At 42.7% G+C, this 576,716-nt stretch overlaps 3 protein-coding genes and 1 pseudogene across 5 annotated transcripts; 1 reads left to right on the top strand and 3 right to left on the bottom strand.

Moving 5' to 3' along the window:
* Nucleotides 1-32,173: 32,173 nt before the first annotated feature.
* LOC117055936 (protein ENL-like) lies at nt 32,174-32,995 on the top strand. Its single transcript, XM_033165897.1, has one exon. The coding sequence runs from the start codon at nt 32,276-32,278 to the stop codon at nt 32,993-32,995; it is 720 nt and encodes a 239-aa protein (XP_033021788.1). The 5' UTR covers nt 32,174-32,275.
* A 120,117-nt stretch (nt 32,996-153,112) lies between these two features.
* On the bottom strand, nt 153,113-168,919 carry INHBA (inhibin subunit beta A). Its single transcript, XM_033165879.1, has 2 exons — nt 168,101-168,919; nt 153,113-154,520 (listed from the first exon to the last, which is right to left on the bottom strand). The coding sequence occupies exons 1-2, from the start codon at nt 168,486-168,488 to the stop codon at nt 153,643-153,645; spliced, it is 1,266 nt and encodes a 421-aa protein (XP_033021770.1). The 5' UTR covers nt 168,489-168,919; the 3' UTR covers nt 153,113-153,642.
* Nucleotides 168,920-308,965: 140,046 nt separating this feature from the next.
* GLI3 (GLI family zinc finger 3) lies at nt 308,966-562,284 on the bottom strand. Of its 3 annotated transcripts, none has more exons than XM_033165580.1 (15): nt 562,228-562,284; nt 534,462-534,624; nt 465,701-465,943; nt 415,208-415,313; nt 390,805-391,010; nt 383,150-383,296; nt 373,216-373,417; nt 358,813-359,029; nt 357,887-358,000; nt 356,075-356,215; nt 321,931-322,080; nt 320,456-320,620; nt 318,170-318,460; nt 313,306-313,633; nt 308,966-311,260 (listed from the first exon to the last, which is right to left on the bottom strand). In XM_033165580.1, exons 2-15 carry the CDS (start codon nt 534,583-534,585, stop codon nt 308,997-308,999), a joined length of 4,698 nt encoding a protein of 1,565 aa, XP_033021471.1. In that variant the 5' UTR covers nt 534,586-534,624; nt 562,228-562,284; the 3' UTR covers nt 308,966-308,996. The 3 variants fall into 3 exon arrangements, with proteins under 3 accessions (XP_033021471.1, XP_033021470.1, XP_033021472.1); XM_033165579.1 differs by having other exon boundaries at nt 357,887-358,003; nt 562,228-562,283; XM_033165581.1 differs by lacking the exons at nt 534,462-534,624; nt 562,228-562,284 and adding an exon at nt 471,062-471,172 and having other exon boundaries at nt 357,887-358,003.
* LOC117056215 lies at nt 407,196-407,261 on the bottom strand (annotated as a pseudogene).
* Nucleotides 562,285-576,716: the final 14,432 nt, after the last annotated feature.

Raw genomic sequence — 576,716 nt, 5'->3', positions numbered from 1 at the left:
AACACAGATGAAGCTTCAGTTGGATCTGGGTACTTGTTGAGTCAACAGCTTTTATAGCTGCTCTCCAAGGTCCTGTCTTTGAATTCCTGACTCAGTCACTTGACAGGGCACTGCTGGCCTTTCCCAGTGAACCCTGAGTTCTTACAGAAGAGGACACTGTTCACATAGTAAAATTGCTAAGGAGCTATTTAGCTGTGGGTCAAACTACACTACATTACTGTATTTGCGCATTTATTAATTTTAGGAATTAACCTCCCTTCAAAGAGAATCCTAGGGTGGTTTACACCACCTCAACAATACAATATGAAACATCTTCTAAAGTCGTACCCAAAATTGTAAAAGAGCAATGTAAGAACTTTACAGCAATAAAGCAGTGAGGGGCAGGGCAGAAAGAGATATTGCCAGTGCCACAACGAGATCAGTTCAGGTGCCAGGCAGACTTCCTTGCAGTTGGGGTGCCATTATTGAAGCCCTTTCACTGGCCACCAAGACCCACTACATCACAGATGGTAGAGGAACCCAGAGAAAGATCTCTGATGAAGGTTTTAGTCCACAGACAGGTACAGGTGGAGACAAGTGAGATGTCTTCAAATCCATGTTGTTCTTCCATTAGCAGAAATGGAGCCAATTGTATTTCTGAAATGTGCCATTGAGTTCTTCATCCTGGAGAGAGGAAACAAGAGAGAGTGGATCGGTTCCACTTTCCCTTTAAATGGCACCTTGCCCCATACCATGTGTGGTCATTTTTCCAGTTTAACCAATGCTGAAGCTGAGGGTTAATCCCCCCTCCCCAAAAGGTCACCACCCTGTTGAAAACTGGCTGATTCAGAGTGGTTGCTAGGTCTCTGTAGAACACCCAAAAGATCCTGACAGAAAAGGTGACAGAGAGACACTGAGTCAGGCCCGTCTGTGCCCAACTATTCTTGTTTTGTTTCTACAGTGTTTCTCTTCTTTTCCACTTGAAATGAGAGAAAATGACTTTCTCTGTTAGCTGCCAGCAGCCATTTGTTTTACATTCTGTTATTCACTCTATAACTAGTTCAAGCTATTGACTCTTCTTGTGACGCTGCTGTTCTTTCCTGACTTTTACTCAGGTTATTAGAGGTTAAGAGACTTTGAAAAATGGGAGGGTGGGTTTGAAAGGATTTGCTTTAAAGTACTGACTTTTAATATTAGCCACAAGCATATGGTTAAAAAGCAAAATTATTGTTGGGTGGCAAGCATCAGTAGCAAATTAAGCGGAAAAAGGAGTTGGTTCCAGAACCTATTGATGGCATTGATTTCCTTGGGCTTTGATTCAGACCCACAGAAGAGAAGAATTGAGTTATTTTGTTTGGGGTGTTTTTTTGTTGTTTTTGTTTTTAGAGAACAAGAAGTTCTGATTTTGGGGGAAGGAAAAATTACACAAGGCATACCTTCACTACTGACCTGTTACTGAGATAATGTATCTGAAGTGCTTAGAACACCTGAAATGGAATTATTAATTATTATTAATAATGCTGCTGCTACTGCTCAGTCAGTAGAGCACGAGACTTTAAATGTCAGGGTCATGGGTTTGAACCCCACGCTGCGAAAAAATATTCCTGTATTGCAGCGAGTTGGACGAGATGACCCTCATGTTTCCTTCCAACTCTAAAATTCTATGATTCTATGACTGCCACTGGCCAATAGAGGATGGTTTCCATTATTCCACTGATGAACTGGTAACTTGAGTGCGCCATCTCTGAGCTGCACACCTAGCATTTTCCAACCCAGGCATGTCATAACAAATCAAGCTCTAATCCACACAAGCCTAGCTCAAATGAACAATGACACTAGGTGGATGAATTTGTAGTGGATGGAGATAAGCAGCACATCTTAACTCTGTTTTGCCCTGCATTCTGACTCACAAGGTTCTGGCAGAATCTTTAGATGGCACAGAGCTTGAAACCTTCCTCAGAATTCAGCAGCTCTCTCCAGATCTTTTACACATTGGTAAGGCAGTGAGAACATTAATAACAATAACAATAACAATAACATTTCTGTCATTATTATATAATGTATCTATACCCCACCTTTTTCCCTGACAGAGACTTGCAGATAAAATAGGAATGGCTAAAAACCTGGGGTGGGAAAACAATAATTAAACATTTATAGAATTAACACGGTATCATTTGTTAAATATTATATATATATATATATATGATCTATTAGAAACATACAGATAATTACAATAAAAACAGGATGGCACCAGCCCTTTTGTTAAAAGTAGTCAGTTCCCCAAAGCCTGTTGGAATAAGGTCTTCATCTGCCAGCAGAGGGACAACGAGGCAGCCATTCTAACTACTCTAGGGAGGAAGTTCCAACGTCCGGGAGCACCAAGAAGGCTCATGGGGATGAAATTATGCAAATTAAATCCATTAACAATGAAACTGGCGGACATGTTCAGTGCGTCATATGAATGTAAGTTCCCAAGTTCTAGGCAGGACAGAATGCTGGGGGGGTGGGGTGGGAAGAAGGAGACACAAGTTCTTAGAGCTGGGTAAACCATGAATGGAGCAAGCCTTCAGGTGTTATAGTGGCAGCAGTCAGGGTTGGCTGTTGCCCAGACAAAGCTTAGCTCTGACCTGGAAGCTTTTATATGGGAAACCGAGTGGTTGTCTGGGTTGATGGAATCACTCTGGAATCGAGAATATCACAGCCACGTGTCAACCTCGTAGCTCACCACAAGGGAAATTAAAGACAGATCTGAAGGTTCCCAGTTCCAGTCTTGGGACAAATTGCTTCAATCTACATGTATCTTTTTAAAAGTGTGGTCCATGTCAGCTTTGGGGTCCATAGCAGGAGTTGGGGGTTGAGGGTTGGAAAGAGAAAAAACAGTTGCCCATTCTCACCAATCTAGTCTCTGTGCGTTATCAAAATTGCCAGTAGTGACTAATATAGAAATTTTGCTCTCTCTTGTCTACTGTCCATTAACAATCAATGAGAGTAAACACTGTCTAACTCAATTATTTGTGACCTGGGTCTGAATTAATTCAATTCTACAGTGGCAGAGAACCAACTGTTAGAAACCAATGAACCATTTATCTCCACCGAGAAAATAACTCTTGTGCAGTTATTAGTTAAGGATGGACAGGGGCCTGGTTCCTGTTCCTTTGGCAAACAGTGTTTCATGGAGTTGGTGTGGCTTTATGAGATTCCTGGTGCTGGCACATTAGGAGAACTTTTGCTCACAGACGAGAGCTATACAAGAATTCACAATGGTTTAAACAGATCAGATTTAAAATCTGGTATGCTGACAACCTATCCATTCTCAAGGAAATCGGCCCTGAGTGCTCACTAGAAGGACAGATCCTGAAGTTGAGGCTCCAGTACTTTGGCCACCTCATGAGAAGAGAAGACTCCCTGGAAAAGACCCTGATGTTGGGAAAGATTGAGGGCACAAGGAGAAGGGGACGACAGAGGATGAGATGGTTGGACAGTATTCTCGAAGCTACTAACATGAGTTTGGCCAAACTGCGGGAGGCAGTGAAGGATAGGCGTGCCTGGCGTGCTCTGGTCCATGGGGTCACGAAGAGTCGGACACGACTGAACGACTGAACAACAACAACAACAACATGCTGACAACAACAAAACAAACCCCGCTGTTGAACATCTTGGGGCAAAGGGCATTTCCAGAATTTGATACAGTGGTACCCCGCTAGACGAATGCCTCGCTAGACGAAAAACTCGCTAGACGAAAGCATTCGTCTAGCGGGAGGCTGCCCCGCAAGACGAAAAAGTCTATGGGGCTGCCTCGCAAGACGAAAAAATTTCGTCTTTTTTTTCCGTTTTGCGGAGCGCGGCTCCCATTGCCGCTCCGCAAGACGAAAACCCCGCTAGACGAAAATTTTCGCGGGACGAATTATTTTCGTCTAGCGGGGCACCACTGTAAAGTATATGTAATACTCCATTTGGAAAGAATATCCACAGAAGTAAAGGAGAATACTTCACTGCCAAGTGTGAATGGAGTGACTTACTAACAATAATATGACCGCAACTGATTGCTGCATCACATCTTCTTTGAAACAGATAGTGACATGGGGAAAGTGAACAGGACAACTACTGATATATATAGAGACAATCGATCACAATAAAGACTGGTCAACAGCTAAAGAAATTACTCAGTTCAAGTGGTTTTGTTCCATTCAGCTTTGATGGAAAAATACTCATGTTTTATGTAGTGATCTGCACATGCTCAGGACCTTGGTTTTTTCGTTCAAATTGGGGCAATGCATATTGTAGCCAAGAAGATATTTTGGTGTGTAATATATGAAATGTAGCATGCTGGGATTAGATGGTGTCCAGTTTTTAAAAAGCCAACAACTATGTTTCTCCCCTATCAAAACAGGTGGTTTTTCCATGCAAAAATGATAGGCATCTTTTTGTTGTGACATTTGAGCATGGACACATTTGAGTTTAGAACCTCCATTTTAGGTGTCCGAAACTGTGATTTCTGAATTTGAAATGAGATTTCTTTGATTTGTGACATACATCTTTGGAACCATCTCAAAAGCAATCCTGTGTATCTTTAAAGGTAAAGGTACCCCTGACTGTTAAGTCCAGTCACAGACGACTCTGGCATTGTGGCGCTCATCTCGCTCTATAGGCCGAGGGAGCCGGTGTTTGTCTGCAGACAGCTTCCGGGTCATGTGGCCAGCATGACTAAGCCACTTCTGGTGAAACCAGAGCAGCGCACGGAAATGCCATTTACCTTCCTGCCGGAGCAGTACCTATTTATCTATTTGCACTTTGACGTGCTTTCAAACTGCTAGGTGGGCAGGAGCTGGGACTGGACAACGGGAGCTCACCCCGTGGCGGGGATTCGAACTGCCAACCTTCCGATCGGCAAGCCCTAGGCTCTGTGGTTTAGACCACAGTGCCACCCGCGTATCTTTACTTGGAAGTAAATTCCACTGTGTTCACAGAGGCTTAATCTTTCAAGCAAGTACGTTTACAGCATCTTTAAAATGACCGTTTTATAGCACAGCAATATAAAAATTTAAAATGAGAAACTGCTGGAGGCCCTCAAGTATTTCCTAGGTGGTTGTCACTCTTGGATATCAGAATTCCTATGATGCTGCTTATGTTGAATGCTGTCTTCTAGTCAAGGGTATGTGACACTGTTAAAAGAAAAATCAAATGCTAGCAGTGGCTCCTGATGAAATATTTCTTTGATTTGTGACATTCATACCACAACAGCTTCTAGAAGCACACATACAAAAAAGATGTGAAATTTAAGAACAGGTAAGTCAATTCTGTTGAGTTGGACAAGGAGTGAATTAGTGATTTTGTGGTTTGACCTTCATATGGTACTTCAATCATGGCAAATTTTGTTCTCCCTCTGTCCAAGAGAAACCACGACTTCCCACGCAACATGTCATTACCATCACAATAGGACCTGCTTGGTAAGAGCATTTGGAATAGATCTTTAACTTTAAAGCACTGTTTGAAACCAAGGCTTCCTTCCTGTTGCAACTTAACTTTAAAACAGATCTGTTTGCCTTTGGCACATAGTCTCACCTTTTCATTCTCTGCATTTTCATTTCTGTTTACTTTGCTTTAAAACTGAGAATCACTGCTGTGCTGTTGTTTTCGTTGCAATAATTAGAAATTATAACAAAAAGTGAAGTATTTTCCAAATTGGCATAAATTATTTTAAACTTTCATGTTTAGGGTTAGGGTTAGCTAAGGCTGAGAGACTTGGCAATGTACTCCACAAGCACTGTTCCCTTGGAATTTGCAAAACAGAAACCTCAAAGTTTGCAGCACAATCCTAACCATGTCCACTCAACGAGGCTGACTCCCAGGTAAGTGGAAGTAACTAGGTAATTAGTAAATACCCTTACAAATTAGAATAATTCTATGTAAGTATACATAGACTGATTGTGCTGCAAGCAATTTTCCTAAATTTTATTTGATGACATATCTAATATTGTTCCAATAACTTTAAACAGGTCATTGTAGACCCAGCTCAGAACTGGTCTCCTTTCATTAAAGGGTCTTGCCTGACTATGGGAGGCATTTCTATACTTCCCCCCACCCCCACAAAACCCAACCCAAGTGTTCCCAATAGCTGCTAGGAGCCACAAACTGTCAGCTGGAAAAGAACATGGAAAAATGGGGGGAAATGGGGGTAAAATAGTTAACTGATTGGGTCCTGCCCAGCCCTATATTTTTTAGGGAGGAGGAGATGGTGAATTGGCTAGACCCTAGAACAGGAACAGTATTTTTAGGAGTGAATAAAGTCTAATTAATGCATGAAGAGGTTAATACCACAGTGTAAATTGTCCTGCCAGGCTTAGCCTAGGTCATAGGGAGAAACAAGGTAATCTAACCTTTGTTCCCTCCCCAGTCTGTATGTGAACTCTGAGAGAAGCTCTGACCAGCTGCCTCCAGCCACGTGGCTCTAAGACAGTGTTTTTCAACCTTTTTTGGGCAAAGGCACACTTGTTTCATGAAAAAAATCACGGGGCACACCACCATTAGAAAATGTTTAAAAAATTAACTCTGTGCCTATATTGACTATATATAAAGTAATTTTTCAATTTTTCCCATGGCACACCAGGCAACATCTCGCGGCACAACAGTGGTTGAAAAACACTGCTCTAAGAATCCTCTCTTGAGTTTGTATACCAATAGTTTAGGAATAGTTTGTTATCTAGGTTTTGCTACCTGCACAACTTTTTTCTGAATGCTGTATGGAAAAGCATATGAATCTGACCTTTAGAGAGTTACAGGTAGGTAGCCCTGTTGGTCTGCCACAGTCAAAACAAAATAAAAAATAAAAAAAATTCCTTCCAGTAGCACCTTAGAGACCAACTAAGTTGGTTCTTAGTATGAGCTTTCGTGTGCATGCACACTTCTTCAGAGTTAGTAAGGAAACCATTTTTAACTTTCCAAATGTGTGGTCTTTTTCTATGCTAGGACAAGAGGGAAACTTGGAAGGGCATATTTTAAAGGTCTATATTTCCTCACTTTGTTGCATGTTTTGTAATTTTAAATCTCTGCTGGTGTTCTCTCTCCAAAGAGTACTTGCCCCAAACTTGGATCTTGGTATTGAGAAATTCTCCTTTTATACCTATTTTGCTTTCTTGAATCAACAGATAGTCTAGCATGTTGTTTTGGGTCCTGCTTGTCTTCCTCAAATTAAGGCTCTCCCTGATAAACAGGGGCAGTTGGGGTGTATACAACACATGCAACATGCAACCAGAAGTTATAATGATGGCTCTGTTCCACCTCCACAGCTGGAGAGAGCAATGCTGCCAAATACCAGCTGCTGGAAAACACAGGAGGAAAGCATGTGCTCATGTTCTGCTCCCTGGTTTCCCACAGGGATCGGCTTGGCCACTGTGAGAACAGGATGCTGGACTAGATGGGCCATTGGTCTGATCCAGCAGACTAGTCTTATGTTCTTATAATCAAAGGATGGACCATCACTGAAGGCGGACCAGAGACCATCATTAGCTTAGCTTTTCTTTTATATCTAGCTAAACCAGTGTTTTTCAACCTTTTTTGGGCAAAGGCACACTTGTTTCATGAAAAAAATCACGAGGCACACCACCATTAGAAAATGTTAAAAAATTTAACTATGTGCCTATATCGACTATATATAAAGTAATTTTTCAATTTTTCCCACGGCACACCAGGCAACATCTCGCGGCACACTAGTGTGCCGCGGAACAGTGGTTGAAAAACACTGAGCTAAACAAGCCATATTTTCTGGCATTTCTGCTGGTAACTTTGATGAATGATACAGAGCTGTGAGCCTGTCAGTACCTGCAGAACAGATATAAGGCAGGACTTCTACTGAATTAGTTACTTTCCCTTGACTGTTGGGAATATATAGGTCAGTTGTGGCAACCTGGCATAATGACCAGTTTACGGATAATGTTGACTACTCCTGTTTTATAACTGAGTTTTACAATGTTGGATGTTTTGTGCTCAAATAATGTGTGTGTGAGCTAAAAACAAATTACTGTTGCTATTCAAGAGCTTCCTTTATCTTGCACATCTGATACAGACAGACATAAGAAAATAGATGATAGTGCAAATATGTTTTAAATTATAGAAACATTTGTGTTGGCTTTGAGTTCGAATGATTCCTGTATAAATGATGAAAGGTTAGGGCATAGCCTGGAGCTGAACTCTGTTAAGAGATGGAAAACCTAATATAGTTCATACAGTACAGTCAGATGGATTCATTCACAGTAATGTTTTACAAAAGCCTTCAGTATTGCAGGACCTGATCCTACATCTATTAGGGAGCTCAAGGACTTACTATCATGAACAGACATCAAAAGATCTGCCTAGCTCTTTGTCAACTCACAGAAACACATTTTGTCTGTATGTGCCTGTACTAGATATTAGGACAGTTAGCCAAATGAAGATTTTTTCAGCTAGTAATCGGGTTAAAGCAATTAACTGGCTATGAATTAAGTTTGCATCAATTAGCCCAAAACCATGAACAGAATTTTAAAGTTTCCTCTTTTTGTGTGTGTTACAAATAATCTTACAAAATGGAATATTAGGCATGTTTTTTGTGAGTTGCACACAAATTGACCATTTTGGTGTTTTTTTTTCTAAATTGCTATGATTCAGCAGGCATTCTGCAACCAAAATTTCCTACCTGGAAAGAATCAAGCATGCCCTTCAAGAGACCCGTAATTTGTGCTTGTTATAGGTCCTGTTAATCAAGGACAAGTTTTAGCTTGAGCTGATGAATTGTACCAATTGATCAACCACACCATATCTCTAACTCTAAAGCTGTTGGTATACATGTGTACCTTGTTAAAGCAAGAGTTTAGGCAGCTCACACTAAGGAGAACTATGACTTCTTCAGGCCAGGAATGAACTCCTATTTTTAAATGTATTATTATTTACAAATGCTTACGAAAGCACAAGTTAAATTTTAGTTTATATGTCAAATTTCCTATAGATATCTTCCAAGAAGAGTGAGAATTTGGAGAGCAGCATTCTGCTTGCTTTATTGAAAGACAGTGCTGAGTTTGGTTCCATTATTCATACATGACGTTTCCCATCACTGGACTAAACTAGGTGGCCCCTGCTTCTCCATAACTCTGTGTAGGTGATAGGGATTCAAAAAGGGAACCCCTGTGTTGCAACTCGAACGAGAATCAAAAAACAGAGCAACACGAGACCAAACAGTGTAATATGAACTCTAAAGAGCTTTAGTGATGCCAATGATCAATATAAACATTCAAAGGGAATTACATCCTGATAATATGACAAAATATAATGTGTGCAAATAGTCTCTATATATGGCACAATAAATGTAGTATTCCAGCAAAGCCGGTGAAGAAACTAGTGAATATGATCTTCCAACAGACAGCGTTTCCAGATAAAGTTCACTGTTTCGATGTTACTTCTTCAGCAGACGTATGATAAATTTAAGGCCCATCTTGTGGCATAGAAAGCATGCTAAGGGACAGTGCTCATAATAATATGTAGACACTGCCAATCACTAAAGCTCTTTAGTGTTCATATTACATTGTTTGGTCTCGTGTTGCTCTAGGTGATAGGGATGCCAGAGGAATTCATTCTTTGTGAATTGCAATACAAACCCAATCATTTTATTTGCATGTGTTATTTCCAAAGCTAACGCCATACTCAAGGTGGCTTACAACACACACACACACACACACACACACACACACACACAATAACTACAAACATGACAACAATAGTCATAAACAATAATGGCTGCTCATCGCCTTCCTTGGGGGGGGCAACATTTGCAGTCCCTCCTGTTCCAGCCTTGTTCCCCATGGGACTTCCAACAGCAGCCATAGGATAGCCCCCTCAGTAGATCATTGCATTGGAGAGGCCATAATGCAATGATCTACTGAGGGGGCTATCCTTGGCATGACCTTGATGCGGTTCCAGCCCTCCAACAGGAGGCTAGAATGGATAGACACCCAACATCTGAGCCCAAGTTCCACCAAAGTTGTGGCCATTCTTCATTCCAGATCGTTGTCCGCCTGTGTTTGTGTACTCTCACATAGAATAAGAGCAGAGAGGAGAGTCACTGCAACAGGGACTGAAAGCAAAACATCAAAAAGCACTGAACAAAATACCCCAGCCCATTTTGTGAGATGCCAAGATGTATTTTATGCAGACTTTAAATAATAATAAAAAAGCAGTTTAATACAGAAATTGGAGAGAACTGACTTAAGAATGAACACATGTGAAACTGACAGGGATAAGAAATAGACTTTTCTATTCTTAGCACACAGTGTTCTAAAATAACTTTGGCTCATGGGACTGTCTTAGCAGTAAACACTGGGGTTGTCCCATGCAAAAATCCACCTACTTCTGAATGCTCAACATATTCCTGCCAGCAACAACCAGCTCCCTACGCTTTATTAAATAATGTCGTAATTCAATGGTTAAGCAATAAACCTCCATTGTCTTGTGACATTTGTGAAATGGTACGTACGTCTGTAATCAAATATTCAGAGAAGCAAATCAACTACTAGGATTTCCAGTCCAATAGTGTGAATAAAATGAACTACAGTAAAATCTTTTCTCAATTGTATTTTTTAAATAAATAAAAAAACATGTTTTGAAACCCCGCTTATTCCTACTCCTAGCAATACTAGATAGTAGGAACATGTGCAGTTTGAGCAGCCTGCTGCAAGGGGATTCAGGGAGATAAATTATTGTTATGCTGGGTTTTGAAGACAGTCCTTGCAACATGTAAAAATAATGCTCACCATAGAGCCAAAATCAAGCCCGTTGTATCCATGCCATTTCCTTGTTCTAAGTAAGGAAACTCCCTTGACTCCAGCACTTCAGAGTAAGGGAAATCACAGCATAGGATAAAATGGCCAGCTGGAGTTATAAGGAAATTTACCATGTTTAGTCAAATTTCAGCTCTCATCCCCATTCTTTAAACCACTGCAAACCCTCTGCATCTGACTTAGAGAACAAAAAGAATAGTGTTTATAGAGCCTGACATGTAAACATCATAATCTGAAACAGCAAAATTGGGTTGGGGATCAACCAAAGTGGCTGTAGCCACTGGAGAGCCTCTCTTCCAACAGCATTCCTCCCACAGTGGGGGAGACAGACCTCCTACTTTATGACTAATATGTGGGGAAAGGAGATGATCAGACATCTATGGGAGGAACAGACAGCTGGAAATGCACTGACTTTGCATTACGGATAGCTGCTAAAGGAAGAACTGGGTTTAGCTGATGCTTTGTGCGTTTCTTGCTTTGCGTTCCTATCTTAAAAGCACCAAGATGTAGGTGGTCGCACTCTTGTCAGCAACTATGGGCTTCATATAATAGTTATCAAGCTCTGCTTAAAAATGATACCCATTACCTCCTTTTCTCCTACAGGCCAAATAGCAACCAGCAGGGGTGGCTCCTCCTGCTTTGCCACCTGAGGTTAATCGGCAAGGTATCTCCCCCCCCCCAACCGAAGCCTTGCTTACCAGGATTGTGTGGCTGTGGCGCCAGCTTCCTGCGAGATCTTGTGAGATCGCTGTGAGATGTTGCCAGATGCTATTGCCACGTGGCCCCAGCGGTGACTGGGACAGGTGGAGCAGCTGCTCCATGGAATTTTGCTGCCTACGTCAGCTGCTTTAGCCTAACTCACTGGTGGGGCAGCATGGCAACCAGGGCCTAATATAATAGGGATAGCCAAATGATGGCCTAGGGCACCTAATATGGTCCTCAGGGATTTGATTTTTAAATTTATTTTGCTGTGTGTGTGTGTGTGTGTGTGTGTGTGTCTAACACTCACCCAGGCCTGGAGTGAAGGACAGAAGGTGTCTCTCCCATTCCACATACAGTGGTACCTCAGGTTACAGACACTTCAGGCTACATGCGCTTCAGGTTACAGACTCCGCCAACCCAGAAATAACGCTTCAGGTTAAGAACTTTGCTTCAGGATAAGAACAGAAATCGTGCTCTGGCGGCGCAGCGGGAGGTCCCATTAGCTAAAGTGGTGCTTCAGGTTAAGAACCGTTTCAGGTTAAGAACGGACCTCTGGAACGAATTAAGTACTTAACCAGAGGTACCACTGTACTGCATAGAATCTGACCAGACCGGCAGGTGAATCTTAATTCAACACTGTACCTGAAAGCAGCAGCCGAACCTAGAGGGCACAAGGCAGTCACTGAGGCTAACAATGAACAAGCCTTGCTGACAAGAGATGTTGACAAGAGGCTGGAAGAAGGGTGGTGAGCTTGAAAGGAATGGTTGGGAGGGCTGTGACTGCCTTCACACATCTGCTGCGTAGGCTTCACTCTGTCTAACGGTAGGGCTGGCCCTGCAGCTTCTGATCTTACCATTCCTCCTTTTTGTAGCTTAGGCAAGGCAAGCCAATGGTGGCCAGCCGTTAAGGGAAAGGCTGCTTCTGAAAAGGATTTCCTACTGTATTCAAAGCAATTTACTCCCATGAAACTGTACAGAGTTTCATTCTGAATCACTTACTGCCATGTTTCCTTACCTTACTTTTACAATGCAATAGTAAGCAGTCCTAGGATCAATTCAGCCGCACAGTGGTGGTCTCTGCTCTGAAAGCTCACAAAATGCCCAGGAACAAATCTACAAATGTGCCAGTGTCTAATGGATTTATAGGGACCCAGGTGGCGCTGTGGGTTAAACCACAGAGTCTAGGGCTTGCTGATCAGAAGGTCGGCGGTTCGAATCCCTGCCACGGGGTGAGCTCCCGTTGCTCGGTCCCAGCTCCTGCCCACCTAGCAGTTCGAAAGCACATCTAAGTGCAAGTAGATAAATAGGGACCGCTCCAGCGGGAAGGTAAACGGCGTTTCTGTGCGCTGCTCTGGTTCGCCAGAAGCGGCTTTGTCATGCTGGCCACATGACCTGGAAGCTGTCTGTGGACAAACGCCGGCTCCCTTGGCCTATAGAGCGAGATGAGCGCCGCAACCCCAGAGTCGGACACGACTGGACCTGATGGTCAGGGGTCCCTTTGTTGTTGTTCAGTCGTTCAGTCGTGTCCGACTCTTCGTGACCCCATGGACCAGAGCACGCCAGGCACGCCTATCATTCACTGCCTCCCGCAGTTTGGCCAAACTCATGTTAGTAGCTTCGAGAATACTGTCCAACCATCTCATCCTTTGTCGTCCCCTTCTCCTTGTGCCCTCCATCTTTCCCAACAGGGGTCCCTTTACCTTTACCTAATGGATTTATGCATGAGACTTGCAGTGACTTAAGTACAGAGGAAGCAATCTAGGAAACTTTACACCCAGTTCCTACCTGTCCGCAAGCCAAATTTGGTCATTTCCGTCCTTAGCTATGCCACCCATCAGGTGAGGGCAGGCAAAGCCTCAGCTGCAGAGGAACAATTGAGTGTTAGAAGGCACTCCTAATTGTCCTATGCAAACAGGGCACCTTTTCAATTTGGCGCCAAATGCAAGCCTGCTAGGACCCTTCCCACAAGCCCACTGGGAATTGATCTCTGCCACAAACCCTGCTTCCTTTTCAAACATAGCCCAAATCCAAATCACCTGCAAAGGAAGAAATTAATTAGGAGAGCACTCCCAATTCCTCTCTTTGAAGTTAAGTCAGCTGACATCAAGTGACTGACATGGTGGTGGCATCCCAAGTTGTGTGTGTGTGTGTGGGGGGGGTTCCCCACCATGCTTAAAATATCCTGGGACTTTTTTAAAACTCAAAAATATTAACATGCGATTACAGTGTACGATTGCAAGCTGAAACCTAATTGCTTTCCTATCCAAGTTTTGAAAGTTTTTTGTCTCTTGAATAAAGTGAGCCTCTTGACTTATTATGCATCCATAGCTATCAAGGTTCCTCTCAAGGAAAATACACCCCTGTCTTGAGGTTCCTCTCAAGGAAAATACCAGAGACATCGCTAGTGTCAAGGGCACTTCCCCGCCAAAGGAATGCACACAACAGATCATTAACTACTGTCAAAAATAACAGTCACTTCTACAGCTCTGGATACCTACTGTCCAGAACCCTTGGCAGCAAGTCTGTGTGCCAAGTCCAAGTTCTAAGTCTGAGGGTCACTCCACACAAGCAAAGTCCAAAGGTCAGGAAATGTGGTTCAGGGTCAAGCAAAGTAGCCACGCCTGAAGTCCAGCAGTCCAAATACAGCTCAGAGTCAACCTCAAAGCACAGTCCTGTGGTGGTCCAGGAACATCCAAGTCATGGTCCCTCAACATGGGCAGCCGAGTAGACGCAGCCCCTCAGCTCTGCTGACCTTTTATACTTTCCATGCAGATTGCAGCATCTGGGCTTGATGAGGCATGTGACCCTCATCTGTTCCAAGCCTACGCCAGCTGAGGAATCACAAAGCTCCTTCCAGAGCTAGCGAGCCCCACCTGGCCAGCTAGGGAGCTGGGCTGTGGGCCCTTGCCAGCTCCGTCTCCTGGAGTGCCCTGCCCACTGCTCCCTATGCCTCAGAGTCCACCATGTTCATGGAGACAGAGGTACCTCTGGCTCTGGGGATGGGTTCCCATGCACTGACCCCCATTCCCTCATCATCTTCCACCACCTTGTGAATACTTCCTATACCAACCTCTCCTTCCCCATACCAAGCCTGCCTCAGCTCTCGCCGGGATCCTCTTCTTCCTCTTCCTCCTCCCCGTTGTCCTGCCAGTTCATGACACCTACACACCTAGCATCCAGGCAGCTATTCCTAGGTCTGCACTGTATGAAACAGTTGCAACAACCGGAGGCCACTCTCCCTCCAACAATTTATGTACCTTCCCCTGACGGGCTGTGCACATGTAGCTGGAGAGTGCGCCTGCGTGGCAACTTCCTCTGCCCATCCCTTTTCAATCCCTTTCTGGTTCTGGGACTGGTGTAGGAGAGGGTAGGGAAGCACCTGGACTTTCACTTGCCTGACCTACCTCTTCCTTCTCTTCTTCCCTCCAGCTCTGAAGCTTCCTTTTGCCTCCGACTCTTGCCTCCTGGCTGGTACAGTTCCCCCTCTCCCAAATCAGACTCCAGCTTCACTCCCCCCCCCCGTGCACACTCACATTGTGCCCCACAACATAGTTGCCTTTCTTTCTGGCCCAGATATTGCCTGCTGCGTCTGGACTGTCGCACATGCAGCCCCTTTCACACAATTCTGACCAAATCATGGCCAAGTCCTGGTATAAAGCATCTGAAGGCAGCCCTGTTTGGGGAAGTTTGTAATGTGTGATGTTTTGTGTGTGTGTATGTGTGTGTGTGTGTGTGTGTGTGTGTATATATATATATATATATATATATATATATATATATATATATATATATATATATAAAATGTTCCCATTGCGTGCGCGGCCGACACCACCTTGCTCTGTAACCACTGGACCAAATCACATCAAATTTAGGACAAAGCGTAACATGACCATGGGGGAAGGATCTAGCATAATAAAATTTTTAAAAAACCACATCTATCATGCCTAAAATATAGAATAAAGGGGAAAAAGGTGTGCCTATTATACCTCACCAGCAAAAGGAATGAAGACTCCAACAGCTTCCAATAGAAAGGCAGATGGCCCGTTGACATCATCAGACCTGGCCAGAGCAACAATGCCTGTGCCCTCGCGTAAAATGGCCGCCGCAGCTTCGCATGCTCCGAGAAAGAAAAAAAAAAAACCACAGAGCAGGAGGCATGCCTGAGAGGTCGCACTGAGTAAGACCAGCTCTGAGGGGATTGTTTCGCTGGGGTGCGTGATTTTGGGACTGGGTAAGTTTGGGACTAGGGTGGGGGAGAATGCTCTTTAAGGTCGCCATTGCCCTCACATAAAATGGCCGCCGCAGCTTCGCATGCCTGGTGTTTTTACATGAGTAGAATGTGTTTTTTTATGTAATGGGAATTGGTGTGTTTTTACATGAGTAGAATGAGTTCTTTTATGTAAAATGCATCTCTAGGTTATTTGTGGGGCATAGGAATTAGCTCACCCCCCCAAAAAAAAATATAGTCCGGCCCACCACATGGTCTGAAGGACAGTGGACCGGCCCAAGGCTGAAAAAGGTTGCTGACCCCTGCTCTAAAGGGACAGGGAAGAATGAAAACAGGAGCTTCCAGAATACTCTTGGGGTCAGGATAATTTTAAAAAGCAAGCAAGCAAACAAACAAACAAAAAACACAGCAACGCGTGGCCGGGCCAGCTAGTTTTTTATATTTTGTTGGAAGCCTCCCAGAGTGGCTGGGGAAATCCAGCCAGATGGGCAGAGTATAAACAAACAGCAGCAGCAGCAAAAACAACAAATAATAATATAAAGCAAGGAACCTGTCATAGTCCTCTATGGTAGCCCAGGTCAGGTCAATGCCTTTCTGTAGGCCTAGGTTGTTCTCACCCAATTGCATGACAATGGTGTCAGGAGGGCCAACGATTATGATGATGATCATACTAGTTGTTAATGGCGGTGAAGAATTCTTGCCATTTCATGCCCTTCTGCTATAACCAATCTGGACATCTACCAGAAGTCAGTATTGCCGCCTCTTCTGATGGGCAGGCCCCAAGGAGTTGCGATGGTAGCTGCACCTATTCTAAAGGAGCTGCCTGCAGGCCATATGCCTCAATTGCCTTGTTCAGCACCTTGGTAAACTGATTTCTGGGAAGGCGTGAGCAATCTTCATGAATGAGCAAAGGAAAACTGAGGGCTGGGCTCGCCTCAATTTCTTCCCCAGGGGGCAGACCCAAGTGAGGCACTCTGGGGAATCCCCAGCCCCAGGCCTGCCTGCCATAGGCTAATTTGCAAGCAGGGCTGCAGTCCTCTCTAGCTGGCTGCTGGATCGCTGACCAGACCCATGGCCAGGCCGCAACGCCGCCAGACCGTTTAAGGAAAGTGGACCTGGAGAGGAAAGAATTCACCTGAGAGAGGCAAAAAAAAATACTTCAAGAGGTATGTGGAAGTGGGAAGGGGAAAATATGAAAGAAAAAACTTTCTCCATTTAGGTCGATTTTGATCCAGTCTCTAAAAGGGGATGCCGAGTCACATTATCTCAAGAATAAATGTCTTTGCTTTTTTGGAAAACTGAGCTGTGGGGCTCCTTGCCACACTGTGGCAAAGTAAAGGTAAAGGTAAAGGGACCCCTGACCATCAGGTCCAGTCGTGTCCGACTCTGGGGTTGCGGCGCTCATCTCGCTCTATAGGCCGAGGGAGCCGGCGTTTGTCCGCAGACAGCTTCCGGGTCATGTGGCCAGCATGACAAAGCCACTTCTTGCGAACCAGAGCAGCGCACGGAAACGCCGTTTACCTTCCCGCTGGAGCGGTCCCTATTTATCTACTTGCACTTTGACGTGCTTTCGAACTGCTAGGTGGGCAGGAGCTGGGACCGAGCAACGGGAGCTCACCCCGTGGCAGGGATTCGAACCGCCGACCTTCTGATCAGCAAGCCCTAGGCTCTGTGGTTTAACCCACAGCGCCACCTGGGTCCCGCCCGTGGCAAAGTAGCAGTGTCCAAAAATGGATTATTCACGCAGAAAGTAATGCCAGTATTTGCCAGCTGATTATGCATCTCCTGCTGTTTTGTGACTGGTGGGCCTCAGTTGTTTTGGCTGTCTCAAGTGGCCCCTAGGAGTAAAAAGTTTGAGAAACTCTGGATTTGTGTGCTCCGCCCTTTGAATTGTGTGGTGCCATTAGGATGGTAACTCCTTTACAGGACAGAAGAATTTATGTGAAGTCTTAAGCCAGGGGTAGGCAACCTAAGGCCCGTGGGCTGGATGCGGCCCAATCACCTTCTCAATCCGGCCCGTGGTAGGTCCGGGAATCAGCGTGCTTTTACATGAGTAGAATGTGTCCTTTTATTTAAAATGCATCTCTGGGTTATTTTTGGGGCATAGGAATTGCTTCATATGTTTTTTCAAAATATAGTCCGGCCCCCCACAAGGTCTGAGGGACAGTGGACCGGCCCACGGCTGAAAAAGGTTGCTCACCCCTGTCTTAAGCTGACCTACATGTGACTCAACCATCAGATCCGTTGACCCGAAGAAGTATCACATAGGTGGGCATTAGGTGCAGATGTGAGCCAGGCACAGAGATGTATAAGGGATATGAAAATGGAGAAGTTTGCTGTTTAAAGGTTTCTTGGACTAGGGAAGACCAATTCTGGCTTCTGGTCTTAAGTGTTCAGTTGAGATACATGGAAACTGCAACTGCACTGCCGTTTTGAGGCCCTTTTATGCAGTCACCAAGTACAGACATGAGGCTTTTAGGGAGGGAAGATTTCCAATAAACATCACAAACAGCCGGCAGGCTAGAGTCCTGAAAGTGTGGAACGTTTTCAGTGTTTGTATTTAATGTATTCAAATGGGTTTGAACTTTTAGCTGTCTAAGTTGTGCTATTTTCACTTAGAAAACGTTGAGAGTCCTACAGTGCTGTAATGAGTGATTGTTTTCTATGACTAGATACCGTAATTAATTATTCTTTTGAAAACTGAAAACTGAAAACATTTACCCCTACATTATTATCCACTTTCTGAGTCTGACCCAATGAAATCCCCATTTTTTTTCCAGCAATTAACTTTTGAATGATCATCAGAGAGCTAACTTAATTGGACCTAAAACTGTTACAGATGCACGCATTGAGACATGGTTGAAAATGTTCCTAAGAATATGCTAGTCCAGAAAGAAAATCGCACATGAATGATGGCAGACAAGGGCCCTTATTGCTATCATGGTCTATGTATGCAGAGATAAATTGGCATACAATATATGTGGGTCACTGCCAAACTCAATGGGCTTTGAATTATAATGCGCAGCCTATGTGTGTTGCTCAGACTTCCAATAAGACCAGACACTACTACTTCCGAAAGGCACTTAACTTTATTTTAATATGAAACAATTGAGACCTAGAGCTTCCTGCAACAGTCAGCCAACTTACCAATATGACGAATAACAATCAGAGGTTCTTCTTCCCATGCTCCCTCTGAAAGACAGGCGGCACTGCCTACACATTTTAACTCTTCACATGGCCACATGGTGAAAGAGAAGGTTGTGCAGCCCTCCTTCGGCACCCCAACCCTCTCTTCATGGCCTAGTTTGCAAATGTAGGAGAGGGAGGTAGTTCAATGCAGCTGCTGGATTTTGGCTTTGAATTCTCTGCATAAACAGGGGCATAGCTAGCTGCTACGGCACATGGCGGTGGCGCGGCGAGCTGCCCACGGAGTCCACCTGGCGGACGCAAGCCCCACACTGCCATTTTGGGCAGCGCGGGGCCCTGAGCCACCGCGTCACTCCCAGGAGAGACACATGGCTTGGGCGCGCTGCAGGCCAGGCCCCATGGTAAGTGCCGCCCCCTGTGGTGTGCCATTTTGTCACCCCCTCAGGGATAACACCCAGGGTGGACAGCACCCCCCCTTCCTACGCCCCTGCGCATAAATACATCCCTGCAGAGGTGCCAGAACTGAGTTCCAGTGAGTTCCAGCTGAAAAAAGCCCTGCTTCCGAGTATACATGGATGCGATTACGATGTGAGATTATTATTATTTTTCAAACCTGTTCAAATTCTGATCACTGGGTTTCTCTTATCATGAAAAGGTTCTTATCATTAAAAGGCTTTTAAGTTTACTGTATGCTGGGTCCAGAAAGCTGTACCAAACAATGTTTTGGGCTGCATTCAGCTATTCTGCTTTGCATTGAGTTGGTCTGCCTTTGGAGACTGATGGAATCTGATGGATTCTTGAATGCTACAGGGGAATTTCTGGCCGACATGAGTGGTGCCCCTGTCGAAATTCTTGTCTCACTGTGGAATGGTGAGATGTGTAGAGCCACTGACATTATCCCTCGCAAGTGCCTTTGCAGTCACTATGGAGCATGGAGATCACCTTGGTATCCCAGTAGCCTGCTTGCAATGAAACAGGAGGGATGGTGGCTAGAGCACAGAGGTGGCATAGAACTCGGTCTGCACCTGACTGAACATGGTTGAGGCTGCACCATTGTTCCTGGCGCTTGGTGTTGTTAACAAAGAAAGGCAACTTCTCTGCCACCATTGCATCCACAAGTAGCTGTCCAGCAGAGCTTTTCCAAGTGAGCTTTTGTCATCTGGCCAAGAGAGTACTGCTCTGACACCCTCGGAGGGCTGCTGCAACAACTTTGCAAGGCGCTTTAGAGACAAAATCACTCAGACACACTTGGATGCCACACTTAGAGGAAGTCCCATGGAGTTGTCAAGAGCACTGTCTGCTCCATCTGCACTGGATCAATTTAGATTACTGCAGCTTGAGATGCAGATGTAGTGCAAGACCAGTGCTTGGAGGCGGTGATGGGCTGGATGTGAACTGATAAACTGAAACTGAATCCTGAAAAGACAGAGGTATTATGTGCCCCAAGTTCTCACGTCCAGGAGGTGGAGTGGCAGCCTTCCCTGGGTGGGGTTGCTCTCCCCTGGAAGGAGCATCTTAGCAGTTTAGGGGTACTCTGGTTTTCACTGGAGGTTCACGTGGCCTCTGTGGCTGGAAGTGCTTTCTTCAGTTCTGGCTGGTTCACCAGCTATGACCCCTGTTGGATCTCTATGACTTGGCCAGTGTATTCCATACTCTAGTAGCTTCCAGACTGGATTATTGCAGTCTGCTCTACATGGGACTGCCCTTGAAAACAACTCGGAAAAGTCAATTGGTCCAAAATGCAGCAGCCAGCTTACTGGTAAGGGTTCCATTTAAATTTCCTATAACTCCTGTGTTAAAAAGAGCCGTGCTGGGTGCCTGTTTGTTTCTGGCACGAATTCAAAGTGTTCAGAGCCCTAAATGACTCAGGTGGCTCTCTTGGTAGTTCCTCTACCCTCAGAGGCTTGGGGTGGGGGTGGGGGTGACATCCCAGGAGAAAGCATTCTCTGTAGCAGCCCCTAAGTTGCGGCCCTTCCTCCGCGCAGAGGTGTGTCTTGCACCATCATTATACAGTTTCCAATGAATGTTGAAGATGCACCGCTTTGCCCCGGCTTTTGACACTTGGGGACCCTCCTTATTTCTGTAATTTTAAGTTGTTTTAAACTGTTTTTAATAGTGTGCTGTAATGTTGTGTTGGTTGATGGTTGGTTGATGAGATGGTTGGACAGTGTTCTAGAAGCGACTAGCATGAGTTTGGCCAAACTGCGGGAGACAGTGAAAGATAGGCGTGCCTGGCATGCTCTGGTCCATGGGGTCACGAAGAGTCGGACACGACTGAATGACTGAACAACAACAAACAATGATGTGTTTTAATGTTGTAACCCACCCTGGGACCTTAGGGTGCATGCTGGGTGATAAATTAGATAAAAATAACAACAGCAGTAATATCGGGCACGATGCCTGAGGTTCACATAGGCTTCCTATTTATGATTATGGGAAGAAGGAATACTATGAAGGGGGCTTTCCCTTTATATACTTGAAACATTTGTCTTGTTAAGCAACAGTCTTATTGATGCATCAAGCTCTGATCTGTTGCGCAGTAGGAAGGGGTGTGAAGAGTGCCCCAGGATTAATTTTTCGGTGTGTTCATTGATACAAATAATATGACTTTTTTTTTCATTTGTACAAATAACAATCTTTGCCTTCTGAATTCCAAAAATGTCTGAAGTTGTTTTAGGATAATAAGCAAGTTTAATCTTACTTAATAAAAGGTTTTCATGGGGCATTTTAGAGAATCTACATGTAAGTGGTTTGACTAAACCGATTTTTCTTCCTTTGACATTTGTTCAAGGGTATGCAGAGCCTACGCCTACAAACTAGCAGATGAAAATAAAAGTCAAAACAGCCATAGCCATGGACTTAATTAACTGGTTAACTGTAAAAAAAAAAATTCTTATTAAAAGGAAACAAAATTGTATTCTTTGAAAGTTCTTTGTCCTGATTTGAAATAGGGCAGTGGATGAGTGTGTTGAATTCATCATAGGTTTACGGGCCTTGGGCAGGGATCGGCTTTCATTTGTCTCCGACAATTTGGACCCATTTGAATTATTGTGCTCTATATAACAACAAAAGCGGTTTGGCATAATGTCTTCCTTTAATTTTGGTTGGTGTTCCTCTTGAAAGCAACGAGGAGTTGGAAACTGTTAGCAAAACAGATGCAACAAAAGCAAACTTTAAAGCAAATAAAAATATTGAGCATCATAACAAATTGGCTGTAAAGTTCAGAAAGAACAGTGCAATTATCAAGTAACCACTTCTGTTGCTTTCAGACTTCTGGAAATATTTCAATTCCATTCCGTGGGAGAAGGGACAATTAAGCGCAGTAAAAACAGACCTTGAAGAGCAGATATTATATCTGCCTCAGTCAGAGGTTTAGTCTGATCTGAAGGTTGTTCCAGATGACTACTTGGAGGCAGGCATGCATCAGCTTTACAAAGTATTCCTCTACTCTTGTGACTTCATTAAGATAGCCTAGCTTCCTTTAGGAGAAGAATAAGAACTCTTCATTATTCAAATAATTATAATTGCCTCCTTCGTTTCATGTAGCTTCACAATAATTAAGAGATCTTTGGGAAGGGTGGTGGGGCAGGCAGAAAGCGTATGTTTTCTGGACATCGTTTTCTATTAACATTTCTGTTACCTGCCAGTTTTGGGCCAAAAATACTTGTTTAAAATGCTATCAATTTATCCAACATCTTGCCATCTTTATTACTCACTGTTAGCACACTGAAGCGATGAGAGGAAATTTAGTGTTTCCCATTCAGGCTTGGAATTCCTTCTCTGAAAGGGATGCCTTAACAGTATCTTTCATTCTTTGTACTTGGTTACAAGTTGGTTGCTGCCCCCCCCCCCCGTCTCACTTGTGTTTTTTTAATTGGATTTCTTTGAAGGCTGCAGCTTTTTTATTGGGTTGGTACCAAGTTCCAAAAGAAACGATCAAAACCGTACCAGTTTCCAGGAAAACAATAGAACCTTAACCTGTACCACTAAATTTCATGATTTGGAAATTGTTTGGGTACTCTAATGTCTCAGTCATTTATTGTAGTAGCAGAGGAGCAGGAATCACTGTTCTTTCCCCCCTTTCCTATTGAAATCCCATATGGGTTGTATATACTTCAGTATAATCTGAGATATTAAATAGCCTGATTGATTTTAAAATTTTGCTTCAGTATAGAGAAATCACATTTAATCCCCCCGAGTTTAGCACATGACATTTACTCTTTTTATTCTGTTCATTTTATACTGCCACAAAATGTAAAGCAGTTATTTAAAACATTTCTCCCGCAATTGGAAGCCACTTACAACATATTTAAAATTAACAAGTAAACCATTAAAAAAACATTTCGAATTGGTTGTGATTTTAGTTTCCTTTTAACAGCAGCCTTGCAACAACTCAATTCGTCTTTACTCAATCTATAAAACCAGCAGATGACAAAGAAAGTCATCAAAAAAGGTGTCAGCCCAATTTTTATTCACCAAACGCCTCTTTAACCAAATGGGCTTTGCATAGCTTCCAAAATTTCAGTAAGGAGGTAGAGTGTCATACCTCCTCCAGAAACTCGTTTCAGAGCCTTGGAGCAATGTCAATAAAGACTCTGCTCCTTCCTGCCACATAGAAACCCAGCCAGATGGGTGGGGTATAAATAATAAATTATTATTATCATCTTCATCAGGTGGAGAGGGGTGGATCCACTGCCAGTCAGAGCAAACAGTACCCAGCTAGATCAGTTAATGGTTTTGACTCTAGTAAAAGGTGCTTTTATTGTATTAATCATAAATACAAATAGTAAACACGTACTCTGAATGCCAATCCCTTTGTACCCTACATACACATAAGAGGGATGTATCAGAAAGTTTTGGGATTCCCAAGCTTAGCAAAATTAAAAAATTAAAAATATCATAGGGGGGGACCTTAAAGGGGGATGAGCTCTTAAAACACCCAGTGAAGACTGACCATACTCATTGGCCATGAAATGCTGTCTTTCATTTAAGGAAGGGAACAAGGAGAAGGAAATGTAATGGAGTATCCTGGGAAAGGGTTCTGCTGAACCTTGAAATGCTGTCTTTCATTTAAGGAAGGGAACAAGGAGAAGGAAATGTAACGGAGTATCCTGGGAAAGGGTTCTGCTGAACCTTGAGCAGAAGGCCTTCACACCATAACATTTTTGGTAGGTGGTCCATCTTGTCATTCCTTCTATTTCCAATGTTCAGGGAGTCCTTGCTTCTGTAGTCAAAGTGGCATAACCTTAGCACAAGGAGGAGATATCAGCAGGTTTGGGGAGCTCATAGATTAGCAGAAGTACAAAAGAAGCTTTGTGTTGGGGGGGGACTCTAAGGGAGAGATAAACCCCCAAACAGCCTAATGACCACTGAGTTTGCTCAGTGTCTATGGAATGTAACACTTTTGGGAAAATACAGAAGAATTCAGTGGATGGAAACGTGAATGGGAGCACCTCACATTGCAACCTTTCGTTGCGTGATTCACATGAAAATCCTCTAAAGCATGTAGGCCCAGGTCTTTGTAGCTTTTCCCATTAATAAATCTTTGGCTGTAATTTTGTGATTTGGGTGTGTTTATGTGCAGAACTCCCGAATCAAGGAAATGATGATCTGGGCCTCCCTATGTACAATTAATGGACAATGAATACAAACCTTTTGGCTGGCGATGCTTAGTTTTTTCTTTTGAAGAAAAAGAAAGGAAGCTTTAATGTTTCCGGTACAAGGAAGAAAACTGTGTTTGAAAGATAAAGGACTTCCTCATTGGTTGCTGCAATGAAGATTACAGAGCAAACAACCTTTGGAATTGCACTACTTTTGAGACGATTGCTAGTTGGAAAGCATTCTCTTAGAATTCTCAGCCGGGCAGTGTTTCTGATCTGTTTTTCCATTTTTGCACCATAGATAAATCTTTGGATTTTGTCACTAGCATTGCAAATGCTGCTGGATGTGAATTTCTCATTTGCACCCCCCGCCTTCCAGTTGATCTTTACTGCGTCTGCTTCTGGGGCATCAGTGACACTTTAGTCTCCTTGGGGAAAGGCTAAGGAAGAGATGACATCAGAACTGGCTCAGGGTGTGAGAAGCCGAGTGACAATAATTTACTCCAAGCTGGAGAAGATTGGTTTTCAGAATGAAATAAGCACGTTAGATGTATGTGTGGGGGCAACATGATGAAAGTGTAATTATTTGTTTGCAAATGCAAAAGTAATCCACATCGATGAAAATAATTAGAACTTCTCAAGACATTTTACTGGTAGAAGGGCAACGCTTTCACCCAGTACCGAGTTAGCATATGGGAATCATTGTAGTGACGAAAGCCAAGAGCTCAGTGTGTTTCAAAATGTGCTAGACATTAACATGGACATTAAAGATGCAATATTATAATGTCAAAGGTTGGGCACCTAATTTAGGAATATCTCTTGAAGGGGCTCAAATCCATTGCTCAATCTGTTGCTGTTTCAAAACACAGCATTTTGAATAAATACTGACCTAGGAGCTAAGTAGCATTGCAATTTCTCTTATTTTTAAGGAGTAGATGAAGTGAGCTGAAAGAAACAGATACAAAAGTTGAGGGTAGAGTACAAGCAATCAATTCATCTGTTTATTTAAGCTGTAACCCTGCCATATTCCAAAGACTCAAAATTCTCCACATGGATTTAAGTTCTAGACTCTAAAGTTGTCTCTGTAAACTTGCTTCATTTTTTCCTCAGGGTTGCTGAGTGAGGAGGCAAAAAACAACAACATTTTACTGTGTGGATAGTGCCATGATATAGTTTAGTCATTAGGTGACAATGGTCTTACTTGTCTCTTTTTGCTGGTGCCATTCTGTTATTGTTTAAGACAGGTAATACTGTACAGATATTGTCTAGTTTCCTAACTGGTGGGGCCTTCCATGACAAACCCTACCTTCCCCACTTCAAATGCACAATGAAACTCAAAAGAAATCCCCCTGGTAATTCTTTCACAAACATCACTTCCTGCTTCTAGAAGCCGTTTCTGCCTTCAAATTTCTCTTCCCACCAAAGTGTTATGATCTCTTTTTAATGCATTGGAAGGGCGGGAGAAAAAGTTGTTCATGTGGCCTATATTTTTCAAAACATGTTAGGTTGGAATGATGTGGCAATGTGAACCGTCTCCTGTTTGCTCTGAGGCCCATGGATTTTCTCAGCAGCCCAGTTTTTCATAAGTTACCTTCTTAATCCTTCCTTATTTTTTTGGTTAAAAAAAACTATTTTTTTTCTTAGTAGTTTGCTGTACTTCCCTATAGTATTTTAGTATGAATACTTGATGTGCCCAATGAAAATCAAGTACAGCTGTTTCCTAAATCTGATCATCCTTTCATTTTTAATATTTTCCAGTAATTAGCTTGTCTACAAGAAATACCATACTCCCCTACAGCACTCTTGAGTATAGTGAGAGAATGATTGCCTGCTCGTGATCTATGAATTTTTACATCTTACTAACATCCTAAGTAATTATTCTGGAAGCTCCGTTCACCTTTTCCAAGATCATCAATATTACCCGTGTTTGAAAGGAAGCCTTAAGTGAACATCCTGACTAAAGGTTCTCCAGCCTCTCTTGCTGCCTGCCTTCTGAATTCAGAAAGCGATCTGCTTAGGACCCTCGAGTCCTGTCAGCTCTAATTTGAGACGTTGTAATTTCTTGATCACCTGTTCTGTGGTGATCATAATTTCTTTCTGTCAGGTCCTTCCTCCCTGGAGAGATCTATGTCTGTTTCTGTCATCTAATATGGAATCCCCTTTTTCCTTTTCTTTTGGAAACACTGAGGGAAAGCATTAAAGTAATATATTTAGCAATATCTCTTTCCCTTGTTTAAGAAATTGTCCCATGTCTATTGACTCCAAAGACAGTAATTATGCAGAGGTGTTTTATTTTATAATCAGCTTGTAATATAATTCTTAGCATTTATATAGCCTATTTAGAGTGTTTGCATATTCATTAAATTGTGAAAATGTTTATAACAACTCTTGATATTATCATCCCCCTATTGCAATGTGCGTGTGTGTGTGTGTGTGTGTGTGTGTAGCTGAGACATTGTGACTTGCCTAAAATGAATTGACGAGTTTATAGCAGAGGCAAGATTCAAACCAGGGATGTCTTCCAGGCCAAGCGCCCATCTCCTCCAACATACTGGCCAGTTAGAAGACCCATAACCAAATGCAAAGACTGAAAGTAACGGTCCTCTCCAATTTGTCCCTGGAGCCTGTTTCTAGAATATGGAGCCCAGCATGGCGAAAGATGAGATTAGAATTTATAGCCCTAGTGGCTGCCTAGAGGTCAATGTACCACATTTGAGGTCAATAAGTGTCTCAAAAGATGCGAATCTCTTAAGGGTTACCATTCTTCATCAGTTAACTAATTTTACGGAGTAATTTCTTACATACATTCTGGGTTTAACCACATATTATATGCTTAATGATACAAATGATTTCTGTTCATTTTCTGATTTCTCTCTAAGAGCAACTGGCAGTTCAGATGAAATGAGTCGTACGTGCTGAATAACACTCTGCTTCTTTTTTCCAGTTGCAAAGAATATACCCTTTCAGCTGGAAAGAAGAAAGTCCACCCCAGCTACAATAGGCTTGATTTAGAAAGTTCTGAGCTACATTTCATGGAAAAAACTTAAAGAGTAAATACATTTTTTTTATGATGGCCCTGGTGATTTCAGTGTGGTTTGGCTCCAGTCTTAGAATTTGAATGGAAGAAAATGAGCCAAACTATCTAGAAATCAATTTAAATGCTTGATTTGCCATTCCCTCTTGGCAGACTGTAAGGGGTTTTTCCCTTTCTCTGTGCCATGGAAACCCAAATCCCATGTGGGAGTCTCTTTAAAACTAGACCACTCTCTAAACCCAGGATTGCTCTCCTCCTCCAGGCTCTACAAAGCTGGCTCTCAGCAGCATCCGCTATTTTCCTCAAGGTGAGCCAGAAGCTGATGTTACATGTCTATGTAGTTTTCATATGCCTGGCCACTGTTTCTGCTTCTGTTTGCACAGACCACAATTTTCTGGCATCCTAGTCTTGAATGCCTTCACCTGGAAGGAAGTTCAGCTAATTTTATTGGAACTCACCTCTAAGTAGAGATGGGGAAATCTCCCTTTGGAAAGCTCACAACTGGACCCAACAAAGTGGAGTTGTTTCACTCAGAAAACAGTTTGGTTACTCCCAAGTTCAGTTTGAACCCTGTTCTGTCACATGCACAATGCCCTCAATGTGTGTGGGTCAGGGGCCAATTTATCTCCTAGTTTCCCTGCCATTGAGCCTCCAGTCCAGGGTTGGGGAACCTTTTCTGATCTGCAGGGCAGATCCTTATCTTCCCACCCCAAGTTTGACAGGTGGGTGGGGCTGCCCAGCTGTCCATCATCTGATGTTGGCCTGATGTCAGATGGTGCTGAGCCTTATAATTCACCTTATAATTACAAGTGTTTATCTGATGACGCTAGATGAGTAAGAAACAACGGAAAAACATGTTTCACTCTTCTCTTCACACCTCTGTATCCTTGACCGATTCCCACAAACTGGTAAGAAGCTGTTTTATTGCTGAAAATCGTTCTGGGTCCTCTTTGGGGGAAAGTACCTGAAAAGACTCTCATTTAGAGCCACTTCGACATTGAATCAAAACCAGCTGTTGCCTAATTTTAACAAAATTATTTAAAGGTGGTTGGGGAATACATTTAACACCACTTTGTTCCTCCCTGGCCCATGCCCCAAAAGATGTTGGAGATCTACTGTGCAGTTCAACTGGATGGAAAGGGTAGTGTTTTCCAGCATATGTGCAACATAGTTTATTTTATAATCTTCTTGTGTTTTCGAAAATGTAGCTCCACAGATTTCCTTGGTGGAAACTATTTTTAAGCGCCATATTGCTGGGGTCTAAAGTGGGTTTCAATAAGATCAATGTTTTTGAAGAAAGTAGGGCTGCCATACGTCTGGATTTTCCCGGACATTACCAGGGGGGATTTCCAAAAGGTGGCCCTTTGTCCTGGATCTTAGGCAAGTCAATTGATTTTATTGTATTTTTTGTGTATTATTAGTGAGGGAAGGAGTGTGATCCATATATAGAACTTCCAGTTCCAAATAGAACAGAGCAAATATATTCATATAGTGTTTCAGTCCTATGCATGACTTCTCTGAAGTAAGTCCTATAGAGTCCATTGGGACTTATTCCCATGTGTGTATAGGATTGCAGCTTTAAACTACTCTAACTTGCTACCATTTGCTCATAAATGTGACAAGTATTTGAAAACAGTCAGAGAGCTAGGATTGGCTGTGGCTACCAGGATTGATGTCATATAATACGTGGAATGGCCCGAAGATAAGGACTTGATCACAAGTTTGGACCAGGGAATTTGGAAATGTGCAGTTTTCTTGCTCTGCTGAAGGCCTCTTTGCAACCTTGGGAGACATTTTTGCTTGCATAATCTCCACTTTGTCCCACTTTCCATCTGCAGAACACAAAAAAGATTGTCCCTTTGTACATCTATAAAGATAGGAAACTGCCTCAGACCAAGTCCGCCTGTGAAGACCACTAGCTCAGTATTGTCTTCAGCCACACTTCCACTTCTCCTGCCATTTCCACTCAGGAAAACCCACTCTTGACCGTTGAATCAGAGCAAACATCAGTTGGGTTTTCCATGGATTAACGTTTGCTACGATTGCTCACGAACCTTTGACTTTTGCATTGAAGGGATGTGCTATACTACTGAGCAACAGCCTCTTATTAAATATTGGATTTAAACAGTTACTATATTTAAGGGTTTGGTGACTTCCGTTTCAGTGTATCTGAAGAAGTGTGCATACACACGAAAGCTCATACCAGGAACAAACTTAGTTGGTCTCTAAGGTGCTACTGGAAGGAATTTCTTATTTTATTTTTTATTGGATAAACAGATTAGCCCTGCCACTTGCGTTAACCGATGATGAGTCAATACAAGGCAATCCAGGCAATTCACCCCTGTTTTGTGGAATTAAAATGCGCTTTCCTGCCCTTTTCTGCTTTCAGGGTGCTTTCAGTTCAATTCTGTGGTTTTGATTTTTACCTTAATCTTTGCATTTGGAAAGGCTCAAATATTTATCTTGCCTTCTGAAGGATCATCATAGTAAAGGCAGCATATTGAAGCTGGTAGAATTTTGAGCTTGAAGCAATGTACTCTTGAGGGCAATCCCCTCCCCTCGACTCCCCATGCACTTTGGAGCAGAGGTTTGGGATCCCCACAACTCAGGATGCCACCAAACAACCCTGAAGGGTCACAATGTATTTTCTCAGCCCCCTGTTACTTAATAATAATAATAATAAATTATAGTGAAGCAAGGGTGCACTCAGATAATTTTGACTGAGAATGGCTTAACAAAGCGTGTAAAAACTTACTGAAGTAACATGGTGTTCTTTCTATTTTCAACAAAGAGGTGAACATTTGTAGAATCATCGAGTTGGAGGGATCCACAAGGGTCATCTAGCCCAACCCCCTGCAATGCAGTCATCTCAACACACAGTCCCCCATCCAATTTGAAACATACCAGACCCTGTTTAGCTTTGCAAATGTGGTAGCAGCTTTATTGCTGCAAAACAAGGAGGCCTCCCCTCATGGTCCTCAGGACAAAATACCGGTACATCAAGCTTAGGCCAATTATCCACACAATGGCCTAGCAAGGTCAACTGAGAGATAGTGATTGGCCGAAGGGTACAGTGATTTCCATGGCTGAGCAGAGATTTTTAACCCAGTTCTCCTTGGTCAAAGGCCAACTCTCCTATTCTCCACACTGCACTGGCTCTCCTGTAATGCCAAAAAGAACTATTATTACTATCTTGATAACACAACAGTTACCACCAGATTCAACAGTGACTAGCTGAAAATATAAACAAGACCCCCCCCCATTCTTCCCCATATATATATATTTGTTCATGGAGTGCTTGTCTTATTTGTGTATTCCTGAGGACACCATGTCGCCAACCTACACCAGCGTTCACTGCATATCACGGTGCCTGGAATGTTATCAAGTGCTCTAGTTATAGATCACGAATAAAAATGTTCCAGATTGATTCATGTGCGTTTTCAAAATTTGGACCTGTGTTGTGTCACTTGCAATGATTAAAAAAAAGAAAGCCAACTGTATCTGGTTTCTGTGGGTTGCCAGGCTCTGAGTAACGCCACGTTGTGTATTCTGTATTTTGAGTTCCAAAATCTTCATTTTTGCCTTTGTTGTTCGAAGTCGTGAAGTTGTGCATGCACAATAACCTTCAGTGTGTTGTCCTAGGTATTTTTTAAAAGTCTCAGCTAAAATAAAATAAAATGATTTTGGGGAGGGGGGGATATGGAATCCATCTGTCTATTCCAGCACCAGCAACCAGAGAATTTTCTGGCTCTTGCTGCCCTCCACAATGAAGGGGCAGTTGGCAGAAGGCATAGGGGCAACCCAGGATATTCTGCTGCCTGAGATGGAGGTGCAAATTAACCCCCCCCCAATGGCACTCCACTATCACCTGTCAAAGCCAGCCAAGTTATTTTTGACACCTGAGGCAGACAGTTCCACATCCTTCACTGGATCTAAAAATACAATTATAATAAATTAAATAAGTATTAACTTTCTGCATTTTTGTGACATGCAAGATCAACTGCCTGAAGCAGCCGCCTCTCTCTACCTCATGGCAGGGCTGGGCCTACAGGCAATCATTCCTTACGTCTTCTTTTTTTGATATGTGGCATAAGGTTTCCCCCAGTATCTTGTCCATGCAATGGGCTCACGGAAAAGAGCTGTCCTGTGAGCTCTTGCAAGGGGGAAGGGAGAGCCTATATAAGGCCACTTCTCCTGGAGCTCAGGACCATTTTGCCTTGAGAGCTTCCTGCCCTCCCATCTACAGGTTAGAGCCTTCACCGAGCATTTTTGAATCGCTGGTTGATGGGGCCGGAAATGATTTTTTCCCTCAACTGCATTGGTATAGTGGTACCTCTGGTTGCGAACAGGATCCATTCCGGAGCCCTGTTTGCAACGTGAAAGGTCCACAACCTGAAGCGCCAAAACTGCACATGCACGCGGTGTGATCCAGCTCTTCTGCGCATGCACCAACGCCCGGAAGTAACCCGTTCCGGTACTTGCAGGTTTGGCGCGTTCGTAACCCATGCTGAATGTAACCCACAGCGAATGCAACCTTGGGTTTTTTTGTGTGTGTGTGCCTTTCCCTCAGTGAAATTATGGCGTTCCTTTGTTTGGCGAAAGAATATTGTTTGAATGAGGGCGGAAATGGCATTGGGCAGGATCAGCATAGAATAGTGGAGGGCATAAGGGACCTGAGGAGGCGGAGCAGCAGCAGCAGCAGCCCTGAGGGGAAGCCAGGCTAGGCCCCAAAGCCCAGGAGGATGGAAAGAGAAAGAGGCGGGCGGGCAGGCCGGGCCCACCCATGGACAATCAGTGCACGGTCCAGGTGAAGTTGGAGCTGGGGCACCGCGCCCAGCTACGGAAGAAGCCCACCACCGAGGGGTTCACCCATGACTGGATGGTGTTTGTGCGTGGCCCAGAACAGTTCGAGACCCAGCACTTTGTGGAGAGGGTGGTCTTCCGGTTGCATCAGAGCTTCCCTAAACCGAAACGTGTTTGCAAAGAACCTCCTTATAAGGTGGAGGAGTCTGGCTATGCTGGCTTCATTGTGCCCATTGAAGTCCACTTCAAAAATAAGGAGGAACCGAAGAAAGTTTGCTTCACCTACGATCTTTTCTTGAACCTGGAGGGGAATCCGCCTGTCAACCACTTGCGCTGTGAGAAGCTGACCTTCAACAGCCCCACCAAGGAATTCCACCGAAAACTAATCTGGGGTGGTGGTAATGCCAGAAGGTGCCAAAAAGTGTCCAGGCCCAGTCCTGACTACCCCATGTTGCCCACAATACCGCTCTCTGCCTTCTCTGATCCGAAAAAGACCAAACCGCCCCATGGGTCAAAGGAGGCCAACAAAGAAAGAAGGGACCTGAGGGGAGGAATGACCACAGCACCCCCCCCCCCAAGCTCAGTTTGGGGTATCTGGCTGGTTGGAATCTGCACCATGGCAATGTTCAGCACTGGCCAACTCCCATGGAATGGGTTTGGGGCAATTCCATCTACATGGGGTTGTGGAATGATGAACTAATCCTGGCTCCTATGCCAGGCCAACACTTACTCTGCTGTCAATAAATATTTGGCCTGATTTTATCCTATCATTACAATCTGGTTATCTTCTGCTCTCGTGGCTCATATAATGTCCCTGCCTGGGCAACAACTGCTTCCTCGTTGTGTGACTGGGGAACTATGGCATAAAACTGAACTAGTTTTGTCTTCTTGGTTCGGTTCCTCATACTGAGGAACACCCTTTACCCAGCAGAATTATGACACATTTTAAGGAGACTGCTTCTGTGTATACATTAATAAGCTGGCTGGAACAGATTCTTCCAGTTCAACATTAGCCCTTACCACGTTCTCTACTGTAACATTTATATGCAATAAGCCTTAAAATGAGTATTCTTTATTCAAGTACAGGTGATGCTTACAAGCTATACAGTAGCATATGCAAAGCTAAGCAAAAATATAGCTATTTTATTAAATTGCCAAAGCTAAACCCATCATTAATCCTGTATACTACAAAGCTATGGAAGATGCAGACTAGTGCAAAATGCAGATCTGCTGTTTATACTGTACCTATTATTAGATCATAGTTTAGCATGCAAATGGTTGCTAATAAGTATATTTGCCCTATAATTACACAAATAATGTATCAGTCTGGCAAAAAAGGTATGATAATATTTAACAAACCTATATAACTACATTGAGCATATTGAACTTCAAAATTCTAATAAGCTCTGTTCAATACAACAGGATTTACTTCTGAGTAAATGCAAAATATTGAGCTAAGTGTTTAATCTGTGCATATAAGCTTTTTGTAACACTTTGTTTTCCATATGTAAGAATGTATTTGATTCTTTTTTTTAAAAAAAGAAATGTTGTCTTATAAAATGTAAGCTATTTTCCTAGGCATATCTTGTGAGAAGAAAGAAGCCTTTAAATCAGTGGGCCTTACTTCTGAATGACATTCAGACTGCCAATCTTACTTGTTTGTGGATTTTGTGGACCATTATTGAAACTATTTATCAATCTAAAGGAGATCGACTCTAATTTTTCCTTAGGGGCGAAGGGTTACCAGTCAATGAAAAGGTCACCTGGAATGTGAACACCTATTACTGAGAGCTAAACCTGGCCAGAGCAAGCCAGTATCTTTGAGTAGGTTCTCTCACCCCACCCCACCCATTCTCTCCTTGCTGTGTTCACATTTACTTTGTGCATTCATACATTTGTCACATATCCCAATTGGAGCGAGCTTTCAATCCCCATCTGTTAAATAGGAATAACAGAAACCTGTGAATGAGTAATGTAGACACGGTAAAGCATTTTATGAGCTAAACCGTAGTGATGGGGCAAACTCCCCTCAGCTTGCTTCAGAATTAAGTTGGCAATTATGAGCAGCACCAGAGAATGCAGAAGCATTTTAAACAATTGTTCTAAATTGGCTTGTAGTGTTTGCTGCACCTTATCATATTAATCGATCATTTTTTTTGCCCAAGTCAAGGACTTCAATGGCAACTCAGACAGAGTTATGCAAATGCCCATAAAGAATGATTTGAGAATGGATTGAGCTAGGTAGGGGAAAGCCATAACTTTAAGTGCTATAAGTACCTAGTTGTAATGCAACTTTATGCACATGCAAAATGACTTCCATTGGCGACATGTAATTTTTTAAGTAAGTGAGGAAAATCTGGGTTTGACTCTTCGCTTAGCCCAAGTGAGTAGAATTAAGAGGTCAATATTTCCTGGGGATTTCAAACCAGCTCCAATATAACAATGAGGACAGACAGCTTTATTCAGAATGTGCAGAGGGTATCCCTGAAAACTCTGAATCCTGTTGGTTTTTTCCAATATCATGCAAATTTTAGAGTCATCAAATTGCTTTCTTTTCACTTGGCTAGACCCCATGTTGCCTTTTGCAGTGGGTATCTTACTTTGATATCTCCTCCCCTATGCCAGATTCTCGCTCTTTGGGCTCAAAATAACAGGTATGTACAGTCGTACCTCATGTTACGAATGCTGTGTGTTGCGTTCGACACAGGTTACAAACGTGCTGAACCGGAACAGGTTACTTCCAGGTTTGGCGGTTCACGCATGCACAGAAGTGCAAAATGACATCACACACATGCACAGAAGTGCCGAATTGCGTTGCGCACATGCGCAGATGTGGCGCTTCAGGATGCGGACCTTTCAGGTTATGAACGGGACTCTGGAACGGATCCTGTTCGTAACCAGATGTACCACTGCATTCCTTCGTAGACAGAGTAGCTGAAAGCCCAATGAGAATGTATTGGAAACATTGGGCTAGATTTACACTAACTTAGACTTAGGAGCAAACCACGTGTGACATTAGCCATATTATTTTAATATGAGGATAAACCTGGTCACTTTTATTTTAGAGAAAAAAGTAGTCACAGAGCCCCAATCCAAAGCCAGTCTCAGTCGGGGCCTCGCTCTAGTTTTGTGCTGAAAATAGCTTTCCACTCGTGGCATTTTTTCTCCTGAAAGTGCTGTCTACTGTAAAGAACACATTTGGCATAAACAGCAGCCAGGAAGAGGTCCCAATTTGAATTGGGAAAACCAATGTAGGATTCTAATCTGAATTACAAGCACATTCCAGACCAGAGCCACAGGACTGGTTTCCAAAATAAAAGTACCCAAGCTAAGTATGCTTGTTTCAACATGTGACTGCTGTGACATCTAGTTTGGTCTTAGGTCCTATTGAAAGCAAACTACACGTGACAATAAGTACAGTTAATCTGGCTTGGCTGTAACCCTTAATACTGGACTAAACTGACTTCGACCTGATTGAGCTAGGCAGTTTTATATACTTTATATAGATATGCCGCACTGCAAAAATGCCTGGAACCAATCAAACTATGCCAAATTTTTTCATATCACCTTCTTCCAATTAAAAACATTTTTTCCAGCATTACTTTTTATTGTTCCCTTTGTAGCTCAGGGTAATAAGACCAGAGCGACTTAAGACAGAGACACTGAGAAACCACAACGCCATCTTCCCTGTTAACCAAAACGCTTTCTCATCTACCAAGTGGCAGAGCAGACAAAAGAGCTTTGATCACTTTCAGTCTCTCTTAACAAGAAGGACTTGTTTTAATTATAGAATACCTCAGCTATTACTACACATTTGCCTGGCACAGTTGGCATATGACATCATTACACAAAAGCCTGGGTGTCCCCCCCCCCCTTAGAGCATTCCAGCCGTAGGTTGTTGTTCTACTTAGAACTAAAGAAGCAGACTTATTTGCAGCCAAAGGAAGGTGGTGTCTTTAAATTAGAGCCAATAAAAATAAGATAGTAATCCGGAACCATTCCAAAGGAATGACCACAAAGGCAACAGCCACCTAATGAAGACATTTTCCCATTCACTGCTCCATGCATTGGTTTCCGGCAAACGCTTAACAATGCTGCAGAATTCTCCACTGCCCCAGAGACGTAAGAATACGGTTGAATTTCCCGTAATCCCAAGGCCAACATTAATTTTTACAAACTCGTATTGTTCTCTAAAAAGAAAGGAAAAAAAACATTGCTTTGGGAATGTTTTTCTTTCTGATCCACTGTGACATGCTGTATGGCAAATACCCTGCGGATTAAAAACCAGATGAGGTCAGTGCCACATGAAAGGAAGCCTGCTAGAATCTCATAATCATGTATTTAAGTGTCATAGAGCTGCAACATGATACTCTGTAAAACTGTGGAGGACTGTATTCCTAATTAACCTGGGTGATTTCTGTCAGCTTCTTTCGTTTCATAAAATAAAGAGTCTTATATAGGCATATCATATGAAATATTACCTTGGAGTAATGCAAGAGGCATTATTATTAATTGCATTACAAGTATATAGGACTTGCTCCTTTCCCCATCATAATTATTCTCCTATCTAACGAAGTCTTTTTGACACTATTAGCAGTGCAAGGCCAAAGGAAGTGTCACATCCATCATATTGCCCACATCATTCAAGTGCTAGCTCATAGAGGGTTTTTTGATCATATTGTTATAAAAGCTTCTCTGGTGTTCTTCTGCATTACCTCTATCACAACTGCCATGATGTGACAGGAGCAAAAGCAAGGAAGAAATTAAATGCTAAACTAAAACCTTAATAAATAAATCCTTTTGCACAATTGGTAAAGGTAAAGGACCCCTGGATGGTTAAGTCCAGTCAAAGGTGACAGCTCATCTTGCTTTCAGGCTGAGGGAGCCGGCATTTGTCCACAGACAGCTTTCTGGGTCATGTGGCCAGCATGACTAAACCGCTTCTGGTGCAATGGAACACTGTGATGGAAGCAAGAGTGCACGGAAACACCGTTTACCTTCCCGCCGGAGCAGTACCTATTTATCTACTTGCGCTGGTGTGCTTTCGAACTGCTAGGCGGGCAGGAGCAGGGACTGAGCAACAGGAGCTCACCCCATTGCGGGGATTCAAACCGCTGACCTTCCAATTGGCAAGCCCTAGGCTCAGTGGTTTAGACCACAGCGCCATCCGCATCCCCTTTGAACAATATATATAGGTGTAGGATAACTAGCCTCATATAACCAACATGTTTAAGTCTAATTAATTAATGAAGGGATTAAGACCACAGAGTAAGCTGTCCTGCCAAGCTTTAGCTGTGTCCACTTCCACTCACCTTGGGAGGAACTAGGTAATCAAGCTTTAGATGTTCCCGGTCTACCTGAGAAACCCAGCGTGTGAAGAGGTTTGAGCTTGTTACTTCAGCTCAGCAGCATGACTCTCACAAGCCTCTGTTGTGTTCATATACCAATAATTTATAAACTGTATGGAAAAGCACATGAATCTGACCTTTGGAGAGTTTGTAAGGAAACAAATTTTAACTTATTTAATAATAATAATAATAATAATAATAATAATAATAATAATAATAATAATAATAAATTTTGCCCAGAGCAACCCAAAAGAATTTACAAACTTTCTATATTAAAACCCAATCTAAATCCATATTGAAATGGATCCATGAAGATAGCAGGCTCCCCACTTCAGACAGTGACAGAGTTAGTGCACTCATCCCACCTGTTTCTTTAACACACACCTGTAGAGAGCCCTTGCCCTTTAATCACTATGTAGAAATAGCATTTTCACACAAAATATTTTAAAATTAGCTAATTATTTTGTTGGTGCATTGCCACGGCATCAAAAGCCGGTTTGCATGTCAAAATTGGGTCGGAAAAAGCAAATGGACCTTCATGCGGTAGAAAGCGTGGCACTGAAGATGCCAGTGACTTTTATGAGCTGCTTGTGTGAGAAAGGCGGGGCAGGGAAGATAAGGAAACAGCACACAGTGCTTGCATCTTAAAAGGCACAGATACCTTGGCTGGTATGGCCATGGGCACAAATGATTCCCCATCCTGATCAGGTAAGTTCCTTGCTGCCCCTCTGAGCTGCATTCATAGAGTCTTGCCAAATAAACTGCATTTCTGCCAATCAGCTGGTTGGAGGGACTGGGCTGAGTCCTCCTCACTCTCCTTCGCTTGACAGATGATGGGCATGATTATGTGGCCGCAGGCTGCCACAGGAACTGCGCTGGCTGCTGTGTGCATGCGAAGTTAGACAGACTGGAGTCACAAACGACAACAGGCGAGGCTTACTAAAAGAATACCTAGTGATGCCTTTAGGTATATAAAACACAGTCCAGCAAAAGTTAGTTATGGTGACCAACTTTGGTTCTGTTGCTTTCAATGAGTCTAAATTAGGACCACCTATTTCTGAGTTGTGTGCCCATGTTGGCAGGGAAGCTGTGCAGCGATTATTAAACTTAGTCATACTGCAGACTGCTATACCATTTGTTTTTGCAGTTATGTTCTTACTTCATGGCCGCCCAATGGAGGAATGTTTAAAATAAAACCAAAACTCAACTGATGTACATGTTTTCTGTTCCTGCATCTGAAAACCATTGGGTCGATATGCTTGCCTGTGGGAGAACCCATGCAATCAGGAGCTTCTCTGGCATTCACACTGCTGAAGAGGCAAGTTGCTTTTCAATTTATTTATTTTTAAAAAGAGATTGCCTCTTCAGAAGCTGTGATCTCACCGACCATTTCAAAGAGCACTAGCAGTCACTCGTGTTCCCTGGGCCATAGATTAAGAACCACTGCTGCGGTCCAAGTTCATAATTTCACAAAGATTTCCCCCCAGTTGTCAATTATAATTTGCAGGATATAAATTTGTCAGTTGTCAATTACAATTTATAGGATATAAATGTTGTCTGATATGCAACATTACATGCTTGGCCTTTCCAGTTGTACCCAGGGCATTAGGGCCGGAATTAGGAATTCATAACTTATTAACTTGGGTAAGATTGGCAGCAATATGATATCATTTTAAATTTGAGACTTTTAGCCCTCTATTTTCACAAGGCTGGAGGGAAGCTTGTTTCTCTAAGCTATGGATTTGGATGCCTCCAAGGCAATCATTCTGTTTCAGAGAAATATTCCTCTGCTTGGCGCATCTGCAGGGCAAAGCGAAACTACAGAGCTCTCCAGACATCTTTATCATGCTCATTTTTCCTCAGAGATTAAGGTGGAATTTATTCAAGCACCAGACATTTTCCCAGTATATTTAGTACAGCTAGCTGAAACAGATAGAAGAAAGAGCCTTAGTTTTCTTATATAATTAGTACTGAGCAGTCATCTGGGTTGTGTTGGGATCTAGTTTCCGCAGGAAGTTTCTTCTAGACAATTGATCATATGCCACTCGTTCTAAAAAGTAAAGTAGCTGTTAGTGGAGAACAGTTTCTGATGAAGATGGTTCTGATTCAAGTGGGCTGCAATTTTCTTTTGAAAGGAAGTGGAGGAATCACTCCTGCTCCATCCCAGAATAGGCCCTGCATAGTGACCAGTGACCAGGTTCTTTTCCATTTTCTTCACTGGAGCCCAGCCGCTTTCTGCTCTCACCTTTCCACCTCACCCCCAACCACAGCATTTTGTTCTCTCTGCCAGTACTCTTGAGAAGACCCAGGGGCCAGCAGTTAGAGGCATTCCTTTCTCCAAACCAGTGGTTTGGCAGAGGATCCAGCACCTTCCAGAAGTCTCTGTGGTCACACAACATAGTGGGCTGCCTCACTGAGTCTTGTGGTCTTGGAAGTACTGGTTAAAGTGCTGTTGACTTAGGACTGGTAGCCACATGGCCATTTGGTTCAAAATCCTCTTCAGTGGCCAAAGGAGAGAATCTAAACTTGCCACTATCATACCCCCCCTTGCAATGTCCACTTGAATGGACAAGACTTGATCTTTATCCTGCTGCACCATATTCAGAGAAAGACTACACTTTTATTTGGCCTACTGGCTTCTGAAAGGTGATGGATTTCATTCTAAATCCATGACCCAAGGTTCCTATAACGCAATTCTTACGTGAGACTGTTCTTCATGCCATCAGTGTCAGAGTGCAGAAATGTGAATCCTAATGTGTTAACAAAGATAATCGTGACTTCCTTCAGGACAAGGTGGTCTTCAAAGCTGATCTGCCATTTATCTGTACGGTCAACTTCACTTACAGGTCTCAAGAGATACACCAATCTTCTTTCTGTATGAAAACTGTCTAGAGAAAGAGGAACACAGACTCAGGTGGAATCTACACACATACAAAAAACGCTGTGAAAATGCTATTTTTTAAAAAAACGTTTTGAAAAATACATTGCATAGCTCACTGTCGTCATCTGGTGTCACATTTGTATATTGTACTTTACAACACATTTAAAACGTTTTATTTGCAGCTGTATAGCTGAGTCCTCAGTCTAAGTGGAGGCTATCTCAGAAACACATTCCCAAAATCTGCAGTCAGCATGGGCAATGGTCAGGGATAATGGGAATCGCAGACCAACAAGATCTGGGGACCTAAAATTGTGATTGTTATTAGTTTTGTGATTATTGTTTATCATTGATTCACATGAAAATCGCATTTCCAATATTTATTTATTTATTTAATAAAATTTATATACTTCTGTAGAAGAAAACATCTGAGCGGTTAATATATATGGTGTTTTACGGGATAGCATAAGAATTAGTGTGTGATAGTGGTTAGAGTGTTGGACTAGGATTTGGGAGACCAGAGTTAAAATCCCCACTCTGCTATGAAGCTCACTGGATGATCACGGACCGGTCACCATCTTTCAACCTAACCTGCTTCATAGAGTTGCTGTGAGGGTAACATGGGGTGAACCAGGTGTGTCACCTTGAGCTCCTTGGATGATAGGTGAGAAATAAATGTCATTACTTAATTAAAAATAAAATATTAAGTAAAACAGCAAACTTCCTGCTGTTTCCTGAGGAGCTTTCTATCTAAATTTTGAAAGCAGGAGAGGTAATAATGGGAGAGAAATGAAGGCCAGAAGTCCAAGGTATGTGAATGATCAAGAACTATTAGCCAGTTAGCTAAGAACTGCAGACCCCTGTTTTTCAAAAGCCAAGTCGTGGACCCCCTAATTTTGAAAATGTTGATATCTCTATGGTAGCTCTATGTAGGGTGCCATGGACCCCCTGGGTGTATGTGGACCCCCTGGGGTCCGCAGACCACCAGTGGGGAACCACTGGTCTAGAAGATAGGCCTAATGAGGGAGTAATGAGTTGTTTGTGAAGCAACTGGACCTTAATGAGAGCCAGTGTGGTGTAGTGGTTAAGAGTGGTAGACTCGTTATCTGGGGAACCGGGTTCGCGTCTCCGCTCCTCCACATGCAGCTGCTGGGTGACCTTGGGCTAGTCACACTTCTCTGAAGTCTCTCAGCCCCACTCACCCCACAGAGTGTTTGTTGTGGGGGAGGAAGGGAAAGGAGAATGTTAGCCGCTTTGAGACTCCTTCGGGTAGTGAAAAGCGGGATATCAAATCCAAACTCTTCAGTTTGTGTGTGTTTGAGTGGCATTTCCTTCAAACTCTTGATGACAGCTGCTTATCATGTTTTCTTCAATTTTGGCAGCATCTGCCATATTTTACAAGTTAATAATTGTCCAAAAGCAACTGAAGTACATTCTGTGTGTTTGGTAAACTTTATTGTTTTGCCTTTTACATAACATGCTGAAAACATTAATGGCCAGATTGTGAAATCCTTAGTCATGCTTGTTTGTCACTAACTTACTTCACGAGCAGCCTCTCCTTTCCTTCACCAGCAGTTCATGCAGAGTTCTCTGCTTTTCACTGTGGTGGGATCGTGTTCTGGCCCTAACCAATCAGACTTCCTCCTGCTTCAACCTATCTCTTCTTTGCTCAGTTAGGTGGTGTTGCAATTCCAGATATGAAACAGAAGATTGCAATTAACTGGAGGCTTAGATTGGAACTCGGTCTTCAGACTGAGTTTATTGCAAAGGCTCCAGTTCAATTTAATGTTACATCAGCTTGGTAAATATGTCCAGACGAATTATGAGTGAATGCTAAGTAAAGATGGGCAAATGTTGCCAATTCTAGTCTGGAAATATTCTTGTGAGCCCCACATAAGAGTGGCTATTGCATGCCAGTTATGGTTATCATACTGTTGTCTCACCACCCTATAGCAGTAAGGCCTAGTGTGGAGACTTGTACTCTTTCTAAAAACCCATCTCCCCACTGGACTCCTCCCCTACTGTAGGTCTGATTATCTCTGAGAAGTTGTCCAGACCAACCTAATCCTATAATTTCCCTTTAGATAAGTTTTGTTTTTTTGTAAGCTACGCAGAGGAATTTATGTTATGGGACAGCATGCAAGTGTTGGGGAAGGAAGGAAAGAAGGAAGGAAGGATGGATGGATGGATAGTGGCTAGATAATAATTGCTTATGTTCCTGGTAAACTGTATCGGACATCACTGGTATATGAAGGGCTGACCACATTACTTAAGTGTCATATTCAGTGATTAAAAGCAGCAAAGTTGATATGTGACTTGGAAAACGCTACTATAGTTTGAGGAATTAGAATGCAAACACTGCCATAGTTTAGTTTACTAAAAGCTGCCATCTATTCTTAGCTTTTATCCTGAGTTGCTGACCAAATGCTTTGTTTGAAGACATGAGCACCTTGTATAAAAGGCCATCTGGGAAGCCACAAATTCTATCCTCTCTATTTATATATGGGGCTAATTACAATGGAATTCAAAGACCTGGTTTATAGCCAAGCAAAAGATATATGCTGTAAATAATATATAATATAATATAATATAATATAATATAATATAATATAATATAATATAATATAATATAATATAATATAATATAATATAATATAATATAATATATAATATAATATAATATAATATAATATAATATAATATAATATAATATAATATAATATAATATAATATAATATAATATAATATAATATGAATCCTTTTCAGAGTATGTCTCATTTGGCTCTTTCTTGCAGAGCTAGTCAACTACAGGCATCCCCCCACCTAGGCAGGGGTTACGTTCTGGACCCCTATGGGCATTAGTGGAATTGTGTAAAGTGGGGAGCACCTTTTAAAAAGCCTCTAAATGCCCCCCTCTCCACACAAGTCTCTCTTCAGCTAGAGTTGAAGTGGGGAGCGCCTTTTAAAAAGCCTCTAAATGCCCCCCTCTCCACACAAGTCTCTCTTCAGCTAGAGTTGAAGCTCTAGGGCTGGCTGGAAGATGAGCAGGAAAGTGGCTGCTGCTGCTGCGCTACCCTGTGTGTCGGATGTTAGGTGGGTAGGCTGAGCAGCCTCCACAAAGCCCCACTGTGCCTCAGGTCATTTCGGCACTTCCTCCACCCTCACTGGTGTCCTCTTCAGGTTCCAGAGAGGGTCTCTCCAGCTCTCTCATACCGTTTTCAGGTATGGTTCTATTTATTTCACGGCATCGCGCACATGCGCAGTCACACATGAGTAGACTTTGGTATGTATTTCCTGAACACCTCAAAAATGGGCAGGCAAAATTAAAAGAAGCAGAAATGCCATGGGAGGAAAGTGAGATTGTGTGTGGTCAGAATTTTCAGCTTGGCTTTGTTATGTGTTTAGATCACCATCCGGACAGCAGTTTTTTGCCCTCTCTATGATAGGTCCTATGTTGCCACTGTCAAGGGTGTGAGAGAGATGAAGGTGAAACTAGAGTCTGCATTTCATATCAAATAGCTGCATCTGTACAGTATTTGTATACAGAAAAGCAGATGTGGTTTTCCAATGCAATCATACAATTGTTTCCCTCTGGTGGAATACAATTCCTTATATTTTGAAGATATTTTGGAACTTTCTACCTGAATGCCAAGTGGAGAAGAGTGTACCTCTGGATGCCTCCAGTTTACTTTCCTCACAACTACTGCTAGCGCCATTAAAAGCAGAACTTCTGAGTCAGAAGGTGTGTAGCGTCTAATGAGCTCTGACTCCTCTCACTGTATTTATCCACCCTACCCCTTAAGGCTGGTTCTTCATCATTTTCTGTATTAAGCACTGAAATCAACATGTGTTGGCGTTTCATACACTCTTCCTTGGAAGCCAGCATTGAGCCTGATCCTGAGAGTGTTTCACATATTTCAACTTATTTTGTGAGAATGTGGGGAGTTTGAAATACATGTTGACCAAGACCCATGCTTACTGTTCTTGTTTTTCTTCTTTCCTATGCTCAAAATATCACCTCACTTCCTTTTTGTCAACCCACATTACCTTCTTCTCCTTTAAAACATTTCCCAGTACTCTTTTTTCCCCAAGATCACCTTTTCTAATTTCAACACATAAAAAGCCACACTAGCAGCCCATGTTTTAATTGTGCTGGGAACAGTGATAAGAGATGCAGCCCTTCTTCTAGGTGCACAACCCATCCAAGAAGGTGGTGTACGGAGGGACTCTGAAGGAACAATTGAGTTTCTAGGTCTTTTGATCAGTTTGAGATAGGGACACATGACCTTTGCTCCTGGAGTTTTATCTTTGAGTTCTCTGCCACTGAGCCACGTCTTCTCTTGTCTGCATTTCAACAATGTGTTATGAACTGGTAGGACACCGAGGAAGAAAAAAGAGGATCCCTGCGAGGGATTAGCCATAACTGGCACACACTGGAACAAGCTGAAGGTGGGAAAGGGGAGGTTTGGGACATCAGAGGACGTCGAGGGGGCAGCCAACAGTTCACGAGAGCCAGGGGAAGTGGACACATCACCAGAACCAGAGGTGCCCCCCTTCTCTGTGAATATGACAGGCTCTGAGGTTTACAACTGAAGAGACTGAGGCAGGCAAGATAACGCAACCCAACGTACGAGTTGATCAGGTGAAGAACATGGGACTTGTTAGGTTGATCAGGTGAAGAACATGAGACTTGTTAGGTTGATCAGGTGAAGAACATGGGACTTGTTAGGTCTGGGAGGAGGTTTGTGGTCACTCATCTGCATTAAGCTTGAGACACGTGACAATCACAGGCTTTGTTAAGGGGAGAGACACAGCTGGTGCAAGCTCAGATGTGTCAAATAAGATTGGGAGAAATAAAAAGAGAAGCAAGGCAGAGACTCTGTGTCTGTTCAGCTTTCACCATTGATGAACCATGGCTTGACTGTTTTGGGAGCTCCAATGGACTGCGATTTTGGAACTGCCCCTAGGATTCCAATCCTGGATCTTCTTCAGAGATAGGAACCTGGCCTTAAAGTTTGACTTTGGACTTTTCTCGTTGCATTGGGCCCAAACCTGTATTCGATCATTGGACTCTCTGACTTAACCTCAGAGTGCTCTGGGGTTCAGGACACAATGCTAATTTCAAGTTAACGTTAAAAGATCTGGGGCAGTTTGCATACCGCCCAACTTTTTCTGACCCCAAACAGGGATGTGTCCCAGGTGAGTCATGTGAGCCACGCCTTTCAGGGTGAAAGCACTTTTTCAAGGCAAGAGCAAGGCACGTTGCCCCAAAATGTGCAATTTTGGGCACTATGTGAGATTACAGCCCCCCAAAAGTGCAGCACCCAAAATGGCTGCTGAGATCTTGCAAAGAGGATGTCGCATTTTTTTTCTGGGACACTTAGAAGGCATGTAGTTTGAAGTAGCACTCCTGTACTACAGTATAAACAGGCCTTTTTTTCAGCCGGAGCTCACCAGAACTCAGTTCCGGCACTTTTCAGGTGGGCGCCGTTGCCATTATAAGAGAACAAGGGAGGCATTCATGGTGAGTTCCAGCACCTCTTTCTCTGGAAAAATATAATCATACCTAAAAAGCCAGCTCCCAACACACACACACACACACACACACACACACACACACACAAACTATTGCAGGGGTAGCCAAGGATGTGCCATCCAGATGTTCTTCGACTTCAGTTCCCATAATTCCTGACCATTGGCCATGCTGACCTGCTTGATGGGAGTTGTAGTTGTATAACATCTAGAGGCCAGATTGGCTATGGCTGACCTAGTGTGGCCAAGGCACATAAACTATGTGATCATACATGGAACTTTTTAGGAACAATCTTCATTCTCCATTGCAGTTAATCAGCAACCAGGGGCACTATGTGCAGCCAATCGCTGGCGAAGTGGGGCTTGCTGTCAGCATTGTTCCCAATATACCAAGAGGCATGATTCCTTTATAAAGAATCGGAAGCCCTCTGGTTTTGTGAGTGTCAGATAGGGATGGTAAGCAATGCAGATGTGGTAAAAAGCCGGGCAAACTGAGTAACACTTTCCTCCTTGTTGCTTTCTTTCTTTCTTTTTTTGGAAGAGGTCTTGTGAGCTAGATTGGGTGCTGAGTGGAAAGGCCATCTGTTGAAGGGGTTTATACCAGGATTACACAGAAAATCCTGTTTTTGTGCCAAAAGTGACAGACTTGCCATTATTATTATTATTATTATTATTATTATTATTATTATTATTATTATTATTTCCTCGTGAAGATGCAGCTTAGCTATGGTCAAATACAGATGCACATGTCGCCAAACAGGGATCTGACTTAGTCAGGAAGCAAAGTATTATGAGAAGAACGGCACCTGAGTGTAGCCAGCACCTGCGTGTTCGCCCACGGACTACCCATGCTTCAAACTTGCTGCTTTTGCCAACTTTGTTTCTCTTCTTCCTTTCCTCCACTCAAAAGTCAGCAACCTAGCTGCTCGCGGTAACATTACCAGAACTTGATAAATACTATTACATCTGGGCTGACAGGAGCTAGAAATGGCATTTGGGGGTCAAAGGGTGCTTGTTAAACAAATAGTTATGCCCTCCTCATGCAGCTTATTTAGCTTTCCTGTTGCTAGACAAGTACTAAATTGTTCAGATTCAGAAAACCCTATTCATAAAAGCTATTGAGCTGGGCAGGAAACAGATCTAGCAACAAATCATGGGTAAAACTCTTGAATCCAATGTCAAACAATCTCCCTCCCTCCCTCTCTCTCCCTCTCCATATGATGAGGCCAAATCAAAATGCTTTCTTGTGTATTCCAATTGGCTGGTGCTGGTGCTCACAATTTTTTTCCCTAGTGCAATGGCGAAAGGTTGGGAATCGGCCCTTTCCCAGGTCAGGCTATTTGTCCATCTACCTGCTGACTGGCAGTCATCCTTCAGGGTCTCAGGCAGGAGTCATTCCCACCAACTGCTACCTCACCCTTTTAACTGAAGATGCCAAAAACTGGCTGTTCTCAATCTTTGCCAGCAACAGGCACAACTCACATCAAGTCCAGGTACCTCCTGCAAACAAGACATATGGCTTACCTTTGAGCTTGAGCTAATGATCCTTCCCCCATAAAACAAAGGCTGACCTAGCAGAATATTAAATCCTGCACTGTATGCTGTAGGATACAATGCTGGCATATGCTGCTCTGGGCAAGAAATCAATTAAATAACCCAAAGGATCTTTTCAGCCCTAAGTGCCCGCTCATAGTCTGCTACATTTCTGCATAGTTCACTGCCCTGGGTTTGCCTCTTTCCAGTCAGGAAATAAGATGTGAGGAGGCCACAAAGAGTTAACCCTGTCCCCTGCTCCTGACAGGTGTGCAGCCATGCTCCACCACAACCCATGCCTTCAGAGCACATCAGAAGAGGATTTTGCACATACCCGCACATAGATACACCCACACACAGAGCCCCTTCAGACATGGTCTGAATCCACAGAGGAGGATGTAGCTGCCAGGAGCATTGGCTAGCCTGCATGACTGCAACGAGGAGAGTGTAATTCTTCACTTATACTGAAACTAGTAAGGGAGATGTCCTCTGTTGTTCTACAAATGTTCTACAAATATTCCGTTTTCGCATGTAGAACCTGATTGCCACAGTGAGTGTGACTAATCTCTTAGACATCCCTAAACTAGCTCTTTGGGTCTTGGTTTACAATACAACCCCCCCTCCCGGCAAACCCCCATGTTATAAATGCAAAGTCTTCTTATTACTCCATGTCGCCACATCAGATGGTTTGTAATGCACCCTTTGTTGTGATAGCTTACAGCTTTTGGATTACTGGATCGGAAAGCAGAAGGAGAAATCATGTAACCATACGGTTTATGGAAGCACCATAAGGGTTAAGAAACTAAAGACAGTCAAACCTGGAAAATAAAAAGCACAAAGAAATGTTGTTGCAGTCTGATGAAGATTACCAGACCACAGTGGAAAAGCCCCAAAGCACCATTCAAACCTCAGGGAAAAAATGTACTTAAAAGTTGCCATGGGAACCACATATTAAATGATCCAATAAAAAAGACAACTATCTACACCTCAACCAACAACACAAACAAACAATAAAAACAGAACTTTAAATCAGCTAAATTCCAAAATTAACCAGGAAGTGGGGAAACTAAAAAAACCAACACCCCCCAAAAAACATTCTTGTTGTTTTTGAAAAGAAAACCTTCGAGAAATAACTAGCAAAAACATAAGACTCTAAATAAGACATTAACTGAAAACAATATCACAAACCATACACAATAAATACATCTCAGAAATTGTGTCATATAAAACAATGGCTTTTTAATAAGCCAGGAGGCTTCCTCATTACAGAATGCAGAATGGAAACATTTTTTAAAGGTCTGCACAATATGCAGCCTCAGATTGTGGACTGTGTTAGGTTTGGCGGGTCCTTTGGCTTGAAATACTGGGCTTACCAAAATGATGCTGCCATTCTGCAATGACAAATCTTATATGTGTTTTGGAAAGGCATCTTGTGCATGGATAAGGAGCAAAGGAACAAGACATGCAAAGTGTCTGATTTAAATGGACCACAACTTATTAACAGAAGGATTTGCATAAATAGTACCGGTTAGCAACATGGCTCCACAAATTGCTGATATGTGAACTTTATGGGCTGTGAAGCGGCCAAATCAGATAGTCCTGACCTGTCTCAGGAGCCCAGAGTTGCGGTTAATTTCCTCCTTGGGTTTTCATAGCCCCAGATCCACAATATGCGGGTGGAGGCCTTTTAGTGTCACTGACTTTGGATCAAGCAGCTCCAAAAAGAGGAGCCTGGCATGTTTTAGAACTGTAGAAGATCAGGATTCTGAAATGTCCACATTCTAAAAGGCAGGATTCTCATGTCCTGCTAGCAGACTTAGGCATCTGTTTGGCCACTGTGAAAACAGGATGCTGGAGCAGAAGGGCCGGATCCTGCAGGGCTCTTATGCCCTATTTTCAACATAAACATAACTATTTTTGTCCCTCTCTCATAAAACTCATGGTTACCCAATGACTGGCAGTAAATTCAGGACAGCGTTTCTTCACTTGACACATAAATCACTTTTAGAATGTGCTATTACAAAATGTGATTATGATGAACAATAGTGTTGATGGTTTTAAAAGGGGATTCAACAAATTCAAAAAGAGGACATTCAATGGATTTTAGCCATGACAGTTAACTGGGACATCTATATCCAGAGACAGTATAACTTGAATTTCCAGCTGCTAGAAGATGAAACATTGGAGTTCTCTTGCCCCCCCCTCCCCCCCCGCAGACTAGGCTTTCCAGAAGTTTCTGCCCAGCAACTGCAAGAAAAAGGATGCTAAAGTAGCTAGACCCTCAGTAAAGGTCCAGTAGAACTCTCTTTACATTCTTCTCTGTCCTTCCTTTATACTTTAGCAGCTGTAAGTCAAATATTATCCAATGACACAGTATTATATTTCAATATTTGATTTAACAAATATTTTCTAACAAAAATTGATTTAACAGCAACTATTAACATAGACTGCAATCTTAAAGCACCAGTTATATGATGGGAGGATATCTCACATTTCTTAGTGAAAACAAGTCCATGGAAGTCTGGAACATCCTTATTTATTTGTATACAGTTGTGGGATTCTGAAATGCTTCTAATAAAAATTCCATTGCCAAGAAAGGCAGCTGCTGCTGGTGAAATGAGAAAAGAGGAGCGAGAAGCTGTTGAAAAAGTTACCTTTTTCATTGCACATCATTGCAAAAGCTATAGATCGGGCTGACCTTTTACCAGAATGAAGTGCTGACAGAAATGATGCCGAGATTTTAGAACAGATACACATCTGCACTGTTTCAGTGGTGTAATTTCACCCCACAGTTCCCAAGTACCCTTCCCCTGCCTGTGGAACAAGTTGCCACCAGTCTAAGGACACAGATCTTTTGGTTCAAAAGTGATAGGCAGTTATATAGAGGAAAGTTTCCCGGATGAAAGATGGTCATGGAGACTAAGCAACTTTGGGGTGCATACTTCTGCTGCTCTTCTTAATGCGTCCTGATGCCTCTGCTGCAGCCATCCAGGCATCTGTTTACTTGCATAAACTGTAGCACCTCTAAGCCTAACATCTGCCATGGGGCTCTATTCCTGGCATGAATCAGCATAAAGGTAAAGTTAAAAGACCCCTGACAGTTAAGTCCAGTCGCGAACGACTCTGGGGTTGCAGTGCTCATCTTGCTTTACTGGCCGAGGGAGCTGATGTTTGTCCGCAGACAGTTTTTCCAGCTCATGTGGCCAGCATGACTAAGCCGCTTCTGGCAAAACCAGAGCAGCGCACGGAAACGCCGTTTAGCTTCCTGCCAGACCAGTACCTATTTATCTACTTGCACTTTGACGTGCTTTCAAACTGCTAGGTTGGCAGGAGCTGAGACTGAGCAACAAGAGCTCACCCCATCGCGGGGATTCGAACTGCCACCTTCTGATTGGCAAGCCCTAGGCTCAGTGGTCTAAAACACCAGCCACATCCCTCCATTATGATCCAAGTTGCATTATCTTGCTAGGAAGTTGTATTGGTTCATGGCCCATAAGAACCATGTGGCTTTTGCAGCAAATCTCTGCATGATGCTGTGTCCACAAGACATCGTGGAGAGGACCTTGGGCTGGGAACCAAATCTGGAGACAGGCAATTTCTTCAGTGGAATTAGAGAGCTGGTGGCCATTTGGTAGAGCACAGGGAGGTAAAGGTAAAGGGACCCCTGACCATTAGGTCCAGTCGTGGACGACTCTGGGGTTGCTGCGCTCATCTCGCTTTATTGGCCATGGGAGCTGGTGTACAGCTCCCGGGTCATGTGGCCAGCATGACTAAGCCACTTCTGGCGAACCAGAGCAGTGCACAGAAACGCCGTTTACCTTCCCGCCGGAGCGGTACCTATTTATCTACTTGCGTTTTGACGTGCTTTCAAAATGCTAGGTTGGCAGGAACAGGGCCCGAGCAATGGGAGCTCACCCCGTCGTGGGGATTCGAACTGCCAACCTTCTGATCGGCAAGCCCTAGGCTCTGTGGTTTAACCCAAAGCGCCACCCGCGTCCCTTAGAGCACAGGGAGAGCAGATATCAAATCCATTAAAAACAAAAGGAATTTATTTCTGAGGCTGAAGCAGCACTGTCCCAGCCGGGTGCCAAAAGGTCAGATATATTGAGCACAATCATTCCATGGATCTGAAATACGACATTTGGCCATTATAGCACAGATAGTATGTAGCACTGATGCTCAATGTGCATTCTCCCAGGTATCTATTTGCAGTGGCGGTAAACAAACTCTGAAGGAGTTTGCACGGTATGCTCTCTAGTCACTGCTTGTTATGCTGTCCAGATCTTATTTCCTCCCTGTTTAGCCTCATGTTAGGATATCACATTGTGTGCTATCAGTTGCCCTGTATTTTGTCTGCTTCTGCATCACGTTAGTGTTTCTATTTTGGTACATTCTTATAGCATCCCAAAGTTCAGATCAAGAGTTTCTTTATAGAGCTGTTGTGTCATAAACCAGCTTCCTATTTATGTGAGATCATGCAGGCCTCCTCATCACCTAAGCTTACTCACATAATATCACCATGAGAGCCTCGGTAACTGTTTACATAGAAAACTCGTCCAAAGAAACAAAACTATTTCTTAATGGTTGCATTTTAAAGCTGTGTGCCTTCTGTTTTATCTCTGTAGTTTCTCCAAGGGACACATTCCTGCATGGCTACTTTTGATCTCACTGTGCTCAGTATAAGGCTCAATCTTCAAAGTGGGCTCTTCTGCACAAAGAAATAAACAGTAAATCATAGGAAGCATGGGCGATTTGGTTTTCTTCACCTTACATGTGCCGATGGTGGGTTGCAATGGGAATAGAAGCAAACGGAAATAAAACTTGGGTGATACCCCTTGCATGGGAAAATAGCTGGTGAAATAGGTCTGAACCCAACTTTTGCTCCATCCATAGACCTCACAAATAGGATGAGGAACAGCTGGTGGCAGGGAATAACTCTTTTATTTATTTTGATATATATATACCGGTAATTTTTATTAAATATTCTAATTTGCATTTCAAAATATCAATTTAAACAACCCTAAATCAATGACTTCCCTTCTTCTTCTTCTGTGGTTCATTTTGCATACTACACATCTCTGCATATTTTACATGAACTAAACCATTCAGTAATCCATTGTTACATCCATCAAAACCTATTTACACTGTTGTATTTATCTTAATGCTGCCAGCATTTTTAAATAAACACAATTTTCACTCATATATTCAGTAAACATTTCCCAGTCTTCTTTAAACATGCATTCTTTTTTGTTCTCTTATTCTGTATGTTAAATCTGTAAGCTGTGCATATTCCATCAGTTTAAGTTGCCATTCTTCTTTGGTTGGGACCTTGCTCGTTTTCCATTTTGGGGCTAACAAAACACGGGCCATTATAGTAGCATACATAAATAGTCTTTTTTGACACCTGGGAATTTCCCTCTGACAAAAAGGACTTCGGGTTTTTTGTTTTTTGTTTGTTTTTTGTTTTGTTTTTTGGAAAGGTACTTTTAAACATTTTTTTTCAATTCATTATATATCATTTCCCAATATTCTTTTACCCTTTTACAAGTCCACCACAGGGAAGAACGCTTTTAGAAATGCACAGTGAAAGTCTTTAGACAAACACAGTGGTTCTCTATCCAATAAGAAGTCAACTTTAATTCAATTCATTTTCAGTGCTGAATTATATTACTACTAATCCCAATCCTCTTTAGGTTGCATTTCAGACTTTTCTGATACAACAGAATGACTTCATAAGAACAGCATCAAAGAAGGTACCACACAGACCTTTTGTGGCAGGGAGTTCCACAACTGAGATACCACAATATAGAAAGGCCCCTTCATATGCTCCGTACAGCTATATTTCAGGCAGGATCCAATATAGGACGTCCCAAACTGAAAGTCACATTTTTTTAAACACCCCCCCCCAAAAAGTACAGATTGTGCTGATATAAAATTAACTCTGAGGCCCAAACTTAGAATTTATTTATTTATTTATTTATTTATTTATTTATTTATTTATCAAATAGTAATATATTAATATATTTCTATATTGCCTTCATGAAAATGGCTCCAGGGTGGTTTACATCAGAATGAGACAATTCAGAATACATATAAGCAAATAAATAAAAATTAAGATAAATACATTTAAAAACATACTTAATGGTGTCGGAACTCAGAATTGATTTCATCATAAGGCCTGACAAAAATGTGAGCCTAAAATGGTGGTAAGGAGCACCTCAGTTGGGTGGTCATTTCACAGATGCAGAGTCACCACCCAAAAGGCTTTTCCTCACATTATACCCCTCATTCAACTTAGGGATGACCAGGAGATTTTTTTTTTTTTATGTGTTGGAAGCCATGCAGAGTGGCTGGTGCAACCGAGCCAGATGGGTGGGGTATAAAGAATAAAACTTATTATTATTAATTGGGCACTCAGATTGCTGGAAGAAATTTCAACAACCTCAGATATGCTGATGACCAACCTTGATGGCAGAAAGCGAGGAGGATTTAAAGAACCTTTTAATGAGGGTGAAAGAGGAGAGTGCAAAATATGGTCTGAAGCTCAACATAAAAAAAAACTAAGATCATGGCCACTGGTCCCATCACCTCCTGGCAAATAGAAGGGGAAGAAATGGAGGCAGTGAGAGACCTTACTTTCTTGGGTTCCATGATCACTGCAGCTGGTGACAGCAGTCACGAAATTAAAAGACGCCTGCTTCTTGGGAGAAAAGCAACGACAAACCTAGAAAGCATCTTAAAAAGCAGAGACATCACCTTGCCGACAAAGGTCCGTATAGTTTAAGCTATGGTTTTCCCAGTAGTAATGTATGGAAGTGAGAGCTGGACCATAAAGAAGACTGATCGCCGAAGAATTGATGCTTTTGAATTATGGTGCTGGAGGAGACTCTTGAGAGTCCCATGGACGGCAAGAAGATCAAGCCTATCCATTCTGAAGGAAATCAGCCCTGAGTGCTCACTGGAAGGACAGATCCTGAAGCTGAGGCTCCAATACTTTGGCCACCTGGACTCCCTGGAAAAGACCCTGATGTTGGGAAAGATGAAGGGCACAAGGAGAAAGGGATGACAGAGGACGAGATGGTTGGACAGTGTTCTCGAAGCTACCAACATGAGTCTGACCAAACTGTGGGAGGCAGTGGAAGACAGGAGTGCCTGGCATGCTCTGGTCCATGGGGTCACGAAGAGTCGGACACGACTAAACGACAACGAACCACTGAGGTTGCCTGGGCCTCAAGTGACAGTGATGGTTTCTGGAGCAGCCCCAAACAACAAACCTGCTCGATCAAGGGAACTGCAAACCCAGACAGAGAAGCCTATCCAGAGTAGCCCATCCACCTTCGCCTCATCTGGATTCATTTTCAATTCATTGGTCCACAACCAACCCATTCCTACCTCCCGGGACCCATATAGGACCTTCTCTGCCTCCCCTGATACCATTGGAACCAAAATATGCACACCTTGACAATGAAGAACATGTTTCTATTTGCTTTTTGGCTTGAGTAAAATGTTCAACGTTCTTCACTTTTAATTTCCTTGTTTTTTATGAGTTTGGGTTTTGTAAATAGTGGTGCAATAGTCAAACCTGTTCTTGTCTCTTGGCAACCACAACTCATTGTTGTAAAAAAGCAACAGCATTTTATTTCACTCCAGTGTAAACTCATTAACTGGCTTCTGTGACAGCATCAGAAGAAAAGTGTATATATTTATAAGTCTAATTTCCCCCCAACACTATTAATAGTTATCATTTCTATGACAGCTTTGACATGCACTTCTGTTTCTTCATTATTAAGACAACTTTGGGAAGCAATATTCCTTCCACTTTAAATGCTGGAAACTAAGAATGGAATCCTATGCACCTGAGAGCAAGCCACAGAGAACTCCATAGGACTTACTCCTGGGTAGACTTCTGATGTTTCCAAGAAGCATTCGACCTTGATTTTCTACAGTGGCTCCTGCTGAACTATCAATTAAACAACTAGCCCAATGGTACTTATCCCCAAATTAGTTACATTCTGTGTTGTTTGTATCAGAAGATAGGTAGGAAGATGCTGGCTGCAAACCAGTGCTTTATTTTTGTAAAACACTTCAAGGTTTCTTCCCTCACAGCCACAGCTGCCATCACTCAGGAAAAGCTCATCCTCCTCGCCAAGCCTGGCAGTGATGGAACTGGCAGGGGAAATAGAGACATTTTGGGATCAAATGAGAAGCTGGGGTGTCTTTTGTAATTCTAGGACTGTCCCTGGAAAATCGGCACAATTGGAGGGTATGAGACATTATATGATTATTTCTCAATTTGCACCTGCACATTTTATGCAGACATGTGCCCTCTTTTGCCCTCTGCTTTGACAATGCAATGTGTCCACCCATGGAAGGATCAGTAACTTTTTCACACCTTGTCCTCTCCTAGGAGGTACAGCAGGTTGGGCCCAGGGGAAGAGGTGGGGAAATGGGCAGTGATACAAGTGGCAAGGGGGGAGGAGATGGGCACACTCGGGGGTGTGTGTGTGCTTGTGTGTCCACTAAGAGCATCTTGCCAAGCACCCCCCCCCCCCAGATGTGATAACTGCACTGTGTACATTGGTGAGTGTTTCAGGCCTAGCAAAGTCCAGGCTCTTTTCCCCGCAGGAAGTTCCTACTGGATAACTAGAGAGTGTTTTTCTTTTTCCTTTTAAACTGTGAGTCTTAATTTGTGGGGGGCAGCCCTCTCAAATATTTTAGGGGGGGGGCAAAGATCCCTCAGCCCAAGGAGTTGGCTCGTATGGCAGAAAGTGCGACTAGAGACTTTGAATAAGCACATTAAACACACACAAAAAATATAATTTAAAAGGAGGCATCAGTGCTCTGGAAAAACAGGACAAACATAAAACTACAAAGCTGTGTAATGCTGCAGAACTGTTTTTGTTATTTGACTATGTGTATGCTCAAGTGTGTTTGTGGTACCTCCGCTCTAAAAATATATGTATTTATCTCTCTGTCATTCTTAGGTTCTCTGTGTGTGTCTGTCTGAAAATACATATAATCTGAAGCACACTAACATCAGAGAATGGTATTCACATTTAGCCTTTTCTTAGACACTTCCTGTACATTTTGCAAGGTTCCCGAAGGCTACAATACATCATAATCTCTTCTGGAACCTTTGTGCTGCGGAAGCTAAAAGAGACACAACAGCAATGTAATGATAAATGGTTATGTAACATTGTGGAGTTTTATCAGTGGCACTGGTTCTGTGGCTAAAATTCAGAGCGCATTAAGGTAAATAAAAAATTATTTTATCTCTGGCATTTTCTGATACATCGCCTGTGTGATTGTTTATGATTCTCCAACCCTGCTGTGTCTAACATGTTTTGATGCAGGACCTGATGATGAACGTCACTGCGAAAGAAAATTCATGTCAAGGAAGGAACTGAACAATGAGTTGCCACAATTGTCAGAGGGCACTGTGAGAAGCAGACCTTCGGGGGGGGGGGGGTGTACAGAGTGCCTTCTTGACAGCACCCACCTCAATCCTGCTTATTTAGTCTAGTAGAATGCAAGAGCACATGCACAGACTAACTGGCGTCCCATTGCATTCCTCCAGGGTAAATAGTTTATCAGGACTGAAGCTGATTAAGTGTAAATGAGAGGAGTGTCAGGAATCCAGGTAAAACAGTGGTGTGTGCTGCCTTTTTTGCATCCAAAGTCTGCAGGTCACATGTCAGTCTTCACACTCTCTCTTGGAGAATACTTAATGGACTTGCTTGTTTGGGAACACAGAGGGTGTTTTTTTTTTTAATAGACCCCTTCGAGCGACTGTATCACAGCGCAGAGAGTTTCCGTGTGTGTTCATTACAAGATAATTGCAGAAGCTGAAAGCTCAAGAGACAGTCGAGAACATTTAACCTGTGAAAACCAAATTATGAAACAGGGTGTATCCCCCCATGCATGTTTACACAGATGCCAATGTGCAGCCAACCTATGAGACTTGCACCATTCCATAGGTCACATGCCAATGGCAGCTCAGGCCACATCCACTCCATGCGTTTAAGCACCCATACCACTTCAACCGTCGTGGAGAATCCTAGGAATTTGATAGGAGTGCTGGAATTTGTGGGTCTGTGAGATCACACTACATTTCCCAGGATTCTTTGGGGAAAAGCAGTGGTATAAGGCTGCTTTCAATGTATGGTATAAATGTGACCTCAGTCACAGAATCTTCATTGCCTACAGGAATGACTGCTAAGTTGGTGTCCACATGGCATGGAGGAGCCCTGTCAGTACTGGTTCATTCCATGACACGCTGGTCTAGGTTTTCATGTCACAGTTATGGATGGGGGAGAAATTAGATTCTGTTCACACCTAAAGGCAAATCTACCTAATTTGCACTTTCCAAAGCAATGCATGAAGCACAGCCAGCCTTTGAAATCCACGCTTCTCTGAATTTTGCAATGCACTTTTCCAGCCAAATAATGTGTACAAAAATGTATATACTAGAGTATATATCCAGCCAAGGAGGAGCTGCCCACTAGGGAGACAGAAGAACCTGCACCCATTAGTCTCCCACAGGTAAGGATGCTTGCAGGGACTGAGCTAGTCACTTCTGCCTCATTGCAGATACTCAGTAAAGTTGTGACTCTTTAACCCATTCCTGGTGCTGCATCCTTCTTTCTGGATGGGGGTGCAAAAAGAAAAGGACAGAACCCCATCGTGCATCTTGTCAATTTTGAAGTGACATGAAAATGTGCAAGGCATTTCATTTGGGTTTGCATTTGCCTGTCCCATCTGTTAATAGCCTGTAGACATGAAAAAGTTGTTTTGTGTGGTGGGCTGCTAGACTTAAAATACTATTGTGTCTGGAAGTCAATAGAAGTCTTAACCACTGTGTTGCTTATAAAAGATATTAATTCAAGCTGTCCTGCTAAGATGGAGCATTGTCCAAAATGAAACAAAAATAGACCCAAGGCCTACTTCATCATCCTGGAATCTGTCTTAAATGGCAACATGCCGCATCTGTTTATTCCTATTTGTGATATGCAGTGATGACAGGTCCAACACGCACAGGGAGTGGCTTATCCAGGAGGCTCAGAGTTAGCAGAATTTTTATGTGGTCTAATGCTTGAGTAGCCTTGAATGGGGCAGCCTACACTGACATACCAGTAGGTATGGAAGATCAGCAACTGGGTCTCAGGATATACAAACTCTCAAGAGCAACTTCATCAAAACAACATTGAGAACAATTTCCTTTGAAATTTAGCCAGTTCCCATTTCTCCTCTTCACTGCTTGTTCAGTTCTTTGTCTTAATTCAAAAGTATATTTACATACACTTCCCTCCCAGCAGTTCTGCATCACAGGTTTTGTCTGCCTAAACTTTTCGTTCCCCATTTACACAACATGACTGTAAAGTGGGTTTTGTCATCAAAAGGTCTGGATGCTACTGCATGAGGTGGCCCCCCGAAGCTTTCAAATGTCATGCTAATACAGGATACCTGCAGGTGTGTTGATGAAATCATTAGCATTCCCTAGATAAATGAAATTCAGTCAAAGCCTCCCTGCACTTCTACACCAATATTGCAATCAAACTTTGAATTCTGCAGTTAACAAAACTCAACTACATCATGGTTATTGGATGTTATGGCTGCACACCTATATATCAAAAACAGCTGTCTTAGTCACAGAAGATGAAGGCACCAACCCTAAGAGGAAAGTGGTTGATACTTGCCACTGTGCCTGAAAGTGGCTGTCCTAATGACTTGTGCATTCCTGTCCTCACTCTGAAGGAAATTTGTGAAGGAAGAATTGTGTATCCCCCCCCCCCCCTTGCAGGGAGATGGGAACATTTTTTTTTAAAAAAATATTTTTTTATTAAAGAACATTTTGAAAGAAGACGCAATGGTTCTCACTAAAGGGATGAACTACAAAGTTACCCCTTTGGATATTACTGCAAAGGTGTAGACAGCAAATTCGTAACTCAATAACGCATCTACATTATCCACTTCACCGAAACACGGGAAGCCGCTTGCAATGTCTCGTCCCTGTTAACATACTGTGCACTTCATCTATTTACTATTGGACACTTTTATGTCCTGCTTTTTGTCACAAATTGACCTAGAACAATACATTTAAAAAAACCTTCCTTTCCAAAAGGGATACTGTGCTACCCAAAGTAACTTGGTATGTACAAAACTCCACGGACAAATTTTGCTCATCTCTGTAGAAGCTCTCTTGGGTCTTCATTTGAAAGCCCTCTGGTGTTTCACCTCAGGAGGAACCCGAGAATTGCCTTCAGTTTTTGCTTTAGGGAATATGGGATAAAGAGAGTTTTGTCTGGTAGGACATATAAAACGACCACATGTAAATTGATCAAAAAAGCTGAATTGAAAGCAATGGAGTAAAACAAAACAAAAAAGCCCACGCCACAGAATTCATTCTGCGAATCAAAACTCGAGGTTTCCCCAAGTGTAGGGGTTTTAGATGTCATTCTTCCATTGCAACCCATGACAAAATTAGGGCTAGATCTGGCTTTTCCTTAAATGCAGGGCAGTTGGACTCTAATTTTAATTCAGGGACATTATTATTTTAGGCTGTAAATGGTTTATCCTATTGTAATACTGTCTAATGCTAAGTTAAGATGCTGGAGGAAAAAATAATCCTGCATGTTACTAAATAAACATAGGGAGGGTAAGCAGGGAGAGAATTCATAGTTTGCACTTCAAAGGAATGTTCACAGTTAACCTTGGTTACACTATATTAGCATTACATGTTAGCTATGGCTTACAGTAACCCAGAACAAGTGTCTTCCTGCTGACGTGAGTCAAAGAATGACACTGTGCATGAACTCTGAAGGGAGTGTGAAACCCACTTGGACACAAAACAAAGGAATGCCACAGGCTATACAGTAGTCAGTTGTCTTTGGAGGCATCTTAGCAGGGATTAAGTCAGAGACCGTGTGGGGAATGCAAAATATCACAAGCAACAGCTTTCGGGAGTGCTTCTTTGTCTAGACAGGGTCATGCCATTATCGAGTGGGGGGGGGAGAGTTTTAAATGGATGTGGTGTATTTTAAACATCCCCCCCCTTAACCTTTAAGATCACTGTTGTGCCTTGTTGACATTCTGGCATGGGGGAGTTTGTAAATCATGCCGGCACCTGGAAAGAGCTTGCCTCACCAACAACTGATACCTCCAGCTGCCGTGCAGAAGGAAATAAAGAAAGGCAAAGAGGTGGCCAATCGTAGGGCCAGTTACAAGGGGAGCTGGTGGTTTCAAGGACCTTGCTGTGGCAATGAAGAAGGGGGCCACTGTTGTGGAGAGGCAGCTGTTTTCTCCATCTCAGGATGCGAAATGTGCATTGTTTGGACAAGTGGGTCCTAGGAGACAGTCGCAGTGGCTATGGTAGCAGCCACACTACCTTTCTCTCCACCCAAAATTCACTGCGGGAAGCACGGTCCCATTTGCTCCACCCATCCACCCGCCCATTGAGAGTGAAGCCAGCACAAGGCAGGAGGCATTGACATGACGCAGAACTGGCTCACAGTAATGCTGGCACAATGACAAATCTGATTGACCATATGACCTATGGAGGGCACCAGGTTGGCAGAGACTGGCCTAGATTCCATAGTGCTTTACGCCTCTTTTATGTGAGTTTGTGGCTGGGTGTTTATGCTTAGAGGGAACTACAGTCAACCCTGGCACTCCAATGAGAAAACCTGTATCGGAGACATTTTTAAAACATTATCTTCTTCACACATTAATATTTCTGGGCAAACTTCAAAATCTTGGGTGAATACCTACCCCCCCCCCCCATTACAGAATGCGTAAATCAATCCCATGATTGCCAGGAAATACAATAATTCTACCACTTTGCACTGTAACCCAGGTCTATATAGGAATATTGTTTCCATGCAATATATTTCATTCTAATGGTCAACTAGTTAACAGGGCCATGTTGTAAGATGTCATGGTTGTATTTCTGAAAATACATATTTATATGAGAGGGCAGAATATTCCAAATTAAGTTAACCACTTAAAGCAGATGTCGGCAACCTCACGTCTGCTCTTTATGCGGTACACTCATACAAGAGTTTGCAATACGTTTGCACCAAGATGAGTCTGGTCCTGCTGCAGCCATGGGCCGGGGCAATTTCTGATGTGGGTATGCACCCTTCCTCATTTCCATCAAAATATGCATGCATACAGTTTAGCAAGGATCATGGAGCTTATTTAAAAGGCCACCTATATCCTTAAAAACCTACCTTGTCCTCAGTTTGGCTTCAGAGGACCTGCTACCTGACTCATCCATAGGAACAATGCAGTTGGCAGTACCAGGGACAGGGCCTTTTCACTGGTGGCCCCATGTCTTTGGGGCGACCTCCTTTGAGAAATTTCTTTGGCTCTCTCACTTCAAAGCTTTTAGCAGACCCCAAAGACCTTTCCCTTTGGCCAAGCCTTTGATCTGTTGCTGTTTTGATCTATTTTAATTTTGTTACTGTAGTTTATTATGTAGTTGTGTTGCTTTAAAAGTTTATTTGTATGCCACATTTGGAGAGCTCACCTTGAAAGGCTGCTTATATGAAAATGCAGATAAATAAATAACAACACAGGTGGATCTGAGCATCCAGATGTGTACCACCTGCATTAGCGATGTGAGTGGAACATTTGTTGCACATGTGGCTCTCTTTTGCTGAACTGAGAGAAATGTATTCCGTGTTTTGCCACACAACCAAAAACAAGCAGGAGGCTGGAAGATCAAGAAGACTCGTTTCTAAATAGGAATATTAAGCTCACCTAAAGGGAACATGTATGAGCTCCCAAGGGGAATTGAGTGTCCATTTTTGTTTTGGACCATGATGGGAACTAATTATAGGGGCTGCTGTTGCTAAATATCGCCAGATGATTGTGAAACTCATACCCCAGTTCCAAGACAGTTTTTTTCTTGGAACTGAAAAAAAAGGGAGGATGGTCTCCCTAGGGTGGAATAACTTCCGTTAGGGTTTTCATAACATCTGCATTTATCATCTTCGGTTCACTCTCACCATATGTGGGAAGACTCATAGTAAACAGAAGTGACAACCAGAGGGAGGGCAAATAAGACATTTTGAAACCTGGCGTAAGCATTCTTGGCTTCTTGAGCTTGCTGATGACATAACGGCTGTCACCACACTCCGTTTTGGGTAGGGGGAGTTAGGAGAGCCCTGGAAGGAAGACAGATCGTTCAGTGACTGGACTGGAAGAGTCATTTGTTTAACCGCCCTTCTGAGCAATGTTGGGATTCATGTAGGCCCCCCATAGAGCACAAGTTGTATGTCCTCCCAATAAAATGTGACAAAGCACAGGCTTCTCTGAACGCATTAGCAACCACATTCAAAACAATAGGGCTGTAGTCTTTCAGTTACTGTTCAAGACCTTTGTGTCACTTCCTGGTTGTTAACTTATTCACAGAGAAATGATACTTGTTGAAGTTTTCACCACCTGCATAGTCGTCTTTGACAACGGAAGCTTCCAGACACTGTGTCACTTCCTCATTTTTAAACTCATACACTCTACTGCCATATGCTCAAGGGGTTTTCCAGTCCATATTGCTGCCTTGAGGCAGGAGACACCACACTTATGAATTACCACCACTTAGGGGTGGGGGAGAACTTGATTCAGTTCTTCTTCTTCTTCTTCTTCTTCTTCTTCTTCTTCTTCTTCTTCTTCTTCTTCTTCTTCTTCTAATTTTATACTCCACCCAACTGGTAGGGTTTCCCAACAGAATTAAAAGCACAATAAAACATCACACATTAAAAACCTCCCTAAACAGGGCTGCCTTCAGATGTCCTCTAAAAGTCAGATAATAAAAAAATAAAAACATAAAAAAATAAAGTTTCAACCACCTTCAAAAAATAAAAAAGTCAGATAGTTGTTTATTTCCTTGACATCTGAAGGGAGGGTGTTCCACAGTGCAGGCACCACTACCAAGAAAGCCCCCTGCCTGGTTCCCTGTAACTTCATTTCTTGCAGTGAGGGAACAGTGAGGGAACCGCCAGAAGGCCCTTGGAGCTGGACCTCAGGGTCAAGGCCATAGCTGTCAACTTTTCCCTTTTCTTGCGAGGAATCCTATTTGGAATAAGGGAATTTACCTTTTAAAAAGGGAAAGGTTGACAGCTATGGTCAGGGCAGAACGATGGGGGTGGAGACGCTCCTTCAGGTATACAGGGCCAAGGCCATTTAGGGCTTTAAAGGTCAGCACCAACACACTGAATTGTGCTCGGAAACGTGAACCTACCAGTTTCCCCTTTAACAAAATCAATATGGAAACCAAAACGAAGCACTTCAAATTTATCCCTCACCCGAATACTGAAAATAGCATACAAAAATGAAAGCTACTTCACAAAAATGTGTACATTAGACAAAAGTGCACATAAAGATGTGTATAGTTAGAGAAATTCACAGAAAAATGCTGATGAATTTTCATAATAACTTCTTTAGAAAAATTGCAGGCTGGTGTACAAATGTGGAGAATTGAACTTCAGGTTGGAAAAATGGGAAATTGAAACCGACATGTTTGTCTGCTCCTACCACCGGTATTTCAGCCACAGCAAAATTGGGCAAGAAGTCATAAGGATTCTGAGAGAAGTAAGCAATTTTTGAGGTGTTCCACAGACCATCAGTTTTCACTGGATTCCTGAAGCAACATATGAAGCAAATTTAGAGATTCTACCTTAGGTGAAGCCTTTAAGTAATTTTTCAGAAAGTCAAAAAGCAAATTCCCCAGCAAATTTTGCACAGCCCCAGCAAAAGTATGCTCATAATCAATTTATTTTGAAGACAATCTAGGACGGAGCCTCCACAAACACCCCCCCCCAATTACCCTTTTAATAAAATATTTGAACTTTCCCCCTATCCCTTCTCCTTCCAAGTGGAGAGCATGCATGTCCTTTTTGCTGGAATGCACAGTTTCCCTAGTACTTAAAACACACAGAGACATACAAAAGAAACTCAATGGCTCCCTTATGGTGAAAGTACCTGTTCTCGATCTATGCAGTTGGAGGTGAGGATGAGAAAGGGAGAACAGGATATGCTGCTACTGCCATTACATGAACACGGCATCTCCAGTCCAGCTAAGAGCTGAGTGACAAGCTGATATTTCCTTTCTGGGAAATTCAGCATCTGATGAATTTCTGCCTATGAAGCTACATTCACAGGTGCAGAAGCCAGGAAAAACCCCATGACAACTTTAGTTATAATTACAATAAAACTGTTCTTTGCTTTCAAAGACAAAGTAAAATTATGTTCGCTGACTAATAATAAAATCCCATATCAGAATTGGAAAGGGAATAGCCTGTAAATTCTGTGCCATGGGTTAGAATACCTCATACCCTAGGGCTAAGCTAGCTCCTTTGCTACTGGGAGGGCTATTGCTGGTTTGAATTATCATTGCAAGAGAGTAGTTTGTCAAGGAAGCAGGAAAGGGTATTTCTAGAAGTGCTTTTTAATGCTTCTCTGTATAGAATAAAATACACTACTGTTTAAACAGAAATCTTGTCGGAGAGACGAAACAGACCTGCCACGAGTGATCATAATTCACGAGCCTGGATTTATAAAAAATCTGAGTCCAGGATTGTAAACAGCGTAAGATCTAATTTCAGCTCCTGTTTTCAGATTTTAGCCCTGCAGCAACTTTCTGGGCCTGTATACAACTTCACCCAAGGAGTGGCACAGGAAGGGAGCAGACTACAGCAAATCGCCAGCCGATCTATTTACTCCTAAAAGATTTAAAAAAAAGCTGCATGGTGTGCGAAGGGGGGGGGGGATTTCTATAATACATTTAAACCAAACCTTTTCAAGGTTTATTCTCTCAATGAACTTTGGCTCTGAAATGCCATACAAGCCTATTACCAAGTCAAAGGTAAGTTCCACAGACTTCAGTGGTCTGCTGTGATGGTTTGGTGTGATTGTGCCTTTCAGGCTTTTACTACTGCATGGAGGTAACAAACCACAGTCCCTGGCTTAGTGTTGCATCTGTACCAGGAACTGTGGTTTGTTTCACTACCAACAAACCACATTCTGTAGCCATGGTTTGTTCTTAGCTTACTCACCTCACTGTGGTTTGCTGGAGTGAAACAAATAACAGTCCCTGATTCCCTGATAACACTATGCCAGGGATCATGGCTTGTTTCCTCTGTGAACTGGTGGAGAGCAGGAAAACAGCCCAGAAAGGCATATCAGGGCAAAGCACTATCCGTGACTTTTTGTGTCATGTTAACTAGGTTAAACCACAGAGCCTAGGGCTTGCTGATCAGAAGATCGGTGGTTCGAATCTCCGCGATGGGGTGAGCTCCCGTTGCTCGGTCCCTGCTCCTGCCCACCTAGCAGTTCAAAAGCACGTTAAAATGCAAGTAGATCAATAGGTAGCACTCCAGCGGGAAGGTGAATGGCATTTCCATGTGCTGCTCTGGTTCACCAGAAGCAGCTTTGTCATGCTGGCCACATGACCCAGAAGCTGTATGCCGGCTCCCTCGGCCAGTAAAGTGAGATGAGCGCCGCAACCCCAGAGTCGGACACGACTGGACCTAATGGTCAGGGGTCCCTTTACCTTTGTTAACTAGGTCAATGATAAACTGAAACATATACTTAAGTCATTTGAACAAATTGCTTTCCTAAAGTGTGGAGCTTCAAACATTATGTAAAAATGGAAACTTTGAAATAGTGGGACTGAATCTGGCCAAAGTTAAGCATTTTAAGACCAACCAATTTCAACTGAGAAGGAGATTTCAATGGAAAGGTTAAGCACATAAATGAAACACTACACAGTTTCAAAACAACATCCAGCTATAGAGCTCATACAGAAAAGTGCATGGTGTGCACTAGAAATCCACTGAAGGGTTTGGTAGCAGAACATCTGCCTTTGCATGAAGACGGTTCCAGGTTCAACCCCTGACATTTCCAGGTCAGGCTGGAAATGTTCCCCATCTGAAACCCTGGAGAGCTGCTTCCAGTCATTACAGACAAGGCTGAGCTAGCTGAATCAATGGGTCTGATTCAGTATAAGGCAGTTTCCTATGTTCCTACATTCTCATTGAGATATGGGAACATGACAGTTCCAGAGAGTCCACAGTAAGAATGCATCCAATTCAAACAATGCCGTTCTTGTAGTTGGTTGGATTCAAGAGGGATTATGTGTAGGTGTGTGTCAACTGGCTCTTATTAATATGTAGTGTTACTTGCATTTACCCATCGGATTTCACTGACACAAAGCCAAGATGTAGTGGTTCAGAGCGGTAGACTTGTAATCTGGTGAACCAGGTTTGCATCTCCGCTCCTCCACATGCAGCTGCTGGGTGACCTTGGGCTAGTCACACTTCTCCGAAGTCTCTCAGCCCCACTCACCTCACAGAGTGTTTGTTGTGGGGGAGGAAGGGAAAGAAGAATGTTAGCCACTTTGAGACTCCTTCGGGTAGTGATAAAGCGGGATATCAAATCCAAACTCCTCTTCTTCTTTTTCCTCTTAATTGCAATATTCTGGCAGCTTCATTAGCTTCATACTGGGCAGTGCTGTTCACATCTTTACTTGCGACCCTGACTGAAACTGCTATCCTATTTCCATTTACCTATAGCCATTTACTGAGCTCTTCTTTGTAGAATTGTTTAGTATTGTGCTGTGCTGTAAAAAAAAAAGTTAGCATATCCCCAAAATGATGACCTCTCACTAAATTGATTTATGTGTCAGCTGCAGCACAGAAATTGTTTGATTTCCCTGAATCTGTAACTCAAATCTTCATATTTTTCTTGCAATCAGATTGGCAAATGTGTGCTTTTCATGACCTGACCCAACTGAGGAGAATTATGTTTGGAAATGATAAGGTGACAGATTATTTATACATGTGGGACATTGGCTGGTGAGCAGCTGTGTACCAGTAATAGTATTTAATCTCTGTAAGATTCATAAATGGCAAAGTAACAAATTTGGAGATAACAGAGCTGTGTTAGTCCACAGTCAAAAGCAGAAGAAATTTCATCAAAAGCCCAGACAGTGTGAATGTGATTACTGTAACCATATTGTCTTCTATAGTATCTCATGACTGCATATTGCGTGTGGCAATCTTTTACTTGCCTGAATGTGATTTAATTTATTCTGGACATTGTAATTGTACTTAACAATGTGAAGAAATTATATCTGGTAGATCTAAGCAGCCTGTTTCATTTTATGATTTGTGTAATAAAGATGCATGTAACATATTTTTCACTTTTGATATGCTGTCCTGGTAATTTCTCTGTAATGAGGCAGGTAGAATATCACTGTCATGAAATACAGGGCCCGCAGGCAACATCTAACTTCATGTGAAATGCGAGACATTACTGCTAGCTGACAGCCGTGTTTGTCTGCAGGCCTTACCTCTATATAGGCGGGCAACAGGATTTCAAAAGAGTTCAAAAGGAGATGTACTTAAATGCTCCCCATCAAACTTGAGAGTTGAGGAAACTCAGGAAGCTGCTTCCTGCTCGGCCTGAACATTAGCTGCTGTCACTCACTATTGTCACACTGACTGACACCAACTCTGCAGGGTTCTTGCAGACAGAGGACATTCCCAGCCCTACCTGGGAATGCTGGGATTGAGCAAAACAGGTGCGCTGCAGTTTCTTTAGTTGTCCTAGTCAAGTGTCCGTGATCATTGTGCGTTAGACAGTATGCTCTGAAAGATGGCTTTGTATGTTTATTTATTAAAAAAAATTCTATACCACCCAGGCTTATAAAATATCCAGGTGGTATACAGCAATATATAGCAATACAATTAAACATAAGATGCATAAAAACCATACAAATAGAAAAAATGTTGGCTCGTTGGTCTTGTAAAGCAGTAATACAGAATAATGATGATCTGCTGTAATGGAAGATTATTGCCCCCCCCCCCCATATTGTCAATGTGGATGGCTGAAATTGTGCCCAAATTACATTTATTGCATGCAGCTCCTAGGGATCATGAAGGTCATAGCTCCACATATCATGTACAGAGTGCCAGACCATTGGTCAGCCCTGCTGGTTCTGAAAGAACTGATCACATGTTTAAGGGGTGGACTGAATCTATGTCCCCTTCTTCAGAAGGTGTACACAAGCAATTTATTGTAAGTAATTGTGCACCCATTACCTGAAATTCAAGGACCAGGGCCTAGACATTTATCTACATATTAGTTTCAAAGGTTTTATTCTCATCATGCCCAGATCTCACTGTCTTATCCTTAATGCCACCTGAAATGTAATATTTCAGATCAATTTAGAAAGGTGTTTTGTTTTCCCATTCAGTGTTTCCAGCTGTTTTTGAACTACAGTTCCCATCATCTCTGACCACTGGTCCTGCTAACTAGGGATGGTTGGAGTTGTAGTCTAACAACAGCTGGAGAGCCAAGTTTGAGAAATGAGATTGTGCCACATGTTCTAGGAAAATCTTCAGAGCACATTAAATGTTTCTCAAAAGAATTTCCCCTCATTTTTGCATCAGTTTGCTGCTGTTTATAGCTCCAAATAGTTGCAGTCCCTTTTTTTAAAAAATAGCTCTTCTTTCCAGTAACAGGTTTGTCACAAAGCCAGTGATATTTGGTTATTCAAGCCAAACTAATTCAGAGTGAGGGCAATTACCTTACTCTAAATTAGCTTAATTTGCCTTCAGTGAATACATGATGGCATTACAGTTACTCAGATGACAATGTGCCAGAACACAGCCATGTGCCATGAGACAATGCCTGGTGACTTCTGCCCAGCATAATTCTTGGTCTCCTATCTCTGCCCCATCTGACTCTGGAAAGGCTTGTGGTTTTCTCACCCTAGTTTCAAAGCGGCATCACTCAGGCTTGGTCTATGCCAGGCATGTCCAAAGTCCGTTTTGGGGCCTAATCCGGCCCGCTGGTCGATTTAATCTGGCCCCCGTGGCAATATAAGTCCTGGGATAAAATCCTAAAAAGAACTCAGTAACTTGAATAAAAAAAACAAAAAACGCTCAACAACTTTGGCCCTCACACATGTCCACTTCATGGACTGTTCCTGAAGGAAGAACTGTGAGGGGAGAGACTCCATTAGACAAGGCCTCCTTACCCTGGCCCTGTGACTCTTCATAAGGGAGCTGTTCCTTAAGGGAGAATTGTGAGGGGAGAGACTCCATCAGGCAAGGCCTCCTTCCATCTGCCTTGCTCCACCCTCTAGTCTTTGCTTCTCAATTTGTATTGTATTATTTTATGTACTCTGGCTTGCCGTTGTTTTATTGATTAGTTTAGAAATGGTTTATTGTAAATGTTGAGTGGATTTCTGTTTAACTTTTATATGTTGATATTATTTTATATTACTCTAATAACTGTTGAATGTTACTTTTTGATGTAGGTTGCTTATTTTAAAGTTTTGTTTTATTATCACATTTTTGTATTGCATTAGATCGTTAGAAGATGTACATTTTTTGTTTCTTCTGCTTGTAAACCGCCTTGAGTATCGTAAGATACAAATAAAAATATTATTATTATTATTATTATTATTATTATTATTAATCAAATCTGGCCCTCTTTGAAAAAAGTTTGGGTACCCCAGTCTAAGCCCTAGCTGAGGGTGTGGTGTGCATCTGCTGTGACATGGCAGTGCAGGGTGAGACAAAGTTCAGTGGAGAACCAAGATAGAACTGCATGTGTCCAAAGGTATATAAAACTGAGAGGCAGCAGCAGATGAAGGGTGAGAGCAAGTACCAGGGTGAGGGAACAATTTGGTAGTAGACCAGAGCAGTGGTCAGAAGCACAGACATTTCAGAGGTGGACATGGACTGACTGGAGCCAAACTCAACCCTTACAGCCATGCTGCTGCAGGTATGAGGCTAGCCTTGCCTTCCCTCCATGAAGAGTAACTTGTGGAAGGACCTGGGCTCTTCCTTGGACCCTTAAGCTTGTTTGGCCCTCTTCTTGATGGGTTCTATGGGTTTTCTGGCATCTCAGGCTACTAGGGCAGTTTTTCAGAGGGTTCCTGGTTCAGGTAAGCTGAACTGCTGTCTCTGCAGTATTTGTCAAGCAGTGCTGCTTCCCACCCGAAACTGAACAATAATTCACCCGCTGTGCTCTGAACAAACTTATTGTGTGCGATGGGGAATACATTAAACCGGTGCTTCTCAACATTTTTCTTTGGGCCACACTTTCAATATTAAAATTTTGCTTGCGCCACACCGAATTTTTTATGGATAAGAAATACTTTGGGAAACAAAAATAAACGTCTAGCAGTGCTTGGTTTATAATACAGTGGTACCTCGGGTTACAAACGCTTCGGGTTACAAACTCCGCTAACCCAGAAGCAGTACCTCGGGTTTCAAACTTTGCCCCAGGATGAGAATGGAAATCGTGCGGCGGCAGCGCGGCGGCAGCAGGAGGCCCCATTAGTGAAAGCGCACCTCAGGTTAAGAATGGTTTCGGGTTAAGAACGGACCTCCGCAACGAATTAAGTTCATATCCTGAGGTACCACTGTATAGAACAAAACTACTTTATAATATGATCAGAGGACATCCTGAGAGTATAAAACAATTCAGCTACATAAGAACAGGAATCACCCCCAAAATATAATTATAAATGAGCCTTTTACATATGTACCTTTTTCTGGGGGTACACAAGGGTACGCAGTACCAGCACCATTTTTCTAGAACGAAAACCCCTGGTTAAAAGTGTGGCACTTACTGTAACCACTGCATGGTGAGTGAGTACCGACACCTTTTTTTCTAGACAAAAAGCATGTACAAACTCAGAGAGGTGAGAGCTTGCTTTTGCCAGGTAATCTCATTCATATTAGGTCTAATCTGAGACAAACAAGGTCTTATCTCCTCATCAGGACGAGGAAGCCTTTCTCTTTTCCGATCTCTCATATTTGTCAGAGTTGAAAATCCCTCTTCACAACAATATTATGTGGAGAACTGTAGAAGAACTGCAATTCTGAATCACAAGCAGGATTGTCCTCAGTATCACTTGATGCTCTTGCACTCATTTTGAAAAGATATCTGTGCATATTCTGAGAATAAAAATTATTTTGATACTATACTACACTGAAACATTTAAATGTTTCTTTGATTGCCCTTGAATCTTCCCGCCACCCTTGCCATCCTCTCTTGCCACACCAGGGTGGCGTCCCACACTCTTTGAGAACACAGTGCCCATCCCCAGAAGGGGCTGCCTGCCACTTCTCTGATGGAGAGGGTTGTGGCTTTGCAGAATAAGGACTTACAAACTTCTCTAACATGTTAGAAAACAACTTCTCCAATTACATGGAATATTGGAGGCTCTCCCCCCCACCCCTTGGATTAAGTAATGGTTATATCATGTATCCAAACCTCTACATGTCGGAACAGGTAGGCCGCAAGTTACTTTTTCCAAATGTTACATACCTCTTCTCTATAATAGCATCAACAGCAAGTGATTTTCTCCCACAGGAATAATTGAATGATAGGCATTTAAGTGAGAAAGGGCAAATAAAGTAATCTTCACAATTTACCTGCTGACACAGCCTTCCTCCCTGAAGTGTTTTTTGAAGCCATATAAATGAGGATCCTGTGTAATAATGGTGGATAATTGTTGTAACCTTGGTTTCCTTACAAGGAAATGCTGTTAGGACAAATTAGCAATACATCACAGAGGCATTCCACATGCGCTGCGTCAGGAAGATTTGGGGCATCACGTGGAAGGACAAAGTTACAAAGATCTGCTCTCTCAAGCCCATATTCCCATCGTGTTTCCACTCCTGCCTCAATGATGTCTACGCTGCCTTGGCCATGTCCACAGAATGGAAGATGGCAGGATCCCCAAGGACATGCCCTATGGGGGAGCGTGCTTCAGGCACCAGGGGTGCCAACTTGAATGAAACATTTTGGGAACCAGACTCCGCTGAGAGGAGCGCAGGGAGAAGAAATGCCCTGGTGCATCTGTAGCAGCACAACTGGATATCTACATCTGCCCCAGCTGCAACAAAACAGGTCCCTCCCATATTGGCCTCTACAGCCACAGAAGGCACTGTGATTCCCTGACCGCTTGACTTCATCCCCGAAAGCACATTCTTCTATTGTCTCCTGAGACAGATGGATGCCAACCACCGGTTACCTTTTCAAAGATCCCATTTGGTGCCTCAGTTTTTGTGTCCCCACCTGATTTTTGCTGCTTCTTCCTTCCTGGATTAGACACATGAATAGAAAAGCATTCCTGGGACTATGACAGAAGTGAAAAGTGGCAAATATTTGCAGTATGGGGAGGACAAGCATTTCCCACTGGAATTCTAAAGGGCAGATGGGTTTTCTGTGAAAATAAATTAATTTAGACTAGGAAAAAGATTTCAGGATGGGGTCCTTCTCAGAGGGAGAGAGGGAGGGAGGCACAGTGTTGCCATTGTTTTGAGCTAAGGAAAAGTAGCGTGGATATGCTATACTACTGCAGTAGTTTTACCAGTTTCGATGTCCTGCTGCCTCGTGAGTTCAGGTGTTTGTCCCCCTCGTGCAACTCGTTGAGAAACAATTTGCAACGACTGCCCTAAATGATTCACAGTTATGTACAAACCTATCTCTGGATAGCCACGTGCACTAAGCCACACGTTTTCAGCATGGCGCTACAGCAGGAACGCTTCGTATTGCGTCATCTCAACTGTCGGAATACGCTGCGTGGATCCATTAAAAGATCCGCGGTTGTTTCATTTGCTTTAATGGGTTTTTGAGAACTACTTTTAGTATCTTTACGCGTGAAAGCAAAAGTGAAAGTAAGAATGAATAGTTGGTTTACCAATAAGATTAATCCGCCTTTTCTTTGTAGTTCCGGCAATATTTGAAGTTATCAATGAACGTTAAATCTGCTTCCCGCCTTTTTGGAGGGCAGCAACAGTGGTTTTATTGGTTGAAGTGTCAATCGTGATGTCACATCTGTTCCCTAATAAAAGGCTGAGGCTCCCCGCTTAGGCACGTTTTATTCTTTTGGGAACTTTTACTTTCAGTTCAGGGTTAGTTTAAGGGATTTTGGGAGCGGGCTGGTTGGGTTGGATGGGTTTTGCTTTTAGTTAGGTTTAGTTCGCGGAAGATATTCGGTTTAGCTTTAGTTAGACTTTTAGGTTTAGCCTAGGACTAGAATTGCGGAAGATATTCGGTTTAGATTTAGATTAATTTAGTATCGCGGAAGAATTGGCGCGCAGGGACTTAGAGCTCAGGGAAACTTAGCTTAGGGCCAGAAGACGAGCCTATGCGGGTTTTGCCAAAGCCAAAAAAGAAAGATCCAGTGTCTGTCGTCATTTGGGGAAAAGGGGGAAAAGGTTTTAAGAATTTTAATTTCAACGCAATGTCCTTGGTTTGGTTTACATGGTTCAGATTCAGGGCGTCCTTTGGTTTTCGAGGCATCCATTAGTTTTCGAGGCATTATTTTAGTTAGAAGGCATTCAAGAACTCATACACCTTCGGAGTCATTTTCCGTCTTACTCAGCTTCCTTCAGATTGTGAGACTTGGCCGGCGCCCGTGCTCATAAGCACGTGGAACGCTGGCCGCTTTTCCCCGCTACTGGTACCTCGTGCATGGGCAGCTTAAGTTTGTGCACGAGGAGCTCCAGCACCCGAACCCCGACACTCAACAACTTTCTATGGTACAGAAATGCACTGTGACTTAAATGCTATCCTTTAGGCCAATCTCACAGACAGGGGCTAATACTGCTGCTGTAGAAGACTGCTCCTTATCGAGCCTTTGGCAAACAGATATGTATATGTTTATTAGTACAGGCTAGTTTCTGCTGTTTTCAGCCATTGGGTACAATCCAACGAGCAGGTGTCCCATGAATTTCACATTCTACTCATGGGAGAACTGCTAGCCAGGGTAGGCGGGGTGGGCATCACAGAACTCCCATGTTCCAAACTGTGTGTGAAAGGATACAGAACATGGTAGGGAGAATGTGGAAGATGACTGAATTGTGCCCTTTGATTTTGCATCAGATGAACAGAGACATGATGCAACTATACAGATAACTAATCTAGGATGGAATTCTGTACCAAAATAGTCACTGTTCCGTATTTAGAAAACAACCTGGTGCGAAGTGTCACTTGTGGTTTGCCAATGTTGCACCATTTTTATAGGAAATTCTAAGCAGCAAAAAATACAAGAGAAAATTATCGATATGCAAAATCTTTATAACAAGAGAATTAAACACAAAGCAGCAGACTAGCCAGAGCAAATTAAAGTTTACCCCCAAAGGAAGTAAACTCTAACTTCAGAGTGTAAAGGGACTGCAGTGTGTAAACATACAATGAGCATCATTATTCAGAGAAAGTTACAGTAATGATTTATGAATATATGTCCTGTTTTTAAAATTTAAATCAGGCTGTGTGGGAGCTTCTGGGGCCCAAGGGCCCTGGGGAGAATGTATCCCTGATGCCTGCTCTGGGCCCCCTTTAAAAAATGGGTTACCCTTTGAGAGGACTACCATGGTTTTTTTCTTTTTCTTTTTCAAAGATCATCTGCCTCCTCCCCCCAGAAACACATACTAGCAATGATGTTAGCCATCACACAAGTACTCTGGAATTACTTAATTTATGGGGCATGGAGGCAAATCCAAGATGGCGGCCTTAAGCTGCTCAGTGCCAAAGTTTTCTTTTTTTAAGTTTAAAGAATAATTTGCTGTGGGCCACACTAACCCTATTTAAAATGTTTCCTTTCTCTTGGGAAGCTTAGTGTATTTATTCTGTGCACAATGTGGCACCTCAAGAATATACATCTGGCCCAGCAAAGAGAGCCATAACAGTGCAGGGGAAACCGGCTAGATGGCCACAGATTATTTGCTACATCATAACCACCAACATTTTCTTTATATACTGCTCAATGCCAAAATGGGCTTCTAAGTGGTTTAAAGGTATAAAAACCAATTACACAAGCATTAAAATATGAACACCCATAATTAAAAGCACAATAAAGCAATCTTATTAAAACAACATAGCAATTAAAGCAGGAGACTCTGGTCGAGAGATCAAGGGAAAGTCTGTGTAAACAGGTGTGTCTCCAAAAGCTGGCAGAATGTCAAGAGAGATGGGGCCTCTCGCATTTCAGCAGGGTGTGCATTCATTATCACCTGTGCCACCCGTGAAAACATCCACCTCTGCGTCACCACAGAACGATAATCATCAGGCCATGTTACTGGCCTTAATGGTCTTACCGGGCAATGGAAAGGAAGTCAGTTTTTCAGCTAACTTGGGGCTTTATGGACCTTAAAACTGGATGAATGGCAAACAGGCAGTCAGTGAAGATACATGCCTGGCACCACTCAACACCTAGACATGGTATTATTTACCAGTTGAGGCCTCCAGATTAGCCATAATCCACACAGGGTGCATTGTAGACCCAGCGGCATTGAGCCCGCAACTGGCTCATGGGAAGGAAGATACAATAATCACAGGACAACTTGGGATTTAAACAGGCCACAACTTTATTGATTGGTTGATTGTTTGGCAGGGTTGATCCTGGTATGAAGGTTGCCCTATGACATACATCAAATTGAGGCAACCCGTCCAAGATATTTTGGGTGTGGGGGATGTGCTATGGCCCACTGGCCCCTTTCTGGACATCCAGACAGACGCACCTCCCCCTGGACCCCTTTAATGGTGTGTCCTGATTGGGGCACCCAGCACCTCCTTCCTCCTTGACTAAGAATCTAACCCAATGCCTTATCTGGCAAACAAGTTGTGGCAGAAACACCAGACCAGACTATTGTATCAGGAGGCAAATTACTGCCTGGCCTCGAATATGGCAGCTGAATGTTTGCATGACCTGCATGCTCACCGTCAGGCATAGGGTGGGAAATCCAATGACGAGTGAGCAGCTGAGTCTGGGCGCAACCTCCTTTTATGCTTAGGAAGCACACCAGGGGGAAGACAGGGGGACAAAGTCTTCCCCTTGGTCTGCCACCCAAGCCATGCCCAACAATTGGCCAAAAACCACAGGTGATCCTCAGAAGCCCACACAGCCAGGGGAGAAGGAGGTGACAGCCTCCCCATGCCATGCAGGAACCAGAAGACTGTCCCTGGTTCGGCCACAGTTGTGATAGTCCGCAATGACTGCTCCTTTGTCAGGCAGATGGTCAGTGATCCTTATGATAATAGAGCACATTACATGATCCAAAGGTATTTCACACTATACTCTCAGAGCACGTCTTCCTTACCCTATTGGGGTAATATTAGGGGCTAAGAATATTGTCCTTTGTTATGATGATGTTGTAATGTTTACTGAAATCTAGAATCATCATCCTCATCTGTTAGAAATGTATGTTTTTGGAAAGAAATTGCTTTAAACATGGTGTCATGACATCCCACTTAACCTAAAAGTGCCATATATAAATAAGCAACTATTTAAATATTGAGTAGAACTAAGCAATGATCAGAACCTTTCAATTACAGTTGCTTTTGCTTGGGTTAAATGATACTGGGACCCTGTTTCTCCAAGACAGTATTGTTAGCTGCTTTCTGCTCAAAACCACAATCTTCCCCTTCTTCAGTGCAATCTGATGCAACAATACCTGGATGTAAACCCCATTGAGATTGATGGGGTTACACCCACATTGCTGTGGACAAGATTGCCACCTATAAGACTTATTTCAGTTCTGTATATGTTTGCCAGATACAGTTGTGTCTCACAATGAACTTAGCAATTTTTGTTATTTAGGGGATGAGGAGAACATTACAAATGGAGAGTTGGGGACAAATATAATACAGTAATAGACATTAAATGCTGGAGTTCCAAATATGCAATTCATAGCTATTCAGATACTTTCAATGGGGTGTGAATGTCATCCAGAGTCTATACCTAGGTACTTAAAAGCTGTTTTGCTTTGAAAAGAAAATTAAGCATGCAGACAATCATATCGAATAAGAAAACATATTGGATAAAGGAAATGAAAATGGTCTAAATGTATTTCATTTGCACACATAGAGCAATTACACACCTAGAGAGATGGACAGAATCTGCTGCTTCCTTGACCACTTGAGTCCAGGGCATCTGTCAACTTGGAACATGCACAGCTACATTTATTTTCACAAATGGCAGGTTATAAATGTCAAGAAGGGAACATGTAATTGAGATTTCTAAGGCCCAAGTTTTTTGTGGTGCTAAAAAATGCAGCACAAAAAATGGAATGGAAAAGGATTTCAGTGCTAGCTCGCAGATCCAGTCGCAGAAGAGTAAATTGAATGGAGGTCTGCCACTGAGATTCCCAAATGCTATGAGACACAACAGTGAATTGCAAAATTTGGCATTGACTCATTCAAAAGGGTGCAAGCTGGGGCAAAACAGCAGGAAGGAACTATAATTGCAGGGGGGCAGGACTTGTGGGTAGAGATGTCACAAATAATTGCAAAAGTGAGCAAGCAAAAGTGAGCACTCCTGTCCAATTACAAGGATGTGCAAGCCAAGGAGGCTCTGTTCATGGCTTCCATCAGCAGAAATGGATGCAAATGGTGTCACTTTTGAACAGAGATGCTTTGATGTGCCGCCCCAGAGCATTCCTCAGTGGGAAAACCATGACTCCCCTTCTCCTGCCCCAGGAAAAGTTTGGTGGAGCCTCGGGGAGCAGGAGAACAGGGTGGAGGAGGCATTAGGCAAATGTTTTACATGTGCTTGGAGCATAGTGCAAAGCATTTATCCTTTACCCGTGATCGTTTGAAGCATGTACAAAGGAAGAGAAGGGTAAACAAAGGAATGGTTGTGCATCCCTGCTTAAGGGTAGTTGCCAAATAGAGTTGCTGTCTCTCCCTTTTTCTGGCAAAGCTCCTGTGTCTTTAACAGACAGATGTTTAACAGCTGAACCATTTAACAACATGGAGATTTGGTGACTGGCAAAGATTAGTCTGATGTATTTTGCCTGTTGTTGAGGAGTTAAAGACACAAGGGCTCGGCCAGATGAAAATGTTGCATTCCCCCCTCCCCATTTTCTTACATTTATATCCCACTAGTTTTCCATTAAGGAACCCAAGGTAAGACGCATGTGTCTCCCATCCAGATTTTGACCAGGCGCAGGTCATGGCCTCTTGTGCCTTCGGAAGGTGTTCACAATCCCCCTGTGCTCCCTGGGATGTTCACAATCCTAATCCTGTATGATGTGGCAGAATATATCCTACTGGTATGAGAAGAAAACCATAGCATGCTGCTATGAGATTAAACAGTTTGCTGGGGATCCCACTGAAATTGATTAATGTGGCTTTTCTAGCAGATTCCTAGCTCTGTCTCTGTCCTGAACCCTAACAAAACAAAAACATATGGCCAATTTCTATGCAACTCTGCAGTGCACCACATCATGGCAAACCTCTTTGCAGATTTTGTCAGGGGACAAAAGTGCAAAGCCTGCCAGGTGTCCTGCCATTACAAAAAAGAATAATTGGAGAGACCAAAAGCAGTGAGTGGGGAATGGAAGCCTCCCCTCCCCCACTTTAAAAAGTGTGCAACCTCTCCTTCAAGATGGCTCTGAATGTCTAGACTGACTTCACCTGGTAAGAAATGGCCTTGATGAGGGGGAAGCTCAAGTATCCAGTGCCCAATAAGGGGCTGCCTTTCCTTGAGGCACTGTATGTGGGACTCATCCAGTCAGAGAGTCTAAGTTAGTGCCTGTATGGTGCACTGACTCTAGTCAAGGACCAGGCTATGTGTGATACCAGATTTTTGTCTACCCTGTGGAAGTGGAAGACTCTTGTGGCTTTCAGAACTATACCTATGATAGTTGGGAGACATGGCAAGTGCTCAAATGGATCCTGAAGCATGGGAGCATTGCCAGCATAGAGTCCTAGGGGGCATACAAAGAAGAGGAGAAGAGTTTGGATTTGCTAGCCCACTTTATCACTACCCGAAGGAGTCTCAAAGCGGCTCACATTCTCCTTTCCCTTCCTCCCCGACAACAAACACTCTGTGAGGTGAGTGGGGCTGAGAGACTTCAAAGAAGTGTGACTAGCCCAAGGTCACCCAGCAGCTGCATGTGGAGGAGCGGAGACGCAAACCCGGTTCCCCAGATTATGAGTAAGGCCACATTTGGTTCCCCACTCCTGCATTACATGTAGAGGAGCGGAGACGCGAACATGGTTCACCAGATTATGAGTCTACCGCTCTTAATCACTACACCACAAAGGCCCCAATGGAAACCTGTTAGCAACTAGGTTCAGGTTATGTCAATGCCATGTCGGAAAACACTGCAGCTCTGAAGACTGCTATCTACAAGTGTGGCCTTGTGTCCATTAGTACTGGCATCTCCCACAGAACCTTCTTCTGTTCCATTAGCATCTTCTATAAGCCCAGGTGACACAACAAGAGGAGCAGGCTGACGCATGCAATTCTAGCTGTAGGTTATAGTGTTTTCCAAGAAGAACTTCGCTGGCTTGCCAAGAACTCTGAGGAAATGACAACCACATCATTCATGTTCATGAAAGAGAACGTGTGTCAAGAAGCTACGGATGCATGACTGGACCACACTATGGCAAACACCTTCTGGCAATCTCTAAGACTGCCATTTTTTGCTCTGAATCTAGTTTACTCATCTCCTAAACTACTCTGGTGTATTTGCAGAGCAGGGCACTTTCTGTCACTAGGCCAAAAGTATTCTATGCGTACTAAGTATTAAGAAAGATTATATTCCTCTTGTCAGTTTAGGAATCCCATTCCTCCCCCCCCCCCCGCTTTTTGTTTGGCTTTGTGCTCTTTCACCATCATTGTTTCTCAGCAGCTTGGGATTCACAGTGTGTTATCATATCTCAGGGTCTTATGAGATCAAACTATGCGGAGGATTTTCTTGACGCTTGACTACAGAGATTTTTCCAGTGCGACAAGGCCAGCCAAAAAGCCCTGAAAAACAAAGGCCTTGTTGAGGGTGCAAACGAATTCCAGGAGATAATAGACGAGCCCTTTCCCGTTTGCTTTGCTAGCTACTTTACTTTACTGAGGCAAGACGCCTGGGTTCTTCTTTCACTAAATGTGTGAGGAAAGCTAGCCTGACCTTTGTAGGCTGCCTTAAATTTTAGGCTGCTGGAGACCTTACCAGAGCGCTGAACTGGGAGACAAAGAAAGTGACATTGCAAATGCTGGCCTTGGAAGGAAACATTTATTCTGCTCACAATAGCTCTTTGTCTCGCTCCTGAATTTTGGACGGGGGTTCCTGTGTAGCGTTTGGATACACTACTCACAGACACCTGACTTTTTCCAAGGACAAAATTCTATGAAATGCAAAGGTGTGCTTTAAACGTGATGTGGGTGTGATGAAACAAAAGTGGCCACGATTCCCACTGTGAGCAGATTGGGTGAAAACCAAGTACTCTTCTGATCCCATTGAAATAAGAACCCCCTAAACTCCGCTTTCCTTGTATAACAGTGTGCAATAAGGCTATCTTCCAGCTGCAACTATATGAAAAGAAGCGTTGTGTAAAATGTTTCTGCTGAAGATTTACAGTAATTCTACAATTGTACTTGAGTATTTGGAAGAAAACTCTGTTACTAATTGCCAGGTAGGTTATTATCACTTTCTTCCTTGCCTGCATATGAAAAGGAAGAGAGGGCACTTAAGAGAGAAGGAATAAAACAGACACAAGTGCCTTATATTTTTAAATGTTGCAGCTACAACAATCTTCCACAGTGCCCTTGACAGACTTACTGATAGCAACCAACCAAGCTTGGGAATCCCTAACCTCTCACATCAACAATAAATATAAATAAATACATAAACAGAGAACCTACCCACGTGATACTAATAATTGGCAATAGAACAGGATACCCTCATCTCTCTCCACCCTCTCTCCCCTTCTGTCCCCCAAATGCAAGATGTCTATGACAAAAGTGTCTCTCGCCAAATGTAAGCGAACTGTGAAAAGGACCATGAATTGAAAGAGGAGACAATAGATGTACTTTCCCCCGTTTATCTGTTTGCTTTGTAACGCAGAAAAGCTGAATAAAACAACAACTGCAACAATGACAACAACGAGCGCCTGTTCTGCATATACCTGTACACTAAAGCAGCTGTGCCTCAACAACCAGTATGGCATTAGCACGGGCCATTTCCTTGTGTACGCAGGAAAATATTATTTTATCAATAATATGCTAATTGCAATGCTCCATATTCTGTTGCCAGTTTTTGCTTTTTATACAATCTGAAATATTTTTAGAAAGAAGGAAGAAACCAAATAGTGAGTGATAGGTCAAAAAGTCTTAATATCTTTCCTGCAAAGAGTTGAATAATCCTACATTAAATTATTAAGTAACTTCAGAAAGGGAAGAAACAACCTGTGATTCCAACTGTTCTTTTCAGCTTTACAGTTTTGCCTCTTTATATAGTGATGGGAGGGAGAGTTAAGTGGAGGGGGGAAGCATGCCGTGGTCCATCTTGGGACCCCTTCCCTCCCTCCCTCCCTCCCTCCCTCCCTCCCACCAACCCACCCTCTTTTCCTCCTAGTTTTGCTTCTGGGAGGTTGCTGCCATCCAATGAGATTTCCATTACATCAATATGGCAGTTGTTGCAGCAACTCACACATCATTCAGGCACTTCACAGAATTGGTTTGCACCACGTTTTGAAAAAACAACAACAAGCAAGCCTCCATGGAAAGAGTGAACATATACCCAGGAAATAGTTTGCTGATAACATAGGAGCCTTCAAGTCTGCTGGGTGTTGCTTGGAGTTTCCCTAACAAAGGAGTAAGTGTTGGTTCTTCAAATAAAAATGGCATTTTAGCCTCACGCAACTGAGACTGAGAGTTTCCAATATGAAAAAGGTTCCCTTTTAGGTTGCTATTTATATGTATTTTTAAAGCAAGGCATAATTAGAACGGGATCTCCTCACTCTTACCCCCCACATTGGTCTCCCTATTTTCTGAGGATTAGAGAATCCGTGAAACTCTTTAACTCTGTGAACACTAGAAGACAGAAGGACTCTGCACTGAGACTTGAACAGAGATTAGGCCGCTGATGGCCTTAAAATTGTGCTTTCTGAACTTCCTTTCCCATATGGTTATCCACATAGAGTTGCTGTTTAGTACAGAGTCAGACTGATGAAGTTTATTTGTTCAGTCTCTTTGGTGCCAAAGTGTTTGCCAGCAATCCGATTTACCTGATAGCAGTACCATTTCAAATATTCCAAATCAGGAGGGAAAATGATGGTAACTGTGGAGTTTCTATTTACAGTGCCCCAGACCCCAAGCAAAGAATATTCCCACCCCCACCAAGAAAGCTACCCACACCCTGCTCTCTTTTTTTACTTCTAGGTTGCTTTTTGAACATTCGGGCAAATGAAGGTGTGGAGTTTTTGTTTTGTTCATGGTTGGTTATTTTGCTTCTATCCTGCTTTGCATCAGTTAAAGAAAAATGGGGTGCTCAGAATCTGCCCCCAATGGTGCTTTTCCACATGCCCCATTCCCTTTTTAAAGTCACCCCACATTCCCACCACTCAGCTCCCTCAGCCATTCCTATGTCTGTTGTTTTGTGATTAAATGGATAGCTAGAATTGCTTCTCCACTCTTAAAAACAGATGTGTGTGTTGTTCAAACATGGTAATCAGACAGTTGCTGGCTTGCTTCTGGGTCTCTTTCAAGCTGCTCACATCAGTGTTTAAAGCACTAAATAACCTAGGCCTCAAGTATCTGAAATATTGCCTCCATCTTTACAGACTCTTTTGAATGTTAAGGTAATCAGAGGGGGACCTTGGTAGTTCCACCCCCCCTCAGAATGTAGGGTGTGGCAGGCCAGTCCCTAAATGATGGAACTCACTCCCCACAGAAGTAAGTCTAGCATCTTCATTGTGCACCATTTGTCAAATTGGATCACTTCTATCTATATGTTTGCTAACACTCTCTAATAGATTCACGAGACAGGCCTTTACACCCTTGTAGAAGCCATGCTGCTTCTGTGTCAGCATGGCTTGTTTTTCTATGTCTCGTGTTTAAAAATACTTTCACCAGTTTTCCCAGGACAGAGATTAAGCTAGCTGACTTGTACCGGTAATTTCCAAAACCGCTTCCCCACCCCAAATCCATTTTTAAAAATTAGTGTTACATTGGCCACTTTCCAGTCCTCCTTCTCAGGTGTGGAGATGGCTCTTTGGGACAAGTTACATTTTTTTGTTAGAATATCAGCAATTTTACATTTCAGTTCTTTGAGAACTCTCGGCTGGCTGCCATCTGGACCAGGATGCCAGTTTTTATTTTACCTATGCAGAGCCTCATTTTTTGGCTTATTTCACCACTGTTTGCCTCAGTTCTCCAGACTCCTCATAGATCAGCTTTCTCCTTCTCTCTCCCTACTTTTGCCCCTGTCTCATTCTGTTTTCTCTCTGTGGATTCATGCTTTTCTGTCTCTCAAAAGAAGACTGAAACTTAGCTAGCCTTCGATGGAGTGGGCAATGAGTCGAAGAGCTTTCACACACCAGGGTTCATCACTTTACATTTCCATCATTAGTTGCTGTTGTGGGGGGGGGGATTGTGGGTCATAAATTTCCCAAACAAAAATGATGGTTGGCATGGCTGGTGGTTAGTATAGAGCTTCTTCTTTCTCTATATCTTTGCTGGATCTTGGGAAGGCTCTCTGGATGATCTTGAACTGCAGCTCCAAAAAACCCAGACTATTGTTCATGATGACTGGCGATGATTAAGACATGAGTCCAACAACAACTGAGAGGCCACTGGTCCCCAATCCGTGATTTTGGGGTTGGATCTTGCCAGTTCTCTATCCTGCATGCCTAACAAAAGAAGAGATGACATTATAATCCCTAGTAGAATATGTCCAGCAATGAGAACAGTGCCTGGTATTTTCTATGAGAAGGTGGTGAATAGAGTTCACAATGGAATAGAGTACACAATGGAAAAAGGGCACACTTGCAACAAGTAATAATGTGTGATTGTGAACAACTGAACGCATAAATGGTGATATGCTAGTTTGATTTATCTCTTGCTTCTCCCTTAGCTCACTGTGATGGAAAGCTCAAGTAGACCAGAGTTTGGTGATGCCGTGCAGTGGAATTCCACCAGAGTGGGGGGCTGTAGCCTCCTCCTGATTGGCTGCAGGTACAGCTCGCCAGAGGGGGTGGAGTCAGCATTTTGGGAGCGAAAAAGAAAGGCAGTTGAAGGTTTGTGTGCCTAAGATCCACTCTGAAGAAGATATGTCAATCCAGAGAAGGAAGTATCTGAGCTTAGTCTGAAAGGCAGTGATTAGTGTCTTCTTAGGAGTATATAGACAAGAGAAAAGCTGGAAAGCTGAATTGGGGACAGGAGAAGTAGAGGGAACACTCTACTTGGGTCTACGTTCAGTAAGGAGGGGAATGATCTTTTGGAAATAGAAGAATCCCAAACCAGTTATGAGGGGTGTCGTGATCCCATGGGTCTGCTATATTACTAGAGGGCCCCCCAGGAGTGAGATCTATAGAAGGCTGGGAAACTGACAGAAAGTTCCACCTTGTTTAAGAACCCAAGTATTAAGACCTAGGTTATAACACCTATACAATTAGCTTTAGAAACTGAAGTGAAAAGAACCTGAGTGTTTACTACCTTGTTTAGAAGCCTGAATCCAACAAATTATATCTAGTTAGCTGTTTCTTGAAAGAATTTTATCTCCTGACACATCCTTTGTTTTACCAATTCTGTAATAAAACCCTTTCCATTTTTAACTTCTCTAAGTCTCCTAGTACCAGAGTTTTCCTTAGAAAACCCAAAAAAGTAAGCAGTAGTTATGAGGGGATTTGCCCATAGCTGTCAACTTTTCCCCTTTCTTGCGAGGAATCCTATTCGGAATAAGGGAATTTCCCTTTAAAAAGGGGGAAAGTTGACAGCTATGGATTTGCCTCACTCACCCTCTTCAGTTATAAATTAAATTTTCCATTTCTGATAAAGAAGTGTCATGCTGTTGCTCCAAGTCCCTCTTTTCTAGCATTTCAGAGATGGTTTTCCCACCCTGCCTGGACGAAGCATCACTTTGTCATTCTAGGAGAAGCATTGTCTGTGCCTGAATGCCTTAAAAATAGGCAGGATGAGGTCACATGCCCTTAATTCTAACAAAGAAATGGAAAAGCATAATAAAATAATTAAAGAATGCCAGGACTGCAGACCTCCCTTGAGGGCTGACCAATTAAGGCCAAAGAACCATACAGTAAAAACTAAATACACAAAGCCTATTAATATCATCTAGTAGCTACCAGCTTTGCTGGAAAACAATTGTGTAAAGAATTGGTTTCACAGCTAGGGAAACCCTATAATTAATCATCGTAATCATAAATAGATTCCTTCACCATCACATATCCTATATTTAATCACCATAATCATAAATAGATAACTTTAAAAAACCTATCTTATGACTCATTGGAAATTCTGGTGGCTAGATATTCTGATTCAATTCATATGACCCAAGCATTGCAACAATAATTGAGTCTACATAGAGCAAGCCATCTTTGAACACTTCATTGGGAAGTGTGTGTGTAAGGGAGAGGTCTTGTTTTTAGGGCACAAAAATTAGGTTTTATTTTTACACAGCAAAGGACATGCTTACTGGAGTTTGGAGAGAGGTACCACACTTTAAAGCATTATCTTCTGCTTGGGATATGTAGATGGGAATAAAACACCATTTGAGACCTGCAGTACAACAAAAGCTTAGTTACAGTTAGATTTCCCACAAACGGTGTAATCCTATGCATGTCTATTCAGAATTAAGTCCTGCTGAGTTCAATGGATCTCACTCCCAGAAAACGGGGGATAGATTTCAAGCCAAAGTTAGCAGAGGTGGATGCCCAAGGAAGCTCTTTTGCTCTAGAAGCAAATCAAGGGGGTTTGGACGCCTAGTTTCTGAGCTGATTTCATAACAGCACCATAAGGGCATTCTAAGAGGTGAAGCAAGGGCCAGGACAGAGAAGAGGTCCGGCAGCTGGTCAAACTCGTGAATCTAAAGGACAAAAGGGTGAGCAGCTGGTTTGTGGGACCTGGGATGGCTAGGGATTACTCAGGGGCAATGAGAACGTATTCTGCATTCTCATTGCCCCTGATAAATATGGATTGAAATGGGTGGGAGTAAGCAAGGTGAAATAAACAAAGTAGAATAATAGTATTGGAATAAGTAACACAGCGAAAGATAGGAAAGTAAAAGAAGAATTAGGAAGATCATGCATAGGTGAGGGGGAGTGGGGAGGGAGGGGTAAGGGGTAAGAAGACGGGAGAATGTTTTTTGTGATTAACTGTCTGTATGGTTTTTATCCTTTTTTTGTCTTGTATGAATTTGAAATAAATAGTTGTTTTTAAAATTAAAAAAGAGAGAATGCAGAATATGTAAGGGTCAAGTGGGCCACAGGGTTGAGGAAAGAGTTTGATGAAATTCTCATTTAAAAGTGAATTGACATAGTTTGCACTTTCTGAAACAACAGGAGAATTGTAAAACAGACTTCCTTTGAAATTCACACTTTCCCAATTTTGCAGAACAGTTCTCCAACCAACACCTATGGACAAAATACACACACTGGGATAAAGTGTCCATTGAAATGCATGTATTAATGAAAAATAAAATATAAAAATGCATTCTATTAGGGGAAGCTGCTTTGCAGAAATGTGTATATTAGGCAAAAATGCATACAAACATACTGTACTGCATATTCACACTGAAAATTCACACTGAAATGCTGGTGAATTTTCATGAGGAATGATAAAAAATTACCAAACTGATATGGAAATGGGGAGAATGGAGCTTAAGATAGGGAAAATGAGACAGAGAGAATCTGGAATTGACAAATTCACCTACCCCTGGTGGCCTGGCAAAGATGTGAGAATTAAAAGGTCAAAAGAGGAACAAACGGGTCTTAACAAGACATTAGCCGGGTTCTTCGCCATTTAACAATGAAATTTACCAGGTCTGTTGAGGTCTCCATCAGAAGAAAAACAAACATTAAAGCAAATTTATGGCATGATTTGACTTTCAGGATAATTCAACTTTCCTCTTTGTGATATCTAATAAGGCTCCAGTTTTAATTGCATACTCTTTGGAAGAGAGCACAAATGAACGTACAAGAGGAGGAGGCTAATCATGGCCATTCAAGATCCACAGAGTGCTTGGGAGATAGATCTGGAAGAAACCTTTCTCATTCAGCCTGGGCATCTCTTTGAGCCGCTGCAGCACACAAAACAATCGCGGCTTCGGCAGGTCCCTCCAGATGTTGAGGCCCTCCAATTCCCATCAGCCCCAGCCAGCATAGCCAATGGTTAAGAATGATGGGAATTGTAGACCAACAACAAATGGAAGGCCACAAGTTAGGTACCCCTTCCCTACACTATCCAAAGAGCAATGCTATTGTCAGTACAATTTTATTTCCTCCACTACATTCAGCCAGTTTGGGGGAAAGGAGCAGATACATTGTCCACAGGGAATACACTCCCTATGTCAGTCCTCTTTACAATTGTTTGGTGCATTGTGTTTGGAGGTGGGACCAGAATATGTCAAGGAAGGCAGCCCAAGAACAGGTGGCATCCCTGAAAACGTACATTTTCCTCCTTTTGGAGTCCAATCCCAGCAAGCGACAGATAGTTGCTTTAGCTGAAACTTGCATCAGCTATGGGCAAAATTAACCATAGACAAAAGAATTGCAGCTGTCTGTTGATAATTGATCATTTCATGTCTGCAGTTTCAGCATACTTATGAGAGGCTGGTGCTTGTTTGGGACCTCAAAAACCCCAACAGGTTGCTAATGTGTTGTTGTTAGTGTCTAGCTGTGAGCAATGTATGTCGTTCAAGTATTTGGAGCCTAGCAATTTCGAAAATGAGTTAGTGCCCCTTGGATGGGGGCTCCTTTTTGCAAAAACCCATTTTGCTCAAGGAATGCTCCCTTGTAAAGACTGGCTAGACAAATAAGGCTGGAGCACCAACCAAATGTTCAGAATGACATTCCTTTCCCAGTTCCCATCATCTTCAGATATCCCTCAAGCTCCATTAATCATGCTATGGTTGATCTTGTGCTACGAGAGCAAGACATTTGCTCAGGGAAGCAGCAAGACACCATGGCTGGAATTAAGGAATCTTGCAAACAGACTGCAGCAAATGTATTTCTTCGGCTACCCCACTATTTCTGCCTCTTTAGACGTGACTTTAGATAACATTGAGAATGGCAACCTCTAAATAGACCGTCTTGTTGAGGATCAGCGTCACTCCCTTCCTATGAGGAGGGAGAATTCTCAATGGTGGTGTAGGCACAGTGAGGAGCACCTTGATGAGTTGCTGTATTTCAGTATTGTGCTTTTATTATCCAATTAATTAATGTTGTTTCTTTGTTTGTTGTTGTTTTCCTTGTAGCCCAATACAGCTTCCATTGTTTCTTGTGCAGTCTTGAAAAATAACAAATTTATCCAGTTACAGGTGGGTAGCCGTGTTGGTCTGCCATAGTCAAAACAAAATAAAAAATTAAAAAAATTCCTTCCAGTAGCACCTTAGAGACCAACTAAGTTTGTTGTTGGTATGAGCTTTCGTGTGCATGCACACGAAAGCTCATACCAAGAACAAACTTAGTTGGTCTCTAAGGTGCTACTGGAAGGAAATTTATTCAGCTGAAATTGGTCCATTAGGACACATAGCGCACTGCTCCACCAACCTCAGCCTCCCATCAGATATCTCCATTTGCCTATGGCCTTACTTATAACCAGTCCAGAGGAGCACTGGCTTCCGTTTCCTCCTCCTTAGTCTTAGTGTTGCCCTAGTAATACTCAGCGGGAAAGAGGATGGGGCCAAAAATAGGATTAGTTGGCTCTGCTTGCCATTGGCTCTGGCTCTGTCACAGGCTCCAGTTGCACCCCCTGTTGGCCTCCCTGCCCAGGGGCGTAGCAAGCCTCTGCGCTGCCTGGGGTGTTAAGGTCCAAGTTTTGTTCTTAGTCTTCTACCTGCACCGTATCAGAGGTGCTGGTTTGGGCTTCAGATTGTGGGTGTTCAGTGGCACAACGTGACACCCTGACTTCACTTGCGCCATCATGTGCACATGATGCTGGGCACTGTGCTTGGCCTCTGCTCGCCACCGCTGTCTGCTGCCTTGCTTCTGCTGGCCCTCCGCCTCTGCCCCAGTGACTGGGCTGGGGCCTCCATCACGGGGCTTCCGTTTGGGGCCTGTTGGGGCCTTCACATGCTTCCAGAAGTGCAGCTTGGCTTCCGGGAGTGCATCAGTGGGCACGGCGGGCCTCGGTGGACGCCTTGCAGTGTTGGCCTTGGCTGCAACGGGGATGGGGTGGGTGGCCAATGGGTGGCAGAGCACACATTTTCTGGAGGAGACCCCCCCTCTGCCTAAAAATAATATGGGGGCTGAGGCACCAGTGGCCCCGTGGAGATAACATCTATGCACAGTATAATAGGTGGACAATATCATGGTCTATAGGCAGATTGCTGGATTAGTAAAAGCATCTGAATCAAAGTTTAGATGCCAATATAATTCAAATGTGGAAACTGTAGATTGTCCAGCTACAATCCTACAGAGCCAGAGTGGCATAGTGGTTAGACTGTCAGACTAGGATTTGGGAAATATGACTTGAGATCCCCACTTGGCCATGGAGCTCACTGCGTGGGTGACCCTGGACCAGTCACTGCCTCTCAGACTAGCCTACCTCACAGGGCTGTTGTTGTGTGGATTAAATGGGGAGAGGGGGAGAACCATGTATACCACCTTGAGCTCCTCTGAGGAAAATGTGGGATAAAATTACAAACAAACAAACAAACCAAATGCTTGTGTGTGAGACCCATTAACTCAATGGTGCTTACTTCTGCATAGACATACATGTGATTGTTCTGTTAGATTACTTTGATTTGCTTAGATGTCAGAATATAAATTTCAGGATTTTAACGTCGAAATTCTGTCATTTGACCTTACTCTGAGCCCTGTGAAGAAAATTAAAATGCTTTGTGTGTGTTCTGCCAAAGCACATAAAAAAAAAATTGGTCAGACACTGAAATGTAATTATGGGCTGAAAAGCATCTTTATGTAATGGTGACTTCAATGCCAGCTGAAAAGCGGATTTGGCCTTGAGATTTGGGGATCAGATTACTTTGAAGAGTGACCTGAGACATGTGACCAAAGCAAGAAGGGTGCCATGAAGAGGAGGGGGGTGGCAGTGGCAAATTCCTGCTCACTTTAGGGGGCCCAATCCCTTGTGACAGCATTATCAGGAAATATAGCTTTCTTTTACATTGCGTGGACAGGCGGAGTCCCCCAAACCCCATGCGAACCCTGAGCGGAATAATGACACAAGACAACGTGCTATTGGATTAAAATTGGCCAAAACTTTATTAAGATTCAGATGTAGGGAGACCTTGGCTCAGGCATTGGGCATCTATCCTTCCCAGCCCCCAGCCGTGGATCTGGGAAACCGCAGGGTTATCCAGAATGTGTGGGGACTGGGCTGGCTCTGGAGAACATATGTTAGCCTGCCCCCCATTTGCCGTCACTGGTGGGGGAGAGCAATGACAACCTCTCAGCGTATGGGCAATGCCTCCCCCCAAGACCCCTTTAACGGGGAACCCTGGTATCGCCCCTGCACTGGGGGCATGAAGTCACCGCCCCAAGCCCCCTCCCCAATTTAGGAAGATGACTAAAGCGTTCCACCCAAGGCCTGAAACCGCCAAAGTTGTGACGTTTTGCTACAGGAAAGGCAAAACCTGCCAATGCAGGGAAATTCCTTTCCGGCCCTTCAACAGCGGCCTTGACATAGCAGTGCCTGCGTACCTGTGGAGAAGAGGTTAACCTGCAAAAATAAATGTTAATTGAGGGAGTCGAGGGTGGGAGAAGCTCTGGAGCCTGATTGCCGCTTCTCGGGTAGGCTACACTTTCTATTGTGTGGGCTGGGTGGTCCCTCCCCTTACCTGGCCAATCCCTTGGCAACGCCTCCCCAGGCGGGATTGGGCGGTTAACTGAGGTAGACGGAGACCCCAGGTATCCCTGCCTGGGGGAAGGTGACACCAGCCCGAACTACCAAGCAGGCTACACCTTCTATTGTGTGGGCTGGGTGGTCCTTCCCCTTACCTGGCCAATCCCTTGGCTACACATTACATCAGGGGTCGGGCACATATTTGAGTCTGAGGGTCACATTCCTTTCTGGGTAACCTTCCAGGGGCTGCATGTTAGTAGTGGACAGGGATAGAGGCAAAAGTGGGTAGAGCAACACAGGTAAATTGTACAGTGGACTAGTTTCTCCATGCAGAGGGTCCTACTTTCAGAGAAGGGAAAGGCACTATCAGAGTTCAAAGACATACTCCAGTCAGACAAGACATCCAAGATGGTGCCAGTGGTGCATCAATAGGGCATCAACCTCAGACTGCCCTCAGCCAGCCTTCCCACCCCTTACTGCCTTACTTACAACCAATCAGGGTGTGTCTCTGCCTGTCACTGGCTCTGGGCCCGCCTACTTGTTGGTCATCTTCTAGAAGGCTCTGCCTCACCACCACCACCCCCATCCCAATGGGCACAAATCACGCCTGGATGGTGTAAAGCAGGGCCAGTCTGGGGCCTGGTGATTGACTCAGGACAGGGACTTCCCAAGGGTCAGGAAGAGAGGTTTAGAAGAAGAAGAAGAAGAGTTTGGATTTGATATCCCGCTTTTCACTACCCTAAGGAGTCTCAAAGCGGCTAACATTCTCTTTTCCCTTCCTCCCCCACAACAAACACTCTGTGAGGTGAGTGGGGCTGAGAGACTTCAGAGAAGTGTGACTAGCCCAAGGTCACCCAGCAGCTGCATGTGGAGGAGTGGAGACGCGAACCCGGTTCCCCAGATTACGAGTCTACCGCTCTTAACCACTACACCACACTGGTTCCCCACTCCTGCATTACATGTAAAACCAGCCAGCTGTACCGGTTTAAAACCTCAAAGGCATTCTCTCTACAGGCAAAGAAATCCGAAGTGGGCAAAAAGGCTTCCTCTCACCACATCTTCCTTGCTGCACCAAATTGTCAGGATTGGTGGCATTCAACACATGGAGGTCTTGATGAAAAAGTTAAGATGGGACTCAGTGGCGCTTATTTGACCTTGTTTCTCTCTAGATAGGGCAGAGGTGATCAGATTAATGCTTCCTACCATGAAATGTTACTGGTTTACCCACTATAATTACTTTGCATGTGGAAGAAGAGAGGAGTGGAAATAACAAACAATGTTGATTCCTATCACGGGCTTTCATCTTCTTGGCTTTAGGCATTATTGCTCTTTGTGTTCTTTCCTACAGTATTTCATTTGCACTTGTTCCATGCTCTTCCTGTGATGGAAGTCCCATGAGAAGCGCTATGTCATGTAAATAATATACACATTGCAGTCTATTATTTTGTATGGTTATTAATCCCTGTGGAGATGAGAACTTTCTGTTTTGCCTTAATGCAAAATCCATAAGCATGTTGCCTGGCTGAAAAAGGAAAAAAAGAAATGTTCTTCTTGGCCCAGACATGTGTTTTATAAGAACGATACGAGAACACCCATGAGCTATGTGCCATTTTCAGCTGCTGGATCCAGATTTTTCTGAAAGGGCTTTATCTCTCTGTTGGGTAGCATTTAAGCCTGAGTATGCCTCATTCAGGCTTGTAGCCATAGCAGTTCTTACACAATTTAATTCTACATATGGGCTATTTTATATTTCAAAAACATGAGTAAAGAAATGTTGTTATTTATGAGTTCATTTAATTCCTTCCCTTCCCCCCCCCTTCCTAATAAATGCCAGTATCTGCCAGAAATGCCCTTCTCTGTTTTGCATAGGACAACCAAGGGAGTTTTGAATAAATGGGAATAAACTGGACATCAAAAATGGCACTATTTAAAAAAAAAGGGGGGGGGTCTTCTACCTTAAGGTAGCCATTCTGGACAATGTGAACTTCCAAGAAACCACACTTCATCAAGACGTTCAATCAATCACTAGTGGATTGAATTGGACCAAATTCTTTTTTAAAATTACACTGCTTTTCAAAGCCAAGATGCCTGCATTCTAAATAACCACTCTCAAGTACACATGTATTGCTGTTTATTATTGTGTTAATTACATAATAAGTAATTTTATTACATGATTATCACTGTCTCCGTACTTTCTACATTTCATTTCCCTCTGACCTCACTGTTTACAATTTCCTCCTGCCCCACAACCGTGTCTGAAACATGTTCAGAGGTAATGTAAGTGGAGCAACAACTAGTCATCTGTGCACATTCTCCAGACTTCATGGAGAATGTGCACATAATATGCCAATGTACATAATCAACAGGTCCTGGGCGATGTGTCCTATGCAAAACTTGATTACATTTTGTACATTCTCTGGCCAAAGATCCAGCTTATGAGATTTTATGATGAAGGGTGATATATAAATTTAAATAACCATAATCTCTAGCAGGTCTTGAGGCATCTCCAGCAGACCTAATACATTTTATGAGTCTTTATCTTGCTCTTTGCTGCTGTTTTCTTGTTTTGCATTTCAAGCATTATCAAAACAATTCAACAATATATTATTCATTTATTTACTTGTGGTGTTTCCTCCATTAACTAGTACAGAGAAGGAGAGAAATGTCTTCATTCAGGAGAATCACTGGCTGGAAACAGGCCTGAGGAGATCCAGTTCATGCCTACTCAGAAGTAAGATCCATTGACTTTCTCCCAGTTAAGTGTGCATAGCCAGAGTGGCCGGACTGTAGCCTCCAGATGTTGCTGCACTTGAACTCCCACCAGTCAGGCTTGATGGGTCATGTAGTCCAGTAACATCTAGAGCACCACAGGTTAGCCACCACCAGTGTATAGAAATGTGGCCTCACAGCAGTATCAATTAAACAGGATTTGAGTTGACTTGTGCCTCTATTAGTACAGTACTTAGAAGTGTGCACACGTATGTGGTTTTTTGTGTCCAAATGTCCCAAACAAGCACAAAATGCACAAGAGTGAGGTTCCCCTGGCATCCTGTAATTCTCCTCATAGTAAGAGCTTGAGAATGACTTCTTTGGGGGGAATTGTTTTGCCAGTTGCTCCTCGCTCCTCCCCTCCCTCCTCTCCTTCACTTCGGCCACAATCTGGTAAATTAGACCTTGTTCCTTTTGTCCAGCCACGCCTGCCTTCAAGTCTTTTCCATGCCCTTTATTTCTGTCATCCAAGCAGCCTCTTGCTCAGCACACTCCAGCGGTCCTCAAAGCGAGCTGGAATTTTCTTTTCTTTCCCCTTTGTTTTTAATTGGCTTGGTAAGTACACCACAGAGGATGTTTACTTCGGAAGGAAAGCCTGATGTGCATCTAATAGGAGCACGGCGGACCTAGTCCCAGACTTTTAAGAGAGCCTAGAGGGGCTTCCATGCCAGAATTCCATCTCTGGTGGATGGCCTGCTGTGTTCAAATTGATTCCTGCACAGTGTCTTATGCTGATGAAAGGGATGCATCCCAGAGAAGCTCTGTCATCGGAAGAAACCGTACATGTATATGCATAAATGACCTTGAAATGAGTACATTGAGGCCCAGATCATGCCTCAGCTCCACACAGATCTCCAAATTAATGATTTTACCAGATACCACCTCTCATGATAATCATGACATCACTTAGCTACACCCTGATTAATATTCCTTTCCTAAAAACTCTAACCTTATAAGATAAAACAATAGGTGACATGAGTAGTAATTTTTACATCCCCGCATTTGGGTGATTTGTGAATGAAACTTGCAACAAGCTTTTGTTGTAGGCACTGTTCCAGCTGAAGTCCATAGTGACCAAGTCCCACTAAAAGCAAGAAGACTGAATTTGACCAAGTTCTCCCTCCCCCTGGTTCCAACAGGAGTCATAACTTGGGCAATACTCACATTCTTAAGATTAAGAAATACATTTCCCTATATGCATGCATTTTAAATTTCTTAGCTGTGTAAAAAATATCCCGTAAATTTAATCACCTTCATTTATATCTGGGCACCCTGCAAGCTGTGGTCAGGATAACTGTCATTCTGTATGTCTAAGAAGTCGTGACATAAATTCTGGTTTCCCTTGGGGGGGGGGGGACGACAGTTCAGTGTTACATGAAACTCAAGAACTTCAAAGAATATTTTCTTTGCCAATCAAAATATTAAGCTGGTACATTAGTGAAAATCCCTGCACACACGTACACACCTTAATTCCAGCCCCCACTCCAAATGATGGAAGATTCCTCATAGTTACTCAACTATTTTTTCCTGGGAGGTTTCTATTTTTTTTTAAAAAAATAATCAGGTGATTTACTGCTCTATTTCTTATATCATAGGCTAAAAGGTGTAATTTCAATGGTGTTGTTAGGTTTTGTTGTGTTATTTTTGAATACCTGAAAAGAGGACATTTAAGAACAGAAAATAAAAAGGCTTTTTTTTACAGTGCAGTCTAATGTTCTTCACTTAAACAAAGTATAGATATAATGTAAAACCACAGCACCTTTTAATACGAGAATCAGTGCTCTAGGGTTAAAAGCTTGTATATTCACCTGTAACTTTTCAATGCTTGCCCTTTCATCTACTACTGCAAACAAAACAAAGCAGATAACAGTGATTTGTCAGGTCATAGTATATATGTATGTATATAGTAGTATATTAGTCTCACTGGGAGTTGGAATCCAACAACCTCTGGAGGGCACCAAGTTAGGAAAGGCTGTTTTTATCCTTTAACTGTATAACTGCTCTCAAAGTTATAAAATTCCAGGCTCTGAATATAAACTCTGGTTGTTCATAATGCTTCCATTCAATGTGAGGGAAATAATTAATGGATATATTTTAATCAAAGTTGGTGAATACTTCCTTTAATCCCCCCTCCTACTTTTGTTGCAGCTGTGATGGCAGCCGTAGGGTAAGAAAGGAAGAGACAGGAACAAGAGTCTTTCTCTTCCTCTCTCCAACTTCCCTCATCCCATTAGTGGGGAATATTGCAAGGACAGAGAACCAGATACCGTGGAAAATATTGTTTTCCCAAGGCACCTCATTTGCCTAGTATCCAGGGGAAATTCCATTCCCAGGGTGCCTGGTCTGCTGCCCTTGCACCATTCTATACAACAGACATGCTGGAAGTGTCAGCATTGAAGAGAGAGACATTGAGACTTTCCTCTTCTAAACCACTGGAGCAGCAGAAGGGAGAAGGAGAGCGGCTGAGGTTGAAGTGAGAAGTTGAAGCTGCTGCTGCTGCATGAAGGAGGCTCATCGACCTTCATATGGCGGTGACTTCAAGTATATTTAGGACTGAAAAAACCCCACAACAATAAATTACTCCCTGAGTAATCTCTCACATTTTGCTTGTAATCTCCACTCCCAATCTCCCTCCCGTCTCTGGTCACCGCTTGCCTATTTTGACAGATGCATTTGGAGGAGAAAATTCCGCCTCAGATTTCACAGTACTTTTAAATCAGTGTCGTTTTCAGTGGTTTGGGGAATGTTTCCTTTGAAAGTACTCTGGGGTTTCTCAATGAGATAATCAGTAAGGTTGAGGAAACTTTCCTGAGAGACCGCTTGTCTGCTCCTACTGATCTTCTACCGCAATGTGCCACCGCTAAGGAGCGCTGGGTATATGGCGCAGGGTACACTCTCCGTTCTCTCAGGGCAAAGGTGAGGGCAGCACTTATATGTCCTGAACGTGTGCCTGGAATAACACAGCCTTGCTTCCTTGCATTATGCAGTGGTTCTTTGGTGCATCCTTAGGCAGACATCCTAAAAAGTGTTCTCTGAAGACAGAAGGTCTTATCAATTTGTCATCCTTCAGCTTTGACAGACCTAGCTTGAATTCCTTTTTTGCAATGGCACACATTAATAGCTCTTGGCACCTCCACCACCCTCTGTGCAGTAAAAAGGTTGATTAAATAATGAGATTGACCTAGTTCTTTATTTGGTTGAAATCAAAGACTAATCCAAAGCTTTGTAAGAATGTAAAACAGTGTTTTTGGAGTGACTTTTAGTGAACTTTGGCTGACAGGGTGTTCTTTCTTTTTTTCTTTTTTTGCTGTTCCAATTCTTGCAGGCCCAGGTGTGTGATGCCCACAGCACAGTGATGGGTGAACCATAGAAATAAGACCAGGGCCGCATTAAGGTGTTTAGAGGCCCTAAGCACTTAAAAGCTTGTGGTGTCTCCATATAGATCTAAACAATAATAAACTGCAAAATAAAATTCTATTTTTCAAAATGAAACAAAACCTACAGTAAGGTGGAAAAATAATGTTTATTTTTGTATACTTTCTCAAAACTAATCTTACGTAACAGATCCGCTCCTATACTTAGTAGAGATCAGGCGTCCAGCCTGCCTTGTTGCATAGTTGTTCTGTTGGGAATTTTAATGTACTTCAACTGAAAAAATGAACACTTAGCTGAGCAATTTGTGACCATTAATGTTAAAAATCCACAATGGAGAATTTCTGTGGTGCCCCCCTCCCTTGATGCCCTCAGCACGTGCTTCTTTTGCTTAATGGTTAATCCAGCCCTGAATAAGACATGGGCTGAGGTAGACCACAACTTTTATTGATTACAGATTTAAGTAAGCTTTGGCCAAGGCACTGGGTATTTATCCAGTATCAACCAGCCCGAGTGCTGGTTGATATGTGTTTGTGTGTGGGGGGGGGGTCAACCCTGAGCTATGAGGTCCCACCAACATGTACTAGGTGGTATGTTACAGGTGGGTAGCCGTGTTGGTCTGCCATAGTCGAAACAAAATAAAAAATTCTTTCCAGTAGCACCTTAGAGACCAATTGAGTTTGTTCTTGGTATGAGCTTTCGTGTGCATGCACACTTCTTCAGATACACTGAAACAGAAGTCACCAGATCCTTAAATATAGTGAGGGAGTGGGGAGGGGTATTACTCAGAAGGATGGTGGGAATGGGTGATCAGCTGATAGGTGTGGAAAACCTGTTGACGACTCTTAACGGCTGCAATTAGTCTTGCAGGGAAAGGCAAGGGGTGAGATGGCTAAAGATAGCTTTGTTATGTATAATGAGATAAGAATCCAATGTCTTTGTTCAGACCAGGTTCAGACCAGGTTTCTCCATGGTTTTAAGTTTGGTGATTAGTTGCAATTCAGCCACTTCTCTTTCAAGTCTATTTCTGAAATTTCTTTGTATTAAGACAGCTACTTTGAGATCTTTTATAGAATGTCCTGGGAGATTGAAGTGTTCTCCTACTGGTTTCTCTGTCTTGTGATTCCTGATATCAGATTTATGTCCATTTATCCTTTGGCGTAGGGTTTGGCCTGTTTGTCCAATATAGAGAGCTGAAGGGCACTGTTGGCATTTGATTGCATACACAATGTTGGAAGATGAACAATTAAATAGTCCTGAGATGGTATGTTTGATGTTGTTGGGACCAGTAATGGTGGTATGATTCCACTCAAGATGTGCCTCTAGAATTCATGCTTATGGCCATTACTCTGGGTAACTGACAGAAACCTCCTTTATGCTGAGCTGAGGGTGGGATCGTGCAGACATGTTCCTCCACTACCCCCATCAGTCTCTGTTTGATCAACAGCTGTGGGCCTGCCAAGCAGGCGGGAGGACTTTCCAGGGCAGGGCTTAGCGATCCCAGAATCCGTTGAATGCCCAGTCAATATGGAGAAGTGCAGATTTCAAAGGATAGCCACGTTCTAGCTTGTGCATTATTTTAGAAGGTTCAAATTAGAATAACATTAAAATGGGAACCAAGCTAATTTTCTCCTCAGTGTATTTTATACTTTGGTGGTAAGCTGCCTTGTGAGAAGCATGCTGTGAAAGGTGGCATAACTAACATAACATGAATTTTGCTTCGTTATTAACTCAGCATCATGTGCACAGATGTTTTACATGTTTATTTCGGGTTTGATATGTGTTCACCTACAGCCTTCATCTATTACGTCGCTTAAGGAAACTGATAATCAAAACTGAGCCATTGAGTCTAATTTCAGAAAGCGTTTGAGTCTCATTTTGGAATATTCGCTCTGAAAATCTTCCTTTTTTATCCTGGACATTGAATAAACACATAGGGTGATATACTCAAAGTAAAATCAAGTTAAAGCAATTATTTAGTTGGATAGCAACCAGATAAATGGGGTGAAAAATATAGGTCAGTATGCCCCATCCTAGATCAAGTCATGAGCATCAGAGGGGGGGAAATCCAATCTTGTGAAGAAATTAGAAGCAAAGGATTTCAAAATAACTCCTAGGGGATAGTTTTACACTTGTTTTTTCTTTCTTTCAAAAAAAGCACAGATGAATAAGGTCCCTTTGTCATGTTAATGATAAAGACGAGTGTGCAATTTGCTGTATGAAAAGGAGACACAATAGGCCATTTCCTGTGGATGGGCCGCCATCCTCCGTTTTGCGGGCTTCCCTTAGTGCTGTGGAATGGCACTTTCATGTGTGTGGCACAACTGTGCAGTGTTTATTCAACCCTTGTGTATTCACATGAGTTTGACACTAATCAACAGTAATGGCATAATAATTACAAATCCATACAGGAAAATAATGTTCACCGGACTCGGAAAAGTGCTGCTCGGTTTCAGCCTCCTTCCTCGGAGTCCGTAGCCTTTCACAATACCATTGAATTCTGGCAGCTCCCCAAAATATGTTAGTCATGAACTCATTAAAGATACAACAGGGAACCCAGCACTCCAAACACCCTCCCCCCCCCCAACATTCCTAAATAATACCTTCCGGAATGCTTATCTTACATTCCATCTCATTATTACTTTGGGCACATTTAGAGAAGTGAACAGATAAGCAGAAGCTACAGGAAAAGTTTCGTTCAGGTTATGCCACTGTGCTCCAAACTTTATTTTCTGTGTATTAATGGAAACTTAGCTGCTGCTTCTTATTGCGATTCAATCCACTTTATATCTGGCCTTGCAGCCGGGTGCACCTCCTTCTCCTACAGGGAATGGCATCACACAACATATCCTGTGAGAAAGTCGATATGGGAACCCTACGGGGGGAAGAGGCCATTTCTCTCTCCTTTCTCCTTACTGTCCTCGATAATCATGGGAGGGAAACACCCTTCCGCTTCCTTAGGGCTCACATTCCTATCATTGCTCTCCTGCTCTTGCATGCCCGGTGCTCAACATATGGAGAAAAGGGTAGGGCAGCCCTTAGTGGAACCCACAAGCCGACCCCTGACTCCTCCCTGTGTTTTAGCAGAATCAGGATCCGCTCGCAGGCTTCTAAAAACAGCCGGGAAGGAGGCTGTTGTCAAAGATGGAATTGCCAGGTTCGCCCACCAGCTGACTTGGGTGAGGATAATGTCGCAGCAGAGGAAGAGGTGAGGAGTGCAGAGGCCTCCTAGGGAATGCGGGTGGGGGGGGGCAGAGGAGCAATACTGGGTCATGGACGGTGCCAATTGAAGACTGCTTCCGCAGCTTGACGGATATTAATAGGGACTCTTCCTCTCATTAATCTGAGCAAATGATGAGAGGATAGAAGCGGGGCTGGCTCAAGGCACCTTGCAGCCTAACAATTCCCCACGCAAAAGCCGGCCAGATTGGCATTTGAATCAACACTGGCAACGGGATACTATCTTCCACCACTCCTCAAGCAGCAGGTCAGATTAGGGGTTGCAGGAGAAGCCAGCTGGCAACAGCATCCCCTCCAACATTCCTCAGATGAAAATAGGGACATTTAGCACTCCCCCCTCCACTGACCCTCCTCAGCCCCCTTTTTGATGTATCCCTGCCCCTGCAGAGCATTTCCGATCAGAAGAAAGGTGAGTTTCACCACCACAACACTCCATGGTCCCGAGAAAGCTCTTTAATCCTGATTTTATTTTATTCTTTGGTAGCGTTATGAAAAGTAACACACACACCAATAACTAAACTTTAGAAAGGGGCAAGATTAGATGCAGACACACAAAGCAATTTAAAAAAAATAAAAATAAATCATGACTGCACTCTTCTCTGCTCCCCCAGCAGCCGCTACAAACTGCCCAAGGGAGGAGGCCGGCCGCAGCAGCCATGGAGAGGCCACAGGATGGTCCGTTGCAGCTGCCATAGGCAAAGCCGCTGTCGTTTATCCTTCTCCCTGAGCTTGGCAGCGGCGGTGCTGGCGGGGGAAATAGGGACATTCTGGGATCAAATCAGAAGTCGGGATGGCTTTTGTTATTCTGGGACTGTTCCTAGAAAATTGGAGGGTATACAGCAGAGGTTCTGCTACAGCTGCTTCTCAGCAACTGCCACCAGCGATAGTTGGTTCGTTTCGCCTAATGGTGAGGCCAGCCCTGGATACAAGATTCTTCCTCCCTCATTGGTCAGTCAGAGCTGCATGGGCACTGATCGTGCTCAATATTGATTGGGCTGTTTGTGGGGGGTTCTTCTCCCCTTTAAGCCGCACCCTTGTCAAGATGCTTTGCGCTTCTGCAAACCTTACAGTTGTCCCAAGTCTTCTCATGCTTCCCTCTTGTGTGTGGCTGCTTATATTTTGGCTACAAAGCGAACCGAATCAGAAATAGGCAATAGGATAAAGAATGACATATATGGACACTACAACCCTTTCACCCAGTAAATAAAACAACAATTTTATGCAGTTGTGATACGTTGTCACTTTATATCAGCTTAGACCCAATATAACTGACAGCGTTGTGACTTCTCCACTTTGTTTAACTGTGGACTAAACTAAACAGTATGGGACGCGGGTGGCGCTGTGGGTTAAACCACAGAGCCTAGGGCTTGCTGATCAGAAGGTCGGTGGTTCAAATCCCCACGATGGGGTGAGCTCCCGTTGCTCGGTCCCAGCTCCTGCCCACCTAGCAGTTTGAAAGCACGTCAAAGTGCAAGTAGATAAATAGGTAAACGGGAAGGTAAACGGCCTTTCCGTGTGCTGCTCTGGTTCACCAGAAGTGGCTTTGTCTTGCTGGCCACATGACCCGGAAGCTGTACACCAGCTCCCTTGGCCAGTAAGAAAGTTTGGATTTGATATCCCACTTTATCACTACCCGAAGGAGTCTCAAAGTGGCTAACATTCTCCTTTCCCTTCCTCCCCCACAACAAACACTCTGTGATGTGAGTGGGGCTGAGAGACTTCAGAGAAGCATGACTAGCCCAAGGTCACCCAGCAGCTGCATGTGGAGGAGCAGAGATGCGAACCCGGTTCCCCAGATTACGAGTCTACCGCTCTTAACCACTACACCACACTGGCTCTCCAGTGTAACACGAGATGAGTGCTGCAACCCCAGAGTCGGACACAACTGGACTTAATGGTCCGGGGTCCCTTTACCTTTACCTTTAAACTAAACAGTATACCTTTTCCCCATCTCTCTTTAAACTAAGAGCAATGCACATTTAGACATTTATAATAGGGTTTCATTTCTGTACTAATTCTGCAAAGGCAATTTGATCCGACAACTTTCGCATTCTGAACCTTTAATTCAATTCATGGAGACTGTGTGCCTCTTTGGAGAAAGCAGGAAGTTCCTCCCCAAGGATCCCTCAGTTCTTTCTGGTATTTTCCTTCTGGGACAGAATCAGCAAAACACTGTCCCCAAAAGCCCTTATAAAACATAGTTAATAGCAGAGATTCTATAATGACAAATAGACTGGAGACGGAGAGTTTTGGATGAGTCATCAAAAATTATCCGTGCCTCACTTTAAATGCTTGCTAATCAACCATGGCTGCACGATGGGCAAACAGAGGCATGAGTAACCCATGCCACTCGTCATCAGAGTTTTGAGAGCCCTCTGGAGAGACCCACGTTGATGCTGAATACATCTTGCTTCTGGGGTGTGTGTTAATTAAAATGCTGCATGATTCACTGACTCCTGCTGTTTCTCTGCAAATGTGGGCAGGATACGCTTACATTTTCAAGCATAAAAAAATACTTCAACTAATGCCCACCGTCTGTTTTTATCAGCGTGTAAACCTAAGGCTCCGTCACATTGTAAAATGACCTGTTTCTCCAATTTAAGGTTGTTTCTTCTTCAGTGTTATAACATCACACATCAAAGAATCATAGAATCAAAGAACTGTAAAGTTGGAAGGGACCTGTAGGTTTCATTGTCCAACCTGCTGCAATGCAGAAATCTCAGCTAAAGCATCCATGGCAGATGGCCATCCAGCCTTTGCTTAAGAATCTCCAAGGAAGGAGAGTCCACAGGGAGTCCATTCCACTGTCATACAGCTCTTATTGTTATAAGTAAAGGTAAAGGACCCATGGGCGGTTAAGTCCAGTGACTATGGGGTGCGGCGCTCATCTCGATTTCGGTCGTACCTTTTAACCTAAGGTCCCTCTTTTGAGGCAGCTTCTGTACCATCAAACCATGGTTTCTGATCTTGACTTGTTTCTAATAGCCCTTGGCAGGGCAGCACTGGCGGGGCTGCATTGCTGACCTAGCTTCCCAATGCCATGTGTTGCTGCCAATTGCCAACAAGGAGAGGGCAAAGTAGCAGGGAACATGGTGTGATGCAGGCACCACCACTGCTTGTATTAAAACAACAACAACGTTTTAACTAACTGTTGGTACTGGTTCAGCACACCATGACTAGTTTAACAAGGGAGGCTTCTGATGTTTAATGGTTATTGCATTTTAATGTTCTGTTGGAAGCAGCCCAGAGTGGCTGGGGAAACCCAGTCAGATGGGTGGGGTATAAATAATAAATTATTATTATTATTATTAACCAGGAAGTTTCCAACCTCGCTGCTGCTGCTGCCCTGGAGGAAGAGAGGAAAGGGGGAATACTCAGCCCAAGACCTGAGGTTGTTCATTCCCCTACCAATAAGCTATATTTATGCCCAAAGCATAAATTGTGTTGATAGCAACACATTACAGCAAGGATTATGCGTTGTTCTCGCAGTTCTAATTCAGACATATATATATATTAAAGTGTTTCCATATATGGGGAAAATATAATGTGCAAAGCAGTAGGACATTGTGTGGGGATCACTTGAAGATTGATCTGGCCTTTCTGAAATTTGTTTTACAGTTCCAATACTCTACAGCTATCTTTCAGATAGCTATCTTTCATGTATTAATGTATTTTGTGTGTGTGCTACAGAACAGATTTCTATGCCTGCAAAATCCATGAGATTGGAGGATGTAAATCACATCTCAAGTGCTATGGAATCCCTGTAATCTTTTGTTGTCATCAATGTCTTCAGTGTCTGGACTATTTTTCTGATCATTTTCTTGTAAGAAGGAATAGAAAGCTGGGTCTGTGTTGACTATTCCCCAGTTTGATTTTTGCAAGAAGCTAGCAATTTTGCAAAAAAGAGAGAGAGGGAGAGATAGGGGGTGGGGAAACACCAACCCTCCACATGTATTGTGCAAATAGCTACCTTTTGTGCAAAAGAGTTTGGGAGAATGTGATCCCAAGATGAAGGTCAACCAGGCTTGGTAGTGAGATGTGGGCAGATATGTAAAATAGCCAGGAGAGACAGCTCAATGCCTTCCACATGCACTGCAGCAGGAAGATTTTGGGCATCCCATGGCAGGACAGTGTCTCAAACAAAGATGTGCTCTGACAAGCCCACATTCCCAGCATGTTTGCACTCTGCCTCAGTGACGTCTACACAGCTTTGGTCATGTCCACAGAATGGAAGATGGCATGATCCACTATGGGGGAGCTGGCTTCAGGCACCAGGCCTGTTGGCAGACCAACTCTGTGTTACAAAGATGTCTGCAAATGTGACATAAAGGCTGGCAACATTAACCCTGCCATGTGGGAATCTTTGGCAGATGACCACAGTGTGTGAAGCACTGGCACCATCTCTGGGGGACCCTGGGTACCTGGGCACCCAGAAAATTTCTACTGTGGGTGCCCGGCCTCTGCCAGCTGCCGCTGCCGGCTGCCGGCTGCCGGCTGCCTTATCATTTTCTGATGCTATGGTGGCAACTGGACTGGTACCTCTGCTGAGGGGCCTCTGTTGGGGCATTCCTGAGGCTCCAGCAGGCCCCTGTGGGTCCTCCCATGCTGCAGCAGGCCCCAGCAGGCCTACAGAAAGCCATGGTGGGCCTGTTAGGATCGTCCTACTTGTGCGTAGGACCCTGGCAGAGACACATGCCTGACTGGCATCTTCTCTCCCTCCTGGTCATTCGTTCGGGAGCTTCAAATGCTTTCTCCAGCCCGAACATCACAGCGACTGATACCAAACGGCATTAGCACGCTTAGGGATCCTGCAGAGTATTAGCAGTTCGCGTAACAGAACTCAGTAGCACATCATTTTGGCTAATCTCCTTTATTTACATATACACTCGGAGCATTCTGACTTAACTCCTTCTTCTTTCTCATCAGACAGCAAAGAGAAAGAAACAAAGGACAATAGTCCCACATCACAGAACACAGTAACACCAAAACATCCTGTCTCCGTCACTTCCCACACTGTGGAATGAAAACATACACCGTCATGTGATAACAAACAATCCCATGACTGCAAACATGGAGCAAGAATCCTAACAGAGCTTTGTGGGGTCTCGTCGGGCCTCCTTCTGCCGTGTACAAAGTGGGCCACAAAGTGGGCCACAACCCAGCGCGCCTGGCTTGAAGGCAATCAGTCAGGTCATGTATCCACAGCAGTGACCAAGGGGGCAAGTGTGTCCACAATAAAAGCCTGGCCAGTTTGCTTTTCTGACAGCTGGCCTCCAAACCAAACTGGTCTAAAAACTAAAGGTCAAACCTGATTTCCCATTCAGCCATTTTGTGGTTGTTGTACAGGTAATAAACAGTTTTTCTATTGAGCCACACTGGAAACTCCAACCTCTCAAAAGCAGTTGGGTTATCCACCCTTGGCTCCAGTCCCTGCCCCTAGGCCAGGCCAGCCCAGAAACCAGACTATTTTTATTTTAAGAATTGGCTACTCTACCCCACACAAAACATAATACACAAAACACACAAAATGTAGCATTAAGGCAATGCCTGTTCATATAAATAGCTCTTTGTACCTAAATCAATTTACGCAGGTGACAATTCACACATTGGAAGCAAGTTAATCCTGTAGCAATCCTGTTAACATATGAAATATCTCTCTCTTTAAGAAGGGCTTTCCCATAAGTAACCAAGCTAATATTATGTTAACACAGATCCACAGAAGAATGTGCACCAGACCCTGATGGAAGAAGGTAGATAAGAGATGGTGGCCTGGATCCTAACAAGCCCTATACTAATGGAAGGACTACTCCTATTTACAGTGGGACCTGAGAACCAGCTGAGTCCATGGTAGCATTTCCACTGCTCTTCTTTTCCTTCTGCAGCTCCCTATGCTGCCTGCCCTGCTACTCTGGAGGGTCCTGCCACCTCCCAAAGCAGATCTTCTGCAGGCAAAGGGGATGCAGTGTGAATGGGAGATTGGTGAAAGTCCCTCCTCTTTCCTCCTCTTCTTTTTGCTGTCAGGAGCATCCTGTGAGCAGAGCTCACCTCTCGGCATGTTCCTGTCCCCAGAATCTCAACAAATATTCAATGCTGCTCATGACCGCAATCATAATCTTCTATGCAGTGTTCTAAATGGCGTTAAAATGAAAGGGTTTCTAGTAGAAAAGGTGGTTCAAAATGTAAAATTGTTTCTTTAATTGAGCCTCACAAGGTCTACATTTCTGTTGCAGTTGTATTTGACAAATCCTAATGGCTTTAAGTGATGTGGAGTGAGAAAAAGCTGGCGCTTTTATAAACATCGTAGCTGTTGGCATAGATTGAGTGACACGGCTTAATTATTTTTAACCCGAACAATGAATGAGGATGTCAAACACAGATACGAACTTTTCCTGCAGCGCAAGCTTTCTCATTTATTTTCTTGCAAGCTGCCCAGTGCAAAATAGAATGGGATAAACAAAGAAAAGTAGGACTCAAGGCTTTGCTTTCCAGCTATGTGACCCATGGGTTTGCAGTGCGAATGGGAACAAATGAATGCACCAACCGCCCTTACGAGATTTGCCCTAGTTAGTGATCCCTTCACCAAACCAACAGCTCCTCTGGGCTGAATTCATGGTATGTGGAAGCTCCCTCTGTCTTTATGGCTGCAATCGGCATTGACCTAGGGCAGCAATATCCATCACAATTGCTGCAGAAAACACTGGTATGAGACGTGTGCTAGCAACCTTGAACACCCATGTACATATAAGGGGGAACCTGGACTCAGTCAAGGCTCTTGGATGCACACTACTACTCCCAGTAGCAAGTGAAATGTATGAAGTTGCTCCTATTTTATTGGAGTAAGTTGTCATCAGGAAATGAGAAGCATCTACTGGGGTCTGACTTCAAAAATAAGTGGGAACAATGAGCTGAAATCCCCAACTCCACCACCCTTTTCTCAAGCTGCAAAGTTGTGAGGGCAGTAAGCATTGTTTTCACTCTGATTTGGCTTCATGATAACATCATACCTAATGCTTGAAGCCAAATGAGAGAGAGAGAGCAGTTGTTCCTGCTACTACTCAGGAGACTTGTGAGTGAAACCCCATTTAGCATCAGCTGCAACTGTGACCATTGCGACCACCAGAACTGTAAAATGGGTGGCAGCAGCGTTGAAAAAGGAAGCAAAAGGACGGTTTCAAGAAACAACCTCCCAATAATCCCCACCCAGAAGAAGAAGAAGAAGAAGAGTTTGGATATGATATCCCGCTTTTCACTACCCAAAGGAGTCTCAAAGCAGCTAACATTCTCCTTTCCCTTCCTCCCCCACAACAAACACTCTGTGAGGTGAGTGGGGCTGAGAGACTTCAAAGAAGTGTGACTAGCCCAAGGTCACCCAGCAGCTGCATGTGGAGGAGCGGAGACGCGAACCCGGTTCCCCAGATTACAAGACTACCTCTCTTAACCACTACACCACACTGGCTCTCTACAGTACAGTGCCACTACAGTACAGTGGTACCTCAGGTTACATACGCTTCAGGTTACAGACTCCGCTAACCCAGAAATAACACTTCAGGTTAAGAACTTTGCTTCAGGATAAGAACAGAAATCGTGCTCTGGCGGCACTGCGGCAGCGGGAGGTCCCATTAGCTAAAGTAGTGCTTCAGGTTAAGAACAGTTTCAGGTTAAGAATGGACCTCTGGAATGAATTCAGTTCTTAATCCGAGGTACCACTGTAGTAAAAAAAAAAAAAAAGAGCTTTCAGCTAAGCTCTAATAAACTATATATTTGACAAGTGGCAAGGATTGACAACCCTTCTGAAGACTGTTTAAAATTAAGCTAGATTAAGCAAATTGTTGAACTAGTAGATTTTAGATGTGATCATCACACTATGTAGGACTATGTTCTCATGCTCCTAACTTTAAACATGCAGCTACTCAGTGGTGGGATGAGTACACTTTGCACATGCTTATATTTGCACATGCACTTTTATTATATCACAGATTTGAGAAGGCGCCAGGTCCTAGGGCTGAGCTTTGGTGAGCCACGCCACACACCACAAGCCCTCTCTCCCCACAGTCTCATTCATAAATCTCTCTAATTAAAGGCAAGAGGGTTCGCTTGCCAAAGGAGACGGAGGATGGAGAGTGGCATACCTAAAGTAGCAAGCAGCTCAGTAGTAAAATTACCATGAAAGTGAAAGCATATCTTCCACACACTTGTTTTTGCTCACATTGTGGTAACTCATTTTGCATGCATGTCGTTCCAAGAAGCATGAAAAAACATCGTCCAGCGAGTGAGGTAATTAGTTCCTCCCCTGCATCCTCCTGGTTTACATATTTGACGGACCACATAAGTAAATTCTGCCAAATATTTTAAAAATTGCCTTGTTTACAAAACGGGGGCAAAATTGACCTAAATCTTATAATTCAGCATGGGGATTTCCATCTCTCTGGTAGTATGCCTCCCCCCCCCCCCACTCAGTAGATTGACAAGTGGAAGTGAAAAATTATAGGTGCTTTTTTTTTAAAAGCACTATTCAAATGTAAGTATTCATCCCTCTGATCTCTACTTACAATTATGCTACCACATTTCAAGTCTGAAAAAAAATATATGCTGTGGCAACTGTAACAAATGAACACAATTCAAGTCAAAATTATTTTTAATGTGAAAAATTGGACAAGTGACCACAGGCTAAAAAGGAAAAAAAAAACCACACCATTGCCCCATTCCATCCTGACTCCAGTTTGTAATTTCAAGGCCATTAGATACAATTACTTCTTAAGGATGTACTGCAGGCATACAAACCTATGTGTACCTGCAGTAGCCCATCATTTCGAGAGGCACTATAGGCTTCCCAGGCAGAAGTGTTTCCTCTTGGTCTTCCTTGCTCAGGATTCCTGGCACTAAGCCAACCCAGTGGCATTGCAGTTTTGCATTTTCCTCTAATGGGGCAATAAGAACATGGTAGTCCTGGCTGTTTTCCTTCCTTGTTCTCCCTGACAGTGACTGCTTTTCTGCAGGAAGAACAGCTGACATCAGAGAGAACTAACAAAAAGCAACATCTAGGACAGTGGTCTCCTTGTTTCTGTTAGTATGAAAATGCTGGGCAACGTTTGGAGTGAATTTTTCAAGGCTGCTGAGAAGAGTTACAGCAGAACGAAGTCAGTCAATAAGAACAAATGCTATTCGTTATTTACTTATCCCACCCTTCGGAGAGGAGGGAGCTCCCAGAGTAGCTGACAGATCAATAAAGACAAGACAGACCCAGCCCTTAAGTTTGCTATCTAAACACACAGCACAAAAGGAAAATGTATGAGGAGGGAAGAAGAAATAAACAAACTTTGGTTCCAGTTTTGGTAATGGCCAGATGGTATGGAAATGTTTCAAGGAGAGATGGGGCCAAAACTTGCTTGTCTCTCAGCTCCACCAATGGAGTGGCCACACTTCTCCCTCTGATACAACCTGATGGGATATCTACTGCCAGGTGACAGTTGATGGAGTCTGGCTTCCCAGCATAGCTAATAGTGGACCTCTGCATTTTTTCTCTTTTTCCCTCTGCTGTAGCCTGATGGATTGACCAGTTATGGGTTTGCCCTTTGGGGCTGTTTTGAAGAACAAAACATCAAAAAGTGTGTTGACCTCAGTGAATTGTAATACTTACCTTAAAAACAAGGCAAGCATTGCAAACATCATGTTCTTCACTGACTTGGATTTCAATCTGAACTGCAGAATTCCTTCCTCCTTTCCTCTGTTGTTCTGCCATTGACTTGCTATTTTGGCTTCAGTGATGGTCAACCAAGGGAGGGAGAAACACAAGGAAAGCAGAAGCTCAGGCTTGTTCACTCTCAGGGCTCATCCACACTTCCTCTCGTCCTGCTTCTTTCCCCATAGAAAACCATTCTTTAGCGTTCAATCAGAGTAAACAGTAAGTCAGGTTTTTTTTGCTCCGATTTAGCACCAAAGAGCAGCTTTTCCTTGGGAAAGGAGTGGGGCAATGGGGAAACCGCTAGGACTCATGCCTAGAAAGCATTGATCGTGGAAAAGTGCTTTCCAGGCACGGGACAAGCAGAAGTGTGGACGAGCCCTCACTCCTTTCTTCTTTCTCCTCCTCCTCCTCTTTTCCTGCTTTTCACTGAGTCTTCCCACCTCTCCTTAGTGTTTGGAAGGAAAACTACATTTTGCAGAATTTTTGAGGTGGAGGGTGGAAAGAGGGACAGAAAGAAGAAGTGGGGGGAAAGAATAATAGAATTGTAGAGCTGGAAGGAACCCCAAGGATGATCCAGTCCAACCCCTTGCAATGCAGGAATATGCAGCTGTCCCATACGGGGATCAAACCTGCAACCTTGGTGTTATTCGCACCATGCTCTAACCAACTGAGCGATCCAGAGATTTACAACAACAGCAGAGGAGGATGCAGCCACACCAGTAACCAGCAGCAGACCAACTACCAGGAAAGGGGAACTGGGTATTCATGGGGCAGGAGCAGTAATTCTGAGGAGATTAAGAACTCTTGGTGTGCGTGAAGAAGAAGAAGAAGAAGAAGAAGAAGAAGAAGAAGAAGAAGAAGAAGAGTTTGGATTTGATATCCCGCTTTTCACTATCCGAAGGAGTCTCAAAGCGGCTAACATTCTCCTTTCCCTTCCTCCCCCACAACAAACACTCTTTGAGGTAAGTGGGGCTGAGAGACTTCAGAGAAGTGGGACTAGCCCAAGGTCACCCAGCAGCTACATGTGGAGGAGTGGAGACACGAACCCGGTTCCCCAGATTACGAGTCTACCGCTCTTAACCACTACACCACACTGGCTCTCTGGGCAGGGGTACTATTTTCTGAGTGTTCACTGCTTTTGTTCATCATTTTTAATCCTAATCCAAAATTAGTCTGTGGGACCATCATCCACCTCTAGCTTTCATAGTATAGCATTTATTGGAATGAGCATGTTTCAATATGCCAATGCAAACCTTGAGCAATATTTCCCAACAGTAGTGTTCATGATGTCTATTGTGTAATGGTCCAGAGAATTTGCAGCATGCTGACTCCACTACTCAGTATTATTAGCTTTCTGCTGAAATTCAAGGCTGTAGCCATGAAGAGTTAAACTATGGAACTCACTCCCACAAGAGGTAGGGATGGGCACCAACTTAGATGGTTTTAAAAGAGGACAATTTCATGGAGGATATGGCTATTAATGGCAGCAGCCCTGATGGCTCGGCTCTGCCTTCACAGTCAGAGGCAATAATTCTTCTGAATAGGAGGTCCTGGATACCTCAGCAAGGGGGGAGCAGTCTTGTGCTCAAATCCCGCTGGTGGGTTTCCCCGGGCATCTGGTTGGCCACAGTGAGAACAGGGTGCTGGACTAGGTGGGCCATTGGCCTGGTCTTGCATGCTTTCTTTGTGTCCTTAGCTACACATGTAGATAACCCACCTGGTAGGAGATGTTTGAATGCCCCTCCTTTATGTATAGAAAACTAACACTAGGTGGAGAAAGGTAGACTCAGACCTTCATTTGACACCCTAGCTTTTTATGTGAAGGGAGATTCAGAGGGACCCAGTCCATATTTCATTTTGAAAGATGTTTTGGGTGATGTTCAAGGGTTGGGAGAGATTTCTTGAGCCTGACCAGGGTGAGGCAACATTCCTAATGGAAAATGGCCGAATGACTCTGCACCATGATGTTAACGGGACATTCTCAGCAGTCGCCATTTAAAGCCAAGAATTCCCCTGGCGATTATTCTGTCACTTGAGGGAGGGGTGGGCTGGGGAAAGAACCTTGGATAACAGTTCCCAAATGCACCCCTCTTTTGTGAAGGTATGCCTTCCATAAAAATAGAAGAAAGTTCTCTCAATCTCTCCCCACCCACCCCAAATCTCTGAAAATGAATTTACACACTTTTGTGGGAGAATAGCCCTGCAAAAAGTGAAAGGGGCATATTGAGACCACCCTTGGTCCATTTATTTCTAGAGACCTCAGCACTTAAGGGGAAAGTTGTCTATGCAGTGGTACCTCGGGTTAAGAACTTAATTCGTTCTGGTGGTCCGTTCTTAACCTGAAACTTTCTTAACCTGAGGTACCACTTTAGCTAATGGGCCTCCCGCTGCCACTGCGCTGAGAGCACACGATTTCTTTTCTTATCCTGAAGCAAAGTTATTAACCCAAGGTACTATTTCTGGGTTAGCGGAGTCTGTAATCTGAAGCATTTGTAACCTGAAGCATCTGTAACCCGAGGTACCACAGTACTAAATTATTACAAAGAGCAAATGTTATAGTCTATGGGGAATTTAACAGAAATAGCACATACAAGTGACCAATGGACTTATTTTGTCCTCTGTAAGAAGTAGCAATCTCAAAACAAAATAGGACCCATCCTCAAATTCTCTGTGTTGTACAAATATCACAGACACTCTTAAACGAAATATCCCTATTTGCATCCACAGTGTTTTGAACATACAGGTGTAGGCCAGCTGTGGCTTATTCCACAGGGATAAAGATGCCAGATCCGCTACATTTTATTATCTCTTCCTCTCAGCACACATTGTCCCTCAGTAAAGAATGATCTTAAAAGCTGGGTGGTTACAAAAGCCATAAAAAGAGTGCTGTGAAGGTGTAGGAGACATGTCTGATGCGAAAGGCAATGGAGCATGACGTCAGTCATTGTGGTTGGCTGAATAGCAGAAACAAAGGTCCTCTCCAGCAATACAACCAGGAAGGAGATACATACCAAGTATTCTTGTGGATGAGGCCAAAGGACCCATTTTAGGGGTCTCATCGGCCTCCTCCAAGCAAATATTTCTAACTCCTGCCCACCAGTTGCATAAGGACTCTGGCAAAATAAATGATTTAAAATAAAATAAAGCTGCGTTGGGAGCTGTCCAGTGCACTCCCTGTTCATCAGAATGATCATTTGGTGAGTGGAGAAGGAGTGATAGAACTCCTCCCACATGGAACAGGTGACGAGGTGCTGCGTCCCTCAATTTGTCCCTCTGTGTGTCTCCACCAGCGTGTGTCTCTGAGCCCATCTGGGCAGGCCCAAACGAAGGCTAACCGACACCCAGGGTGGGGCAAACTGCTGGCTGCGCACACGTTGCACTGCTACGTATGATACATGTGTGGCATCACTACATGTGACGCATGCGTGGCACCGCTACATTGGGCTCATGTGCAACGTCGCTACGCACAGCGCATGCATGCGGCACCGCGCATGCATTGTACGTAGTGGTTTGCTGCCGGCATTGCCCGAGCGCCGTACGGATGGTGGCGGGATCCTCTGCTTGCGGCTGTAGCGGCGACGGAGGGATCCCACTGCCATCTGCATGGTGCTGGGGCGGCGCCAGCGGCAAACTGCTACATACAGCGCATATGCGGCGTCGCTACATACAGCGCATGCGTGTGACACCGTGCATGCATTGTACTAGCGGTTTGCCCAGTGTGTGTGGGGGGGAAGCCACGATGGCACCCCACCGGGATCGTGGTGCGGGGGCAGTGCGCTCCCCCACCCCCCTCTTCCTCCGCCAGTGGAGTACATTACAGTGCAATAAATGCCCCCATCTTATGGTGTTTGGGCTTGTCCACGCCAGAAGCAACATGTCGATTTACACCAGCCTGTCTCCCTGTTGATGCAGAGACCTCCATAGGATGTTCTCCCCATTCCAGTGTCATCCCAGACCTTTCCTGCTTTGACTCTCAATCCTGGCCATTTCAGACTTTCCAGGGATCAAAATACTCCTAAAGGTTTGGGACAGCACAGTGAAGGGGGGCTACTTTTTGCTCCAGTGTGGACAAGTCATTTGTATTACCTTCTTAGTGTATAAAAAGGAGCTGTAAGAGCAGTAGGGGAGCCCCTCCTCTCTCCTTTTCTTCTACCCTTATCCACCCACCCAATTGCACTGATTTCCCAGTCTGCCATTTGAACATTAAAATGAAAAATTAGCAGTGCAATCCTGTGCAGCTCTACTCAGAAGTCTCGCTGAGTTCAACATGGCTTATTTCCAGTTAACTGTATTGCAGCGGTGGGGAATATATATTTTTCTTTTGAAGGGAGGTTTGGGAAAAGATCATCAGGGCCCAGAGTCAAAAGTGAGTGGAGCCAAATCAAAAGGTGACTGGGTTCCCCTTTCCCCCTGTTGCTCTCTTATCTTTCTCTGAGCCATCCCTTTAGCTGTTGGATTATAGCCTCAATAAGCTTTTTGCTAAAATCTACATTAAGTCTGCAATCTTCCATCCATCCATTTACCTGGGAGCAAGCCCTATTGAATTTGATGGGACTTACTTTGGAGTAGAGAGGGACGCGGGTGGTGCCGTGGGTTAAACCACAGAGCCTAGGGCTTGCTGATTAGAAGGTTGGCGGTTCGAATCCCCGCGACGGGGTGAGCTCCCATTGCTCGGTCCCCGCTCCTGCCCACCTAGCAGTTCGAAAGCACGTCAAAGTGCAAGTAGATCAATAGGTACCACTCTGGTGGGAAGGTAAACGGCGTTTCCGTGCGCTGCTCTGGTTCGCCAGAAGCGGCTTTGTCATACTGGCCACATGACCCGGAAGCTGTACGCCGGCTCCCTCGGCCAGTAACACGAGATGAGCGCCACAACCCCAGAGTTGGACAAGACTGAACCTAATGGTTAGGGGTCCCTTTACCTTTACTTCGGAGTAGACATATGTGGAACTGCACTGTAAATAGCCCTATTGATTCCAGCACATCATCATTGCCTGATGAACAACCCATGAATCAATATTGTTACCTAAATACATTTTGAAAGTACAAGGTAGTTGGTATTTCCCTCCCCCGTCCCACACACAATGCAGCTTTCATAGCAATATTTTTAATCCTTTTTTCTCTGAGTCATCCTTAATTGGTATTATATAGATGTGACACCAAGTGTAACAAAAAGGAAAAGTAGAAGGAAGAAGGTGCATTTAACAAGGAATATTTTTAGTCCCAGTAGGATGGTTGTAATACCTGTTGTTGCGCTTTTAAAAATAGTCTCTCTGATGATTCATTTAGAAGTCCTCGGTGCATTCCTCAAAAAACACCCCCAAAAAACCACTTCAGATTCTGGGTGAGAGTAAATATTCTCTTGAAACTAAGATACAGAGAGAAGTAATTTAAGATAAAGTGTTATTAAAAGGTGAAATTCCTGTTCCACACCACTGGCCAAATTCCTGTTGGGTGCAATGGATCTGAATAACACCCAAGGGTTTAAAAATCCATAATAACTTGTTGTCCATTCAACGGCCTGTAAATTTTTGTGTATGGACAGCTAGAAAGAAATATAGCCTCAGGGCCTTTTAAGATGACCGGATGGTGATGTAACAAATGTGTAGTTCATATTATCTGTTACACTGGGTGGTCTGGATATTGCCTTTTTAAGATATGTTTCTGTTTCAGAGATATCAGGCCATAATGCATAGCTGCCAGGTAAATGTAATTCCTTCCCTCCACCTGGTGCAGTCTGCCAGGTCCCAGTGGGTTCAAAGCAGGGACCCCACAATTATTATTATTATTATTATTATTATTATTATTATTATTATTATTTGAATTTGCTTGTCACTTTATCTTGCCTAAGGCAACCTGAAGCGACTTACAACCAAACAAGACAGATATTGCCTCCTGCTTCTTGTGGGGCAAGACTGTTTAAACCTCTCCCTGCTGTTAAAGTTTAACGTTTAACGTGCACAAAACGTAATTTAAAACTTCTGTACATTTTTTTGCATTTGCATAGCACAGATTTACCACACAGGTAAGCAGAGAGGATTCACTTTGGCAAAAGCATCAGAAAAGTGGGGAAGTTTCCTATGTGAAAGTTTAGGCTACAGGTAGGTCCCCCATCAGCAGGCAGTTGAAACATGAGAAGCTCAGCATCTCTGTGTTGTGGGAAGCCAGCAGAGAGATTGCTAGCTCAGCGTGTTGGGAGAAGGAGCTTCCAGCATAATGGTGTCCCTCCTCTGGCATCAAAGAGAGAAGGACTTAACTGCATTGCCTGATACTTGAATGCAATGTGTTATTTTGCATTTCGTTTCTTGGTAACATTTATATGTAACTAGTTTTAAGACTGTTCTGCAGTAACTCTTTGAAAGTCATTCTTAGCGTGGAATGTTCATTTATTTTAACACAAGGTCCAGATCTGGTGTTCCACTGAACAACTCTTAACACCTGCCCACTGCTTTTCTTCCCTCTCTATGTTCCAAATGTATATTTGTGGGGGCCAAGATATCTGGAAACCTGCAAAGAGAGAGGAATTTACTGAAGGAATTCTAGCAGAATTTCACCCTCTTCCCCCACCAATAATTTGCTTAAAATCCCTCTCCCCAAATCAGTTTTCATCTTACAAAAGTGACCATCTACCTCTTGCTACATTTGCTGGAAGACAACATTTAGTTCTGCCCTGAAAATTCAATAAAGAATCCACTAATTGTATTCAATAAAGAATCCACTAATTGTCACTGCTTAGAACAATTTACATTATCTGACAAAAGAAGCGGGGTGGGGACAGGGGAGATAACCATGCAGTATAATACAAAACCTTATTGAATATACATATTGTGGCTTTGCTGTTAATCATGCTTTGGTTAAAACCCATATATTTCTTGTGGAAATATGGCGTTTTTATTAAAAGATGTCACTTTAATTTAGAGCTTAAACAGAAGACATAAGCAAATATTTTCCCATTCACAGGTCATGGGCCCAAAAAGCACAGAAATCAATTCTCCTGATGAGTCCTGTCAGCATGTTGTAATTCTACCAGTTCATTTCCGTGAAATTAACCAGACTTGTGGATACCTATTAGTATACATTTTAGTATCATATTGTGGCCTCAAAGAAAATTTCCCAGGGATAGTTTTAGAGTGTATTGTTGTGGGAGCACACATGCTCGATGATAGTGAAAGGTTTTTCATGGTTTGCCACTGATCTAAAATGCGTTATTAGCTCATGAGATGGAAACATTTGCTTCTTTGTGCCTTTGGCCTGGTTTTGCCCAACTCACTGATTTTATTCAGGCAAAGGAGCGTGAAGACAGACATGGTAATAATTGATGAATGGCCACAGGGGTTACTTCACATGCAGCGTAGCCTGATCTCAATTTGCACGACAGATATATGATAATAATATTTATTTATTTGGCACCGTTACTGTGCTGAAAACTTTAGAAAGTACTGTAGGTAAAGCTACGACCAAGTGAAAAGTCAGGTCCCCGACTGGCTGCATTATCACCAGGTACATGAAACATTCAAAATGGACAAAAAAGTTGGTTTTCAAGTAGAAAAATCAAAACTGGAAACAGAATTGATAGAATCGAACTTTAAAAACCTTTCCAAAATGTATAATCTATTGCTAGAATGGCATACGAAAGATGAACTGGTAAAATCGTCAATGATAAGTTGGGCGAAAGATATAGGACATAACATTATGATGGATGACTGGGAGGGATTGTGGCAAAAAGGTATCAAATTTACGGCTTGTCATGGTTTAAGAGAAAATATAATGAAAATGGTTTACAGATGGTATTTGACACCAGTTAAAATAGCTAGGATGAATACCAAAATGTCAGATGTATGTTGGAAATGTAAACACGCGAAAGGTACCTTTTTTCATATGTGGTGGTTGTGCCCAGCGGTGAGTGCTTTCTGGGATAAGATTTACAATGAATTCAAGAAGGTAATGAAGGTTACCTTTTGTAAGAAACCAGAGGCATTCCTTCTGAGCATAACTAATGAGGAGATACCCAGTCAGGACAGAGTGTTCTTTATGTATGCCACAACAGCAGCTAGAATTTTATTGGCAAGAACATGGAAAGGCGAAGAGATACCAACAGTGGAAGAATGGCAGATGAAGATGATGGAATATATGGAACTCGCAGAACTGACCGCCAGAATCCGGGACCAGAGGGAGGAGAAGGTGTCACGAGATTGGAAGAAATTTAAAGATTATTTAGTTAAATCAGTAAAATTGAATATTTGAGCAGAATCAAATAGAATAGCGGCTTTAGTAGGTATAAGTTAGATAAAATTGTTATTAAGATATTTTGGTGTGAAAGACCTAATTGTTAGAAAATGTGTTAAGATTTGGAGTTTTAGTTAAGATATGATTAAGTAAAGTAAAGTGTACTAAAATTGAGTAAATGTGAATAGAATAAGATACAAAGCTACCTAGAAAATATAAATGATTTTGAAGACAGTGGAGGGAATGGGGGAAGTCCCCTAAAATAGAGAAAATAGTAACAAGAGAAGTAAGAGGATAAGTGTTAGTTTATAGGTTTGTATATGTTTCTTTTTACTGTGATTGTTGGATTGTGTTTTTGTGTTGTGTTTATGTATTGTATTTCTGTATTGTTAATGTTGTTGTTTATGCTATGTTTTTCCTTTGCCTTAATAGAAAATAATAAAATCTTATAAAAAAAAAAAAAAAAAGAAAGTACTGTAGGTAAGGCATTCTGAGAAAGTTGCAGCCTAAATTGTGAAGAAGGTTAAAAGCATATCTGATAAGTATCAGCTTCTAGTAACATGGAGGTGGGCTTTTTTACTGGGGCACCAGTATTGTGAAAATCTCCCCCTGATGAAATATGAGCGGCCCCAACAGCACTGGTATTTCACCTGCTCCTGACACCACACCTGTTTAAACAATCATTCCCCTGATCTGAAGTTCAAGTAGTATTTCACATTGTATTCCACACTTGCAGAAAGTACTGGGGTTAGTCTTCAGTCTGTCCATGATCAAAGTGAAGTCCCATGTGGATGGTTCATTCTAAATTTGTTCTGTGGCAATAACACACTTGACCAATAAAAAAACCCTGCTCTGTAAGATTAGCACTTACAGATTTAAAGACAGAGAAAATCCACACAGGTAAGACTTACAAACAAACAAACAAGGGGAAGAAAGGAAGAAAATACCTCTTACATTTTGATTTAGGGTAGTTAATAGAGAGCAGTATTTGGGTGAGCTAAGTCTGAGTCCTTACTTGCCTATCACTGGATGGGCAATTCACTATAGCTGCTCCTAATTGTGTGAAGTGGGAGGATGGGGCCACACCTCCTGGGCCCACCCTTCATGTCATCTCCCCATTAGCTCCAACCTCACCATCTATGGGGAGTGCACCTGTCAAGAAAGTCTGATCTACGCAGGTTCCCTCTTTGAGGTGGAATCCTGTGTGATTAGGGCTCGATGCCGCAGGAAGAGACTATGCATGTCTACATACGTGTTCTGCCAACCCATGGCCAGTGGGGGAGCAGGACCAATGGGAATGCAGCGGCAGGGCCAGGAGCAAATGTGCCCCCATTCTCCCCCCACATGAAGATGATAGCATGGAGGATAATGAATGAAGGGGACTTATATCTCAGCCTAATCAACCCCAAAAGACTGTTCTAAGGCAGGGATTGGGATTCATCTATGTTGGCCATTCTGGCTGATAAAGAAGGGAATCAGGGTCCAGTGCTATCTTCAGGCCCCAAGTTTTGCCCATTCTTCCCTGCTAGGAATCGTGGTGCTCTTAGCGTAGGACTCTGGGGCAGAGGTCCAGGATTGCAGAACAAGTAGGATTCTGCCGCTGTAGCAGCGATGGATGACCACATTTTAAGTTAAGTGAAGTAATGCACACTGCCATCAAAAAAGATGGATGGGCATAAGACCATTAAGTTCAGAGTTCAAAGCTATCCAAGTGCCCTGTAAAATTGTTATCCACATAAAAAGGTACAACATATTCTGCCCAGGACAAGTTGGCTTCTGTTCTCATGATCAACTGCAGTTATTCACTCCATTTTTGAGGTTCAGGCTGTGAGTACCATTCCATATCTTGCCGAAATGGCAGCACCCATGCACATGTGGGAGGCTCCAGCAAGCTCAAGAAACCCCATAAAGATAGTATAAAAATAGGGGGAAATCTAAAGAAGGGACATCTAGAACCATGCAGATGGAGCTAGCTCCGGGGCTAGTTCCAGTGCTGGCTGACTCTTGGGAGGCAAAACCAGAAAAGTGGGTTGAAGGGGCAATAACACTGAGTGACTAGCATCACATTTTGCACAGGTACCAATTCTTGTGTAACAAACACTCCTAATATACTATATTTTAAGCAACGTTTCAGTTTTACTTACATTTTTAATATTCTTCATTTACTATATATTACTATAGTTGCAATGCTATCATGTTTGTTTGCTTGCTTGTTGCTTGCTTAAAAAATGCTGCCACCAGTCTTGGGATGCTATTCCCAATATCCATTTCTAGGTGCATGTTAACTCAGCATCCTCTCCCCCATGCAAAGGGATGGGCATCTGGGTTTGCTAGCCAAATTGTCTTTGGATCAATGCTTATGACTCTCCAAAATGCCAAGTGTCTGCCAGAGCAACGTGATCATCCTCTTACTGTTTCTGGTTATCTTTGTAAAGCAAACAGCTGCCAAACACTACTAAAGTTTCCAGAGCTTGGGTGGGGGCAGGGAGAGAAAGCATCCTCACTCCAGATTTCATATTCACAGAATCCTTTCATGTCATCGACTCTTTGTATGTTCTAAAGCTCTTGTGACATCTGTTGGGTGAATGCAGCTTTTTGCTGGTAACTCCCACCCATTAATCACCATAGAATAAATATACCATTTTATAAATTAAAGTCAGGCCTCCTGAGTAGTGGCACCGATAAAATAAGATTTTTTTAAGGGGCTCCTACATATATGCCCAAAGTAGATGGAAATTCTGAAATCCATAGACACAATGGAACTTCCTTGGCCAGTAATTTCCCATGGGGACAATGCATAGCTGAGAGTAAATTGGAATGGTAAAATGAACTGGAAGAGGGTAGGGAAACTTGCAGCTTTCACATAAGTATATGGTCCACAGAAAACAATTTCTTCTGTAAGCAGAAATATCTTCAGCCAATGCAGTGCACCTCCAGGGGTGAAGTCAACCTGCTGGAGGGTCACAGTGCTTGCTGCCACTCACATTGTTTTTGTTGCATTAGCAGCGCTGGGGCACAAACATGGGTAGTGTGTATAGAGATCCTAGGCTGCTCAGATGACAAGACACACACCCTCCTCGGTCTCACTGATGTGGTCCAAAGGAAAGCAGAGAAAGACATTTGGCACCAGCTTGGCTGCTGGAGTTGCCAGAAGGAGGCGTCCAAGACTCCGTCCAACCATCTTAGGAACTCCACTCTGGATTTGGATAGGGTTTACTCCTTAGCCTTTTCTTCTCCCGAAGATGTCCTGCAATATAATTTGGTCAACCTTGGGTACCGAGCACCTGATCTAGCCAGGGGAGCAGAGCCGTCTCGTCCATAGGGGCTGGTGGCAGGTGGGCGCTCGCGCGCCGGCGGGCGAGCGGGTTGCAAGCCGGCTGCCCTCGCCTCCCAGAGCCCCTGCTGGAGCGCTGGAAGGGCGTGCAAAGCTCTGCGCCGCTCCAGCGCCATGCCCCTCATCACCCGCTCGCCCACCCCCCTTCCCGAGGGGCGGCCAGCACGGGAGGGAGGCGGGCGGAGAGGCGGCACGGCGGGGGTGCCGAGGAATCACCGCGCCACGGCGGTGGATCCCTCTAAGACGGCCCTGCAGAGGAGGGAATGCTGTTACTTTTTAACACCAGGCAGCAAAATGTGCTAGGCCTGATAGAGGGTCACATTATTAGGGTTGTAAGCTAGCATTCTCCCTGACATGTCTGTGTATCAGTTATGGGTTGTTATTTTAACCAAGGGATATTTGGTTCTGTGAACTTCCATCTCAAAGTAAAGCGGTGCAGCCAAGACACAGATTTTTGCTGCTTGTAAGAACTAAGAACCTAAGAAGACCCTTGCTGAATCAGACCCAATACCCATCTAGTCCAGCTCGCTGTTCTCATGGCCGTCAACTAGACACTGAGGAGAAGCCCACAGGCAGGAGCGCAATGCAACTGCAATTCCGAATACATACAGAGCTTCCATGGCTAATGGCCACAGGTAGCCTTATCCTCAACAAATTGTTCTAAACCCCTTTTACAGTCATTCAGGGTGGTAGCTATCACCTCATCTTGCAATAATGAATTTCATAGTTTAACTATGTGAAGAAATACTTCCTTTTGTCTACCCCAAATCTCCCCACATTCAGTTGCACTGGATGTCCCTTGGTACTAATAATACAAGAGAGAATAAAAATATCTTTAGCCTCTTTCTGCACACCATGCAGAATTTTAGATATCGCTATCATGTCACCCCTTACTTGCCTTTTTTCAACACTAAAAAGTCCCAAATGTTGCAATCTTTCCTCATAGGAAGGTATGAGGAAAGCCTTGTGACACTCGAAATTTCTTGGAAGAATTCATAGTTCAGTTATTAATGTCTTTGTCCAGCCGGGAGTATTTTCCTTCATCTTATGCAGAGGCTCATTCATCTTTCACAGTCCAACCAAACATTACCTTTTTTACATGGTACATATCATAAAAAATGTCCATTGCTTACACGCATGCCATTATACCAACTTATACTTGACCTACTCTCAACTACTTTTCCTCCTGAGTGAGAACTGATCAACTGATATGAATGTTTGACATAAATCCTATTGGAGTGTGAATTGAGATTCTTTATTTCACTTGAGCATCTCTGTACATAGGAGGGTGGTCACCTCATCAATGTCTTGAACAACACCATGAAGGCAACATATATCCAAAAGATTTCCCTGAAGATGACTTCCCTTAACCCTCACTTCACCCTTTTGTTTTTATGCTTCACAGGGTGCCAAGTTTGTTTTTCAGACTATAGTTCTGATTGAAATAAATCAAAATGGCCTAGAGTAGTTACTGTTTTAGATTAGTATGGAGAGAGTACATCTGCCGGGGCCCAAAGAACCGAACAAGTCCAGAACTTTGAAGCTGTGCTTCACAAACAACAGTTGTACGGGAAATAAATTGTAAAATGGAAAGGAGTCCCAAAAGTAGGGTTTGTTTGTTTGTTTAAAAAATATGACATAGGAGCTTTTCAGAATAGGGAGGGAACACTATAATCACGGTGGGCTTTAGATCTGGGCCATTGCATTAGTCTTGAGGACTGGTGGTGGTGGTCTTTGTTGCTGCGAATCTTAGCAAATGCTATTTGTCAAGAGGTTTCAGTACTTAATTCCTCAATTAAGTTCCTCCCTTATGAACCTAATTGCCCCTTCCTGAGCTTCTTGTGCTGAAAGAGGAACCAACACGTGCAGAAGTGGTTAATGTGGCCAGTGAAATGATGTAAAGATAGATATAAACATTCTTAATCCTCCTGCTGGAAATGGTTGCACAGTTAATTAATAAAAGAGGGGAAGCCATGGCTGCTTTGCATGAGAATTTGTGGGACGAGTGCCCATTGTTAAATTAAGATCATCCCATTCACTTCTGAGCATTTTTTTTCACTGGAGTTCTTGCTTCAACTTTTGCCGATGGATGTCAGCCAGCTTAAAAGATTTACAGTCTTCAAAAGCCGCTTTTACCAACATGTGGATCTTGTAAAGGTGTTCGGTGGTGTTTAAGCAGCTTTAGAAGTAAATCCTGCCTTCTGCGCAAGTTCATTCCCCTCTGTTCCCCTCTTAATTTGGCTATGGACTTGGCTTCTTTCTTCTTTCATGACTAATATTGCCATCTGTGACCATTACATATTGACATAGCAATGTAACATATTAAGCACAAGGAAACCCAGAATGCTTGAGCTCATCTGAGTATTTGTTACTTAAAGCCTGAGTCCTCCTTGCAACCACCTGAATCCTTCCCAGGCTTCTCCAGGTTCCTAACAAAGAGCAATCAATCAGGATGTTGCTAGGAACTTGGAATGTAAGGCCTCGTTTGTAAGGCCCCCTTTGCCCATATTACAAAAACGCAAAATTCCCAGCAGTACTCCAGTTTTATTCAGCACCATAGACTCATAAAAAAGCAGGGTTCACATTTATGCATTATCTTAGCTACGAGTGGGAGCACATCCCTTTGGGAGTTGCCAAAATCCATTTTTGAGTGGAGACCTCATAGATGACAGTAGCTGCACCACTCCCAACTCTGAACTATGACAGCTGCCTTTAGGAACTGGACTCCAGTCCAGCAGACGTTCAACAGCCAGGGAAGATTATAAACAAGCACAAGGCCATGTCCATGTCCGTGCTTGAGGAGCATGGGGGGAAGGGCAGAAGCAGGTGCAGGGAAGAAATGTTCTCTCTAAAAACATCTCGAAGCGGATGTGAGGCAAGGTGGAGGCTTAGGCTCTCTGAGGAGATCTTGCATCCTTTCATTTTCCACAAGGGCACGGGCAAAGCCAAACCTCCTTTGACCTCACAACCAAGAGCTGCAGCCCTGAACATCAGATATGCTCTCGTTCCATAACATTTTTACACCAGGCAATCTGTCTTTCATCAACAGACTCTCAGTGCATCCATTTAAACCCAGTAGTAAAAACTGGAAAATAAGACAAGGGCTATCTGATGGATGAGTGGGGCAACTGCTTTAATACCCCAAATTCACTGTCTTGCCTGCAGCAGCCTGAAGTGGGAAAGACTAACCCCTTGCGGGAGTGTTAATGTATCCTACATTAATGTGGACTGGGGGGGGGGGTAAATGCATAAGATTTCTGCTTCCAGAATACTAAGGCTAAAACTGAACATGAAAGAAATGACAGATGAAGAAGAAGCTGTAAAGGGTGATTTTTTTGGGGGGGGGACTTGTGGGGGATGGGAAAGGTAATGGGAAGGATTGCGATGGACAGGAGGGGGTGGGATAAAGGATGAATATTTAAAGGGGCTATTATAAAGGCTGACCACGGAACTCTGAAACCAGAGGGGAAACGGTGTATGAGACTGGAAGAAACATTTAGATATTTGATAAGATGTGATTTTTTTTAATATTTGAAATTGAAATCAGAAGGATTATAGGCTACAGTATTACAAAGTTAAGTTAAGAGAGGATAAAAGAAGTTGAGATGTGGAATTTGATGTATTGTTTGATAAGAATAAGATTTAAGATATGTTGATTATAATTGTAAGATTAAGATTAGGTGTAAGAAAGAAGATTTTACAAGGTTACAAAGTTACTAAAGAAGATTAGAAATGAACGCAGAAGAGAGGATGTGAGGAAGTCCCAAACTTAGGTTTATAAAAAGGATAAGGATGGATAAATAAGTGTTTTGTTTGTGTGTATTTTGTTTTGTAGTTTTTGTGTGTTTGTATTTGTATTTTGTGTATGTTTACTATTAAAATCCAATAAATTCTTATTAAAAAAAAAAAAGATTTCTGCTTCCAATATCTAGAAACCTGATTGGCCACAGAAGCAGACCAGACACAACCTTTGATTTCATGGTCTGCATCCACCATGGCTTCAAGTTCTGCTATGATACCAAACTCATGATGTCCCTTCTTTCTTCAAGCTGCCCAATGGCAACTGTTCAAGGTTGGGTTTTTATAGACTGTCAGCGGAACTGTGAGTGCGCTAACTTCTGAGAATGCTTGCCATTTGTGGGCACTTCAAACTGGAAGGGCAATCCGAGTGGCAACACCAGCCTTTAACACCAGCCAGCCTGGGACAGGCACTGAGGAAACCCTGAATTATTTGTGCTTGGCATATGATCACCGTGCATTTTGGGATGAATGTTGGTCCTTCACACTTTGTGCTTTTTCTCTGCAGGAAACACAACAGCACAACATTGGTATGGCTGCATCAATGTATTTCTCTTAACTAGTGATGTTCTTGTGGAGATCCTTTTCGTTGACTGCATTTGCAACTTTATTTCAACATGAAATTCCATGTTAAGGGGGGGGGGAGATGATGGGAAATTGAAAGAACAGTGCAATAGCAAAAAGAAGGGAAAAGACTTAACCGGACTAACTTAATACAGCACGGATGGCCCCTATCCCAAGACAAGAAGAGAAATGAAACACTTCCTATTTAGTAGAACCCCATTTGCTTGTGGACCCAGGTGGCGCTGTGGGTTAAACCACAGAACCTAGGGCTAGCTGATCAGAAGGTCGGCGGTTCGAATCCCTGCCACGGGGTGAGCTCCTGTTGCTCGGTCCCAGCTCCTGCCCACCTAGCAGTTCGAAAGCACGTCAAAGTGTAAGTAGATAAATAGGGACCGCTCCGGCGGGAAGGTAAATGGCGTTTCCGTGCGCTGCTCTGGTTCGCCAGAAGTGGCTTTGTCATGCTGGCCACATGACCCAGAAGCTGTCTGCGGACAAACGCCGGCTTCCTTAGCCTATAGAGCGAGATGAGTGCCGCAACCCCAGAGTCGGACACGACTGGACCTGATGGTCAGGGGTCCCTTTACCTTTACTATTTGCTTGTGTGGAAAAGCCTTGGTCAGAGAGACTTGGGTGAAATGCATGCTCAGCCATGAGGTTGCCGGGGAAATGTGGGAAAGTCATACAGCATGGAAGTGAAATTGACCCAGATCATCTCTGTACTGTAGATGTGTTTAGTGCAGAGGTCACTAACAAGCCTGATGCCCCCAACCAAGCCATATTGTGACGGCCGATACTTGCTCATTGTGTCTGAAGGTTAAACTCCTGCCAAACATTGTAGTTGGTAGTTAGGCCAAACCCTCTGCAGTCGGAAACAGGGATGGGGAAACCAAGATGTTCCACATGTTGCTGGACTACATCTTCAGACCATTGGTCAGGGTGGATGTGAGCTGGAGTTCCACAAACTTTGGAGGGCCACAAGTTCCTTAAAGGTAAAGGTACAGGGACCCCTGACCGTTAGGTCCAGTCGTGGATGACTTTGGGGTTGCGGCGCTCATCTCGCTCTATAGGCCGAGGGATCCAGCGTTTGTCCGCAGACAGCTTCCGGGTCATGTGGCCAGCATGACTAAGCCACTTCTGGCGAACCAGAGCAGCGCACGGAAACGCCGTTTACCTTCCCGCTGGAGCGGTCCCTATTTATCTACTTGCACTTTGATGTGCTTTCGAACTGCTAGGTTGGCAGAAGCTGGGACCAAGCAATGGGAGCTCACCCCGTGGCAGGGATTCGAACCGCCGACCTTCTGATCAGCAAGCCCTAGACTCTGTGGTTTAACCCACAGCGCCACCTGGGTCCCTTCTCACAAGTTCCTTATCCTTGCTCTAACAGATAAGGATATTCTAGATGGTACAGATTTTCTTCCCCCTGAATCACTGTTGCATCTCAGTATCTGCAAATCCTGATATGGACTGGTCTGATTTGCACCACTCAGACTCACGTGTGAATTGGAACTTAGGTATTTTGTGTGCTTTAGCACTTCTCAACACTTCTTTTAAGAGGACGTTTTGAAGCAGATTTTTAAACAATGCAAATTAGAATGGAATGAATTCATGGTTCACACATGTGAAAATGACACAAACCAGAAATCTACTATGTCATCGTAGGCTGCATCTGAAAAAAGTGTTCTTCCACACAACTATTAAATGTCCTCTCTATTGCTCTGGATGACTCTGTTAGTTAGAGTGGTGGAAGCTGTGAACCGTTGTGCGTACCAACTCCTGTTGCCCATTTAAACTCAGGGGCGTGGTATACACAAAATATTAATTAGGCCTCAAAACTGAAAATGTTCAAAAGTCAGGAAATGCTTATATCATGACTCATATTGCCAACCACACAGTCCATCCACTTCCTCTCAATAAGGTTAAGTCATGATTTGCGTGCAAAGTGCATATAGGGGGAAACAGATGTTTGCATTGGTGAGTGACCAGAACCAGAACACTCTATAATCGCTGTGATTAGGCCATCTGCTTAATAGTAGCCTAAATAACATAGAGGCATTTCAGCAAATGTGTACCTTTCAATAAAACAAAAATTAAAAGATGTTGAGTGGTGTTTTTTTAAGGCTATACATCCTGACACGCTCCTGCATGAGAAATAATAATTAATCGACTAATTACCTGCCCACTACTGGACCCTTCCTTCCTTCCTTCCTTCCTTCCTTCCTTCCTTCCTTCCTCTGCCTTCTATACATGCCTTCAAGGCAGATTGCAAAATCATGATAAAGACAGCATAAAGCATTACAAAAAACACAACTGTAATATAAATTCTAAAAATAAAGAAACTTTGATCAGTCCCCCCACCCTGCAGCCCTGAGCTTGTGCCCCCATCCTGCTGCCTGAAGAAAGGTCACAGATCACCAGTTTGGGAACTCCTGGTGTAGATGTACCTAGACATCTCTCTTTGCGCCCACATCCAATTTCAAATTGCCTGACCAGGAGCAAATTTCTTCATTGATAGCTCTGACCTCATCAGCACAATCACGTGTAAGGAACCAATGGGGCTTAATGTGTTTAGCATAGGGATGATAAGGTCTCCATTATATAGACCAGGGGTCAGCAAACTTTTTCAGCAATGGGCTGGTCCACCGTCCCTCAGACCATGTGGTGGTTCCGGACTATATTTTTTTTGGGGGGGGGGGAATGAACGAATTCCTATGCCCCACAAATAACCCAGAGATGCATTTTAAATAAAAGCACACATTCTACTCATGTAAAAACACGCTGATTCCCGGACTCTCCGTAGGCCGGATTGAGAAGGCGATTGGGCCGCATCCGGCCCCCGGGCCTTAGGTTGCCTACCCCTGATATAGACCGTAGTTTTGAAGCTCCTGGGAAGGTCTAAGTAACGGGCTGTAAGGGTGGTGTTTCCCCTTCACAGTAACACCCGGCACAATCAACATGGTATTTACAGTCTTTATTACATACATGAAACAGCTACAGTTCAGAATTATGCGTCCGAACCCGTTGAGTCAGATTCGGGGAGTGGCTTCCTACAATTCCCGCACCAACAAAGTAGGTGTGGGAATCGCGCGAGACGTCTTTGACCCCTACGTTTCATTTCCCTCCTTGTCTGTGCTGATTTGAAAGCCCCCTCCCTCCCTTCCTGAGTCTGAGCTTCCTTCCCTGAGCCCCTGCTCCACCTCCTCTGTCCATTGCTGTCAGAATCCTCCCTGACACGGGCTGACCCTAGAATAGAATCATAGAATCATAGAGTTGGAAGAGACCACAAGGGCCATCCAGTCCAACCCCCTGCCAAGCAGGAAACCCTGCAAGGCAAACATGTCCAACCACCCCGCCTTTGCAGATGGCTTGAAATGCAAATTTCTGGCATGTCCCAATACACAGTTATAGGACTTTTTCAACTTGATGGGTCTCAAGTTGCGGCAGGTTTAAGCCCTTCACATCCATGAGGCTTCTGCTGCTGACCGTGTGGAGGAAAAGTCTGATTTTCCCATAGTTAAAAACAGGAAAAACCCGCTGTGTACATTGACCAACTCTGCTAGATGCAGCCATCATATTCAAGTTTATTTGAAAAGCCATCTATTCATACTAAAGTTGAAAAGACCTGCAATTACCTAAGCACCTACCTTTTTAATTACCTCCCAGGATGGAAGACCACAAGTCTGTCCAGGTTTGCTTCAAGAAGAATTTGGGTCTATGTTTGTCCAAATAGGTCTGACAGGTGCACTGACCCTGAAGTTGGAGGGAAAGATTTAAATCAAGCTGATGTTGTTTTTTTTAAAGAAGAAATGAAGTCAGATCTCATTGAGAGCCCGTAGACACTGCTTTGTCTGGAGAGGTTGGCATGTAGCTGTACTATTTTCTTGGAACCAGATCAGAGATGAGGACTGAGGAAATTAGTCTATATTCTAAACTACACAATAACTGGACTCGGAGAAACAAATATCTCCTGACAAGTACTGTGATAGTGAAGTTTATTTGAGCGAAAATCTTAAGTATTAATGGGGCAGTTCCCTGTATGCAATAAGTGGAGAAATTATGAGTATGAGCCAAGGCTAGCCTCAAGGGATTTATACAAGATGTTAGCATATAAATTGTTGCCTGCCAGAGATGTGCATGTGCTTAGAGAATAACTTTGTCTTGCTGCATTTAAGTACTTCAGAAAAGATGTTTTAATGGAGTCATGTAACCAAGTGGCAAGATCTCTTGGGGGGCACGTTTTAAAGTTACCCTATCATTTCCTCCATTTTATGCAGGATTTGTGCAACACACTGCAACTTCTTATGTTTCAACACAAAAGAGCTGTTCAGACCAGTTCAAATCTTTTGGTGTCAGGATGGAGGTGGCAAGCTAAGTCTCCACCCCCACCCCCTACAAATTCACTGAAAACATTAGGAGGTTCAAATGAGCATCCCTGAAGTCATATCCTTTTTGTGAATGTGCAAGGGGTGGACTATGTATTCTTATATTCTTACATCTGCCATCTTATATTTTGTGTGATAACACAAAACCTTGAGGCCACAATCCTATACAGTTATAGTTATGAAGGCTGGGGGCGTTGAAGGTGTTATTAAATGGTTTTCTGGTAGCCAGTCACCCAGTGGAACCAGCAATGTGCTTTCCCAATTAAAAAATTAGATTGTCAGCTTACTGTCTAACTGTACACCTGTTTTTCCTGCACCATCCTTGTCTAGGATTGCAATACTAATCTTCCTTTAGATATCTGAAAATATGCTTTAAAACTCCTTTTTTAAAAGGCTTATATTGAAATGACAATTTATTTAATTTAGGATGCCATTGAGTAGATATAATATAGACTAGTATAGTCTCCTGATTGCATTCTTGCGACATGTTTGTTTTATACACTATAAACTTAGTATGCAATCAACCTTGAGCTTTTACCTTTTACCTTTACCTTTTACCAACCTTGGGTGGACAGTCTAATGGTCTAATGACATTACGTCAGAACTCAAGCATGTGGTTTCTCTCTCCCCAAACCAACCATGAGAAGAAGAGAGAAGAAGAGTTTGGATTTGATATCCCGCTTTTCACTACCCGAAGGAGTCTCAAAGCGGCTAACATTCTCCTTTCCCTTCCTCCCCCACAACAAACACTCTGTGAGGTGAGTGGGGCTGAGAGACTTCAGAGAAGTGTGACTGGCCCAAGGTCACCCAGCAGCTGCATGTGGAGGAGTGCAGACACGAACCCGGTTCCCCAGATTACGAGTCTGCCGCTCCTAACCACTACACCAAGCATTACTCATGAACCAAACGTGAGCCTCCAACCAACCTTGGTTACAACTTGTGATTTGGTTGGAGTGGGGCAAACCATGAACTTGAGTGTTGGATGTAACACTACGCCAAACTAATTAAAAGAGATGGTGCATGATTTTAACAAACATCTCCAGTGTTTTATCTACAGGTAGCTGTCTTACTACAAAGGAATTTCAGAAACAGACTGGAAAGAGAAGTTGCTGAATTGCAACTAATTACCAAACTTAAAACCATGGAGAGACCTGGTCTGAACAAAGACATTGGATTCTTATCTCATTATACATGACAAAGCTATCTTTAGCCATCTCACCCCTTGCTTTTTCCTGTAAGACCAATTGCAGTCGTTAACAGTCGTCAACAGGTTTTCCACACCTATCAGCCAATCACCCATTCCCACCTCCCTTCTGAGCAATACCCCTCCCCACTCTCTCACTATATATAAGGGTCTGGTGACTTCTGTTTCAGTGTATCTGAAGAAGTGTGCATGCACACAAAAGCTCATACCAAGAACAAACTTAGTTGGTCTCTAAGGTGCTACTAGAAGGAATTTTTTTTTAAATAGTGTTTTATCTAGTTTGTCTCATATCTACTACACCAGTGTTTTTCAACCTTTTTTGAGCAAGGGCACACTTGTTTTATGAAAAAAATCACGAGGCACACCACCATTAGAAAATGTTAAAAAATTTAACTCTGTGCCTATATTGACTATATATAAAGTAATTCTCTTGAATAGGAATCAAATAAACACAATTTTTCCCACGGCACACCAGGCAACATCTCGCGGCACACTAGTGTGCCGCGGAACAGTGGTTGAAAAATACTGTACTACACTACATGGGCTTGCAACTATGGACAAAACACATCCTCTATATACTTTGTATAAATATTTATATGCCCCTTATTTATTCACACTTCTCTGCAGTGTACATAAAAAACAATCCACAGAAAACGAAAAACCATCCTAACTCGGAACACTACCTTAAACTGCCTGCTGGAACAAGAAAGTCTTCGTCATGGTCCTGAGGTTTAGCAAGGAGGCGGCCTGTCTAATCTCAGCTGGAAAGGAGTTCCAGAAGCTTGGGCCCACTACACACACAGAAAGCTGATCTCGGTCAGATTTCAACCATAATCATAAACCAAACAGGATCCGCACCAGAGAGACAGCAAACGATTATTTCAGCATTAGAACTCACAAATTAGAAATCAGGTCAAGAGCAGGACTGGAAGACCATGTTTGTCTAGGGTACTTGTGGTAAAAAAGAAACACAGGATTGAAGGAAAGTGTTTTTTTTTTCTATTTGTTTTTGTTTTCAATGCACAACAGGCTTGCAAGGCAGTAGGAGTCATTATGAATCAACTTCCTGCCTAACCTATTTAGGACCTGAGGCAACTGGTTGGGAGCAAGAATGGGCTGCTCAAGTGTGACCTAAAGCCACGTACTTATGCTATAGGATCACTTACTCTGAATGTCAGGGGAGGAATCAATTTACTGAAAGAGATAGTTTTTAGCATTTGCAGGATTGCGGTATTTACACAGTCTAGAGGATTTCTTGCCATGATTGCTGTTGCTGCTGCTTCAACTTATATACCAGAATTGTGGGCAGGGATCCTGTGGTAAAATTCAATTTCTAATGTGCAGTTCCACTGGAACAGAAGAGCGTCCCAAAGTCCCCTTATGTCTAATTTTATTCAATTTAATTTCTGGTGTGGTTGGGTGTGATTTGTGACTGGATGTGCAAATCTCAGGCCATGCTACTTAAGGCGCGGTGAATAGATGTGTTGAATACACAGCAACTTGCAGATGGGGAGGTCATGAAACTGACAAGTTTGATGCAGCAAACGAGAACAGCCCCTTCACCACGGAGGTAAGCCCTCCCAGGAAGAAGAAGAAGAAGAAGAGTTTGGATTTGATATCCCGCGTTTCACTACCCAAAGGAGTCTCAAAGCGGCTAACATTCTCCTTTCCCTTCCTCCCCCACAACAAACACTCTGTGAGGTGAGTGGGGCTGAGAGACTTCATGGAAGTGTGACTAGCCCAAGGTCACCCAGCAGCTGCATGTGGAGGAGCGGAGACGCGAACCCGGTCCCCCAGATTACGAGTCTACCACTCTTAACCACTACACCACACTTGTCAGCTTTGCTCGTCCCTCTTTGCAGCCTTCATCTACACACAGTTAGCTCCGGACTTTCCTGGATTGGTGGCTGGAAGTCACAATGCTGCACAAGGAAGGCAGTTGAGGTGGAAGGAGATCTTTGGGGGGGGGGACATGCATGGGTAAAAGCTGATCAGAAACACTTTGAATGTCCAAGGTGCTCACAGAGTTCCCATAGATATCCAACACGACAGTGAAAAATAGAAAATGCCATGGAAATTGTTATGTACTGAGTTGAATAGGATCCAAACTGCAGCAGTCTGATTGGTCCTAGAACAATAGGATTGAGATTGCAGCAGTCTGACTGGTCCCAGAACAATAGGATTGAGATTGCAGCAGTCTGATTGGTCCCAGAACAATAGGATTGAGATTGCAGCAGTCTGATTGGTCTGCAGGAGCCACCCAATCCAGCTCCAGGTGGAAGTGAATCCGCACTCTGATTGGCATACAGGAGTATCCTGGAATTAGCCAATCACGTCGGGCCCATTGTGTAAATAGTGTATATAAAGCAAACATTTTGGGAGAACTGGATTCCTCACTACTATGAGCTGAATAAAGAGCATGAAAATCACACTGGACTCCGAGTATCTTTCAGAAATAAAGGGGACATTCCACACATCCTCAATTATGGCCTTCTCTGTGCTTCTTTTTAACTTGCATTGTTTATTCATTCTTGCATTATGTTTGTTTGTTATGGTTTGACAACCTAAACAATAAAAACCTTTATTCATCCATTCTTTCCCTTTAATCTGTGTAAAGTGAGTGAAAATGTTATTGTCCATCTGTTAACACATATTAATTGTCCTTTTATACTCACAGCCAGGATAGTGGGGGGGGGGATGAGAATGGGCAATGCATCCCTTTTTCAGCGCATCTTTATAGCTGGATTCTAACTCACCAAGGTGACTGAGTATTGAAGCAAGTGGTGGAAATTAGCATGGATTAATACAGCACAATCTTGAGGGGAACTGAACAGCGCGGTGGCTGCTAAGGAGAGCGGTAAGGCACCTGTTACGTCCCAAGGAGCAACCATTGAGGAGCTAAGCAAACTCATGTCTTAAGTCAGGAGTGGCTAAGACGTGTCAGGCATAGGTCAGCAATAACAACACGGTGTCAGTGAAGTTAGCTCTTTCTTCAAAGAAACAAAAACAGCCCAGGCCTAGTGATCCCAGCAACTCTTCCCAATAGGTCTTCTTCCAATGAGGCAGTTGTGAGGACTGAAGGTCCCTACCTTCCCACCCCTCTCTAAGGCTCCTCGTCTCCAGGGTATTTCCCAAGCTGTTGCAAATTGCGTCTGCGCACAACCAATCTCCGCTCTGCCCTTTTCATTTCTCTCTGTGTTCTAGGAGACCAGGGAGGGAGGAAGAAGAAGATGGTCACAGCAGGAGGAAGAGATTCCCTGGCTACTTCAGCAGCCTGTCTCAACTCTGCCTCTTGTCTCCCCTCCTCTCCAGCCTCTGCTTCTGAACTGCTCTCTGCCACAGCCTCAACGTTACCTCTTCAGCTTCCAACACCTCCTCCTCCCAGGCTGCCCCCTCTTTTCATCGTCGTCCCACCACCAATCCCCTGACTCTGAGTCTTTTTCTTTTGGGGGTTCCCCAGCTGGTGCCCTTCCACCACTCCTCTGCATCTAGCCAGTCCATGACATCAGATGCTGTTGGACTCCAACTTCCAACAGCCCCGGCTAGCAGTCTCAATTGTCAGAGATCATGGGAGGTGTGGTCCAAAACATTGGCAAGGCCACAATGTTTTGGAGCTCAAAAGTGGTAGATCCTGATTCCATGTTTTGAAACATCTGATGGTTTGTTGATGTGTGTCCCCCCACTGTTACATGCTGTTTTTTCTAAAGGTGGACTCTTAACAATGCCCTGCTTGCAAGAAAGCAGGTTAGCCCAGCTGAATGTACAACATCAGAGTTTCCTGGTGTGTATATTATGACTACTTTCTTCACATTTTGCTCAAGGGCTGTTCGTTTGGGTTAGCAGGACATTTTGTACACCTTGTGTTGAAAGATGAATTGGCCCATCGGCCAAGCAACATAATAAATCTGTTTGAGGAGGTTTGTCACACCCAAGCTCTCCCTTTCCTTTCCTTGGTGTGGGATATTGCCTAATGCTCTGCGACAGCTGCTGGGGGTGGAAAAAGGTACAGCATCTGTAGGAAATGATTTATGTCTACTGGTTCAGAGCTACTACAATTAAGAAGGTGGGATTGAAGGGGCTAGCAGGCAAGTATTCGTGAAATTCAGGAATCTGTGAAACATTTCAACTGACAGGGAAGTACTCCCAGGGTATCTACTCTAAGCCTGATCTAATCACACAAGTAATTGGTGGTGATAGTTGCGGGCATTCAAAATAGACTCAGTGCCACAGCTGCTGATGCTGAAATGACAGAAGCAGCAAATTAAAGTCTCCTCGTGGCTTGACAGCAGACATCCACCACATCAAATTCTGCAGATGCAACTGCTGGGCAGAAAACAATGAAAGGTGCTATTGGATTGTAGCAGGGAACAGAACAGCAACACTGTGTAATCGGGAAAGAAAACAAATTACCTGCTGAGGACCCAGTTTTTCATTTTGTTGACCCCCAAGCTTTTGTCGTTGCTTCTTGTAGACACCAGAATGCCTGAATTGCTTCCCATGGTTTGAGTGATGACAGAGGACAAACCGTTGACACTTTCTCTGTGTTGGCGAAGGCACCGTACCATTTTAGTAAATATAAATCAGGATGCCTGGGCCTCATTCACTTGCTCCCACAATGCATAGAAAGCTGGTGTTTGAAGCAAAATCTAATTTTTAATTTGTTTCCTTCTGACGCTCACTCGCTGAGGAAGAAGAAGAAGAAGAAGAGTTTGGATTTGATATCCCGCTTTATCACTACCTGAAGGAGTCTCAAAGCGGCTAACATTCTCCTTTCCCTTCCTCCCCCACAACAAACACTCTGTGAGGTGAGTAGTTCTGAGAGACTTCAAAGAAGCGTGACTAGCCCAAGGTCACCCAGCAGCTGCAGGTGGAGGAGCGGAGACGCGAACCCGGTTCACCAGATAACGAGTCTACCGCTCTTAACCACTACACAACACTGGCTATGGGATAGGATATTGGGATAGTTATGGGATAGGATATTGGGGCTGTGGGAATACTAAGCAGCCGGGGGGTGCATGGACATTTGCAGTGGCAGCAAGGAATGGAAGTCTGAAAATGGAACACGCCACACCCAAGCAATTCCCTTCCCATTCTTTAACAATGCTCGGATTAGAGAGGGGGTTTTCAGTCGTAACCAGGAACTTCTTCATACCACAGCAATCCAGGGTAGACAACAACCTAATAAAACCCAAAGCACCATTGCCCAAATGCTTGTCCAAATAAGAAGGCCTGACATACCGGTAATCTCCGTAATATACTTGGATTCAGGCTTTTGGAGAACCGCAGGAAGAAGGGAATGTTTATTTATTTATTTATTTTAAAATCTAATATGATATGAAAGAAATATATTCTGCTTGGAACTTTAAGAGCATAACTGCCGCTGGATCAGAGAAAGGTCACTCCAGTGCAGCTGGGTGACTCAGGAAAGCTGACAAACTGCACATGAAGATGGTGTTTTCCTGTTTCTCCCTAACATTTTGTATTTATAGGTATATGGCTATCTTCTGTAAAGTCAATGGTTGTGCCATGATTGGAGTGTTGGGCTAAGACCTGGGTGGCCCAAGCTCAATCCCCACTCAGCCATGAACCTACCTCACAAGGTTGTTGTGAGGATGAAATGGAGAGGATGAGAACCACGTATGCCTGCCTTGAGCTCGTTGGATGAAAGGTGGGATATAAATATAAAGCTAACTAAATAAAATGAATATAGCCTCCTTCAGGCTCAGGGAGAAAGCATGCAAATTCCACCCCCCTCCCCGCCATGTTTACCCTTTTACCTTTTGTTTCAATAAAATCCAAATGCATTAGTGGGAAATCTTCTGAAGCAAGGAGTCACATAAACTCATAGAAACTTCCCACGTGTTTAAAAGCTCTGGAAAAACAGGGTTCTGAGATGTATAGGGAGCCTCCCTGAGTACAAGTGGCTCTCTGCTTCAGACAAGTCACCCTCATGAAGGGGGGGGGGGCGAAACACTGACAAGGGAACAGAGACAACATGTTCTCTCTCTCTCTCTCTCTCTCTCTCTCTCTCTCTCTCTCTCTCTCTCTCTCACACACACACACACACACACACACACACTTTGCTTTCTAAGCTAACACAAATATTGAATGCCTGAAGTGGGCCTATGACTTTGAATAAACTTTTTTGTTAAGCTATCTAAGCAAATGGCTGCCCGTACGTCTTGTAACGATTGCAGGTTGTAAAATGTTCATCTAGGACAAAAGTATGTTAGTAGTTTCATGTTAGATTAGTTCTGGGAATCCGCTCAGCATCTGTCAACATACACAAAGTCAGGTGGCTTTGCCAAAGGCAGAGTTTGAATACATGACATTCTTTCCACTGAACAGGTACCTTAAAAAAATAAAATAAAAATTCGCTGTTCTTCCCTAGTGTGCCTAATGGGTGTTGGAATTAGGTGAGATGACTAACATCAAGAGCTCTGCCCTTCTAAATGAAAACTGGCTCCGGAGTATATATATCCAAGAGTATTTTAAAAGCTTTAAATCAATATTTCAAACTACAAGAAAGAAGATTCCACCATTAGGAAGAACTTCCTGATAGTGAGAGCTGTTCGGCAGTGGAATTTGCTACCAAGGAGTGTGGTGGAGTCTCCTTCTTTGGAGGTCTTTAAGCGGAGGCTTGACAGCCATCTGTCAGGAATGCTTTGATGGTGTTTCCTGCTTGGCAGGGGGTTGGACTGGATGGCCCTTGTGGTCTCTTCCAACTCTATGATTCTATGATTCTAATATTCTCCACTGCTGCTTGGTTAGAACAAGACACTTTCAAACAAGTGAAATACGGACATCGCCATGTGGTAGGTGTGGTGTGAAGCAAAGCATGCCATGAAAAGCTTCCCCATTGAATTTGGCACAAGGGCTTTACTTTAGCTAGATCATGCCCAGCAAAGTCCAGCGCGACTTCTATTATTCCAGGGAACTTTTAAACCTGAACATGTTTTGGAGTTGAATTAAAACAAAATGTTAGTTGTGCTGCCAAAAACCCAACAGAGAGGAAATGCTGATGGGTAGAAGCACCACTCAGTCTTCATGATTTCTGTGGGATGTAAACACAGAGCAGCCAAACACAACACTCCTAGAGAGGACATGAAGGTAACTCAGTCCTCCAGGCTTAACTTCCTGTTTACCTGGACTGAGCTACAGGAACCAGAAGTAGGTATGGTCTTACCTGGGAACCAGATCCCAAAGTAGATTGCCCATTTTGCCTCGTCCTTTGACCAAGCAGGATGCTCTCTCTCAGCCTGCAGCTGAGAGAAGCACAAGTGAAGCTTCTTTCCTTAAGGAAGCAGCTTCACCACATGTAAATATGTTTATATAAGCTTGTCTGCCTCTTTGAGCCTGTGACTCTTGGATGTCTGTAAGTAAACTCTATTATATCTAATAATCAGTACTGTATTGTGTCTTTTTGCTTTTAAGAGGGAACAAGGGGAAATATACCAGGAATATATATTTCTTTTATAGAGGCTCTAGGAAGCCTATGCAACCGTTTTCCGCTGTGTTTTAAAAGGGAATGTAACTCTGCTAAGTTTGGAGCTTGCTCACACAAGCTGGGATTGAGATATATAAATAATATATACTCATCCACACTCCTAAACATTCCCACAATTTCCAGCAAATACTTTAAAGCTAATAGGCTCTGGGAGCAGCTTGCATTTCTCACCTCCTCTAATGCCGTCTTATTTTGCTTCCTTAGCAGTAATGCTGTTTTAATAACAGAGATTCGTGGATGCCAAGACTACAAAAGACTACTAGGATTATCCAGTTCGTTTTTTCGACTTTCACAGAGCATTGAATGTCCGTATCCTGTTTTCAATCTTCACCGTTCGAGTGTGGTGTGGATGGGTGACTTTTTGGAGCAATTACAGTAATCATGAGATATGTCTCAATTATATAACCACCAAAAAATTGGCCGGTGGGGGCGGCTAGAAGAACTGGAAATGAGTCAAAGCCTGAGGTGACACAGGCTGGTTATTACCTTCCAGATCACATGCCTTCCCAAATCATCCACTGGGTTCTTATGATGTCACAGAAATCTAGACACAACTGTGTATCCCCTGTCTGCACAAAAGTATCCCTGCTTCCTGAGGAATGTTCATATCACTTCCTGGTGGCTGGCATGGTGGGTGGGTGGTGGGGAACCCTTTGAAACCAGACAGAGCTCCATTTCATTTCTCACTGCACACATTTGCACTGCAAGGACAGAATATAGGGAGGGCCAAATTTGTCCATTTCGGTTTCTCTCAGCGTCTCATTTTAAATTCTACACATTTCCACATCCGTTTGCATTTTTTAAAAAGTCCTCATGGAAATTCATCAGTATTGTAGTTTCTCCTACAATACACATTTTTGTATGTCATTTTGCCTAATAGCAACATTTTTGCAAAGCCATTTCCCGAAATATAATGCATTTTCTATATTTTTTCACTGTATATGCATGCTTATTCATGCTTTAAACTTTTAAACTTTTTTGTGCTTTGATTGAACCTATTCTTTGGCTAGAGAACTGCAAAATTCGGTGAAGAGTGAATATTGAAGGATAGATGTATTTCAGTATGTGAATTTTTTCAGAAAGTGCAAATTAGGTTAGTTTGCTTATATTTCTCCTCCATCCCCAGCTAGATATATAATAAAGCAATAAAAATAAACTTTTACTATAATTTATATAATCTTCCACTTGTCAGTTCTGGTTTGAAACAGGCATTGTTTCAATGTAATTTTAATTTGTTAACTTTTGTACGTTTTAAAGGATAGTTATGAATTTTTCTCAGTTTTATTGTTTTATCTTTTGTAAACCACTTTTTTACAATCAAGTTGTTTATTTTTTTTTTTTACAAAATTAATAAATAATTTACAGGACAAGTACTGTTGTTTCATTTTTGTTTGTTTTGTTTGTTTGAATGACTGGCTTATTGACTGATTAGTTGCCTTATTGAAAAATATCCCACTAATCTAATGACTGGACAAACAGAATAAAATTCAGAATAAGATTAACATAGGTAAAGGTAAAGGGACCCCTGACCATTAGGTCCAGTCACAGACGAATCTGGGGTTGCGGCACTCATCTCGCGTTACTGGCCGAGGGAGCCAGTGTACAGCTTCCGGGTCATGTGGCCAGCATGACTAAGCCGCTTCTGGCCAACTAGAGCAGTGCATGGAAACGCCGTTTACCTTCCTGCCGGAGCAGTACCTATTTAACTACTTGCACTTTGACATGCTTTCGAACTGCTAGGTTGGCAGGAGCTGGGACCGAGCAACGGGAGCTCACCCATCATGGGGATTCGAACCACCGACCTTCTGATCAGCAAGCCCTAGGCTCTGTGGTTTAATGCAATAGTTAATTATGCCATCAATGTACGCGGCATTTTACAAAGTAACATTAAACAAGAAGACAAGATTTTACAACCTAAAGCTCCAAGTAGATTTGATTGCACTGCAAATGCAAAGACAAATGTATTCCGGCCCTCCATTTTCTACATCAGAGAGGAAGAAGAAAGGGAAGAAAGAATGGCCAGGACTGTGCTTGGGTATGTATGTTTCTGTAGATGAAGCAGGAAACATCTTTCTTTCTTTCTTTCTTTCTTTCTTTCTTTCTTTCTTTCTTTCTTTCTTTCCTCTCTCTCTCTCTCTCTCTCTCTCTCTCTCTCTCTCTCTCTCTCTCTCCCTTCTTCCTTTCTTCATTTCTCTGTGTTTTGAATGGCCATGGACCATGTACAGATCAAAGCAGACAGCTGTGTGTCCCCAAATCTACATACTTTTCAGGATGCTCCAAGTTTCATAAACCAAAATACCATGCAAAATGGAAGACAGCCCTGGGCTTGGGAAGAGCTGTGGTCAGTTTTCCATTTAGTAGTTCTCCTTTTATCTTTACTCAAAAGCAAAATAAAGTCTATTGTGTTATTGCCAAGGTTAGTCTAGAAAGAGAAAATTAGTTGACCCTTTCACTATCTCATGTTGACAGAATGTTCTTTCTTGACCATCCATTTAATGGACACTCATTTAGATCCTGTTCAGATGGCTTTTCAAACACTTTCTGCATTTGCAGTATAAATGATGCAATCTCTGAATATTCTCTCTTTCTTATTTGCATTGAAGTCAGAGATGGAAATTCAAGCTCTAATTTTGCCTACTAGATGGGTCGGTGTCCTTGGTTAAAATATCAACATATGGGGAGTTTCCTTTTAGTACTGAATCAAAATTGAAATAGAGGCCCCCATCTGTGCTGTACGCAGTATCATACCAACTTGAACAACTTTCCCCAAAGAATCCTGGGAAGTGTTAAAGGCATGGGGGGCTGTTTGGAAATCCCTGTTTTCCGCAGAGAGAAACAATTCCTAGAGTTCCCTGAAAGGAGGGATTGATTGTTGAACCACTCTGGAGATTACAGTTCTGTGAGAGAAACCCATCTTTCCAATAACACATGTGGTGAAAGTTTCAACACACATAGAAGCCAAGCACCGTGTCTTCTCCCAATCCTCCCCATTCACCAAAATAACTGCAAATGATTAAGCAAAAAAATAAATAGTATGAAAAGATAATCACACACTCTCTCCCCCCCCCCCACTGCTGTGTTTAACAAATATGAATGAAACAAAAGGCAAGCTTGTTAAACTAGCAACCACACCCTTCACCTGACTAGCTCCGAGCATCTCCAGACCACTCTTCAGGCAGCCCAACTAGGCTTATACTGTGGCTGCTGGTTAATCCAAATAGCAAGAGATGGAACAGAAACCTTCCACATAAGGCTGGATTTCAGGCAGTCTGAACAAACACATGCTTTTTCTGCTTAGAGACACACGAGAGGCAACTGTTTGCCATAGCTCTGCTTTTGGCTGAGTGCTGCAGAGACATGAGCAGTGGAGTGACAGACATGCTGCAGTGCTTTTCTGAGTTCAAACTAAAGGGATACCCAACATGTTGCTGAGCGAAGAGGAGACATGAGCTGGTTTGTGTCAATGGAGCTTTGAGAAGCAAGCCTTGTGGGTGAGGGGGGTGGGGTGGGATATGTTCCTGTAGAAAGCCCAGAACCCTTATTTTTCTGTTGGGGGAAGGAGATGCTCTGAATATAATATTGGGTTGTTTTTTGTGAATGTAAATAAATGCAAGTTCTTGGGGGGGGGACAGGGTAGAGTGAGTGGCTTTGAGATTTGGTGGGGTTTATATTTTTAACTGAGGGACACAGGTGGTGCTGCGGGTTAAATCGCAGAGCCTAGGCCTTGCTGATCAGAAGGTCGGTGGTTCGAATCCTCGCAATGGAGTGAGCTCCCATTGCTCGGTCCCAGCTCCTGCCCACCTAGCAGTTCGAAAGCATGTCAAAGTGCAAGTAGATAAATAGGTACTGATCCAGCAGGAAGGTAAACGGCGTTTCCGTGCGCTGCTCTGGTTCGCCAGAAGCGGCTTAGTCATGCTGGCCACATGACCCGGAAGCTGTACACCGACCCCTTGGCCAGTAACGCGAGATGAGCACCACAACCCCAGAGTCGGACACGACTGGACCTAATGGTCAGGGGTCCCTTTACCTTTACCTATATTTTTAACTGCTTGACATTCTCCTTGGAAGAACTGTGCCCCAGTATCCCTAGAGTGCAAGCCTCCACTGTACAGCCTCTCTCACCACCAAAGGAACATAAGCAAACAAAAGAGAACCTGCACAAGCAACGCTGACATCAAACCCTACATACTGTGTTTCCCCAAAAATAAGACACTGTCTTATATTTTTTTTCCTCAAGAAAACACACTGTGGCTTATTTTCAGGGGGTGTCTTATTTTAACCGCTCTGCGTTGGTATGCTGCATAGTCACGCCTATCCAGGCCGTCTTAAGGGAGGCGCCACGTCACTATGTCTTATTTTTGGGGTATAGTTTATTTTCGGGGTATGGCTTATATTGCGCAAATGCATAGAAATCCTGCTACAGCTTATTTTATGGGTATGTCTTATTTTCGGGGAAACACGGTATATTAAGTAAAATAGAAACACTGTCACCCGACCCCATCCCCACCCACCCTCCCACTCCTTGTCCACCTCGAATAAACATCTGTCTATCTCCACCTCCCTCAATTGCCCTATGTACAGTTCGATCCATACCAGTATATTAAATCCGATAATTCAGTCCATTACTGATAAGCCAGTTGACCTACGTCTTGCTTGGGTTCTACAAGATGTGGACCCTTACATAACTCTACAGGTTGCTAGATTCCCAACAGCCGTTATTTCGTGTAAGAGACGAAATGGGGTGTTAGCTGATTAGTGATAATTATAAATATGTTTTCCAAAACGAAATTAGAAACTGATTTTAGTCTTGATGCCTAATTTTAACTTTAAAATTTCTTTGAGATATGTTTTTACGGAAATGTTAATATTGGTCTTTGTGAGTTGTGTTATCTTATTTGCGGCTTGTATGGTTTTATTCGATTCTTGTTTGTTTGTTTTGTTTTGTTTTGTATGATGGGCGCAGATGCCAAATAAACATCTATCTCTCTCTCTCCACCTCTTTCCCCCTTTTTCTTCCCAATGTCTCAACAAATGAAACTGATTTGTAAAAATGATACATGTAAAAAATACGAGAGAGACATTGCACATACTTTTGTAAATCAAGAAATCTTTAATAAATATACTTTTAAAAAAATGCTAAGGCTGTTGGGAGAAGGCCGTTTAGCTGCCCACCCAAAGCCCTCCTGGACTCTTGCACTGGGTTAGGAGTGAGTTCAGAGGAGTGCTCTTGCATGCCTTCGTTCTTCTAATGCTCCCCCACCCTTTTAAACAGTTTGTTTCCTATTTGTGAACCATGGGAGGCGAATTGAAGAGTTTTAGATGAGTCCTGTAGCCCTACCAGCATTGGAGTTCTTTGCAGTTGGGCAAAGCCATTAGATGTTTCCATAGCGGCAAGGAGTGAGGACACAACACCAGGACTCTAATTTCAGAGCCCTGTCTTCCCTGGTATTGGAGGAGATCAGATATATCCTGTGCCCCCTGGGAAACACTCTCAGGAGCTGAAGGATTGCACCCATGGCTATATTTGTATGACCAACTTCAAGGTACATTTTAACATCAATTAATCGAGACTAATTGTCTCTTCTGGAAGTGGTAGAATGGCAATAGAGATTGGGCTACATTCTAACAATGAACAGATGTTCTTATCATCAAACAATCAATGGTCTTCCATTTCTTTCTAGAAACATTGTAATATTAATTGGCATAAAAATACTTCCATTTTTTCAGTATTTGTTTCCTTTAAGAACTCTGGAATCTTGATTTATTTTAAAACGTTCCTGAGAATGCTGCGATGGGAATTCTCAGTGGATGTAAATTTAAACACTGTGTTCCCTTACACGAAAGCTCATACCAAGAACAAACTCAGTTGGTCTCTAAGGTGCTACTGGAAAGAATTTCCTATTTTGTTTTGACTATGGCAGACCAACACGGCTACCCACCTGTATCTGCATTTCTTTATAATAGTTAAGACTATCCTATATTGCTGGGTAGGAGGAATATGTGATGTACTGTATTGTGTTTTAATATTCAATTGGGAGCCACGCAGAGTGGCGGGGTATAAATAATAAATGTATTATTATTATTATTATTATTATTATTATTATTATTATTATTATTATTATTATTAGCCTGATGGGAGTGGTAAGCAGGGAGGGAGGGAGGCAGGGAGGGCCTAGTTGGGTCCCCCAGGGGTGGGGCCTTGGAGAGCCATGAATACACAGAGAAGTTGGGAAAAGTCCCTGCCTGCAGGGGTGTGAAGAAGGCAGCAACAGTGGCACCAGCCATCCCATCCCATCCCACCCCCAATCTCAATTTCTTCTGAGGTGCTTGTCATCCAAGCAATCTGCCTCTCGTGCCTCTTGCACCACACAACTAACTCTCTTTCCTCAGTCGGAGCAATCTGGGTTGGTTTTTGTGCCCCCACCCCAGGGCCTTTGCCCCCACTGGAGATTTGTTTTGCCATTAGGCAGAGTGTGGTGGCTGCCTCAGGCAGCAGCTGATGGGATTGTGGAAAGTGGCAGCCAATTGTTGGGCGGGCAGCCTGCCTTTTGTGCCCTCGGCCAGCCTCCTGACCTCAGGAAGACACTATTCTATTGCTAGTGTCAAAATATGATTAAATATCCATGACTGGTTTGGGCGAGAGCTCAGCAAAACTAAAAGCAGTATGTTTACATACTTATGATTCATACACAATGTAAATGTGTGATGGATCCTTGGGTCCTTAGGATTGAATAGAAAACCAACCAACCAATAGCCATGCAATGAGGTGTGAGGCAGGGATGGCTGTGGGAATCCTGCCGAAATGCACTTATGGGTTGGTGGTAAAGGAGAAGGCTTGTTTTCAGATCTGTTTCTTAGATGTTCTGGTTCATACTCTCCCCAGTCTCTGCGTCAGAGATATACATGAAGGGACCATTACACAATGCTAGGTAGAACTCCCTTTATTAAATCCACTTGTGGGTTTTTGATGTTGTTGCTTAGGAAAGAGCAATGTAAAAAAAAGGAAAGGAACAAGAACAAAGTTAAATCTTTGCTGGTCCAAACATATTGAACATATCAAATTTACTCAAAATGCAAAGAGCTGTCTGTATTATCATAGTTTTGCAATTTATAATACAGGGGCAGAGCCACCAGATTCATTTTCTGACACTTTTTTCCGATTTTTCCGATTGTGCCACCAGTGGACAAAACCCATCTCTGGTGTAGCTTTGAACCAGATAGAAATTTGGTCTTTTTTTCCTCATACAATACAATGTGACTTTATCGGTCTGACAATAAGTGCGTGGAGTTACTCCTGCCAAACCAATACAAAAAAACAAAAATAAATAAAGTTTAAAAAAACTCTTTTTTCCAAACATGTCTTTTATTTATTTAAGAAACTACTGGGAGTTGATGAAAATGTCTTGCTAACTGTACAAAGTATAGATTGCATGCCTTCCAGGTATAAAATATCAGACGGAATGCTATGAAAATAAATAACTTCTAACACAAACAAGAAGGAGAACATATCAAACTGTTACTTCTTAAAACATACTGTAAATAATAATAAAAAATTACCAGTCCTTCTACACAATAAATATTAAGAAAACAATGACATAGTTGAAATGTACTCATATAAATTAACAACTTTAATTACATTAGCCAAATGGGCATTGGTTAAAGCACTGCATGTAGTATGCCGGGGGCAGGGAATTTAACCCAATAATAACAGCAACAAAACATTTTATTTTTTTAAATCCCCAACAAAATGTAATAACATCTTGGTTTTCAATATATATATATCGTGGTATGATATATATATCTTGAATGATGTGTGCATGTGCTTATCTGTATATACACACAGGCATAAACCAATATAATAATTTCCTCAATTCAGAGGTCCCCATGTGCAGAACTGTGTTAAGAAGCACATGTGTCGAGGCTGCGCATTCTCTACAGCACATGCAGGTGCAGATCGAGAGGGGCAGACTCTGCAAGAGAAACTCATTCTCTCACACAGACAGCTTTCGATGGATCAGGGCAAATGTACGCCTGTGTGTATATTTATGCACACGCACACACAACATATATATCTTTATCATCAAAGTTTCGCCTTCAAAGAGTTTAAATACAAAACTAAATTGTTGCAAATAAACAAAAAAAAACCACTGAATCAAAAAAATAAATAATGAGATACGCTAGAAATGTAGATTGCTTCTGCTTAAGGAAATACGATGTTCACAGGGGCTTCTGGCCTCCCCCCTCTCATACTGATAGCGCATTAAAGAGATTGGCAATTTGTAGGCTGCAGATATTCAGTATAAGTGAAGGTATCAGAATCTGGCTTGTGATCTAGGTGACAGACTTGCTGTAAAACGTAACTCTGTTAAACTGACTTCAGTGGGACGAGGGTCAAAATAAAGTTATGGCTAATGGAGGGAGGGGAGGTAGCTCTCCCTCACTGATAAAATGTTCATTTTGTACAAAGATTTGGCAAGTATCACCAGCAACAATCTCCTATTAGTTTTGAAATTACATGGTTTTTAAGAATCCAGTGAGGGAAATTTAGTTTGTATTTGCGTCTCAATACAATTAATACTGTCTTTCAATGCTGTAATGAGAGAATGCTATAGGACCGTTCCTACTGAAGTCAAGAGCTAGGCATCCTTTCATTTGGAAAGGTTTAGGACTGAACCTCCCATAGAGCTAAGGTCGCAGACATATGTTTTTCTGAGCATCTGCAAGGTTTTGACTTGGCTCCCTTTCGACTTGGCGTAGGTGTAATGCTACCTAATCTCCAAACCATGGTTTAGAGTTTGGGAGCGCCCTACAGTTTGATGAAGGCATTTGTCCCTCCCCATTTTGCTACTATAACTAACCACGGTGTTTGCTCCAAAAACTGAAAGGGAGACGGGAATGTCCACAAAGTAGCTGTAGTCTAAAACATCTGGGAGGCACTAGGTTAGAGAAGGCTGCTTTAGAAGATTCGATACCAAGCCTTTGTAATTCTCACAAATGGATGCATTCTTTCCTCCTAATCCAAAGGGCACTGACACACTTCTCACGCTATCAAGTTCTTAAGAAGTGTTATTATATCATATTCATATTTTCTCAACAGGTGGGGACGTGGTATTTATAATGACCTGCAGAAAACTTCAGCAAGGCTAACAATGGATAGCAAACAAATGAATTGCCTTTTTTATTCTAAAAAAACCAAAACCCTTCTTACTTTGTCTTATTGCTACCTAAAAAAAAACTGCTATTTGGCTGTTTGGCCTTTAAGAACATGTCAAATGTGGTAGCAATTTAAAACTCTGAGGACATACCAATTTAATTAAAACAAATTATCTTATTTTTGTTGTTGTTGTACTGGAACTACAGTCAGTCTTGATTAATGTACCAATTTCATATTTTCTTTATCCTTGTACTTTTTCACCTCCCTCTGCTTTGAATAACTAAAAATCAAAAGCCCATGGCTGACTGTAGCAAATGAAGGAGAGAGAAAGGCCTTAAAAGTTGGGGAAAGGGTATGCATATGTATGAGTGCTACTGGGAAGGGATGAGAAACAGTCGCTTGTTAATTTATATACCTCCCACTCTTTTCAATATGCTTACCATAAATTCATCCACCACATCTAAACTTTTATTTTCCTCCATCCATTAAAATCATGCATAAATAAATTAGACTGAAGAGCATAGAGACATGTATCTCTGGTTTCCAAAGCCAGCTAATAATATCTATGGGAGATGGATGGATGGATGCATTCAGTTGGAGCGGAATTGGATTTCCCCCCCCCCCAAACACCTTTTAAAGAAAATTAACATAAATACGGTTTTTGCTAGCATGAAATTGTCAATGCTGTTGTCCATGACAATGAGACAGTGAGAAACATGGGATTAAATAGTAAAGGTGTGTCCTGTTAGTATACTAGGTTCGGCTTTATGGATGTTATTGATAATTACTTCTGTTGTAACAACCATGTCTTATTTCATTTGCAGCACAATCCCATACATGTCTAATCAGAAACATGCCCCATTGAATTCAGTGGGATTTACTCCCATGCATGTATGCATAGGATTGCAGCCTTAACCCCACAAGGATGTTGTGAGGTAGGTTAGTATTTGCCCGTGATAAGCTAGGGGTGGACCTGAACACTAGCTATTGCAAGTTGTTCTACACTGACCAACTTCTTCCCCTTCTTCCCCTCTGACCTGGGCTACTTCCCATTCCAGCTTTGCCTTGCGTGAGAACCCATGAAACTGTATTTTAAAGATGCAATCCTGTAGCCAGGCACTTATTTTTGAGTCGATATGTACTGTTAGCCATATCCTTGGAGCTGCTCACGAGTAAATAAAGGGAAATTGCTAAGTAAGAGGACTTATCTATGTGTTGAGCTTTGCTGAAGGAAAAATCCCCACCAAATGTGTCTGCTTCTGACTGTGAAGTGGAAAATATCTGATGGAATTTACCCTTCAGTGAAAATCTTGTTTCACTTGTGGGCTTTAATTTCTGACAACCTTGGATAATACACATACAACTAAAAGACCAAATACCAATCTAGGGAAGATAATAGAGGGTTCCCTATTTGGTGTACATTTATATCAGCTCAGTCACCTCATTTTCAATATCCCTTTGCTTTCCAAAATAATTAGTAAATACTCTCACAGCAACATTCAAGAGCAAGCACTTCTTGAGTTTCAGAGCACTCTTTGTGAACATTCCCCATTAATACCTTTTAATCTACTTAATTATTTCTTTTAAAAAAAACATTCTGTGAATAATTTAAATTTTAAAGCCTTTTTATTTTATGGAATACATTTTTATGCCGCCTAATTAGATCAAAAATTCGAAAAGCTCTTTGCAAATTTAGATCAAAAATTCAAAAAGTTCTCTGCAAATTTTAAAAAAGGGGAAAGAAAATGCTTATTTATTTATTTAAAAGCCTGCATAAGTGTGCAACCCACTAGCTGAACTATGCAGGCTAAATATTGTGGAATAAATTAGACTTAACTATAAGCAAGTGCTTTGATATTTACTAGACAACGGAAAACTTTTTTTCTTTTTTCCCTTTATTTGCATCTCATTTGATACATGCAAGCCCACAAATGTGCTTGCATGCACCCATGAACACACCACATCATGACCCTGTATGAAGGAACCACAAATGCTTCTTGGAGCTGCACACTTGCTGCTGTATCTCCATGATGGAAATACAGGTTCCTTACTAGTTCTATGAGGTTCAAAATGTGTATCATTTCTCACCCTCTCTTCCTCACTGTCTAACAGGTGAGTCACGATGTTAGGAGCGCTGGTGTCTGTTGCATCTTAGGAAATGAACACTATCTGTGATTGCCACATGCAGCATTTCAGCTCACTCTTTCTCCCACCCCCACTGGCAATGCAGTCAATTCATGTGCAGAAAAAAGGCTCACACACTGCCTTCTTTGGATCATGGTAGCTCGAGTTTTGGCTGACAAAAAGGGTAGGGATGGGATGGGACTACGACTGCTTTATCGTCCTGTTTTTCTTGCCCTCAAGGTGCTAACATGCCACCCCTATCAATGTAGACAGGGCCTAACTGTGCTGGGGAATTAATTAAATTGACTAGTGCCAGAAGTAGGAGAAACATTATAGCGCTTTGCTAGCCTAACAGCTCCTTAAGCTCATCTCAACAACAACTGAAAGCGTGGTGGACAGCAGTGGCAAAGCTTTATCTGCAGAAGCTAAATTTGCCAGCACAGAATTATTTCAAAGCAATGAGGTTTTACTTGCAGTGTTGCTTGTGAAAGAAAAGCTTTGTGGCCTTTGGCCCTTAGGGTGAAATCTTAACTACCACTGAAGTCAATTTGAGTTGTGCCCTTGATATGTTAGAGATTCCACAATGTCTCCTGTTCCCTCAGACACATTCAGCACTGACCAAGGCTTTTGCTAAAAGAATTCTTTTAAATGTGACCATTTTTAAAATGCCATATGCTGGGGCTAGTGATTATTCAACATAAAACACTAGTGATTATTCAACATTTATCAGAAGCCATGAAGAATATGCACACATTGAAAACATGGAGATTTCACACACTGCCCAATCGGCCCAATCAACAATCGATTTTGGAAAATGTGTGTTGAACAGACACATTTTGCATATCGCCCAGTTAATATTCACAGCTACCATATATCTAAATCTTGTACACTGCCTGTTGACTGTTTCCAAGTGAACAACATATCCATTGATAGGACAATGGATTATCCAATTAACTTTGTCTCTTTGTGCACATGAATCTATTGGAAACAAAGCATGTTGATCAGACAATGTGCAAAATTTCCGGTTCATGCTATCAGTTTGTGTGCATTCTTCACACCCTCAAATGAATGTGCCCAGTCCACAGTCGTCATGCACAATCTCTATTCAGCTCCTTTTAGGTATAACGTGCATATGTTGGGAAGTTATCCAAGAGCTACTAGATACAGCAGTGGTAAGGTTGGGGTGCAGGGCAGGAGAAAGGTGCAAAGCTGGATCCAAATTAGACCTTTCTATGTTTATACTGAGATCATATTCCTTTCATATAGAGTAGTGTGGTTTTAAATAAGTTCCCTCCACTGGGAAAAAGACATTTAATATACTGTGCTTGGCACACAAACATTCATTGTTTTTAAGAACATTAAAAGTGTAGCCTGAAGTGCTTAAACTGTATATATACATACATATACAAATATAGATTCCCCCTTACAGGAAGTTGTTTTCCAACAGTGTACAGCTGCTGTACATACGAAGGATTCGCAACTGAGCTATTGTTGGGCCTGAAATAGAACACGGATTCAAAACACCCTTGATAGTTTAGGGGTGCTTGAACAGCACAGCCAAATCTAGCCTTCAGGTTTGTGTTCAGGGCACTGAACAGGTTCACCTAGAAACCACCTACACCCTTCCAAGTGCAACCAGCCTTGCTGACGACCCTTGAAGCCAGATCCTAACCTATGAATGACACTAGCTAAGAACAGGCTGCTTAGAGGCTCACATAAATGTCTTTGGTGTACACATCTATTCTCTTAAAGGTATAAAATAATAATAATAATAATTATAATAAAAATAACTATTTTGTGTGCTGTAGCAGTTCTTGTATAGCTCACAATAAGTGCAGCTCTTGACTCCTTTCCACCCCTAACCACATTCCCACCCCACCCCCCACCCCAAAATTACTTGTTAAATAAGGATTAGACAGGTTGAACATTGTTTGTAGTGCAAATAGTAAACAATTTTTTTAAAAAAAACAACCTATTTTTTTTCTCTTTTTTACAAAATATAGAAATGTTTGGCTCCAGTAGCTGGACAAACATGTTCCTTTCAAGTATCTCTCATTGAAGAAGAAAAAATTAAACATGTTACTTCCATTTTTTTAAAAAAAAAGTCAGGGTATTTTTTTCTTTCTTTCTTTCTTTCTTTCTCTCTCTCTCTCAGGTAAACAGTTTCAAACCAACCTGGTTGCATAGTTCTAATGTCATAAGCACCTTTACGAAATGTAACTTTGTATTTTCTTTCTTTCTTTCTTTATAATTTTTTTAAACTTTTTTTTGCAAAAATAGTGCAGAAGATAAAGGTGAGTACACCTGCGCATTATAGTCCCCTTTTACCAAAATATATACACAAGTGTGCTCTGTGCATGCATATGCCAGAAGGAACCTGCGCGCGCGCACACGCACACGCACGCACACTCACTGCGTCCTTGGTAAACGGATGGGAGTAAAAAGTGCCAGTGAATGTAGTGTTCATACACATGGCTTTTCTGGGCATTTTAATACCATTTTGGACTTAGCATCCAAATTGCTGCGTTTTTTTTAGGCGAGCTGCTGTCAGGGCTTGAATGCATAGGTAATATAGGGAAGGGAAACGTACCTCCCCTTGTTGTCGATAAAGTGTGAAAATACTACGTAATAAAATATGGAGCATATAAGATAGGAAATGCCTTTTCCCGCACCATTTGAATGTTTCTCATCCAAGCCCTGGAGAACAACGCCATTCTTCTTCCCTTTGTCTGTCTCTCTTGTTATTTTTTTGAACACTGAATGCTTCTGTTTTAGAAATGTGACTGTTTTGTTTGGAAAGGCTAGACCCACTTGGTCTTCCCTCGTACGTTGTATTTTTTAATGGTCTTCTTCAAATTGGTAGAAAGGCAGTCCCAAACATGTACGTGAGCATGGGTGTGCCACTTGCGCACACACCTACCTATGAACACCCACACTCTTCCACAATCATGTTCTGGATGTCCTTCTTTATTATATTCTGCCCATCGTCATAGTAGAGCATAGACATGGGCCGCAGCTTGGTGGGTACACAACAGGACTTGAGGTTGGAGAAAGGACTGTGGCCTCTCATGCGGTAGTGGTTGATAACAGTGGAGTGGAAAGAGAGCGTTGAACCAGATGTTCCTGCAATATGACTGGGGCAGTCTCCTTCACAGTAGTTGGCGTGGTAGCCTGGTGGGGCGATGATCCAGTCATTCCAGCCAATGTCTTTGAAGCTGACAAAGAAGTGCTTCTTGCAGCAGATGTTGACTTTGCCATCGCACTCAAGACCCCGCCTCCGCCGCCTGTGCTGACGATCCTCTGAATGTCTGGCAAGCATCATCAGGAAAGGCCTGTGTGATTGCTCCTTCTCCTCTTCCCCCGTGCTTTCACTACCTTCCCTCCCTTCTACGTCTTCTTCCTTTCTTTTCCTCTTTCCCAACAGCACCAGGCTGGCTCCAGTTTCTTGGCACTGATCACAAGCGATCCGCACATCCAGGGAATTCTTTCCTTGATCCAGGAGGTGCTGGACGCTGCTGGAGACCGGGAAAATGTGCCAGGTACTTTTGCGAGTGTCCACTGCTTTTTCGGAGATGAGAATTTCACCTTTTTCTCCCTTCAAACCTCCATCCTCGTCCACCCCTTGGGAGTTGCGTTTTAGCAGCAGTCTCTGCTGCTGATATAAGCGGATGGTCACTTTTGTCCTGCTTCGATTTGCTTTAGAGACTTTGAGAAAGAGCCACACATCAGCTTGAGCCACTACTGATAGCTCACTGCCTTCCTTGGAAATTTCAAAGTGCAGCATTTTCTTGGCAGGACCTACAATGGGAGAGATACAGAGATGGGGGAAACTAATTAGCAATAACAGAATAATTTCTGTTCTGAAATTTAAATGACACTATGATGCTCTAACATTGCCTAAGTTAAAACAGTAGGTTTGATTTTTCTGCTCCCCCCCCACTTTGCTGTTATTGGCATTGGGTATAAATATAGGGGGCCAGTAAGACAAGACACTGAGCTTGGGGAAACCACTTAGCCATGCAGAATTCAACACACCATTTGCAAGCCTTTACATGTACAACATTGTATTTCAGCCTTCCTTCTGGGTCATAGATTGATGTCATGCAGATCTTGGCCTAGGCCAAGGAAATCCTTAAATATGTAGGTGGATTTCTTCGCACACCTAGTACCTAAGTTACACAGTGACCAGCATTCTAAGAGTGCTTTCAGGTAAGAAGTGCACAGCTGAATGCACAGGAATTTTCATGTTCAGCTAAAACAATAGGATCATCACATTTAACTATATGTTTATCAGTTTGTATGCACAGTTCCACTCGTGAATCTTTGCTTCACAAGTTTATTTATGGGTGTGACAATCCTATATCATATGCATTTCTTTAGATGTCTGGTAATCTCACAAGTGCAGTACTAAGATAATGATTCAAGAATAATGGAGCTAGAGGACACCATTGTTTCAACCTTCAGTTCATTGCAACCGTGTCACCCAGAGAACTGGAAATCCCCACTCTTAATCTGGAAGGCATGTTATTATGGACATCTTGGAGGAAGCACAAAACACTCTTGACAATATTAGTAGTATTGACTAATTTATGCCAAAACCAGTTTTGTCAACTGACTCAAAAGCTACAGCCAAGTCAACAAAAGCAATGTTTAGTAGTAGGCTTTCTAATGCAACAGCGGTCAGTTTGCTTGGGGCAGATGGCATGATTAAGACCTTGCCATTTTCCCAACTGTCTGTAGTCCAAAGGATCAGAAACAGCCAAAGCCCCAAATGTCATCATACTGTAATGTGTCCCGCACATTATATTTTGTATGAATCAGATCACTGCACACAAAATTCCCTACAACCTCTGATGCTAGTAGGAAAATTTATTGTTATTCATGATTTATTTATAGTTTTTATAGCCTGGTCTCTCCCCCCCCCCAAATATACCTCTAAAATAGATCCAACAGATATGGGTGGTAAAAAGAACAAGATGGAATCTAGAGCATGGGTAGGCAAACTAAGGCCCGGGGGCCAGATCCGGCCCAATCACCTTCTAAATCCGGCCCGTGGACGGTCCGGGAATCAAAGTGTTTTTACATGAGTAGAATGTGTGCTTTTATTTAAAACGCATCTCTGGGTTATTTGTGGGGCATAGGAATTCATTCATCCCCCCCCCCCAAAAAAATATATAGTCCGGCCCCCCACAAGGTCTGAGGGACAGTAGACTGGCTCCCTGCTGAAAAAGTTTGCTGACCCCTGATCTAGAATCACAAGTACCAAATCAATGGCTTAAAAACATTGAAACAAACGAGTCTTCAAGGCACTTCTGAAAGCCTGCACTGAAGGGGTTTTTCATAGTTTCATAGGATCAGGACCGGTGCTAGGCTTTCTTGTGCCCTAGGCGAGACCACCTTCTGGCGCCGCCCGCCCCCCGCCAAAGCCTGCTTTTAGCGGGAGGTGGCGGGTGGTGGAGAGGCAAGTAGCAGTTTCTCCGCTGTAGCGGAGAGCTGCTGCTTGCCCGTCCCGCCACCCGCCCCCGCCAAAGCCTGCTTTAGCGGGAGCCAGGGGTGGTGTAGGGGGCAAGCAGCACCTCTCCACTACAGCAGAGAAGCTGCTGCTAGCCCCCCCCCCCGCCCCCCTGGCCAGCGCCCCCTCCATTTTGGCGCCCTAGGCAATTGCCTAGTTCGCCTTAATGGACGCGCCGGCCCTGCATAGGATGGGAGTTCCATAGCCATGGGGCCACCCCACCCTATCCCTTGTGTGCATCAACCTCTTAAACCAAACTTGTGGGCACTTGAGGAGGGTCTTGGTAGTTAATCTTAAAAAAAAACAAGCAGGGAGATGGCCCTTGAGATTAGCCAGCTACAAACCATTTAGGCTTTCCAAGTTTACACAAGCACCTAGACTTAAGCTCAGAAATACACTAGTAACCAGTGGTATCATGTGCTTGGGATTCCTGGGCATTCATGCAGCTGCATTTTGTACCAGCTGAGGTTTCCAAACCATCTTCAAAGTCAGTCCCATGCAGGTAGTCAAGTTTGGGTGTAACGATTCCAGGGGTAAACACAACCAGGTTTGACTGATATAGATAAAGTCACAGATTCTATACTAGGTTTAGGTGGTATAAAACTCTCCTTGGCATCAGCTCCACCTGCAATTTCCCCATTACAGTAGTATCAGATCCAGCAGACTACAAACTTGGTCTTTACTGGAGGAGTGCAATTCAACCCACAGTTGGCAATGTATTTCCAGCCCCATCAGCTGGCTTCCTAATCTGCAGCACCCCCCCATCTTATCTGGATTCAGTTTAAGCTTGTTCAGCTGAATCCATCCCAAAACTGCTCCAGCTCCCAGACACCTGTATTTCCACTGCCTGTCTGGGAAGGCTGTTTGCCAGAGGAAAGAAATGGCAGACCTGTGTTTTTTTTATGTTCATATTAATGACAATGCAACCCATATCTCCTGGTGACTTTTCTCAGCCACTTAATGTAGAAGTATGAATTTACCTTCTAAGTTTGGTCTCATCCACGAGGATGGAAATTATAAGACTAAAAAATAGCATCTAATACACTTAAAAAACAGTCCAAGGGTTTAAATTATAACAGTCTTTCCCCCCAAATAGAAGTTTCCTACTGTGATGGTAGAGTTTACCCTTTTACGTATGTTTCTTAAATTTGCCAATGGAAAAACTATTCAGTGTGAAAACGCCTTGCTACTTAAATTTTGTAATTATTCACGCCTGTTTTAAGTTGTTCTATTTTGCACTGTAAGCAAATACCCCCCCCCCAAAAGGAGGTAAGCTGTTGGTTTTACAGTAGCTTGCTTTTGGGCTGTGTCTACAGACGTTTTCTATCTTTGTGGGGAACCTTTGTCCCACCAGATGTGTCTTAACTCCAGCTCCCACAAGACCCAGCCAGCATGGCCCATCGTTAGGACGATGTAAGTTTTAGTTCAGCAACATCTGGAGGGCCACTTGAACTATCTATATTTGTTTCTGAAATCTTTTTGGTTTTTGTTTTAAGCTATTATTGTATTATCTTGCTTTTCTTTTCTTAGTTATATCGTAATGGACAATAGTGGCAAACATTAAACATCGGACTGACTGGTTAATAAATACACAGACACCTGCACGTGTATGCACTATGTAAAGAGTGCAAATGCATTCAAAGGCACCCCTCTCTTGGCTCTTTATCTCGTTCCGCAGGTGACAATGAAATGTGTGTGATTTATATTATAGTTTCTTATAATAGAACAGGAACTGCTGAGAAATGGCTAGTTCAAAACACTTGGCAAGGAATGGCCCTTTCTGAATGCAGCATGTTATCTGTACCATTAACTAAACATTTATTGCAGATTCTTTGCAAGGACTGTGAGTGTCACACAGCCACACACCAGAGGGCAAGCTTATTCTTACAATGATGATGTTGTCCCCAAGTTCAGCCCTTAATCTTCTTTCTCATAGGGCTAAATGGTAGCTTAGTCACAATATATGTCCAATTCCTCATGATCATTGTGTGTTGGAAGCCACCCAGAGTGGCTGGGGCAACCCAGCCAGATGGGCGGGATATCATAATAAAATTATTATTATTAGGAAAGGCAGGTGAATTCTGTTTGGATTGCATTTTAATCTGAGTTTACCTAATACACACTTCCCAGGACAATAAGGAAACCAAATTCACACTTCTCCAACCAAAAATGTTTACCAAAATAGCATTTATTAGAGGAGAGCCTGGGTAAAAATGCTTATATTAGTGAAAATGCAAACACAATTATACTGGGGGAAATTGCTTGCATTAATGTGTATATTACCAAAAAAATGCATATAAAATGTATATATTTGCAGACATATGCACTAATGTCATGATATTTTGTGAACGTGTGTGTGTGTGTGTCAAATTGATGTGGAAATAGAGCAAACTGAACTTAAGAGTGAAAAAATGAGAAGCTGCAAGAAACTGAAATGGACAGTTGCCCACTTCTCATAAGTAAACCTTTCTCCTGCCCTAGATGACTCTGATTTTATTAGGGAATATATTTTCACTTTCCCAACACTATTGTCAACCGCAACTCATGGATCCCATTGGATTCAGTGGGAGTGGCTGATAGGCAGGTCCCATTCTCCATCTACCAGATCCCACTCTGAGTGGCATTCCTAATCATGCTAGAGTTTGACAATAATAATAATAATATTGGAAACCCACTATGCACATTCGGTTTCCATGCCACATGCTGCTTGATTATGCAAATAGGCTAGTGTCTGGTGTGACATAAACATTTCTGATCTTACACAGACATTTGACTTATCTCGTATTCCTGGGAGCTAAACTCCATTAGCATGCATAGTTCTGAAGATGCATGAGATATAAAGGCATGTATGGTAGCCTCAAATAACTTCTAGGTATGATCAGTTATTTAATATATATAATTTCTTGTACAGGCTTATAGGAGTTATTATACACCCCAAAGCTTGAATGATTCTACCAACATTTAAACATCCTCTGCAGGGCCGTCTTAAGCTTATCTGGCGCCGTGGTGCAAGGATCCCTCCGGCGCCCCCCAACCCCAACCCCACTCGTACCTCCGGGTGGGCAGCAGCTGGAGGGCAGCTCCTCCGGCGGGAAGGAGGCTCCAGGTGCGGCGGCGAGAGTCGTCTGCAACTGGACCTAATGGTCAGGGGCCCCTTTACCTTTAATTTCTGGAATGGCATCCCCACAGAGGCTCACCTGGTGCCTACTCTGATGTCTCTCCAGCCCCAGGAGAGCTAAAATCTAAAGCCTATTTACTTCTTGGTGCTTCTGCAAGATTATTCGTTGCTGTTAGGAGGATATTTTATTTCTTATAGTTGGGACTACCGTTTTCATTATCGTAAGCTGTCCAGAGACCTTTGTTGTCCAACAGCATATACAATGTGTTATCACAATCCAAATCTAATGTCCCATCAGTGCTTGCCAGGCTGATTTGGGAATGGGGAGCAAGAGGGGAGGGGGGAGCCCTCCTGCAAGGCTTCTTAGGTGAATCCTGCCCATATGCTGCAAGCAGGGGTGCCAACTTGAATAAAGTTTAATAAAGTAATAGCCAGGGGCAGCGCTGTAACTATGGAGTGGTGAGGTGGGCCCCAGCCAGGGGTACAGTCGAGGGGAGGGGTGCAAAATCAGCTGAAAAATATGTCCATAAATATGTCTAGAAATGAAAATATTGATTATTGCCTCATAAAATAAGGTTTTAATTAGAGAGTGAATTGAATGGGGGGGTTGGAGGAGAGGCGGAAAAAAGAGCTAATTTGTCTACGGGGTGCAACCTGGACAGTTCTGCCACGGCTCTGGCCAGGGGGATGCAGGGGGCAGTTGCCCCCCTGAATCAAATAAATAAATAGAAATACCTAATTGGCTGAGCAATTGAGTCGCAGATAGCTCGGTTCTGCCCCCACTAGCAAAAGTCCTGCCCCCCTAACATAAACCCTGGCTGCGCCCATGGGCAATGCCCATAAAATTTGGGCAGGCAGACCCCCTCAAATATTTTATTGGAGGGAGCTAAAGGACCTCGGCTCCTGTGGTTGCAAAGGCTTTATCCAAAGCTGTTCCGCTTGCGCTGCGCCCTTCCGCGTACGCAACGTTATTGCCCCCTTCCGCTGGTGGGGGGGTCCAATCCGGAGCAGCAGGGGAGAGAAAGGGAAAGTCGCCTTGCGCAGTCCTCGGAAGGTTGTAGCGCCGTACCAGGGAGAAAGCCTCCCCAGTTCCCACGGTGGACTCAGTAAGACACGTGTCGGATTATACCTCGTGGCTAGGAGCAAAGGCAGTGCGCGTCGCATCTGCTTGCACGGAAGTCTGCGATCCTACACCTATTTGCCCGGGAGCAAGACCTCTGGACGGCAACGGAACGTGTTGCTACTTGCGCATGTTTTCAGGGCTGAGCATGTGGAGCAGCTGCTATGTGGCCCCCCTTCCTCCTTCCCTCCCTCCCTCCCCTCCAGCCTCTGCCCCTGGAGTGATTCTCCACCCTCCCTCCGCACCCGCCCTGCGCCTCCCTCGGCCAATCCAGGTGCGCCTCTGGGGTGGCCGGAGGGGGACTGAAAGATACAGGGACTCTTATTGTGAAGTGGGGCAGCTGCTTCCCTCTCTTGCTTAGTTATTTTGGGAGGCACCATGTCCAGCCTCCAACTCTTCCTTGGCGCCCTCCAGAATGTGGCGCCATGGTTCCCCACGCCACTAGCCTCTATGGCTAAGACATCCCTGATCCTCTGCCCTAAAACTGCTTAAAATATTAAGCAACAGCTCGCCACCGGGGAAGCTAAAAGCACAATGGCAAAGTAAACATAAGAAGAGTCTGCTGGATCAGGCCAATGGCCCATCTAGTCCAGTATCCTGTTCCCACAGTGGCCAACCAGATGCCTGTGGGAAACCAGGGAGCAGGACATGCGCACATGACCACCTCTCCCCTTCGTTGGGTTTCCAGCAGCTGATATTTGGAAGCATTGCTGCCTCCAGCTGTGGAGACAGAACAGATCCACCGTTAAAGAACTTGAAACTAGGGCTGAAACATATTTTGTGCTTTTCACAGTTTCTCATTAACCATAAATTCTGTCTTCAGAAAGCAGCTGCATAACAAAACTCCTCGTTGCCCTATTTGCATTATCCCCATCTTGTCCTATCCTGAAGTACCTAAGAGTTCTCTCATCCTTCCACACAGGCTACCTAAATATTGTCCTCGTTCCCTTCTTTTATCTTCCAAAAGAAAGGCAAACTCTTAAGTCTTGGTTGTGGTTCATTTTACAGGAGGCTACAGCAGGGAAGTGGAATGAGCATGCCACATAATTACATCACAGCAACAACAACAAAAGCTGTTGGCTGTGACCTTTTCTGCTGCTTACACAAGAGATTCACATGACACTTCTGTCACTACCAGAGATGGTTTTGGGGCCCAATCTAAAAAAGTTCCTCTTATTTAAGTCTGTCTGTCGGTATGGATCTAGAGCAGTCTTTCTGCTCATGGAAGCACTATTTCCATTTGCAGGCAGATAAGTGAGTCAATGAAGCAGAAAGGGGGGGGGGAATTTTGTCAATTTTCTGCTTCCTCTTGCAGCTTCCTGCACCACCTTCCATACTGTTCCTGGACGGGGGTCCTTCAACTGTCCACTGGCAAAACTCCACTCAGCGAATCTCTAGTTCCAACCCATTGAAGTTAATGAGACTGCATGTCACTTGGAAGCAAGGTTCCACTGTGCTCAAGAACTATCTAATGCGGCCAGACTCTCCACGTGGTTCCCTCGTGTGAAGGTAGTTAGATCTCTGGCCCACTGAGTGATCTGATGGATCCTACGCTGAGAAGGGCCTTTACACTGGCTCGATTTCATGCCATTCCCACAGCATTCTTACAGGGTGTATTTTCCAATACCCCTCTGGATCTTCGACTCTGCCCATGCAACAATGGAAGGATAGAGGACTTTATTCACTTCTTCCTCTACTGCCCACTATATGCCTCAATAAGATCTAGGCTTCTCCCTCTAATCCCGCCGACTATCGCCAGGGACGATGACCGCATGAAATATCTACTGGTGGATGCCAACCCCTTGGTTTCACGTGGAGTGGCCATCTACATATTACAGGCCCTGAAGCTCAGGACCACCTTTTTGGCCAACTTCCCTTAGCCTTAGTCTTATGTACATTCCCAACATGAACACTGTCGTCACGCCCGCTAGTGCTTTTTATTTTATTTGTTTTATCCTGTACGATTTTACTTCCAATTGTTTTAACTGTATCTATTGTATTCTTTGCATAATCGTGTCAGGCTACTGCCTGGTCTTTTACTATGTGCTATGGCCATAGGGCTAATGCAATAAATAAATGGATTGATTCCCTAGCAGAGGCGCCGACTTGGGTCCCAGACTGTGGGTGCTCAGTGGCACTCCTGCTCACAATGTGACATCATGACATCACTTGCGCAATCTGTGCGCGTAACGCTGGTCTCCAGGTTTGGCCTCCGCCTGCCACCACCCGCTGCCTTGCCTCCATTGGTTCTCTGCCACCCACCATGGCAACTGATGTTTCCAGTAACGACAGCCTTATTGGAAGACTATCGTGAGCTCGCTGTAGTGAATGAGAAGAGTTGAAATGGCTTTTCAACGGGTTGGAATTGCCCCCATACTAGTCAATACAGATCTCCATTGCTTCAGCACCACACATCTCCGCTTTAAATGTGTGGACACACACCCAGAATAAAAACAATTACAAACCTGTGTGTGCGCGGGCCGACTTCACACAGAGGCTGGTTTAACATTGTTGCACAGATAGATAGAAGATATGTGAGCCTTAATCCACAGTCACACACCCAATCGTGCGTACGCTAATGCATTTATTTGGAGCCCTATTTCTTCTCAAAGGAGGTCTGCTAGTCCCTGCCATACCTCTGTCTGTTTCCCATTTTCCTTCAGTGGCTGCTGCCGCCGCCTCACCCTTGGCACACATGCATTGCAGCATCACAGCAATATCACGGGGTGATGATGACCCACAGTGAAATTTCCCCTTCTTAATGAAGTTAACACCCTAGCACATCCAAATCTGCAATGCAACAAGGGAGGTCGTGCAACCCTGGGGCCAAGCCTCAGACAAGCCCCGGGCTTCTCACTTAGAAGCATAGGAGAAAGGGGGGCTGCAATAGCAGCAGTGGTGGTTTTATCTCAGCTTCCTGCAGCTCAGGTGTTTGTTCTGCCTTCGGAGAAGCCAGCTGAGGATGGTGGGCGAGGGCAGCAGGACACAGAAAAATGAAGGTTCCTGACCTCTAGTCAAGATCACAATTGCCCTGTCGTAAGATAACAGTTTACATGAACCGAGTACGCCATGCTAGGGATGGCGGATGGTTGAAGGGATCGCCTGGTTTTTTAAAAAAACAACATAATCATTGTTTTGGAGCTGCCAGGTTCACTAGAGGGAAACATCTCCCCAGTCTATATGCGGGCATTAAAATAGACGGCAAGAGTGAGGCAAAACTTCTAAATGCCTCCCCCCCCCCCCCCGGAAGAAAATAAATTGCTCTTGGCCTTTTCAAGCGATTCCAAGCACCGATCATTTCGTATGTATCCCTGCAGTGACATGCTCACATCTATGTGGACTCAAACATATGCTCTCAAGCGGCATGCCCTGGCACATTCCTTCTAGGGGAACTTCGTACTTGCAAACTACACTCCCACGGCCCCATTCACCAATGTATTTCCTATCTCTCTCAGATTTAAAAAGTTTCAAAGGGGAAACAACTGGTTTCCAATTATATTTCAAGTAAGTAGATTCACAACTGGGTGCCAATTAAATTTCTTTCAAGCAGATTCACTGGAAGTGGATTTATTCCTTGCAGCAAAAGAAAATAAACTCGGTGTTCGACGGATCCCAAGGTTGTAAAGACCATTTTGGAAACGTGATAATGACAAGAACAGCAACCAGCCAGCCCAGCCTATAAATCATAAACACGTTTCTCAGTGTCTTGTGAAAAAAACACTACTGTGACCTTAATAAATATCTTATATTTTAGTCTCTGGGCCTATCAACTTTATCTTCTCTTTCTTTCTCTTTTTCTCTTGCATTATATCACATTCTCCCTGAAGTTCACTACTCGGGGGCTTTTTATGCTTTGTGCAGGAAATAAGATTGTCAGATGAGCTACAGAAAAGCACCAGAGTCTTTATGCTGCAGAGCCAATTGGGTAAAAGAAATTTATAGGTAGCATGAAGTTGAGGTGGGGGAAAGCCTTTGGAGTGCGCCCTCTAGTGGCTATTTGATTTTCCATTCAGAATTTAAAAAAATTGAACCCCCAGAAAAACAATCATTTTAAAAATGAATGAAACCTTTGTTCTAAAGACTTAAATTAACTGTTCTCCTTCTCCCACTTCCAGTACTTTTCATTTAATTCGTTTAAAAGATGTATCTACTGCCCCCCCTTTTGCTAACAAATCTTTAAAAAGCAAAAAAGATATGTAACACAGACTGCAGTCCTGTTAATTTTTACTGAGTTTTAGGTACTACTAAAATGAATGGAACTTATTTCTGAGAAACCCTGCTCAGCTTCAGGCTATAACTGGATCACAATTTCTATTGATTCTTGTGTAACCACTGATCACAGTCACTGGAGTGTCAATGCCACCTACTCTTAGCAGCCCCATTGGCAAATGTAGGTGGTGACTGGACTGCTAACATTGGCTAAACAGTGGCCAACAAAATAAATTTATAATTGGCTTCTGTATCAACAAACCATTATTGATTATTTTCAGCAAATAGTATTTATTCTTTCCCCCAAAATGCCAAAGTTATGCCCCTGATTTACTTAACTTACTGCATAACTGATGCAGAAATGTTGTTTTGCCTTACTAATGAAAAATTATTTTAAAAATTCAACTCTTTTTTTGTTAACTGTGTTATTATAAACATCGTAACTTTAATATCTCACTAGAACCCATTTGCCCTGGCACACAGGAAATGTCTTGTCCATATCTGAAGTCATTCATTTCCACAAAGGCCTGGAATGTTAGTGGCACCTTTTCACAATTTGCTCGGTCACCTGGAGCAGACAACACCTGTGTTTTGGGACGGAGTCAGTATAGTCACCTTTGGCCCTCGTGTTCCTTGCATCTTCTAATCTAGAATGTTCTCCTGTTTAATCTGTGCTAGTCCAAAGGGGGAAATTGAAAGCTGTACGCATGTGCCTGTCATTTGTCAGATTTGTATATGGTATCTTGGAAGGTACCTAACTGTAAAAGACGAAACGATTCTTCTAATATCAGTAGTACAATTGCTGCATACTTCCTGGGAGTGATGAGACAGTTAAATTAGAGGAAGCCCCTCCTTTTGGCGGAGCAGCACTTTAGACTCCTTCTATTTTCATCAGTTGACAAAACTTTAGAACATGTTGCCATCCACTTCCATTGATTCTCTACTGCCTCCCTTTCAGACAGTGGTTGCTTGAGGAACCGCAACACGAGTACAGTAAAATGCTACTGAGGAGTAATATTTCCCACAGCACACATTTCAACTCAAACACAGTTGGAACACACCACAAATTCGGTTTTGACCACTCATGATCCCCAACAGTTCCCTGCCCTTGCAGGCATCTTCCTTGACATGAGGCAGACGGCTAGATTTTCCTGCCACTTTCATAGGAGTGATCAGAAGACACCAGCACTATTTTAGTATTGGACACCCACCCTCAGGAAGGGAAAGCATTTAAGAAGGTGAATACTTGTAAGAAATATAAGAACTGTGGATAGTGGCTGAGAAAAAGACTGAATAATTGACCTAGATATGGAATAATATGCAACCAGCAATCATGACCTCAAGATACTGGCTTAAACCCATATGGGCCACTGTATGTCTGAATCACCGAATCACTGTCTAGGTTTTATGTACAAATCTTTTTTTTCCCAGCAAGTCCCACAACATCTCCATTAACATTAATATCTCAGTGTTTCAAAGAAATTGGCAGGGAGAATGAGATGAGAAGGAAAAATATAATTTAGATATTTTGTGAAACATACACAGCAAAAAAAGCTTCCGGGGGGGATGGAGCAGATATATAAATGGGGCAGAAATGCCCAAAATATACTGACCCTTGGTGTGATCTACTGGCAGCAGGAAGAGTGTGAAATTAATGTAGTTGCCAATACCAATGCTTCCACAAAATACAAGCTGGAGTAGTTTGACTGTTTGGTAGCTTGTAGATGGGGGGGGGGAATGAGTAGCTGGACTATTGGACACTTTCTGGGCAATGGCACAGCTAATATTGATCATGTGACTCTGTAAGCCAATTGGAGTGGGTGTCGCTGTTAAAGCGTGTCACTATTGCCTTTGGAGCTTGGTTTAAGCAGATATAGAGTGCAAACTACTGGAACTCACACAGTGTCTCAAAACCACAGTTCATCCCATGTGTCTTTCCCCTCAGCCTAGTGCTGCGGTAAACTGGATGCAAAATCTGTCCATCAGATGGGCTAGCAATTTCTTTGCTTCTGAATGTTCACTCCTTAATTGAGTGCCTCCAAATGATCACAGGCACTGAGACATTCTACTCATCTTTTGAAAAGGAGAGTGTGCTTTTCATCATCCTCATCCTCATCCTCATCATTATTATTCCCCTACCAGACAAACAACTGGTATGATAAGATTTACAAGGACACCAACCAACAGGGCTTCTTGTATAGTTGGAACGCATGCAGCTAGCAGCAGGAATATCTGCTCTTAAAACCACGCATGATTCTCTGCATGCCTTTTTATGCAAACAGAACATCTGAGTCAACAGGTTTTCAGGACTGGAAACTCTGAGAGTTGTCTTAATTGTTTATATTGCTGCAGCAAACTTTTAAACAAAAATGCTCAGTGTGCCTGTGCATACTTTGCCTACCATATGCTGTACCAAGCAAAACAATGACATTCCTTGCAAGCTGTCTTGGCAACAGGGGGGAAATGCTTTAACTAGGCAACACAATTAATTTCTGGAAAGTTTTCAGTAGCCGGTTTAAATTTATGTGGATTAAATAACTATTGGCGTAGACAGGTAAATCTGAATATGCACACACGCGCATGCACAAACACACATATATGTTAAGTACCAGGGTTAACATTTAGCATAATACACATATAGAAAGCATAAGGCGCATGCATACCCTTACTATTTAATGGTGAAGTAAGTAATTCTCTATGTACCCTGTCATAGGTATGATCAGAGAATCGATATGACAATGCCTTTTATTTTAAAAATGCACCTTATCAATTTTGCATTCTTTGGCAAGGAGCTCTTAGAAATACCATATTTCCTCCCCTACCCTTTCCCCCAGTGTGCAAAAGTCAGCTTTACAATTTGGTTTCTCCACAACTATTTGTCCCAGTTACTATTGAGGTTTTCTGACAGTATCTGTTAACACTGTTGCTGCCCTGAATATTTGCTGTTGATTGAGTACCATTAAACATACATATTCTCAAATTCACAGGTTTTACAGTGAGTGGGTTTGAAAACTGATTTTAGCTGTCTTCCTTTGCCCAGAGTATTTCACAGTTGCCTGCCCTATTTGTCTGTTCCTGTCTCTGTTTTTCATTTTCAATCATCACCCTCAATAGTCTACTGTTTATCTGTTCTTTTCACAAATGTACCAGGGAGACAAACCCACTTACTCAAAATTTCAGCCTAGGATTGGTATACAGTTCCCTACTAGCTGGCTGGCTGCATTTCATAAGTGTAATCAACACATCTGAAACCAAGGCTAAATTCTAGAGATCCAAATCCCTTCATGCTTTCACTCTCTCCTTTCTCCCAACCTGTAACCTCACAAAGAGTATTACTGTTGCGAAGAAAAGCAAAGTTAATTGCAATTCTGACTGAGACCTATTCAAGTTGAGTTCCCACCCCCTGCCACAGCACCCACCTGATTCTGCAAACGTTATGATCTCTGAAGTTTGCTCCACAAGTTCATTCATTTCTGTTTTTCTTCCAATGTCATCCTCTATTTCCACAAAGCCATCCTCTCTCACTTTCCCCACGTGAAGTTTCTTGATAGCGTTAAAAAGTGCAGCTTTGGGCACTGACTGAGTGATGTTGGGTCTGTCCCTCAAATGCAGCATGTTCAAGATGTGTTTCTTCACTGCTTCCACCATCTCAGGCTGAGAGCTGGGCACATCCTCTGAGAGCGTGGCAAGGGCACATGATGGACAAGCGGTGACTGAACTGTGCCCCTCAGATCCTGGGGTCGGGGAACTCCTCACTGTAATCCAGCAAAGCACCAACAAAAATCCTCTCTTCAGAAGCAAAGGCATCCTGGCAGCCAAAGTTGTTGTGATTCCTTTTTAAAAGGCACTGCTTTTTCCTCTCCCAACACCACTTCACACACAGTTTGCTTGCGTCTGTCCCCCTCCCTTTCTTCTTCTCCTTCTTCTTCTTCCTTTCTTCCTCTTCAGCAAATTCTCTGGAACAAGAACAAAAAGTTTTCTGTGAAGTTTTGTTTGCAGGTTCCCTCTCTGAATTCAGTAAGTGCTATAGATGTTTTGTGACTGTCAGTGAGAGGAGTTCTGACTCTGTCTCAGAGTGGGAGAGAAACACTGAGAAAAGAGAGAGAGAGAGAGAGAGAATGAGAAAGAGAGAGGGAGAGAGAGAGAGAGGAGGACGGATTGGCCTAAAGTGAGTGAGTGAATGAGAGAGGGAGGGAGTTTTGTCTGTGAGTAAAAGCTATGATTAGGAAGGGGGAGGATCAGCACATATTCTGACAGGCTGCCTTCCTTATGCTCACTGCACTCTGGCACACACACCTCTCCCTTATATATGTTTTCTGCGTGACCCACCTCTGCTTTTCAATCTCGTTTCTTTCTCTTGTCTCACATTTGTCCTGTGGTTTCCCTTCCTCTCCTTTCCTCGCAGCCTCGACATATTTTGCTTTCCTTTCTGTTCTCATCTTCTTCAAAGTACCTCAGGTTAACAGAGCAGGGTGAGAATGGAATGAAAAGGTGAAGGCAGAGACCTTTAAAACGCGTTCCGGTGAGTTATGGACTCTGCCAAAACAGGATTCCAAGGAAGTGCTAGAGAATTTGTGACCTGAGCAGCAGGAGAACGTTAGAGGAAAGATCTTACTGTATTCGGAATGGAGCAGATAACAGAACCCGCTTGTCCAGACCTTTTTAGATGCTGTTGAATTATCAACACTGGCAAGGAATCTGAAGAGGGCAAAACAAAACTTTTGTTTGGGTCCTTATAACATGCTCTGTATTTCCAAGCTGCTGAAAACAGAGAGGCACTGAAAGGCCCAAGCAGAACCTATTTGTGTTCTGCTCTCAAGTTCTGTGCCACAGTTTTGTTTTGTTTTTGCAAGGGTCGCCAGCGAATACGTTGTGAATTAGACAGCCCTGCCAAATCTATGCGCTGCTGCCAAACCTGAAAGTCCCTTTTCAGTTGTAGCAACCTGAGGCTAATCCATGATTATTGCTGCAGAGAATTTTGACTCAGTAAAAAGATGAATAAAAGGTTAGTAAGGTCCCAAACCTCAGCCTTCTGAAAGGCTCGTGATTTAGTGGAAGGTGTATTTTGCAGTAGCATTTACTGCAAGTCTGTGGTTTGTGGTTTTTTTTTTTTTTTTTAAAGAAAATTGTTATACCCCCCTAAAGAAAATGGACTACCATTAATTTCTTTTGCTGTGTGTTTATTTAAAGAGGGTGATACTCTTGTCTGGTATTCCAAAACCGTTGTCATGCTTTGCTCAAATAAGAAACTGGATTTAGGGCCTCTGAGTTGTTTTCCTTCCATTCAATATGTGCTATCTTAATGTGAGTTTTGAGTTCATTCACCCATGAACCACATTGTTCTACTCCAACACTTTAGAGTTTCTTATATGATACCTAAGCATCTCAGTTTATTGGAAGGAGGTTAATTACAATACACTAGGAGAAGCTATTCATGCCTGTTTCAGCTAGAGGAGTTGGTGAAGAAATCGGAACAAAATACCAGTATATTTTTTCCCCTGTACAGTATGGAATTAATTTGAATAACCCGGATAGGTTTTGCAAATGTTCCATACTATCCATTTGTTTGGATGCTTTCTAGCAGTGAATGAAAGCAAAGGATGTTCCTTTGCAAATCCTGCTTAGGACCCCCCCCCCCCACCAATTTTTTTTTTGATGCTCCTGAGTTTTGCTTCTGCTGTTTTTAATATGTTTCATTTGCTTTAGAAACCATAGCTGCATTTCGTCTTAAGGAAATATATTTGCAACGCAAGTTGCACAAGCTGCACAATCAATGAACATCTAATAGTGCTAATTAGTTTTAATTCATATATATGTCAAAACTGAGCCCAACATAAGACTAAATGTTTGAGTGTCTGTCTTCCAACAGAGACTGAAGTAGCATTTGTAGTTAAAAGGTTGAACAAATATTTTATATACAGGTGTGCATGGCTATGCTGTTAACAGGAAGTGTGTGAGCTCGTACCATTTTATACATACAGCAGATATTGCTTACATAATTCACCCAACAAAATCTTAACAAATGCTTGCATTTTAAAGGAGAATACTTCACACAACTTTAAATATAAGGTCATGCTGTATATGAACTGTCCAAAGAAAATGTATAAAGTTGCAAAAGAGAGAACATTTAGACTTTACCTTTCTGAGTCTAAATTTCCTCACAGATCTTTCTCATGGAAGTTTAAGCAGACTTCAAGTTCTTCCACTGGAATTCAGGCCACAAAGCTTTATACTGTACTTCCCCTGTGTGCATTTACACATTCACACCAGTCCATACTGTGGGGTGGAGCATAGCTCTGGATTGGTTATTCCCTTATTACAGCAACGTATGAGTGGTTTTTTCCTGTGTGAGGCATAACTTTTGACAATGATCTCATGGAAAGTCCTTTTCTCCTAGTATGACACAAAGCAAAGGTATATTCATCTAAGGCTGAAATCCTGGACACATTTACTTGGTACATATATGAAGAGATAGAGTGTGTGTGTGTGTGTGTGTGTGTGTGTGTGTGTGTGTGTGTGTGTCTTTCCAGATTCCTATTTAATACAGTTTAAAAAACAAAAACCAACAATCCAGCTCTCTGTCCATTCATATCTCCTTTTGATCAGACTTTATTTGGTAGTAGCATCAAACCAGTCACCAAAATGATTCAAGAAGAATTTTGCGCAATAACCTACAAGTAAAAAGTATCTGGCGATTCTGTCTGGAAAATGTGAAATTAGGAAAAGTCAGGGAAAATTATTCACTCTGTTCAGGATGATTCACTGTTGGGGCAAAGGCTCTTGTGAGCTAACCCCCCCCCCCAACCCCTGCTAGCCTAAAGAGAAAAAGAAAACAGAAGTGCTGAGAAGAATGGGGCCGATGGAGAAGAACAAGCTGACGTTTCACACCCATTGTCAGATTTTGCTCGCAGTACCAATGTTTCAAAAAGTTGTTAAATAATCATTGAAACTGCATACTTCTAAAAAGGGATGGATTTGAAGTAGCAAGTCCTAGTCTCAAAAAAAGTGGACACAGGAATGGAGCCCAAGTCTAGAGTTTTATTGTCTGTTGTTTTTGAGTTATTTTAAAGGATTTTTGTTGTTGTTGTGTTGTGTTGGTTTGTTCTTTTCTTTCGTACACCACCTAAAGCGGTGGGAGAGGTGGGGTGTGCAGTATGTATGTGTATGTATATATATATATATATATATATATATATATATATATATATATATATATATGATTTGAATTGGGATGAGATATGCCTCAGCATATACTTTTGACAAAGGGCCAAACCCTGCCATCCATTTTCATTTGCAATTTGCCCATTGACTTCAAGGGGGTGAGGAAAAGAATATGGTTCCCATCCTTTTATCTTTATCTCATTGCACCAGTCTTCTAGTGGGTTTAATGTGGGAATGGGATTTCTTTCCTCCCCTCAGGAACAAATTGAAAGAATATGAAAAATCGTCCTACTGGGTTAATGCTAAGGAATGCTTTAAAGTACCATAGTCTGCTTTCTGAAGAAGGACATGGCAGTGGTGAGTGAAGGCGGAGATGAATCATGAGACATGTTCACATGGCAATTTTGGTATAATGAGCAAATTTTGGGGGTTAATGGGAAACATATGACCAGATAGCTTGTTTTCAAGTTTTAACATGCATATAACAAGCGTCTCAGAAACCCACATGGTTTATACAGGAGAATTTAAGACCTTTTAGTAAGATTCAGATGATTCTTTGCAAAATGATAATTTGAAAGTGAGGTTCTCACATTTTCACTTGAAGAGGACTGAAGAAGACAATGGTCCCTTCACATATGGGAGCTCACCGTTGAAACAACTTTTTAACCTCTAAAAAGAAAAAAAAAGGAGTTATTGCGTTGCAGTTTTCTTTTTCTTCTGGGAAAGGATACAGGTTTTGAAGTTGTGCTTCCCAGACCCGGTTTACAGATGTTTCTGCTTCAGAGAGTCTTTCCATACCCAATTGTCTTCAGAGGAATGACTGCATGTCTACCACAGAACTCCTGTGTTGCAGTGGATTTGGGGAAGCACAAAGCGTAGAACTCACACCTTGGGTGGCAAAATCCCAAGAAGCAGCACCTCTGCGAACACTCCCGCCTGGAGCGCGTGAGAACTCATGAGATATAAGTTAGATCTCACAAGATCTCATTGTAACCCACCACTGATTTGCAGGTGCTGCCACACAACCCAGGTAAGGGAGGTGATGGTGGCGCAGCATGTTCCCATTTCGCTTTAGGCAGTGAAACAATGTGCATCACATCTGGTTGGAGGCCACATTCCCTCATGAGTAATCAGCAGAATGTGGGAGGGCAGAGTCCAGAGTCAGTGATGGGAAGAGCAAGAGACAAAATCAGATGTCAAGGAAATAACCTGAAGGAGCGTCTCCACCCCCCATCATTCAGCCACTGAGATCCAGCGCCGAGGGCCTTCTGGCGGTTCCCTCACTGCGAGAAGCAAAACTACAGGGAACCAGGCAGAGGGCCTTCTCGGTAGTGGCGCCCGCCCTGTGGAACTCCCTCCCTTCAGATGTCAAAGAGATAGACAACTACCAGACATTTAGAGGACATCTGAAGGCAGCCCTGTTTAGGGAAGATTTTAATGTTTGAAGTTTTATTCTGTTTTTAGTGTTCTGTTGGGAGCCGCCCACAGTGGCTGGGGAAACCCAGCCACATGGGTGGGCTACGTAGGTGGCGCTGTGGTGTAAACCACGGAGGCTCTTGGGCTTGCTGATCAGAAGGTTGGCGGTTCGAATCCCCACAACAGGGTGAGCTCCCGTTGCTCTGTCCCAGCTCCTGCCAACCTAGCAGTTGGAAAGCATGCCAGTGTAAGTAGATAAATAGGTACCACTGAGGTGGGAAGGTTTCCGTCACGGTGTCCCATTGCACCAGAAGTGGTTTTGTCATGCTGGCCACATGACCCAGAAAGCTGTCTGTTGCATAGCTGTCAAGTTTTACCTTTTCTCACAAGGAAGCCTATTCTGCATAATGGAATTTCCCTTAAAATAAGGGAGAACTTGACAGCTATGGTCTGTTGGACAAACACCAGCTCCCTTGGCCTGAAAGCGAGATGAGCGCTGCAACCCCATGTCGCCTTTGACTGAATTTAACTGTCCAGGGTTCCTTTACTTTTACCTTTGTAAAATAATAATAATACTAATAATAATAATAATAATAATAATAATTATTATTATTATTATTATTATTATTATTATTATTCCTTGGGTGAAAAACCAGCATATTTTTATTACATAAAATACTACCCCTCTGCAGGTTTCCCAGTGGTGTCCTAAAGCACACCTAATATACCTCCATGCCTGTGCTGCTCACAGGAAGACCAGTTGTGACAGGTAAGGGTGTGTCTAGGAAGCTTGTCTGCTCTTGGTGATCTTTTCATTGAGGAGCCCCCATAGGTTTTCAATAAACTGAAGGCTTATTTGGAAACATAATTATTTCATATTTATAGTACTTACTAAGTTATTCACAGTTTTGCTTGTGGGAATGTAAGAAAACAAACCATCTAATTGAAGGATACTGCTTCATAAGCTGTAAAAAAATTAAACTCAAAACAAGTGTGTAGTTGTTTAAGGGTGCTGAGAGTTATAAAGAGGACCCAGTTCCCCCCCACAGAGCTACCATCCCCAAAGTGGTTTAGCAATTCCTCTCCCCAAGGAATTCTGGGAATTGCAGCTCTGTGAAAGGAACAGGGTTCTCCTAACAAGCATTATAATATGCCAGCAAGACACAAAAAGTTGTAATACCAGTTAAGGATTAAAAGTAATAATTATTTTGGGTTTACTTATAAACCTATGACAACCAATTTGCAGCTCATGACCCTGGTTAGGAAACATTGATCTAGAGCAATTTGCTATGCAAGCATGCTGTTGCTGGCAGATGATATGGCGAGTTATAGCAAGTATATTAAGTATAACTTAATGTAAAAACAGACAAAAATACCAACCACATAATTGCATTAGCCGCGCAGGAGGCATCACTTTACTCAACTTGGGTGGGCAGACTCATCTTTACCTGGGGTCATCACACCTTCATAGACGTTGGTCCTGCTCGCACCTGAGAGGGTTGTCAGCATCAAGCTGTCATTGTTGAGAAGGCCCTGATCATTTGTGTTGTGCACTTTCTCCCTGAGGTCTGGATAGCAAAGGTCTGGCGTAGGCCTTGTACCAGCGGGCGAGGCCAGTTGGCCTTGTGGTAGCTTTCAATACTGTAAGCCTTATCAGTGTTTGCAAGGCAATCTCAAGGACAAGATATTGTTGTTGTTCAGTCGTGTCCGACTCTTCGTGACCCCATGGACCAGAGCATGCCAGGCACGCCTATCCTTCACTGCCTCCCACAGTTTGGCCAAACTCATACCAGTCGCTTCGAGAACACTGTCCAACCATCTCATCCTCTGTCGTCCCCTTCTCCTTGTGCCCTCCATCTTTCCCAACATCAGTGTCTTTTCTAGGGAGTCTTCTCTTCTCATGAGGTGGCCAAAGTACTGGAGCCTCAACTTCAGGATCTGTCCTTCCAGTGAGCACTCAGGGCTGATTTCTTTAGGGATGGATAAGTTTGATCTTTTTGCAGTCCATGGGACTCTCAGGAGTGACCTCTTGAGACAAGATATAGAGGATATTAAAGGCAAGATATAGAGGGAAGTAAATAGAAAAGAGGATTGTTTCTTATTTCAGAGTATGCTCTATATTCCCTCGGGGAGCAGGAATGCAGGTTTCCAAATGCCTACTGAGTGCAAACCTGATAACTACTATTTTTCCCCACGTTCACATCTCTGCTCCCCACTCCACCCCCCCTCATTCCCTCATCAACTTTCCCTCATAGATCTTATTGTCTTCTTCTCCTGTACCTACAGCAGCACCTGGTGGCAGGGAACCGGAAGGACCCATTTAAACAAGAATGCTTCTACTCCAGCTGCCATTAAACTCTGCCAAGCAAGGCTAACAGCTGCCAATTTTTACTTCTTCCCAACAGAAAAGGTGGTTGCTCCTTGGCCTGATCGGTGATGGATATTGGGTTGGCAGACTGGGAATCCAGGGAATTGCTGCTCATTTAAGAAATTTTCAATCAAAACACCATTGTCTAAGCACTGATACCACACACACACACAAACACACACAAACAACCATGTATCTCAGTGGGACACCCACACCCACCCGACACATCTCCATTCTTTACTAGAAATGAAAACAAATGTATTTATTTTGAAGTTTCTATCGCTCCGTTTCTCCCCCAAAAGCCTAGGGCGGCAAATGGCCTCCCTTTCTGGAAAAGTCCGCTTTAGCCCTTCGTGTCAACAGCAAAGTGATCCATTGCCGCTGCACTAATCGCCCAGCAAGGGGTCTCATGATTGGCTGGGTTTGGGAGCCCTCAATCAAAAGGGACAAGGTCCTATGCGTGTGTGTGTGTGTGTGTGTGTGTGTGTGTGTGTGCCTCGTCTCTCTCTCTCTCAGTTCCTGCTTTGAAGAGCGGTCACTAGAAAATACATTGGCAGGACTCACGGTGCGAATCAGCTGGAATGTCGCACCATTGTACCTTATTTTATGACTGTAATTGCTGTGAAAAAGTTGAGCCAGGAACTTAATGTCAGAAGTTCTGTGTTTTCACTTTTATGTAAATTGACCAATTAGAGCTTGTCTTTCCGATCCTGTGGCAAGTGCTGCTTACGTGATGATGACTTCCAACGACCTCCCCCCTCCCTCCCAGCCATAATTAGCAAAAAAATAAAATTAAAAGTTCATCTGGGGATAAGACCTCATTTCAGGGGCTGGGGGGTAAAAAGTAGATTTCCCAAATGCTCCTTTCGGTTCATGGACACGAAACCTAGAAACCAAGTTCGCTACCCATTCACTCATAGCACATTATTTAATTGATTTAGCAACATTTATATACTACTTTTCTTCACATTTAACTTCTTGCCACAAAAAGGAATTTAATGGACCACAATTTAGAAGACAAGTTCCTTGAAGCACGGGCTTAGGTTTTTCCTTCTGTTACTATATAAATAATGATAACCTCCATCTTTATTTTCTGTAAACAAATATCGTTATGTATTCCACACTTCCCCGGTTACATCTTACGTACGATTAGCACCCATAGCACTAAACCTTGAGCCCAGGTTCAGACGACTTATTCCTGCATTGCAAGGAGCCGGGCTGGATGACCCTCGAGGATCCCCTCCAACTCTATGATTCTATGATTCCCCCCAACGAGCTCAGACAACACAGAAGAAGATTTCCTGCTATATCCACACAACAGCCCTGTGAGGTCGGCTAGGCTACTTGTCCAGGGCCACTATTCAGATGTAGGAAAGGGATATGGACCAATAACTTCTACACCCAAGTCCAGCACCCTGCCTATATACCACAGTAGCACTTACTGAGCACATAAGGTAAAGGTAAAGGTAAAGGTAAAGGGACCCCTGACCATCAGGTCCAGTCGTGTCCGACTCTGGGGTTGCGGCGCTCATCTCGCTTTATAGGCCGAGGGAGTTGGCGTTTGTCCGCAGACAGCTTCCGGGTCATGTGGCCAGCATGACAAAGCCGCTTCTGGCGAACCAGAGCAGCGCACGGAAACGCCGTTTACCTTCCCGCTGGAGCGGTCCCTATTTATCTACTTGCACTTTGACATGCTTTCAAACTGCTAGGTGGGCAGGAGCTGGGACTGAGCAACGGGAGCTCACCCCATGGCAGGGATTCGAACCGCCGACCTTCTGATCGGCAAGCCCTAGACTCTGTGGTTTAACCCACAGCGCCACCTGGGTCCCTTACTGAGCACATGCAGTACCTCTAAAAGTATTTTTTCCTATCCCAGCCTGCATAGAATGTTGCACTCTTTTCACAGAAGGATAGGAAAGGTAGGAAATGTGGATGCATAAAGCAGCTGGCACAGAAGATGGCACTTGATTTAGATGGAATGACCCAAATGCGGTTTGCAGTCACTTTGCTTAAAGTGTCTCGAGGGGCAGGAAATCTATTTACAAAGGGATTTCTTTATTTTATTTTATTTTTTAGTTCATAAAGGCTGATGGAGTTGTATATGAATCATGGGCTGAATGTGAAGAACTTAAGGTGTTCACATCAACTGTTTTATTCCTATAAAAGGAAAGCAAATCACAGTACTCTGCCTGTTCTTTCCCCTCGAAAACCCACCAGAGAATAGAAAATGGTCAAATTAACATTTGTTTCAAAAATGCCGAAGAGACCATGACTAATGGTCACATTGAATCAGTGAAATCTGCTTATTTCCTGGGAGAACGGTCATCCTACAGTTCATGACAGTTTCAACTTTAGTGGGAAGTTTATTGTGAGAAATTGAAAACTCCTTTTAGCTTTCAATTTGTACAGTTAAAACAGAAAACACACACACACACACACACACACACACCCTGCCCTTGCTACCTCCTCCATGTCTGCTTGCTGCTGGTAGATGCAGAGGAGGTGGCTGGATCTACCACCCGAGGCAACTGCCTCGCCTCACCTCATGGGCCCTGCCTGCAGGTAACAGACACAGTGCCCTTCTTTTGTGATTGGACTCCCATTCCAATCAGCCCAGCTAACGCGGTCAAAGGCCATTGATGACAGGAGTTGTTGTCCACCAACATCTGGAGAGCACCATGTTGGGAACCCCTTTGGCTTGGAATCAGCCTGATCCCCTCCCCCTCCCCCTCTTTCCTTTCCCTTCTGTGGTGGAACCCCTATTTGGGGACTTCCCTGGCTTTTTTTCTGGCCCACGTAGGACCAGACCTGGAAACGATGCCTTATGAGGAACGGCTTAGGGAGCTGGGTATGTTTAGCCTGGAGAAGAGAAGGTTAAGGGGTGATATGATAGCCATGTTCAAATATATAAAAGGTTGTCATATAGAGGAGGGTGAAAGGTTGTTTTCTGCTGCTCCAGAGAAGCGGACACGGGGCAATGGATTCAAACTACAAGAAAGAAGATTCCACCTAAACATTAGGAAGAACTTCCTGACAGTAAGAGCTGTTCAACAGTGGAATTTGCTGCCAAGGAGTGTGGTGGAGTCTCCTTCTTTGGAGGTCTTGAAGCAGAGGCTTGGCAGCCATCTGTCAGGAATGCTTGGATGGTGTTTCCTGCTTGGCAGGGGGTTGGACTGGATGGCCCTTGGGGTCTCTTCCAACTCTATGATTCTATGATTCTATGATTCAGACTGGATAGTTGGCCTTGGTGAAGATTTGACATTTTCTCCCGCCAAACAGTTTTTGATCTGGGCGTCCACTGAAATGAGGCTGCATTTTAAGTTGTATTTTAATCAATTTTTTTTATACCTGATGTTAGCCGCCCTGAGCCCGGTCGGAGGGCGGGGTATAGATAATTTATTATTATTATTATTATTATTATTATTATTATTATTATTATTATTATTAAAGATTGCTATTTACATGTGTTTATTAGCAGCGTGCTTTAATGCAGGTTTACTCAGAAGTAAGCCACATTGTGTCTAATGGGACTTTTCTGTGGTTCGCCAGCATAGGGTTGAAGTCTTAATAGATTTCTATCCTGCCTTTCAAGAAAATGTGTTCTTGATTGGCCCAGATAGATGCTTCTCTCTTGATTTGCACTTGAATCATTTGCCCCTTCCCAGACATAAAGTCCTTTATAACATTTGCCCTGATCGCCAGATATTGGTGAGAGAGTGTAGGTGCTCTGGGGGGGAAACGGGGGCTTCTCAGCTGCCAGCTTGCTCTTCACTTCATCATCAAGGGGGGAAATCCACACAAGCAGTCTTCTGTATGTAAGTCTGGAGCCCTTCGCTGAAATGAACGTGCTCTTACGTGAAAATGTCCCAAGTACTTTATAAAGTATGATGTACACTGATGGTGCTGTATGAATTATCAATACTAATAAAGATATTCCAGGTGGTGGGAGGGGGTCATACACACACAGGTCCTGCTTACTGAACACAATGTGTTCTGTGGAAATCATTCATTAGCTGGGTCCACAGTTTTTGTTATTCCCTATGGAAATATTTCTAATCTGGGATTTACCCAATTTCTCTTCCCCCTTTTTTCAATGGTTTCTTCCTGACACGGCTGCAGCCAAGCAGCAATAGAGAGATTTGTCCAATCCCTCCTGCTCTCTGATTCAACTGATTTCTCTCGCTTGCCTGCCTTTCTCCATCCCTGCCTGATTTCTGCCCCAAAATGGCTGCCACTGACCAACAAAGCAGGAACAAGTATGGAAGTAAGGAAGTGGGCCAACTCCCAATGTTTGGAATCTGTGGTGTTTACAGGGCATAATTCTTTACGCGCAAATAAGCGAATTTTCACAGAGCGAGTGGACGGATTTCAGGACCTGCATGTATAATGAATTTGTTTGCAGTCTTAACTTGCTCCCCCATCCAACTGAAAACTCGGGTAGATTTCAACTTGTTAGCACTGGCTGGTGTCCATTGGGACTGGTAGGGTGGGAAGCAGCTGTAGGTGGAGCCAAAGCCAGACAGCCAACGGTATATCTGCCCCCATCTTCTTCCTGCTGAGTTCTGCAAGAACGCAACTGAGACTGAAGAGAAGGAAGCAGACAAGCACTGCCACCCTCTGGACTAGTTGCAAAGCAAGTGAGAGCAGACTGTAGTTGGTAAGGGAGTTCATTTATTTATTAAATTTAGATATTGCCTTTTATCCAGGGATCCCAGGGCTCTTTACAGTATAAAAACCCCAAAGTCCATAACATAATAACAAACAAAACAAGAACACCTCACCCACAGTTTAAAAGGCCACAGATTGGCTAATTAGGCCTGGGAGAAGAGAAATGTTTTTGCCTGGCGCCTAAAGAGATGTAGTAAAGGCACCAGGTGAGCCTCTCTGGGGAGAGCATCCCAGTAACCTTTGTTCCACAATCACCTTAGCGGACCAGCCTATTCTGCAATTTATATAGAGACATAAGTTCATGCTTCTTCCCAAAGTAAAACCTCTGGCATTAAACTGCCGCTTGTTTTCAGGCCAACTCAAAAACAAATCAAAATGAAAAATATATAAAAAAATTCCTTCCAGTAGCACCTTAGAGACCAACTAAGTTTGTTCTTGGTATGAGCTTTCGTGTGCATGCACACTTCTGAAGAAGGTATCTGAAGGTATCTGGAGAAGTGTGCATGCAGACGAAAGCTCATACCAAGAACAAACTTAGTTGGTCTCTAAGGTGCTACTGGAAGGAATTTTTTTATATTTTTCATTTTGTTCTGACTATGGCAGACCAACGCGGCTACCTACCTGTAATCAAAAACAAATGTTGCATTTCCAGTTCTTGTCACAATTTACAGTACCTAATATCGAGGCCGGACATTCAAAAAGAAATCTGAAAGCGCTGTCCACTGACCCGATAAATTTGCAAATTCACATTTGCAAATTGTAGTGGGCCTACGTGCACTATGATGAAGGGAAAGGGCTCAAATGGCCAGGATTGGAGGGCTAGAGGCAGTAGCCATAGCTCAGTGGGGAGAGCATGTGCTTTGAATGCAAATGGTCTGAGGTTCAGTCTCTGGCATCTCCAGCGAGAAGAAGGAAAGAGTCCTCCCTAAAACCCTGGAGACCTTCTCACAGTCAGTGTCAACAAAGCTGAGCTAGATGAGCTAGTGGTCTGTCTCAGCACCAATCCGCTCCCTGTGTGGCCGACTCTTTCATGATAGATTAAACACCAGAAGACAAAGCCTTTTGCATCTTTCTGCTGCTGAATTTTAAATACAGCTGTTAAGAGATGCCAGACAAAAAGCTGACAACCTCATCAAGACCCCAAACCTAATTAGCCAGGCAATGGGCTAAGAACATTTTACGGTTTCATATTATCCCCCCAAAAAACCTAATATGAAACTGTAAAATGTTCTTAGCCCTTTGGAGAAACATGTGATGAACAAATGTCCTCGACCAAAGCTAGCCAAGACCTAACTTGAGCCACCCTCCCAAGGATGATGAGCAACGGGTCTTTCTCAGAGGGATTATCAAGTTCTGCGACAGCTTCCTAGGTCAATTAAAATCAGGACATCCTCCATGTTCAAAGACTACCACCCTAAACTCTTCCCATCCCAGGGCTGGCCTGAGGCAAATGATAAGAGTGTCTGGAAAGGAGTATCTGAAGAAGTGTGCATGCACACAAAAGCTCATACCAAGAACAAACTTAGTTGGTCTCTAAGGTGCTACTGGAAGGATTTTTTTATTATTATTTTGTTTTGACTATGGCAGTCCAACACGACTACCTGCCTGTAACTGGAAAGGACTTGATGCATTAATTCCACAAGCAGGAATTAATTCTAGATTTTTAAAAATAAAAAATAATACACATACCACCAAACTAAAAAAATAAAACTAAAAAAATAAAACTGTTACAGTTTCCAATCACCACTTCAAGAGGGTGGACCACAGGACAGCTTCATCGAAGTCAGTAGATTTGCAGAATACTGCTTTAGCAACTGGCCCTGGAATTTTCATTGTGACCCAAACAGGCCAATATTACTGAATCCACACAACAGAATTTGCTTAGCGAAGCAAGGAATGCTAAGAGGATTTCTAGGAGAGAGGAAAGGATCTGAAAATGTTAGTTAAAATGTATTTCTCTGCTGTGTGTCCCTGCAGCCTCATTAACAGGAACGAGAGAGGACTTGTGAGCTGCAGATCTGAATGTGGAACCAAATTCCTGTAGAGTTCAGGAATGTTTCGACCCAGGTGTTCTGCACTGCCCATTACAGATAGAGGGGACAGCTGCAAAGTTCATATCCAGATCTACATATGAACTTTCCCAAAGTCCAAAGGCGTTTGGCTATGGGATTTGGCTTGTGTCCATTTCTGCTGTGATTTTCTGAAGGAACTCTGTATATTGTGGGTGTCATTTCACTCCTGCTTATCACTGCTGGTGAAAATGCTACCATGTCCTAGGTGAAGAACCTGATCTAAAACCCTGTGAGGCTGTTGGAAGTGAATACCACAGACCTTTGGCACCAGGGCACAGCTTTGGAACAGGCAGACCTATTTGCACTTTAAACATTTAGTTAGTTATTTCCAAATGAGCATTTGCAATCAACAACAAACAGCTATTCTTTATTCATTGTCTGCTTATTGGTGTCATGCCCTCATGATGACTCCTATGGTGGCCTGCTAAGAGGGGTGATATAAGGTAGCTTAGAAGAAAGTTTTTGTGTGCAAACAGGGCTCATCAGTGTGTCCCTACACATATTATCTTTTAATTGCTCCTTTGAAACTAACTGCCCATGCAGGGACAGTGACCAAGAATCTAGGAACTACAAGTATCTCTTGCATGGAATAAAATCAACAAAGCTGTGTTCAGAGGTTCTTCACAGAGCAGATTTTCCTGGATTAATTTTGCTTGGGGCTTCTCCCCACCCCCTTATCAGAATATCCCTTGTATGGTTGGTGACAAAGTCAATCATTTTGAGTACGAGTGTTACCCACCAATCCACAAATAAGTCAAAGTTAAATGGACATCAGATTAGCTGCCTTTCCCCATTTTTTTGTGTAATGAAGAGGTTAACCTTTTCTCACACTCCACTGATTCATTTGTCTGAGACAACCAACGGAACTGCCAATTATGGCTTCATGCTTTGGATACCTGCTCACTGCTAGCTGAACAGTGACTCAACGGTCACTAATAAATTCTCATGGATGTATCATTTTAGTCACTCTTGACCCTAGTTGGATTTGAACTGCTGATCTAGATGTGGCAAAGGTTCATAGCACAGTACCTCATTACTAATCTTCTCAGCCAGCCAGTCACTCTTGGTTAATGCTTTGAAGATTAAAGAGCTTTGTTAAGTACCGAGTATTAATATTGTTATTATTATTGGTTAGCTTTGATCACAGACAATTGGAAACATTTCCTCAACCATTAAGGTTTCTTTTTAAAAAAGAGAGAAAAAGAATAAAATTGCACATTAAGCTCTGGTTATGATGAAAAGTTAAGAAAACATTTTCTCCCTTGTATTTGAGACTGTTTTCTCATAGCGTTGGGAAAGTGGTTCGTCCTGCAGGGCAGTTTCCGACTTCTGAAGTCTAGAGACGCGAGGGAGCCTAATAGTTCTCTTCTGTGAAGAGGGGGCCTTGCAGTCCAGTGTTCAGGGTGGCAGCTGGAGCTGAAAGAAAAAAGCAGGAAGGGCCCCGAGTTCAGTTCTCTCTCCTCAGCCATAAATGCACAAGATGGTCATACAAAATACCACAAACTCTCCCCCATACCCAAATTTTGCAAGATGGATGGAGCAATGCTCCATCCAGGATGGTTGTAGTTAATGTGTGTGAAGCACATTGATTTTTAAAGAAGGCTTCTCTGACCTGGTGCTTCCTGGGTGTTTTGAACTACAATTCCCATCTATTCTCACCCCCCCCCCCCGAACATTGGACATGCAAGCAGGTTCTGATGGGTGTCGTAGTCCAATGCACCCGGCAGCTGTCAGGTGCAGGAACCCTGCTTTAAAGACTGCCTTTCCTGTTGCCCAGTGTGCTTTTGTCGTCAGATGAATGCCCGAGTGAAGTTCGGCTGGCAAACAGACTGAGTTACAGGGCTCGTTCCATAGGGATGCCCACTCAGTGGAATTAGGTGTGGAAGGTGCTTTGCCAGATGTGTTCTGTCATGGCTTTTTGAAAGGTGTTTTCCTTGATTTGTTTGTTTTAAAGCTGCCTGTCACTTTTGCTGCTTCCCTTTACCCCCTTTTTTGTGTGCACATTTATTTGTTCAACCTTGTTTGCATTAGGGGTTTTTTTATCGTCAGTTGCCCAGAGAGCCCACCAGGGAGCAGAGCAGCAGGATATAATGTATATTTTGAAAATGAAGAAAGGTTAAGTAAAATTATATGGAGTCTTGCAACAAAAGGTTACAGTGCGGAACACTTCTTTTCTGCTCAATTACACACACACACCACCCCAATTTCTCTCTCTCTCTCTCTCTCTCTCTCTCTCTCTCTCTCTCTCTCTCTCTCCATTACCACTCAGCATGATACAACAGATGACTGGGGAGTTTCCTTCCAATTTGAGTTTTTTGTGGGTGTGGGTGTGGTGCCCACTCTCAGCTACATCAAAATAATGTACTTTTCCATTGACTTCTGTGGGTAGCAATCCCTTCCATCCCTGGGGACATTTTAAAATGGCTTCTCGGTGTGAACCAGAACATGGACCTCTCCAGACAATTAGATGGTTTGCTGAACTCTTGCAACACCTGTATGTCTCATTCTCTGGCATCCTTTTGCAGCTACTCCCCTCCCTGCCCTCCAACATAAAACTCAGAATTTCTGGATTTCTCCTTTCACATTCCCCCCCCCCCTAAAGATTTTGTACCCCTGCCAACTTCATGGTTACCTTGAGTCTGCTGATACTGTTCTCTTGTGCAGGGATGCTGCCCTTTTAGCCACATTTGTGAGAGCGCATTAAGACTTGAATCAGAAATTGATGGAAGTATGGGATGGGATGAGTGTCAGTTTCAATCACATGCAAGGCTCAAATAATATTTCATTAGTGGGTGGGGGATATGTATAATGCAGCCTTAAAAAGGTAAAGGGACCCCTGACCATTAGGTCCAGTCGCAGACGACTCTGGGGTTGCAGTGCTCATCTCACTTTACTAGCTGAGGGAGCCGGCGTACAGCTTCCAGGTCTTGTGGCCAGCATGACTAAGCCGCTTCTGGTGAAACCAGAGCAGCGCACGGAAATGCCGTTTACCTTCCCACCGGAGTGGTACCTATTTATCTACTTGCACTTTGACGTGCTTTCGAACTGCTAGGTTGGCAGGAGCTGGGACCGAGCAACGGGAGCTCACCCCATCACGGGGATTCGAATCGCCGACCTTCTGATTGGCAAGCCCCTAGGCTCTGTGGTTTAACCCACAGCGCCACCCTCATCCCTATGCAGCCTTACCAGTACAGAATTAATATTACAGTCAGGTAACCATTAACATCAGTGGACAGACAGAAATTTGCTGTGCCTTTTTATTGCCTTTGTACTGGTGACAGGAGGCATGACTATTGGAGGGAAATCAACAGACTTGAGGCTGGCATTCTACCCACCATGTTCTTCTTGAACTCTTTTATTTTATTCCTTGGTTTCCCCCCCCCAAAAGAAAATAGTGCCCACTCATTGCCCCACCTTCAACCCAAATGCCTAATTGTACTGATGTTGACTTTTGCCAGATAAATACAAGCCAAGGCTGACTCTGTGCAGATTTGTGTCATTGAATTAGCAACTAGTGCATATATAGTTACTTAAAACAGGCATGAGGGATTAAAGAAGAGAAAGCATATTGCTGGCACTTCTCAAATAAATGTAGCTACTTGCATGCTTTTAGACTAAAGTTCATTTACCAAAACCTCCAATAATCCTGGGACACTGGAGAGGAGATGGGGAGAAATAAAACCTATAGAAGTCAGTGGCCCCCTAGGAGCTAACATGACATTCCTGAGGGCCGGCCAGCATCACGATGCCCATGGCAATAGCTTTTCCAAACCTTATTGATCAATCTGTAAAGCATGTTATACAAATGTATTAAATGAAACAAATGTGATTGATCCTTATTGTTGGGCTTCCTACTACTGTCAGAGTTTCCAGTGGTCGGGGCAACTCTTGTTTTGGTGCTGGGACCTGTACACGATGTCCCAGTTTTAACTGAGGTATGATGCATTTATTTAAGCTCTCAGTACGTTGAGGGTTCAGCATGCAAGCGCCTTATTTGGTTGTTCATGCTACTGACGAGAAATTCCTGTAAAATTATGCTTGGCCTGGGAACCACTTCCTAATACACTGTCGCATTCTCACAACTGCCTGGAAGAATTATACCTAATTGACCGCCTCACAGCAAGATGGGAGCGAGGAGAAGTTTGCAGTTGGAGGCAGCGTCTGGTTGTCTTTTCTTTATCACTGTAGCTGCTGCCTGAACCTGATAGCAAGAGTCCAAAGACCTGTCAGACACCTCACGGTTAAGTTCAGGGCTACAATGGAAGTCCTGTTTCTCAGCAGGGCAAAAAAAATCCAATTCGCGCTGGCAGAGCTTCCATAAGTGCATTTTAGTTCAATTGGTAAATATTTCCAGGTGGCCAGCTCTCATTTTTGGGAGGTCAAGTTTGCAAAGGTTAAATAGCAGGCAGGATTTCTATAAGGCGCTATCAGTTGGGGGGGGGGAGAATAAAATGTAATTAAAACCAGCATTCTTCTGGAGATTAGCTTGGAGTCATTCTGCACTCTTGTGTCGAGCTTCCCCCCACATGCATACTTTTAAAAAGCGTTGTTATAATAATCCACACTCCAAAGATACATTCAGTTCCTCTAGTAAGGACAAGCGGGAATTAGTAATGGAGAGAGAAAGAGGAAAAACATAAGCCAATGAGAAGGGATTAAGAGGAAAGCCCAATGATCGGTCAGAAGAGGATTCAGGGTAATTTTTGAGCTGTATTTTTAATGAATGGCAGAGGGGAGGGGGAACCAGGAGCATCTTGGGGCCAACCAAAACATCATTTGACTGTAAAACACCTTCGAAATAGAAAGCCTTCCCAGTTCCAAGCGCCCTTTGTTTCCTCAAATGCCCTGAGTGTCTTGTTAGTCATTGATCAAGGGTTGGGGGGGAGGAATCACACAAACATATACGCAATGCTACTCAGCCAGTTTGCTCAGCTGCTGTTGACGACACTCTTGCCCATGAAGGGTAAATTCCTGCAATAATCCCCTATTTTATTAATAATCATTTGAAGGGAGCGGAAATGGCTGACATCATTATTGAAGAGGATTGGCTAATTTTGGCTTTAGTCAGCTCTGTGAAAACGTTTCCCATATGCCATGTGAAAGTGATTACTACTTCTCACTTGAACTGTCTGACCATACGCAGACCTTCAAGTTGCCCCCTGGGTCAAGTTCACACTGGAGGGCTGTTCTGCTCAAGACAGAGGCCCTTTAACTGGCAGCAAGGACATGGTCTGCTTACAGAAAAGCATTTATTTCCAGGCAACTTTTGGAGATTCAGATTGTACACAGGACAATCTAATTTAAGCATTTGAGCTATCCGGACGTGTTTGAGTATCTCTGAGCTTGTCATGAAGGAGTTTGGTCACACAGAACACTCTCTCACACACAAAATGCCTGCCTTCCTCAGTAGAAATTTATGTAAATAGTATTACATTTCTGCCAGGGACACTTGCAGCCCCAGTCCAAGTGGGAAAGGATGCTCTGCCAAATCGGGTTCTACCTTGAGTAAGAGCACGTGTTGCGGTCGGGCCTGGCAAGACATATTCCTGTCCAGTGGGGTGGGGCCGCTAGCCGGCCTTAGCTGCAATAGGGTCAGGAGGTGTTGCTGGGCAAAGTGAAATGTATCAACTTGTGATGGACAGCCCAGCGTCCTTTATATTGCTCTGCACGCAGGGTGATCTTCCTCTTGGTTGCGAGCTTCGGATCACCCCCCTCCCCCCCTCTTTTCATAGGCCTCTGTTTTTGACCTTGCAACTGCCTGTCATGGGGTCGTCTGCTTTTGGGGCAGGGGCCCAGGAGGAATTTTTCCATTTGGCTGATTGGCTGTTGCCATCTGGTTTTCGCCTACTGCAGTAGCAACTTGTCACAACTTGTAAGGTTGGTGGTTAGGCATTGGTTATTGTGTTGATTTCTGGATGGGTTGTGCCCACCTCCAGAATCATGGTGATGATGGTACAGGGAATTCCGTTAAAGGAATCCAGCGGCTCTTTATGTTTTGTCCGAACCCCCGGTAGGGGATAGGGCCATAGCCAGAGCCCCCGGGACCTCTGGGGAGAGGGAGGCTTTGCCCCCAGCCTCCTAAACTCTCCCCAGTTGGCATTCTCCCGACGCTGACTGGAGGTCAGCTCAGTCCCGGCGGACAGCTAGTCTGAACCAATGCCTACGCAACCACTCACCGAATTTGTATTTCAATAAAGTTGTGGCCTAAATTATTGCCAAAAACCCAAACAAAATTAATGTCTCCAGTGTCAATTCCTTGGGGGTGGCTTGAGGACCTCGACACGCAACAAAATTTCATTGGATATTTGAAAGGCAAAGGGAGATGGAAGTGGCAGCAAAAACAGTAGTGGTCACTTAAGGTATAACTTGTTCAAGCCCTGCTTATGCCAGGATAGAAGCAGAGCCCTGATCAACCCCCACCTACTCATGAGTAATTGAATAGGGGTGCCCACTTTTATGAGCACTCCTATTCAGCTTCTTGTGACATCTCTAAAGCTATTTTAACTGAGTTTTTCCTCCCTCCTTCCCAATTTGGGTCCCATTTTTGCATTTTTGTACTATGTATCTCTTAATTACATGAAATATGGGGTTACAGTTCCAAAATGTTTTATGAAATAACTATCCTTTTGAAGCTGAGGGCTTGATAACTTGTAGACAACCAAACTAAAGCATTGCAGTTTGGCTACTTGCTTTCAACAGAACTCTAGCCACCTAGCTGTGTGTCGTAGGCCTATTGTCAGCAAAATTTATTGGACCAATTTACCTGTATTAAGGCTCAAGGTCTTTTAAGCTTCTTTGATATTCCTTTCCTCTTCCCCTAGGAAGGAATATGGCAACAGTACAGAAAAATAATCAGTCTAATTTTTCAGCAAAGCTCCAATGTTTTTAGATTTTATTTGATTTTGTGTTTGAATGTGTTTGTGATGTGTAAACAGAAAACATGGGCAAACTATGCAGCCAAGCCTTAGCTTGCAGTATCCTTAGTGGGCAGGAGATGAAGATAAACTGTTTCGGACAAAAGGGTTAGAACATGAGATGTGAGGGAAGTGATTCATCAGCAGTGAGAGAAAAAGAGCGGCGGAGAGGCTTACAGGTAGACAGGATGTCACAAATGATCTAGCAATCAGCACACGGAAACACAGGAAAGGAGGAACAAGAGTCCGTGAATGGTTAAGTGGACTGGAGTGGGTGGATCCACTGAAACAGGCAAGTCAGAAAAGCCTTTGGTTTGAAGCTGATTTAATAATTCTTCTTTGAATTAATTGAATCTGAATCCCACTTTTCTTAGAAATGTAAATAAAATCCTTCCAAGGAACTCAGAGCAGTGTTTTGCCCTTCCAGTGACCCTGTGAAGTAGGCTGAGCTGACAGATAATGGCTTGTCTAACACTAACAATATGCTCAAGTTCCCCACATTGAAACCCAACACTAGTCAGTGTTCATTAGTGGCTGATAAACTTGTTTTATTAAGAAGTATAAGAAAAGTGTCCTAGATATCTAGAAGACGTGAATTGCGAAACTGGATAGGACAATGACACTTCCATGATGAGGCAGACAACAACAACAACAGCAACAACAATCACAACAACAACAACAACAACAACTATTATTATTTATTTATTTGTACCCCACCCAGCCACTCTATGTCAAACTATAGTCATTGTTCTCATAGAATCATAGAATCATAGAGTTGGAAGAGACCACAAGGGCCATCCAGTCCAACCCCCTGGCAAGCAGGAAACACCATCAAAGCATTCCTGACAGATGGCTGTCGAGCCTCTGCTTAAAGACCTCCAAAGAAGGAGACTCCACCACACTCCTTGGCAGCAAATTCCACTGTCGAACAGCTCTTACTGTCAGGAAGTTCTTCCTAATGTTTAGGTGGAATCTTCTTTCTTGTAGTTTGAATCCATTGCTCCGTGTCCGCTTCTCTGGAGCAGCAGAAAACAACCTTTCACCTTCCTCTATATGACATCCTTTTATATATTTGAACATGGCTAAACATACCCAGCTCCCTAAGCCGTTCCTCATAAGGCATTGTTTCCAGGCCTTTGACCATTTTGGTTGCCCTCTTCTTGACACGTGCCAGCTTGTCAGTATCCTTCTTGAACTGTGGTGCCCAGAACTGGACACAGTATTCCAGGTGAGGTCTGACCAGAGCAGAATATAGTGGTACTATTACTTCCCTTGATCTAGACGCTATACTCCTATTGATGCAGCCCAGAATTGCATTGGCTTTTTTACCTGCTGCATTCTCAAAATGCAAATCAATTCAGAATGACCATTCTTCTAGGTTGACCTTCCAGGTGGGTCATTCTTGATTGACTACCTGCCCAATCTACTACCACTTGTTAGAATTTCCCTCGATTTTACTGTAGCCCCTTTCAATGCTTCATTTTACTCAATCTCCTTTCATTCCCTTGTTTTACCTGCTTTCACTGGTCATCACCCAACACCACTTTTCGGCCCCCTACAAAGCTGTTTAAGACCAGGCTTAGTGGCAGGCACATCTCCCTGTGAACAACCTCTCTGCTTACCCCAGTCGACCACTGGACTTCAGGCTTAGTAAAGGGTCTGTGCTTGTAATCCCATTTTAATAAATATCTGAAATATTTTTGGGCATAGATTATTGAGCTCAATGCCTGAGTTCTAGCTGTTCTGCCTTGCACACTAGTTCAGGGGCATATACGTAATTCTGGGTCCATTTCATGAGAAAATAAACTTCCACATCTTACTCAGATACACTAGTATGCAAGCAGAACCTAACTTCTAAAATAAAGGGCCTGCATCCAGGGATTGCCAAGAAGTATTTAACTATTCCAGAGACTGAATAAAAGAGAAAAGAGACCTAAGCATATTAAAAGATCAAAAGGCAGAGGAATCACTCAATAGCCATGAAGGAAGAAAAATCAATTTTAGACTATTTGGCAGGTTGTATTCCCTTATCCCAGAAAGAATAGGGAAGGCTGGAGTTGTATATCTGATTTTGGTCAACCCTAGACACATTTTCTTGGGAGTAAGCTCCATTGAATAGGACTGCTGAAAATTACTTCTGAGTAGACATGAAGAGGGCTGCACTAGAATTGCACTCTTTGTTTTTTTGTTTTTTGTTTTGTTCTTTTTTTGCTATCTAGTACTTCATCCTTTGTTTAATCCTTCCAGAAGCTTGGGTCTCTCTGTTCTTTTTTCCTGATTTATTTCTTGATATACTTCATTGTCATTATAATATTAAATGGGTGAGATTTTCCGAAGGACAATAAGGGAGTTTGGAACTGTTTATCTGATTTTGTCCAAGCTATGAATTCATATCAATGGTACGACATATGAACAAGATTTCCCAGAGTGATCAAAGGACTTTAGAACCAATCTTACGAGCTTAAAAGAGCTGACTGGGCCCATTTGGGCTAACCCTGAATATAAATCAAAGGAATCACGATCAGGCTTAAATCTCAGTACACAGAACATGGGAAGAAGAATGTACAGATCCAAGTGCATTCATAAATTTAGATAAATTAGCTTAATGATCAGAACTACGTTTTCAACATATGTAAGAGGAATTTTATTCTGATACCTCACTTAAATCAGCAGCATTTCAGAGCTGTCCAAATATAGATAAGAACTATTATCATACATCAACTCAGTGGCCTGTTCACACATAACACTCAGCAAACCACAATTTATGCACAAGTTCCCCACAGGTGATCAAACAAACCATGGCTTGCTTCTCCAGAGTTTAATTTGTTTTTCAGCTGTTCTTATTTCATTCCTCAATTTTGTGAGCATTTGCAATAGACTGGTCAAACAAACCATAGCTAAGGAAGGAAACACTATGTCAAATGCCCTCCACTCCACAATACCGATCTTGTCCCATCACTATAGCCTAAATACATGATGTATTGCAGCTTTCTGCTCAAAGGTTATCAAGCTGTCCCTATCTTTCTTTTTAATGGCTTCATTATTTACCGCTGCATCATCTAGAAATCTCTGCTCATAAACCAAAAATATTCTGGGCAATTATGTTGCATAATTTCCAGTCCTTTGATAAAGTGATTCAATACTAGAGCAGAGTTGAACTTTTGTGAGTTCCAAGTTATGTATTAAAATTAACATGATCACTAAGGGATAATCTTAAATCAAACAGTTAAAAGTTGAAAATGGTTCTTGCTTTTGTCTAAGTCCTAGATATTAATCACAGCTCGGGGAAGATAAACAGTGTAGATACTCCCCAACACTGGTTATTAAGGCTCCAAGGAACTGTTGAGACCCTGAATTAGCCCACACCACACAAGTCATGTGCGGTCTATGCTAGTTTCCAAAAAATGGAATGCAAGAATAAAAATGCTTTTTATTAATTTGGGGGAACCCACTTTCTTTTTTTACCATGCTGAATCTGAAAATCAGCTGACTCTGAAAATCAATGTTTTCATTCAGTATAACATTTAACTTACAAGTTACTTGGAATAATTTAAAATATTGTTATATGTCTCTAAAATGTCAAATGTCAGACTGGAGGTGGAGCCAGGCTGGAGCTGTTAGCAGTCTCATCGACTTGGGGAGAAACAGATTGTGTCTTGAATGCAAACCAGAAGCTAGGCCTGGGCTAACCTTTCAAAGGGCTGAAAGTCTGACCCAAATTTGGGGGCAGTCAGCAAGAAGAAGAAGAAGAAGAAGAAGAAGAAGAAGAAGAAGAAGAAGAGGAGTTTGGATTTGATATCCCGCTTTTCACTACCCTAAGGAGTCTCAAAGCGGCTAACATTCTCCTTTCCCTTCCTCCCCCACAACAAACACTCTGTGAGGTGAGTGGGGCTGAGAGACTTCAGAAAAGTGTGACTAGCCCAAGGTCACCCAGCAGCTGCATGTGGAGGAGCGGGGATGCAAACCCAGTTCCCCAGATTACGAGTCTACCACTCTTAACCACTACACCACACTGGCTCTCCACCAGTGTGAACTCCACCCTCCTTGGGGATTGGGGCATGAGGTTGGCAGCCAGCATTTTAGATTTCACAGAATGCCTCATCTGAAGGAAAACGTGGAGTGATCCAAAAATATCAGCCACCATTCTGGTAGACCTCAAAAGAACCTTGTTTAGTTTCAAACTTACTTTGAAATGCATTCCCAAATGGGAGAAGGGCGTCTTGCCTAGTCCTACTCCCTCCAAAATGAAATATTTTTCAGCCATAATGAAAGCGAGAAAAATAACACCTAACAGGTTCTTTCAGCTTAGTTCCATTAAATATTGACCATGCACCCAATTCAGCTAATAGCTTGTGTGACTTCTGTCTAACCCATTGTTTACTGCAGTGGGAGGTATTTGCACAAATTGCAGGGGTGAACTATGTGCTCGCAAGAGATTGCATGGTGATTAGAGTGAAGAATTTCAGGTATAACTGTGGATCCAACTCAATATATTTTAATGCTGTTGAAGCTTGGCACTTAGTCCTTCTTGATCTTCTCCCTTGGCCAGTCGCTTCTTCCATCCACCAAGATGAACTAGCAGTATAGTTTTTCACAGTTAAATTAATACTAAAATGCCAGCATGCAAGAACTAAATAAAACTAAAAAACTAAAATGACCATCTAATATGATGAGATTTACAGCAAAACAGGAGCACACATAGAGAAATTTCACCTGATGGCTTATTTAATGCTAATATGTTTTTAGCTTTACACTTACAATGTTTACGATTCTACCATAAGGAATCCTCATCCTTCACCCAATCCTTGCAACTGAGGCCTGAGCACCAGTCCTGTACAACTTAATAGGAACCAAAATCACAAGACAAGATTTCTTGCCATTCTACTGTGAATTAGCCTGAGACTTCTTTCCAGCTGGAGACCCACATTTGAAGCACTTGTCTGTTTAGTTTCTTCCCTCATGTTGTAGCAGCACTAATCTGTTTAATTTCTCCTCATGTGCTAAAGAGGCAAGACTTGCTTATGCGAAGCTCAGATTGACATTTAAAATGTTCTTGTTTTATTGCAGGTACCATAACTACCCATATGACACTGTACAGAAGCTCAGCTGTGCTAAGTGTTTGGTGTACTTAAAGTCACTAATTGTATATTGTTTACACAGGGCAGTAAATCAAAGCATACCCCCCCCCCGACCTTGTGGAAAATACATCTCCGGCACCATGATCCTCGGAAGAAACGCTCATCATTTGTGTTTCAGACCTAATGACCTAGCCCACTAGCTGCTTCTTCTCGGTTAAATAACACCTTTGCCTCTATTCAAATACTAACCAGGACTTTAGTTCCAGTTACAGATAGTTAGCCGTGTTGGTCTGCCGTTGGTCTGCACACTTCTTCAGATGCACATGAAAGCTCATACCAAGAACAAACAAAATAGAAAATTCTTTCCAGTAGCACCTTAGAGACCAACTGAGTTTGTTCTTGGTATGAGCTGAAGAAGTGTGCATGCACACTTCTTCAGCTCATACCAAGAACAAACTCAGTTGGTCTCTAAGGTGCTACTGGAAAGAATTTTTTATTTAGTTTTGACTATGGCAGACCAACACGGCTACCCACCTGTAACTGGAACCAAGAACAAACTTAGTTGGTCTCTAAGGTGCTACTGGAAGGATTTTTATTTTATTTTTTATTTTGTTTTAACCAGGACTTTGAAAATGAACAAAATACCACCTTAGTGCACAATGGTCTCTGATCAGGAAGGACCAAGGGAGCTCAACTTGTAATCCTTCAAGTCGGAGACTCTTTTGTGTTAGGAAGGGGATGTGCAAAGATTTCAGGTTAGGTAGATTGGTTCATACCGTACATTGCCACCTCCATATGAGTGCCACTAAATAGCTATTCCCAGTGATGGCATTGCACACAGGGGTGGCCATTTCACACACAGAACAGAAATACAAGTCCGTTATGGCTCCTTGGAAATGGGCCTGCCTGATAATATGCAAAGAAAATAATAATAATAATAATAATAATAATAATAATAATAATAATAATAATAATAATAATACAGCTGCAAAATTAACTCTGAGTCTCTCAGTCTCATAGGCACCTTGGCATTTGGTAAATACTGTTATGTAGGCAGCAGGAGTAGCTTCCTAGGGCAAGGAGTGCCATACTTTGAGTGCCACGACCAAACAAATGCTATCTGAATGTTCACCAAATATTTGAACACTCAGAGAATATCTGATGACTCTTTGTCATAACTCATGAAAGGAACATTTACTTTCAGCTGTCATCTACCAAAGTCATCTACCCACAGGGAAATGTTATTGTGGCTCAACTCCATCTGACATATTTTATTTAATTTTTCCACTCTCAAAGTGCAAAAACCCAAGATAAAGGGAAGGGAGAAAACCTTTCCTGATTTTCAATAAGAAAAATAACAGCAGATCAGAAGAACATGTTTTCTGTCAACGTATCTTCATAGAGTTGCCCTGCTATTGATTAACTCTCACTCACTCTCTCTTTTTAAAAAGAAGTTCATACTGTAAAGAATATAAACTGTGGACTTAACCTTCCCCTGAACACTTGCTGAAATCGGAATTCTTAGATAAGTGGATTGTCTTGAAAAAATAATCAGTAAAAGCCTTCATGTGTATATCCCTGTCAGGTTTGATAAATGGCTCCCTCGAGATGCTGGATATTTATGGAAGACCTTCCATTTGCAATGGCTGCTTTTGTTTTACTCTGTTTTTGGTCTTTTAACTAACACATTAAGATCACAGGGAAACAGGGACAAGTGGCGGCAGATTCCTTTCTCCCTTCCACTCGCATCTCGTTGTTTTGGCTTCTTATTTGGTGTCTGCTGAAGTTAAGACTGGTAGAAATGCATTATGGCACAGGTCCTGAAATGCACTATTGAGACACTGCATAAATTTTCCATCAACAAAGTGTCTTCTGCTCTTAGTCTCACATTCCCTCCCTGTTCCAAGTATCTATCTGAATGACTGGGTTCAGAAGAAAGGAAACCAATGTTCTCATGAGCACATGAATAAGAGTACTTGCAAAAGCTCGTAACCTGACCGAACATGGGTTGTGGTACATTACCAGGCCCCCTGTGGGGTATTGATGCCATGGAAGAGAGCCTCCGTGGCCACCAACATTGTATCTGCAGATAGCTGTCCAGCAGAGCTTTTCCATGGGGTGAACGGGATTTCCTCATCTGGACAATTTGAGTGCTGTTCTGACTCCCTCAGCAAATGCAAATTTTGCATTGTACAAAATCACCCAGATTCAGAGACAGTTGAAGGTTACAGTTAGAGCAAGTCTAATGGAAGTAAACAGATCACTGTCCATCCCATCCGTATTGGATAACTTTTGATTGTTATGGCCTGAGGGCACCGACAAGCTATTTGTAATGCCCTGGGCATTCTGGGAAAATGAAATGAAATTGAAATTAATCATAGAGTTGGAAGGGACCACAAGGAGTCATCTAGTCCAAACCCCTGCAATGCAGGAATTCTCGGCCCAACTGACACTCGCACCCAAGACCCTGGGATTAAGTGTCTCATGCTCTACCAACTGAGCTATTAACCTAATGGTGGCTGCCCAAATTAGTGCTGCTGTGGTCAACAGTTTTGCTGGTGGCAAAACAAACAAACAAACAAAAGGAAAAGAAAGAAAATGGACTTCAGCAATGAAAATGAACGTAATTTAAAGGAATGGATAATTAAACAAATATAATTTAAAGAAAGACTAGTGAAACAAATGTTCATCTTAATAATAAAAGCTGAGGGAATAATATAAGCCATTCCTGGATTGCAGAGGATTGCATCCTCAGTGTGTTGAAAGTGCTTCATAGACTCAGACTACCTAACAGCACAGCTAGGAAGCCTTTGGCCCTCCTGACGTCCCACGGTATGGTCTGAAGGCGCATATGATCTGAAGGCACAAACCAGACCCTCCAAGTGCCCCTGTTTTTCAGAGACATCCCAGATTTACAGAAGCCACCCCACTTTTCCTTAAAAAGGTAAAGGGACCCCTGAACATTAGGTCCAGTCGCGGACGACTCTGGGGTTGCGGCGCTCATCTCGCGTTACTGGCCGAGGGAGCCGGTGTACAGCTTCCGAGTCATGTGGCCAGCATGACTAAGCCACTTCTGGTGAACCTGAGCAGTGCACGGAAACACCATTTACCTTCCCGCCAGAGTGGTACCTATTTATCTACTTGTACTTTGACATGCTTTCGAACTACTAGGTGGGCAGGAGCTGGGACCGTGCAACGGGAGCTCACCCCGTCGCAGGGATTCGAACCGCCGACCTTCTGATCAGCAAGCCCTATGCTCAGTGGTTTAACCCACAGCACCACCCGCGTCCCCACTTTTCCTTAGGACATCCCTGTTTTCATTGGAGAAATGTTGGAGGGTATGGAGTTATCTGACCCTCAAGCAATCTGAAGGCAATACTGTATGGGGAAGGTTTTTTTTAAAAAATGTTTAATGTTTCTTATGTATGTTGGAAGCCGACCAGAGTAGCTGGGCAACCCAGTAAGATGTGTGGGGTATAAATAGTAAAATTATCATTATGTAATGGGACGTCTCTATTTTCATCCGAGAAATGTTGGGGGGGTATGCACACAAACACACACGACAATAAAAACCGCCCCCCACCATAGCCCCTCCAGACAGCAATAATGTGATAGCATTTGGGGCAGCATCACAGAACAATCTAAAGCTGAATATGTAAATCCACCATTAATGCGCTACTGGTATGTCAAGAACAGGTTGCAGAATACATCCACAATAAAACACCAATTTGGAGGGGTATCTCTTCAGGATGTTGTGGGATATGCACTGAATGGGAATGAAGCAGTGTGACCACCCCAACACTTCTGCAGGCACAAACGGTGTTGAAATTGAGGTCACCTGTGGCAATCTGAGACCATAATGGGCAGAAATCATCATGAACTAAAGGGATGTCTGAAGGGGCCCATAGAGATAAAGTATGGGAGAGAAACTTGTCCTGCTTAATTTCTGTGTATTTATCTGCTGTGTGAAAGGCACAGGAGCAGGGATACAGGTCTCGCTAGATACAGGTGCCCTTTCAGTGTGAAGAGCTGCCGTTAGGATGCCATTCAGAAGCACAGAATTCTGCTTGCTATGCTTCAACAAAGACAAATTTCTAGCAAAAGTGAACCTATCAGCTGTAGCTACAAATCAGGCCAAGGTCTGGAAGCTAAAGGGAGGCGGGAGGTAAACAGGGAGGCCATTTTCCTCTAAGACTTCATCAATACAAGAAGCAACTGCACTTTTTGAGACAAATATGACTTGAATCATTAACATACCGGACCCTGACTCATCTCTCAAGTTCAAAATGGAGTGAATTTAATTCAGCTATTTAGAATCCATGTTTTACTTCCTCTATCAGAGTTTGGGACTTCAATGTTGTTGTTTTTTATTATTACAGATGAATCAAGGTATCATTTCACTGAAGGGTAGCTCTGGGAAATTGGCGTCTTGCAGCTTTCTTTTGTACGCGGTTTAAATATTTTTACCCCCGTTCTCTTGGCATAACTTCCTACCCTCAAACAGGTGACTTTGGCAGATGTGTAGCCCCCACACTGCTGTACTTGGCTTATTCTGAATGTGAGAATAATCATAATTATTTGAGGGCGCGGGTGGTGACATGTTTGTATTTTCATGGATTTTCTTGTTACCGCAGCATTGGAAAAACATCACTTATCTTGTAGATCGAAAACTCACATCTGTTTAAAGTGGAATGCATGACCACATGATGCAGCCCTGCAAGATGTCACAACTCCACGACGATGGTTGTTAGCTTGGAGGGTCAGTGCATGTTCAGTCAGTGGCACATATTATGTGCTGCAATGTGCACAAGATGATTTCTCGGGGAGATTGTGGCTTTTAATAGGGAATGATATGCAGTTTAATCAATTTTGCATGCCATGTGCCAAAATTCTGGAAATCGTAAAAAGCACGTCATTGCAAAAGCTGCACATCTGTTTTGACCAAAATGTGTCCTTAATGCACCACCATGCCAGAGTTCAAGAGGATGAAAATACCATATGCTCTTTGTGCCATAAGATTTTAAAAGTTTAAAAATAAGCTTCATGTTCATATAAGTAGAAGATCCATAACCTTCATTATTTTTTTAGCACTGGTGTGACCAGTTTAAGCCTCGATATGCCCTTGTATTAAATAAATAAACAAAATAATGCCATATGCCATGGAATGCACACAAATATTTCCTTTCTTTCTTACAATGTATCTAAGAAATCTATCTAGGGCCCAATCCATCCAATGTGAAGCATCTTTAACTGTGCAATCCTATCTATTCAGAACCCAGATTCACTGAGTTTAGTGGGACTTACTCTTAGGTAAATAGGTACAGGATATGTTTGCAGCCTACATCCCACTGGGTTTAATGGGGAGAATTTCACAGTGCATTCAACTGTCCCATTGAAACCATGGCAAAATCTTTTCTATTCTCCCAGCATTTTAGAATGCAATTCTATATTCACTTATCTGGTAGCAAGTCCAATGGGACTTAGGTGGGGCCTGCTTCTGAGTAGACATGCACAAATATTTCAGACATTTTGCTCACTGTTTCTGTTTTTATCTACCAGTTATTTTTAGCATGTAGTTTATTACATTTTTCATTCTGGTATCTTTTAATTTGGTGAAGCACAGAATTTTTTAAATAAATAAATGTGTCTGCAATCCTGTACAAACATACCTGGTAGTATATCCCATTGAAATCAATGGGCATTACTTCCGAGTAGACATGCATAGGATTTTACTGCAAAAGTATTCAGCTTTGGCTGAATTACACCCTTTAGTTTATGTTGCTTTAAAACAACAACACAGACTTCAAGGTCAGGGTCCTTGCTTATCCTGGTATCTTTATTTGGGGACTAGGCACAGCTCTGAATAACCATTTCTAATCTCTTATTTGCACTCTAAAAACTTTTCTTGAGAAATGGAGAGTTATCTTTGCAGAGGAATCTGAAGTGCAGTGAGTGTATTCGTGGGGGCGGGGAGGAATTTTAAATTTCATAATTCCTGAAATCTATGCTTCATTTTTTACTTTTCATCTTTGGTAAAAGGTAGTCTCAACAAAATGATGAGATTACACACACACACAAGTATAAACTTTAATTAAAAGGAAATGCTGATTAATAAAACAGCTTATTTAACTTGATGTTTGAGCTCCCTCTACTGGATGAGACAGAAAGACCTCGGTTGTCTAAAGTTCCCATGCAATGTTCACCTCCTATCCTGTGTGACTTTTGTTCTGTTGTGATTTCAAAGTGAATTGGTAAAATAACATTCAAGATTAAGGCAATGGCCATTTGGGCTAGACATTATTGCCATTTAGGGAAAAATAAATACTCTGTGATTTGTGAAGATATCTTTTGCTGCAAATGTAAGAAAATGTGACAAAGTCCTTCGTGATAGAAACAGGCAATATTTTAGTTGGTCCCTTGAGGATTGAAATGACATCATAAGGCTAGTTCAGATAAATGGCAGCGCTCTTTGGACTGTTCCTGACATTCCTGCAGCCCCTCCTTGAACCACACTGATATGGGTTGTGTCTCCCAGCATGGAATTTAGAGTACTTACATCACATGTGAACAAGTCACATGGCAATTCTGGTTCCCATATAAATGGCACGTTCACATGAGCCTGCCCTTGCTGTGAGACTGACTGTGCCCCCCACCCCCACAAGATGGTCTCCTTCCGTGAACCCAGGGCCAGCCACATGGATGTGGCATGAGAGCAGTGGTTCTCACAGGGTGTGGCAAGCCACTCTGGTGTGGCAGGAGAGGATGGGAAGTGTGGCAGGAAGATTCACGGACAATCAAAGAAATATTTAAACATTTCAGTATAGTATAGTATCAATTTTTAAGTGTGTGTGGGTTTTTTCTTTTCTTTTCAGAATATGGATAGCTATCTTTTCAAAATAAGAGCCGGAGCATCAAATGATACCGAGGACAATCCTAGCTGTGTTTTCCAGTGTATTTCTTATCAATTAAAAATTTGGTCTGGTGCGAACAATATTTTTTTTTGTGGCACAGAGAAAAAAGTTTGAGAACCACTGCACTAGAGCAAAACTTTAAGTCATCACAGGATGGGTGGACATTGTCTAAACCCGTTCTGTAAAACGGAGTACTCAATTGTGCTCTTTAGGTGTTGGGGCAATCTGGGATGTGTCTTTTTAAGTTTTGCAAGTTTTAGAAGTTGTTGTTAAAAAAAAACAACGAATGCAGCTTCACAGCAAAACTTTTGCAGTTTGACATCTCACAATACAAAACTCATTTATTTTAAGGCCATTTTTAAAATGGGCCTCTCAGTCTACAGGACATGTGTTTACTCAAAATCAAATTCTACTAAACTGAATAGGATTTACTATTTAGTAAGTGTGCTTAGGGATAGAGTGGCTCAGTTTTATCAAAAGTCTACTTGGAAGTAAATCTCACTGTGTTCAATAGGGCTTACTCCTGCGAAACTGCAGCCTTAACATTTGTTTCTTTTATTTATTCAGAATATTTATAAACCACTGAACATTAAAAAAAACAAAAACAGAACAGCAGTATGCAAAAAATAAAAAGAAACGATAATGCAGCTCTCAAAAAAGAATCAGATACTGCCTGCAAGTCAACTCATCCTTCTGTGAATGTTTGCAAAATAAATTTTAAAAAGGTGTAGAATGTGGATGCAAACCTAGGTGTGCTGCACAGGGCAGGTGGTGAACTGCTGTAACATTAAGGTTTGTAGTTGGGGCAACTAATTTTGCATGAGATGGGGTCTTGACTATCCTCATCCTGACCACCCAACCAACCTCTCTTTGGTATTGAAGCACATGTTATGGAGTCATCCAGAGCTGAAGGGGGCACAGAAAAGCTCAGGATTCAGCAGGAGTTTATAGATCACCATAACAAGCGGGAGTTGCTTCATTAACTGCAAACCCCAACATTTTGGCTCCCCTCCAAAACAGTTTTGTAGCCATAGTGTAGGGGGTTTGTAGTGAATCAGACTATGTTGGATTCCTGGGTGATATCTATGACCCTTAGTTTGAGGATCAGTTACTCAGTTTGGGGGGGTGCTACAAAATGTGGGGTTCACACTACAAAACTCAACAAAACTTTGTCATCAGTTTGGAGTGAATTGGATAATGTTGGATTTCTCTGTGTTAATTCAAACCCTCCAAAAACAAATCCCCACAAAAATGACTCTATTTTCTAGGGACATCCCTAATTTAGAGAAGTTGTCCTGGTTTCTGATTTGATTTCAGAATGTCCCACTTTTTCTTAGGATGTCCCTATTTTCATTGCAGAAATATTGGAGGGTATGGAGTTATCTGACCTTCCTATACAGAAAGGCAATCTTGTATGGTGATTTTAAATTTTTTAAATGTTTTATTATTATTTTTTATATGTTGGAAGCCACTCAGAGTGGCTGGAGCAAACCAGTAAGGTGTGTGGGGTATAAATAGTAAAATTATCATTATGGAATGCGACATCCCTATTTCCATTGGAGAAATGTTGGAGGGTATGGCGACTGTGGTGCCTTTAGGATATATGGTTTATTTACACATATACACAACCTGAGCCTACCATGGAGGGGCTCACAGCATTAACACCACAGATGGTCTTGCTTCTCCCGTAGCCACAGCAATGGATCGCAGCAGAAATCAGGAATGGCTCTGTCTGTCAGCTTCTTGCTTCTAACTCTCTCTCTCTCTCTCTCTCTCTCTCTCACACACACACACACAGAGAGAGAGAGAGAGAGAGAGAGAGAGAGAGAGAGAGAGAGAGAGAGAGAAGCATTTGTTTTTCTAACTAACAGCCAGTTCAGGGAGGGGTCCCCACCCATTTGTCTTCTGGCACAGAGCCACTTCCTTTGTTACCCCAATGACCCATACTTAGAGGGCTGTTACCAAGAAGGCTGTTACCAAGAAGTTACCATAAAGAAGGCTGATCGCCAAAGAATTGATGCTTTTGAATTCTGGTGCTGGAGGAGACTCTTGAGAGTCCCATGGACTGCAAAAAGATCAAACTTATCCATCCTTAAAGAAATCAGCCCTTAGTGCTCACTGGAAGGACAGATCCTGAAGCTGAGGCTCCAGTACTTTGGCCACCTCATGAGAAGAGAAGACTCCCTGGAAAGGACCCTGATGTTGGGAAAGATGGAGGGCACAAGGAGAAGGAGACGACAGAGGGTGAGATGGTTGGACAGTGTTCTTGAAGCGACTAGCATGAGTTTGGTCAAACCGTGGGAGGCAATGAATGATAGGCGTGCCTGGCGTGCTCTGGTCCATGGGGTCACGAAGAGTTGGACATGACTGAACAACTGAACAACAACAACCAAGAAGCTGGCCTGACCACTTCAACAATTGCATCCTCCATTGGATTTAAACTCTTGCCGAATCCAGGAAATGGAAGAGACTCAGGCATGCAGCCTAACCTTTGTCCTGCAGCCCACTACAGCTAAACTTGGCATAAGCAACCTGCACGTAAGCCCATTTTCTTCCTTCATTTCATTTTTAGCACATGGAAGTTGTTGTGGCCTCAGGCAAGATCTCACTGGAAGCCGCTTCTGCGTCTCCTCACTTTTCCAGTGGCGGCTGGTGGGGCTCCTCAGTCTGCTTCACGGGTAGGCCAGCCCTGACTAGATGGCTTACAAGTCTCCCTCCAACTCTCTGATTCTGCGAATCAGCATATTTAAATGAGCAGCAGAGATAAGGTTCCTTTGCCCAATATTTGTTGGCTCGGTTTAGGAAATTCACTCCTTCAAAGGCTATGCACATTCCTTTAGAGCACATTTGAAGCACATCGTATCCCTCAAAGAATGTTGACAGTGCTAATATTCCCAGCGACCCTTAACAAACTACAGTTTGCAAACATTATAAAGCACCCTGCATATTAAAAGTGTCTTATCACTGGGTAGAGCCTCCATTAGCAGCCGTCCGGAGCCAAAGGGTAAGGGCCTGGGGTGAGAGCAGTGGACCAATAGTCTTCTTCTCCAGAGCACCATCTTTTCCAGCCATGGGCAGCACCAGCTTCTCAACACCCCAGATTCTGCAATATTTGGCAAAACCTGTTTTCCCGCTGCAGTGTCAGAATACTGACTGTGTGTTTTATGGAAGCTCAGACATCTGCTTCAGTTAAAAGAAGGAAAAAGCAAACCAAGCAGGTTTATGGCAAGAGGAACACACAAAATTTCTGACTGCAACAAACGGGCAAGGCTGTTGTGAGATAGGTTGTGACAGGAATCCTTTGAAGATTTGGAGTCATAATCCCACAGATGGTAGCTTTGCCCCACTGGCTCCTCAGCCAAGCATAGAGACCAAATGTTCGATTTTATTATACTATTTTATAGGAGCTTTAAATGGAGCGTGGCCCTATTAGAAGTTTAGGGTTGAAGTTGGAAGGGCTGGGTGGTTTTGAAAGCCTAGAAAATCAGCAGCACATATCACATACGAAAGGCTGGACTGGATTAATCCCAAACCAGAATTAAGATTGCCAGACGAAATATCAACAACCTCAGATATGCTGATGACACAACCTTGATGGCAGAAAGTGAGGAGGAATTAAAGGAGAGCGCAAAATATGGTCTGAAGCTCAACATCAAAAAAACTAAGATCATGGCCACTGGTCCCATCACCTCCTAGCAAATAGAAGGGGAAGAAATGGAGGCAGTGAGAGATTTCACTTTCTTGGGTTCCATGATCACTGCAGATGGTGACAGCAGTCACGAAATTAAAAGACACCAGCTTCTTGGAAGAAAAGCAATGACAAACCTAGACAGCATCTTAAAAAGCAGAGACATCACCTTGCCGACAAAGGTCCGTATAGTTAAAGCTATGGTTTTTCCAGTAGTGATGTATGCAAGTGAGAGCTGGACCATAAAGAAGGCTGATCGCCGAAGAATTGATGCTTTTGAATTATGGTGCTAGAGGAAACTCTTGAGAGTCCCATGGACTGCAAGAAGATCAAACCTATCCATTCTTAAAGAAATCAGCCCTGAGTGCTCGCTAGAAGGACAGATCCTGAAGCTGAGGCCCCAATACTTTGGCCACCTCATGAGAAGAGAAGACTCCCTAGAAAAGACCCTGATGTTGGGAAAGATGGAGGGCACAAGGAGAAGGGGACGACAGAGGATGAGATGGTTGGACAGTGTTCTTGAAGCTACCAACATGAGTTTGGCCAAACTGCGGGAGGCAGTGGAAGACAGGAGTGCCTGGTGTGCTCTGGTCCATGGGGTCACGAAGAGTCGGACATGACTAAATGACTAAACAACAACAAATCACATAAGCTGGTTCACTCATTGCCATATTCAAGGCCACTTGCAGTTAGATACTTTGCTTCTAGATTTTATTTGGGGGGGGGGGTTCTGAACTGCTTCGGGAATCCTAAATTGAAGAATGGGGATCATACATTTACAATCAATGCACTCTGTCTAATAAGCACTTATAGGTAGCTTGGAACAAGTCATTTTGCTGCCTGGGGCGGCAGTATCGCCAATGTCTCCTCTCCACTGCAGAGAACCCACTGCAAGTCCCACTAAGCTCTCGCAAGTCTCACAAGACTTCACCAAACCAGTAAGATCAGCTGAGGAGGCCCAACTTTGTATGGGCCTGCAGTCTGAAACTCCATGACTGAGGAAGGCTTTTGCAATCATGGAATCACAGAATTGTAGAATCGTAGAGTTGGAAGGGACCCAGGGGTCATCTAGTCCAACCCCCTGCAATGCTAAAGCATCCATGTCAGATGGCCATCCAAGCTCTGCTTAAAAACCTCCAAGGAAGGAGAGCCCACAACCTCCCAAGGGAGTCCATTCCACTGTCAAACAGCTCTTAGCATCAGAAAGTCCCCCCCCCCGTATGTTTAGTCGGAATCTCCTTTCTTGTAACTTGATGGCATTGGTTCGAGTCCTACCCTCCAGAGCAGGAGAAAACAAGCTTGTTCCCTCTTCCATGTGACAGCCCTTGAGATATCTGAAGATGGTTATCGCATTTCCCCTCAGTCTCCTCTTTTCCAGGCAATGTGTACCCCTCTCCTACCCACCGAAACTCCCTTACCAGACAGGTATAGCAGGTCAGCCCTTGGCCAGCCTTCAGGCAGGCGTTTAAAATCTTCCACGTTCACAGCAGCCTTCACTGGGCCATGAGGAGTCTCTGGAGTCTTGTCCAGGATTTGGTATTTCAGCTGGTCTTGGGGGCTACAGTCCTACTGAATAAGCCACAATGAGCACAGCGAAACTAAGCTCTTGGTAAATACCTGTCACATTACACTGCACATCACTGACTTGCCTCTGTTACAGTTGCTTTAATGGAGCTAGAATAATACAATAATAGAATTGTATGGAATGATGAAATTGTATTTCCATAATGATAATTTTACTATTTATAACGCACAAATCTTACTGGGTTGTTCCAACATCTGTAGGCAGCTTCCAACATATATAAAACATAATAAAACTTAAAACTTAAAAAAAAAAAAACACTTCCCTATACACTCAGGATTACCTTCAGATGGCTTGGGAGTCAGATAACTCCATACCCTCCAACATTTCTCCAATGAAAATCGGGACATTCTAAGGAAAAGTGGGACATCCCGGGATCAAATCAGAAACTGGGACGGCTTCTCTAAATTAGGGTCGTCCCAGACCCACTTGGAGGGTCTGAGTCCCTGCTGCTGCTCATTCCAGAGAAATCAAACCCTGGGTACCCCCTGGGATCTTGTGCTGCTTGGAGATTGGAGTGACGTGCAGCAATACACAAGGGCCCTTTGACATTCTGGCTATCTAGGAATGCAGCAAAACAACCCTTTCTTGCAGATGTGCAGGACTGCAGAGTGGTCATTTATCCATGTTATAATTACAAACCTGTTCTGTGGGTTAATAGTGACAACTAAATAGGCTTTTCACATAAGCTACTCAGAAAGAATGCTGTAGCTCGGTAGTTTTTCTAACCGTGTGCCTATTGTTATTTTATTTTTAATCTGACCTTTCAGCTTGTTAAAATTTCCTAACTATGCTCTTAACACAGTATTTATTTACGAGGTTTTTTTACATTTGTATATTTCCTTATGGATTTTCAAGTGAAAAAGTTGTTTCGTAATATTTAAGGGTAGCTATACTAGCTAATAAATGTATAGGTCATCTCAGAGCTGAGTTATTAAACCTCTTCACATTTTCCAAGATGCTCACTACACACAGAAAACTAGCTTCTTGCTTGAGGAATGAATCTGAAGTAGCACACCACTTGTTCTGGTATTGCATGCTTTTTATTGCATTTATAACCTGTTTTACAATTTACATGCATAGTTTATCCTGTCATTTAGTGCCACAATACCTTAAACATACCATTTGTTGATTGAACACGAACACAAAGCAACATGCTGGCCCAACAGAGCCCTCTTGCCAGCTTTACAAGTGAAGTTGAACTGTATATTAAATTTGTTTCTGCTGTTAACATGGATAGTTAAGTGGATAGCCCATGACAGACCAGTACAACCAGCACCCCAAGTGGTCATCTGGATCATGACCACTCAAGCCAGCTCTGAAGCTACCTTCTCCCAGACTTAGTAGGTGCTCATGGGCAGGGAGGTTTTATAAATGTAGGAGAGCATTCAGATAAGCAACCCCCCCTCCACATGGCGTGAAGTGGTACAGTCCCCCATTTGGGAGGTTAGCAGGATCTGGGCAGGCTACAGACTACAGCTGAAACTGATAGTATAAATTAGGCTTTTGACTTTGAGAAAGATTGGGGAAATTATGCTGTGTCCCAGGCAGGGCGAGCTATAAAAAGTTTCTGAGATCTACATATGCCAAATATAAAATCCTGTCTCAAAGAAAACACACTTATGGCCAAGGCTAGAGGTGTCTGAGAGTAATGGAAGCTTCTTAGCATATTCAAGATTCCCCGACAGCATCTGGGAGAGTGAGATTGTGACCCAGTCCAAGTAATGCTTCTACCAAAAATAAGCTCAGCATTTATTTAGCATACTTTGAGAAGTTCCTTCTTTATTTTTGGAGCTAATTCTTTTTAGCCCTCCAAGCATTTAGCAGATACTTTGCATGAGACTAACATGGGAACTAACCACCATATCTGAGTTGACCATGTAGATCCCCCCAAATTTCCTCTGGATTTTATTTTCCTGCATATCTTCTACATTGCACCTGTGGAACAAAAGAAAGTGCCTTCTCTGTAGTAGCATCCAGAGGAACTCTCTGAAACATGAGATTCATATTTCCCCATCTCCTGTGGTTTATTGCTGCTATGTTAAGACTGTTTTGACAAGCACTTTGCCAGCTTTCTGTTAAGATCCCGGGTCTCCAAGTTCCTTGGGGCTGTGAGCACATTGGAAAACCAGGGGGGGGGGAAACAGACTCATTCTCCCCTCACTAACAATTGGGTTTGATCAGGCTACCATTTCAGTGGGGGGAAAGGCAGGGAGATGTGAGCCCATGGGTGCCAGGGTAGGTCTCTGCATTGGTGACCCATGTGCTAGAGGTTTAGCTCCTCAAGTGAATTGTTCTTACAATGCCGTGATTTAGTTTTAATCGCATTGGGGGGGCATTCCTTTTGTTATACTGTGTGCTGCCTTCCGTGGTGTGTTCCAAATGGAAGAATCGAAAGAGAAGGCATAAATCTTGTGCAGAAATGATACAGAAATAAATCTGTTTGTAGCTTGTGGCACTCTTGGGTCTAGAGTGCTCAAGCGGCTGGCGGAGGCTGAACAACACACAGCCAAGCGTGCAGGGAGCAGAAGAAAAAAGTCCCAGTACAAGTGGGAAAGGAGGAATTGATCCCTAGAGCAGTTCCACAGCAGACACAAAGCCAGCTGCAGATCAGCATCTGAGAAGAGGAGTCCACCAGAAAGTGGAGTTGGAATGACAGAAGGAGCCTTCAGGGTGAAAAAGAAATACCCCACCTAATGCAACAGAGATACCTGTACATGTCAAACAATTGAGACGTTCTCAATAGCACCATGGTCAATGCCCTTTTGAATACCACTGTACACAGATATATGTGAACTGGCCCTTTTGCTGTGCATCAAAGATGCTTCACGCCCAAATCAAACTGGGAAACACATGGTGCTGGCCATGTCATACCCTCAGTGTCAGGTTTAGGGCTAAAACAAAATAAAAAATAAATAAAAATCCTTCCAGTAGCACCTTAGAGACCAACTAAGTTTGTATGAGCTTTCGTGTGCATGCACACTTCTGCAGATACACTGAAACAGAAGTCACTAGACCCTTAAATATAGTGAGGGAGTGGGGAGGGGTATTACTCAGAAGGATGGTGGGAATGGGTGATTGGCTGATGGGTGTGGAAAACCTGTTGACGACTGTTAATGACTGCAATTAGTTTTAAAGTGCATGCACACGAAAGCTCATACCAAGAACAAACTCAGTTGGTCTCTAAGGTGCTACTGGAAAGAATTTTCTATTTTGTTTCGACTATGGCAGACCAGCACGGCTACCCACCTGTAACTAGTTTTAAAGGATAAAGCAAGGGGTGAGATGGCTAAAGATAGCTTAGTCATGTATAATGAGATAAGAATCCAATGTCTTTGTTCAGACCTGGTCTCTCCATGGTTTTAAGTCTGGTAATGAGTTGCAATTCAGCAACTTCTCTTTCCAGTGTATTTCTGAAATTCCTTTGTATTAAGACAGCTACTTTGAGATCTAGTGTAGAATGTCCTGGGAGACTGAAGTGTTCTCCTACCAGTACTGGTTTCTCTGTCTTGTGATTCCTGCAGGCAGTTCCTCTGCACAAGTAACAACAACAACAAACAACAGCAACAAACGTATATTTATATGGGTACACCTACTCAAATGGACACCAAATCTCGTCCTCGCTCAGGGTGTCATATTACCAAAGTCCCCCGCTGACATTCACCCTACTTCTCACAAGCAAGCCATAACAATACCAATACAGATGGATAATAAACCTCTGAACACATTTTGCTCTCTCTCTTTTGCTCATTATTTTAAAGCTTCATCAGTGCAATGCAATGATTAGTACTATTTAGCAAAAGGAGCTGAGGGAGGGAGGTATTAATCTAACCCTGTTCTTCTACTTCCATTTCATCGTTATTGCCATCATGGTCTTCCATTTCTCCTTTTCTTCTTTTTCTGCGTACCTGATTGGTCTTGAAATGGCCACATCTGCTCTCCATCACACTATATACTTAAGAGAATCATCAGCTCCCAGGTATCCTGACACCCAACACCCTGCTGTAGTCACCAAACAACATAATGAAATGAACATCTTGATATGTGGCGTAATGACTAGGCTTTATTAAACATCATTGCATGAGGGAATACGCAAGAAATATTCCAGTGGATAAAGGTCATCTAGTAAGCCTAGTAATAATGTAAAAATAGTTAAGACCCCTATTAAATCTCACGGAACAGTGCTAAGCAAATAACACCTGTACACTTTAGGGAAAGGAGGAGGGTTTTCCAACTTTTATAAACAGATGCCAATGCCATTGAGTCAAAAAGAAGAATTCAGATAACACAATCTTCCACAAACACTCCGATTCAAAGAAAGACTTACACAAATCCTTAATTTTCCTAAAGTTTAAAGAAATTGATACATCTTTGGAAAACCATGGGTGCATATACATAAATTCATTGCTAAGCTCCAGCTAAGAACACGCAATGAACTTGGGAAACTTGCCAGGTGAATCATCCATCATATTGGAAACAGATTTTGCTTGATTTAAATGATACAATTTGTGTGTGTGGAATAATGGAACTAGCAGTTTTTAGCAGGGCGTGTTGAAGAAAGGTGACAACACTAATCAGGAGGCTACTGTAAGGTTGACTGCCCATTCTGGTGCCTTGGGGTCAGGGGGTCAGTAGATGGTTCCCCCCAGACACATATATTTCTTTTTTGAGGCATGCAGAACAAGCCTTGCAGAGGTTTCACTGAATTGTTGCAGAGGGGGAGAGCAATATTGGGGCACACTCAGTAAAGGCGCGGGGAGTCTAGAGAAGCAGCCCTTTCCATGTAAGGTGTAAAGAATTGATTTTCCCTTTTCCATCCTTCAGTATATCTGTACATACCATTTAATGAAGTTTTTAGTGGTAAATGTTATAAGTCCCTTTGGTTTTTTGGGTCGTTTTAATGACTTGGTTGCTTGCTTGTTTGACATCATGCAGGGAAAGTGGCTGTCTCCGTGTCTTTTCTGGCTGTCTCCAGGTCTATCAATGTAAGACACTTGCTAGCAAAACCACTGATTTTCTTCCCATGTTCTTGAACAGAAATCACATATGGCCAAGGCAAACCCCGGCAGTGCAACTGTTTTTTCCTATTTACACGTGTTACTAAGAAACATCAGCGGAAGATATGTTATTACAAGTTTGGGAATGACCCTATTCTTGGCAAGGTCCCAAGGCAAACATTTTATTTCACTTTAGAAAAGCAAAATGTGATACAGTCAGTAGTTGTAATTATGATTGGCAAGCAGATGAGCCAAAGTGCTACTATTCAATCTAAAGAAGAAACATTCATATACAGGTTAACGGCAATAATTGCTAAGTACCAACATTAATTCCGCCAGGAAAACTGAAGGCAAAGGAACGCTGTTCTGTCTTCTAAGAAGATTGACACCAGAGGGGTGGAGAATAAGGAGAGGGAGAGTTATTAAAATAGGAGTAGCTGCTGATTAAACAGAACAACCTGGTGTGATAACATATCAGTTCACTTTGCAGCTACTATGGAAAGAGTAAACCAATCCAACCTGAGCAACATTTAGAAAGGAAAACATGCAGTTTTGGGATTTGAGGGTGAAATAAATGCGATAAATATGTCTGATGATCCATAGCTGCATATAGAAATTATTCCAGCCATTTTACCCATTTTGTACCCAACGCCAAGCATCTATAGTTTTCCATTTTCAGATTACTATGTCAACATCCAGCTGTCCATGTACCTAATCCATTTGGCATTCAGGGCTTCCATCTGAAAACTATTAAACCAGACAGACTGTGGGATTTTGCCACACAGCTTAAATGGTAAGAAATGGGAAATTTCACAACTGAAAGGACTCAGAACAGGCAATGGAGTAGTAGCTTGGTTTTGGAGAGATTTCATCCCTGTGGAAGGAGGTGGGAACTCTGGCTTGCACATGCGAGAGCAACTAGAATCCTCAAACCACAACACCAAGACCTATTGTTTTTCAGTGGTGCTCATGCCAGCACACTGTGTTGAGGATCGAACTACACATGCTGTTTTCTCTTTGGCAGTATCTTCACGGACACATGCGGACGACAATGTTCTAGCAGCAAAACCTGTTTTGTGGCTCAGGCTTCTGAAGGGGACAGTGACTCCAAAATGACCACTCTCCTTTCTCAGCGGTGGTTCCATTGGGATGCTGAGTATATTGGCATTGCCTTTGGCCAGCGTGGTGGGGTTGAATTTGCTCCTGGCATGCCCACTCACTCTATTTTAAGGGCTGTCACAGTTTCAAGTGCAAACTGCTTTTTTGCGGAGATTTATAACTGAGCCATAAAAGTTCCCTCCTGGCTAAAATTTGCACTTCTTTCATGTTTTATGACACACATGCATAAAAATAGAAGTTACATTTTTCGAGGCGTATATTTCATTGCAGGACAATGAAGATTTATGCTCACAACTCTCATGAATGCCTGGGAGTGTTAAATGTCTAAGTCTGCCTACAAACAGCAAGATAGGATTGTAGACAATCAGCTGGTAATAGTTACTGTCCCCCAAACTCAAGTGATATGACATTGAGTAACAAAACAAAACGATGGAATTATGCCTGTGCAGTGGAGGCCATTGGCCAACTCCCACCCTGCCTGCCTTCTTAGGTACAAAGAATGTAAATACTGTATTTCACTGCATACTGGTTGCCACTGTGTAATAGTTGCACCCCCCCCCTTTATGGACCCTGAAATTGTTCCCAGAGCATTCCCTGAATAATAGTTGCGGGGGTAATTCTGAGGCGAGCTGTGGGTTGGCACGGGGGGCTCCTGGCAGCTCCTGAGGCAGCGAGGGCCAGAGTCTGGGCCCTTGTTGACTTAGGCCCAAGCAGAGGTAGCTGGAGAGGTGAGGTGAAGCCAGTTCTGGGCTGCCACTGCCATTGCAGTTGCAGTTGTGCGGGATCGAGAGGCATGGAAGCAGCTTGGCTGTGGCACCGTTGGCTCTTGCCACACGCTCGAGGCAAGGCATAGCCAGACCCAGGCTGCTGCTGCCGCCGTCGTTGCCAATGCTGCCACTCACCTTAGGCTCCCTTAGGGACACCCCAGCCAAGAAGGGGCGAGCAACCACATCCATCAACTGTCTGTGACCCCTTCCTCCACCTCCAGCCTGTAATTCACCGTATAATGGTTGCACCCCCCTGTTTGGAAAGGAAAAATCGACATGAGAAATGCAACCATTATGCGGTGAAATACGGTAATATGCACATAAGAGTAGTTCATATTAAACTTAGGAAGAGATATTTTGCTTTTAAATTACTGTTTCCCCCAGTGGCGGAGGAAGACTCCACACCACCCGGGGTAAGTGGTGTGGAGGCACCCCCCTGGGGGTGGGCCGTTGCGACATCACGATGCACGTTGGGGTGGGCTGCGCATGTGCGGTAATGCTGCGCGTGTGCAACCCCTCCGGCTCGGCGCTGCTGCTCCCGCGGTGACTGGGCGGGCCGCTAGGCAGGCGGCGGCTTGTGGGCTGCCCCGTCCGTGCTGCTTTACAGACGGGGCAGCCCCACGAGCCGCCGTTTGCTCGGTCGCCGCAGGAGCAGCACGGATGGGATGCCGGGTGGCAGGGAGTGGCGGGAGGGCCCGGGGAGTGTCACCCCCCTCCCCTGGAACACGGGGTGCCCCGCCCCCTACGCCCCTCCCTTGCTACACCACTGGTTTCCCCTATGAACTTTGCTGTGGTGTCCCATTAATGAGTGCTTTGCACAACTTGAGAGCCACCGGGCTGAATACATGCAAAGAGCCCTGTCCTGTAACTCGGAAGTTGCTTTAGAAGCCCCTTTCTGATTTTCAGTTCCCAGGTTGGTGGCTGTTACAGGGATTTATTGAGCCTTTGTTACCATTCATGGCTAGTAGAATGCATTCATTCTGGTTGTCAGCAGCTGGACAGGCCTGTTTTGCATAGCTCTCTAGGTGTTTTATTAGCTTCTTTCACAGGCAATACAGAGTAACGTCAGGTATCAGTGTTGAGCTGGTTTGCCAGGGACGCAGTGCCAAGTCGCTTAATACAACTGGGCTATCATTGCGACAAGCAACTTTTTGGTTTTGAGCTACTGATCCACTAGTGATATATGCGAGATGAGGTGCAGCGAGCAAACAGAAAACTGTCAGTAATCCCCTCCCCCCAAAAATGCACTTGCAGCAAAATCAGCCCTAGTTCCTCCTAAGTGTCAGATCAAGAGATCAGGAGAGTGAAACTGACATGGCACCAGGAGGCCAAGGGACCTCCCAAGGTGGGAAACAGGTAAGCAGACTTCTGGAGGACAGGGGAAAAATAGAGTATGCCTCTGGAGATGAAGTCAAACTGCTGCATTAGCAGCACTGAAGTGACCTCCCTGGGGCGCAAGGCTGGGCAGTGTGTATGGAGGTCTTGGGCTGCCCAGATGACAAACCTCACTAATGGATGGTGACACAATGTGGTCTCAAGTGAGAACCCCCCTCAGGGATTGCCCTTCACTCCAGTGGGGGAAATGAAGCACAGCACTTCCCTGAGATGGGAGCAAAACTTTGGCATTTTTTAATTTTTAAAAGGAGGGTGTAAATTCAAAGAAAACAAAGCCTCTCCTCCACCCTGGTCCTCATTAGGAAGGATTCCACAAGAAGTGGGGTGCACATTTGTCCCTGTGCACAGAATGGGGAGAGACACGTTGCAGGCGTCCTTGCCATATACAAGCCCTCATTCCACACATGCACACCATCCAACGTAATTACAGGCGCGAACAGTTTATAAAAAACATCTTTCACATTTAAGCTATTATGGATTCAGTGTGGTCTGAAGACGGGGACTTAAGGGTGCTCGTCTAGTCCAACTTGTCAGTGGTTTCATCAATTCTTATAGTTGCAGCTTTGAAATTAACAATTTCAAGACTCCTTCCTAAGTGTTGTGTGAAATGTTTTCAGTGAAGTCCCAAACCACTAGAGTCTGGTTTGGTTTTCATGTTAATTGCACATCACAACAAGCTCAGAGGACTATTGAAGTCGTGTCCACCTTATGATTTTCAGTAGCATGCTAGCAAGTGCCTTCTTCTCTCTTCCCAGCTAGTCTGCAAACCTCTGAGAGGAGGCCTAGTTCTTCCATCAAGGAAGCAGCTCCAACATCCCCACGCCCTGCTTGCCACATTTCAGACTAGACCGAACAGTTAGCAGCCATGTGGTATCTTCCCCCAATATCATGTTTACTGTACATCCATTTAGTAAATCAGTTTTCTTTTTTTGTTTCCCCTTTCTTTCTTTAGCAATGCAAATCTTCTTTTTTGACAACGGTGACCATCTTTGTTCAGTCGTTCAGTCGTGTCCAACTCTTTGTGACCCCATGGACCAGAGCACGCCAGGCACGCCTATCCTTCACTGCCTCCCGCAGTTTGGCCAAACTCATGTTAGTAGCTTTGAGAACACTGTCCAACCATCTTGTCCTCTGTCGTCCCCTTCTCCTTGTGCCCTCCATCTTTCCCAACATCAGGGTCTTTTCCAGGGAGTCTTCTCTTCTCATGAGGTGGCCAAAGTACTGGAGCCTCAACTTCAGGATCTGTCCTTCTAGTGAGCACTCAGGGCTGATTTCTTGAGAATGGATAGGTTTGATCTTCTTGCAGTCCATGGGACTCTCAAGAGTCTCCTCCAGCACCAGAATTCAAAAGCATCAATTCTTCGGCGATCAGCCTTCTTGATGGTCCAGCTCTCACTTCCGTACATTACTACTGGGAAAACCATAGCTTTAACTATACGGACCTTTGTCGGCAAGGTGATGTCTTTGCTTTTTAAGATTCTGTCTAGGTTTGTCATTGCTTTGTGACCATCTTACTTAGAAACAAAAAGAAAGCTGCACCAATCCATGAGGACAATATCCAGAAAGTGCTGGAGAAAGCTAGTTTTATTCTTCAGAAAATAAAGGGGGGTATTTTCTTTTTGCAACTCTTTTCAGGCAGGTTCTCCTAAAAAAAAAAAAAAAATCCAACACATATGCTTACATATGGAAAATAAACATATTACATATAAACAAACTGACCACAACTGTATTCTGCCTCTTTTTGCCAGTATCTAACTGGTGGAATCAGGCAAACGTTTGTAGTCTAGGGAGACTGAAGCTACCTTGGGACCTTTGGAGTTGCAGCCATGCAGGGTCTGCTGTTTGGTTCTCATGTGGATTTCCTGAATAGATGGTGTATTTGTGCTGGGGGGGGGGGAGGCCTCGAGGAACATACATCAACCTAGGAAGGATGTTCATTTTAATTATATTTACTTTTACACCACAGGGGAAAGTAATTTGCTTTTGCAAATTATTCTTTAAGATATTCAACCTTACTATGAATCTTCCTTCCATCCACTGAAATCTGAAGTGATGCCTCCGGAAAGAGCAGGAGAAAATATCTGTGATGGCCGTGAAGAGAGCAGCATGTGTGTAACATTGAAAATAAGTACGTGTTTGGTTGTGGGAGTCACGAGGACAGAGGGGAGATTTGCAGGAAAGAGCTAATTTGTGTACGTTTGGCTTCTCTGAGAGTAAGTAATGCTCAGTCATTCCTAAAGAGAAAAGGGAAGGGGACTGTAGCAAAGTAAAACTAAATGGAGATAAATGAGCCATTCCTTCCAGACTCCCTCTGCTCAGCTGCAAAGCCCCCTGACACGTTTAGAATTCCCAAGCAATTAAGTAAAAAAAATGGGCTACTTAGGTTTTTTGCTTATTTAGTTAAATTCTGCACCCCTGGACCATAGCTGTCAACCTTTCCCTTTTTTGCGGGAAATTCCCTTATTATAGCATTGGGAAACAGCAGGGAAGGTTGACATCTATGCCATGGAGACATCCGCAACTGCTGGGCTCAATCCCAGACCCAATTCACACCCCAGAGAACTCTACTGCCAAACTCTGCCTGCTTACTAGATTCATTAGTATTATTTAAAGAGCGGGTAACCTAAAGCACAGCTCAGGAAGATGCAGGAACAGATAAGGGCCCAAACAGATGCTTTTATGACTATGCACCCTGGTAGGGTGTAGGGGTGAAAGCAAGGGAGAAAAATCTGAGTTTTGCTGTTTGAGAGCCTGCTCTTACCTGCTCCATTGGAGAACTGGAAGGGAAAGCACAAAAGGCAGCCAGAATGCAAAAGGATCAGGTCCGCACCAGGAGGAAGAAGACACAACTCCCTCCCCCCTCTCCCTGAGCCAGAGGTGAATTGTAATCTTAAGGGTGGTATCAGGCCTAGTTGCCCTCTAAAGGACCCTTCAGAGGAGGCAGAGATCATAGGAGAGGTTGAGCTTCTTCAGTGAACCCCTCCAGACACACAGCTAAGGTAACCCTGAGCAGCTAAGGTTAGTCAGTTACTGTGAGCATCCATTGTGTAAATGTGATGGTTGGTTGCTAGACAGAAATGGAAAATGTGTGTGTGTGTATGTGTGAGAGAGAAGTCCTCGCACCAGGAAAGAGATAATTCCCGCTTCTGGTGAACTCACTCCACATTCAGAATTCTTTATGAATTTCAGAGAATGCAAGGTTAGAGGTGTGCGTGTCTCCTTTCACTAGGATGCATGTTTAGAAACACTCTTCCTGTATTTTATAGGCAATTAATCACTGGTGCCTCCAGCAACTTCTGTGGCTCATCAATCGGGAGAAAGCCGCACTCGCAGAGCTCAGGCGATGCTGGATTTCGGCATCAGTGTTGACCCATGTGGAAAGATAACTGCCTAGGTAGGAGAAGTGATCAACATTTTCCAACGTTACACCATTGAGTTGGATTTGTGGCGCTGCAGAGGGGTTATTTTGTACTTCTTGGTGCAGCACTTTGGTTTTTTGGATGTTGAGCGACAGGCCAAGCTTTTCGTAACTGAACTTATATAGTATAAACAAAATAAAAAATATAAAAAATCCTTCCAGTAGCACCTTAGAGACCAACTAAGTTTGTTCTTGGTATGAGCTTTCGTGCGCATGCACACTTCTTCAGATATAGTATAGAAAGGGAAATGGATGGCAACATTTTTCTTTTCCAGAAATTTATGAACAAGGCCCATCCCTCTACAAAAGGATTACATATGCCTCTCTTTTTTTCTTTTTCTTTTTAGATAGGTCAGCAGTGCAATTTCCCAATCTTTTTTCAACTGCTCAGTTATAGGAAGAGGTTTATTACTTTTCCAACATTGGCCAATGCACAGTCGTGTGCCAGTCATAAGCTTTGCACCCAGCTGAATGTCTACTTTTCTTACTTCCATTCATGCTTTGCAAGTGAGAGAAGTCGTGGGAGTTCTTGTTACACCATATTCTGAAAATTCCCGGGCAGTGCCCGGCACAGTATTCCAAAAAAGTTTTACTTTAAGCACATGATCTGAATATATGTACAAAATCTGCTTTAATTTTCCTGCACTTCCAACAGTTCAAACTGAGTTTATAAATTTCGCTTACTTTATAAAGAGTAAGATACTTTTGCTATGCATATTGGACTTTTTCTTTTCTTTAAGATTAACACTTATCAGCAGTTAGTATTGTTTTAAACAGCCAAGGCCATTCATCCTGTTCCATGCAGGGCTAAAGACTGTAGCTTGCCAAGCCTCCCCCCCCCCCATTTTCTTTTGAAAGTTGGATATAATTGGCTTATTTTAATATCTGATAGTATTAAGTAGATTTTGCTGATAATCCTTTTTTAAGTTTGTTTTAATCAAAAGATTCCCAAAAGGAATATATGCATGTGGAAGTCCATATTTCATTCTTAATTGCTCAACAATATGACTTAATTGGAAGTACCGGAAAAGCAGAGACCACATTGAGTCTAGTTTTGACACTACTTGTTCATAAGATATTAGCTGACCATTACTAAACCATTTTTTCCTTTGTGGTTTCTTTTTCTGAGGCCAAGTTAGGAAATTTATGGTGTTGTGTACCGATCTTCCTGTGGATGCATTTGCCAACAGAGAGATAAAGGGAGACATGTTTAGGACCAATTTTTGATGGTATTTATACCATATTTTCAGAACTGATTTGGTTGGTAACAATTGGAATTGAGAGAATGTGGTCTTAACATGCCACTTAGAAGCTGGTGGTGGCCGTGTGTTTCCCTGGAGAGAGAATTCCATCGATGCAAAAGCCCATTCATGCGGAGAGAGGAAGTCCAATGGTTAAACCCAACCACTATCTATCATAATTTGCCCAGAGATATCTATAAATTAGCATGTGTATGGGGTGTTGGGGGGGGTAGTACCTCTGGTGGGGAAACATGTCTTGCCCCTTCTGGGGTCGTTTGTCCACTCAGCTCTCTCCTGTGGCCCCTAGAAGCTGTCAGCATGCAACAGTGGCCACTCCTGGGAAAACAGCCTCAACTGGCTGGCTAAACCAGGTGAGGGTAGTCAATGGGTCTCAAACACTCAGTGGGTTAGAGATTTGCCCTGCATGTGAAGACAGGCTCCAGTGGATTGAGCGGATGAGACTAATAGTGGATCCAATGATCAAGAAGGTGGTTTCTGCACATGCTGTAGAGGGAAGTGAGAGGCAGATGGGAAAGTAGTCCATCTAGGAGAAGGAAAACTTTGAAACTTGCCGTCTGCTGCCTTACGGAATATATTCAGGGGAAGAAAAGGCTAAGGAGTAAACCCTACACAAATCTGGAGTGGATTCCCTAAGATGACTGGATGGCGTCTTGTAGGCCTCCTTCTGGCAACTCCTGCAGCCAAGCTGGTGGCAAACATCTTGCTCTGCTTTCCTTTGGACCACATTGGTGAGGCCAAGAGAGGGTCTTGTCTGGGCAGACCAGGATCTCCATACACATTGCCCAGGCTTGTACCCTGGGGAGGTCACTTCAGTGCTGCTAATGCACCTCTCTTGAGACAGATGGATGCCAACAACTTTTGTGTCATGAACCTGTCCCTTGAGTCTTCTAAATGCCTAGCAATGTCCCTGCTTGCACAACTGAAATTAGGAATCAGGTATTCCTGGCACATTTGAGCCCCAGAATCTCAACAAACAAACCAACAAATCAACACCAACACACCTACAGTCTTCTTTTGCTTTCTTTGTATACCTTCAGCTCTGCTTCTGCACCTCTTCATATGCATATATTTGCTATTAGAGGAAAAGGCTCCACAGAAGTCTGTGGATTTCTCCAGTCTCCGGGTGTCCAATAAATACAGGACACACACTGCGCAGAGTTTGACAGGCACATGTAGTCACATGCAAAATTCACCCTTACCTATTTGAAGTTACCTGTTGATCACAGCAAGGTAGAGGTACAAAACGGCTCCCTAACTAACCACACTCCTTTCTGCCCTGAGAGTAGGCTCCCAATTTTATAGCTATCCACCTTCCCCACATTGGAACTGCACTGAGAATTACTATGAACGGGCACTGGTGCTAAAATTCCAGGGCTTCATTGCTCCAATAGGCTACTGCTGATCAACAGCTCTTGCCAAAAAGGTATCCCTCTTAGCTGTTGTTGTCCAGTGTTGCAATTTCCCCCTCCTTCATCAGCACTATTCAGTGAGTGTGTTAAGGTGTAGGCATGCCAGTAGTGCCACTCTTATGCTGACCTCACAAAGCCTCTGGTGGTCTGTGATGCTTGTTTTGCGCCTTTGCCCAAGCTGAAATCAAGGCAGGTGCCCATATTGCCCTATCTAGACTGGGCATGTGTGGAAGGGCTGTCGGGAGACAGGTCCATATTTCAAGGTGTCCTCCCTCTGGAGGAATGTCCTGCCCAATATCATTTTAAATATAAACAGCCATAAAAAGGGAGAGCAGAAGCCTTGAAGTTGCCTGTCAACAGCACCGTGGAGCGGACTGAGTTAGCAATCAAGTAAACCTTACCATTCACTATTTCCCACTTTGGTGTGATGTTCTACATTTCATTTCCAAGCGCAAATCAAAACTTTAGTGCTGACCTTTAAAGCCCTAAACGGCCTTGGTCCAGTATACCTGAAGGAGCGTCTTCACCCCCATCGTTCTGCCCGGACACTGAGGTCCAGCGCCGAGGGCCTTCTGGCGGTTCCCTTGCTGTGAGAAGACATCCTTCAGATGCCAAGGAGATAAACAACTATCTTAACTTTTAGAAGACATTTGAAGGTAGCCCTGCTAAGGGAAGCTTTTAATGTTTGATGGACTATTGTATTTTAATATTTTGCTGGAAGCCGCCCACAGTGGCTGGGAAAACCAGCCAGATGGGTGGGGTATAAATTATAAATTATAAATTCTATTTAAATTATAGTAATTGTATAGTAAATGACACAACCTTGATGGCAGAAAGTGAGGAGGAATTAAAGAACCTTTTAATGAGGGTGAAAGAGGAGAGCGCAAAATATGGTCTGAAGCTCAACATCAAAAAAACTAAGATCATGGCCACTATGGTTTTCCCAGTAGTAATGTATGGAAGTGAGAGCTGGACCATAAAGAAGGCTGATCGCTGAAGAATTGATGCTTTTGTATCATGGTGCTTGATGAGACTCTTGAGAGTCCCATGGACAGCAAGAAGATCAAACCTATCCATTCATAAGGAAATCAGCCCTGAGTGCTCACTGGAAGGACAGATCCTGAAGCTGAGGCTCCAATACTTTGGCCACCTGGGCTCCCTGGAAAAGACCCTGATGTTGGAAAAGATGGAGGGCACAAGGAGAAGGGGAGGACAGAGGACGAGATGGTTGGACAGTGTTCTTGAAGCTACCAACATGAGTTTGACCAAACTGCGGGAGGCAGTGGAAGACAGGAGTGCCTGGGGTGCTCTGGTCCATGGGGTCATGAAGAGTCGGACATGACTAAAAGACTAAATGACAACAATTGTTTCTAAATCTGTAACCATAAATCAGCATATAACAATTTTCTGCAAATTTGTGCCCCTTTTCAGGGTGATTCATTTCCTCTTCTGGGGCAATGTGTAAGTGGCTGGCCTGTGTTTTGACACCCAGAGAAGCCCAGCCTAGTGGTCTGATGAAAATGTAACTTCTACGCTCTGATCGTACAGAAATAGCCAGTAATAATGGCAAGAGGCTTCTGATAGCATCTATACTTTTATCATACAAAAGTAGTTCAGGATAATTTTAACAATCTTCTAAGATGGACGACATGCACCTTTTTGAAACTCTGGGTGGTATATTTCTGAGCTATAGAAATTTGGCAGCACAATATTACCATGTGGCTTAGATCAAGAAGAGCAGGGTCTCACTCCAAAATAATATATATTTACCCACTCAGCATCCCTTTGAAGTTGTCTGGCTGAACTGCACATTTTAAAAAGATACTGGTAATCTCTTTACAATAGTATGTGGCAACATTTGACTGGAATGTTGGCACTCCATTAATTAAATGATTTATGGGACAGCCCTGGGAGTACATTTTAAACTATCACTTTAAACTAAAATGTAGGCTAAAAATGTGTTTTTCTTTCTTTCCTTAGTATCAAGACTAAGAATGTTCCAGAGAAAGCCATGCAAACGTAAGTCTAGAAATATTTCTGTTTGTGAGGGAGTCTGATTGTTTTCATATTACAGTTATAGTATGCAGCATGTAGTAAGGCAACTGGGCATTCAAGTCTCTGTAAGCCAATATGGATTTGATAGAGGTTACAAATCATTTTCTTTTAACACATGATTGAAAAATAGTTGGTGTCCCTTCAGATGTCAAGGAAATAAACAACCGTCTGACTTTTAGAAGACATCTGAAGGCAGACCTGTATCGAAATTTTTTTTATGTCTAATGTTTTACAATTTTTTATGTGCTGTAAGCTGCCTAGAGCGGTTGGGGAAACCCAGCTAGATGGGCAGGGTACAAATAATAAAATTGTTGTTGTTGTTTCAGGAATTTATTAGGTGGTTTGCATAGTATTGGAACCTATAGTTATTCAAACCCTGCAAACCTTCACCTTGCATATCGCGGTCAAGGTGTTATTGGCTTTTAATAATAATAATAATAATAATAATAATAATAATAATAATAATAATAATAATAATAATTTATTTATACCCCGCCCATCTGGCCGGCCTCCAACAAATACCAAAATACAATACAAAGTCACAAATTAAAAACTTCCCTAAACAGGGCTGCCTTCAAGTATTTTCTAAATGACAGGTAGTTGTTTATTTCTCTGACCCCTGATGGGAGGGCGTTCCACAGGGCGGGCGCCACTACCGAGAAGGCCCTCTGTCTGGTTCCCTGTAGCTTTGCTTCTCGCGGTGAGGGAACCGCCAGAAGGCCCTCGGTGCTGGATCTCAGTGTCCGGGCTGAATGATGGGGGTGGAGATGCTCCTTCAGGTATACAGGACCAAGGCCGTTTAGGGCTTTAAAGGTCAACACCAACACTTGGAATTGTGCTCGGAAACGTACTGGGAGCCAATGCAGATCTCTCAGGACCGGTGTTATGTGGTCCCGGCGGCCACTCCCAGTCACCAGTCTAGCTGCCGCATTCTGGATTAATTGCAGTTTCCGGGTCACCTTCAAAGGTAGCCCCACGTAGAGCGCATTGCAGTAGTCCAAGCGGGAGATAACCAGAGCATGCACCACTCTGCGAGACAGTCCGCGGGCAGGTAGGGTCTCAGCCTGCGTACCAGATGGAGCTGGTAGACAGCTTTTTAGTTTGTTTCTAGTGAGGGCTGTTTCATCCACTCATGTTCATCACTTGATGACTGAACCTTCAGTTGTTGACCGGCATCTTTGAAATAATCATTTTCATATCACAGTGGTTTGTTTTTCCAAATGATTCGCACATTCAGCTGCAACTCCAGAACGCAAAATCCACAGGAGCATCATTTATGTAGGTTTGTGGGAACTGTGCGCCATCCTTTCCAGTTTCTGACCACATATAGCCAGCACACTTTTGCTGTAGTTAAAGTTGCTATTCTTAGAAATAATTAAATGGGCCCATAGCATTGTTGAGAAACCTATGCTCGTCTAGCTATTGATGGACTACAACTCCCATCAGCCCCAGCCAACATGAGTTGCAGTCCAACCAGACACAGATAGTTACAGGTTCCCCTGCCCTGGCCTATTCACTTGGTGTAGGTGGCAAAGGCACAAATCCCATTGCTTCAAAAAGTGGTGACTGCTTGAGACGGGATAATGTGATCCTATTTATAATGAGGGAGTAAAAGTAACCACAAATATTCATAATAAAATAAACTGTGGTTTGCTTGCTTGCTTGTTGTTGTTGTTTTCAATTTGATTTTAAGCATACCCAAAAATGATCTGCAACATTTATGCAAATTATACCCCATCCCTGTTCCCCAAATTAAATGTGGCATTAATTGTAGGATTAATTGCATAATTAATTGCATACTTACAATTAAAGGCTTAATATGCAGGGAAACTGTCAGGTTTTCTGGGCATCTTAGAGTTAATGATGCAAGAGGCGTTCTGATCCTGGGAGTTTAGCCTTGCCCACTGTAATACGGGCACTTTTCCTTTGTCTAGAAAAGGGGAGGTTTGGTTTCACTTTCCCCCTCTGCATTCTTCTGCCTTATTGCTTTGTGTTACTGCTGAATGTTAGTTTGCTGCAAGCATGCAGCTCAAGTCTGGAGGACTTGTGTGTGTGTGCTACTAAATAAAGTCTAGTTTAGTTTAGTAGCACTGGCGTCTGTCAAGTTATTTCACGACGCCACGGAGAGGCAGACCTAAAAAGCCATCGTGACGCTGTGCTTAACTCTGCAACTGGAGAACGCTAAGGGCGAAGCAGAAGTGTGCCTGGGCGCCATTGATGTCGGAGACGATCGTAAAGGTGATTGATTGCAGTGCCGGCCAGCAGCACTACTTGGGTCAAAGGTTTTATGACCCAATATCAACACTATCCAAAACAGGTTATGGCTTAATGGCTTAATTGCTTTATTGCCAAGAAGCTACGCTTTGATGGCGAGGCGTCCTGAGGAGATTGATTGCCAGGACGGGAGGTCTGCATGTCTGCTGGGGCCGGCAGCCGATAGCCCAGCTGGAGGACTGTTTTGTGCCATGCTTTTGAGGCACAAAGCAGGGAAACCTCGCTGGTGAAGAGAAGCCGTTTTCCGGAGCTGGGAGCTGAGAGGCGAGTGCTGAGTTTGCAGCCACGTGAGTTACCTCAAGCCCCAGGGGGGAGATGGCGCAGTCCCATGATAGTTTCGTGCCACCCTTTCCAAGGTTGGATGGGAGAAACTGGCAAGATTGGGCCAAGAAAATGGAGATATTTCTGATTGCTAAAGATCTTTGGACTTGTACTCAGAGCCCACCAGTTCAAGCCCCTGCTGCCGAAGCTGCTGCAGCACTTAAGAAAGACCAGAGGGCTACTGCTCACATAGTCATGGGCATAGAGGAAGAGCTGATGGTGCACATAGACGCTGCCACTAACGCCCACCAAATTTGGGAGTGTCTTAAGCGTGTGTTTCAAAGAACGTCAGCTGGTGCCAAACTTCATACAACTAGACAGCTGTTTGAGTTACGTTTGCAAGAAGGAGGCTGTGTGCGTCAACATGTGGCCAAAATGCTGGCACTCTTCAACAAGTTGAGACAGCTGAATGTTCCTTTTTCAGAGGAACAAAAGGTCTATATCCTTTTGAGCTCACTAGACCCCAGTTATGAGACTCTTTCCCTAACGCTGGAGTCCATGCCTGCAAGCCAGTTGAATCTGGACTATGTTACTGGGAGGCTGCAGGACGAACAGGACCGGAGGCAGAGAGAGAAAGGGAAAGCTGTTAAGGGGGGTTGCTTTTTGCCTAAGCCCAGGAGTGGAGAAAACGCTGAGAGCTCTGTTAAAGCTTTTGCAGCTAAGCGCTGTTATCTATGCAATTCTGATAACCATCTTCAGGCAGACTGCGATCAGGCTGACTTCAAAGATGGTTTCCATGGCAACAGGGAGATGAAAGGAAGACCACGTCGTGGGAGAAGAGGACCTTCCAGAGCAAGCAGAGGAGGGGCTGGAGCCCACTGCAAAGCAGCTGCATATGCTTTGGTTGGAAAGACAGTTGCTACCCCCAAGCTGCGTTGGCTTATCGACAGTGGTGCGGGGAGACATCTAGCGCCACCTAGCAGCCAGTTGCGGAACTGCAGGCCGATCCAAGATGCAACTGCAGTCACTCTGGCTGATTCAACCACAAGACCTGTTACAAAAACTGGTGTTATGTTCATGCCTTGTCTTAATGATGACATTGATGTGTATGTTTTAGATGGTATGAAATTTGGTTTACTTTCTGTTTCAGCTTTAGACAATGCAGGTTATCTGGTCAGTTTTGGGAACCAGGTATGCACCATCTCCAAAGATGGGAAACAATTGGTCCAGGTGAAAGGCCATGATGGGGTGTATATGCTGGAAACTGACAACAGCGCCACAGAGAGGGCGCAGGGTGCTGAAACAAGTAATGGCATCTCTGAGGAGACTCAAGCTCAGTATGCCAACTTACCCACGCATGATCAGTGTTTGCATTTATGGCATCGCAGATTCTCGCACGTGAATTGGAAATACGTGCGCAAGCAGGTAGAGTGCACTGATGGTTGTAAAATGAAGGAGTGCTCCAAGTTTCTAGACTGTAGAGCTTGTAAAAGAGCCAAAGTGCATTCTTGCAGCTACCCATCGTCTGATAGGGTGACCAAGCAAGCTTTCGAGCTTGTGCATGCGGATCTCTGTGGTCCGATGGGGGTGCCAAGCATGGGTAATTCTCGTTATGTTCTTTGTCTCACTGATGATTTTAGTCGAGCAGGATGGATTTTCACGCTCAAAGACAAGGGGCAAACAGCGAAAGAGATTATAGAATGGGTGAAAGCAGTAGAGGTGGAATTTGGAACTCGCGTGAAAGCGTTTCAGACAGACCGAGGCACAGAATTTACTGCATCTAAGCTGCAGGATTTCTTTCGTGCCAAAGGTATCAAGCATAGAAAAACTGCTCCTTATTCTCCTCAAGAGAATGGTGTTTCTGAGAGGAGGAATAGAACAATGCAGGAGGCAGTAGATGCTCTCTTGTTTGATTCAGGCTTGCCAAGATGCTATTGGGCTGAAGCCTGGAGAACTGTCTGCCACACTCTTAACAGGACATACAGTTCCGTGATAGGGACCACGCCCTACTTTCTACTTTATGGAAAGAAGCCCAAGGTCCACTATTTTCGGACTTTCGGGGCAGAAGCTTGGGTTCTTATCCCCAGACATTTACGTAGAAAGGGCAGTCCAAGATCACAAAAGTTGATTTTTTGTGGCTACGAGACAGGTTCGAAAGCCTGGAGATTTGCTTTCCCAGATGGCGATCGTTCACGAGTCATAATCAGCAGGAGCGCTGAGTTTTGTGAGCAGCAAGGCTGGAAAAGGATTCACGGAAATCCTGAGGTGCTCACAGATCCGTTCAGCGATCTTGACTATGAAGATCAGCCAGTTACATCAGCTAGTCGTGCAGAAGGTGGTCAACCTGCTGGTGTTTCGGGCCGCATTCCCGAACACGACCAGGGTGCAGTGTCAGAGGGGACAATCCCAAAGAGACAGGTGAAGACAGAACCAAGGAGTGCACCCACATCTCCAGAAGTAACTAGGAGAGGCAAGCGAGGTAGATCTCCAAGGTCCCCAACTGGGAAGCCCAGTCCAGGGGGACATAGCAAGCGCAGTAGGTCGCTTGGTGGTTCACCAGGCGCCAGGGACTCCCAGGCTGAGTCTAGCACGTCTGGGTCAGGGGGCGAGTCACCGGTGGTGCCACGGCGTTCCAAGCGCACTACAAAGGGGAAACCTCCTGACAGGTTCCAAGCCACTAATGTTTGGGCCGGTTTTGCTCACTGCGAACCGGAAAGTTTCGCTGAGGTGCAGAGATTACCTCAGGCAGAATCCAGCAAGTGGCAACAAGCAATGGAGAAAGAACTTAGTGCCATGAAATCTCTTGGAGTTTTCACGCTGATAACTTTGCCAGCTGGACAGCAAGCTGTGAGCTGTCGCTGGGTCTATAGATTGAAACCCACTGCAAGTGGAGAGCCACAATATAAGGCTAGATTGGTGGCAAGAGGTTTCAGTCAGAGGCCAGGAGTGCATTACTCACAAGTCTATGCACCCACGTCCCGTAGTGAAACAATGAGACTGCTTCTTGCTGTAGCAGCGCAAAGAGGCGCAGAAGCTGCTCATTTTGACATTGATGTCGCCTACTTAAACGCACCGCTGCAGGAGGAAATCTATATGCTACCTCCTCCGGGTTTTGAGGGCGACAGGTCAGGTCTGGTAAATCTGCTGAGCCGAGAGGCAGCAAAGCCCAGTGTGATGAACAGCTCCAATGTTGGGTGGATGCTGATTGGGCTTGCGGCTCAGACAGGAAGTCAATTTCTGGAATGGTTGTAAAATTTGGAGGTTCTGTAATTGGCTGGAGGTCAAAAAAGCAGAGTTTAATTGCTCTATCGTCAACTGAGGCAGAGTTCAGTGCTCTTTCAGAAATGTGTCGAGAGCTTGAATTCTACAAGTGCCTAGTGCAGGAAGTGTGTGAGAAGTGTTACCTACCCATCACCATATGGGAGGATAACCAGCCATGCCTGAAGTTGGCTGAATCCGGTCAATTCAACGCTCGAACCAAACACCTGGATATTCGGTTCAAAAATGTGCATGAGAGCGTTAGGACAAATGTGGTCAAGCTGAAATACTGTCCTAGCGAAATGAATCTTGCCGATGGATTCACAAAGCCCTTGAGTTTCCAGAAACACGAAGTTTTCTGTGATGGGTTAAATGTTGAATGAAATGTATATATGTCTACCCAGGATTGCGAACGAGAGGGGGTGTCAGGTTTTCTGGGCATCTTAGAGTTAATGATGCAAGAGGCGTTCTGATCCTGGGAGTTTAGCCTTGCCCACTGTAATACGGGCACTTTTCCTTTGTCTAGAAAAGGGGAGGTTTGGTTTCACTTTCCCCCTCTGCATTCTTCTGCCTTATTGCTTTGTGTTACTGCTGGAGGACTTGTGTGTGTGTGCTACTAAATAAAGTCTAGTTTAGTTTAGTAGCACTGGCGTCTGTCAAGTTATTTCACGACGCCACGGAGAGGCAGACCTAAAAAGCCATCGTGACGCTGTGCTTAACTCTGCAACTGGAGAACGCTAAGGGCGAAGCAGAAGTGTGCCTGGGCGCCATTGATGTCGGAGACGATCGTAAAGGTGATTGATTGCAGTGCCGGCCAGCAGCACTACTTGGGTCAAAGGTTTTATGACCCAATATCAACACTATCCAAAACAGAAACTCCCATTGGCTTACTGGGTAGTATTCAACTATTTTTTGCTCAAAGTAGACCAATTGAAAACAATGGACCTCACTTAGTCATGTTCATTAATTTCAGTGGATCTACTCTGCGTAAAACATAGTTGAATACTCCCCACTGTCTGCGCAGCATGGTCTCAGTCCTCGTCCCACCACCCCGGCTGTAATTTAAAAAGTAAAACCTAGGCCCATTAATTGAAAACATGCAATTCTCAATTAATGCCCCTTCAAATTTGACCCTATTACCTCTGTAATCATCATCATCATCATTATCCTATCTCACTGTGGGTTTTTCTTTTTTTAGTGAATAATGAATGGCGGGAGTGGGAGGAAGAAGAACCTATGAACATCCTTTAGCCCTTCCTGGTTGCTTGGGATTGGATCAAGTATAAAGTGAAATCATTAAATGAGTTTCCTTTTCAAGCTTTCTGTCTGAAATATGTCCAAAAATCAGGGTACATGGGAAATGTGCAAGTTTCGGTTTTCAATCAAGTTCTACGGAATGTTTAATTCTGTGGTGATCCATCCCCTTTAAATTCAAATTATTTCTGTTTAACTCTGTTCTCTGGCCTGAAGAATTCCTGTCCCTGTTTTGCTACACACCCTGCTTCCCTGCTTGACAGGATGAGAGTAAATGAATCCGGTGTAACCTGGGAAAACCACTCAGGCAATAAGCCTTCCCTCAAAAAACAGGGGCTTTACAAGTATCCAAGGCCGTCTCAGTTCTAATTTTTGAGAGGGTAATGTGTCTGAAGCTCTCGCCAAGACACACATAAGAAAAGTTTCTTGGTGTTCATATTACACTCAAAAATCCATTGCAGTGCAGGTAGCACAACCACCAGCCTATTTCCATGGTTGTTTTGCTGTGTAATGTGGTAATAGCACCATATTTTGTGCCTGGAGAAGTTTAAAGCTGCCAGGGAGACTTTGCTATATACCCCAAGGATCTTCTCATAGAAAGAAGTAGGTTCAATTTTCAGGACTTCTAACAAAAGTTACAAATAAAGGCATTTTCCATTAAGCTTGAGGTTCTGAAACCAATTATTTTAGAGGGATAATTCAGTGAGACCTGCATGAATGAAATACTTTAAGGATCTCAGACCCCATTTCTTTATTTTCATCACTTTTTACTCGGTGAGCATTTTGGTAGGAAATCCTGCAGTGAGAGGCTGAAACCTTTGTTGGCCTTTTAAATGAAAAACAAACCAAAGCTTTCTCTCCACACATTCCAGAGAGGCGTGCTTTGTTTGTTTCTTGACCTTCAGGACTGGGCTCCCATGGTGAATCCAACTTAGCAGAAGTCATCTCCAACAATTTCTCTGACATAGCAGTGACCTTCTGCATATCCCTCAAAGCCAGCATCTCTCACCCACCCTTCTTGCCCGAAGCCCTGGATTTTTAAATATACAATGATACTTATTTTACTTAATATATGTAGGGTTTGGTGTCAGCATGGTTTGCGCAGGTTCTCCGTTGTTCGCTTGTGCTCCTTTGGTGGCGAGAGAGGTCGGGGTTGGCGTAGGGTGTGGTTGTTCATTTGTGGTTGGCTGTGGTGGTCTTTGGTTTCCTGTGTGAGCGGGGACAAAAGAAACTGATTTGTAAAAACGTTACATGGGAAAAATACGAGAGAGACATTGCACATACCTTTGCAAATCAAGGAAATGTTTAATAAAAAATACTTTAAAGAAAAAAATATATACAATGATATACTGTAATATGCATATTTTAGGCAGGTCACTCTATTGCCAACTTCCTAAGTGACTTACTTTATCGCAATATCAGAAAATGTTATCCAAACCTCTGTAGCTGTCTGTACTTGACAAGGCCATATTGAATGATTAATGCTAACTTCGGATTTGCACTATTTAAATTTTCTGCATAAAAGGATATAGGGATACATATCTCATCTGTACGATCTGCTTGATCCAGAAGCTGCAGTTAGTGCAGAAAGCTGCAGTAGGATTGGTGACAGGAGTGAGGCCTTGTCAGCATAGAACTCCTGTGCTCAGAGATCTGCCCTGGTGGCCCATTTCCCAAGTTCAAGGTGTTTCTAGTAGCATATAAAAGCCGTAACAACTTGGGCCCAGTTTGCCTACAAGATTGCCTTACTCCACATGTGCCCCTTCAACTGCTCCGCTTGGCAGAATTGGCACTACTGCAGGTGCCCCCTAATACTCGTTCTGCAGGTGCGAGGACGGTCGTTCAGCGTGACAGAGCCTGCCCTTTGGAACTCCCTGCCTCTTGAGATCAAGCGGGCGCCTTCATTCTTTTCTGTTCCTGCTAAACAAATTCTTGTTTAGGCAAGTCTACCCAGCTACTTAGAAAGTAGGAGGTAATTTAAATCTGTTTTAGTATTTTAACTTTTGGGGTTGTGAATTTTTCTTGATCTTATTTTTTTATCCTTTAGTAGACTGCTTTGAGAGTTTATTTTTTCTTCAGCCAAGTAGTGCATACATTTTATGAAATAAATAAATGAAGAAGAAGAAGAAGAAGAAGAAGAAGAAGAAGAAGAAGAAGAAGAAGAAGAAGAAGGTGATTTTATTTTCTGCCAGCCTTGCTGATGCTGATTGAGTAGCAATTTTAGCAATTTTCCTATAAGGCAACTATCTAAAACATTGTAATTTGGTAATTTCACAGAAGAATCTCAGGACTGAAAGGGAAGCTGCTGCTTCTCCTTAAGAAATACTGGGCAAGACCCGCAGACATCAACAATAGAAGCCTTAAAGATTATTGAGCAATTTGGAGAACTGGCAGGCCTAAAAATAAACAGGAAGAAGACTAAAATGCTGGTAAAAAATTTAAGTATGGAGCAAAAGATTAAGCTGGAGCAGGACACAGGGATAGGAATATCAAATCGAGTTAAATACTTGGGTATTTGGCTTACGTCAAAAAATTCTGATCTGTACAAAAATAATTATACAACAACATGGAAAGAGATTAAACAGAGCCTGGAAGATTGGGATAAACTACAGTTGTCATGGTGGGGGAGAATGGCCACAATAAAAATGATGGTGTTGCCCAAGATGCTCTTCCTCTTCCAGACCATTCCAATTGTGATGGGACAAAGCCAATTTAAAGAATGGCAGAGGGCAATATCCAGATTTATTTGGCAAAAAAGAAGCCTAGAATTAAATTTAAGATCCTAACGGATAAAAAAGAAAGAGGAGGCTTTAGTGTACCGGACCTCAAGATATACTATGAGTCGGCCTGTCTGGTATGGCTAAGAGAGTGGTTTAAAATTGACAATCCAGAATTGTTGGATCTTGAGGGTTATATGAACAGATATGGCTGGCACGCATACTTATGGTATGGAAAGGTCAAGGTGCACAGAGCCTTCCTAGATCATGTAATAAGGAAACCACTTTATCTGGTTTGGACTAAATATAAAGATTGGCTTGAAAAAAGAACACCAGGATGGTTATCCCCACAAGAAGCGCTCTCTGTCAAAAAATCAAACTCAGCAGAACGATGGCTTTCCTATAGAGACATTCTAGTGGAAAAAAATAACGAATTGGTCATGAAATCCTATGAAGAGATTAGAGAGAGAACGCAAGGATGGCTGGAGTATCGCCAAATCCATAGTTTATATACAAAGGATAAAAAAGAGAAAGGGTTTGAACAAACTAAATCAATATTAGAGAAAACAGTCATAAGTAACAACACTAAAAACTTATCAAAAATTTATGATTTTCTACTAGAATGGACAACCAAGGACGAGGAAATTAAGAGCTCGATGATTAAGTGGGCCATGGACTTCGGGTACAACATTGATTATATTAAATGGCATAAACTGTGGAATGTGACAATAAAATTTACAGCATGTGTCCAATTAAAGGAAAATATATATAAAATGATCTACAGGTGGTACCTCACACCAATGAAACTGTTCAAAATGTATAAATCAGGTGACAAAAAGTGCTGGAAATGTGGAGTTAAAGAAGGAAGCTTTATACACATGTGGTGGCACTGTGAGAAAGTTAAAAAATATTGGGACCAAGTCTACAATGAATTAAAAAAAATCTTCAAATATAATTTCAAAAAGGTACCTGAAGCCTTTCTACTAGGAATGGTTGGGGAAGATATTGAAAAAAACGATGTAAGGTTATTCCTTTATGCGACGACAGGAGCTAGGATCCTGCTGGCCCAATTCTGGAGACAGCAAAGGATCCCTACTTTAGAAGAGTGGTGTCAAAAGATGGTTGAATATATGGGGATAGCAAATCTAACATCCAAAATTCGGCAACAAGGAGGTGAGAACTTTGGAAAAGAATGGGACAAATTTAGGAAATATTTAAATAAGTTGTATACAATATAAAAAAAATGTAACAGTCATAGTTCAGAAAATAATTCTTTATTGGAATTTGAAGTAGATTATATAATATCATCAAAGTATAAAAAGTACAAACAGTATGAGATAATAATCTGTAAGTTGGGCATGCATGGATAAGAATTGTTTATACTTACAGAATGTATTTTAAGTTATTAGAGTGTAAATAGATGACAGTAGACATACACAATAAAGAAGGGTAAACCGCGGAAATACCTGACAAAATAAAACAGCGGAAGTTTGGGGGGAAGCAGAAGGGGGGGTAATATGGGTTTGATCTCTGTTTATTTTTTTTAGTTTTTTATTTATTTATTTTTTTGTTCTTCTTTTGCTCCATGAACAAACAACGAGCATAAAATATATTTGAGATATTTTAATTGAACAGAATACATCTTAACAGCTATGTGACAAACTATAGAATCGGTATAAGGGAGAAGCTTAAGAATAATCTTTTCTTCTTTTCATTTACCTGGAGATACTGGTATAGATCTATGTGAGATATAGATATTATACAGTGCTGTATTACTATTTCTGTTATTTTTTCTTTCCTGTTTGCTGAAAATTCAATAAAAAATTTAAAATTAAAAAAAAAAAGAAATACTGGGCTACTTGTTTTCATTTCAGTGCTAGGCATATCTTCCCACCCTCCCCCACCCCTAGATATCCCCAAAGCAGTGAACATACAAACTCTCATGACACAAGCGAAGAGGAAGCGAGAACTGACTGCTGTCTAAATTATTTCTGCTTTTAGCAGAATAATGTTTCTACCGTACAACTCTGCTGTTGCACGATCAAGGATAAACAGAAAGTTTCCAGTTCTGAGACATTCTATTTGAAATGTGCAACCAGCTGGCGAGGCAAATTATATTCTTTTGGATTGTGAATTAATAGGGCACCATAACATTTCAAGCATGTTAGAGAATCAGTGTGCTTTCTGGGACACTGGAGCAGGGCAGTCCTATTATAACTGCCTATGCAAAACTAAGCTACACTGAGTTCAAGGGGATTTACTCCTTGGTAAGCGGGCATAGGATTGGAACTCAAGACACAGTGAGCGATGCCAGATCAACATCCCAAAGATAATAGATGGCTGGTGCTGCAGTGTTTGAAAGAATATGATGAATGGTTGTTGTTTTATATAGCACAATTAATGTGTGCAATACTTTACAAGGGATGTGAGGATGAGCAGTACTGGGAGGAAGGCAGGAAGTTCTGGGATGGAACAGTAGAGCTGAGTGTCGTCAGTAAATAGATGGCCCTGAAAGCCAAGGGATTTGAAGATGCCATTGAGGTCACACTCTGACCAGCAATAGTTTCCTAGGGTCTCCAGAGAGAAGTCTTCCTCAATCTTGTTAATCTGATACCATTTTTCTGGATATTAAGTTTGGGGTTCTCATCAAAGTTGCTTGGAATAGAATCCTATTGCACTCAGCGAGACAGTTCTGAATAAACAAGCATGTGATTGAGCTGGTTAAGCATATGTCTGGGAAAGTCTGTGACATTAATGATGAATCAGGACCAAATAATAATAATTTCTAGAAGGGGTGTCATTGACTACAGGATTCAGTTTAGTGCTTTGGAAAACAGCCTCCTCAGTTTGAGGTACCAATTCAGCTCAGGGTCCTCCAAATCTACTCCTCGCCCCCAGTTCACTCCTTGGAAGTTAAAAAATGACTAACCTTTTTTCCCTTTTGACAGAAGTAGATGAATTTTGCAGGCAAACTAATTTGCATTTGTGCTCAACACCTTTTAAAGTTATATTTTTAAAGGAAGTATCTACAACTTTTTTCTACTATTTTAACGTAGAATTGGATGAAATTTGCAGGCAATGTCATGTTTTCTGAGGGCATGAATCCTGTCAAATTTCATAACGATGGCTGAGATTTTTCCACAAGGGCAAACATTACAGTTTTTGGGTGGGTAAGCAAAGAATCACTTAATCTCACCATGTGTTCTGTGGGCAATTGGCTTTAAAATTGCAGACATTAGAGAAGCAACCAAATTTGCAAAACAAACAAACAAACAAACAAACAAACAAACAAACCACAGGGTTTCCTCCCCATGGCAGCTCTTTTTGGAAGAACTAAAAGTAATTTGATTTCTCCTTAAAATAATTATATCTGATTACCAGCTTGACTTGTCAGTCACAACAAAGCTTTCCCTCCACCCTTTCCCCACTCTGGTATTATAACATTATGATAAACTTTGAGTTGTTACTTTCACTTTCAGCAGACACTTGTCTTTATTTTATTTTTATATGTCTGGATAGCTGAGGTGCCACAAAGTGCTTTAAGTGTTTCTGCTTCAATATGTGCTACCTCATACATATCCACTTCACCTCAGGATTTCTGAGGATTCTTCCCAATCTGATGCTTACCCCTAATTTCAGGCCTTCATTGAAATGATAAATCTGAATATGAGATGGCAAAAACAAAACTCAAACCTTACGTGGTTTTCAGTGCCAACTCAGTACTCCTTCCCGATTTCAAAAAGTTATGTATTGGTCTTGCAGTCTGCACTGGATATATTACTTGCATATTTCTCCCTCAAGAATTGTGGTTACCATTAGCAACCCAACTCCGACAAAAACAGTAGGGTGGAAGGAAAGCTGAACTAATAAGTTTTTCAAATCTCTCTAATGTATTTTTCTAAGTAGAATCTTTCACACCGTGAAACTTTTAAAAACCCTTAAGATGCTTGAGCTGCCTGCAAAACCTCAAACAGCCACAATGTTTGCTTATCCGTAATAATTATCACTTAATATGTGGTTTGGCTCTACACTCTCCCAGTCTTATATAGATACATTGGTTTATTTCACTTATGGCTCTTGTGGCACAAGAGAGCCATCAATGAAATAAATGTATCTGTATAAGACTAGGGAAATGTTTAAGACATATGGTATGTTTTTGCTGATAGCTACACACAACACCCCACTCATGTGATTCCTGAAGCCAAATGAGAAATGGTTCAGTGTTGTTATTATCAAATATTCTGCCCAAAGTTGTGGTCCTTCAGCTTCAAAAGAGATAGGAGAAGAATGAATTTACCTCTTAAAGGATAGTCATGGCTAGACAGGGTTGATAAGAGACAACGTCATGGCTCCATTAGAATGAATAGATGAGATTCGTGTTGATTTCAGAGGAGCTGGAATACAGCAAAGTTGCTGTTTTTTATTTACTTTTCTTTTTCTCTGGCATTCTTAGGGAAAGCAGTCTTGAGAACCTAGCTTGTTCACAAAATGGTTATCAGTTTTATGGAGGCTTCTGGCTCGGTGTAAAGTTAGATTGTAGTTGGCATCAGTTTGTGAACATTGTACTCCAGTGATTTGGTGTAGCCTGGTCCCATCTTTAGTTGAAATATTTATATTTAAGCATTAAAGCATATTTAAGATTCCCCCCTTTTTCAGGGGATGGAGTCAAGAACTCAGAACCAGAAGGGGAAGGACAAGCAGAGCCAGACATAGCAGTGCTTCCACCAGATGAGGCCTGTAGGGTCAGGGACCCCCTGACCTGAGGACGGGGCACTGCCATCTGCAGCCTCAGAGGACTCTACTGCAGACCAGTGAAACCAGGGGCTCCCCCACAGTAGATGACTGAAGTGTGGGGTGGGTTTTATGGGTAGCAGAGGATATTTTAATTGCAATTTATCCCTACAGGTGCCCATGTGCGTGAGTTGAACAGTTTCAAAATCCCACCCTTGGCAGCAAAATTAAAAGCATAGGAATTAAGCTGTAAAACCTTGTTTTGAACAAGTCCAGCTATGAAGTAAGCTGGCTTCCCTTTCTTATCCCACTTAACAAAGAACCTGTTGTGTATTGATTCAATTCATATCTGTATTACTATTGTCTGTATTCACATTAGGGGAAAGTAACTGCCTTCCTGTTCCAGAAGGAACAGCTACTATTGGTTCATTCAAGTTGCTGCATTTGGATCCTCAGTCTTATTGGTTCCCACCAAAAGGCAGCTTTGTGATTGCTTGAGATTGTTCCCTCCAAAATGTATCCTTTCTAGCCAGTCTACTGTCCCTATAAATGTAGCCTCCCTCTCCTCAGTTCCCCAGTCTTGTTTACTTGAATAAAGAGTGTTACATGAAGAAGCTGTCTCCTGCCTGCTATGTCCCCCCCCAATTGAAATCTAGTTTGAATCCCAAGAGACTGTGATCTACCCATTGTCATTGCCAGGAGTTGTTCAGCTTTTTTAAGGGAAGGATTGACCGTTGAGCTTTTTTAAGGAGAAGGTTGGCCAAAGTTGTTGAGCTTTTTTGGGGGGTTACTGGGTTTGGGTCCTGAGTTAAGGGAGCTCCTGCTTCTATCCTTCCCTCCACCCTCTGCTTGTTTGTTTGTTTGTTTGTTTGCTTGCCTGCCTGCCTCCTTCCCGTCCTCTCCCTACCTGCCTGCCTTCTCCAGCAGCCAGGGAGTGTGGAGGTGTAAAAACGGCAAAGCAGCGCAGCTCCCCCCTTCCCCCAGCGGTAGGCGGGAGATTTAAAAATGCAAGACTTAAAAATGTCTAGAAAGGAAGTTTTTCAAACGTTTTTTACCACCCAAAAAACCTAAATGGATGTTTCCATATTTGCACAATGTTATGTCCCTCTCTTTTCTTTTTCTACCCTTTTGGAATTGGCTGACCTTTTGCAGCAGCCATACCATGCCTGGTGTCATTGGCACTTTCTCAAATTTCTAAATATGCCCAGGGAACCCAAAATGTTTATGACCTCTTGATTATTAAGTGGTTGCCGCTTAGATGTTAATTGCAAACACCATTATGTTACAGTGCCTTGGAAAAGGGTTTCTTCAGTTCCTAAAACTCTCCAGGAAGGCAAATTATCACATTTTTACTGACTTAATAACTTGCCTTGAGCTTTCTGTGTGACACCTGAGGTTTATTATGTCTGGACGGAGTCCGATGTAATCCCCTGGGTTTCTTATACTGTCTCCTAAATTCCCATCTCCATTTCATATCCGCAGTCCATAATTGAACATTCATCATAATATGGGAAACTGATCTCAGCGGAGCCATAGTCCAGCAGGTTTAAGATGGAATTTTATCCTGGATATTAAGCTTCTCATAGTGACAAAGTCAGAGATAGGTACAATTCTGGCTCTGTCACAGCAGCAGGCTTTGAGCTCCATGCTTTCAGATGATCTTTGAAACAGTGTCTACTGACATAGAACTTGTTAGTACACACAGGTTTTTGTATGATGAAGAACCCCACAAAAAGCAAGGGAGACTGAACACACAGAGGCCAGGCTAGGCCAGGGCCTACCTTCACAATCTCACCCACCTCTCTCCATGCTTCCAGTGCATAACTTAGTCTTTTTTCTTTTTTTCTTCGGATCAAGTGTAGGTTTTTTTTTAAAATCATTTTATTTGATTTTACAAATGCAAATTAGTTACAATGCATATCCATAAGATGAGATTTCTCCGAATCTCATGACTTCCCCCCATCCTCTCCATGGGTCCTATTGTCAACATTTTCAACTGCATATTATTTCATAGTCTATATTTTGTATCTATCCATATCTATCCATATTGTCCATGGTATTTGTTACATTACAAGTGAGGTTAAAATCCTGCTAATGTTTTAATCTGCTTACAATGGTCTCCTAAATAAATTTAATTCCCCCCTCCCCCATTCTTTCTTAAAGATTTTGTCTTCTTGGTTTCTGAGCTTTCCAGTCAGTTTTGCCATTTCAGCGTAGTCTAACAGCTTGGTTTGCCATTCCTCTCTGGTAGGGACTCTTTCTTCTTTCCATCTCTGAGCTAGTACATAAAAAGTCTTTTCTGCTCCTTTGGGGTGTCAGTACCTACAATTCCTAATGTTGTTGTTGTTGTTGTTGTTTTTTTTTTTTTACAAAAGTTACCTTTTGAAGGTACCTTATTTTTCTTTACATTTCCAGCAGGTATTTGTACATTTTTGCTAATTTACTAGGAGTTAAATACCACCGGCACATCATTTTCATATAGTTTTCTTTCAGCGTACAACATGCCTACCTTCCCAATCTCACCCACCTCTCTCCATGCTTCCAGAGCTTTAGAGCTGTTGGGAAGAGCATTTACTTATCCTGAGAATTTCAAATGTTGTTGCCTTTCAGAGTAGACAAACCCTAAGCTGGATAGACCAGTAGTCCAATGCAGTGTAAAATAGCTCCACACATTCACTCTCCTGAGAAACCATTTAGAAACAGGAAGACACCCAACATGACGGTAAGCGGTGGCGGCTGGTGCCCATCTTCTTTCTTGTAGTTTGAATCCATTGCCCTGTGTCCGCTTCTATGGAGCAGCAGTAAACAACCTTTCTCCCTCTTCTGTATGACATCCTTTTATATATTTGAACATGGCTATCATATCACCCCTTAACCTTCTCTTCTCCAGGCTAAACATACCCAGCTCCCTAAGCCGTTCCTCATACGGCATCGTTTCCAGGCCTTTGACCATTTTGGTTGCCCTCCTCTGGACACGTTCCAGCTTGTCAGTATCCTTCTTGAACTGTGGTGCCCAGAACTAGATCTATTGGTCTATAGATACTAATGCTGCTGGTTTATCTTTTCTGGTTTGCAAATATTCCAATATACCTACTATATTCCTAATGTTATCTTTAATTTGTCTTCCTCCAATAAATCCAGCTTGGTTTTTATGTATTATATTTCCTATTACTTTTTTCAATCTATTAGCCAATATTCCAGCAAAAAAATTATAATCCAAATTCAATAGAGATATAGGTCTATAATTTGAAACTAATTCTAAACCTGTGCCTTGTTTTGGTAAGAGAGTTATATACGCCTGAGTCCAAGAGTCAGGAATATTCCCTTTATTAGCAGTATGCAAGAAGAAGTAATGGAAATTAAAAGACATTACAGCTGATGTGATTGGAATCCTAGCACAGGGTGAGGTGAGGGGTGGTGGTGGGATAAGGAAGTATGTATAAGGTTTATTGTATGTATGTATGTATGTATGTATGTATGTATGTTTTTATCATGAAAGTGTGTTTGAATGAGTGTTTATAAAATGTATGTATTATTGTTGAATTTTCCAATAAAAAATTATTTTTTAAAAAAATCCATCGGTGTAAGATCAGTATGTCATGGCTATATTCCTCCGTGCACTCTACTGTAACAGTGCCTTTGGGAAATGAAAATACAAGTCGAGAGCCCTCTTCATTTTATGGTTTTGAAACACAGAAGTATTGCTAGAGGTGTAGGTAATATGTGTGATTAAGAATGTTTTCACAGATTAGGCTTAAAACAGGTTTGCTTCTATCTGGTTTCTAACGTGATGTAAAGATAATTGTCCTCATTTGCAGTGAAACGTCTCTCCTTTGCCTTTCTCTTCAACATTATTAGGGATCAGACATTAGCATAAATAGGGTGAGAGGCAATATAAGCCTCAGATATGAAAGTGCCCACAGTCAGCCTGAGACCAGTCACAGAAACAACTGACTGTTGCAGAAGCTGGGTTGCTTAAGGGGAAGCAAGCTAATAACAAAGATAATTAGAAAAGACATTGAGCAGCAATGTATGTTGCCTGCATTTTCCATAAAAGCCAGTCAATGAGCTTCGCCATTGCTCTGGGAGCACCTTTGGATGTTACTGTGCTGCATAAAGCAGCTGGAAAGATCTTGTTTCCACTGTAAATAACATTACAGCTGAAATGCACCCTTCACATCTCCCCACACCTGGAGCCGACACATCTCATTTGTGAGGTGGTGCATATGCTGAATTTTGGTGCAGTAGGTGAAGAACTTGCACATCCTTTTCCTGCTCTGCAAGATTATTTCTGAAGCCAGTCTGAGTTACAGATCTGCTTTTCAATTGCATCGTCCAGAGAGGAACCAGAGTGATAGAAGGGATACCCAGCAGACAGGACATTCACCAGCTACCGTGCCAATTGACATACCAGGATTCTCTCACTCGCACATATTATGTTGTTTTCATTTTAGCAGAACAACAGTTGCATTCAGCTGCTCGCTTACATGGAAAAACCATCTTCAAAAGAGTGCTTGGGAGTGACCCAATTTTTCCATATTGTTTCCTATCGCTACCATGGTATGTGTATTAGACACACAATACACTGGAAAATTGGTTTCGTCTCTGGAACATCTGTCTGGGCTACTGTGGAAAAGGGAAGACTTCTGCTGGTGAAGTGCTTTTGGAGGGAGAAAGAATATTAAACAAGTTTAAAGGTAAAGGGACCCCTGACCATTAGGTCCAGTCATGTCCGACTCTGGGGTTGCGGCGCTCATCTCGCGTTACTGGCCGAGGGAGCCAGCATACAGCTTCCGGGTCATGTGGCCAGCATGACAAAGCCACTTCTGGCGAACTAGAGCAGCGCACGGAAACGCCGTTTACCTTCCCGCCAGAGCGGTACCTATTTATCTACTTGCACTTTGACATGCTTTCGAACTGCTAGGTGGGCAGGAGCTGGGACTGAGCAACGGGAGCTCACCCCGTGGCAGGAATTCGAACCGCCGACCTTCTGATGAGCAAGCCCTAGGCTCTGTGGTTTAACCCACAGCGCCACCTGCGTCCCTTATTTAAAGAGTGTTAAATAAAGGGACTGAACTGGGATGCCATTGTTTGGAACAGAGGTTCCTCTACTTCCGCTGCTGAAAGAGCCCATGCTGGAGGGAATTGTGCTATTTATTATTATTCAATTTGTATATCACCCTGTACTCATAAATCTCAGGGTGGTACACAGGATAAAAACACAAAATACATAATCAAAACAAAAGCAACCCAGTAACAGCTAAGTGTGAGCTGTGAGCCAGGGGGTCCCAGCTTTAAATGTTACCATGGTCATGAACTCACAATGTGGCCAATCTCTCTTTACCTCAGTCCTCCGCCTGCAACATAAGTAACAAGTGTAATTAATGCCTGAAGGGCTAAATACCATAGAGTAGGCTTAGCCTAGTTCACTTCCTCCCACCTTGGGAGGAAATAGGTAATCAAGCCTATTGTTCACACACACCTCAGTCTACCTGTGAACTGGTTGCTCCAGCTCAGTCCGCATGGCTCTCACCAAACACTCTTGGAGAGTAAGGAACAGCATGTGACCCCTAACATACTGTAACCATCCTGCTACCTTTGGGGGCAGCCTGCGCATACATTACAGTAGGGTCACATCATGTGTGCATTTTACTTACGTGAACTCAACTTTACATGTTTGGTTACAGACCCATCCCAGCCTTTTTGTTTTGCCTCCATCTCTTTCTGCCTGCCTCCTTCCCCATCCAGTTGCTCACACATGGAGGAGTGAAGGGAGAACAATAGTTATTTTCTAAGCTTAATTCAAAAGAAAGAGATTATTATTGTTGCATTAAAAATGAAAGAATATCTTCCCAACTAATCCTTACTTGATATAGATCCTAACCTAGGCGAATAAACTTACAACCCTTGTTGACGAATAAGTGGCTGAAGTCCTATTCCTGATACAAACTTCAGATGAAAGCAAATGAGGATGGAGATTAAAAGGACACACCAAACTTTGTTTAAAAGTTGAGTTTTAGGAGGGAGAGGGGATGGGCAAAATAAGCTCAGACTTCCATTAGAAAAGGTCTTGGAGGTTTGCCTCGAGTGCATCATGCCAGGAGAAAGCAATACTTAGCACATGACTAGCCTAAGCAAATATTTGGAAAAGGTTTAAACTTGAGACGTTTCTCCTCCTTCTTGCTAGAGGCACACGTACAGACACACACAGCCCAGTGCCTATGTGTTGGCTCACCTTAGGATTCATGGACAAAAAGAGCTTTCCTCGCCTTGCTGGGACAAAAGGAAAAAGTCCACGGCAGTCAAGAGATTTTGAAAGGGGAGAAAGGCTTGGGGATTTGCTTTGCTCCTCTAGCTTTTATCCCATATAAAGGAAACCATGATCTGTCCCTTGCATTTCTCACTGGGTGGGTGAAGACTTTCTTCTTCCAACAGGCTTTGGGGGGACTGACTGCTTTTAATGACGGGGTGGGAGCCATGCTGTTTTATTATAATTATTGGTATGATTTTAATAAATTGCATGTATGTATGTAGTTTTAAACTATCAATGTTTAATTGCTTTAAAATATTGTTTTTTTCTATATTTTAGTGGTTCTTATTTTTACCAGGGAGAAAGGTTGGGTATAAAGATTATTATTATTATTATTATTATTATTATTATTATTATTATTAGGGGTGAGGTGTGGGGAGATTGATGCAAAGCAAACACTCTAGCAGGAGTGCCATGTTTTCTCTGCCAATGCATTTGCAGCCGGCCTTTCCACAGCCTCACCCCTTTTCCTCTTTGGCCCAGTAAGCAGCAGAAAGGAGGTCAATAGTGTTTAAATCATCTTCTGTCAGCCTAGTGGTTTAAACAAAAGTGTGATTGACACTTAGTTTAAAGATGAGTAAATCTGTGTTAAAAGTTCCCGAGAATGTGAATTTCTGGAGTGTTCATGGGAATACGGATACTACCACAGTCAGAAACCTCTCTCTGATTTTATGATGGGGCAAGACTCTTTACCTCTGTGCTTAAATGCCCCTATCTAAAGTGAAAGTCTTTGGTTTTATTGCTAGTTATCAGTTTGCTCATTTATTGTATTTTTCCTCAGCATTTCCTTGTAATGTTACAGAAGAGATCTTAGGTTGAGTAATTATTGGAAGAGCTGGGTAACCCGGACTGTAAGAGTCAATTGTTTGTTTAATGTGGTGTCTGTGTGCGGATGTGATTCACAATTACATTAGTACACATATTAGCAACAGGAAAATCTCTCCATGGATGAATATTTCTGTTGAACTCAAGACTTTTTAAGTGCAGCTGCTGATGCTACTGGAAAGACTGATTCATTTACTCTGTCCAACTGTTCAAAGGACAGAAAAATAAACATTTTTAAAAATTCCCGTCTTCAAGGAATTTAAAGGATGAACTAAGAGATAAGTGAGGGGAATATTTTCATAATCTTACTTCTGTGGTTAAAATAGTATGTGAGCTTTCAAGTCAACCAAGCTGTCTAGCAAAATGCAGAGGCAGGGAGAAAGGGAGAGGAGAGACAGTGAGAGGTAGGCTACGGAGATCAGTTATTAACAAATGCAAACATTTTCATTACATTGCGGCTGATTGTGCCCCAGGGCAAGGGCTAATGGGTTCCCCTGTCCGTGCCCCACTGAAGGCACCAGGGCTGTTCAGGAACACCATCTGTATCTTCTTCAGTCAGGCTGGCACAGGAAAACTTTATGCAGAAACAGAGATCACACACAAAAACCAACCGCTGGCTATTATTATTACCGGTAATTCTAAAGTTCTATACCACCCTTCCTCTGAGGATCACAGGCAGTTTACAATACACTGGCACATCGGGTTAAGAACTTAATTCATTCTGGAGGGCCATTCTTAACCTGAACTGTTCTTACCTGAAGCACCACATTAGCTAATGGGACCTCCCGCTGCCACGCCGCCCGCCAGAGCAACAATTTTCTGTTCTCATCCTGAAGCACAGTTCTTAACCCGAGGTCTATTTCTGGTTAGCGGAGTCTGTAACCTGAAGCGTCTGTAACCTGAAGCGTCTAACTGAGGTACCACGTATAAAACACAAAAATACATACCATAGTAACAAACAAACACCCGACCATACTTAGCCAAAGGCCTGGGAGAATAAGAATGCTTTTGCCTGGTACCTAAAGAGATGTAACAAAAGTGCCAGGTGAGCCTCCTAGCATTTCGCAAGCTGGGATCAGAAAAGGCCTGTTTCCATGTTGCTGCCCCCCCCCCGGACCTCTTCTGGAGGAGGCACACAAAGAAGGGCCTCGGAGGATGATCTCAGACTCCAGGTAGGGTCTTACGGAGGCTTTATAGGTCAAAACCAGCACTTTGAATTGGACCAGGAAACTAATAGGCAGCCAGTGTAATGAGGCCAGGATCAGTGTAATATGCTCAAAGAGTCTTGCTCCAGCGAGCAACCTGGCCACTGTATTGGGCATACAATAAAAGCAATTTACATTATATATAATACAATAAAACATAATTAAAAGTGTGGTATCAATGTGGACTTCCGGCGAGGACGCCATTGCGGGCGGTCGTGGGTCGTTTCGGTAGCGAGACGACCCTGGCCAGCCCGGGGGTAGGAGCCCCGCTACCGCACAGCGGGGCTCCGTTAAACTGCGGGTCGAGCGTCCCGCGGCATGGGCTCTCCAGCGAGCCCACTATGGCGCTGAACCCTTCTCCTGTTCCCCTTGTAAAAGGGGCGCGGGAGTGAAGGGACAACGGCGCCGGGCTGTGGAGGCATGCCCCAACCGGGCTGGTGAAGTGGCGGCCACCGCCTGCACTGAGCGAGTTCGTTCTACCTGATTCCGAAGAAAAAAAGAAGAAACCCGCAGGCCGTGAGTACGGAAATAATTGGACCTAAATTCTTTGATATTTGGCGCTCTGGGAGGTACGTTAAAAAGGAAGCCCGTTCCTCCCTTTGTTTAAAGAAGAAAATAACTGTTTCTGACTGTGACTGCTGCTGCAGTAGTGAATACAATGTTTCGATGGAGTGTTTCTTTTGACAAGTGAGACTGGCTGAATCCCTTCTAGGGGAACTAAGTTGGTGGAATATTTCTTCTTGAAGTGGTTGGAATGTAATCTTTTCACCCTGACTCGGGGAAATGGCCTGCTGAAACTTATGGTTAAGATGGAAAAATACTGAAACCTGATACCCATATGCCCACTTCTAACATGTTTGGTTTCGTTTTTAAATTGGCTTTAGACTCAGGAACTGACCCATGAACCAAGGATTATTCTTTTGAAAGTTAGAACTGCTAAATCAGAAATTAAAATCTGTTGAACCAGGAGTCGAGGAAAAGTTATGTCCCACAGGAAAGACTCTTGAGAATGTTGTTAAACTGGAAGAAAAACCTGGTAGGGAACTTAAGGAAATTTTGGAGAAGCAAAGTACAGTGTCTATGCAACTCCGAGAAGGTGGAAATCCTTTGGGGTTGAGAGACCCAGGATTAGAAGACATTTATATCCAATTTCTGGTGTGAAGCCCAGAAATGATGGGAAAGAAGATTTGTGAATCTACAATCAGAAGATGATGGCAACTTTGAAATGGAGATGCTGGAAGGTGTGATTTGTGTATCCTGAAGCTCCCTGCAAGGACATTTATGGACTGTGTCTGGACCTGTGGATCTATAGAAAAGAGGACATTCTGGACAATGGTGTTGGAGGGAGATGGAGAAATGTCTGGGGGGAGACCCCGAGATGGCGAAGGAAAATGGTCAGAAAAGGGATAGGGTGAAATATTTAAAATAGTAAGGATGGCTTATTATGGTACCCTGAAGTCAGTGTGTTTAAGAATTAAGATTTTGAACTAGTGAAGAGATATGTTAATTTTCTTTATTAGCAGCAGTTTAAGTGAAATAAGATGCATGATGTGAGTTAAGAAGTATAGGTTAGTTGAAGTAAAAATAATTCCATGAATCCTGACAGTCTTTGGTGGAGCCAAATTATAGAATTAATTTGTCAGAAGCTTTTGTGCTGCAGCTTCAGTCAGATCTAAGCTAGCTCATTTCCACTGGTGTTACATCATGGCTATTAATTAACTTAAATGTGGTGTTCATTTCTGCATACTTTTCTGTCTGTATCTACAGCATATGTGAGGTTAGTATTTTTCAGTTAGTAGATCACAGATAAATGGCAAATTGTTGGCGTGTTCCAATCCCAATCTAATTTAGGTGGTGATGCTCCCTAGTCTGCTAGGACACTAGTAATGGGAAATCCATTTGCGCAGAGGCTAAGATAGTTGATGGTGGTCTTTGCCAGTACGCAATTATATGCTTCTATGAATCTGGGAGACTGGGTGGTCTTCTCCACCCCCATGTGTGATCCACTCTGGAATTATGATTGCTGTCATCTGAAAATGTTCTGTTCCCTTCTGCCGCAAATATTCATTTTCTTCTTTCTCTTTTGGAGGAGGCTCCAAATCCACAATGAGGAAGCCACAAAATAGGCCAATTTCTGCATCATTCAAACCCATCTAAGCTCACAGGAAAAGGCCACCATGAACCACCGTTCATGAAAAGAGAAATTTATGATGGCCCAAGTACAAACCTGGAACGTTGCAGTGGTCTACAAATTTGCACCTTCTAGCTATCAAACAAACTGAAACTCTGCTTCTGTTATGAAAATTGGAATCTGTTGGGACCTAATAGTTCCCTTCCAAACCCAGCACCTTTGTAATTTTTTCCATCGTTGTCTCCCATACCGAAATAAAGTCAAATCCAAGCACACCCACTATAAATGGAGCACGTCACACTGATCCGTAGTGACTGATGCAGACTCGTAGCTCATTGTTCATTACCCCATTATATTTCTGCAAAATTATTGCTTTAAAGGGGCGTTCTAACAAATTAGTTTAGGAAATGACACTGAAAAGTTTCCTTCTTTCAAACCAGTTACATTGTCCTTCCCGAAAAAAAGGAAAGGAAAGGAAAGCCGAATACTAACTAGAATGCCAATAATTAGGTGCTATGTGATTTTTATTACATCACCATTTATTACAAATGTTTTTTGTGGGTGGTACCAAGTGTTTGAGCAGGTCTGAGCCCGGCCGAAATTTATTAAATATTGGTGATGGTTATTGCAGGTTTGTGTCTTGTGATCCCTGGGCTGATTTATTTGTATGAAAACCAAAAGGAAACATATTGTAACACTTCCAGTGTTGTTCTTTTGCTAGTGTTTCATAACACAGACTCCTCCAACCACCTCTTTAAAACTTCTTGCACTTTGAAGAAAAGGGGGGTGGGGAGGAGCAGACTAGGGAGGAGTCAGGGGGTCTGGTACTACCAGAGTGTAATAAAAACCAATCAGCATTTTCTTTCTAAAGCAAATCTATATTTTCCAAGTCAGGAGCCAAAATGCTATTACTAAATGAAAGCTCCAAAACTTTCAAATAAAATGAAATAAATTGAACAGGCACAGCAGTCTACAGTACAGCACCATGTTTGGGTTAATATAGAAGAGGCAGCCTTCTCCCCCACGACCTATTGCAATATCTAAGATGAAATAGCCTTTTAAACAATACAGTAATTCCGTGTGTGCCACATTTCATGGCTTCAGGTTCAAGTGCCATCTCAGAATAAACACCCCAGGCAGTTTTCACTGCATCTTACTTGGCATCGTATACTATAAGTTCCACACATTCAGCTGCAAATCATCAAGTGATAAGTCACTTCTACTATATAGACCAGCAATTCTTTAACTTTCTCATATCGCGGCCCACAATTCTGGTCTGTTGCTTGTTTGCAAACTACCATGTTTTGTTACTTTATGGCCACTAGGATGGAAGCTGTTTTTTTTTATTATTATTAAAAAAAATCGCCTTATGTACTTTGATATATCTAGGAAGGATCTACACTCATGGTTTTTAACGCTAAAAAAAAGTTAAGGAATGATTCCGATAACCATATAGCCATATGACGTTCTTTATTAATGTTAGAAATGTGTTATCAAAATGTCGAAACAAAATAGAAAAATCTTTCCAGTAGCACCTTAGAGACCAACTGAGTTTGTTCTTGGTATGAGCTTTCGTGTGCATGCACACTTCTTCAGATACACTGAAACAGAAGTCACCAGATCCTTAAATATAGTGAGGGAGTGGGGAGGGGTATTACTCAGAAGGGTGGTGGGAATGGGTGATCAGCTGATAGGTGTGGAAAACCTGTTGACGACTCTTAACGGCTGCAATTAGTCTTGCAGGGAAAGGCAAGGGGTGAGATGGCTAAAGATAGCTTTGTTATGTATAATGAGATAAGAATTCGATGTCTTTGTTCAGACCAGGTTTCTCCATGGTTTTAAGTTTGGTGATTAGTTGCAATTCAGCCACTTCTCTTTCCAGTCTATTTCTGACACCAGAGGGCACTGCAGAGCAACCAGCTACTGGAATCCAGGTAGACCTTGTGGGAAGAAAGCAAAAGCGAAACCAAATGGGACTCTTCCTGTTTTGATGTTTAAAATATGAATGTAGATCCAGCCCTGGTTTGGCACTGGTCATTTTGCCCCTGAACCATTGGCCTCCTTATGGTCAAACTAGACCTGATGTGGGAGCCTCTGTTTGGACAGAGCCTGGCATCTTTTTCTAGAGGAATAGATGGACTGATGGTCTGATTAATCAGAGGCATCCATCATGCATGCTCTAGTTGAGATTCCTGCATTGCAAGGGGTTGGACTAGAGGACCCTCAGGGTCTCTTCCAGCTCTACAGTCCTAAGTTCCAGCCTTGAAGTTTTTATCTTTAGCTCTGCCATACCAACCAGCTCTTCTCCATGGCCATGGTAGAAACTGATTGTGGAAAAAGAGATGTGGAAAGAGCTAAGGCTCAATATCCTTTTTTGAGCATCCAAACCGCAGTATTTTGTACTTTGGAAACAATTTCCTTAGATGGCGCACCCTGTTGCAATTATTTCTGTCATTTCATGAGTGTTATAGGCATATATACGTAATTGCCATCATGTGAATGAAAATTAGAGAGGCCTTTTCTGGTTCTTATACCATTTTGTAACGTAACGGTTTGTCATATTTTTAATGCTTTGGAGACTAAGTGCTTGTTCACCATATTTTAACATATTTCATCAAGACTTTTTGTTGCTGTTGCCCTTGTTAAAGGGGAGGACTGTGAGTAGTGAGCAAGGCTATTCATCCCTACACAGGAAAGCCAAAACATTTCACGGACATGTCGCAGATTGACTCCATTTCTTTATTTTCTGCTTCCACAATAAGTACTCTACTCCAGCATTTATTTGAGAAATGAGAAGCACAGATGGAGAAATATGAGCATCATGCTTCACTGACAAGGGGGGAAATCTTCTGCACTGCAATATGCCCTTTGTGGTGGCCAAGTGCTGTCGTCACTGAGGTTTCCAGGGGCTGAGAAGGAAGTGGAGTCGGCTGCAGCCATTATTGCACAAGCACAATCGGGAAGAAGAACATGGAGAAAACATTTGTCATGTAAACAATGAACTGTCTGCAGAAGCGGAAGACGTGTGTAGTGACAGGAATATGAGAATTAAACACCACTGGATAGAATAGAAATGTTTTACAGAAGTTAATTTATAGCATAGGATGTTGACTTCAGTTTGCTTGGCCTGACTGGAAAGGACAGACTCTACTGTAAACAAGGAATATATGATGGTGTGTTATAATGTTTTCATTGGCATGAATTTGGGATAGTTGTTGTATTCCTATGAGGAAAGCATACAAAACTGCTTTCCTACCAAATTCTGATTACTCACTGTGTACTCCATCCAACGCATAACTCGGTCAGTGTCTTTCTAAACATCTATTTGCTCTCTTTATACAAAGGACTTAGGCAGGTTACAATTAGACTTATCAACAAATTTTCACTACAAGTAGAACTGGCAATTCTGACTTGAGCAAATCATCTGAAGATCTTTGAGGGAAACAAGAAGCATTTTAATTAGGCTCAGCACTTTTTTTCTTTAAAGTTTAGGGGTACTCTCATCTTGACTCAAGAAAATCACCATTTTATAATTCAAATTGGGAAAATAAAAAGATTCACAAAATATTTTGGGGTATGCGTGTCCCCCCCCCCTGAAAAAAGCACTGATTAGACTAGTGGCATTTCTCCAATTTGGGGATTCACAGGTCCCTGTTTCTACTGAATTTTGTCTACAATAAAATTCTAAGGTGAATTTGGAAGTTTCTGAACAGCAGAACATTCAAACAACACACTTCTAAAACATTTTGATATGACCAGTGGAATATCTCAGAGGACTTCTGTGCATCTGCAGTTACCTTATATAGTTTCATGTTATCCACACAACAAATCAGAGAAATGGGTTTAACTGCGGTCTAGTTCTTACTAAGGTTGTAAACCAATGTCTGAGCCATCATAACACCATTTTCCTTTATAGATTAGGGGTTCATGAGGTGCAGCAAATAGAGTGTTAGGTTTAGACCTAGAAGATCCAAGCTCTGAAGGAGGGACACTCTGGCCCACAGTCCGACCCTCCCATGAGGCCTTTATATCCATTCCCTCTCATTCTGCCTGGACCATGTCTCTCAATTCCATAGACTATGCATGCTTCCAAACCATCTTCTTGCTAGATCTGCTACGGACCAGTTTCAACTGGTGCCCAACTGGAGTCCTCACCCGGCAATCGGCAGTCTCTTGCCGCAGTCCTGGAAGCGAGCACCCCTTCTGCGAGTCTGCAAAGCAGCCCCTAGAAGAAGACATTCTGAAAACCACATTGTTTTTGTAGCCAGTTTGGGGGCCTTCTGTTTAGAAAACCAACTCAAGACACTTTCCCACCACTACTCTCTTTCCATTATTGGGAACTTACACCAAGTTGTATTTGGTTTGGTGTGTGGCCAAACAAAGCTCCTTTGGTCTCTATGGTATAGGATCTGACAGAAAACATAACATATGGGGGGAGTTCTATATTAAGCCTTTTTCCTTTCTCCCCATTTTCCCATCAGAAAATATAAAACTAAAATATTGGTAATATAAATCCTTCTCAGTTCCAATTTGCACTCTGGTTATTTATATGCTTTAAATTTGAGCAACAGAGGGAAATTCAAAGTAATGTAAACCTCTCTAGATAAACTTCAGTATGCTTTGAGAAAACCTCTTTATGAAATAGGCAGAATGGTCCACATTATTTCTACTGGCTTGCTGAAAATATTGTTATTATCTTTACAGTGCTAATATATTGACGCGCGTGCTGTTTTACAGAGTACAGTGGTACCTTGGTTTACGAACTTAATCCATTCTGGAAGTCCGTTCTTAAACCAAAACCATTCTTAAACTGAGGCGCGCTTTCCCTAATGAGGCCTCCCGCTGCCGGTGCCCTTCCACCGTTCAGGTTCTGTTCGTAGACTGTTCGCTAACCGGAACACTACTTCTGGTTTTGCTGAGTCTTATACTGAATAGTTCGTAAACAGGGCTGTTCTTAAACCCAAGACAAGAAGCAGAAGAAGAAGAAGAAGAAGAAGAAGAAGAAGAAGAAGAAGAAGAAGAGAAAGAGAAGAGAAGAAAAAGAAGAAGAAGAAGAAGAAGAAGAGAAGAAGAAGAAGAAAGAAGACCGCCACTGGAAGCTATAGAGTTCATATCTCAACTCTTCTTCAATTCTGCTTCTTTTCTTACCTAGAGTAACAGCTCAGATTTGCAGATCTTTTCCATTAAGTTTAAATTACTATTAAAAGGAGAGAGTATTTTAAAACCCAGAGAAATACAGTGAGGTCAGAGGCACAAGCCTCGTTGAGATAAATAGGCTTTAATTCATCCAGTGCAACAAGGAAGAATGCACTTCATTTGAAACGAAGCCTTGTTGAACTGAAGAGCCTTGATGAAATCAGATTCATTCTCTTGCACAACTCCCATTCATTTCCATGGAGCTTGCACAAAGAAAACGGTCAATGCCTTCTGCCCCCAAAAGCCTATACTCAGATAATAGAGCCGTGAGTCAGCACTCATCTTACATTTAACTCATTCTTTCTGATCTGCTCATTTGACCACTAGATAATTGCTTTTGTTGATGATCAGGCAGCTCTGGAGAAATGTTGGAAGAAATTGAAGCCTGGTTTGAATCTGCTGAAATCACAGGAGCTACAGCAGGAATTATTTAGTCTAGGGATGTTGCCAGTATCGAAAGAAAGGGGTGAAACCCTAGTCTTTATTCTTTTGCATATGGTAATTCATTAGTGACTGGAGACGAGTGGGAGAGGGGTTAGGAATGGATCAGAAGTAATATATAATATCCTTGCAAAATTCAACTCAGGACAAGCAACTCTAATAGTAAAGATAGTGAAATTGGGTTTTTTTTTTGGGGGGGGTGTTGTTGGTCCGTCTCATATTCTTGGTGAAAGGATGCCTGCTGGTAGGAAAGCATCAGTAGATGGTGCTGGTGTGGGCTGTAGAGCTCATATGACCTCTCCAATCTGAGTTGCTGCATCATGCCAGGGTGGAGAGGGGGAGGGGTGCAAGGCTGGCCCTGTGCAAATGCTCCAAGCAGCACAAGATTGGCTCCGCTAGCGCATTTGCATTTATGCAGATTCATCATGCAAAAGGCTGGACTGGATGAATCCCAAGCCGGAATTAAGATTGCCAGAAGAAATATCAACAACCTCAGATATGCAGATGACACAACCTTGGTGGCAGAAAGTGAGGAGGAATTACCGGTAAAGAACTTTTTAATGAGGGTGAAAGAGAAGAGCACAAAATATGGTCTGAAGCTCAACATCAAAAAAACTAAGATCGTGGCCACTGGTCCCACCACCTCCTGGCAAATAGAAGGGGAAGAAATGGAGGCAGTGGAGATTTTACTTTCTTGGGTTCCATTTTTTTTTTGTATCACTGCAGATGGTGACAGCAGTCACGAAATTAGAAGACACCTGCTTCTTGGGAGAAAAGCAATGACAAACCAAGACAGCATCTTAAAAAGCAGAGACATCACCTTGCCGACAAATGTCCGTATAGTTAAAGCTATGGTTTTCCCAGTAGTGATGTATGGAAGTGAGAGCTGGGCCATAAAGAAGGCTGATCACCGAAGAATTGATGCTTTTGCATTATGGTGCTGGAAGAGACTCTTGAGAGTCCCATGGACTGCAAGAAGATCAAACCTATCCATTCTTAAGGAAATCAGCCCTGAGTGCTTACTGGAAGGACAGATCCTGAAGCTGAGGCTCCACTTCATGAGAAGAGAAGACTCCCTGGAAAAGACCCTGATGTTGGGAAAGATGGAGGGCAGAAGGAGAAGGGGACGACAGAGGATGAGATGGTTGGACAGTGTTCTCAAAGCTACCAACATGAGTCTGACCAAACTGCGGGAGGCAGTGGAAGACAGGAGTGCCTGGCGTGTTCTGGTCCATGGGGTCACGAAGAGCCAGACACGACTGAACAACTAAACAACAACCTCACTGCCACCACAGCCCCTCCTGGTATGCTGCAGGGACTCAGCTGAGCAGAGGTCAAGTGAGCAGCACAGTCCCCCCACACTTTCTGTAAGAGAAGGTCTAGCCAGGGGCGTTCTTAGCCCCCTGGCTGCCGGGGGCGGGGAAGCCAAGAGGCACCCCTGGGGGCGGGGCATCGCGGGGCGTGCGTGCGTCATGACGTCATGACGAACGCGACGCCCCGCCCCCGGGGGTGCCGGGCGGCGGAGTCAGGAGTCTTTGCGGGCTGCAAAGATTCCTGAAGAAGCCTCCGCCCGGCGGCAGCACCCCTTCTTGCCGCGGCTGCTCGTGCCTGCTTGAGCAGCCGCTGCAAGAAGGGGTGCTGGGCGGCGGATTCGGGAGTCTTTGCGGGCTGCAAACTCCCAAATCCGCCGCCCGGGTTGCCTTGGCGGAGCGCAAGGGGCAGGGAGAGGGACGGGCCACCTCGCTGGCCTGCCCCTTGCCTCCATGCCGAGCTGCGCCGCTGGAAGGGGGGGCTATTTTCGGCGCTGCGGGCGGAGCCGGGGTGGCCAGCGAGGGGGGGTGACACCCCTCCTCGCTGGCCGCCCCTGCGGCTCCACCCCAGCAGTGCCGAAAATAACCTAAAAATAATTTTTTTAAAAAAAAAATATTTTTTTTTAAAAAGCCCAGTGGGCGGGGCCGCCCCCGATGTGTCACCCCAACAGGGGCGCTGCCCGGGGCCCCCCCGCCCCCTCCGCCCCCCCTGCGACGCCCCTGGGTCTAGCAAAGAATCCTTGGCAACATGCAAGTTATTTCAGAGTTGCAGACCAGAAGAATCTCATGACATTTAAAAGCTATGAATTTTAAACTGTCCCGTATTTCACAATCTGTCCTGTATGTCCCCTGTTCCTGTTCTGCTTTTGTTCTCTTGCTTCTCCTCTGCCAAGTTAAGGATCCTCCCCATATGTTTGCCTCTGCTCCTATAGGAAAGGCAGAGGACTTGGCTGGAGAAACCTCCTTTCGCTCCTTATTCCCTCTCCGCATCCTGCCCACAAGGAGGAGCAAAGCAGGGCAAGGCTTCAACGTTCTCACTTTCGGTTCCCTGCAGCTTTGGTGCAGGTTACGATTGTCATCCACAGAGCTGCATTCTGGGAGCACCGGGCCCCGTCTCTCAGAGAGTGGCAGGTTCTGAGGCACAAAAAACAAGTGTAGCCCAGAAGCCCCCAATTCTGAACACAGTTATCTGCATGATATTTGAGAGAGGAGGGTGGGGGAGAAGTAGCTCCCTGCAAGGCTTCGCCCCACCCCCACTGCCCCCTAATATTATGTTCTCTCCTTCATAAATTTAATATGTGAAACATAGTTCATCCCCACATCAGAATATGCCCCCTGTTTGTTTTTTTCCCCTGGCCTGCATGTATCACTGTACAGTACTGCATGTGAAAGGTCATGCATTTAAGCTCTGGGTTGCAAAGCACAGACGAATTTACAAATTCATGTGTGGGTATGACAAATTCCAGAGCGGCAATCCGGTTAGGCTGCAATAGACTTAATGGATTGCTTTGAAATAATTTCAGCATCAGGTGGGGGGGGGGAATCCGGCCCCCATTGCCACCCCCGCCTCCGCCATCCTGCCCTGTACTTTGCGAGAGCAAAGGTAGCAATCCTAAGTCTACTTGGGTCTCATTTCAGTCAGAAGGGGAGTGATCTTCCAGAAAGAGAAGAATCCCAATCGATTTGCAAGAGGTGGGGAGATCCCCTGGGTCTGCTTTACTGCTGGATTTAGTATACCTGTAATTATGTTTTCTAAAAGAACATTATCTCCTGACACATTCTTTTGTTTTATCAACTTTGTTCTGTAAAATAAAGCTTTCTTATTTCTTCTAGATAGTGATCCCTGTTTTGGATCAGGTTTCCCATACCCATGCTACAGTTATATTCTGGAAAGACTGATACGTTTGTCCCCATCTTGTAGGGCATCTTGCAAATGTTAAAGGATAAGTGAATGTTGGGGAGGGGGTTTGAGATGTGTGGATCAAAGCCATTAAGGATTGAGTTGGTTCTCAAATCCTGCTAAAAACTAGCCGCTCCTGATTCATAAACCAATAAATAAGTCAGACTTGGGTCAGAAGGCTGCATTAGATGACCCAGTGCCATCATTTAATAGCTGTGAGTTTCATAGCTATTACAAATTATTTTCCCAGTGCAAAACAAAAGATACACTGTGTGCAAGTTTATATCGCAGATATCTATTCTGTATGAGTGAATAGATGGGTGGATAGACAGATCTGCAGAAAATTTGAGAGAGCAAGGGCCTTACATTATACCTAAGAGACCGTAAGCATTTCCTCTTTTATTATTGGCCAGAGTTGCCTTTGGACATCTTTTGTACCTCCTGTAAATATAGTTCCCTACAGTACTTTTATGCTGCCTTAATGGACTGGTGCATCTTCCATCAAACCACTGAAATTCAATTCCATCGTAATAGGTCGCCAGACTGAGAAAATGTTTCCTAAATGCCCACATATTTCTTTTTGTGATTTCTCCTCTCTGATCATACCTTCGCCCTGTTTCTCTTCCCTGGGATCACCTTAAACTATTCCTTTTGCTCTTAGGTGTTGGTTTCTATCTAATGCACAGTGGAATTTGCTATATCCTACTTTTTGCTTTCCCAGCCAAGCAATATGTAATCTATTCTCTCCATTTTTCTTCATCCCCTCACCAGTCCTTTAATCATTTCTGCTGTCTGAAGTCCCTCCAACTTGCTGTCAGTTCAAACCACGTACAATGTGATGGTAAGTATCACAGCCATAGCTTCACATTTAGGATTCCAGAACCTCATCAATCCTCACCGCTGTTATGCCTCAACCTATCATATCACTGGACAAAAATAGAGGCTGGTCAGAGAAGTGGAGAACTAAGTAGCCTAGAAGCTTTTTTTTAAAGACAATTTGAAGCCTGGACAAGAAAACCCATTACATAGGATCAAGGGAGCCACTGAGACACACCCAAATAGTGTGAGTGAGGAACAGTGCAGAAATATCCCATATAATAAATTGCTGAGATAGAGAGCTTTCTTCAGGGCATCTACCTGACCAATTCCTCTGCAATTGTTCCGCTCGTGATATTCTGTCTGTATCAACATGTCAGGGACCCCACATGGTTATAAAGTTGTATAGAGCATGCTGGACTGAAAGAACTTAGAAGGCCCAAGGTATTCACATATAGATGCAGCATCGGTTGTGCTTGTTAGAGCCAGTGTGGTGTAGTGGTTAAGAGCGGTAGTCTCGTAATCTGGTGAACCGGGTTCGCGTCTCCACTCCTCCACATGCAGCTGCTGGGTGACCTTGGGCTAGTCACACTTCTTTGAAGTTTCTCAGCCCCACTCACCTCACAGAGTGTTTGTTGTGGGGGAGGAAGGGAAAGGAGAATGTTAGGCGCTTTGAGACTCCTTCGGGTAGTGAAAAGCGGGATATCAAATCCAAACTCTTCTTCTTCTTCTTCTTCTTCTTCTTCTTCTTCTTCTTCTTCTTCTTCTTCTTCTACAGGCAAGCATACTGCAGGACTGTAAGAGTTGTTTGGGCTCTCTCGGAGTTGGTAGAATTTCCTTCACTGGAGGTATTAAAGTAGAGGTTGGATGGCCTTCAGTCATGGATGCCTTGGTTGAAATTCCTGCATTGTGGGGGTTGGACTAGATGACCCTTGGGTCCCTTCCAACTCTACTATTCTATGATTATATGATTCCAGGACCATTCAACAAGAGCAATGAAGTCAGCCACCACCTAATGTGAGATATGATTTTGGCACAGAAAAAGCTGTCCCTCGAAGCTAAAACGAAAAGCTGACTGCTGCAGAAGAAGTTTCAGATTATTTCAGAGTTCTGCTTTTTTAGGCTTTCTGTTCAGTGATGTACTTTTGCTTTGTGGGAAATCTACATACATAGGCCTAACATACTACCCAGGTCAATTTTCTTTCTTTTGTCTCAAAATATCTTTATCAACCGCCGTAGAAGCTATGGATGTCACAGATTGCAGAAATCACATGAGCATGGTCCTAGGGCCAAACGACTGACAAAGTCTCCTCCCCTGAGAGTTAGCCCTACCATGAAGCAGAGCATGGTGGTTTCCTCAGGCAGCTGACCTTTGAGCGTTAGGAAACAACAGCAAATTGTTAATTTATTGTAATTATTTTAGTTTTGTTGCCAAGGAGATGCATTTATGGGATTTCAAAATAACTTGTCTGGAGGTGAAGAGAGGCAACTATGCATCTTGACTAGGAAGGAGGTAGAGGGAAAAGCTATGATCAGAAGAAATTTATATGCTTGTTTTCTCAGCATTTCTGAGCATATAAAAATACTGCCAGTAGGTATTTGAACATGCATGCATAACCAAGCAATTCCCCCCTCACGTTTGGCGCAGCAGTCAGTGCGCAACATTGAACCAGGCTGCCAAGAGGAGTCCATTTTATCTTTGGCAAGTCAGAGCTTTGTAGCTCACTGGCAATATGGTGGTTCCTACATAACACTGTGTTAAGGACCCCATAGCTTAAAGCAGAGGTAGGCAAACTAAGGCCTGGGGGCCGGATTTGGGCTAATCGCCTTCTAAATCCGGCCTGCAGACGGTCCGGTAATCAGCATGTTTTTACAGGAGTAGAAAGTGCCCTTTTATTTAAAATGCATCTCTGGGTTATTTGTGGGACCTGCCTGGTGTTTTTACATGAGTAGAATGTGCGCTTTTATTTAAAATGCATCTCTGGGTTATTTGTGGGGCCTGCCTGGTGTTTTTACACGAGTAGAATGTGTGCTTTTATTTAAAATGCATCTCTGGGTTATTTGTGGGGCATAGGAATTCGTTCTTCTTTTTTCAAAATATAGTCCCCCCCCCCACACAAGGTCTGAGAGACAGTGGACCGGCCCCCTGCTGAAAAAGTTTGCTGGCCCCTGGCTTAAAGTCTCCAGGACCTTCCAGAGAGCTCTTATGCTTATGAGAAAACACGCATTGTGAGATCTCTTCTTGTTTCTCTAACCCAACAAAGAAAGCGTCTCACAAAATTGCCTCAACATTTGATTTCCCTGCTTCCTTCACAAAAGGCTCGCCCTTCATGGAAACTCCAGTGCGTCTTCTTATTCATAATGGGTGTGCTGCTTTTTAGCTGCCCAAATGGGGCTGGTCCTTCTATGCCGTCTCTGTGCGCTTGAAAGTGTCGCTGTATCCTGCACAATGGCCTAGCATTACTTCATGGGAGGAGGAGGGGAGGAGGGGACATGGACCACCATGTGTTTTGCAGCTGTATAAAGCCAGCTCTGTGTGCAGTTTTTTTTCCTAATGACTGTAAAACCTGTGCTGTATCATAGTCTCCTGGTGATTGCCCTACAAGCAGAAGTTCTGGACCTTCCAGGAGGTTGTCATTTCACCTCAGAAAGGCACACGGGCTTGAGGTGAAGCCAGAAAAGATTACAACATAATCCAATCCCCAGGGAGGGGTAGTTTCTTTCTTTTTCTTTTTTTAAGGGACACCTTTTTTCTGACATGCAGCCAAAAATAAATAAATGTTGTAAGAATAATGTAATGTTTTTAGAAGAGATGGTGATGGAAGGAGAAGGCCTCTTTCCATATCAGCATACGAAGGAGGGAAAAAATGAACTTGAGTTTTTGACTGCTGAGCAAAGCAGTCTGGATTGCAATGCTTGGCTTTTGAAGTATTCTTATCAAGAGGCTTGAAATTGGGAGAGTCAAAACCATATTTTTTCAGGAGGAAAGTATATATATATATATTATTGACAATAATAATAATAATAATATATAATAATAATAATAATAATAATAATTTATTTATACCCCGCCCTTCCCCGCCAAACCGGGCTCAGGGCGGCTAACACCAATAAAATCACAACAAAAACATAAAACAGTTCATTAAAATACAGATTAAAATACAATTTAAAATTAAATATAAACTGCAGCCTCATTTTTAAGTAGCCCACCAATCACACCAAAAGAACGAAACATCAGGGTTAAACTGAAACCAACCCAAAGGCTAGGTGGAACAGCTCCGTCTTGCAGGCCCTGCGGAAAGATGCCAAATCCCGCAGGGCCCTGGTCTCTTGTGATAGACCGTTCCACCAAGTCGGGGCCAGTACTGAGAAGGCCCTGGCCCTAGTTGAAGCCAACCTAGCATCCTTGTGGCTCGGGACCTCCAACAAATTATTATTTGAGGACCTTAAGGTCCTACCTGGGACATACCAGGAGAGGCAGTCCCTTACGTACGAGGGTCCTAAGCCGCATAGGGCTTTAAAGGTCAAAACCAGCACCTTAAACCTGACCCTGTACTCCACCGGGAGCCATTGCAGCTGGTAGAGCACTGGATGAATGTGGTCCTGCGGCAAAGACATGTGTCGGAATACGTTGCACGGATCCGCCATAGGATCCACATTTATTTATTTGTTTAATGAGGTTTTCGGGAACTACTTTTGGTATTACTACGCACAAAAGCAAAAGTGAAAGTAAGAATGAATAGTTTGGTTCACCAATGAGATTAATCCGCCTTTATTTTGTAATCCCGGTCATGTTCAAAGTTATTAATGAGCGTTAAGCTTGCTTCCCGCCTTTTTGGAGGGCAGCAACAGTAATTTTATTGGTTGAGGCATTGATCATGATGTCACGTTTGTTCCTAAATAAAAGGCTGAGGCTCCCCCGCTTAGGCACGTTTTTCCTATGTTCTTTTGGTTCAGTTAGACGACGTTCTGCCTTAGTTTAGTTTAAGGGTATTGGGAGCGGGCTGGATGGGTTGGATGGGTTTTTCCTTTAGTTAGAGTTAGATCGCGGAAGATCATTCGGTTTAGCTTTAGTTAGGTTTCTTTTAGGTTTAGCCTAGGGCTAGGCTTGCGGAAGATATTTCGGTTTTAGTATTATTTAGTTAGCCTCGCGGAAGATTGGGCGCGCAGGGACTTTGAGCTTAGGAGAACTTAGCTTAGGGGACGAGCCTACGCGGGTTCTGCCAAAGCCACTAAAGATATAACCGGTGTCTGTCTTTCTTTGGGGTAAAAAGGGGAGTAAAAGGTTTAAGGTAAATTTTTTAATTTCCTTGAGTTGATCTATCTATTCAGAGTCAGGGTATCCTCTATTTCTCGAGGCAATATTTTATTTAGAAGGCAATTAAGAACTCATGCACCTTCGGAGTCATCACCCGGCTTACTCAGCTTCCTTCGGATTGTGAGACTTGGCCGGCGCCCGTGCTCACAAGCACGCGGAACGCTGGCCGCTTTCCCCGCTACTGGTACCTCGTGCATGAGCAGTCCAAGTTTGTGCACGAGGAGCTCCAGCACCCAAACCCCGACAGACATGGAAGCCACCAGTATAACTGAAGTCTTTGCAAGGAGCCACCATCTCTCAGCCTCTCCCCCCATCTGCAGTAATGGGAAAAATAATGCTAATATCCACCCTACAGGTTTGTTGTAAGGAATACTGGGGTGTTTTTGAAGCTGCCTGCACACTCTAAAGTGTGTTATATGTAAACACTAATTCTTCCTAATCATTCATGCAGTATATTTCGGTATGAGAAATGTTTCAACAAGTGACCTTGTTCATTTTCAAAACAGCCCAGGGATGTGCCTTACTTAGTTGAGAGGCAGTGGCTTACTCGCAGGTCAGAGAGCATTTGCACGCAGCAGGAGTCTGAATCTCGGTTTCATCCACCGAGACCACATGCTGTACGGCATATTTGTCCACACAAACTACGGACCAAGTCTTCCTTGTCAGTTCATACTTGTGTTCTGATCATCTGACGTTAAAAGACACCTTGATGACTGGGATGGGTAATAACAGCCCATGCGTTGTGGTGAGGATAAAAAAATGAAAGAGGAGGGGATCTCTGCAGCATCTAGTGCAGTGCTGCCTGTTTTCAGTTCCAGTTGGGAAAGTGCTCTTTGTGTGGAGGGTCCTCTTCCTTCCCCAAACTGCGAAAGCCTGACCCTTTTGTGACCTGCCAGGGCTCTGTGTAATTAGCATGATTAAAGGCTCCAGCATGACTTTAGCGCTGAAAATCAAAACCACAGGATTGCATAGTTTGCCAAATAATGCAACTCACTGTGATTATTTGTGTCATTTTAATCATTCCAGCTATTACCCTATGGCTTGGATTTGGGTCGCTGGTCGTAATAGATTGCCAGTTCCCATTTTAACCGTAAATCATTACAGAAATGCTTCCATTGCAAAGGGAATATTGACTTGTGGATAAGATGGTGGTGCTAGGAGGAGGGGTTTGAAATGGTTAGGTGCTGGGACAACCCAACCTTTACAAAAATGGGTAGACATCACTTAATGCAGGGTAGAACCAATCATTATTAACATATATACATAATTAAAATCATAACATCTACCCTGAAGGGCGTACAATCTAAAAGCTGTTAATTAATTGACAACCGAAACCAGGTTTTAAAATCTGTGTATAACGGTATAATCATAACGGTATAATCTGCATATCATGGTATAATCATAACATAGTTCCTAAGAGCCACCCACTGCAATCTGCTGCAGTTTTCGAAACTCCCATTGTTCTAGGCGCATTTTGTGACAGGGAACTTCATTAGCGCGAGCAGTTTCTGAGTTCTGGGTGCAGTATTGGGCCTAAGATTTCAGATAAAAACTGCCGAGTGGAAGGAAAGGAGGACCTTTTTCTGCCTCCCCACTTCCAGCTACTCTCTGAAGACTGGAGAAGAGACTCTCTTAAGAATATTGGGAGTGGGGGTGGGGTGGGGTGGGGTGGGTAGGACACAAATGCATGTAACTTGTACTAGAGCCAGAAAATTCTGTTAGAGCGTGTCCTCCATAAAAGAGGGTACATGTTGTGGTGCGACCGGCTATCCGACCCAGTGGGTTAATTTGGAAAGATAGCCACAACCCCTGATAGGTCGGTCCCAGGTTGCTGGGGTGTAATCTGGCCAATGGGGTGCCTCAAAGAAGCAGCAACACGGGACCTATTTAATCCCATGCAAGGCTACTGAGCTTCCTCTTTGGGGATTTTGCTTCAGAACACCCGGCCACCTCTCCCTATATTTAGGGCTTACGCTTGACCTTGCTATGCCGCCGTGTGTTGTCTGCCGTTGGGACAGGGCACAGCAGAATTCCCCCCCACTTGGCTGATTGGCTGGTGCCATTTGGGTTTCGCCTGTCGCGTAGCAAATTGTCACAACTTGTAAATTGCGGATAGGCTCTGGGACAGGTCTGCCACGCCTATGCAAATGCAGGATATTCTGGTAAAGGAATCAAGGGACACATTGGTTTGGCATTCCCCGAATGGGGTCCTGCCCGTGCCCAAGTCCAGGGGACATCAGGGCGGCTGATTGGTACTCCTCCCAGCAGCTGTCCCTGGTGTTCATCCTTGGCTGTCCTATGAACGTGGCTCTGGGACAGGTCTGCCTGCAACAGTGCAGGGAACTAGTGGAAACCAGAACCTATGCAACCACTCACTTGATTGTAATCAATAAAGTTGTGGTCTAAATTCTGCCAAAAACCAAACCAAATATCTGTCTCCTGTCTGAATTTATTTGGGGAGGGTAAAAGGTCTAAACAGGCAACTCCACTGAAAGTAAATAAACTAACATATACACTTATTATGCCCACATTTCCTACAATACTTATTTTTCTTTCTTTTCAGTGTGTTCAGTTGTGGTAAGATTTGCAATTTTCAGTGCTCATTAGAGCCTCTTTCGATTAGATCTTGGTGGCATCATTCTCTTTTCTAGGATGAAGATCTAGAATGTAGTACCGAGACCATCGCACATATGTTTATGGTTTTCCAGAATCTCACCATGTAGTGGTTCACTTAGGAGAAGTACAGACCACACGAAACTGACCGGTACAAGACACTTGCAGTGATTTTATGGCAACAACAAGGAAGGGATGAATACAGCCAAAGTTTTTACTTCCGAAATACCACTGTAAAGATTACACAGTGAGTTGGCCGCAACTTGAGTTTTTCACTTGTGACAAGTTGAAAACTGGCTAGTGATCTGAAAGAGGAAAGTGTTTCCATTCATTTGGAACACCTGGATAGAGAATGAATGGACAGCGCATCTACAAAAGAACTCTCTGCTCTAAGGAAAAGAGCTTTATTGAACACAGTGACAACTCTGCCTATTGAATGGGAAGAAACGGAAAATCGCTGTGACCTATTTTCTCAAAAGATATAGCAACTCAGTCCATCTCTTCTCTGGCACCATAGCGCTTAGTACTAAACTAATCCCAGCTGTTCCACACATAGTAAAGAAAATGGTTGGAGTGGCTCTACTCAGGGCTTCCCTGGGCAGAAGAGCTCAATAACAGGAGCTTCATGCTTAATAGCTGGAACAATGCTTGTTAGTTGCCATCGTTTCTAGTCACCTCTTTCACCAAGACAAGCTGATCTCTACATATGGTAATATTGGCCACGGTAGAACCAACACAGTCCTGAGCAGTATGCAAATTCTTGGCTCAAGAGGCATTGAAATAAATCAAGGAAGCTTCAACGTCTGTTGGTACAATAATAACAGTGTGTGATTGTAATGAAACCAACATTAACTGGTCAAATAGCACATCTGGGATGGTTTTGGGAAACAGCTGCTGACTACCATGAAAAATCGCTTTTTAAAGGCAACTTATTTTAGGATTTTATAGTGAAGACTGAGACCTTCGGTAAAAGGGCATGGGTCTAATATATAATGTGTGAACCTGGGAGCTTCGCTTGGCAAGTAAGAGGGGACATGTACTTGAACAGATGGGAAAGGTATAGACCACCAAGTTGACCTGTGGCAAGCCCACTGAATAATGGGAGTTGTACAAGAGCACAGAAACGCACCTTTTCATCTAAGCAGGTCTTGTCAAGAGAACTTCTTCCTAAATGGTGCCCTTTATCTATAAAAAAGGTTGGTAAATCCTTGGCCATGTCATGGACTCAGCTTGGGAAATATGTGTGTTTAAGCTTAAGAAATTTTTTTAAAATACGTTTGCTATAAGAAAAAAAAAACAGGAAAACTCACTTACTCCTGAGTTCCAAAGCTTTTCAGCAGAAATATCTGCCAATAATAGTGAAAGCGTTTCCAATTTTGACAATCGTTTATAGTAGTAGATGTTCAGAGGATGCTTTCAGTCCTGTGTTAGCACAATCCTATGCATGCTTACTTACAAATGTTTACAAATGCTCACTGAGTTGTGCTCAGTGGGGCTTGTTGCTGGGTAGGGATAGAAAAGAAATTCAGTTCAGTTTACATTTAAGGGTAAAGGTAAAGGGACCCCTGACTGTTAGGTCCAATCGCGGAAGACTCTGGGGTTGCGGCACTCATCTCGCTTTATTGGCCGAAGGAGCTGGCGTACAGCTTCTGGGTCATGTGGCCAGAATGACAAAGCCGCTCTGGCGAACCAGAGCAGCACACAGAAACACCATTTTCCTTCCCGCCAGAGTGGTACCTATTTATCTACTTGCACTTTGACGTGTTTTCGAACTGCTAGGTGGGCAGGAGCTGGGACCGAGCAACAGGAGCTCACCCTGTCGCAGGGATTCAAACCACCGACCTTCTGATCAGCAAGCCCTAGGCTCTGTGGGTTAACCCAACCAGTGCCACCCGCGTCCCAGGTAAGTCTGTCTAATTCTGAAATAATATATGAACAGAAACACAATGCACACCAAATTTCACCACTGAATTTTGCACTGCAGTTCTCCAGTCAAGTAATGTGTACAAATATGTGTACGCTGATGTAAAGTGTACATAAATTGTATATATTTTTAGAAAAAAACATAAAAACGCATTACATTACCGAAATATAACTTTAGGGAAATGTGATTGCAAAATGTGTATATTAGGCAAAATTCTGTACAAAAATTTGGAATTTCCATATTAAAAAAATCAAATTCACACTAAATGCTGGTGAGTTTTTATTAGGGTGTGTGTGTGTGTGTGTGTGTGTGTGTGTGTGTTGCAAAGTGATACAGAAATGTAGAGAACTAAATATAACATGGGGAGGGGGGTGAGAAACAGAGAGCAACTGAAGTTGACAGATTCTTCTGCTCCCAGGAAGTTGTTATAGGACTGCAATCTTAATTTTAAAATATTGTATAGAGTATTTTACCATTTAAAAACATTGGGTTCTTTCCAACCTCTGCCACATGCAAAGAGGGGGGTAGGAAAAAAAAAGATGTTTCACTTTATAGAAGTGTGTCTGCAGATATCTTGCGGAGAGCAGCAAAATAATTATCTTGCCCACCTGGCAGAAGATCTCCCCAAGATGTCTTCCAGAGGAGTCCACGCTTACAATCCAATCTCTGACTTCCCAAAACAGGGCCTTCTTTGCTGTGGCACCACAGTTATGTGCTATAGAAGCATATCAGGTGACATGTCCAATGAGGTTTAGATTCTTTTTTGAAGATCTTCCTATTCTGCTAAGCTTTTTCTAACAGGTTATTGACAAGAGTCCTTAAAACCGGGTCCCCTGAATTGCTGTTGATCCTTTCCAGCTCCATTAGTTTCTATGTATTTGAAAAATGATCTACTTTAAAAAAATTTTTTTTACATGATCTATACATTTTATAAATAAATTAATAGGTGATGCCAAAATAAGTTAACAACATTGAATGACTTTTACAATCTTTGTTAAGTTGAAAAATTCCTGCTAACCTGTTTTAAAGGCCATTTTAAAAGTAAATTAAGAGAACAGCCTTTTAAAGAGGAAGTTAGAGAGCAACATGAGATATTCACATCCAGTAAATCATCAGGCCAGAAAGCCTTCACTGAAGGTTGTGAGAGAAATTAAGTGTGAAGCAAATGAGGGATTGAAAAATAATAAAATAATGTATTAGATGTCCTCAAACATAGCTGTTATTCCTGGAGATTTGCAAGTCTACCCACCAGTACTTATTTTTAAATAAAGAATCCAAGGAACATCTTGGCAGCCCTTACTTCAAACCAGGAAACCTCCTTTCAGTAGCGAAAAAAAGTTACCATGAATCAAGTTAATGCTAAACTACTACTACATTTGCAGAATGTTTAACTATAAGGGCCAAACCCACACAAGACAATGTATGGAAAAAACATACTTTATGTCCTTGTTAAAATTATTTCAGAAGAATTGCTATGGTAGATGGAATTGCTGCTTCAGTGCATTCACTTGGCTTTTTACTCCGCATGATTAGAATAAATGTTTTATCTGTAAGACCCTGATGTTGGGAAAGATGGAGGGCAAAAGGAGAAGGGGACGACAGAGGATGAGATGGTTGGACAGTGTTCTCAAAGCGGACTGGCATGAGTTTGGCCAAACTGCGGGAGGCAGTGGAGGATAGGCGTGCCTGGCATGCTCTGGTCCATGGGGTCACAAAGAGTCGGACACAACTGAACGACTGAACAACAACAACAACAACAACAACAAACAACAACAACAACAACAGAAAAACTGCTAAACTGGCCAAACCAGTTTGTTACCCTCATCAGCATCTTAAGGAGTGGGCTAGGTTGGCATATGCTGACTGGATATGCTCCCAAGAGGATGAGGGGCTTTTCCCACCTCACCAACTGGGATGCCACATCATCCTAGGAAGGGGAACAATAGGCTGAGGGGGAGCTGTTTTGTGTGTGAATTTTTGGCTGATGCAGAGAGCTGTAAGGAGACGCAGAGAGACTTGATCTCTCTGTGGACTGATGCCAAAGCTATATGGCTATAGGACATGACCAACTCCTAAGGGCAAGGTCCCTTCACCCACCCACCCACCCCCACCCCCACTGCATTGCCATTATTTGTCCCCATACACCCTCCAAAAACCCACAAAAGGCAAGCAGGGCTACCTGTGGCAGCAACCATCTTCCACACAAACTCTCAAAGTTCCTTCCCGTTGGAAGAGAAGAGGATGACTTTGCAGCCAGTCATAGTGGAAGTGGAAGTACCTTCAAATTTCTGGAACTGTTCTACATACCAATATTCAGGTTGGTGTCTTGTCCTTTTTGATTCATAACTTACCTTCCAAAAGTGCTAGAGGCTTGCCTTAAAAAAACCAAAAAACTGGGGCGCCCTGTGCAATTACCGGTACTCCATATGCTCCATGGCTCAGCTGGCCTTCTTTCTATGGCAGCACCTGCCCCAGGAGGGGGGGAGCTCTAAGGCAGGGGTCCCCAAACTAAGGCCCAGGGACCGGATGCAGCTCAATCGCCTTCTAAATGCGGCCCACGGACAGTCCGGGAATCGGCGTGTTTTTACATGAGTAGAATGTGTCCTTTTATTTAAAATGCATCTCTGAGTTATTTGTGGGGCATAGGAATAGGTTCAATCCCCCCCCCCCAAAAAAAAATAGTCCGGCCCCCCACAAGGTCTGAGGGACAGTGGACCGGCCCATGGCTGAAAAAGTTTGCTGACCCCTGCTCTAAGGTGAAGTGGAGTTCAAAACCTGCCTGCAGTAAGAGAGAGCTTGATAGGTTTAAATGAACATTACACAGCAATTGGTGTTTTTTGTTTGTTAATTTTAAACCTGAAGCAGACAGGCCTTTCCATAACTTTCTAACTATGGGTGAAAAGGGAGTTTGGGGAGGGCAGTTTTGAGCTAAAAGATGAAAGGTGAAAGAGTTCAGCCTTTTGTCAGTCCCTTTATCTGGCTCAAGGCAACCCAAAGTGACTTACATACAAACAAAATCCCACATGGATTCATTAAAACCAAGGGAAAGGGATAATATATTAAAAAATATCCCACACACTTCTATTTGGCCACAAAAGGCCAAAAGCCTAGTTACAGAGGAAAGCTTTTGAATGTCAGCCTGTAATAATTTCAACTTTGCAAACAACAAGCCTGAGGGCTGTGTGAAGGAAATGACTGTCCTTTGTTTCTGCATTCAGCTCAGTGAAAAGTACTAGATAAGAGGAAGCGGGGATAATGTTCCTTTTGCACAGAGCCGGTCCAAGACATTCTGCTGCCTGAAGCAAAAGGGCGCGATGCCTCTGCCCATTCAAAGCTGCCTGAGGGCGAACTGGCATCAAATTGTTTTTCAAGCCTGGTAATGAGGACAGTCTTGACCGCTGCAACTCAGGGGAGCAGAGCCCCTGGGGGAGCGTAGAGCAGGCTGCATGGCACACACACAGAGTTCAATCCTCCAGCCACTGGAGGTAGCTGCCTCTCTCTGTCTGGTGGTAGTGGTCACCCTGCCTTTTTGCAGTGTGGAAAAAGAGAATTTTGTGGCCATTAGCCGATTGCCACTTCCCACAAACCAAGAAATTGGAAGGGAGCGTATTCTGATAAGGACAGCAGAACATACATCGCCCTGAAGGCAATAAGGTTATAGAGTGAGCATACTGGAAGCAGATACCCATCTGTTTCTTTTGTGTTTATAAGAGAGAAATGGAAGAGAATTCCACCCACTTAAAAACTAGCTTTTGGGACTATCCTGAAACATGTGGTTTATTCTGTTATGGTTATTTAAGCGGAGAAGTGTCTAAATGGACTTTGATCACATTTTGCACAATTCCCTAATGCTGAGCATGAAAAGCCCTCGGGATTTAGGCAGGACTGTTATGATTTGTAGTAGCTATGGGAAAGGGTGTGCCACGAAAACAGTCCTCTGTTCAGCAACAGTCAAGGCATCTGCCCCAAATTAAGTTAGAGATCTGAGGAAATTTCTCTGAGTCCCCAGCACCATTTAATAGGGTATCCTACTTGCGCCCCTTCTAGAAGTTTGCTTACCTTATTTGTTAGGTGCCGTTGCGGCTGGGCCCCGGGCCCTGCGTAACCCAGCCAAGGGTCGGAGACCGGACGCTTCCCTGTGTCATTGGTGCTGGGCAGGGCCCTGCTCAAGTGGCAGGCCTCACCAACCAATCAGCACCGACAGGGTCCCCAGCACCATTTAATAGGGTATCCAACTTGTGACCCTTCTAGAAGGGAACCATCATTTTATCTTCTTTTACAGAAACTTCCCTTGAAAACACACAATTGCAGATAATACTAAATGCAGCCATTTGTCAAGGTATAGGAGTTTATGGATTCAGAAACTCCAACCATCTATCCACATGTAGCAGCAACATTTGCAAGGTACAACACTGTATAAGATCTATATAACCAGGGAGCAAGCAAAGGCATCATTTCAGATTTGGGGAAGGGAGGAGAGCTTTTTGTGGTGCAGTGCAAGTTTCTCAACAAAGGGCCATACTTAGATACATTCAAGATTAAAATGTCACACCGGTGTATTTTAATACCTGTCAAGAACCAGAAACTTAGGTGTTCCTGCAGAATAATTACCGGTACTTCTGAAATACACCTGTGAAGTGCAGAGAAGGGAGTGGGTGCTTGTTTACCTTCCCTAAATGGTGCCTTTAGGTGCAGGTTCTTATTATGCCAACGATGCCCTAATGGACATTTTATACAAATAGGACAATTTAACCCAAATACAATCCTAGGCAACTTTGGAGGGAGCCAGCCAAGCATTCAATTGCCAAGGACAATGTGGTTATATTCCCCTTCCATAAAAAGGTTCAGTGATAGAAAAAGCCAACGACAGAACCATTGGGACCAAGAAGAGTGTGTGTTCGCTGTCTTTCCCGCTTCAAAACACTTTGTGGATGTGAGGAACTGAAACTCAGAGTTTCATTTGGACATCTCGTGGATCATCTGAATGGTGATACATTGAATTGGGCAGCCAAATCTAACGAAAACACTAAAATGGATCCGTTAATTTAACAACTGTTTCCAGAACAGGAAACACAAAGCACAGCATAATAAAGCTGAAAGGGACTCCCAGAATCATCAAAGCTGAGCCCCTGGATTATGGTAAAATGCACTCATCCACAACATAAGTGACAGATGTCTATGTCTTTGAATAAACTCAGTGAACCGAAATCCAGGAACCTCCTTAGACATCTTGTTCTGCTGCCCAAATGTGTACATAATGACAAGATTCACTCAATACTTAAGGGACAGTTCCTATCATAAACACTGGAGGAAAATAATGAGGAAATTCAAGAAATATATTTCTGTTCTTTGCCACATAGCCCTTTGTACACATTTCTGAATTATTTGAAAACAGTTGATGAAACTGTAGAAAATGAATTGACTTTGTGTTTAGTGACTCTTGCTAAAATGAGTAACTGTGTTTATTCACTCCTGCTAAAAGTTTCAACTGGAAAGAGACTGAATGTTCCTGACAGATATGATTGGTAGATGTCTCAGCGTTTGGGAAATTGTAGTGATAAAACTCACTATTTGCATAAGACTAGGGGAGGGAAAACAAATGGACAATAAAATTGTAGGGAAATTGTTTAATATGTTAGATACTGGAATGTACAATACAGTTATAATGTTGATATATTGTTTTTAAAAGTTACATACTGGTTTATTAACAAGTTAGTCACTTTACTAGTTTTTCTACAACAAATAAAGTTAAAACAGTAAGATTTCCCCCCCAATATTTAATGCACAGCTGCATTGCCCTTGTTGGTGTCAATGAAAAATCACTTTCTGAAATTAGGAACTAAACATTAGAAAGTGTGAAAAAGTGCAAAGTGCATTTCATTGGATACAGGTTTTGTGATGATGGAGATTGAGGTTTCGGATTTTAGTAGGATGCATTCATACAGCCGAAATGAAAAGCAGAAGAAGGAGGTGCATTTATTTATAGCGGAGGTAAAGCTTCTGTGCAAACAATGCAGCTAGCTAGGTTTGCCACTTCAGACCCATGAAGCAGCTGTTGACATCAACAGTGCTTAGCAAAAGACAGGCAAATATGCACAACAATAAATATTTGTGGGTTAGATCTTTGAAACAGCCTTGTCTCCTACGTAGACCTCAGAATTAGCAGCCAGGGTTTGAAGAGTTCAGCATGTTGGTTTCTGAAAAACTGCCCATGAGGATCACACAGCAGGAACTTTCTCTTGAAAATGTAGCCACATTTGTGGTGTCCAGGTTCAGGAAAATGTGGCTTTGAACCTACTGAAGGGCTGTAGCAGTGCATCTCTGTTGATTTCAGGGAAGTGGCACCCGACAAGGTATGAGGATGCAGCAAGGACACTTGCCATCATTTTAAAACCTGCAAATAATTAAAAATATATTTCTGAAATATTACTCTGTCGCACGGATCTGTGTTTCTCCTGACTAGCTGCCAAGTCCTAGATTAAGTGTAAGTCATTACCGAATGTTTTCCTCACATGGGAACGACTGGAATTGCTCGGTGTTAGTTTTGCCCTCCGACATTAATTCTAATTACCTCAAAATGCAAACATGCTTGAGTTTCCAGCAGATGACATTATTTTCTCTTTGACATCAGACATCAAAGCAAGAAAAATAAACATGGGACAGTGACAGCATTAAGCCGCTAGTCATTTTTCAGAACTCCCCCACCCTCCATGTTTTATTCCAGACGGGTTCCTCTTTAAGTCTTCTACAGGAGATTAGGGTGGGAGGATTGCAGTGTTTCAGTCTGATGAAAGCCTTTTCCTTTCCAATTCTCTTAAAATAAGCGCAAGGGCAAGAGAAAGAGAAAGAGAGGGGAGGGGGAAGTCTGGTTTAGATCAGGGCTGGAGCCTTGGTTTTTTAGAGGGACTCACTCTGAGACTTGTTTTGTTTATTTTTAGCTTTCTTCTGAATGCTTGTGGATGATGCATTCGTGTTTTCAAACTGAACTAATTCAAAGGGATTGGTAACTTGGCAATTACAGCAAATTTTGCGGTGTGCCTAATGAACACAAATTAAGATCAGAAACTGGAAAAAAAAGTTCAGTGCTGGCTGTTGAGGCAAGGATGAATGGCTAAATTTGCCTTCTCAAACTTTGTTGCCCCTAGGTATGGCTGATGCTACCACTGTTGCACAGCTACTTCAAAATTTGTTGCTTCTTCAGTTGAACTGCAGTTCTCCGACCCATTACTTATGCATATGCATGATTGTGATGTTAGAGGTGTGTGTGTGTGCGCGCGCGCGCATAATTTGGCAGGATCACAGCTTCAACTTCCCCCTCTTCTAAACTTGTTTACATTATGACACTCCCAAGCCCAGGCCCAATTGCTTATGGCATAGGTGAAAATATGGAAATTGTTGTGTACAAGTGCACCCTAGGATTTGTGGGTTTGGGGACTAATCCAAAACTGATATTAGAAGAGGAACAGAACATAATAACTCCATACCTCTACTAGCGTAAGCAAAAAAGCAGTTCTTCCTCTGATTCCCTCTCTCCAAATCCAATAGTGGTGATTGATGCACTTAAGCTTCACTAACCCAACGTTAACTAATGTTGGTTCTCTAACAAGAGCTGTTCAAACCCATTCAATTTGCTGCAAATGGAGTCTTCTTTCCTGCAATAAGATCCCTATGCTTCCCTGGAATATTATAGCTCTTCCTCAGATATCATACCCATTTTGAGGAGCCCAGCAGCAGTGGCAAATGACGGGGCAGTGGCATCCTCCTGGCAGCAGTGGCACTGTGTTCACTGTGACTGACTGTTCGTAAGTATTTTTGCAATGGAGGGCTTATCCACATGACATGTTTGCGATGAACAGCAATAGCAGGCTTTCCCTGTGAAAACCTGCTCTTTAAAGCTGAACTGGAGCAAACAGCAAGCTTGGGACCCAATAAAGGCCAGCTGAGCCTTTATTGTACTGAGCCAGTGTGGTGTAGTGGTTAAGAGTGGTAGACTCGTAATCTGGTGAACCAGGTTCGCATCTCCGCTCCTCCACATGCAGCTGCTGGGTGACTTTGGGCTAGTCACACTTCTCTCTGAAGTCTCTCAGCCCCACTCACCTCACAGAGTGTTTGTTGTGGGGGAGGAAGGGAAAGGAGAATGTGAGCCGCTTTGAGACTCCTTCGGGTAGTGATAAAGCGGGATATCAAATCCAAATTCTTCTTCTTCTGATATTCTGAGTTGGTAAACTGAATTGAATTTCTGAAATGTGGCACTTTGTCCTGGATCTTAGGCAAGTCAATCAAAAAATTGCTCAACCACTTTCGGGGTGTCTTGGTTTTTACTTTTTGAAATATGGCAACCTTAACATCTCCATCAGGAGTAGTAGTAGTAAGTAAGTAAGTAAGTAAGTAAGTAAGTAAATAAATAAATAAATAAATAAATAAAAATATATTATTTATACCCTGCCCATCTGGCTGGGTTTCCCCAGCCACTCTGGGTGGCTTCCAACAGAATGTTAAAATACAACAATCTACTAAACGTTAAAAGCTTCCCTAAACAGGGCTGCTTTCAGATGTCTTCTAAAAGTCTGGTAGTTGTAGTCATTTGTCCTTACATTTGTCTTTACATTTGCCCTTATTGCTCCTCCTTCCATTCTTCTAGATTGACATGTCTGTTGTTTGCTTGCGTTTTCTGCTGTTCTACCATAGGATGTTGGATTTTCACTGAAACCACATATTTTATGGATGTGCTTCTCCTCCAACCCACCCCTTTAAAAGTTGTGGGGTTTCTCCTCTTCTGTTCATGCAACAGCTAGCCATTCAGCCACCAGTCCTGGAGATTTCATTGTTGTCAGGGAACTGGCCTCGGCAGGGCGGGAGGTCTTGTCGATGTACCGAGTGCCCCGACACCTCCTCAGTAGTGAGACCTCTTCAAGCGGGAAGAGTGGCACCTCCTCCAGTGGGGAGGGGAAGGCTGGAAACAGCCAGGCGAGACAAGGGCTTGGCGATGCTGCTGAGAGCCCCAGCACGCCTCATGAGTTTCGCTCTGAGGGGAGCATGCCACTTCTGTCGCCCCAGTTGCACAGAGGGGTCAAAAGGAGACCGGGGAGGTGGCGCTTTGGGGTGCCGAAATTATTATGTTGGGGTCACAGCCAGAAACCGGCACTCCCGGATTCTGTGAGTGACTAGGACGGTCATGTTTTCACATTCTCTGCACTGTAGATAGTCTGCACCATTAAACTGTTAAAAGACAGTTGAGACTCATGCCTCGTGAGCAACCCTAACGCAGATCTGACAATTGTGTAACCTAGTAAAGGTGAAGCATCAATTTATAGGATAAAGAGGCTTTTCTGGATTTGCAGCAGAGGTAGAAGGAAAGCTTGCCTGTTTCAACACGGCCTTTTTCAGGCTTTACATACAATTCCCTAAGTGAAGTAAGATGTTTAGTCAAAAGCTACCAAAAGCAGCACAGAAAAAAGACAACGTTGAACAGAGAGGAGCCCGTTCACTTTAGATTTGAATCTTAAAAGGAAAGTTTTCAAATTTAACATCTACAATGAAAAGATAGATTACAGTGAAAAGGTAGATTACTATCTACTATGAAATTCACAGCCTGTATGACAATTAAGGAACACATGCTGAAAATGGCATTTAGATGGCACTTGACACCAGACAAATTAGCCAAAATATATAAAAATAATAACAATAAATGCTGGAAGTGTGAGGAAGAAGTTGGAACTTACCTTCATTGTTGGTGGAGATGTAAGAAGGTACAGAAATTTTGGAATGAGGTATATGAAAAGTTGAAAAAGATATTGAAAGTAACATTTGAAAAAAGACCAGAGTACGTCTTGCTGAGTATAATTCCTAAATAAATACCAGAAGGAAGGAGGAGTATATTCTTATATGCTTGTGCGGCTGCGAGAATAACCATAGCACAAAATTGGAAAGGAGAAAGAGTACCCCAAATTAATGATTGGCACATCAAACTGGTAGAATTTACAAATTTGGCGAAAATGACGGGAGTAATTAGGAATATACCCAAGCAGAAATTAAAGGAAGAATTGAGGTATTTAGAAGCTTACTTGGAAAAAGAAAGAATATTATCAGAATTGGTGAGATGCTTTAATTGATTACTCAAGGCAAAAAAGAGTATGTGAGTTAAATTTGGAAAGAAGAAACAAAGCATAGAAATATTGTATACTTAAAGATAGTCAATGTAAGAGCAATGTGAAGTCAACTTTTATTTAATTGTATGTATGTATGTATGTATGTATGTATGTATGTATGTATGTAATGATTTTAATTTTGGAATGTATGTGTTTTTCTTTTTGCTTTTTTTGGAAACTTATTTTTTTTTTTATAAGAATTTATTGGCATTTTTCTATAACAACATATACCCACACCCACACCTACAATTAAACAAATGCAAAACAAATAAAACAAATACAAACAATGTCAAGTTTTCTTATTGCATCTTTCTAAAAGCAAAAAAAAAAAAAAAAAAATTCTATTTCCATATCTTGACCATTGACTTCCCCTGCCTTTTCACCTTCGATTTTATATCCTTAATCTATTTTATAACCATTTCTCCTAAAAAAAGAAAAAAGAAATTAAATTCAATTATATAGTTACATTCAATTATATCTTCAACATTCTACTAAGAATGCATCGTCATAATGATACCTCGTCATAATTCTTCTTAATTTATTCTTATCGATTTCTTATCTTAATCTACATCTTAATCTTACTCCTCTTAATCCATGAACTTAATCCACTTAAATTCACTTTACTTATACTCCACCTCACAGATCTTCACAAATCATTCGCATCAAATCTATCTCTTCTATCCTTAAGATTGCTGCTAATAACATAAAAACTTGAAATATCTCCTTTCATGTTCAAATAAAGAGTATAACAAAATATTGTTGACAGTATTCACCCTCCGATTTCAATTTACCATATCAGGCTACTTTAAATTTTATTTAATGCTTCACCCCACACCCCCTCTGTCCATTATTCTTCTCCTAGTGGCATCAGCACTGAACTTCCATGTAGCTTCCCTCTCCAAACGTCCACAGATCCAGGCACAGTCCAAACCTCTCCTTGCCACGAGTTCAGAGGTGTCCATCTCATCATCTCTCAGCTTCTTCGGTTCTTTGTAACATTCCTTTTCTTCTTGTAAATACCTTAATTCTCTGTCCCTGGCCCCCGAGCTCACACCTCGGGGACTGGATATAAGAAATCTTGACGTCGCCTTGGGGCTGCCACCCCCAAAAAGCGAATTTCTTCTCCGAAGTAGCTCGCTCATTTCTCTCCATCTTTCCATCCACCCTCTCAGCTCCTTGGCAAGGCTTTCTTCCAAAGTGTCAAAAGTTTTAAAAGCCTCCTCTGTGGGCAATTGGTTCCATTTCAGACCCCCACACAAGACTTTGACTTTTCTATAAAGCAGTTCCACCTTCAAGGCAGTGAGTCCTTGAACTGGTATTGAACAGTGAGAGTTCAATACCAGTTCAAGGACGAAACCCAGCATACTGGCAGAGGAGGAGGAAGTGGGTGTTGTATTTCTACTCCCCTCTTTGTTCGTCGCCATTTTCCTGAGCTGGAGCGCAAATACCGCAACTTTAAATGGAGATATTTTCCTCTAGTTAGCTTCCCGAAAAAAGAGTTTGCCAGTCTCATGTGTCAATTTTGAATACATTGTAGCCAGTTCTGTAGCAGTAATCACTCAAATTGGTTAGATTCTTAAGCTCGAAGGGAGGGAGGCAGGCTGCCTTTCTCCTTCCCCCCGGATCGTTCCAAAAGCACGATTTCTAATCAGATTCTTTACTCACGACCACCGGGTTCCTTTAGCTCCATTCTTCAAAGGTAGAACTTAGACGCTCACCGCGGGCTTTGTCGCCGCATTTGCATCCCGGTTGGGGCATGTCCCCGAAGCCCGGCTCCGTTGTCCCTTCACCCCCACTCCCCCCTTACAGGGGGAGCGAGGGAAGGGTTCGGAGCCTCCGCGGGCGCTGCCGGGGAGCCCAGGGTGCGGGACGCTCTTCCCGCACCCCAACCGGAGCCCCGCTTTGCGGTAGCGGGGCTCCTAACCCCCGGGATGGACAGGGCGCTTCGGACCCGAAGCAGCCCTCGACCACCCGGCGATTGCGTCGCCGCCGGAAGCGCTTTTTTTTGGAAACTTAATAAAGATTTAAAAAAAGAAAAAGAAAGAAACAGCTGATTTGGCAAAAGAGGCCTTCCCTACAGGGAAAGAACGGCTAATACGTCCATCGCAAAGAAGCAGCTCATAAGCTAGAACATAAATTGATACATGGAACAAAGGTTCCCATGCATTGCATACTAACAGAATGTAACAGATTATTAAGATCAAGGTTTATTTAGTAATGCTTATTGCGCATGCGTATTAAATTAGGTAATGTACATACGTACTAAACTAAAATGAAGTAATTAAATATGGTTGGTTAATTTGAAATCCTTTGTTTGAAATGTTATAAATGCCCCTGCCCAGACCTTTGGGCGGGGTTACAGTTTTTGCGAAATGATTCGGCTATAAAACCTGTTGCTTTTGCAATAAATAACAAAATGGACTCCTAAAAAAGAAAGAAAGAAAGAAAGAAAGAAAGAAAGAAAGAAAGAAAGAAAGAAAGAAAAGACTTCAAACTTACTGTGAAGTGAGGAAAAGGTTGCCAGTTTCACTTCTTCTGATGGCAGCCTTTGTACACCATTTGTGCAGCCTTTGTCTTCAAGTTTGGGTTGCACATTCATTGACATCTCCCCCCACCACGACCAGCATGCACTACAGTTTTCAGGACTTAGAAGTGCTGCTTGTCTGGAAGAATTACTAGGCTCTTGGATCTAAATCTGGATGCCCAGATGGCTGCTGCAGCCACGGGTGTTATTAGACTGGTGTATCAGCTGCACTCATCCCATCTAGCCGTGCCTTATTTGCATCTGAGTAGGTGTAATGTGCTCTATGCAACACTGCATTTGAAAAGTGCCCATAAACGTCAGAGCATCCAGAATGCAGCAGATAGCCTGCTGACCTGAGTGGATTGTTGGAAGCATGTGGCATCTTGACTGCATCGACATCTGATCTATTTCCAGTGCCAATTCAAATTGGTTATGACTTTCAAAGCCCTGTGTGGTCTGGGACAGGATACCTAAAGGATTATCTTCTCCTGCTTGAGTCTGCCTGCTCACTAAGATCTTCAGCAGAGGCCCTTTTAGGTACCCCTACAACATCCTCCTTGCTTCGCTCCAACTCCTCCTTGCTGCTTTCACCACTTTCCATTTGCTTGCTCTCTGCTTCCTCTGGCCCAAATGCACACAGCTGCCCAGAAAGAGAGGGCTAGGTGTCAATAGATTATTATTTCTCTCTCTACTTAGAGAGGACGTGAGTAGGCAGCAACCTTGAAGAGGGCAAATGGCAGGGCAGGGATGATTATTATTATTATTATTATTATTATTATTATTATTATTATTATTATTATTATATTTGTACCCCGCCCATCTGGCTGGGTCCCCCCAGCCACTCTGGACGGCTTCCAACAAATATTAAATACATTAAAATGTCACAGATTAAAAACTTCCCTAAACAGGGCTGCCTTCAGGTATTTTCTGAATGTCAAGTAGTTGCTTATCTCTTTGACCTCTGATGGGAGGGCGTTCCACAGGGCGGACGCCACTACCGAGAAGGCCCTCTGCCTGGTTCCCTGTAGCTTTGCTTCTCGCAGTGAGGGAACCGCCAGAAGGCCCTCGGCGCTGGATCTCAGTGGCCGGGATCACCATGGTTTGGCACAGACCTTTGTAGGTGTGTGATGATGCCTTATGTTGACTGTAGGGCCAAGGCTCTGGAGCTCTCCTCCATCTGGGGAGGCCTGTCTCCTGCCCTCTGTTTTGACCTTCTGTCACTACAAGAAGACTTTCCCTTTCTTTGGTGTGGCAGGCTCATTTCATTTCACAGGCACGTTAGCTTTTACAATTTTTATCTACAGCCACTGCCTCTTTTTATAATTTATAATTTATTGTTTTAATTGGTTGATTTTATTATATTGAGTGTTTTAATTGTAGATTCTTTGAGCCACCATGAACATTTGTTTGGAAAGGTGGGATAGAAATCCTTCAAACACATAAAAAGGACACTATCCCAAGTAAAGAGTCTGGTCCATACAGTTGGCACTTAGATGCAGCGCTGGTTGGGACATGATCCTGCACCATCCCCATATGTTCCTATATGGATTTCACAAGGGCATTTGTAAAATGAATCAAATACATCCATAGTATCCCACTGGAAACTCATATTGGCCTAGTGGCCTAGTAACACTCACAACACGTAACATTTTCCGATTCCATCTGTAGATTATAGCATGCATAAACTACTTTATGTTTTTCATGTGCCCACATAAGCTATGATGATGCTGGAAATGGCAGGGGGCAAATAAAAGCATGTTTTTACAAATTAAAAAAAATATTGATGGTGATGAGAAAATGGTCCTCAGCACCAGAAACAGCTGAGTTACTGCAGGCCACGGTTGAGACATGTTGGTGGCGAAACATGGAAATAATGGCATTACCCTGAAATTCCTCACCTTCCCAAATGCTAAATTACATCACAGTTTTTTAAGAGACCAAGCTGGTGAGATAATCAAACTTGTCAAGATTGAGGGGTGATAATTGCCCTGCTTTTCATGGGAGCACCACATACAGCAAACCGTACTGTTTGCAACTGCTGAAGAAATAACTCATTTCATTGCTCATTGCATGAGGTCCTTGTTTTATACAAGCACATTAGGAACATTTTACTGACCTTAGTAAATAAAAAAAAATAACACAATGTTCCTCAGTTAAGCCCTAAAACACTGCTTTGTTTCACTTTTTGTAAACTGTTTTCCACCACTTCATGTGGTCGTTTAGAGAAGACTTGGCACAGCCTTGCATGCCAGCTCCCAATATATGGTGGATTTCACCAAGGGAGGATGAAAACCAGGCCAATGAAATTTCTGATAAAGAGCTATGTGGGACTTCTGTCAGAAGAGAGGGAATTAGGGGGTGCTAACAACAGCCCAGTGCAGGGGTCAGCAAACATTTTCAGACCTTGTGGGGGGCTGGACTATATTTTGGAGGGAAAAAATGAACTAATTCCTATGCCCCGCAAATAACCCAGAGATGCATTTTAAATAAAAGCACACATTCTACTCATGTAAAAGCACACTGATTCCCGGACCATCTGCGGGCCAGATTGAGAAGGCGATTGGGCCAGATCCGGCCCCTGGGCCTTAGTTTGCCTATCCATGGTCCAGTGTGATGCAAAACAGTCTTTTTTGATGCAGATTTTGAGTTGGGATGGAACACGGAGCAATAATCACGATGCTGCAGATAGCAAGTAAACCTTCTTCCCTTTATTTGTCCTATTCTCCCAAACTGACTTTAGATTTACATAGAAGGGGCTGTTGGTAGCTGTACTCTCGCTTTAGCTGTAATCTTAGTTTGTTGCAATTATAAAGAATTACAGGAATGTACTATTTTTTCCACAATCCATCCAAGGCCCACTGATTTCACTAGGAGAGTTAAATATATGCTAAGCCTTTTCAGTGGGACTGAATTTGTTGTATTGAGCCTTAAAAGCAGAGTTCTTTTCACATAATTTTAAAACCGTGTTACTTTTCTATTAATTTCTAGCTCCAATCTCATTCGATTTCTAGGTTCAGGTGCAAAAGAATGATGTAGCCCACTTCCCAGAATGAATGGATAAACGATGAAAAATCCAAATGAACTAAATGCCCTATTTTTTAAAAAATGAGCTGCAATTTTCAGTTGAAGCAAGTCTCATGTTTGGATCCAAATCTGAATATTTGCAAAGTTCAGACTTGGAGGCTGCTGACCTCTGTAATTTGGTCTGGATCCATCATTAACTTTGATCCGTCATTAACTTCCTCCTTCTTAAGGCAGGTTTTTTTTGGGGTGAGGGGGAATCAAGATTAAGCATTATGCAGCTGTTGAGATAAAGAATAATTTAGAACAATGTATTTCCTTGTAAAGCTCCTCAAAGGACAACTCTTAACAAAATGACTGAGCATCTAATTCAGGCCACACACACAATATGGGTAATATTTAATAACTTCTCAAAGGCAAGATAAACCAATTTTGCTTTAAAACAGAGGGTGGTCTCTAGGTCTTGTATTTATCAAAGAAACATGCACTTTTTATCTGATATGCATACTTTTTGCTACTCAGAAAGGAATGGCAAGGGGAGATCTAGGCATCGGTTTGGAACTCTTTTAAAAAAATCTATCTTTATCCTGGCATGATAGCCAGGATATAGACAGATGTTTAAATAGAGCTGCAAAACTATCAGAAAGCACATTTCAGACAAATTAAGCACTGCTTTCAGTGCTTAAGTCTAAAATCAAAATACACTTACTGTAGGGTACTTGGCATTTGGTGGGCTTGACTCCCAAGGAAAGAAATATGCTTAGAATTACACTGTAGCTTTGCTTTTGTTCTATTGTCTATTATAAAAGTTACAAAAGTGAGCCTTAAATGAACCCAACCTTTAATCCTTCTCTTCTTTTCCTGGATTTTATTTACTGCCAAGGATTCCCCTGTTTTCAGTCATCTCAGCAGATTATTTAAGGATATTTTTAAAAGAAACTTCCTTCCTCCCTTATTCTTTAGCTTGTCCTTTCTCTCATTCTCAGTCAGCCCCCTCTCTTTCTGAGTTAGCCTTTCTTCTTGTAACGAAGTGTGTGTGTACAAGTTGATATTTCTTCAGCTTTTCTCTTTTAAAATTCTCTTTTCTGGGTTAAGTCACAGTGTCTGTCTTTGCCTCACATTATATATCTTTGCCTCTACTATCTAGAGCCATAGTCCTAAATTATACTCCTGTTTGTTTGGCTAAGGTCCTAGTTTCTGAGCCAGGTCAGTCCTCCAGTTGGAATAGAGGAGCTGGAGAGATTTTGATGCCTGACAAGGTCTGGGCCTGGGGCAAAATAGTTCCTCTGGTACCAGACTAATTCCCCAAGCCTCCACTGTTCCTAAGAACTCTTAGGACACAACAATCTGTTTCAGATCTGTGTCAGAGACACACGTCTTTGAGCAATCATGGTCATGCCATATATGTAGATGACCTCCGTTTGAGGTCTCTTGTGCTGTGATAGTTTGGCCATCCACTATCAAACTCTCACATGGCAGGGAGGATTTTTGCCATACCTCAGCTACAGATGTTTAGTAAAGCTCTCTTCTGTATGGGCTCTAACTGCATGGAGATGGAAAAAGTGATTGGAACCTATGGGCTCAGGGAGGGAAAAAAAGATATTTGCAGTGATCAGTTCCTGAAACAATCCTGTATTCCAAGTTGTGTCTTAGTGTTGGCTAACAGAAATGACACCATTATTCAGTGCTTTCCTAAAAGATCCATTTGCGTTCAGTTCCTTTGGTATACAGACCAAGCCACATCTGGTTCAAAAGTCTCCAACGCTGGGTGTTTCACTTGGATGAAAACTAATAAGAGGGTTGGAATATAAAGCAGTTCTGGCAACTAATTGCAATATGCTCCCTGGAAGTCATACTTCTCTACTTCTGCTTCCACATGTGCTGTCTACAAAATAACTTATTCCTAGAAACTAGTTCTAGATGATTTTAAGCTGGCAAACATTTTAGGCCAAATTTCCCTCTCAATTTACTGAGGAATTCCCAAAGTTCAAAATACACTCTGCTGATCAAGTCAAGGGGCTTAACTTTGAAAAAGTAAATGATCCTGCCCCCCCCCCAAAGCTGGAGGTCAAAAGACCAGCCTCGGCCTGCTTTTCTGTTTCCTAGAATTAATGTTCAAATAAAAATTCCTGGCGCTCCCCATGGCCTTTCAACCGACCACATCTCTTAATATCCCCCACCCATCTAATTACTGCAAGCATCACACTTGCCTGAAGAAATCAATTCATTGTTGTTTTCACAAGGAACTTAACAAGGCTACAGATAATTCCCTAGTGTGTGTGTATATGTGTGCTCTGTTTGCTAGTCAGATGGAGATTATCCTATTGGTTTTAATATCATTTGGATTCATAATGAACTATTTATTTACCCATAATCAGTTCCATCTGCCCATTGTCCTTCATGTCTCCTCCTATGAGAAAAGGGGTTTTGCACTAAGTATATTAGTGCAATCTCTTTTGATCTATAGCTCTGTGGTACACTTGCATAGTTCCATTGAAGTCAGCTAGATGTTAATGTGGAAGTGATCCTTGTGTAATCTTCTTAGAAGCCACATTTTCTGTTCAGTTATTTGTTTAAATATATTGATTGGCATCCAAAGAACTTCTTTAGGCAAATCTGAGCACCAGTGGTAGTCCCCAGTGGTAGTGGTAGTTCACAAACTGTTTCTAAAACTCTTCATAGAACCATAGGATTGTAAAAGGCACCGCCAAGGGCCATCTAGTCCAACCCCCTGCAATGCAGGAATCACAGCTAAAGAATCCCTGACAGATCCAAACTCTGTTTTAAAACCTCCAGCGAAGAAGAGTGCACCACCTCCCGAGGGAGTCTGCTCCAGTGCTGTAATGTTTAGTCAGAATCTCCTTTCTTATAATTTGAATCCATTGGTTCAGGTCCTACCCTGTGGAACAGTAGAAGCAGAAGACACGCTTGCTGCATCTTTCATGTGACAGCCCTTGAGATATTCGAAGATACCTATCATATCTTCACTCAGTCTCATCTTCCTCAGGCTAAACATACCCAGTTCCCCCAACTGTTCCCCATAAGGCTTGGTTTTCAGACCGTTTGTCATCTTGGTCAATATGCTTCTCAGACTGTGGTGCCCAGAACTGGACACAGTACTTCAGATGGGGTCTGACCAAGGCAGAATGGAGTGGTACTATTACTTCCCTTGATCTAAACACTATACTTGATGTAACCTAGAATTGCATTAACTTTCCCACTTCCATGCAGCATCACAATGGTGGTTCATGTTCAGTGTCATGAGCTGGAAGAAGAGGGTCTCAGTGAGGGGTGCAGCTGGGCACAGGAAGCCAAGCAGCGGGACCCAGAGAGGCCCCCATCCCCGAGAAACCCCCGTCCCCACAAGCACGGCGTATCCTGAGATGTAGAGAACAGGGGGCAGGGCACTCCAGGAAGCAGAGGCAGGCCAGGGCCTGCAGCCTAGTTTACTAGCTGGCCAGGTGGGGAAGGAGGCCTGTGATTCCTCAGCTGGGCCAAGCTAAGAGCAGGTGAGGGTCACAGGACTCATCAAGCCCAGATGCTGCAATCAGCAGACACAGGATCAGAAGGCAGCAGAGCTGAGGTGCTGTGTCTGCTCAACTGGCCATGTTGAGGGACCTTGTTTTGGATACTCCTGGACCTCCATGGGTTTCTGCTTCAGGCATGATGCTGGGCTGCATCCAGATTTGGAATGACCCTGCACCTTGTTTCCTAACTTTCAGCCTTTGACCTTAGATTTTGAACTGTGGACTTTGCGGATGCTGATTGACCCTTGGATTTTGGACTTGATCTTGGCATGCTGTCTGTCTGCCAGGTAGGCCAGGGGATCAGGATATTAAGCTTGTGATGTGTTAAGAGTCCTAGATCCTTTTCACCTATACTGCTGTCAGGCCAATCCTACCTGATTCAAAAGTAGTTTGCCCTGGCGCCCCTCCACACAACAGAATCTCCCTGCACATGTTAAACTAACATGTCATAATGAGACTTGGCCAGAAGAGGTTGGCTAGTGGGAGCTGAGCTCGTTCACTTTCCCTTGCCACACCCAACCAGGAAGTCAATAAATTCATTTGCAAGTGTCTGAAATTTCCCTCGACCCAATAGAGTTGCATGTCCACTGAAAAAGGCACTGCTCCGGACCTCACCAGTCAACTTTTTTTGGTGGATCTGATCTCTGTGCTTGGCTTATTTGTGGTTTCTGTTCAGCTGCTGCTTCTCCCAAAACCAGGTGTAAATTTGTGCTTGTGGTGGAGCAACAATGGATGGGTGCAAGGGAATGCTCTTTCCCCTAGAGGTCTGTCTGGAGGAGGTGAAATGAGCAGACTCAACCCCAAGAATTATTATTACCACTAGAAGAGGTATCAGTAGTCCAAGCTATTATGGTGTTGATTCTTCTCTCCCACTAGTTGTAAATCGGGAGACACTCAAGTGAAGTCAGTGGTGTTGACAGGACTGTAAAATTGGTATGAGTAGGAGGCCAAAGCCCAGCATGTGGTGGAAAGTGAATAGATCAACATGGGAGATAATTAATATGATGTGGCTTAGTGCAACTGCACTACAGGAAATTGAGCCCTTCAGCACAAAGGATGTCATATTAGGTTAAACTATTAAAGTGGTTGGGGTGTAAGGCAATAATTTAATCAGGGGAATACGCACAATCTGGGTACCAAATGTTGAAGAGCGGGGGGGGGGGAAACCCTTTAAAGTTTGGGGCTTGTGATGACATACGCATTGCAGAATACAGATGGTGGAATTCCAGCGCTGATGCCAAGTGCTATGTTGTCTTGGAGATCTGAATGCACATTTTTCTGTAGAGGCACAATTTTTGAAGAGATTTTATCCACCTGCTAATCCCAGAGTCTTGTTAGGTTACATTAATTACAACTAGGGGGACCTCTACACTTGCTAGTTAAGACCTACAGGTTCTGATGCATGTCTCAAAAACGTATAACTTTGCTTAGATAGCAACCTGTCTAAGTCCGTCACAGAATGTGCTCGATTCACATGCTCTGATGCCGTAGCAGAACAATTGTTCATGGAGAAATTCTCTGCCAAAGGTACATTTGCTTTAATTCTAAAGTGACCTGTAGTGTACTTACTAGAGGTGATAAATTGTTCAGGCTGATACTCTTTGATACCTGGTCACTTACAAAAGCAACTTTTCCTTTGGTCTGTGTCAGTGCTGCTGAGGACTGCATTCATCTGTTTGCTGACTTAACACTTGGGCATTTCTTTCTCTCTGAGTGTTGTGTAGACCTTATGGAAACCAGAGATAGGCTAGTAGGGAAAATCATGCCTCATATCTGAAGTACTGAAATTCGAGCATATTGCTGCTGCTGCTACTACTCCTACTCCTACTCCTGCTCCTACTTATTGATTTTCTATACCACCCTTCATCCAAAGAACACAGGGTAGTTTACATTATAAAACACAGGATCAGGACTGAAATAAGGGAGACAGGGGGCCAAACATGCCATTCTCCTGATGAAAATCACATCTCAAGCTGCTATTTTCTTGGAAGGGGAGGATAGACCATGGGTAGGTAAACTAAGGCCCAGGGGCTGGATCCGGCCCAATCGCCTTCTAAATCTGGCCCGTGGACAGTCCGGAAATCAGCGTGTTTTTACATGAGTAGAATGTGTGCTTTTATTTAAAATGCATCTCTGGGTTATTTGTGGGGCATAGGAATTCGTTCATTTTTTTTTCCAAAATATAGTCAAGCCCCCCACAAGGTCTGAGGGACAGTGGACCAGCCCACTGCTGAAAAAGTTTGCTGACCCCGGCTTAAAGTATCCAAGAACTTCCAGAGAGCTCTTACTTATGCTTATGAGAAAACACCCATTGTTTGCTGACCCCTGGGATAGACCAATGGTAGCAGTAAGTTTTTCTATGCAGGGCAAATAACTTCATGTAACAATTTCATAGAATCATAGAATCCTAGAGTTGGAAGAGACCACAAGGGCCATCCAGTCCAACCCCCTGCCAAGCAGGAAACACCATCAAAGCATTCCTGACAGATGGCTGTCAAGCCTCCGCTTCAAGACCTCCAAAGAAGGAGACTCCACCACACTCCTTGGCAGCCAATTCCACTGTCGAACAGCTCTTACTGTCAGGAAGTTCTTCCTAATGTTTAGGTGGAATCTTCTTTCTTGTAGTTTGAATCCATTGCCCCGTGTCCGATTCTCTGGAGCAGCAGAAAACCACCTTTCTCCCTCCTCTATATGACATCCTTTTATATAGTTGAACATGGCTATCATATCACCCCTTAACCTTCTCTTCTCCAGGCTAAACATACCCAGCTCCATAACTCATCAGAGTTAATCCCCCCTCCCTGCCCCCGTACCAAGGTCCTGGTCCAAATTAGGTTATCTGAAGTTGCAAATAAGAGTTTTTCCTTAGAGAAAATGCCTCCCAGTAAAATACATCCATTTGGAATTAGCAAAACATTTATTTAGTGCCTTTAATTTAACTACAATTGCATGTTCAGATAGTCAAGGACATCGGTGATCAGCTGTTCATTGGTATAGAGGCCAGGATGAAATCTAGATCGTCACTTCCTCATGGGAAGTGACGGCTTTCCTGACCCGGGTAGCCGTGGCTTCCGGACTGGGCTGAGTATTATGTATATTCAGGTTGTGTGTGCTCTATTCCTTTAAAGCACATTCAAGGACTCAGATAATTCTGGTCACTGTAGTTTACCCCTCACAGAGTTTCAGTTCCAGGCAACCCATAACAAACTACAGTGCCCAGAATTCTTTGAGGGAAAGAATGTGCTCCGAATGTGCTTTCAAGTTACAATATGCACACAACCCCTGTCTCTCATCCGTCTGCAACAGAGATTGGAACAAAGGTCTACTTCGATTGGAACAGAGATCCATAAGACTGGGGTGTCAGTGTGCTGAAAAGCAAACCACAATTCCCAGACAACAAGGCTGCAATTAGCTGTGTGATAGGATCAAAGCCTAGGATTATTTTGAAATTATTAATATCAATGAAAGGCTAAAATGGGATTTCTGGGGTTTTATTACTTCTGATAGTTTTCATTAGCTGCCCTGGACTTCTTGGATATGGGAGGTTTTATTTATTCCCCCCCCCCCCGGTATATATATTAAATAAAATTACATAGGATTCTATTAATGGGGTCTCTTAAATATTATGCTTAGAAAATACAGGTATAGAATCAGATGCCCATTTGCACTATTGCCCTCTGATGGATTGAAACAGAACTGTTCATATGTTTGCCATTTACCTTCTAAACCAAGTGGCACACTTTCAAAGAGACTCACAATCTTTTATAAAAGTTAGTAGCGATCCCTTTAGGGCTCAAGCCATGATAATTGTGAGTGCTCACACTGTGGTGGCTACAAGCCTGCAACCAGAAATTTGTTCTTTCTGTGTGCAGCTCCCCAGCCACCTGCAGCCATGTCCTCATGCAGGAATACAAGCCTGCAGCACATTTAGGTGACACGTGGCTGTAGCTGGCTATCACCTGAAGCAGCAAGGAGAGGGGAAATCTGCACAGCATTCGTCCTGATACCTTTTTGCCCTAGGCAAAGGGAAATGTTTTCCATAGTCACTCGGCAGTAACCCCTCTCTCTGCAATTACGCAGCTTACCTTTACCTGCTGGTTTCCTCTTTTCACACATCATCTGAGAAAAGTTACAGGTGGGTAGCCGTGTTGGTCTGCCATAGTCGAAACAAAATAGAAAATTCTTTCCAGTAGCACCTTAGAGACCAACTGAGTTTGTTCTTGGTATGAGCTTTCGTGTGCATGCACACTTCTTCAGATACACGAAAGCTCATACCAAGAACAAACTCAGTTGGTCTCTAAGGTGCTACTGGAAAGAATTTTCTATTTTGTTTCATCTGAGAAAAGACACACATGCCACACACCACCTCTTGCACTGCAAAATAGTTCGGAGCTTATGTAACTACGAGGCATATTGTCACTTAGCATTGTATTGCTGAGCCTCTTGCAAATAAAACAACAGCAGTTTTGACACACTGAGATGCTCTCTCTCCCCCCCCCCCGAAAGCAACCAGCCAGTTATAAAACTGGTGGCCTTAAAAAGCAGGGAAAGCAAAGCAAATGAAAAGTAACTATTGTTAATGTGTGTATTTTCCAATGGATCCCCTCTCCCTGGGTGTATGACTCTGCACACAAGAGTGGCATGTGCCTATGAAAGGAGTGAGCTGCACAGTCCATCCTTGTGTCTTGGGAGAATGAAGAAGCTCCCCATAAAGGCAATTGGTGGAAGACTTGGGAGAGAGACACAAAATTGTCAAGGTCAGCCAGAGGCTAATGAGGGGCCTTTAATAGTGCAGTTGTATTGCCCCAATTTCTGCCCATCAGAGCAAGTCAGGCTGCTTTATTTTTGAAGTACTGTAACCGAAGAGGCTCCAATAATATTGATGGGTAACCCTGCCGAATTTCTAGAGTGTGTTCAAGATAATACAGGCCATTTTAAGCTGAGTACTTAATAAAGAGTTAAACTGATGTGTGGTTCCCAAGGGAAGCATGTCTCTTCCTTGCCCAAGGGCATAAATATACCGGTTGTTTTCTAAGCTGACGGGAACTCGCATGTTCTCATTTTCTCCCACTCTGTGATGCATCTCTGATGGGGACATTTCCCCATTGTTTAATTAGGAAGGCGCCATTCTCACAGCTACTGCTTCGTTCAGGGAGGCTCAGAACTTTTTCCATTCTAGGCCTGTATTTTAAGAAGCAACAGTAGCAATACAATTAATCTTGGGCTGACAAACTGGCAACTGCTAATTGAGCCTGATAATATGTTGCCTCTCCCAGATAACGGAATAACGTAAAGGAAAGAATGTGTGAATATATGTTTGAAGGATGGTGGAAAGGGACATCTGCATATCTGGGATTATCTCTCCCACAGAATAATGTATTTCTCATTTAAATAGGAAATGAACAAAATTATATACATATTTTATACATATTTTATCCTGTTCCTGCTCCCTAGATAGATAGATATTCTTTATTCGGCTATAAGCCCACAAGGTAAAACAAATCAATAAATAAAACGGCATTTTACATTCTAAAATATCAACTAAAATATTTCAACGCATAATCTCCTTCGCATTACAGCACTTACAATCTCTAGATGTACCGTATTAAGGCCTTGAAGATAAAGATGGTGCATAGAGTTTAGCTGTTCCTGCTCATGGTTCTGTGGATATGAAGGGGACCCCATGTGTCCTCCAGCTTTCTCCCCACTCCACCCCCACCCCACTTCATGCTCCCAGCTAGGCGCATTGCTTCTGCATCAGTTGTGCTGCAATGTGCGCAACCACTCCCAATGCCATGAAATCTCCTGCCGCTCTCATACCCGGCAATCCACCAGCCTATTCCTCTCTTCTGCAAAGAGTACAGTGGTGCTGAACCACAGCACTCTGGGGGATTGGGCACCTGGGAAGCACCTGGGGCATTTCAGTGGAAGGTGTATGGCCATTTCTGATCAAGAGGGACTTTCCCACAGAGCTAGTCAACTGCAACTCCAGGAGCCAGCAGTGTATTTAAGCCTGTGGGTACATTTGGAGTTTTGAGGGGGTTTGCCATGGGTACCACCCCTTCTGATTGCTGGTCTTGTCCCTCCACCCTCAAGAAGAAAGCACACACCACCTAATGTTCCAAAAGGATCTGGATAAACGTTTTATCCAGTAGAAATTGGAGTGCGTGCCACCCTTTCCATCCCCACCACCTCGTGACCAAGGGGGCAGGAAATGAGGTGCTCAGAGGCTTTGTGGGGACCACTGGAAGACACCTCCCCACAAGTGCCACACCGGAAACCCCTGCTGTGGACTTACACTATTCATACCATAAGCACAGCTTCGCTGCTTCCCAAAGGGCTTGGAGAGCGGCTGGTGCCGGAAAACAGCACAGAGCATTTCTCGCATTGGAGTGCTCACACCTTACCAGGCCTGCAAGGAGAACCATTACAGGGCACACAATCATGCAGTACTCATATAAAACCAATGAATGTCCAATTCTGCCTTTAATCGAATGCCTAACTATTCCCGCACTACAAAGTTATGCAACCGCAGCCACTTCCATGACTACATGAGTAGGACCAATATGAGACACTGCCTAGAGGCAGACTGACTGGCTGACAACGCCCCAAGAGGGCATGGAAGCAACACTTTGCTGGAATTTCAGTTGTAATCATGGCTACATCTAGTGAGGCCCAGACCAGTGAAAGTGCCTTCATTTCTGCAACAAGGACTCTCAGACTTACGCTTAGTTCAGCTTCATTCCACCTACACCGGAGGCAAGAGATTGCTGCTTCTGACAGGGCCAGAACTTTGCAGAGCTGAATCAAGACACTAAGGACCCTGGCACGTTCCCTTTTACAAGCCCTGCTCTCTACACTCCATCCAGGACTGCTAAAGGGGACTCCTTGCACAACCACTCCCTAAAGTTGGAGAAGGGCAACTATCGTTCTACCTTTATTGCACCAGTTGGTTTCAAAAACGAGGGGAGGCGTTTTGTTTTTGCTTTTTTACAGCGATAATGCATATTGTATTCCTAAGCACCTGGGCTTTTAGATAAATCAGTGTGCATTGGCTTTGAAAGCAGCCACGTCCCAGAAATAGAAGCAATATCCGGACTGGCCATCAGTTTATTCTGCTCCATGCAGCCTCAGCTGACATACTTCATATGCCTTCTAAGCTGAATTCAGGCCAGGACATCTTTATCTTTTGACAGAACAGCAGCTAAATGAGTGCAGGGAATTGTATATGCCGCTTCCCACAGCATTCCAGGATCCATGCAGGAAGTCATTGATCAGCGAGCCGGAGGCAACGTGCATTGGAAAGGTATGCATGTGGCCCAATGGCCTTGAAAACATTTGCTCAGACAGATCTTTATCCAATAAACTGAAAGATGAGGCTAGGAAGAACATTGCACGCACACACACAGAGCACTAGAGCTCACAGGATCCTTTCCCAGCAGAATCCATTACATAAAGTGATGAGTGTTGTCTATATTTATGTAGGTTCTGCTGAGTATTTGCCAGTTTTGATTTTTATGTTGGAGATAGAGATTCGGATGGAGTGCAAATTTCTTCTGAAAAAGCACATGTTCATCCTTTCCCCTCCTGGCTGCTTATTAATTCTTCTCCTTGCTAAATTAGTCACATGGGCACTCCCTTTCAGGCAAGGATGGTGTCAGATTTGGCCAAGTGATGGCTAAGAAACAAGTGGAGGCAGCTTAATGCTTGGCAAGGAGTAAAGAGAAGGATTTCCCCCACCTCAATACTGCTGAACATTTTCACATAAACTGGACACATAGAAAAGGAGCTGATGATTATTTGGAGCATCTGCAAAGTAGATAGTCAAGCAAACACTTGGAGCTTCAGTCATATCTTGTTACAGGCCAAACAAACTGTGGAAAAATGGCTGAGGAGTCACAGTCTTTCCTTCCTTTCCCCTTCAATTAAACATAACATTTCAAATTACCTCGGCTACTGTTTGGGGTTCCTCAAAAGCTTGTGAAAAAGCAACATGTCTGGAGAAAAAGGTGTTTGAAGAAAGACTGAAAATTATACAAGAACTTAACCATTAAGTGAATGAGTGCTAAAAGCAAATCCTCATTCTAGTACAGTCTACCAAGAACTACAAATTACTAGGAAACTTTGCATTGAAAAGTGTTTTTTTTTTAATCCTCTAAAATATGCAAGACAATGAGCCTTTCTGGGTGTACATTTTATAATGGTATAGCGGCTGTTTGATCCAATACTGTCTGCACCTATGGTGACTTGTAGCTGGCGGAGGGGTTGACAAATATATTAAGGTTGTGGGGGAATCCTCCAAATGAGCAGCATCCTGATTAAAAATTAGCCACCCTGATTGGAAAGAGCAAAGAAAGCAAACGCTGCCGTGCCAGCCATGGTGGAGTATCTGAATGCCAGTTACAGTGGTACCTCTGGTTAAGAACTTAATTCATTCTGGAGGTCTGTTCTTAACCTGAAATTGTTCTTAACCTGAAGCACCACTTTAGCTAATGGGACCTCCCACTGCCGCTGCGCGATTTCTGTTCTCATCCTGAAGCAAAGTTCTTAACCCAATGTACTATTTCTGGGTTAGCGGAGTCTGTAACCTGAAGCGTCTGTAACCTGAGGTACCACTGTACTGGAAAGCGCAGGAGGGGAAGGGGCTCTTGTGCTCAGCTGCTACTTTTCCATCCCTAGTTGTGTACTTTGAAATCAATGCAACAAATGTGTTTAAACTTTTCCTGGGTCATTCTCGGATCTAAGTTACTGCGGGAGCCTAGAAAAGGGCAGGGGCTTGAGAACAGGCCTTCACAATCCAAGGCCAACTTTGATTCGTCTTCTATTTCCTTTTGTATGCGATCTGGTTATCACCCCCTTCCCTCAGTCAGTTATGTGCAAGAGGGAAGAAAGTGAATCTCCAGGTACATTAGCATTCATTTGTGGTTTTAAAGCTAAGGTACTGTTATGGATCAGGCCCCAAAGTACAGCTTCTAAATGTTAAATGGAAGCGAAGAAAGAACTGTAAATTTTCAGCCAATATTTGCCTTGGGTGAGTTATTACTACAGTTACATCACGTCTTAAGCAGGTGCAAGGAAATTTCTCCTAAAAGTATATACTCAAGAGAGTGAGGATCTGAGGGCTAAGCAGGAAGCAGAGCAGGGGGAAAGGAAGGAAAGGGTAAGGTGGGAAGCCGGGGAGGATGTGTTTCTTTGTTCTGGGATGTGGCCAACTAACTAGCCACCCTTAGAGTTCTATGGCCCCCAAGAAAGATACCATATGTTTGACATGGTGAGCCTAAAATTTGTTTCCAAGCAGTCTGTTAATCATTTAACAGCATAGTTGTTTGGTTTGTCCTACTGCAATGCCAAGCTCACCAAAGTTTTCAGAACACAATGAATTCATTTCTGCTTTGGAGTACAAATGGGGCATTGTTAGACTTTAGGGCTTGCTTAATATTGCAAATTGTTCTGCTTGCTTTTGGAAGTTTCTTGGATACAGCCTCTCACCCTTGTGCTGTTCCTCCTGTTCCCTGTAGATGTTTCTGGACCTCTGGTAGACCTTGCCTCCAGTAGGATCTACAAATGTGCCTACAAAGACATGCTAGATTCTCTTTTAACAGTTTGTCTTTCTCAAGGCTTTTTTCCCCAGCCGGAACTCACCAGAACTGAGTTCCATCACCTCTCAGGTGGGTGCCATTGCCATTATAAGAGAACAAGGGAGGTGTTCAGGGTGAGTTCCAGCACCTCTTTTTCTAGAAAAAATACTACTGGTTTCTTGATTTGATGGGGCCAACTCTAAGCAGGTAGTGGCTCAAGCCCTATTGAGTTCAATTAACATCCAACAATGCTTTATGTGTTTAAGGTTACCCCAGTCATGTCTGATCTAGTATAGATTGTGAACAGTGTCAGTATTGCCTATAAAATAGAAAATTCTTTCCAGTAGCACCTTAGAGACCAACTGAGTTTGTTCTTGGTATGAGTTTTTGTGTGCATGCACACTTCTTCAGATACACTGAAACAGAAGTCACCAGATCCTTAAATATAGTGAGGGAGTGGGGAGGGGTATTACTCAGAAGGGTGGTGGGAATGGGTGATCAGCTGATAGGTGTGGAAAACCTGTTGACGACTCTTAACGGCTGCAATTAGTCTTGCAGGGAAAGGCAAGGGGTGAGATGGCTAAAGATAGCTTTGTTATGTATAATGAGATAAGAATCCAATGTCTTTTTTCAGACCAGGTTTCTCCATGGTTTTAAGTTTGGTGATTAGTTGCAGTTCAGCCACTTCTCTTTCCAGTCTACAGGTGGGTAGCCGTGTTGGTCTGCCATAGTCGAAACAAAATAGAAAATTCTTTCCAGTAGCACCTTAGAGACCAACTGAGTTTGTTCTTGGTATGAGTATTGCCTATGTGAGGTAGCTGATTTGCCCCAAACACTGCTAAGATTTGTGGTGAGAGTGGGGGCAACATATATGTGTGGGTCTTTCTTAGAGTCCTATGGCATCTTAAAGACTAACCAATTTATTATAAAATAAGCACTCAAGCCCACTGTATTTCTTAGGAAGTTTTACTTTCTAGTTCCACATTCACAGTGATTTCATGGAAAGGACTGGAGTGGGGGTAAAATGAAGCAGCAACAGGGCATGGAATTATACATTATCTCAGCACATTTTAAACGCCCACATGCTGCAAAACTCAGGTTTACTGAGGTAATAATGTAGGGACTGGGGCATTTGCTTAATCCTTCCTCAGGTGTAGTTATTTCTAATCTTGGGATCTGGTTGAGGAAAAATGTTCAGGAGTATAACCAAGGGAGCTGAAAAGAGTGGGCACCTGTCCTGCCAGCAGATTCTCCCCTGCAAATGTTCCCCCCACCAAAACAAAAAACAAAACCTGGGCATTTAACCTGAGCACAGCTGGGTGATAAGAGGCAAGGTATGAGTGAAAAAGTGAGAAGCTTTCACTCTCTCAGCCTTCATTTCTCCCCTCCAACTGTTGTCTTCCGCTTCACACACACCTGTTTCCTAAGAGCTCAGGCTTGCCACACTATTGAGTATGCCACAGCACCCTAATCGTAGAAATCGCAATTTTGTCTAAGAATGTGAACTAAGACAGTGTTTAGGAAATTGGAACTGAATTACTTTAGTGTCTGCAATAGAAGTGACTCTCCTTCATTTTTCAAAGAGATGTGGAGGAGGAGGAGGAGGAGGAGTTTGGATTTGATATCCCACTTTATCATTACCCCAAGGAGTCTCAAAGCGGCTAACAATCTCCTTTCCCTTCCTCCCCCACAACAAACACTCTGTGAGGTGAGTGAGGCTGAGAGACTTCAGAGAAGTGTGACTAGCCCAACGTCACCCAGCAGCTGCATGTGGAGGAGTGGGGAAGCGAACCCGGTTCACCAGATTACAAACCCATCGCTCTTAACCACTACACCACGCTGGCTCTCTATGTGAGACCTGCTGAATTTGCAGGTGCCTTTCTCCCAACCGACTTCCTAACTAATGCAATGAAGTCACCCAGGTCCATCTTCTAACTGCCCATCCTAGAGCTCTGCAAAAGAGAGCACCATACCTGAGGCACTGCAGCCACTGGTAAATATGCTAGCATGTTGCCACCAGATTACTGTATTCAGGTTGCCACAGAGCTAATAAGCCTCCCCCTAAGATGTCAATGAGTTCACAGGCCTACACAAAGCAGTCTGGTCCTTCAAGTGCACTGGTTCTGAGTTGCTCAGGGTATTATATGTTAAGACCTTGTACATGGCTGGGTAGCTAATAGGCACCAGTGTGTTTCTTTCAGCACAGGTGTAATACATGCATGGCCAGGTATGCCACTGAACACCCTGGCTGCCAAATCTGCATCAGCTGTACCTGTCAGCTCAAGGGCAGCCCCACACAGAGCACAGGGCAGTGATCCAGTCATGAGATCACCAATGCACAAATCCAAGTGGCCAAGTTGTCCCTGCCCAGTAGAAATATTGCAGTTTCTGTACTTGAGCCTCCAGTGACAATGAAGGATCCAAAAGCATCCCCCAGAAAAGCAAACCCATCCAGGAAAGGCAAATTTTCCAGTTCTCAGACCAGGAATCTGGTTACTGAACAGAGACATCTACTCCCAGCAGAACATGTGACGGCTCCTGTTGGGAAATATATGTGCACCACAATCTCTGTTTGAGCAAAGGTGAAGCACGCAGTGGAATGTCACAGGGGGAATGGATGCCCTCTCATGTGGATCTCATGTTGGTTTCACAATGGTTTCAACAGCCCCATGAGAGTGGCTGACTAGGAGGCACCCACAATTATCTGTACTGCTTAGAAGGATGTTTTTGATTTAAAGTCAAGACAACTGCCAAACCACCACACACAGACTTTATTCCAGATGCTCCTGAAACCTCCCCACAGTTAGATCTGGCAAGCTATTGTGGCAGCAACATAAGGAATATAAGGCATGCGCACCAGCACATGCCAGAGCCAGAAGCTCCCTGAAGAGCCTGAGCATATTTAATGCTTGCTGGGATCCTTCCCTTCTCAGCTGCATGACTTCGCATACTGAGATAGGCTGAAAAAAAAGCAGCGTCCCTCTTCTGATTCCGCAAAAGGGGAAGCTGAATAGTTTGGCAGAGTCTTCAAGGACACTGAAGCAGTTAGTTATCCGGTGAGAAAGAGAGAGATTAAATGAAGCAAAAATGCAGCATTCGTGCAAAAAGACAAATCCTCTGCCAGAGATTATCACGAAGGCCACTCAAGAAAACTTCGTACGCACTCTGGTTCACAAAGCATGAGTAAGAACAAGGAGCATTTGCGGAAAATAAACCCCCCACCCCAAATGTTTATAAATACTTTAGGTTGCATGGTAGGAAGGAAGCTGTCTTCTCTCAGTGGACTTCTACCAGTTTAGACTAGCTGTACAGTCTGTCAGTCATAATTTCTGGGAGTGTCCAGTGAGTGTTCAATGAGTATCACCCCCACCCTGAAAGTCTGCCTTTGGCCTATGCTATACTGCAAACTGTGATGCTTGGATGAAGAGTGGTATAGTAATTTAACACAGTAGTAGTAGTAGTAGTAGTAGTGGTAGTAGTAATCCATCATGATTTTCTTCCACATACTATCAATGTGCTGATGATGAGCAGCTCTGGAAGTGGTAGATTTGCCCATGGTCAATGGTGTGGTTCTCACCCTGTCATGTGCCATCAGAAGTGTAGCCATCTTGGCTTATAGACTTATCCTCTATGGTTTTGTCAAATCCTGTTTCAAGGCCACCCATGCTGATGGCCATAACTGGCTCTTGTGGGAGCTAGTTCCCTGCTCTGTGTGAAGAAGTCCTTCCTTTCGTCTGTCCTGATTCCTCTAACAGTCGGCTTCATTGGATTCCCACAAGTTCTTGTATTATGAAAGAGAAAAGCTTTTATGCACCCCTGTCGTGCCATCTCTTACTTGCTTTTTCTCTAAACTAAAAGGCCCCAAATGTTGTGAACTTCCCTCATTGTTTCATCCCCCTGATCCTTTTTCTTGCCCTTTCTTTTTCTAACTCTGCAATATCCTTTTCTGAAGTGAGGCGACCAGAACTTTACACAGTATTCCAAGTGTGGTCTCGCCAAAGAATTGTATAGCGGCATTGTGAGACTGGCAGTTTTATTTTTAGTCCCCTTCCTAATGATCCCTAGCATGGAGTTTGCCTTTTTCACAGCAGCTACACCAGGGGGGGGGGTGTGTGGCATCTTCATTGAGATCTCCACTATGAACTCAAGGTCTCATTCCTGGTCAGTCACCACCATGTCATGTTCTTCTAGGACCATTAGATGGCACTCCTAAACCATGTTTCATTTCACAGTGAGAAATCTATGCTACAAGAGGAATCTTGAAAGCTGAACTTTTAGAGAAGGTGGTAGCAGACAAAGGCTGAGAGCCCCCCAGTAGACACATCCAAGGATGCCCGTGTCCAGGGAAGCGGCAAACCTGACTGGCACCTCATTTTGCAGAAGGGCCGTATTTTTAGCTAAAGAGCCAATGTGAACAACAGAACCTGAATCTCAGCCGCCCACTTCCATTTCGTATAATTGTTTCATTTCATTTGTTACATTTCCATGCCACTTTACACTCACGTGAGTCGCAAAGCGGCTTGCAAACAATAAATAACAATGGCATAACAGAACATCACAATTACTACATAAATTGTATAGAATAGCTAACAAATCATCAGTAAAATTACCTCCTTCTATAAACAAAAAACAGCAAAAATAAGCTACACAGCACAACTGCAACAAAAGTCACTTTATAAGAACTGTGGAATTGGAAGGGACTCCAAGGGCCATCTAGTCTCACCCCCGGCAATGCAGAGATCTCAACTAAGGCATCCACGACAGGTGGTCATCTAACCTCTGCTTAAAACCCTCCAATGAAGAGGAGATGCCACTGCCTCATGAGAGAATGTTCAAATTTGAGTTTAACATCCGCTCTGAGGAGTGTATCTATAGCTAGAGGAAGGAGCCTCGTAGCTTCGATAGGAAGACAGTGTTGAGTGTCTTGGGAGAGAATTCAGCCAGGAGTTAACTGGAGAGCTGAGTCTGAGCAGGGAGAGGGAGAAGCTGTGGGAATACAGCAGGGGTCCCCAAACTAAGGCCCGGGGGCCGGATGCAGCCCAATCACCTTCTAAATGTAGCCCATGGACGGTCTGGGAATCAACGTGTTTTTACATGAGTAGAATGTGTGGTTTTATTTAAAATGCATCTCTGGGTTATTTGTGGGGCCTGCCTGGTGTTTTTACATGAGTAGAATGTGTGGTTTTATTTAAAAAGCATCTCTGGGTTATTTGTGGGGCATAGGAATTTGTTCATCCCCCCCCCCCCAAAATATAGTCCGGCCCCCCACAAGGTCTGAGGGACAGTGGACCGGCCTCCTGCTGAAAAAGTTTGCTGACCCCTGGAATACAGACTCTCTGAGTCTCATTCTAGCCAGGAGGGGAGAGTTCTTCTAGGGGGAAAAGACTCCTAAGCCAGTAACAAACCCTGGGTCTATTATACTAATTGGAATACCTCAGGAGTGGCATTGCTAAGAGGTTGGGTTACTGACGAAAAGTGCCACTCACACTTTTCACCAACTTTTTTTTTTTGTAAATAAAACTTTTCTTGTTTGTTCAGCTTCTGTCTGAAACTCCAAATCACGAAGTTTTCCCTCACACAAGACCTCTATAAGATTTGTTGTTCAGTCATTCAGTCGTGTCCGACTCTTCGTGACCCCATGGACCAGAGCACGCCAGGCACACCTATCTTTCACCGCCTCCCGCAGTTTGGCCAAACTCATGCTAGTCGCTTCGAGAACATAAGATAGCCTGTGGTAAATTGTATAAATTTGTGTAGTTGGCATACCATGTGGTGGGTCTGCTATATTTAATTGGGGGCAGTTAGCGGGGTGAGTCCACTACATATTAATTGGTGGTTAGTGGTGGGGTCCACTGCAGTCTCCTTCCCCTACAGGGGCTCCTGTCACAGAATCTCCCCCCTTCTGCAGTTCTGCTGCTCACATCAATGCTTGACAGCCAAAGCACGGACAAAGGATTCCCTCAAAAATGACCTTAACAGAGTGGAAAACTGGGCCAAAGCTAACGAAATGAATTTCAATAGGGACAAATGTCAGGTTTTGCACTTAGGCAGGAGGAACCAGGTGGACAGTATAAGATGGGGGACAAATGGTTTGTCAGGAGCACATGTGAAATGGGTCTCGGCGTCTTGGTGGACCAGACGCCTAGTGTCTTGATCATGGGGAGTAATAGTACCACTCTATTCTGCCTTGGTCAGACCACAACTAGAATACTGTGTCCAATTCTGGGCACCACAATTTAAGGATGATGGTCTTATCAGGGTTCACTAGGTGCTGTGGAGGATGTGTGAGGCTGGGAGAAGCATTCAGCTGGAGCTGCCCCAGCAGGCAGGGATCAATCTTCTTAGATTGTTAAACAATCCTCGAGCTCCTGGGCTGCTTTATATAAAAGAATATTTAAAGAAATCATTAAAAATACCCCACAGTAAAATACAGTAAATGAAGAAAAACGAAAAGCTGGTAACATTTCCTGTGTAAGAATTTAATTAAAACTAATCTAAAAGGGCTGTCCCCCTCTCAAAAGATTTTCACCAGAAAGAAAGCACAGATGGCACCACATAGCAGATGCATATAGCAGGAGACGGTCCTGCAAGTACCTAGATATGAAGCTATAAAGTCTTTAAATGTTAAAATCAGCTCTGTGAATTATATTTGGAAACAATGCAACTCTTTCAAAACTAGTGAGATGCACACTGCATATTTGGTCCCAGTGAACCTCCTCGTCACTGCATTTTTCATTAAATAGATCAGGGGTCAGCAAACTTTTTCAGGCGGGGACCTGTTTACTGTCCCTCAGACCTTGTGGGGGGGTCGGACAATATTTTGGAAAAAATAATGAACAAATTCCTATGCCCCACAAATAACCCAGAGATGCATTTTAAATAAAAGCACACATTCTACTCATGTAAAAACACGCTGATTCCTGGACCGTCCGTGGGCCAGATTTAGAAGGCGTTTGGGCCGGATCCAGCCCCCCCCCATGAAATAGACCCTTTAAGTGTCCCTGTTTTCCAGGGACAATCTCTGATTTACAGAAGCTGTCCCAGTTTGTGATTTGATCCTGGAATGTCCACCTTTCCTTAGGACTTCCCTATTTTCATCAGAGAAATGCTGGAGGGTATGGTATGCGTTCCCCGCCCTGAGCCAAGGAGAAAAGTAGCTGTACAACATTTAGAAGACATCTGAAGGCAGCCCTGAATAGGGACACTTTTTAATGTTTAATTGTATTTTTATATATGTTGGAAGCTTCCCAGAGTGACCGGGGCATCCCAGTCAGATGGGCAGGGTATAAGTTAAAATAAAAATAAAAATATTATTATTGAATAGGACATTCCTATTTCCATCAGATAAATGTTGGAGAGTATGATTAAACTGTATTTTCCAAATAGCCTTCAAAGGCAGGTCTACCTACAATGCATTGCAGTTATCCTCTCCTTCAGAAAAAGCAGCAGTTGTGGCCCCGTCTGGATTATGACCATAGTATGGAGCAGGCAGACCCCCTTTGCCACATTCCTCCTGAAAATCTTTTCCCTCCCATACAACTATTTGCTTCTGATGGGCTTTTAAGTTTTTTTTTTTTAAGGTACTTTTTGAAGATAAGATAAATGATATAACCTTGGCTGTGGCAAAATTCCTCTCGGAAGTAGCAAGAATTAGAAATCAACATGCTCTGGATAAAACACAATAACTGCCTAGCAGTTTTCCCTGTGTCCCTTAGCATTAGTGCCCACATTCCAATTTTAAATCCTAGGAGGAAGCCTGCAAATTAGTGCACCAGAGCAGGATTAAGTATTCTCAGAACCTTTTTCTTAAGTGTATTTCTGTGAACGAACAGTTAACATTGGAAGCAGCTCACAGGATGGCCCATTAGTTCAGTAAAATGAATACTTATCTGTCTTGTGAAGGGTGAAGATGCACTATTGTGGGAATACAGGAAGAGACCCCCGTGTTGTTCAAACCACCGATCAAAGCCTGACCTGGAAGCTTTTGATGGACCCATCGTCCAATTTGCCCTGTTGTCAGAAGGCATGCTTGCTGGTCAGTTAGAGGTCCCATGGGCACTACTCTGCCATCCAAGCACTTTTCTCAGCTAATCCAATCCAGTTATCTCTGACTCTCAGTCCAGCTTTCATGTACTAATGGAACTCCCCTTTCTGCAAACAGTGGCCCATTAGAATTTGCTTTTATTTGTATGGTGTTGTGTGGAGACACTACCATGTACTTATATGGAGTTGTTCTCTGTCATAGCGTTTTGGGACAGTTGGCATGCTCATGAGCTCTGTGTGCATCAGGTCATGCATGGGTCTCTGGACTGGGGTTACCCTCTGCAACCCATAATTTCACTATCGTTGAGGCTCGGAACTTGACAATGATTATTTATAATGAAATCTACAGCTTTCAATATTACCATTTAAAAAAAATAAAGATGGAAGCTGAGAACTTAAATACAAATGAAGTTTTTATTGACATTGTAAGAAACATTTTATTCCTCAGTACAAAAGGGCTAAGTGGTTCTGAAAGCCTAAGTACAATTGATATGTACACAGTGCTAAGTTCCTTCAAGCTGATCTAAGGCTTGGAGAACATCAGATCATAAATGCAGATTTATCAAATGAAGACCACTAAGATCTGTTACATCTGAACACTATTCCTATTGTATGTAAATGTATTTACACATTTTTTCTTTAAAAAAAGAGATTACACTTTTTATAAAAGTAAAAAAAAAAGTTGAGGTGAAAAAATGAAAATGAGGTTTTTTTTAAAAAAAAAATCTTACAAATATGCAGGCTGACAAAAGCGAACTTTCTCAAAGACGGCATTCGATTCCTATATGGACAATAACACATGAATGCCTAAGATTCACAAGACAATGTTCAGGCAGTTTTATTAACAGTGGTATGTGCTGTTATTGTAAGAGCAGCCTTACAGCTAAATTTGGCACTATTCCCCCCGCTGCTTTTAACCAAAACAACTCAAAATAAGGCACATCCATTGCAGGAATAGAAACAGAGTTTTTTTCATGGAAAAGGTCAAAGTGTATCGATTGAAGGAGGCCTAACCCATGACTTATCCAACATCCTCTTAGAATTACTGGAAAAGGAAATCACATTTAAGACAGAAATAACAAACGCTCAGAAACTAACCTTTATTACATAGTACCATATCAACACCTTTCTTCCGCAGAGATAGACGTCTAAACTGCAGCTCTGATGTACAAGTCCATAGAGTTGGGTTCCAACCCATTCTGTAATGTTCCTTACAGCACAATCCTAGCTGTATTTACTCAGAAGTAAAGTTGCTTTGTTTGTTCATTTGTACCTGCTTGTAATTGGCAATGCACAAGGATAACACAGATGGGGAGGGAAAGGTCCATGGAAGAAAAGTTAAATTGATGGGTATTTGTATGTTTCTTGTTATGGTCAACAGAATGCCTTTAAGAATAAACTCTGGTCATTACTGTTCTTTGCGTCGAAATAGATTAGGCTTCTGTGGTGGAGAGCAAGGATTTTTAGCAGTGCTTGCCTTCCCTAGTTAAGGTTGCTGCTGTTAAGAACTTAAGAGTGAATTCATGCACTTCATCTCAGGGGCACCAAACTCTGTCTGAAGTTACAGAAGACATATGCTGGTCACCATTTAGACATGCTAAATTCAGTGCAAGTCTGGATTATTTGGGGTTGAAGTCTGAAAAATGATTTTTCCCTATGACTCTGTGGCCGAAGTGATCCCGAAGGACTGTGGCAGGTAGAATAGCCTCTAGAACAAATATAAAGTCTGGCATTTACATTATTAAGTCGAATAACTGGCACCTGAGAAGCCTCTTGCTGTGCTTCTGAGAGATTCTCAAATTTAATGCGTAACAAGGAGAAAGTTCCCATAACTGTGGGACTGAAGAGATGACTTAATTGTCTTGACTTTGACTGGGATAAAGAGCTAAACTTAGGAAGCGGCCTTTGACAGGAGTGCAATAAATTGCAGTTAAAAATCAAACAATCCAACATGAGCCAGGCAGCATATCACGTTCTCTTGCTTCCAGTCTTGGTGCACAGGGGCCATTTTGTGACTTGGTGATGGGTTGTGTAAGATACGGTTGGGGCAGACAATGATCCAGAAATTCACCCTGTCAGCTTTTGCTTTTTAAGTCCTGTAGTATTTTTTGAGGGGAGGTGGCAGTAATGATAAGGGTCGTAATTATTACAGACTTCTCTCTGCTGGTGGAATGGGCACCTGTCTTACTCCAGTCCATCTTACTACTTCCTCATGAATATTCACCAGCATTTTTAGTATGGGTGTCTGCTAATATGCACATTTTCCCACACAGTTTTGCAGTTTTTGTACACGTTACTTGGCTGGAGAACTGCACATGAACATTTTGAGAAGTGTGAATTTTGAAGGATGGCTCTGACTTGTTTTGGAAAGTGCAAGTAAGGTTAAGTTTTCCTGTAAACAAAAACAGAACCATACCCCCCCAGCCTTACCCTGGAGTGCTTAGATCATAGTGGGCCAGACAGAGGAATAGCATGACTTGATGTAAGGTAGCTTCCTATATGTGCTCCTTTGACACTGCACCGGTAAATTTGGGAAATACATGGGCAATGCTGGTAATGAGGGGGCTGGGTTGCAGTCTCCTTTCACGTGTCCTAGATGTTCCAATATTACCATAGTGGTTCAGGAGGGACACACACTGCAGTAGCCTTGGTTACCCTGGAGGCAACCTTGGAAGAGTAGAAAAGATTAGCCTCTCCGAGTGATCCACTGCTAGAACTTAACTTCACACACAAGTACATTCTATAAGGAAACATTCCTCCAAACAGGACTTCAATGGTCAAAGACATTACAATATTTTTTTGTTTCTGTTGTTTTATAGGATGTTTGTGTTGATTGTTCTTCTAAGCTCAGAAACATGATAACGAATAGATGGCAAATTAACTTCAATACTCCCAATTCTATGGAGAACCTCTACATCAGCAACTTTCAGGAATGTGTGATACTGAATATGAGATTCTCCACACAATGTTAAGTTGTTTTGCAATGTTACAGACAACATGTGGAGGGTCACCATTTACAAGTGTTGGTTGGTGGCCTCAGTGTGTGTACAATTGGACTGGTTTAATTAAAAACACAGCGGTTCAGGCTCTATTGGTAAAGAAACAACCAGGTGGGTTCAAATCATGGTACTATAATATTGCTTGAGCCCAAAACTTAAGAAATCTGGTGCAGTAATGACAGCACACTGTAATTTTGACATGATTAAGGGTTGAAGAAGTAGTGGAGCTGTTTAGTTTCAGGAAAATGTGCCTTTTGGAAGTCCACCACCCTAGCGTTGGAGCAACAGGAAAAATAAAGTCCTGATAAAACTCAGAGGTGCAAAGAAATCTCTAGAGTAACTTCTGCTTTTCACAAACCAATTCCTCACTTATACAATGGACCATTAAGAAACAGAATGGGCTGCTACACGGAATACAAACAAGAGCCACAATCCAACAGAATAAAAAAATTCCTTCCAGTAGCACCTTCAGAGACCAACTAAGTTTGTTATTGGTATGAGCTTTCGTGTGCATGCACACTTCTTCAGATACATGCACACGAAAGCTCATACCAATAACAAACTTAGTTGGTCTCTAAGGTGCTACTGGAAGGCATTCCCCCCCCCCCGACTGCGGCAGACCAACACAGCTACCTACCTGTAACTAAAACAATCCAACAGAGTTAACTTGAGCTCATTAAAATGCATGGATGTCATTGTGCTTGCTGTTGTGTTGTGTTGTGCAACAAGACTAGAAAAGCAACCAAGATGGCAGTGAAAAATGAACAGGTCAGGGATAAGTAAATTGAACTCTAGATGGTAGGCCAACTCAATCTCCACAAACAGCACAGGAACGATACGAAGATTTTTATAAACATTATGTAAAAAATAGTGTAGTGTGAATAGCAACTTCTACATTTGGGATAGACCACCACTGATGGATATTGGTGGAAGAGCTATCGGAATAGCTGTTACTGAGTGAAACATTCTTGTACTGAACTTATTAACAGATTCCCTATCCCAAAGGGAACCCTTATTTTTCCGGGAGGGGGTGTGATAAAATACACATTATGCACAAAATGATGTGATGTTCTGTCTGTGGACTAAACCTTCTTATCAAGGACTAGCGCCTCTCATTTTGTTCTGTTGTTTTGCTTTGTTCTTGCCTTTCTCTGTATCACACCTGCCTACCTGTATGGCTCATTTGTGCTTGAAGTTTCCGGCACCTGGCTTAGGGTGGTGAGGCAGTGGAAGGCTGATGGGGGCAGCTCTTGCTTAGGGATATGTAGTTGGAATTGGTGGCATTCTTGCCCCTATCTATGAATGAAGTTTTGGCCTTATCGTCAAGCTACTGATACAGGACATTTACAGCACTACTGGAAGGCAGTTATTGTTAAATGGAATTATAGTAAACAAGAACTAAACATTTGGAATATTACAACTTGAGCTTTTAAACCACTTAGATCTATGCATATTGCACTGAAGTGAATGCCGACAATTTGAACTAAACCTTGCTGAAAAGTGCAACTTGTGTTTACATTTATGTCCCAGACAAGCAGACTTATAATAGCACTGGCATAGATATTGAATTGTTTTCATACACGCACATGTTCAAGTTACTCCCCATTTTGTAACAAAAAAATGCGAGGCTTACTCATTATGCAGTTGAGGTTTTGGAAAGTGAAGCCAATTTTTGACATAAAAATGGGCAGTCATGTTGTCATTATTTTCTTTTTTAACCAACTTATTTTTATTGGAATATGCTTCAGACTTATTTATTTATATGGTATTTTGTCTCTCCTCAGTCTAAAGCAGTGGTTTTCAAGCTGCATTCTGGAGAACCCTAAAATTTGTTAGATGCACTTCTATGGGTTCTTCAGTGAAAACATCAGTAATGACAGACTTGTTCATTATCACTGATAATGAATCACCTTGCAGTATATAGCCATTGTGGTCTTGGATGGTTCCTCAGCTCAAGTAGGGCCATGATGAGACCCAGCAGGCCAAGCCAGCACTCTGCATCAACTGACTGTGCAGTCTAGAACATGACTGAGAAGATTTGCCTCAGGCAAACCATTATGTGGAGAGGTCCTTGAACGCAGAAAACTTGAAAACCACTGGGGTAGAGGAATAGAAATGACAACTCAAACCATTACACGTGGGTTGTTGTTGTTGTTGTTGTTTTTGAATAAATTATTTGCTTTAAACCATTCACACATTCCTCTTGACAGGGTTTGCGTGATCAGTGCTAGGAGGATGGAACCCCAAACTTCAATATATATATGTGCTCCTGGTAATGTTGCGTCTACACACTAGAACCTGGTTGTATAGGAACTGTGGCAACAACCATATAGGACTGTATTTCCTTTTGAGTTACAGGAAGAGGCAATGCCATTTTATCAGACCTTCCTCAAAGATGCATGCACATCACACATTTACATTGGCTTACAATTACAAAAATATATATAAACAAACAATAAAATAAAAAAGAAGCATATGAACATTAAAAATAAAAAGGGGACTGTGGGTGTAACAATACTGATTCAGAACTGAAACGGAAGACAGTTTCTCCCTAGAACACTTTAGGGTTTTTCAGAGTCCTTATTCCATAAAAGGAATATACTTGAAACACATCCCATTTAGGTGAGATGAAACTGCTAAAGTACTTAAAGCAACTAAAAAAATGAATTACTTTTTTAAAAAAAATCTTTCATCTCCTAAGTTGTGTATGTCTATTGCATAACAGCAAGAAACTTGCTTTCTTCTGCAAGTGAGGTCAGCAAGGAATTCATGTCCCCAATGGCCATGTTGTTTGTGCTCATGGGCATGGCTGGGAATGTAAGAGACGCTCGGGGAGTGGTGAGGCGGGAGGAATTGCGGGAGAGGTTCTGAATGATGCTGGGACTCAGGGCTCCTGAAATTAAGCTGGCATGGTCACCATCATCTATGATGGCATCAAAATCAATCTGCACGCTTTCGAGGCTGCTGGTGTCAATGCTGTCAACGGTGCTCGTTACCTGGTTGGCGCCTGGGGAGAGAAGCTCTGACGAAGTAGCATCACCCGTCCCCTGAAGCAGGCAGTTAGCTTCTGAAAGGGGGAAAGCACCTGTTTTTAGAGCTTGCTGGCTAAACCCTGTGGTTTGGTCATACAACTGACCAGAGTAATTCTGCATATTAGAGCAGAATTGCTGTGACTGACCTTGGGATTCTACTTTGATGCCATTGACCCTGTGTGGCTGGTTGGCATCCCTTAAGTGTCCTTGTGGCTGCACCAAGTTATTCCTTAACGTATTTTGTCGCCTGCCACCCCAGTAGTTGGCACAGGGCTGGTACCCTTTTGCCATCACCAAACCTGATGGCTGGATCCCAGCATTGTGAGACAGTGGACAACTTTGTGGCCCTTGATAAAGGGCGGGTTGTGAGGGAGCTGAAACTTGCTCTGTCATCATTTTATGGGAATGATTGACTTCTTGGCAGTAGATATCATCTGTTGACTGATTATGAAGGTACTCCTGGGCAACCACATTTCTGCCCTGCATCCTGCTAATTACACTGGGTGACTGCTCCTCTGATACTGCGGTGCAGCCAAAATTCTGCTGGTTTCCATTATTTGTCATGAAATTATTTCCCAGCTTTTGCCCTTGAATCACAATGTCATAGGTATTGCCCACTGGTTGTCTGGCAATGCTTTCACCATACAGCTGTGCCTTATTTGACTGGAGGTGGTAAGAATGACTGGTGTCACTGTTGTTCATGACCATATTCTGCTGTAAACTGCAGGAGCCGTTGTTGTCTAGAAGATGCTGGTAGCCATTTTGCTGGGACACAGCATTTCTCTCCAGCCCATGGTGCTGCTGTTGGACGACCATGTTGTTATAGAGGCCTAAGGTTTGAGTGTGCTGGATCAGGGACCGTTGCCCACATTTTAATTTTGACGGAGACAAATCAGAACTTCCTGAGCTTACTTCATTCCACTGAATTGGCAGGTCGTTTTTACTGGCTTCAGAGTTGTTTGGTGGAGAAGACTGGTCAAAGTTGTTGCCGTACCCCAATGCTGAATTGTGATGCACTTTGTTGTGATCTAGTCCACCATTTGGCAGGTGGTTGTGCGGACCCTGATTCTGAGAATTCAAATATTGGACCACGTCGTCCGGTAGGAGATCCTCATCATTCAGACAGCCATCTGCTTCCATTGTAGCAGCTTCCATGGCGACGTTCTCCGAGATACTAGGAGGACAAGGGGAACAGTTGTGGAACAAGCCACCATCCGAACGGGTGTAGTTCTGAAGGATGAAGTTACGCCTTTCCATAGATGGAGGCAAAACAGGAGGGTTAAAGCTATTGAGACTGTTGAAACGCTGGACTCTGGGAAAGGAAAGGTTATCGGAAACTGGTCTCACAGGGTCGCTGGCTCTCCTTGTGCTGTTCCCCAACACATCATGGGGCAGTATGTGTCGCCTGTTGTAATTGTTTGTCCCACCATCACTACATCTTCGGGGAGAATTCATTGGGGGCAGTGGTGACATTCCAGACTCCCTACAGTCACCCAACAGTGCCATTTTTGTTTTCAAGCTCATCCTCTCCATATTAGGGAGTGGTGTTGGTGGGGGTCCACCAGTAGCTGCTGCATATTTTGCTTTCAGCCGGTATTGCTGGGCGGGGGTCAGGCTGAGAAGACCTGGCAAGCCATCGTACTGGCTGCCTTCACTCGATCGCCGAGAGGCATCAGTTGAAATGGGGTCGTAGGAATCAGTAACACTGATGTTCTGGAGCCTCCCCTCGCCTTGGGAAGCGTCACTGGATCTCCGACTAGAGAAGCAAGGTGAAATCCCAGACGACCTGCGGCTGCTCATGTAGGCTGAGCTGATGGTGCTGGTGTTGCTGTCCCTTCTGTTCAGCATGTTTAGCACAGTAATGTCCATGTTTGTGAGTTCATTTTTGTTGGCTAGAATAGTCATGTTTCCTCCAATGCTGCAGCTGCTGCTTGAATAAGTACCTGAGGAGGGGGATAAAGAAAGAAGAAAAGACTCCAGGTTGATCAGGTGAAATAAAGAAATGGTACAAAACAACATTATAAAATAAGCAATTATAATAATTTCTTTTCTTTTCTTTTATGTAGTTCCCTTTATTGGAATGAACTTAAACCAGAAACAAGAAATACCATGGCTGCAGTTGAAGGAAAATATATTTGGGGGGGAAATGGTGATGAGACCTGCATGGAGACCCAGCTCCCTTCAGGTCTATCACCTACATTAACACATACTTTGGACTAAACACAAGAATTCTACCATATCATCTTTCCATAAAACATTAATAAGAAGAATCTTACCACCTTCCCTAGTGTACCGTTCTCCCTGGGATAATTCTTTGATATGAGCAGGAAATTAGGTTGCAATCCTATACATGCTGACCTGTGAGTAAGCACCACTGAACTCATAAGGTCTGAGTAGACATGCATAGGCTTAGAGCAGAGCTTTTCAACCTTTTTGGGTCCACGGCTCCCTTGACCCCTGGCAGGCTCAGGAGCCCAGTTATGTCACCCCTTGCCTGCAGAGCCGGCAGCCCCTCACCCCTTTTTGAACACCCTTCCTTGAGGAGTGTTCCCTCAGCCGCCTCTTGTCTCCCCTCTCTTTGGGCAGCCGCAATTGCCATCCCTGCTCTCTGAGCTGCCCCCCGCACTTCAAAGAGAGCTGCCTCCTCACACTGCCTCACAGGGGCCTGGGAAGCACCCCCTGGTCAGCTCCAGAGGCACCGTTTGCCTGAGGAGCTTGTAGCCAGGGCTGCTGCAACAAACAGCTGTGCAAGCCTTTGGGAGGCAGAGACACGAGAGGGCATCAGAAGCCAGAGGCCAGTGTTGCCTGTGGCACCCCTGACTACCATTCAAGATACCCAGGGTTAGAAAACCACTGGCTTAGAGTATAAGGCTCTAACATGATTAAACAAATCTTAGCCAATTGATCAATTGCTCTACCTACTTTAAATAATATACTTATTTAAAATTTGCATTTGAGTAGAACAACAGTTCTGAAGCAAGAAGCACACTTTGCTTTCAGAAACTGGATAACTGTGCCGTACTGGCATCATCTTAAAACAGTCATTCCACCCTGTGAGAAAGAAAAGGAGGAACTATCTCTTTTAGGAGATTTTTTGCAGGTTTTATTTATAACAGGAATCTTTTCTTAATCACTGACTTAGTGCAGCACCCTTTAGTAGAGTATCTTTAATCAATTAATGTTTTAAATTGGTTGCATTTTGAGCAAAAACCGTATTTTGCATGGAAGAGCATTCAAAAAAGCCATCTCCACTTGTGGTTTGAAATGCTGTATCCCAACTAGTTACATGGCATAATTACGTGGTGATCATGTTGTTCAGCTTTGACCCTGTATTACTTGATAATTTTAGTCAAGGAAGGGCCTATCAACACTCCATGATTTGGTACTCTCAAATTAGAATGAGCATGCATTTTATTTAGTTGCATTATAATGGCAAAAGCACTAAAGAAACCCTGTGCAGGGTTGGGGTTTTTTTTTTGGGGGGGGGAATAAAGTGTCAATGGATTCTAAAGTGGATTCAATGATTCATTCATTATTTTATCTTATTATTTAGAGAACTTATATACCATTTAATTCCAATCTTCTGTAAGTGGTGTACATGGAATATAATACAATGAAAATAAAATTCAGTTAAAACTATAAAACCAGAATCCAGTTAAAATGTCTGCTGGGACGATGACGAGAACAAAAAGCATTCTGTAGGCAGACCAGAAGTTCAACGGGGATTGGGGGGGCTCTGTGACCTCAACAGGAAGGGTGTGCCATAAAATTCGGCCCACAATACTGAACACACATGGTGTATTGGAGCCATGCACCCATGCCATGGGGAACACGGACAGCGACTCCACCAAACATCTCAGTAACCGGGCAGGGATCAGGCGGTCTTTGAGGTATCCTGAACCTGGTAATGTGTGGGCAGTCGGTGCTGGCAACAGTCTGTCCCCGTCAATGGTCTAGCTGGAGATTATATTAAATGAGCATATCTTACCATTTCCTATGAGAGGCGGCAAAGTTGGGGCTTTGGAATGTGGAATGGGGTTCAGTCTTGGAAGCACTCCACTGATTTGTTTCAACCTTTCCAGCTTAACTTGCTCCATCCATTTGGTCTCTGTCATATTCCTCCTGGTCTGCAAGCCGAGTGCTGTGGTTGCTGTGGAAATGGTAGAGTCCATGATAGGGGTTTCATCTATGACACTGAGGTCTCCTACACTACCTCTACGGGTCAGATTAAGCTCGGTCCCATTGTTGGAATAGGTGCTGATGGGGGACTGCTCGCTGCTGCATGTTGACTGACCACCAGGGCTTGGCTGAGATGTCTGTTTGGAGGAGAAAAGATATGGGGGTGGGGGTGGGGGTGGAGAGGAAATCCAGTTAGAAACAGAATGCACCTAAGATCCATCATACTTAGAGAAAGGCAAGACAGAACTCGGAACTGTGTTTATTTCTCAGCTATCTTGCAAGGTACCTCAGTTATTTACTTAAATGAGGTACCTTGCAAATAAACACAATTTCATTATTAAGAAAAGCCTTACTGGGTCAGAGTCATGCTGAGGCAAGTACAGGAATGCTACCAAGGACTCTCATCTTACCAAACCACTTTAAGCTTCTGAACACTAAGGTTAGGGCATGCTCTTCAAAAATGTGTGTGTGTGTGTGTGTGTTCTTCTGATGTTGAACTTGTGCTTCTGGAGTAACAACCTTCTCCCACATCAGACAAAATGCTTAAAAAAAGAAAAGGCTACTGAAAATGAGAGGGGTCTCATGGCCCAGTTGGAAAACATTCCCTTTTTGAGTTCAATACATTGGAGATGCTGAAAGTAGCTTTTTAATTCCTGGCCAATATGATCATCTGCAGCTGAAGGGCATCAATATATATATATGGCCCCACCTCCATGGAGTGAGCCAGTTGCTAGTGTTATAAAGTTAATATTCAGAAGAGTCTGATTCTCATTGCAGTGCAGCATCCTTAGTACTGTGCACTGGCCAGTACAGTGGATAAGACAAAGCTGCTGTCAAAACATGGATTTGTACACTAAAAGCCTTCATCATGCCATCGGAAATATCCCACAGAGCAGCGATGACCATCACTAGATCAATACCAGCTAAAGTATTACTCACTGCAACCATTTTTCTGAAACTTCCCTTCCACTGTGCCTCAAAGCAGAATTTACTTTTCCTGTTCATTCTGATGAGAATTATGGTTTTCTACCATGGTGGTTTTTCTACTGCCATGTTGACCTGTCACAGTTAAACATATCCGCTGCCCTGGAGAAGTTCACAGATATGCTTCATAAGGTTTATTTCACTGCAGCGATATTCAGACTGCTTAAGAAAAACACGGCAGCGTTTGCCATGTATTCAACAACCTCACCTAAAAGAGGTCTTAAGAGAGAGAAGCAGAGCAGTGTTTTAGAGGATGTTTCTAGATGTTAATAAGATGGATGCATATCAAGCCGATATTACCAAAACAACTTCATTAAAATCACTACTGTAATTTAACCTGAAATAATAATAATAATAATAATAATAATAATAATAATAATAATAATAAATACAATCATAGAACTACAGAGTTAGCAGAGATCTCGAGGGTCATCTAGTCAAATAAATAAATAAATAAATTTCCACAACAAGGCAAAGCAAAGTAAAATAGGATTCATACCTAGGAAATATCTACACGAGAAATAAACAGATCTCTGGCTGTGTTGAGTTTGCTAACTGTCAGGGGGTGGGGTGGATGCTACTGAATCGCCGTATCTTAAACCCAGAGCTTTCCAAACTTCATGTCGGTGGCACGCTTTTTAGACATGCATCATTTCGCGACACAGTAATTCCATTTTACTAGCAAACCGGAGGTTAAACTAACCCCTTATAATAAGAGATACGGACACACACTGCGCAACACACCTGCACACGACACACTAACGTGTCGCGACACACAGTTTGGAAAGCTCCGCCTTAAAATATTTACAAATAGTCAAAAAATAAATTCCAATCTAAGCTGTGATTTAGTTTGATTGTACCATTTAAGCCACACAAAATGTGTGCTACTGGTTTTTGTTTTGTTTTCCTAATCAAATATTTCCATGCTGTTGGGGAAATGTGTTTATATTTTTATTTTTAGGCTACTCTGAAATTCTTTTAAAAATGTATACAGTATGTAAAATTAATACAACATGCCTTTAAAGTTTTGCTTGTTATGCAAGTCAAATAAACATGGTAAGGCTGTGGTACATACTTACCTGGGAGTAAACTCTACTGAACTCAGTAGGACTTCTAGGACATTACAGTACTGCATGGAAGTCAGATTCCAATAGACTTTGGGCACTGGAAAACTTCCCAGAAAACAGTTTGATTTAAAAATTTCTGGAAAATCCAAATCACTGGCCCATATACTTGCAAGTCTATCTTTGTAGCCTCGAAGCTAATTGCTCTTATTATTTTAATGAAAGGTGACTTTTGTGCCACATTGGACACAATTGCTGTGCTCCAGCGGAGTTGCAGTGTACACAGAACCCTGATTAAGACATGCAAAATTGTTTTGCTCTCAAGAACAGCCTCCTATATCAGGTTTTGATCTCAATGGGAAAAAAATCTCAACAATTTTAACAAAAAGACCTCCCATTAAGTGAGCAACGAGCATGCAAGCGTTTTCAGGATCGCTGGCAACACAAAATTATCTAGTTTTTGTGACATTATTAGTAATGTGTTGTGGACATTGAGCTGAAAACCCCAGTAGCAATGTTTAAATTAATTAATTCACCAGTGAAGCATCACTGGGGCAGTTACTGTTTCATGTTAGCTGAACAAAGACGTTTGAGAGTCAGAAGCCTGTTCTTGTAGCTGACTAATTGCTCACAGCAGACACATTCATTCACAAAACAGAGAGTGGTCACGGATGTGTATGTGAACACGTACACATCTATTTAAAATTGCCACAATTCCAGTTGTACTACATGCCATTTGTTATGAAATGCCATGGATGCATTTGATGGAATGTTCCTGGGCAGCAAGCAAATGGTTTTCAAAAGTAGCATTGAAGGAAATGAGAAGAAGTTAAAATCCCCTCACCTTATTACCCACTGTCCTTAGGAAGTTAGAACAAGTCATTTAAGAGCATTAGATAGAAGAAATACCAGATTAGTACAATTACAAAAGTCATACAATATGGTCAAGTCATAATTTATTCAAATGTTTTAGCACCTAATTTTGATTACCATTGATTAAGTTGAATGTTATATGTAAATTTTATTTTCTGCATGGTTCTTATAATCTTTGCTCTCCCTTTCCCCCCCCCCCCAAGTTACTCAATTGAACCACATTGCTGAAATATTAAGTAGGCTAGGAAATACTTCTGACACACCTGAAACACAGAAGAAACTTAAAATTTAGTCACTTGACTCCAATTTCAGATCTGGGTCCAGGATTTTAAATACAAACATGGAGCTCCCCAATACAGACTTTCCATCCCCCCCGCCTAAGCAAGGTGTTGATACCTTTGCACAGTCAGATCTACTCTCCCCTTGAAAAATATGGGGAATTCTTACATGTAGGAGATCAGTGTGTGTATCTGAGTGCTCAACAGATTTCTAGATTGAGCAAATCAACATGGCACATTTTATTAAAAAAAAAAGATAAATTTTCCAATTTGGGAATCTCAGCTTTGAAGTAATGATCTACTCACATTGAATTGGTAAGCCTATGACTCCACATAGAAAAATCATGACTGAACACTCCTCCATCCCAAAAATTGCCTCCAGAGAAAATGAGATGTCAAGGAGAAGGTTTCTTTCACACGAACTTTCTGTGTGCAGGAATCTTTTTTGTGGAGGTGCATTCAGTTATGAAAGCCCACCACACCTACAAACTGAAGTGCTACACCCAGGTAAAGGTTTACCAACACAGTGAGAAGTAGGTTGTGCAGATTATTTTCATTTTGACCCACGATCTCAGTGTTTTGACTTGATATTTAAGAATTTGAAATCAGAATTCTTTGCAATTCATTCTACTTAAACATTAACAAACATTGTTGCAACATTTATATAGGTGATTAGCACTTTCTCCACACATTTATGAATTTGAAAGAACTAAATTTAAACCAGATTACCACAAAATACATGAATGTGGGGTAAGTTCTCCTGTGCAATTACCATCAAAATGAATGGTGATAATGTTCACTTCAATGGAACTTGCACAGGAGAGCTTCCTGCAGGATTGTGCCCTAAATAAAGCCTAATTTATCTGAATGGCACAGTGCAAAGAACTAGATCATGCAAACTTCAGATAACAGAGGTGAAATTTATTCAGGGTTATGATGGCACTGAATATCATGATATACACCTGGTCAATCTTGACAACAAGTCATTTTTAATATCAATGGAGTAACGTATGTGAGTTCCGTTATGCCAACTTAAGTGAATGAATTTTAAATTTCCTGTTTTTTTGTGGTGATTAATTGGTATGTCTTGGATGCTACTATCGATTTTTAACATGCAAATGTTGTGGGGGAACTGTAGGTGCACAAGCACATCCAAGATGGGGGAGCCCACAGTTGCTTCCTGCTTTGTCACCTCTCATCAAGACACGGTAAGTAGAACTGAATATTCAGAGGCATCACAGAGGTAGCTACAAATGGCATTTTGAGTCAAGATGCAAAGCAGGTAAGTATTCAGCCTATCTAATCTACAAATAGTTTCACACTGTTTGATTTCCAAACATTACATTATATTAGAGCTGCCAGGTACAATTTATTTCCATTCGTAACAGGTTATTGTAAAGTAAAGTAACCAAAGGCTTAAGAGTTGCAGTATTTCATAATCAATGAAAGGAAGAAAGCACAAGATGTTGCATACCATGGGCTTCTCTGACTTGACAGCTTTCACTTGGAGGCATTCTTCACGCTTTGAGGTAGTGTTGCTGAGGTCTTTTTGCTCACCAATCGCGCCCTGAGTCTGATGGCCTGGGGATCTTGTTTGAGAATGGCTGCCTTGGTCTCTTGGGGGTGGGTGCCGTGGGTGGATGTCTCCACGCTGCTTCTTGGTGACATGCGCCTCAGGACCATGCACCGTTTTCACATGCTTCCGGAGAGAACTGGGGTCTGTGTAGCGCTTTGTGCACCCTGGTATCTTGCAGACATAGGGTTTCTGCAAGTGGAAAGAAATGCCAGAATTGGTTATGAGTTCTTCCATGCAGCATTGAACAATGCTATATACTACTGCTACATTCAGAGGCCATAGGATGTGGGTGTTATCTTTCACCCAATGGCTGATGGGTTCTGAAGTGTCTAGTACTTGTGGACTGCAAGTTTAGATTCATAAGAGTGAAGCAGAATTAACAGAGGTTAAATCCAAGCTCTCTAATCTTGCTACTATGATGTCTCAGTGTGCTTTCCTATGAAATCAGTTCCTGATGGCTTTGTTGCCATTGGTCCTTGGGCCACTTGTATGGAAATTCATCCGGGAGACTGCCAGTTCCGTAGTTCTTTTGGCAGGGGAGTACCAAACCAATATGTGGCTGCTGTATATGACGCTGAGCTCCTTTCAAAGTACTATGTACATGCTTTGAATATGTGGAAGGGCTTTGGGGAAACAACATAAATCCTTGAATCACTTCTGCACAGTTCTCATTCTCTACCCTGGTTTCTTTATCTTGATATTCACTAGACTCTTAAGAGAATACTGAACGCCAAAGAGAATCCAATCTCACGTAACACTGTCAGTGACTAACCAGCAGGTGTCACTAGTAAACAGCGCTGAAAGTCTTTGGGATTCTTCTTGTATGACATTTTCCCTTTGTTAATTCAATATATCTTGTGATATATGCAGAGGAAAATAACATGTATAGCATGTGACGTGGGTCTGTGTTTATTTTTCTGTGAGGGAAAAATGCTACCTCTAATCTTGAATAATTACATAAAGAGCATCGATTTGTTTTCAGTCCAGAAAACACTGCACACATCAACTAAGTTCAAAAGAATTATGAAAGTAGTTCCGTGAGCCTAAGGGGAACTTTAGAGGAACAGCCCCCCATTAATTTCATTGAAACTGACAGCAGTTTCAAAAGCAGCTTGTGATGTGGCATGGGATCAGCTCTGGGAAGATAAAAAGTAAAACTTTTCCACTGGACTGGAGCAGGGCCTGCCTGCCCCCATGAGGCCGACTCAGGTAGCAAGTCTCAAGTGGTCAAATCCAAAGTGTGGGTGCCCCCCCATCCCCCCTAGAGAAGTGGCAGCAGTTTCTCGTGGACCTCTTGCAAAACCTTGCTGGAAGCAGCAGCCACATAATCAACCCTCAGGCAGCAAAATGGGATGGACTGCCTGTGGACTAGAGCAAGTCCTTAAGTTGGTCCCCGTCCATATTTCAATTTGTTTATTTACTTAGGATTGCTCATATGGCCTAGTGCTTTGTGCTATTGTATGGCACATAGAAGTGGCCTAATGCACCACAGAAATATTGTAAGATTTATAAACAGAGGGATGTATCCAATGGTGGATTTCCAAGTCAGGACACCCAATTTTCCACCAATTTTCCTTCCTGTTTGCTGCTCCCATCCAGCTCCTGCAATAAAAGCCCCCATCAGGGTAGTACAGCAATACAAAGAAGCAAGGGCTGGCCTTCTAAGCAAGCCGTGATTTTTGTCTGTTGTGGGGCTTTGCTTTAAGTATTTTTGGCATCAGTTTTTAAGTGACAAAGGTGTAGATAAGAGGGCAAGCAAGCCATGGCACAACGGAAGTTTGTGCCACCCTTCACACAACTTTTCTTATAGAATAAGAGGCTGCCTGGATCGGCTGTGTCGCACAGGATGTTTCTCTGGGTACGGCAGAACACAAACCATTGTTTGTGGCACATCAGCTGAAGCGTATCCATTAGACACAGTGGTGATCCTAATAACAAGTACTTGAAATAAGCTGAATAGAAATCAAGGAACATTCTTTCAAGCAACCTTTGCTTTTTTTAAGATGCCTTTTAAAAACATACTGTTAAAATGATTTATGACCTTCAAAATGTATGCAATGTACTAGTTTTGCATCTTCAAAGTTGTGGGGTGTTTCTTCTTGGTATATATTCTACAATAAATTCTTTTGACAGGATTATGTCTGTGCATGGTTGGGGGATTTTACTGCCCATGTGCTTCCTTACCTCATTGGAATGAGTTCTGTTTTGGTGCTTGGCACGATCAGACGCATTTGAGAATGCTTTGTTGCAGCCCTCATGCTCACAGACATATGGTTTCTCTCCAGTGTGAGATCTCAAGTGAGTTTTCAAGTTTTCTAGCCTGGAGTAGGCCTTTGTACAACCTTCAAACTGCAGACGACATGCAAATATGGATTATTCTGAGCACTTGGTGTTACAGAAAGTGGAGACTGCGAGGGTGGAGGATAAGCCAATGAAATAACACCACATCAAAGGGAGAGCAGCTTTCCAAGATCTAGCCATAATAGCAATGTGTTCAAGATTTCTTTCTTTTGTTTTGTTGAGCCCATCATAATCCCTGGTTAAATGTATGTAAGATAAAAGCCTAGCTTGCATCAATATAAAGGGAAGGGTTGTTTAGACACTGTAATGCAATTCTGAATCTGCCTTCCTTTGCATGCTTACCTGGGAGTAAGCCCCATTTAATAAAGTGAGACTTACTTCTGACTAACATGCACTGAATCAGGCTGAAAGTCCTTAATTTTCATTTTTTGCTTGTTTGGTTATAGTTCAGCACTCAGTATCTAAATGGAAAAAGTGATCAGAAGAGTCTGAACAACCAAAAAGCAGGTTTCCTACGTAATTCACTGTCACAAGGCTTGGTGATTGTAGAGCTAAACTGGCTTTACTGAAGTACATGGATTAATTCACGGAAGACAGCTCCATTTATTTATTAGAAATATTTATAATCTGCTAAATATCCCAATAAAACCGTAAAAATATACACCACAATAAAAACTAAAATGTAAAGACAGATAGAACTGTTCTAAAAAAAAACTCATCTAAAAAAAACTTTACTAAGGCTATCAGTCGCAATAGCTGGCTCTATATCTAAAGCCTCTGGACACCAGTTGACAAGCCATGTCTTCAGCTGGTTTTATGAAATGTAATCAAAAGGACAGAATTCTGACAGTCTGCAATAGAGAAGATGCTGTTTTTCTCCATCAACCAGTACTGCAGAGTGCATTTTAAATATAGGTAGCATGTGGATTTTAAAATGCCATTTACAATATTCCCTTTCAACTTAAATCTCAAGTGCCATTTTGTTGCACACAAGTTCAGAGAGATCTTCTGAACTTCCTTTGCAGCCTGCTCAGCCATGCTGAATAATGCAATGTCACTGAACATCTGGCTATGCCACTGCCCACCTTTCTGGCACAGGGGTGGGCGACTTGTCAGGATGATGCCTAATAATCAGGGATGATGAAAGTTGTAGTCCAGCGATAACCGATTAGCCGATCACGTAAGATTAAGTTAAATGCCACTGGTTCCAGCACTGATTTTGCTGCTGTGCAAAGTGCCACATTCTAGGCAGTAGTGTTTCATGAAGCAGCAAAACCTGCCAAAATCACGTCTGCGCAAAAGGGAAATGGAAACGAGCCAATGGGGCCCACTGATTTGATTTGGGGCTGCTGACTCACAGTGCATTTGTGTGGCTTTTCTCCCGTGTGCCGCCTCATGTGAACCACCAGCATGTACTGGGCCTTGAATGGTTTCTGCTCTCGAGAACAATCCAGCCATCGACATACAAACTCCTTCTTCTCCCCATGTATGTGATCGTTGTTTATATGCTGTATGGATACAAAGAACATTAATGTCACTTTCTGTCAGTTCTTCATATATGCTTAAAAAAATCAGGTCAAGTCAAGTCTAATTGACCTGGAAGCAGAACAACGCAATGATACTTTTGTGTACAGAATGGCCTTCATGTTAACAAATTAGTTACACCTACTTCTGTAAGCCCATCGGTCTCGATGAAAGCCAACTGGTTTTGAGTAAGCAGAGGAGTACCAAGAAATCCATTACTTTGGATAATTTCTAAGTGAATGTCTTTTTCTTTTACAAAGTTTGTCTGAGAGCTACCTCTTTCTTCTTCTGAATATTCTAAGCTGCTCAGAGTTAAGTGCATGAAAGTGATACAACATTGGGAACTGCCATATGTAGCAGCTATTTGGCTATTATTTAATGTTCTAACCTAATTTAATTTATTTTTCCTGCTAGTTAGTTGCTGATGCACTTTATACCACATCACCTGCTATGGCATAAGTCCTCTGTTCCAATTAAGTAATTCACATAAAATTTAACCTGAATAAATTGCATTCAACATGAGCTGACTGGCCGGATCAGACCCATATTGTTTTTGAAGTAACTGATATGTTTCAAAGGGTTCCAGATAAAAAAATGGAATTTATCAACCCACTGCATTTTAAATAAAGCTGACATTCATACTGCTACATTTCCCATGAAATGATTGCAACGATTACACAATAGCCTGACTGTGTGAAAAGAAACCACTATCATCAATAGTCTTCGTATCATGTGAATGCTGCATTTGGAATACAACACAGGAGAAACTTGGTAGAATATACAGTGGTACCCCGCTAGACGAATGCTTCGCTAGACGAAAAACTCACTAGACGAAAGCATTCGTCTAGCGGGAGGCTGCCCCGCTAGACGAAAAAGTCTATGGGGCTGCCTCGCAAGACGAAAAAATTTCGTCTTTTTTTTTTTTTCGTTTTGCGGAGCGCGGCTCCCATTGCCGCTCCGCAAGACGAAAACCCCGCTAGACGAAAATTTTCGCGGGACGAATTATTTTCGTCTAGCGGGGCACCACTGTATGCTGAAATTGCGCCTAAATTATATATATATATATATATATATATATATATATATATATATATATATATATATGAATGAAATAAACTATGAAGATCAAACATTCAAAAGGAGAACAATATGAGAGTGCAGTAACAAAAATCATAGCAATAGTCCAAAGCTGCTTACAGTACATATATTATATTGCAATTCTTACAACAATCTTGTAAGGCTTGGTGTAACATTTGGAGACCTCCTGGTACCTAAGGCAGTCTCTTGGTCTGTCTTTAAGACTCAACAGTTCAGTGTTTTTTTTCTTCTCAAGGTGGCCAAAATGGCAACCCCAGTATGTTCTAAAAAGCCTAGGGCCAGCATAAATCAGGGGGCACCTTCTTCTGTGTAGCCTCCATGGCTCTTTAGATGTTGGCAAAAACACCCTGAGAGGGAGCAGGGCTGCAGCTTCTCTCTGGCGGAATCATTATGGAAGGCCCTCCCTAGATGGAGTGGGTCAGGTCCCAGGTCATTATTTTGTAATTGCCTCCACTCCCCCCCCCCCAAAAAAAAGCTTTTCCTCTAGGCAGATCTGTGCTGATTTAAATGGTTGCATGGGCTTTCTAACCACATGGATTTTTAAAAACAAAACCACTCTGTGATGTGTGCTTTATAGATTATTTGGAGTTAGGAGAGTACGGAGTTGTTTTCTTTTGTTTCGTAAACTGCTGTGGGTGTTGTATGAATGACAGAGAATGTGGCAGAAATATTGACACAAATAAACCTTCACATAAACAAACAAGAACACAATCGCCACATGGCCACTAGGTGGCTGCCTAGTTCAGGTTTGATATCAGACCCAAAAATTTGGGAAGGAACAGTTAGTTCACTTAATAGCTTCCCCCTAAGTAGCTCATGGAAAGCCAGTAGTTCATATTTGGCCACAGAAATATGGCCAACCAAACAGGCTTGCTGATCTTCACAATCATATGGCATCCCTGTGGCAAACAGATGTAAGCTCCTTATAAGAGACAACTTTTTTTATTACCATTTGTTCTCTCTCTCTGTGTGTGTGTGTGTATGTGCGTGTTTTAAGTTACAATGGCACACACGGCATATGAACTGAGCAGATGTGCTGGACTGAGTACAACATGTAATCTTTAAGAGTTTCTACTTCAAGTGCATATCTCTGTAGTCCATTTATATTACATGGGCCTGCACTGAGAGTGTACAGATGGCAGTATTTTGAAAGTGAATCAGGGCAGTATGGAGAGGTTTATGTGCTTTCCCATTTCCTGAAAGAAAAAGAAGTGACCGCAAAAAACCAACTCAATTTATTAAATGAACAGCTCAGCACATCTGATTTGTGTGTGTAAATTACGAAAAAGAAAGAACAGCCCTGTCCTCATCAGAATACAGGAACAAAATAAGATAATGGAATCATAGCATTGTAGAGTTGGAAGGTGCCCCGAGGGTCATCTAGTCCAACCCCTTGCAATGCAGGAATCTCAACTAAAGCATCCATTCCAGATGGGCATCCAGCCTCTGCTTTAAAACCTCCAAGGAAGGAGAGTCCACAACAGAAGTCATCATACAGGGCAACCAAAGCAGTTCTGTGCCAAAACCAGGCCTAAAATGGATCTGGAGAATCAGTTTCCTCCCAGAGAGGCTGGTTCTTTTCTGTGACCACCTGCTCAAGAACTTTGCCCAAGAATTGGAGATTGTCAATTGGCCCGTAATAACTTAGATTCTCCAAATCCAGGGAGGGTTTCTTGAGGAATGATTTTACCACTACCTCCTTCAAGCAGGCAGCCAACGCCCCCTCTCGAAACGATGTATTAACCACCTCCCTGGCCCAATTGGACCTGTGGCATGTTGGGACAAGCTCCATGGCAGTCATGGAGTCCTGAGCCACCCCAGAGCCAGTTGCCTCAGTGCGGATGTTAAAGTCCCCCCCAAAACCAGCAGTCTGGGAGTGTGTATGTGTTTAATTGTTTAGACGTTTAGTTTTGGGATGTTTCATAGGAGGGAAGGAAATAAAATAGTCAAAACTAGCTTGAGAAACATGTCCTCCAGAGGGAAGCCAAATGTTCACAAGCTTCTGTTTTCACTGCAAAACCTGCCCTTTCTGGGAGTAAGAAAATGTAAATTGTTTAATTAATTAATTAATTTCATGAAATTTTATACACCACTTGATAGTAAATCACCTTAAAGTGGTTTGCGAAAAGATAAGACCTCTCCTCATCCCAGAGGGGAGAATTTGCGAGCGGGGGCCATTTCCCACGCTGCCAGGGGGGCGTGACCCTCCTTCCTGCTGCACAAGCCCCATAGACAGCCAATAGGAATGGCTGGGGGGGGGTGCCTGGCTGCAGTCACCAGGCTGGGCACTGCCATCTTCCTCATTGGAGGTCAGAGGTTGAGGCCATCACCTGCCTCCTAGGGGTATCCCTTTAAAGGGATCCGGGGGTCGTGGATCCTGTCCGATGCCCTGCTAGTGGCTAGGGCCTTGGCATGACCCCCGGTGACGTCAGGGGAAGCTTCCAGTTGAATTTGCATCAACAAGCTCCTCCCACTGGTTGTTAACCCAAAAGTGTTGCGCTCTTGTCCAATGCCTAAGCCAATACCACTCACACGCCGTAACTAATAAAGGTGTGGCCTTATTTTTCCCATTAACCAAAAATCATGTGTCCGTGTGTTTTATTTTCTCCACACGGGGGTGGGCCATCAACCCGCAAAACAATAAAACTGAGAAGCATTAAAAACCAGACTTTAAAACATACAAAAGTTACAATACAATACGAATTAAAATTCGCTTCAACTTTCTAAAGCGTCTAGGTGGGCTTGCCTAAATAGCTAAGTTTTTAGCAGGCACTGGAAAGAGTGCAGTGAAGGCACCTGTTTGATCTCTAAAAGCAGAGAGTTCCAAAGTGAAGGCGCTACCACACTAAGCAATCCAATTTCCTACGAATGTGGAACGGGTATTCCATGGCATCTGTGGCAGTGCCAATTCCACTGATCGAAGCAGTCCAAGTGGGCACTTGCGGGGTAAGGCAATCTCATAGGCCTTGTTCCCACCTCACTCATTTTCCCAGCACCCACAAAACGAGTCCTCGGTGCTCATCGTGAATTAACTTAATCTTACTTCCTTACACATCTTCTATTTCTGCAAGGCTGACACCAGCTTTCTCCTAAGTTTAGGTCTTTTCCTTTCCTCCCTGATATCTGCCCTTGTTCTTTTAAAAAGCAAATATATATGAGTGCACAGCACAGAACTCACATAGAAAAGCAATTGTGTTAGTAAGAATGAAGCTGTTTATCTATTTTATTATGCGTACCATGCATACGCTTTTTAGCCAAGATTGGCTGCACAATTTCAACACAATTAAAATCCAAGATACAACATACAATGTTAGAGGTGGAAGAAGAGTGGGACTATTTACACCTCACAATCTTAGCTTCAGTTTTCGTTTTTTCCTTTTGCATTTTGCGTTGCTCTTACCAGATTCCTGCTTGGCTATCCCTTCTCTTTAATTAAAACCACTTGCTGAATCTTCCAATTAAAAACACACACCATACAGTCAGTATTCTGATGTCTGCAGTAAGATCTACTGCAGTTTTTTCAAAGCGATGAAAGAAGTTCACAGAGTTGCCACAAATAGTATACAACACTTCATTTAAATCCCATTTATGGGATTGTGATTTGAACAAATGCCAAAAAGAGATGAGCTAACTGGCTAAACTGTGCAGGCAGTCTAAAGGGAGCTTCAAGTATCAAACACGTATATTACATGAAGTGTACACTCTCATATATGCAACCAAAGCCTTGACAACTGAAGCTGAGAATCTTTTCAACTTTGACATCACAAGCACTGTTACCGACTCACCACATTAGCCATAGACTAAGCTCCACAGGCCTGAATTCCTCCAACGTTTGGCTTACGAGTGTTATCCCAACCAGATCTCATGGTCAAGCTCTCTCCTCACTAACCATGTGCTGTAACTGAGAACAACTCTTGGTTACAGCCTGTGGTTACTGAGGTGAGCTTAACCTCGAGTCCTCATTTGGACGACATGCTAAGCCAAACCTTAGCTTTACCTCACCTCGGCATGGCGCAGCAATAAAAAGAGCTCCTCTCCAGGGGCCTGCACCTGAAGATGCAATGTGGTCTAGTGAATACTAGCATGTTAAGTTCTCTGGCATCAGAAACCAAACACAGAACCAAACAGAAGATTATCAGGTAGCAGAAAGTGTTTGCATTGACCAGGCCTGTATCAGTACGTACCATAATCTTTGCCCAGCTAACACAGCAGTACTTTCTTCCTGCCACACACCTGCTCTAGTTTAAGCTCTTTTTCTGTCTTGGCACAGGGTGAGGGAGATGGGTGGCGCTGTAGGTTAAACTACAGAGCCTAGGGCTTGCCGAACAGAAGGTCGGCGGTTTGAATCCCCCCGACGGGGTGAGCTCCTGTTGTTCGGTCCCAGCTCCTGCCCACCTAGCAGTTTGAAAGCAAGTCAAAGTGCAAGTAGATAAATAGGTACCGCTCCGGTGGGAAGGTAAACGGCATTTCCGTGCGCTGCTCTGGTTTGCCAGAAGCGGCTTAGACATGCTGGCCACATGACCCAGAAACTGTCTGTGGACAAACGCCGGCTCCCTCGGCCTATAGAGCAAGATGAGCGCTGCAACTCCAGAGTCGTTTGCGACTGGACCTAACGGTCAGGGGTACCTCTAACTTTACAGGTACCTTTAAAGGGGTACCTTTACCTTTACAGGTGTGAGTTAACTCAAATGGCAGAGTGCTGGATCAGCCCTGTGAGAGGTAACAGGATCACTGTCTACATTCTCCAGCTATTTCCCTCCTTTAGCAGGGACCATAGTTCATGCTTTGTTCATGCAGAGGTTCCTGGATTCACTTCCAGGCATCTGTGGTTAAAAGCATCAAGAGATGTGACCCAGTAGACAATAATGGGCGAGATGGAGAAATACGCTAACTTGGTATAAGGAAACAGCTTATGACTCCTCTGGCTCCAGCTCAATCCCTAGCACATATAAAGGTAAGGTAAAGGTAAAGGACCCCTGGACAGTTAAGTCCAGTCAAAGGCGACTATGGGTTTTGCGGCACTCATCATGCTTTCAGGCCTATAGGTGAGTGATCATGAATACAAACATATGCACAGTACACTAGATGCCTGTGACCTTTGGGTAGATTCCTACATACTGGCCATTTGTATCTAAGATTGTCCCAAGCATATAAACTCCTGGTGCCTGGTCCCAGTCCCCACCATACAAAACACATTACTGAAGCCCCAGGTGTCTAAACTGGGCCAAGGTCTGCTATAATCATTTTGATGAACAAAAACCAGCAAGCAGCATCTAGGAACATTTCCCCCAACAACCACCTACACTTCATTTGGACAGCCATTACCTATATGCATGGACCTAGAGATCCTAGGTGCTGTTACAGCTGACGTTTTGTTCTGCAACAACCTGCAATGTGTTATCCTATATTCTGATTCTATTCTCCTTGTGCTGTTGCTTGTGCAACCAAAATGGCAACAGCTAAGCATAAGAGGGAGGTATCAATAGACTCAGGGTAACCATGGGGTTTTCAGAAGTATCAAAAGAATCTTAAAAAGGAAATCGCTGAGGGACAACAATGAGGAGGGAACATGCTCAGAACCCACAGAATTCTGGCTGACTGTTGAGAGAACAACTGGAAACCGGATGGCAGGGGGAATGAAAAGGACTGGCCATTCACTAGCTCTCCTGCCAGCCAGCCCTGCCGCTTGCTCCACTGGCAGCCAGCTCTCATCTGTTCAATCACTCTGGGCAACCTCCTGCTTGGGAAGGGAGAACTTTGGTGGTGGTGGTTGGACCTTCAGGCACGCAAGCAGACAGCATTTTGTTGTGAGGCTCCTCATGCACTCTGGTTCCCTTTCTGTTTCCCTTTCTACAATTTGGGAGCTACCCTTTTTGTCTGGAAAGAGCATGTATAAAAGAATGAAGTTGCCACAAATAACATGCAATATTTCAAACAACACAAAACTTGCAGCAGAATTCCCTTGAAAACATTCCAAAGTCTGTGATCTACTTCCAGGTTCTTTTATTCCGATAATTACCTTTGGATTTTTCATGGTGTTTTTGACTCCCCTGGTCTCCGCTATGGGAGAGAATGGCTAGATTTTAGTCTGCAAAAACAAAGAGCCTTCTGAAATAAGAGTATTATGTAAAACAGAAGCTTTAGTTCAGAGCATAATAAGGATTTAGAGAGTTTCAATTTATAATGTTTTTAACCTTATTATACCCATGAAATGTCACATTCCAGGGACTAGATGAGGATTTTTTCCCTCCTAACAAAATTTAATTTTGTGCCTTATGATTATTATTGTGGTGGGGGTGGATTCTTTTGTATGTACTACACAGCTCATCATGTTTGCTGGTTCCTCTTTGGGGCAAAAATAACCTAATGAAGCTGACTGACAATAGGTTCAAGAATGTCTAAAAGGAAGTACTTCTCAACACAACGCCAGGCTTATGGAATTTGCAGCCACTTTAAAAAAATCATTTTCAAGAGGATTCAACAAATTCACAGAGAATATGCTATTTGACATTTGCCAGACCCATGAAGGGTGCATAGCTCCAAATACAAGATGCAGGAGACTTTCCCTAAGTATCTAACTTCTCATTTCTGGAAGCAGCACTGGGCTAGATGAAGCTTTGGTCTGGTCTAATAAGGAAATTCTAGCCTATTAAGCAAAACAAACAAACAAACAAAAAAACAGTACTGGGAACAAACTAGTTTGAATCAGTTCGAAAATCTCTGAACTGCTGTTCCCACAACTACCTTATAAGCAAAATGTGAACTTTCATTTGGGAATGGAACTTTGAACAATTTCTAGTGTTACGGAAATTAGGGGGGTCACCTAAGCAAAGTCTCCTCCCGAGTTGGGGTACTCATTGGGGTACGGAGTGGTGCCCTTAAGGGAACCCATCTCTCTGCCATGATCCAGTAGGCGAGAGACCACACACAGGGAAATGCCTCAGCAGGTAATCTCTGGGTGCTTCAGGAAGCCACTGGGCTAATATCCCTCAACCGGAATCCCATTGTTCTCTCCCAGATAAGTGCTCAAGGTATCCTTGCCAATACTTAGCACCCATTCACATTGGCCCAGGGCTCATTGGCCCTTATATTGCTCCATTTCCCCCATATGTTAATCATGTATAACCCTCCCCTTTCGTGATGTAGTGATGATGTTTTAGTGATGTAGTAATGATGTTTCCAAACTGTATTCTGGGATATGGTAGGAGTTTTTAAAAGTTCTTGTAACGCTGCTCTCGGTGTGCAGTTTTACTGTAACCTCTTGCGCAATAATAAACCCTGTCTTGTCCTTGCTCCAGTGGCTGGACTTCTTTTATTTAACTCCGCAGAAACCAGTGGGCTTATCCCCAAGGGCCAGGTGCCTGGGCAGTTCCACACCTGGGATTTCCCGTTACACTAGTTCATTTTCACGTTCAATTCTCTTTCACATTCAGCAAATATTTAAACATGGCAAATACAGACCATTCCTTTATTATTTGAAAACCGTTTATATACTGCCAGCTGATAAAAATAATCAAGAGCAGGCGCTACAGCTAGTGCCCAGTGCAGCAGCTGGACGGCTCAGAGCACATGGCTGGCAGCATGGGACACCTTTGTTAGAACATCTGCACTGGGCCAGGTTCAAGGCCCCTGTAATAATACAAAAGCCATCAACAACTTGGTTCAGTAAGTGCTGCCTGGACTTACGATATATCATCTTGATCACTGAGTACTGATGGTTGTCTCCCATGTTACAGGGGCCTGACTGCTTTCAGCTACAAGTCAATATAAGGTGTCTCCAGGCTCATGCTGAGGAATACTCATCCAGCACAGATTTGGAAAAAACATACTTGGCTGTTAAATTCCAGCCATTTCCTGTACAGTGTTTTTTTTAAAAAAAAAATAAAATAAAAACCGCTGACAAGCCCTATTCAGTTGTTTAAATTCTCTTAGGATTTGTCAGTCATTTTAATGATTTTTTGTATTGTTTTATGGTATTTTAAAACTCATTGTATTTATATATGTGGCTGTGTACTTGGTATTATCAGTTGGCAGTATATAAATATTTTGCATTTCTGTACACATCCACCCTCAGCGATTTATGTGATGAGCTGACGAGATGCATGGTCTGGAAACCAAGTCTTGGTATGTTTAGCCTGGAAAAGAGGAAACTAAGAGGAGATATGATAACCATCTTCAAATATCTGGAGGGATGTCATATGGAAGATGGAGCAAGCTTGTTTTTTACTGCCCTGGAGGGTAGGACAAGAACCAATGATTTGGCTACAAGAAAGGAGATTCCAACTAAACATACGGAAAAACTTTCCAATGCTAAGAGCTGTGGAATGGACTCCCTCATGGGCTCTCCTTCCTTGGAGGTTTTTAAGCAGAAGTTGGATAGCCACCTGTCATGGATGGTTTAGCTGAGATTCCTGCATTGCACAGGGTTGGACTGAATGATCCTCAAGGTCCCTTTCAATTCTATGATAATGTCCTCAACACAAGCATACATTCACAACACAAACTCAACTTACAATACTGAAAACTATGGTGGCTCCGTGTTTGTGGAAGGCTCTCCCCAGGGAGGCTTGCTTGGCACCCTCATTACATATCTTCCGGCGCCAGGAGGAAACGTTTCTCTTCAACCAGGCGTTGGGCAGATAAACATTCCATGGCCTTTTGAATGTGTGCGGGGGGGGGGGGGGGTTATTGGCTTGGTTTGCTTTTGTTTTATTTGTATTTTGTCCTTTATTTTGTATTTTTATGTTGTGAACCACCCTGTGATCTTTGCATGAAGGGGGTATGCATGTTTAATAAACAACAACAACAGAAACAACGGACTAATTTAGGGGTGGAGAATCTATGGCCCTCCAGAAGTCGCTAGATTACATCTCTCATCATCCATGACCACTGGGAACGCTGGCTGGGGCCTAAGGCTCTCCAACTCCCCCAACTCAAATCCCTGTATGCCCATCTAGTAATAATCTATCACTACAACTTCCACACTGCATAAACATGCAGTTGTGTGTGGCTGAAACAATGACACCAGGATTTAAGCCATTCTCGGGTTGTTAGGAGGCCTCGGTCTTTACAAATCCATATGGTGCCATAATATCTTAAGCTCCTTCAAATACTCTGGGATAAGCAGGGCCTATTTATTGGCACATAGTGAAAGGCAAGCACTACTGCGCACCCATGCTTATGCATGCTTGGTCTGGCACTCTTCCTCATTTTCTGTGCATTAATTTTAACTAAAGTACTTCCATAAACAGACTGGGCAGTTGATCTCATAGTATGAGATACAGAAACAGTATTATTCATCCCAGAAGCTGGTAAGTAGTTGATAAACCTTTGGATAATCACAGATGGCTGATCTAAATGATCAAATAAATCGGGTAATAAGAACTTCCTGGGAATGTTACACTTCAATGTGTATGCTAGTACAGGTAACTCTGATTCTGCACATTTAACTTGTGTGCATTCAGCTTTACACACTTGGCAAAAAAATGCATAATTTTTAAAGAGGGGGTTGAAATGGGGGAGGGTGTCTGGGGGGGAATGGTTTTGGGAATCCCACCTGTCATGTGTTTTCACTATATGCAATTTTGAATTTATGTGCTCCAAAATGTAACCGCAGCATAAATTGAGAGTCACCTGTACTTCAATTGCATGTCTGAATATCCCGCCCCCCCAATGTCAAAATATTCCTTGCCCGCAGGAGGTTCCTTTTCCATGAAAAGGGTTCTGCTCCACTATTTCCCCTGACTTGTGTGTCTTCTACATGCAGAAACTTTTTGACTTCCAGAAAAAAAATCAAATATGAAATAATCCACTTATATCCTGAAACAGTACAGCCCCCGAAGAGAGAAACAACATGGTATTTCTGCGTTTGGTACTTAGACTTACACTGATGGAAGCTATCAGCAAATTATGGTATTGTGGAAATGTTAATGTCATGAATAATGAGTTCTTCCACAAAGGGTAGAACACTGCACAAAGACCTCTTGCTTGAAGCCCCCCTTTCTCTCTCAGTAGTCCTGTCTCACCTTATTCAACCCTTCCTTTGCTGGCTAGCCTCCTCCATCTTCATTCCCCAACCCATGAATCTTTGAAGATCATGCCACTTAGATGACCCAGTAGGGCAGGGATGGGGAACATGTGGTCCTCCAGATGCTGTCAGACTACAACTCCCATGATCCCCTGCCCCTGGTCACGATGGGAATTGTAGTCCTACAATGTCTGGAGGACAAGAGCCACACATTCCCCATCCTTGCAGTGAAGGATGGAGCAAAACAGCAGTCAAGAAGTCGCTCCCAAAATGCTGGCCCCAGATAAACTACCCATCCAAGTAGGCAATCTGAGCAGTAAAATTGGCCTGTGGGTCATGAGCTTTTTTTGCTGTGATGCATAGACCTTCGCACTGGAGTAAAAGGGTAGATCTGAGTGTGGTATTTTTCTAACTGGGGCCCCTTCAGTTTGCTGAAGTTAGCATTAATTTGGGCCATATGATGCCAGCTAACATTTTAGTAAATAAGAGAAGCAGATTAGCAACTTGAATGACTCCTTTTGAGGGATCTGAATACAGAAGTCCAAAATTCTCTTCATAAAATTTTGCTACTCTTTTGGCTTCCCTTGAAATTCCTTGGGTGTTTCTTTTGGACTCCCCCCCCCCCAAAAAAATGCTGGGATGTTTCACCTTGCAGGAATTGCCAAAGCAGCTTTGAATTTTGATGGCAGCTGTGTCTATGGTGCAAAGAAGGGAAGGGAAGGGAAGGGAAGGGAAGGGAAGGGAAGGGAAGGGAAGGGTACTACCAGATGTGCTTTGAATAGGCCCCTAAAATTACTCCACGCATAAATCTTCTATAGAATTCAACATATTGGCCTTATTTTTTTTAATGTAGCGTATTGAATCCTTAACTTTAATATGCTCAACGACACATATTAATTATAGAATAATTTTCTATAGATTATGGGCACGGGGAGGTGTTGGTAGCTAAATAAAGAATAAACAAACTGTTCCAAACTGCTAAGTGGCCCAGCCATCAATAGTTGGATGCTTTCTTATATGATATGACTGAAGGCCTTTATCTCTGTCTGCGCATCTCATCATAAAATGAAAACATGCTAATGTAAACATCAGCAGTGATTGGTCTTCCTTGGGCTCCAATGCTCCCGCAGAGCACAGATTATTGTTCTTCACCTCACCATGTTTAAAATACCCTTACTTAATCCACTGCTACCATTACTGCCTCAAAGGGATGGCCTATTAATCAATCCTATTGGTGTTTTCATCACCCATCAATAGGTTAACCATGTCTACCATAGACATTTTAATGCTAAAGACAGAAAAGTCCCCAAGGATGCATCAACTGTTGGCCACTGTACAAAGAAAACACTGTATTCTCTGCCGAAGCTCTTTCTGTAGCAATTCAAATACAGTGAGGCAGACACAATATCCTGGAGAGAGGGAAACCTGCCTTATTACATTCCTGACCCACGAGAAAGGACCTACCCTTAGGACATACGCTCAATCCACTGGGGAGCTGCAGAGAGGAAGTCATCTAATCTTAAAAATAAAGACAGTCGTTCCTTTTAATCTCTGATAAATTATATACAGTATTTATACATGCAAAATAAATGCATTTTTCTGGCTGAGCCTGAAAGGGATTCCTATAACTAGATTTTAAGTCTCTGGGTGTTTGCGCAGGCTTTGAGAGCTTGCTAGCAGAGTATTGAAAGACTGGAAGGTTTTCATTCCACTAAGATCACGTCGCTTAACTTGAGATACACGTCTACATGGAAAAGTACTGAAAAGTCTGCTAACAGCAAAGCGGCAGGCCGGCCAAGGCAGCAATTGTCACAGGAAATGGGGCCTGAGCCAAAAGTCCTCATGGTCTAAGGCCAGGACCTGGCCAAGTAAGCTACTTAGGACGACTCCATGTGCTCAGGCCCCAGAGAACTCTTCAGGCAAGAAGAGAGGTGGTTCTGCAAAACTGGCACCTGTGACCGGCAGGCAGCGTGAGGTACCTGGACTGGGCAGGCCAGGGCATGCAGAAATACTAAAAATGTAGCTTGGCTATCCTTGGCGAGTCAAGCCCCAAGCCCCATGTTCCAATACCTGACTTTGTGGAAGCTGGGTTAGAGAATAAACACGCCAGGTCTGGCTACTGAATGGCCACCCAGCCTGTCATATCCATCCTAATGGCATGGATGCTTGAACTGGCCCGTTGCTTTTGCTCTTCCCCAATCTCCTCTGCACAATCTCAAACTAAAGACACCCCAACCCACCCCTCTCTGAGAGCAGGGTGTCATGCTGCTTTGTTATTAGCTCAAGGGCTAACAGAGGAAGCTGACATTTTAATGACTTCTGCGGAAATCGTCCTGAATTTCAAGTTTTCAGCAGTGGGCCAAAGTACTATGTCAGAGTTTCCACACAACAAGGAGGCTCAAGGGGTGCAATTCAGAGAGAGTAAAGTACACCTAGCCTTGAGTGGTTTCCAAACTTTGTAATTCCTTGGCTTGAATATGAACCTCGGTCACTTATAATCCTCACCTCACATGCCCCCCCCCCTATCCCGGCTCATTGCTGTAGTATCACTTCAGGGAGAGAAACCTCCCACTCACCACCAGAGGTAAGTGAACAGCTGTAAGTTAAATGGGTGGGCAGTCAGGTGGGGGGGTAGATGCTGATGGGTGGAAGGGAGCTTGGACATTAGGAGTTATGGAGATGGGACTGGAATCACAGTTAACTCATTCAATAATTCTCCCCCTCATTCCAGCTCTCCCACCCCCAGCAGCCTGGATCTCTGTGTGCTTCTCTGTCCCTGCTCACTTGAACCTAACTTTGCATGCCAAGCAATCTTAATCATCTTCTCTGTTCAACTTTAGAAATCTGTGATAGTTTGCCAGCTCCTTTGTTAAACTTGCAGTGAAGAAAAAGACTTGATACTCTAGCTGAGGCCTATCTGTCTATGAACACAGGTTTACCAGAAAACACAAGGGGAGAAGCAGGGGGTTTCATTTCTGAGTCAGAACTTGGATTTTTTCACACAGACAAAATATAATTAATTGTTTTTCTAAAAAAGTATTTTCCTGTGTGTCTTCCTTTTCAAAGTGGTAAGCTAAGGGTAAAGGGACCCCTGACGGTTAAGTCCAGTCGCGGACGACTCTGGGGTTGCGGCGCTCATCTCGTTTTACTGGCCGAGGGAGCTGGCGTACAGCTTCCGGGTCATGTGGCCAGCATGACTAAGCAGCTTCTGGCGAGCCAGAGCAGCACATGGAAACGCCGCTTACCTTCCCGCCGGAGCGGTACCTATTTATCTACTTGCACTGTGTGCTTTCGAACTGCTAGGTTGGCAGGAGCTGGGACCGAATAAAGTGGTACCCAAGTGCTAATGATAACCTTTGTTGCAGTGTCATACCACATGATTCTATAGCCCATTGCCCATTAAATGAATAGCTCCTTCCATCATCCACAGGCAATAATAAGGACTGGTTCATGTATGTCATTTGATTTCTCTATATTCGATGACTGGAAGAGGAACATATGAAATGACTTCAGTGAAAAACACTGTGTTGTAGGTGATATTAAGTGATATGGACTTCTGCATCCAATAGGTCTGTGTGTGTGTGTGTGTGTGTGTGTGAGAGAGAGAGAGAGAGAGAGAGAGAGAGAGAGAGAGAGAGAATTCTGGCTTTCATGGTGCAGTCTCCATGTGTATATGAACCAGTTGTAGTGCATGAGTTAATTCCCAATACCCATTTTGAGAGCAGTTGTGTAACACCACAATGAACAAGACAAACCTGGGGCAGAGAGGAATAAATGGGAGCAGAGCCCTTTAGCATCTGCCTGTATTTGAATTTCTCAAAGGCCTTTTCGGCTTGATGGGGAAGGTTGTGTCAGTGCAATACCTTTCACGTATTGTGTTAGCAACTCTACTGAATAGGAATGGCATTAATAGGGAACTGAGCCAAACAATTCTGCCACACTTGCCAAACTGATGAATGCTGCCGCAAACATGCTGATCACTGCAATCAGACGATCGTCAGATATGAGATTTCTTCTCTATTGGTCAAATTAGTATTAACATACATCTTTGAATAGCTACAGCATGTTGACTAAAAATAAAACAGATTTTCTGCTGCTCCAGTTTCACAATATAAATTCAATTTCTTTGGTATGTGGTAATGTACCCTAGGAATAAATTGCAGCCAAAAAGTTGAAAGTGGGGTGTGGGGTGTGCCATGGAAATGAATACACAAAAATCGTAACAAACTGCCTAAACTACGGAACTTTTTTTACTGTAAATATACAATACTTTTAAAGAATTTGCTCTGCAGTACAACACTGAGTTTTGGAAACAGCACAGAAGTAAGGTTTGTACCAGCAGGCACTTTGAGTTAAAATGTAACTCTATATTCCAACTGCTTTATATCATTTTATATTAGAAGAGACAAACTACTTAATCTCATGAGCCAACATATAACGTGGTTTGATGGAACAAAGCAGGGAAACTGAGCAAATTCTGTTTCTAAATAAGAATGTGAAACTTTCCAAACTCCTACAATTATCCAAATCAACATCCACATGGCTTAGCAGAAAGTTCTTAACAGCACAAAATAACAAGACCAAGCAGATACTGAACTAAAACAAAATAAAAAATAAAAAAATTCCTTCCAGTAGCACCTTAGAGACCGACTATGGTAAGTTTGTTCTTGGTATGAGCTTTCGTGTGCATGCACACTTCTCCAGATACTGAACTGTGCAGGATGCTGTCCGCCTGCTCTTTTATGTACACTCAGGTAGCCAGATCAGAATTTTATTTTTTTTAATGTGGAAGAATCTGAGTTTGTGGTGCTTGAAATAAAGATCATCCATCATGTTCTGTGGGACCATGAATGAAGCCTCATGATCAGGAGAGCACGTGGATTCACACACGACTTGCAAGTTCAGGCCTGTTAGGAAAGAGGCCTGGGGGAGGCCTCTTCCTGCCACTCCAAATAGATGATACTGATCAAGATGGAACACTGGCCAGACATCTCTAAGGCAGCATTCATTTGGAGTGAGGATCCATCCTCCTCTGCCCATGCTTACTACTCTGCCAGGATAAGGAGTGACAATTGTCTGGCTGAAGTTAAGAGTGTGTGAGTAGGGGGGAGAAGTATAGTGCCCACCAGCAGTTTCCTGCACTAGCAGGGTGTTGGACCAGGTGACCTTCCAACTTTATGATTCTCTAGGCTTGCCATTTGTTGAGATGGAATAGAACTTAAGCATGTAAACTCCAATGTGTCTACGCCCAAACTGAAGAGTCATATCCCAGATTGTACACAGGTTAAGGACTGCACTTAAAATAATGAGTAACAACCATAACTATCATAACTACTCCTACTATGATCTGCTCTTCGCCGTAAGGTCCCAAGGAGGGTTGCAACAATGAAAATATACAATACTGAAATCAGTTTGAACAATTGCAGCTGGAAGAATAGGGTGGACACGGACACACACACACACACACACACACACCCCAAATGTTAAAAAGCTGGGGTAGAGAGGTGCATCTTCTCCAAGGAGGTGCCACACAGGTGTTTGTAGGCAGTGAAAGGTTGGAAGCCGACCAAGAAACTGAAAGTGAACCCTGGAAAGACAGAGGTGTCATGTGTTCCAAGTTCAGGAGGTGGGGGAACCGCCTGTTCCAGACAGGGCTGTAAGGAGAATGTTCATAGCTTGGAGGTACTCCTGGATCCAACATTGTCCCTTGAGGCCAAGGTGGCCTCAGTGGCTAGGAGTGCCTATTTCAAGCTACTGTTGGTTCACCAGCTATGGCCCCTTTTGGACAGAGATTATTTCGCCACTGCATTCCATGCTCTGGTAACTTCCAGACTGCATTATTGCAACACACTCTACATGGGGCTACCACCGAAGGTGACTCAGAAACTTCATCTGGTTCAAAATGCAATGATCAGATTTCTGGCTGGGGTTGCCTTTAGAACTCGTATAACCCTTGTTCTAAAACGCCTGTGTTGGCACTCATATTAGTGTTTCAAATGCTAAGTTAGCTGGCAAACTAGTCATAGCTGGAAACAAACACCTCCTGACAATACACTTCACTGACAATACTGGATCCAGGAGTACACCCAAGTTAAGGCCCTGTTCTTTCCAGGGAAGGCAACCTCTCTACCACTCAGACCCAAGAACTTGGAACATCTAACACCTCTTTGTCTTACCAGGATTCAGAGGAGATTTACTGGCCCATTTGCAGGCCATCACTGTTTCCATGCAACACCAGTCTAGCATCTAAAACACCTTTCTTGGTTCAGATCGAATGGAGAGATAGAGCTGAGCATCACCGGCATATGGATGACACTTCACTCTAAATCTCCTGATGATGAGCTCCCAGTGGCTTCAAATTGGCGTTAAATAGCATGGGGCGAAAGATGGAACCCTATAGGACGTCACAGAACAATTCCAATGATGCAGAGCAAAAATCAGAAGCTCAGTTGAACAGAAGTACATGATGCTGGTATTACACATGCAGCTAAGTATGACTAGAGTTCAGAGCAAAATAAACTATATGACTGCAGGGTGGGTGGGTGGGTGGGTGTCAAATTCTTGAATGCTCCTTTGCATTAAAAAGCAAAGCATAGTGTGGCTGTGTTAGATCCTGATTTCTTTCTGGTTTGCATTTTTTGATTAATTAATTTTTCTTCTTAAAAACAAATTGGAACACTAAACAAATTGGATCATCAACATAAGCATTGTCTGAAATGGCACAGCTCCAAGATCAACTGCATCTGTAGATCAGCCCTATGTAATTCAAGGCCCCCAACAATATAGGACAGAGCTTTCCAAACTTTTCATGTTGGTGACACACTTTTTAGACATGCATCATTTCACGACACAGTAATTCAGTTTTACTAGGAAACTGGAGGTTAAACGGACCCCTTTCCTGCCCCGGGAGGAGTGTGGGGAACATTTGTGAGACACATATGCACATTGCAGCCGACACACTAACGTGTCACGACACACAGTTTGGAAAGCTCTGCTATAGCATGTGGTCTGGTTTAAAATCTGCTCCTGGAATTCTTAATGCTTCAGTATTTGAAGATTTATACTGATCTGGAATTATGTAGCCAATCCAAACTGAAAGTGAGCAACAGTGAAAGCAGCACTTGGGTAATTGTGCGTAAATACATCTATGAATATAGAAGGGATTCAAGAAGAGAAGGCAAAAGTGTGGAGTCTCATGGGCACTGAAAAATGCAAGGCGGGGGGAACTAATGAATGGATGGACATAGCTCAGCTGCTTAATCTTCTTCCATCTGAAAATTTAGCGTTTTCTTACCTGCCACTTCATTTCCTACTACTGTTCTGTCTTTTAGTGCTTTCTTGACACATGTAGGAAAGGGTAAAAGCTAATGAGTGTGGGTGTCAGCACAATATAAATTACTACGAAGGGAAAACTTGATGCATGGCTCAGGATCTGAAAGTGGAACGTCCGCCATTGTTTGCGATTATGGATCACATCACAATCTAATAGCAATTTTTATTTAATCAATAATTTCCATGCTGAACAGACAGGCCTGTTACAGAGGATCGACAAGCAGGTACTGATAACAACAAGGCTCGTTATTAATCTTTACCCTGCCAGCTTATCAGCCAAACTACAGTAAAAACCACAACCAAGATGGATTTAGAAACAAGATTCCCCCCACCTCGCCTCCACTTCATACTCTGCTGTTTTTCAGGTACCTAATGTTTCATACTTTATACACAAAATATATTTTGAGGAACCTGAGGCTTGAATTACATAGAAGGGCAATTCATATTAGGCAATTTCACAAATCAGTGGGAACTAGCCCAATGCTCAGTACCATTATAGGCTAATAAATCATACTTTCTCTTTGAGATGTCAATCGCCAAAGCCCTTTGTAAAAATGTTGGCATCTGTAATTCAGCAAAGCCTTTTCATCTTGAAATAAGATGCTCTAGACTGATAACAAGAATAATCCTCTCTTGATCAAAAAAAAAAATCTGCATTTTACCAATTAAAGCTGCTGCCAGAAGCCAAATGGGGCAGCACTGAGACTCCACTGAAGTTTATCTCTGCTAAACACAAGGAGGAATACAGTTAAAGCTTTGTTTCATTTTCAGCTTGACTACTTTATCTCACTCTAAGAACTGCAGCATCTTGGCCCTGGTGATACCACAAGAATGGGATACGCAGACCTCATACCTACACTACAAGCCACCGCGGCTACCCACTCCTGACAAAGACACCACCCATTCATTTTCAAGATTAGACACCCGACACCTTGAAGAAAAGTCACAGCAGCCCGCAAGTTTCCAAAAAAAGGAAAAAATGCTGGATTTATTACACCGTGATAAAAAGATCAGATGCATCCTTCTATTAAAAGGCTGTACAAACAAAGGGCACAAGGAAGCTAAAGAAAACAAATTTACACACACACACACACACACACACCCCGCCAAAAGTACAATGTGAACTTCAGGGTCAAACGTGCTATACAAGATGCCTAAGCAATTTGAAATAAATACACATACAGGTATAAGCTCAGTGTACTATATTAATAACTTTAAAAGGACCCTGCTGGATCGGACCAAAAGTCCATTTAACCAAGTGTTCCGTTTCCAACCACGGCCAGCACCAGGGCAAGAAGGCAACCATCATCTCAAACTGCCTAATTCCCTTAACTGGTATTCAGAGGTATACTGATTCTGATCTGAAGATTACATTTAGTTATAGTTACATTCATATCATCTGTGAATTCACCTATTTTTTAAGCAATCTACAATTATGGCCATCATTGTGCCCTGTGGAACTAAATTCCCCAAGTACATACATTGTATGTTCATACATTCAAGTTCATACATTGTATGAAGCAATACATTATTTGTCCGTTCTGAACCTTTTGTTGTTTGTTTGTTTGTTTGTTTGTTGTTGTTGTTGTTTGCACTGGGCAACTCTCTGAGATCCAGTATAACAATACAGTGGTGCCCCGCTAGACGAAAATAATTCGTCCTGCGAAAATTTTCGTCTAGCGGGTTTTTCGTCTTGCGGAGCGGCAATGACAGCCGTGCTCCGCAAAACGAAAAAAAAAGACGAACTTTTTTCGTCTAGCGGGGCAGCCTTCTGCTAGACGAATGCGTTCGTCTAGCGAGTTTTTCGTCTAGCGAGGCATTCGTCTAGCGGGGCACCACTGTATTTTTTTACTTCCTGTTCTTCATACCCTTCGTAATTTTATAAACTCGAATCAGGCATAGTGCCATTTTAAAAAATAGGACGTTGTGCAGCAGCAGCACACTGTGAAATATAGGAACCATGTATTATAGGAAAGTCCTGGGCAATTGGGACTGAAATGACTGGAACATTGCACTCCTCCTCTACATTTTAATGGGGCTTGTGCAGACTTTGCCAGAAGATTGTGCCCTAAACAGTTATTTACCCAAGCAGAACTAACACATCCACAAAGTATGAGGCAACCAAGTACCTATGTGTACAAAATACTGAACTTGCAACTTTGTGTATCAACCCAAACTTTTTAACAGTGATGACTGCAATTTGGCCCTTCAGAGCAGAACATTCTTAGGGCTGTTTCCAAGTTGTGAATTCAAAGGCATGGGAGTTAACATTAGTATATGGAGAAGATCAACCCTTCATAACAAAAGGGAGCACTTATATACTTATCCAGACATTTTGCTTACTCCATCCTGCGATCTCAGTCTCAGTAATGATACTTTTAGCTAAAACCAACTAGAAGACAAACAGTAATTGTTCTTTTCAAGATGAAGCATGTGGGAAAAGTTTCCTTACCACACCCTGTCAACTGAACTGCACGGAAAAGAAATTTGGCCGAACAATAAATATTACGATTAAAAGAACGTAGGAGCAGCATAGGTCTGGATGAAATATGGTGTCATCTTAAACTAGTGATGCTCAAGGAATGTGATGCATACGTATTCCAAAAAAGCAAACATACCTATATGTAAGCTGGAATGTAGTTATTCATTTGAATATCACACTTCTCTGAATTTTTAAGAGATGGTCTGAGGGCTGCATTTAAAAACAAACAAACCAGTCTTGTTTCACAGATAATACCCACTCCAAAGCAGCTCGAAAACCTGTCTAAAGTTGTGACCGCTGTGTGCACAATTAATGTGAGTCTGCAAATGCCCTCAGAAGTGAAGAAACCCAGCAGCATGCTGTCCCCCACAGGGACATTGTCTGAGGAAAAGATGGCTGACACAACAGCCAAGTGGCAACAACCATATTCTGTGCAATGTTTCCAGGGGGAATTTATTTATTGTTTTTAGAAGAGAAGAAGAAGAAGAGTTTGGATTTGATACCCCGCTTTATCACTACCTGAAGGAGTCTCAAAGCGGCTAACATTCTACTTTCCCTTCCTCCCCCACAACAAACACTCTGTGAGGTGAGTGGGGCTGAGAGACTTCCAAGAAGTGTGACTAGCCTAAGGTCACCCAGCAGCTGCATGTGGAGGAGCGGGGAAGCGAACCCGGTCCACCAGATTATGAGTCCACCGCTCTTAACCACTACACCACACTGGTGTAAAAAAACTACATACCCCCATCACAAAATTCCAGGGTGGGCTACAACAAATATATAAAATAAGATATTAAAAGAACATCAACAGCATGTTTCACATCCTGTTGGCTCCTAAGGATGTTGTGTTCCCATTTTAAATGTGCACACAGTGGTTGCGGCGTTTAGCATGAGATTTTTAGCTGCTTTGAGTGTTATTACGGGTAAAGCAAGACTGTTGTTTTTTTTTAATGGCAGCCCTAGGATGATGTCATAATACTAAGTACATATTTATTGTTGTTTGGAATGGATTGTATAAACCACCAAAAACCCTGCATGGAAACAGAATGGAAAAAGCTTAGGAAGGAACACATATGGAAGTGACAAGAGACTAGAAACAGACAGACCCATCTGCCCTTATTTTAAACCACCTCTGATGGCACACTTGTCCGTACAAAGGTGGGCACTTCATAAATACTTATCAGGTTTCATTTGGAATCCTGGTTCAGTTGAAAAACTCCCCTGCAGGCAGTACTTCCAAAGGGGATTCTAATACTATATCTGCACGTGACAGAGAAAGTCATTATTACCCAATGAAAATTGAGTGCAGTTTTCTGATGGATTCTGTGCTACCTGATGAAACAGACTTTTCTTCACTATTTTTGGAATTATATGGCTACTTTTAAAAATCATTAAAGGAACGATGGAGTAAAAAGAGTAGATGATAAAGAATGCTGAACTAGCTATATATTGTTTTATGGCATTTAATGACAATAGCAGTTCTGTTTTCCTGTCCTGTTGATGAGGTACAAATTTTGATAACGAAACTAAAGCTATTGCAGGAGGAAATTTTACACGTAAAATTGCAAATGCATAGTTAGAAGATCTGCAATTTCCCACTTATTAGGGGGAAAAGAGAGTTTTACCCAGTGCCACACTAAAGTTGAGAATGTCCTGTCTGATTTACAGTTTATCTCACACCTTCTCTTTCATTACCGTAGTTACCGTATGTTCTACACAGGAGCGTTCAGAATAAGGTTCAACTCCTAAGTGATGCCAGGTGTGTAAAATAAATTTACACGTGTGGGGTTCTATTTGGCCACATTACATTTAAACTGGATTCTTAGTGCCTGCATGTACAGCATTTGCCTATCAGCGCGGCAGGCACACAGACCATGAATTCATGACCATCTCACACTGCATACATAAGAATATGTCCCCCTGATTATTTTATATGCACTGAGAAGCAGCAATACGACTGGAAGATGCTGAATTTGGAAGGAAACATCCAGTCTGTTTTGACCTGTGCAGCCAATTTTTGAGCAGACACCTGAAAACACCCTGAGCACAGACAACTGCAGAGGTCTCTCCTTTAAGAAAATAACCACTATTGAAGCAACTGGTAAGGAAAGTGAAGCTTCTTCATACGCCCACAAACGGGGGGCGGGGGGATTAGCTTGTAAATTCATCTCAAATCTCACTACACACACCCACACGCACAAGTAAAATAAGAGACACCAGTAACTATGTGGAATTGCACCAGCAGAAGAGCACCAAAATGAAACAAAGCCCATCAGTCATGCTTAGGAGAAAGATGCAAAACTTCTATGGGAGGAAGCTTGTAGGGCGGGGTTTTTATTCAATACCAATGGGAGCATTTCCACTGACTTAACTGATCTTTCTATATCGTTCCCCCAGTGAGCGGCAGAACTCGGCAGTGTTTTTGCTAGATGTCTCTCAAGGCCATGAAAGGCACATTCCCTTTACCAGCACATTCTCGGCTTGCCTTGATGAGAAAGATGCATCCTGAAAGGGGACAGGGAAAGTGCCAGGAGTTGTTGGCGCCGTCATGGGATGCACATGAAAAACAGCTGCAGCGCAACCATGAGGCGCGTCTGGAATTACTTACCCTTGAGACCAAGAGCACTTACGCATTACTTTTGATGAGGGTTAGAGGTCTGCGATGCAATTTTCTTGCATATATTTTAACAGAAACATTCCACATTATAGTTCAGTGTGTGGAAGAGAAGACGAAGAGGGAGACACACACAAAAAGGGGGGGCAAAGATTTGCCTTCAAGTTATGGCTGAAACACTGAAGCACGTGTGGTTGGGGTTTGATTTCTTTAAAAAAAGAAAACTAATCCTGATAAGGGTGATTTTGGGAACCAATCTTGGCAAATTTAAAATCTTCTTGGAGCTGATGAAAGGATTGGTGCCTCATTCATTACTGTTGTTGTCTGGGACTACATGGATGACTACAAAATCCAGAATAGGAAGTGAAAATGCCAATGCCAGCAGACACACTTAAGTATACACGCTGGTCCCACTTTCTGAACATAACACATTCTTGAGAAAAGGTTCGTTAGGCAAGCATTTGCATAACGAGCCAAATTTCTATTGTTTTCTATGGGAGAAATCCCAATAAATTCCTGACAGCCTGATCAAACAAGGACCATTGTGTTTAATTTGTATCTACACCGGCATCATCCAGTTACCCTCCCCAGATCTTCTTCCACCTCTGACCTAAGCTACTGCCCTGTTCCTGGCAGTGGCAGTGGTCCTGTCCCTTTGATGCCAGTTTTTGAACCATTCCCTCCACCCCCTGGATCTGGCCAGTGAGTCAGTGGTGCTGCTGTGTGAGCCTGCAAGCGCAGCTGGTGTAGCCACCGCCTACTTCTTCCTCTTCCTCCCCTGGCACTGTGAAGCCGCCTCCTTGGTCGCTGTAAGGTTCACGTGATGGTGCTTACGAGTAACGAAGCAGGAACCCAAACAGTTTTATTGTGCAAACCATTTACAGTGCAGAGCTACAAAAAGCATGTCCGTCTCAGTCGCTGGCAGAATCCAGGAGTGGCCCCTTCCGGCTCCTTCCCCAGCATAAGAACTTCGGCACCCCAAATCTCCTCCTACCCTCCTTGCGTTTCACCCCTCTACGCAATTGGGGTGCCGGAACTGGCGTGCTTCCCTCCTGACCAGCCGGACGAGGTGAGGTGCTGGGGCTCTCAGCAGCATCCCCGAGCCCTCTTCTCTCCCACCTGGCCCCTTCCCCTTCCTCCCCACTGGAGGTGTGGCTGCTCTTTGTGCTGGAAGAGGTGCTGCTGCTCAAAAGGCGTCGGGGCTCTCTGTATGCTAACGGACCCTCCGTTCCCTTCAGCGGGCCAGGTGGCAGTTCCCTGACAGTCGTCAAGATAGACGCCAAGCCGCTGCTGCCCCTGAGTGGAGAAGCAATGGAAAGTACATTGGAGCCGAGCCTGGCTGGCAACTGGGGTGGGGTGATGAAGAAGAGGACAAGGGGGCTTGGGCATCCTCCTTGGCATCGCCCTCGCTACTTCCTTCTCGTCATTGCAGCAGTGGCCGGAGGAGGAGGAACAGCTGGTGGTGCTGCCAGTTTTGACCTCGCAGGTCGGAGGTGGAGGAAGGGCTGACGGAGGGTAAGTGGGTCATGCCAATGTAGGTATATAGTAGGAAAATTTTGGCCTTTCTTTCAAAATAAAATGCAGCATTAAGGAAAGCTGTTCTTGCAGGTCTTGCTGTTCGGGTGTCCGAGTCAGCCATTTGTGTAATGAGGATTGGGTACAAACTCCCCATGTTCAGATAAGTGAATTTTCACATAATGAGAGTTCAGAGAGTGGGACCTGCACATACTTCCAAATCTTCAGAAGGCAATTCCTCGTTGCTACTTTCTGTAACGTTTATTTCTCCTATATATCCCAAATTTGATAAACGTGCAGGCCTCTGAAAATAATCCATATATTTATACGGTAGTAGATTGAGTGCTCCATCCTGGTAGTCCTATAGGCGGTAATCCAAGCTACTGAGCATCCTGGAAGGGGCCATTGCTGATGGCCTGGTCGCAATTTAACGGAAGTTGTATGGTGGGTGTGAATGCATCATGCTGGCAGTCACCAGCAACGGCATGCAAACTAGTAATTCTACTGTCCCTAAAAGGATTCTCCAGCAGCAGATCTTATTTGGCTGGTATTACCATCAGCACATTCAATTTCACAGAATACAACAGATGCAGAAAAGGCACATGCATGCTCACATGCTCATCCTCTGTGCCTGTTATGCACAGAAGATGGTCAGTTAGCACCATGTAATCCCCTAGAGTGTATGAACAGAATAATCATTGAAGCAGCCTCCTGTTTCTAATTTACGAAAGGCCATCTTTGCTGGTGATAACAGGGAGGGTGTGAATCAGGATCACTGTTCCAGGCCTGACACTTGACTGGTGGGCCCCACCTGGAAGCTCCCCCCATCCTGGCAGTACTTAACAAGGTGGCCAAGGGCACCCACTGCAGTCTGCCTGGCCCCATTGCCTGTGATCATCTTGAGAGCTGTGTGGGCACGAGGCTGCCATCTACAACATCCCCTGTGACCTTCAAGGTGCTTCGAGCAGCAGCCAACAATGAATCACTGCTATTGGGGGCTGGCAAGGAGGAGGAACAGAAACAACATTTGTTTCCCCTTTCATAAAATTTGTACACCCCTGGATTGGGGGAAAACCCTCAAAGTGGCTTATGAAAATAAATGGCACTAGCTCTGGCAGCTCTGGGGAGGAGAATGGAGGAAAGAATGACCTCAATAAGACCCCCACCCTCTGAAGGGAATCATAAGGTAGACAGTGATCCTGTTACCTCTCACAGGGCTGATCCAGCACTCTGCCATTTGAGTTAACTCACCCCTGTAAAGGTAAAGGTACCCCTGACCATAAGCTCCAGTCGTGTCCGACTCTGGGGTTGTGGCGCTCATCTCGCTCTATAGGCCGAGGGAACTGGTGTTTGTCTGCAGACAGCTTCCGGGTCATGTGGCCAGCATGACTAAGGCGCTTCTGCCAAACCAGAGCAGTGCATGGAAACGCCGTTTACCTTCCCGCCAGAGCAGTACCTATTTATCTACTTGCACTCTGACATGTTTTTGAACTGCTAGGTTGGCAGGAGCTGGGACCGAGCAACGGGAGCTCACCCCGTCGCGGGGATTCAAACCACCAACCTTCCAATCGGCAAGCCCTAGGCTCAGTGGTTTAGACCACAGCACCACCTGCGTCCCATGATGGGAATCATACCCCTAGTTATACTTTCAGTAGGGACCAGGATGTCAGAGCAGGAGCAAGGCCCTTTGAGTTCAGTGAGGCTTACCCACAAGTAACAAAAAGCCGAGGTAACAAAAATCTGCTTGCACTACAAACCGTTCCAGAACCTATTCAGGTGTGGATTCAATACCCAGAATTGAATTAAATTAATTAGTATTTCACTCGAAAAGCACTGAAGTTTTCAGACGTCTGTGATGGGAGTTCAGGGGTAAGATGTGGAGCGGAGAGCTGCTCACTAAGAACAACTGGCATGCTTTCAAAGTGATCTAGCATGAGAAATGAAGTCCCTGATAATAAAAATGAGGTCCTGGGATGTTTAGTCCGGTCCACTTCCAGTCCTACGTCTTTACTCCCCCCCCCTATTCTTTAATGAGTTGTTTCGTAAAAAGTTGGAATGTGTGAGTGAATTGTGGGAAAGATTTTTCTTCCTATGTGTTCCTTAAAATTCTGCCTCCCCCCTCCCCTTTAAATGATGTGTAGATTGATTTCAAAGAAATTAAGCACTTCCTCTGTTTGTTAATGCTGGGGAAGAAAAGGATTGCAACCTCAATTTAATTTAATTTATGAGGAAGGAATTACGTGGTGATTGATGAATGGGGGTAAATTAATTGAAGAGAAACTGATGGTTACAGATACAAATGCACTCATTTTGCACTGTACAGTCAAACCTCGAGTTACGCATGCTTCAGGATGCATACGGCACGGGTTACGAACGCACCAAACCGGGAAGTAACGGAACGCGTTACTTCTGGGTTTGGCGGTTTGTGCATGTGCAGACGCGTCAAATGATGTCATGCGCACGCGCAGAAGCACCAAATCGCATCGAGCACATGCACAGAAGTGGCACTTCAGGTTAAGAACGTCACAGGATCCCGTTCGTAACCAGAGGTACCACTGTATTTTATCAGAGGTTCCTCACTGAGAAGATCAGCAACCCCAAACCCACTTCTCTGAAATGACAGTTCCTCACCACCACCACCTTCTTGTGTAACATGCAGCAGCTGGGGGGGGGGAGCACTAGCAGTGTCCCAGAGCACACTCCCAGTTTTAAAAATCTCAAGTTCATTTCCCAGCAGACATTCAAGGGTTTCAGATTGTGAGCCAGAGTGGGGGGAAAGATGGAAAAGTACTGGCTTAGCACAAGGCACCTTAAATGCCACCGAGAGCTGGCACTGTAACCAGATAGAACAAAATAAAAAATAAAAAAATCCTTCTAGTAGCACCTTAGAGACCAACTTAGTTTGTCCTGGAAGGATTTTTTTATTTTTACTATTTTGTTTTGACTATGGCAGACCAACACGGCTACCTACCTGTAACTGTAACCAGATAAGTAAAGGGACCCCTTACCATTAGGTTCAGTAGCGGACGACTCTGGGGTTGCGGCGCTCATCTCGCTTTATTGGCCAAGGGAGCCGGTATACAGCTTCTGGGTCATGTGGCCAGCATGAGTAAGCCGCTTTTGGCGAACCAGAGCAGCGCATGGAAATGCCGTTTACCTTCCCGCCAGAGTAATACTTATTTATCTACTTGCACTTTGATGTGCTTTCGAACTGCTAGGTTGGCAGGAGCAGGGACCAAGCAACGGGAGCTCACTCCGCCGCAGGGATTTGAACCGCCAACCTTCTGATCGGCAAGCCCTGGGCTCTGTGGTTTAACCCACAGCACCACCCGTGTCCCAGATAACTACAATTAATAATACAGTGAGTGTTAAATAAACAAATGAGCATGCACACAATATTTATGCACTTCCAATGTAATTTTTTTGGTTCATTTTTGGTTCTCATTTGCGAGGTGCCTCACTTCTGATCTTAATGAAACAAGAACTTTAAGAATCTTTCCTGACCACTTCCAACTACTGGTATATTATCCAAAAGTCTTGATGGGGTTAGTTAGAAGGTAGAAAGCCTGCTAGTACAATATGAATAGCTTTGCACTTCCCATTATTGCTATTCAACATTGGTTGAGATCCTGTTTATGTGCTATTTGTTTTTTAGCTCCTCCCTGTTGAACTCTAATGCTTGCAGAGGACTCAGTGGTGTCTTTCAGCCTGCCGACACAACGAAAATCAGGATTCTGAGGCTGAAACAACACTGTCACTAGAGGCTCAGATAGCGAACGGTGCCTTTTCCAGCAGCTGGCTCACCAGCTACGACTCCTTTCAGACAAGAGATTATTTGGCCGCTGTAGTCTATGTCCTGGTAACCTCGAGATCAGATTACTGCAACATGCTCTTTGTGGGGCTGCCCTTGAAGATGATGCAGAACCTTCAGTTGGTCCAAAACGTAGCAGCCCGATTACTGCCAGGGGTTCCATTTAGATCTCATGTACCCATTGTTTTAAAACAGCTGCCTTGGTTGCCACTTCATTTCTGGGCCCAATTCAAGGTGCTCACATAGAATCACATAGAATCTTCCAACTCTAAGATTCCATGAGTACACCACTGTTGTATTGTTGGTTGATGTTGCCCTGTTGGTACCAGTTTCCTCACAATAAAGCTGAGCTTATTGATCATGAATCCACAGACCCTGACCCCCGACCCTCACAGACACCATCGCTCAACCCCAATGTACTGAAGACACTAAGCACCTCCTATTCCACAATGCCCAGCAAATGGTCCAGGAGGTACAGCAGGTGAAACCTGCATCAAGGAGAAACAGGGTATTGCCCCTTTAAGCAATTACTCGCTTAACATAAAGATATAAATTGGGGCAAAAACCTGCTCTCAGCTAATCAGGCAGCAAACCTTTGACAATAAATATATTATATCAACACCTGCACCATCTTAAAGCACTCTCACTTTTTCTGACATAGGAGTCAATGCTTCTTCTAAGATGTTGGGTTGTATCCAATGCTGCTGTCGCATTAGTTGAACGAATATCTGCTCACACAACAAGACTTTCTCTTCCTTGTCTCCCTGCTAGAAACCACTAAGCATGCACCCTAAAAGAAATCTGCTCCTGGTTCGCCGGCTCTCTGGCCTGGAACAGCTTCTGGGGGTGCACGGAAGGCTGCAGGAGGGAAGAGATGTCCCACTGTCTGAGCAGCAGTCTGTTCTACTTGCACAACAGCAGTGTTGTCTGCAAACTTAATGTCTGTTACAGGACACCATCTAAAAAGCAAGGAAATATGTCTCATTTCAGCACTATTGCACTTACCCAAATTCAAATTTAAATCCATTGATTAATCAAGTAACTCATTAAAGCTCACAACTGATTGGCTAAGGTTTCTTTAATTGGAATAACAGTCCTAAGCTGGTAACCTAATGACAAACTTTAGAATTTAGGTGCGCATATGGGAACACACAATAACACCAACAGTTGATATGGGTGCATATGAAAATCTTCATGCATTTCCCACTGAACTTCATGGATGTGTCTGATGTGAACAGAAAGGTGTCTCATCATCCCAAATCACTAGCTTCATGCAACAAACGACAATCAGAGCTGGGTTGGGGCCACTCTGTCTCTCTGATGAAGGCAAGTTGGAAAATTAAAGCCTTAAAATCTGTGAGTTTGGATGTATAATTATTGCTCTTGTGGTCTTTGCTTCTATGCAATCAAACTTTCATCAAAGAAAGGAATTTTCTGCTATAAAATCAATATGAAAACATCAAGAAAAATAAATCTAATTTCTTTGAATTATGTATCTTCAAGTGTATTTTAAATAAAGAACAGTTATCACTAAGCCTTCATAGGAACAGCAAAGATATACAGCACTGTTTCAAATTTCTGACTGCCATTGTATTCATACATAACAGTAACTTCAGTCTTTTTCCTTCTGGGGGCGATTTTCCTAAACATACACTTATCTTGATGTCTAACTTAACCAATCTCTAGTAATTTGTATAATCCAACAGATAGCTGCAGAAAAAAAAAACTGAGGTTCAACGAAAAGCAGACTAAGGGAAGGGGTGGAATATACAGCATCTTATTAGCTTCTGGGCGCAGAATTGAATTTATCACACACTTAAAACAAACTTGTGCTCAGCCCAATTATAATATCTTGTGGGCAAAGAAATTAATTAAAGAGTAGAATGATTAAGGGCCCAGCAGCAAACCAAGTTTGAAAAATAAATAAGGTCTTTTTGTTAGGGTTTTCCCAAAAGAAAGAAAGAAAGAAAGAAAGAAAGAAAGAAAGAAAGAAAGAAAGAAATTCAACTGGTAATATAAGTAGGTAATCTTTTTAGGGGTTCCGTGCATTGTAAATGAGACTGGCAGGAAACCCAGCAGTCCAGGTCATAGTTCTGCTCTCCAACTTGGTGATTTGCTAATGTGAAACACATGCATCCCTTTTGCACAAAGTTCAAATAACCCTGGAATTCCAAGAGTGTAGCTCAGTGACTGAACCAGAACAAGGGCAGGACTTGTCAGGATTTAAGAGCTTTCAGCAAAGCCCTTCAATTGCAGTCAGCACCCCATTCCTTAGAAGGATATCAATTATAGATAGTGAGTTGCTTTAGCAAGGGGAGTCACTGCTGTCAGACACTAGATAGACAACCATGAAGAATCATGAATCTTTCTATTAACTGTAAAGGAGAGGGAGGCTGGTGGCAGGGGCGGGCGGGAGGGGGGGGTGGTAGAGGGAAAGGGTGGATAGGTGCTATAAATAAGGCAGACCCTCTTAATAGTTTAACACACTGCCTGTTGAGAGCATGCATCACAAACATTTCAAGAAATTTCAGTTCTAAACAGCACACGGAACTTGAAAATTCGCTCCAACTCATGAAAATTGCTACAGCGTCAAAAACTACCTACGTGGTTTGATCATTATTGTACTGGTCTGTATATTTATTTTGTTTATCCACTCACAGGATGGGACAGTCTGGATATGAACTGGAAACTGGTGGTTCCATGCTGCATTTTTAAATGCTGTTTAAGAATCCCGAGACAGCAATGAATGAAAGTATCATCTCCTTCCGCCTAGGATGCCCACTGCCAGCTATGTGACCTTTAACATCTAAGCCAGACTTCCTCAACCTCGGCCCTCCAGATGTTTTTGGCCTACAACTCCCATGATCCCTAGCAAGCAGGACCAGCGGTCAGGGATGATGGGAATTGTAGTCTCAAAACATCTGGAGGGCCAAGGTTGAGGAAGCCTAATCTAAGCTATGGAATTACCTGAAATGCTACTGAAAGATTCCGGTAACATCAGAAAACAACAACATCACAGCATCTGCTATTGGCATGCTATTCAGCACTTAGATGGCAGTTGGCACAGCCCACTGATTTGCTGGTGCAGCAAACTCTAAAGCTGTGATTTTCAAAACTTTTGGCCTTGCAGAAACCGTCATGTATTTGGTCATCTGCTGCAGAACACTAGGAGATTAGGGAAGCCAGGGAAGCACCCATAAGCACTCCCTAAATTTGTAGAGTGCACTGTTAGGCCCACAGAAAGAACATCCTAGAAGAGTAGAAGTTGGTCTGCTATTCTCATGCTACATATCAAAGAAAGCCTTATGAGCTTCCATTGAACACAGTTTGAAAACAACTGCTCTAGTGAGTTTGACTGCTCTAGGAGAACTCTGGCACTCCCTTCTTGGGGAAATACGTGGCCATTGGTCATTGATGGTCTTTCAGAGCCAGCTAAAAACCTATTTATTTACTTGGGGCTTCAGGAATTTAGGTGCCCCAGGGGCCAAATTGTAATCATTTTAATGCTTGTGTGCTTACTGTTTACTGTTCTTGTGGAACATTTTGCAATGGTGTTCTAATGGTATTATACCTCCCTACCCTGGGCTCCTGTATGGAAGGGCAGTGCAGCAATCAGATAAATAAATGTGATATGCTACAGCACTGGTCTGCGACTTGTGGGTCGCGGCCTGATCCAAGGTGGGTCACAACCACCATGCAGATATATAGTAGAACATTAAGAAGTAGGTCTCCAAATGCATGTTTGAGTTAAAAGTGGATCCTGGGTTTGAAAATGTCGGCGATACCTGTGCTATAGCGAACATGATGTAATAACATTGACTTTAATCGGCCACACACTTAAAAAACACCTTACTTGTCTATAAATCTCATGGTGCAGGGTTGGAGTTCATTGTGAATCTAAGGTGCTGCTTTCAGTTCTTTGGAAGAAAGTACAGGATTCAAATAGAACAAACTGACACATTCCAGAAAGCCAGGTAAACAAATGTCATTTTTTTGAGATAAAAAGTATTATGTTACTTGGCTTCTATGTTATATTAAAAAAATATTCCTTCCAGTAGCACCTTAGAGACCAACTAAGTTTGTTCTTGGTATGAGCCTTCATGTGCATGCACACTTCTTCAGATACACTGAAAATTCACCTAATGCTTTTGATGAATGAGTGAATAACACCTGAGGCCAGATAAATATCACTTATTTAGTTCTTATTATGTAACTCTCACCTGGAAACTCAGATTATATACTGCATGTTACAGTGACTTTTGGTAAAATGTTGACATGCCTATGAAATCACCTATACTCCATGGCTTGCTTGGTGAGCATTCAAAAACCGAGAGACACAGTAGTGAACAGTGACAGTTGGCTAAAGTGGGGAAATTATGTTTGAACATATTTTAAAAGAAACACCTGGGTTGTCAACTTTCAAATGTGAATGTCATCTTTTACATACTTTTGGAAGTCACTTTTAATGCAGATATCATAGGAGGTATGTCAAGAAAGCAGAAACCATAAGATTCATTAATACATATTTACTTTTAAGTAGCTAGTATTAACTCTCCTGCCGCTAATGCTATGGGGTTTTGCCTTCATCCAAGGGAACTACAATAACACAATGTACTCTTATTCTACCAAGTAATCCACTTCAGCTTACACACACAACAGAAAATTGATACATAAAATGCACCACAAATCCTTTACGGTTGGGGGGGGGGGGTTTTCTCAGTCTCCCCTTTCTATTGTTACAGTCCCATTTGAAAGGGAGGGGAATCAAACTTGGCAAGAGGTTAATAATAACTCATGTCCAGCTTACTATTACTCAATAACTATCAAAGCCCCTGATTCAAAATAGTATTTTGTGGCTTACAGGATCAGAGCCATTACACTCTCTATTGAAGACTTTATTGAATTTTACACTAAGCTTTAGCTGACTGAACAGGTCAAACGCTATAGCTCAGAGTTTTGCTTTATTCGCAGAAACTCAAACTCCTCTCCAGTCGGCAATGCTGTTTGCAAAGAAACTTGACTCAGCAAAGGGTCACAGAACCTGCCCCTGCAGAAAAGGTCACATACTTTTCAAAACCAGCTCCTGAACGCCATTAACTTACATGCACTAGCTGCTCCTGTGTGTCAAACTCTCGCGAACAGCCTTCCCAGTGGCAGTTTGTCTCGTAGACCACTTCTGGCTCCTGCTTGCTTTCATCTTTGTCCCCTTCTTCTTTAACTAACGTCATTCCTTCAGGTGGCTCCTGGGGGAGTGCGGGTGAAGAGAAGAGGGAAAGGGTATAAAAAAAGAGGGCCAAAATCCCCTAGCTTCAAAAGTACCAGAAGGGTGTGGGAAGTAAACCTCATTCACTGCCTTTCAGCAAAACCCCAACGTGCAATCTTGTAAAGCAAAGAATGGGAAATGGACAATTTCTGCACAGCTGTGTCATGTGCTCCCTAATTATTTTGTGAAAATCCAAAGATATATGGCTCTGCTGTCTCCTATGGACTTTCCATTCGCTTCTAAGACTTTTGGTTAAAGCCTTAAGTTTTCAACTTGTGAAATGAGGGTGGCAAAAGACAGAATTGTTTGGGAAACCACTGGGATATGGAGATGCTGTTAACCAGTCCAAGCCTGATTGGTTGGGAGGACTATAAATCAAGCCACAATTTTACACAGGGCAGTACTCTCAGGCACAGGTGCCGTAAGAACAGTGGTCAACAACCATCAGCAAAATGCAGGTGTTGGCCAGGCAGCATGGTGTTCACGTGGCTGGTGAAAAATGGATTACATCCTCTGAGTCATGGCCTTTGAACTACCTGGAAACTGCAATCTTTCCACAGCAGGTGTTCATTTTACCATGACTGAGAAACTTTGGAGTTTCCTTACCTATACATTTTTTTTGGTCCTTCCTTTCTAACAATGAAAACAGGAAGACTTATTGTAGTGATTCAGGATTTGCACACACACATGCAGCCATACAAAAGCAGAGCAGTCATTTTATATCATTCTAGTATTATGGACTGCTATGCACCAGGGTGTAAAACTTCAGCATTCAACTCTTCTTAGACAGAGAAACCATTTTATATGTGTGAAATTCTAGGCACAGCCAAGCAGTTTAGGGGCTGTTGGCAAACATCATTCTTGAGAGACAATGAAGCACACCTCCAGGGTGAAGTCAGACTGCTGCATTAGCAGCACCAAAGTGACCTCCCCAGGGCGCAAGCCTGGGCAGTGTGTATAGAAGTGCTGGGCTGCCCAGGCAGCAAGACCCCCCCCCCCGACCTCATTGATGTGGTCCAAAGGAAAAGCAGAGCGATACATTTGACACCAGCTTGGCTTCAGGAACTGCCAGAAAGAGGTGCACAAAGCACCATTCAACTTTCTTAGAGACTCCACTTCGGGTTTATGTTTACTCTTTAGTCTTTTCTTCTCCCAAAGATATCCCACAAGGCAGTGGAGGTTTAGGATTAAGAGTTTTCCTAGGTGGGCGAGCCCCATCTGACTCTCACTTCCCTCTACAGCACATGCAGAAACCATTTGAAACCACTGAACCCACTATTGGTCTAGTCTGCTCAATCCGCCAGAGCTTGTTTTTGCATGCAGGGGAAGTCCCTAACTCACCAAGGTTTGAGACCCACCGACGACCCTCACTAGGTTTAGCTGTTCCCGGGGTGTGGTCGCTGTTGCATGTTGACAGCTTCTAGGAGTCACAAGTGAAAGCTGAGTGCAGGGTGGGGACCAAAGGTGGACAAACTACACCAGAAGAAGCATGGTTTTCGGGGAGGGGGGCCATACTACTACTCCCCTAACACCCCAGGATTAGGGGTAGGTACACGGTATGTACATAGCCTCAGAGCCAAAATGTGCCAATAATTTGTGGATGATGAATAGCGAAGAGAAAAAGGGTATTTGTGGACCCTTGTTGTTTTACCTGCATGCTTCCTGCACCTGGGCTGGGGAGGTCGTCATCTGGTTTTATCTTTGAACGCTTGTTATGCATCGGGTCACCTGTGCTGCTCACTGCAGACTCACTCGTGGGTTTGCTCTGCTGTACATATTTACGCCCCAAAAGATACAAATACATGATTTCAAACAGATACAAGCAGACCTTTCTGAGCAGCTTTATTTGGACAATTTCCAGAAGGGGAGCCATATTTGCCTCTTTCAGCAAAAAACAACCAAGTCTTATAACACCTTAAAGACCAACCAATTTATTATAGCATAAATTTTATAAACTACAGATGATTTAATCAGATGATAACATGACTTTCAGGGGTATGTGTGTGTGTACACACACACACACACACACACAGGCATTGGGCATGTGTGTGTCTGAGAGGTGTGCATTAGGTTTGTGTACTTCCCAAATCGCAAGGCACATAGGGATGAGTCAGGTGAGGTTTTCATATACACAAGTTAAATTGCCCTGTTAGCAAGACGTCTTACATGTGGCCGCTTTGGTTACAAACCAGGATCAGCAATCTTTTTTTGGGGGGGGGGGTGGCCTTTTTGCCACTAACTTCTGTGGGATATGAATTGTACTCATTTTACTTTAGCTTATTACTGCTTCCTGCACCCTTTGCTTGAACATTCTAAAACTGTCAGATCCAAAACACAGTTTGGAATGATAACTGAAATATTTATAAGGGATGGAAAGCACTCTATCAATCTGAAACCATGATACACTCTGGGTAATTTATAATAAAAGATTGCATATACTGCTGCCCCAAGGTACTTGTTAGCCAATCTGCTCAGCGGCTGTGGTGATTAATCGCTAACATGACAATGTGGTTGGCTTACAAAAAAGACCCAAACAAATTAGCAGCGTGCGAAACCTTCTCTTCTATATTCCCTTACCTGTGTGGATTCCGATGGACCTGAACTGATCTGGACAGGATTCAAGACGCTAGGAATGCCAGGAATAGGCCTCTGCGTAGGAAAGGTTGGCGCAGGATGGATGAGTGGAGGGCTGTGTCCGAAGGCTGAGCCCAGGCTCTGCTGACGACTGAGGATTTGTTGATGCATCTGTTGGAGGGATACTGGGGTGGGAGGGTATGCGAAACTCAGAGCAGGGCTGCATTGCGAGGAATGGAAAGGGGAGTAAGTAAAATTAGCCACAGAATAAAGCAAAGGCACGTGACATTTTAGCAACTTCAAAACATGGTTGAGGATCATTAGTTGTTCCAAACCATGGACTCAGCTATACAGCTGCAAATAAAACGTTTTAAGTGTGCTTTAAGTGCAATATACAATGTGACACCAGATGGCGGCGGTGAGCCTTATGGAAAGTTCAATTTATTTTTAAAGACACACACACAAAAAAGCATTTTCAGAACATTTTTTATATGCGTGTAGATTCCACCCAGGTAACCACAGCTTCCCAGTTTGGATGAAACAGGAAACAATGTAGTTAATTAAAAACTCCCTGGGTTTAACTGCAGTGCACCAAGAAGGGTGGAGGAGAGGATCTTTGCATGCAAGAAAGAGGCTCATGCATACCATGACATTTTACCTGAAATATGACATTTGTTTACCTAGTTTCATGACTAAATATAGTTTGGCTGCTGAATGACACTCTTTTGGTAGATACAAACATATATACAAACACACTATATATGTCAAATATTAAGCACAAATAAGTTATTCATTATCAAGAACAATGTAGCTTTGATACTGATGGATAATACTGATTTTTGGCAACTAATTATTGACTGGACAACTGCCAATTGCTCTGATGCTCCTTCACGTCCCTCCATTCACGCCATTCCTCTCTCCACAATGACTGCCATGATAACTGAATACAGTTACATTTCTCCCTCTACTACTAAGGTCACAGTCCTAAACACAATTTTCACCAAGTCAGTCTCATTAAATGCAGTGGGACAAGTTCCAGTAAACGTTTGTAAGATTTCAGTGTAGGGTGTTTGGTTGAGGATGCAGTCAGCCAAGCAAGTTCTCCTCCTCTCGTGCTTGATGGGCTGCTACTCATTTAGGGTTGGGAGAAAGAAGCAGGACCGTCAGCAATGCAGAAAGTCAGTTTACCACTACAATAGCTGCATGCGTAGCTCAGAGTCTTACTAGAATTAAAGGGACTTAAATACCAATAAAGGGATCTTATTCCTGCAGCAGAAGTTAGGAGAAGGTGGGTCGTACAAGGAGTGCTAGATCACCTGCTGCTTCTCTACCAAATGTTTGATTCTATTAATCCAAAAGAAATAGGCCTCTATCTTTGGATTCATGTCCATGGTTTGAGGCAAGGTATGATTTCATTCATGCCAACCTAGCAGTTCGAAAGCACGTCAAAGTGCAAGTAGATAAATAGGTACCGTTCCAGCGGGAAGGTAAACGGCGTTTCCGTGCGCTGCTCTGGTTTGCCAGAAGCGGCTTAGTCATGCTGGCCACATGACCCGGAAGCTGTACGCCGGCTCCCTCGGCCAGTAACGCGAGATGAGCGCCGCAACCCCAGAGTCGTCCGCGATTGGACCTAATTTTCAGGGGTACCTTTACCTTTATGATTTCATTTATTCATACATCCCATATACAATAATGGTCCTTCCATATACTGGGCATGCATGATTTCCTCAACTAGAATAAAGCCTGAACACTTTGAAACTCTTTCTGTTATGGGCACTCTGTTATTCTAGACCAAGTTAATATTCCCTAAATAAAAAATACTTTCCTCTCTGAGAGGAAATAAAATCTTATATTGGTGTGCACGACCTCTTTCCTTCCCCCAACAATGTCATCTGATAAGCACATCCTACCTTGGTGCCATCTTGCCCAAATGTCTGGGGTATCAAAAATATGCAGAATAACCTGGTTTACTTCCAGTTACAGGTAGGTAGCCGTGTTGGTCTGCCATAGTCAAAACAAAATAAAAAATTTAAAAAATCCTTCCAGTAGCACCTTAGACACCAACTAAGTTTGTTCTTGGTATGAGCTTTCGTGTGCATGCACACTTCTTCAGATCTGAAGTATCTGAAGAAGTGTGCATGCACACAACAGCTCATACCAAGAACAAACTTAGTTGGTCTCTAAGATGCTACTGGAAGGAATTTTTTATTTCTTTATCTGGTTTACTTCATATAGTATGTATTCTCCTACAAAGGAGGGTAGCAGGCATGGATAATCTGTTGCCTTTCAGATGTTGTTGCCCTGCAACTCCCACGTTCAGGGCCATTGGCCATGCTGATAGGGGATGAATCCAACAATATATCCAACAATATATGGAGGGCCACAGATTCCACATTCCTGCTCCACAGCAATTAAGATTGCAAGTGATCACAGACTTCAGATACCATCTGTATGTAGCTGTACTGCTGTATTATAGAAAGCAACGGTCAACTTTCCTATTTTCATATTAAATTGTTATCACTGTGAAATACATCCCCTTGAGAGACTGTGTGTTGCAGTGACTAGCATGGGGAATAACTGGGTTCAAATCCCTGCTTAAGTCATGGGGCTCATTGGATGATTTTGCGAAAGTCACCATTTCCCACTGCCTACCTAACCCATCTCACAGGACAGGAACAAAGCAGAAAAGGTGTCCCAAACGATTTAAGTAGGAAGCATCAGATTTCCCTTGGTAAAGAGAATCATCGCAACATGCTGGGAACCAACTCTGTCTGTGCAACTGTTTTATTTTACTCCTTGCGTTTTCAACAGATGCTTTTCATCCTCTCTACCGTGTTGTTGTGGGTATGTAAACTATGTGTGGGTGGGTGTGCATGCCCCCTGACCTCCTTGGGTGAAATTTAAATATATATATATATAATGTAATATATGTGTTTGTTTTTTAAATGACTTAATTTGGATCTATTCGTCCCTAAAATCATAGTAGTGTTATTTTACAAGTACAAGAGGGTTAAAATGATAGAACATAGGCATGCATGAGTTTGTATAGTATATTAATGAACCAAAGAGAGTAGCTGTACCACTCCAATCTCAGGTTTCTGAAAGGGAGTGTGTGTGTGTGTGTGTGTGTGTGTGTGTGTGTGAAATCATTGTGTTCCGTGATGAATGGCTTGTACACTGAAGAATAAATTGAACAAACTGGCATAGAGCTCAGTGAACATGAAATCAGCTATTAGAAGAAAGCTTGTGAACAAATTCTGAAGCTGATATGCATCTTTTGATTAATGTCCTATCAATCATCCATAGAGGCTACCTTAGCTAAGTCGTGCTGTAATCATTCATGGTTGCTTACAGGGAACATAGGCAAGGACTAAGGGGCTGCAATAACTGAATATTATTACCAATTTCCCTCTGACTCTTACAGTGAACAATTACTGTTTGGGGGACATTTCTGCCTCCTTTTATTAAAAGGATACAATGTGGAATGAAAAGGAAGTTCCTCAAAGGCTTCTAAAAATTTCCCTGGTATTTTTAAATTGGCAAACTATTACAACTGGGAGATCTTCACAGCAATAACATTAACCTATTTGCATCGAACCTCCCCTCTCCACCTCTTTATGAGCTGTAGTCAATCAGACAAAAGTGCATAGTCAGGAGCAAGAATTGTTCTTTAGAAGGAATTCAGATTCTTTCACCTATTTCAGAGTAATGTTTTCAGCTAATGTGCTTAATCATAGCAATAATTATGATTGCAGACTCTAAATTAAACCCACCACTGACATTACAATGCACTTTGATTCCTGCAAATATGACACGTGTGCACATTTTTGTAGGCAATCAAATAAATTACAGTAATTTATTAAATTAAAAAAGACCATTGGGTTTTAATTTTGATGGTAAGCCACTGGCAAAAAAAACTTGCAACGCTCCATTATATTTTTCAGAGGCTCTGATCCGATCTATTCATTTCTACATTACAAGACCCAGAGAGCTGTTTCCCAGTGCCATTTTGCCAGAGCGTGGCTGTTTAGGCTAGAGCATACTCTGGGAAATACAGTAGAGTAATGAAGTGATGACAGGTATTAGCATGCATAATGGGCTTTAATAGACATTTATTGTTGTTTAACTGGAAGGGGGAGCAGGGCTTTCCCACCGGAATATTTCTACATTGAGGCTCATTGATCACTAATTTCAGAGGGGAAAGAGGTTAATCCATCAGTTTCTGCAACCAAACGGCACTGATAGAAATTCTTTAGGTGACATTCTGGATGGTCTGAGCTTTCCATCTTTGCAAACAAATGAGTGATATGACAAGCATGGTGTTCAAAACACATTTAACCAATTGATTTTCTCTCCCCCTTGTAATAAGATCTAGAGACATATGAAAGAGTGGACCATGAGCCAAGATTAAAGAAATTGCTTCACACAGAGGAACATAACGCTGCAAGATTATCAATAAAACTACTGTAAAACACCATGCCATCCATTCTTTTTCTTTATCTAAAGTTTGTTATTGCAATAAATAGCTGTTATTGAACAGTTTGCCTTTTCCTACAGCTTTTCCAAATTTTAGTACAGGCAGGTTTCAATCTACTCTTAAAAAATACTGAGCAAACCATTTTTGTTATTGTGCTTTCTCTTTGCTTTTTGCAGAAGTGACTCAACTTGCAATATTCCTACAAGTCATAACGGGAGCCAGGCATAGTTTTTCTCAGATGCAAAATGGAACGCAACAATATGCAGCGGGATCCTAAACTTGCTTACTCAGAAATAAATCCCACCGAGATCAATGGGACTTATTCCTTAAGCAAGCTAACACTGCAGCCTTATGGCAGCAAACCTCTGTGTTTAAACCCCAACTGGTATTTAATACTGAATTTTAAATTGTTGTAGCTTGCCCTGGGACCCACTGGTGAAGGGGAGGTAATAAATTTAATAAAATAACAACAAAAACAATATATCTACATAGACCAGGCAGCCCATGTTTTTGGAGTGCAACTCCCTCCATCCCTGGCTGTTGGCCATGCTGGCTGCGCTGATGAGAGCTGGGCACCCGTAACCTCTGAAGGCATTTCATTGGCTACACTAATGCATGTAAGAGCGTGTTTGTGCAGGGCGGTGTTGTTTGATGCTAAGGAGCAAAGAGGGCCTGCAGGTCAGCAATGCAGAACTGAACTGCAAAGCCATTATCCATAGGGGTAGCACCAAATAATATACCATACTAGTCCAGATACAGTGATTTCTATGGCCAGTACCCATACAGCATTGGTCCAGGTGTAAAGACCACTCCCCTCTGTATAGCAAGAGAAGGTTGATAGTAAATAAACATGTCCAGTCTTGACTAGCTAGCAAAAAGAGTATTTCACACACACCCCATTTCAATTCCCAGGGTTTCTTGTGGAAAATCTGAGAATTAGAGCAGTTTATGCTTATAACACAAATGGATTTGAAACGCCAGGCTCACCTCATGTACCATATTGTGGGGGTTTCAAATAAAAAAAGTCAACAATGGCCGAGTACAGGTGAAACTCAAAAAATCAGAATATCGTGGAAAAGTCCATTTATGTAAGCAATTGTTTTCATTAGCTACTGGAGTTTAATATATGAGATAGACTCATGACATGCAAAGTGAGATATGTCAACCCCCAAGTTGAAATTGTTAATTTGGGGTTCTCATCAGCTGTACGCCATAATCATCACAATTATAACAAATAAAGGTTTGACATATCTTGCTTTGCATGTCATGAGTTTATCTGATATATTAGTTTCACCTTTTAAGTTGAATTACTGAAAGAAATGAACCTTTCCACAATATTCTAATTTTTCGAGTTTCACTTGTATATGCAAATTTGTGTTTTCTCTCTTCTTTCTTTTGGAATCAAGTGCCTACAAATGCTTGTGCCACAGGGTGGTCTGCTACAATAGATCAAATGCCCCATTGCCCAGAGAACTTCTCCACTCAAGTTTTTTCTCCCTAAAAAAATTGGGTTTTGGGGAGGGGGTGGGAACAGACCCCCCCATGCAAGAATGGGGCTCCACAGAACTGGGAATTTTCATGGAGGCTCTGTCTCATAATTTATGCTGCTCTTTCACAAACATGAACACTCCAGGTAATATGAACTAGAGAAGAGTTAGGTGCCTATTGTTGTCCATGGGCCTAATTCTGTTGGATTGTGGAGAAGTTCTAAGTACAGCAAAACCAGGAAGGCAAACACACCCACCCTTATTAATCTGTTGTTATGTTTGTCTCGGGTTTTACAGTGTGTTTCTAAAACTCTGCAAGAAGAGGAACAGACCAGGGGTTTTAAAAAATAAGGGAGAACACCATTTACGGGTTTGTGTTCGAGGATTAGAAGGCTTTAACAAAAAACAACAACTCAGTTTTTTATTCCATTTCCAATATTGTAACAGATTTCAGAAGGAATGTGCCAGCATGGACTGGCTTTTTATTTTACTCCTTTTTTCATTTCCCGTGAACTCTCTGCTCCTACGGCTGCAACCTTCCTTGCCTCTAATCCCCATTCTCTAAAATTTTAAAACTGGAGGTAAAACAGGTCAGCAAATTACATTTCGATTACATGAGGGCATCATATTTTATGGAACTGACTTCAAGAAGAAGAAAAGCAGACCTTATAATCAAAACCAAACATTGTGGCTATTTTGTGGCTGTCCTCCTAAGTAGGTCACATTGTTGCCGGTCACAGTTGTGGAATTTACCTCAAAACAGCTGTTGTTAATTGTTAAGATATACAGTATTCTCTTTTGTGCACATTTGTCAAAACAGTCCATTACAGATATACAAGCCCCGGTTTTAAGAAAACTGTGAGAGCACCAAAAAAGATCCATAAAATCTGGCTGTTGGAAATGAAGAACCTCTCTCTGATTTTCATGTCTCAGCCGTTCACTGCAATTTCTACAGCATAGTAAGGCTGGGTGGAAAGTTTTCTTGGATGGAAACTGCCATGCAAACTACCATGGCATTTTTATATCCTTTGATAAATTGTTCAGGTTTCCCTCACCAAATTCTCCTTGCTAAGTTGCCATTTATTTAAATTAACATTTATTTTTAAATTTAGGTGGCGAGCCACCGCCATATGGCTTGAAGTCTTTTCAATTTCAGTTGTACATGAGAACTATATGACATGGATCTGAGAGCTTAGGGGTGTTATTGTTACTTCTGACTTCCTCTCTGCTCTCTTAGTTGCATGGGTTTTTGTTGGGAGTGTTGGGCCTCCAAGGGGCCCAATGAAAGTAATTGTGCACAGCGGTGAAGGAAACCTCTTCGCCGCCCAGGGCGACGGGACGGAGGCACCCCCCTGGGGGCAGGGCATAACGGCGCATGCGTCGTGATGCCACGATGCGTCGGATGCACTGCGCATGCCTGGAATTTCCGGGCATGTGTAGTGGATCCGGCCGGCGCTGCTGCGAGCCGGCGAGCGAGCGGCGGGTTGGGCAGCCCTGTCCGTAAAGAAGCACGGGATGGGGTGTCGGGCGGCAGGGGAGGGGCCGGGGAGTGTCACCCCCCTTCCCCTGGAACCGGGGGCACAGCGCCCCCTCCGTCCCGCCCTTCCGACGCCACTGCTTGTGCACCTTTTTTAAACCAGTGCCAGTGGGTACATAACTGTGCACAAAATTTCATTCCTCAAAAGCTTAGGTGCCCTGGTCCAGTGGTTCTCAAACTTCTTTTTCTGGGCCATACTTTCAGTATAAAAATTTGCTCGTGCAACACCAAATTTTTTATTGATAAGAAATACAGTGGAAAACAAAAAGTAACAACTCCTAGCAATGCTTGATTTAGAACACAGAACACAGCTATTTTATATTATGATCTTGGGACATCCAGAAAGTATAAAACAATGCAGCTACATAAGTACAGGAATCAGCCCCAAAATATAATTAGAAATGTACCTTAAGTATCTATGCAAACTCAATGAGACGTGTGAGATAGCTTTTGCCGGGTAATCTCATTTATATTAAATCTAATTGGAGACGAGCTCTTATCTCTTCATCAACATAAAGAAGCCTTTCTCTTTTCTGATCTTTCACATTTGTCAAAGCTGAAAATCCCTGTTTACAGCAATATGTTGTGGAGAATTGCTGAAGAATAGCCAGTGTTTTTGAATATCTATCCATATTCTGCACACACACACACACACACACACACTACAGTGAAATGTTTCTTTCTTTGTCCTTGAATCTTTCTGCCGCACTTTCCATCCTCTCCTGGCACACCAGTGTGGCGCATCACACCCTTTAGAGAACCACTGCCCTAGTTCAAGAAGCCTCAGAAATAAAACCACCTGCAAGCCAAAGCCGAGTGAGGGGCAGCTCCAATGGTCCCTAACCAGCGCTAGCAACTGTGTGCCTCTTGTGTGCCGACTGCTGAACTGCAGACAGTAGAGCTGTCTTAGCAAGGGAAAGGAATCTGCTGTGAAGTTGACATGAATGCTCATTTGATGCCCAGGTGCATCATGGTCCTCATCCAGTCACCATTCAAGTTGATGGGTGCACAAGGTGCATATGTTCTCTAGTCACATTCAGTAAAACGTTCAACCGGGATCAGTATCATAATGTTTTATTTCATCTGCCCATCCTGCTGAATTCTGGTCTAATAGTTTTCCAAATGCCACAGCAGCATCAGTCAAGCAGAGGTTCCAGTTGGGTAAATTTTATTTATTTGCGTTTTTAGATACATGCAATGTTTTATTCAGCTGCTTCATTTGACAAATGCCTACCAGTTTGTTTCATTTCAACAAATTTATTTAGAGGCATTCTGCATAGCATCAATATATTTAATATATAGCTCTGAAAAGTGCTTTGTTGTATTATATATGCAATATTTATGCTGGCAGTCTCCTACTAAACTATTAACAAAAATTGTGTACTCTTGACTCATCATGTCTGCACTGTGTTTAACACTCAGAATATTTTTACTCCTGAAGTCTTAAGTGTTCTTTAGCTAACTTCCCTTGGATGAAGTTGATGTTTTCTGCTTTATTTAAATTTCCCTTTCATTGCACTTCCATTGTAGTTTTAGTTTTCTTACTGAATAAGAGGCAATAATGGTTTCTTTACAATTTCCACCAGTGCTTACCCATTATCTGTTTTATTTTATCTTTTAGAACAAACTGTATTTCTCTTCCTGAAAAAGAGCAATGCTATACTGTACATAAACCATTGTTAACACAGGTTGTTGGTGCAGTACTGAAGATGGATGAATTTTTGTCATTTCCAAATTATAACCTCTAGAATCTCATTAAAGCAGAAGTTTTTAGAGATTATAATTTTGAAATGACAGAAGCACTTTCATTAGTTTTCCCTGCATCCCTGAAGGAGTTGGTGGTGAAGCCATGCCAGATTTCTGTGTTGATTTCCTTCCCTTATTCAGCAAGTTGCTACATAACATTGATTATTTAGACCTACCATATTTCCCGGCATATAAGACGACTGGGAGTATAAGACGACCCCCAGCTTTTCCAGTTAAAATATAGAGTTTGAGATATACTCAACCACAGATTCTCCACCCGGCGTATAAGACGACCCCCGACTTTTGAGAAGATTTTCCTGGATTAAAAAGTAGTCTTATACGCCAGAATACACAGTATTTCAATCTGATTTTCAGACTAGTTTTAGAACGGAAGCCACTTCGGTTGTTCTGGCGGACAACTTTCACTGGGAGACAGGTAAAGCCTGTTTACTTGGGCTTTTTATAATTAAGTTTTGGTGGTTAAATTTGATTTATTGTAGGATTTGGCTCTGGTTTAACAATACAGTCGTATCTTGGTTTTTGAACATCGAATAGTTCTCAAATGTTTTGGCTCCCATACGCCTCAAACCCAGAAATGACTGTTCCAATTTGCAAACTGTTTTTGGAAGCCAAACGTCCAACGGCGCTTCCGCAGCTTCCGATTGGCTGCAGAAGGTGCACTTTGGTTTCCAAGCGTTTTGGAAGTTGAACGGACTTCTGGAACGGATTCCGTTCGACTTCCAAGGTATGACTGTACTGCTCACCTGGTCTGATCTGCAAATAAAGTATGGTTTATTGCATGCTGATATATTTAATTGCTGCTTTTTATTTGTTTGTATATTGGTACGCTCTTATGTAAAGAGTGTTTTTACAATTTTTTAATGCTATAATGGAATTTTGTTGGGGTGTTAGGCGAGGGGCAGTATCTCTGGTGGGGGACATTGCATGTTCTTTCTGGGTACCTCATCCACTATGCAGACATAGCATCATATTGTATAAGGCTGAGCAAGCATCACTGCTGGTGATCATCACTGGCTGCTTGGAGTTGAGACACACAGTCAGAAGGGTCACATATCACAGCTCTTTTGAGATCTGTCACACTTCGGACAAGGGGTGACACTTTTGAATGATCCCCCATACGAATAACCCGGAGAGCATTCATACACGTGAAGTGCGATGCACAGGTCAACCTATACACAGAATTCATCTCATGAAGCAGAGTTTGGAGCATCTATGAAATCTCAAATCTTCAAATGAACAAAAGCAATGGGTCGATATGGCATTATTTAAGGCTTATACTGGAATAAAGGGGGTGATCTGATGCCGAGAGACATCTGGTTCTTTTTTATGCTCGTTGTATTTTTAAATGGCTACAATAACTTAATCCAGTCCTTCTGTCTGTTTATATATTTTGCATTCCTTATTTCTAGGGCAAAGTATTACTAAATATGTAGGGCTTGTGTAAAAATTTTGCATATTCAATGAGTGGAAACCTTTCCTGAAAAGCAAAACAAATCACACAGCTCTCCTGCCTCTCAAGTCTCAGAAGCGTTGCAGACCTGTTGCTTCTTGGGTAGCTGAGGGAATGCAAGACTTTCTAAAGCCTTAAATGTCGGGGGGGGGGGGGCTTTTCTGCACAGCTCCATCTGGTGTGGAAGATTTGAAAGAAAATGTACAAGGAGAACTCAAAGAGCACATGGAAAATAACTGTTTTCAATGCTAGTACAAGTGAAACCGAATACTTTTGGGCTCAGAAACATTTCAACCCAAAATAGGGAAAAAAATAGGAATAATTAGGGGGAGAGCCCATTACTCGGAGCTCTATGGCATATAAATATTGTTCAGGATTATAAATTACTCATTAAAGGCATAAATTAAGAAATGTATGTGCCCATCCTATTGTAATACTGTGATGAGCCACCCTTCTCTAATGTGTGACCCACCCTTTCCCACTCAAACCTAACGTGGCAAATCTGAGCTTCTATTATTGGAATAGGAATGAAAAGATAAAATTGGTTTGTTGCTGTTCAATATTTCCCATAAGATTTCCATAGAACTGTAGAGTTGGAAGGGACCCCAAAGGTCCTCTAGTCCAACCCCCTGCAACGCAGGAATCTCAACTAAAGCATCTATGACAGAGTCATCCAACATCTGCTTAAAAACCTTCAAAGAAGGAGAGTCCACCACCTTCCAAGGAAGTCCATTCAACTGTCCTTCCTGATGTTTAGTCAGAATCTCCTTTCTTGTAACTGAAAGCCAATGTTTGGTCCTACCCTCCAGAGCAGGAAAAATAAGCTTATTCCATCTTCCATGTGACAGTGCTTTAGCTCCTAGATAGACGGTTCCCTTGTTGCTTTTTCCACCTTCTGGGAAATGAAACCGGCATTTTATTATGCCACTACATTGCCCAATTAAATGTGGATCTGCACCCTTTGGTATGGTTGCCGAATCAGATTCAGAGGGCTGATGTACTTTTAAGGATTGCATAGAAGAGAATTTTGCCAGTATGGCTTCCTGCCTCACTGTAGCAATCGGATGCAGAAAGGTTTATTTGGTAAAACTCTGATATTATCAATGCAACATTTATAGTTACAGAAGTCCTTATGCCATCCACACCTCAAGAAGTCAGAAATTGATGCACTTTATTAAAAGTGGCCCAATTTCCTATCAGCTTTCCCATACATGCACGGTATACTAACACATGATGGGGGGTCTCTCTCACTCCCTCTCTCTCTGTCCAATTCCCACAGTCCTTTTTAAAGTTGGGACAATTTGATTTTTTGGTATCATTTTGAATCTTATTCCAACTACACATTAAGTGCATATAGATCAAATGACATTTAAAAAACCACAGTTACTGAAAGAATTCATCTGGTAATATAGTCATTTTATTTTATTTTTGTAGTTTTTCACATTTAGGAACAACTCCGTTATCCATGAGCAACACCTCATTGGTTTCACTGGGATTCCAGTGAAGCCTGAGAAACATAGCAAAGGATTTGGGCCTATGCTCTTGCAATAGGAAGCTGTCCCTCAGGCTTCATGGTTTTCTAGAATAAAAATATCCAAGAAAGGTAAACTAATTTCTTCATGTAAATCGAGTCACTCTCAATATCACAAGTCAATTGTAGCAATCCCCCTCTTATAAACAGCGGATTAGGAAAGCAAGGCAAACCAAGTTGATTTTTCTTTCCCTGCATCCAACCCTTTCAGGAGTGAGTGTTCTAGTTCTTCCTCCTGCTGTTTAAACTTGCCTCAACCTCTTGGCCACCAACTGCTTAATCTCTTCCCAACTTTGTTTGGCTTAATCTGAGCCAAGAAGCAAAGTGAAAGAAACTAGATATTGCAAAAATCAGCCTGCAATTAACAAGACCTTATTAATGTCACAGTTCTGCTCAGGTAGCCCAAAATGGGTCAAGATATAAGAAAAAAGTGATGGTTAATTTCAGAGCTTGATCTTAGAGAGGAGAAGTACATTAGAATTAAACACAGTGAGGTTGGTTCCATGTGTCTTCACCCTGAGAATGGTTTTAGATCTACCTCAAAAAACATGTGTGACTTGTGCAAAATCTTAGCTCACACTGCCTGTGCAATATGCAAAGGGGATGTGTGTGAATTTCACCTGCACTGACACACATGACACAAACATGTGGAAATCCTTCACTTTTCAGATAGGAAGAATGAAGACACACAAATCATCCATACATCCAACAAATCAATAAATCTGACATCAGGAATCACAAGACGGAGAAGCCAGTAGGAGAACACTTCAATCTCCCAGGACATTCAATACAGGATCTCAAAGCAGCTGTCTTATTACAAAAGAATTTCAGAAATAGACTTGAAAGAGAAGTTTCTGAATTACAACTGATTACTAAACTGAAAACTATGGAGAGACCTGGCCTGAATAGAGATGTTGGATTCTTGTCTCATTACATATGCTATAGCTATTTTTGGTCATCTGCATACTATCCCTTGCTTTTTCCTGTAGGACTAATTGCAGTAGTCAACAGGTTTACGATACCCATTGAGTCAATCACCCATCTCCTACTACCTTTCTGAGAAAACCCCACCCCACCCTCCCACTATATATAAGGGTCTGGTGACTTCTGTTTCACTGTATCTGAAGAAGTGTGCATGCACAGGAAAGCTCATACCAAGAACAAACTTAGCTGGTCTCTAAGGTGCTACTGGACAATTCTATTTCTTTATTTATTTCAACTGCGTCAGACCAACACGGCTACCTACCTGAATCAAAACATGAGGATCATGCATAAAGGTTGTAACTTAACTTAAATAAGCATATGGTCAAGTACAGGACATATTTAGATTAACCATAATCTATGGATGGTTATCTATGGATGGTTATTGAATCTATCTTAACCAGATTCAATGGATGGTTATTGAATCTATCTTAACCAGATATGTACCATATTTCTGACAAATATTCCAAACTGAAATAATTTTGGGGCTGAATTTCAGAACAGCCCTTTTGGAATTTCCTCCCAGGAAACTAAAGAGCAATTTATTTTTTTTGGAAAGAGCAGTTTATTTCTTCCACCCCATTTTTAAAATTTGTGATGAAATTGTGCAATAGAACAATTAAAAACAAGAGGGATACATAATTTATGAAAAAGCCATCACACACACACACACACACACACCATGGTTTAGCTCTATGTGATAACCAGGCCACTGCAACAGGTGATTTTAGTGGGTTTTGCAGATCAAGTCTAATCTTCCAAATCCAGCAGCCTCTCAACATCCTTTTATTTCACCAAAACTACTACCTCCAAAGCAGAGTTAGTAAGCAGTACATGCTGTTGAACTGAGGGCCACATGCATCTGAACAAACATAACTAGAAATGTGTTTCACAACTAGAATGCTCTTCAAAAGTTGTGCACAAAGCATTTTATCCAAACACCTTTGCTTGCTGTGCGTCTTTTGTTTTTCTGGAAAGCTGTGCTATACTAAACGCATCTCAGAAACCAGCTTTTCAAAACCGCAACTTCATTTAGAAATTATAATTTAATTTAATTTCCTTTTGATGGGACACCATAAACAGTGGTTAATAGAAGTATCTGAAACACCAAATAAGGCGTTTCACTCTTGCACGATTTATATACGTCAACCATCCCTGTATGTTGTGAGCCCTTACCTTATTGCACTTGCAGATAAATGGCCGTAGGAACCACTTGCTGAAGAACTGCTACGGGAATTGTTGAGAATTGTGACCAAGGAGTTTGGAGATGTCCGGATCATGGTCTGAAGGTCAAAGCTATGATCAGACAGAGGCGATAAGGACAGTGTTCGCTTTCGGCTCGGTCTAGATGGCAGCCTGGGACTTGGAAACCTGGCGCCTGTTATGTAAACAAAAACAATTATCTACCCAAGTACCTGACCCTCTTTATTTATTACTACTGGCTATGGATGTAAAGAGTCGCCACAGCAGCACGACATGCTTTTGACAAGCCCACTCTTTCCACTTATGATCTACTGGCTACGATTTAAGAAAATTAGGAAGAAAAATTTATCTTTCCATTGCTTACCTCAGGGGAGCTCTGTTTATTAATGTGCAAGCAAAATGATAAATTGCTAAACAAAAGGAAAAGACTTTTATGTGTTATCCTTCTCATTTCTGGTGATTTATGAATCTGATGGCTGCTTAGACATTCACATCATTAATTCACTAGAAGCAAGGAGACGGAGTGGTTCAAATCTGAGCTACCGGCGAACCCAAAGCCCCACCACATTAATGGAAAAAGCCAACAAGGACTTCTAAAACACACATATGGAGATCAAGATTCTATTTTCAGTTTGTTCATAATTTCTGTTCGAACAATGTTGAATTCAAGATAAGAGTGGATAAAATAATATCCTTTTGAAAGCATTTAGGACATATCTATCTCACCTTTGCTCCCGGGAGCTCACAGCAACAGACTGGGACAGTGATTTTCCCAAAGCCATGGTCAAGCCCAAATGGACAGACAGGGGACCTTTTTCCGCCCAAGGGCATGGGCAGTTTTCCAGGCACCACATAGCAGGGATGGAAACAGTCACAGAAAGCAAAGCAATGGGTGTCTTTGCTTCATTCCAGCCACACAAAAGGCAGAAGACCCATTCCTTGCCTGCCTCCCCTTCATCCCCATCTAGGCTCCTGCATTTATCTCAGTTCAGTGACACATTCCAGTCCGGCAGAATCACTCAGAGAGGGAGCAGAGTAGGGCTGGTGAGAAGGCATGACCCATGGCAAGTCCTGGGAGTCTAACGGAGTCTCCTGGAGGGCTACATTCACCGCCCCAGATCTGGCATTTTGTAACCCTGCTTTAAAACACCATTTTCACACCAGCTCTTTCATTGGTTGTGAACAGCTCTTTCACTATTTATTCACGTGACTGGGCTTATCAACTGTAAGGCTTCATTACGCAATTTGTAAAACACCTCTGATATTTTATTATCCACCATTTGAAAAGTGGGTACGAAAGTATTTTGTAGCTTTTTAGAATTGAAGCTTGGAAGTTCTCAGAGCAACTACAGTAGAATTCCCTTTCCACTAACAAATGCAGGTTATGATCCAGCCAAGGGATTTTATGTTCAGTTCGGTGGGGAAGATTGAAGAATACGGTTAACCTTTGTGGGTCTGCATTTACATTTGGCTGACACACCCAAAGTGGGATATCTATTCTACCAACCATCTTGGTAATCCTTTTCATTCAAGGGATTCAAAATCCCTACTTTAATGTTCTAGTTTTTCTACTCTTCACTAGTATTTCTACTAGTACCTACCTGTTCTCTCCTTACCTCAAGAAAACAAGACTAGTCCTATTGGTAGGAACACGTACCCCCCACCCCCGGCCCAGTATGCTGCCTCTGATGATGTCTGGACCAAGAAGACTGTGGGGTGGCGATTGCATAAACATGACAGGGCACCAACAAAGTGCTGAGTCTCCTGAACTCCCCGTTGTGCATTTGCTCAGAGTCTTAAAACTTGGTATTTGAATGCTTGTTTTATTGCTTCTATCACTCCATGATCTGATCTCTAGTTACGTTCCCATCTGCGCTTCATTTTGGGACTCTCTTTGGCCATAACCCCGCAGATAAGACTGCCAGCAAGTGTGTCAGTTATCTGGCATCTGGATTGTGGTTCCCTCCTTGCTTCTTCTACATCTGTATAACCAGCATGCCTCCATGTTGTTCCAATCTTGCTCCGGATACCGCGTTGACGAGTCAGCATTTAAAAGTGAATGTAAAGATTTTTTTATTCCTCAGGCTCCTTATAATTTAACCTTTTTCATCTCTATTTTACAGGCCTGGCGGTTACTGTGTGCCTGCCTGCTACTTCAATTCAATACAGTGCTTTGATACTTGAGAATGGGAGTGTTTTTTTATTTGCCTTAGATTTAAAAAGTTATTAAAGCTTACAACTAAAGGCCATTTAATTAAGGACACAAAGCAGTGCAGAAGTGGGATTTAAATAGTTTTTTTTTTCACTAGACAACAAACGAGGAAGATGCCAACACTGCGATGCAGTGCCAGCCAGCGCAACAGTCTCCAGCGAGCACCCAGTGGCAGGAGGATGACCACGCCTGATGCCGATTTATTTAATGCATTTACACCCCACCCTTCCTTCAAGGGGCTCAAGGGGGGGCACACAGTTCTCCCCCCCCCCTTTATCATCACAATAACCCTGTGAGGAACGTTAGGCTGAGAGTGTGTGACTGATCCAAGGCTGCCCAGTGAGCTTCATGGTTGAGTGGGGATTCGAACCCTGCTCTCCCAGGTCGTAGTCTGACACTCTCTAACCACTAGACCACACTGGGTTCCTACTTCAATGAACACCAGAAGTTCGGGGCTCTGAGCATTTTTAGGGGTGACGCTACGTTTTGTTTCAATCAGGTATGTATCATTTTGGAATGGTATTAATACAGAAATCGGAAGGGTGTGTGTGTGTGTTTAAAATGCCATAGTTCATTTAAGCATACCAACCTTAATCCTAAAATAAATGCTTCCTATTGTGAATATAACTAGATGAGTTCCATGTGAACTAGGAAACATTTGTAAGGGACCTTTGACTTCTGGGTTAGGAGCTGCACCAAGCATATGGGGCAAACCTCACACAAAATAACAATTCTCTTGATAAAAAGTTAGAGAGATTGATCTGCTCCATCCTACACATGAAGGCCACCGCTGCTAGCATTATTCTTCCTAACAGCATGGCTTATAAGGCTGGAAATGAACTGGGACCAACCAAAAATTCAGCAGCGGTTCTAGCATGCTCAGTGGAAACACTACACATGCAGAAGCATGCAAGACTATATAAATTCAAAGATTTGAATTTTTTTTATTTTTAAAAAACAGACCTAGGCGAACAAGCAACATTGAGATCCAAGGAATTAGGGAATGGTGGTAGCTGTTGAACCGAGAGAACAAGATAGAGAGGTTCTAAAGGAATCATAAACCAGGCAAACTGTGTAAATTTTAAGTATACAACTGAGAACAGCTATGATATGAGATTAGTTTAGGGGGCAGAATGGAAAATGAGGTGGGGCAGGAAGAATGGAAATGGGCCTGCTCAAGCTCCTAACAGATTATACTTTGTGTTCATGGTTGGTGGACCATAAGATGATTATATTGGAATTGATTATACAAAAGTATGCTGAACTTAAATGTTTAGTGGAAGTGTCTCACAAGGTTAAAAAACTCACCCACCCCCAGCATTATATAGCAACATACACCCTTACACACCTTACTATATTGATATAAAATGCTGAGGTTCTGGACTGAAGCACTAGATATAACACTGCAACTTTTTGTTGCAGGTACCACTTGTTACTATTACTGGTGACAAGTACCAGGCACTACACCAACTGTCTTCCATTGCCATCTGATTTTCCCTCTACCTTCCCTTCCCTCAGCCTCTGCATCCATCTTTGCTGCTGCTTCAGACCCCGACCTCAGACTTATGCCTCCTCCTCCTCTTATTCAGAGGCTATTAAGAAGGGTAAGTTGATGGTTGGGTGGGTTAATGCCTGCCAAAATTTCTGTCTGTGTCATCATCTGCCTTTGCTTCACTTTTCTTTATCTTTACACACTTTTCCTGCTAAAGTAGGAGAGGAAACTTTTTCCTGGCAGCTAGAGCTCAAATTTTTAGCATGCAAAGAGTTAAGGTGGCAGTGGGTAGCTGACTACAGTGTCCTGGCTGATGGTGCTGCAAAATGAACTTATTGTTCACTGTGATGTTGTCCCTCCTTAATGATGTTCCAAGAGGACTTTCCTGCCCCTCTGAGATTTCTTCCGGTTATCTTTCCTGTCCACAATGATGCAGCAGCTCAGGACAGACAGATTTATGTATGGGCACCTGGAACATTCTTAAAGAAGATTACTAATACTAATTTAGATATCTGCAGCATCAAAAAGAGACAAGTCCCTGCCACCAGGCACTCACAATCCTAATTTCAGCAGGGAGTATCCAAGAGGCTGGCTCACAGTAATCTGAAAACATATAATTAGAAAAACTACCAAATGCAATTTTTCTTGACAAAATGAAGCAGAAGGCATCTGACTGGTAAGACAGCACTGTTTGTAGAACTTAGCTATGAAATGCAAACATGGGCATTCTCGTGGTTGTTTTTAGCATCTTAATCTTGGCTTCTTGCTAATTGTTTTGTTTTTCCTTTTCTCATCTAAAATTCTGACAAGGAAGAAAGGAGTTTCTTTGGCATGATGAATGGTAGGACATTCAGATTCCTATTTAATGACAATTAATTTACTGTACACCCATGCAAGTTAAGATAGTTTTAATTAGTTTTTACAAAGTAAAAGGCTAGCTTCATCCTCTGCTTAGATAAAAGAACCTATTGCCTGACTAAACAAATTCTCATCAAATAGGGAAGGAGAGCCTCTATGACCTCCTCACGATTCACGCTTAATTTAATTCAATATTTACAGTGTAAAAACAAGCAATTTGCATAATGCTGCTGTGCATTTGTGTATGTTTTTAATACAGGAAACAGTCGTTAATAACTATATAAAGAGTTGATGCTGTAATGAAGCTCAAGTGAGCCAGTGTGGTGTAGTGGTTAAGAGCAGCAGACTTGTAATCTGGTGAACCAGGTTCGCATCTCCGCTCCTCCACCTGCAGCTGCTGGGTGACCTTGGGCTAGTCACACTTCTTTGAAGTCTCTCAGCCCCACTCACCTCACAGAGTGTTTGTTGTGGGGGAGGAAGGGAAAGGAGAATGTGAGCCGCTTTGAGACTCCTTCAGGTAGTGATAAAGCGGGATATCAAATCCAAACTCCTCCTCCTCCTCTTCTTCTTCTTTTTCTTGTAAATGGTATCGCCTTAAGAAGCATCCCAAACTAAGTCTACATTCAGTGAAAGGAGAGGCAGAAGGAGCAAAGCACTTCCTGCGTGGCCCAGTTCCTACCACTAGGCTCTCTGACAACAGTCACTAATCACCTGGCTGCAGAAGGAGGGGAAAAAGAAACCGTCTTGAGTCATATGCACGTATAGGCACACAGGTGTACAGTGGTAACTCGGGTTAAGAACTTAATTCATTCTGGAGGTCCGTTCTTAACCTGAAACTGTTCTTAACCTGAAGCACCACTTTAGCTAATGGGACCTCCCACTGCTGCCGCGCCGCCAGAGCATGATTTCTGTTCTCATCCTGAAGCACAGTTCTTAACCCGAGGTACTATTTCTGGGTTAGCGGAGTCTGTAACCTGAAGCATCTGTAACCTGAAGCGTCTGTAACCCGAGGTACCACTGTATAGTGAAGTCCAGGGGTCAGCAACCTTTTTCAGTCCACCGTCCCTCAGACCATGTGGTGGGCCAGACTATATTTTGGAGGGAAAATATGAATTCCAATGCCCCACAAATAACCCAGAGATGCATTTTAAATAAAAGGACACATTCTACTCATGTAAAAACACGTCGATTCCTGGACCGTCTGCGGGCCGGAGAGAGAAGGCAGTTGGGCCACATCCGGCCCACAGGCCTTAGGTTGCCTACCCCTGGGGAAGTCCATCCAGTTATAAAAAGTGCTCTTTAACATGATATTTCAAATGATCTCTTCAGGAGCTGCAAACTGTATGTGTACAGATGCTTGAAAGAGAGAAGCTAAAGGGCCTGGTCATCCCCTTTACGCAGAGATCCTGTACATAAGACTGCCCTCCCTCACACACAGAACTTCTGAACATGTCCCATGCCCTGGATGCAGCATGGGAATTAAGACATTTGTTCTGCTGTAACGGATACGAGGGTGGTACATTAGCATCTTTCAAATGCACATATTCAGAGGTGCCCATTTATTGCCGCAGAGAGGGACTGGGCAATATGCAGGGGTCTTCAAATTACACTCCCTAACATGCGTGGATTCAATTCCTAAGCACAAGAGACGGAAACCACACTCAGGCATTCCAAATCCCTCATGCGGTGAAGGAGAGCAAGGATGCGCAGGCTAGCTCTGTTTCCTCCCTGTCACTGTCCCTTTCATGAGCTAGAGCAGGGGTAGGCAACCTAAGGCCCATGGGCCGGATGCAGCCCAATCGCCTTCACAATCTAGGTGTTTTTACATGAGTAGAATGTGTGCTTTTATTTAGAATGCATCTCTGGGTTATTTGTGGGGCCTGCCTGGTGTTTTTACATGAGTAGAATGTGTGCTTTTATTTAAAATGCATCTCTGGGTTATTTGTGGGGCATAGGAATTTGTTCATTTCCCCCCCCCCCAAAAAATATAGTCTGGTCCACCACATGGTCTGAGGGACGGAGGACCGGCCCACGGCTGAAAAAGGTTGCTGACCCCTGAGATAGAGGGATCAGTTCAGCAGCAAGAAACCTTTCCTACTCAAGTAGCTCCCCTCCAACTCATAAACCTAAGAATGCCAGAAGAACCTGCTGGATCAGACCAATGGCCCATCCAGTCCAGCATCTTGTTCTCACTGTGACCAACCAGATCTCTGTGGGACACCAGCAAGCTTCTGGCTGTCCCTGTGGATTCACTTAGAGCCAAGGGCAAAGTCTATTCAGTGTATGCAACAGTTGCCTTGGTAAGTGCCACCCCAGCTGTCACTGACATAGCAAACAAAGCAAACTAGCTACCCAGAAGCCATTAACATGAATTGTATTGAAACTGGATGTAATCAGAGTCCTTCCTTCCTTCCTTCCTTCCTTCCTTCCTTCCTTCCTTCTGGCATTTGTATGCCATTCTTCTGAAGCTCAAAGCAGTTTGCTCAGAATTGAAATGGTATTTTCAAGCAATATAAAATACGCAATACACAAGAACTAGGAGCTTATTGTCAGGGCCGTCTTAGAGGGATCGGCCGCCGTGGCGCAGCAATCCCTTGGCGCCCCCAGCATGCCGCCTCTCCGCCCGCGCTGGCTGCTCCTCGGGAGGGGGGGTGGGCGAGCGGGGGGTGAGGGGCGTGGCGCTGGAGCGGCGAGGGGCTTTGCGCGCCCTTCCAGTGCTCCAGCTGGGGCTCCGAGAGGCAAGGGCGTCCGGCTTGCAACCCACTTGCCCGCTGGCGCGCAAGCGTCCGCCCGCCTGTGGGGGCGGGTTGGGGAGGGGGCGGCCGGTATGCCGGCGGGCTCGCAGGGGCACCCCTGGGGGGCCTGGCACCCTGGCGCGGTGTGCCACCAGCCCCTATGGACGAGATGGCCCTGCTTATTGTTATTAGGCACAGATGAGCTCCTGGCTTTTGTATCTCCTCCTCTGCCTTCCCTTTGGAGCAGACATGCCTTCAAGTAGCCCTTTGAAAGGTGTGGGAGGGGCTGAAATCTCTCATTATACTGACATATATATATATAACAAAACCATCTGCAATGCAGACTGATAGTAGCAATGCACACTCCCCTACAATCTCCCAAATCCTACAAAGTGGTTTTCTGTGAATCTCAGCAATACCCATATATTATAGTTGGTTTATCTTTGTATGAATTTGTCTAGTACCACTTCCTTCAAAATAAGATTTAAGTATCGTTAAGATAAAGATTTAAGCCAACGTTTCCGTGCGCTGCTCTGGTTCACCAGAAGCGGCTTTGTCATGCTGGCCACATGACCCGGAAGCTGTACGCCAGCTCTCTCGGCCAGTAAAGCGAGATGAGCACCGCAACCCCAGAGTCGGACACGACTGGACCTAATGGTCAGGGGTCCCTTTACCTTTATCGTATCCATCATCAGTCATCAGGCAGCAAAGCAATTATAACTAAATACAAACAGACCAAATTATAGTTGGATCTTCTCCATGGACTGAATGAAACAGTGTTACTTTCAGTTCCAAAAACATGTCTCATTCATGTGTGTCCTCTTTTAGCTGTGTAACAGTTTTGGTGATATCTGGGTCAGTCTTCAGTGGCAACTCTAAAGATGAACAGCGAAGTCAAAACCAGAGCCAGCTCTTCTGGCAGCAGCATTTCCATATTGCTTCTCAACCCTTTCCAACTCCAGGAGTTGAGAGCAATTACATTGCAAGGATATGCCTAAAGTGTCTTAAATATACTGGTACATGTAAAAATGTGTGACAGTGACAAGGACCCTTCAGAGAGCAGAAACTGCTGTAACTCCCTGTACAAACTCAACAGCAAGTCCGCTGGGCTATCTGTGCTAGCTTCTATGCAATGTGTAAAATGATACAGAACTTTAAAAATAATGTTTACAAGGAAAATGAATAATGGCACAAATAACAACTATTTAAATGCTACAAAATTGCATTTGGGGAAAATTCACTTTAAGTCAGTAAAAAATGAATTTGGCAAACAGTAAACTGAAAAACGTTTTGTATTTTCCAATCGAGCCACAGATAAAAATGGCTTCTCGTGGAAGACTTTGCCCAATCTATACACTTACTTTTGAAGGGTCACAATTCTACATGCAGCGAACGTTTTCACACGTGAGTAAGATCAAGAAGGTTTTGGAGCTCTTTTATGATTCCAGGAATGGCCCTGCCCACCTACGGTAGCGGGTGCTGGGGGGTATAGGGCAGCACTGAGCTGTTGAAGAACAGATCTTTGTGTGTGATATGGCCTGCCCAGCACCCCGTCTGATAACCTGGGGCCCTCAGGTGTGGTGAAGGATGCAGTCCCCCCACCAGTGCTGAAGTAAGATTCCGTTGCCAGTCCAGTCCTGTACATGGAATGGGAGAGCTGCCATCTTGTGCTCTGCTTCAGGCAGCAAGATGTCTTAGGCCAGCGCTAGCTGTTGCAGACAAACACCTCCATGTAGACAATTCAGGTGTGGGTGTTTCTGTCTGTAAAAGCTCCCCACCCTCTGTTGTCTTCTTCAGCAGCAGTGCCTGGGGTGGGGTGGAGCCGCAGAACAACCCTCCCGACATTGGTGTAGATGTTGCTTATCTGGAGGTGGTAGCAACAGGGTAGTTGCAAGGTCATGTGGGTGCACCACTGTGGCCACCAGTTCACCCACACAGCCCCACGTTTGTCCCTGCCCTACCACACCCCGGCCACGTCTAAGTAAGCAGCAGCAAAGCCAATGTCAGGAGGGAGGCTCTGTCCTAACACACATGCCACTGTTGGGACTTCTCTGCAAAAATTCAGAATGTAAGTTCTTCCGAGACAGACTCCCCCCCCCTTTTCCTGGGGGAGGGGCTCACGGTTCATGAAACCTTGTAGAGTGCCATTTATGTTACTGTAATAGTATTGACAGTGTCACAGATTCAGGGGCCAAGAGAAAGAAAAGTGGGAAGAACCAGAGCAGGCATGTGATGATAGGTCTCTCACTGGTTATTTTGGGTCACAGACTAATATGCTGCCACTACGAAAGAAAATAGTGAAGTCGCCCCCGAATTGCTTTCTGTTTAAACCTCCAGACCAGGAATTTTCAGCCTTTTCAGACCCAGAGCCCACACGTGCCTTTGGGGGCCCATTTCTTAACCTTTTACCATGTATTTTGCATGGCAGAAGAGCTCTCATTAGGGGGGTCTCAAACCACCAGTTGAAGGCCAGTTCTCTGAGACAACACTAACAGGTCTCGTGTCTCCACTGACAACAGCTCCATCCCATCGTTCAAATTGTTTGCCGATCCGGCGTTTTCGCCGAGTTCATAATTTTCAATTCACATCTTTGGTAGCAACATCACTTACTATCCATAGCATGGAGATATTCCATATGAAGAGCGCTGGCTCCTGCCGTGGCAGCTGATGGAAGGATGTCGGCATATGGGCTACGCTGCCCTGCCAGGAGAGCCATCTGATGGTAATATTCAGCGGGACTAACTCCAGCATGCGGAGCTAAAAACAGGACATAAAAAGCTTCATTAAATGACATGTGGCAAACAGGACGCAGCGATTCATTTTCTCCTTTCTCTTGCCTATAACGATAGCAATTTGTGTGGTTCCCCCCCCCCTTTTAATATCATGCAAGCTGTGATAAGGTATTTGTTTTCAAAACACCCCGCAAAGTGGTAATGTGAAGAATTCACCAATATGTTTGCTGGCACACAGGTTGGGATCCAAAGCAGGATATATACTGTATATATATATTTCTCCCACCATTTTTTCCTGGCAGGGACTCAAAGCGGCTTAGTGATAAACTAAGAATAGCTAAAAACATTGAAAAATCATTAAAAAGCAATTAAACATTAAAAGAATTAAAACTTACTAAAAACATACGCTCACAACAAAAACAGCATGGCACTAGCCCCCTCATTAAAAGCAGCCAGTTCCCAAAAGCCTGTTGGCAGAAGGACAACAAGGAGGGAGCCAGTCTAGCCTCCCTAGGGTGGGAAGAGAGTTCCAGGTCCTTTCGGCATTTACCGGTAGGTCCTTTTGAAATCTAGTTGAAAAGTTAGCTGTGTCTAATTCGTTTCCCACTGATTTCAGAAGGACCCAAGTGGATCTTGCTCTGGATCAAACACAGTAATTTTATTGCTATATGCACTTGTAAAATGAATTTCAATGGAGTGAATAGAAGAAGTGGGAATGAATGTCCTTCAGCTTGTTACTGAAAAGTTGGCATAGCAAGTTTCACCCTGGCTGGGTACACTGCCATCTGCAGCCTTGCCACTCACCCAAGCTAGGTCAGAAGGTCAGGCAAATCCCAGACAGACTCAATACCAGCCTGGATCTGGTGTGGTGATCATGCCCAATGTCCCCACCTGACGGCTATGGGGCCAACTTTGGACCCAGTGAAACCCAGGCTGGCTCAGTCCTTCCCTCTCCTGCTCCATTTGGAGACTTCCCATAGGCCACTATTGGTGGGAGTCCCACTAGCAGAACTTCCACGCACCCGTACCTTTGGTGCTGGAGGAGTGGTGCTGGCACCAATCGGGAGGCAGAGACTGGTGGAGCTGTTGAAAGCCCAACTGCCACATGCACAGTGGATTGGGGTTTCAGCTTCCTGCCTTAGGCACAAACTAAGGTGGTCTACTAAGGACGTCAAAAAAGAAGGTGTCTGGAAAGAATGGAGCTGAGCGAAAAGCAGTTTCTGAGCAGGAGGCTAAAGAGGCAAAGCTCAGGGCAATTTTAAATGTGGCTTGTCTCTTTAGGAATCAGAACTGCTTGAGCAAAAACAGCAAGCGACGTGTGTGCACAGTTCTTCCTCATACATAGCCCTTCTTTGGACCCCAGCCTATGTCATTGAGAGATTATGCCTTGACATTATGAAAGTAAATCTATTCAAAATCCAGTTTTCAGAACTTTATACTTCTTAGGAATGAAAAGCAAACTAAGAATGTTTAATGTATTTTTGAATTACTAGTTGGATTTTCAGCATAAAACCCTTCTTATACCACTTCACCATCCATAAAATGTTGGAGAAAAACAGTGGGGCAAAAATCCTTCCAGGAAATCATTGATTTTAAAGTTTTACAGTATTAGACAACAGCAGTATCTTTCCAGACACACTTAAAATACTTCCTGAGCTTTCTGACATAAGTGTCTGGGTTAACTAACAATAACATTAGCTGAAAACTTTAAAAGGCAAGTCTGGAGAACCTGCAAGGGCATGAAATGAGCACATAAAGATAAATTACACTACTGGCATTCTTCTCCCTGAAAGATGCTTTACTTCTGAAAAGGAGAAATGCCTTCACTTTTCTTTCTTGCTCAAAGAACAGAGCCAAACGGAAGCACATGGGTAAGAAGTTAGCTTTACTGAGCAGGGCGATTTACAGAATCACCGTAGTAAGAGCTAGCTGATTTCTGTAGCGAGGTGCTTTTCAAACAATGCTTCCCGGAGTTCCACAGCAAGGAGCTCAGTGGTGGCAAAGAAGCCCCCTTGAAAAGGCAGATTGCCCATGGCTACCAACGGGGGTCTGCAACCTGCGGCTCCGGAGCCGCATGCGGCTCTTTTACACCTTTGCCGCGGCTCCAGGGCGGATACGCCTGTCCACTTCTCCAGCTGGCCAGCGGCAGCGGCCGCCCTCCAGCTGGCTGGCGGCCCGCCCTCCGGAGGCTGAGGGTGCTGCTGCTGTGCTGCTCTGCTCATACGCCATGCCTCGTTTCTGCCAGCGCAGGCGCAGCAGCAGACAGCAGCAGTTTCCCTCCAGAGGTGTGGCTGCTGCTGCTGGTGTGGAGCTGCTGCTGGCTGCTGCATCGAGGCGATGACGAGGTAGGCAGCTGTGGGTTGGGCCAGGGGCGGCGGGTGGTGGGCGAGGGCGAGGGGGGAAGCCCTCCTTTTAAAAATGGTCGAGGAAGCAGCGCCTGTTTCCCTGCCGCTGCCTCCTTCACTCCTGGTTCCGCTTGCAGCCTCAGACTGCGCTCTCGTGGGCACGCGTCTCTCTCCGCCCCGGAGCAAGGCCGGGACTCGCCCTTGCCCGGGACCCGCGTCTCAGGAGCCAATGGGTGCATGTGTCGCGAGGGGGCTTGGAGGCTCCTAGGAGCCCGAGCACGCACAGCAGGGACGTGGCTGCTTAAAAAGGCTGCATGGAGGAAAAGGGTCCCTTGGGGCGGGGGACTGGGACTGGGGAGGGGGAGTCCTCTGCCGCTGCTTCCTCAGGTGTGTTGCTTAGGCTGCCGGGCGGAGCGCGGGAGCGCAAGTTGGCCGCCTGCGCCGCGCCCTCCGGCTGTGGCCTCTCCAAAGTGGCCTCTCCAAACACGTGGCGCAAAGAGCAGCGCCTTGGCTTTGCCCCGGTTTGGTTGGGCAGCCTGTGGCTGGAGGAGATCCGGGGGATTCCTCCTCGGCGGCTGAAAGAGGGGCTTGTTCTCCCGCGCTTTCTTTTCTCCCAGTTCTAGGTCACTCGACCCACAATAGCACTTCTTTAGTCTCCTTGCCACACGCGCTCTGGCAACTTTTCAGGCTCCGGCTTGCGTAAAAACTGGGAAAGCTTTCTCTCGCTTCCTTCCCCCCCCTCTCATTTCCTTCCCCCCTCCCCCTCTGATGCTGCTCTCCAACACCTACCTGCTTGTCACAAGTTTTGACCCCCCCCCCACTCCTTGGAAGGGTTTCATTATTGGATCTGAGCTTGTCCCCTGCTGAGGTAAATGACTTATTGCTCTGCTTTGACCGGGGTCTGGTAAAGAAAACCAAACCTGAGTAACTTATGCAGAGGCAGAATTTACTAGGTGGGGGAGAAGCCCCTGTCGTGACTTCCAGGTGTTTGGAAGCACGGACAGCCCACCAAAAAGAAAACTTGTGAAAATGCTTCCTTCGCGAGGGCAAGGAGTAATAGGGGTGGAGATGGGCCGAAAGTCCAAAGGAAATGATTTCTTGAAGGGGGAGGATGTACTACGGGAGGCAGAATAAAGGGCTGGTTCTCACAGAGACATGGGTAGGAGAATGACGCCCCAAAAGGTTGCAGTTTTTCCTCTGTCCTGAGTGTGTGTTAGGGGAGCCTTGACAAAGCACTTGTTGGCGTGGAAGAGAGGAGTCCTAACTTGGATCTGTGTTCATGTGCAAAATCTATCGCCATTGTCATTAAGGGGGCAGGGAACTCCCCTAAAAAGGTTTGAACACTATGAACTACTACAGCCACCTGTATGCAAGTCAGCACAAACATCACAGGCTTCTCTGGTGCAATTCTGTGCTTTATTTAGCAAGAGAGGAGGTTGGAAGAGGTGAGCATAGCCTCTGGTCTGGAATATTAAGGGTAAAAGACACTAAGATTATTGTAAAAGCCAGCAGTCTTCAATTAGACATGGGACAAACATTTAACACAAGTGTGCAGTTGAGGACTCATTTTTTTTAAAAAAAACAACAAATCAAATATTTGTATGCTGTTGCAACCCACCTTGGATCAGGCTGTGACCTGGTAGTGGTCCCCAGGTTGGATAAAAATGAATGATTTAAAAAAAAAAATCAATTTTTTTTTATTTAAATCAGATTTTTTTTATTTAAATCGGATTTTTTAAATTTAAATCGGATTTTTAAAAATAAAATGCAGTGTTATATTTGTTTTAAATGTCGCAGTGGTTTTGCGGCTCCCAGTTTCTTTTTTTCCCTTCAGAAACGGGTCCAAGTGGCTCTTTTTGTCTTAAAGGTTGCAGACCCCTGGCTACCAACCTTCCCCTGCAATCCACAGCCTCAGGGAAGGAGCAACTGTGTTCTTCTGATCATAGGGGGAACCTAAACTGATTGCCCCTAAAGGCCATGATCAGGAGACGGTGAAAAAGGAAACCAGCATGCAACTTGCTAAACTTCATTATTTGGAAAGTTAAGTTTTGTAGTACTGGAGTTATTTCTCTTCATTTTCACCTGGGACATAGAAAAGGTCTTTTTTAAATATGGTTGCACAGCATGTACACATTTATGCTATTATGTCGTGCATTTGATCCCCAGCATCTCCAAGCAGGACAGTGAAGGACCTTTGCTGAAGCTCTGGAAAGCAGCTGCCAGTCAATGTACACAAAGTGTGGGGAACTTTTAGCCCTACAGGTGTTGCTGAACTGCAACTCCCATCAGCCTAGCAAGTGTGGCCAATGGCCAGGGGTGATGGGAATTGTGGACTAGCAACACCTGGAGTGTCAAAGGTTCCCCACACCTGGTGTAGACAAACTGAGCTATGTTCCTAATGGCAATTCTTACAAAAATTATTAGAAATTACATACTTGCTATATAAATATGAAGCTGTAGATTAAGGGAGATCTAGAGCAGTGTTTTTCAACCACTGTTCCGCGGCACACTAGTGTGCCGCGAGATGTTGCCTGGTGTGCCGTGGGAAAAAATTGTTTATTTGATTCCTATTCAAGAGAATTACTTTATATATAGTCAATACAGGCACAGAGTTAATTTTTTTAACATTTTCTAATGGTGGTGTGCCTCGTGATTTTTTTCATGAAACAAGTGTGCCTTTGCCCAAAAAAAGTTGAAAAAGACTGATCTAGAGACCAACAAAAATCACTGATATCCAAAAAGGATTTCTCAACAAATACCAAGGTATTGACATACAGACACGCCCTGTAAGTTTTGAGGACTTAACTAAATGTTTTAGACGAAAAGCTAAACTTTCTTTTTCACTATTACAAATGCCCTGCATATGTAATATAAATTCTGATTGACAACAGGTCATTAAAATTTATTCTCATAAGAACAAGCACCCATAAGTAATGAATTATCTGTAAAGGTATATGTTCTTATATGTGAGGATTAATTAGTTACGGTATTATCCATTTGGGCAGCGAGAACAGCTCATTTTTCAAATTCAGCTAAAGGCAGACTGTCGGTTTTGTAAATCTGCCATTTTCATATGTGGTGGGAAGCACTTTTCCCTTAATTAAAATAGTATTCTAATTGTCTTCCATACACACTAGCTAGCTAATTTGACCCATTATAGCTCAATTTAGCAGCAATTACCATTTTAAATACTCAAATTACAGTATTATTACTGTACAGTTAACAGAGCCCAGCATACATATTCCACCCCCCCTCCCCGTTACTCAGATGAAATACCTACCTTCGTTTTCTTTTCTCTCCATATGAATTTTAGATGTTCCTACGTTAGCATTATTTTATAACATTAACTTTGGGTGGGTTCACACAATCATTAATTTCCCATTTTCCTCAACATGAGTAAACTTTTTCAGTCAGTTAAGAATGTTTATTCTAGATTTCTTGGTCTTGCGAATGGCTCAGGACGTGGCCAAATCATGAACTATCCAAGGTGGCCCTTTCCGAACATGCTAGCACACAGCCTGCATGTATGTCACAGAGCAAGCTGGTCTGTAAACCCCACAGTTCAAAGCTGGAGTTAACTTTTTATTAGTGAAAGACAATCTTTACAGCCTTGGCTGAGTTTCGGGCCTAACGAGCACAGTTGCTCACGCCCCCCTAGGTCCTACACTATGAAATCCGTTGCTGTGACTAAAAGCAGTCTAGGTCTCCTCCTCTTCAGGACTTCTTGCAAGCAATTGGAGACGCTGCCTGCATGCAGACTGTTTTTGCTCCTCCTGTTTCATACCTCTTCTGGAAGTCAGAGCAGGAAGGGGGGGGACGACCCGTGACTCTACACTAGCCTGACTCATCTCTGCCTCTCTTGACCTCCTTCCTTTCCTGCTTCAGCTTCTGCCTCCGATTCTGAACTTCTCTCGGCCAGAGACTCTCCCAGCTCACTGAGCCCTGTTATCCCTTCAGCTTCTGACACCTCCACTTCCCTGTCTTCTCCCTCTGACCACTCATCGTTGTCCCACCACTATCGCCCAGGCTTTGAGCCTTCTTTGCTTGGTGATTCCCCAGCTGGTTCCTCCCACCATTCCTCGTGTCTAACCAACCCATGACAATCTATATGGACCTGCAACTGGAAGGAGGGTTGCACCACACGGCAGGAGACCAAAAGGCAAAACCAGCTGGGGAGCAGCAGGTGCATATACTTTTATATGACATTATTAAATGCTTCTGGATTTTTGTTACATTTATGTAATTTTCTTAGCTGCCCCTGATGATGAACACCTATTTTTAGAACATGTGAAATTTGCGAAAGAGTTCTGCAAAAAAAAAAAAAAAACCTTTCTTGCATTCACTTGTGTTGCTTTTCCCATCAATCTGCATATATGTGAAACCATTCTCAAGGCTGGATTTCTGTATTCTTATCTAAGCATGGGTTGGATAAAAAGTACAACTCATAATGAAAAAATCCAAACCTTGAAAGAAAGGCTAATTATTCAGATAAATAAAAAGATGCTGATAACATGGCCCCTCTCTAGTTTAAAGCTGGCTTAATATTAAGATGGTTCAACTAAAAGCAATGGGAAACACTAGTTACAACTAACTTGTTCCACTGGTTTCAATGGAAACTAGCAATGACTAACTTTAGATGGATTAAGATAATTTATGCTTTTAAACATAAAGAAACTCTTGGTTTCTAACTCTGAATTCAAGGGGATCTGTCTTCATAATGTTTTGCCTACCAAAAATTTGGCAAGAATTACATTTTTGTCCAAATTAAATTTAATACGAACAATCACAGTCCCAAGGAATGAAGACAAAACGTTTGTCTCCTTCTACAAAGTGCTGGGAAGAGACTATGGCTAAATGCCACGAACTGTTTCCACCACATTGTATTGCTAACTTGCCTATTTTACACTGAGGTAAGCAAGAAGAAAGGTAGTCCATGGCGGCAGGAGTTAGAAGCAATAAATATATTTCCTTAATTAAAATTTCAAACAAGATGGTACCTTTAGTTGATGTTTCAATGAAACGTACAAATGACCAGCTATAGGCTGATGAAGTATTGAAACATTTATGACATAATAAATGTTTGACAAACCTGCTGCAGCTGATTGGAAGGAGCTGAAGAGATCCTTTGACAAGATTAATGTGACTGCTGTCAAAATGAGAGCAAACAGGAAGCCGGTCTGAAACTCACCATCTGTAGGGCTGAGGCCCCGAGCCGCTGAGATCATAGACAGAGAAGGGCTGCTGTGCAGTGATCGGATATAGTCCATGTAAGGGTTAATGTACGGGTGAGGGGGGCTAAAGGGAGATTCTGATGCTGAAGCAGGGTTTCTGTGGGGGGATATTCTGATGAACGGCAATTCCGAATATGTTGGGCTACCGGATAGAGCAGAAGGCCTAGAACAGAAAGAGAACAAAATATACAGTACGTTCGGTGTTTTTTAAGATGTATATATATATAGCCTACCCTCACATAAAGTTAACTGTTATCCACAATGAAGATCAACACACACAATGTTGAATCCAGACTAAGCTGGTTGAAATCAATGGGACCTGAGTTGGGTTGTGACTAATTTGTCCTGAAGATTGTCTATGGGACCCAATTTCAACTAGTTGACTCAAGGCATATTTCCCATTGCACAGATAGAAAAGCTGTAGGAAATAAGTTTTCCCTTCTCCTTTGAAAGTGCTAGCCAGTGTGTCACCAACACTTTTAAATGAAAAAGCTGTTTTGTCACCCTGCACCCTACAACCTCAAATATCATGCATCCAGCAAGGACTATGACATGTATATTATGTAGTCTGTATGATTAATGACTGTTACAAATACAGTGGTACCTTGGTTTAAGAACAGCCCTGTTTACGAACTATTCGGTATACGAACTCTGCAAAACTGGAAGTAGTGTTCCGGTTAGCAAACTTTACCTCGGTCTACAAATGGAAGCCAAACAGTGGAAGGGCACCGGCAGTGGGAGGCCTCATTAGGGAAAGCGTGCCTCGGTTTAAGAACGGCTTTGGTTTGAGAACGGACTTCCGGAACGGATTAAGTTCGTAAACCGAGGTACCACTGTACACAACACTTATACCTAGTCGCATCCAACAGGAACATAAGAAGCTAGCTGGTACGGAAACAGATCGCTGATCCATCTAGCTCAGCACTGTATACACTGACTGACAGCAGGTCTCTGGGTTTCAAACAGAAGTCTCTTCCAGCTCTACCTGAAGGCGCTGAGGACTGAACTGCCACCCTTTTGCACGTACAGTGGTACCTCGCAAGACGAATGCCTCGCACAACGAAAAACTCGTTAGACAAAAGGGTTTTGCAATTTTTTTAGGTGACTCACAAGACGAATTTTTCTATGGTCGTGCTTCGCAAGACGAAAATGTCAATGCATTCCTATGGGAAACAGTGCTTCGCAAGACGAATTTTTCGCAATACGAAATGACTCGCGGAACGAATTAATTTCGTCTTGCGAGGCACCACTGTAACCTATACTCTCTACCAGCGTAACAGAGACAGCAACATTAATGGTGGCTGTTGTGATCAGGGCAGGATCACCTCAGTAATTACAGATCACAGATTTGATTATTCTGCATAGTAATGCAGTTTACATACGTTTAACTCATATAGAAAAACAAAATTAAAGTATTCACTATAATTGAGAGGAGCCCCAGTAGACTGTAGAAGTGAAGGGCCTTCGTGAGAGGGAGCAGAGCTTGCTTTACCTTGACCCTTCTGAGCTACCAGTCCCAACATGTAGAGCAGGCATCGCAAACTCAGCCCTCCAGCTGTTTTGGGACTACAATTCCCATCACCCCTCACCACTGGTCCTGTGAGCTAGGGGTGATGGGAGTTGTAGTCCCAAAACAGCTGGAGGGCCGAGTTTGGGAGTGCCTGATGTAGAGCCTTTGGGTGGAGTCTCTCCCCCACCTCACCCTGTGCTTCTTTTCTAGTGGAACATTCCGGAACGGAGTACCATCACCTCTGCTCAGGCTGCCACCACTGCCTGCTAGCCAGAGGAGGTGCCTCTTTTGCCCCATGACAGGGCTTACTTAAAATAAAAATAAAAAGCTGGAGAGGGTAGAACGGAGTGGTAGAGTTATCCTTGCACACTCAGGTTTCTGCTGCTAATGCCGGTGCCTCCTTCAGCAGGGGGAGTGGGAGAGTTTCTCAGCCCTGCTCCAAGGGGCGCATACCAATCATAGCAGTGTTGCACAACTCCTTTTCTTTTTGTGCCTCAAAAGGGCTCTGAGGCACACAGTCTATGGGTTAGGCTAGGTGCCAACCTTTAGCTTCCTGGTCTGAGCCCTGAGCAGATCTGTGCACTGGGCAGCTACATAACATTTGCTCACCAGGGCAGTAATGGAACAGGACTGGATTGCAGGGGGAAAGATGGCAGCCATCTCCATTATGCCCCTCCTTCCATCAAATGCCACCTGAGAGGAGGCATTCCGTCAGGCTGCAGCAGAGGGGGAGAAGGGGAGCACAATAATTCAATCAGATCAGTGGAGAGATTGGCTCCATTTGACATCTCCTCTCCCAGGACTGAATTCAGCTAGTCATTAGAAGTACTATGCAACTTTTAAGAAATGGCATCCAAAACTGTTTTTTTTTTCTTCCCTTTTAATTCTTTTTCCCTTTGTGTTGCATATTACAATAACTGCATATTTTAAGTCTGTTGACTGGAACATTTTGTTTTTATTGATGGAATATGATTAATCTGCTTTTCCGTTGAAGGGCAGAGCAAAAACTGTTTAAATTATTATGACAGTAGTAATACAATTATTACCTCTTCCCTTGGCTTGCTAGCCCATCCTTATTGCAACTGTCCCACTTCAATTAGGAACAAATTATATCCAGCTGATCCTGAGTTTGCTAACTATTACAAGACAGCTTTTGAGGATGCTTTTTTGATTGGGCAATTTCACAACCAGCTGACAATAGATCAAAGATGCGCCATATGTTTGTTTTTCTTCAACAGGGCAAAGCAAACCATGGTGGAGCCAGGCTGACAATCCAGTGATTTAATTAACCACACAATGATTGCCAGGTGAAATGGGACATTTTTAACAGCAAACATGGAACTGTGAGAAAGCAAGAAAGACGCCCTAAATCCAGCTGCTGCCCAAGCATAAGGAGGAAGATTTCGAGAAGAAAACCACCTGCCTGGCAATGGCCCTTGACACGATACTTCAGTGACGGGATACTCTGGGATGCCAGCGTATGGAAAGCTGTACAGAGAAGCCATTTTGTTAGACTGCCTGTCTCGGCCAACTTGCTTGCTCTTTGGCAAAGGCTTGTCATTAAGCTTGTCACGAACGTGCAGCACCCCAACTGGCTGGCCTCAACTAAACGGTTTTTGGCACAGTTTTCTCCCAATTAATTTAGGACAGACACAGTAGAGTCACAGGCAGCAGCCGAGAGAACCACCAAGGGCAGCAAGTTCTTTTGATGTTGCTGACTTCAAGTATTATTTCCAAGGAAAAGAAAATAAGTACATGTATGAAAAGAAACTGAAGAGTCCCAAGGTGGGTTTCTCACTACTCAACAAGCAAACTGACTTCATTAAGGATGAGTTTTCTTCAACTTCCGTTCGGGGGAAAAGCATTATATTCATTTTTACAGCTTCCACAAAACTAGGTGTGTACCGAAGTAAAAAAATAAAAAAGAGTTCTTTCTGAAGGTATAGTAGCTAGACAAGGCAAAAATAAAATCCATTAGTTCATAACCCAACCTGGTAAAGTCATTCACCTGGTCATCTATAGTGAGTTAAGACTTTCCTCCAGGCAGCCGGACAGAGCAGCTTTTGTAGACTTGCTAAAATGATCAGGCAGGAAATTTGTATGACCCACTGACATATGGTCTTGCTTTCTTTAGAGCAATATTATGTTTGTGAAATGTAAAGGGTTATGAACTAAAAGGTTGAAACAAAAAGGTTAAGAAAAATCACCGCATTTTACTTGAATCTAATGCTCACCTTTTTTTGGCCAAATTACGCTGCAAAAATTGAACTGTGCATTAGATTTGATGGCACATTTACATTCGCCCGCAAACACTTTTTTTGTTTTGTTTTAGGGTTCTGAAAATTGAGGTGCGCATTAGATTCGATGGTGCATTAGACTCTGGTAAATACGGTAATGGCAATTATAACCTGCATCCTGAATTTGTCCGTTAAATAAATAAATAAATTTCTATACCGCCCTTCATCTGAGGATCATAGGGCAATTTACAATATAAAGACACAGCAATACATGACATAGTAGCAAACAAAAACGAAAAGCTTCCAACTTCTGAAGTATCCCCTCACACGACCCCTTCCCATAATGTGTGGAACACAGGGGGCCTGGAATTGCGAGGAGGAATGTTAACAAGCATCGCTCCTCTCAGGCCCTCATGCAATGTTACGTGTGTAAGAGTTTATGGAGAACCAACCTCCAGAACCTTGTACATTCCTGGTGCCATGTAAAAAATGACTGATATGTCAGTCTCTTTGGCCAAAGATCCTGCCCACCTAGCAGTTCGAAAGCACGTCAAAGTGCAAGTAGATAAATAGGTACCACTCCAGCAGGAAGGTAAATGGCGTTTCCGTGCGCTGCTCTGGTTCACCAGAAGCGGCTTAGTCATGCTGGCTACATGACCTGAGAAGCTGTCTGCAGACAAACGCCGGCTCCCTCGGCCTATAGAGCGAGATGAGCGCCGCAACCCCAGAGTCGGACACGACTGGACCTGATGGTCAGGGGTCCCTTTACCTTGGCCAAAGAGCTTCCAAAAAGAAAATTGGCTGGGCAGGTGTTTCACTTTTTCAGCACCCTGTTTCTCTCCTTGTTGTCAGGGCTGGAGTCAGAAGCCAGTCAGCAAGCAAGGAGCAGAGTCTGTCAGAGAAGTTAACCCTTTATTCAAAGAAATGGCATACAAGTAAGTCTTATCCCCACCTTCAACCCCCTCAAAGGCTTCTCCTCTGCCCGATGTTTCCCAAGCAGTCTCAACCCACCCTGCAGATCAGTCCAGGCAATTGGGACCACCATTTGTAAATAAAGATGCATCATTAAAAGGATTTTGCTGAAGAAATAATTCAAATAATTGAGCCAAGTCATGATTGGAAGTGAAGCAAGATACAAGCAGTAACTAAAACTGTAGGTTACTGCAACACGTTATACATGGGGCTGCTTCTGAAAACGGTGCAGAATTCAGTGGCCTGATTGCTGATTGCTTACTGGGGCAAGAAGACGGTTTGAGCATATAACGCCGATCCTGGCCTGACTGCCAATTAGTTTCTGGGCCCAATTCAAAGTACTGGTTTCAACCTATAAAGCCTTGAATGGTTCAGGACTGCAATACCTCAAGAACTGCCTCTTTCCATATGAACCGACCTGAACCCTGCTCTTCTTTGTGTTCCCCCTCCACGAGACGTCTGGAGGATGGCAACATGAGAGTGGGCCTATTCTGTGATGGAACAATCTCCACAAGGAGGCTTGCCTGGCACCTTCACTCTATCTCTTTAGGTGCAAAGCCTCTTCTCCCAGGCCTTTGGCTAATTAAACAATCTATGGCCTTTAGAACTGGTGCATGGTGGTGGTTATTATTGTTGTGTTTGTTATTATGCTATGTCTTTTTCCTGTTTTTATAAAGTAAACTGCCCTGTGATCCTTGGAAGAAGAATAAATAAAAACTTTTGTGCCAGAGACCTATTCCCATATACCTGTCCCATATCAAGCCACCTACTTGTGAAGACTTCCGCACATGAGATTTATCCTGTCATTGTGTCTATGCAACATGCAAGAACTTCTTAAAGGACCAGCTGTCACTTGAGCATTATGTAAACAGCAACCAGGAAGAATTATACTGAAAAACTCTTTGGACGGATTTGGACTGAGATGTGCCAATCAAACTGGAAGTGGTATGTGTGAAGCAGATGTAATTCTAGCAGTTTATGATGTCCTGGCAAAAGGGTTAAAGAAGCCAAACTGTAAGGCAGCATATGCAGCAACTACGAGAGACGCATCATCCAACCAATACACAAACATATGAATTGCCCTGACTCAACTCTTGTAATAAAATCAGTGTGACTTGAAAACACTGAAATTTTGGCGAATCAATTCAAGATAAAAGTCTTTATATGAAAGAGCAAACCTTGTTTTGAACCTCCCCTCCCCTCCATTACTCTCACACTTTATACCACAGCGGGTGGCGCTGTGGGTTAAACCACAGAGCCTAGGACTTGCTGATCAGATGGTTGGCGGTTTGAATTTCCACAATGGGGTGAGCTCCCATTGCTCGGTCCCAGCTCCTGCCCACCTAGCAGTTCAAAAGCACGTCAAAAGTGCAAGTAGATAAATAGGTACCGCTCCAGCGGGAAGGTAAATGGCATTTCTCTGCGCTGCTCTGGTTCGCCAGAAGCAGCTTTGTCATTCTGGCCACATGATCCAGAAGCTGTACGCTGGCTCCCTCGGCCAGTAACGCGAGATGAGCGCCACAACCCCAGAGTTGGACACAACTGGACCTAATGGTCAGGGGTCCCTTTACCTTTTACCTCTTTTAATTTCCAACCTATGATGTGAAGGCGTAGGACACATTACCGATACTGAATCTTAATAGGCCTAATGCTATATGATGTCTGGATAGGAGATGATATATGTAAATGCACACATATGTAAATGATTCTGAGTAATTCGTACCTATTAATTCTTTCCAATCACTCAGCCGCAAATTATATGGTGCCAAAGGCTCAAATGTCTTCTGCAGTGTGTTCAAAAGAACTGACATAATTCACACTTGCCCCCTCCAGTGGGCTAAACTTTACACTATTTATTCAATTCACCATGACTCAATCACAACAATATCAGGGCTGAAAAGCTTCTTTGTTAACCAGTTTAAGAACGGCACCTTATATGACCGAATATATGTTGAAATTAGCACATGTGTGTGATACGTTTTTCTGAAATATGTGTGTTCGTTGTTTTCTCCAGCTGACACCTCTTGCTGGATTTAAGCAGCCTGTCAAGACTACATTAGTGTGCAGATATCCATATAATACCACCCCACCACCCCCAAAAAGGGAGGGTCAAAGAAATGTCTAACCTTCTCTCACTTAATGCTCCTAACTAAGCTAACGTAATATGCATTTGTTTAAGATGTCCTCGTTTCATTGATGCACTGAGAGAAAGAGAAAAATTCCACCCCAACCAGTTTTGGAAGACGCCCTGGCTGCTATCTGAGCAACTGATGAGCTGCATGTGGTCATTAGAGTCCTCTGCTCTGAAATCACACCCTGGATGAAGGATAGGGTCTGCAGGATGCTGATTGATTAGAAGAAAGCAGAACTATGTAGCCATGCAAACACACACACACACACACACACACATGACACACACACACACTGCTACACTAAGCCACATATTTAAATGCTAAAGAACCTTTCACCGTTGACTTCACAACCATTAGAAGCTTCCAAATTAACAGCATTTCTCATATCCAGGTCTCTGCATTTTATCTTCTTTATTCTTTCAAATCCTGAAATTGCTTGGATAAGAGTTGAGGCTTTTTTTTTTTTTAATACATACATTTCTAAGAGCAGCCTGAACTTTTAGGGGAAATTGAAGAGGCTTTCTGTCAACTACAGCTAAATCCTGCCTTTCTATATCAAAACCCCTTGCTAGAAAATTACTGTGCAGATGATAAGGCTGAAAGATATAATAAAAAGTGACTCTACTCAATTTACACTGCAATATTGGTATGACTGAATATTTTTCATTCAGGTGACTGATAAAATCACTAAACTGTATTGGAGATAAATAAAGGAGGCTTCTGTCAAGAATAAACACCATTAATCATAAAGTCTCACCCTCAAGAGTGGCTGCGCTCTGCCTCTGCACAAACACACCCTTGCAAGTGGCACGGAATTCCTTGCTCTTCTCCCCCTTGTTTGCTTAAGGAATCTGCAGGCTCCTTCTTTCTGGCGTATATATCCTACTTCCCCACCTGGGGTACTAATCTGCAGACATACATGTTCGGTTTTTTGCAATGGGCACACCTAAGCATCGCGTGTGTGTTATTGTTATGCGCAACTGACTTAATTGTGCTTCATGCTCATGATCAAAAGAAAAACACATCTTTCTAAGAAATACAGTGGTACCTCTGGTTAAGAACTTAATTCGTTCCGGAGGTCCGTTCTTAACCTGAAACTGTTCTTAACCTGAAGCACCACTTTAGCGAATGGGACCTCCCACTGCCAGAGCGCGATTTCTGTTCTTATCCTGAAGCAAAGTTCTTAACCTGAAGTGTTATTTCTGGGCTAGCGGAGTCTGTAACCTGAAGCGTATGTAACCTGAGGTACCACTGTATGACGGAGACCTGAATGACAAATCTATTTGCTTCTATTCTCTTCTATTCTATATCGCTTAATGCCAAGGTGGCTTCCAAGCAGTTTATATCCAAGGCTGAAGAATGGTTATTCAAAGCTTTCCAATTTTCCCCAATGTTCGCCATTTAAATTTTCTATGACCTTATATGTGAGTTGTCATCAGGTTTCACTTCCACCATGTATGGTGCCCCTAACTCCCTGCCCCCCCCCAAAAAAGAACAAATGCATCCATGGCGTTATTTCAGAATGCTAAGATGCAAAGCACAGTCCTCTCAATTACTTTATTCTAGAGGAATCAACAATCGGGGGACTTCAGTTTAAATGAACTGCTACAGAAGCCTTTTTAATCTATTTATCTCCATGTCTAAAAGATATTTACAACAATATTCACATTATGTCAACTTTGATTCACTGTGTCCAGGCACCCTCACACCTATCAGTATCCCACTTGCCCAGGTGACCCAGAAATTCAAACCTGTTTAATAATGATGTTGTGAATCTTCTAGAAGTATAAAAGCAAATACATAAGATTACTGTATATCATTCTAGAATGACCAAAAAATGAAGTCAATGATGGAGTTCTGAAAGGGTGGGACTAAACTGCTCTGTGATCCTCAGATGAAGGTCACTGTTTCAGAAAGCAAATTTAACATCCATTTCAGTCGTGTCCTTTAAGTGCACCATGTAGCGCAGTGTTTTTCAACCACTGTTCCGCGGCACACTAGTGTGCCGCGAGATGTTGCCTGGTGTGCCGTGGGAAAAATTGAAATCAGCTTTGTGTTCAGCCAAACAGACCCAGGTTACGCACTGAATAAAGTATTTTATAATTTTTCATATTTCTGTTTACTTACTATTTCATAATAAAGTAATTATAAAATACTTTCTTGTGTTTATTTGATTCCTATTCAAGAGAATTACTTTATATATAGTCAATATAGTCACAGAGTTAATTTTTTTAACATTTTCTAATGGTAGTGTGCCTCATGATTTTTTTCATGAAACAAGTGTGCCTTTGCCCAAAAAAGGTTGAAAAACACTGATGTAGCGGGTGAAGTTGCTATTCACTCCCTTTTCTTTAACTTCAATGCACTTTCTCAATGTATCATTGCAATTCTTCCTAACATTAATTTATCTCAATCTACATCTATGCAGAACACATTCTGGCTGATGAACAGCGCCGTGCCACTTTGCTCCTGGAGGAGGCACAAATATGGAGTAGCCTTCCCCTGTAACTGTTCTTCAAGTGGCGGGGGGGGGGGGGAGCGTAAGAGTTGGTGGAGCTGCTAGCCTGGTGAATCCCTTCACAATAATGGGTTTGCAGAGACCCTGCCTTAAGTTAACTGATCTAAAGTCTCTCTAGGTTGGAGGGAAATAAGTAAAATCAGTCTACAACCCATTCCTAAAGCAAATGGTGGTTCAAAAAATTCACATGCTATTAAAATGAAGTAAAGTAGAGCCCTGTGCACTAATGAGGTTTAAAAAAAGGACTTAGGTCTTGATGTGTAAGACACTTAACAAGCCGTTCGCTTCCTTGGCACAGACCAATAGAGAGTTGGAGCTGAGGCCTAATCATGCAGGCAGCAACCAAATCGACTGGAAGAATTAGGAGACTTGCGGCCCCCGAGGAATGCAATTCATGCGGAAAAGCAGTTGCCAGAGTGAGGCTAGGGAACCGCGTGGGAAGAAAACAAAATAAACAGTCCAACAAAGAAAACAAAGCCTCTGCAATAAGGGCTTTTCCAGTGCTTGAGTACACTGAAACTTCAGAGGGTGGCTATGACAAAACCCTCCATCAAACGCAAACCTCTCTGTGAGCAAAGACACCAGCAAAATGATGTCCTAGGTCAAAAAAATAGCCACAAAAATTCCTCAAGGTATTTTTGTTTAAAGCGCGGTCTCTCTCTCTCTCTGTGTGTGTGTGTGTGTGTTTAGGTGCACAAGAGCCAGATGGAGCACAGATAACCCAACAGTGAGCCATTGTTATACTATAGGCAAACTGAAGTCAAGTCTTGATAATTACTGATGATTTTTCTTTTTTCTGTTCTTCATAAATCATGTAAAAATGACACCAGCAGATGAGTGAAGGAACTAGCTGGTCCTGACTACGTATCACAAAGGCAAAAAAAGTGTGTGCATACATGTGCTATAGAAACTTTAAGACTCAATCCTAATTCTCTCAGGCAAAATTCTGATGGCACTTAATATAGTTATGAAGCTACACAAAGTAAGAATTTCAGATTTTTCCCCTATTGGTGTTTGCGTAGGATGCTTCACATAAGACGGTATGGACAGATGGAGCTATAAGAAAATAACAAAGCACTGTAGCCAGCTTAATAACAGTTCCTCAGGTGACACTTTTGACTGGCAGGAAATGTTAACCGACAATTGTCAAAGCAAAGACTTTTGGCGTCGGCCCACAAACAGCAGTATATCAGCTCCCCAAAAAGTAGATCTGCTTTGATCCATTTGTATTTGGTGTTTCTTTAAAAGATTTGGATATTATCTCCATTGCATTGCCCCCTTAAGTGCATTACTAAATCCTCTCCTCCCTCTGTATCACTGATAATTAAGAAGCAGCAGTAGCTGTCCTTTGAAAATGCCAGAGTGGTTATTATTTCAACAGGTTTCAACCTCTCTGGCTTGCCCTATGTACTCTTGGCAGCAATGAAGGACTGCTTTATTCTGGCTAGCTGCCTGCAAAGGCTCTCAGATTACCCTCCATGTTCTCAATGTCTGCTTTGTGATTCTAACATATTTTCAATCATTAAAAGGAGAAAAAAAAATCCATGCCATTTCAAACACCTAAAATAAGTCATGTTCGCAATATGAAGCAACAACCCTCTGGGACTTCTGTTTTAATTACGATTTTACATGCTGTAACGTGAGCTTGTGAATTAAAGGAAAATAAATGAGAAGAGGGTGACTGTAAATTTTTAAGGCAAATTCACTTCTCCAAACGGTAAATGTATCACTGACCATATGTTTGCTGCTAAGATTCTGAAAGTGTGAAGAATGCTGCGGTTTAAAAATATCATTTACAGGTTCGTAATTGTCCTTAATAATGGCTGGTAATGTTAATTATCCAGCATGCTTTTCATTTCTGCCCTGGAAATTCAAAACTAACATGCACTATACCATGCTACAGATTAGCAACTTTGTTGATTATCAGCAGGATCCCTATTAAACGTTGTTATGCAGACACAAAATGTATGTAAAATGTGTTTTAAGGTCACTGGTGTATCCACCCACCACCTTTCTGTTTAAGCATTAGGATCAGGGCCGGATTTATGTATAGGCTAAGTAGGCTGAAGCCTAGGGCCTCTAAATCTAGGGGGCCTCCCCAGCCCGCCCGCCCGCCCGCCCCCAGTGGGCAGTCTCCCCTCTCCCCAAATTGCAAACCCAATACCATGCGAGGGCAGGACAATTCGGGCCCAGCAACTATGAGACTCAGGGCCAGCCAGTGGGGCCCAATTTGAAACTCTGGGGCCCAACTTGAAATTTTTTGTGTGGGGCCCTAGTTCACAGCCAAATTCTGCAAAATTGCCTTTTGAAAGTAACAAACTTAGACAAATTTTGACGAAGTTTTGGATGGTTTTTGCTATGAGGAAGGCTAGAAAAAACATTTGTAGTCTTACTTAATTTGATGGTTGTGGTTTACTTCTTAATATGTATTTTAAAACTGACTGTTTAATGAGAACATAAAGTAGATTCTAAAAGTGCCACACTGTCAGGTAATCATGATCATATTGTTTACGCTTCCCAGGCAATATAATTTGTAAACTCAAGGTATTTTTTTTAAAGAACATTGCAATTTCATTTTCCTAAAAAGTAATGCTTATTCCACAAAAGGTTTACAAAGTTCAGTTATTGCAAAAGTTTTCCAGTGTTAATTTTAACATTTATGCATTTTTTTTTAAAAAAACCACCATGGTATTTAACAATAACATCTTATGTCCTTTAGAGGGAAAAATAGTGAATTGCAAAAAAATTAATACCCGTCGTCATCCTTGGGTTCACTCAATATTGTTTATAACACTCTTCCATTTTCTTCCAGTCGTGAGGATGGAGGTTTGGGAGGAGCCTCACAAGTGGAGTTAGCTTAGGGCCTCTCTTCATCGAAATCCGACCCCGATTAGGATGCATCATACAGTCAGTCCACATTAGTGTCATGAGCCTACTCATTTAATCACCCTGTGCTAAAGGCCAACTGACTCTAGAAAAAGGGGTGTGGGGGCTAAAATCCAGCTCTAAGGCAAGAGGGTAACTAGGAAGAAGCAGCTGTTTGTTCTCCTGGGGACAGTTCTTCAAAGCATCACCAGCTCTGCTAGGAGGCGCTTGTGAGGAGCTGCCCCTGAAACAACTGGGGAGAAAGCCAATGCGGCCAATGGCACACAGGGAGCCCCATGAGAAGGAATGTTTGCCTCTGCTCCCAGTTTCCCCAGAGCCATGGTTTGCTGGAGGGCTGATATGAAGAGAGACCCCTACCAAAGCTCAGGCAGTGGTGGGGGAGAGACCATGCCACTGGGCTAACTGACCTTGCTGGGGGGGGGGGGTTGGCCTCCAGCTCTAGTTTTCTCAGTGGGGCTGTCTTCTCCAGCTCCAATTAATCTAGTTGAGGGAGAATTTGTGGGTTTTCAATGCTGGCCTCTCCTCTGAGGTGAGCATTACCAAGTTCCTGGCGCTCATTTCCATGCCTGAATCCAGTGAAGTTTCCTGGCGCCTCTAGTTTGAATTTCAGAAAGAGTTTTGTATTTTCTTAGTGAGAGGGTGACCTGCACTAATCAAAATGGATGAGCATTGTGTTGATGGATGGTTGAGGAAGACACTACTTTCGTTTCACAGGCTATATATGTACATTACTGTCACTTCCACAAAGGTATGATTTATAAGCTTTCATGTGCATGCACACTTCTTCAAATGCACATGAAAGCTTATACCCAGAACAAACAAAAGCGGGTGGTGCTGTGATCTAAACCACAGAGCCTAGGGCTTGCCGATCAGAAGGTCGGCGGTTCGAATCCCCGCGACGGGGTGAGCTCCCGTTGCTCGGTCCCTGCTCCTGCCAACCTAGCAGTTCAAAAGCACGTCAAAGCGCAAGTAGATAAATAGGTACTGCTCCGGAGGGAAGGTAAATGGTGTTTCCGTGTGCTACTCCGGTTCATGCAGGCCACATGACCCAGAAGCTGTAAGCCAGCTCCCTCGGCCAGTAAAGCAAGATGAGTGCCACAACCCCAGAGTTGTCCGCGACTGGACCTAATGGACAGGGGTCCCTTTACCTATCAACACGGCTACCTACCTAAATTTGCAAATTTTCGCTCTCTTTAAAAACAATAAAAGCCAAGACTGTAAATTTTAGTCATCTTTGAAGCAAGACTTAACAAGAATGGAAGTATTATACTTTTTTAAAAAAAAAGTCTGTCACACTTCCACTGCCTCACAGGCCAGTGCAACAGGTTTGACAGCAACCTCTATAGAGCTGCCTTCCTTCCAGTTCACTGAATTTGAATACCTCAGTCAATATCTGCTCACTGCCTAATAATGCTGACTGCAGCACAAAGAAGAGCACAGGAACTTTGTTCAAGAAACTCCAGAAGCAAAAAATATCCTACTTGTTCATTCTTTGCAACAGATAGGTCAATGATGTCCTGAATTTTATATACAACATAAATATTCAAGCACACTCAATTCAACATTATGGTATTTTATCCAACAAGTGTATTAATCATCCCTCTACATTTCAAACTTTAGATAATCACGAGGACTACACCAAAAGGGCAATTATGCTCCACACCCCACCTATGGGAGCTATACATTATGGGCTGATGTAAGAGAGGGTCATCTCTGTGGTAGCACCAATTGTTTAACTCCCTTTCCTTTGATGTCTGCCTGGCACCAACAATGGTTTCTCTTTAGTGCCAGTTTAAGACCTGGTCATTTTTCAGGGATTTAAGAATTGTTATTTTTGTAGCTTATCAGCGTAGTCCACCATTTTGTTTTTCAAGATTACGGTAATCATTGCTTTATCTGCTCTGTTTTATTGATGGTGTTGTTCTCTGCCCTGAGAACAATTTGATATACATTCTTCTGTACTTCCTACATGGCCCTCAAATCTTTTGAAGAAGGGCAGTTAAGAAATATTTTAAATAATATACTTTGGTATTTATGCATTTCATTTTGGGGGGAGGGGGTATTAATAGCTGCCTGTTATATTTAGTATTTCTTGTGTAGCTGTGAAGGCCAATGGGCTATTTAAGGTTGAAGAGGATTTTATGGCTTAATTTTGATTTGTTACGTCTTTGACATTTTGATTTGTGAACTGCTCTGGGCTTTTCCAAATTAAGTGCTCTATAAAAATGAAGCTAAATTTCTTGGGGTGCGGGGGGGGGGGATGAAGAAGTGGTTCAACTGCAAATTTCAAATTCTAAAAGGGGCCTGACGCTCCACCCACACAGACCATTACCATCTAAGCATGTGCCTGGATTTCATTTGCCATGCTGTGCAGCTGAAGTCAGGTATATCTCAGAGAGTTGATGCAGGCAGGCAAACAGCGGAGGACCTGCAGTGGGAAGTGCTGTCTTGAAAGCCCCACTAAGGCATGAAACTCACAGGGTGGCCTTAGACGAGTCACTACCTTCTCTACAAAATGAAACAGTCTTGTACCAGCTGGCCTGACCAACTTGAAGGAAGGCTGATTTGTAAGTAACCTGCAAATACTCGCCTCAGGTCCAATGTATTCTGCCCTTGCCTTACATGGGTCCTTTCGTATCAGGCTGCCCCTATTTGCTCTATCCAAGGAAGCTGAAATCCCACCTTAAGGGGAAGCACGCACCATGCTATACTAGGTTACTTGCAAGTTTTTCCACAGCCCCCCTCATTGAGTCTCATGAGCACAAACTAATTTTTGACCCGTTTTGCAGGTATGTTTCCAAATGAAGATTGATGAATTCCAGATAGAAGGATTCACATACAGTGCCAAAAAGGTCACGAAATCTATACAAAACTCCCATTGAGTTTTATGAATGATGCAATATCACTCCGCACCTAAAGCAGGAGACCACAGCTCTGGTCTAGACTCCAGGCTTCCTCTTTCCTGGTTTGTAAGAGGCCAGTTACTGGAAAAACTCTTTCCAGCTGTCTTTCCTGTCCTAGAGTAAGATGCATAGTGATGTACACCTGATTCAGCAAAAACATCTTCTAAGCTACACTCAACACATAATGCCTAGCACTTTCTAATAACCATTTTCTTTCTCTTACCGAGGCTTCCATGCTAGTCTTTTCTCTGTTTAGTACTACTGTACTTCTTCTGGAGGCATCAGTACTAGAAACAGGATTTCATTCCATGTACCACACCAATGGCCCCATGTAGCCATGGAATGTCCAAGCTAAGAAGGGCCTGATTGCCTCTTTTGCCTTCACAGAATCATAGAGTTGTAGAGTTGGGAGGGACCCACAGGGTCATCTAATCCAACCCCCTGCAATGGAGGAATCACAACTAGAGCATCCCTAACAGATGGCCATCCAACCTCTGCTTAGAAACCTCCAAGGAAGGAGAATCCACCACTTCCCAAGGTAGTCTACTCCACTGCCTAGCAGCTCTTACTGTCAGAAAGTTCTTCTGGATGTTTAGTCGGAATCTGACTCCATATATCTTAGAAACAAAATCTACAGTCCACTTAGACCCTACGAACTATCTGCTCCCTCTGGAGGGACAGCAGGACTCTGCAGAGAGGGGGTTTGCTGAGAATTTCCTCTTCCACCATTCTGCTGGCAGACGCCTTTCCATCACAGGCATTCACTTTTTGATACCGCACTTTCTAAGTTAATGGATAATGCAGAACAGCACAACTGCACTGAGAGCCCTGTGAAGCAAATGTTATGCAAAATAAAAGTGATCGTTATTTTAAGGATGTAGAAATACATCTTGTAATGGATATAGTGTAACAGTGTGTTGTACTGTATGCTAATAAAGTATACCAAAGGCACATAGATCCTACCCTAGACCTCTGAAATTTAAGTGTGGAAGAACTTTTCTGTACATGCAGGTCTCGCTATCCGAACACAAGGCGTTCTCAGGAAATCATTTGTTCGACAAGCATTTGCATAATGAGTCAACAATTTCCACTGATTCCTATGGGGAAAGTTTTTATGTTTTTCCAAGCACGGAATGTTGACCCCCCCCCCTCCCCAGGTGATGGAAACTCTTCAAAACCCTGCAAAAGGAGCAGGGGCCATGCTAATCTTCTCTGTATCGTTCCAATTTTAGTATATGGGCTGCCGGAGCGAGCACAAAAGCAAGAAAGGGAAAATGCTCTTTTATTTGTTGGATCTTTCCCTCTTCCCTCCCACCATGTTTTCTGTACTACACACAGCGCTGGCTGTTTGAATAGCTGAATCTGTGTTGCCTATAAGCAAGGTCTGGGCACTAATTCCTTGTATTTGGATAAGTGAATTTTCATAAACGAGCATTTGGGTAGCAGGACCTGCGTGTACTATGAATTCTATTATACAGCCCCAATTTCTTTTGCCAAAGAAACAAAAATGTATTATAATAGACCATCATGGTGGAATTATAAACATTTAGAAATAACAAACTGAAACCAGCCCACAAATAGGGTTTGTTTATTAGACAGATGGGATAGCAGTCCCAATTCACTGCTTGCTAACATTGTGCTCCATGTCCCATTGTTCTATATTCTGCTCAATACAGTGTTCATTCTAAAGATGCATTATATGATCATCTTGTGTGGGGAATGTCTACATATTCCTTGCAAACCCAATATTCAATCCTGCTGCTCACAGGTAGCCATGTATTTGAGGTTGCATACAGCCATTTCATTGTGGACAGCAAGGTTGTAACAAATGAAATTCCCTGGAGATGCTACAGGTGTTTTGTTTTAAATGCATTCATTATATTGAAAACTGTTTTATCAAAATTGTCTAATGCCAAATGCAAACTGTAACATGGACGTGATTTACTTCTAAGCAACTAAAACTATTTTAAATATTAAGCTTTGAGAATTACTTGTATTTCAGGCATTCAAATATTTTATATACATTCAATCAGCCAGTGGTTAGTAGCTGTTATTTATACCAACAGAAGAAGACTAATTTACACAGGGCTAAATTGGTAAATAAAATTGCTGCAGGAATTAAACAATGTTACTGTTAAGGCCAATGAAATTAGAATTGAAAAATACACTTTCTTCTTTTTGTTTTCTCCCACGTCGTTACATTTAATCTAATTAAATCTAACCCATAGTTTCTGCATTATTTCTTCCATGATCAAAGAAAGGTGGAATATAAATTTAATAAAATAAATATTAAAACTATAACTATAACTAAGAAAACAATCTGTTTGCTGCCTGCCTTACTTCTTTTGCAGGATGTTGGGGCTGCAAAGATTCAGCTGGTGCATATTAGTGATGCAGAGTAACAAGTTACTGTAGTTTATTTGTGCTACTAATACAATTGTGCTTAAAATTTCTTTTGTTTTATAGCTGTTGTTTTTAGAGCTGCTACAGATGTTGTGACATTATTTCTTATTGCAGATTGCCATGAGCCCACAGGAAGGCAGGATATACAGTAAATGTTTTAAATAAAACAAGCTGTTTTAATAGTACTCATCCCAAAACAGAAATGTGTCTTGTTTTTAGAAGGCAAGACACGCACAAATTCTAATGCTCTTTAAATGCTGCTACTGAAAAGCAGTTTAAGTTTTACGTTTATTCATGCTAAGCTGTAAATTGAAGATGTACAATCGGAATACTAAGAAATCTAAACAAGTCCTAACAAACAGGTTTCATTAACTCAAAGTGACACATTTCAGTACATATTCATAAGGTTGGGGAGGGGGGTTATTATCTGGCTGTAATTGCAGTTGTTCTAACACCTAATAAGCTATGGTTGGAAAAACAAAGGCAGGTTAATTTGTGATTTCCTCTACTCATTTGGAGGCAAATTAAGTGTCAAACAGCTAATACGGAACATATTTCATTTTATGAGATTCTAATTTAATTCTGCACCATATCGTTGATGCCTTAATATGGGGTGGTTTATCTGAAAGAGGAGTAATTTATAAACCTTTTTTCAACGGAATCTTTAATGATAGGATATGATAGCATAATTATAGCAGAGGCTGCTTGTCCCAAAGTAGACTACAGCATCTGACAGCAATTCCATTGCCAAGCTAAACCTTTATTCTGAAGGGCTTCTTGACTCTCTTGTGTATGTAATTTTGCTCCAGAGTTAAATGGGATAAATAATTTCTGTCCTCAAGTAATTAAAGTAACTTGCTAAGATACCATTTATCTTTCTCAATGGGAACGTCTATTAAGAAAACCCCTTGTTCCATTGTTCTTTTCTTTTACTCTTGTCCTCTTCTGAATCCTCAGAAATGCTAAGGCTTTATTTATTTCTTCACCCGGTTCCACTGACAATAATGCTTACCATCCATTCAAAGAAGAAAGAAGCTGGCTAAGAGACAATTAACTTGGGAGAATGACCAAAAAATGGTACGCAGCTGACACAAAGAATTTTGTAGCACAACCACCAATCAAGCCTTGTTTGCCTAACCTCCTGCTCTATCACGGAACACAAGACAAAATGCCAAGTCCTCGCTCCAAAAAACTCCAGCTCCATTCTCTACACAGAATTTCTCCCACCTGCCACTTTTATTTCCCCTTTCTCAGCACAAGAATCAGAGAAGGAATCAAATGCTAACCAGGAGTGACTTGATGTCATGGACTGGCTGGATGTCAAGGAATGGTGAGAGGTACCAGCTAGGGAACCCCCAAGGGAAGAAGACTCAGAGCCAGGGAATGGGATGTGTGTGTGTGTGTGGAATGACAATGAGTGGTCAGAGGGTGAAGAGAGCAGACTGGGAGGAGGAGGTGTCAGAAGCAGAAGAGGAGACAGGGTTTAGTGAGCAGGAAGAGGCTGTGGCAGAGGGCAGTTCAGAATCAGAGGCAGGAGCGGATAAGGGCCAACAGGCAAAGATCAGGCAGGCTGCCGAAGAAGCCAGGGAGTTGTCCCCTCCTGCTGTGACCAGTTTCTCCTCCCCCCTGGTCTCTCAAAAACATGTGGACGAATGAAGAGGGTGGAGCAAAGAAAGAGAAGACCATAGGAGCCAACTCCTAGGGCTGGCATAGGCAAACTCGCACTCCGGATGTTTTGAGACTACAATTCCCATCATCCCTGACCACTGGTCCTGTTAGCTAGGGATGATGGGAGTTGTAGTCCCAAAACATCTGGAGGGCCAAGTTTGCCTATGCCTGTCCTAGGGGCCAGGGGCCTTTGTCCCTCCCAAAAAATATTTGAGGGGGCCACCCCCCCCCAGTTGATGGGCATGACCATTCAAATGGTTGAGTGCGCTGCATCATGCAATTGATTATGCAGTGCAGAGCTTACCTGCCCCCCCCCCCAATATTTTATTCAAATTGGCATCCCTGGAAAAGACAATGGAGCCTTAGATTGCTTAGGAATGATGAGTCTTAAAGACTGGTGGGAAGACGGAGAACTTCAGTCCTCAGAACTGCCCATCAGGGCAAGAACAACAGGAAAGCGTTGCTGTAATCACTAGGCCTGAACTGTTTTGGTTTCCTTGAGTAAAGAGTTAACTGCACCGCCACCAGTGATTTTTATTGCTGACCTGCTCCTGACTCCGGCACCTGACATTTCATCCTAAAAGTTATGCAGCTCTTGTTGCTAGGAACATATGGAGCAATACTCTTCCCTACTCTTGTCTCTGTCCTAGGGTCACTTTGCACATGCATATATATCATTTACTCAACAGCTGGTGGCTTGCAACTGACTATGAGTATTTTGAGGCAATACGAAAACTCTTGCTATGTGGCCATCTGTGTTATCACATTCATATGTGAATCACCACTTGTTGCTAATGATCAACCTATGTAGTTTGAGAGTAGTAGAGGTAGGAACTCTATATCCTACCAAATACACTTTGCTGTCATCTAAAAATCTAAGTACCGGTAATTTTCAGCTTCCTGAGTTTCAATGGAAACCAGTGTGGGGAAACCTTCAGATGTTGGACTCCAACTCCCATCAGCCCCAGTCAGCACATCCAATGGTTGATGAGGGGAGCTTCAATCCTATATCTGGAGGGCACAATCTTGTCTACCCTTTCTTAGAACCTCAGCTTCAATAGACTGACCAGTAGCTGAAATGTCCAAGTAAGGATTCAAAGCCCTCTTGCCTTTTGCCCTTCCAGAGGGCAACACAAACAGGAAGTTTACCAACTACCTGGTGGACTGTAGTAAGTAGACCCGGGCTGTCTACTTACTGCAGAAGTAGTAAGTAGACAGAAAATGGTATCTCAACCTTGACAGAAGATGCAAAAAGTCTTGCTGGGGTTATATCCAATGCTAATCCTACTCAGAAAAGCAGGACACAGGTGGTGGTGTGGTCTAAACCACTCAGCCTCTTGGGCTTGTGGATCAGAAGGTCGGCAGTTGGAATCTGTGCGATGGGGTGAGCTCCCATTGCTCTGTCCCAGCTCCTCCCAATCTAGCAGTTTGAAAGCATGCCAGTTTAAGTAGATGAATAGGTACCACTGCAGCAGGAAGGTAAATTGCGTTTCCGTGTGCTCTGGCTTCTGTCACGGTGTTCCGTTGCGCCAGAAGCGGGTTAGTCATGCTGGCCGCATGACCCGGAAAGCTGTCTGTGGACAAACACCGGCTCCCTTGGCCTGAAGCGAGATGAGCGCCACACCCCACAGTCACCTTTGACTGGACTTAACTGTCCAGGGGTCCTTTACCTTTACCTTTACCCTTACTCAGAGAAGACCACTGAAATTATGGAGTCTTAAGTTAGCCAGGCCCATTAACTCCAACTGGTCTGCTCTGAGTAGGACGAGCATTGGCTACAACCCTCCTTTCCCTTTTACTTCTGATGTGTGTTTATTGTGATTTTTACAAGGGAAAATAATTAACTTTCGAACAAAGATAGAAGATCTTTTAGGCCAATGCATACATTCAGCAGAATAAAATGTTAAGGCTTTTCCTGGAATGCACCACTGTAAGGAAAAGCAATCTGAACGCCCTCCGTTCCAAATAAAACTTCCCTGCACATAGAAGAACAGCATGTGAGATAAAAGGCTGAACACGTCTCCTTGAGATGCTAATTTGCTTTCTAGAAAGGAGTTTTTCAAGTGGGGCAATATTAAAAAATGTTATCTCCCTCCTTCACTCTGAAAGGGTACATCCCAACAAAAGCTTTACTGTTAGAATGAATGTCTGAATGTCTCAGAGAAGAATAGAACTTAACAAGTCACACCCAAGCTTGAGGACAATGTTAAATGTAACATGAAAGCCACATTACACATTTGCTTTGGTTTGCAGACCTAAGAAGAGTCTGCAACCCTCAACTATGGATTAAGACCCACTGAACTCAACAGGACTTATTTCTGAAGTAAACATGATTACTTAGGCTTGTGTTGTAAGGTTAAGAAAAGGCACAGCAATTCATAGGCCTTCTTTCCAAGCCAGTTCTGCATACTGCTATTCTCATGTAGTGTTGAATTTTCAGCAGTGAGTGCAGGGGGGGGGGGGTGTCCTTAAAAAGAAAAAGAAAAAGCCTTTGAGCCAGTTTAATTCAGACCATTCAAATGCGTTTTACTGCACAACCGAGTACAATCCAAATAATAACAGATGCAAATGACCTCAATGGAAAAATAAATCACAGTTCCTGGAAATCTCCTCTCCTCTCCTACTACTCCAACTGTAAATACAGGGTTTCCCGCTTTTCAAGCCCAGGGAAGAATGCAACACAGATTTATTGCTAGCCTTCAGGCCAATTTCTTCTGAAATTACAATTTGGCTAATAAGAGACTGATCCAAAATAACTGCTGGTAAAATATTGTGTATGTTCTTGGGCATATAGTTAGGATTGTTAATATCAATTAATTCTGCTCACAGAAGACGACTTGTTTTAAAACAAATTCATTTTTCCCTCCAGTATATATGTAATTACACAGCTGTAACTAATAGCCACGGAGAAGCAATCTGCCATCTAAACAACTAGCATTATTCTTCAAAGTATTACTTGTGCTTTTCTTCCTTTATTTCCACACTGTGAGAGAGAGATTATTAGAGATGATTAAATGTATATATCAAGCCTTTTAGCAAAGGATTGAAACTGCTTTGTGGATTTGGGTTTTTATGGATTATAGTAGTTCTTCTGGGTTTTATAGTTGAAAAGAAGACACTGGAACACCCCCCTTCCCTTCTATGTTGACATACCTTTCCCATCCATAATAAAGCAGTGTTTGATTCTGCAAGGCTTCCCCCCCCCCCCCGGTAATACATGCTTTCACTAGTATTTTTACGTTAACTTAGTGTAAACTGCCACACTTGGAATTTTGTTTGGATTACAAATCCATCAGTCAAATGACTAGGTGTACATGCATGCAACAATTGTAGACTATGACAATCTATCCCCCCAAAATTCATCCCCTTTCATAGCAGTCACTTGTGAAAAGCTTTTGACACCATGGGATATTTTTGGCAAGAAAGAATTCCAACCTAATCCTAAAACTGAAAAGGGGGGATAAAGCTTCCAGGAGGGGGACACACCAGCCCCAGTTTCTCTAGTGGTATTTTTACAGTGTTTGCTATTTTTTAATTTAGTATTTATAGAATGACAACTCATAGAATAAATGTCAACAAAATATATAGGTAATAGTTGGTAGCTACCTATTATAAGTTTCACTGCTAAGGCAGTAGGATTGTTTTGCTTCAGTGAATCCACAGACAGATAAACCCCGGGCAATCCAAGAGTAAATCTTGCCCTTTTGCTGCACCACAAAACCTTTCCAAAGGTACAGTAGAACATTTAAGCACCTCCGTTTGCAAATCAGCAAGCACCTTCAGGGATGCACACTTTCTCTCTCATTCCCTCTCTAGCTTTTCTTTGTCTGCCTTAACCATAATGTATTTCTTGCAACAAGCAACACCGCAGACGATGGGTTCTGTTAATCAGGTTGGCCTCTCTTAATCAGGGGTTCCAATAGGTTTGCAAACCCAGTTTAAAAGGGAACCTATTTAGCATTAGTCGTATTTAGCATCAGTGCAAAAGCCATGCTAAAGTAAATCCATGGGAATGGGAAAGGGGAAACATGATGCTAAAACTGGACCCCGCATTGTATCTGCACAAGACTCAAAAACTCAGGAGCTGTTTACCCAATGAGGCAGAGACACAGCAACAGCCTTCCAGCAGCAGCATTGTGGCTGTTTATCAGGAAGGGCTGTGATGATCAGGACCGGGCTGTCTATGAGGCGGACTGAGGCAGCTGCCTCGGACAGTGGAATCCAAGGGGCACTGCTGCAGAAGTGAGAATAGCTAGCTTCTGGGTCCCTGTGAAATCGTGTGGGGCTCTCAAGGTCTTGCTGGAACCCACAAGCAGTTGCATTGCAACCCCAGTAAACAAAGCTTTGGTGGGGATGGGCACAGGGCGTCTCAGGTGGCGAAACAGGACAGCCACCCCTGGTGCTGACGCACTGATAGAGCCAACTCAACATTCCCATGAGTGAGTCCATATAACCTTGACCTCACTGCCACCTTGGCTCCACCCCATCAGGCAGGCTGCTCCTGTAAAACACATGCAGCTTCCCCTGTGTTTTTCTGGTAGCGCAGATAGGAAAGCCATGACACCCGAAAGCCTCCTGGTGGCATGATATCTTGAATCCATTGCAGGGAATTGTGTGTGTGTGTGTGTGTGTAATCACGCTTCAGTCAAGCCAAGCCTGAGACTAATTTGGCTACCCTGCTCCTATCAATCCCAATTTCTAGGACACCTTGCAAAACGAAGTAGAAATGAAATACAAATAGGAACCACAGTCAGAAACGGCATGTCCAAAGAAAAATTGTTTGGCTTTCGTGTGGATTCTTCCAGTCATGTGAAAGGCACTGAACCAACATCACAAAGTTATCATGAATCTCACATCATCTGGAGCCAATTTCCATTACACACAGGTGGTGGTAGCATAAGAGCACCTCTAAGCATGCACAGAGTGTCCTCACTGCAATCAACCCATCCACATTTAGATAAGGAGGGCGTTGCTTTTAAACTGTGGGGAAACCCCTTAAAGGGGTCTGCTAAGAGAAGCTGGTCTCCTGCTGCTGCAGGTTGCTCAAGCAGCACAAAAGATGCAGCGGCCTATGGTGTTTTTCTTCAGCTGTTCTTTAGTAAGCCAAGGTGCTGCAAGAGTTCATACTTACACATGTAGCGGAGGAATGGGAGATGGTTCGTAATGATAACGTCCTTCATGGTGTCTTGCGTCAATTGGAACAGGAGGGTGGAATGCGGGGAAAAGGTGAGGCGGATCTGAAAGAAGAAACATGGGTTTCCAAATCTCATTGTTGTTCTACCTTAGCAGTATATAATATTTAAAAGATCCAATAAACAAGCCTGTGTGTACACATTGCACAAAACCCCCCAAAAGATATATGTAAGAAATCTGCACCCAGAAAGCCCCAAACACTGTGAAAAGAAAATATGAGTTGTATCTACATGGATAATACGAATTATGAACGTTTGCATATTTTCTCTTATTTTGCACTTCTTAAACTATTTTGCCTAATTCTGCTAGTCGTGGGGAAGGATAAGGATCTCTGCATGGCATGGAAGCTCTACACTCTGGCCTTTGGTTGGCATCCGTCTGTCTCGGGAGACAATGGATGAGTGAGCATTTGGGGGTCAAACCTCTAGCCACCGAAAACCTCAAAATCTGTTGACTTTTCTGGTTTCGAAGACTACCGAGCATGTCTTAGGAACACAGCAAGAAGCCTTGTAGCTAGCCAAGACTATTTGACCATCTAACCCAATTATTCTACATTGGCTGGCAGTGGCAGAAGTGGGTCTTTCATATCACTTGCTACGTATTTCTGTTTGGCTAGAGGTGCCAGGTACTGAACCTGAAACCTTCTGCTATGCAAAGCATGAGCTCTACCACTGAGCTACGGCCTGTCGCAAGCAGCCATAAGGCTTAAAAAAGAAAAGAAAAGAAAGAATACAGAGATTCTGAGAATCACACCACATTTTGAACTTTTCTGCAGACACAAACCTGCCAAGAAGCACGAAGAGGCACACAGCAAAAATAATATTGCACAGTGCTGGATATACCTTTGCATTTACATGAGCCCAAGCCAACTGTGTAAGATACAGAGTTTGGCTCATCCAATTTGCCTGGCACACATGAATATTCATGTCTTAATTTTAATATTCTCTTTTCATCACTAATGGAAAATTACATAAAGAAGTCTTTAATAAATAATTGCAGTGTGCATATGTGAAGTGTCAGATCAAAGAGATCAGCTAGCCTTTCATAAGCACATCCCAATATTTATTATTATTAGCATGTGTTTCTTTTTTTTAAAGTACTCGTAAGAATATAGTGTAGCAAAGTCCATCGCAAAGTACTACCGGAGCTGCCCCCCACATATCTCCCCAGTAATGTTTCATAAATGAAGTGCATGAGGCAACATCATCAGGATTAGTATTTCTCCACCCCCTGCAAACAGCAGACAATTAACTGGAAGGGCAGGGAGGAAATTGTTTATTCCACCACATTAGTGTGGCAAAATATGGGGAAGCTGCAGGCACATTATCTCTCATAACGTCTCGTTGGCCATAATTTGTTGTAGTGTCTTGGGTGAAATGGCACGAGCCTAGGCAAATCCAGGAACATTTCCTCCTCTTTCCATTCTCCCTCACAAGTTCACAACAACAGCATTAGTGGCATGCAGAAGAAACTGAGGTTTCACTTGGAAGCTCTTCCACCAGCCTCCCATTTGAAGCTGTAAGAATCAGATATGCAGGAGCCCACAAAGAACATGCAAACCAGAACTTGGGTCACAATACAGAAAGGCTGAAAAATCCCTGATGTAAGAACACTATTTAAAACATGCAGACTGACAAAAGACGGCTGTTTATAGTAAGCAAAACAGATAGTAATTAATTCTTAATGGATGGATAGGTATTTTTTATTATTATTATTATTATTATTATTATTATTATTATTATTATTATTATTATTATTATACTGCCCTTCATCAAAAGTTCCAATATGTGGAAATATAATGAGTAAGCTCCTCAGAGACCGTTCACATGAACAGAGACCTCATATAAGTTCACATCTTCACATATATCACATCATATTCAGATCACAGTTGCCATAAAAAGACTTTAGATTCTTACTCTTAAACCACTTTCCTACTAGCACGTCTGAATTGATCCTGAACCCTGGGGAACTGCAATGGATTGCTAATGTAAACAACAAAGTACCACTTAAAACAATAATTTCTAGCTCCTCAACTTCTGTCCTCCCTACATACAGTGGTATCTCAGGCTACATACACTTCAGGTTACATACTCCGCTAACCCAGAAATAACACTTCAGGTTAAGAACTTTACTTCAGGATAAGAACAGAAATCGTGCTCTGGCGGCACAGCGGCAGCGGGAGGCCCCATTAGCTAAAGTGGTGCTTCAGGTTAAGAACAGTTTCAGGTTAAGAACGGACCTCCAGAGCGAATTAAGTTCTTAACCCGAGGTACCACTGTATAGGCCTTGATTCGTATGGGAAAGTTCTCTGCAACCCCGACCAACTTTCACAAGGCTAGCGTGAATTATAGGGACTCACAGGGGCACGGAGCTGACACACATTTCAGTTCATGTGGAGCAACCTCCGTGACAAACAGCGAGTCTTACTTAAGAACTTGCATTTGGATTCTCCAGTAGAAAACATTAACCATAAATGCTGTGATACCTCATAAAAGATTGTTTGTATTCATCTCCTCCAAGACAAACATCCCTTCACATTGCTTGAGACCCAGGCTGCCAAGATCGTATTTCTGAAACAGGCACATTAAACAGCTTTCGGTGTGGGTTTCTGTGGAGCGAGGATATCCTTAAAAAGCGGCCAATTCCTGTGCACCTATCCTGAAATAATGCCACCAATTCTACCCACACTTTTTCTTTTTTGTTAAGAGACATGTCGGAGCATATAGAAGGCGAAAGCTGCCTGGGTTACAAAGGCAAAATCCTAAAATGTTTATATTGACTAGAGCTTCAATGCTAGCAGCCTGATGTATATTACTCATGTGTAGATGAATGAGGACCATATGACTAAATTCCTACTGATAGTTAGCTTTCTGCACACAACTACAAAGTCCCTATGTTTTCACATTTACTCATACAAGAAAATGCAGTTTGTGAGACAATGCAAGTGCTCCCAAGGGCATGCAATAGTATTATACACAATTTAAATACTGCAATATTATGTCGCAAGAAACTTGATCATGAATTTAAAGAGCACCCTTTTGTGAGTCCCCTTGCATTAAGCTCCTCACCGGTTCTTAATTGCACCTTGTTCGCAGTTTCCATTGTGTGGGGAGGGCAGAGACAAAGTAGTCAATCATTGTAACAGAGCTGTCTACAGCCAAAACTGGCATTCACCATAATCATCCAGCTCAGAGTTTACTCCTTACACATGAGCAATACAGCTGTGGAACATCATAGCTCAAGCAGGATGTATGCTAAGTCGCTGCACTCCAGCCATCTCCTGTTGCAACCCTTGACAAAATACCACATGGTGATTTTTCCAAAGTCAAGCTAAAACTGCTGAAGCAGAATAAAGTGCCACTAAACCTGGCTACCCCCTATTTATCATACCATTTCCTGACTGATGGTTTCACAAACCAGCTGCTAAGTGCTGTGTACTCTACTGCCAGAAAAAGTAACATGTGAAACGGGAGAAAGGGGGGGGATGATGTACTCAACCATTGAAATCAATTGCACCAAGGGAATTGAAACTCCACACAGCTCACAGGTAAGCAGTAAATTCTACATGCCTGTGGGTGCAATGGGGGTGGGTAGAAACGCTTTGAATATTCATACAGAAATCTTCTTCAAATACTTATTTGAAAGAGCCCCTACAGAGAGAACTTGACTTGAACCAGACTGGGGGCCCTATAAATATGTAACTGGTGTGTGTGTGTGTGTGATTTATCTGTGTGTGGCTTTTATAGCTGCCAGCTTGGTTTCCTGTTGGCTCGCTCCTCCTAATACAATATTTTTCTTATTATACAGTCTTACCAGAAGAGGAAAGGGCATCGGTCCTTAAATTGACGCCCACCTCATCTACCTTCACTCTAATATTTCCCCAGTGAAGAAATATATTAAGGACTGTCTGATCCCCAAACTGCCAGAGAAGGAAAATATATGAATAGTGCCTATGGAAGTGGATTCCTTTTAAGTGAAAGTCAGTGTATAGGGCTACACTGGAAATATACAGGGCTAACTAATCCAAACAGTGGGGTATAAGTTTTTCTTTAATGGGTCATGCTACAATAATGCAAATGAGCTGGAACCCATCAAGAGTTTCTTTTTTCAAAATCAAGGATTACATTATTCCCAAGCTACGGAAAATGCAGAGCAATACTGGCAATGAGAGGCTTTTATCACCTTTTCTATTTCTCTACAAGGCCAATGACTATCGTTCTCTAGGGTGTTTCAGGAGCATGATTTCAAAAGTATACACAGGGGCCTTACCAATGACTGCGGAGTGGCAGGTGAAGATGATGGACTATGCAGAACTGGCAAAACTGACCTGCAGAATTTGAGACCAGGATGATCAAAAATTCCAAAGAGACTGGAAGTAAATTGATTGTATATTTGAATAATTATTGCAAAATTGTGAAGACACTAGCAGGACTGAAATAAATCCTGCAATGTGAATATTAGAAGACAAAGAGTCAAAGTGCGAGACAAAGACTTGAAAGCAGAAAACCTAATGAGGGGGGGGGAGGGAAGTCACAGGCTTGGCAGAGCGGAAGGATTTATGTATGTCATTGTACGGTTGGAAATATTGTTTAAGGAGAAATTAATAATTAAAAAATTATGAAAAAAGTATACACAAGGGCCAGGGGGTTGCTCTTTTACTCTGAAGGGATTCCTCCCCACCCCAACATTCAGTCATGTAAGCCTCCACCTGCAGTACTACAATTCAAACACAGGTATACTATTGATAAGGGTGCCGATATTTGTGAGCACAGAGAAAAGTACTAGCCATACCTTTCAGGAGAATCAAGAAACAAGCCCAACTACTACTCCAGGTGAGGAAACCACAGTTAACTCTGCCATCAAGCCCTCAAAATCTTTGGCTCCAAAGCCCAAAGACAGACCTCTTCATTCAGCTATCACCTTTCTTTTCTGTCTTGATTTTGTCTCAGGCAGTTAAGCAGTGGTTTGGTTCCCCCCCCCCCCTGTGATTTTTTCTTTCTTAAAGTGAAAGGCATCTGTTCCCTTCCTCAAACAAGATATCCCCCTTGGGTTTGAAAGCAAAACTTTTCATTCTGCCTTCATAATGAATAAAACAGAATCTCCTGTGAAACTTTAATGATAATAACATTTTCTATTAAAATATCAAAGCAAATGCAATCTTCTTGGGAGGCTTGCTGAACTGAAGGCATGGTTAATACAGACCAGTAGGAGTCCTCTGACAGGCATTTAAGGTTTTCCAGTATCTTTCTTATTTATCACTTGTCTACCTGCATATGTGTAATCAACATTTTGCATCAGTGTGAAGTCTCTGCTAAGTCAGTGCTACACCCATTCCTGAAGCATTACTTCCATCTTTTGAAATAAGAAATGCAGAATATGAACACACTGAAGATGTACCATTAGTGCAAAACTCAGCCATTCTGCTTCATGATCTTAGAATATCAGTTCTCATAAAGTGAGCTTTCGTGTGCATGCACACTTCTTCAGATACCTTCACACTTATCTGAAGAAGTGTGCATGCACACGAAAGCTCATACCAGGAACAAACTCAGTTGGTCTCTAAGGTGCTACTAGAAAGAATTTTCGATTTTGTTTTGACTATGGCAGACCAACACGGCTACCCACCTGTAACCAGTTCTCATAAAGGCTTTGTTCTCCTGGTCTATTGTTCAATTGGTCTGGTAAATTCACATAATGCTTTATAAACTATGTGCATGGTCCTAGGGAACAGCTGGCTAACTTCAGCCACATCTAATTTTTCATTCTAGCATGAAAAACAAACAAAAAGGAAATAAAGAGAAAGGCAATTAATGCTCAATTTCTTCTCTTGATGATGAAGTATTTTTCAGGGAGTGATGGGGAGGCTACATACTGCTACATCTGTCAGTGAAAGTTAGGCTGCCCGGTGTTAAGGTGAAGGTCCATGTCGGTGTAGGGTGGGTGGCTGGAGTGGGGGCTGGCTGTGGGCATCTTGCCAAAGAGTGATGTTTCCAGTTTTGCTTTCCCCCATAGAGTAGAAAGCAGCCTTTCGGCTATATGGGAGAAAATAAGAGGTGTGCGCTGGGAGGGGCTCATCAGAGGAAACATGCCCCTTACCTATGACCGTAAAGATGCCAGCGTGCACAGCTTTTGCCATTGTCCGAACTGTGCCCCCAACTGCAGGCTGTAATTGGGGACCTATGGTATGGGGCAAGGGAATATTGTTTGTGCCCTCTCTACTCCAGACTGCAGCCCTTTTTGACTTTATGTGCAAAAAACACACTAGCTATCCATTGGGCTATAGAGGCAGTTGGGCAAAAACATGTTCCTGCTATGACTTGAGTGCAGCTTTCCCCAACTTGGTACCCTCCAGACATTTGAGACAACATCTCTGATGGCTGGCCATGCAAGCTGGGGCTGGTGGAAGTGTAGTTCAAAGCATCTGGGGGATACTAGGTTGGAGATGGCTATTATAATGTTTGAGACAGGTTTCTCCTCCACTTTCATTTTGTCTCAGAGAGGTGTGGTTTCCTTCTCTTTCTGCCTCAGAAGCCAATTAGTTCTACGGACTTCTGCTTCTCTCCTTTAGACTCAGCAACATTGTCAACAGAAACAGTTGACTATGATCTCCATGTACAAGGCAAGCAGGATGTCAACTAAATAATGCCAAAAGTGAATATGGCCATGAAACAAAAGCCCTGGCAAGCAGAAACAAACGCCTGCATTAGTCTTCTGTCCCTGACATTTCAAAAAAAAGTAGTAGTTTCTGCCGGCTACAGTCTGGCTGAAGCCACAGCACACCTGGAACCTGGGCTGGAGACCCTCCAGGTCTAGATTTGGGTGCAACTACTAATTGCCTTAGCCTGGCCCTGGTGGGGGCCTTGAGGAGATGTCCCCAGTGGTGGGCAACCTTTCAAAACAAAAAGAAAGAAAGAAAAGTTTGCACTGTGTTTGACGGAGTCCCCTTATGTGAGGATACAGTACTTCTCATTTTGTTTCACTCATGGCTCCTTTGCGAGTTTCCAGAGCTCGTTCCTAGCAATACATTGTTCCAGCTGGAGTTCCCACCTTGGCAAGGCAAAGCAGTGGGACCAAGTATTACACACACTTGGTGTCTGTTTTTGCCACCTCTGTGTTTATGTAAACCAAAACACCTTGTGGGAACATACTTTATTTGTTTTCAGTGGTTCCCCAACAATCTGGGTGCCAAATGCTTGGAGAAGTAGCTATCTGAGCTGGAAGAAAAGAAGGCTGGAAACATTTTCAATAACTGGCAGCCACTGAAAGCTCCTTAGCAGGCCAGATTTGCTGCAGGTATTGGCTAAGTAGCTGCTGGCTGGCTTTCAGATAGAGCACTTTATTGCTTTCCACAGTTATTGCAACTCCACTGTGTACAGATTTAAAGACCTATGTTTAAAAAAAGAAAAACCCAATATTTTAGTAGTCCTGTTACCTGTTAATAAGCAAGCATGTTAAAATTCCCTTATCAATGTCATTTGGCTCCCAGAAGTTAGTACTATTTACTAAGAGCTGTAAAACAAATTTAGGGAGAGGCTGCAGCCCCAGATGGAGGATTAAAGGTGTCACTAAACTGGACAGATCTGAGCCGTATCCCCATTGAAATGGACAGGAAATGAGCAAGAGCATGGCAGTGCGGAGTTTTCACTCATGCCAATGAGTTCCCAATGGACTGCGCTCCACATTACTTAGTGGCAAGCAGAGCGTGTCACTTGGACTGTCTGCCTTCGGCAACAAAATGCCTTGGGCTGGCCTTGAACTTCAGGATAATTCCCTGTTACGGCTCAAAATCCGAAGGGATGGAATTGTGTGGTTATTAATATAAAAGGTAACGGTAGTTGTGTTGGCCAATAAGAAAGCTTCCAAATTCCATATTAGGGCAACAATGCCTTTATTGTTGTTGTTCAGTCGTGTCCGACTCTTCGTGACCCCATAGACCAGAGCACGCCAGGCACGCCTATCCTTCACTGCCTCTCGCAGTTTGGCCAATGCCTTTATAATACCAACTAAAATGTTACAAAAAAACCATTATTTTCATGACTAGCTTGTCTCTACTGTTAAGTTACCTCACATAGGGACTGGCCTAGCCAAATTGGGAGGGTGTTTTCACGCCCCAGCAAAGAAGTTCAGCCTTCATCTAGCCTTCATCTTTCCCCGTGAAGAGGCAGGCTAGATGAAGCCAGGAATGAAAATGTATCTTCCCAAACACGCCATGCTCCGCGATGCCTCGCCAGGATTACCTTGCAAGATAACTGCATGCCCAGATAACAAACTATGGCCAATAAGAGAATTCAAGTCTTTTGCTAGTGTTAGGTGATAGGAAAGATGCAAACAGACTCTTATGATCCCTGAATGTCCTTAACTGGCTCCACACACTCAACAACACTGGTTCGTTTTTCCATATAGGCCCAAGTGGTTATTGAAGATGTGCAAGAAGATGGTAGCAAAGGAAACTATTTATTTCCTGACAATAATGTGTTTTAATAAAAATGCATCCATAGTATGCTTTTTAAAAACAAAGCAAAACTGTATTTCTTGAGTAAGAGGGGGAAAGCATTGTCAACAACAAAAGTGCAGGGATACACAACACATATCATTCACACACACACACACACACACACGGGAGGCCAAATAAATTTGCTAGCTATGGAGTACAGTTTCCACTTAAGCTCTGCTCTTGGCAACTGGTATAACACCCCTTTCCAATTATCTACAGTTCTACATCACAAGTACATGTGTATAAACTCAAGAAAGCAGAACAGAAACAAATGGCATACTCTGGTCCTGTCACAATGTTATTTGGAACTGGAGTCTTTTCCTGGAATGCGTGGAGATCTTGTTTTGCCACAGGCCCCTTTTTATAACTTCTGGGTCATTGTGGTGTTCTTTAACAAACTTAATAATGTGCTCTCTGCAAGAAAATGACAAATTGGACTCTGCCAGAAACTGACAAAAGAACCCCCTTCCTCTGTTACTTCAAATGCTCTGTCGCAAGTGAAAAAGCAATTTATCTCCCTCCCCAGCCCAAACAACCATTCTGGACTGCATTTGCTGCTCCTCTAAGTTCCCTGCACATTGGTGTTTACACCATGGATAAATCTCACACCCAAACAAGCAAACAAACAAATTCAAGAAAAGCGATGCAAAAACAGTTCCATCTCTAGGTTCCAGCTGTGTGCTTTAATCCAGCTGCTCTGGACTCCTGCCTGGCTGCATACATGTTGATGGGACCTTCCTACAGTCACATCTTTTTCCTTCTGTGGTGGCAGCAATAAAATACACAACACCAGGAAAGTTTAGACTACTGCATATAAATCAACCCTAATGCACAGATACTTTCAGCTCCCAAAATGCATTCATAGCTTTCCAGAATAATGAGAAAATGGAATTCTCTAAAAACTAAGAGTTCTTGATTTGGATGATTTATTAAGACTGAAATCAGAGAGCATGACCTCAACTAAATTCTGTCACACAGAATTCAAGCATTTTTGCTTTCACAGCTGAGGCTAATGCGTCCCCTGTAGCCAATGTGGGCAAGGAAATTCTGCATGTTTACTATCCCATATTTCACCTGTACACATTGACAAAAGAAACTAACACACATTATGCATAAACACATCCTTTGCAAATACTGCGACTATGCGGGTGAAGATGTATCTAAAAACAGATATAGCATGTCCCAATCTACATGTCAGCACACTCTGGGAAAGTTTTGAAATTTAAGAACATTCTGGAATTATTAAATCACATAATTCAGATGGAAGTGATGATGGGCACTGGTTCAGATGGCTTTTAAAGCACTGGTTTCCAAAGGGTTATTCAAATTCATGGAAGACAGGCCATTAGCCTGTTAGCCGACAGCTAACAGTTGTTAGCCGATAGCTAAATGGAATCTGAGATTCATAGGTAGCATTGCTGGGGATCAGGCAACTGAGAATAAACAATGTAAGAGGTTGCTGTCTTCATGTCCTGTTTGTGAACTACCTGGAGGCATCTGCTTGGCCAGTACTGCAAACAGGATGCTGAACTAGGTGGAATTCTTGGTTTGATCAAATAGGGCTCTTTTATATTTAAATAAAACTCTTGAAACTAATTTCCTAGACCTGCCCTAAGCACCTACAACATGGCGGTGGTAGAGCACAACTTGCAATTCGCCAAACCAAATGCAGCACACCAACCATGTACAATAGCCCACCAGGGACTCAATGGACATCCTGCTTTTACTGCCATCTGCAGAATACAAAAACAAGATAGCAGCCACACATCTTACAGGCCTGTGTGTAGTTTGGTAAAGGTAAAGGTACCCCTGACATTTAGGTCCAGTCGCAGACAACTCTGGGGTTGCGGCGCCCATCTGGTTTATGGGCTGAGGAAGCCGGTGTTTGTCTGCAGACAGCTTCCGGGTCATGTGGCCAGCATGACTAAGCCACTTCTGGAGAGCTAGAGCAGCGCACGGAAATGCCATTTACCTTCCCGACAGAGTGGTACCTATTTATCTACTTGCACTTTGACGTGCTTTCAAACTGCTAGGTTGGCAGGAGCTGGGACCAAGCAGCGGGAGCTCACCCCGTCACGGGGATTCAAACCACCGACCTTCCAATCGGCAAGCCCTAGGCTCTGTGGTTTAGACCACAGCACCACCCGCGTCCCTTGTGTAGTTTGGTAGGTTGCAACAAAGCACAAAATGTCACTCTTAGAGTGGTACTAGTGGGACATTATACAAGTATTGCTGGTACATTTGTGGCCTACCTCACAATCAACAACTGCGAAGTAGAAGTCACTTCAAGAGGCATCTAAAGTGGCTGATTTGTATATCAAGCTCACCCATGTGCAGTGAACCCACCTTGCAGACTAGCCCCCATCACAAAGTCCTCTCCACTAGCCCCCAAGCCACCCCATGGGGTTTGTTACTGCTCTTATTTCCATTTTCCATTCCCTATTTCCATTTTAAGCTAATGTTGCCACAGGGATGCTCATCAGCTCACTGGTCGGGAAATGCAAAACGGTGGCGTATGCATATGGTCGCTGGAAGGATCCCCATGAGGAAATGCAACCCTTGGGCTGAAAAAGGTTCCCTCACCCCTGCAATATGTCCTATCAGCTGCTGATAGATTTGTACTCTGAAGTAGTGAGCCACTTTGGAAGCTCATGTTTTATGTTCTGATCTATTTTCTAAATTTTTGATGGCTGATATTTTTAACGATTCTATATGTTTGTAAACTTGATTGTATGCCACCCACAGATTGCCCTGTGTTAGGCAACAAAGTACAACAAAGTAATAAATAAATTAATTAATCATTAGTAAAAACGTAATTTTTACCTCTCTCTTTTCTGGTTTGCCTCCCACAGTGCTGAAGGGCATGTGCCTGGAATTATGCAACAGTGCAGTCCTATACATGTCTACTCAGAAGTAAGTCCCATACAGTAAAATGGAATTTACTCCCAGGTATAAGTGAGCATGAGGATAGGATTGCAGCCACATCCTGCAGTTCTATTTTTGCCATTTAAATGGTCATTACTGACATAAACCCACAACTTCCCAATCTGGCATCTCCTTCAATATGCAGTTTTCTGTCTGCCAAATCATTAAAGAAAATTAAATCCAAACACAGATCACTTTTCCAGACCTAAATCTCATTCTTTTACTATGTGTGCACATTCCTCTGAGTATAAGCCTATGACTGTTTTCCTTTTCCACCATTCTGATCTTTCTTTCCAGATAAGATGCCTTTAGTACTCTACCAAATTCTGAACCAATGCCACATATTTTACTCCTTCTACATCATTCATTTTGTCCAAAAGTTTTGTAAATCTTTCCAAAGAGTGGTTTAGTTATTTAATACTGACTTGCTCTTTCTCTTTCAAGTATATTTTTATATATAGGTAAATGTAAAGAGACCCCTGACCGTTAAGTCCAGTCACGGACGACTCTGGGGTTGCGGTGCTCATATCGCTCCATAGGCCAAAGGAGCCGGCGTTTGTCCACAGACAGCTTCCGGGTCATGTGGCTAGCATGACTAAGCCACTTCTGGCGAACCAGAGCAGCGCATGAAAATGTTGTTTACCTTCCCACCAGAGTGGTACCTATTTATCTACTTGCACTTTGACGTACTTTCAAACTGCTAGGTTGGCAGCAGCAGGGACCGAACAATGGGAGCTCACCCCGTCGCAGGGATTCGAACCGCCAACCTTCTGATCAGCAAGCCTTAGGCTCTGTAGTTTATGCCACAGCGCCACCCGCGTCCCATTTTTACATATAGTGTTGCTTAATAACTTTGTTACATTACTACAGAATATTTTATGTACTACCAAACCATATTTGACAGAATCTCTCTTCCTTCTTTGAGAGGGTTAATTTTTCCAGTCCTTTCTTACCTCTCCAGTAGGTTCAAACATTTCAGAAATAGTTATCACACACCCATTTTCCCTTGCATATAACAAGAAGCTCATGTTGCTATCACACTGCAGTTATCTTTACTACCAGTGTTGGTGCTGTGAACTGCAGTGTCACTCTTCCACCATTGTTCAAGCAGGAGAGTCCATGCAAACTTGCATAGAAACCCCTCCTAAAATGCCTGGGTTGGTAACTTTTAAGGGGGTATTTGATGCACACCCTTAAATGAAAAGGGGTGTACATAAGAATATCCTGTTAAAAGGGAGGAAGGGTTGCATCATTTTAGCATGGGATTCCATGGAAATCGCTAATAAAACAAAGGAAAAAAACTTTGCCTTTTAGCATCACCTTAATTACATCATTGTAATATCATGCCATTGGCATGTCTGCGGCTCCACTCACCTGTCAAATTTGGCCCATGAGGGTAATCAAGATAAGGATCTGGGCTGTGGAGCCAAGAAGGCTCTCCTACCCTAGTCTAAGGTGAATTTGATGAGCACTAAGGGACGTGGGTGGTGCTGTGGGTTAAACCACAGAGCCTAGGGCTTGCCGATCAGAAGGTCGGCGGTTCGAATCCCTGCGATGGGGTGAGCTCCCGTTGCTCGGTCCCTGCTCCTGCCAACCTAGCAGTTTGAAAGCACATCAAAGTGCAAGTAGATAAATAGATAGCGTTCCAGCGGGAAGGTAAACGACGTTTCCGTGCGCTGCTCTGGTTCGCCAGAAGCGGCTTAGTCATGCTGGCCACATGACCCGGAAGCTGTAAGTCGGCTCCCTCGGCCAGTAACGCGAGATGAGTGCTGCAACCCCAGAGTCGTTCATGACTGGGCCTAACAGTCAGGGGTCCCTTTACCCTTTACCTTTAAGGGGAGTGAGTGGGGTTTGGAGAGCAATGCTAGCAGGGCACACTCCCTAGTAAGCCTATCTTTATATTAAGCTTTTCACAGTTAAAAATTCAAAGAATAATAATTGTGCCTTGGAAATACATTAATACTTCATGATATTTTTTTATCTGAATTTGCATGTCATGACAGTCAGCTTTGTAACTGCAAAGGGTAAAACCAAAATGTAAGATGGGAGTATAATAGATTCCAGAATCACTCATGCATCTTCTTAGAAATGTAAGGAAAGCCTTCCTGGATCAGACCACAGGCCTCTCTAGCCTCACAATAGCCAATTAAATGCCTCCACAAAGTACACAAGCAGGACAAGAAGGTAATCACTTTCTCCCACTGTTGCTCCCCAACTGGTATTCAGATAAATTACCTGGTGGTAATGGAATGTACGACTCCATAACACATATCTGCAGCAAACACTTCCAACATATGGAACTGAAATAGGTTAGGTGAAATTGGTTCATCGCTAACTTGTACATGACTACATGATTTGGTCTAGTGATTTCACCTCTGATATTCCGGCTTATAAAGTAACACAGGTCCTAGCTTCAGATGGAGAGAGGCGACCCTTGAGGTACTGCCGCCCAGTGTGGCTGGGGAAACTCAGCCAGATGGGCGGGGTACAAATTATTTGTTTGGTTGTTGTTGTTGTTGTTGTTGTTGTTGTTGTTGTTGTTGTTGTTGTTGTTATATTGCGGTCCTGAGCTGTTTAAGGCTTTATAGGTCAAAACCAGCATCTGGAGTGATTCACAGCATTCCTTTAGAGCACAATTATGTAAGCAAGTGGTAAGACACACTGTTTTGTGGACCATTCCCCACTCCCCACCAGAATATGTAGTTTTTCACAAGAGATGTTGGGAGGTGGATTCTCTAGACCCATTTTTGTTTGCTTTCATGTCTGTTTCTGCCCCTGAAGCAGCCTTGGTTGCCCTGAAAGTTCATCATCATCATCATCATCATCATCATCATTTTTAATTTGTATACCATCTTTCTATCTTACAATACTCAAGGCAGTTTACAAACTGAAGAAACAAAAAATTTACTGGGACACAAATGGCAAGTGCATCTCTGTTGACTTTCATTCATCTCTTGGAGGCTTTTGATACCACTGTCCATAATATCTGCAGTGATAAGGTGCTTCACATCAACTTGCAGGGATGGTTGCAGCAGTAGAGGAGTTCTTGCTCAACCCCATGGCATTTGTGCTCTAGAGTCCCACAATATTACATCTTGTCCCCCATGTTATTTAGCAACTACATGAAGATGCTGAGTGAAGTCATCAGGGTATTTGGAGAGCAGTTCCATCAGTGTGCTGAAGACATCCAGGTCTAGATTTATCTTTGTCCTATGAGTCAGAGGAGACAGTGCAGGTGCTTGGAAGCTGTGATGTGCTGGATGAAGGTAGGTGGCTCCTAGGTGGTGGAACTGGAAGGGGGAAGCCTGTTTTAGATGGAAATAGCAGGTGTCTAGTTAGGGGATACTTCTTGATGTAGAACTATCAGCGGAGACACAGGTAATGTCAGTGGCTCAGAGTGCCTTTTTCCAGATCTTACTGGTTCACCAGCTACAGCCTTTCCTGGCCAAAGATAACCTGGCCAGAGTGATCTATACTCTATCTCCTGTTGTTGTTGTTGTTGTTGTTGTTGTTGTTGTTGTTTACATACATTATAAACACACACACACAGTCGATAAAAATAAACACAAAATAATTCACAAAACGAATATCATTTATCTTCAAACATAAGAAGATTATGGTCTAAAATAATCTCTAATTTGGGGTTGGGTTATTGTAATGTACTATGTGTGGGGCTGCCTTTCAAAACAACCTGAAAGCTGAAACTGGTAAAGAATGTGGATTGTCTGGTGCAACTAGCAGGCGTCATGTAACACCAATCTTCAAAGAACTTCACTGGTTACCAATGTGCTTCCAGGAGGTGTTTTCAAGGTGCTAGTGCTGACCTGTAGGGCCCTAAATGACTTGGGACTTGGGACCTAAAGGGGCACCTCTCCCCCTGTGTCAGCATGCTGGATGTCTCAGATCTGATGGAGAGGCCTTCCTCGTGATCCTTTTATCTTGGGGGTGGGAGGCAACTGGTTTCCCCACCATTTCAGTATTTCATTCCCCACTGAGTCAAGAAGGAAATGGGACAGCGAGGGGGCTTGAGAGGTAAGCTTACATCCATATGGAAAAACGCTTTGACACAAAGGTTGGAGGTTAAAAGTTTAAATGCTCATGACAGGGATGACAGCATTCCCTTTTTGGTCAGAAACTTCAAAGAGAATGTCTTTTCTTAATGCCACTATTGTAGCTTTTTGAAAACCCACTGAAATTCTAGTGTGTTTATTGCACACTAAAAGCATTTTTTTAAAAGGACTCCTTGTTGCAGTTGTTTCACAACTGCATACAAAGCACAGATGAAGACTTATTTTAAAAACCTACTTAAAATCTACAGTTAAGTCTATTGCATCAGTTTAGGTACTCTTTCTTCATATGATATATTTAGCAACATATTTTAAATTAAGCCCCTTAATAGTAAACGTCCAGTCTCAAAATCACACAAAAGGCTATATGCTAATTTTTTCCTAATTTGAAAAGCACTTGAAAAGAATTTTTATTAAGTTATCCAAACTTTCCCCCGCCCCAAGTATATATTGTGTGTGTACACACACACACACACACACTTTGTCAGTACAGTATTGAACATCAACCCTCTTGGTAATAACTGCCCCAGGAAATTCCACTATCTATTGTTTATAGTCCTTTCCCCGATCTCTACAGGAACATCTGGAAAGTCTGTCTAAGGCCATTAATGGAGAGGGTGGAAATGTGAGGGTAACTATGCCCTGCAGCCACAGAAGGCACTGTAACCTTCCAAACTCTTTTGTTGCAGTTGGGGCAAATGAAGACGTCCAGTTGTGCTGCTGCAGGTGCACCATGGCGTTTCTTTTCTCTGCGCTCCTCCCAGCACTCGTTCCTCCTCTGGGTGCACAACCTGACTGTCTCCAGGCCCTGCGGTCATCTGCAAGGGATTCCCACATGGCGGGGTTGATGTTGCCAGCCTTCACATCATGTATGCAGACATCTTTGTAAAGGAGAGTTGGTCTGCCAAGGAGCCTGGTGACTGAATCCAGCTCCCCAAAGAGCACTTCATTGGGAATCCTGCCATCTGCCATTCTGTGGACATGACCAAGCCAACATATGGGGCGGGAAATGGCTGTTTTTGGTAGGGCTCGTGTTTCCAAAATTAACGAGGAACAAAATCCTTATTTTAAACCATAGTAATGGTGGAGGTTTTTCGTGGTGGCCCTGCCATTCTAGGCACAGCGCTGAAGAATCCCCAATGTGAAGAACATTTGGTGATGATGATTTAATTTCTACACCACGTAATATATTTAAAATATCTCTAAGTGGTGTACAGAAAACGGAAGCAACCACAAACAACTTGAACAAAAATATTACAAAAATGCACAATTACATATAAAACAGTTACATTAATGCAAAGTTACTAGTATATATACATTCTTACAAGAAGGCTTGTAAGGAACTGTGGCAGTTATCTGTTTATTATTATTTAAACAGTTCCCTTAACTGCTCTTCCCTGAGGTAAGCTGTGGCCAAATTGTTTTCCTTCTCTTCCCCAAGCAGATATGCAGGGGGCATATTTGAACAGTGCTATAGTTTACTTTAGGGCCTATTTAAATACCTTCTGCCATATATTTCAAACAAACAGTTCACTTCATTAGAAAGGCAAACAGTTTAGCCTTAGACTACTAGCACTTGAGAAGAACCATACTGGGCAGACAAAACCTTCTGCCCTGTGTAAACACTTCCTTGTCTTCAGCTCTAAGCCGCAACCATGTGGAACTTCACTTCAAAAAGCCTTTTTACAAATACTTCACACATCCATTTGTTAAGTAAGTGATAACCCTGAAGAGATTATCTGCAGGGGCTGAAATCCTCTGCTCATTATCAGTGCTTTTATGTGAGCTAAGAAAGGAAATCGGGACAGTTCACTCTCATATATTAGCTGGATGCAGAACAATAAAATTAGTGGCATTACAAGTACATGGAATGGATTAATCTGCTAAAGAATTGCATAGGTCTTATAGAAAGGAAAAGTACTAGGGTGGACATTAGTTCCAGGTCTTCAATTAGGAAATATTATGGACTTGGTCAAAAGCTAGTTTTTCTGGTAGACTGGGATAGACTGGTTGAACTATGCTCTAACTACAATCTTAAAAAGCCTCGAGTTAAGCAAGTCCTCAAATGCTAACTTTCAAAGCATGTTACTCACATGGTCAACAACCTACAAACCCCAAGTAACATAGCCTTTAGAGTTTCAAATCTTCTGATTTCCAAGTCCATTTTACAATTTGGCTAATTCAATGCTTTTTAAAACTAAGAAACTCAAGGCTTTTAAAAAATAACTGCAAAACAAAACAAAAGAGAGAACAAACACAACAAGTGCAGTTTCTTGCTGCTTTGCATCCACCACATGAATGCAAAACAGCATACAAACCATATTAGCTATATGTATCTAAAAATGAAAATCAGCCATGGCCCAGCAGACCATGACGTATTTTCAATGAAGTCTCCAACTCTAGGGCTCATCCTCACTTCTGCCGGCACCACTATTTCCTCCCGGGAAAACCTGTTGTTTACCATCTCAGTTTACAGAAGCAAACTAACAAAAAATATTAGATCCATAGAGTCAACAAGCTATCCCCCCCCCACAAAAACTGTGAGCAGTTTGCTCCCCCCCCCCCCAAACTGGGCTGCTATCCTTGAGTGGCAGATACACTGCTGGTTTGATCCATTCTCTAACATCTCACCTGCAGTCATTCAAGAGCCTGCTCTTCTTCAGGGCCCTTAAAGACACCATATTCATTGCTTTTTTTGTTTCGCTTCAAAATCATTAATGCAGTTCACAATTCGCAAAATATTTTCCCCCAGAAAAAAGCAGAAAATTGGCAATCAGGATAAAATTGCAGTTAAATTAAAATGCATTAATACCTGAGAAAGGAACCTAAGCTGACTATATTTCGGTTAGAAAATACAACCAAAAAAGTGAGGGGGGGAGGAAGGTCTATTTGCACCCTAAACAGACATGCAGGCCTCCTATTGACACTTTTGGGAGTTCCAGTTGCCTACCAAAAATAGAATTCACTCTTAAGAGAGCACAGCATTTCAAAAAGAGTGAACCTGCTGTCACTCCCTGCTGCTTCTACTGCTTTCTGTCAGAGATGGAGAAAAGTTTTGATCAAAATATCAGTACTTGTAGCTGTAAGACATTTTGGTAGACGTAACTGGTCATTTTCAAAGTGTCAAAGTCTATTGATCCGAAGAGAGTTGTTGCCCAAACCTTAAAACACAGAAAAACTTGAAGACAGTCCAAAAGCATAAACAAATGAGCTTTGATAGTCCTCCAATTCTGCCAGAGAGAGATCAAGTTTGCAGGTGCATGCCTACCAGCAAAATGTTCAAAAATAAAAATGTGACAATAAATAGTGTCTCAAACTGTTAAAATATGTAGAAATCAAAGATTACCAGAGTTTGACAATCAAAGGGATGGATTACTTCCCTGTTTATCTACCCCCTTTGTGTTGCTCTAGGTTTGAGTCAAGAGAGCTATCTACAATAACACTCAAAATGTTCATCATGGTGAGTATCCAGCCTCCTCTCGTGAGCAGGATGAACCCAGACATCCTCCAGACCTTGAAGCTGGAACCAGAGATCATCTCAGCAGTTGTGCAGCACTTCTGAGGTGCTTGGGGTGCCTACAAAATGCAGCAATGACTGTAGGAATCATTCCTTGCCCTGTTTCCGAGCACTGAAATTATCGACATTGCACAGCAGCGTTCAGAATTTGCCATGTGCCAGGCACATTTTTCACCTGGCTATTGGCCACTTGTGACCAAGTGAAGATGCCCGAATGCCAGGATGGCGCCTGACATCAGCATCTGGGGGTGCATGCCTGGGATCATTGGCCTTCCATTTTGGCGACTGTCACCCTGGTGTAAGGAGCCATTTGGTGCCTGGCTTATAAATCTGAGTTTCTAACACTGTTGCTCAGCGCTCTGAATGTACTCCAAGCACCTTAGAAGCACAGCATGACTGCAAGGCCAGTCTTTGCACCTTGCCTTGCTCCAACTTCACAAGACAAGCTAAATCCTACTCAGAGTAAACCCACTGAAATTAATGAACCTAGTTTAGTGATATCTAAATTCAGTGGAGGTTTTTTCTGAGTAGGTCTGGCACTCAATACCAACCCAAAAAACTTGTGCTGCTTCCATATTTGGTGTGTCACTCCTCAACTACTTGCTGGTTGAGGCTGGTTGAGGCTCACTGGCCTTGCAATGCCTAAACCAGAGCTTTCCAAACTTTTCATGTTGGTGACACACTTTTTAGACATGGATAGTAATTCCGTTTTACTAGCAAACCGGAGGTTAAACTAACCCTTTATAAGAGATACGGACACACCTGCACACGACACACTAATGTGTAGCAACACACAGTTTGGAAAGCTCTGTCCTAAATAAACATCCTGTTTGACTGACAATTGGAGTCTGGATTCTATTGGCCATTCTAGGCAGCACAAGGTTATTGGGCTTGAACCTCATTATATTCCCCACAGTTTGATTTTGTATTAGTAATAAAAATGAGCTATAATATTTCCATCTATTACTAGATGAACCTCAAATTCTCTTCCAACTCTACAATTTTATGATTCTATGAAACAGTTCATGTTCTGGAATGTGCAGATAAATGCATTCATGATATTTTTAAATCATTGTGCCCTATCCTGGGACCTCAGGGTGAAAGGCAGATACAACAAACAACAAACAACAACAACAACAACAACAATTCTATGCACATAATAGCTGGGATACATTTGTACTAAAGAAAAATTCCAAAAGTAGGAAACCCAGGTGTATGGTATCAGGTAAAAGTTGTGGAATTTCCTATAGAAACTCATATGAGTGGGACCTCAATCACTTCCCAGTCACTGGTGGTACCTAATTACAAGGAGAAAGCCATGATTTATGTATGTGGATGCTCCTGACAAAGTCTGTCCTATCAAATGGCCAATGCAAAAAGAAAAAGGGAAGAAGGAAAAGTGAAGTACTGTACCACAAGAATGCTGAAACTGCACTGAATGAAGGCTGGGGGTGTGTGTGTGATAGCACTTATGATCAGCATTTGTGATCCCCGCTTGTTGCTGAACTGGTTACAGACCTGACAGGCAGTGAATGCACAGGGGGAGGTGCTGAGGAAGGGAAGCAAGGAGAGAAAAGAAAGTGGCACTTGAATCCTAGATAAAGAGAATGAGGGAAGTTGGCTGCTTGCCAGGATCATTTTTCTGAATGGGAGGGTATGAAATAGACACTTCCTTAGATTTCCAGGGAGGAAAGCCACAACTTGAACATCAGGAAAATGACTTCACAGATATATTACTTGGTCATTTTTCATACTTTTTTATTCATATTCATAGAAGTATTATTTATTTCCCATAGGTTCTTTTAGAAATGGATGGGGAAAGAGAACAAAGCCATAATATCCTGAAGGCGTTCCATCTTTATACACAATTATAAATAATTTGCACCAGCATCTTTCTCTGCAATATTAGAATACGGTATTTGCAAAACAGGGTAACATGATTTGGGAGAGAGTACATTGTTGGCACCCTTTATCCTAAAGCGCTGGTTGTCTAAGTATTAGCATGCCTAGTATTTGGGTTTGGGCCATAAAATGTTCATGTATTTAAAAGAATAGTGCAGGTCCTTTTCAGCGAAACTGTATCTTGAGTAATTTTCATGTGACATTTTCCACATGTGTAAACAAATGAAAAAGTTAACTGACAAGAGGTGCATTCAGATTTGTTAATGTCTGTCTTTAGCTTTCACCAGCGATACACTCCAGATTGAAAAGTGTGCTTAATACCACTTGAGAAAACTCCCCTCAGTTCCACTTTCATGTTCAGATTCCATTTTACTCTAATTATGCAACATGAAGCTGCCTGGATATATAATGTATATACACAAGGGAATCAAGAACAGGTATGTGTAGAAATCTAGACATCCCAGGAAAAGTCTGGGAATCACGCACGCCTCACTGGGAAATGCTGAATGAATTGGATGTCATGCAGTCCGGAATGACATAGGCACAACCTGAACAGTTCCAGAAATCAGATAGGTATTTGGCCTCTCTCCTGTATTTGGCCTTCATTATCAGTCATATCTTGCCCATGAGGAGATGCCACAGCTCTGTGGCAGCAGGCAGATTTCATTGCAAGCGTCAATCCCTGTAATAACCAGTTGAAAACAATCACAGACAGTAGATCTCAGAAAGACCTGTGCTTGAGAGCTTGGAAAGCAGCACGGGCTAGATTGGGGTGGGGAAATTTTACAGCTCAAGGGCCACATTGTTGTTGTTGTTGTTGTTGATTTGATTTATATACCGTCCATTATCAAAAAATCCCAGGGCAGTGTACAACATTAAGATCATATTATATGGAGCACAATAAGAGCATAATAATCAGACAACCATAATAACAGTCTCCCCACTCTTAAAAGGCCATAGTTTTTTTAATGGCCAACAGCCTGGGTAAAGAGGAATGTTTTTGCCTGGTGCCTAAATGCATGTAATGAAGGCACCAGGCAAGCCTCTTTGGGGAGAGCATTCCACAGATGGGAAGCCCCCACCCAAAAGGCCTGTTCTTGTGTTGCCACCCTCTGAACCTCTTGGGAAGGGGGGACATAGAGAAGACTCTCCATTCCTTTACCAAGGCAAGACAAGGGCTGAGCACATCCACTGCCATACTAGCAGATGTAAAAGAGAAGTAGAGCTGTGCGTCGCCAGCACACTCTAAAACTCTGGATGACTCCACTCAGCAGCTTCATATAGATATTAAACAACATGGGGGATAGAATTGAGCCCTAAGGGACCCCACATTGAAGCCCCTATGGTTCTGAAAAACAGCCCCCAAGCCTCACCCGCTGAAGACAACCATCCTAGTAGAACCAGACCTACTGCAAAGCAGTGCCACCCACCCACAACTCAGATAGTCTCTTCCATGAGGATACAGTGATCAATGGTATTGAAAGCTGCCAAGAGGTCAAGGAGGATTACCGTAATAGACAATCATCATATAAGGATTGGCGGACATCATCATATAAGGCGGCCAGGGCTTGTCAAAACCAGGCCAAAACCCCGCTTGAAATGGATCTAGAAAATCAGTCTCCTCCAGGAGTCTTTGTGGGCAATATTTCAGATGTCGCATGCCACTAGTGGATGGGGCCAGAGGCAAAAGGGGGCAGAACAAGAGGCACGCATGGATGGGTCAATGGATGTGACTCTACACTGTCACACAAAAGCCAGGCGTTTCCACAGATTCCTACACAGATATCTCCATCCTTTATCCAGGTAAGCAAGAGGCATTGTCTCAGTTCAATGACACATTGGAGGCAGTGAACATATTCTTTTCTACTGTCCATTGTACAACCAGCTATACAAATGTGTGCTGTCTCCCTTTTTTGTAATGCCTAATTAACGTTTGGCGAAGTAAGTAAGTAAGTGAATACGTACGTACATTCTAGGCAGTCAGAAACACTAGAGGAGAGTGTGGAGCAAGGACAGTGAAGGTTTTGGCCTGGGCAGAGACCTGAGGGCCAGACAGAGAAGCTAGAGGGCCGTATCAGAACCCTGGGCCTGGTTATCCCAACGCCTGGTCTGGATGGATGTTTATACAAGTCTGTGTTTATACAAGGCAGCTTCACAGGGTCAGGAATAAATCCAGAGGTTGCCCATGAATCATAAGCTCCACAAACCCCCCTTATATGGAATCCAACCACCGATATACATCAAGCCTGGTATTGTTTTCACTCTGATCAGCTGAAGCTCTCCAGGAGCATTTGTGATGGGAAGAAGCAGAGACAGTAAAAGGTAAAAGATTCAATTAAGGCTTTTGTTTTGATGCTCCATTCAGGCAGGACAGCCTTCATCTCACTCCTCAAAGGGCACTGCATCAGATGTCTCAACTAGCATTTGTTTCAAGTTTACAACTGCCAAGGATATATCAGCTTAAGTTCATTTCAAAATAATTTGGGGAGTTCCTCCTCAGACAAAACAGTTCAGGCACGGGGGTGGGGGGAGCAGTTTAGCTAAAACTGGAGGATTTCCCTGGAGTGTTTGCACATTTTATTTTAAATCTATTTTATGGCAGATGACATTCATTCAAACAAACATAACAAAGTATCATTGAAAATGAATGTTCACTATAACAAATCAAGTACAAAGAAAGTTTACTTACAGTACTTTATAGAATTCAACGCAGGGGCCGAATCTGGGGGAGAAAAATACACAGAACATTACAATTTTATTTTTAAAGAAACTTTGGCACCTAATTCATTAAAGAGGCATCGTGATTTTTGAATGCATTTATTTCAGTCAGTTATTGGCTTCATCTGCAAAACTGATGTTTAGTTCAGGACACCAGTTTCCTAAACCGCCACTCTTTTGCACCAGTGAAATCAGTTTACATCATTTCTTACATGCATCAGTTACTGTGCTAGAAAACCAATAAGAACAGGAGGATCCGTTTTAAAAGCAAATGACTTACACATATATAATCAGTACAGTAATTTCCTCTCCCTTAGTAACTAGGATGGCGTGGGGGGAGCTAAGAAATTGCTGCCTTCTCTTCCCTCCCTTCTTCCCTATTGCAACAAGTAAGATATACCTACTACAGAGCCACCTACCTCTTCAGGGTCTTGCAGAATGATCTTAAACTTGTTTACTATAACTGTGCTTACTGCACTATCCTAAAATTGTTTGCAGAATTTAAATGGCAGCCTAGGACTGCTGCCTTATTCCAGCTCCAGTCATTCAGTCGTGCCCGACTCTTCGTGACCCCATGGACCAAAGCATGCCAGGCACCCCTATCCTCCACTGCCTCCCGCAGTTTGGCCAGACTCATGCTAGTGCCATTTGAGTTTAGTGGGACTTAATCCCAGATATGTCGGTATAGATAGGATTGTAACTTTAGGATGATGTCACATATTGCACAACAACAGATCTGGGCTTGGACCAGGTGCCAACACAAGAAGAGGTCATGACGTGCTGTAATTTACAATCAATCAATCAACAAACAAACAAACAATTTAAATAAATAAATGCTTTTTCCAAACACATTTTGTTTTCTGCACGTCTATAAAGCTTCTTTGTGAAGCAGCATGATTCTGATCTGAAAGAAAAGGCAACTGAATTAAGAGCAGCAGGAGAAGTAAAGAGAAAAAGCAATAGTTGCTTTCAAATATTTTCTAATTACAGGGAAATTTAGCCTTCATATTTATTTAAGGGTGAAATGCTGATCAAGTTAAAATTAATCAGAAAGTTCCAACTGACAGCAGCACAGGGCTGAGATTTCACACTAAAGTAGTAACAAGATTTTTGAACCCTTTTTTTCTCACTGATGTCCAACTCTAGGCTCATGAACCTACTTTTCTCCAATAAAGAAGGTTAACTGTGAACAACTTATTTAGAAATGCCAGGACACTTATCCTTTTCCATTCATAACCTACTTATCATAATACTTAGTCCAAGAAGGAAGTGCTCTCTCTTCCATATTTATTTCTCAATTCAATCAATTCAAAATGCATATTGTAAGTCTCTCCCCTCACCCTGTTTAATTCCCAGTGCTTCCAACTAACCTGGACACAGCATGGGATGTGTCTGCAGCTACCAGCAATTACACCTGCAGGTAAAATTTTGGATACTAGATTCTGCTCCCTGACTAAATCATGCAAATTTACATAGTAATTCTTATTCTGCATATTTTATTCTGGTTAGGCTAACCATGGGGTGAGGCAATGAGCCATGCAGGACACTAAAATCTGGCTCCCACAGGCCATATTCTGCCCAAGGACTGGCAGCTATCACCTTGCCCACAGATCTCCACCTCTATTACCTGGTTGGAACATTTATTTTTGAGGCTGCAAAGGCACCAGGACAAGACCATCCTCCAAACATTTTACAGAGTGACACTTTCTTCACAAAATAAAAAATAAAAAAATTCCTTTCAGTAGCACCTTAGAGACCAACTAAGTTTGTTATTGGTATGAGCTTTCGTGTGCATGTATCTGAAGAAGTGTGCATGCACACAAAAGCTCATACCAAGAGCAAACTTAGTTGGTCTCTAAGGGGCTACTGGAAGGAATTTTTTATTTTTTATTTTGTTTCGACTACGGCAGACCAACATGGCTACCTACCTGTAATTTTCTTCACAGTTGTTCGATATTACTAATAATTTTGTTACTCAAACACAACATTCCAACAATGATGAATGGTGTGCATGTATAAAATTTGGTCTTTTTTAAAATATAGAAATGGGAGCCCTGGAAGGACTGATATAATTTTATCTGTGAACTTCAGACTAGAGAAGTACAAAGAAACAACTTACATGTTACGTTTAAAACAAACCTCATACCAGAAACGTACCTGTCCTGCTCAATACTTCAAATTATGCACCTCAAGGTTTCACAGAACACCATCTTGCATATTTGAACGGCACACTTTAATGCATGGTTTTCCTGTCAGCCTTACAGAGGTACCCAAATGATACACAGAGAACTGTATGACAGAACCTTTCAGTCGACAAGCAGTTTTAAATGTTGGCATCAAGCGTCTAAGGTAGCTGCATGTAGAAGAAAGGATCCCCAGTGACATCACTCAGATGCTAATTGAAATCTCTATAAACAACAAACACCTCAGGATCTGACACTGTGTGAGCTTTCCTTGGATAAGCAACCTTGTACAGCATGTGTCACTGTGGCCTAACCCACAGAGCCTAGGGCTTGCTGATCAGAAGGTCGGCGGTTCGAATCCCCGCGACGGGGTGAGCTCCTGTTGCTCTGTCCCAGCTCCTGTCCACCTAGCAATTCAAAAGCACGTCAAAGTGCAAGTAGATAAATAGGTACCGCTCCGGCAGGAAGGTAAACAGCGTTTCCATGTGCTGCTCTGGTTTTGCCAGAAGCGGCTTAGTCATGCTGGCCACATGACCCAGAAAAGCTGTCTGCGGACAAACGCTGGCTCCCTCAGCCAGTAATGCGAGATGAGCGCCGCAACCCCAGAGTCGTTCATGACTGGACCTAACGGTCAGGGGTCCCTTTACCTTTACAACAACAGGCTGCAGTTGTAAGAGATTCTCAAGAATTCAGAAACATTAGCAGCAGTGAAAAAGCTTGTACGGATAAATGATTTCAGAGACTTAGAAATGATACATTTTGATTGCTGAGTCCCAAGACTGAGTAGATTCTGTCCCTAACGACAGCTAAACCACAGTTCAGGCAATGTTTCTCTATAAGGGTGCATGCAAGTTCTCTAGGGGCAACAATATTTACAACTGATACAGGTCTTCAGAGAGTTCAAAGGGTTTCACATACACAGCTGCCTTTAAAGCAGTTCAATATTATTATTTTCATATGAAGTTGTTGGTTTTAAAAACTGTGTGCAGCCACTTTGAAGTCTATTGAAAAGCAATATGCACATTTTTAAAAACAGGTCATTAAATAAGCGCTGCTGGGGTCAAGGAGCAGAGGTCTGCCTACGAGAGCCACCTAGTGAGTTAATGCCTGCGGGCAAGCAATTGTATCTCCTCTTATCCAAGGGTTTTTTGAATACATACTATTTGATATTTTCTACTTGTCATTCCAATCATATGACTCCTTTGTGCTGCTCTCTTCAATGGCTCCTTCTCACTTTAGGTCTCCAATTTAAGATTCCTGCACTTACTTTCAAATATCTCCAGGGTCTTGCCCCTTTATATCTATCTTTTCTTCTTCTCAGTCTCTCTGTTCTTTCTTGGACCTTCACTCCGTATAGGCAAGCCTTCTAGATCAGCCATGTTTATCCTCTCTGTTTCCTGTCTAAATTCCTTTTTCATTTCCCATCACTGTAAAGCCTCCTCTACCCAGGATCAAACTCTTTTCATGTGTTGTTGTTGTTGTTGTTGTTGTTGTTGTTGTTGTTGTTTTTAAATTAAAATATCTCCTTATAAAATATCTGGTCACTTTGTTTTATCCTGGCTGACTTTAAAAACGACAACTATTTTTACTTTTCTTTCACTTTCCTCTTAATGTGTTTCTTATCCATATAAAGCAAGACTGTGCACAAGGTCAGGGCTACTTTTAAAGACTAGCAATTTGAGTCAGCATCACCACAGCTTGGATCCTAATTTCCCTTCCGTGAACAAGACACATTCTTTCTGAAATAGGAATTCCCTCCCTCCCTCTTCCCTCTGCAACTGCCCCATGACCCCCATCCTCAAGATCTGCTTGAGGGTTTAGGGAAACTTTGGAAATGGGGTGGGAGATGTTGTGGGCGCTGCAGATGACAGGAAGAGTCAGAAGAAACACCTAGAAACACCTTAGAAGAGCTCGTGGTGATTATTTTGATAATGAGGGTGATGAGAATGAGAACAACAACTCCAATAATAATAGAATCATAGAGTTGTAGAGTTGGAAATGAACCCCAAGGGTCAACCAGTCCAAACCCCTGCAATGCCGGAATCTCAGCTAAAGCATCCATTACAGATGACCGCCCAACCTCTGCTTAAAAGCCTCAAAGGGAGACCATTCCACTGTCGAAAATCTCATACTATCAGAAAGCTTTTCCTGATGTTTAGTCCAAACCTCCTTTCTTGTAACTTGAAGCCATTGGTTCCAGAGCAGGAGAAAACAAACTTGTTCCCTCTTCCATGTGACAGTCCTTGAGATATTTGAGTATGTCTATCATATTTCCTCTGTCTCCTCTTTTCCAGGCTTAACATACCCAGCTCCTTCAACAGTTCTTCATTAGGCTTGGTTTCCTGACCCTTTCTCATCTTAGTTGCCCTCCTCTGCACATGTACCAGCTTGTCAATATTCTTAAACTGTGGTGCCCAGAATTGTACGCAGTATTCTAGCTGTGGTCTGACCAAGGCAGAATAGAGTGGTACTATTACTTCCCATGATCTGGACACTAGACTTCTGTTGATGCAGCCTAGAAGAGCATTAGCTTTTTTTGCTGCTGCATCATACTGTTGACTCATGTTAGCCTTATGGTCCACAAAGACACCAAGATCCTTTTCACATGTACTACTAGTAAGCCAGGTGTCCCCCATCTTATATTTGTGCATCTGGTTCCCCTGCCTAAGTGCAGAACCTTACATTTGTCCCTATTGAAATTCATTTTGTTAGTTTGGGAACAGTTCTGCAATCTGTTAAGGTCATTTTGAATTCTGATTCTGTCTTCTGCGGCATTAGCTACCCCTCCCAGTTTGGTATCATCTGGAAATTTTATGAGCATCCCCTCAGTTTCTTCATCCAAGTCATTTATAAAGATATTGACAACAACAGGTCAGGACAGAACTCTGCAGCACCCCACTTGTAACTTTTTGCCAGGATGACAAGGAAGCACTAATGAGTATTAGGTTCAGTCAGTCAACTAGCTACAAATCCACCTAACAGTTACCTCATTCAACCCACATTTTACCAGCTTCCTTGCATGAATATCATGGGGGATTTTGTCCAAAGCCTTACTGAAATCAAGATATACTGTCAGGAGTGGGTGCAGGAGCCAGGTCCCGTGACCAGCAGGGCTTCGCAGGACTGGGGCCTTCCTAAGTTTGTTCTGGAGAGGCAAGGTGCGGCCGCACAGGTGAGGCCGCTTGGTAACTCACTGCACCTGGTGGCAAGATCTGGGAAGGGATATAAGGTCAGCATTTCCATTCAGCTCTTTGCCACAGCAACACGCTTCCTGCCTTGAAGCGCCTGGCCTCCTGATCCCCAGACCTCGGCTTCGTGACTCCTTGCTTCTCGACCCCTGGACCTTTGACTTCGTGACTTTCTGCTTCCTGATCCTCAGACCCCTGGTTACTGGACTCGCATTCCTGCTCCCACCTCGCCATGTTGCCCCCGGTCCTGACGTCCTCTGCTGGGACTTTGTTCACCCTTAGACCGGACCGTGACATATACTATGTCCACAGCATTTCCCCAATCCACCAAGCTTGTAACTTCAACAAAGGGGGGGGGGTGAGATTTGTCTGCCATGACTTATTTTTGAGGAAACCCTTGCTGGGCCTTAGTAATCACAACATCCCTAATAAAAGTAAGTTAACAAATGTTCTCTGCCGTTTGATTTTTTTAAAGTCCATATTAAACATACTCGGTTCCATTCCTCGTCGGGTATGCGTTCTAGACTTTTTGTCATGTTTTCAGCTTACCCATGAGAAATGTGTGACTGCCACTGAAAATGGCAGCCCAGTATTGCGTCCTTTGTCCTCTGGAGATATCTGGCAATACGAAAACCCACAATGTGGTCTCGAGATTCTTTGGGTTTCCCTGCCCGAGTGGTGAAGAGAGGATAAGGAAACTCAAGAGGAATTATTATGCTTCCCATTTTGTATTACCAGACAGCAGCAGGAGAGGGAGGAGGAAATGTGGGCTTGCCATTTTCAGCATCAACCTTGCAACTCTCACAGCATTTTGTTCTGGGTCTCTATTTCACGTTTAAGAGGGAAGAAGCACAGAATATTTGATCAGCTCAGATGTGTTCCCACTGAGACCAAAGGTTCCTGTCATTCTTATGCGCTTAGCCAAGAAGCCCCAAGAAGAAAACATGAAAAAAGGCCTTGGAGATGCATTTGTGTACATGTTGCTGGGTATCTAGAAAGCCTAATCCTCTTATCTCTTGTTCCCATGTAATTCCTCTGGTTTTAGAAAAGTATTAGGACTGAAGAGTTTTTTCTGGTAGAAATGAAGGAGCTGCTCATGGTCTGCAATTTCATTTTCTTCCCAAGAATGCTGAAACCTAAAATTCCCAGCCATTATGGACAAACTATACAGAACTACGTCCTGTGTGGTTAGGCTACTTTGGGGCTGAGAACTAATTAAAGAGATAATCAGTTCCAGGCCAACAAACACAAGTTGCATATATTCTTTACTACAGAGGGGAGACTGTATGCTGTTACAGAGCTACAGTTTCGGATAAGCAGTTAAGAGCTTGAAAGGATATTTAAGACTTCTTTCATTTATGCATATAAGCTTTCAAGTTTTTCTTTTTTAATGGATGTTACCGGTAAGTACAATATGAACTGCTATTTGCCAATTCCCTAGACTTGGTCTCCTAACACAACCATTCATCAAAATACAACATGTTTTTTGCCTGACGGGAGTGTCTTGTTCAATCAAAGGAAAACTACTGACAATCTTTTAAATATCCAATTCTAAACAATACCTACAGCAAGTGGCCTGATTTTGATTTATTGAATAATTTGACCAGAAAACACCTGTAGTCGCAAATACATTACATGCAATCACTTCCATTTCTTTGTTGCACACAATCAAAAAAATACCAAAATAAAAATTGACAGCATAGTTATACTTGCTCTGTTCCAGCACTACACAATGGATATTAAATTGTGTGTGTTTAAACCATGGGTTACATATCACATTTCATTGATTTTCATAAACAGCAAGGCTCATCCACCAATGGCTACCAACAGAATGTAAAAACACCATTTTTTAAAATCCTAATTGGGGAATCACAGAAAAATGTGTATCAGTCTTCCGTTTGCACTACATTTCTAATACAAATGCTTCACAAATTGTTATGCAGCAATTTGTGCACAGTTAGTTCTTTCTTTAATCAAGAAATCTGCCTGATTTTGAGCTTATTTCCCAAGGCTAGGAGTGAAGGTTATTCCATTAGGCCTTTGGGGAGTAGCAATCTAATATGTTTCTGAATTATTCCAGACTGAGCTGAGCTGAACATGAGAACAAAGCCTGGATTCCACTGCAAGAGAAGACCAGCCTAACTCCCAGCTGGGAAGATTTAGGGAGAGATTTCTACACATACAAACACTGAAGAAATTTTCCAAGTAATTGCGTGTATTTGCCACTGTTGCCAGAGACAGTAAACTAATGTTTATTAAAACACATCAGCAAGGTGCTGCCTCTGTTATCCATCTCCCAGATTCTTCATGTAGGTCATTAGAAAGAAATCTCATTTGCCTCCATTCTTTATTTCTTCACAGTGGAAGGCAAAGAAGTGGAAGACCAAGAAAGATGAATGGGGATTTAGTAAGTTACTTAGTGTCTAGTACATATGAAGACAAGAGTCCACTTACAAAGCAACATATCTGAGTTGATCAGAAATGCATTACACGGGTCCTCACTCTTCAGCATCAAGTTCCTACCAATTCTCCTCTCGACAGTTCTGAAGAGGGGACAGGAGTCTCTCTTTTACATTCATCTCTCAATCCAGCGTCCAAAATATACTTTCTGACCTCCCGTTGGGCAACATACACATAATGACATTAATATGGTGGTTCTACCCTTGGCCTGTAGGTCCCTCACACTTAAACTGTAAGGTTATTTCCCCTTGGGCTGAAAGCTGAGTCACCAAGACAAGGATAAAGGTAAAGGTAAAGGACCCCTGACAGTTAAGTCCAGTCACAAACGACTCTGGGGTTGCGGCGCTCATCTGGCTTTACAGGCCGAAGGAGCCCACGTTTGTCCGCAGATAGTTTTTCTGGGTCATGTGGCCAGCATGAATAAGCTGCTTCTGGTGAAACCATAGCAGCGCACGAAAGCGCCGTTTACCTTCCCGCTGGAGTGGTACCTATTTATCTACTTGCACTGTGTGCTTTCGAACTGCTAGGCTGGCAGGAGCTGGGACCGAGCAACAGGAGCTCACCCCGTCGCAGGGATTCAAACCGCCAAGCTTCCAATTGCCAAACCCTAGGCTCAGTGGTTTAGACCGCAGCGCCACCCGCATCCCTCAAGTTAAGGATACTCAATCACAAAAATCTGTAAAAGCACCAAAGTTATTGAAATTTGCTAAAATATTTTATATGTTGCATGCATATTAATGATAACAAGAGAGAACTGTTGGAGATGATTAACAGATTATCTTTAAAAATGTTTACTCTGTAAGGCCAGGATATGAAGAGTAGAAATATAGTAGAAATATAATGTGGATTTTTAATTTTGTCTACTTTCATTACAGTGTGTTCTGAATGTTTTATAGCAAATGGTTCTGAAATCCTGCTTAAACAGTAAGGAGCAAACGTCTTCGGACACATTTTCAACAATAAAATGTTTTAAGGCAAGTAAATGAAGTTATAGTAATCTGGTACCCAAACAACTCAAGAGGACGTCAGACTTCCTTTTCTTTCTTTAACAATATTCCTACTATCATAGCTGAGGGAAATTTCAAAAGCCATTTGTGACGTACATGGGGATCAAAGAAAAAAGGGAATAAAATTCACTGGGCTAATACAAGCTCCTTTTTGCACCCCAAGCACCTATTTGGATCCTACTCATGATGAATTAGTGCAAGACGGTTGCGGAAATTGATTAACTCAAATGATTTTTAAGTCTGACTAAAAATACACAAAAATAATACTATTCTACTCAGTAACAGGAACGCTTTGAATTATTTAAAATATGCAAAAGTTATGACTTTTTTAGGGTGGGTATTGCCCACAAATCCTTTCTGTACATATTGTAAACCACATTGGCCTTCTTATATTTTAAGTGTTGTTGTGTTTGTTTGGAGCTAAAATTACATTTGCTGCACAGTGGTGATGTATGAATTCCTTTATGCCTTGTTAATGAGGCAGGATAATATGTACACCTCTTCACAGCCAATCCTAAAACACAGAATAGATTTCACAAATAGAGACAGCAGTATTCTGTGCAAGGAAAGACGGGTGCACCCATTCTATTCCACTGGCTTTATTACCAGTTCTCACTACATATTATGCATCAAATTTGTATCCCATCATGAAACCAAACCTTTAAGACTCTCAGGTTATGAGTGGCCAAAATTACTCTAGGAATATGTGTAGGACAGTCATCCTTAGTCCTGTTCCCCCCCCCCATCACCACTGGTTTCTGCTCCATCTAATAGTTTGCACGTTTACCAGTGTTGTGGTTGCTAAAACACTATTTCAGCAGCAACAGTTGTTGTTGTTGTTGTTGTTGTTCAGTTCTGTCTGACTCTTCGTGACCCCATGGACCAGAGCACGCCAGGCACGCCTATCTTTCACTGCCTCCCGCAGTTTGGTCAAACTCATGCTAGTCACTTCGAGAACACTGTCCAACCATCTCTGTCATCCCCTTCTCCTTGTGCCCTCCATCTTTCCCAACATCAGGGTCTTTTTTAGGGAGTCTCCTCTTCTCATGAGGTGGCCAAAGTACTGGAGCCTCAACTTCAGGATCTGTCCTTCCAGTGAGCACTCAGGGCTGATTTCTTTAAGGATGGATAGGTTTGATCTTCTTGCAGTCCATGGGACTCTCAAGTCTCCTCCAGCACCATAATTCAACAGCATCAATTCTTCGGTGATCAGTCTTCTTTATGGTCCAGCTCTCACTTCCATACATTACTACTGGGAAAACCATAGCTTTAACTATACGGACCTTTGTTGGCAAGGTGATGTCTTTGCTTTTTAAGATGCTGTCTAGGTTTGTCATTGCTTTTCTCCCAAGAAGCAGGCGTCTTCTAATTTCGTGACTGCTGTCACCATCTGCAGTGATCATGGAGCCCAAGAAAGTAAAATCTCTCACTGCCTCCATTTCTTCCCCTTCTATTTGCCAGAAGGTGATGGGACCAGTGGCCATGATCTTAGTTTATTTGATGTTGAGCTTCAGCAGCAGTAGCACTATTCAATTAGTTTACAACTCTGTAGATCTTAGTGGATCTCAGATGCAGCAGTCCTCATTGTCCATACTGACAACTTTTCTAGTGTAGCAATCAAAAGGAGCAGGTCTTAGGTAACTAATATAACCAAGAACTTCCACCTGCTTTCATTTTTTAATGTCACTGCCTAGTAAAAGGCAATTCCATCAGAACACTTGGAGAACAAACAAACAAATTAAATAGACACGCAATTATTTGCAACATTGAACAGTTTCATCAGTCAGTAAGCCCCATGTGAATATTCCATTGTGTTCTTTTTTCCCCTTACACATGCACAATGAATAAGGAAATAACTTATAACTGGTCAGATCCAGCAAAAGAGATCCAAATGTACAGAAGAAGGTTTTGGCACACAAGATTCCCTTGATGCACAGAAAAATCACACTCACAGTTTGGATGCAGATGCACACCTGCAATTGAAAGAAAAACATCCAATACAACTCTCATGTGAACTGCAAGTTGTAGGCAGAGATATAGTTAGCAATGTGGATGCACATTTCAATCCACTGCCTTGGGCATCTAATTATACACAACAGCCGAGTGTAACTACATGGGGACTGAGACAACTGTGTGCTTTAAAAACTGTTCTGACATTAAATCCAGTCCTGAACATGCTTGGCCAGAAAACATATTTAACACTGCAGTCATACAGCATCATAGCTTTGTGCTCTTCAATCGCCCAGGTGTGATACAGAAGGACAGAAAGTGGAAAGAAAACAAAAAACCTGCCAAAAGCAGCAGGCTAAGTAAGTCCAGTTACCGGAAGCCACCAATTTACTGCTAATGGTTTGGTGACCATTCAAGCTGTGCTCAACAAATAAAACTCCGCCAAAGCCAAAGAGGGAAGCAGAAAGGCCAAGGTGATTGAGCTTTAACTTTCTATCATATACCAATAATATGGTGGAGACAAAGGGAGGAGGGCGAAGAGAAGAATGGACAATAATAATGTTTTGTGCAGGTGGTGCCAAGATCCCCTCACTGGTCCTTCAGACCAATCCATTCCTGTGTAAACCTGAGAGACGATTAATCCTCAAGGACCACTGTAATGAGACCTTTAAAGGCTCAAGACCAGCAGCCCATCCCGGAGTCTTCTCTAGCAGTTACATCAAAGCAAACAGGGACCAGATAGCAGGATTCCCCGAGAATCCCTTATCTCAGCATTAGCGGATGCTTCTCCTCTGATTGTCTTGAACTGCCACCTGTCCCAGGCATCTTTGAAGGCAACGCTAAGTCTGTGATGGATCTGACCTCCTTGAGCTGAGATTCTTTTATGTCTTTCTTCATTTTCTGCTCTGTTACATTCCTTCTCTGCAATGCACACTACATGAAACAAAGGGAGTTCTCAGTCCTTGACTCACTGTCCCCAGCTATTTGAAAGCAGAAGGGAGGAGGGGGGAACAATGTTCAGGATTATACTCCATCTGCAATGTGGAGTTGTCCTCCAGAGACAAGCCTCTTATTTTTGAGAGTTCTAACTAGATGGCTTTTACACAACGGCGACTTGAAAATAGGGGGTTCAGTATTGCCAAGATGAGAAGGCTGCATGTCAGAGATAACTTAAAAACAAAAGGATTCATGCTATAGAGATATATTAAGAATCACATTAAAGGAAAAATAACCAAGTAGCAAGCCACATGGCTATCATTAAATAATTAAAGGGACTGTATACAGCCCTCCTTCACTACATGCAAATATCCGTAATGCTTGTGCCTATCTATTATTTAAAATTTTACAGGAGAAAGGATTTCATTTTAAGTTAAAATTAGGTAGGAAGCCCAAGGCATTACTCAAGGTGCCCTGGGATTGATACTAATTGCTACTGATATTTCTAAATTCAAAAATCTTCTCAACCACCAGTTCTGGTCACAAAGAGTTACATAAGAAACTTACATTAAAATTGTCTTTAAAAAAAGAAAAAACATAGTATATGTTGATTTCATTGAATAATGAGAAAAGGTAAAACGTGTTCTCGTTCACTTTTTCCTTGTTCTTCTCATTTTATGCAGTTTAATCAGATTCTCTCCTATGTTCCCAATTCCAAATCTTGACTCACCTGTATCTGATTAGGACCTGCTGCCTTCACAAAGGCCCAATTCTCACAATAAAATCTCTGTTTCAGAGCAGGCCTCATAGCTTGTCTGGAAAACATTAACCATAGTTGCCAGCTTGCACACAAAAGGAAGCTATGGTTCCTTGCAACTTCTGGGATTCCCCACTCATGCAGGAGGAGAAGCAAACCAGGAGAAAAGGAGCTGAATGCAAATGCACAAAACTCGTGCACACCCTGTTTTATTAAACCATGGTTTCATTGTGTGGACTTGGCCTACATAGCAGTCCTATCCAAGTAATCTAAGCCATCACTAAGGCCCAACTGGAAACCTGAAGGCCTCAGCAGACATCATTTATCTAGTAGGAGTGTCTCCACCCCCATCATTCAGCCCGGACACTGAGGTCCAGCTCCGAGGGTCTTCTTGCGGTTCCTTCCCTGCAAGAAGTGATGTTACAGGGAACCAGGAAGAGGACCTTCTCGGTAGTGGCGCCCGCCCTGTGGAACGTCCTTCCACCACATGTCAAGGAAATGAACAACTATTTTACTTATAAAAGACATCTGAAGGCAGTCCTGAATAGGAAAGTTTTTAACATTTGGATGTTTTATCGTGTTTTTCATATTCTGTTGGGAGCCACCCAGAGTGGCTGGGGAAACCCAGCCAGATGGGTGGAGTATAAATAATAAATTATTATTATTATTATTCCACTGGTCCCATCACCTCCTGGCAAATAGAAGGGGAAGAAATGGAGGCAGTGAGAGATTTCACTTTCTTGGGTTCCATGATCACTGCAGATGGTGACAGCAGTCACGAAATCAGAAGACGCCTGCTTCTTGGGAGAAAAGCAATGACAAACCTAGACAGCATCTTAAAAAGCAAAGACATCACCTTGCCGACAAAAGTCCGTATAGTTAAAGCTATGGTTTTCCCAGTAGTAATGTACGGAAGTGAGAGCTGGACCATAAAGAAGGCTGATCGCCGTAGAATTGATGCTTTTGAATTATGGTGCTGGAGGAGACTCTTGAGAGTCCCGTGGACTGCAAGAAGATCAAACCTATCCATTCTCAAAGAAATCAGCCCTGAGTACTCACTAGAAGGACAGATCCTGAAGTTGAGGCTCCAGTACTTTGGCCACCTCATGAGAAGAGAAGAATCCCTAGAAAAGACCCTGATGTTGGGAAAGATGGAGGGCACAAGGAGAAGGGGACGACAGAGGATGAGATGGTTGGACAGTGTTCTTGAAGCTACTAACATGAGTTTGGCCAAACTGCGAGAGGCAGTGAAGGATAGGCGTGCCTGGCGTACTCTGGTCCATGGGGTCACGAAGAGTCGGACACGACTGAACGACTGAACAACAACAAAATTATTATTATTATTATTATTATTATTATTATTATTATTATTTGGCCATGGTAATAGCAGGTAAGCTCATGCACAACCTCCTCCCAATTCTTTACTGAATTCACACCTTGGGCCATTGGGATGTAGCATCCCTACTCTCCCAGGAACAACACCATGGCAAGGTGAAGACCAGCCTAGCTCCAGCTATGAAAAGTTGCAGGAAACCTGCACCTCCTTCCCCACCCCTCAGCCTCGGAAAGACTCTGCTCCAGCTGCTGCTTGTCCTGCAGAAAGACACTTCGCCACTGCAGAAGAAAACATTGTCACTGGCTTAATGAACATGGGTTATAGGTAGTTTTATGTACAGTGGTTGGACAGTGTTCTCGAAGCTACCATATTTTTTGCTCCATAAGACGCACTTTTTTCCTCCTGAAAAGTAAGGGGAAATACCTGTGCGTCTTATGGAGCGAATGGTGGTCCCTGGAGCTGAATTGCCCAGGGGCCAAAAGCAGATTGTGCTTTTTATTTTACAAAGAGAAAGGGGAGTGTTGAAAGGACCCCGCTCAGCAGCTGATCAGCAAGAGATCGGGAGAGAGATAAGAGTCCCGGCTCCCTTTCAGCCCCGCCCTCCTTTGTTGAATGTGCTGCAGAGGGAGGTTGTTTGTTTCCCCAGAACATGTGACTGGCTGATTAGATTATCTGTCTGCAAACAGTAGAAATGGCTCCCTTTCCTTAAGATTTTTTCAGAAATGTGAGTTAAACCCCATAAAAATGGGGCTTTTCCTCTTTGCTTTTCCCCCTTTGCAAAAGGAGCTTTGCTTTTCCCCCTTTGCAAAAAAAGCTGCAAAACCTTTAGCTGATCCTAAAAAAAACAAAAAAACCAGGGCTTTTCCCTTTGCAAAAAAGCTGCAAAACCTTTAGCTGATCCTCAAAAAACAAAAAAACCCAGGGCTTTTCCCTTTGCAAAAAAGCTGCAAAACCTTTAGCTGATCCTTAAAAAAGGCCTTTTGCCTTTGCAAAAACAGCTGCAAAACTTTTAGCTGATCCTTAAAAAAAACCAAAAAAAACACCCAGGGCTTTTAGAGGAGGAAAACCAGAAAAATATTTTTTTCCTTGTTTCCTCCTCTAAAAATGAGGTGCGCCCTATGGTCCGGTGCGTCCAATGGAGCGAAAAATACGGTACTAGCATGAGTTTGGCCAAACTGCGGGAGGTAGTGAAAGATAGGCGTGCCTGGCGTGCTCTGGTCCATGGGGTCACAAAGAGTCGGGAACAACTGAACGACTGAACAACAACATGTACAGTGGTATCTCAGGTTAAGAACTTAATTCGTTCTGTAGGTCCATTCTTAACCTGAAACTGTTCTTAACCTGATGTACCACTTTAGCTAATGGGGTCTGCCACGCCGCTGCCATGCAATTTCTCATCCTGAAGCAAAGTTCGTAACCCGAGGTACTATTTATGGGTTAGCGGAGTCTGTAACCTGAAGCGTCTGTAACCCGAGGTACCACTGTATTGGTATGGTTTTGATTCGCTGTAAACCACCTTGGAGATTATTTGATCGGAAGCTGGCAGGCACAATCTTTAAAATAAATTAACAAGAAACAATTTGGCACTGGTCGTTTCAAAATCAGCACACTGAGTTAAAAAAACAAAACACAGCAGTTCTGATGTGTCGGATTAGGTGCAAGGAATGCTGTGTGAGCATCAGGGGAATTGAGGAGAGTTTCAAAGCAGAGTTTCGTAGTTCACACTGTAAGCCACTTTACCCCAGATCTCAATTCAAAACTATAAAGATATATATTTTTAAGCTCATCTTTAACAAAATGGCCACATCAAGCAACAAACCCTTCTGTTAGTCACACTAACATCAGTATGACTTCTTGACTAAGTGGTCTGAAGGATTAAGAAAATAAACTAAAGAGTGTTTCATCCAAATAGTATGAATTAAGGGGGGAGCCTCAAAATCATGGTGATTTTCCCATCACAAAAATTTATATTATGCCAGATATGCATGTGGTATGGACGTGATGGCAGACTGCAGCAAAACAAAAGAGTCTGTGCGTGCTTGTTTGTGCAAAAATTGTCAAATCTACACATGAGTTTCATGCTTCTTACTACACAACATTGGTTTCTGTGCAAGCAATGGGTTGGTTGAGCCAAAGGCATTGTGGCATTACTCCACAGTTTGGGACTGTCTACTTGTAAGCTGTTTTGTATTACAAAATCTCTCTTGGACACTGAGATAGTAGAATAAAATTTGGTGCGTATGTTCAGAATATTACTGTAGTATTCAAATCGAAACACCCGAAGAATTCTTTTTAAGGAGGGAGTAGTTACAGCATACTGGGACGGATCCCCCCTTGAGCACGGAGGCAACACCAGAGCCTGACTTAGGGCAGTGCATGCAGTTCCTCTGCACAGGGCGCCAAACCGAGGGAGACACAAAATGATGATGATAAAACCTTTGTTTATATGAGCACCTACTCAAAGTAATAATAACGTGAAGCTTCAGGTAACCTATTGAGAAGATCCATAAAAAAGCAACTGCATCAAAAGGAATTCTTGTGAAAATAAGAAATATTTGGGGGGGGGGGTTTGCACTGAATTTTCTCCTTGCTCAGGGTGGGTGCCACATTACCAAAGTCTACCCTGACACCACAATGGTATTTGCTTGATACATTAACAACCTGATTCTTCATCTGAAGAAATCAGTGGAAGTGGTCAAGTCAGTGTTTGCAACTGATAAATGAATTGCGTCCTGAACTAGCCAGACATGTTTTTATATTTGTATCCTGATTCCCAGACATATTTTCAAGAGGAGCAGAAAGATGCAAAATCACAAAATATTTTCTGTTGACCATGTATTCAGTTATCTAATCTTAGTTTTGGTAGATAAATTATGTTCAACAAATAAAACATATTAATTAAATAACTTTGGGGGTGGGCTAGCTATCTGCTATTACTGTTAGTGATGAAAAGACAATAGCTACAAATTGGCTCAACATACCCAGAAAAAAGAAGAGAAGAGACCTGGTCCAACATCTACCCTATAGATACTTAATAAGCACGTATGCCTGAATTAATTAACCTTTATCATCCACACTACAGGTTGCTACAATCAAAGCAGAAAAAAGAATACAGACCATGCTGGCACATGTGACAAAAAGTAACTTTAAGGCACACCAATATAATGTTTAAATCAGCCTTGAATGTAAGGCAAGAAAAGTAATGCAATGTTATTACTTTCCCAAAGGCTGAAGTTTATTAACCCTCTGGTAGGACCTCAACAAATTTAGTTATCTCCAGACTTCAAATCTGGCTTTCTGGTGTCCAAAAAGGGTGTTGAAAACAAATTAGAACTAATTAGAAATTAGGTAATTTCAGTTTATGCTTGAATCTTTGAAACTTTTTCAAGACTTTGAACAGTGAAAACCATAATTAATTGCACAGATTGGAACAGTGCATAAGGATGAGGCTAAATGCAGCATTAAAATTCTGATAGTATGGCTGGCTAGTAGTCAACATATAAATAAGACAAAAGGACACTGAAGAGCCAGACGATTTCAATTTTTCATTATGAGTAATTTTGAAATTTGTTCCCTTGCAGAAACACTTTTTACAGTCAAAATGATTTCACAAAAGAACCATGAAATCATCCAATTCAACTACTCTAAAGGGCTCCAATACACTTTTTAAAAGTCAAATGTGAAATCTGAAGGGTAAGGGTGTGGGTGTGGGTGTGTGTGTGTAACAAACAAAATGGTCAAACAAACCCAAAGAGACATGCTGAAGTAAAACATTCTTACTGGCTGCTGCTTTTAAGAGCCTCAGTCATGCAATGTCACATCCCATTCGCAAGGAAACAAATCAAGTTAAATGGGAACACACTAATCAACATAGAGGCGGCCTCTTGGGAGCAAATACAAGCCTGAAGATTAATTAAGATGTTTGAAAATGTAAATATAATATGGGACCAAAAAGTCCCTACTTGTTTAGTTTCTAAGGATGCTCACAGATGGAGTGTGTTTTGGATATCAGCATATCTGACATTCCCATGCCACATGGGACTGCACTAATTCTTGTCGTGATCCCCACTATTTCAAATGGCAGACTGGGGAATCCATTGTTTCATCCACAAAGGATAACAGTCTAAAAGGTGATTGCTTAGGGATTGTTGTGCACAAGCTCACACAGCGCAGCTTTGCAGTGTTTTTCCAATACTGTTTCCATAATTTACTGTTTAATGCACAATCAGCAAAGTGAAAAGCTGCCTCAAATTGCTTTCTAATATCTGTTTTGCTCAGCTTGACAGAGTGGTTTGTGACATTCTAGATGCCAAAGTTCTTAAGGACCTTTTGATGAGAAATTATCTTCAGAAAAAGTACAGGACAGATTCAAATGGAAATGGTCTGTTTGTGTGAGTGATATTACAGAAACTCTCAGTTCATAACCGTGACAAACTCCCACACACTTTTGCTAAGATTTGGGGACATCAAACTTGAGTATGGCATTGTTCCTACAAGTAGATGATTTACATGATTAAAGAAAGTAGCTTAAAGTTAGGCATCATGGAAAACGTGGGAAGGCCGCGGAAAATGGAAGCCCCCAAATCGCCCCCCTCTCCTTGAATTGTAACAGGCAGAACATAGCCACAAATTTAACACCCCCGACTTGCTGACTGTGACTTGCAAGAAAATACACAGTTACACACGATAACATCACGTCATATGCTGAGGAGGAGGAGGAGGAGGAGGAGGAGGAGGAGGAGGAGGAGGAGGAGAAGAAGAAGAAGAAGAAGAAGAAGAAGAAGAAGAAGAAGAAGAAGAAGAAGAAGAAGCTTTAAACAGAACATTAAAAACAGGGGACGACGACTTCAAACATTAAAAACTTCCCTAAACAGGGCTGTATTCAGATGTGTTCTAAAAGTTGGATAGTTGTTTATTCCCTTAACATCTGATGGAAGGACGTTCCACAAGGTGGGCACCACTACCGAGAAGAGCCTCTGGTTCCCTGTAACCTCACTTCTCACAGTGAGAGAACCGCCAGAAGGACCTCAGCTCTGGACTTCAGTCTGAACAATAGGGGTGGAGGTGCTCCTTCAGGAATACAGGGCCGAGGCCGTTTTGGGCTTTAAAGGTCAGCACCAACACTTTGAATTGTGCTCGGAAACGTACTGGGAGCCAATGTAGGTCTTTCAAAACCGGTGTTATATGGTCTCGGCGGCCACTCCCAGCCACCAGTCTAGCTGCTGCATTCTAGATTAATTGTAGTTTTCGGGTCACCATCAAAGGTAGGGTGCATTGTAGTAGTCCAAGCGGAAGATAACTAGAGCATGCACCACTCTGGCGAGACAGTCTGCGGGTTGGTAGGGTCTCGGCTGGCATACCAGATGGAGTTGGTAGACAGCTGCCCTGGACACAGAATTGACCTGTGCCTCCATGGAAAGCTGTGAGTCCAAAATGACTCCCAGGCTGTGCACCTGGTCCTTCAGGTGCACAGTTGCCCCATTCAGGACCAGGGAGTCACCCACACCCACCTGCCCCCAGTCCCCTCAAAACAGTACTTCTGTCTTGTCAGGATTCAACCTCAATCTGTTAGCTACCATCCATCCTCCAACCTCCATACACTCACACAGGACATTCACCACCTTCACTGGTTCTGATTTAAAAGAGAGGTAGAGCTGGGTATCATCAGCCCAAACCCCCTGTTGATCTCTCCCAGCAGCTTCATATAGATGTTAAAAAGCATGGGGGAGAGGACGGAACCCTGAGGCACCCCACAGGTGAGACCCGCAGGGGTCTGAACACTCATCCCCCAACACCACTTTTTGGACCCGGCCCAGGAGAAATGAGCGGAACCATTGTATAACAGTGCCCTCAGCTCCCAGCTCCTCTGGATGGTCCAGAAGGATGTCATGATCAATGGTATCAAAGACTGCTGAGAGATCCAGCAGAACTAGAAACAGCTTTCACCTTTATCCCTAGCCCGCCAGAGATCATCAACCAGCATGACCAAGGCGGTTTCAGTCCCATGATGAGGCCTGAATCCCGACTGGAAGGAAGCCAAATGGTCCGCATCTTCCAGGCGTGCTTGGAGTTGTTCAGCAACCACCCGCTCAATCACCTTGCCCAAGAATGGAAGATTTGAGACTGGGCAATAGTTGGCCATATTGGCGGGGTCTAAAGATGTTTCTTTAAGAAGCAGTTTAATGACCGCCTCTGTCAGCGGATCTGGAAGGCTCCCTCACAGAGGGAAGTATTCACCACTCTGCAGAGCCCATCACCCAACCCTTCCCAGCTCGCTTTTATTAGCCAGGATGGGCAAGGTTCAAGGAGACAGGTGGTTGGTTTCACTCGTCTAAGCAGCCTGTCCACATCCTCGGAGGCAACAGATTAGAACTGATCCCATGCAGCTTAACTAGACAGGACTCTAGCACTCTCCCGCCCCTGCCCTGCTACCTCTTTCTGAATCTGAGCGACTTTATCTGCAAAAAACTTTACAAAATCATTGCAGGACATCTTGGGGGCCTTATCAGGCCCCAATGACGCAGGTGGTTCTGTTAAATTACAAACCACCTGGAAGAGTCTCCTTCTGCTGTTTTCTGCAGATTCAATAGAGACAGGGAGGAAGGTCCTCTTTGCTGTTGCAATCAATCACTTTATTTCAGCTTTAAGCTCATATAAAACAATACTAAGACAAATACACACATTAAATTTAAAAATTAATGACAATAAAAGCCTTAATAAGGATACAAAAATTAAATATGGGAATTATAAGGAAATCTTTCATCTTTGCTGTTGCTATCACCACTTGGTAGGCTTGACATTGAGCTCTAACCTGTGTCTGGTCCAATTCAGAATGAGTTTTCCGCCACCGGCACTCTAGCCGTCTCAACAATTATTTCACTGCCCTCAGCTCTGGGGAAAACCAGGGGGCTGTCCAGGCTCCATGCAATTGGAGAGGGCGCTTCGGAGCCAGACAGCCCTGGTTAACTCCGCATTCCAGCGGGCCACCAGGGAATCAGCTGAAAGGCCATCAATGTGGGATAAAACATCCCCTACCACTCTTTGGAAACCATTTGGATTATTTAAGTGGCGGGGGCGGACCATCCAAATCGTTCCCACCTCCCTGCAGAGGGAAAGGGTTGCGGAGAAGTCCAGTTGCACCAGGAAGTGATCTGACCATGGCACTTCTTTTGTTTCGCTTTTACTTAGTATCAGATCACCCACATCCATAGAGGTAAACACCAGGTCTAAGGCATGTCCACGACTATGAGTTGGGCCAGAATTATTCAGGAACAGTCCCAGGGAGGCCATGCTTTCCATGAAGTACCGAGCGGCCCCTTACAAGGTCACATTGGCATGGATGTTAAAATCCCCTAGGACAACCAAACTAGGTGTCTCCAAGAGAACATCCGCCACAACCTGAAGCAGCTCGGGCAGGGAATCCTTGGTGCAGCAGGCACGTTGGCACAACAAAAGGAATCCTGTACTGCCCCTATTGCCCAACTTCCAGAATATGTACTCAGAAAACTGGGTCTTCTCAATAGGATGCCTGGTGCAAGCTAATGACTTCGCAAAAATCACTGCAACCCCCCCCCCCCAAAAAATGACCTGGGTTGCTGTGTGTAAGAGAAACCTGGTGGACAAGCAGCAGCAAGAACAGGCCTCCAGCATGTTAGTGGGGAGAATTCCACAAAGGAACTGTATTTTCAGTCCCCAAGTCATTCTCTTTTTCCAGGATACACCATTCCATTCTCCCTCCATTCCCATCAACAGTCAATATCATGTACAGTACTAACTGATCAAACATTAGACTGTTTGGCGTGTGCTCTGCCCCTCCGCTGTACTTCTGAAAACCTTGGGGTTCCTACAAGCCTGCTGATAGCTTTGTCTTGTGTGTAGATTGTGCTGTTCACTATGAGAGAATTAATTAACTCATAGTGTACAGCAGGACTGGGGAACCTCAGGCCCAAGGCCAAATGCAGCCCCACCCCCAGTTCTCTCAATCTGGCCCTCAGATCCCTCCCCAGACCATGCCCTCTCCTCAAACACATCCCTCACCAGACTGCTCCATTTCCACCCTCAGTGCTTTTGGCTGAGTGAATCATGTCCTAGAAGTATGCCTACTGCTTGCCTGTATTTTGCTAGAATGCAGCCTTACATGCAGTCTTAGATGAGGTCGTGCAACGCCAAGATGCAATAATGAGCTAGATAAGGGCCAATAAACTGAAACTGGACCCTGGCAAGATGGAGGTCCTATGAGTGGGTAGTTCCTGGGTCCAGGAGTTGGGCAATGTGCCTGTTCTGGATGGGGTTGCACGCCTGCTTAAGGAAAGTGTGCAAAGTCTAGGAAAGCTTTTTCATTCACCTTTGTTACTCAAAGCCCAAGTGGCTACAGCATCTGAGAGAGCCTTTTTCAGCTTCAGCGGGTATTGTGCCAACTCCTGGACCGGGATAGCCTGGTCCTTGTGATCTAGTAGCTTCTAGACTACCGGTAAATTGCTTTAACACAAGCTATGTGGAGATTTCCCTTAAGGTTGGTCTGAAAGCTGCAACCGGTGCGACAAACAGGAAAGGAAGAAAGGAGCAGCCAAATTCTCTTCCTGCCCCATCCATGCCCCTTCCTCCTGGAAATTCAGCAGACTGCATCTCTTCCCATCTTTTGATGGATGGTAAAGAGGGCTTTCTTATTCAAGTCTAATCAATGACCTGCTGTGTTTTATAACACTGCCTCTTTCTTGTTAGAAATTAGCCAGGTGCCAGGCACATTATGCACCTATTGGACATGTGCGACCAAGTGAAGATGCCCAGGCACCAGGATGGTGCCTGATATCTCCACCATTTAGATGTGCATGCCTGGGGATCATTGGATCTGGACTGTTTTCACACACTAACACCACACCTTGTAGAATTCTATCAGTCATATTTTATCTGCATAATCAGAATGAATTTCAGGGACCAAAATGCGTTTTTCTGTCCAGCCTGAGAAGAAGCTGTGAACAATATTACAGTTATTGTTGTAACTTGTCTTCGCTTACACCAGCTCACTGCCCTGCTCACAGTTGTGAAGAATATTCTTACGTTACGAATGGTCTGCGTCACCGTTAAGAAAAAGAGTCGGGAACAGGCCAATATATATGTGGATCCTGTCCCTGGATCAAGTGACTTCTCTTCTTTAAGTTCTCAAAGTTCTTAACCTGGCTCAAGGTTGTCATCTGAACTAGCCAAATGTTTAACTGATAATCAATCACAGTCAGTCCATCATTTGAAAAATAAGACTTTAGAGCCGTCTTGCACAAAAATGGCAACTAGACATTCCGATTTGGCAACTATAACCTTGGTTTAAGGAGCCATTTGGCGCCTAGCTTATATATTTAGTTATCTTTAAATAACTAATATTGCAAGCTACTTTTGTTATTATTTGAATTAAAAAGTGGGGTATAAATATTAGCCTAATACAAAATCAGAAGCAAGTGTTGCTCTGTTTCTGTATGTTGTCACGCATTTCAATGTGAACTACACAAGCACAAAACTGAAGCCTAAAATAAGAAAGATGGTATCAGAAATAATTGTTCATTCCTCTCTTTGCATATCTTTCTAAATTTGCTCTATAGCAGGACTGCTGTGGTCTCCTGGCACTGTGCAAGGCTCTACCATTCCTCTACCACTCCCTCCAATAGCCTACCTGGACAGTTAAGGAAGCTGAACAGGGCCACCCAAAGGCAGAAGTTGCTACCTTTATTCCCTAGGTATGCAAAACTACAGAAGTCTGTCAATTAATGTAATGGCGGGGGGAATAAACTACCTGGCAAGAACCTGTAAGCCTAAAAAGAATGCTGATAGCAGCTGGAGAGAGAGAGAGAGAGAGAGAGAGAGAGAGAGAGAGAGAGAGAGAGAGAGATGAACTAGACTGTGCAGGTCTATTAATTAAGCCCACGTTTGATAGCAATTGAGACACAGATGCCGTTTGAAAACAACACACAGCCAAAACAAACAAACAAACAAACAAGAAGGACTGGGTTAGAAAGAGGGTTGGCCTGCTCAAGCCTCCAACAGCTTATAGTAGGTCTGGGGGGGGGGGGTGTTGGAGACGTGCAGGCAGCAAAGTGGTAAAGCTCTTCCTCTGCACCATAATGATTCCCTCCATCGCCATAACTGTTCCCTCACCAATACAGAGCTGTAACACCAAGTTTGGCAGCCCTTCATTATGCACTACAGCAGGGGAAGGCCTCGGGGGGGGGGGAGAGAAAAGGGGTGCCCTCGGTCCCTTCCTCACCGCTGAAACCAACTTAAACAGGATTACAAGACTCCCATTATAAGCTGCCTGAAACGCTGAACGGGAGCACACTTCTTAGGGGGCGGGACTACACTGCAACATTTTGCTGCAGACCCCACTTATTTATAGATGAGGTAGTAAAACTGTGCCTGAGACTGTTATTGCTTTGGACTGCAGTTGAGGGTTCATGTGAAAGTATGCTAATACACACATCTCTCTCTCATTCTATGGTAATGTATTTGATATTAAAGCAATTGCAATGTTTGTTGTTTTTTTAAATGCTGTTGTGATTACTGTGAGCCCCTTTGAGCTTAACATTTCTTGCTGGAAAAGCGAAATACAAATATTAAATTAAAAGCACAGCTTAGCCACCCACACTTTACATATATACAGGCTGGGAGTAACAGTGGAGGCTGTGGCCATCACTTGTAAAGATCAAAACCTATGTGGGATATGCAGAAAACCCAGTTCTTCTACAAGGTTCTACATGGCCACGGGTGCCATTTGAAGGGCATTTTGAACCTAGGCTGCAGCATTCAAACAGCAGTGATCTGTGGCCTGGAAGCAAGTTGCATTGGCACAATAACGATGTACACAACAGGCCAGCACATCTTTTTAAAACCCATTAAACAAGATGCCAGGCTGCATGGAACCCTGCACAGATAAGTGATTTCCATGCACTGAATGCCTTGCATAAATTGCCCCCTAGCCTCCACTTGTGAACTTGCCAAGAATTACACACTATGTGCTGATTGGGGTCTGTAACACGCACTGTAGACTTGGGAGAAGATATGGTAAGGTGTCAATGGGTCTAAAGTGCCATTTGTCATGTCTACGGTATTTATGTTTCATTTCTAATTATTCAATCACTGCATTGTTACAAAAGAATCATTGCCAGGTTTTGTAGTCACATTCTGGCATTTCATAATGCTGGATTAAATTGAGCCATTTAATGTTTTCACAGAAAACTACACTAAAACAAGTAATTTTCGGCTAGTCCCTAGGATCTGCATAGCAGAAACAATATCAAAGACACTGTACATATTAGCGTCTGGAAATTCACCTGTTTCTGAACTGTAGCTCATACTTGGTGAAAGTTGACATCACCATATGAAAACTCTTTGTCTTTAATCATGCTTAGTTATATACACGCATGTTCCAATGAAATCAGTGCTGCTTGCATAAGAATAACCAGATTTAGGATTGCAGATTGTGACTACGACCTAACAAAAAAAATTAACAATCACGTATTAATACTAGCACATAGGTTTTCTAGACTTTTAGGCTTTCGAAGTTTTCCATGGTAAATCCTCTCAAAGACTTTTCAAACTAGGGGGAACTTTAAAAGCATTTGAAAAGATTTGGTGTGGAAGAACTGAAAAGTAAAACAAAACAACCTCTGGCATGCTCACAAATCCACTGTGCACTAAGAGCACAGCCAGGATAAATAATATGAAAACCTCTGTGGCATCTAAACTTTTTCCTTGACTGCCAAAGAAAACTAGTGTCCCTTTTCTTATCCAACCTACATCTGTATTATCAACTTCCATCTTTTATTGTCAGACTCTGTTTTCAAGACAGGCTATCCTGGTGAGACTTAAGGTTTGTATGTAAGACACACTTTGATCTGTACCCTGATGAGTGAACATTCTCCTCTGCTGCTAACCCAACTAATGAAGGGATAAAATTAGCTTTTCTCCCCAGCACTCTCTTTACCACAAAAAACCATGCACTAATCAGCTGTCCTCACTAATCAGTCATCTGGCTAATGACCTTTTGCCTTCGAAACACTAACATTTCTGAATGAAGGAGTGTGGGGGGAGGAGTGTGGCAAGACCCTCAGTGGTCCTTTTTAAGGGGTCTTAAGTCTCTCATCTGGTATGAGAAACTGAAAGGTTAAATGGCAAGCACACACCCTGACTAGATGATAAATCTATAATCAAAAGGCACAGACCGACACCTCAAGATGTGCTTCATTAAAACACAGCTAAGTGATTTTCTCCCTCCTCTTTAAAAAACTAGAAACAGATGAAAATTTTGCTTGAAACTCCCCCATACTCTGCCTGTGGAGAAATCTGTTTGCACATCTGTGTCAAAGCGTCACTTGATTTTTTACTTTTTAGTATCAATGCCTGATGAGGAATTGCAAAGTTGAAACTCATTCATGTTCTCTCACTCTCTAGTTATATATTGCATCTGGGAGCAAAGCAGATGATCACGCCTGCAGCCTCATTTCAGCTGCTTGTGATACTACTGATAAAAGATAGGACCACAAAGAATACTTTTCTAATTTTGCAAAACAGTTCACCACCCTGCTCCTTCTCTTAACATTTCTTCCTCCCCAACCGATCACCACCACACCCAAAATTCTACTTTTATCTGTAACAAAATGCAAGTAGCAGCAACAGTTGGGCTGCTCTTCTTTGCAGAGGCTCCTGTGCGAGCCTCAGGGAAACGAGTGCTGTAACAGCAGGATGTATCAAAACTCCACTCATTTCAATGTGATTTCTGGGGGCTGTGCTTTTTGTTAACTTTAAGGGCATGCGGTTAACTGCTCTGGGGGACAGTTCCTTCTCCTTCTGGCTCCCAGCTCCCTGCTCCTGCCAAGTTTCTCAATAAACAGAAGAATGTTTTTAAAAGTCTTATTAATGCAATCCTTCTCAAAACCTTGTTGAATGCTATGGAAGGTGACCGTCCTGATTTTGCTTCCTAAAAAATGAACTTGAATTAAATACTTACGGTAAGGAGGATCCATATAGCCGTTCCTGGGGTCCATGGCAAAGACTGTCCCACGGTAAGGTACGGATGGTTCAGGAAGGTGTGGTATAGATCCATGGATCTCCTTCTTGATTAACGAGGCCCTTTCCTCGCTGGATGTCGAAGGCTCCTCGCTGATTTTGCTGAGGCCTTGCCCGCCCTGTGGCTGCATTGTGATTGCGTTTCTTCTCTCTCTGTGATAGGTCTGCCCAGGACTTTCATCCTCTAGGGAGGGGGGGGGGAGAGAGAGAGACAGAGGTTTGGGAGGGGGAAGAGAAATTTTAAGCTCAGCTGCTGCAAACGATCAAAGTTTTTAAAGTTTCCTCTTCCGTTAAGCATGAAATCCTGCGCCACAATGTAAGTTTAGAGGACCAGAGACACATGTGTGGTTATGAAAGATGTCCCTGGATGCAGGTTGAAGGAGGAGGGAGAGGGGGGGACGTGAGCCACTCAGTGCAGAGTGGCAGTTGTGCAGTAGATCATCATCACCCCATTCGCTGATGCATTTACTAGAGGGGCCATTAATCGTGAAGAAATGGACACTGGCTTGCTATTTTCTTTCCTCTGGGACAAGGAGGCTTGGAAGTTTTGGCTGCTTGACCGGGAGGAAAAAAACAATTTGTCACGAATCGCAAAAAGATGAACTCTGCTAGCAGAAACTAAATCAAGTCTAGCCACCCACTGGTGCTTTGTATCAGGCTAGCATGCTCCTTTATGCCTCCACAGATGTACTGCTGATAAGAGAAAAGCTCCTCGCCATTAAAGGGAGATCTCGGTTATTAAAATGAAGCCACAAAGGGCCCCTAAAAAGCCTGGAGCCTCTGGTAATTACACAGAGCATACCTGGGTGCAGAGAACAGTCTGAACCAAAAGTTTAAAATGTTATATAGATCTGTTCCGTGTACACAACATGAACAGCATAGTCTATCTGAATCATCAAATGCACACTTCTATTTGACATTTTAGACTTTTAGCTCTAATAACTGTATCCCAAATGCCCTAGAACAGCCCTTGGGGGAATGACAGAATCAGGAGGAGGAGGAGGAGTGATTGCCCAGACTTTCAGAGGTGTATGTATTTCAATGGAACTACAAAACTGTTGGAGTGGTTGTTTTGATTCTTATGAGTGGTTTAGGATATTTTAATATACAATTATTAGTAGAATGTCAGAATGATTATGTACTTGAAAATAGGCTCAGTCCAGGGTGTAGTTAAGTTTCTTTCTCTTAGAAATACATTCATGAGCTATTCTTCAATACAACACGTTTACCGATTTAGAAAATGTGAAGAAGCAGAAAGAACTGCATTATGATTGTTCACTTAGCCATAAAAATCCACACTACAAAACTCAAGAGGGGGGAAAGAAAGAAATGTGAAAGGGAGGAGATTTATCTGCTGACTTGTACAACAACAGAAATTCCTGAGCACAACACAGACCTCTTAACCATGTCTCTAAGGAATCGGCTGAGGCAGCTGTTTTAGCTCATTCACCTGAATGAGTAAGCAGGACGCACCTTTCAAACACAATGGCCTCTCTCTCACCTGACCTGTTCCTGAAGCGTCCCGTGAGCCATTCTATAGACAACCATATACGAAGAGCGTTCTCAGGGATAAAAACAGGTGCCTGTAGCATCCCAAGAGATGTCACCAGCCCAGTCCATGAAATTCACAACATAAAGGCTCTGAACTGACATGGGGTGGGGGCCCACAGAGGATTGTCTCAGATGAAACAAAATAAAATAAAAAATTCTTTCCAGTAGCACCTTAGAGACCAACTAAGTTTGTTCTTGGTATGAGCTTTCGTGTGCATGCACACTTCTTCAGATATCTGAAGAAGTGGCATCTGAAGAAGTGTGCATGCACACGAAAGCTCATACCAAGAACAAACTTAGTTGGTCTCTAAGGTGCTACTGGAAAGAATTTTTTATTTTATTTTGTTTTGACAATGGCAGACCAACACAGCTACCCACCTGTAACTGTCTCAGATGAAGACCAATTAGGAAATGGGACAAATGAAATGTGCATGCATTTAAATGAAAACAAGAATTGCTTCCATACCTGAGACAAGAAACACGCTTCTCACAATGCTTTCCTACCACCCACAGCACATCTCACAGAAAAGCTTGAGGAAATGGGATTAATGCAAGTGGGCAGCCATCATTTCTGTAGAATACTGTCCTGACCTGCAAAAGCTGTCTTCTAAAGTATTTCTGATGGTTCTGAATACTTTTCGTATCAACCCCAAGGAGCAGAGTTCAAATAATAGTTTTGGATATACACCTAAGATGTTTTAGACATATAACTAAGAGGAAAAGTGTGAATGCAACCAATAAATTTGCAAACATGTGCTGCCATACAGATACACTCGGGGAGCTGTGATTAGCTGCAGCTTCTGGATGAGACAACAACCTGTGGCAAAACTGTGTTTAACTCTGTCGTGCATGAAATGGCCCCCAACTCCCATTTATTTGTTCTGAATGGGTAAAATCAATCAAAGGAGGCCTGTAAATAAATTCAAAGTCTGTGTAATAGCCCAAACTTCCAAACATAAAGTCCTCATCTTGGAAGATTAAAGTATGCACACAAGCAAAAATAATGTTTCTGGCATAGTGAGGAAACCAAAATGCCTAACGACATTCAGGCATCTCATGTTTGGGATAGAAAAAGGAGAGAAAGAGAGAGAGTTGGGGAGCACTATGGGGCATTTTTGTATCAATTGCACACTTTTATAACAACCTCGCAATCATGCTAAATACACTGCTGCAAAATGAATCAGGAAGTCACTTTTATATTGGCTAATTCTGCATTACTTTAAATATTATAATATAAAATTCTTAAAATTTATTTCAAATTTGCTCCATGTTGGAGTAGCAATGGAAAGGACCTGTGGCAAGTCTATTAAGTATTGCAGTGTAGCTTTAAGATGCTTGCAAACTTCATATTATAATATAAATTCACGTTTCTTTTAAATTCCATTAGTTTTGAAGAAGACTGAACTCTGCATTTCACAGCATTTTGGGAAAACCAGCCCTGGAGAGTACAGCAAAATCCCATGGTTTCCCCTGCTATTTTGCTTCACTATGCACAGGTATTTGTTGCATATTCTTGACTGACATTTTGTAATCTACCTTGCAGTTAAATTAGTTGTGAACAGTGCAATTGCACTGAAATATCCTAAAATGCTTACACTTGGAAACGAAACAGGTAGCCCTAACCCTGGACACTTTACTTCCAGTTAGAACCTTTTGTAATTATTTTCTCTTGCTGCCTACTGCAATCTTTTGAAAGTGCAGTGCAAACCCCATCTGTAAAAAGTATATCCCATTATTGTTTTGCTTCCAGCCACTTTATATAGACACATTTAGGCAGGAACACAAGATAAACAATCTGTGTGTTTAATTTACAAGTGTGAGAAATACTAGGATGTTTAGATATTAGGTGTGATTAGGTCCAGTGCTGTTTCCTTAACAATGTAATACACTGGGGTCATAACTTGGCACTGATTTCATCTTGCCTGTAAGGCTGTGATCCTAACACTTCCTCGGGAGTAAAGTCCAGCAGTGGATTTACTGTCAAATTAACCTACTTACAGATAGAGTGAACTTACACTGTACATTAAATATGCCACCACAAAATACAGTATGTGAGGGGGTTCAGCTTGTTTTTTTGTGTCCCTCGCAATATATTCAGGTGTTAAGTCACTTCTTAACTGTAATGGTGGTTTTTTTAAAAAAAGATGAGCCCACTTTATGGATGAAACCTGAAGCCTTTACTATGTTGGTAAAAAAAAGAGCAAAATATATTTGATTTTAACAAAAATATGGCGTTCTGTCAATAATGCTTTTCTTTCACAAAAGTATCACCACTTACTGGTGATGCATAGACAGCTACCAGCCCAAACCGCCTCTGCTCCTCCTGCCCTCCTTTTGTGTAACACAACATTTTTGTATTAATGAGAAATTCCAACGAACAAACCGTTCGTTAAGAGTTTACTTCATGCCCTGCACTGCAAAGTTCCTTTTCAATGAGGGCAGATGAAAAACTTGACAGTACACACACTCCAGAATACAAATAGCCAAGTGGTTTGAAATTGCACTCTCTATACGCTGAAAGGAAAAACTTTCCGTGCAATAATTCTGCATGCTCTTATAACCACGGTAAAACCACTTCAGCAAGCCAAAAGGTGAAAGCTGTCTAATCTTGTTCTATTTCAGCTGAATTGTTCAATAAAATTTAAGAGTCAGTGCAGACAAGCTGCGCCAGGCCAAATTATTGACAGAAACAGACAGTCCACCATGGCAACAAGTGGAGGTCTATAACAAAAATGTAAGCAAACAAGCCAATTCTTCGGCAGCATCTGCCAATCGAGACTTGAAGCCAAAAACACAAAACTGTTACTGCTTGCTTTTTTTCTGTGTTTAAGATGTTGTGTAGTCTGCCATCAAAAGACAAAAGTCTATTTTGCTTCCCCACCCCCAAAAGAGAAGTTGCAACAGGCCAAATACTACCAGAATGCAAAAGGGCCAGATTCATTTAAGTTACACGGTGGGGTTTTTTGTATTTGTAAACGAGGCATTATTCCACATATTTCTTCATGTTTATTCTAGTCTAGGACAAGAGAAATAATACAGTGATAACTTCACTTTTATACCACTTTCCATCATTCCACTTGTACTCCCCCCTCTGTTTCCAGGGATCAATCCAGGAAGCTGTTTAAAACACCAGGGATGTCCCATAGCATATATATTTGACAGGGACTTTTTTCCCCCTATTCTTGCAGGCTGGATTAAGAGAAGAGCACATGCAGAGTGTTTTTGCCACATCAATTCCCCTGAACAAGGCTAACATATCAAGTGAGCTAGAAACTTCGCAGTCTGAAGTGTTTGTTCTTTCAAGGAATATATTAAATGTATCATTTGTGTAAATTATATACAGCTGTTCAGACAGACCAAGGATTGGAGCATTTTACCAGCAGATCTATTCATCATCAGAGCTGTGCCTTCCCAACCCCCTTGAAACCCTTAATTTTGCTTATCCCACTTACAAGAGAAGGGAAGCACAGGCACATTTATGCACTAAAGTCGGTTTCTCCAGTAAACTTTTCTGCTTCTTTAAAACATCGTGGAAAACCCAATTTCAAACAACGAAAACTTCCTAATTTCCCCAAGCCACAGATTAAAAAATAGTTCAAGAAGGTGTCTCAAGTTATTTGGCTGGCAGGGGATGCCCCAAAGTTCTAGTCAAATGAACAAGCCATCTACTATAAATATGATAATATATTTATTAACACTATTGCTGTTTTACCTGTATTTTTAAAAAAACAAAAACAGACAAGGTACTTACAACTCAATCGAAAAGATCTTGGCTTGCTCTCTGGAACCTCTCATCTTGACTGAAATTCTCTAGCTACTGGTGTGTGGACATTCCTCTCTCACTTTTCCCCTCTTTTCTCTCCCTCAGTCTCCCACCCTCTCTCTCAGAGGCAGCGCTTCTCCCATTAGAGGAATTAAAATTGGTTGGTGCCATGCTAAATTTAACAAGCTCATTAGTATTCTTCCTGTGTGCTTGGTAGTGAACTCTCCCTATTCAAGCCGCTCTCTCAAGCTGAGGGGTCAGGCGGCTAATCATTAAATCAAACTAATGTCACCCTATCACAATCAGCCCTAAGAGAAGGAGGGTTTATTATTTCAGTTTATGCTAAATAAACGGTTTTACAAACGGTCTTCGAGCAAGGTCAACAGCATCTTCAATTACAAGGCAAACTTAACAAGAGTTGCTATAAACCAAAGTGCTCCGTATTGACTTAAACGCGAGCTCTGCTCCGCAGATTGCCACCGGCAGGCTTGTACAGGAATGCATATTGTAAATTTCTTCTTCATCATCATCTTCTTCTTAAGGAAAGGGTAATCTTTTCTTTTGCCAGAATTGGTGACTTGCGTGGAGACTGCTCATTCACCTCTCCCCATCCAGTTTGCTGCTCAGCTCAATTCACCCCACACAAAGGCTGAAGACCAGACCTCAATGGACCGAGTGAAACATGTTCAAAACTAGGCTCTCTATTGTGACTGAATTTCTTAACATCTTTTCAAAAAGCGGAGAATGCCTTGAGGCTAAAGGAAGAAACAGGCTAATGGTGAATTGGGAATACTGAGCAAATTTCAGAGCCCTTTCCTCCTAGCTTTTGAGGTTGAAAGCAAGCTCTATCCTTTCAAGTTTCAAAGTCCTTTTTCCTCCCGCAGTGTCACAGAAGGATTTGAAAAGAAGGTAATTGTGCTCACAGTCTCCCTGATCAGAGCTTACGTCCTATTTCTGGTATTTCGGAATACTTCTCGCAATAATGGTGCATATAGCTCAATCCCTTAACCGGCCTGCACTCAGCAATTGCTCATTAAATGAACAATTGCTGGTATAAAATGCCTTTTATGTTCAAGGTCTGGATATAAGATAAGCATTCTAGTTCTCTAAATTTAGTTTACTAAGGAAACTCACCATCATTAAATTATCCAAATGAAGGCAAAATAGCAGTCTCTCCTAGCAAAGTAGCACTTATGAGTGATGTTCATCCTTGCCTCCTCCCCCCCCCCCAAAAAAAAAGACTTCAGTGCTAAAATGCTTAATAGAATAATATACAACTAATGGGGAATAATTTTCCTGCATGTAAGAAGAGGTCTACATTTTGGAGACCAGGTACTTCCCTTTCGAATTATGTAATAGAGCCATAGACCCATTGACTGTGTGTCTGGCTTCTGATGTACTCTGATGACTCATTTCTGTCCCTCCTAAGAGTTTGCTGAAACTGACTCGTATCTTTTCTTTCTGGCAGCAAAATGGAACTGTGGACCTTATAAACAAACTCTAGAGTGATTAGTCCCGTCCCCCCCATCTTATACATGGGAATAAGATCTGTTGAAATCAATGGGGCTTATTTTCCAAGCAAGCATGCAAATGACCTGGCTGTAAAATTTGGTTTACTGTAAAGAAGCAAAGTTTCTAGGAAGCTTCTTCATTCTGGCCTTATGAATGTTTACCTTTTATGAAGATATTCTTAAACCAAGCGCTTTCAGAATATACACACAAGAAGGCATTCACAAACCAGATTCCCAGCCCATCATGAGCATATGAATCAAAATTATCACAGTGGGTTAGATAGCAAACATTGAACTTTATTTATATGAGGTGCTTGAGTATTGTACAAACATTTTGCGCCTTACTGCCAGTCTATACTATCTGAACGAACAATATTAGAACGTATAGACATATATTCTTCTTTGTAATGGATTTTCAACTTATCAGTAATTTCTAATACTTTTTTGGCACTCCACGGATTGTAAATACACAATGCCTTCACTATCTTTTATTTTCACACCTTGATAATTCTAGGGGTGGGGAGCTTATATTTTGCTTTTCTTTCCCAGAACAGTTTTAAATAGTTGTGGCTATGAAAGAAAGAAAATATGGGGAAATGTAGGCTAAGAAACGAATGGGAGACATTCAGGTACTGTACCTGATCCTCATACTGACTGCTATATGAAAACGGGGAATGATAGATATTCTTGCTGAATTTCAAGAAACAAGTTACATGTATACTAGCTTATAATCACAAATTCTCATAAGCGAGCAAGAACATGGCCACTGATGACAACAGTGTTGGGGTGCAAATTAACATTATGTAGAGGAAAGGTCGCCAAACTGAGTAAGAAACGTTTTATCGGATAATATATCCCCTAAACTTAATAGTCTCATGTACTGAACACATTGCATTTCCAGTTGTGCTCATTCTTTAATTTCACAAGTGTACAAAGAGGCAGAAATACTCTCTTACCATTGAACTCCCTTCTAGATCACATCTGCAACGCCTCCTCAATTTCTATCTTCAAATCTTTTTTTAAAGCCTATCTTTTTCCCCGTGTAGCTTTTCCATAAGCTCCTTTTCTCCCAAGATTATCCAGCCCTTTAGGAGTCTTTGCTGCAATTATAAATGTAACCTGTTCCTTTCATTCGGTGACACTCCTAGGTTGTCAGTCCCTTTCTGGCAAGACCCTTTCAAGATGTATTGTTTGTACAACACTAGGCACATCGCCAGGCCATTCAAAATAAATAAATCATAATACTTCGTAGCAGAATGATTCTCAAGGGAAAGATTTGTGAGAATGTGTGATTGTTTTGTGGGTGGTTGGATGTGTGTGTGTGTGTGTGTGTGTGTGTGAGAGAGAGAGAGAGAGAGAGAGAGAGAGAGAGAGAGAGAGAGAATATGTGGACATGGTCTCAGGTATCCCCCCTTGTGAGGAACACCCCACATTCAGAAAAAGGTTCGTGTTCATACGTGTTCAAACATGCAGTAAACTTCTGATCACATCCACTCACTCCTAGTCTCTATTAGTCAAAATGGCTAGTATTAGTCAAAATTAGTCAAAACGCTCCACAGGGAGTGAAGGGTGATCTTAAAAGGCCTGGGGGAATAGGGAAGTCTTTCTGGTGTTAGGCTAAGATACACTGCATAGCCTGGGGTGTAAGGGGAGACCCCCAAAAAGGTCCTCTCTTGCATTTGCAGAAGGGCCTCCATAGAGGACTTTAAATTATGGGCAAGTACACCTGGGAGCAGGTGTTCCACCAGGTAGCCAGGTAAGATTTTACAGCTCAAAATCAGTGCTGGAAATGAATTGAAAGCCAGGGTGTGTGAGAAATGATCAGCATGATGTATTCATAATGCTTTGTTAACACTCCAGTAGCCCACACTACTGTATTTTGTACCTGCTAAAGTTTCTGGACCATCTTCAAATGCAGCCTCGTGTACAATGCAGTACAATAATTCAAATGGGAGGACATCAAATATGGATCACCAGCCATATTATCCACAGAGGTGCCAGATCTGCTTGTATGAACCCATACCTTACATGTATGTATTTGGAAAGTGCTAATTTGAGGGCTATGGCAACACTACTTCTGATTATGGATGGAGAGGAATTCTCTTTGCTTCACATTTTAAATACAAAACTACCTAAGTGGCACATTCCAAAACAATACACAAGCCACAAAATACAGCTATCCTTCAAAACTCACACTACTCTGAATTTCGTGGTCCACTTCTTCAATCAAATAATGTGTACAAAATGAATATATTTGGTAGAACTGTACACAAAAATGCATGTTTTTAGTGAAAATAGCATAGAAAAACCCAAAAACTGGATTTGAAAGAAGAAAAATCTCAAAAATGAGAGGATGCATAAAGCAGAAGTTGAAAGGGGAAGTCAAGAGGGTTAATTCTCTTCAGAATGATTGGGGATTATTCAAAACTACAATAATAGAAGCTCAGCCATAATGTATACCATTAAAAGTTTCCACAAAGGCCACTAGGATACCAGCATGCTTAATGAGCAGAGTCAAGGTAGAAGTTAGAAGCAAGAAGAGTTCCTTCTGCAAATGAAAGTCTTGCCCAAATGAAACAAAAAAGTGGGCCAAAAAGTGGCAAAAACAAAGCAAAGTAGACAATAAGAGAAGAAAATAATTGATCACCATATCATGAAAAACATTAATACCAACAAAATAGTGTTCAAACACATTAGAAGCAGGGAACTAGCAATGGAGACAGACCTCTGGGCAACAAGGAGTCAAAGGTGTGATAAAGGAAGAAAAATTGAGATTGCAGAGAAGATGACTTCTTTGAATTTGTCTTCACTTAGAAGAATGTAATGCAGATCCCTGTGCATGAATATTACAGGAAGAGAGTCTGAGAAACTGAGGCAAAAAAGGTGACAAAAAATGATATTCTAGGCCTTGCATCTGCCTCAGAGATGCGAAAGAATTCAAATGTGAAATTGCTGATCTCCTAAGAAAAACATGTAGCATGTCACAAAGATCAGTTTTCATACTTGAAGACCAGGACATGGACAACGCAACACCAATTTTTAAAAATGGGATCTGAGGGCGTCTAGGAAAGTACAGGTCAGGAGGCTTAATGCCTACTCTGGGAAAACCAAGCAGCTTTATTAAAGGCATTACCCAGCATGCAGAATAATAAGACTTGCTGAAGAAGAACCAGCATGGCTTCAAGAAAGGCAAGTCCTCTCAAAACAACCTCTTAGAGTTATTTGAAAGTGTCAACAAGCATGTGGAGAGGGATAATCCAGAATGTGTTGCATACTTTCAAAAAGCTTTTGATAAGGTCCCTCACCAAAGGCTCTTGAGTAAACTTAGAAGCTACAGGATAAGGGGACAAGCCTTACACACTACAGGGTGTGTAGACTAGGAGTAAACTGACCGTTCGCCAAGTGAGTTCCCCCAAGGGCTGCATTAGCACTGAAGCTTTTAACGTTTTCATAAATTATTTGAGCTGCAGAGAGTAGTGAAGTGCCACAGTTTTCTGGTGATATCAGATTGTCCAGGATGGCAAAAAGCAAAAGGGGATTCGAACAGAGTTCCAAAAGGATCTATCCAGAGTGAGTATAAGGGCATTAAAATGGCAAATGCGCTTCAATGTATGCAAATGAAAAGTTATGTACATTGGAGCAATTGAAAATAAAACTATCAATATCATAAAGCCATTAAACAAATTGATGGTGTGGACACACTTGGAATATTGTGTTCAGTTCTGGTGGCAATACCCCAAAAGGGGTATTGTGAGGGTGGAAAGGGTTCAGAGAAGGGTTCAGAGACAGGCAGCAAAAAGGATCAATGGGATGGACCAACACTCATGAGCAAAGGTTACAACATTTAGGGCTTTTCACTTTAGGAAAAACTTGAGGGACATGATAGCAGTGTATAAAACTATGCATGTGCAAAGAAGAGGAAACTCAAGTTCCTTGTGTTCGTAATGGAACTGGAGAGTCAAATTATTAAAATCTAGTGAAAAGTTTTGCTCTCTTCAATTAAAACCTCAACTCTGGATTTGAGACCATAATTCCTATTCAAAAGTTATTTTTGTATATGACATAGTGGGCCCTTTACAAGGTTCCAATATTTGGGGTATTATAATTTAGGAAATAATTGGAGAGGGGAGAACATGACAGAGATATATACATTATGCATTAATACTGAGAAAGTGGATAGAGAAAAGTGCTTCTCATACCAGAATCCAGTCATCCAATAAGCAGCTCAATATTGGAAGATTCAGGACAGACAAAAGTAAGCACCGTATTTTTTTGTCCATAAAACGCCCCCTATTTGGGGGGACTCCAATTTAAGAAAATGGGGGAGATGGCCCCCGTGTATAAGATCCCCCAAATTTTGGACATTATTTTTTAGGGGGAAAACCTAGTCTTATACACGGAAAAATACTTTATTTATCCACACAGTGCCTAGTGAAACTATGGAATTTGTTGCCACAATGTGATGGTCACAGTGTTAGAGGCTCAGATATATAAACTAGGCTCCAAATGGCTCCTTAAACCAGGGTTACAGTCGAAATGCCCAGTTGCCATTTTGGAGCCAGACAACTTTTTGGTTCCTGAAATTCATTCTGATTGTACAGATAAAAATATAATGGATATAATTCTACAGGTTGTGTGTGAAAACAGTCAAGATGATGCCCAGGCATGCACCTCCAGATGGTGAAGACGTCAGGTGCCATCCTGGCACCCGGGCATCTTCACTTGGCCGCAAGTGGCCAACAGCCAGATGCAAAATGCGCTGGATGGTCACCAGTTTAGATAGATGTAAAAGGGCAATAGACAAATTCAGGGCAGAATAAGGTTATCAATGGCTAGTAGTCATGATGGTTGTCTTGTATCTCCAGTATGAGAGGCAATACACTTCTAAATAACAAATGCAGGAAAACATGGTTGGGGAGAGTAAACCTGCTCTGTAGAATGATCTCAGAAAGTATAGAACCTGTTTTAAACCAACTTTTGCTTTCAAGGAGGCTTAACTCAGCCATCATCTAGAAAACCATGTCAGAAGAGGGGCAATTATCTGCCTGTGTTCATTGGTTAACAATGGCTCGGATAAGAAAGCACCGTAACAGCAAAAATCAGTTCTCATGGGATATTTTTTGGGATATTTAGAGTGGAAATTGTAAATAAGGGGTGGGAAATCTGTAGTCTATGAGTCTACTTAGGCCCAGAACAAGCCCCAATTTGGCCTGCAAGATTGTTTTTTTTTCCCAAACCACATCCACCTGCTTCACACATGATGTCATATGCAAGTAGCAGGTGGAGATGTGGCTGTCAATGTGCTCCCAACTGCACATGAGCAAGGGAGGCTTATTGCCAGGGACAGCAAACCAACTGGAGCTTGAAGTCACCACTGCTCAGCTGATAGGTGCTGATTTCAACCTGCATGGGATTGGCTACTCTACCCAGCCAATCTTTAAAGGGGCTTGCAAAGAATAGGGCAGGGCTCTCTACAAGCCCCTTCATCACTGTTCTGCTCATTGTGAATGACCTGCTAATCTGTGGTGTTTCAAAGCACCACACGGGGCTCACTGTGTGACTCAATGACTGCCGACTTCAAAACACCCCATCGCCTGACAACACTGTGATGTCAGGCAGCTAACAGCCCACCTGTCAAAGTTGGTCTGAGAGGGCAATGGGAGATACGGATCTGGCCCATCAGCCAGATTCAGTTCTCTGCCCCTGTTGCAAAGGGTAAGAGACTAAAATCTGGAGACATCGTTTACTGCTATGTAGGGGGACAATAAATTAGGAGAACTGTTCAGCAATGAACAACAACACCTTGTTGATTCTAACCCTTTTCTTTTAAGAAGGTGTTCCTGTAGCATTCTCTGCTTCGTTTTCAATGGCACCATGCTAATAGCTCAGAGGAAAGACAGAAGAAACGCATAATTCTAGGATGTGTACAGTTTCAATTCAAGTGAGCTTCTAACTAACAGTGGGGGCTTAAAGACATATCCCATGAAAAATCTCAGCTAGAATTTTTTTCTCCATGATATGGGGGGGGGGAAGAGAGAGAGAGAGAAATAAAGTTAGTTGCAGTATTAAATACCCTAAAGTTGCAATCACTAAACACTCTTATCTCTTACAATAATTTAATGATCTAATCACCACCCTCCTTCAACTGCATAAAGGCTTGGCCTTCGTTCATAGCACCAGAGGGAGGAAAAGGTAATCAATAGTCAAAAGGGTAATCAAAGTTTAACAACGTGAGTTCTGCTGGATCAGTCCAAAGACCCAACCATTCAAGTATCCTGCTCACACAATGGTCAACCAGATGCCTAAGGCAAGCCCACAGCAGGACACGAGCACAAGTCCACTCTCCCCACTCATGATCCCAACAACTGGTATTCAGAAGTGGAACTCCTCAAATACTGGAGACTGTACATTGTGACAAGTAACCACTGATGGATTAAAAATCCAAAAGGTTCCCAACAGCAATTATTTGATGAACAATGAAGGGAATTAAGAGTGGAGGTGCATAAAATACTAAATTTAGGTGCTTTGGACAAGGATGAGGCTGGAAATACGGTATATAGCCTTTGGGAAGGAATGCAAATGGTGATTTGCCAGACCAGGAGAGGGATATGCTACAGTTGGAGGTGACAGACAGTGAAGTCGAGAGTACCTCTGCGCCAGAAGGTGCGAAACAGCTAGGTGCTGGGGCTGTGATGCTGGGAGGGGGGGGGAATACATCAATGGAGAGACTGGGAAGCGTCCTGGGCTGGCAGAGATGGAGTTGAGAAGTAAAGGATTCTGCATGCAATTTGGATTGAGTTTAGAATAAAAAAAACAACTAAGCCTCTTGCAATACTTTGATGTTGGATTGGAGGAAGACTATTGTTGACGTTTATCTATAATAAGAATTGGAGAAACTCTTTTGGACTTCTTGTCTTGAAAGAAAATGAATGAACTGGAAGAACATTGCCTAGCAGATGCAGGAATATCTGGATATTACTCTGGATTGAACATTTAACTATTCTGAAGAACTCACAGACAGATAGTGGGAAGTCCTTTTTACTCATTTCTTTTTCTTATTTTCTTTGTCTTTCTTTTGCTTTTTACACCTTTATTATTTCCTTTAATATTCTTATCACTTTTTTTCCCTTTTCCTTTCTGTTGTTTTTCTTTCCGTTCCATTTCTGTTCCTGCCCTGGTCTAGCCTTTTGTATTTTGTGTGGTCCTCTACTCAGGGTTAAAGGTAACGGTAAAGGGACCCCTGACCATTAAGTCCAGTCGCGAATGAATCTGGGTTGTGGCGCTCATCTCACTTTACTGGCCACGGGAGTCAATGTTTGTCCACAGACAGTTTTTCCGGGTCATGTGACCAGCATGACTAAGCCGCTTCTGGCGAACCAGAGCAGCGCACGGAAACGCCGTTTACCTTCCCGCCGGAGCGGTACCTGTTTATCTACTTGCACTTTGACGTGCTTTCGAACTGCTAGGTTGGCAGGAGCTGGGACCGAGCAACAGGGGCTCACCCTGCCGTGGGAATTCGAACCGCCGACCTTCCGATTGGCAAGCCCAAGGCTCAGTGGTTTACCCCACAGTGCCATCCACATTAACGCCTTAACTCGGGGTTAAGGAGACCTTAACATATAGATGAAGGTGATGAGGGGCAGGGAAGATAAGAGATTATCTCTCAAGGTGGGAGGATGGGGGAAGAAAGGGAAGCTTTCAGGTGAGAGCAGGGAGGGTTCACTTCTCTCGGTGTGGGACAAGATTCAGGTAGGTAGCCATGTTGTTCTGACGCAGTCGAAATAAATTTAAAAATTGTCCAGTAGCACCTTAGAGACCAACTAAGTTTGTTCTGGGTATAAGCTTTTGTGTGCAGGCACGCTTCTTGCAAAAGGAAGACTTTGTATACTTTTCTCTCTCCTTTCTGTGTTTTTCTTTGATTTAGTTTGTAATGTATTATGAAAAGTCTTAATAAAATCGTATTTTAAAAGGTTTTTTTAAAAAACAATAAGATAGTTACGATTCTGATTAAGAATCTAAATGTGCTATGAGATTCCATCTATTAGTCAGTTGTTAGACTGTTAGTCACTGCTTATTCTGAGTGGGCTAATTAAGTCACATCAAACGAGCTACAATGAATTCCCAGGAAAGTTAAAAAACAGTCTTTCTCATCCATCTAAATACTGTTTACTCCTATCTGTGGGTAACAGGCTCACTATGCAAGGCAGATTTCTCTGGTGTGGTCCCATTGAGCCAGGACATTCACGAAATACAGCACTGATGTAAGCTTTCAAGATACCAAAGAGGATCTCCTAGTATTAAGGCATGCTGAATCTTTCAAATTCCAAAAATGAGGAGTGCTAAGTTGTAGCATGACTTGCGAATTCAAAATATATTTTGGTTAAATTAGTATCATTCAGTTTTGCTTGGTAAATGAAATGTGTGTTAAATTGCATAGAAACCATTTAAAATGTTTGGCAAGTACTTGCAGTTATATTATATTTATTATTTGTTTGTTATTTAGCATTACTTGACATTTTCAGAAGGTAAAATTCTTTAGTTTTCTGAAAGCAGTTTATGTGCTTCTTCTTCAAATGTAGACTTACCAAGCAAAATGTTATCCAATCACATTTTTACTATGGTGGGAAGCACAGTATTTACTATAACTTATGCATTACCTTGAGCGGAAACAACAATTTTCAGGTGATGTGGCTGAGGGGAAAGATCCATGTTTCATCTTTCCACCAATTTCAGAGAAACAAAAGGAGCCCATTAAACCTCATATTAGCTCTACCACACAAACTTTTACAGGAGTTCATCCCACAAGTGGGAAACACCCAAGAGATTGAACATGTCCATGTGGTTGCATGCCTTTATATATTTACACTAGCACTGTGGGATTAACCTGTACAAAAAGTCGTCCATGACACCACTAGCATATCATTTAAAGGAGTCAAAATCCAATCTGAGCAGGCACGAAAAAGAAGCTTATGGACAAGACTTGTGTGGGTATATAATCCCTGCACATAAATAGTTACAACTGCAGATTACAGAAGGGGTGTCATAAAACCTTAGTAAGATTCCAGGCAACAATACAGAATTCACTTCTACCAAGCCTTTCAGCCCTGTGCAATCCTCACCTTTTGCGCAGATATCAGATGTGAACACAATCCCACCTATTTTTACATCCCTTTTGGCAATAATTATCCTTAAAATGCAACAGAGGTCAAGGGTGTGTGGAATTGGTGGTTGTTTTTTTTTAATGCAGTCAAATTCTGAGTTTCTTGACAGACACAAACCACCGAAGAGATGGAGTGTATGGGTTTTCTAATCATTTTAAGTTTCAGCATCTCTCTTACCAAATCTATAACTGGTTAAACAAGGGAGAATTTGAAAAGCAATTCTGGAATGGGGTAGATGCTGAGATGAAAACTGATAGTGAAAACACTTAGTACAGACAAAGATTTAGCACACAGACACCCCACTGGATTACACTCAAAGCCCAGAGAATTACGTGATACAGTCCTACCTGGAAGACATCTAACAAGTATGGAAAATAATAGCTTACAGAAATGAAGCCACTAGAATTGATGCTTTTGAATTATGGTGCTGGAGGAGACTCTTGAGAGTCCCATGGACTGCAAGAAGATCAAACCTATCCATTCTCAAAGAAATCAGCCCTGAGTGCTCACTAGAAGGACAGATCCTGAAGTTGAGGCTCCAGTACTTTGGCCACCTCATGAGAAGAGAAAACTCCCTGGAAAAGACCCTGATGTTGGGAAAGATGGAGGGCACAAGGAGAAGGGGACGACAGAGGATGAGATGGTTGGACAGTGTTCTCGAAGCTACTAACATGAGTTTGGCCAAACTGCGAGAGGCAGTGAAGGATAGGCGTGCTCTGGTCCATGGGGTCACGAAGAGTCGGACACGACTGAACGACTGAACAACAAGGTGAACCCAAACTTTTTATTGCTTCTGCATATGGTGTGGTCTTAAAATTTGGATGCCGTACCGAACCAATTTGAATTTTAATAATAAAGGGTACTTAGCTCTAACCTGGTCCACCATAGCAAAGATGGGTGATTGCTATGGACTTCTGCAGGACAATCAGCCACCAACCTTAACTATGCTGTTCAACATGAATGTGGATAAAAGGATCAATACGGGTAAAAAAGAACCCAAAGGTTTTCAAACAATGACATAATAAAGGGTGTTCAGCCTTATTTTTAATCACACTCATGTTTTATTAATTAAAGGTAATTTTGGTTGTTACAGCAATCTTTCAGGGTATTATGAGTCACAAAAAAATTATATGCAATGCACATCTGGGGATGAATGGGCTGACACACAGAGCTTGTAATTAGGGATAAAGCATGTAATCTCCTAGGAAAAAGTTTCTGAAGAAGTTGAATTATAGCTTTAACTTTCAGTCTGAACGCATTTCCTGTGAGGACGTCAGGCCAGAATCTTGATTCAGGGCTCACATGTTTCGGTAACGTGGCTTTTTGAATGAGGGGAGTAGGAGGAACACTTCTGTATGCAAATAAAGTTGTGATTTACTGGAATGTAACATAAAGAGTGTACAAAAATAGAGCTGTGCACCATATTAAAAACAGAAGAAGAACACCTGGAACTATTCACAACCAGGAGGAGGATGGAAGTGGGAAATTAAATGAGGGAAAGGGGACTGTGTTGAGCTCTATGGGGATCCCACCACTTAAAAACACTGTGCTGCCCTACAGGAGCAGATCGTGCTCATATGGGTGATTACCACCAGACACACCTTCTAATCAATCAGATTGTCATATCTTGTCAGGGTGTCAATCAACCTTTTCAGCGCTGCTTAGAAATGCTAGGGCAGTGGTTCTCAAAGGGCGTAATGCGCCACCCTGGTGTGGCAGGAGAGGATGGCAAGTGGTTCAAGGACAATAATGTTTTGGTAAGGATTCGTGTACTTTCTGGGTGTCCAGTTGTGTTCTATGTCAGAAATCAAGCACTGCTAGTTGTTTCCCTTTGTTTTCTTATCAATAAAAAAATTGGGAGTGATGTGAGAAAATTTTTATTCTGAAAGCATGGCCCAGAGGAAAAACATTTGAGAACCACTGTGACAGTGATTAAGTGGTATATAAATGCCGAAAGGAAGGAAGGAAGGAAATAATCTGCCTTGTTATGGTGTTCCCCAGTTCCGCAGTCTATGATTGCAAGCAAAAAAATATTTATCATTGCATAATTGTATAATTCATATATCCCTTTGGGGGGGAGTGTCCAATGGCAGTTACAGATTTTCTCCAGAACAATACTTTTTAAAGTCTAGATTGCACATAATTATGCTCATTAGCAGTAATTGCATTTGCATCGAGAATCTAAATATGTGCCCCCAAAACTGAAAAGAACTCAAGTTTTCAAAACAAAAGAAATCTCTAGCATTGCTTGCCAATCTGACTTCCTGTGTCTGGCTTCTAGATTCTCTTTTTTAAAAAAGGTTAGGTGGAGACATTAGCATCTCAATTTCATTTCAGATTTCTAACAGTTGATTATTGCAAGGTGCAACTATGGTATACATTCCCCCCCCCAGACTTTATTACAAAGTTAAAATAATAATCCAGTAAGAAATATGAAATAAAATAAATAAAAAGAAAGCAGGGAAAACTGTAATACTGTGGAATATATTTTTTTTTAAAAAAGAAGCAAACAATTCTGGCAGTTTCAGGAAAAGCCTTTGCTATTTGTAGCTCAAGAATGCTATATGTATTTTTAAATTTATGTTATCAGAAGCCTCCATCTTAAATGCTGTGAAGACTCTATTTGCAATGGACTGATAAGTGAAGATGGGAGAATTTCAAAACTCATGTCAAGTAAGGATGCTAGAGGTTGGGGGGAGGCAAAGCTGAAAAGATGAGGGGACAGTTAAGAAAATTCTGCTGGGAAATCACAGAGCAGGTCACTACTTAAATAAGATTATAAATGCTCTCTCCATAGAACAAGGTATACTTGATCTATTATTTCCCCTAGGCAGGGCTTACTTTTGTATGTTTGTTTATATATGACATTGGGGCAAAAGGGTTATTATCAAGCACAGAACACACACTATAGTGTTTTCTCCAAATTCCTATGCAATTTGATAATTTGATCTTGGTGTGTGATATATATATATATACATACATACACACATATATATATATATACACACACACACACACACATATACACACACATACATACACATATATACACACACACACCGGTATACACACACACACACACACACACACACACACACACACACCATTAATGAGAATTTACAAAGAGGGACCACACACACATATATTGTGATCACAGTCCAATTCTTTATCTACTGACTACTACTACAGGGTTACTTGCAAAAATAGGTCTGATCCTGTGGCTCTGAGAGACTGGTAGGGACACTGAGCTGCGCCCAATACTTTGCACATGCAAAGACTGCCATTGAGGAAAACTCTGAAGAACTATCCATCTCTCACTGCACAGGCAGAGATTCCTCAGACACTGAGGTCTTGGCACAACAAAGACACACAATGCCCTCTACAACTGAAACATGCAGTCATTTCTAAATTTGTCCTCAGTGCACCCCACCCTCACCAGAGAAAATCTGCTTTGATTACTAGAAGCATCCAAGCCAGCTACACTTGGCTAGCTTACGGCTAGAACTAAATCCAGTTATATAGATGGTATATAACACCAGAGAAAGTGGTCAAAATATACAAAAAGGGGTCAAAAACTTGTTGGAAATGTAAATAAAAAGATGGTACATTCTATCATATGTGGTGGAAATGCAAAAAGATTAGAAATTATTGGGAAATGATATATAATGAATTGAAAAAAAGTTTTAAAAGACTTTTGTTAAGAAACCAGAAGCATTCCTCCTAGGAATTTTAGACCAAGATGTAAAAAAAAGAAAAGAAAATTGGAAATTATTTATGTATGCAACAACAGCTGCAAGAATTATATTAGCACAAACTTGGAAGACAGAAGAAATACCAACGAAAGAGCAATGGCAAGGGAAATTTATGGAATATGCAGAACTGGCAAAACTAACAGAAAAATTATATGAAAAGGTCAACAAAGACTTTAAAAGAGAATGGGAACCATTTACAACATATATGAAGAGGCAACATAAAGAAATGGACTCATTGGCAGGGTTTGAGTAAACAATCAGAACTGTACACAACAAAAAATAAGACTATATGTATTGAGAAAATTTTGGGGAAACAATACGCAGGGTGAACAATATGGAAATAAAACAAAACGGGGGTATGGGGGAAGTCCAGGGGAGGAGGGTGGAAATAGGAAAAATGGTTAAAGATATATTATTAGAAGAAAAACAAAATAAAAAATTCTTTCCAGTAGCACCTTAGAGACCAACTAAGTTTGTTCTTGGTATGAGCTTTCGTGTGCATGCACACTTCTTCAGATACCTGCACACGATACAACAAACTTAGTTGGTCTCTAAGGTGCTACTGGAAAGAATTTTTTATTTTGTTTTGACTATGGCAGACCAACACGGCTACCCACCTGTTGTTAGAAGAAGTATACATGGAAAAATCAATAAAAAATATTTCTTTAAAAAAGAACTAAATTTGACCCGACACTCGTATGCCCAGAATGGAATAGGGAAGTGGAGAGCTGAACTGTTCAAACCTAGGGCACAACATAGTGGGCCCTTTTCAAGATGATAATATTTTGCCCTTTTTAACTTGGGGGTGAGAGGATGCAGGGCAGGGGTAAAGAACATGACAGAGGTGTGTGATTTATGCACGATGTGGAGAAAGTAGATACAGATTTGTTTTCCTCCCCCTCCCTCATAATACTAGAACCCATGGCGATTCAACAAAGCTGAATATTGGAAGATTCATGACAGAACAAATGAAGTGCGGTGCATACTTAGAACTATGGAAATTTCCTACCGTAAGATCTAGGAATGGCCAGAAATTTGAGTAGCCTTGAGATGAGCTCTGAGCTCGTTCTCATGGTACCTCAGTTGCATGAGATGAGAAGAGCTCCAGCAGTGTGGCTCCTTCCTATACCACTGAGGTAAAGATGGCTGCATCCTGTGCTAGGCTGGCCCTCCAGTGAACTGGAGCGATACTGGCGGACATAGAAGCCATCTCCTAGGGGCTGTAGTTCCTGCCCCCAATAAAATATTTGAGGGGGCCAAAGTTAATGGGCAAGTGTCATGTCAAGTGATTGTGGGGGGTAGGTTTTACCTGCCCCCCAGTATTTTATTCAAGTTGCCCCCCCTGCTGTTGGGTACAGCAGCTGCATCCATAAGAGCGCAGGCTTCTGATGTGTCCATGCAGGAGTGCCCTAGGGCACAACTAGCGCGCTTTGGATTAAGGCCAAAGGCTGGAATCCTATCCCTACTTACCCGAGTGTTAGTCCCATTGAACACAACAGAACTTGCTTCTTCTTCTTCTTCTTCTTTTTCTTCTACGTATTTTTAGAGATTTCTTGATTTACAAAAGTATGTGCAATGTCTCTTTTTTCAAGTTACATTTTCTACAGGACAGAACTTGCTTCTGAATGTACATGCGTAATATTTCACTGAACCTCTTTTTATTTATGTTTCAACAGAATGTACGGTCTCATAAATTCCATCCACATAACCAGGGTGGATTTGATTTAAATCAAATCGATTTAAATCACTCCTCAGTAAGACTTGATTTAAATCCTTTTTTTACAGAAAGTTTCGACCTTGCTGGCATCCTCTTAATATTGACAACTGGAAGAAGGTTTCATTTTTGGAATAATAAATTTTTACAGTTATATCAGAAATTACTGATTTGTTTATACTATTAGAAATACATAGACAGATAATTGTGAAATTATTGTGAGGTTTAATAAGTTAACTGTTGGACAACTTATCTGTTGTACTTTATTGGAAGGATAAATTCCTTCACAGCAATTTAAACAATTTATTTAACTAAAACAATAACATTATTGTTAGGTATTGAAGTTCTCACTCTAGTCACCAGGGGTGTTGTGTACGGTATGTAGTTTTCACTCAGGTCCACATCAGTTAATTTAGGCTGGAAACCCTGGGCTGTTGTTATTACAATGTTGTGTTCAGTTCAGTTCCAGCTTACTATAAAGAACTTCTTGGAGAGATATCTGTGTCGTCTGTTATGTCCACCCACTTACTTAATAATTATAGCATATGTATCCATGTTTGTTAACTGATGTGCTTAAACAAAAACAAAAAAACCCTTAAGACTGATTTTTGGCACGCATGAAAAACTTTAAACAAATCCTTATTTCCTGATGAATAGCCTTTGGACTAGAATGTAACTTACAGAGAAAATCTTTAGAATTTTTTTTCCTTCAAAACCATTTCATTTTATAAATCCAGTTTAAAATTTAAAAATCTGATTTAAATAAAAAAAATCTGATTTTAATTTTAAAAAACAACCATTCATTTTTATCCACCTTGTGCATAACTGCTCATTGAACACAGTTGCTTTTCCTCTTTCTGCTTTTCCCCTCCTATCGTCTCTGCAAATGGTCTTCTATCTCTCCTTAACTATCAAAAATCAGTGCTGTATAGACCCCAACAAAACATGTGCAATGCAAACCTTTTCATTAGCAAACTACACCTCACTTTGACCAAGAGTTCTCAAACAAGCGGAACTTTATGATCTATTTTCTAGGCACAAAAAAATGAAACCATATTAATGGCCTCACATTGTTCTAATGTATTACAATAAACTCCAGGCATGAACAAGCCAATGGGCAAGCATTTTTGGGTCTCCCTGATTCCAGTGGGACACAGATCGAGCAATGCTTACCGTTGGCCAGACTGGGCCCTATGTAAATAATTCACTTTGCTAACAACAGTGATCATACGACAAGAACACACCTGATTCCTTAATTTCACTGAATCTAGTGCAGTGGTTGAATAGGATATCAAAACAATCAACTATTTACCGGTATGCCAACTATTCCTCATCTTACCATAGCTGTTAACAGTGTTACTCTATCCCAACTCAAATGTTTACTTATTATCTTTGGATACAACTTGTTTGGACGGTTAAGCATCTGGTGCACGTTGATTGCTCAGCACTCAGATGCTCCTTCAGCAGAAACACAAGTTGGTTCATGGTAGCTATTAACATACGGCAAGGTAAGACAGCACCACTCAGCAAAATCTCTGTTTGCATGAAATGCTTGAAATATATCTGCTATAACACAACATAACTTCATTGGTTTGCTTTTTGCTTCTTATTTAACATCTGTGCTGGTGTTCCATAACTTCAGAAACTTTGTAAATTATTTTGTTAGAGGAAAATCAAGCTGGTACAAGTATTTCTCCAAAGAAACCAGTTATGCGATGGTAAGTGTCATGAATACTTTAAAGAAAGTTGGGATGTAAACTGTAATAATGAGAAAATTACATTGTACCAGATACACCAGCAGGGGTGTACCCTGCAGGGTGGATAAAAATCAATGATTTTTTTTTAAAAAATCAAAATAATCGGTTAAAATGATATGCTCTTTGGGAAAATATATTACCATCCAAAGGTTATTCAATCATGAAATAAAATTAGTTTTTTAATTATGTAGAATAAGGCTGTATATGTTTAATTTTTTTGGTAAATAAATTCCATTAATCCATTCACAATGTCATTTATGCTCTTCCAGAGGTTTTTGTATGATTATTGGGCAGTTTCTCTGCCTACAAGATATTATCACAGATGCTTGGTTTACTTTTGCAGTTCTCAAAACTGAATTTGACTCAGCAGAGATCACATGCCTCTTCTTCACAGCAAAAATGTTATAGCATGAACAGAGTTGAGAAAAAGACCTTAATCCTATGGTTCTACAAACCTATGAATACAGAATCAACCCCTTCAGTGTTAAGTTTCAAGAAGTTTCAAGAAGTGGACTTTGGCAAATGCAATCAAAAGCTCTCTTCAAACCTTTGCATGAAGGTCAGCAGTGGAGGCACAGGCCAGTCAGTGTCCAGGCATGTTAGGGCAGGGATGTCATGCATGCCCCCACCTCCTTGCACAGCCAAATTAAAATTTAAGAAGGGCTGAAGCCATCTTGACTCCAAGGGAAGTCTGAACATGGAACTATATACTGTACTACATAGCAATCAACAAATTAAAAACACGGGGTGCGCTTCATCTATGCACAATTGTATATGCAAGGAACTAAACTATTATTTTTTTCAAAAAGATCAAAACTGAGATCAAGCTTTCTTCACAACACACTACAAGCCAAAGCACTCAAGACAGGCCTGTTCTGTTCTGCATTCACACCTCTTGCCTAAAGTAGCAGTCACAAATGTATATCTGAAATTGAGACTTCCCATTTCACGTGTTTTGGCAATCCTTGGACTGGGAAGGGAGATTTCCTAGTGGCATGCTTCTACCTCAAATCTGCAAAATACCATGTAACTTTGAAGCTTTCAACATCATTTACAGTGGTGCCTCTGGTTACGTACTTAATTCGTTCCGGAGGTCCGTTCTTAACCTGAAACTGTTCTTAACCTGAAGCAGCACTTTAGCAAATGGCGCCTCCCGCTGCCTCTGTGCCGCCTGATAATCTGTGTACTGATAATCAGACTTAAACCTCAAAACGTTCGCTTAGCTTCTTTAGCATAACTTCCTTCAGAAATCCGCCATCACCAAGCCAATATTTCAAGGGTTGTTGTTTTTTAATATAAAAAAGTTTGCTACAAATGGAAAACAAACACCTTAATATTCTGTCTGTTTTAAAAGCATGCAAACAGAAATCTGGGACACATGGTTAAATAAAAAACTGGTGTTTTTTTCAACCAAATTTTAAGCTGCAGAAATAATGCCTGTAGCTTATAAACATTGCTATATTCTATTTTTTTATTTTTTGTTTTTGTTTTTTTAATATTCTATCTGCTATGGCATGCAGTGTCTATTGCTGCAAGCAGTGATGCTTTCTGATTAACAGATTTAGAGCGGTGTCTTGACAATGCTGGCATAATCTGTGCCAACAGGTGTGTTGTTCATTAAGCTTAAGATATATAATTCTACTGTTTATTTTCAACTGAGGAGCCTGAGGCATCCACTCATCACCTTATCTTGTTCCAACCAATACTGATTACTGTCATTAAGGGCTATGGAAACTGAATAATTAAGGGGGAGAAGATCCAAAATGAAATCTTCCCCAGTTTCGTCATCCAGTTCTTCTCAGCTACTTATGGCAAAGTGGTGCAAAACTATCCTCTGTACATGGCCGAACCCTGACCGCTTACATGGTGGTAGCCTCTTTCCAAGGGTCACCAGATAGAAAACACACGCAAGGGGTGAACACTTAAGAACTGCAGCCTGTGTGAAGTTGATCAAACTCACAGAAGTCTTTGCTGCAAACCCCCATGCTTCCTACCTTCCGTGGCTTCTTCTGCAGAAGAATTGTGGCAGATGCAGTTTGTCGTGTCATGTCTGCACAGCTACTAAAGATACAGGAGCCATGTCCCCCTAGCCACCCTATTTGTTTCCCCACTCATCTGTACTTCTTCTGGTTCACCCCTATTCCATGATGAAACAGACCCTCTATGAAGAAGACACCTAGTATACCTCCAATTTCCCTGAGATGCTGAAACAGCAGCAGATCACAGCACCTACAAATGGTGCAGAGGGAGCTGACAAATTCTCTAGCGACTGTGCAGGAGGAGGCTGCTCCTCCATAGAGGTCCAGGCAATGAGGCTGGATGCTTGTTCACAAAGGTACCACAGCCTGCAGGTGCTCTGGGTGCCTTGATCTCCTGAATCAGCCTTTTGATGGGGCAACACTGGGCTTCCCCTGTGATCCTTCAGCTGTTCTGCGAGAAATAGTGATTCTGATTTGCAGATTCAGAGATGCTGCAGCAAGCAGAAGATGGCCACCTTGCCTTGCACATACGCTTCCCAAATGCATTTGACAGCCCAACGTTAGAAACAGAATACAGGGCAAGTCAGAATTCTGGTAAAATCCTGCCACATGACAGTTCAAGGTAAAAAGAAAGATAACTAGAAGGAAGATACCCCCCCTAATGGAGATATGAGAGAGAGAGAGAGAGAGAGAGAGAGAGAGAGAGAGAGAGAGAGAGATCTGCTCTGCCAGGATGCTTTAACCTGCTCCCAGCTTCCACCCAGCAGCAGAACTCAGCTACAGACACTGGAGTTTTGTTTCTGATGTTTAACTGCAAGATTCCCTGTTAACAAGCAAGGTTGTGATTGCACAGGCAACCACTTTTGAGGTCAGGCAAGTTGAATGATTGAGGCAGTCTTAACAAAACGTCCTTGTATGCTAACTGCAAACTTATTAAGCATCAGCAGGAAAAAATATGTAGCAGTAGCAGAGGAAACTGGAAAAGAGCCCTGGCTTTCCACCCCAAAAGAAAAAAGAAAAAGGGAGGAAGACGCTTCCTATAACGCCCTGAGCAATATTCCATATCAAGGGAGAGAGAGAACCTTGGCAGGCACTATCACGAAAAGCATTCATAAGGGGACAAATGGCCTATGAGATGCAAAATTGTGTGGGCCTAGATGTTGGTAAAGAAAACAAAGAAAAGCAAAAGTGGTTCTGAGAGGAGCAGAGTATGGAAGAAGTCACAAAGTCCCCAGGAGGGCCCATAGTTTAGGGGCTTGGCAGCATCCGGTACTTTTTTGGACAAGGTTGTAGGCTGAGAAGCTGCCTTTTACGGGGTCAGAACCTCAACCCACCTTGACCCAGCACTGTCCATTTTGACTAGAAGTGGCTCTCCAAAGTCTCAAGCAGAGCACTGCTGCCCAACAGATTCCAAAGGCTGAAATTCAAGACCTTCTGCATGAATTAGAAGATTCCAGAGTATGTGGCAGCCTCACAGCTTCAGGGGCTCCTGGACAGCGCAGATTTTCCAGACCCTTTTCAATCTGGCTTCTGGTCTGGTTATCGGATGGAGACTGCCTTAGTCACCCTAGCAGACAATCTGTGCTGGCAAGCGGATAAGGGGAGTACATTCTTCTTGCTTCTCCTTCATCTCATAGCCACTTTCCATATTTCTGGATTACTGTGATAAGAGTAAGGTGGGGTGGAATGTGGTGCACTGGTTTTGCAGTTAGTGTTCTGGTCTTTCATAGCAGGTAGATTTCAGAAGGTGCTGTTGGAGGGCTTTGGCTTGCAGGCTCCTGCAGGGACTTCTCTATATAAAGCTGCTGCAAGTCATCTGACTATTGGGATGGAGTGTGGTGCTAACACCCATCTCTCTCCCCCGACATTTAATCAAATCCCATGAAGTGAAGGCAAAGCAATTCCTGCTGCAAAGGATATTAAAGCAGGAGCTGTGCAAACAGGAAGCGGCGGCAGCAGCAATGAGATGAGAGTCAATAAAAGGAGGACTCTTGCTTTGGCAATGCTGCAAGAGGAGGCGACAGACCTAAAGGAGAGACAAGGGGAAGCGGCCGAGGGGCGAGGAGCTGAAAAGAGAGAGCAGATGAAGAAGGGAAAGAAAGGAAGGAGGGTAGGGGAGAAAGGGGGGGGGGAAGTGAACTCTTATGAACTGAAAGACCAAAGACAGAAACTACCAGCAACTGTTAACTGTTTAAGAAATTGACTGCTGCCAACTAGGCAGTAGTTTGGGGTTGCGTAGTTGTGAAGGGTTTAAACTGCCCATTGTTATAATTGTTCATTTACTGACGGCATTAAGTAATCCGTTCATTTTATGAAATGAAGAAGTATTTTTACATCCTTTGATTCCTGATTGATTTCCATCTATCCTGCCCACATCCTAACAGCAAAACCAGCAAGCATTACAACAGCAGAAGTTCTGAATCAGTGTCTGAATCAGGTCAAAGCATGAACCGGAAGCTGAAATTTAATCCAGAAAGATGTTGGGTCTGTTGATTCAGAAGTCGGCTGACCCAGGAAAAGGGACACATTCTGCACTGCTCCTGTGCTTTGGAATTTCCTGGCTATTAAGGTTACGAGACATCTCGGCCATAATGTTTTAGACACCTGTCAGCAAGCCAACACAGACCATCAACTTCATTGGACTGGTCATGTTGTTTGGATGCCAGATGATCGTCTTCAAAAGCAACTACTCTATTCCGAACTTAAAAATGGAAAGCGTAATGCTGGTGGTCAACAAAAGAGGTTTAAAGACTGTCTCAAGGCAAATCTTTAAAAAGGTAGTATAAACACCGACAACTGGGAAACACTGGCCTGTGAGCACTCCAGTTGGAGAACAGCCTGTACCAAAGGTGTCATGGGCTTTGAAGACACTCAAACTCAGGACAAAAGGGAGAAACGTGCTAAGAAGAAGGCACACTTGGCAAACCCTCACCATGATCAACTCCCGTCTGGAAACCTATGTCCCCACTGTGGAAGGACATGTGGATCCAGAATTAGCCTCCACAGTCACTTATGGACTCACTGTTAAAACCGTGTTTATGGAAGAAAATCTTAATCAGTTATGAGTGGTCGCCAAAGAAGAAAAAATAATTTAGTCGTGAATACTTGTTTTTAAAGTTTTAATGTGTTATTACTGATAATGATTTTATTTTGTTTTATGTAATCCGTTAGGGTTTTTTTAATTAAGCATGTTATAATATTTCCCCCAAATAAATAAATACTCGACAGGGTTAAATTCCCCCTTAACAGTTACTCCCACGGCTTAGGTGTGCTCTTGGATTCTGACCAGTTTCTTGATACTCCAGATGGCAGAACACCTATTTTAGAAGTTTAGACTGCTTCCTGGTTGCTGCAATCCACACATTAGTCATACTCACACAGGACTATTGTAATGCGCTCTATATGGGGCTGCCTTTGAAATGCACTCCAAAAGCGCAATAAAGTACACACTGCAGTCACCAATTTATTAACTGCATATATTAACTTTGCACAAATTACAGTGGCTCCTATTTGTCTCCTAGGCCCAACCCAGAAGGCTGATGTTGACCATTAAAGCCCTAAATAGCCTCCTCACAATTCCTGAAGGAAGGTTATAGCTCATTGGCAGAGAACATCCTTTACATGCAAAAGGTCGCAGGTTGAATCCCTGGTGTCTCCAGGAAGGACTGGGAAAGACCTGAATGAAACCACGGAGAGCCATTGCCCGCCAATGTTGAGAGTACTCAGCTAGGAGGAATATATGCTCCTATATTCACATTAGGATCTTTCTTGGAAGCTCTGCTCCATTTGCCCTCTTCATCCGACTTATGCTAGGACTTAAGACCTCTCTCACCGCCAAAGGAGCACAAGCGAACAACAGAGAACCTACACAAACAATGCTGACACCAAACCCTACTCATATTAAGTAAAATAGAAACATCGTCACCCCCATCCCACCTATCTCCCCATCCCACCCACCTCTCTCCCCCTTTTCTTCCTATTGTCTCAACAACAAAAACTGATTTGTAAAAATGGCCTTCTTAGCAGTGGTTCCAAAGTTGCAGAACTACCTTCTTAAGACATATACACCAGGTTCCTTCCCTGCTATAGTTCAGGCCATTGGCCAAATCAGAACTTGCAGGCTCTGTGATTAATCTGGTTTTGTTCTGCATTTCCTGCTATTGTTGAGATTTATGATGTTTTAAAATGTTGCTGCCAGGGTGGATTTGATTTAAATCAGTAGTCAGGAAGACTTTGGATATAATATGTTTACAGGAAACCCACATAGTCCGGCGTCACAGAAGATTGCTACAGAATAAAAAATTAGGCCAAGAGTTCATATCATCGGACAAGGTCAAGAAGAGAGGAGTAGTGATTTATGCAAAGGAGAAATATAGCCCAAGACAGCTATTTAAAGATGAAGAAGGGAGATACATCGCAATTGAAATTAATGTACAAGGCGAAAAAATTTTGATTCTGGGACTTTATGCACCAAATGATGGAAAGTCGATTTTTTACAAAAAAATACATGATTTGCTGCTGGATTATTTGGACTATAAGGTAGTTTGCCTTGGAGACTTTAATGGGGCAGTTTCCACACTAATGGATAGATCTCAAAGAACAAAACTAACAAATGATGGGAAACTCCCAAAGACTTTTTTTGAAATGGTGGACAATTTGAATTTGGTGGACTCTTGGAGATTAAAAAACCCCACAGAAACAGAGGCAACGTACTTCAGCGAATCTCAGCAGTCATGGTCGAGGATAGATTATATCTGGATCTCGAATGAATTGGCTCCAAAATTACAAAAAGCAGAAATCGGTCCTAAAACGCTTTCAGACCACAATCCGGTGCAGGTAAACCTAAAAATGATTTCCAAGGATTCTTTCAGGTGGAGAATGGATGATGCATTGATGAGAGATACCAAGCTAGTAGAAAGAGCGGCGAAAAAGATGAAAGAATATTTTCAAATTAATTGGAACTCAGAAGTGGAGAAAAGGATTGCTTGGGATGCAAGTAAAGCGGTAATGAGAGGATTCCTCATTAGTGAAAAGGCAAAAAAGAAGAAACAACAAAGAGCAGAAATGGAGAGACTGTTGAAATTAATCAAAGGAAAGGAAAAAGAACTAAGAGGACATCCCAGATGTGTCAAAATCCAAAAAGAAATTAAATACTTGCAATCCCAATATGCGAATATCATGAATCAAGATATCGAATGGAAAGTGAAAATGATGAAACAAAGAACATTTGAATCTGCAAATAAATGTGGAAAACTACTAGCTTGGCAATTAAAGAAAAGACAAAAGGCAAATGTTATCAGTAAATTGGTAGTAAATGGAAAAAATGTAGAGAAACCGGAGGAAATCAGATGGTGTTTTCAGAGATTCTATAAGCAACTGTACAAGGAGGAGAAGATAGATGAAGCAGAGATAGACCGATTTCTGGAAAAGAACGGATTGCAAAAAGTCCCAGAGGAAAAATTAACAACTCTCAACCACCCAATAACGACACAAGAAATAGAAGATGCAATAAACAACATGCAATTGGGGAAGGCTCCAGGACCGGATGGATTAACAGCAAAATATTATAAGACATTGAAAGATTGGCTATCACAGCCGTTAAGAGAAATTTGCAATAGAATACTAGAAGGAGATAGGGCACCAGAGACGTGGAAAGAAGCCTTTATCACACTGATTCTAAAACCAGATACTGATAAGACTCTAATGAAAAATTACCGTCCAATATCCCTTTTGAATGTGGACTATAAAATTTTTGCAAATGTTTTGGCTACAAGGTTGAAAAGAGTATTGAAAGACCATATACATAGAGACCAAGCAGGTTTCTTGCCAGGAAGACAAATAAGTAATAACACGAGAATTATTGTGGACATTTTAGAAAAACTGGAGAGAGACATAAACACAGATGCAGCACTATTGTTTGTTGATGCAGAGAAAGCTTTTGACAAAGTGTCCTGGATATTTATGAAAAAGAATTTGGAAAAGATGGGAGTTGGAGAAAAATTCTTAAATGGCATTAAGGCCATTTACACAGAACAAAGAGCAAAAGTCATTGTAAACAGTGTGATATCGGAGGAGATCGAAGTAGAGAAAGGAACAAGACAAGGGTGCCCTATCTCCCCTTTACTTTTTATTACGGTCCTGGAAGTCCTTCTAAATATGATTCGGAAAGATAAACAGACAAAAGGAATTAAAGTGGGAGAGAAGGAATACAAACTACGTGCCTTCGCGGACGATTTGATGCTATCCCTGCAAGAACCAGAAGGCAGTGTCCCCAGAGCCTTGGAATTAATTGAACAATTTGGACTTGTAGCTGGCTTCAAATTAAATAAGCAGAAAACCAAAGTTTTAGGTAAAAATTTGAGTGCAGAACAGATCCAAAGAATTCAAGAAGCCACAGGCCTCAATTTTGTTAAATCTGTAAAATATCTAGGTATCAATCTCACAAATAAGAACTTGAACCTGTATAAGGATAACTATGAAAAATTGTGGATGGAGATAAAAAAAGACATGGAGATCTGGACAAGACTTAAATTGTCGTTAATGGGAAGAATAGCAGTGGTTAAAATGAATGTCCTACCAAGGATGCTGTTTTTATTCCAAGCCATACCAATATTGGACAAACTAGACTGTTTTAAGAAATGGCAAAAGGACCTATCGAAATTTATATGGCAGGGCAAAAAGCCAAGAATAAAATTTAAGATTTTAACAGACTCTAAAGACAGAGGAGGCTTTGCCCTGCCGGACTTAAGGCTTTATTTTGAAGCTGCGGCCTTTTGCTGGTTAAAGGATTGGTTTAAATTAGAGAACGTTGATGTGTTGGACTTGGAGGGACATGATAATATGTTTGGCTGGCATGCATACCTTTGGTATGACAAGGTTAAAATCCACAGAACTTTTAAGTCTCATATTGTTAGAAAATCCCTATATCAGGTTTGGACTAGATACAAAGACTTGTTTGAGAGAAAGACTCCTAGATGGATCTCTCCAGTGGAGGCCAAGGCATATAAGAGACCGAATATGTCTGCAAACTGGTTAAGATATATGGACATATTGCAGCAGGAAGGGGACTCTTTTAAGCTAAAAAGCTATGATCAAGTAAAAAGTCAGGTCCCCGACTGGCTGCACTATCATCAGATTTATGAAATATTTAAAATGGACAAAAAAGTTGGTTTTCAAGTAGAAAAATCAAAACTGGAAACAGAACTGATAGAATCGAACTTCAAAAACCTTTCCAAAATGTATAATCTTCTGCTAGAGTGGCATACAAAAGATGAACTGGTTAAATCCTCAATGATAGATTGGGCAAAAGATGTAGGACATAATATTATGATGGATGACTGGGAGAAATTGTGGCAAAAAGGTATCAAATTTACTGCTTGTCATGGTTTAAGAGAAAACATAATGAAAATGGTTTATAGATGGTATTTGACACCAGTTAAGATTGCTAAGATGAATACCAAAATGTCAGATGTATGTTGGAAATGCAAACATGCGAAAGGTACCTTTTTTCATATGTGGTGGTTGTGCCCAGCGGTAAGTGCTTTCTGGGATAAGATTTACAATGAGCTTAAGAAGGTAATGAAAGTTACCTTTTGTAAGAAACCAGAGGCATTTCTTCTGAGCATAACCAATGAAGAGATACCCAGTCAGGATAGAGTGTTTTTTATGTATGCCACAACAGCAGCCAGAATTCTATTGGCAAGAACATGGAAAGGTGAAGAGATACCAACGGTGGAGGAATGGCAGATGAAGATGATGGAATACATGGAACTCGCAGAACTGACCGTCAGAGTCCGGGACCAGAGGGAGGGGAAGGCGTCGCAGGAGTGGAAAAAATTTAAAGACTATTTAGTTAAATCAGTTAAACTGAATATTTGAGCAGAATTAGACAGAACATCAGCTTTGGTAGATATGTGTCAGATATAAATGGTAAGAGGAATTGTTGTTATGTGAAAGATGTATGTGTCAAAATATGTTAAGATAGGTCGCCAAGATAAGATACATAGTTATTGAGATATTTGACTAAGTAAAAGCTAAGTATATTAAAATTTGGGTAAATGTGAATCGAACAATATATAAAGCTACCTTGAAGAAGTATTTGTTTCTTTGAAGACAGTGGAGGGAACGGGGGAAGTCCCCAAATAGAGAAGTTAGAAACAAGAAATATACAAAGATAGATATTGGTTAAGGTTTGTATATGTTTTCTTTTTTATGTTTTTATTGCTGTTATTGTTTCGAATGTTGATTATGTTTATTGTTGATTATGTTCAATGTTGATTTTGTTTTTTATTGTTTCTTATCTTTTGATGTTGTATTTTGTTTTCTCTTTGTCTTATTGGAAAATAATAAAACCTTATAAAAAAAAAAATAAATGATTTTTTTACCAAAAGACTCATTCTTGCTGGTATAATCTTAATATTTACACCCAGATGAAGGTTTCATTTTTGGAATAATAAATTGTCAGAGTAGTTTTCACAATTCTATCAAAAATGACTGATTTGGTTATACTATTAGAAATACATAGATAATTATGAAATTATTGTGAGGTTTAATAAGTTAACTGTTTGTATTTGGACAACTTTTCTGCTGTACTTTATTGGATGGAGAAAAATAACCATTTACTTTATAACAATTTAAACAATTTATTTAACTAAAACAATAACATTATAGCATATGTCTCCATGTTTGTTAACTGATATGCTTAAACATTTTTTTTTAAACCCTTAAGACTGAGTTTTGGCACACATGAAAAACTTTAAACAAATCCTTATTTCCTGATTAATAGCCTTTGGACTAGAATGTAACTTAAATAGAAAACTATCTTTAGAAATATTTTTCCTCCAAAAGCATTTCATTTTAAAAATCCATTTTTAATCCAAAAAATCTGATTTAAATCAAACAAATCTGATTTTTTTAAATTATTTTTTTATCCATTGATTTTTATCCACCCTGGTTGCTGCTAATTTTTCTCATGTTTGGATAATTGTCTAACTATTTTGTTTTGAATTTTAGCCACTGTTAACCAGTGCGATTTAACCCACTGTAACCCAGAATGGTCACCATTAACATGAACAAAATGTTTTCTACTAAGTGCTGCTAAAAAAAAAATTATTTTACAGATGAAGAAATCATGATGAGTTGCCTGAATGTGTGTTAGATATTCTGCATTCATCCATGAGCTCCATGTAGACAATCTAAAAGAAGTAAGTTTATCTGTGCTAATAAATACAATTACTGTAGTCTTTAGTTACAGGTACAGGTAGGTAGCTGTGTTGGTCTGCCATAGTCAAAACAAAATAAAAAATAAAAAATTCCTTCCAGTAGCACCTTAGAGACCAACTAAGTTTGTTCTTGGTATGAGCTTTCGTGTGTATCTTAAGAACTGTGCATGCACACAAAAGCTCATACCAAGAACAAACTTAGTTGGTCTCTAAGGTGCTACTGGGAGGAATTTTTTTTTATACTGTTGTCTTTAAACAGACAATCCAAAGGAAAACTTTAATCCTCACACCAGTGTAAAAGTAAGGGACTGAAGTGTGGATCTCAGTACACAAAAGCGTTAAAATTTATCTTGGAATCAGGATGTTATACAAGAGTCTTGTTAACACTTCATTGAGAAAGATACCCAAGGTATTTAAAAAGAATACAAAGCATTCCCTAGGAAGGAGTCTCATGTTTTTCACACCCAGGACTCACACTTACCCCAAGCTGCAACACCCAGGGGCCTTTTTTGGTTTTTTTTTGCAATATATTCTACCCTCTCTGCCACACTTCACCTTATTTTTCTATTTTCCTCACTTCTGTCTCTCCCTTACACTCATACGTGTGAACACATACAGAGAAGGAAGGAAGGAAGGAAGGAAGGAAATGTGATTGTACCCAAAGACAGCTCCAACAGGTTGGACCATGATGCACTTACGGGTTTTGATTCTCTCAGATGAAGACTGCTCTGGGCTCCTTGGAAGGATACAATATGAAATAACTACCTTCAAGACTTGGTTTTAATACCACCTTAAAGAAGTTTGCCTTTTTCATGTCAAAATGTAAAGACACTATGCTACGGCATGTCATTTTAGGGAGTGAAAAATTCTTCAGTGAGGGGTCTTTAAAATATGCTTTGGGTATGAGGAATTCATATCTGCTATTATTTTTTGTGACTGGACAACATTTAGGTTAGTAAGTCTACATTTGGTGGAAAAGCACATAACTGCTTTCTGAAAAAGCAAAGAATTCTAATTTTACCTTTGGAAAATGTCAGGTAATGCTTGGCAAACATTTTTAATTATTTCTATGCAATTTTACACACATTTAACTTACCAAGCAAAACAAAATGATATAAATTCAACTAAAATATATTTTGAATTCCCAAGTCATGTTACAACTTTTAAGCACCCCTCATTTTTGGAATTTGAAAGCTAATAAAATTCAACACACCCAAACAGTACACTGCTTTACCATACTGAATAAGAAAGTGAGGACTGAGTTTTGTCTTTAAGAAATTCTTGTTGGAAACCTTCTTAAGACCAGGATGACAAGGTACACAGAAGAAAGTAGCTCCTATATCTTTAACACTTCCAAAAAGAAAGCAGAAAATGTCAGGTTATTGTCTCCCCATCAGCTACACCTTCTACCCTTCTACACAACTGTTAAAAAAGGTACAGAAATTCAGACTTCCATGTGATAACATTGCTACGACCTGGGGATAAAGCCAAACTTGAAAAAAACCTTATTCTTTCACTTTGCTGCTTTGAGAGGTATTACAAGATTATTACTAAAAATTATTTAATACACCAGGTATATTATTACTTTAGATAGATAGATAGATAGATAGATAGATAGATAGATAGACAGACTGATATAGATAGATAACAAAATAGGAAAGCTTGTGCTACATGTTCAGATAAGTCTTATTAGGAAATGGAGAACTAAGTAATACAAGATTTACACTGGATCTAGACTGAGTTTGTCCCACTGAAATCAGTAGTCTTAAATGCAGTCATGACTCAGTTTTCACACTTAGGTCCCACTGAGATCAGGGTCTGGATCCAACTCATTGTTTCTGGCAGCAGCCAGTTGCCCATTTAGCATGTCTAATTTGGCACACAGTTGGATATGGTGCCAGAATTGCACCTCATAGTTTGTGTCTAAGTGTGCGTAGTCCACCTGGTGTCAAACTCTGAGGAAAATATTGTTCTGCAAATACAACAATTAAAGTCCCATTACAATGATAAAGAATGGCTGTTGGGGGGAGCTCAGCCTGGGGGAACAAAAATCAGTGGCCTCTCTGTATGTTTATAAAGTGTTTGAATAAGCCATGTTGTTTGAATTATCTAATCACTCCATTATGCATCACCAGAGGCTACTAATTCTCACTCCATGCATAATCAGGGGGAGATAAAGGCAAGCCCTTGAGATAACAATCAACACTTTCCAATCACTAAGCACAAAAGGATCTTAGCTAGTACTTAGTGCATGTGGGCTACAAAAGTATTGAAACTCGAAGCCACCTCTTCCTCCCCACCCTCCCTCTTTCCAAAGCATTTGCAGGAAGAATGAATGAAAGGGTACAAAATGCTTTTTTAAAATTATGAACATTGTAAAAAAAAAACCAGTCTCACCGAAATGACATTCGGTATGTTCAGTTGTACTTAAAATAAAATGTTATGTTTTACAGCTGTCACTGAGAGGCTTATCTCCCCCCTCCCCTCTCATTCCAGGAATGTAATAATTTTGAGCAAAGGGCTCTATGAAGGATCTGGTAAATCCTTCCTCCCATTAGGTCTTTGTTTCGTTTTATGTAGTCTTCTAATTTAAGGAATGATGAATAACAGTCTTTGATTTCCTGAACCCAAGAGATTAGGCTATGATGGAATATACAGGGAACATCAGGTCAAGTTCCAGAGAGATAGCCATGCTCATCTGTTGCAGCAAACACAACACCGTACATTTAAAGCACACTGCCACCATCACCCCAAAGAATGCAGGAAACTGTGATATACCCCTCACAACTACAATCCCGTGACAAACTACAGTTCCCAGGATTCTTTGAAGGAGGAAATGTGCTTTAAAGTGTCTGGATGCTGCCAGAGAGCCTTGTAACACCTTAACAAACAGATTTATCGTAGAATAAGCATCCATGGGTTGTGGCCTACTTCCCTAGATGCAGAAAGGAAGTTTATGCCTTAACAAATCTGTTTAGTCTTTAAGGTGCCTCAAGAGTTGATGAGGCCAAGTAAAAATCCATTTGCCACCTTTTAATACAGAAGTTCTGGTACCCAGGACTCATAGCATCTGAGTATGTGCAGGTTCTTCTCCCACCTTTGGCAGTGTGACCAAGGCTGCAATCCTATGCACCGCTAGCAAAGGGTAAAGGGACCCCTGACCATTAGGTCCAGTCATGTCCGACTCTGGGTTTGCGGCACTCATCTTGCTTTACTGGCCGAGGGAGCCGGCCTACAGCTTCCGGGTCATGTGGCCAGCATGACTAAGCCGCTTCTGGCAAACCAGAGCAGCGCACGGAAACACCATTTACCTTCCCGCTGGAGCGGTACCTATTTATCTACTTGCACTTTGATGTGCTTTTGAACTGCTAGGTTGGCAGGAGCTGGGATGAACAACAGGAGCTCACCACGTCGCAAGGATTCGAAGCGCCGACGTTCTGATCGGCAAGCCCTAGGCTACCTGGGGCTAAATTTGCTCACACAACAGCAAGAACTGCTTGGATTGAAATTTATCTGGTTTTACATCTTCCAATTCTTACAACAGGACAAGAAGCTATACTCCCTAGTATACTAAAATTCTCAATGGATGGAGATCCTAACATAAACGTTTCAGAAACGTAAGTATACCCCATGATTCTGAACTGGGAACGTAAAGGTTACAAGGCAATTAGAGTCACCGTCCACTCCTTTTTCTTTGAGACCTTTGCAATTTTCCTATGACCCCTATTAATTTGGTATTAATTATTAAGATGTTTTGGATTCAGCTCCCAAATTATGTAAGTGGCCCATGTTTACTAACATTTGGCTTTCTACTGGAAAAAATTGGTTTCTTAGGCAAAAACAAAAAGGACAAAAAGGCCGTACAGAAACCACCAGGAAGATGCCAAAGCAGGGTATACTGCAAAGTCAAGCCCATTATACATTAAAAACCAAGCTGTCAGCCAAGGGGACAAGTATATGGCACAGCTTTCCTGGGAACTATACCACTTCAGATTTACTTTTTTAAATATTCTCTAACGTAATAAATGAAAAAAAAATGCTCTCATGCTTTAGACAACTGGTGTGCTGGGTAAAGAGTTCTAGTCTAGCTTTTCCCAATATGCTAAGCTGCTAGATTTAGCAAGTTATTTACACAGAGAACATTCGAAACATGAAATCTCTCTGTATGCATCATGAAGAAAGAAATGCTTCATAAGCACTGTAGGACTATCCCTAAATATTCAGCAAAGAAGCTGTATACAGTGCAATGGGGCTAACTTCTGAGCAGACATGCACATGATTGCAATGCAAATGACAAAGAATGGATTTTTTAAAACATCATCATCATCCTCATCATTTATTATTCATACCCCACCCATATAACAAAAAACCAGCAAAATGTCAAACATTTTTCCACAATACAAGGCTGCATTCAGATGCCTTTGGAAAGTTGTGTAGTTGTTTATCTGATGGGACGGTGTTCCACAGGTTGGGTACCTCCACATATTTAGCCAGTCAGGAAGCTTTGTAATGTACAATAATAGTTAATTCATATCCACAATACACAAGACCCTTATGCGTGTTGATTGAATTTACAATATGATTTCCCCTCCTGCTTAGATGGCAGTTCTCCACTGAACAAGTCGAATTAATTTATAACAAAAATCACTGAAGAGGAGCTTATCCAAAACAGGTTCCTCCCTCCAACTCAAATTAATGAAAAATGCTATCACTACTCACTTATGCCAGTTCACATGTGGCCTTCTTGGACTAATGAAGAGAGAAGAAATATCTACCACTTGTAAAGTGTTAAGCCAAATGCATATCCAATAGCCACTTGAAAGCGGTTATGAAACACTTCTGTCAAAGGAGGTTCTCCCCCCACCCCAAAGAATGCTGTAATTTTCACAATGTCCAAAGTACCAGTAATTGTTTCACTAAACTGAACGAAAGCCTGGATGTATCCCCACCTGCCACTCTACTCCCCTTCCTTCCATCACTCAACCAACTTCATTCTTTTCTAAATATGCCAGAACAAAGAAAATATCCTACTCTAATAAGCATATAATCTCCAGTAAATATGGGGTTTCATTTACAATGCAGGTGCTGTTTCAAGATAGTCAGTGAACAGCCTCTATTTCACTATACGGTGGTACCTTGGGTTACAAACACCTCGGGTTACAGACTCTGCTAACCCGGAAGTAGTACCTCAGGTTGAGAACTTTGCCCCAGGATGAGAACAGAAATCTCGCAGCGGTGGCCCCATTAGTTAAAGTGGTGTCTCAGGTTAAGAACGGTTTCAGGTTAAGAACGGACCTCTGGAACAAATTAAGTTGTTAACCCAAGGTACCACTGCATTATTATTTATTACATTTGTTAGTCACTTTATATTTTGTCAAAAGTCTCAAAGTGACTTAACAAGATAAAATACAAAGACAATTATAAGCCAGAAAATTCCAAATAATGTATAATAATAATAATAAATATCTAGAACGATCATCCAATAACACAGTAAAAGGTGAGCACTACCACAGATGCCAACTTACTGAATAAAGGCCTGAGTGAATTTACTTCATTTTGATCCCACCTTTTCTCCAATGAGCTCAAGGTGGTGTGCATGGTTCTTCCCCTTCCCTTTTTACCCTCACAACAACCCTGTGAGGTAGATTACGCTGAGAGGCAGTGGCCTGCCCAGTCCAGAGACCATGTACAATCATTCTTGGAGACTGGCATCACCTGTGATGAGCTCTCGTGCCAGCTCCTTCATGAGAACCTACATGACAGGTTATGAGGCCAGCTCCACCTCCACATGAACAGCAACAAAAATGCTGATCTCACTTCCTGCTTTCCAAGTAGCAGGAACTGGAACCCATTTGGACAACTCCTGCACTCAACTTAGAAGGTGTGAGGCCAAGCCATGGGCTCCTTACATGATATTGCACAGCCAAGCTAGTTGTGCCCCATCATGCCCACCTGTACATGGTACCTGCAAACACACGGGGAATCCCTTTCTGAGAACCCTACTCAGCAGACCGATGTCAGGGATGAGGCCAGGCTTGGCTACACAATAGGTAGTGCTGCTCCTACCTTTTAAGCAAGAGATCCCTCTGCAGGAGTAGCACACATGAAGGAAACAATGTCAGGATTCCCTCAGTGCCGGAAAATGGTGTACCTACTTTTTTCTAAACAGTCCATAGCCCTCATTCCTATCTTGGATCCTAGTGTGAATCAGTAATAAAACGGCCTTACACTTTCATATTTAAAAGTTGCAGGTAATCACAATGGATCCATAAGTAACAGAAGGAATGGGTTCTTTGTTTCCCCTCTGCAGCTGTTATGTATCCCTAGATCACTGGAACGGTTGGGTTTCTTTTCCTATCTCATGTTACATGGGCCTAGGCAGTGCCATTATCATTTTAACCTCACATTCTCACTGGTTTATATTCATCAGCAACAAACTCTTCATACGAGTTTAAAGTGGTACAGTATCTAGTTTTATTTATTAGACTTGCTGGGAAATCTAAATATCAAGGTGTAAACTTGCTTTCTGCTTTTCAGCAACACTCACCAGGAATCTTGCTTACTCCCTGGGGAATGGGAAGCTTTTTTAAAAAGAAAAAAGAAAAAGCTTTATTATCATTCCAAAAAGGGAACACAAATTGCAAAGCACAAGACATATTGTTTCAGTAGAGAACACATGCTACTTATAAACCAAGATGCAAGAGTAATTTTTAAACACAGTTGCCACAAATGAAACCATTTGGGCATATTCACATTTGAACTTTAATTTGGTCGCTTTGATATCCTGCCCTTTTATGTTAATGAAAAACTATGGATGACCATGAAAAGGCAAATGAAGGTTGGGAAATACCACATCTCTCCTGCTCAGATGCCATCTACTGAGAATGTTACGCTTAGATTCCTACGATTCAGCACAACCACATGGAAGGAATTTGCTTCTAGGGACTCATTGCCTGATACACTGATGTTCCATGATCCCTCCTGAAACAGGATTAAGTTATGCTTCAAAGAGCCTGAACCTCCAAGGATACTTCTAGGAGGGAACCTAGAAGATGATGCTTTTTTTATAGATCCATGTTTTACATGAAGTAGATTTAACTTCACTTCCTAACTCTCTTCTTTGGCACCAAGTTAACCTTGGGCTGCTTACTTAGGTTTGCTGGTTGACTATGGCTTTAGATGCCGAGTTACTGTTTATACAAAATGTGCCCCATATAAACTGATAAAGGGTGTGTTGGAAATATTTTAATAGTTAATTAATTTTTAAAACCCACAATAAATATAATATAATAAATATAAGAGACACACTGTGTCGACCAGATGCTGTGAGCAGGGCACCAAAGCATCTGGGGGTGTCGCCCCCCCCCCCCCGTTTCCACACTCACAATCCTGTATCCAAGGCCATAGCTATGAAGAAACAGGTCTGCAGAAATATTTCAAATCCCCCTCCTGTACTTAAAATCAAACATTTAGCCCTTGAGCTTAACAGAGATATTGGTGGAAATATGCAGGAGATATTCTATCCAGTTCTCACAGTTAAGAGGTCCACCTGCTTTCAGTTTCATTGAACTGGCCAATGACTGCCAAGGACTTTAGGCATGATCCCTGGAACATAACCCCCTTGTAAGTTGCAGGCTTACTGTAATGTTGTATTATTTGACCACTTTCTAACATTTCTTCCAGAATAATTTTAAAGCTGGACAATGTTTACAAGTAATAATAAAGTAAGTTACATGTGCTATATTTTCATTTTCTTCTATTACAGCACTCTTCTTTCAATTACTGCTACAAACATGTAAGGAAAAGGCAGGAAATCAGAAATCAAACACAGAACCCCTCTGAAATCAATCAGCCAAGTCATATTGGTGGTTTATCAAAAGAGGATCATTTGCATTATCAGTTATCTTTAGATACTTCACCCTGCTTATAAACAGAGTTACCGGTATCAATTCAGAGGCCAGTCCAAAAACTGAAGTATTTCTATAGAGAGAATGAAAGATAAACAAGCCGAAGGCAATTTTCTTTGCTGGCCAATGGTAAACCATAGGAAGCAACTTTAATCGCTGTTTACAGTTCTTCTCCAGTTTCCATCCAACTTTTCCTTCTTGTGCTTCTGTTCCATCTAAAAAGGGATTTTTCAGATGTTCTAATTTCCCATTCAAGATGCAATCAATCCCAACTCTAGGTGCATCTAATCCAATTGCCATGGTATGTTCATGGGCCAGCACTAAAAGGGATGGGGGGAGCCCTCTATATACTTTCAATGGACTCTACTGCAATCACAAGACTTGTCACCACCTGGTGTGAAATGCACAACACTAAAAGGGGCTGGGGGGGGAGAGAGAGAGAGAGAGAGAGAGAGAGAACTACCCTAGCAAATGTCTATACAATACATACTCAATTATATTGGGAAGCCTGATTAAGTAATATTAACATTACTTCAGTGCATTCAGTAGGAGTTTATGTCTGAGCAAACACACTTAACTGCATATCATGTTAAAAATGAAAAATCCTGAAGTTTATCAGATAAAATAATGAAATATTAAAGAGGAGGTTGGTCAGTCATTTTGCTGGGGTTTTTGAGGGGGGAGTATTTTATTGCTTTTTTGTATGCTGCTTTGAGAGCCCTTTAGAATGAAAAAGTGGTTTATACAATTTTAATATAAACAAATAGAAGATCTGCTTTGCATCAATTGGAACTGCAGAAGACACATTGCTGGGGTGTTTCACCAACACTGGCAAGTCAAATCAGCAAGCGAAGAAAATCAGTGAGCAAATATCACTTTCACTTCAAATCCCCACCCCCCAAACACAGGAACATAATAGAAGCTACCCTACTACTCATGCTGTGTGTATGAGGATTACTGAGATAATGCACAATAAATGTTCTATATAAATTATAAGTACGAGTAGTAGTGTCAGCGTTTTGATTCTAGTGCATTGTTGCATCTCTCCACTGGCCTCTGCCAGTAGAGAGGAGGAGGGCAGCAGGTGGGGCAGGAAACAACCCCACCATGGAGGCCCCAGCTTTGCCCAAGCAGGTGGCAAGCTATTGTCCGTGATCCTCCTGCAGTGGGATAGGAGAGACAGGGGGGGGAACCACATCTGGCAACCAACATGCCCCTCTGGTTTCAGATATTACATAGGTAGACAAATCTAAAAAGCCCGGGACACATATTTTCACAGCCCTCTAGCAGCTGAGGCGGCTCATTTACCAGAAGTCATGGATTTAGTGTTAACTCTGGAAGTGTATACTTGATTCTGACCAAACGAAGGCTTAGTAGAGTTAAGACTAAATCCATGACTTCTGGTAAATGAGCCACCTCAGCTGCTAGAGGGCCGTGAAAATTTGTGTCCCAGACTTTTTAGATTTGTCTACCTATGTAATATCTGAAACCAAAGCGGCACATTGGTTGCCAGATGTGAAATATATTGGCGTTATTTTCTTCTACCCCACTACTATTGCCAGTAGCCAGAAGACCCCAAATGAGGAATTTTGGGGTGGGACACTGGCTCCAAGCTCCACAGATCCTCCAAGGGAACCAATCCCTTGAGTCCCTTAGCTACACCTGCCTGGCATGGTACAAATGGGGCGGGAGGAGAACCATCACTACCCATTTTCTGCCCTGGCCTGTTGAAGATTACAGTCCATGCTGCCCTGGCCTATCATTGGATTGCTCTATTACGATCTTTGTACATAGTGCTTTACAAAGAACAGGTATGACAATTCTGCAATCCAAGAGGCTCGCAATCTAAAACAGACACAGGGAAGCAACAGAGGACAAGGGGGAAGATGGAAGAATGAGTAGGAAGGGAAGAATATGTGATTAGTTAATTATAAAGACTTTGGGAATTATACAAATAATCCAAATGCTTTCCAGAAAAGGTGGGTTTTGAGGCGACACTGAAAGGAAATAAGTCCTGGGCGGGCTGCGAGCCAGCCGTCCTCACAAGCAGGGGAGCCGTGCGGCCCCGCCAGCGGCCAGGCACTTGTGCGCCGGCAGTGTGGGATGTAAGCACAGAGCAGCCAAACACAACACTCCTAGAGAGGACATGAAGGTAACTCAGTCCTCCAGGCTTAACTTCCTGTTTACCTGGACTGAGTTACAGGAACCAGAAGTAGGTGTGGTCTTACCTGGGAGGAAGATCCCAAAGAAGACTCTCCATTTTTGCCTCATCCTTTGAAGAAGCAGCATGCTCTCTCTCAGCCTGCAGCTGAGAGAAGCAGAGGTGAAGCCTGTTCCCTCATGGAAGCAGCTTCACTGCATGTAAATACATTTATCTAAGTTTGTCTGCCTCCTTGAAGCATGTACTGTAACTCATGGATGTCTGTAAGTAAACTCCTTTTATATCTTATAATCAGTATTGTGTCTTTCTACTTTTAAGAGGGAACAAGGGGAATATACCAGGAATATAGCTGGCTTAAGCAAGCCTATGCAAACGTTTTTCTGCTGTGTTTTAAAAGGGAATGTAAACTCTGCTAAGTTTGGAGCTTGCTCACACAAGCTGGGATTGAGATATATAAATAATATATACTCATCCACACTCCTAAACATTCCCACAAAGGGTTATTGGCCCCAGTATTGCATATTTTTGTGTATTTTTGAAGGATTGCATTGGATTGTGTTTTTGAGTTGAGTTAGATTTTTTTTGAAAGTACTTCCTGGTGAGCACATGTTTCTTTGTCTTTGTTCTTTGTGCTGAAAAGGGATTAACCCCCTCCCCTCCCTCAGAGTTTACAGTACTCAGAGGCAGTGAAGATTTATTTGAGGTTTTTGTATTTTTGAGCATTTTTGAGGTTTTGATTTTTGGAATTTTTGACAAATTTTTGGATTTTTGAAAATTTTTCAACTTTTTGAATTTTAAGATGGCTAGTGTAGCTTTTGTTAGTGAAGCAAGGCCAAACTATATGCTGCTGAACGACCATAATTTTGTGCACTGGAAGCAACGCTTAATGGTATATCTGAGTGCAAGGAACGTTCTGCAGGCTATAAAAGATGAAAAGCCTACAGGAGATAAAGAAGAAGATTTAGCCAAAATTGAAGCCTGGGAAAGGAAGAATAGCGAAGCCAAGCACATAATTTTAAGTGCACTTCGCGATGAGCATCTATCCTTAATAAACATTGAGGATGATGCATCCCAGATTTTAAAAGACATTGAGCGGATTTATGGAGCATCTACACAGAACTCCTACAGGCATTTGCTAGATAAATTGCTCAAGTTAAAGATGAACTCCAGAGAGCAGTTCACAGAGCATGTTAAGAGTTTTTCAGAGATTGTGCAAAGAATTGCTCTCACTCCTGAAGCTCTTAATGAAGTGACTAAGGTGACTTTCTTGCTAGCATCGCTAGGACCAGCATTTTCTTCATTTAGAAGCCTAATGGATCACACAAAAGATCTGACTTTTAATGAATTAATCAGCCACTTAAGAGAGGAATGCAGAGAAAGCTTGGACTCTCAAGAACGCAACTCTAGGAGAAGTGACTGTAATTATGCTTCTAAAGCAAAGAATTCCCAGACCTTTCAGCAAAAGGCAGAAAGGAAGGAAAGATTTAAGTGCTCCATGCTGTTACAAGAGAGGAGTTTAGCTGTCCAGAATTATGAAAATGTGCATAATACGTGGATTTTAGATTCTGGAGCGAGCTCCCATTACTGTTTTGTAAAAGGATATTTTAATGAATTAAATGATCAAGAATCTGAGATCGAAATAGCTGATGGCCGCATTTTGAAGTCGGAAGGTGCAGGTTCTGTGCATTTGGAATTCAATGTAGATAATGAGTCTTTTAGAACCAGAGTGTCTGATGTTCAGTATGTGCCAGAATTGAACTGCAATTTACTCAGTGTGTCCGCTTTGGACAAGAAAGGCTTCAAGATCACATTTGAGAATGGACAATGTAGTGTAACCAAAGATGGTGAAGTGTATGCTGAAGCCAGACTAACAAATGGGGTTTATGAGCTTAATGTTTCAGAAAAGCAGTCTGCAAAAGTCGCCCATTCCAGCCAGAAGGATGAAGCAGATTTAACGCTGTGGCACCGAAGATTGGGACACAGAGACAGAAACGTCATTCTGGATCTACAAAAGAAGGATCTTGTAAGAGGTTTGCAGGTAAAAGGGAGCAACAACCAGGCTCCAACAAAATGCATAAGTTGTATAACTGAAAAGGCTGTAAAACCTTCTTTTCCACGTTGTGCAGAGCAAAGAAGTACTAAAGTTTTGGACATTGTGCATTCAGATCTATGTGGACCAATCAATGTTCCATCACTTGGAAACAACAAATATATATTGATATTTCTTGATGATTTTTCGAGATATTGTGTTGCATATTTCATCAGATAGAAATGTGAGACAGTAGAAATGTTCAGAGACTACATTGCCATGGTCAAGAACAAGTTCCAGAGAGCTCCAGGTGTGTTGATGAGTGACAATGGAGGTGAGTACTGCTCACGTGAAATGCAAGATCTCATGTCCAAGGAAGGTATCATACATGTAACCACAGTCGCATATACCCCACAACAGAATTCGATAGCCGAAAGGAAATTCAGATCCATTATGGAAATGACAAGATGCATGCTAAAGGAAGCATCCTTGCCCCAAAGGCTATGGGGAAATGCAGCCCATACAGCCGTTTATCTCCAGAATAGATTGCCCACCAAGGGGGCAGAGCGCACACCATTTGAACTTTGGCATGGAAGAACGCCTAATTTGTCACACATACGTGTGTTTGGTAGTCTGTGTTACTATCACGTGCCCAAGGAACACAGACACAAGCTAGACTCCAGAGCACAGGCAGGTATCCTGGTTGGGTACGCCTCTGGAGGAAAAGGATACAGAGTGATGGACTTACGAACTGGTAAGGTCAGCGCACAACATGCAATCTATTTTGATGAGCATGCAAAGGTTGACACAAGGAAGACTGTCATTGACTGTTCCAAGGAGTCAGAATGGACTCAAGAACTCATACACTTTCCTTCTGTAACCCCACAAAGTACTAATCTGCCTTCTAGTGTCATAGCGCCCCCTACAGGTGATGCACCAGAAGACGCAGAGGACCAGAATCCTGGCGGCTGCAGAGACGAAGAGGATCCAGAAGGGGACATGCCAGCGTTGGAGGATGATGAAGAAGCTGATGCGGTTCAGGAACCAGAACCAGAGGTCAGACGCTCATCCAGAACCAACAGAGGTGTTCCACCGGTAAGGTTGTCCTACCTTGCAGGGTCGGCGTCACCACAGGAACCTTCCACATGGGAAGAGATTCAGCGGATGCCAACTGCAGAAGCTAGTCTCTGGAAGAAGGCCGCGCAGGAGGAGATGGATGCACTGCATCAAAACAAGACTTGGACCCTCACAGAACTACCTCCGGGTAAGAAAGCCATTGGCTGCAAGTGGGTTTTCAAGGTTAAGAAGGGGTCAGAAGGGGAAGTGCAACGCTACAAAGCAAGGCTAGTAGCACAAGGATTTTCGCAGAAATATGGTGAAGATTATGATGAAACGTTTGCACCAACTGTAAGATACAGTAGCGTAAGAATGCTTTTGAGCATAGCAGCCTCTAAGCAAATGGACGTGCGTCACATCGATATTTCGACTGCGTTTTTGCATGGCGAGATTACAGAACAGATTTATATGAAACAGCCTAAGGGTTTTATAAAACCGAATGAGGCTCATCTAGTCTGCAAATTAGAAAAAGGACTTTATGGATTAAGGCAGGCTGCTAGAGCTTGGAATCAGAAATTGCACAGTATGCTGGTGCAACTTGGATACAAGCAAGGAAACGCTGACAAGTGCTTGTACAGTAAGTCAAGTAATGGACAATTTTCTTATATATTGGCTTTCGTTGATGACTTGATTATCGCAACATCTAATAACAGAGACTATGTGCAAATTGTGAAACACCTCAGCAAAGAGGTGGGAGTCAAAGAACTAGGAGACGTCAAGTACTACCTAGGAATCCAAGTGGAAAGAGAAGAAGACGGATCATTTCTTCTCAGCCAGCGACAGAAAATAAATGAACTGATTGAATGCATGCAGTTGCAAGATGCAAACACAGTTGCAACGCCCATGGCCACAGACTTCCTGAAGAATCAGCAGGATTCGAAGCTGTTGCCAGATAACAGTGAATATAGGTCGGTAATTGGTAAACTTTTGTATTTAGTTACCACATGTAGACCTGACATAGCCAATGCAGTGGGGATTCTTAGCAGGAAAGTGAGTTCTCCCACTGAGCATGATTGGGCTGGCGTGAAGAGGGTGGTGCGTTATCTGAAGGGTACAGTGAACTGTAAATTAAGGTTGCCAGCTGTCAGTGACCCTAAGTTGGTGGGGTACACTGATGCAGATTGGGCTGGGGATAATGCTGACTATAAATCAACAAGTGGTCATGTTTTTATGTTTGGGGATGGACCTGTTGTGTGGGGCAGTTATAAACAGAACTGTGTAGCATTATCTTCCACAGAAGCTGAATATATTTCTGCATCGGAAGCGTGCCGAGAGATTGCCTGGCTGGATGAACTCATCAAGGACTTTGGTTTGGTGAGAAAGCAAGCTGTCAGTTTGCTGGAGGACAATCAGAGTTGCATAAAACTGACTCAGAGTGAAAAGTTCCTTGCCAGGACAAAACATATAGGTGTGAGGTACCATTATATACGTCAGGCAGTCCAGGATGGACTTGTGGAACTGTCGTACTGCTGCACCAATGAGATGGCTGCGGACATCCTGACGAAGCCCCTCCCAAGAGAGAGTTTCCAGAATCTACGTGTCAAGCTGGGACTCTGGGTGGTTGAATAAAGTTGTATATGTTTGTATGTTGTGTTCGTCTGAGAAGGGGTTTGTGGGATGTAAGCACAGAGCAGCCAAACACAACACTCCTAGAGAGGACATGAAGGTAACTCAGTCCTCCAGGCTTAACTTCCTGTTTACCTGGACTGAGTTACAGGAACCAGAAGTAGGTGTGGTCTTACCTGGGAGGAAGATCCCAAAGAAGACTCTCCATTTTTGCCTCATCCTTTGAAGAAGCAGCATGCTCTCTCTCAGCCTGCAGCTGAGAGAAGCAGAGGTGAAGCCTGTTCCCTCATGGAAGCAGCTTCACTGCATGTAAATACATTTATCTAAGTTTGTCTGCCTCCTTGAAGCATGTACTGTAACTCATGGATGTCTGTAAGTAAACTCCTTTTATATCTTATAATCAGTATTGTGTCTTTCTACTTTTAAGAGGGAACAAGGGGAATATACCAGGAATATAGCTGGCTTAAGCAAGCCTATGCAAACGTTTTTCTGCTGTGTTTTAAAAGGGAATGTAAACTCTGCTAAGTTTGGAGCTTGCTCACACAAGCTGGGATTGAGATATATAAATAATATATACTCATCCACACTCCTAAACATTCCCACAGGCAGCACTGCTCCCCGGGGCACGGGGGCGCCAGAGGGATCGCTGCGCCACGGGGACTGATGTGCTTAAGACGGCCCTGCTTGTAGGAGAGTTACTGGCATAAGAGGCAGGAAGAGACAATGGGCAGTCATTTCAGGGAGCAGGAAACCTCTTGCTGGTGGTAGAGCTGGATGAGTGACATAGGAAGCATGTCTTATACTGTGACAGACCAGTGGTCCACCTAGCCAAGTCTTGTCTACACACACTGACAGTGGCTCCCCCACTAGGGACATTCTCAGCCTGACCTGACCTGGAGATACCAGGGATCAAACCCAGAACCTTCTGCACACAAAGCACATGAGTTATGACCCTTCCCTGTTATTGGGAAATAAGCAGAGAGCAATAATGAGGGGCTTGAAGGTCCAAAAGGTCAAGATGTTTGTGCAGCATCTGTGAATGGACAGGATGGGATTTATGGAGTAGTGTCAAAAAGAGATGTGACGTCTGGATGTATGTGGATAGACAAAGATTAGGCAATGGAAGACCAGACAGAAAATTGTAACGGTCAAGTTATGGAAAGAAACGACAGAGGGACCGGGAGAATGGGTCAAATATTTGTAATGTTATAAAGAGGAAAGCAACATGACTGACTGGAGTTGGTTGGGGCAAAGGAAAAAGAAGAATCAATGAGAAAACCAAGGCTTTATGCCCGATCAACAGGGTGGGTGGCAACACTGTCAACGAACGGATAACAAGACTGTGTGAGGAGATGCATAGAAGGAAAGATGAGAAGTTTAGCCTTGGGTATACTGTGTTTGAGGCAACACAGATACATCCAAGGAAAAATATCAGCTACCCAGGGACAAAATAGAGAGAGAGAATACTAGAAGGCCAAGCACAGAGCTTGTGGAGGAAAGGAAAGGAGAAAAGCAAGAGTAAGCTCTGCAAGACTGCTGGCTGTGCCTCTTCCTGTATGGTTTATTTTGAAGGAGCCTCAGGTTTAATAACCCAAGCACCACAATGCTTTTATTTACAATACGTGGCTTTGTAATCTGGAGTTAAAGCATTCATTCCTACAAATATCACCCTAGCATAATATTATAGCAATTCAACATACCTCATTTTTTGCTCCATAAGACGCGCTTTTTCCCTCCTAAAAAGTCAGGGAAAATGTCTGTGTGCCTTATGGAGCAAAGGCGGGTGGCGGCGGCAGGACCAGCGGCCCAAAAGGGCTCCTTTTGGGCCACTGGTCTCATCTCCTCCACCGATGCCCCCTGCCTCTCGCTGCCTGCTGACGCCCCCCCCCTCGCTGAACGTTCCTCCTTTACAGCTGCCGCCGCCAGGTTTGAGTCAGAATTTTTTTTTCCTCCTTTTAAAACTAGGTGCGTCTTATGGAGTGAAAAATATGGTTAAGTTTATAGTTGTCTAGATCATATGCCTGTTTTGAAATATTTCTGCTTGTTGCCAATTTGTTTTTAGACCAAATGCAAGGTAGGTAATGAGCTTTAAAGTCCTAGGGTGGTTGTTGACAGGTTGACCTTACTAATGTCTTTGTGATCTTCTTCTGGATACCAGTGAGGCTGGCATTCCCAAGGAACATGGGATTCCCAGATAGCGCCCCCCCTGATAGGCTAAGAACTTGCTGTTGTTCACCATCAGCCTTTCTCAATCTAGGGCCCCCCAAATATTTTGGACTACAATTCCCATCAGCCCCAACTGGCCCAGCTATGCTGGCTGCGGCTGATGGGAGTTGATCTAAAACATCAGGAGTACACCACGTTAAGGAAGGCTGTCTTAGGTCTTTAGGACATAAAACTATAAACAAGGGAAGCTACTTATATAGAGTCCAGAATGCAGAACCTCCAACTCATATACCAAACTAGGCCCACAAAAGGCCCATTTACCCAAAACCAAACCTATTGATTAGTAGACCCACCCACCCCCATGGGGTCAGGTTTGGCATCCCCTGTCAGTCGCTCGACGTTATCATGACATCCAGTGATGGGCAGGTGGGTAGCCCTACTGTTGTGTTCAGGTCCTGATTATGGCCTTCCCACAAGAATCTGGTTGGCCACGGTGAGAACAGAATCCTGGACTAGATGGGCCACTAGCATGATCCTGCAGACTTCTTATGTTCTTAAGTTAAAAACAAGCAAACCATGAAAGCACTCAAACTGAATATTCTATGCAACCTTCCAACAACAGCAAAACTAAAAAAAATATGCTTTACACTTTTTAAATTGATATTTGCAATGGGAATTTTTAAAAACAACAACACTCTGGGGCCAACCATCAATTCAGTTTTAAGCAATGGTTCAAATGAAATCCGAATGGTAAACACTAACTGATTTGAAGTGATAAGGAAAAGGTAGTCTTGCTAAATTCTCAAGAACTTCTGCTTCTAATCAGTCAGTCAAAGATCAGTGACATCATTAAGCCTTTGATCACAGCTCCTCTTTCAAACTCAGAATGGGGGGGGGGTGAATTGACCCCTGCTTGCTGCGAGGTGCTTCCCTCCTCCTACGGTTCTATTCATAGTGAAATAAGAGACAGTACAAGCTGGTCACCGAATAATCTTCAATGTTTTCTAAAGGTATTCTGACCTTTTCCAAAACAATCAACATGCAATACAAAATACTCTAGAATCCTTGCAGTCATTTTTTAAAATAAATAAATAAACAAACAAATACTGGGTTTAATTTTCATTCATTGAGAGAGATCTGCTGTTCCTGTGACTTTGTATTCCTTTCTTCTCCCTCTAGTTGAACCCTGTATGTTGCCAAAGTATATTACAAATGTGTACTGCATTATATATTTGAAAGGGCTTCGTACCAAACCAAGTGCATGCAGGAGGTCTTGCGGGGGGGGGGTTCCCACCTCCCTCCAACAGCAGCACCACTTCTGAAGCGTTATCTTCTAACACAGTGGTTCTTAACCCTTTCTGGGTCACAGACCCCTTTGAGAATCTGATGGAAGCTATGGACACCAGTGCCTCCAGAAATTTGACATAAAAAAGAACTGTTTTCAAAAAGACAATTTTCAAAGTAGTGGGAAGGAAATTGAAGGAGGGGGGGTAGGAATTTGCACCTTGTTCACAGACCCTCTGGAGCCACAGGATAAGATCCCCTGCTACACATATGCCCATCTCTGTTGCCTCCGAAGGAGTTATCTGGGTCACTAAAAATATCGTTCTCAATGAGAAGACAAATTTGTGTTTTGCCTGTATCATTTCAGACTGCAGGCAGAGGCTGAATACAAAATAACAACTCTGCGCAGGTAATACAAGCGTGTCAGGAACAAGATATGGCATGCTAGCTTTCTATGTGCAATGATTTTTTTCCTTATATAGCTGAGCATTCAGTCACATAAGGCCCAATTAGGTGTAATACTTGCAAATAAACTTTATTAATTAGTTTAGATTAATCACAAACAATAATTATACATCTACAAATGGTAGATATTAATGCTTATAATTATACTGTAGTAAGAGGAAGGTACCACCTCAGGTTTCCCTAACAGTTATTATTCTATTATAACACTTTAAAAACAAAAAAAACCACTAGCTACACTTTATGCATTGAAAGCTTCCAAGGAAGGTCTTTCTATTTTGCGATCTATGGCCCAAAATTTGAAAATTGTCCTCACAGGTGGAGAAAAAAAGTAAACACATATTTGGTGTTTTAAGTTTATCCTCTGGCTTCCTCCACTCCCCACTCCCCACCCCCCACCCCCCAATGTTTTTAATGAATCTAATTGAGTTTCTTGAATGGCAGCAAACTGCAGTTTATTATCTCCCTCATCAGGTGATCAATGATTTCATTAATAAGACAGATAACAAGACTGTCATATCATCGACACTGTTATGAAAGATGATCCTGGCACCCTGCTCCATTTTCCAAGGTCTGGGATTCTCTGTGGCAGCTCTGAATCCATTCAATATTTTCCACAGACAGAGAAAAGTGAAAATCCATTTTGAAACCAATTTCAATTAGGATCCAAAAGCTGTTATCACAGGTGTCGCAGAATGGGTCCGTAAGTGGAAATGTCGCCTATCCATTCTGAAATGAAACCTTATCAGAGGCTACAAAGATGGCTGAGGACAGCCTATCTGTAAATTACTTTTCACCCTGTGTTAACTCAACCCTGGTTCTGTCATATGGAAGCCTTTTCCATCCACTTGTTATAATCTAATGACTAACTAGGCTTTGCACCAGAACTACTTTTATTCTGCAAACATGGTGACAAATGCAAATAAACCCAATGGAGGCTGGACAAGCCAACATATTTAGTAAGAGCACTTAAAGCTCTCCTACCTCAGGGAGGGGGCGGCAGGGGGGAGTAACAGACTTCCATTCTGAAGTCTGTCTCCACCCATTGCATTCCTGGTGATTTTTCAATTGCAAACTCCAAGGCCCAGTTATTTCATTAATTCAGCACCCAAGTAGCGAGGCTTTTCTCTCACATCTTTCAGTCTCCTTTTAGAAAATTATCCCATGACGGAGGATTTATTCAGTCAAAGACCTCGGACTCTGAGAGGCAACAAAAGAATCAGGAGACTTTCTGGTCCACCTGCCTGGCGAATGATGAGGCAGGGAAAAGCCTCCCCTAGAGAAACCAATCAAACCATTGTGTGGCGCAGTCAGACCTTTTCAACTGTCAAGCCAGGAGAGCAGGAAAAGAGATGAAAGAACACAGGATGAAGCTACCATTTACAGAACCATGTGGGAATGGTCTCCAAAGATTTAATAATTGGGATGGAACTCAACTTTCTGCAACTAAAGAGAGAAAGCATGTGCATGAGAGGAAAAGAGGGAGAGGGAGAGGGAAAGGGGGGGGGCAGGGCTCACATGGGCTGAGAGACAAACTTTTGTGCAATATTTCCTGCAAGGAGGGGGAAAAAAACAAAGGGAGAAATCTTAGAAGAACCACAACATTTTTGCAAATTTAAAATTGCGCTGTTACTCTGGAATACAAATTCTGCTGGTGTTGATCAATTAGATTTCCAACAACTTTCCCACTTCATACAACCCCTCACAATGCACACCCGATTTTTTAAAGCTCCCTCATTTTAAAACATTTTAAGTCCAGGTCGACATTTATCCTTTCACAAGATTGTGTACTGAGGTTATCCTTATGCAAAGTAGGAAAGGTTTCCAAAACTTAACAAATATGAATTAAAACCTTGATGATCACAACTGCACGATTTCAAATGCACTGGCAACGAGACAATAAATAAATAAGCTTTCCTCCCACGAAAAGGAAGTATATTAGTAAAGAAGTCTCATTATTCCTCTAACACATTTTGCCAAACATCCTAATCATCACTATACACTGAAATCACACTAAGAACAGCACAACGACCTGCTTCAGTGTAAACATATTTTTGGATTTGGGTGAAAGTACTATTCTACCACATATGGGTGCTTACAGACCTATATAATTTGGGCACAGGAACATACCAGGTCAGACTATCAGGCAGTAATCTTTTCCCATTACCTTTTTTAAACTGAAAGTGCCGGAGATTGAACCGTCCACCACAGACAACAGCTCTGGCCCCTCCCCTGAGTGGTGGGCCTGCTAAGAAGGGCAGCACTCACCACTTCCCCCTATGTCCAGTCTGCTCTCTCTCCGGTTGGGCTCAGGGAAAACTGGGTGCTTACAGCAGAAGCTAGCTGTGTGCAGTAGTCCTGACCCGATAGGCTGGAAATCTCCTGGATTTCCTGGATGCACAAAGCTCTCCTGGAGAGAAGGGTAAGACAATCAAGTGAATCAAGGTTCCATTTGTGCTAAAGCCAGTGCAGTTTGGGTAAGCCAAGCTCAAGCTGTGGGAGAAAAGGCCATAGCAAATCCCAATTTGCATGTGTGTTTGTACACACTCAGCACCTACTGGCAATGCTGCCTCAAAGTGGGTGAGGGCATTATACAGAGACATAAACGAGGAACCCATGAATAGTCTTGCTCAGCTATGTGCCACAACTGTGATCTGTTCTTCCAACTTTCCTGACCACACAGATATTCTGGGCCTCGTGCGCAGTAGCCCCCTAACATTTCCTGACAACAGAGAATAGGGCCACTGAATCTGCTGTCCTATGACTTGGAAGGGCTCCCATGTTTGCTCAGGCAATCTTCATGTAATCTGCCTAGCATAATAATTGAACAAGCCCCCTGCTGCCTCCTCTGTTCTGAAGACATGCACACATATCGACTGTGCACAAATTTCACAACCCCTTTGAGGACCGTAGTGCTGCGGAGAATTACACAGAAGTTGTTACTTGATTAAGAAGAAAATGCATTCTGAGACTATGCTACTTAAAACCCGAGGGGACGCAGGTGGCGCTGTGGTCTAACCCACAGAGCCTAGGGCTTGCTGATCAGAAGGTTGGCGGTTCAAATCCCTGTGATGGTGCTCAGTCCCAGCTCCTGCCCACCTAGCAGTTCGAAAGCATGTCAAGTGCAAGTAGGTAAGGTAAGGTAAACGGTGTTTCCGTGCGCTGCTCTGGTTCACCAGAAGCGGCTTAGTCATGCTGGCCACATGACCCAGAAGCTGTCTGTGGACAAACGCCGGCTCCCTCGGCCTATAGAGCGAGATGAGTGCCGCAACCCCAAAGTCGTCCGCGACTGGAGCTAATGGTCAGGGGTACCTTTACCTTTACTTAAAACAGAGACCTGGTTCACACTAGCTAGAGATCCTGAATGCACCCAGAACCAATGAGTGTGTAGACAAGGGACTCGGACTTGGATCTGGAAGACCTGGGTTAAAGATCTATTTCTGCCAGATTCAGTGTGTAGCTTTGAGCAAATAACAGACTTGATTTCCCATTTGTAATGTGGGATATTACATTTGCAGGGCTGCAGAGACCAAAATACAATGGTCCTAATTCCAGCACAATGAAACCCATGGATTTCATTGGGATGTGGGCAATATAGTTTGCAGAGCCTGATTTATACCCTTCATGATTATACAAAGTGAAGGAACAATTCTGCAAAGCACCCTAAACAAAAATACACAGAAAACCTCTTTTGCTAGAATGCAACTAATAAAAGTTGTGTGCCAATTACACTGCCATTAAACACTTTTACAAGTATTGACCAATTAAGTTGTTGAACAAGACTGCACAGTTACAGAGTGAAATGCTATCATAACACGGGCCCACGAAAGGTTCAAAGTGCTTATTCCCGCCAACCATCTCTGAGAGGAAAGAATGCTTAATGCTACAAGAACAACAACCCACTCCACTGACAAATATATTATTGCCATAATGCTTCCTATAGCAAGGCTGAAGTAAAGCTTTGCTATCTTGGTGGTGCAGTGGTAAAACATCATTAAGAAATTCTCACTTCTGGGGTGGCTTCACCGTGGATCGGTGTTAAATGGAAGCCAATCCCCTCGACACAGCATTACTAAGTCATTGAAACTTCAGCTGGTGACAGTGACCTTGCAGCAGAAAATCCCAAAAATTGTACACTTTGAATAGTGTGAGCTCAAAGTCCTGTAGTTCTGAGACTTGGTTTATGGTTGTCATTGAAGAACAAAATTGTAAAGAACAGCTGCAGCTTTGCCAGGAACCCCTAATATTCCCCCTCAATGTCTACACAGCAACATTCTCCCAGTGAGGTAAACCTACTGCTAGCATGATGGCCCGGATGTATTCTTTTAATACCTGCTAAACTATTGGTATTTTGTATCCTGGAAATATTCCCATATGCCAGAGAGGTGCTAGTTAGTATGTGCTGTTCAAGGCCAACAAGTAGGAAGGTGGTCATTCAGAAATAACTTGCCAAGCAGATGAGGAGCTGGAGCCTCCGTGGTTGTTGAGTGTCTCTTTGGGAATGGCATGGCAACAAAAGCAGAGGGAGCAGAAAATGCCTTGCTCCGGGTACAAGTTTAAAAGGGCTTTCAATCACAATGGCATCTGTGCATGGAAGTGTATATTGCTTTATGTTATTTACTGAAGGACAGAGACTGAATTTTGCACAGCTATTTATTTATTTATTTATTTATTTATTTATTTATTTATTTATTTATTTATTTATTTAACGCTCACACCAGATTTAAGCACGGAGCACCAAACCTCTACTTGGTTTCCTCCAAAACCATTTTCATTTCTCAGAATGAAGAAACCAGACAGTATTGGGTTACTATAATTGAACAAGTGCTGCATAGCGAGGAAGTCCAAAGGATGAACTATTTCCACAAAATCTAGCCATTATCTTTTGAATGTCAAGGCAAAATACACACGGTTTGCATAATGCAGAATCGTTTTATTAAAATCAAGATGACATACTAATTTTACCTTTTTTACCTGTACACTAAGGCCCAAAAAATTAACTACAATGGGCACACAGTTGCACAGGACAAAAAACCCTACCTATGGTCTCCTCTGCCACATCACTAAGAACTTACAGAAACTTCTATGGGTCCTCACGTCACAATGTTCCTTTCTGCCTCCTTTCTGCAAAGGCCCTATTCTGCAATGACAGGGACAAAGCTAGGCTGCAGCAGACACAGCAGACATGCCATCAAATAGACATGCCATTGCCTTTTTCAATAGCAGCCCTGTGCAGATCTGGTTCTGGTCCAAAGTATCTCACTTTTCGAAATTCAGTATGCTGTGTAGCAATGCTGGCAAAGAGGTAAGCAATTGCATATGTCTTACTGCTACACACTGAACATAAATGTGTGGTGCAGGCATATAACTAGAAAAATCCACGAACCACTTCACCTAATTGCCACTCCTTTCCAAAAGGGAAAGGATCAATTGCTTGTGCATTGATACTGACAACATCCACAAAGCTGAATGTCTAGGCTGCCCCATACTGAACTGCAGGATTCTATAGCTGGACCCATTGACACCACAGGCAAATATCTGAAACCTAACAACCTCCTTTGAACTCTAGCTTCTCACCAGGACATCAAATATTTTACTTCAACTAGGAGTCAGGTTGTCCAACCCAAAAACAAAGGGGGCAATGTGATAATACCTTCCCTCTTGTGTTCTTGACAGCAGGAATTCATTCACATTCTCACTCACACACACATACACGAAGAGAAAATACTATTTCTATGAAGCAAAGGTCCACCCAATATGTCTTTCCTTAAAAATCCTCAAAATGGCCCCTCTTCTAAAAAGACTAAAATAGACAACTGATATTCTTGCACTTTTTCATCTATTTTGCCTGGTTTCCAGTTACTTCATCATAAAGACAGCAATTTCTGTTTTCTATCACATTAAAGTGTGTTCTCAATAACTATCTGATTCTGATAAAGGTAGTCAAAGGCCACAACCTACATATGTTTTTAATTATTCTTCTTTCTTTCTTTTTTCTTCCTTTAAGACAGAATAATGGGTTAATAAGGAATATCAGATTACACTAGAGACAGGTTCCTGGGTCAAAAACTAGACAAAACATACCCAACTGAATCTGTCTGTCAAACAACGGAACAGGTTGTCTGCTAATACTTGCAGAATTTCCAACAGTTTAAATGGGGAGGGGGGCATGTCCTCAATCAGAACTACGGATATGGGTGCAACTCTGTTGATTAAGCTTTTATTTGTTATTTTAAAAGAACCAAGCCTGCAATTCTGGGGCCAAAATAATGCATGAAAAGCATACAGAGGTTGTCAGCAAGACAGTGGAGTGGAGTGAAATGAAATGCCACATGCCCCCCCCCCAATGTATTTACTGTGTCTCACCATCTCAAGTAAGAGAAGAGATTTAAAGAGAGCACAAGCCCCACAAACACAGCAGGATCATACTGCCAATGGAAACCAGCAAAACCCCAAATGCAGTTGTGTCCAATAATAAATTTTTTTAATGGAGTTAATCTTAAAGGTAAAGCTACCCCTGACCATTAAGTCCAGTCATGGACGACTCTGGGGTTGCGGCGCTCATCTCGCTTTACTGGCCGAGGGAGCCGGCGTACAGCTTCCGGGTCATGTGGCCAGCATGACTAAGCCGCTTCTGGCGAACCAGAGCAGTGCATGGAGACGCCGTTTACCTTCCCGCCATTTATCTACTTGTACCGGACGTGCTTTCAAAGTGCTAGGTTGGCAGGAGCTGGGACCGAACAACGGGAGCTCACCCCGTCACAGGAATTTGAACCGCCAACCTTCTGATCGGCAAGCCCTAGGCTCTGCGGTTTAGACCACAGTGCCACCCGCTTCCCATTGGAGTTAATCTTACTTATTTTTAAATATGTTTTTATTAATTACACCGCTAAATATAAGATACATTTTTAAAAAAGAAAGAAAACCCCAGTAATTGGCTCCGATTCCTGTTCTGCATCTTACACACTTCAGGCCATGTGGCATACATGCTGCTGATTTCATAAACATGTGAAGCAGTCAAAAGAAATGGCTGAACTTCAGCGAAACTTTGTACCAGTGGATACAGAAACCAGTAATATAATCATACAGTAGTACCTCGGGTTACAGATGCTTCAGGTTACAGACTCCGCTAACCCAGAAATAGTACATCGGGTTAAGAACTTTGCTTCAGGATGAGAACAGAAATCGCACGGCAGCAGTGGGAGGCCCCATTAGCTAAAGTGGTACCTCAGGTTAAGAACGAACCTCCAGAACGAATTAAGTTATTAACCCGAGGTACCACTGTATAATCAACATTGTTGTGCTCATACATGAAACAGCAATGTGTATTAAAATGTGGCCATAATGATAGGTTGCAGCCAGGCGGGTTGGTGGGTGAAGGCCTGCCCTGCCTTCGTTTTCCTCGGCGCCTTGTCCCTCTCTCACCTGTTTGCTGCTTTCTTGCATCTGCACCTGCTGCTTTTAATCTGGTCAGTCTTACTCAGCTGTAGACCAAATCCATGCCCATCTCATCAATATACCTGTAAAGTACAGCTGCCTGTGTCCCTTAATAAAAGGAGTGTAGGTTGCTGTGCATGCAAATAGGTCTGAGATCTCAAGCTATTAAATCTCAAAAAGAAGTGACCTGTTTCCTCTGACCTAAAGCTACAGGACTTCTGCTTGTAATTTATTCCATGGGAATCTCCCTCAACTTCATGGTTTGGTCACTCCCTATTCTTGGGCAACTTTTTATCTGATCATTGTGCAAATTAAAAATAGCCAAAAAAAAAAACCCCAAGCAAATAATAGCAAGAGCAACAAGCTACAAAAAGTTCATTCAGATTTCAATATAAATGCAGCTTTAGTGCTTTACCATTACCCAATAGAGGCAATTAAATAAATATTGTAAGCATGCTTTTATTTTTCTGCAAAAAGAGCAACGAATTTGTGTGTGCCTGTTTTCAAACTTCTAACCAATGCCAGTATTCACCCTTTTATAGAAGTTTCAGCCTGGAGCAGATTTTAATGGCAAAGTAACTGAAATTAAGATTTTATAATGGAAATGCTGGCAGCTCTTGAACACTTACGGTGCTATTTTAACTCAAGAGCTTGGCTTGTGGTTAGCCAAGTGCAATGCCAATAAGGGCATAAGATTTGACATTCCCATATTTTCAGGAAACGGGAACTCCAGGGCTTTGGTGGGTTTACATGTATGAGAAATGCACATATTCATAATACAAATTGCTTGGAAGAATCTTGTGTGCCTGAACCGTACTTAAACCAGCAGCTATGTACAGGCCGGTTCGTGTGCATGTGTGTGTGCATGTGCTCTCAGACGTTTTGGAGTGTTGTCCCTTCTGCATTCCTGAATACTGTCTTCCTGACATTTTAAAGAGCTTTGAGAGAATGGTACAGAAGCTCATTCTCCAGCCTCTGTGCTATTTGATTTTCATTGGGGATTGTTTTTATTATTTACTGCTACCTTTTTGTTGCATTTCTTAACAGTGATATATCGTAATGAATTTTTTTATTATGTTTTTCATCCATTATATTAGCTGCCTTGCATACTTACTTCTGAGTGGAGAGGGAGGCGATACAAATATTGAAATAAAATAAAGAAATTGCCTTGCTGGGTTGATCAATACATTTAATACAGCATGTATTCCGTCTCCAACAGGGGACAGCCAGACATCTCTGGAAGCTCACAAGAATGGGATAAAGATTACCTTCCCTCACTTGTCCTCAGCATCTGGTAATCAGCGATATAGTGACTCTGAACATGAAGATTCCATTAAACTCCAATGACTAACATCCATTGGTAGGCGCATCCCCCATGAATCACGCTTACATCTTTTTAACACCATCTTAGCTAGCAGCTCTCGCATCCCTTCAAATAGTTCTAAACTTCTTTTAGAAAAACTAAAAGGGGGAAGGTTACTGCATGATCCCATGATTCTGCATAAACCCAAATAATATTTCAGCTTGTTTCACCATACAGGCCTCTTAGAAAGCACCTAAGAAATGGCAGCATACTGACATCTGTCACTCAAGTAATATGTTACCCTGCAAAATCTGCAAATGTATGCGCTGTCCTAAAAAAGAAAGACACAGTTTTCAAATCTGGACAGGTTTATGAGGTGATGCAGGTACTGCTGAAAGATGCATGCAGGGACCTATTTGGCAAACATGCCAGCAGTAGTCATTCAGAACAACCTTTGCTTGTTTCTTTGCTTTATTTAATCTATCAAAAGAGAAATCAGAAGCATTTTTTGTGACTAGGCCTTCCAGTAAATAGCTACAATTTGTTTGTTTTAATAATAAAAAAGAGCCCTATATGTTTGCACAGGGCATATTTTATCAGCCGGCATAGATCTAGACCAATACTGCAGAGGAGAAATTCAAATTAAACTGCCAGACAGACATTTCATTTATGTAAAATAAGTCACTCTTAGTCTGCCAACATTAGCTGCAGTAATTAAAGGACTGTGAAAATATGAAAGGAAATATTAATTTTCAGTCTTTGGAAATGCATAAAATACTGGTATCATTCTCTCCCTCTGCCCCTCAGCCCAGCATAGTTGTGATTCAGGGCCCCTCCCAAATATGCTAGGGAGGGACACTGTTTATGGAACAGTTGTTCCATGCACAAAATCCCCATGGGTTCACATTTTGTCCTACTCAGGCTTCCAAGGACCCAATCCCATATGGGACCAATCCTATTCCATGAGGAAAGCAAAGGAATCCAGCACGGAAAGACAGTGGACCCACAGATTCAGCAGCAACACAGCGTTGTCCTCATGGGCAGGGGTGCATTTTAATGCTGGTATGAATCCGTATCAGAGTGCTACATGTGGTATTAAGTCACCTGGAGCACATACTTCACACACATTCGCCCTGGCATGAGATCAACAGTATTTTGATATCAGGACTTTCCAAACTTAGCGCATTTTTTATTGACTAAATCAAAGCCACAACAAAGGTGCCGATACATAGCTGTCAACTTTTCCCTTTTTATAAGGGAAATTCCCTTATTCCGAATAGGATTCCTCGCAAGAAAGGGGAAAAGCTGACAGCTATGTTCCAATATATGTGCCAATAAGGTGCCAGGCAGCTTCCAAATATAATAAACAAATTCTGTTCTCATAGAGAGAAAAGATGGTATTTAATATTTTCTCTCTTTGGAATATAGTAACGCACCAAAAAGTAATAAAATGGTGACCTTATGTAAAAAAAGAAGTTAAAAAAAAACTAGTGCCTACTGGTCAACTAAATAAAGCTTTAGCTGGTTAATCCACAGATTGAACTGATTAAGCATGTTCTACTGTACATCAGAGATGGGCAGAGGGTAGATTAGGAGCTATCAATATATCCCAGGGTGATATACAAAGTGGTGTAGTAGTTAAGAGTGGTAGACTCATAATCTGGGGAACCGGGTTCGCTTCCCCGCTCCTCCACATGCGGCTGCTGGGTGACCTTGGGCTAGTCACACTTCTTTGAAGTCTCTCAGCCCCACTCACCTCACAGAGTGTTTGTTGTGGGGGAGGAAGGGAAAGGAGAATGTGAGCCGCTTTGAGACTCCTTCGGGTAGTGATAAAGCGGGATATCAAATCCAAACTCTTCTTCTTCTTCTTCTTCTTCTTCTTCTACTACTACTATTGTATTTTAATATTTTGTTGGAAGCCGCCCAGAGTGGCTGGGGAAACCCAGCCAGATGGGCGGGGTATAAATAATAAATTATTATTATTGCTATTGTTATTATTCTGACTCCAATAGTCATAACGATAGGAAGGAAAACTGAAAGGGAGGGAATTATCTGCCATGCCAAATAATTTACCTCTCAGGAAAATTGTTCCTCAACCGTAAAATAAAAGTATTTGTTGGTTGCCTTTCACCAGGACTTTGTGCAGCTTTGCTGGATAGTTCTGTGTTATTAGTAAGTCAGATGCAGATTTGTATTTCTATATTCAGGCTCATGGGGAGAAGTGAAGCTACCCTCTGAGCCACCATTTTGTACTAGGCTCCACCCCCAACGATTGTTTTGCAGTTGGCTCCAGTTAGCGGTCCTCGGTGTTCCAGCAAAATAATAAATAAATAAAGTATATCTCATAAGCCTAAAGTCTGCCTGCCCCTGCTATGCATATCTACTCAGAAGTAAGACCACTGAGTCTAAGTGTGCATAGGATTGCGGCCTAAAGCCTTTTTATTAACTCTGAGGAAGATAATGTGGGCACACATCAGCAAAATCTTAAAACACTTTTAGAGCCCATGAATTTCGGTGCAAGAGAGTTAGATTTTGTCTCAGCTTAAAGCAGAGCCATTACAGTAAATCCAAACAAACGGGATTAAAACTAAACTCCATTAATTTTCACCCCACAATGTGTGATCATCCAGGCTGATGACGGTGTGTATGTATGGATTTCTCCCACATATAGAAAAGGGTGCAGCTCAAGGCTATGTGGAATGAGAAAGGGGATTACTTACAAATACTAATATAAGGACACGAGGCCAAATATCGCTGGATCAAATGCTGATCAAGGCCACCATCCTGTTTCCCACAGTGGTCAACCAGATACCTCTGGGACACTTACAAGGAGGACATGAAGGAAATAGTTCTTCCCTGATACTCTTCCCCAGAAACTGGTATCCTGAGGCTCTAAGCTTGGAGGAAGGATACAGGCATCAGAACTAGAGGCCACTGGTAGCTACCAACTTACAAATGCACAGAGGAAAAGCCTATTGCCATAGTTTGCGTTAATTCCATAGTTTAACTACACACTGTGTAAAGAAGTACTTCCTTTAAGTCCTATCACCTGAATAACTTCATCATTTGGTTAACACTGGGGTGAGTCCCAAATCTTAAACACACAATTTGGCATTGCTGCAGGAAAAAATGTCTCAAACACTTTTATACTAAGAATGTTTTACTTGTATAAATCATTTTTCCTCTGAGAGTCTAGGGCTACTATATATGCATTAATAAATTCAAATTCACACCTCACCAAAGGTAATTAATATCCTTGTTAAACGCATTCCTGATTACACAGGTGTCTGGCACAACTATGGCACAGCGCACCCACCAAGACCTTTACTTATGCCTTCAGGCATGCGGCTGTGTAGCTGTTGTGGCCAATAGGTACCAGACTATATTCCTAAGGGAAAATCATACCCAGCAGCCCTAAATCTTAGTTCATGTTAATCAAAATAACGATACTGGCCAAGATCCAAAGACCTACTTAAACTCGCACAAAATGGCTTGGCTTGCTGTAATATTTTAAGGCTGCAAGCCTACACATACATTCCTGAGACTTACTTCTGAGTAGACATGCTTAGCATTTCTCTGTTAGTGTGGCTGAATGGTCTCGGCCCAGAAACAATTCTTCTGTTCTGCAATCTGGCAGCTAGCTTTCTCATTTTACTAAGGGCTCTTTCAGACATTTTAGAAAGGACCGGTCGTGAGAGATTTGCCATGTCTTGTCTCTTGTGTCCAAAGGAGGATTCCTCTATGCAAACACATGGGGCCCACATGCCTGGGATCTGGGAGGGCTGGTCTGGAGAAAGGTCTGACAGCTAACAGGATCTCCAACATGATAAACGCCAGCTGTTTCTGTATGTGGGCGCATTCCTAAGAAATATTCATTACAAGAAATGGATGAGGTAAAATCATTCTGTGGTGGCTTTACCTTAACAAAAAGCACCATGTGAACTTTCCCTCATTCAAGTTCCTATCAGACCTATCTGTTTATTTCTGTCTGTACAAACCCAGTGCTCCATCCTTGTTTATTAACATGATGCTGCAGGCTACACTTGCATTTGGCAAAATTTTAAAGTATGGTTGTGAATTTTTTTTCAATTTTATTTTTAAAATTGTTTTGTAAACCACAATGAGGTTTCTTACAATCAAGCAGTATATAAATTTTATTAAATAAATAAATAAATGCTTTGACTCCCCAGTTCAAAATGCATCCCAGCCATTGGCGACTCAGGTAATAAACCATCACTGCCTCAACTCCAAACACGCACACCCCACCATTCCTACCTAACAGGCTTATCTTACAAGAACTGTAAGGATTACTGATATAATGTATATATACACTTTGAACACTCAGAATGCTCTGTGCAAATACTAAGAATTATTAGGAGCGTATGCACGATACGCCACCAAGGTTAGAAGTAACATACTCAAGATATATGAGTACAACTTGCTTTTCATTCCTAAATGCTTGGAGGCATGATCAAGCAAAGTAGCCCAGACGAGCTCCTACATAGGTCACTGTGGAAGCAGAAAGCACCCCTTTAGTTTATTTAGAGCCACTTCTGGTTGTTTGGTGCATACATGAATGTGATTTATGTAAATAAAACTGAATCAAGCATACTTGATTCAAGTAGAAGAAAAACACAACAATGAACGGAAGGAAACACGTTTCTTGAGAGCTTACATATTTTCATTCTATAGTTGCAACTGATGAACTAGGCCAGGCTTCCTCAACCTCGGCCCTCCAGACGTTTTGAGACTACAATTCCCATCATCCCTGACCACTGGTCCTGCTAGCTAGGGATCATGGGAGTTGTAGGCCAAAAACATCTGGAGGGCCGAGCTTGAGGAAGCCTGAACTAGGCCCACAAAGGTATGCCACACTAACTCTTATTCTCTAAAGCGCCACCGGATTCCCGTTACTTACGTTGTAAGTAGCACTCATGGTATAACTGTCATTTGCTCCACTGCTCTGTGAACATGCCATGAAAGGAACAGGCACCACCCCAACACCCACTGGTGCTACCAACACAATGTTCTGCACATCTGTAGGGCTTCAAAACATGCAGCTTCCAATATACAGGAATGGAGTTTCAATGTGGCACAATGGGTCAGTGCATCTGACTGCTAATCAGAAGGTTGGTGGTTCAAGACCACCCAGGAAGGACCATGGGCAGGATTGCTGCACTGGAAGGGGTTGGACTAAATGACCCTCTGGGTCCCTTCCAACTATACAAGTGTGTGTTTCTATGATCATCGCTGCTGGTCCACAGAACTGTCAAGGATCAATACACAGGGTATGAGTTCCAGGTCCACCTTACTGTTTGAGAGACACATCTAACTGCCAAGATAAGAAGCACTACTGTGCATAGCTGTCAACTTTTCCCTTTTCTTGCAAGGAATCCTATTCGGAATAAGGGAATTTCCCTTAAAAAGGGGGGAAAGTTGACAGCTATGCTACTGTGTGTCATCTTACCAATTTCACACAATGTAGCTGCTGTACAGCTTATCCATTGCATCAGCCACATATTTTTCAACAAATCTCCCACAAGTTTTATTACAGTGGTACCTCGGGTTACAGACGCTTCAGGTTACAGACTCCGCTAACCCAGAAATAGTACCTTGGGTTAAAAACTTTGCTTCAGGATGAGAACAGAAATTGCATGGCGGCGGCAGCGGGAGGCCCCATTAGATAAAGTGGTACCTCAGGTTAAGGACAGATCTCCAGAACAAATTACGTTCTTAACCCGAGGTACCACTGTATTTGCATAAACCTTTGATTCAGTTGATACACAATATAAAAGATAGACAGGGATAGTACAAAACAAAACAAAAAACTGGTTCATCATCAGTCTCAAGGAAGCATTACAATATTGCACCATTCAGCAAATAAGAAGAAGAATACATATTATTGTGGCATATTACAGGTGAGTGGAGGCACCCAACTTATCCTGTATGGTGTTAAATGATATTCAGAGATCTGATAGATCTGATTCAAAAAATCATAGGACACTAGATCAGAGAGTGAGCTGCTACGTTTACTTCTAAAACTACACCTCCAACAGAAGTCATATTCTTTTTTCCTTCCTTTCTTCTTACTATTTTGTGAAGCAAAGGTGGTTCAGTCGCTACAACAGAGGTTTTGAACAATGACCTTAGTCTTTTTCAATTTAATCGTGAAGTGGGGGGAAAGAGAAAGCTTTGTCAGTGTACATGTCAAATTACCGAGTGAGCAAAGGCACTCTGGAGGGAAGCAAGCAAATTTCTGCAAACTATATATTTACTTTTCTTTAAAAGAGCATGTTTTCTTTATAAGTTAACTGTTTCACGGTGAGTGGTTAAAGAAATCCATGAGGAGATTTTGAAGAGAGGATGTTTACAATAGGAGTTGAAAGAAAGAAAGAAAGAAAGAAAGAAAGAAAGAAAGAAAGAAAGAAAGAAAGAAAGCCCTGCCATTAATTTTTGACAAGGCCACTTTTGTCTCTCTTGCACTAACCAATTATCTAATTAGGGTAAACAATTTCCAATGTAAAACACAAGGCATTTGCATACTTCCCAAGCTAATCACAATTCTTTTCCAAAAAGCCACAACAGGAACTTCCATAATAAATAACATCACTATTTACAGTTCAAATTGGATATTTTGGAGAAAAATACAAGGTTTGGCACCAGAAAAGGGGTCTCTCTGTGTGTGTGTGTGTGTGTATGCGCACACACACGTTCCCATTCCCATCTCCCCTGCCTGCTAGCTGGTTTAGCCTTATCTCAGAATGAATGCTGAATCCAGGTGCAAAAGCTCAATTCACAAGGAATGCAGCACACATTAAATTACTGCAGGTTTGGCTGCTACTAAATCCCTGCTGTTACTCACCATTGGATGTTGTGCTGGAGGCAACAGCTTTCTCACTGACATCTGTTCGAGTGGAGCATTTCACTATAGGATTCTCAACTTTTTTCTTCTCCCCCGTGGTAGAGCTATGGGACTGGGCTTCCATGATGACTTCTCATTACTTCAGCTCTCTTCACACTAATACCTGAATAAAACAATAAAACCATAAAACTTCAAAACAGGAGCAGGAGGAGGCGAAAAGCCCAAACAAAAACCCAGCCGCATTTCTCACCCAGAGAAGAGGATGTTGTATATCGACACTAGTGAGCTACAGACCATATCACAACGCTCAACAAATCAACTTTAATTTATCACTTTTGTGCCTCATTCTTCCTCCAAGAAGCTAACAACCTTGGGGGGTAGTTGGGCTGCGAAAGTGTACAACTAGCACAACAAGATCAATAATTTATTTCACTTAAGTTGCAATCCTAAAACCATGGAAAAACCATTGGATATGGCGCATGTGCCACTCTGCCGGTGGGGAAAGAAGTCTGTTGATAGAACGGCCAGAAACTCCCAGAAGCTGGGGGGGGGGGGAGAGAGTCCTACTGGCACTGAAGTCAAAACAGGGGGCTTCAGGGGGCTTCTGGGGCCAGCCAAGAAGACACAGAATTCTAAGTCCCCTCGTTCCCCCAACATGCCCACCCCAAACAGGTCCTAAACTACACCAGGTCTGGAGCTGGAACAGTTTGTTTCCTCTCACGGATTGTCACAGAAAAGGAAAGCAAGGAACATCCCACCTACCACCTTGCAGTTGCTCCGCCACATAATCTCCCCACCATCACAGACGCACTATCACAGACTTCCCACCATTCAGACCCACAACCAAGTTTTTGCCCAAAGAAGCACTTGGGAACAAACTTCTTAATTTTCTTCCATATATCTGAATAGTGATGGTGTTGCTGTTGTGACACAGTACTAGGCCCCATCCCACCTGATGAAGACCAGCAGCCAAGAACAAGACGCAAGATGACTGGGCAGAGATTCAAACTCAAGTGCCCCAAAGCCATATCCAACACTAACTCCATTTTCTAAGTCTGCCATCCTCAATGTGCTACAATTTATTAATGTGCTACACAGAAACAAGTAACATAAATCCATTAGAATTTACTTCCAGGCAGCATGGAAGGAACTCAAGGTTTTACAGGAAGCTTGGTTATGTTCACACACACACACACACACACTGTGCCCCAAAGCAACTGAGATTTCTGGTAGAAAGCCAACACTTCCCTTCCACCGATGTCATCCTAGACTGGAACTATACAGCAGGAGCTGAACTGATCATCCATGTGACTATAAATCCAAATATTTAAACTTCAGCATTTACATCAGTCCAGTGAAACTGCAGTGAATTATATCTTCAAGGTTGATCATATAAACAGTTCGTTTTGTCTGTTTTAGAAATGTAACTCAGAAAAGGGTTATTAGTGCAGCACACCTGTGAAAAACGGGGGGGGGGGGATGATTGCTAGTAACCATGGAATCTCTTTCTCTAAACAACCCTAAAATGAAAATCACTGAAGGCAACAAATAATGTTTTCCTCCCTTTCACCAGCTAGCTTTGGGGTCATTTGTTGCTACTTGCCATTCACCCTTTTTAAATCTGCTCCTCCTTCTTTCTGGAGTTCTAGCATTCACACAATATAAATTCAGAGGTCTGCAGGTAATTCTCTGTGCAGCTGTGAAATAACGGCAAACTACCACCCATAAGTGGCTTACTGGGTGAGGGTACCAGGCAGGTGGGTCACTGTGGCTTTCCAAGAGGGGAAGGGAGGTGCATGTACTCCTGCTTTTGGATTTGCATCACACCAACCTGCCGTCCAGCATTTCCTCTCGGCAAGCAACACACGGCAATCTGTTCAAGTAAGCTTCACAAAACATAATCATGGGCTTGGAACCATTACAATAGAGAAAAAATCTGAACATTACACCCTAACCATTCCACACTGCCACCATGGCATGTCGCTTGCTTTAAAAAAACGACAGCAAGCAACAAAATTAGCTGCATTTTAAGAGCTCTAACTCACACATAGACACAGACACACAAGGTGAAGGCTTAAGTTATACCACCAGACCTTCTAGGCCAACAGTGGGAAACATCTAGCCCATGGGCCTAAATAGGCCCATCAGATCTTCCCATTTGTCCCTCGAGGCTATTTCAACCAAACCAGGCCCACCTGACCTCATACAGACCATAAAGATGTGGCAGTGCTAAAAGGCAGTCTGCTGACTGGCAGCACCCACAAGTCACTGGGCATCTGGTTTCGCAAGCTCCAACTATCAGCTGATCACCAGGCCTTGAGTAGCTTGCTGCATAGTTCTCCGCAAGACCCAATAATCATCTGGTGGATGGCACTTTGCAGGCACTGACTTTGCTTGCACAGTTCAATTTCGAACCGTACAAGCAAGAATGGGTGGCCCCATCCACATGTCTAAATTGGCCCATGGTGGGAGGGGGAGATAAAGATCCAGCCCACTGCCCCAATCCAGTTCCCTACCCAATCTAGGACTTGCATTAGTTTCCATCACTTTTCACTCTGGGAGAAACAGATGCCTCTATTATATCTTCCTCTGTGCCCTCAGCTCCTTGCAAATGAACTTTCGGTGGCAGATGAGACTTCCTAGTCGGCTAGAGCCTGTTGCTAGAGTCCTTCTGCATCTCCTTGCCAACTGATCTACTCAAGAGTTCACACACCAAGCAGCCACAAAGCAGCCTGGAGTACTTACTTTCCTTTTTTTTTTTTTTTTATAAGATTTTATTATTTTCTATTAAGACAAAGGGAAAACATAACATAAACAACAACATTCACAATATAAAAATACACAATACAATACATAAACACAATACAAAAACATAATCAAACAATCACAATAAAAAGAAACATATACAAACCTTTAAACTAACATTTATCCTCTTACTTTTCTTGTTACTATCTTCTCTATTTTGAGGGACTTCCCCCATTCCCTCCACTGTCTTCAAAATCATATATATCTTCAAGGTAGCTTTGTATCTTGTTCTATTCACATTAACTCAATTTTTAATACACTTTACTTTGCTTAATCATATCTTAACTTTAACACCAAATCTTAACACAATTCCTAATAATTAAATTTTTCACACAAAAATATCTTACCAACAATTTTATCTAACATATATCTACTAAAGCCGCTATTCTATTTAGTTCTGCTCAAATATTCAATTTTACTGTTTTGACTAAATAATCCTTAAATTTCTTCCAATCCCTTGACACCTTCTCCTCCCTCTGGTCCCGGATTCTGGCGGTCAGCTCTGCGAGTTCCATATATTCCATCATCTTCATCTGCCATTCTTCCACCGTTGGTATCTCTTCGCCTTTCCATACTTTCCAATTTGAAGAGGAAGGACTCCAACCTGAATGCCATTGTCATTGGCAGCACAACTCCATCTAGGAAATAGTTCATGTCTGCTCAGGTATTGTACATCATGGGGAAAGTGAAACACTTAGAATCACAGAATCATAGAATTGTAGAGTTGGAAGGGACCCTGAGGATCATCTAGTCCAACTTCTTGCAATGCAGGAATCTGCAGCTGTGCCATACCATAGCTGTCAACCCTCCCTGCTGTTTCCCAATGCTATAATAAGGGAATTTCCCACAAAAAAGGGAAAGGTTGACAAGCTATGGTGGGATTGAACCTGCAACCTTGGCTAATCAGTAATTCCCCAGGGACAGTGCCAGGATAAACAGCTGGTGCTGTTTATAATAATTAACATAATAAACTAGTCAGCAAAGCAAGTCACCCCATCTTCTGCCACATAAAGCAAGCGTGGCTACACTGGGATCCTTCCCTGGTTATGGGCTCATATGATCTCTCTGTCTGCTACAGCCACATCCTCGCTGCTTGCTGATTCACCTCTTCTCTCACACATGCCTGAAGTCACAGCACAGATGCATGCTGGAAAGGGCAAGAAGAGTATGCAAACTATTTAATGCAAGAATTAATCAACACAAGTCTATTTCCCCCACTTTTGAATGCTCCTCCACAGACAAAACTCCACACAGGTTTGTTTGTTTAAAAACAAAAACACCCTAGCATAATTGGAAGAGAAGTTTTAGATCAGTCTTTTCCAAAACCTCCAGCTCCTAGCCGACAGAGACACCAGGGTGGATAAAAATCTATGATTTTTTTAAAAATAAAAATTTAAAAAATCAATTTATTTTTTTAAATCAGATTTTTTTTTAAATGAAATGCTTTTGGAGGAAAAATCTTTCTAAGGATAGTTTTCTACTTATGTTATATTATAGTTCAAAGGGTTATAAGGATTTGTTTTTAATTATGTAGCATGAGGCTTTATATGCAATGTTTATTTTTGGGGGTAAATAAATTCCATTAATCCATTCACAATGTCATGCTCTTCCAGAGGTTTGTGTAAGATTATTTGGGGCAGTTTTTCTAACGAGAAGATATCACAGATGCTTGTTTTTGCAGTTCTCAAAAGTGTGAATTTGTGTCTGCAAAGATAACGTGCCTTTTCTTCGCAGGTAAAATGTTACAAAATAAACATAGAGAGTTGAGGAAAAACCTTAACCCCATTGTTCCTTTGCAAATTTATATCAACCCCTTACCTCTTAAATGCTAAGTTCCAAGAGGTTCAATGAATAGACGGTTTGGAGTGGAATAGATCTGCACAAGTAGCTAAATGTGAAGCAGAAAAAATGAAAGTGCAATTTTGTGAGCAGAATACTCCACAAGTCTCGGGATCTTTGTGTAATAATTGTGCAAGTCAGTTGCATGTCAGTGCAACTCGGGTTTGAGGCAAGTGCTGAAGGCACTTCAGGGCTGGCAACCTCTTCCCAATCCCACTGGGTTCCAACAACTGCACTAACACTTAACTGTACAGAATAGGCACCTGAATGTAGACGCAAATCCATTGGGGTGGTGGAGGAAATAGTAACAGGGATCTGTAAGTCCTTGGGTGAGACCCTGAAGTGCTTGCCAGTCAACTAATAAGAGTTCACAGGTTCCAGGCCCTTCTTCCCAGTTGTAAATATTAAGATAATACCAGCAAGAATGAGTCTTTATGTTAAAAAAAAAGATTTAAATCAAGTCTTACTGACTAGTGATTTAAATCAAGTCTTACTGACTGGTGATTTAAATCATGATTTAAATCGATATGATTTAAATCAATGTGATTTAAATCATGATTTAAATCAATGTGATTTAAATCATGATTTAAATCGATATGATTTAAATCAAATCCACCCTGCGAGACACACACGGAAGGGCCAGAGAAAACGCATGCTTCCCTTGGTTTTATTTTGCATCTCTCCAGAGAGGCCAGCTGCAAACTGAGAACCATTGTACTTACAAGTTCTGCTTAGTCTGATAATTGACACATGGACCACAAACTTTTTTATTAAAAAAAAGCAGTGCTTTGCATTCATCTAGCTAGTTCAGTGCTTGAGGCAATTTACATTTATTAACAATAAATTAGGAATCTACCATGCAAATTAAAACTGGACCAGAACATGGAATTTTCACTATGGGAGGGAGTTGAACCTTAAATCCAGCTTTCTCCCAGCCTGTCAGGAGGGCTGAAGCAGTTAGGTCTTGAGGAAACAGTTATAGAAGCAAACTTAGGACTTTGACTTTAGTGTCAAATATTGGAACAATATGGAAGGCTTCAAACAAGAAAAATGCTCTTGGTGAGTCAAAGTAGAGAAATGCCTGAGATCTGAGGACCTCCAAAAACCATTCACATTTTCTCCCCACCCCCACCTGCCATCCTTGTCTATGGCAGTAAAGAAACACAGTTTTAATGTTATTTTTTATTATGAGATAAAAAGAAATGCAAAGGGAGAACGAATTCTCCATGCACACACAAAGCATCTACATAATGTGAGAATATTGAGGGTTATCTCTAAGGCACCTGAAAGACAAAGGTGGCACCACGAGCTTGGCCAAATGGGTTCATAGGATCACATCAACTGTACTCTACGCATCCGCGGTGGTTAAAACCCACACTGAAACTGATTTAACTTTCACACCTTTCTCCAAAGAACCATGGAAACAGTAGCATTTTGAGGATTTATTTATTTTATTTTTGTTTTACAATTCTGCTTATTTTATAGAACAATTTCTAGGCTTCTTTGGCTGGGATAATGAACTGCTCTAGGTTCCCCACACTCTCTAATTCCTATCTCACCATTTCTACATGTCCAAGATGCCACCAACAGCTATGTAGCAGCACATTCACAACACATATTTTCTGACATGGGTAAACAATGGCCAGTTATAGACAAATGTTTGCCATCAAATCACCCAGCTCTTTAACTGGGAATCCTCAGCAGCATGTAGGTTGAGGATCAAGAAATCCAAAAGTTTACTTTATAAAATAGCTCATCTAGCTTCCCCTTAAAAGGAAGCTTCAATTTTCAAACTTTGTCCAGTCTAATGTCACCTGTTTGATTGCATGAGACAGTTCGAGTGAATTGTGTACACTACTGTTAAGCAGTGTGAAGTCTACCGTTGGAAACTCTCACCCACTTCTTTTATGAGTTCTTTCAACTTGACTAAGAGAGTAGCCGTCATCAAGCTGGTGCTCACCAGAGGCTTTGCGTTTCAACTCCATCTGCTAGGCAATAACCATTTCAGAATATAGGTGAGAGTTTGAACATTTAAAAAAAAAAACCACCCATATGAACAGAAGTCTGCACATACAAAGCTTGTCTCCCACTGAGTTGATTTTATATTTGTGTGCGTGTGTGTGTTCATAAATCATACAGTCGTAGATTGTACAATCCTGCAAAACATGAACCGTATGACTGGTCTCACTACATCTTCCAACTATGAGCCACTCATTTATTTTAGTAACAAAAAATTTCCATAAGGCACCAGATTTTGTCAATTACAAAAAAATTCCCCAGTTCCACATACACCTTTAATTTTAAGGCGACAACTTTTTAACTAAGTTGCCATTTCAGAGCTTACATATTCTCAAGGATGAAATCAGGATGGCAATGCCTTGAAATACAGGAATCTGCTTCCCTGAATTTTTAGTCTTGATATTTAGACACATGGGATACCATGTATACCGGAGTTTATTCAGTCACTCAACAAAAATAATTCTGTTCCAGGCTTCCAGAATTTCTGCCAATGAGCAAAAAAAGGCACCAATGTTATCAACGAACTTTGGGACATTTTGCTCATTTAAAACCTATTTGTTGCTGCATGCACCACTAGTATTTTAAAACACATTAAGGCTACTTTCAGCTAGGTTTTAGATTTTTATGTCAGTTTATAATATCTGTCACAGTATACTTGGTTTTCACTACCACAATATTACTTACTAAGGGCCTACCTGACCTACCTCAGCTTCACAGGAATAGCTGTGGTTTGAACCACACTGCAAAAACAGGCAAAGGATAAGAGCATACTTTAGTGCCATTCCACCCTTTTCTTTGTTTTATTTGCATTTGTGTAAAACCACTCAGTTTCTTACCAGGTTTCTTGGCCCTACTGCATATTTTGCAGCACCTTAAAATAACTGGCAAGCCCAGGAAATGCTTCCTCCAAGCCCCTCTCCTTCATCCAGAGCTTTAGCGCTGCCTTGTTAACCCACGTAAATGGCGGGGACGTGTTCTCTGACCACTCTAGAGCACCGTGGGGGGTGGAGGGAGAGGCGGCTAAGCACAGCTTGGGATCCTTGTGCTCAAATAATACTCCCAAAAAGAATTTCAAATTCCATGTTCAATTTCATTATGAAAAGGTGTGATGAAGCTACTTGATTTGCTAAATGCATTCTGATCAACAGGTCTAGATTTGAAAGAATTCAAAATGTTTAAATGAATGCAAAATTTTAAAGGGGCAAAAAAGATCCATGGGGCAGCAGGAAAGGGAGCAATATAGGGATGTTTTAAGTCCTTTAATACACACACCCTCCAGTCACTGGGAGACCTGTTCAAAGTCCTCTCTTTGATGAGCTCTCAAAGGATATTATTACCTGCAATGGAAGCTGTCGTCTCTGTCCAAAAAAAAACAAAAAAACAAAAAAACCAAACCAAAACAAAAAGCTGCAGAAAACTCTTGACATTCCCCAGATACAACTGAGTGTGAACACACCTAAGGAGCAACTCATAAAGTAGTCTGCCCTGGAAGTAAAAAATGTTTATCCTAAAGCAAGAATGTCAGAAACTGCTCAATGCAGGAGCACCATAAAGGTAAAGGTAAAGGGACCCCTGACCATTAGGCCCAGTTGTGTCCGACTCTGGGGTTGCGGCGCTCATCTCGCTTTACTGGCTGAGGGAGCCGGTGTACAGCTTCCGGGTCATGTGGCCGGCATGACTAAGCCGCTTCTGGCGAACCAGAGCAATGCACGGAAACGCCGTTTACCTTTCCACTGGAGCGGTACTTATTTATCTACTTGCACTTTGACGTGCTTTCGAACTGCTAGGTGGGCAGGAGCTGGGACCGAGCAACGGGAGCTCACCCCATCACGGGGATTCAAACCACCGACCTTCTGATCAGCAAGCCCTAGGCTCTGTGGTTTAACCCACAGCACCACCCGCATTCCATAGATCTTACCTTATCCATAGCTACTCTTACCCTGAACGCAAGTAAACAGCAAAGGGAACCTACTCTCCCAACACTCCATAGTTGAAAAGAGGGGCACTTTAACATATTTCAGCATCTCTCTTCTCACACCAATGAAAAATGCCCTAACCCTGATCGAGATTGCTAGAAGGATCTGAAAAACCTGTTGTGTTATTGTCCAGAAACTCAACTTGCACCAATTTAAACGCAAACAGGGAGTCTATTCTTTTCAGTAATGGCATACTGGACAACTATTCTATAATGCTGTGTTGTCAAGACCAACGTCTCCAAATCCAGCATGTGAAATGGCAGACTCTCCTCTGCATGGTGTTTTAGTGCTGATTTGCATGTATTTGCATCCAAGTGCAGTAACAACAAGAAGCATCTACTCTCCCAAAGCTCAGAGTGTTCACTTCCAGAAACCCAAGTCAAGGGGCTGAGTGTGAAGAACGGCAAATCTTTAGCAACTCACACTAACAAAAAAAATGACAAGGCATCCAAAAGCCTTCCTAAATGACAAAACAGGGTAAAAACAGAGAGAATGATGATACCAGAAAAGCAGGAATGATTGGATCACATACGTATCAGGGTAATAGATATCTGAACAATCCTCCTCTTAAATCACAGTAGCAGTAAGTCTATGTTTTTAAAGGCTGCTGAAGTAGTGGTTATTTTACATAACAATTAAGGAACCAAAAGCCAAGGTATCCCCCCCCTCATAACACATAATCTATCAGATTTTGCAGGATGATGCTTCTCTTTACATTTGAAATCTCCAATCATTACCTCCCTGGTATTTCTTTCCTTCTTTCAATGCCCCACGTGCATCTTTCAGAGTTAACCTTGCTTTTATTGTTATTTTTTAGATTTTTAAACAAAATTATTGACATAAGCACATATAAAATACAATAAAAATGATTTGTGTAACAAATGAGAATAAGTATAAAAGCAGAAAAATAACACGCAGATACAGAGGGGAAGAAAAAACAGAAAACAGCTGGGTGGGGGGGAATTCCGTATTCAATTGTCGCACATGATAAGAAAAAAGTTGAGAGTTTCTTGAGAACTGAATCCGAACCATTATTTCAAAGACTGGGGCGCTAGGCGTTGTAAGTTATGGTACTGCCCCTTGCCTGCATATGCATGAGAATGATGGGAGAAAAACGCACAACCCTGAACTTTCATAGGTAAAACAGAGGGATAAACATTCCTCTGTGAAAGCAAACAGTCATGGTCTTTTCCCATTCAACCATGCCTGATTCTTTCGCGATTTTCCCGCAGGCTTGAGCCCATTCAGAAAATTAATCTGAGCCCCACTTTCAAGCTAATCCCTCTCAGGCCAGCAACCTGCCTGCAGGTGCACCTCTGCTTCTCAAAGCGTCAACATGCAAGCTTGCACCACTCTGTGGTTAAACTGGAATGATGATACAGGCAAGTTGTCAGACCACGATCTCTGAAAAAAGGAAAATGAGTGACTCATTTGAATGGATACAAAAATAATAAATAATGCAAAAAAATACTACTTGTTACATCTGTGTATTACTATACAGCTGAGGCATTTCATTCTGCATGCATCTGTAAGTTGTACTTTCAGGGATCCACAAATTTTGGCTTAAGGTGGCCATCACTGACTCTGAACCTCTCCTATGGAGAATGTGTGTGGTATCTCTGAGCTCTAGAGCTTCTCCAAGTGCAGCAATGGGGCACGCTACTGCCCTCCTCCCTAGCTCCAAGCTACATGAAAGGGGTGGTGTGGCAAGCTACTGGGACCTATACACCCAACCACATGCCCTCTTGATCCCTGTCCCTTGTGGCTTATTGCATCAGGCAGAAGGGGTCTGAGTGACTGGGCTCGGAGAAAGTGGAACACTTCTTTGCATGAGGGGGTGGTGAGATCACTCCTAAAGAAAGCAGTCCTGGACTGCTGGGACAGGAGTAACTACTAACCACTTGCAAATTGGGGGGAAGATGGTGGCCAGATGTGGTGGGGCAGCTGCAAGCATTCTTGGACAACTCAGATTATTTTAATCCATTCCAACTGGGGTTCAGTCCTGCCCATGGAACTGAGTCACCCCGGTTGACCTGATGGGTGCTCTTATGCCTGCCCTAGATAGCGTTGCACTTCCCTTGAAAGAGAAGATGTGATGTCTGGGGTGGGAGTACTGCTATATAGCTTGGGATGGGTTTACTTTCAGGATCACTTTACCCCATGTGTGCCCACTCAACCACTTCAAACTGCAAAACTGACACTGTTTGAGGTGCCACATACTACTCATGCCACAGATGTAAGAAAATGATCTTAGTGTGGCAGCCCCTACACATTGGAACTCCCTGCCTCTTGGCTTTTTTTGGCACCCACTGAAAAGGTTTCTGCTTAGGGCAAGCCTATCCAGACACATGGACGCTAATATATTAAAATCTTAGTTACTGTTGATTTTAATGATTGCTGAGTGTTTTTAATTGACATCTGTTTTTAGTTATAATTTTAATATTTTTGTAAACCGCTTAGAGCTTTTACTACTAGCAAGTGGTATATAAATTTTGTTAAATAAAAAAAAATGCATGTGGGTAATTAAAGCATGAATTGTGTGTGTTCAGAAATGCAGAAGAGAGGTTCCGAGGAGCCACGCCTGTTCTTCCTGCTTTTGCACTTCCAGAAATAAGTCATGGCTTTCTGTCTTGGCAAAATGCTGTGACCACACCAGGAATGAGGGATTGTTACTACTGAGGATATGTGCAAGCTTTCCTTTCGTATGCAACCCCAGAAGCACAAAGTGTGATTTCATTTTCAGAACTTCTTAGTACTGTGTATAGAGTCATTTTCAGGCAAAAAGAGAGAAAAAAAACCCATGTCATGTAAGTTCAAATGGCTGGCTAGGGCTCATCCAGACCATGGATTCTAACGCACTTGCTATGGTGAACAAACAGGAGGGCAAGTATCTTTTTTCTTATGACACCTCAACAGTTCATGCGAGAAATGAGCCATTCTCCATCAGCTGCTTGGACCTGTAAGAATGGTCTTGGCCTGAAGCATTCAGAAGTTGGCAAATTTCAGGAGTGCAGAAAAATGCAAGCCATCTGGCCAACCTCTAAGCTTAGATGAAATCCATCCCCTTTACTGATCTTCATTGACCCTACAAGGTTTCCAAAGTAAGAAGGGCATTAAAAAAATTCTTTTGAAGCACACTTTTCTGCATCTGTTGGTTTATTGTCTTTGCCCTTTTAACCGATCGCCTTCTTTCAAATTCCGATCTCCGTCATTTCCATTTGATGCCTCTGGAATTGTATTTCATTCATTAACAAGTGGTTTGCATCCACTGAGAAGAGCTGTCTGAAGCAACAGTGCTGCAGCATTCATCATCATTACATCAGCAGTAGGGAAAGTTTATGCTGATTGCTATCAGCATCTAGAGTGCCCTGATCAGTGTGCAAGCAAAGACAGGATGTTTAATTTTTTCAGAAATGACTCTGGGTATTTGGGGTGTTCATTTGCACCACTTTGATCTATACTAGTGGAGGCAATCTTTAGGGATCTGTCTCAACAGAGCAAAACCATGTAAAAGTGAATAGACACAAGGGGTAGCATGTAGAACAATCAGAAAATTACAGCTTCTTTCAAGCATAAAGCGTCCTTTATCAGTGGTATCAAAATTTGCTACTCCATTCCCTGGGAATATTTAAGACTAAAGAAATCTCCGTTGTTATCAGATCCATTCAGAATGCACACAAGACAATTTAAAACAAGTTCTGTTTTATTTATATTCATACAAGCTTGCGCTGGGCATGTTTAAAACCCAAAGCCCTCAAAAACATTTAACAATAATTTGTGCAGATCCACAGTGACATTTTCTGAGAAGCAGAGGATGGTCCATAAACTGAAAGTCCTTTGCTATGTGCTGGTCACAACTTATCACTCCAGGACAAAGCTTCCCATGCCTGCAAATAAAAACGTGTCACAGGCACCACAAAGATTTTTCAGATTTAACTCCATTTATTAGGTGAAAACAGCAAGCTTTATGAACAAATACATTCCACTTAAAGCGAGAAACATTTGTACAACTTTGCTTAGCAATTTTGGTTTTTTCAAAATGTCGCACTATCCCCATGAGGCCAGTATGTGCGTGCTGCAATTCATCCAGCTAAAGTAGGGTGCTGAATGGAGGAGGGAAAAGCAGACCGAGCACAGAAGAAAACAGGGCACAAAGAGAACAGAGCTGGAAGATTGTCTATTTTATCCCAAGAGAAAGCTAAAGTGGATATGAAAAGGAAGAAGTGACTGGCACAATGGCCTGGCCTGCATGCCATGCTACATCTAAGCATGGCTTGTGGTGCAAAGATGCGTGCTTCAGGAGAGATTGCAGCTGCTTTGCTGCTCCGTCATTCTGCTGCTGAGCTAAGCTACAGCTTGACTTAGCAAGACTTCCAAACCTGAACTCATGGGTTTAACGCTCTCGAGAATAACCACGAGCTGCAACCAAAGTATGCCCTAAGGTTTACGGCTCATGGTTTTTCTGGGAGAGCTAAACCATGAGCCCAAGTTCAGGCAACTTGCCAAGCCAAACTATGGCTTAGCTCAGCACAGCAGTGGAACAAACGGAAAGGAGCAGAACAGCCATTATCTTCTCTCCAGGAACCCAGGTGCTCACAAATTGGCACAAAGGCATCGTTGGGATTAGCATGATGTGCAAACCAAACCAATGAACAACTCCTTACCCTGGAGAAAGCAGCAGGTGAAGCTGCTGTATGGCAAGTCAAGCTGGTGCTCCACCTAGTCCTATATGCAGTGCCTCGCCAAGGTTTCATGCAGACGTTTTCCCCAGTCTTGCAACTTGAGATCCTTTAACTGGAGATGCTATGGATTGAACCTAAAGGTAAAGGTAAAGGGACCCCTGACCATCAGGTCCAGTCGTGTCCGACTCTGGGGTTGCGGCGCTCATCTCGCTCTATAGGCCAAGGGAGCCGGCGTTTGTCCGCAGACAGCTTCCGGGTCATGTGGCCAGCATGACAAAGCCGCTTCTGGTGAACCAGGGCAGCGCACGGAAACGCCGTTTACCTTCCCGCTGGAGCGGTCCCTATTTATCTACTTGCACTTTGACGTGCTTTTCAAACTGCTAGGTGGGCAGGAGCTGGGAGCTCACCCCGTGGCAAGGATTCAAACCGCCGACCTTCTGATCAGCAAGCCCTAGACTCTGTGGTTTAACCCACAGTGCCACCTGGGTCCCTTTTATGGATTGAAGCTTCTAAAGAGAGCCAGACTTGAGTAAGATCAAGGAGACCTGGGTTCAAATCACAGCCCACTAATTATTTTCATTGGGTGACCCTGGGCCAGTCACTACTTCTCAGCCAAGCCTACTAGAACGAGTTCTTGTGAAGAGAAAAGGAGGCAAAAAATTGCAAAAGAGAAAAAAACAAAAGACGAATTAGTCAAAGCATCTATGATTAAATGGGCACAAGATATTGGGAAAAATATTATGTTCGAACAATGGGAAAAATTATGGAAAGAAGATATGAATTTTACCAGATGTAATATATTGAAAGAAAATTACTTAAAAATGCAACACAGATGGTATTTAACACCGGAAAAAATAGCCAAAATGAATAAAAACTGCGGAGATATCTGCTGGCGATGCAACACTGGGAAAGACACTGGGAAAGGCACCATGATGCACATATGGTGGAATTGCTCGGATATAGCACAATTTTGGGATATGATATACAATGAGATGAAAAAAATGGTTAGGCACTCATTCAAAAAAACAGCAGAAGGTTTTCTACTGGGAATAGTCCCAAGAAGCCTAAAGGAAGAAAGTAAAACATTATACCTATACGCAACAGTAGCCGCAAGGCTACTGATAGCGAAAAACTGGAAAAGCGGGGTAATTCCAACAAAAATGGAATGGCTTGCCAAACTTTTAGAATATTACAATATATCCAAAACAATGGAAGAAATTGGAAGGACCACAACAGAAAAGACAGAAAAAAACTGGAAAGCGTTCAAAGGGTACTTACAAAATTATGTTGAAAAGTCGGATCTCCTATTGTAATAAACAGGTTCTGTTATAAATATTAGATATTAAACAAGCTGAATAATAAAGGAGAATTGTAAAGAATTGTAAAGAAATAAGAGATGGGAATAACAGTGTGTTGAAAGAAAAAGGATAAGTGGAAATGAACTGCAGCTGAGTTGACTGGAAGTCAAGCACAGGGTGAGGGGGGTGTTGAAAAGTGGTGGGGAAAACAGATGTAAGGATGCAAGGGAAGACTGGTCGAATTTTTTGTTTTTTTCCGTTTCTGTTCTTTATCTGTTGTTTTTGTTGTTGTTGTTTTTCTGTAAATGATTGAATGTTAGTTTACTTTGTTTGTAAAAATGAGTGAATGTAATAATGAGTGAATGTTAGTTTATTTTGTTTGTAATATGCGAATGTATTAATAGTTGTATTGGCGAATAATAAAATAAAGCTTTTTTTATATTAAAAAAAAAAAAAATTGCATATGCCACCCTGAGCTCCTCAGGGTAAGAAAGGGCTGGAGATGAATGAATAGAGATGAATGAATAGAGCATGTTCTACCACTGAACTTTAAGTCCTCCCCCCCCCCCAGCACACTGGAGAGGAACCAGGGTGGATTTGATTTAAATCAAACTGATTTAAATCGTGATTTAAATCACTAGTCAGTAAAGCTCAGGGTGGATTTTTTTTATTTAAATCAGATTTTTTTTTATTTAAATCCACCCTGAGCCTTACTGACTAGTGATTTAAATCAGTTTGATTTAAATCAAATCCACCCTGAGGGGAACATTGCATTTCAGCTAAAAACCTTCATAATACAGGTACCCTCACTCTGCTGCACAACAATTTTTTTGAGTGAAAACTAGGGATAATGCCAAGCTAATGCATTTTTCCTCACAGGAATAACAACTCTATTCTTGACTTCAGACAACAAGTATTTTCCACAAACTTCCACTTCCAATACAGCATTCTTCAAATACATTTCCTGCATAGGAAGTACCTCAAAGCACTACCTGCAGAAGAATCAGGACTAACGTGCTGTCTTCTAAATACAGTACATATTGTATTCTAAAGCACAGGTAGGCAGAAGCTAGAGCTGCATCTACTGCTAGATCTCTGGGTGATTTGCATTAGGCCAGCAAGTATTTTTTACTTCAAATTGTTTAACAATAGCAACAACAAAATGACTCCCCTCCTGCTGAAATATACTGCTGAAATAAAGAAAGTGAAGGGTAACCAGGAATGGATTTACGAGTGGAAGAATTGTGAGTTCTGCTCAGTTCTGCAACTCAGAATAAATTTGGGTCTCAGAATTCCTGATTTTGATGTCCTTTGCACCAGGCTCTAACTGGTGGACCTCAAATTCTTGTAAAAAAACAAATTAGATGTGCAAGCCGGTAGACTGCCCACTGTTGATTTAAGGCATGAAAATGCAAAGGCACGTTGCTCAGCTGCAACAAGCTGTAGGTCCCTGTTGACCTGACCTCATCTCCATGTAATGTGTGAAGTAGCCCTCAAAGCCCTTTAAAAAGAAAAAAGGAAAGAAAAAAAGGTTCACATCCCTGTTCAGACATGAATTAACTGGGTACCCATGTTAAATCATCACCTTCCAGGTTCTATCAGTGTTATGGGAATAACAATGACTTACCTCACAGGGTAACTAGGAGTGATGTTAGGATTACAGAGTGCTATGCGCTATTCCTAGATGCAATTGCTAGATGAAAGCATTTTAGAATTCTGTATATCTCTCTGAACCAGACAACAAACAGATGAAGATTCACACAAACACACAGAAATTCTCCCTAATTTGTATCCTATCCCATAAACCTGAACTACCACAGATGGGATTGCCCCTGATATTAATAATCTAGATTTTCTTACAATTAAAGTATATACCCAGTGCTTCTCATTCTATTTCTTTGGGGGAATAGCGTATTTTAACTTGGCTGTTAATTGTTCATTCTAAAAATTGGGTATAATTTGCTGAAATTCTTTTAGTATAATTCATCTCTCCAGAAGATGGAGAAGTGAGACATTCCTCAGTTAGTCATTCCAGAAAAGTTTTAGAAGACCTCATTAGTTGGAATCGCTTCTGGATTCCAGGAAACCTCTATGGACCAAATTCAAGCCTGTGCCATCTCACAAGTTTTTATTAAATAATTTCCCACAGACATTTAAGCGGAGGCTTGACAGCCATCTGTCAGGAATGCTTTGATGGTGTTTCCTGCTTGGCAGGGGGTTGGACTGGATGGCCCTTGTGGTCTCTTCCAACTCTAGGATTCTATTCTATGATTCTATTCTATTCTATCAGAATAGTGGTATAAATGATTTTAAAAAGCAGGAAAAGATGCTGTAAAGGCTACAAAAGCGGAAGCATTTGGGAATTTAACAAGGAAATAAAAAGGTAACCGTGGGGAAGACATGAGAGGCTCATAAAACTACAAATGGTATGGCAATAATAAATAAATACAGCAACCATTTTATCCATCTTCCATGACACTAGAGCATTGGGGGGGGGGAGTCATGCAATGAAAGCTGACAATAAAGAATGCATTAGTTCTTCACACAACTTAAGATTTCACTACACCAACACGCAGAGATGGCCAAATTCATTAAACAGACATACCAATGGCTATTAGTAGGGACTTCCACATGCAGAGGCAGAATAACTTGTAACACAAGGAAAAACCATCCTCCTCCTCCTCCTCACACTTTTATTGGTGCTGAAAGTGCAGACGGTGCCCTCAGCTGATCGGCCCTGTCAGCAATCCCCATTTGCCAGGGAAGAATCACAAATGCACTTTAAGCTCCTGGTTAGTCCTTTGCAGCCATGTTTTCACCTGCTGCACACCTGAAACTGTATGTGACTAGAGGCTACTAGAGAAGAGAGTTGGACAGGCAGTATAAGACAAAGGTTGCCAATGCGGCGCCTGTGGGCGCCCCTACGCCCCACATACAACGCCAAAAGGGTCACCCTCTCCCTTTCTATTGCAGCTTAACTCAATGCGGCTTACAGGTAGAATAGGAACAGAGCTAAAAGCACAATCAATAAAAAACAATTAAACATTAATAGAATTAAAGCTATACTGTACAAGCGTTCCCCCCCAAAAAAAAACACACACACACTTAAGTGTGATGGACTTGCGCACAACCGCATATATGCTTGGCACCAAGAAAGAAAGAAATAATTCAATTCCAACCTGGAAATGGCAGGAGAGAGCTAGAAAGTCCTTGTGACTCACGAGGAGACACACACACACACCCCTACGTGCAGGCCCCAGAGTTTCGATTCTAGTTATGGATATGTTTGGATAAGGTATTTTGGGCCTGGAGAGAGAGTGGCAGAGGGGATGTTCAGAGGTGCTTATAGGGCACTCCCCATTTACGTGATTTCACTTATATGCGTGGGGGGCCAGGAACATAACCCTCACCTAAGTGGGGGAGGTGTCTGCATAGAAATATAAAAGCTCTATTAAAAGCATACAGATAATCACAATAAAACAGCACAGCACCCGCTCTCTCATTAAAAGCAGTCCGGTGCCAAAGCCAGTTGGAACAAGAAAGTCTTCGGTGGAAAAAGGAGGAGGAGGGAGCCAGTCTGGCTTCTCCAGGGAGGGAGTTCCAGAGTCTGGAAGCAGCCAGCAAAAAGGCTTGGATGCAGTGTGTGTGTGTGTGTGTGTGTGTGTGTGTGGTGTCCACAACAACTTGTCCTATTTGCAAACGTGCCCACAGGCCGCAAAAAGATTGGCCACCCCGGTATAAAAGTATAAATAATAAACAAACTGACTGAATTAAAATGAGCTAATGCTCCAATTCCATTGTGCAAACAACCCCCTAAAAGTTTGTCATACGTTTTATTACTAGCCTGCCTACTCATACATACCTATGTAAGTTAAAGATGGTGAGTGACCTTCCCTGCTTAGTTGTCTGGTGGCAGACAGTACCGTAGGCAAGCTTTCAAGTGGCTGTTTACGAGCCTAGCATAGCTCCTAACAGATGAATCTCAGCTCAGAGCAGCATCTGCTTCTAGGAAAGTCTCTTCATCTGGTTTTATAGTCTACTCAGTGCTTCTGCATTTGTTCATAGATCACACACACTCTACTTCCACAGCACCAGAATAAAAAGAGACAGGGCCAAATACTTAATAGGAACTTTAATTTATTATTTCAAGAGCTGAAACTCAGCACTAAAATAAAAAAGTACTCTATTGCAGATTCTGATTTGAGACTCAGTTCCGTAATTCCTGATGCAAGTAGAAATCCAACAACTGTTTGAGAACTTAGCATCCTGCTATAAAGTGTACATGCCACTGAAATCACTAGCAACTTGCCAACATGCAAAATGCAAGCTTTTAAGGTTGTGTGATCTGCATTCTGCAAAAGTCTGAGGTACAGTTGATCAGGGGAAGGCAATGAGAATCTCATAGAATTACACAGATTTGTGAAACAAAACCAGCCTAGTGGTAGTGGACTCTCCTTCATTGGAGGTTTTTAAGCAGAGGTTGGATGGGGATCCCTACGTTGTGATGGACTATGTAAGACCACTAGGATCCCTTGCAACTCTACAAGTCTTGAATTAGATAGCCTTTAGATTCCTTTTGAATTACTTCTTCCAATTGTGTATCTCCTTCAGGTAAAAGAGAGCAACAAACAATGTCCCATAAATTCATAAATCTTGTATCTAATCAAAGTTTGGGGGGGGAGGCAGAGTGGGGAGGGAAGACACTCACTTGTCTGATCTCGTAAATTGTATTTGGCACTGATAGCACAGTGTACCTGACAACTACAGAAAACTGTTTTTGCACCTTCTAAATCATTGCAAGTTTACTGAAGAATCCAGAGAAACTAGTCCAAAGCTCTGCTGTTTTGCTCTACTGTGGTGTATTCATAAATTCCATTAGGAGAGAGGAAGGGGAGAGAAGAGAGAATTTGCCATAAGCATTTATGTAGGGGGGGGAAGATGCACCCTATATTTTGGTAGGAAAAAGCATGGATGAAGTGCATTTTAATTTTTTATTCCAGGTCACCGTTCACATTCCCCTGTGTAACATAAGCACATGCAGAAACCCTTTGAAGACACATGGCTTTTATTCTATTGGTCACTCAGAAGCATGAGAATATGCCCCAAAAGGGGACAATCCGCATACATGTATCTTGCTGTGCTAATAGCAAATCTGAAGACTTCTTCAACTGATATTGTTATAAGCAATGGGAATGCTTGCGGTGAGGTTTTTTGGTGAAAAGAGGTGACCGTGATAGAGGTCCTTTTGGGTTCCCCCCCCCAAAAAAAAACAATAAATAAAACACACAATACCAGCTGTGTTGGGGGTTTTCTCCCTTTTTTTGCTTTGTGTCCTGCTTTCACCTGTTCAAACAAACAAACAACAAGAAGAACAAGAACACTACAGCTGTAGGTTGGCACAAATACTCCCTTTTCCTATGCTGCTAACTGCTGAATCCCAGTGGCACAAGGACTTTATCATGGCTTATTTTCCATTCTCAATGATGTATTGTTTTATGGCATCAATCCCAATTGCAATGAAATTAATATCTATCAGTGTCGTGCAATGGAGCTGAATGAAGAATATAGCCACAAAAAGTAGACTCTGGCATGCAGCGGCAATTTTAATACTATATGCATGAGCACTTAACGTTTCAATTTGGGTCATTTAAATAACAGGCCCCAGCACCCCACCTTTTACCAATCAAGACGTTAAGCAAAGGCTTCTCGGAAGATCTTGTTAAGAGTCGTGGGGTTCAACTCCAGGAATTCTGTCTTTCACATTCTAAGCAAAGCCAGATGTTTCACCTTTCCAGTAAAAGGAATGACAAGCTTCATGCCCCAAGAAGAACTCCAATTGTAAATATGCACACTTTATAAAGCCCTTCCTTCCAACTTTTAAACTTCATTTCAGGCTTTGCACTTGTGTCTTGTTGTAAAACTGGTATCAGAACATTTTACCTTCCCCCCCCCCTTCTAGAAGTGACTAGAAAGCGGCTCTGTTTTGCTGCGACAGAAGGGACTTTTGAATCCGCTCCCCAAGAATCACAAAATTCCATCTTCTCCTTCCAAGAATGCACATTTGTGAAAAACCTTACACATTTGAAAAGGTCAAGCCACACCATCCTGCGTGGCCAAGTTAATTACTGATTAAGTTAGGAAGGGTGCACAGGAGTGCAGAATAAACCAAAGCTATTTACCGGTACATCACAGAATTTAATGGCACTTACTTCCAAGCAAGTGCATGGAAGGGCTGTGGTCTTAAGAAGACTTATTTCTGCACCAACTTACTTTTGAGTAAGCATGTAGAAGCATGTAGGCTAAAAACAATTATTTTAATACTGAGACTAATTCTTAAAACAATGCTCACAATGGAATACAGTACTGAGCAACTATGAAAGAACTCTTAAAAGAACACAGAAAGCCTCAGTTCAGCAATCCACTTGCAGTCTGAAAATAGTGTAATGGTTACGTATTGTTCATACCATAACAACAACGTCCTTAAGAAAAACCCTGACCCTTCCCATATCTACGCACACCTCCAAGTCTCTGCAGAAAGCGAGACTCTGAAAGAAAGAAGGCAGGGGGCTTAGAGAGGAGGCAGGGAGGGAGGGGACTTACCGTATATACTCGAGTATAAGTCGACCCAAATATAAGCCGAGGCACCTAATTTCCCTACATAAATGTGGGAAAGCTTATTGACTCAAGTATAAGCCGGTTCACCTTTGCCGCTGTGGAGGAGGAGGAGGAAGGAGCAGCCCGAAAGCAGCCCTTTGGGCTGCTCCTTCCTCTTCCTCCTTTGCTGCTGTGGAGCTCACCCCGTTGCGGGGTTTCAAACCGCCATTCTTCTGATCAGCAAGCCCTAGGGCTCTGTGGTTTAACCCACAGAACAATATTCCCTTGTGTTATACAGAGAAGGCTGGGATCTTGTCCTGTTTAAGCAGGAGCCAGGGAAAGTGAGCACCTGTGGGGTTTTAATACTTCCTTAACTGATAGGCTTTCTGCCTTCTGGGGTCTAAAGTTTGCATTTATGTGAGCAGTTCAGGAATGGAACAAGCTGCCTGGGGAGAGTAAAGAACCGCCGTTCTTGTACACTTCTTAAGGAATGGTTGACTTGAGTATAAGCCGAGGGCAGCTTTTAAAGCACAAAAAGTGTGCTGAAAAACTAGGCTTATACTCAAGTATATACGGTACCTCGAAACCTAGCCAAGTGGAAATCAGTGCAGTAATTCTGCAAGTCGGCAGAGTGCACTTTGAGAGCTAGAGTAGTGTGAAGAAGTACTGCTGGGCAGCATGGCCTGAAGGCATTGCTAATACACTGATGACTAATGACTGGGCCAGGGAGACAATGAATTTGGGGGTTGAAAACTAAGAGAAACCACGCAGTACCTTGACAAATGGGCTTTCACAATTTCATTCACTGAATAACCTTTAAGCACAAAATTGGCTCAACTTCCCTTGGGAATAACTTGACACATGTTGTTGAACAATGATATAGGTATTTTCCTTCTTTTAACAAGCCACTCTTACGCTAAATACATAAACATGATTACAGCAGGGAATGAAACTTGGGAGTTAACTGTTCATCAGCTACGGGGAAACAAAAGATTTAGGATGAAAGGAACAGACAAAATTGCTCTTTCCCGGTGTAGGAATAGGAAAAATATCCTTGGTTTCAAACTATGTGAATTATTACAATTTGGGGGGGGGGGTTGCCTACAGTGGTAGAGCAGTCTTTTTGGCAAGGGGGACAAGATGTAGAAATTTCTCAGGACCCATCAAACAACCAGTAAGGAACAAAGATATTGAGATTTTGCCTAACTGCTGAAATTCCAACCGAAGTCTAATTTTTCGACAGACCAATCACCATTAACAAATAAATCAAGTTCCATGTAAAACTTTACAGCGTTGTGCCCTCCCCCCAAGACGCCGGAGGACAGCAGCATCTCCCTTTAGAAAGAATGCTTTTTTGTTGCTGCTCCTTCAATGCAAATAGCCTTCCAATTTAAAAATAACAATTTGGGCTATTTTTACAGACAGAATAAAATATCTGAAGTGTCTCTAAATTAACAAGAGCCACTTACTTATCCCAGACAGCATTGCCTTTAGCAGCTCCTAAAAACTTCAGAAAAATGAGATCTTAAAACAGGAAGCTTAGTAAGCTCATAAAACTGTTGTTGGAGCCAGGAACACATAGCATATTTAATCTGCAAACTGTGAGAGAGTCTACAATGATTTCAGCAAGATCTGAGGCATGCCCTCAAGGTTTGCTGGGATCTGGGATTAGGGAGTTGATAAGAACCTCAACTGCCCATGGACATGTTTTTCTTCTGCAGTTAAACACAAATGCAGAGAGACGTTTGACTGCTGCTTGGCGTTACTGCTCAAGTTATATAAAAGCTTTGCAGCTCCTTTTGCTGTCAATATATCAAAGTTGAAAAAAAAATCATCAAAGTGTGAAATTTCATTTAAAGTCTTTGCCAGTCTACAGCTCTATTTCACAGACCTATCAAATAAAAGTAAAGATAGGAAAATACACAGAGAAAACTTGGAAAAAAAGTTTTACAGCCATGCCCCCAATTTTTTTGTTGTTTATTCCATCTCCCTTTATTTTTATTTTTTAAGCTGGAACAAATCAATTCCAATGTGGAGAAGCAACAGAACAGGGAGAGCAAAGGAAGGTTGAAGGTGTATGTTTTGGAAATGCTGATTAAAAGGCTCCTTGAAATAATTATTAGAGCTGAGCCTTTTGTAAAACAAGAACAAAAGGTTTATTGAATGAATTTAGCATCTCACTTCCTTACTGCAAACTGATCAAATGAAATATGTCTTGACTTCTTAAAAAAAATCAAATAAACTGAAGAATATGAGGACCAGTCTTAGGAATGCCTTCTTCAAAGTATTTCTTTAGTTTAGGGGATTTACCACAATTGCATATATAGTAGAAAACTCTGACTTTTGAGATAATCTGCTATAGTCTAAAAGCATTAACATTCCATTACTAAGGTCTTCCTGAGGATTTCATGACTCATTGATTCACTCTTGCTCCAAGTCTGCTTCTTCTTAGTACATTACTGTCTCCTCACGCTGGAGTGCAGGCAACAATGGCCATTAAACCGTTTCCTTTCATAACTCTCTGGCCTCCCCCTTACCAGTTTAATAAGCATCAGATGCTTTACTCTGAAGGGAAATTGTAGAAAAGTTTTCCAAAATGCCTTTAAACATCAAATAAACACCTTTGCAGAGCGTAAAATTAGACAGTGGTGCATGCAAGTAATTGCAAATGATTGCAAGTAAGAAAAGAGATGACTTTAGTACTCTTAAAAGTCCTATAAAAGGTAATAATTACAGCAAAGAAAGTCACCCTTACTCCATTGAAATCAATGAAAACTAGTTACTGCCTTCAATAATACAAAGCTGGACCTCTCCCCCACATGAATTTTCAACTTTTCAACTTTCAAGAAAAATACCATATGAAAATAATGCAAGGTGCCTGAAACCATTTATATTTCAAAAGACTTTGCCATTTCTACAAACTTCTGTTTGGTGTTGGGTACAAGTTTTGCATTTTTAGTCAAGACAATATATGCAATGTCTTTTTTGGTTCAGTATTTCTTATGCAGATCAAAGCTTTAGCAAACAAAGTTTCACTGACGAACATGAGCAGTGATGCGACGGAAAATTATGAACACATGCACACATACACCCTTGAAATACAGCTATTGTACTGACTCTCTAGCTTTGATTTTTTTTCCTTTGAAGAATTACATTCACTAACCCATCATCGTTCCATCTTTCCTGATTTCCAGCTCCCTGATCCTAAACATAATTGCTTCAAAGTATATTGGAATTTATTTCCGAGTAAGGGTGTCTTACAAACACAGTGTAATAATCAAGTAAACTGCATTCTTCTACACACACTTACTTCATCTATAGTCCCATTGATCTCAGTAGGACTTGCTTCTGAGCAAACATGTGGAGAAGGGAAGCTGTTTTGTTCTTGCAAAAGCTAACCAACTGCCTCTTACAGCCCATTTGATGTAACTTAATGTTTGTTTTAATAAGGCTGAAAAATAACCATCTACAAGTTATCTACCAGTGCGTTGCAAGCAATATCTCATAAATAAATTCTTGAAATACTTTATACGGTTTACACTGTTGAAGTCATTCATGGTTAGGTATTTTTTTAACAGATAACCTCAACTCAATTCCAGTAAGGTGCTCAGAAGTATTTCAAATTTTCATAATTCTTTACATTTTAAACACTGCATCCTTCTTTCAAAATAATCTTTGAGATATGCAATTAATAAACTGTCAGATCCCAATTAATTTTTAATAAAGAGCCTAAAGGAAACAATTATAGGCATCAATCACTAACACACCATTCCAAATTGAGAATGCAACTGCATAAATGCACTGAACAGTTAAAGGCTACTTGTGAGTAATTTTTAGGGTATAATCTAGACAGAGAAGACAACCCCTTCTTTCCTTCCTAATCTACTCCCTTCAAACATAAGCTTGCTTCCTCAGTGTTCACCCAAGTATTTGTGTTGCCGTTTTAGAATCATATGGACACAGAGAAAGGCACAGAATGCCCCGATATAATTAAAAGAACCACATATTCAAAAGAGCTGGGAACAGATGAGTTTTTTTTCTGTGACCCATACAAATAAAAACAAAAATGCAGGTTCAAACATCAAAATAGAAAAGGCCTGGTTTTTTGTTTTTTTTTAAAGTTTAATCCCTTCCAAAAAGAAATAAGTTAACAACGCATGCTGCGCAGCTAGCTAATGCTGACTCCTCTTAGGCACCCTGCATGCTAACTTGCCACTGATAACTTGGCCTTAAAAAGGCTCTGCTAGGCTGGGATGAAAATGGCCCATCATTTCAAACTGAACTGGCAGCTGGAAAATGTGGAACAGCTGGCAGAGAACAGCAAGAAAACGTTTTACATAAATATCTCTACATATAAACTGGCAAAAGGCCACAAACACCAGACCCCAAGGATGGAATCAACATGATACACCAGAGGATTGAAATAATTTGGGGTAGGGGGGTTAGTTTTTAAAACTCTTTTCCCCACATGGTGCTTGCAGCCGGCAAACCCCAAGTGGCAGCCCCCCCTCCCAAACAAAAAAAAGCTGCAACTGTGAACAACCCAAAAGAAGGGTTGCGCTGACATAACAAAACAGATACTTTCCAGGAGCCTTTTAGGGTCCCCTTTGATGTGTTTACTTGCCCAAGAGTCTAATCCAAATTGCTTTGCCTGCCACTATTTACTCTGCTTCTTTTTCCAAGCTCTCTCTAGCCCTTTTCCAAGTTTGAGAAAGTTAACTGCTGGGTGTGATTCATATAGCTGTCCGGTCAAGAAGCCCTCGCCAACCAGAGAATGAAGTTTGGCAGAAGCAGCCAAAATGTAAGGAAAGGAGAAATCTGCACAATAGAAAAATATTCAGATCCAGGGAGCATTTGGGTTGCACCTTGCCAGATTATTACAAAAGTGTCAGCTAACAATGGAAATTCAAGCATCTGTGCCAAAATCAGCTAACCAACCTTCAAGTTGCCACGGGACCCTCCTCTCATTCTGCAACAGTAAACTGTGAAAGTTTCACTTTTAACTCTCAGGTTTTGTAAAACTGGAAGCTTTGCTCCCATCTTCCTTCAACACCCCCTCCCTTTTTCCCAGGACCTTCCAAGCAAATGAATCACTCCAAAAAGAGAGAGAGAAGAGATTGAAAAGGCACCCATCCTAACACTACAAATAACAGCAGAAGGTTGTGTACAGTACCACATCCGATCACTTGCTTCCACCCTTCCAGATGTGGCAAACTTCCAGCCACCACAGAAACTGCTGGCAAGAAAGTAAACGCTATTTCCACCCCGCTCTCTCTCTCTTTCCTCCCGCCCCTTGGAAGAGGCCGAGCAGCTGCTGGAAGCCTGCAAAATGTGCAGCAGCAGTTCAACTGAACTGCGGGACGTTAAGCCTCCAAATGCTCTACGAGTCAAGAGAGCGAGAACGGGGAATGGAGAGGCCCACGCGTCCCGCGCTTTTGGCGCCTTCGCCAGCTCGAGCCGACCCAGGCTTGCTCCGGGACAAGCCCCTGCAAGAGTAGTGCAAGCGGAGCGACTCGCAAGGACGCGCGCGCTGCCTTTGCAGCCTGACGAGTTCAACTTCCCAAAGAGCCCTTGGGGGCTCCCGAACTAACTCTCCATCCTGCCGGCCTCCCCATCCTCCGGACTCAGAGGAGGAGGAGGGATCGAGGGCAGAAAAGTGAAGCTCTTCTCCCTCCCTCCCTCCCTCCCGAAAGGAGGGGAGGAAAAAAGAAAACCCACTCCAACTTTCTTTTTCGCACGGCAGGCGCACTGCAAGTTAAACAAAGAACTTTCCCCCTCCTCTCTCTTTTTACACACGCGCGCGCACATCCACCCGAAAACCACGGGAACTGCTTACCTGCTGCTGCTGCTGCCGTCGCCGCTTCCGCTGGGGTCGGGAGCAGCCCGCGAGTTCCCCATAGGCGAAGATCGGGGTCCTCGCCGGCTGCGGCGCGCAAGGCGATCGCTGGCTCCTCTGCGGCCAACTTAGCAGCGCCGGTCCCCGAGGATGAATGAGGGCATTTTGCTTCTGTTTTGGAGGGACGGACTGGGGGGAGGGGGAGGAGCAGGAGGACTCGGGGTGTGTTTTGGGTTCTTTTTATATGTCTGCCTTTTCTTTTACACACACGCAAACACGCACACACACTCACACGCAGCGCTCGCCCTCCCGTTTGGGGTTTGCGTTCATGCGCGCGCTCGTTTCTCTTTCTCCGCCGAGACCTTCCAGCGGTTCCTCGTCGGACCCCCCCCCCCGCTGTAATCCGATCCCTTCTGACTCACGGAGTAGCCCTGAGTGACATTTCTCCCGGTTCAACAACAACAACCGCAACAACCCCGAAAAAAGGAGGAAAGTCCGCCGCCAATTCGCAAATCACAAACTTGCACGCAAAGGGAGGGAAAAGAGCGCTTCGGCCGCTACCACTTCCTCCTCCTCCTCCTCCTCCTCCTGTACCCTTCCTTCCCTGTGGTTGCGCTTTGCTTTTCTTTCTTTCCCCCTTCTCTGATTTCGTTCCTTTCTCTGTCTCTCAATCCATGGAAGAAGGGGAAAGGAAAACATGCAACTCTCATAACTCACGTGCTCCGAAAAGTTGCCCAGAGTCTGCCGCTTCCTTTGCCTCCTCCCTTCTCTCGTCCAAGTTTTGCAGATGTTGCCGGGCTGTCCGGCTCCTTCGCCGCTGCCCCACTCTCGCCCGCCTGGCTGCCTCCCTCCTTCCCTCCCTGCCTCCCTCTCTCCTTCCCTCCGCCGCCCTTCTCCTCCCCCTCTGGGTGTTTTAGGGGAGGCGATCTGCCAGGAGAAAGACAGACACACAGAGAGCAATTCTGCTGCTTTCGAGCGCGCTGGAGCGGCAGCTCGCGCAACTTTCCTCTTTTTGCGCGCGCCTCTCCACGTGGAGCGGGGCTGGCAGAAAAAGGGGAGCCCTTCCTTCCCCGGGGATTCTTGAGCGCTTAAGCCTGCCTAGCCAACCTCGGGGGCGGGCAGGGCCTCTCTGCTTTAAAGGAGACCAGAGCGAAAGCTGCTGGGGCGCCACTGAAGAACCCTTTTTGAGGATTCAAAAGCGTAAACAAAACAAAAAAAGGGCGCGAGGGACGAATGGCGGGAATCCGAAAGGCGCGCGCGGCGCTTAGGCCCGAGGCGAGCTGCCACCCCTGGAGATGAGATTCCGGGGGGCCGGCAGGCTGCGGCACGCGGCCCCCGCACTCCCCTTTCTTTCCCCTCAGAGGCCGCTCTCACAGCGGGGAGGAAGCGCGAGAGAAGCGGGGTGCCCTCTCGGAGGACGTTTTCCCTTAGGCGATGTGGTGACTTCTTCCCTTTCCCAACCCAGAGCTGCCCCATATCTGGGCTGCCTCTCACAGACAAACCCTCCGGTCCTTCGATGTTAGGAGGCTCCCACGTTTATGTTAAAAGAATATCCATCATAGGTGTTAAAAAAAACAAAAGAGCAAAAAAGTTCGTGGGGATTCTCAAGATAGATAACGACCTGCAGTGCAAGGCTTGTCATCCCCGCTTTACCTTTGTGCTTATCTTCGGGCATTTCTTATTATATACAAATATGTGGAGCTGAATTAAATTCCACACACTCTCTTTTTGGACATTTGAATCTGTGCAGGCTTTGGCACACAGGTTCTTCTCTGGAGCCAGCTTCTCCCACTGCTCTCTAAAGGCACTGCTGGCCTGTTTCTCTCCACCTTCACCACAAAATTCGGCAGTGAGGTGGAGAGTTAAGGTGACATTGGCAGTGCAAGCACCCAAGTGAAGTCCGAATTTAACTTGGGGGCCATTTTATTCCCCATGGGAGATTTTACATCGCATCAGGTTCAAAGCTGTGCCTTTGGGGGCCTGGGCAGAAGAGCATTCAAGGCACAGAAGCAGGCAGAGTGTGTGGCGGGGGGGGGGGGGGGCGTATTAGGCAACACACATCTAAAAAGCACCCCAATGGGCTCTGCATTAATCCATGTTTACTACATCCATGGGAGTGTTAGGGGAAGGGTAGTATCCCACCTGAGGGGTACTAACAGCATGCTCCTCTGGGGTAGTTTGTCGACCTATGTTCCCCACCCTGCATTCAGCTGTCATCTAGAAACTGTCGGCATGCGGCAGCTGCTACACCTTGAGAAGGGTTCCAAATGGCCAGCTAATCCAGGTGAGGGTAGCCTATGGGTCTCAAACCCTCAGTGAGTTAAGGCCTTCCCCTGCATGTGTCCGGCAGACAATAGTGGGCCCAACAGTCAAGAAGGTGGTTTCAGAGGGAAGTGAGGGGCTTGTCAACCTGAGAAGGTGGCCCATCTGGGAGAAAGAAAACTCTGGCCCTAAACCTCCACTGCCTTGATGTTTGGGAGAAGAAAAGGTTAAGGAGTAAACACTTATGTAAATCCAGAGTGGAGTCCCTAAGAGGGTTGCATGGTGCCTTGTACACCTCCTTCTGGCAACTCATGCAGCCAAGCTGGTGCCAAACGTCTTGCTCTGCTTCCCTTTGGACCACATCAGTGAGGCTGAGCGGCAGGCGCTTGTCGTCTGGGCAGCCCAGTTTGACTTCATGCCCGGAGCTGCACTCTCAAGGCAGACGGATGCCAACTATACATCCATAGCCATAGCCATATAAATATATTTGCTCCACAAGCTTTATTTACCACTTGATTGCAATGAAACCTCAAAGCAGTTAACAAAGATATAAGCTACAGTCAGGTTGTTTCAGCCAAAATAAAAGCGCATAGGGAGCATTCTCTACTTTGCCTGGCTCTCCAAGGTCTCAGGCAGATGTCTTTCCAGTCACCTGGTACTTTTACCTCTGGCAAGTATGCCACCTTGCCCCACAACTGAGGGGGCTGGAGCCGTGAGCTGTTCCCTGATGGTTGAAGTGGGAATCGGGCAGTTCAGGGAAGGGCCCATTCTGAATCACCCCGAGTGGATGCAGAGCCCAGGTGTATATAGGCAACCCCCCATTTTTCCGCGTTTGATATGTATACTCGTATCACGCCAAACCCAGAAGTGACTTGGAAACGTCATAAAGAGATCACTGAAATGTCACTAAAAGGGGAGAATGGGATGTTTTCAGGCTTTTGCAATGGGTTTCAATTACTGCCACTTCACCAACGTGCGCAGTGCCTTGGAACATAACCCCACGTGAATGGAGGGTGTCTGTAAAATGTTGCCACAGAATCATTATGGGTATTGATATCAGACCCAAAGAGTAATTTAGTTCAGGGCACATGTTATCTTTCCCCTGATCAAAATGATCCTGGAGACCTTAAGATGAATGAAATTATGGAAGCATCCGAAAGAGGAAATGTAATAATGCACCACTTCACAACTACACTCAGACTGGCTACATATGTGTTCCAGTCATGACAAAGAAGTAAAATTTATAGACACCATAAATGACTGTGCCCTAGAATAGCTGTTCATGGAACTGACCAGCTGGGTGGCAACCCTGGACTTGATCTTGACTACCATATGGAACCTGGTGCAAGATTGTTTAACCAACTGGGAGCAGTGACCAAAGTATTATTGAATTAAAAGTCATGTAAATGGCGGCACATGGGACCTGGCAACCCAGCATAACTTTATAAAGAGTGGTATAAATCAAACTGTGTTTTAATGGCTTGTTTTCCTTCTGCTGGGTTTCGGCTGGTTCAGCTGGCAGGGGTCCTGCTTCAGAAGGGAGCTTGATTTAAACCAGCATACCGTAAATTATGCTGACTTTCAGTATTTAGGACTATATTCCCTTATATTGTAAATGCATCAGGATAATGTCATTTTTGCTTATGTTATTCTCTAAAGCAGAGGTTTCCAAACTTATTTGGCCTACTGCCCCCCTTTCAGAAAAAAATTACTCAGCGCCCCCCTGGAAATCTACCTTCTTTTATTTGGAAAATAAAGTAATCACTACGACTTTAACTCTATGGCACATTAGTAAGTGTTATTACACAACAGATGGAACATATACAAATGGTTTTTCAAAACTGGACGAGGAGGTGGACTAGGCCCTGAGATAAAAAAACCAAAAACAAGGAGTGGACCAGAGTGAAGCTGGGCTGGCTCAGTCCAATACACCCCAAGGGCATTGTTGGCGCTGCAGCCCGCCTGGCAATGGCCAAATAGGCAAGCAAGCTACAATCCAAATATTATTACATAATTAGTAAAGGTAAAGGGACCCCTGACCATTAGGTCCAGTCGTGTCCAACTCTGGGGTTGCAGCGCTCATCTCGGGTTACTGGCTGTGGGAGCCGGCGTACAGCTTCCGGGTCATCACTAAGCCGCTTCTGGTGAACCCGAGCAGCGCACAGAAACACCATTTACCTTCCCACCAAAGCGGTACCTATTTATCTACTTGCACTTTGATGTGCTTTCAAACTGCTAGGTGGGCAGGAGCCGGGGCCGAGCAACGGGAGCTGCAACGGGAGCTCACCCCGTCGCAGGGATTCGAACTGCTGACCTTCTGATCGGCAAGCCCTAGGCTCTGTGGTTTAACCCACAGCGCCACCTGCGTCCCATTACATAATTACTGTTACATTAATAGGGTTTCTTTTCCATCACCAGGGAAATGACTTGCTTTTTCAGAGGTGGTGCTAGCTTCGTGGAATAATGAGGTTCTTACCCATCTGTACAAGAGAAATGATGATGACAAGATTATAAATCTTGTTCCTTCATGATGAGTTTTAGTGTACTTGGTACCATATTAAAGAAATCAAGTGAGTACAGTAGATTCAACTTGCCCTTTAATATCATCTCCTGAACTGTATCTGGGACCTCTATAATAATATCTGCTGGATTTAATCTTATTTTTGCATTCCTATTATTCCTATTATTCCTTTTTTCTAACCTAACCTATAACTTGTGGCTCAGTGGGTTCTGCCTGCATACAAAAATCTGCCCTTCTACCTCTACCTCTGTGATCTACAAGGATAGGTGAATCCAAGAAACCACCATTACTTATACCTTTTTGACCACAAATACTTGTCCAAAGGAAAATGGATGAATAAATCCCCAAACCGGCAAAATAAATTTAGCACCCCTTCAACTCACATTTGCGCATCATTGTGCTCATCAGTACAACTGGATGTGTTTTCTATTAGATCAGTGTCTGTCCAAACCAGCCGGCAGGGATTGTATTCATGCAGGTTATGTTTTAAGTCAGATCCTGGGGGAAAGGCATCAAAACGCAGCATTTCCCAAGAAGCTAAAGGATATATGGATTGCGGATAGCATCATGAGTACACAGCTTCGGAAACCAGTGGAAGGAGTGCACCAGATGCAGAGTAATGTGCACACAGCCTTAGTTCCACACAGAAAACCTCAAAACTAGGGATGCAAACACTAATTAATAGAACGGTCAACTAAAGCTTTGCAAAGCGGCAATCTTAATCTGTGGGTTTGTAAATTGATAGCATAATAGATTGAAAAAGAAAATATAAAGATGACCTTTCCTTCTAACAGTAATCAATATTTTTGTTTATTACATTGTTAAGTTATTTTATACTTAAGTACCTGAAATAGGCACTTTTGATAATATGCTAATAATATGTTTGCATGTGTAATATTTCAATGTGCACATTTATTTAACTTTAATAATTTAATTTGTTAAAAAGTGGAAGGTTGTTATATTAAATATTATCCTGCCTGGATCATATTTAATTAATGACATTTATAATGATAATTAAATATCCTGCTGGTCACTACAGGAAGATGTAATGCTGAGTTAGGTTAATTATTGGTCTGAGTGAACATGGCGAATCTCACATTCTTTTACTGCAGTTGCCTCTTTAACAAGTGACTTGCATGTTATGAAACATGGCCCATAAAAAAATAATACTGTGGCAATCTAAGCACAAGTGTTGCAAATTATTAGTTACAGGTGGGTAGCCGTGTTGGTCTGCCATAGTCAAAACAAAATCGAAAGTTCTTTCTAGTAGCACCTTAGAGACCAACTGAGTTTGTTCCTGGTATGAGCTTTCGTGTATCTGAAGAAGTGTGCATGCACACGAAAGCTCATACCAGGAACAAACTCAGTTGGTCTCTAAGGTGCTACTAGAAAGAACTTTCGATTTTGCAAATTATTAGGCCCATCATAAAAGCACAGTTGCTTTCAAACAAACTTTGAAAACTGGCCACCCAGCATATTACAAATAGGCCCACACTCCCAAAAGAATCTCTGCCACATCTTTCAAATACAATTTCCTCCTTTCTGCTATGAGCTTGGTATTATATTGTGCATGAGCCTCTGCAAGCTAACTCATATTCACTTCCTATCTGGGAGAAGCACCCTAAGCAGTATCAGATTAATCCAATATGATATAAAGTTGGGTTGGGATCACCCATGTGCTGAAACAAAACAAACTATGCATTGTCCCTAATTTTCTGACTCGGCACAAAACAGGTTGAGTAACTTGGTTTTCTAAATCTGATTTCTCAGTGCCACAAGGCAATGGTGACTGGGGTTGTCAGGGATTAGGGTTGCCAGACATGTCCTCTTTTGGGGGGCCAGCATGCCTGTGCAGGATGATTCTTGCATTTTACATGAAGTGTCTGGGTTTGGGGGTTTTTATTTTAGTTTTGTTTTTTTATTGGGTAGGGCAGGGGCGTCGCTAGGGGGGCGGTCCGCCCCGGGTTCCAGGGGAGGGGGGTGACTCTCAGCATGCCCACCCCACAACTCATAAGTTGCTCAGTGCAGCAGCTGGCTTACACAGCACACACTTTGCTTTTTCCTTCCTGCTGGGAAGAACCACAGAAGCACAGCTCTGCCCAGCCAGGGCTCCACCCAGCAACCTGGCAGATTTCACCAGGGCACTGCCCTCTCAGGGGGCACAAAAGTACCATCTTCAAGGGGTGACATTTGGCACCTCCACCTAGAGCCTCAAGCACAAGCCACAGCAAATCCAGTGGCTTTGGGCTTAAAACTCACCACAGCATTGCAAAAGCATTAGCTGTGCTTGCTTTACTCAGTCCACCTGGACCTGGGGTACCATCCGCCCACACCCCTTCAAGTCACAGTGCAAATGTTGTTGTTCAGTCGTTCAGTCGTGTCCGACTCTTCGTGACCCCATGGACCAGAGTACGCCAGGCAGGTATCCTCCACTGCCTCCCGCAGTTTGGCCAAACTCATGCCAGTTGCTTCGAGAACACTGTCCAACCATCTCATCCTCTGTCGTCCCCTTCTCCTTGTGCCCTCCATCTTTCCCAACATCAGGGTCTTTTCTAGGGAGTCTTCTCTTCTCATGAGGTGGCCAAAGTATTGGAACCTCAACTTCAGGATCTGCCCTTCCAGTGAGCACTCAGGGCTGATTTCTTTAAGGATGGATAGGTTTAATCTTTTTGCAGTCCATGGGACTCTCAAGAGCACCATAATTCAAAAGCATCAATTCTTTGGCGATCAGCCTTCTTTATGTGCAAATGAGGTGCCGCAAAGCATTGTGGGGGAATGCAAACCGCTCTCCCCTTCAAGTCACAGCAAGCATTTTGCGGGTTTTCCGCCATAATGCTTTGTGATGCCTCATTTGAATGTATGCAAATGAGGTCCCACAAAGCATTGTGGGGGGACGCAAAACACTCACTGTGACTTGAAGGGGTGTGGGCAGATGGGGGGTGACAAAAAAATCATCACTGGGTACCACTTGGACTTGCTACGCCTCTGGGGTGGGGGAGTTTCTAGCAGCCGCTAGGCCTTGCATGGCCTCCCTCTGCTGACAGGGAGCACAGCTGAGCCACCAATCAAAGCTAGTGGAAGCTATTCCATGCACTTGAACCTCAAGCGACTGTAATGTACTTCTTCAAAGGGAGTGTAACCTCATCCAGAGCAGGCGACTGCTCATCTATCCATTTTAGAGAACCACTCACTAACAATACCCCAGTCTTGTCTAGTAACCTTCAGTTTATTGGCTTTCACCCAGTCTATTACTGAGACAAGATGTCAATCTAATAGACTGTTCCCCAAAGTGGGCAATACTGCCGGGGGGGGGAGCACTGGAATGATCCAGGGGGGCGGTAGTAACCTCAGCTGCAACTGGGCAGCACTGAATAAAAGAAAGGGGGATGGAAGCATAAAAAAGAAGAGAAGAGAAGAAGTCGTAGGTAGAAATATACCGGTAGATATATAAAAGAATGCAAATTTGTCACTGCATCTTTCTGTTTCTTCGCTTAAAGAAGGTAGATTTCCAGAGGGCGCTGAGTGTTTTTTTTCCTGAAACAGAAGCGGTAGTTCAAATAAGTTTGGGAACCCCTGATCTAACACATCCACTGTCACACCTGAAGATGTAAAGGAGAAGTAGAGTTGTATGTCATTAGCATATTGCTGACAATGTACTCCCAAACTCCAGGTGATCCTACTCCATATATATATGTTGAACAGAACCCAGTGGAATGCCACATTGAAGACTCCATGGGGCTGAACAACATTTCCCAAACACCAGCCTCTGAAAACAACCATCCAAGTAGGAGCAGAAGCACCGCAAAGTGGGGCTGCCCACCCCCAAATTGGGCATCCACTCCAGAAAGATACCATGGTCAAAGAGCATCAAAAGCAACTGAGAAATTAAGCAGGATGAGCAGAGACACACTCCCACTGTCTCCCTCCTGACAAAGATCATCATGCAGGGTGACCAAGGCAATTTCCATGCCCAAACCGGCCTAAACATTTGTGGATTCCCTGCAGTAAAGGTGCTGCTTCCCAGCCATGGTACATACCAGAGCAGTAGCTGCAAAATGCATCGTTACATCCTTGCAAATTGTCAACAGAAAGCAGTGCCTATTGTCACGGATCCCTCAAGTAATTAGACATTACTTCCTCCACGAGAAATAATTTTAAGCATCTGAACTGGTACCTAGTTAGTTGCTGAATGAGTTGCAAACTCAGAAGAAGAAGAAGTTTGGATTTGATATCCTGCTCCCTAAGGAGTCTCAAAGCGGCTCACATTCTCCTTTCCCTTCCTCCCCCACAACAAGAACTCTGTGAGGTGAGTGGGGCTGAGAGACTTCAGAGAAGTGTGACTAGCCCAAGGTCACCCAGCAGCTGCACGTGGAGGAGCGGAGACACGAACCCGGTTCACCAGATTACGAGTCTACCACTCTTAACCACTACACCACACTGGCTCAGAGTCTTTCATTAACCCATTGTTTTATTGACATCTATATTCCTCTTTTGATTTTAACTTATAGGTATTCTCAAAAGTGGCAGTCAAAGCAATGTATAAATATACATTCCACAGAACTTCAGAAAAACAAAATAAGAATAGAAAACAACATGCTAAAAAGCAATCATTGCTTTTAATCTAAAGTCAACATTGCATATATAGTCAGCATATTACACCCACGTTTTAGACAAGCAGATTAATAGATTGCATCCACTTGCCAAGTTATTCTTTTTGGGTATGTAAATTGCTTGTACCATGTCTTGATGGTAACACGGAAGTATTTTTCTGTCTGCCCATAATTACATCAATATTGATTTGTAATGAAATCACTAATCTTGTAAGGCTGTTCCTTATACATGCCAACACATATTAAACCAGAACCTTAGTTTGCTTCTCTTAGAATTGGTAAAATAAACAGGTTTGGGCTTGAACTTAAAAAACAGAAGCTCATTATCTTCACTCTGGCAATAATAGTGTGCAACAAGCAGGGATGCTCTCTCTCTCTCTCTCTCTCTCTCTCTCTCTCTCTCTTTGTAAAATTATAGCCAGTGAGATTTTCTGAGAGCCAGATTAAAGGAAGGGGAAGGTGGAGCACATTAGTCAGGGGAGGGATCCTTTTTTTGATTGGGACATTCTGGTCTCTTCAGCAACTTCCACGCCAATTGCCATGACCACATTTTTTAGATGCAAAAAGCTAGCCTAAGGTTGTAGTACAGAACAACTGGCCCCAGAAAGTAGATGGGTATGCATTCCATTCTGTATTACAAGATGGATGAGAACGAGAGGGGGAAAGTGGCTGTTTTAAACAACGGAGGTTTGAATAAACCAGGGATGGAGGAACGCTGAAAGGAAACTGAAGTGGTTTTAACAGTGTGTGCATGCAGATAGGGCTGCATAATAGAAGAAAGGTCAAGGCAAGGGAGAGTTAAGAAAAATAACGATGAAATCTACACACATATAAAAACTTTTTTTTAAAAGCATGTTTAAAATAAATAAATAAATCGAATTTTCCATAAGCCTCACCATCGCCATCTAGTGTCATATTGTATATTGCACTTAAACACAGGAGGAAAGGGGGTAGAGGTGAAAATGCAAAAGGGATTGCAAAAAGTAGGGAGTAGGATGCATAGGAACTGGGGGTGAAGATGAAATCAGGGGCATGAAAGGGTCTGCAGAATAGGAGAGGATGGGGGCTTCAAAACTGGGAGGACACAGGAGGCTACCATGGGGCTGGTTTACATGCCAAGTGGGTTGCACAAAAAGAGGGGAAAGAGGAAGCATGGAAAGTGGAGCAAATGCATGCAAACTGGGGCTGCAGAACCAAAGAGAGGAAGTGGTTTCAGAAACATTGTTGGGAAGGTTAAAAGTGAATTTAGTAGTTTACATGGGGTGAGAAAGAAGCTTTATGGAAATACCATGGGAAGAATGGCGGGGGTGGTGGTGAACACACTGAGTGAAGGCGCAACTCCTAGTCTGGCATGCAATTGAAGAAATTTCATGAAAAAATTGTATCCAAAAGAAATGTATCGTTGGGCCACCACATGCAGTAAAAAGTGTCTGTCTCCAGAAAACCCCTCCAAAGTACAGTGGTACCTCGGGTTAAGAACTTAATTCGTTCTGGAAGTCTGTTCTTAACCTGAAGCACCACTTTAGCTAATGGGACTTCCTGCTGCTGCTGCGCCGCCAGAGCACGATTTCTGTTTTTATCCTGAAGCAAAGTTCTTAACCTGAAGCGTTATTTCTGGGTTAGCGGAGTCTGTAACCTGAAGCGTATGTAACCTGAGGTACCACTGTATATTAGCAAGATCAGCATTCATTCCAGCAAGTTCAACAGGGGTAAAATACAAGTGTAACACTGCTTTCATCCAGTGGTGTAGCATGGGGGGCATTGCCCCAGGGACAGTTTTTTTGGGGGTGCATTCCTCATGATGCCCCGTTGCGCCATGAGCTGTTGCCTCCTTTTCACACTGCCCTCCAGGAGGAGGGTGCCTTGAGAAGGACGCAACAGCTCACAGCATCCTGTCACCATAGCACCATTTTTGCGGCTCTTGCAAAGTGACGCTGGGCTCACAGGGTGCGCCCCTCAAAGCAGGGTTGCATGGGCTGCATCAGCCAGCTGGGCTCCCCACTGTGCAGCCAGCCAGGTAGCACAGCAGGGCCCCACTTAGCTCCAGTGGACAGGGATTGCTCCAGTGGCACAGCCCATCCCCACGGCCCGTGTGCTAGCAGGGGAACGTTCCACCACTGCTTTCATCATGGTTTATTTAATCCCAGGAGACATAATTGGAGGCTTTCGTCACAATGCTTGTGAAGTTTGTTAATCTGGCTACAGTACGGTAATTGCTTTATAGGTTCTTCTTTTGGCCACAGCTACATTGTAGCGTGCAGACTATTGTAGCATGATATTCTTGCGAGGAAGCTGGTAAAATGTGGGTTGAACGAGGTAACTATCAGGTGGATTTGTAACTAGTCGCTGACCTAACCCAAAAAAGTACGACTCATAATTGGTTCCTCATCATCTTGGAAAAAGTGACAAGTGGGGTGCCTCAGGGATCTGGTCTGGACCCATTTTTGTTCAATGTCTTCATAAACGAATTGGATGAAACAAAATAAAAAAATAAAAAATTCCTTCCAGTAGCACCTTAGAGACCAACTAAGTTTGTTCTTGGTATGAGCTTTTGTGTGCATGCACACTTCAGATACAATTGGATGAAGAAATTGAGGGGATGCTCATCAAATTTGCAGGTGACACCAATCTAGGAAGATTAGCTAATGCCATAGAAGACAAAATTTGGATTCAAAATTACTTTAGCAGATTGGAGAACCCAAACTAGCAAAGTGAAGTTCAATAGGGAGAAATTGTGGGAATGATTAGGAACGTGGATGAAGATATATTGTCAGATATATCCTATCCCAGCTTGTGTTAGCAAGCTCCAAACTTAGCAGAGTTTCATTCCCTTTAAAACACACACAGCAGATGCGCTTGCACAGGCTTGCTAAAGCATAAAATTACACACACACACACACACACACACACTATATATATATATATATATATATATATATATATATATATATATATATATATATATATATATATATATATTCCTGGTATAATTCCCCTATATCCCTCTTAAAAGACTGCACACGACACAACGTATCTTAAATGAATAAAAAGAGTTTACTCACATACTTCCTGAGTTACACAGCGTTTCTCAGAAGGCAGGCATGCTTAGTAAAAGTATTTACATGTGGTTGCTACTTCCATAGGGAAAAAGTAGTTTCCTTTGTTCTCTTGGCTGAGAGCCAGGAGAACATGCTTGTTGCTCATTCAAGAGACGAGGAGAAAATGGTGACTGGTCTAGGGATCTTGTTCCCAGGAGAGACCACACCTACTTCTAGTCACAGAGGAAGTTAACTCAGTCCAGGTAGCAGGAAGTTATGCTTGGAGGACCGAGTTACCTACATGTCCACTCTAGCAATGTTGAGTTTGACTGCTCTCTGTTTACATCCCACAGAAATATCAGGTCTTGCACTTAGGCAGAAGGAACCAGGTGCACAAATATAAGATGGGGGGGGGACACCTGACTTACTAGTAGTACGTGTGAAAAGGACCTAGGGGTTTTGATGGACCACAACCTGAACATGAGTTCACAGTGTGATGCAGCAGCAACAGCAGCAAAAAGAAAGAAAGCTAATGCTCTTCTAGGCTGCATCAACAGAGGTATAGTGTCCAGATCAAGGGAAGTAAAGTACCACTCTATTCTGCCTTGCTCAGACCACACCTGGAATACTGTGTCCAATTCTGGGCCCCACAATTTAAGGAGGATGTTGACAAGCTAGAAAGTGTGCAGAGGAGAGCAACCAATATGATCAAGTGTTTGGAAACTGTGCTTGTTACTGTTTTCTTCTGCTTCTGCTTTACGGCCTGCTGTTGAGATTCTGGGAGGAAGGCATGTTTTACTACTTTGTGGTCCTTATCTTTTCCTGCTCTTTTGGGTTTGGCAGTTGTTTTGCATTATGCCATGGCCCCATGGCTGCCATTTTGTGACTGGTGCTCATGGCACTTAGTTGAAATTGAAATTGAATTGTGCCCACTCCCCCCAAATGATTAGCAACCATGGCTGAATTGCAATAAATGCTGTTTCCCACCAAATGTGCACCTCTGACTTCTAGGTCTTTCTTTTCCCCCACCCCCACCACGAATCCCCTCCTTTTGGGGAAGTTTCCTCCCTTGAAGTCAAATGTGACTGTTGGGCTTTCTTTGCAGTTGTCTATTTACATATATAGAGAATCTGACAGCATTGTGGTCACTATTTCCAATCTGTTCAGTGCTCCTGTGTCAGACGGCATCTCTCATGGCCTGGGAGAAGATGATTCATGCTTCTGTTTTGGTGCTCTTGGGTCCTGGAGGGCAGTAAATTTCCCCATTCTACACCAACATTTTTGTGGCTTTGCTATGAGCTTCATTCCCAGGGTGCCTGCACAGTCTGGAGCAGACAGGTAAAAGATCTTTCAGTCAGCTGACCACCAACAAAAAATGGTTAACACCAAGCAGAGTGCTCTACCACAATTTGTCTTCCAACTGAGCTTTGAAAAGAGCTGGAGGTTGCGGCATCCAGATGCCGAGGCGGCTTCAAAGCGGCTTGTTTGGACACTTAAGAATGCAGCGTTTGTTTGCCTAACCTCCTGGGATCTAGTTATAGCTTTTCAGGACAGGAAAAAACATATTGTTTTTAACCTCACTTCTGTAAACTCTAAATGAGGAAAAAACACTTTTCAATCCCCTCCCTCCCCCTTAGCAACGCATTGTTTGTTATTTATTTTTCATCCTGTATCTTTGGATGCTGTCCAAAGAAATTAATTAAACAATGATATATTTGTTTCTTGTTTCAGCCTCGTTCTTGGATTCCTGCTGTTGGGCGTTGCCCCTAATTAATCACATTTTCTTTGAAATCACATTCTTAATGATCTCTATGCTTTTTCCCTCTGCTAAGTTTTGCTTAATGCTTTTTTTTAAAAAAAAAAAACCAACAACCCTGATTTAAATGCAAGTGTTTATCCCCAAATAGAGTCTTTATTGGACAAAGATAACACAAACTAACTTTTCTGCTACTCCACAGTCTGAGCTAATCGCTCAATAGCTTCTATGTTGTGTGAGAGTTTTTTTTTACTTCCAGCTGAGCAACACACATCAAAACCAATCTGTGGTTCTCCCTCTTGGTAAACTATGCTACTTTTATTTTCATTTCAAAAAACAATTAGTCTTTGTTTTCTCTCAGCAAACTAAAGGAAATTACTAGAATATTCTTTTCAGTCGTATTGAGATGCAGGATAATTGATTTCTTCTTCCCACTTCAAAAAGAATGTTGTTTTGTTAACAAAAAAGCAAAAAGCAAAACCAAAAATAGATGCCTTTAATGGAATTATATACTTTTTGTTATTAAAATGCATTTTAAAGATACAGTAGTGGCTATACAGTTCTGCTAAAGTAATTAATAGCTTTTATTGCTGTGGCTAAGAGCACAAACTGTGAGCCAGTTCGGAAGCCACTGTAGCCATGAAGCCAGCGAATGCCATGAGACAAGCTACAATTTCTCAGATTTGCAGTATGAGGTTTATAATATGGACCTGCCTTACCATGTTGTTGCAATGTAAGTATTGCTGACCTAATGTGTGTGAAGCAGGTTTTGAACATTCCAAAGGATAACTTAATGCTAAATATTACTTAAAAAAAAAAAGTACTGCTAGGTACCTACTGTGTAGCTTATGGCTAATTTAAACATTACAGCAATCATGTTTTGTGTCCTGGTAGTCCATACACAACACACTATGGGCTCGTCCACACTTCTCTTGTCTCATGCCTTGAAGGCATGGGTCCGAGCAGTTTTCTGCTAGTCCTGGGCTTCCCAGAGACAGTTCTGAGTGGTTTCCGTTTGC

The sequence above is a fragment of the Lacerta agilis genome, chromosome 12, assembly GCF_009819535.1.
Source record: "Lacerta agilis isolate rLacAgi1 chromosome 12, rLacAgi1.pri, whole genome shotgun sequence".
NCBI lineage: Eukaryota > Metazoa > Chordata > Lepidosauria > Squamata > Lacertidae > Lacerta > Lacerta agilis.
The sequence above is the reverse complement of the archived record's forward strand: the minus strand, read 5'-3'. Positions and strand labels throughout refer to the sequence as shown.

What these genes read in the sequence shown, in the direction of transcription:
- LOC117055936 (XM_033165897.1), top strand. Translation starts at nt 32,276, where the DNA reads ATGGACAATCAGTGCACGGTCCAGGTGAAGTTGGAGCTGGGGCACCGC.
- INHBA (XM_033165879.1), bottom strand. Translation starts at nt 168,488, where the DNA reads ATGCCTTTGCTTCTGAAGAGAGGATTTTTGTTGGTGCTTTGCTGGATT. An exon ending in CATAACGTTTGCAGAATCAG is followed by an intron (nt 154,521 to 168,100) that starts GTGGGTGCTGTG and finishes CTCCCATTGTAG; the next exon opens with GTCCTGCCAAGAAAATGCTG.
- GLI3 (XM_033165579.1), bottom strand. Translation starts at nt 534,585, where the DNA reads ATGGAAGCCCAGTCCCATAGCTCTACCACGGGGGAGAAGAAAAAAGTT. An exon ending in CTCCAGCACAACATCCAATG is followed by an intron (nt 465,944 to 534,461) that starts GTGAGTAACAGC and finishes CCCCCTCCCTAG; the next exon opens with AGGATGAAAGTCCTGGGCAG. An exon ending in GGGCCTCAGCCCTACAGATG is followed by an intron (nt 383,297 to 390,804) that starts GTGAGTTTCAGA and finishes TCCTGTTTTTAG; the next exon opens with CTCCGCATGCTGGAGTTAGT.